General features: G+C 44.1%; 27 protein-coding genes and 1 pseudogene across 78 annotated transcripts; 11 read left to right on the forward strand and 17 right to left on the reverse strand.

Moving 5' to 3' along the window:
* Positions 1–24,174: 24,174 nt before the first annotated feature.
* Positions 24,175–35,945, reverse strand: LOC117397935 (protein ILRUN). Of its 2 annotated transcripts, XM_033996917.3 has the most exons (5): positions 35,643–35,944; positions 32,140–32,294; positions 30,844–31,041; positions 29,847–30,154; positions 24,175–27,410 (listed from the first exon to the last, which is right to left on the reverse strand). In XM_033996917.3, the coding sequence occupies exons 1-5, from the start codon at positions 35,798–35,800 to the stop codon at positions 27,375–27,377; spliced, it is 855 nt and encodes a 284-aa protein (XP_033852808.1). In that variant the 5' UTR covers positions 35,801–35,944; the 3' UTR covers positions 24,175–27,374. The 2 variants fall into 2 exon arrangements, with proteins under 2 accessions (XP_033852808.1, XP_033852800.1); XM_033996909.3 differs by lacking the exon at positions 24,175–27,410 and having other exon boundaries at positions 29,231–30,154; positions 35,643–35,945.
* Positions 35,946–36,547: 602 nt separating this feature from the next.
* LOC131696566 (U1 small nuclear ribonucleoprotein C) lies at positions 36,548–41,132 on the forward strand. 2 transcript variants are annotated; one of them, XM_059005054.1, is made up of 7 exons: positions 36,553–36,697; positions 37,102–37,144; positions 38,146–38,254; positions 38,394–38,486; positions 38,951–39,055; positions 39,385–39,456; positions 40,080–41,132. In XM_059005054.1, the coding sequence occupies exons 1-7, from the start codon at positions 36,690–36,692 to the stop codon at positions 40,196–40,198; spliced, it is 549 nt and encodes a 182-aa protein (XP_058861037.1). In that variant the 5' UTR covers positions 36,553–36,689; the 3' UTR covers positions 40,199–41,132. The 2 variants fall into 2 exon arrangements, with proteins under 2 accessions (XP_058861038.1, XP_058861037.1); XM_059005055.1 differs by lacking the exon at positions 39,385–39,456 and having other exon boundaries at positions 36,548–36,697.
* A 2,109-nt stretch (positions 41,133–43,241) lies between these two features.
* Positions 43,242–62,359, forward strand: LOC117397843 (bridge-like lipid transfer protein family member 3A). 3 transcript variants are annotated; one of them, XM_034911396.2, is made up of 21 exons: positions 43,243–43,450; positions 47,461–47,623; positions 48,004–48,042; positions 48,573–48,664; positions 49,075–49,264; positions 50,140–50,280; positions 50,547–50,717; positions 51,167–51,356; positions 51,501–51,587; positions 51,864–52,022; positions 52,336–52,484; positions 52,774–52,915; positions 53,397–53,590; positions 53,949–55,300; positions 55,735–55,916; positions 56,377–56,531; positions 56,938–57,088; positions 57,345–57,622; positions 58,179–58,287; positions 58,586–58,662; positions 58,935–62,359. In XM_034911396.2, exons 1-21 carry the CDS (start codon positions 43,407–43,409, stop codon positions 59,040–59,042), a joined length of 4,173 nt encoding a protein of 1,390 aa, XP_034767287.2. In that variant the 5' UTR covers positions 43,243–43,406; the 3' UTR covers positions 59,043–62,359. The 3 variants fall into 3 exon arrangements, with proteins under 3 accessions (XP_058861023.1, XP_034767287.2, XP_033852696.3); XM_059005040.1 differs by lacking the exons at positions 58,179–58,287; positions 58,586–58,662; positions 58,935–62,359 and adding an exon at positions 57,960–58,171 and having other exon boundaries at positions 43,242–43,450; XM_033996805.3 differs by lacking the exons at positions 43,243–43,450; positions 47,461–47,623; positions 48,004–48,042; positions 48,573–48,664 and adding an exon at positions 48,696–48,992.
* A 174-nt stretch (positions 62,360–62,533) lies between these two features.
* On the reverse strand, positions 62,534–65,646 carry LOC131702790 (transcription initiation factor TFIID subunit 11-like). The gene is made up of 6 exons (XM_059005053.1): positions 65,562–65,646; positions 64,841–65,037; positions 64,590–64,738; positions 64,193–64,280; positions 63,965–64,061; positions 62,534–63,781 (listed from the first exon to the last, which is right to left on the reverse strand). The coding sequence occupies exons 2-6, from the start codon at positions 65,003–65,005 to the stop codon at positions 63,651–63,653; spliced, it is 630 nt and encodes a 209-aa protein (XP_058861036.1). The 5' UTR covers positions 65,006–65,037; positions 65,562–65,646; the 3' UTR covers positions 62,534–63,650.
* Positions 65,647–66,748: 1,102 nt separating this feature from the next.
* On the forward strand, positions 66,749–127,659 carry LOC117397877 (ankyrin repeat and SAM domain-containing protein 1A-like). Of its 9 annotated transcripts, none has more exons than XM_059005041.1 (30): positions 66,749–67,213; positions 76,840–76,920; positions 77,306–77,462; positions 79,752–79,814; positions 83,621–83,917; positions 84,099–84,174; positions 84,519–84,620; positions 84,817–84,909; positions 85,013–85,194; positions 86,674–86,742; positions 87,526–87,646; positions 89,255–89,298; positions 90,237–90,357; positions 92,132–92,661; positions 100,414–100,467; positions 101,967–102,036; positions 107,368–107,498; positions 114,821–114,919; positions 115,209–115,355; positions 115,471–115,578; positions 115,888–116,049; positions 116,431–116,565; positions 116,671–116,742; positions 117,080–117,166; positions 118,244–118,381; positions 119,593–119,763; positions 120,807–120,905; positions 121,786–121,883; positions 123,168–123,224; positions 125,277–127,659. In XM_059005041.1, exons 1-29 carry the CDS (start codon positions 67,044–67,046, stop codon positions 123,193–123,195), a joined length of 3,705 nt encoding a protein of 1,234 aa, XP_058861024.1. In that variant the 5' UTR covers positions 66,749–67,043; the 3' UTR covers positions 123,196–123,224; positions 125,277–127,659. The 9 variants fall into 9 exon arrangements, with proteins under 9 accessions (XP_058861024.1, XP_058861025.1, XP_058861026.1 ...); XM_059005042.1 differs by having other exon boundaries at positions 100,417–100,467; XM_059005043.1 differs by lacking the exon at positions 123,168–123,224.
* A 2,618-nt stretch (positions 127,660–130,277) lies between these two features.
* On the reverse strand, positions 130,278–135,227 carry LOC117395506 (T-complex protein 11-like protein 1). The gene is made up of 10 exons (XM_034911259.2): positions 135,022–135,227; positions 134,187–134,285; positions 133,944–134,076; positions 133,618–133,738; positions 132,870–133,090; positions 132,602–132,738; positions 132,157–132,344; positions 131,886–132,067; positions 131,315–131,487; positions 130,278–130,982 (listed from the first exon to the last, which is right to left on the reverse strand). Exons 2-10 carry the CDS (start codon positions 134,266–134,268, stop codon positions 130,750–130,752), a joined length of 1,470 nt encoding a protein of 489 aa, XP_034767150.2. The 5' UTR covers positions 134,269–134,285; positions 135,022–135,227; the 3' UTR covers positions 130,278–130,749.
* Positions 135,228–142,343: 7,116 nt separating this feature from the next.
* LOC117432052 (signal peptide, CUB and EGF-like domain-containing protein 3) lies at positions 142,344–196,619 on the forward strand. 4 transcript variants are annotated; one of them, XM_059004980.1, is made up of 23 exons: positions 142,344–142,804; positions 152,637–152,759; positions 155,183–155,308; positions 162,146–162,280; positions 172,282–172,407; positions 173,344–173,460; positions 176,895–176,942; positions 180,838–180,954; positions 182,614–182,736; positions 187,692–187,808; positions 189,455–189,577; positions 189,897–190,013; positions 190,106–190,195; positions 190,413–190,529; positions 190,797–190,958; positions 191,090–191,293; positions 191,834–191,995; positions 192,442–192,609; positions 192,885–193,046; positions 193,330–193,527; positions 193,716–193,868; positions 194,169–194,248; positions 194,471–196,619. In XM_059004980.1, exons 1-23 carry the CDS (start codon positions 142,699–142,701, stop codon positions 194,621–194,623), a joined length of 3,027 nt encoding a protein of 1,008 aa, XP_058860963.1. In that variant the 5' UTR covers positions 142,344–142,698; the 3' UTR covers positions 194,624–196,619. The 4 variants fall into 4 exon arrangements, with proteins under 4 accessions (XP_058860963.1, XP_058860964.1, XP_058860966.1 ...); XM_059004981.1 differs by having other exon boundaries at positions 172,285–172,407; XM_059004983.1 differs by lacking the exon at positions 176,895–176,942 and having other exon boundaries at positions 172,285–172,407.
* A 204-nt stretch (positions 196,620–196,823) lies between these two features.
* On the reverse strand, positions 196,824–208,278 carry LOC117397180 (zinc finger protein 76-like). Of its 3 annotated transcripts, none has more exons than XM_033995838.3 (14): positions 208,154–208,278; positions 205,987–206,075; positions 205,521–205,604; positions 205,032–205,109; positions 204,314–204,495; positions 203,963–204,052; positions 203,680–203,793; positions 202,931–203,132; positions 202,155–202,334; positions 201,627–201,845; positions 201,116–201,264; positions 200,582–200,743; positions 199,952–200,062; positions 196,824–199,706 (listed from the first exon to the last, which is right to left on the reverse strand). In XM_033995838.3, the coding sequence occupies exons 2-14, from the start codon at positions 206,057–206,059 to the stop codon at positions 199,602–199,604; spliced, it is 1,749 nt and encodes a 582-aa protein (XP_033851729.3). In that variant the 5' UTR covers positions 206,060–206,075; positions 208,154–208,278; the 3' UTR covers positions 196,824–199,601. The 3 variants fall into 3 exon arrangements, with proteins under 3 accessions (XP_033851729.3, XP_058860967.1, XP_033851738.3); XM_059004984.1 differs by lacking the exon at positions 208,154–208,278 and adding an exon at positions 207,502–207,974; XM_033995847.3 differs by lacking the exon at positions 208,154–208,278 and adding an exon at positions 207,307–207,974.
* A 1,159-nt stretch (positions 208,279–209,437) lies between these two features.
* Positions 209,438–230,141, reverse strand: LOC131702778 (F-actin-monooxygenase mical1-like). 6 transcript variants are annotated; one of them, XM_059004975.1, is made up of 27 exons: positions 229,854–230,141; positions 228,306–228,441; positions 225,796–225,920; positions 224,583–224,862; positions 224,013–224,220; positions 223,528–223,647; positions 223,181–223,282; positions 222,627–222,782; positions 222,237–222,337; positions 221,229–221,486; positions 220,581–220,696; positions 220,095–220,221; positions 219,602–219,689; positions 218,725–218,872; positions 218,198–218,394; positions 217,795–217,901; positions 217,414–217,473; positions 217,116–217,229; positions 216,680–216,854; positions 214,844–214,923; positions 213,464–214,433; positions 213,232–213,344; positions 212,672–212,785; positions 211,998–212,091; positions 211,249–211,342; positions 210,804–210,877; positions 209,438–210,588 (listed from the first exon to the last, which is right to left on the reverse strand). In XM_059004975.1, the coding sequence occupies exons 4-27, from the start codon at positions 224,838–224,840 to the stop codon at positions 210,395–210,397; spliced, it is 4,068 nt and encodes a 1,355-aa protein (XP_058860958.1). In that variant the 5' UTR covers positions 224,841–224,862; positions 225,796–225,920; positions 228,306–228,441; positions 229,854–230,141; the 3' UTR covers positions 209,438–210,394. The 6 variants fall into 6 exon arrangements, with proteins under 6 accessions (XP_058860958.1, XP_058860959.1, XP_058860960.1 ...); XM_059004976.1 differs by lacking the exon at positions 225,796–225,920 and adding an exon at positions 228,150–228,181; XM_059004977.1 differs by lacking the exon at positions 228,306–228,441.
* A 657-nt stretch (positions 230,142–230,798) lies between these two features.
* LOC117435052 (inositol 1,4,5-triphosphate receptor associated 2-like) lies at positions 230,799–243,469 on the reverse strand. Of its 7 annotated transcripts, none has more exons than XM_059004812.1 (18): positions 242,688–243,469; positions 240,930–241,051; positions 240,459–240,511; positions 240,187–240,248; positions 239,434–239,483; positions 238,479–238,554; positions 238,034–238,106; positions 237,674–237,701; positions 237,288–237,428; positions 236,645–236,776; positions 236,057–236,204; positions 235,706–235,755; positions 235,330–235,380; positions 232,243–232,361; positions 232,096–232,137; positions 231,880–232,008; positions 231,670–231,789; positions 230,799–231,468 (listed from the first exon to the last, which is right to left on the reverse strand). In XM_059004812.1, exons 2-18 carry the CDS (start codon positions 241,032–241,034, stop codon positions 231,315–231,317), a joined length of 1,533 nt encoding a protein of 510 aa, XP_058860795.1. In that variant the 5' UTR covers positions 241,035–241,051; positions 242,688–243,469; the 3' UTR covers positions 230,799–231,314. The 7 variants fall into 7 exon arrangements, with proteins under 7 accessions (XP_058860795.1, XP_058860796.1, XP_058860797.1 ...); XM_059004813.1 differs by having other exon boundaries at positions 239,434–239,480; positions 241,461–243,469; XM_059004814.1 differs by having other exon boundaries at positions 232,243–232,343; positions 241,461–243,469.
* A 141-nt stretch (positions 243,470–243,610) lies between these two features.
* LOC117394819 (large ribosomal subunit protein uL1) lies at positions 243,611–247,113 on the reverse strand. The gene is made up of 6 exons (XM_059004818.1): positions 247,016–247,113; positions 245,866–245,937; positions 245,207–245,287; positions 244,627–244,775; positions 244,249–244,421; positions 243,611–243,827 (listed from the first exon to the last, which is right to left on the reverse strand). The coding sequence occupies exons 1-6, from the start codon at positions 247,018–247,020 to the stop codon at positions 243,657–243,659; spliced, it is 651 nt and encodes a 216-aa protein (XP_058860801.1). The 5' UTR covers positions 247,021–247,113; the 3' UTR covers positions 243,611–243,656.
* A 481-nt stretch (positions 247,114–247,594) lies between these two features.
* Positions 247,595–252,763, reverse strand: LOC117435008 (Fanconi anemia group E protein-like). Of its 2 annotated transcripts, none has more exons than XM_059004956.1 (11): positions 252,392–252,763; positions 251,697–251,904; positions 250,921–251,572; positions 250,642–250,686; positions 250,296–250,355; positions 250,040–250,183; positions 249,565–249,688; positions 249,255–249,330; positions 248,991–249,057; positions 248,700–248,825; positions 247,595–248,398 (listed from the first exon to the last, which is right to left on the reverse strand). In XM_059004956.1, exons 2-11 carry the CDS (start codon positions 251,897–251,899, stop codon positions 248,294–248,296), a joined length of 1,602 nt encoding a protein of 533 aa, XP_058860939.1. In that variant the 5' UTR covers positions 251,900–251,904; positions 252,392–252,763; the 3' UTR covers positions 247,595–248,293. The 2 variants fall into 2 exon arrangements, with proteins under 2 accessions (XP_058860939.1, XP_034767002.2); XM_034911111.2 differs by having other exon boundaries at positions 251,697–252,118; positions 252,392–252,761.
* A 1,016-nt stretch (positions 252,764–253,779) lies between these two features.
* Positions 253,780–259,980, reverse strand: LOC117426692 (probable E3 ubiquitin-protein ligase makorin-1). 2 transcript variants are annotated; one of them, XM_034044593.3, is made up of 8 exons: positions 259,861–259,980; positions 258,141–258,269; positions 257,551–257,837; positions 257,044–257,210; positions 256,670–256,935; positions 256,435–256,545; positions 255,946–256,066; positions 253,780–255,604 (listed from the first exon to the last, which is right to left on the reverse strand). In XM_034044593.3, the coding sequence occupies exons 1-8, from the start codon at positions 259,926–259,928 to the stop codon at positions 255,434–255,436; spliced, it is 1,320 nt and encodes a 439-aa protein (XP_033900484.3). In that variant the 5' UTR covers positions 259,929–259,980; the 3' UTR covers positions 253,780–255,433. The 2 variants fall into 2 exon arrangements, with proteins under 2 accessions (XP_033900484.3, XP_033900480.3); XM_034044589.3 differs by lacking the exon at positions 259,861–259,980 and adding an exon at positions 259,189–259,345.
* A 386-nt stretch (positions 259,981–260,366) lies between these two features.
* Positions 260,367–274,942, reverse strand: LOC117431393 (peroxisome proliferator-activated receptor delta-like). The gene is made up of 8 exons (XM_034052266.3): positions 274,118–274,942; positions 267,235–267,819; positions 266,721–266,872; positions 266,085–266,223; positions 265,802–266,004; positions 265,290–265,496; positions 264,615–264,858; positions 260,367–264,227 (listed from the first exon to the last, which is right to left on the reverse strand). Exons 2-8 carry the CDS (start codon positions 267,758–267,760, stop codon positions 263,980–263,982), a joined length of 1,719 nt encoding a protein of 572 aa, XP_033908157.3. The 5' UTR covers positions 267,761–267,819; positions 274,118–274,942; the 3' UTR covers positions 260,367–263,979.
* Positions 274,943–276,303: 1,361 nt separating this feature from the next.
* On the reverse strand, positions 276,304–292,621 carry LOC117426384 (differentially expressed in FDCP 6 homolog). Of its 3 annotated transcripts, none has more exons than XM_034058213.3 (11): positions 292,163–292,617; positions 288,352–288,492; positions 287,388–287,567; positions 285,579–285,806; positions 285,157–285,303; positions 284,875–284,983; positions 283,703–284,001; positions 281,902–282,068; positions 280,898–281,096; positions 280,111–280,201; positions 276,304–277,924 (listed from the first exon to the last, which is right to left on the reverse strand). In XM_034058213.3, the coding sequence occupies exons 1-11, from the start codon at positions 292,256–292,258 to the stop codon at positions 277,749–277,751; spliced, it is 1,833 nt and encodes a 610-aa protein (XP_033914104.3). In that variant the 5' UTR covers positions 292,259–292,617; the 3' UTR covers positions 276,304–277,748. The 3 variants fall into 3 exon arrangements, with proteins under 3 accessions (XP_033914104.3, XP_033899805.2, XP_034767321.2); XM_034043914.3 differs by having other exon boundaries at positions 277,782–278,329; positions 292,163–292,620; XM_034911430.2 differs by lacking the exon at positions 276,304–277,924 and adding an exon at positions 278,338–279,604 and having other exon boundaries at positions 292,163–292,621.
* Positions 292,622–293,333: 712 nt separating this feature from the next.
* Positions 293,334–299,493, forward strand: LOC117394913 (proton-transporting V-type ATPase complex assembly regulator TMEM9-like). 4 transcript variants are annotated; one of them, XM_059004938.1, is made up of 6 exons: positions 293,334–293,410; positions 293,942–294,074; positions 294,925–295,016; positions 295,505–295,613; positions 295,909–296,040; positions 298,788–299,493. In XM_059004938.1, the coding sequence occupies exons 2-6, from the start codon at positions 293,976–293,978 to the stop codon at positions 298,935–298,937; spliced, it is 582 nt and encodes a 193-aa protein (XP_058860921.1). In that variant the 5' UTR covers positions 293,334–293,410; positions 293,942–293,975; the 3' UTR covers positions 298,938–299,493. The 4 variants fall into 4 exon arrangements, with proteins under 4 accessions (XP_058860921.1, XP_034767089.2, XP_058860920.1 ...); XM_034911198.2 differs by having other exon boundaries at positions 293,353–293,410; positions 293,925–294,074; XM_059004937.1 differs by lacking the exon at positions 293,334–293,410 and adding an exon at positions 293,525–293,843.
* Positions 299,494–299,634: 141 nt separating this feature from the next.
* On the forward strand, positions 299,635–306,181 carry LOC131702773 (achaete-scute homolog 5-like). The gene is made up of 3 exons (XM_059004934.1): positions 299,635–302,275; positions 303,240–303,337; positions 304,451–306,181. Exon 3 carries the CDS (start codon positions 304,660–304,662, stop codon positions 305,275–305,277), a length of 618 nt encoding a protein of 205 aa, XP_058860917.1. The 5' UTR covers positions 299,635–302,275; positions 303,240–303,337; positions 304,451–304,659; the 3' UTR covers positions 305,278–306,181.
* A 1,443-nt stretch (positions 306,182–307,624) lies between these two features.
* On the forward strand, positions 307,625–337,923 carry LOC117430530 (voltage-dependent L-type calcium channel subunit alpha-1S). 3 transcript variants are annotated; one of them, XM_059004746.1, is made up of 45 exons: positions 307,625–308,199; positions 309,635–309,740; positions 313,721–313,860; positions 313,988–314,130; positions 314,510–314,662; positions 314,963–315,165; positions 315,301–315,404; positions 315,515–315,663; positions 316,161–316,242; positions 316,746–316,906; positions 317,478–317,703; positions 317,789–317,996; positions 318,290–318,410; positions 318,847–318,961; positions 319,258–319,351; positions 319,843–319,912; positions 319,995–320,127; positions 320,462–320,591; positions 322,369–322,428; positions 322,610–322,716; positions 323,051–323,138; positions 323,511–323,618; positions 323,879–323,931; positions 324,129–324,275; positions 324,698–324,899; positions 325,029–325,187; positions 325,591–325,701; positions 325,982–326,065; positions 327,887–327,937; positions 330,605–330,733; positions 331,358–331,423; positions 331,865–331,956; positions 332,400–332,559; positions 332,794–332,921; positions 333,113–333,209; positions 333,775–333,877; positions 334,038–334,139; positions 334,515–334,642; positions 335,167–335,295; positions 335,568–335,806; positions 336,206–336,294; positions 336,589–336,695; positions 337,013–337,123; positions 337,402–337,582; positions 337,741–337,923. In XM_059004746.1, the coding sequence occupies exons 1-45, from the start codon at positions 308,024–308,026 to the stop codon at positions 337,806–337,808; spliced, it is 5,613 nt and encodes a 1,870-aa protein (XP_058860729.1). In that variant the 5' UTR covers positions 307,625–308,023; the 3' UTR covers positions 337,809–337,923. The 3 variants fall into 3 exon arrangements, with proteins under 3 accessions (XP_058860729.1, XP_058860727.1, XP_058860728.1); XM_059004744.1 differs by having other exon boundaries at positions 337,402–337,923; XM_059004745.1 differs by lacking the exon at positions 327,887–327,937 and having other exon boundaries at positions 337,402–337,923.
* Positions 337,924–339,782: 1,859 nt separating this feature from the next.
* Positions 339,783–349,902, reverse strand: LOC117428894 (FYVE, RhoGEF and PH domain-containing protein 2-like). 2 transcript variants are annotated; one of them, XM_059004901.1, is made up of 17 exons: positions 349,812–349,902; positions 348,208–348,391; positions 347,501–347,870; positions 346,531–346,620; positions 345,998–346,146; positions 345,596–345,752; positions 344,982–345,120; positions 344,718–344,776; positions 343,796–343,942; positions 343,600–343,692; positions 343,215–343,294; positions 343,029–343,059; positions 342,722–342,814; positions 342,096–342,227; positions 341,470–341,616; positions 340,682–340,825; positions 339,783–340,430 (listed from the first exon to the last, which is right to left on the reverse strand). In XM_059004901.1, exons 2-17 carry the CDS (start codon positions 348,273–348,275, stop codon positions 340,227–340,229), a joined length of 2,103 nt encoding a protein of 700 aa, XP_058860884.1. In that variant the 5' UTR covers positions 348,276–348,391; positions 349,812–349,902; the 3' UTR covers positions 339,783–340,226. The 2 variants fall into 2 exon arrangements, with proteins under 2 accessions (XP_058860884.1, XP_058860883.1); XM_059004900.1 differs by having other exon boundaries at positions 347,495–347,870.
* On the forward strand, positions 349,083–355,813 carry LOC117397749 (mitochondrial carrier homolog 1-like). The gene is made up of 12 exons (XM_033996610.3): positions 349,083–349,319; positions 350,259–350,343; positions 350,763–350,869; positions 351,086–351,163; positions 351,484–351,541; positions 351,836–351,887; positions 352,009–352,068; positions 352,587–352,680; positions 352,916–352,963; positions 353,851–353,918; positions 354,113–354,188; positions 354,672–355,813. The coding sequence occupies exons 1-12, from the start codon at positions 349,161–349,163 to the stop codon at positions 354,744–354,746; spliced, it is 960 nt and encodes a 319-aa protein (XP_033852501.3). The 5' UTR covers positions 349,083–349,160; the 3' UTR covers positions 354,747–355,813.
* Positions 355,814–357,261: 1,448 nt separating this feature from the next.
* LOC117396867 (BTB/POZ domain-containing protein KCTD20-like) lies at positions 357,262–365,322 on the forward strand. Of its 2 annotated transcripts, XM_059004668.1 has the most exons (9): positions 357,262–357,466; positions 357,718–357,774; positions 360,753–360,856; positions 361,050–361,206; positions 361,368–361,470; positions 361,737–361,857; positions 362,427–362,624; positions 362,887–362,997; positions 363,225–365,322. In XM_059004668.1, the coding sequence occupies exons 4-9, from the start codon at positions 361,085–361,087 to the stop codon at positions 363,521–363,523; spliced, it is 954 nt and encodes a 317-aa protein (XP_058860651.1). In that variant the 5' UTR covers positions 357,262–357,466; positions 357,718–357,774; positions 360,753–360,856; positions 361,050–361,084; the 3' UTR covers positions 363,524–365,322. The 2 variants fall into 2 exon arrangements, with proteins under 2 accessions (XP_058860651.1, XP_058860650.1); XM_059004667.1 differs by lacking the exon at positions 357,718–357,774.
* A 69-nt stretch (positions 365,323–365,391) lies between these two features.
* LOC117396860 (serine/threonine-protein kinase 38) lies at positions 365,392–378,983 on the reverse strand. Of its 3 annotated transcripts, none has more exons than XM_033995121.3 (14): positions 378,903–378,983; positions 375,809–375,945; positions 373,933–373,984; positions 373,234–373,356; positions 372,907–372,990; positions 372,663–372,786; positions 372,242–372,396; positions 371,260–371,362; positions 370,605–370,666; positions 370,074–370,191; positions 369,404–369,527; positions 369,152–369,247; positions 368,788–368,882; positions 365,392–368,152 (listed from the first exon to the last, which is right to left on the reverse strand). In XM_033995121.3, the coding sequence occupies exons 2-14, from the start codon at positions 375,937–375,939 to the stop codon at positions 368,013–368,015; spliced, it is 1,407 nt and encodes a 468-aa protein (XP_033851012.1). In that variant the 5' UTR covers positions 375,940–375,945; positions 378,903–378,983; the 3' UTR covers positions 365,392–368,012. The 3 variants fall into 3 exon arrangements, with proteins under 3 accessions (XP_033851012.1, XP_033851003.1, XP_058860649.1); XM_033995112.3 differs by having other exon boundaries at positions 371,245–371,362; XM_059004666.1 differs by lacking the exon at positions 378,903–378,983 and adding an exon at positions 378,620–378,866 and having other exon boundaries at positions 371,245–371,362.
* A 1,122-nt stretch (positions 378,984–380,105) lies between these two features.
* LOC117395035 (E3 ubiquitin/ISG15 ligase TRIM25-like) lies at positions 380,106–382,806 on the reverse strand (annotated as a pseudogene).
* Positions 382,807–383,219: 413 nt separating this feature from the next.
* LOC117395027 (E3 ubiquitin/ISG15 ligase TRIM25-like) lies at positions 383,220–386,627 on the reverse strand. The gene has a single exon (XM_033993870.3). It carries the CDS (start codon positions 385,907–385,909, stop codon positions 384,143–384,145), a length of 1,767 nt encoding a protein of 588 aa, XP_033849761.2. The 5' UTR covers positions 385,910–386,627; the 3' UTR covers positions 383,220–384,142.
* A 95-nt stretch (positions 386,628–386,722) lies between these two features.
* Positions 386,723–398,809, forward strand: LOC117397021 (choline/ethanolaminephosphotransferase 1-like). 2 transcript variants are annotated; one of them, XM_034911383.2, is made up of 9 exons: positions 386,723–387,141; positions 388,895–389,337; positions 390,402–390,549; positions 391,482–391,623; positions 392,312–392,396; positions 394,888–395,019; positions 395,232–395,390; positions 395,510–395,635; positions 395,896–398,809. In XM_034911383.2, exons 2-9 carry the CDS (start codon positions 388,984–388,986, stop codon positions 396,028–396,030), a joined length of 1,281 nt encoding a protein of 426 aa, XP_034767274.2. In that variant the 5' UTR covers positions 386,723–387,141; positions 388,895–388,983; the 3' UTR covers positions 396,031–398,809. The 2 variants fall into 2 exon arrangements, with proteins under 2 accessions (XP_034767274.2, XP_034767272.2); XM_034911381.2 differs by lacking the exon at positions 392,312–392,396 and adding an exon at positions 393,461–393,545.
* Positions 398,810–398,883: 74 nt separating this feature from the next.
* LOC117396391 (synaptonemal complex protein 3-like) lies at positions 398,884–403,795 on the reverse strand. Of its 5 annotated transcripts, none has more exons than XM_059004674.1 (9): positions 403,729–403,795; positions 401,721–401,865; positions 401,391–401,466; positions 401,211–401,245; positions 400,889–401,006; positions 400,341–400,440; positions 400,072–400,170; positions 399,716–399,820; positions 398,884–399,279 (listed from the first exon to the last, which is right to left on the reverse strand). In XM_059004674.1, the coding sequence occupies exons 2-9, from the start codon at positions 401,863–401,865 to the stop codon at positions 399,226–399,228; spliced, it is 732 nt and encodes a 243-aa protein (XP_058860657.1). In that variant the 5' UTR covers positions 403,729–403,795; the 3' UTR covers positions 398,884–399,225. The 5 variants fall into 5 exon arrangements, with proteins under 5 accessions (XP_058860657.1, XP_058860659.1, XP_033850637.2 ...); XM_059004676.1 differs by lacking the exon at positions 403,729–403,795 and adding an exon at positions 403,073–403,169; XM_033994746.3 differs by lacking the exon at positions 403,729–403,795 and adding an exon at positions 402,781–402,905.
* Positions 402,674–410,459, forward strand: LOC117427087 (DNA damage-regulated autophagy modulator protein 2). Of its 5 annotated transcripts, none has more exons than XM_034908117.2 (8): positions 402,674–402,812; positions 403,552–403,825; positions 405,606–405,673; positions 405,966–406,105; positions 406,743–406,920; positions 408,754–408,836; positions 409,176–409,268; positions 409,778–410,459. In XM_034908117.2, exons 2-8 carry the CDS (start codon positions 403,695–403,697, stop codon positions 409,898–409,900), a joined length of 816 nt encoding a protein of 271 aa, XP_034764008.2. In that variant the 5' UTR covers positions 402,674–402,812; positions 403,552–403,694; the 3' UTR covers positions 409,901–410,459. The 5 variants fall into 5 exon arrangements, with proteins under 5 accessions (XP_034764008.2, XP_058860655.1, XP_034764007.2 ...); XM_034908116.2 differs by having other exon boundaries at positions 402,712–402,845; XM_059004672.1 differs by lacking the exon at positions 403,552–403,825 and having other exon boundaries at positions 402,697–402,812.
* Positions 410,460–415,496: 5,037 nt separating this feature from the next.
* Positions 415,497–428,086, reverse strand: LOC131696569 (DENN domain-containing protein 2D-like). 2 transcript variants are annotated; one of them, XM_059004669.1, is made up of 14 exons: positions 427,801–428,086; positions 424,770–424,853; positions 424,408–424,518; positions 421,806–421,981; positions 421,358–421,470; positions 420,549–420,618; positions 419,835–419,912; positions 418,963–419,103; positions 418,407–418,555; positions 417,789–417,960; positions 417,473–417,523; positions 416,842–416,923; positions 416,289–416,531; positions 415,497–415,791 (listed from the first exon to the last, which is right to left on the reverse strand). In XM_059004669.1, exons 1-14 carry the CDS (start codon positions 427,892–427,894, stop codon positions 415,727–415,729), a joined length of 1,629 nt encoding a protein of 542 aa, XP_058860652.1. In that variant the 5' UTR covers positions 427,895–428,086; the 3' UTR covers positions 415,497–415,726. The 2 variants fall into 2 exon arrangements, with proteins under 2 accessions (XP_058860652.1, XP_058860653.1); XM_059004670.1 differs by lacking the exon at positions 427,801–428,086 and adding an exon at positions 427,004–427,676.
* Positions 428,087–428,427: the final 341 nt, after the last annotated feature.

The following is a 428,427-nucleotide window of genomic DNA, read 5'->3' on the forward strand; positions in this document are numbered from 1 at the left end:
GGGCATTACTAGAGAAACTCCACCCATCTTTTTGATTGTATTCTTTAATATTGTACAGTGCAGTAGAAATTGTTAACTTGGTTGCATGGGATGAACTTCAGACTTGGGATAGTCCGGTCCCTGTTTTGCAATATGCCTAGCTATGCAAGACCAGCCTGTCTTTTGAATCCACTAGTATAAAACTCCAGTCCATGTTTTATCCTTTCCCGTGAGGTGCTCAATGCATGAGAAGAATGGTAAGGTTTTCTATAGAGCTCAAAAGGATTAGCGATCTGTCTTCATTTGGTTTAGCTGTGGCTGAGGGCAGTAATTCAGTGTGTTTACAAGCACATGTCATTTTCCATTATTATCCCGAATGTTCAATTCTCAAAATAATTATTCCACTTGTGTAAACTGCATGTTTTGATTAAGCTGAGCAGTATTCTGGGGGCTCGACTTAACAAACCTCAGAAGATCGGTTAGCATACCTTAGGGTGGAATTGATAATAAAAAAATAAAAAAAAAACAGTTTTAAGATTCATCCTGTAAAGTTATAGAACCAGAAAATGTGTTCAATTATAGGATTGGATTACCAGATCTGTCACCTTCTGGATGTGTGAGTCAACTGAGTTCAGTTTCAGGTCACGGTCAGTTCACTCAAATATCATATTATTATGCTAAATACTGTGGAATTCATACCATCGTTTCGTAATAATAATAATTATTATCAATAGTTTTTGTGTTCTATAGCACAGTTCCATTTGTTCTGTTTCCTTTAGACCAACCTGCATATATGTATTCAATACACACTGTCATAATGTGAATAGTGTCATAAACCCAATGTACTGGAATTGATAATTCAGCAAGTGCAGGTCTGTCACTCCCCCTATAAAGGTTTCCCATAGTAAAAGTATATCAAAGTGCAGTGAAGCCTAGTGAAAGTACGGTAAAGCATAGGTAAGCATTGTAAGGCCCAGAGATGTATGGTAAAGCATATTAAAAAAAACATGGCAAACTATATTAAACGATGGGCAAGGCATAATTAGCGTCATAACCATTCAGACTTTTACTGCAGTTATTGAAGTTTATTAAAAATATATCATTTTGTTGCACTATAGTAAAAAAAACAAATTATGACAACGTACAGTATTTGACAAAGTTCTTAAAATGCATGCTAGTTACTTCTCCAATCTAAGTGAAGCTTTACCAATTAAAAGAGACACAGAGGAAGGCGCTACTAAAAAAAATAACGTTGTTTCTCTGTTTTACCTTGGGGGCCTAACTGAAAGGCAGAAGGAATTAGTCACATTTCAGTTTCCAGATAGATTGATAAATAAAGCAAAACACGTATTTCGTGTGCAGGTTTTCAAATTATTATGATCTCGTGTATCATTGTCGGCAGGTGTTGCTATTGTCTTGGATGAGGGGGCCATTTTACTTGTTCTGTGAAGCATATTGGTCTTTTTTTTTTTTTTTTTTACAGAATGATTTTGTTTTATTTTGATAACTGGGTTCTAGGTCAGCAACAAGCATTCCTGTTATTGAATGGACATAAATACTGAGATAAAACGAGTCCATAAGTGACAAGAATTAACTGCATGAAGTAGGTAATAAGGTTTGCATGAGCCAACCCCTGTACTGCATTCTGTAGCACCGTGTGCCACAGAGCTTTGATGCCCTCCTACATACCACTGATTTCTGTGTGTACTTTACTATTAGAAGTGATAGGTGGGTGTGCTGGCATGTACACAGTAGAGTTGCTAGGTAACGCGTAACCTATCACTAGAATTCCGAAAGAGGGATTTAACAAAGCCTGATGGAATGCACTGGGTTCATAAAATTGAGGCCCAGTAAGCAGTGGGACAGGCTGCTTTTGAACTTGCTTCCTATTGAAAGCGATATTCACAAGCTCTTTAATACACCCCTGACCAGTGCAGCAACACAACAGGGAAGTGGGCCCGTTATTTACGTGAATCATTCCTTTACAGAAGCTTAATAAGGAAATGGGATTCATGGACCGGACAGAGAAGGCCGCTGTCCTCTCTCCCAGTTGAAGTTTGTGCACGATGGATGGAGTGAGGGTGCAGCACGTCCACAGGCAATCCTCCCTGTACCTATTTTAATCTCTGTGTAATTAAGAGGAGGTGCATTGTATATAAGAATATAGAAATGAGCCGTCATTCCACCCAGACATCTAGAGTGCAGCGTTCCTGCATGTTGACACACTGGTGTACAGTGATATTGCAGATCATCCAATAGCTACCCACATGTATTTGTGAAGCACAGCGTGTGAGAGAAAGCCGTCATCGACATGCAGGGGCTATATAAATGCATTTTCCAGCCATTATCTCCCGAGACCACCTTGTCAGTGAGATGTGAAGGCCAGCGAGTGTCCCTGCATGTTTAATTCAATTACAGTGTATACAGAATGACTGGGTTCACACGTTTGGGGTCCTTTGTTTAATTCATGTTGCAACATTTACCTGTTCGTGCTTTATCAGAGCACAAGGCACCCGAACAATGCATTGTTAGCAGACAATAGCGGCACTCTGACGTTGCCTTTTGAATAAATAAATACATGAATACGATACTTTGCAGTCTGCAAAAGAAAAACACTTTGCGTGAGAAGCCATGAAATGAAAACCAAAACAGCTAGATCCACAAAGCTGTTTACTCCCCGAAACGCACCAAATCAAATGAGCAAACCACAAATATACAGCTCGTACATTTAACTGAGGTGCTTGGGAGTGCTCTGAATGGGAGTGCTCCAAATCGTCTGTAATGACGATTTGGAGCAAATAACTCAAAATGTACCAAGGAGTTCCGCACAAACGATAAAGTTGCACTGTAATTTTACAGCTTTTCCATGCTTTTTTTTTCAGGACTACAGGTTCAGGGTACCGTGTGGTGATATTCTGTAAGGGCGGTACTGGCTGTGCGTAGCATTCCCTGCATTCACCGCAGTACCTGTCTTAAGCCTGCAGGTAGGTGAGCGTTATCTGGTTCCTGTCCAGGGACCAGGAATGCGAGGCGCACCTGAATGTTTCGGGGGTGAGAGTGCCCCCGGCTCAGCGTCACTGTGTTCAATGTGTCGTAGGAGCCAAGCTGTGCGATTTCCAGAAGGGGCACGGCCCAGCTTGTTTGCTCACAGTGCTGGGTCAACACAGACACACCAGTGCAAACCGATACAGCCCGTCCCAGGAAGGACAGCCACCCGAATGCCAACCTGCTGTGGTTTATTATGCAGTTTCCCAACCCGATTAGATTGCAGAATACATCGGAACATGCTGCTCGTCCCTTTTTACGACCCCAAATGGCTTTCTGTAGCTTATCAGTCATATGGATCCCGTTGTAAAAAATACGAATGAGTAAACTGCAGGACAAAACTGATCGCCTTCAGTGTCATCATTTGTTCTGTGTTATCCAGCTGCTGTGTGTTCTCTTAAACTTTTCAAAAGCCACTGCAAGGATAGCCGAGCCAGCATTAAAACTGATTCCTTCGTTAAGTTTGTTTCTAGTTTTGTTCTGTTGTAATATTCCTCCTCGGAGAAAGAGAAGGAATTGTAAAAATAGCATTAAACAGTTACAAGGACAGTAACGATTGTTCTCATTTATTTGAGGTTCGTGTGGAAATGGATTTGGTTTGGGGCGTTTAATAAATCATGACCTCCTGGGGGCAATAACGTCAAGAACTGTATGCAAATCTCTCTAGACTTTTCTGAAGCTCCCCAATGATGTTTCTAATTCATGAAGATCTGTCATACTTGAAGATCTGTCTTTCAAACATATCACTATGTAACACAATTTTTGTTCCTGGGTAGTAAGTGTTATTTCCTAATTGCTTATGCCTCAAAAGTATAGAAAATGGCTATTATTCCCCACAAACTTTGCTTTTGTGACCAGGACAGTGATATTTTGAAATTTACCTATTTCCAATGAGAAAACGGGCGAATTTGTGTCTTTTCGTTCACATAAAGTCAGAAAAAAACAACATATGAATCCAAATTAACATGTATTTATACTAAAGTAATGCAAAAATGACTACAAAAGATTTAGAAGTGAGTAGTTTTTTCGAGATTTACGATTATACTGTAAATCACTTTCACGAATCAGCCCCCAAATGTAGTCTCCCATCATGTTCTCGTTATACTGTCCTTGGTAGCGGCGTTCAAAGTCCAGTATATCCTGGTGGAAGCGCTCGCCTTGCTCCTCCGAGTATGCTCCCATGTTCTCCTTGAATTTATCAAGATGAGCATCAAGGATATGGACTTTGAGGGACATCCTACAGCCCATTGTGCCGTAGTTCTTCACCAGAGTCTCAACCAGCTCCACATAGTTTTCGGCCTTGTGATTGCCCAGGAAGCCCCGAACTACTGCGACAAAGCTGTTTCAAGCCGCTTTGTCCTTACTAGTGAGCTTCTTGGGGAATTCATTGCACTCCAGGATCTTCTTTATCTGTGGTCTGACGAAGACACCGGCTTTGACCTTTGCCTCAAACAGCTTAGGGAAGAAGTCTTGAAGGTACTTGAAGGCTGCCGACTTCTTATCTAGAGCTCTGACAAATTGTTTCATAAGGCCCAATTTCATGTGCAGTGGTGGCATCAGCACCTTCCGGGGATCCCAGCCGTACTCCTCATACTTCAAGGCGTCCAGCAAGGTCTTGATGCTGTTGTAATCCTCTTTGAGGTGCACCGAGTGAGCCAGGGGAAGAGACGGGTACTTGTTACCATTATGGAGCAGCACGGCTTTGAGGCTCCTGGATGAGCTGTCAATGAAGGACAGTATAACGAGAACATGATGGGAGACTACATTTGGGGGCTGATTCGTGAAAGTGATTTACAGTATAATCGTAAATCTCGAAAAACTACTCACTTCTAAATCTTTTGTAGTCATTTTTGTATTACTTTAGTATAAATACATGTTAATTTGGATTCATATGTTTTTTCTAACTTTATGTGAACGAAAAGACACAAATTCGCCCGTTTTCTCATTGGAAATAGGTAAATTTCAAAATATCACTGTCCTGGTCACAAAAGCAAAGTTTGTGGGGAATAATAGCCATTTTCTATACTTTTGAGGCATAAGCAATTAGGAAATAACACTTACTACCCAGGAACCAAAAAAAAAAAAAAATTTGTTACACGGTGTATTCTGTTCAGTTCTCGGAAGATCATTGTCTCTGAGAAACTTGTTGGGTCCTGCCAAACTTTCCAATTGGATAAAACAGGGCAAAGAAAAATATACCGTGCACATAGAGGTCAAACGTTTTGCCTTAGAATTCTCATTGAGAGTTTTGAAGCTATATCCCCTTCGGTCTTTGTTGCATAATTACACCATGTAATGTTTCTTGTCTGTGTATCTATTTTATAATGTTTTTTCAAAGTTTTGGCAGGGCAGCTTCTCGAACTCCATAGAGTTCACACAAAAATTTCAAAAAATGAACATACAAAATCGTGACTGAAAGGGATTTAACACTGTATACAAAAGAGCAAGAGCTTGATAGATAGACAGACGGGCAGACAGATTGCTAGGCTGAATTAATAATAGTTAGCTAACTATCTCATACAGACAGACACGTTGATGTGCAGCACATAGTTATAGGTAAGGAGTAGATACTGGAGTTAGCCAAAGAGACAAAAGATTGTCAAGACAGACAGACGCGTCATAAATATATACTACACAATTAAACATACATTAAACAAACACTAAAGTATGGAATGAGAAGAGGGTAAACTCACTTTACACGTGTTTACCCTACACTACTGTACAGTACATTTGACATAGTAAATTTCTCATGCATACACTCTGCATAGGCTCTGCATTGCTATACATCTCTGTGATTTCTCTTTGTTTTTACCAGAGTATACCACAGTGCACACTTAATAAGAATAGCCTACCACCCCAAAGGATCTTAACGATGGCGCAGCTAAATACTGCCCTTTTTATATATTTTCAAAGAGAGAAATACACTACAGAGACTTGCATGCACTATTAGACCATTTTCATATCCTTGCTACAATAATCTGTGTCAGTATCTGATGTGTGTAGATCAGTGCCTCCTGCAGAGTGTAAATACAGTGTGAGTGTTGGCTGTTTACTAAACCCTTTATCCTCCCCCTGAACTCTTTTCCCAAACATCATCTCAACCACCTGAAGAGGTTTATCAGGGCCAGCCACTGACCACTGCTTCACCAGTTTTATTTATTAATAATGCTGGACACAAAAGTGGAAGAAACAGTGGTATTGGCTCAGCCCTTGGATAAATAACCAGCCAAATCTCCCACAATTAACAGAATGCCACTGACGTCATGCAGCCTTGCATTGTGCTGTCCCTCTCTGATGTTCCCTAATCACCTTGCAGCTGTGTTGAGGAAGAGAGGGATCCATGCAAGACACATCTGCATGAGGAGGCATCGTTTGAGCTCCCTTGGCTTGGGGGTGACCTCCTGTTCTCTGAACTCTGTGTGCTGTATTGATGAACAAAACAAGCACCCCTCCTGAACGATGTAAACCCCTCGCAGACGCATTTACAAAGCTGGTTAGATCGGAAGACATTTTTGAATGAAGCAGTTCTGTAGGTGTTTCGTGAAGATGCTAGCATCTTAAACACACTGTTTCGGGAGAGGAAAAAAAGAAACAATCCCCTTTATTAAAATTAAAGTTTTCTTTCTCAGCATCCTCCGCTCGTGAATGCTTCATAGATAATTCAGCACTGCTGTTAGCAGAGCAGGACTTACTTGGCTCACAAGACCAGCAGGTTTTTAAATTGCGTCACATTTTCTGGGGAATGCAAACTTGATAAAACATACCGCACAACAAGCTATGGATCGATTCAGTAAACTGACACCAAGATATTATATTCTTGTAAAACTGATCCCACTGCTGGTGTCCAGGGCTGGAACCCCAGATTCAGAGATGGTCAGTATCCAGGTGCATTAAACTAATCCTAGAGCAGTAACCCAGTCAAACAAAAGCACCGAATCTACAGCAGTTTGAGGTTTACCCATTAGGATTTGAATGGTATTAACAGCATTTTATTATGTGGCCTTTTCTCTTTGCTTAATTTACTAACCAAATTACTATAGCGTTTCTGAAAGGATTCTTTTGAAGGTTTTTTTTTCTTGTTTTGAAATCAATGAATATAATTGGGATGGACGTAAAAGAACAGATTTTTAAAAAAATAAATCAGTTTTCCCTATGTTTACTAGACTTTTCTATTACTTGGAAACAGAGAATGAAAAATGAAGCTGGTCATGTGTTTTCTCAGTTGGCTCACAGTTTAGGGGTGGTCCATTCCAGTTCAGGGCTGTTCTAACAATGTCGTGCAGAACTTTTTACATGAGGAAATGGCTTGAGACCGAACAGTAGAATAAAGCAATTAAGGGGAAGCCCCTTATAAGCTTAAAAGCATTGTGTGTGTGTGTGTGTGTATATGTGTGTGTGTGTTTATTTTTAATATCCTAAACTTCCTTGTTCAATTAAAAGCATCTTCTCTGCTATACCAGCATGTGTGGACTGCAGCAGACATTAGCAAACCCAGACCTTACAGATTCTCGGGTAGGGTAAGAATGTTTTTAAATGTGCCAGGGCTGTTCCTGTACGGAGCCTCAGTACCTCCGTGCCTCTGTGCCTCGGTCCAGGATGGCTGTTCCTGTACGGAGCCTCAGTACCTCCGTGCCTCTGTGCCTCGGTCCAGGATGGCTGTTCCTGTACGGAGCCTCAGTACCTCCGTGCCTCTGTGCCTCGGTCCAGGATGGCTAATTCCAGGGCTGTTGGGTTTGAGATTTATCTAATACATGATATCGGAGCAAATGTGACAACGAGCACAGAACAAAGTAGGATCAACTGCTAAGGCATCCCAGTCCTACAAATCAAAGATGGTGTATAAAGAAAAACAATACGTGTTAACAGAATTCTCCCAGCAACGGCTCTCTTTTGAGAGTGTTTTTAGCTGAATGAGGTATCAAGAAATTCGAGCTTTATAATGTTTCAAATGGTTTTAATTACTTGACACACGATTTAGATTTTAAGATACTTAACAGAATTACGTTTTTTTTAACAGCAATTGATCAAATGTTTTTTTTTTTTGGGGGGGGGGGGGTTTCAAGGCATACATTAGTAAATAGTCATGAAATTCAATAAAAAGTAAAATAAACAATATATATACATATATATATATATATATATATATATATATATATATATATATATATATATATATATATATATATTACAACCAATGGTACTATGAAATCCAGTCTCCCAGCAATAGGCAGACAGTCAGGTTGGGGTTCACTGGTACCTTCTGTTTCGTGCGCTGGTAAATGCTCCCCGTACCTCCAGTAGACTTGGCATGCCAAATTGCACCTTTGAACCAGCTGACCTCTTTAAAGTATATAGCCCTGCTATGCACAGGAAATTGCTGTGCACCTTTTTGAAACGCTGTGTGTTCAAACATGTTACCCCCTGCATGCCTGAGGATTGTTCATAGTCTGGTTTTATTTGAATAAATACGGCAGGATCTGTATTTGATTTGAGGGAGGGTTTCCTTCTGTGGTCTGTCTAATTTTCATTTCGCATTCGTCATGGAATATATTCTTGAATTTTTCTTTTAAACTGCAGGAATATTTAGAAGGCTGTTTGAATGTTGTTTGTTGAATCTATTTAAGGCAACTAGGTAACCCGTCGGCAGACCCCACCATTACCAGCAACAGCAACAGATTGGTTCATACTGTACCACTGTGACGTGAGTGGGGAGGAGGCTTTTCAGATGAATGAAATATGTATTCATGATAAAAACAAGGGAAACAGTAAGACTACTTGATATCTCAGAGCTGCTACTGTAGTATATCAATGTCATATTAGCAGTAGATTGTTTCTGTATCACTCAGTATATATACACAGTGATTGAAATGCATCTTATTAGCAGTATTTGAAGGTGCGATTTGTGAAACTATCGTTTCCCATGCTGTCACAATGCTTTACTGCGGCTTTTAAAGATAATGAATCTTACCCACCTTCCTAAGTTGATCCTGGTCGTGTTTCTCCACCAGTGGTAACCCTTAAACAAAGTTTCTATATAATTCCATAACACATCTATAGAATTCTGTCAAAATAATATGTATTTTTTACTCTGAAATGAAGAAAAAATGAAAGAAAACAAATCTGTATCGCAATTTTCCGCCTCTTTTTACAAGGAATACACCAAGGAGATGGCTGGGAGATGAGCACAGTGGCGTATTTGACGTGGTTGAAGTAAAAAGTGATGGCTTTTAACGTTTAATCATCGTTCCGAATTTTGCAAATTGTTGCTAACGACCGTCTTAAAATGATTACAAAAAAAAAAAGGATTTAAATATTTTAAATATTTGCCCAGCTATTGAAAAACATGTTGCGGTTATTTCCAAATCTGCTTTTCCTCATAGTTGCCGCAATTTATCATGCATTGCATTCTGTGGAAAGGGAAAAAAAAAAAATTGGTACCATTTTATTGTACAAGGAAGTATTAAAATGTGCATCACAACAAAATACTTTATCCCTTAGTCAATCTGCAGTCGGGGCCAGCTTATCAGGGGTGTGTGCTCACGGACCATTTCCTCAATATCAGCAACAGCTGCAGACTGTGGGCTTTCGTCACACTTGCATTCCCTTGTTGAAACACCAACAGATGCCATTGCACCCCCTCCCCACAGGGAAGAGTCAACTGCAGCTTGACACCATTCCCTGAAAGTGCCGTGCAATACATTTCTATGAGGGATCAGTGCTGGGGAACTTACTTGTTGGGATAACACTTTCCATTAAGTGTCTCTAGTTACTGTGTATTTACATAGTAGTTACTTAGTAAATACATGTGTGCTTGCACATAATTACAATGTTATAATGCATAGTTACAATGCACTTCATGGGTACATCTTTTTGCACACTAGCCGACCCCTTTTCTGATACAATTGTGTACTTGCATATAACATGCAAAAAGTGTTGCACATTAAACAACCCAACCTTTTTTATGATTAGACGGAAGCTTTACTAAAGTTTCTTGTTTGTGCAGGCAAATGATTGTGCGTAACGAAAAGAGCGCTTTTAAAAACAGGCTTCTGTCTGCCATATGGCCTATCAGAGTTAAATTCAAGTGTGTTTTGCAGAATTGGGAGAGGCTTGTAAGCTCACAGTGTTTGTCACCTGATAAGACCTCCACTGGAGTTTTTTATTGTTTTATTTTTTATTTTTTTTGTTACCTAGTGTCAAACCTTTAGTGTCTGAGGAATCTTCTTGACAGAAATCGTATTTGAAAGCTAGGCTTTGGAAGGCTATTGTGAATCTATTCAACAGTGCCAGTTCTTATATGGTATAAATATGTGGAAGTCATAGGTACAGGGTGCTGTTCTGGAATTACAGGGAAAATAGGAACCTTGACCATACAACCCTGTAACATGGGAGGACTGGATATATATTTACATAGATGTGTCAATTTAAGCCACTGAATTGTCCTTTACTGAATTACTTTGGTGAATTCCATAATTTCATTGTTGAATTATATATATATATATATATATATATATATGAAAGAAAAGGTTAAAATATATATATATATATATATATATATATATATATATATATATATATATATATAGACATGCATACCTTGTTTGAATCTATAATTAAAAAATATATTTTTACAAAATTCTTTATCAATGTCTTCATTGGTACAGACTGTTAAATATTTTTTTAAAGAATGTTATTAGTTTCAGTATGTTCAGTAGGTTAAAATCTCCTTAAACTGTTAAAATGAAGAAAAGTGGACTGATTATTTTTAGTTTTCTCCAGGGTATAGCGCCAGTTGTTTGAGTTTATAGCCAGCTACAGGCGGTAGAGGCAGCATGTGTGTTTAGGGTGAGGGAGGTGGTGTCTGCAGTAGAAATTGCCTTTAGGAGATGTACACAAACTGGACAGTGAAACAGGGCCGGGGTCAATGTCTGATTTTCAATTCCTTTGACGGAATTCATATTTTAGAGACATTGTTGCGATTGTTCAACTGCTTTCATTTGAAGCCGATTTTAATTGACAAACAAACAGTGACTTCAGTTGAAGTGATTTGTTGCCACTGTGAGGAGATCATTTTAACAGAATACTGTTGATTGCAATTTTGATCAGAGATGTGTTGGAATTAATGAAAAGGGGATTTAAGTTGGGAATTGATTTTAAAAAGGAATTGGAAATGGAGTTGCAGTTGATCGTTAACAAAGTCTAATTTCTGTTGAGAGTTTGCAGAATGGTAAACTAATGAAGACACTGACCCCAGATTCTTCTCTTGGTAAAAAAATAAAATAAAATAGGATCAACATGGATACAGCAGCTTCATTATCTTCACCACCATCTTTATCTACAAGTTGTGAATAAAGCATTCAAAGCCGTAATACCTTGTCTTTATTTGTCTGAGCTTTTTAATCAAGTGTGCAATCAGAAGCCTTTCTGTAAATAAACAAATTTAATTTTCTATCAACTAACCCTACCATCTAGCAAGATTTTTAAACCTAAAAGGTGTTGGATGCTATTCCCATGGCTCTCAGAAGATGGCAGCGCTGCGCACCATGGCTGATCCGTATCACCTGTCTAATAAACGTATCGTTGTTATTTTTCACGGTCAGGCTGAATTCTCAAAGCTTCTTTAGCACAATTTATTTCCAGAAGGTAAATAACACAGCCATGAAGAGTGAGCAAGAAGCAACACAATCCTTTAATCAGTCAGACTCCACCCTGTGAATATGAATGGATAAAAGCACACAAAAAAGTCATTTGTAACAGAAGTATGCCACTGTATTTTAAGAAATGGGACCCGTTCTTAAAACATATCAGTGGAGAAATCCCATGGTCACGAAAGCAGTGTTTGTGTACATATATGTGGGTATATACGCAAGTATATATTAAGATACTATTTAAAAATCTGTGAAAGTACAATTAAAAGATGTCTCTACATTTTTTTTATTCAAATTTTTACATTCAAAAAAAGAAAGTCATGCATGTGTATATTTCTACCTACCACACCCTCAGTACTGTTCAAATACTGCCATGCTAACAGCCTGAGACCCTGCCTTTAGGCTCTGTGGGGTTCTATGGGATTAAGAGAACAGGAGTTTCTCCCAGGCCTTCCATCAGTTCTGACACTTTCTCCCTGCCTGCTGTATTTTGCCCATGAATCTGAATCATACGTCAGTGTCAGATTCCCAGAACAGATCCCATTGTTCATTTTGATCAGCAGCTATACTCCCCAATTCCGTTCTCAGAAGCCCTTGCATTCCGCTGCTTACAGTGATTGACATGCATGCAACTCAGGGATCCAGGATCCTTGTGCAACACCGTGAAAAATAAATACAATGTACGTTAGAAATTACATGTAGCTATTTGTTTAATACAGAATTCTTTACAGCTATAAAGCCCTAAGCTAAACTTTAGCATTCGAGTAAATGACATAAGCTTATGTAGCACTAATGCTTTTATTGAAACTAAGTCAAGCAGACAAATGTTTTGGCTTCATCGCTGTCTAGCAGAATTCGCGAGTACTTGTTTGAAGATAGAGTTGTTTGGATGGTACACTGAATCTGTACCCTCAATGTTATTCCTCTGTTGTTGAAATAGAAACAGACCTGGGTGTCAATTACAATTGCAGCAGAAGTGTTCGCTGCTATTACAGCTGCAAGGATGTTTTGATTAATTACAGCTACAATTAATTATCATTACAATTATACTAAAAAACAAACATGTTCACTCCATCCATTCTAAATAACCCAGCAATAATCACAGCTACAAATAAACGTTGTGTATTACTTTCATTTTTTTCAAACAGCATTGAGAACGATGCTCTCTCAGTGTAAAACACAACACTGAACTGCAAATGATTCTGCTTGTGTAATTGATCAATTATAGAAGGCATAATTACAACTGCGATTACGCCAGAGTGTCAAGGTTCAGCTCCAGTTACTGCTATATTGTAATTGAAATTAATTCAAAATTACAATTGTAATTGACCCCAGATCTGATGCCAAGGTACTTTAGCAAGAAAACCTACTGGGGTCTATTTTAATGATCTAAGGTATAGCAGGTGTAAATACTGCCACTCATTAACTCTGTATTAATCCACTGGGATCTTTTCTAGAGCCGTTTATTAACATTAAAACATACAATAAAAACCAAGCGACAAACGACATCGATGCAAAGAAATTAAAACGGGCGCTACTTAACCCTTTCAGTCCTGAATTATTTTTTGTCAAAATTAAGTTATGTAATTCAAAAAGTCATGTATTGTGTGTACATGAGAACAGGTCCACTTTTTTCCCCCATATATTTCTACGGTACCTCAGACTGGGACCTAGGAGTCCTGTGAGGTTCAAATACCCCCAAAAATCGTCCAAGAGCCAGACACTAAAACAGACCTCTTGAGGTGTTTCTCCCATGCGTCATCCAATAACAGATTATGGATATGTATCAAAAACCTCATTGAATGTAACTTCAGGGGAAAACCTCTATATTTGCCACTGTGTTTAGATTTGGTAAGATTATATTATATTAATAACAATGGAAAGGAAGACCAGTTCTTGGGAACAGTAAATAATTGAAGCTTACATGTTTATGTAATAGTTATCTAAAGTAAACATTGTCTTTCTTAAAAACAAAGTAGTTCCATCCTGAAATGAAATGTCACCGCAGCAAGTTCAGGATTGACAGTTATTATTTGAACAGCGTCACGGCAACAGAACTGGGCGTCAGTGTCTCAAAGCACATCCTCTTTAGCAGCAACAGCACAAAAACAACAAAGCATTTAACAATTGAGCCAAAAGCTGTCTTATTTGATTTGGGAGAGTCTTTGTGTAAATGCGGATCCAGTTCAGCATCAAGAAATCCAGAACTTCAGCCTCCCGGTCTGTCACTCCGACAGGTAGCCTCAAACGAGTTGAAATGAACGGGAAACAGCAGCCCTAACCGTAATAGAATCACATTATTCTGTAAAGACTGGAAGGGTTATTTGTTGTTGTTCTTGGGTAAGGGCGCATTAAGTTTAGAACAGCAAGGGACATGGGAAAAGTCACCTCTGGTCCTGGCGTGTTTTTTAACACACAGTAATGCTTTCTCCATGGCAGGACAGCAAGGCAGTGAGCATCACTATTCTGCTCGCTCTGGTCAGGGTGCCACAATGCATTACTTTTCCATCTAAAATCCAAACCCCATCGTGGGGAATCTGGGCCTTTGTTCCCAACCTCCCTACCCCTCTCGGTAAATCCCTAAACAATAGCTTTTTTTCCCCTCAAAGGGCTTTTACTCTTGTTCAAATAAGAAGAGAAAAAAGAGAAAGACTTCAATCTGTTTCCTTGGAAACGCTTGTTTTTATCTTAAATGAAATGTACACAATGACCCCAGGAAAACCAAAGGATTCTTTTTAAGGAAGGACTAGTGGTCATTTATATGAACAAGCCAGGGTCAATGCTACAATGCTGTACAGTAATATACTGTCAATACTGTAAAAGCAATGGAGACACACTAGGATTAGCGTTCCCTTTACAGAAACAGAGAGCCCTGGCAATGTTCTGCAAAGGAAGACTTGCAAAAGCAGACAAGACACAACAATAAGATTAGCCATCGCTACAGACTATACTGGATTCTTTTTGCAAAAAGCTTTCATTTAATAGCTGAAGAAGTTTTGGATTCGACGTACTTATGCATTCATTTTCAGCAAGTTGAAGAATCATTTTATATTCTAAAATGTATTCATCTACCACAGTACCCCTTTCTGATTCTTTAAGAGACGTTTGACACTAATCACAATACAAAAAACAACATCTAACTGCTCTTTGTTTTAAGCCACGGCTGGATTTTATTTTAGAGCATTTTACAATTTCCGAGCACTGGGGAAATCACCCTGGACCTTTCCTTGGTTATCCCGGAATTCCCCCATCAAACGAATGGCGAATGCAATCCAGGTGTAATCCATGTTACTGTTAAATGCTCTAATAATGCTCTGAAAAACGAGTGTGATGTGCCTGCATGACGGGGTGCGCACGCCCCTGTGTTTAAATGTATTGGACTGCGTTTTATTATTGTTTGGCAGCGTGGATGGGGTTAAATCGCCATCCCTCTAAACTTGTGACCATCTCCAAATTGATGAAGTGATTACTAATTTGGAGGTGGCCACGTATATAAAATCACATCAGCCGCTCAGAAGGGGCGAGAGGAGCCAGAGAGCCGGAGAGCAAGCTATCACAACAGTAAACAATTACTACGCGTGCTGGATCAAAACCAGCACTGTACTTGTTTTGTCTGTACATATCTATTTGCTTTGGCCAGCGTGCCTTTTGTTTCGTGTCTTTGTTTCTGTTATTTAATAAATACGCGGCCAGCGTTTGACCCGCAGTGCTGGGCCTCTGTCTATACCTCCTGGTCTGGCATACCCCATCGGCCGTCCATGAGAGCCCGCTAGTACCTCATACCCGTAGCCCCTCTTAAAGTGGTCCTAATCGCTACTCTGTGTCTGTGTTATTGAGTATCTCGATTGCTATCCTCGAATAAGGAAACTCACAAATATCTTTACCTGCCTCAGGTAGTAAAACTACAGGGCATGGCTTGTTATTTCTACTGTTTGCCTTTCTTCTGTGAGAATGAAGATAACACGCAGAACAAACACTAATGGATAATGATATTTAAAGAAACCCTGAAACAGACCACAGACCTGGATTCCCAGCAAGAACTGGTTACACAAAGACCCACGTAGGTATGTATACAGCGCCGATATTTTTGTTAAAGATGAATTTACTAGAATAAAAAGAGAGATGCAACTGTATATAAAACGAATGTGTTCGCTTGAAAGGTTACTGTGACCAAGGAGAGGCTGTAGAGCAATGCTGAAACCTCTGTTTAGTCTATGGATTAGGTTATCAGTTACTACGTACAGCAGTGTGATTGAGGGAATCAGCCCTTGTGTTATCAGTAGGGCAGAGTCTGATAGACCCCGTCATGGTAATTAGCCAGCTGGTTGCATGATTCTTTTTTTTTAAAATAAATTTAGTCGTTGCCAATTTTTTACCCCAATTTAGTATGCCCAATTATTATCTGTATCCTCGGCTCACCGCTCGCAAACCCCCCCGCTGACTCGGGGAAACGGCGGCTGGAACACGCGTCCTCCGAAACGTGCTCATGCCAAGCCGTCATTTTTCGCACTGCAGATCCACAGCAAAGCCACCAGACCTATAGTGCCAGAGGACAACACAGATCTGGCGGCTTCACTGCAGAACCACAGGCGCCCTATCGGCCACCGGGGTTGCTGATGCGCGGTGAGCCGTGGATTCCCCTGCCGACCTAAGCCCTCCCTACCCGGGCAGCGCTCAGCCAATTGTGCGCCGCCCCCTAGGAACTCCCGGTCACGGTCAGCTGTGACATAGCCTGGATTCGAACCAGCGATCTCCAGGCTATAGGGCACATCCTGCAGAGCGCCTTTACTGGATGCGCCACTCGGGAGCCCCTGGTTACATGATTCTTACTGTAGACCATTGAGGAGAATCTGGTTCTACAGCAGCAGCATAAATAAATAGTCATTTTCTTTCCTAAGACGTTTTAGAAGCTTTGGTGAGAGTACCAGTGCACCTACTAGAGGTATTTGATATGACCAGAACTGTTGTTCTTCAGTATAGTATCACAGCACTTATTACAGTTCCTACAGTAGTTATTTACTATATAACTAATACCACCGTATAACTAATCATGAAGACAGGCAGCAAGTGCATAGAAGCATCTAAACCTCCTACCACGTGCTGTATTCTCCTGACCTCAGCACCACGTTACTGGATCCTCAGCCGATGCACTGTTTCACTGTGATCATGTCATTGTAGATATAAAATGGTTGTAATCCTTGTTGCATCTTATTTCAGATTGTATTTTAGTAGCAGAATTATACTGTATTTAAAATATTGATTTTGCCCTGTAGCACCTCTAACTCGCCTTGGATAAAAGGTGTCTGCCAAATTAAATACAAATAATAATAGAGCAAACACAGAATTTCAGTCCATTAGCAGTTTTGTTTTTTGCTCTTGAAAAGGATCATGCACAGTTTTCAGATAGCGCATCACATACAAGACTTGCTCATTATTTGATTGCAAACCGACAGATAAATGAGGTTTATGTGCGTCGCTGCAAAACCGATGTTTCAGTTGCTCATGCTACCTACCTCAGCGCTTCAAATGCAATCATCACAAGCTGGCTTCAGATCATGGGTACCACATATAAATTCATGCAAAAAAAAAACTAAGCAGATGAGGGCCTTCAGGGCTGCAGCCTTCAAGGGGTTACACAGTGCCCCCCTTACAGTACAGCAATGCCACTCCTTCTCCTGTGCTGCGGAGGGGATGTTGGAGTGACCCGGGAACGCTGTGTTCTTGACAGTGTCACGGCACTCCAGCGGAAAATCACAATGGTGCGAAGAGCTGGATCCACGCATCTAAACTGCTGTACAGTCTGGGGCTGCTGAACCGCGGTGTTCTAGAATTGTTTTACAGGAGTGCTGTGCTTTCACTTCTCCCCCGGTTACAATGGCAGTGCAGTTATATCCACAGTAGCTGGAGCGCAGCCAGTATGGGTAGAGGATCGCAACGCAGCTTTCCCTGTGGGCCCCCAGCAAAGATCAGCAACTCTGCGCAACCGGGATTCGAACCTGCAAGCTCCGGATTGCACGATTCACCCCACACTCCATGCGGCACAGGGGGTGTGATATTCTTTCTTTCTTTATAAGTATTAATAATGTATTTGAGTGTCAATGTATATAAAATTGTGAGCGCTGTGTCTATTCACTACAGCCTGATGAAGGCTGTCTGGCTGAAACGTTGCTCTGTTTTTGTTCTTTTTCAAGAATAAAAGAACTTTGATCTACGATCTGTTGTTATGGTGTTGCGCCTCTATTTTCATCAGTTGTGATCAACGTTGGGAAATCCCAGAGGTAGCACCCAGTAATTGTGTGTTATGAAATATATGCAGTCAGCACTCACATATCCGACCCTATACAATGTTGACTTCAGTGATGGTTAAACGTGGGCGATGCATATCTGATTATTTCATTTCAGCCTGCTCCAACCCTTGTCCGTTTTTCAGGGAACACAAAAAAGATACAATGTCAAAAACACATAGCTGAAAGTACTGTGAGTTTTAAAATAAGTAGGCTTCCATTTAGATGTACTGTAGTTGGTTTTGTCGGTACAGTACAATATTTTCAACAGAAGTATCTTGATTCTGAAAATATCACTTGCCAAAAGAGACAACTGTGGACTAATACAGTAAATACTTTTAAATCCGGTACATAGTGTAGCAGTCTGTAAAATTCCCCGTTAACGACCCAACAGTAAAATTAAATCATAATGTGACCCATGCACAGAACTGCGGAAAACGTAAAAGGCAATGCAATTTAGCAAAAGATTAAAAAAAAAAAAAAAAAAAAAAAAACTGGTTTCAAGAATTAAAACAGTATACAAAGTCAGTATTCAAAATTCTCACAGTTCACTTGCAAATGAATATGCACAAAAGCAACTAAAGATCACAGATTAAAGAAAAATACAATCACACTATCTAACACTGTTTAATGATTAACTGTTTTACATTACAGTAGCTGGTCTTGTCTGCTTTGTTGTTGCTGCATTTTCGTCAGGTGAAACTGGAGGAAGCGCAGTGTAACTGCACCATAAAGACAGACTGATTTGCGCATGCGAGAAAAAAAGATTGAAAGTTGTCTTTCTTTCTCGGTGCAGTGGTATCAAGCAAGGCCTCGTTGCTTTCTCTGAAAACCGCTTACAGTAAATGGATCTTTAAATGATATGTATTTTTGTTTGCCAGTTTATGCTCCCTCTTCTCCCATTCTTTTTTATCTTACTTCTGAATGTTTTGCACAATAGTCTAAGGAGATTTGGGGGGTAAGCTAGCAGGTAAGCGTCTGTTTCTAAGTGTCTACACTTCTGCAGATTAGTTTTGTTATTACCAAAGGCATCATGGGGAGAGAGGGACAATTAGTTTGTTTTGATTTTTCAAAAACACTTATTTCGCCAAATCAGATGTTTTCAAACAGTGCAGTGAAAGTGCATTCCTCAGGGGGAGAGACAGGGTACAGTACTTGGGTAAAATCATCCCTCTGATCTTACCACTAGGCCACACTGCTGGAACTGTTGTATATAGGGCAGCAGTGTGGCGTAGTGGTTAGGGCTCTGGACTCTTGACTGGAGGGTTGTGGGTTCAATCCCTGGTAGGGGACACTGCTGCTGTACCCTTGAGCAAGGTACTTTACCTAAATTGCTCCAGTAAAAACCCAACTGTATAAATGGGTAATTGTATGTAAAAATAATGTGATATCTTGTAACAGTTGTAAGTCGCCCTGGATAAGGGCGTCTGCTAAGAAATAAATAATAATATAAGTCCTACAGCATTCAGTTAACTACATTTTAATGCATATGGGCCCTTCACTAATTCATTGGTTTTAATAATTCACTATTCTTTAGATGTGAACGTTAAATACAGAGGGAACACTATACAGTTAAAGGAGAATAATTCAACAGTACAGCGAATGTTCATCTGACGTCATTTCCATCTGATACAAAGACATTCCACAAGGCTGTATTCCATCACCATCAGGGTCGCCCTATAGTATATTAAAAATATAACGCACACAGATTGCACACGAGTAAATATTTGTCTTTCCACACTGGGGCCCACCAACACCCAAAACATCTATTTTTCTCTCTCTGTATGCAATATATACATATATATACACACACACACAGTAATTCTAGATTCTGTTTTAACGGAAGAACATGCTATTAGCAAACAGAACCTATGCAGTAAAGGTCAAGTTCACACACAGGCTGCTGTCAGCTGTGTTCCTGCTGGAAAGGTAAACAGCCAGAGGTGAAGGGCTCAGTTCCCAGTGTTCACAGAGCTGCTCACCTGGCCCTAGGGCTGTAGGTTTTGGCCGTTTGCCTCACTGTATTTCAGCCTCGCCCCGAGGCCTCTGTTTAAACTGAAAACACTTTCGCAAATAAACCGGCAGTTGCTGCGGCAACCCGGACCGATTCCCACCACCAGGCCTGATTCCAAACAGAGCTGCAGAATTCCATCTGGATTCGGTATCGCCTATCAATAAATCCCTTTCCAATACAGGATATTTAAATAGACACACAGGTTGTATCTAACAAATATTTCAGAACTCGTACCTTTGGGGTGTTTCCCTTTGCGATTTTGGTCTTAGATGTTCAGTTGTGAAAGCATGTGTTATTGTAAACGTGCATTTTCATTTTAAAAACTGATAGCAACTGCGATAGGTTGAAGAATTCTGATCGCACGCCTTGCTTTCAGAGAGAGTTGCACTTCCTTGATCATTAAGACTGGATGGTGAAATTCAACGCTGCCTTTCCTGTCATTAAGAAACCAGCTGCTATTGGCGGACATGCTTTCAGCCAGTATGTAAAATGCACAGCAGTGACATGTACCAGTATATAAAAGTATGGTATAGTATATAAAAGTCTCAAATGTGCAGTTTTGCAAGAACCACATGTTGTAGTGACCAGGCTTCACCTATTGACTGAAATGCTTTGCAGTTCAGACACCTTTCTGAAAGACAGGACGTTGAGAATGTTCTTTAACCTAGTATAATACCAGACAGACCTGGGCTCAATTATAATTAGAGATGTTCGGTGGGCAGGTGCTTCCTTCAAAAAAAAAAAAAATGACAGCCTCAAAAGTCTGCAGCACAGACTTCCCTGCAGATTTCTCATCCCAGCTGTGCTCAAGGCAGTAATCCTAGAGTAATGTTCAAATCATAGTACTGTGCCTATGATCAGGTAAAAATCACCTATTTTCCACGTTGATGTCTAGTGTATGATAAGTTTGGTGCAGAAATGGAATATAGAATCATGCAAATCGTCTAACAAAAGCTTTAATTTCTTTCCGAGATCGGTCAGCTGGAAAGCGGTTTCTTTTCTTTTTTGCATGCGGTTTAAGGGTGCCCTGAAACTGTGTGCTGTAGTGACTCACGGGATTAAGACTTGTGTACATTAGCTGTGAAGTGATGACAGCTGAAAAGATATAGTGCCTGAATGGGTTTGATGTCATTACTTCTACAGTTACTGTACACCACAATAAAAGTTTGAAAGTCTTAGTTCCACTATTAATTCAGATCACCTCAAATGAAATCCATTAATATTTCTGAGTGAATGCAGTGTTTGTTTACTTCATTAGCGTCAGACTGTAAGCAGTAGCTCCTTCTGAGAAATTGTATGCTGGAAACATTTGCACCAGTGTATCACTGCTATTTACATCAAACAAATACATGGTCTGGTTTCAATAAATTCTCCTGTGTCCATTTATCAGAAGTTGTAAAGTGTGTGGTGCAACACACACACATACACACAATGTAAATTATGTTGCTATCAGGCAGACCTTGATAGAAGGCTGACAGTGGTATGATCTCACAATGATGAAAGCTGGAACAATGGGAGAAAGGCTGACCCATCTAAATGGCCCTATACTAAATGCTTCAGTTCACAGGTATTTATACAGTAATTTAAGTTATGCTGGTGTTGCTTGCTTGTCTAGGTATGCATTTCCCTTTTATGCTTGACATGCTATTTTTTGTCTTCTCGCGTACATGCAATATATATATATTTTGTAAACCGTGTATGTATGGTGGTCGTTCCAAGGAATACAGGCACCCAACAGAGCCCTTATTCCTGCTCCTGAAACGCCTTACAAAAGTGGCACTATGGGAAGCGAGGATGGCACTGATTTGGCAAGGTGTTTAAATTGGTGCAATGGTAAAGAATTGTGTTGTCTTGGGTTGATCACATATAGTATGCAAAGTAGTGGTCTTATGTGTGCTTATAGTTATTTGCATAAGAAAAAGCTGCTCTTATCAATCAAAATATTTGTTTAAAGATACAATCAGGTCAGGTTCTGCAAGACTTTGCATCAAAAGTTTAATACGCAAGTTAAACACTGGCTTCCAAAAAAAAAAAAAAAAAAAAATCCTGCAACGACACACAAAGCATACTTTTACAAATGATTGGGGCTGGTGTAGCATATCAGTTGCTTGTCAAACTTCGTTGCATATTGCAACGGTGTTGCTGCAGCACAACCTGCTTGTGCTTCCTGCAAACCTTTCAATTCTAGGAACGCCCAGGAGCTGCACAGAGGGACTAGCCACTCACAGGCACCCATTTTCACTGAGATACTTCTGCTTTAAGTGCTGCTAGACACTTAGATATGCTGGGGTGTTTGAGTGGATCAAGACACACCACACTATCACTTACATTTCCATACATGGGAAAACTAATGGATTTTCTAATGACACTTACCTTCTCCAATTTCTACCAGTCCAGTCCGTTTCATGCCATTCTTCCGTAACTTCAAAACGCTCCATCAGAATCCTAAACTTATAAGAAACTCATGTCTAGCAGACAAACAGCTGTACTGCTAAAACCTAAATACCCTAGTTTTGTTTGCCAATGCTCCCCGTCACTGTACCCTGTCTTGCATCAGCTGCTGCTGCTTAAGGTGCATAGAAATAACGAAGAGGACTTTGTCAGGAGTGGATCTTACTCCGAATACAAAAATCAAAACAGTTCACTTAGAAACAATTGCTCTCAAATCCCATTCTGTGAACATGCAATTATGTTACTTACCCCTTGGAAGTCAATTTAAAAATTACTCAAGACTCTAAGCCTGCAGCCACAGCACTTTGGTGTTTGATCTTCTCAGCTTTCAGAAGCTGAGTAAGATTAGCTCTGGTACTTCTGACGAGACACATTAAAATCACAAACATCAAGGTCCTGTCTACTGGATATTAGGGATCTCAGGGAATCTTCCAAAAGATACAGTTAACCCTGGTGTCCGGATTAATAGCCAGCATTTCAAAATGCTTACCTGACTAATCTTCCCAAGTTATTAAATCCACGACTCAGCTGTTTATCTGGGCTCATGAAAAAGTGTTAAGCTCCCAAGCTGAAATACAACCACCCCTCTCCAGTGCAAAGTGAAAATAAATATTTGTTCCAGAAAGCAGAATAAAGTTTCACTGGATCAAAAGCTACGTAAGTCTGGCCCCCGTTTCCAAAGAGGTTATAGAAAGGTCAAATATAGAGAATGCGATCCATTGAACAGATTACAGAAAAATCGAGGTGAATAACAAAGAAACACAGTTGGGATTGAGGACCTTTCTATATCCATGAGGGGCCTCATAAGAAAACAGCAGGCAGGTGAACACCTCTTACAGGGCTGCTTTCTGAAGAGAGAAAACAAGGAGTTTTAAAAGTAACAGAAAGCCATCAGGAGATGGATAAGCCATTTAAAAGTGTCAGAATCAAAATAAACTTTTACCAAAGCTTCAAACTACAAGAATACCCGATGCACGTCAACAGCAGAAAACCAACTGATCAGATAACCACAAACTAAATCCATCCTCGTATAATTACACTGTATAACGAGGTCATCGGATTGAAAACACTTGCATTAGATATTTTACTAAATCAAATAGACTGCCTGAAAAAAAGCTCAACACTTGCATTGCTGTTGACAGACAGAAGCGATATGCTGTTCCTACAGGCACGGGCGAATAAGCAAAACATTTGTATAAAGCAACAGGGTGTTTTGATCTAGTGCTGGAATCTCGTTCCAACATAAGCAGGGTGTTACCCCGTTAATTCTTTAATCTTGGACATTAATCATGCCACCAGCTATGCATTTGGCAGCACAAAGGGGACTGGCTGGGAGTGACTTGGACAATTCACGTCATAAGTGGGCAATATTAATCAAAATAAAATAGTTCCAAGATAACAGATGGCTTTATCAGAAAGCAATATGGTTTTGAAACTCGGACTACAACACCTTCTTAGTCATCTTAAAAGCTCTACACTAACCTAGACCTACCAGAATGTGGAAATCAAAGACTGGCCATTTAGACTGCAGACCACACCCAGCAGTGCATTCTACAGAAAGCTAGTTAAGAGACAAGTAATGACAATTAACTACTACAGTAAAAAAAAAGGTATTCAGAGCAGCTTAAACCAGTAAAGCTCAGTATAATGTACATTGTAATAAAAAGCATAGTGATGTGAATAAAGAAATAAAAAACTCGAAACTCCCAGGTTTTATATTTTTTCAGTGTTAATTTAATCATACAAATGTTCATTTATACATAAAGGAAAAAAAAAAAGCTTTCATTTGTTTTTTTACATTTGTTTTTTTTTAAATGTGCTATCATAGGACTCTACTCAGACTTCAGGACTCACCCATCATGCCACCCTGCTCAACATACACTCAGCCCAATACAGAAAAACTCACACTCGCACCCAAAGAAGAATACAAACCAAGGTCAAGGAACACAGTAAAATAAAACAAAAGGCAGGACAGTGTATACTTTAGGGGATGAGTAAGTTTGTGGTAAAGCTTAAAGTTACGAAAAATAAATAGAATGCAAAACTGACTGATGAGCATGATCAACTTTAAACAATGTAAACCAGGTGTCAACAAGCTGATTCACCACCTGAAAAAGTATGACAAATACACAGGAATAACTGGATGCGGTTCAGGCAGTCTCGATAAAAAGATTACTGTGAGACTGTTGGCAATAGACAGTTTATACCTCTAGTTATAAAAAACAAACCAAAAAAAAAAAAACGTTAAACTGACATGCATTTTAAATATGCAAATAATGATTTAAAAGCAGTATCAGGACATCTTACAGTAAAAAATGCCTTTCTTCACTTCAATAAATATAAAACACATCCAGGTTGAGAGATTTTCTTTATTGGAGTTTTGTAGCACCTGTGGTTCCGTTTAAAATCTGGCTTCGAACACTGATCCAGCGAAAAAGGGGAAAACAAAGTTGACTGCAGTGCTAGGCTCAAACTACGCCACTCCATGGAGCCAACCAGACGTCACAGAAAAGGTCAGTCTGTACGATTTGTCAGTGCAGGGTGTCTTCTGCAAACCCCATTGCATTTAAGATCTTCAAACGCATTTTACTTGCCAGCTAAAGGCAGCAATTACTGAGCCACCATGAAACAGAATTCTCAAATGAACAGGTAGATGCAAACTCTGTAAAACAGTGCACAGAGCAAAATGCTACTGTTCAGAACTTATGTACTGATTCTACGGATTTGTAAATGTATCGGATCCTTGCATGGACTGTGTGTTGAGCTCGTGTTGTATGGTGTCAAAAGTTTCAGTCACTTAAGAATAACACAAATAAAAAACTAAATCTTTATAGTCAACAACGATTTCAACTAATCTTACCCAATTGGGGCCTGTGTGAAACAAACCAGTCAGTCTAGGGCTGCAGCTCATCTCAGTTCCCAAATGAAATGAGTTTGGCAGTATCAGCCAAACCAAAGATTTTAATTAAAAGCAAACCACTAACACAACTGTCAGTCTTTTTATGTAGAGCCAAGTTTGAAACAGAAAGTCACCAGAAGCTGCACACAGAAGACAACATTTGCATAACAAATAAAAAGAAAAAACTGCCAGCTCCTGTCAATTCTTCCAATGCAGACGGTTTACATGGCGGTAGAGGCGTTAACTGAGAGGCACTGATGACTGAACCCACCATCGTCTCTGCAAACTGCAACTCGGCTTCCATTACACACCTTCACCGCGGCCTCTTCTAGTATCATGCTCAAGAAAAACAATATAAATGTTTAATAAAAACCCGATCATAGCTGCTGAATGTGGCTTTATGGTCACTTAAAACGCGGGCTTATTTTCTCTTCAACACTTTCCCTTTAAAACATGGAGCCTATGAACACATCTCCACTTGAACCTTAAGAGTGCACCTAGAAATTCATAGTGCGGACGCCCTTTATAAAACCGTGCAACTTCAAATCCAAGTGCTTAACAAAAGCTATACGTGCAAAAAAAAAAAAAAAAAAAAACGAAAAACACAGGTCCCATTGCTGCACCTTTCATAAAATGTTGGATTTAAAAAAAACAGAAAAAAAAGGGCTACCGTTTACTAGTAATCTTTGCTGCAGTATTTCTATGGATCTTGGTGGCACAGCACAGCGTGAAAGAGGACGGCTTGAATCAGAGCAGGGTCCACACAAGCCATCATGGAACATGTGATAAACAAACAACACCCGAAGCAGTGAAGCCAGTAGTGCTCTCAATAGTGTTGTTAGAAGGACCACTCTTTTTAAAAAAGCTAATCTTACATTAGCAGCCTCAGTACGCGTCCCCAAAGTAATTCTGCACTGCACACAATGTCTGGTTTGCTGCTACACAAAACCTGCTTCTTCTGTATAGCACTCACACACCTCAACTGTTATAATGCAGAACTCCCATAAGGCTCTGAATCTAAAAAGTAGTGTATTCAACTGGGTTAAATGGAGGGAAGTAAATCAGTTCATACAGATCGCCCCTTTAAAAATGACTGGTGTGTTTTTAGATTAATATAGTATGCTACTGGTATGTAATGATTGCTGTAGGTAAAGACAAAAAAAAAGGACTACTAACTAACCAATAGTGGCAATGAATTTATGCAATGGCGCCCCCTACTGGAAAAAAAAAGCAGCTCTTCATGTCCAACACCTAAACCATTTAGGCTTTGCATTTCTGTCAGTTGGCAGTACAGGTACCCTTTGGGTTTTTAGAAGCATGATTTAATGGGAGAGTGGAGATAGAGGGTTTGTGTTTCATGTTACCAATTCATTAAAAAAAAAAAAATCACCCACGTTTTTAAAATACCAACAGTATATGTTGGTGAAATGTATGATTTCCCATGGTCCTATTAAATAATGCATGTGAAAGGCAGGCAGTGCAGCTAGGGAACAGGGAATCCAGATTTTAGACCACTCATCGAAATTCAGCTGTTGCGTTTAAACAAAGAAAAAAAAAAAGATTCACGCAACAGCTTGCCCATAAAGTATACACGATCACTGAATGCAAAGTATAATGAAACAACATACAATACAAGTAAAACATCTGCTGAAAACTACAATCGCTCCATAGGCAAAATCATTTTTAAATGGCTTTTTCTCTCTCTCAATCTCTCTCTCAAATTATACTTAATTATATGTGACAATAACTTCCTTTAATTTTTTTTTAAACATTTTGTCGGTGTGTGTATTATTTATTTCCTCTTTTAAAACGATATACAGCGCTCCTTTTAATTTAGCATTCACACATGCATACGTTGGGTTGGTTTGTTGCTGTTGGAGTTGTCGTATTGACCAGGATAAATAAAATAAAAAGCCAATTTTCTTTTTTTTTTGTCGTCTTGTTTTCAGTACGAGGGGCCCGCTAAAACGTCAGTAACAAACCTCCAAGGTCCCCCTCGGCTAATCCTGTGCTGCTGTCCGGCGATGGGGTCTATTCTTGGCGTTACCCGTGTTTTAAGACTGTCCAAAAGGATAGGGACCGTGGATACCCTGAAAAGAAACAGAAACAAAGTGTGAGTTTTTACAGAGGTAGTAAAGAATACACAGAGCTGCCAAACTCCCACAAAACAAACAAACAGTCATACCCCCGGCCAAGTGAATGCATTGGAACTGACATGGCAGGCTGATCCGTTTTTCTGTTTGGTCTACGTTACAATAAGATTTCTTCATGTGCCACATTGAGGGATTACAAAACAAGATACTGGCTGGTCATATCTTACAGATCCAGGGTCTACCATGGATACAATTGTATATATTATACACACACAAGGATACCCCAGCACACAGCAATGAAAACAAAGAGTACTAACATCTAAACGACAGCAGGTCATACCACACACTTTATGGAACCAGCCAGTTAGAGTAAAGCAATAGATTTTTTTTAATCCATTGACAAAGAGAGTAAGTTAGATACTTTCTTGCACACATGCCATTTGCTGTTTCTTTGATCCAATGCAATGCCAGACCTGTTGCTCCAGGGTTTAACTTGAGGCCTTGGACCACACTCCCAGAATTACCCTGATAAAACCTGACCCATTTTATCTACACATTGAAAGATTCTTCATACAAAGGCGACCTCTTGTATGGTCCTTCCAATTGCACCCCAGTCTGCATGCTTGCGGTGGAAACTGAGGATATTTATATAGGGTAGGACACTTATCGTGTATGCTTGATTACATTAAATACCCTGTCTCCCTGCAGGGCTGAGGGAGCAATACTCCCAATACTGGAAATTGTCCCGAAACTGGAAATCTACTCAGATTTTTAGAGTTAATATCTACCCAGCATAGTGAGCCATTAGAAGTTGCAGTTAAGTTGTTTCTAAAATCGAAACCACAGCAATCTGGGTTGTGAAGCAATCTGCACATATGGAAACATTTCATTAATCTTGCTTAAACTAATGAAGCAATACTTTACATTCCCTTTCCTAAATAAATAGGAGTAATTTTATTCTACAATAAAAGAGTTGGCAATGTTACATTGCTACATATTAGCTCCGAACAAACCTGCATCATTCTTTTTATGACTCACGATGATAATGAATTGCTAATTTATTTTTTAAAAACTTTGGCTCTGGGAACAAACATGTAACTAGTTAGATGAGCCTTTACTTGTATCTTAATTCTTAAGAATAACCGCAAATTCATTGTATAAACAAGGTTTCGTCAAAGCTTCACCACATTTGGCTTTGTAAAAAGTTGAAAGACAGCAACGCTTTCCAAATACATGCAAAAAAGTGCTTGTTCCCATTCCATTGAGCAGCGACAAACAGTGCTCCAGTGTTGAGCTTCAATAATGGGTCTGATAAGTGGCAAATAGGAGAGATAACCATCATGCTAAATGAACAAACTGGCATCCATCCCAATGCGCTTTCAATTACAAGACATCCGCTCTGCTCTACAGACCTGTCTGAAGAAAACGGTTCTACGTCACAGATAAGACCTCCCCACGCCATGAAGTTTGATACTGTTTGTTTTGGGTTATACCAAACCCATATTTTGGGTAGCTTCCAGTCTTATCTTTTTAATCGCCCACGTTAAACGCTTTTTAAAAATTGAGCAAAAAGGGAAAGCAGGTAAGGTGTGGTTAGAGCGGAAAGGTGGGAGGAAGTACAGCCAAGTGGTTCGAGATGAAGGAGCTGGAGGGAAACTGCGCGACCCTAATGGTAAGAGTCGAGGGAAGGCAACACAGTTAGAGTTTTGTGGACACAGCCAAGGGACTAGGATTCAGTCTCAATAGTTTCATTAGACTGTCTGGAGCCTTAAAACCGCTAGCTTGTTGTAGTTTTCAACAAACATAAATAAATACAGTTATATTCTCTGAACAGTTTATTTCAGAACATGAATCTCTGCATAACACAGCCATAGAAAAACAACATTACACATGAAAAACAAAGTTCAGTCTTTGGTATATTTTGAAGATGTATTAAAAAAAAATAATACAAAAAGACACGGAGAAAGACTACCATTAAAATTTCTGACCAAAAAGTTTCTTTTAGTGTTACCACATATTCGAACAGGACTGCTTTATAGTTACTGACAATCTCTTGAAGGACAGCCTTTAAGTATTTCATCACAATCAAGATAAACTATGCCATTAAAACCTACCTTCTGAACTGTGGATAACCAGCATCTTTAACCTTTTCAGCTTAGTTTTTAATGATCTTTATGAACTGGGTCTGGACTAAATCAAAATGACGATTACATTTGCATGCTCTGCATATCACTGTACTTCTGTGATGTTTGTTTTGTGCAATCTATTTCATAGCAATTTGAATAGGACATGACACAGGTCAACTATGATCGACTACAAACAGGTAAAAAAAAAAAAAACAACACACAAAGAAAGCGTCTGCTGTTACAGTGAGGCCAGACCCGAGGTAGGCACCAGATCCACCTCCCCCAGCTGTCGCTGGTCTGTACATACCTGACTGTAAGTCACTAGTGATAAGTTGTTTTGGAGACTGTTTGGTGCTATATTTACAGAGTTGTGTGACAGTCCGTTTTGATCTTCCTGGATTTGGTCTGGGGCAGGCTCCCAGGGGCCCCCAGGGTCCTTGAGGCTGTTGTCGTCCTCCCCTCCGTTCTTGTTTTTCTGCGGCGAGGCGAAAGGGTTGAAGTTGCCCTCGACCTTTCGGTGTGGCTGGGTGTTGAATTCCGTCTCGAAGGAGGACAGCTGCTGCGTCACACCCAGGAGGCCTCCTACTTCCACGCTCAGGATCACCCAGATCACGTCTAGCGACACAGGCAAGAGACACAGTTACAAGAGCAAACTGTCATGGCTAGAGCTGCACCATAACACAGCATTCCATTAATCAGCTATCAGTTATCTTATGATCCTTTAGACTTACACAGCCTTCAGAAACGCGATTATCATCAATGTGATTATTGAGGATCATTTTTCAGTACAATTTTTTTATTTATTTTTTAATTTAAAAAAAAAAAAAATTAAAATCAAGGATAAACAAATTATCAATAAAACACACAATTAAAAGCCAAAGCTAAAAGACATTAGATACCTAGTGAAAAATGTATTTTAAATGTAAATATTTTTAAATAATAAAATTAGCAATCCCACTGGAGTGAAAAAGGTGGTGGCACTTTTAAAATTGCAAGGTACACCATATCACACCATGTTTTTTTTTTTGTTTGTTTTTTTGGTTTCCCCACCTTGCAAACGGTCCTTGAATCAAAAGGAACTTCTCGGACTTTAGGCATAAAACTAAGAAACCTGGTGCCACCTGGTGGTGTAACCTAAAGATGCTACATCTTAACTAGGACAGTGGTTCAATGCATACTTGAATATTTCCACAGAAAAGAGATACCTACATTACCCAGCAACAGAACTAGGATTTTGGAATTTAAAAAAAGGGAGTGAGAGAATATGGAAGGGAGGGGTGAGGAGAGGGGCGAGTCGACCTTACCCCCAAAGAAGAATCCGGTAGCTGTGCACATGCGCCACTGGCCCTGGTACATGCCGGGCGCGGTGGGGCTGTGCATCTGCACGCTGACTTCAGACACTTCCTGCGGATCCAGCGAACGAACCATTACCATGTTCACATGGCCGAACTGGTCTCCGCCCACATACTTCAGACACACCCCCGGGGGCCAGGACTCTGCTCCTGAAACACACGCCAAAGGGGAGATTAACTGTAGGACCCCTATTTATCAAAAAAGCATTATTCCAGCATGCAATTAAAACTTCTAAGAGGATGTACAGTACGTTGAGAAGCGAGCGTGTGCTGGTTTTGTGCACATTGCTAGATAAACACAGTAGTCACTAAAGAAAAAAATAAAATAAAATCAGGTAGATCTTGGGTTAGGTCACAACTGCTTGTGAAAACACTAAATACATTTGCTATGGTTTAAAATACATATTAACCCATTTTATTTATGTCATACCAGATGCTTAATGTCATACCAGATTTATTATCACGATTTTTCAAAAACCACTCGCCATGCACCATAGGTTATTTAAGTAACCACAGGATATAATTAATTTCATTGCAACTGACAACCAATAAATCATCTCGGCTGATAAACTGATATTTTGTGCGGCCTGTCAAATAATGTGTGGGCGGTCTTAATAGGATACAGTCCAGTTACAAAACACCAACGTCACCACATTTTTCTTCTTTAACAATCAGTCTTATACAAATGCACACAAAACAAAACACCAAGCGCAACACCTAATTAAGACCTGTCATCAGTCGACAATTCATGCCTTTTTTAGATAATGACACAAACTGTTTCGTTCCAGTTAATGACACAAAACGTATGTCCTGTAGTAGTAAACTATATCCATTTGTTTAAATGTAAAGAACGACTAAATGTACAGTATTAAAACACTGCTCTTTAATTCACTGTAAGTTTTCTTTCTTTTTTTTTCCCCTCGCACTCATCATGTGCTGTCACGGGCAAACGTGAAACCCGGTTTATATCATGACCCGCGTCACATCACGAATTCTGCCTGCACGGCAATTATGATATAAAGCGGGTTCATCTGCATCTGTAGACTCTTGAGAGAATAACAGCACCAGAAGCAGTGGTCAGGGCTCTGTGTAAGGAAATGTGCGTCACCTCCAGAAACAGAACAGCTCTACAACCTCTCCTATCCCAAAGAGCAGACGGGACACACACCTGATGGAGCTTAAATGCGGTCAAGTGACCCTTGTTCGCACAACACACGACCACACACACAAAACACTGAAGCGTCTTACCTGTGTTCTGTATTCTCCACGTTTTTGTGAATTGCGTGTCGGGGGGCACAGACTCCCCCTCTCCGATCGTCACGTCCTCCACAAATGACATTGACGGGGCATTGATGTTCGGGCTCTCAAAGTCGTAGTACGCTCCTATGGCAGCTTGTAGGTTCCTGAGAAGAGAGATGGAGGGAGGATTTTGAATAGAGTTCACTGGGGTCCCTCTTAGTGCACATTTGTTTGTCTTTTTTCAGTGAAAATGTCCAAACTGAATTCCTGGGGTTGCACATCGTACTGCAAGGGCACGAACTGCTTTCTTTGTACACAAACACACACAGATAAACTTACAAATACTGTGCACACACCAACACATCATGATACGCATACAGCAACACAGTCTTACACACAGCTACTGCAGGTGTCATTTTAGATCAGAAGTCCCTTTGCCAATAGCTGTGGTGATGTGACATGCTGGAACAGGTGAAAGCAGCAGCAGTCTGTAAGGAAACCACATTATAAAAATATATGAAACCATGGCTGATACACAGGAACCATATCTAGATAAGACATTCAGAGAGCTGATCAGCTGACCCCTCAAACCTACTTTGTACATCAAAATGTAACTGTGTTAAGTAGGACAGTCAAAACAAGAACAAACCCACACACTGCATCTTACACCTGCATCCAGCAGTACAGAAAACCCCATTTAGGATTTGTTCCAATGTATTAGGATGGCCAGAATGTTCCAAAGCAAAGTGCAAAGTACTTCCCCACTAACATTATACAAGCAGAACGGTAAACGCTTATTGCACCACATTTAATTATTCGTTTCTAGTTGGTGGGAAAATATATTAACCCGTTAGGACAAGGACTGATCAACTTTGCCCTCTGAATAATTGCAAGAGTACAGCCAAATCGTAACTGAAGCAGAGTCAAATATCAATGACCTTACAAACATGCATTCAGGGTCAGGGGCAGACCAGAGTCTGTCTGTAATGCAGCCAAACAAAACAAAACTAGCTGTTAGGAGAGTCCTCAAGAAATAGATTTCTTAATACAATTCAATAGATGCTTTGATAAGTATACAGAACAGCAACAGTAAAAGTCTACATTACAAATCCATTTAGAATTGGTCTGGATTGCTGCAGTTTTGCACTTCTGTCATATTTGGCCACATTTACTACAGACCTTTTATGGAAGAAAAAAAAACTGCAGATCTAACTCATTTTGGGAAAGGAGTGGGGTATTCTACAGTGGAATGACTTGACCAAAGGGATGCAGTGTCTTAATCTACACAGGAAGCCCATAATCATTTCAGTAACGTGCGTTACACGTGTTTAATTAGAATCTCGCTGCTCAAAAGAAATCACGTGCATCATTAACAGGCCTTCAAGACCTTAAGATTCCCCCTCCAGCCTTTTCCAATGTTGAGCACTGTGTGTTCACTCCACCTGCATTGAGAAAGCTTTCTTACATGTTTTCAACAATACGCACACAAACCCACTTCTTTCAGGGTGGGGAGGGCAATAAAAAACACAGTTCTTGGAAAACAAGCGGAGGGAGGTTCCTGATAAACAAACAGGACTGCCTGCAAACTGATAATCCACATGTCTACAAAAACGTATACAGCTTGCCACTCTGCACGCTCAGTTTCGGTAGTTGAAAGTTGCTTTAGAGATCACATGTAAACTAGATCCCACAGTAAGTTTAATGAACATAGCTCAAAGTGCATGCAATAGCTCTGTTAACACTGCGCTACCTTCCCCCATCCTGGCCACATCACCCTAAATGACACAGTGTGCTGGTTGTGGGGTCACAGTCGCACAGCTGTCTTGACTTGTAATACCACCTGCTTAGCTAAACAGAAAAACACACGAGCACAGAAAGGAGGCCAGGGACAACACAGCTTCCTACAGGGGGCAACAGAATACAAGATGCTGGCATGTTGTGCGACCCAGATTGTCTACCACAGTACCATGTGCTTCCAATAATAATAATTATTATTATTATTATTATTATTATTATTATTAAGTCCTGTTTACCAAACCGGGCTTGTTCAGTTTAACTGGATTATTTGACACCCATTTATTTAGTTCCAGATCATCTTATGTGGATCTGGTTCATATAAAATCTGAATGCTTTAGGGGCCAGGTAAGTGGAAATGTGGCATTAGAAAAGCCGAATATCACAAAGGGAGGTCATTCACAAGCGACTCCCTTATCTTAACGGGACTGTAAATGTTGGTGTCTGTAAGCATTTTGAAAAGGAATGTGTTGGATCTTTGAAGCACTATTAATAGAGGACAGTGGGGTATAAATGTTTGAATTTTTGTAGTTTATAGAAAGTGAGGATGGACTAGTAGATGCAATCTGCATACATTTGAAAAGGTCACCACCCACCAAAAATACAGACCGGCACAGACCGGTTCACTTGTGGTGTGAATAGTTGGGTAGTTTTGTGATTAATATGTAAGCTTACAAGGGCACTATGAAAGAGTTATAAACGAGTCATACTGTTCTGTACAGCATTCAAAAGGTTTGGCGACTCGCAATACAACAGCGATGACTGGTGACATAACGGAGGGGGAATTCCAACACATATACTGCGAGTTATATGCGTATAATTTAAAAAATGAATAAATAAATACATGACAAAATTGATAGTTGGTATCAACCCATAGCAATACACAGTCTCAGACGTCATCCTTATTAGACACTACTTTGACATCACACACACAGCTTCATTTATATCCATTTAGAATAACATAGTATACATAGGACGACCTTAGTGCATTTCATTTGGAGTCCCACTAATATGCGATTGCCCAGGAGATACTAAAATAAGCATATCAAATATTTCCAACAAATAAGATGGAGTCTCAAGGCATACGATGGAGAATTGGTAGTATGTGAGCTATACCTACAATTCGCCATATCGTAGTTGAGAAATGAGACAGGTATTTATTTTTGAATATGGTGAGGGGACGTGAACGGTCACACTGTCAAACATCAAAAACACTGGAGAAATTTCTGATAGTATCTGACACCTTCGGATTCAGAAGCTTGGTATCAAATTCGCTGTTTTTGATCACCGATCCTGTTTAGTTAATTGGCATCGTGTTTTGCTTGCTCGTTCTGTCTCCAATTATATGCCCATAATGAACCCAGTTGTCCAAGTGCAAATTCCACCATTCAGTAATTGTAAGACTACACAACTACACACACTGCTTCCATGCGGCAATCAACAGACAATAACTACAATACAAATCAGCGTTCATATTTCAATTGTTTCTGTTCATATAACTAAAACTACCCGAGGCATAGTATGTAAATACAAAGTATGTCCTCCAAACAAAACATGAAAATACCGTGTCTCCATCTCGCAAGACAACACACCGGGGCAAAACTTCATTCATTGTTTGCTATAAAACGCAACGACTATCGCAAACCATTAAAGGATTCAAATAACAGATTTACAGCTTAGCTATCCCTTCGTCACAGGCCCCAGATCCCCGGGCTCACCAGTTGGTCATGTCCAGGAAGAAGGCGCAACCGGCCGGGTTCAGCTGAAAACCCAGCAGCCTCTGGAACTCGGAGATGAGGACGTCCTTGTCGGTGGTCCCCATGCAGCTGAATTTCTGCATAAGCTCCGGGTCCAGGTCCATATCCATGCCCTCCATGGCGGGTATCCAGGGGCGACGACGGGGGTTCTCTCCTAATTTAGTCCGAGGCCTTGGCCAGTCATAACAATCAGTCCAACAACAAGCCCAATGCGCATGGCAGGGGCGGGCCCGGGACGACGCCTTGACGTCACACTGCAACGGACGTCGCTTTAAAGAGGGTTTAAGTGCGTCATTGTGCGTGATGCGGCGTCTTGCCAGACCTGTTTCTACATGCGTGATCACCTTTATGTCCCTGTATAATAATACATATACTGTGATGGCATATACTTTTAAAACACATTGATATATTGCTTTAGGTTGGGTTGGTTGGGGGGGGGGGGGAGGGGGGTAGGGCTGTATTTTCAAACAAAATTGGAGATGCCAATTTGTATGTAAAAATAATGTGATATCCTGTAACAATTGTAAATTGCCCTGGATAAAGGCGTCTGCTAAGAAATAAATAATAATAATTAACTAAACAGGATCGGTGGTACTCATTTTATACGGTCTAAAAAAAAACTTTGTTATGAAATGATATGGTCCTTAACCCCTTCTACTAATACCACAATTGATACTAATCCCTACTCTGTATTCAGGTTTGAAAATCTACCAATGGAAAGTGTTCAATCCCGCGGATTGCACAATCAGTTCCCGGGTAATTCACACGTCCTCCTGCATGCCAGCCACACCCCACACCCCACACCCCACACCCCACACCCATGTAAATGCACCAGTTACGACACGCCGGTCTGTCTGGGAGCGTGTTGGAAGCGCGACCTCGCCGCGGCGCTGTAACAGTTAAGCGCAGTTAAACCCGGACTGATAAACCCGGACTCTCTCACTTTAAACTAAGCAGTTCCGGGCCGACAGGAAAGCTGCCTTTGCTGGTGGAAGCGGATGTTTGGAAATGCCGAAGTGAGTGAGAATTTTTCTAAATTTAAATGATTGTTCATTTATTAATTGACGCAAGAGAATTGGGGGGTATAGCGTGGTAAGGTTGTATTATTTTAACTGATCATGGAAAACGTTGTTTTTTTAACTAAGGACTAAAGATTAATATCATGTGCTTGCTATGAACAGTACAATGAATGTGGTGCGAGTCGTGTACCGAAACGAAATAGTGTGTGTGTGCACGTTATTAGATAAATATGTTATTATCAAACATTAATTATGTTATTATAAAACATTAATTGCTTACCTATGCCAGGTAAGTAAAAGAAAGGCTATATGGTACGCGAATCGCCTTTTATATTATTAACATTGCTTGTGTATTACAAAAGGTATCTGTTTCTGAAGGTAATTGTCTTTTTGTTGTGCAGGTTTTACTGTGATTACTGTGATACGTATCTAACGCATGACTCGGTAAGTGTCTGGCTGATTTTTTTTTTTTTTAAAGAAAAGTTTAAAATGAAACTTTGCGATCTAACAATTCTATAATATTAATTAAAAAAGATAAATATGTTATTATCAAACATTACGTCTGTCCTAATCTGGTGTTTCGTACTGTATCTTGGCGATGTTGTTGTCCGCTATTCCAAAAACCAAGCCTCTTGTTTCAATGCGTTTTTGCAACGCTTCTAGCAGATCCGTGCAGCCCTCGACTCGGCCGGTGCCTGAGCGCCACTACATAACTGCAAAATGATCTGCTCCTTCTCTCTAATAATGCATCCTTTTGTTCTGGCTAATAGTGTTCCAGATATTGCAAAGGATTTTAATTGTTTGACAAACCCAAGTCCAAACACAGTTTTATAAAGCACTGTTGTGGACACACTTGTTTTATTTCAAGTCTTGGATGTAAAAATGATACTTTCTTTTTCAAACTTGTAACATTGATATTTTAACAGCGCTGGTCAAAAACACAAATCAGTCTTAATTTTTATGTAGCGCCCATCATAGTGGACCACCATCACAAAGTGCTTTACAAGATACAGTAAAAAAGTCCATTATACAGTGAAAAACAATGTCAGATAATACAGTAAATACAAGAATACCAGGATGTGAATTCTAGAACATTGTGGATGCGTATGTCATGTAGAACCATAAGATACAGTGGAAGATCAGAAGAGGCAGACATAACAGATATCAGGCTTAAGAGCGTGGAAATCTTAAAGCATAAATCCTCGATTCAAATGACCTTAAATAACCTTTGAAATAATGGACAGTAATTACTTTGTGTCTGTTAGATAACCGGTCATCTTTCCAGACTAAACCACAGAGATGAAAGTGCTCCCCTAATGGGCGCTGTGTTTTACAAGCCCTTCGTTTACCTCTAGTTTTGGTGTTCACGTTTTAGCATGTTGGTAGACGGATGTGTTACACAAGGTGGCGTCGTTGATACAAGTTCTGTTGAATTTGTTTTTTAGCCGTCTGTCAGAAAGACTCACTGCAGCGGTCGCAAACACAAGGAGAATGTGAAGGATTACTACCAGAAATGGATGGAGGAGCAAGCGCAGAGCCTCATTGACAAAACAAGTAAGAGCAGCATCTGACTGCGTGGCACGAAATCAAGCCTTCCTAACGTCCTTAATGTGTGCGCCACAAAAGCTGATCGTCCCAACTGAGGTGGGGTTTACTTTTTAAGGGTTTATCTGACTCTTGGTTTTTTCTCCAGCTGCTGCCTTCCAGCAGGGCAAGATCCCGCCGTCTCCCTTCCCCGGAGCTCCACCCCCTGGTGGCGCTATGATCCCACCGCCTCCAAACATGAGTGAGTATTTACAGTGCGCCCAGGCTGATTTTACCAGTGCAGTTACGGAATAGCGTGGGGAACCGCATACAGGGTATCCTGAAGTGAATGAATTATTGAATCCTGAGACGTGAGGGAGATGTCCGTGGTCACCTCTGTGTGTGAAGGTGCCAGTCTGGACAAGCAAGACAGGTTGAAATGCGATCTGAAGGCCACAGACTGAAGTGTGTTTGGCGTACCAGAATAATATGGCCCTGGCTCAGCTCACCTTACTGCGCTTCAGCAGCTGAAATGAGGCGCATGGCTTTAAGAGCAGGAACTGAGGTTCACTGATCATCAGTCCCCAGTATCAGCAAGTGGGTTGCAATGCGGAAGCAATATTAGCATTTCATACGGGGTGGGGAGGAAAATTCAAAGATTCTGTGCACCTCTACAGTGCGGTTTGTTTTTTTTTTTTTTTTTTTACAATGCTCTTCTCTTTCCAGACGGCCCTCCTCGCCCTGGGATGATGCAGGCACCCCCTATGGGTGGTCCTCCAATGATGCCAATGATGGGACCCCCTCCACCTGGCATGATGTCTGTTGGTCCAGGTGAGCTATTCCTGTCCAAGTGGCAAATAATGTAGTGATTCAATTGTAAACTGCCCTTAAGTTTCATATTATCCACACGCCTCAGTAAACCATGTTTGGGTCAAATCAGAGTCCTAACCATGGATGGGCCGACGAGGGATTCTTGTGAACAGAGTAGGACTGTTGCATGCCTGTGACTCCTCCCCGGATTGTTTAAGCTTGGATGTACGAAACTTGAGCAGCGACGGGATGCTGTATGAAGGATTGGAGGGGAGGGGAGGGGGGGGGTGAGGAGGTCCTGACTGTAGGTGTTTTGTTGACTGGCGGGATGTCCTCTTGCTGTCTTTAAGACTCTAGAAAAGAACAGCTGATCCGAATTGGACCAGACTGTCGAATCTTCCCGCGCTTCCATATGGAGTCAGGCAAGTCCCTCTTGAACGTTCTCAGCCGATGCTTTTAAATGGTCACTTTTTTTTTTTAATGTATATCCTTCATTTTCCTTTTGCACACAGGTGCATGTTAACCGACCCACAAACACCCCCCGGCCTTATTTTATTTTTAAACCTCTCTCTAAAACTGCGCTTGGCATTGAAAGATGAAACTAGATGTACAGGTTGTGATGGAACTCGACACTATTCAAAGAGTTTGAATGTTCTCTTCGGGTGCTGATTTCTCAGCTTGTAGCACAAGACTTTGCTGCCTCTGGTCCTGTGTACTAACTTTTATATGTAAAGTCTTAAATCTAGTCTCCCAGATTGATGCACTAGGTCATGCTGCCCCACATGGGTACAAGAATAGCACCATTAAAGCATTTTAGTGTGTGTGTGTGTGTGTGTGTGTGTGCGAGCGACCTACACCTGAACACCCAAGTATTATACTAACATGTACCAGGCTGTTGTGTGTCTAGTTTTATTTCTAGTGCCATGAACTCCGACACGTCATTTTTTTTTTTTTCGGGGTGTAGGGGTCGCTTCTTAAAACCTGTGGCTCGTAGCTGCCTAGTTTTTGAGTTTCTGACTTGTCCCCTTTTCTCTTGTGTCTCCAGGGATGCGGCCTCCGATGGGTGGGCCGATGCAAATGATGCAAGGACCCCCCATGATGCGACCGCCCTCTCGACCCATGATGGTGCCCTCCAGACCCGGCATGGCACGGCCTGACAGATAAACACGCCAGAGTGGAACATTCAAACACGTTGCAGTTGCCCTTCCCTCATACACTGACTGTACCACTGGCTAGCTGCTGGTCCACAAAATGATAGCAGATACTCAATTACACTGGTTAAATCCAGCTTGGCATAAAGGGTGCAGACAGCAAACCAGTTAATCCCCTTCAGTAAAGAATAACGAATCTGCAGTGTGTCTTAAACACTCTCCTCACTGTTCAGCCAGTTACTCCATAACAAATGCAAGTCATTTCAATTGCAAGCCGAGTCATGACAACTTGCAAGTAATCTGGAAATTTGGCTCTGCTACTAAGAGCTGCTAATATCTAGTGATCATTTTTTGTGTCTCCAACTATTATTATTTTAATTTAAAAGCCCACCATGTACTATCTGAATCATAAGTGACTTCTGATGCACATAATGGAGCTTATTGTCTGCAAGCTATTTTCAGATGCCAAACATGTGACTGATGGTATTCACCAACGAATAAGCCAAAAGCACTCTTGCTGTCTGCAGTATCCTGAGTGCATATTGGAGCACCGTGTTTAACCTTGGTTTGCATGCAATACAAAACTCTTGTGTATACGTTTTGTATGCTGTAGTAAAGCCAAACTCAACATCTGTAGTCGTGTGAAACAAACAAAAAAAAATGTACTTGTATTTTTGAGCATAATTTTACATATTTTACTGAGTCTTTTCTCCCTTAAAGATACATCTCCACACTGATCAGTAGTGGAAGTCTGGGCAGTTTCTTATGTGCTGTGTTGTAGTGTATGGTGGGCTTTTTGGTTTAGTTGTTCTTACAGTTTTTGAAAAACCATCAGTTCATGCTTGTTTAAATCTGGGTTTTGTTCATTTTAATAGAACATTTTTTAAATGTATGCTTTGTACTGTAAGATGATGTTGTGGATTTTTGAATAAAACAGAATTCCAGGGCTCGGTTTCTGTAATTGTTTTAAATGCACCTGCAACATCTTTGTTATTTACAAATATATATGCTGTAGTCCAGTGAAATGCTACAAAATGTTAACCTTTAAATGGTTTTGCCTAATTTATTTTGCTATTTTACTTGCCAAAGGCTTACCCTGCAAAAATCTTTTGCTAAAGTATAAAGTGTGGCTGAGAATAACCAGATACTCCAGTATGTTGCGCTTCAGTTATATATACAGGTATTCTGAAAACCAAGGGTGAGCTTCCGATATATAAAACTATTCTTAGGGGCGCTGGCTGAAAATTTCAAGTTACCGTTTCAGATATTTTTTTATTCTTTTGGGTAGCAGTAGTAATAAAATACACAAATGACCCACGTTGTTCCTTATTCCATGAAAATGTATAATATTAAGTGGGCTAGAATGGGCAATGAGTGCACCAGTTAAAACCCTTCTGTATCCATTTTTATTTCTGTATATATATATATATATATATATATATATATGTATATATATTAGTACTGCAGCTTGCACAAATTTAGAGCATAGGACTCCATAAACCAGATACCATTGCGGCTCTGACGTGAAACCAGCTACTATAACACAGCCGAGCAAGCGGAGCCAGTTCAACTTGGAACTTTATTCCTGCATATATTTTTAATAATCTTGGTGGTCTAAGCTTTCTATTAATGTGTAATTACAATATTGAAAAAATTCCCATCAAGTTATCAAATTTTCATAAACAAATGCTTCTTTCTTGGTCTTTAATTTATAAACATAACTTTTCTCCACACAAATATTTCATTTGGAATAATAAGGATATTTGCTATAAGCATAAGTCCTTATTTTTCCCCAATTGGTTTAATAATGGCATCATATTAGTTGCGCAATTGTTTAAATGTAATGGTAATCTTCTTAACTATACAGAATTCTTGTCCACCTTTAAATTACCTATTACAGCAAAGGAGTTTGCCATTATTTTTGATGCTCTCCCTAGAGGAGTGATCACTTTACTGAAAAATGATTTGAAAGTATTATCTTGCCCTCCACCTTCCATAGACCCTTGTGAAACTTTTATTGGAAAATATTGTTTAATAGATCATTCTAAAAATAATAAGCGTATAAGATCTCTTTTCCAAAATGATCTAGTATCCATCCCTTATGTTATTTTTTATTATTTATTTCTTAGCAGACGCCCTTATCCAGGGCGACTTACAATCGCAAGCAAATACAAATACATTCAAGTGTTACAATATAAGTCATACAATAAGAACAAGAAATACAATAATTCTCAAGTGTGACAAACCACAATTCAATAATACAGCAGATAATAGTGAAAGTTACATCAGGATATGATTAAGTAGTGATAGTTACATCAGGATATGATTATTTCATATTGGGACGGGTTTATTGAAGGTATTGACTGGAAAAAAGTTTGGATTTTATCCAACAAGTACTTATTAACTAACAAAGTTAAAGAAGTTTCTTATAAAATAATACATAAATGTTATCCTGTTAAAAACTATTTAAAGAAACTGAAACATGGTATCGACCTGTGCTGCTCATTCTGTAAGGACTCCACTGAAACAATGTTGCATTTATTTTGGAATTGCAGATACTCCAGATTTTTTTGGAAAGATTTAATTACTTTCACCAACAATAATATTAAAAAAGAAAAAAACCTTAAATTTCATATTGGTAATGTACTGTTTGGTTTCACTAACTATAAGACCAGTGAAAATAACGAGTATTACATTATAAACTTGATTATTCTAATGGCCAAATTTCATATTCACAAGTGTAAATTCTCTAATCAGAAACCTTTCTTTTTTCTTTTTGTAAAAGAAATGGAACAGTACATTAAGGTTATTAAGATGTCCAATAATAAAAAAGCTTTGAAGACACTTCATGTATGTAACCTATTTAATATTTTTTTGTAATTGTATTAAGCCCACCCCCTGGCTTCCATTATAATATGTTCACTATTCTGTTTTTTTTTTTTTTTACTTTCTGTACATTCTTTGTTTATTTCAATAAAAATGCAAAAAAAAAAGAAAAAAAAAAAAAAGCGGAGCCAGTTTCATCTCCTGACGTCATCTTCAAACTGTCGCCTACTCGCAAGAGTGATTGCCGCCCGCGAAGCATTGTGGGGTAGTGGCGGTGTGCGTGTGGCGGACCCTCGGGGAGAGAGGGAGTCCCTGCGTGGAAGGGGAATGAAATATTTGTAAACCCCGAAATTAAATACCACCACCCGCCCCGCAACGGGGAACGAGAAAACACCATGGCAGGGATTATCAAAAAACAGATCCTCAAGCACCTGTCTAGGTAAGCCGCTGCTTTACTGTCCTGTTTATTATTTAAATTGATACGAAGAAATAGACGACCCCCGTGAAATAATTTCCGAATTCTTGATCGGATGTTTTTTTTAAATACAAAATTGAGATTTTACTGGGATTAAATACACGATACGAGGAGTATACACTTCAGATTTACAGTCGGATGCTGTTGTCATGCAGTTCATTTACGTTAATTATTAGTGGGTTGATTCTCTTCTGTAGATTAGTGAGCCCGAATATATAATGTCACAAAAATACGTAACATAGTCAGCGTCAGAACAGTCACCGACGGCATTACATTTCATCCTCTTAACTGTACACTTTTATTTTTCAATATTTTGTGAAAGAGTCTGTCCGGTACTGTACCACCAAAGAATCGAAAACACAGCTTTGTATTAACGCGAAGGGTCGAGTTTGTTGTAATCCTTCACCATAGCTGCTAGGAGTACTCGCGGTTTAGCCCCAGGACACGCAGGTAAGTGATTGTATTAAAGTCTGAAATTAATTTAGTGAACCTTACTTGCCACTTAATGCCGCCATACACACTTAGTGCATTTTACAGAAGGAGCCACATTCAGAAAATACACTCGAGTGTGCCATGGTAAGGTTTGTTTTTCAAACATGAGGACGAGGTGCCGCTACACTGAAAGTGACTCGCTATAGTAACCTGTATCATACCCCAAGATGAGCTGCGGTATTGTGAATGAAGCTCTAGTGTTTTTGGACGGTACTATACGGTTGTGTGTTCACGTGTTAAATACCTGTAGTGTTTCCTGTATACTGTAGGTCTTTTAGTCTGCACGGTAAAGTACAATGTCTATGCGTCTTTCCATTAAGATACACTGTACTGTACAACATACAGCTCAATGGATGACATGCTCCATTTGTTTAGTGGGGTTCGTTTAACAGCTGGATTACAGTGCCTTGCTTTATTTATCCTGTGGCAGGGCTGTCGGATAATTAAACCTGACACATAACCTGTCATTTAGACTCCATACCTGTAAACAACGACTAAGTTGTTGGGCTCGGCTAGCAGTTATCAATTCAGGGCTGTAGAAACTGCACATCAGTCACATGCAGACTGATGTAATCGACAGCTCTGGCCAGAAGTTTAGCTTACAATTATCGAATTGAGACACTGCTGTTATCTGCCGTAGGACCAGTAATTGTGAAAATGAAACCTATCTACTCCGTGTATGTGTATTGGCCTGACATATTCGGTTTAATTCAGACACTTTCTCTTTTAGTGTTTTTGAGGACAGTAAGCCAGCGTTTTCAAACCAGTGAAGAAGCTCAATATTCAGCAGCTTTCTGTTGTTTTTGTGAGCAGCTTCAGAGGACTAGCAAAAGATTTTAGAAACTAGCAGTGTATTGCACAGCTAGGCAGTTAGCTGAGAATCTTGCACAATGCTGTACTAAATGCATCCCCACTAAGAGGGGGGGGGGGTGCCATTGATTGGTGATTGGTACTCGGTTGTAAAGGCGAGGGGAGGACAGCTTTTCTTGTTTTGAAGTCAGCACATTAATGAATGGGTTTATTTAATACTGTCAAAGGCAATCACGAGTATTAGCACATGCCTACTAATTAACAGCCTGGTGTTTGTTTTTTTTTAAGCTTGGTTAAATCCCTGGATTACTGCTGATACTGTGATGCACTAAAGAAGCTAACTGAAGCTAACAGACTCCACTTCAGTAGATTTTTAGGATTCTTAGATTTTCGTCCCACACTTAAAAACAAGTAGAGTTGTGCGTGCAAAATGGAGCCTGCATGTTATCAGTAAGAAATTCCTCCTAACCTGCTTTTCTGCAGTCCAGGCTGGTGCAGTGTTTCTGTGCTGGGTTCCTGGGAGGCGGTGACTCATGCTCTTAATTACCCTTATTTATTTGTTTTATAATGTTTGCAATCATTGAGACTGGCGCTGGTCCCAAGGCTCCAATGCTGACTTCTGATTTATTTTCTCTGTTTCATTCTTTACCTAGCTTTGAACTTGCCTGGACAATCCTAAATGCCAGGACTGAACAGCCTTCATCATTCCATTCAAGTCATGTACGAATGTGAATATTCAGCTCCGCTAGACCCATGTAGACAGACAGAATAGATTGGGCTGACAGAAGCTGAAAGGATGCATTGTCCCGTGATTTCAATGAGGATGGCTGTTCAGTCCCTCCAGGCAAGCTCAAAGCCAGGTAAAGGCGGATTTGAGCAGCTGAACCCAGAATTAATTAAACACTGGAGAAGGCACTTTGATCTGGCCAATAAAAAAAAAAAACGTGTGAACATAATGTCAGCGATTTCAATGCTGTTTTTGTACGTTCTTCTTTCAACAAGTCCAGAAGACTTCCCGAATGCTGGACAGTATAAGAAACCGAAGCAGGGAAATGAAGTGATGCAGCAGATGCAGGTGTGAAGAGTATGTTGTGGGTATTGCTGAGGTGGATTTCTGTTTGCTCAGACGGTGTGAGGCAACCTGAACAGCAAACACCAAGTCCAGGAGGCAAAGCGCAGGGCTGAATCGAAATACTAGTGTGAGGCAGTTAGCAATCCTTCCTGCCTGGCTCACATCTTTTCAGGCAGGCTTTTCTGGCAGATGCTGAAGAGCTTATCAGTTAAAAGTAGAACCACTCTACTCTGCATAACCTGCAGCTTTTTACAGCACTCCTTTTGCTGTAGAGGTGATCTTGGGATAACTATGGATAGGTGATTTCCACAGGGCTGTAAAATGCTCTAAAAATCCATCTGTCTTATCTGGATATAGGCTGATCAAATGGACCCTTCAGAGCAATCAAACTACAAGCTCCACTGGCATTTCTTAACTTGCTTTGGTTTGAACTGCAGGATGAATCAAAGATATTATATAATATTGCAGTGCAGAAATTAATTGGTGTTCTGCAGTGCTGTGAGCCAGGCGTTGGTACAGCTTTTATGTCATCGTGCTCTCAGATAGAAAGCGGCAGTGTGTGTGTGTGTGTGTGTGTGCAGCGCCTGGTTCCGCATCATTAAAACAACGCGTTTATTGCAAAATGAAAGAGATTAGTACAGTGAATATTCTAAGCCTCTTACACATTGATTACCAGAGCCCCTGCACTCCCTATAGTCCCTGAAAGAAAGGCAGAGAGCTGTGTGCTGAATGAACAGAGGGAGGATGAAGCACTGTTAGGAAGCAGTGGTGAGGTAGGGTGCTAATCTCAGGACAGTGGCTTTGATTGTGGAAAGGAGTGGTTGAGGGGGTAGCAGGGCAAACTCAACTGTATAACAGTACAGTATAAGCATGGGGAAGTACCGTGTGCATTTACAGTGGTAAACTTCTAGGGTAGGTTTGCATGCCACATAGACATTGCGGTATGTGCAATTTAAATTGTGTTTAGGATCCAAGCTTCAATCCGTGTACTTTGCTCTATCTCATTGCCTGAAACAACGTCTTGTTAACAGGGATGGAAATAAGACTCCCATTGCACAGCAGTTTGATTCCTGCTTTCACTGTGGGTTTAATAAGACACACCTGAGCTCGTTCCATAAGCGCTGAGGCTAATCAAGCTCCTCTTAAAACCTGGAACGGGGGAAACGGCTATGCGATAGGAGTCTTATTTCCATCCCTGCGTTGTTATACTGGTCAAAAAAGATATTTGTAAGTCCAGGCTTCATGCCAACTACTGTAGGGGTGCACAAGTCATTGAGGTATAGGTGGGCTCCCGACTTACCTGGGCTCAGTTAGAATTACCTTTACAATGACAGCAGAATTGTTTGCTGAAATTACAGTGACAATTACGATGCTGTTTTGTTGAATTAGTTACAATTTTATGCAGCAGTAATTGCAATTACACTAAAAAGTAAGATACAAACTGCACACATTAACATGTTTAAATAACCCAGCAGCAATCGCAGGTACAAATACAGAAACACGCTCTGTGACTTGAGTTCCTGTGAGTGTGAGCCGTCCCCTTTGCAGGCTGTGTGTGCTGCTCTGCCTCAGTAATCCCATCCCCACTCCTCCCTGCCAGGTTCGCAAAGAACCTGTCCCCCGACAAGATCAACCTGAGCACCCTAAAGGGGGAGGGGCAACTATCCAACCTGGAGCTGGACGAGGAGGTTCTGCAGAACATGCTGGACCTGCCCACCTGGCTGGCCGTGACCCGGGTCTACTGCAACAAAGCTGCCATCCGGGTGAGTGGATCGGAACCGCGTCCGGACAGCCCTGCTGCAGAGCAGGGCAGTGAAAACCATTACAACTACAACTTATTAACACCTAACAAATCACACCAAGACTGTCCCCACGCTTCACAACCAAGCTCCTGGTTTTATTACCAGACAGAGGCATCTGTTACTTGAACCCACGACATGTTGTAAGATATTGCTGGGATAAGGACGGAATAGAGGACAGTAACAATAAACACCAGCTTGCATGTTCAAGAAATGTTTGCTCCCCCTCTCCTTTGCAGTAAGGGGAGGGGAGGGGAGGGGGAGGGGTGTTTTCAGGGTTGGAAGATGGAATGCAGAAGGAATGTTTCCAGTATGTCAATGTCCTATTTGTTTTTCCTCTGCAGATACAATGGACAAAGCTGAAGACCAGCCCTATCTGTCTGGTAGGCAATCATTAGTTGTGATAAACTTCTGCTCCAGGAATCCAACAGCACTCGGATCATGTATACTACTGTGGTGTGCCAGGAATCAATAACAGTGTCTGCTTCTAAAAACACAGAGGAAAAGCAATGAGAATGCTAATGGCTTTTGAAGCCTTAATTGATCACTCCTTTTAGAAGATGTTCAGGATCCTCTTAGCAGGAGGGTGTGTGTTTGCAGTGCTGAATCTCTGCTCTGTGAACTAAATGAAAACAATTCTGTCTGTTGCCGTGGCAGTGTTATGTAATGCAACTAAACGTACAGTCCTTTCTATACCCAGCGCTCAATCACAGAAGCTGGGGTGAAGGTTCTCTTCATCGCATGTTTTTGTTGCTTGGTATTTCTTGAAAGCCTGTGCAGGGCTGATCCGGTTTCCGTGGCGATGGCGGTGCTATGATTTATATTGAATCCAGGGCTGTGAGCTCACCCCACAGCGGACACTGGGGGTCTGTCTCCTGGCAGTAACGGCTGTCCTCTCTGCTCTCTCCTGCAGTTCCTGGACAAGGTGGAGGTGGAAATGAGGACGTGCGAGGAGCCCCGCCCCCCCAATGGCCCCTCCCCCATCGCCATCACCGCTGGGCAAAGGTTAGGAAGTGTCACAGTGCCATTTTAAACACAAAAAAACACCAGCTACCGCCTGTTCATACCCAGCTGCTTTCATTTGAAAATTTACTAACAGTGACTTCAATTACATTTCTGTTTTATCAAATTCTGTATTAGACTGTGTATTTTAATGTAATGGTTTCCTTGTTCATTGTGTGTGTGTGTGAAGCGCTTTGGGATCCTTGTGTTGAAAAGCGCTGCAGTAATGGGAATGGTTGTAATTAGTTACCGCTGTGAGAAGCTCATTTGAACAGAATACTGCTAACTGCAGTTTTGATCGGTGACGTGCTGGAGTGAATTCAAAGCGAATGTGAGTTTGGGGGTTTGACTTTAAAAAGGAATTGCAGTTGAGATTGAGCCCAGCTCACCTGCCTTGCCCTGCTCTGTTGCAGCGAGTATGGGTTTGCAGAGAAGGTGGTGGAAGGCATGTCCGTGATCATAAACTCCATCACCATCAAGGTCCAGGCCCAGGCCTTCCACGCCTCCTTCGAGCTGTGGCAGCTCCAGGGGAACAGCCTGAACCCCAAGTGGCAACGGAGCGACCTCCGCTTCACCCGCATCACGGACCCCCAGCGCGGAGAGGTAAAACCAGCGCGTCCTGCTTCATTCCTGTAGACCCCCTGAGGCCATCCTCCAGCCCTGGGGTCCGGGCTTCATGCAAGCGCTGCAGGGGTGCACGAGTCTGGACCTCGAGGTGTAGGTGGGCTCTAGACAGACCTGAGGGTCATTTAGAATTACTGTTACAATGACAGCAGAATGGTCTGCTGAAATTGCAATTACAATTCCAATGCCATTTAACTACACCCTTTATAACATGCTCTATTTATTCTAAATAACCCAGCGATCATCACAGGTATAAATGCAGAAAACGTACCATGTACATAAATTCTATACTAAGTTGGTTTACAGTATCGAGTGATGTAACCCCATCCCAAACTAACAAGTCTGTCGCTCATTCTAGTTGTGCATTAAAGTAGGTATCATTTAAAAAGCTTCCACATCTTTTAGTTTTTAGCCTGGACCTAAAACCGTGATTGCAGTACTGAGAATAAGCTACTGCTAAAAGTATGGCACACGCAAACATTCAGTGTGTAAAGAGTTGCTTCATAGTCTTCGGTGTAACTGCCAGGATATTGAGGAAGGCTTGCACAAATCTGAAGGGCAATGTCGGAGACCTCCAGACACAGTTCCTTTACTTTAACCACTGCAGCTAGCCTCATGCATCACTGAAAAACGCTTTTGCTAAAATGTTTGACTGCTAGACTTCTATGTTTTCCTTTACAAGTATTACTACGTATGGAACAATGGAGTGTTTTATAGTTCAGGGTGACACTTCTAGCATCTTAGTAGATTGAAAAACAGCAAGTGCTGGATCTGCTCGGACTCCCCTCCTGCGTGTCTCTGTGTCTCGTTGAGACTCCCTCCCGATGTAGCTGCACGGTGTCTGTGTGTTTCAGGTGCTGACGTTCAAGGAGATTAACTGGCAGACCCTACGGATCGAGGCTGACGCCATGGAGAGCGGGGAGCAGGATCTGGGCAGCACCCCCCTGAGACTGATCACTAACCAGGGTCGCATCCGAATCGCCCTGAAGCGCCGGGTATGACCCTGAGTCTGTCTGTGTGTCTGTGAGGGGCACAGCCTGGGCTGCACCCCTCTGTGTGTGTGTGTGTGTATAGGCATCAAGCAGCTTATATATCCCGGGTGGTAGCACATGTCAACTTACATCAGATTAAAAGCTCTGTAACCGCAAATGCAGACAAACTTTTGCACCGTGGTTAAGACTCTTAAGTCATGCGCTGTGTCGGTTTGGTCTTGTCTTAGCCCAGCAAGGAGCCCTTCTCACTCCCTCCCCTCTCTGTGCAGATGAAGGACTGCAACGTGGTTGCCTCGAAGCTCCTCTTCATCCTGGATGACCTGCTGTGGGTGCTGACCGACTCGCAGCTCAAAGCCATGATCCGCTACGCCAAGTCCCTGAGCGAGGCCATCGAGAGGTCAGCCCAGCAGAGGAAGAGCCTGGCCCCCGACCCCCTGCAGGTACGCTAAGTTTCGGGGTGCTGTAGGGTCCAGGGGTGGACTGATTGCTGTTTCCTTGACATACAGCAGTGTGCACATTTATTACAACACTCATAAATATGTTGCAGGTATGAACTCAAACCACTAACTGAAAATCTTGGAAAATTGTCAAAAGGCAAATTGGTGATTGTCTAATTGAATTGATGACTTTAATAGACCACACATGCAGTGAGAGAGAAGGAACACAGAGCCATAAATGGTAAAATGCATGAGACTTTTTAGAAGTTGTTTAAGATGCCTGATTCAGATTCAGGCATACTGTGCTTTCACTATGATTTGCTTTTGACACCATTTTTATACTCTTTTTTCCCGTGTTAGTCTGTGAGGTCTGATTAATGCAAACCATTTTGTTTCAGTCGTGTTGGGTGTTTGTTTTGGGGTCCTCTCTAACTCTGAGTGTTTGTGTGCAGAGGGCGCCCACCTCCCCTGGGGCCCAGCCTTCCTGGAACGAGCCGGCCCCCCACGCTGCCCCCCCGAGCGGGGCCCCCAACAGCCTCAGCCAGTACTTTGAGCAGCATGACGTCAAGGAGTCCTCTTACCACACTCTCATCTCCAGGCTGGACCTGCACATCTGTGACGACAGCTCAGACAGCGAGGCAGGTCAGAACACCCACTCGTCCCTGTGCAGTTACTTGGGTTGGTCGTGGTTGCAGTTACGTTCGGGTGACAGTGACTGGGAAGTTTTGAACTTTGTTGTCTGCAAAGCAAATTCATTCATTTCTTTTTATTGGTGTTTCTGACCAGGTGGGCCGCAGCCTCGAGTCGCCGGAGGAGCCATGCAGCTGACCTTCCACAAGCTGGGCTTCGACTACTACCCCTTCCACTGGCCTAGTGAGCTCAATAGAGGGGGCGGGGTGTGTGTGTGTCAGTCTGTCTAGCTGTGCGTGTGCATGGGGTCCTGAGTGCCTTACCTAACTACATAAGCCATTTTTGTTTCCTTTGTTCTTATAGAGCAAAAGCATTATTTCCATGATGCTATAATATTAAACATGACTTGGTTGGTACACAAGATCCATACATGTAAATGGATGCCCATATGCAATACCGACCCAGCTAAAAAGTTCAACCGCTCTGGAGTCGTCTGACCCCTCCTCCCCTCTCCTGCAGGCGACGGCTGCCGGCACTGGGAGCGGTACTGTGGTGCCATGGAGACGCGGGCGCAGTGGGTGAGCAAGCTGCTGCAGGAGTTCCAGCGCCGAGCTGAGGGGCAGGACAGGCAGACGGGCTCCCCCGTGCCGGGCAAGGGGTCCCCCACCCGCACACATGGTCAGTACACAGCAGGGCATAAAGCACAGACTGTAGGCTGGTTCAGCCATTGGGTATAACAAGCAGGCATGTGGATGTATTTATGTATTTACTAATTTGTTTCAAACAGCACGCTGGATTTTACCCCAGGACCTGGAGATCAGTCCTCCCTGTGGCGATGATGCAAACGGTGGATAGCGTACAGTTTCCGTGCACCTCCGATTTCCCCCACTTCATCACGAGTGTAGTGAATAAAGGTTGCACGTGCTGGGAGGAGGAACGCCACGCCTCCTGCTGTTTCCTACAGTCACCCCCTCCTTGTTTCTTGGCACAGACGGAGGTTCCACTCCGAAGTCCAGCCCCCCGGACCGGGTCCAGACCCCTCGCCGAACCTCTGCAGCCCTGCCGCCCCAGGGACTGCCCTGGAAGAGGCTGCGGTCCAGCTGTGTGCTGGTCAGGGTGGATGACCTGGATATATACCAGGTACCTGCTACTCACTACACGGATGAAGACAAAACATCTGTCTTTTAAATTTTACCATCTGTTTTGATTGAAGTCATGGGTGACACATTCTCTATGCTGCTACAGAGCTTGGATTCCAGCTGTACCATACTGTGGACAAAACAAACTGTAGAAAGCAACAAACAAAGACTTGCCGCATTTCTATATGGTGTAAATGTTGGTTATGTAGATGGTGCTTTCACTACAGCTTAACCCCTTATTGCAATCCAGGCAGTGTGTAAGAGTGAGGTCTTGTGTGTCTTACCCGCAGGTGTCCAGCAGGGGTCGCCACAGTAAGAAGCCGCAGACCCTGGTGTCCTGCAACAGGAAGTCCCTGCAGCTCCCTGACAACGTGTCAGCCATTCACATCCAGTTCACAGAGTACTACTTCCCTGACCACCCCCATCTCCCCGGTACGTACAGGCTAACGCAGCCAACGCTGCCTCTCATGTTGGCTTAATTACAAAACCGTGTGTTAGACTTAACAGGCATACAAATACACTGTCTGACGAAACCTTCAAGGTAACTCCTGCGGGTTAGGGAGGCAAAACCGACAGGGACTGTTTCTCCTCATCGCTCTACAGCGGGCCCTACCGACCAGGCACCCAATGAGCTCGGACGGACACCTGCAGTGAGAGAGACACACGGAGGTCTTAAAGGTCTTTTTATATGGAGCTAGTGAAAGGAGAGTGTGCTGTGTTTTGAATTTATATATAAACCTTATTTATTTTTTGTTCCAAAAAAAACATTGACGAGCCCTTTAGCGTTGGCTTGACCCTTATATGGTGGCCCCGAGTTCTAAGATAAGATGGCGATTGAAAGCGAGGTGTGCTGGCTCTGCTTGGAGCACCGTGTGTCTGACAGTGCTGTCTCCCTCCCCCCTCCCCCTCCCAGTGCCCTGCTCCAACCTGTATGGCCAGCTGAACGGGCTCCAGCTGACCCCCGAGCCGCTCAGTCTGCTCTGGATCAATCTCTTCTCACTGGGGCTCCTGCGCAGCCTGGAGCAGGTCAAGGCCTTCTACAAGCTGGAGGATTCTGGGAAGGGGGAGGAGCATGTCGACGTGCGCCTGGACATCTATCAGCTCAAGGTGGGAGAGAGAGGAGTGTGACTGTAACTGTGTGTGTTTATAGTAAGCGGTTCTCGCATGTAGCTCTTTCAGACCATTCTAAACCAGAACCATGTTCCAGCCAGGTCTTTCATTCCTTAAACATCTAGGTTCAATGTACAGGAGGCAAAGACCAGTTTGGAAAAAGTATATGACAAATGCAGAACTGGACTGTAATCGATCAGTTATGTGATCTAATTCCAATAATGCAGATGTGCCAAGGTTTCAATTACAATTGTAATTAATTAAGAATTGCACAATTACAGTTGTAAGTGACTCCAGGACGGACTTCAGCTGTGTTGGCTCTAAATTAAATAATTTGAAGCTGTTCCGTTTCTAGCTGGTGATCCCGCTGGAGTCCAGAATCCTGGACCACCCTGACCGGCCACAGAGCCTCTGTGTCCATGCCTCGCACTCCGTGTTCACCAACACGCGGCACTGCGCCCACGCCACGACAGCTGACCTGCAGGGCACCTGCCACTCCTTCAGCCACTGCCCCTTCTTCCAGCCCGCGGGGGGCGCCCCAAGCTTCCCCAGAACCTGCAGCAGCTTCCACCCGCTCCCCTCCGCCTTCCTGCAGCACGCCCTGGAGGGGGATCGAGCCCCGGAGCTGTTGAGCAGGAAGAAACCCCCCCGCTCCCAGGACATGTGGTCCCTGCACCTCTCTGGGCTGGCTTTAGACTTCGAAGGGGCGCGCCGGAGCCCCAAAGGAAAGACTCTGCCCTTCCTGGAGCCCTTGGCCATCTCCCTGTGGATGTGCCGCCCGGGGGCCTTCCAGATCAAGCCCCACGTACCTCCCTTTACTCCAGGCTGTGGCTCTAGATTGAGGGCGTCTGCAAGCTGCAGTAACTATATCGACCCCAGGTTAGTGACTGAGAGGCCTGGAAGCCACCTCAAATCCAGAACAGTGCAGGATCTGTTGGATCTGGGGTCACCCAGGGATTCTAACGAGAATGACTGGCCAGCACAGAACGGGGAAGGGCAGGAGGAGGACGCGGAGCAAATGGAGATGGCTTCAATCCACGTTTTGGCACAAGCCTTATCCCCTATCAGGCTGCGGCTGAACCACTATCAGTACGTGGCTCTCTTGAGAGTGAAGGACACCTTTTCCAGGCTGGGGGCCGAGTTAGCTCAGGACACGCTGGGGCTGAGGGGCGAGCAGGTGGAGCCCCCTACTGTTAGTGTGGGGTTACTGCTGGAGAGTGCTGAAGTAGCGTTGCTGCTGCCTCCTGCAACGCTTGAAGAGACTCAGTCCCCTGGAAGCACGGACAGCCCCAGCCTGACTGATTCAGAACTGTCCCCAGCGAAGGGGCCCTTGGTCACTGCCGGACTGGAGGACAGCGGCATTGGGAACGCAGGATCCTCGGAGAAGGAAGACGGCAACGGCACCACAGCGCCCCCTCCTGTCGAGGAGGCCTGCGAGGCTGTGGAGGCCCTGGAAGATGCAGGCCCCTCCTCCCCTTCCCCATCTCTAAACCCTCCCCTTCACTCCCGAGGCAACTCCTCCTTCAGCCTGGAGGGGGAGCTGTCGAGCGCACTCACCGCCACCAAGGACGTCACCAAAGAGGCGATGACCGTGACCATGGACCTGACCAAAGAGGCCGTGTCCATCACCAAGGACGCCTTCAGCATCCTGAGCCGGGAGAAGATGACCTCTACCATGCACAAGATGCTGTTCCTGCCCCCAGCCAGGTCAGTTACACTACCGGGTCAATCGACAGAGTTAATAGAGTCCTCTCTGACTTCCAACCAGCTGGGTGTTCGCCTAGCATGTCGGAGGATCATGCTTGTAGATCTATTCACTGTCAGTGGGTGGGCTTTTGGATGGTTTTGGATGATCAGCTTGTTTCGTCCCCCCCATCACCATTTTTTTTTTTTAACCTAGACGTGAATTTTCCTATCAATACAATTTCATATCAGAAGCGTCAAGCCTCACCGGCTTTTATAGAAACAGACATCTAAACATCCACTCATTGGAACAATCAAACACCCAAGTCTGTTTATTCCGTACTGTATTATGTATTTCCTCGTCTACCTTGTTTAAAGCTGTGTCATACAATTGTGTGTATTCACTTCTCATCACTTTCATGGCATTCGTTTGATGTCTGTTGTCCCGCCCCTCTCAGAGAGCAGCCCTCTCGTCTTGAGGAGGCACCCTCAGCCCCTGGGAGGCTGCGTTTCCTCAACATGACCCTCTCTCAATCCCAGCACTCCTTGGAGAGCGCCTCGCTGGACGGCAGCCTTCCTGACGACCGCTTCTCCGTAGACAGCGACAGCAGCGACAACTTTGTCATCCTCATGGACTCCGGTAAACAGTAATAATACAGCCCATGGCTTCGCTTTGCAGCTAGGCCCCTCTTCTCAAAACGATAAATGTTACTCAATGTTGGTTTACTGGTTCCAAGACACACCAGAGTTCTTTTTTCAAGTTGGCAGGGTTTTATTTTTGTTTGTTTTTTCACTAAAGGAAAAAAAAAGTGGAGCAAACTTTGTTCCAGAGTGTACTTAGTAAATCTGTTCCCTTGAATTAAACTGCAGAGTTCTTTGGTTTTGTAAAATGAAATGGTGGTGGTAAATTACTGGCTCTCTCAACCTCTTCTTTATGCCTCCCAGTATTCCAGTATAACCCTGCGATGACCTGGCCCTGCATTTGAATTACACTTGTTCAGTCTCTTCTCCTTGGGACCCCTACACAGGCTCCTCCCCATGGCATTGCACGTGGCCGCTGTTATAAGCAGCTCTTCATACACATGTGTTTCTCCCCTCAGAGTCCGGTTTGGAGTCCGTGCGCCCGGACAGCACCCCCTCTCTGCGGGCGGACCCCAGGAGCCGTGACAGTCCAGCGCTGGGGACGGAGAGAGACTCGTCCCCTGATCTCAGCAGCTCCCTGTCCCAGAGCACGGAGGAGCTCAACCAGGACAAGGTGAGGCAGACAAACCTCCCCAATCCCTGTGTGCGGATGGGTCCCCTGTTAAATCACATTGATAGAAAAGACACCAGCCCCAAAGAACCCTGCTAGAGGGCTCTTTGAGCGCCTGTCTTTCTGTTTTGAAGCAGTTGCCTATTTCCATGTGTGTTTCACACGATGGGCGAGGTTTATAAAGATTTAAACCCTTTATTTATGAACCAGATAATTACCATTACAAGATGCATAAGAATCATCTTGATTTTGGGTCCTTAAGTTAACCTTTCAGGTTGTTGGCTTCCAGTAGCAGGGGGACTTGGGTAGGGCAAGTCCCAGTACTTTAAGGGGTTGGTTTGGTTCGGCTAGGCTATTGAAGGCTGTGTATTCAGTGTTTGTGGTTCGTGACGCTGTGGATGTCGTTCAGGTGTCGGTGCTGCTTCTCCGGATCAGCGATGTGGGCTGCGCGTTCGATATGAAAGGGGATGACCTGCTGGTGGCGCTAGAGGCTCGGGATGTGGTTCCTGAACAACTGGGCAACATGACCATGCAGCAGCTCCTGAGCGGACGCGCCTTGGGTGAGCCACTCCATGACTGTTTATAGCATGTAACAGGGATGGAAATAAGCCTCCTGTTGCATAGCCGTTTCCCCTATTGCAGTTTGTAATACAAGCTTGATTAGCCCCAGTGTATAGGTAACAAGCTCCGGCGTGTCTTATTAAACTCATAGTAAAATCTGGGATGGGTCACACTGCTATGCAATGTGAGTCTTATTTCCATCCCTTTTATCATAATGCTCTGATGTGATCGTGTGTCTGTGCCCCCCCCCCGCAGGAGTACCGTCGCCCCACAGGCCCCTTTCCTCAGAGCAGCAGGGGCCTGTGCTGGGGGCCCCTGTAGTGCAGCTGCAGTTCCTGATTGGCCCCGCAGCTGCAGCACAGCACTGCCCCCTGGCTGAAACCAACGGCTTCCTGCACCTGCGGGTGAGAGGCTGCACTACGGAGCTGCTGACCTCCTCGCTGGCCAGCCTCGGGCCGTTCCTGGAGGACGAGCTCAGTGCCGACCTGCTGCCCATGAGGGTGGAACTGGACAGCACCACGGTCACTCTCAAGGTAGGAGAGGCTCAAGCTTCAAACCTCCTGTCTTTCATTTTACCAGAAACAGAGATGATTAAAGCATACATTACGCTGTAAGGATGGAATTCCTTTGAGGGTTTTGGGTAAATGATTTGTCAACGTTGAGTTTGAATTAACTACAGGTGGCACGTGCAGTTTTATTGTCTTAACTTGGGTTGCGCATCGTTTGATTTTTGAACAATGGAATTAGTTGTGGTGTTCTATGCACGGGATGACATCTCTGCACAGGATAAGAGGTACTGGAATTGTGGCAAATACTTTGATTGGTTGATTTTTTGTGATTGTATAGCTAGATTTGTTTGACTATTCGAAGATTTGAAAAAGCTCCATGTGAGATGTTCTTGGCCCTTCCTATCCCAAAAAGACATTTAAAATGATCTGGGCAAAGACCTTCAGCTGATGAGGCCCTGGTAGGAGAGCCTGGCGTTGATGCACATCAGGATCACTCTACCCAGTGCAGGTCAGCCCCCCTGGGGTCTCTGCAGTTCAAACGGTGTTCAAGGAGTGTGGAACGTCTGTGTTGTGTTTGCAGGATGACGGACCTCTGCTGTACCCCACCTCCCCGAGGCCTGTCCCAGTCATCTTCTCTGTGGAGGGGCTGGCTCTGGAGCGTGCAGACGATGGCATCTTCTACCTGCGAGGTGAGAGACGTGCAGACACACGGACTGGGAGCCACAACATGGAATTAATAATCCCCGACCCAGTTAAGGGTTCATGGGCCATTCATTGTGACAAAAAATGTTTAAACGTAAAAAAAATGTTCCGAAATTAAGGCAACTTGTTTGATCTTAAGACTTTCAAATTCTTTGCCAAGCATTTTAACTGGAAGTCTTTCTCGTAGTGTTCAGGCTTCTAGTTTCTTTTAGTATTGCTACCTATTCTGGACCTAATGGACGAGAGTGTTTCAGGTATAACTGTGTATTTGCTCTCCTCCAACAGCTGCGGGGACAGACTTACAAGAGCAGGCCAGCAACACAGCTGCCTCACTGAATCCTGACATCTCTATCCCAGACCAGGTACTGTACCTGCAGACTGCAGTGACATCCAGAGGTGCAACCACCTGCCATTTCTGTGTCGGGTTGTGTGGTGGCTGTGTATTGCCCTTGCCCTCTGCAGTCACTTCACCATGCTACTTGCCTTGTAATAACTTGAGAAGCTGTGTACTATCCACTGTTGTCTCAAACCAACAAGAGATTTCTGTATTGCAACATTGTCCAACTACTGCAGGAGTTCTGGCTTCTACAAAAATACACATGTGTTGTTGTTAAAACTATTAATTTTCTCTCAGCTCCAGAGAGCCTTGGACGATGCACAGGCAGCTCTTGAAAAAGCCAACACAGACCGGGAGAGACTGCTCCAGGAGATTAGAAAATACAACCCTGGATTTAACCTCTGACCTCCAAAACCACTTCCCTTCCCCCGAACAGACAGCTGTCATGCTCAACACCACCAGAAGAGGGAGCCATGCACCACTAGAACCCAGCAGTCTTTCCCTCTAAGACAGCTGTCACTGCAAACTACCACCAGGAGGGGGAGACCTTGAGCAGCAGCCTGGAATTTTGAGGGCCTGGCCCCACCGCTCAGAGAGCTGAAACTCTCTTTGGAGGTGCCGTCAGGGGTGGTTTATGGCTTTTCAAATGCAGAGCGTGAGAAATGTAGCCGTGAGGGTTATTAACCTGTAGGTGCAATTGAGCAGGAAAAAACTGTGTTCACCATTGGAAGGAACATTGAGTTTGTATGGCACTGTGATATTTGTTAAGCTGACAAAATAGAGTAAGAGAAAACGGTAAAAGGAGCCGTACGCGGTCAGGGAAGGGTTAAAAAGCTTTGGAATCTTTTCACAAAACTTTGAAGGACCGTTTAACGCATTAAGTAACCGTGTGGGTTAACCTGTAATGGATTTAAAGCCCTTGTTATAAGCGGCACTACTCCCTGTGCTCCTGGGAGTGACGCTGCCTGTAAGCTGTGGCTGTGTATTACGCTGATTTCTTTGTGAAGCAGTTGGAGCCGTCAGGGGGAAGGAAGCTTGTTTTGAAATTGACGGAAGGCGGCGCTAGCGGAAATGTTCTTGTTCAGGGGTCCTGATGCATCAGGCCTCCTGCTTACTTGATCTGCACTTCATTGATGAGTTCATCTCATTAGAAAGTCGTTTACATAAATATTCTAACGTGAGGATGAAGTACAGTATTTTGAAACTGACAAAAAATATGCCAATATGTTGTTGTTTATTATTATTAATATAGTGTGGTTTTTTTATATTTAAATATGCTCTGACTGAAAAAAAAAATGTTTTGGCAGTTTTGCAACACAGTTTGAACATCCTGCTGCTGAATGCCTATCGAATGATGACTCCTTCTCATGCCTGCCTTTACTTGACCAAACGATCACTCCTGAGAGAAACTCTTCCGATATGAAGCTGAGAGAGACCTTTTGAAACCCTTGACTGAGAGAAACTCTTCCGATATGAAGCTGAGAGAGACCGCTAGCGTTGGGACTGCTGGCGTTGTATGAAACTGTAGAATTATGGGATGTCCTTCGTGTTTGTGCTTCCCTGATAAGGAAGGGAACAGTGAATACAGCTGTTCTGTAGAGTGAAACAGCTGGGAATAAAGAAAAAAACACATCAATTCAATGTGGCTGTTAGGATGGTGTATATTGACCCTGTCAGTTAACTTGAAACGCAGCCCCAAAACTGAAACGTGTGATGCATATACTAATGTATAGTGTGTAATAAATATATACCCTGGGGTCTTCTGCACATTACACAGCATCCCAGTTTGAGACTGGAAAGCTTGTGTCATTTTCTTTAATCGTTTTAGCTCGTGCAACATGCAATGGGTAGAAGGAACAATAAGCTTGATCAGCATTTTGGTGTATATTATTATTATTATTTTCAATGAACACAGGATACAGGTTTTCAATGCGGACTGTTATATTTATCTGCATGCCTGTTGATCGTTTTGTGTAACTTTGTCCCTGTAGAACTGTACAGGAACATGCACGCAATCTAAACCTGTTGGGTTGCATTCTACCCCACAGATCTTTAGAATGTGGATTGCAAGAGGCTTTCTATGCAGTGTCCCTCAATCGTGTTTGTGTAGAACTTTTTATTTTTTTTCCAGGCAACAGAATTGTTCTACACAAATAGTGCATTACAGACTAGATAGACCCCTGTAGCTTTTTAAACGCGAAACAGTGACCCCTGGTGGCAGACAGGATCACTGCAGCTATCCACCAGGGAATAACAGTGACGCCTGGTGGACACAGCTGCAATCGCAGATCATTTTCTTTTTTCAAAGAACTGACCATAGACGGGAAAGGAGCTTGCAACACAAAGTTTCACAATGATAAGGAAAAGTGGGGGTGGGGGTGCTAAGATTGTTACTGATGGGTGTTTTTTTTTAAAATTGTTAACGCACTTCACTGCACGTGTATTGTATATAATCGTAGTCAGGGTCTGCCACCTAACGATGGCACATACCGGTCCACTGCAATATAATGTATTCTGGCCCGGCCCATGTGATTCCATTTGGGTCAGAAACATACTGACATGTTTGCTGGCTTTTGGTAATAACTGATTCTGTCACTGTTGCCTGTTCAGATCTGAAACTGGACACTACAACTCAGCACTCCCTTGCATCTACCCCCTCAGCCATCCCTTAGGAGTCTGCGAATATGATCATGTGTACTGTAGTGAGGAATACAGTAGTAGTGTCTTGCCAATGCTGACTGTGCCCTTTCATTTTAACAATGGGGTTACATGTGCTCTTCCTACCTCCTTTTCCCCCACTTGATTTAAAAGAAATGTAAAGAGTGGTGCCACAGTAGTTAGGAAAAGGAATTTTAATGAGGTTTGAGTCGCGCAGGAGTCCCTCAGTATTAACCCGACTCTGTGCGCTAGCTCATTTACTACTGCAGTCAGACACAGCTCCACTGTGGCTCTGGTGAAAAAGCTCTGTCCAGAACTATAGAGCAGAGCCAAGATAAATGATGTTGGACTCTGTTCCCTAATATTTTATTTGCCTTTGTTGGCAAACGTGGTATAGCTTCAATTTAAGCCTTATTAACAATATAGTATGTATTAAGATAATGAAAGAAAACAGAAAACTGCATCTTTTGATGAAACCAGTTCAAGAATGTATTGTTCAAGAGCAAATGCCATGGTAGTTGTTAGACCCCCTGGACGAAGGTCCTGGATTTGAAGTGACTTGAAGTTGGGCTGGCGTGGAAGGCAGCTGGCATGAGAATGAAATTTTTTCAGGAGCGGGATTGCATTGACGAAGGGAACGTGCTCACTAAACCTCACAAGTTTAGGAGCGCTGCGTTAGGGTCGGAAATATTTTGCAGTAGAACTAACTAATCACATTTCTGTGAGCTAATTCTACCCTGTGTATTTCAGTTGACAGCACTCGGTGGAGAATGTTTGTGACGTGGCAGATTGTAAGTTTTGTTGTGCTGTGCCAGGCTTGCAGTCCAATGTAACCCTCCAGTATTATAACAATGACACTTTATTTGAGTGAAAGCTGGATTTGTATAATACCCTTTGGGGTGTTTGTACATTGCACGGGACTGTTTGCTGTTTTTGACAGTATTTTTTATTTAATTTGTAGGCTGTATTTTTATTGTTAACACTCCGCTATATTAAGATAGGTTCTGTGAACCAGTGCCGTATGTGTGACGACATTTCTAAATTAAAAGTTTATTACATCTAAACTTCATGGTGATCTGCTGTCCTTATTGCTTGTGTTTTTCATATACAGACCGCCTCCATATCTCACAGTTCCGTCATTATTGAATAAGGGCTTCTATGTAAAACTTTTGAATGGCAGTATCATCAATGCAATAAGGGCTCCACTTTTTTTTTTTTTTTAAATTGAACTCAAATGATTTTAATTGAACACAACATACTGGCTTTATTCCAATAATATACACACAGGAAAAAAGTACAAAGCATCACTTGACGTTCTAACTGGAGATACAATTGCCCAACTTCTACATTGCATAAAACAAAAGAAATATCAGCTTTTCCTTCTGCTATTTAATTAGGTAGTAAAACACTCACTGAACGTTATAAATGAGCTTAATCTTAATAGGGATTAAATGAAGGGGCTAAATCAAGTAGCCTAAATATAGCATAAAGCAAATGACAACAAAACAGGTTTTTAAAAATAACGTGCAGGAAATTCGGAGATGCACTGAAGTTCGAATCGGTGGTACTGTGCACCGCGGGCACTAGTGACTCTGCCAATGTCCGCTTGTATCTCTCCACGGGTATTTAAAAGGACCGTATGCTCATGTTTATTTTCATACCAGACTTTTTGGCTTTGTGCCTTTTCACACTGACATACAGCAGCACCCACTGTTTATTATTTTTAACCAGAGACTGTGATCACCGCACTAAAAAATAAATATATATATAGCAGATTCGAAATACTGCACAGTAAAACTGCCTTCAAGAGATGTACTCCACATTACAGAGGTAATATTTTATATCAACGCCAACTTCCAGCTAATTCCTTCAGTTAGAAAAACAGCATTGTGGATGTGTGGGTGTCCACTTGAAAAAAATCACTGCGCGTGATTCAGATATTCACACGTTCAACTGTGCATTCACTCGAGATGTTAAGTGACTGCCTACGAGGCAAGGCTCCCGAGGTTACACAGCAAAGTCTTCTTAACGTAATTCCAGTCTCTGATTGGAAATTGTGTTTCCGCTGCTTGCTGAATACAACAGAGCTCGGATGCATCAAAGCCAATGTTGAGAAACCCGCGTTTAAATTTAGTGAAACTGCATAAGGCATGTAGGAGTTACAGATTGCATGCATTGACCTCCGCTGATGTCTTTTCCTCTTCTGTGCCTTGTATTTTCAGTCAGTTGTCTTACCGCTCTCATTGATCTGAATGAACTAGCTTGCAGAGTGGCAGGCAGACAGGACCAGCTCGAGGGTTTTCTTGGCAGTGTGAACTCTGCTCATGTCTCTGGCCTGGCCCCTGTGTCACTGCCTCACTGCAGCAGGACGCGTTTGTGCTTGGTGTTGGGGATCTGGTCTCTGTTCTTCAGCCTCCGCACCGCCTCTCTCATGTGCTTGGGCTGCAGCGGAGGCGTCTCCCCCCACTTCTCACACACATCCAGGGCTGAAACAGAAGAAAAAAACCCCACAGATCTCAATCTTCTGTACGACGCCTGCTGCTATACAGACTGAAACTTACGATGCAGCTCTATATGGATGGATGGAGCCCCCAAATCCTCTACCCACATTCAAGAGACATTTCAATCCATCAAGTCGTTCATGAGTAATCGCGTGCCGTATAACTTGCCTTCCTCCACCACCTCCCCAGCAAAGACCTTTGAAATGCCAGACATGGCGATGACCACATTCTGAGACACAGAGGAGCCTGTGATTGACTGGATCAGCTGAACAGACAAAGAGAAACAAGCCCCCATTACTTAATGCTTTAAGATTTATTTCTGGTGCTTATTAAATAATCCAGGCTGAACTTTCAGATCTTTTTCACTACCGAGTAGCAGGAAGAGGACCAGCTTACCCTTTTGATAGCTGCTTTAGGGAAGGCTGATCTGCGGTACATCTCGTATCGATTGAGCTGCTCCTCCGAGAAGGATGACACTAAAATCCTACACACAAAAACAACAGCGTTGAGCCATCTGCACATAAACACCACACGACGGGGGACAACTTGGATTTACTTACGGTTCAGACTTCACTTACAGTACATGTGAACCACATCTGTATAGAAGTATCTATTTGACTGCTGCTCCGTTATGAATGTGAACCTTTCCTAACAGTTTGAGACACAACCGGAGCACGTAACACTGTATTCAAGGCAAGGTTTATTTTTATAAACTCGTCAGTATGATCTTATTATTATTATTCCCTTTAAATGCGTGACCCTGCTGTTAGGGGGCTGTACGTGTGAAACTCACTGCATTTTCTGGATCTCATCCTCATCCACTTTTTGTCGCTTCTCCCTCCTCTTCTCCGGTTCTGCTTTCAGTTTCTTGGCCTGGGGGCCGTCAGAAGAGTGCTCTCCGTGTTCCCCCTGCTCCCCAGGAGCAGCCTCTTTGAACGAGTCCTGCATTCACGGGGATACAACAAAGTCTAGATTTAATAAGAAGTTCAGACTTGGGGTGTTCAATACAGGTGACGTTTATTTGGAGATGTCAGCCCCCCTAACCTGCTTGTCCTCGTCCTCCACTTTGATTTCTTTGGGGTCCCAGGTGTCGGATGATGGCTCAGTCGGGTCGTGGCGCAGGTGATGCTCTCTCGATGCCTGCTGGTGTTCAGCATCGCGGTCCACCGCCATCGTGTCTGCTTCTATCTTCACCATCGGATCTGCCATTACGAGCTCGGCGGCGGCGGCAGAGCGCAATGCTACTCAAACACCAGAAAAGAAAAATTCTAACCGTGATAAATCTACGCGGCTGAGCACTGACGACAAACACGATACTGCAAACGCATCCATCATAACTAATTCATATAAAGAATATATACAACGTGTTTAAGGTATTACAGTAATGTAAATACCCACTTCACTTTCTTTAGACTTAAATAAACATTTCTCTTTTTCACCCATGACGTTGAGTAGTACTGCTGGCTGGTTTCATTTCACTGAAGTCTCATCTTTATATAAACCTTATATAATGCCCCTTCTGCTTTTCAAGTTTCTAATACCAGACCTTACTCTCTTGCAGCAAACACTGCATTTGTAAACACATCTCCGTAAGTAATTGTGTACGTAGTCGCCCTGCTTCTGTTGTCATCCGCAATCAATATTGTTTAGCAATGAATGCGTTCTGTCAAGCACTGCTATCTTAATGATTTCATAACAGTGTGAAACTGCAATTTATGCAAGTGCTGTTAAAAAAAAAAGATATTTATTTCATTTCTAACCACACCTGTCTGTGTAAATCCGTCCACTTGCACCGCTCTCGTTGTTTCTAAGCACTTCCTGTTCCTGTTTCAACAAACTTTATTTACACATTCAAAGGCAGGCAAAAGTCCAGTTTGCTGTACACAGCTCGATGGAAACTGTTCGCAGCGCTGGATAGGAATTGTCTGTGGGAGAGATGGGTCTAATTTTTACACTGATGGTTGGTTTGCTGTATCACTAGCCTTGGACTAACTAAATAAAATAACATTGGGTAGTTCAGTTAGTGAACCCAGCCAGAAATGTACCAACAGTAGTAGCTGCAATTTAGCAAGTCCAGATCTGACTATATATATATATAAAAAATAAAATAAAATAAAGATAGTTGCTTCCTGGTACCTCTTCACTTCCTGTGCCAAATTGACAGGAAGATTTTGAAGTATCTGAATTTGAATTAAAGCATTCAGAAACCTAAAAGATATTCAATGCAAACTGGTGGTGCAAATCAGACGTGTTTAATGATATGTGTTACAGGATCACTCCAGGGCTGTAGTACTCCCCATACACTGCAGGTGGAGCTGTGGTCTGGGGTGCTTTTCAGTGGTTTGCGATGCACAGAACTGCCTGGTCAGAATTATTAATAAAACGAAAGAAGGAAAAAAAAGAGAGACACTTGGCTATAACCTGTTACTGAGAAAACCGATAGCACAGACCAGAATGATATTTGGGTTCTAGAAAAAAAAAATACAATACAAATGAATCAATAAACAAAATTCAGTTGAAATCTATTCACCCTGTATATAGTGATATTAAATATTTACAGTAATGCGTTTCACTTGTTTCTGATGATGTGAATACTGTACTATCAGATTAGGTGTATTTATAGATTATTACAAACAGAAGCTCTGTTATAATGTTGTTTATTGTATTGTAACACATACGTTAGCAGGAGCCGAGGCTTATAGTGGACAACTCCAGGAGTTTAATAAATATTTATAAAAGAGTTTATTAAATATATATATTGTAAATACCAATAAGGACAAGTTTGGTTTTTGGTTCTCTAAATAATATCACTCGAGGAACCCGCGTGTTGGATAAATGTGTGTTCTTGTGATTTTGGTTCTATAAAATTAATATCACTTGATGACCCTTTGAAGAAAATGACATAGTGGAGTTGAAAAATGACGTTTGTGGGGGGGGGGGTGTTATGATCTGAAGATGTCATGTCTAAGGGGCTGTCACGAGGAAGTGACGTGTCTGTTGCAGGCGAAGGAAGTTTGCATTGCAACGGTGTTGCTGGAGGAAAGTTTGTTTTCTGGTCGCAGCTTCGGAGGAGGAAAGGGCAGCAGTGGAAGTGTGTCCGAAGAAGCGTCGTCCACAGTGGGCGGGATATTGTGTGTATTGCTGTTATTATCACCCCGATCTAGAGTGTCGGGCTTAACCGGGAAATAGAGTCAATCCAGTCGCGCTGCGCCAAGCCCCTTTCTCCCCTCTCGCTCTGCTCCCCAAGATGGGGAAAGAGCAAGAACTCCTGGAGGCGGCCCGGACCGGGAACCTCGCCGCCGTGGAGAAGCTGCTCTCCGGGAAGCGGCAGACAGCAGGGCACGGCGGTGGATCGTCTGGATCCGGAGGGAGCGGGAGCAGCAGTTCATCCTCACACCCGCTCTCCAGCTTACTCAGGTAAGACAGCTTGAGAGCTGCGATCCGGGTTTTTTTTCTTTGCATGGGAGCGCGCACCGGGGCTAAGTAACTGCATTTTGTAATTGGGAGGGAAACAAAGAAAATGCAATCGCCTGACTCAGAAAATTCAAATCTATGTATTTTGAAGCGGTGCGCATTAAAAATGCATTTTAGAATCATGCTGCTAATTCAGAAACCTGTACTTTTCAGTATGGCATTACCTGTTTTTCTTGGTGCTGTGCTGCGCACTATCATTCGTAGTGGGACACCTTTTATCGAATCACAACGGGGAACACATTCCGTAAATATCTGTCTTGCACAATTATGGAAAACGCTCCCTTTACATTCGCCATGTTCCATTGCAATTGGTTACATTGTAAAACAACACGTAGATACTGCTATTTTTTATTGTTACAAAACACTGTGTTACTGCATTTGTTTAAATAATCACACACAAAGAAAAGGAAGATCGTGTTACAAAATATTTACATTCGCTGTGTTAGTAAGCAGTGGTGTTTACGATTAAAATCACCCTCTGCGAATAAGAAAGCGTCTTTTTGTTTTTACTATGACTAGTGTGGTGGTGAAACAGTAGCGCGCATAATAGGCGTTGATTGCCGCTTGGAAGTAAATGTTTATTTTTGGCTACGTATAAATAGATCGGATATTTTGAACAACAAAAAAGGAAGTCCACAACCAACGAAAGGGGGGTTTGGCAGGTCTCGCAGTGTCAGTTTGTGCGAATGCGTCTTTTCTGTCTGCTCATGAAAACGGTGCTTTTACAACTGCCGCCTTCTATTAAACCCGAGGATCGAGACCAACTCATTATCAGAACTACGGACGGTTTTGCTTTAGTATTTATTTTGCATTTTCATTTGCATTCACTTTGCCGTTTAAAAACGGTTTAATGTTGTTTATTAATTTTGTAGTTTCGAGGACACGCACACAACGCCCTGAGTACCCCAGTAAGCTGGCTGTACCCCAGAGTGCTCGGGCCGGGATGCTCTGTGTAGGAGTCACGGTTTTCCGTGAACTTTCTGTTTTGCATCCCAGTTATCTAGTTCAGCTATCACAGACAGTATCAAATTTTAAGATTTGATAGTAGTCAATACAATATCTCTTTTTGTGAGTTTCGGTATGTGTAATAACAGCACGTATCACGTTTATTCAGTGTATTTAGTAATTGTTTTGTCCAAGCCCTGTCCACTATCACTATCGCACAAGTACTTCAACACACCCACTGTTGTCAGCCCTATTAAATAGATAGAGTAATGGGGCCACACTGATATGCCAATAGCTTTGGGCTACACTGTAAAGGATTCTAAATGCATCCTTGACAGAGAGATACATTACTTGATCTAATTACATTAAAACCCTCTTAATAAGGAATCCGATAACGATCTGTCATGCACTCAGCTTGCCTTTAACAGACCAGCGCAGGAGTAATACTAAAGTGTGCTTGTATTGCTTGGCCAGGCCTGCCTACAGTGATGGATGCTGTCCAGGAGGAGAGCTCAGAATGGACACTTTCTCTTCAAGCTTGTGGAAAGGGAGCAGCCCACAGTATGTGAAGCGGTCCTGTATCTAAACAGTGACATCACGTCAGACTTGCTGTAGCACATGGGAATATTCTCTTTGTGTTTAAATGGTTTAAATTTTGCCTCGTCATGCCAGATACAGGTGGTATAGCGTACCCACCATATACAGTGGCACGTTATACAGCTGCGTTGTGATGCAGCGATATGTGCTGCAGTCATATCGTCTGACGGCTTTTCTGATCTGTTACAAAGATTCCCAGTATGTGTGTTTTTTTTTTAAAACGTTTATGTAAAGGAAACGGCATGTTAACCAACACCCCTTGTTTAGGTAATTATCAATCCGTGAATTACAACCCAGTTATGCAAAGTATGTGCTGCACATGGCAGGTGCCTGTTTTTTTTCAGTCCAGCCCTGTGCATGTTTCAGAGACCTTGCAGCTCAAGGGAACTACCCTGAACTGTGGTTGCGTTTATTCTCGGGAGTCTGCGTGATCATGGACACAGAGAATGTGCTGAAGCAAGGTCAGGCACAGCCTGTGTTGCAGAGGGGAATGGGCTGTGCTGTGTGTCTTATCTATACCCTCTACTTGACTGGGCAGAGAACAGGGTGTTGGTTAACTAGATGATGGAGAAGTGAAACATCACAAGTTAAATCCTACATTGAACAATTAGCATTATGGTTTTCCTTGGAGCAGACCTTGCAATGCGGGGAATTCTTTGTAAAGGCAATTGCGCACCTGGATCTGTTTCATCAAATACAGCAAATACTCATTTAACGAACCTGCCTTTGATTTTGGAGTGAGTGTTTTTTAATCTGTCCAGTGTCCAGGGATTGCTGTAGACTCCCATTGCATAGCAGTGTGATCCATTCCTGGTTTTACTATGAGTTTTTAATAAGACACATCTCAGCTTGTTACCGACACACTGTGGCTGGTCAAGCTCCTAGTAAAACCTGGAATGGGTGAAACTGCTACGCAATAGGAGTCTTATTTCCATCTCTGACGTGAATGACAGTAACAGAGCAGTGTGCAGTGGCCTTAAAACTGACATCGAGAAAGACTATTGTCAAACAAAAAACCTGTAGTGTTATTTACAGTCTGAATACACTGGCTATGATAAATACTGAAGGAGATGGACCACGGGTATTGTACTGTATGATTTTCAGTATTTAATGCATAACTATGTACTAGGTCACTTTGCCAAGCAGTATGTTGATAAATAACTACAGTAACCTAAAATCATCAAATTAAGGATCTTTAAAAGTGTTTAACAGGCTTTTGGCTGCAGTTTCGCTCTTCAGGAAATACTGTTTTGGCACGGATTCTGCGTGCAGAACGTCGGAACAGCTCCTGTGTTCTTGGCTTCTCGAGTGTAGTGGTGCTGGAGAGCAAGCTGACGCTACAGCCCTGGTGCGCTGTGGTCAGGGCAGGAATTCTCAAATATAATTCACTGTTACCTTGCCTATCCGTGCCATACAGTCGTTCATCCTTCTGCGCAGGAAGCGAGCCGGTTTAAAAATCACCACAAGGGGATGGACCTGTAATTCCCCTTTGGAAAAAGCGAGTTAGTTCGATTTTTCCATCGTACATCTTTAACAGATTGAACTCAGTCATTCAGGGGAGAAGGGATTATCAGTGTAATTTACCCCTGACCTCACTGTTATACTGACCTTGTGATTTATATAAAAATACCACCTTGCTCATGCTTGCTCAGAGTCCCAAAGTAATACACAAAATGCTGGTCGTTTTCTTCCTGGTACTGCACTGAATTCAGGTATGTAGTTCTAGATATTCAAGGTGCGTGTTGCCACTGGGATCCCATGGCATGCAGATATACCTGTTGAGGCTGAATGATCATGAACATGGAGTGATGTTTGAAATTCTGTAGAGAGAGAGAGCATGACGGTTCATCCTGCACAGTGTAGTTTAACCCTTGCACGCACTGGGGACACTTCAGGTTTAAAGCAATTGACCTACTTGTTAACTTCCTGTATCTTCCTAATTCAGATGGACTCAGGTGTTAAAAAAGCACACACACGACATGGGGGGGGGGGGTCTGCTACAAAATGAGCCTTGCATTTCTGCAATTGCATCTGCGGGCCTGACGTGTAACTAGCAAGGCTATTTTTAAAATCCCCAAGCTCCGCAAAAGACCTGATAGCAGTGGAGGTGAAGAATTCCATTAACACAGAGCTGTGTAAGGTAGAGAGCTGTCTTTACTGGAGGGATCCTCTGTACGCTGTGGGCCTGTGGGCGAGGCACGACAAACTTGCTAGCCCCGTACCTCACTGTCGCAGCGACCCTCATGCTGGGAGACTCGGGAGGCTTCTCAGCTCTGATATGCAGAGTTAAAAAGGGCTGTGGTTGAAGATTATTATTTATTTCTTAGCAGACGCCCTTATCCAGGGCGACTTACAATTGTTACAAGATATCACATTATTTTTACATACAATTACATTATTTTTACATACAATTACCCATTTATACAGTTGGGTTTTTTACTGGAGCAATCTAGGTAAAGTAACTTGCTCAAGGGTACAGCAGCAGCGTCCCCCCACCTGGGATTGAACCCACCACCCTCCGGTCAAGAGTCCAGAGCCCTAACCACTACTCCACACTGCTGCCCTGATTAGTTTCGTATGTTTCTTTAATCTCGCTGGGTTTAAGTGTAACTTGACTCGCTCGTGAAGGGTTTGTCGCAGATGTACACTGTAGCCGCATTTTGACCACATTCAGTTTCAGGTGGGACATGAATTGTCCAGCCCTCCTTTCGCACACACTCCGCACCTGCCCTGCTATTTAATGTGTCACGGAGCACGGATGCAGGAAACACTGCGAAGCAATTTGATCCAAGACTGTTTGTCCAAGTGACAGCAAAAACTGAAACTAGGGGAATTGTTTGAACTATATTTGCAGAAATGAACTTGGATTTCTGCAAATCTCTTCCTGTGGTAGTTCCATTAAAGCTGACTCAACTTGCATAGTAAATATTCTCCGGTATGCTTCTGCATGGGATGTTGCAAAGTATGTTTCCTAGATAGACAGATGAATGAATAAATATCTAGATCAAAACTTTAATATCCAACAGCCGCTACCGAATCCCTTGTACTTTCCCGGCAGTAGCTGTGAGTTCAGTCTGCTTCCAGGGCTCGCACAGTATCTGGGGCATCCAGAGTTTCAAATGAAACCACATTGGTTGTTTCTGTGTTAAAGGGGGAAATAAAATTATTTTTAAATGGCAGCTTAAAAAAAAAAACCTGTAGTATTTTAGTGAGAACGCAATAAATTGACAACATTTTACTCGCTATAAAACTGAAGTGCTGTTCCGGAGAGATAATGTGAAACCACTTCCCCACTGAAAGTCCCTCCCAGTTCATTGTAAACGCTGTACTGCTGGTTACATAGTTCTGAAACAGACCAGGGCTTTAAAGGAACAGACTCCAGACCTTTAAATCAGAAATACTATAACATTTTTGCACATGTCTCGTCACATATTTAAAGCATCAAATATTTGCGCATGTAAACTATACATACACTGTTTATAAACTTAAAGTAATGTTCTGTTTTACTGTACGGCTCCACGATCTCATAATGGTCCAGCCCCTGGTCTGTGAGGTGGTGTGTGTGTGTGTGATCATTCACAGGAACGCCTCAGCCCTGCTGTTCTCTGCCGTGTCGGACTCTGATGTGTATTCACAGTAGTGGCAGCGGTGTAGGGCTGTGGCAGGCTGCTTGTGTGTGATGTGGTTTGTCTGTGGTTATCAGCGTTAGGTGTGGAGAGGAAGCTCTATATCTGCACTACGCTGTCTGTGTGGTTACTGTTGCTTGCTTTCAGAAGCTGATAACCCGGAGAGGGGCACTGACCTCGCTTTCCTTTCACCTCTGAGGCCTGTGTTCAAATCCAGGTCATGGATGTTTTAAAAACCTAAACGTTCACATTTTAGGAGATGCACTGCTGTATGGAGCTCTCGCTCGGGTATGTGAGTAACTTCAAAAAACACAAGTGCCTTCACGGATAATGTTTCCCTTAATCTCAGTACCCTGTACACTGGTCTGCTGTAATGCATTTTTTCTTAGAGGGCAGTACAATGCTTATAATAGGCTTGGCTTGTATAGTGTGTTTCTGTATTTGTACCTGTGATTATTGCTGGGTTATTAAGAATAATTAATAGCTTGAACATGTTCATGTGTGGAGTTGCTTGTTACTTTTTAATGTAATTGTAATTACTGCAGCATAATTATAATTGAACAAAACTGCTTTGTAATTGCAATGTGAGCAATCGATTCTGCTGTCATTGTAATCCTGATTGGTCTAGGCCTGCTTCATAGCCGTCCTCTGCACAGTGTCAGCTGGATATTACCTTGCTGTTGGTTCTATTGTAGGTCTTCTCTGTGACTCTGAGGCTCGCTGTTGTTTACAGTGGCTGCTGGGGTAAAGTTACAGGCTGGGAACAGTCAGGTACAGGCTAGCCCTTGCAGCACAGGCTCCAGCAGGGATTCACTGTTTGAAGCTGAGCCATGGGTAGCGGGACCACAAAGCATGTTAGGAGCTGTCAAAGCAGATATTCTCATATCTTAACTTTCACCTCGGGTTCCTCCACTCCAGTTCCTTGGCTGAGAGTAAGAGGGTCCCTCACAGAGGCATTAGAAACAGTCTCGGCCGAGCTGTCGGTAGGGTGCAGCCGGGCCAGCGCATGTTTCACTGGAAGAGCCTGCAGGTTGTTTGAATTCTTCTGGAGAGAAGATCTGTTGCCCGCAGTGAAGTTGGTAATTCACTAATCCATTCTAATTGTGTGTCACCTACTGTATCGGCCCTCTGTCATGTTCTTTGTGACGCACAGGGTAAGGTGAGGGTTGGCCTGTTGACGCACAGGGTGGCCCCACGCCTTGCTGACGGTGGTATGGCAGGTGTTTGTGCACATGTTTCAAAAACAAAGATGCTGCTACATTACAGGAGCGAGGCAGACCAGTCCCAAAACTACCAGACTCATCTGCCTTTTTAACCAGATTTGTACCTTGTTTTTTTCCATTTAATTTGCTTGTGTTTCATCCATCATTCTTACTCATTTCCTGTTTTCTTAAATCGTCTTATTTAGGTTTGTTTTATTGTTATTTATTGATATTATTATTCATTGTTACAATGTAACGGCCGACTTTTTCTTTTTTGAGCTACTGTGCTATAAAAGGTGCCATATAAATAAATTAAATGGAAATTGAAAAATGCAATTATAACTGTCAGCCTGCACTCTCAAATTCTTATTTCTCTCTTATTAACTTAGCAGCAGGTCAATCACTTGGTACAGCAACGTGCTATGCATGAAAAATGGCATACACATTCAAATATTTATGTGAAGGTGTTTTTCTAAACATAGACTGCCTTTTAAAAGTGTTTTCTGTGTCTGTGACCTGAATTCAGGATTGGCGCTGTGTGGTTTTTACAGCTGATGTAAATTTAGAGCTAAATGAAATCGTCTGTACTGTACAGACCAGTTCTGCTGCATGAATGCTGTTTGAAGGTGAACCTGGACAAAATAGAAGAAGCGATTTTATTTAAGGTAGGAAAATATTTTTAAAAACCGGCTGAAATGCCTTTGGTCTAGACGTTCTAGCACAAGCAGTGTACTGTACTGCTCCTTCATTTAAAATGGATGCATCTGCTCTCATTTGTGTTTTCTGTCAAGGCTGTTTCGACAATTTTGACAACACATGTGGTTATGCAGCATCAACCACAAATCCCTGAGAGTGAGTACACAGTGAGCTGGCATGACCCTGTTCAAGTCACATAGGAGGGGCTGGACAAGTATGTAACATGCACATCCGTGGTGGTGGACCGTTCGCTGTGCAGACAGTGTCTCTGACGTGCAATCTGTTCCAGTCCCATTTCAGATACAAATGTTTCCTCTAACCCTGTGCGAAACCAGACACGCTGGCGGCCCCCGTGCTCCCGTCTCTCAAGAGAGCTGCTCAGGTGATGTCATGGTGGGCATTGACAAGAGCTGTTCAGTACAGCAGCCGACAACATTAATAATCAGAGTGAAGTCACGTTTCCCAGTAATGAACAGGAAAAAGCCCAGGGGAGCTTGTGGGTTTGTCTGCCGCGTATTCATCTGCTGTTACTGACAGCCGCACTCTGCAGCCACGCACAAAAGATGCAAGAGCTTCAGGAGGTTAGACACAGGCTTGCTTTAATTCAATAGAGCTCTGAAGCAAAGCACTCTCCTCAAACAATACCTGCAGTCCGTACTTCCCATCCCACTCTGAAGCAGAGCACTATACAGGAGGTATTTAGAGAATGTTATGCGATGAATGGAAACCAGAATTATGCCTGCAAGTGTCCGTCAGGCAAGGGCTGTACACACAGTTTCCCTTTCAGCTGCATTTGATGTGTAAGGGGCAGTTCTACAAGCATTAGATAACTGGATTAGAGGTCTAAGGGGCAGTTCATCATGTAAAATAATGACAGATGCTGATAAGCACAGTTCTGATTTATTATGTCTGCCCAGTCAAGGGGGAATCAGCCTGGGTCTATTTTTAAAACAAGTGCAAAAAAAAATTACCCAGAAGCAATTGCAACTTTTATAACCTGAGAAAAAATGGAACAAACAGCAGCTGCTGGAAAGATGTGTTTTTTCTTTTTTTTTTTTTTTTAAAAAAAAGCATTTTATGCAGTCTTATTAAGTAGTTGCACGTGATTCTAGTATTTTTTTTTTTTTTTTTTTAAAGCTGCTATAAGGATCGCATGGCATTTCATTCCTCAGATCAGGAAGCAGTGGAGTTACTGTCCTGAGTAGCTTCTTTGTTGATCTGTCCCCTTCTCTCTACTGTCTCTTTATTTAGTCACCCCTTGTATCTTCTGACGGCTGCCATTGGTCCTAGACAGAAGCAGCGTTTCTCTCTGTAATTGTTCATACAATTGTGCATTGTTTGTGGCGGAAACAAATGAAACACATTTATATTGCTCTCTACTCAGACTGTCGAAGGCTGTGAGTCACTTGGAAATGGTGTTTATTAAGTTAGTCATTTTAGTTTTACAAGGCTGCTTTATTTACTCAAGCTGAAATGCAGCAGTTTTTCATGTTCAGTTTTGTGTGGAGTTTCATGTTTTGTGTTGCTAATTGGGACCTCCTTTTGAAAATGCAGCTTGTGTACTGTGCCTAATGAGAACAGAAACAAACTGGACTGTCAACAACATTCATTTCCGTTTGTTCCAGAAAACAGGACCCCCACCTGACCCCACACAGCATGGATCAGGCTCGGGTTGTGCCCTCTGACCTGTAACACAGGAAGTCAGAGAATCGGAGACAGGCATGAGCATTTGGTTACCGTGCTTGTTTATCTGCTGAGAAGTCAGTCTGTGTTGCTCCTGGGAAGCAGCTCGCCTCACGGAAACGTTTCATTAAGTTGCTGCCTGAGCCCTGTTCTTGTTCGACGCGTTTCGTGTCGGCTTCCTCATTCCATTGAAGTGGCTCAGCCTCCGCTGTGTGAGTCACCCGCTTCTCTGGAAACTTTTAAAGATACAGCACTGTCGTTCGTTAGGCTTGGGGATTGTCTGCATGGATTTAACCTTTGCTTGTCCTTTTTAGCCTTAACATTGGTAACGTTCCCCCTTTTTCTTCCTTTTAAAGATATTTTTGGTTATTTTGCTTGTTTTTTTAATTCCGTTTGGATGTTGAAGAAGCAGAAAAATGTCATTCCATTAAAAGAGGGGGTTCGGTAGGGTTAGTTCAGGTAATTAGAGGGGACTTTTTATTAAGACAGTGGCAAAATGACATTGAAAAGAGAAGTCTAGACTTTCTCAGAATGCAGTTCCACTGCTCGGTCATTTTATTTTTGGAAGTCTCTAATTGCTTAACCTCGGGGCAGACCTGTAAAGAAGACATTGGATCCGTCTTGCATTGCTCTAAATAATCTGAGCAAAAATTACTTCCACAGCAAACCCTAACAGGCGAGGATAGACTGTTAATACAAGGTGCAACAGAAATAAAGAAGAAAAAAAAGGGAGTATTTAAAATCTACTCCGAGAAGTAACTTCTCTCTCTCTCTCTCTCTCTCTCCCTCTCCCTCTCCCTCTCTCTCCCTCCCTCCCCAGTATCTGGAGGGGTCCCAATGTAAACTGCGTGGACAGCACTGGATACACCCCATTGCATCACTCTGCTCTCAACGGACACAGGTGAGCCTTGCACCCCTCTGTGTGAGTGTGAGAAAATGAATGCCCTGAGAATGCAAAAATCCAGATTGGTATTTGGTGCAGACAGAAGCACATGTGTGAGTCTATGTCGGATATTACCCAAGGACTCCAAGAGGGCTAACCCCAGTCTCCTTGCTTACTAAATACGACTCCTATTGCAAAACAGTTTCATCCACTCCAGGTTTTAATAGTCACAGTGTATAGATGTCTTATTAAACTCAATGTAATAAAAACAGGAATGGATCAAACTGTATGCAGTGGGAGGTTCCATCCTTGTAGTATGTGCTAAATCTGTGTCTCTCCCTCTCTCTCTCTCTCTCTCTCTCTCTCTCTCTCTCTCTCTCTCTCTCCCCCACGCCCTGCACAGTAAGGTGGTGGAGGTGCTGTTGAGAAATGAAGCCCTGACAAACATCGCAGACAACAAGGGCTGTTACCCGCTGCACCTGGCTGCCTGGAAGGGGGACCAGCAGATCGTGAAGCTGCTGATTCACCAGGGACCCTCGCACCCCAAGCTTAATGAGCAGGTCTGAGACACACACACACACAGACAGCCATGCATACAGACACACAACGAAACTACTGTAAGACGCTTGCAAACATTTTGTGATACAGGAATTCAGCCCCAGTCCCTATGTAGGGGTCTATTGAGTAACTTCGGCCCTGCATCATTCATAGTCATGCTGTACTGCACCTGATATATTTGAAGGGGTACGGGTTTGGGTTGTAATTATTTTCGGAGGTTTGTGCATTAGGAATGTGGTTGCTTATTTTACCATCAGAATTCAGTTATCTGAACTGGTTACCATTTTTGCCATCCAGTTAGTCGAGGTTTCTCTGAGGTGGGTTGAAACGGATGCGCAGTGGTTAGTTGGAACTTCACAGGACTCCTAGGTCCCACTCTGAGGTCGTGTAGAAATATATGTTTAAAAAAAAAAAAAAAAAAGTTGTCTTTCTCTCATGTATACTCTGTAGATGTTTCCTTCTTCAGCTTGACCAAATTAATTCAGGACTGAAAGGGTTAATGTGGTTCATATGACGCTTTTTTTTATAGATCAGTCAATTAAAAAATAAATAAAGGTTACCAACTCAATTTTAGGAGATTGTTTTATTTAAAATACATTTAAAAAAATAAATAAATAAAATAAGTCAAATAGAAACTGTCACTCCAGTAATAGGAAGCCCTGGATTCTAAGAAAGCTCTTGTAACTCTTGTTCTGTCTGAAAAGCCTATTGCCTGCCTTTGTGTTTCTCGCTGTAGTTGCATTAAACCCTCGCGCAGGTATAAAACGTTTCTGTCTGAGAGCCGTCGGTTTCTTGTCCGAGAGATCTGATTTGTTCCGAGTCGTTCTTGGTGTTGCAGAAGTTCAGAAAGCAGAGGCGGCCTGATTCAGAGAACAAGCTGAAATCAAATCATTTTCCTTTTGTCCCGCTAGGGTTTCAGTTCCAGTACGACGTTGGAGCCGCTTTCATTTTGAAAAACCATCAAATTATGAGAAGAGTACTCTGTTCCTTAACCCTTTATGGTACACAAAGAACCGAGCGGCTGTTGAAATGGTTTCTCTTTAGAGCGACTCCGGTATCGCAAGGGAACTGACCCTTTGGATGAACAGATCCAACCTGTCAGTATGTTTCAAACCCTGCTTCATGCACCTCACTGCAGTAATAAAGCTAGCGTCATTTATATTTGTGGGGCACATATGACACTTGTACCTTTTAAAAGGGTCACAAGTAAATGTGCGGCACAAAACCAAGTCATTCTGTAAATCTTGAAAGTGCAACGCTGTCTGTAAGTACCAGATATATCAAGTTTTGAAATAATAATACATGTTTGCTGTAACATGTGTTTCTCTCGAAAATGCACATTTGAGACCTGTGTAATGAACAGAAGTACACAGCAGGTAACATACATGACATCACTTTAAGATAGCTGGCTGGAGTAATGAGACTGGTACCTTGGCTTGCGGCAGCCTCTTTACAATGTGAATCTGAAGTGGCTGTACACATTGACGTCTGTATGGAGAGTCTCCTGAACTGCAGACCACCTGACTAGAATGACACCTTCATAGCCCCATGTCTGGGATTAGCATATTACTCCATGTACACTAGGACAGTTTGGGATCCCAATGCATTCTGATAATTGTAGTCCTGCTGTAAAAGGTATCCGACACAGGTAAAACGTACCAGAATGCATTGCAATGTGAGTTGAAAGGCCTGAACTGTCCTAGTCCTATGGTACCCCTATCCGTATCCAATTGCCAGCTTTCCTGTTCAGGCCAGTTTATCTAACTTGACATTCCTGCGACGTTGCAGCGTAACTCTTGTCTCGTCTGGTTCTAGAGTTTGTTCAGATGCTGGCTGAGACAATGGGTTTGTTTGACTTGTTAGAGTCCTGCCGTGCCTTGGGGACCCCCTTCCAAACGAGACGTGGCATCTCAGGGCTCTTGTCCTGATGAGGGCAGACTTTAACCCTGTGTTTGCCAACAGCGTTTTATGCAATGCATTTGCATTTCAACAATACTTTTATCAGCCAAAATGTCTTGGTAAGGCCTAGCATCACATATCGAGCCTCCAGAATAACCCAGGCCCATGTTTCCCCCATGCCAGACAGACGGACGGACAGACAGACAGACAGTGTAAGGCCAGGATTCCAGAGTTTCAAGACAAGTGCTGCTGCTGCTGCTGCTGCTGCTGATTTCTGTTAACCATTCATTGCCTTTTTGTTGTGTTATTGAGTTTGATTTGATTGATTTTTCACCGCCGCTGTGAATCATGCGTGTTTGAACATTGCCTCATCTTCTTCCTCTTCCTCCTAGAGCTCGGTAGACAACAAAGAATTCAAAAGGTGTGGCCCATTTGACCCATATATTAATGCCAAGGTGTGTACCTGAACCCTCTCACCTGTTCCCCCTCTCTCGCTCTGTCTCTCTCTCTCTCTCTCGCCACTCCAGACACTAGGTGAAGCTCAATCCCAACACACCCTCTCTCTCTCTCTCTGTCTGTCTGTCTGTCTGTCTCGCTCTCTCTAGCTCTCCGGCCTGGGGTCAGTTTTGATTTTGGGAAATAGGTGATCGTGCTGTATAGAAACAGTTACATAAATGAAATCCTGGCTATTTAAAACTGGAAACAGAACTAAGATAATGGAGGCACCTTCATCTGTGTCTATCAGTTGCACGCTGTATATGTAACAGAAAAGAACAGACAAAAATGTAGGTATAGTTCAGTTTGGGCCTGCTACTAAATATATCAGTGATAAAGGTATTAGTCATTAATGGTATATTATAAATAAATAAAAAGCTGAAAAGAAGGCTGTGTTGACAAGACTAGTGAATAATGCCTCTTGCGTTTTTGATTTATTTATTAAAAACATCTCTCAGTAAAATTTAAAACCCTGTCTTTTCAAGAAGATCCTAGGATGACTGTGATAATGGCAGTTATTGGGTTTTAAATAATAAACCACATTCATTAGTTCTTGTGTATTCCAGTTATATGGTAGCAAAATTAGTAAAATAAGTTAGCTTGCCTAATTTAAGATCATGCATTATCTTGGATGGGTGGGAGGCTGCTGTTAAAACTTAACCAAGTCTTCTGCAAAGAGGGTTCTGTACCTTTAAGAAATATCCGGTCTTTGAAAGAAGCCTCAGATTTGAGCATGCTCAATGTCAAGCACCAGGATGCTTGAGCACGTTTGGATTAAATAATGGGACAGATTCCATTAGCAGTCGACCTAATTAATTGTGATTGAGTAGTTTAAATACCGTCATTTTTTGTCGCTCAGTTTTAAGGAAAAAAAACAAAAAAACAGCTTGGTTTGATTTGATAGGGAATATGCACTTTACTGACATACCTTGTGTTCAAACCCTGTGAAATCAACAAGCTAGCATGCAGTTCCTGACAGTTACACACGTTCTGCTGCCTACAGCATAGTCTGCTACCTGTAGGTGTTGGGTGCAGTGTAAGACAGATGCACGTCTGCACTTTCCCTAGTGTGCCTGGTCCCTGATTGTGAGCATGCCCAGCGGCTGTGTTGCGTGTAGCGTGTACCTCGCTGTCCCGCTCCGTCGCTTCCTCTCCTCTCCGGGGCGCTTGTGAGGTTCTGCAGGGTGTTGATAGCAAAGCAACAAAATAGTCTGATCAGGAGGTGTCGGGAATCAAAACTCCCCTCCTGCAGCACTGCTGGCGTTGGAAAAGGCAGTCTGGTTTGGGGGAGCAGCTGGTGACCGAAAAAGAGAACGAGAACCAAATAATTGAATTTTATTGTAGGCATGTAGTAAACCAGCCCTCCAGACTGGCCTAATAAAAGCTGGAGTACCCATTTTGAGTTTATTTTTTCCTGATAATCCCACATTTAGTACCAGTATGTAATAATTCTTATTTTTTTTAATATATATATATATATATATATATATATATAATATAATATATAATATTTGATACCTTATCTGGTTGGTTTCCCTGACCTTGATTAGCACTCATGTTGTAAGAGATGTTGGGTTGTTCAAGTGCTAACCAACCTGTGAAACCAACCAAATAAGGGTCTTTAATCACAAGTCAGGTACTCGGGCAGATCAATCATGAATTAATATCCTGATTTTTAAAGGGAAACCTGTAACGAGGCCACCTCTAACCTGCACTCTCAGTTATAACGCCGTGATCCAGACTGTGCGCAGAGAGCACCTGTCCTTACCTGCCACTGTCCTGAAGCATTGAAACACAGCTTAACAGCATTCAGAACTGCTGCATACCCTAAGGGCTGCTTTAAACCACAGTCATGCTTCACAGCAGCAGGATTCCCTTCCTACTCGCCTGCTCCTCGTTGTGTGGACTCTAAGGCAGTGGAGTGGGGTCCGTGTGCCCCCCACACGTCCGCTGCCTGTGCTGATTTTCATTGATGAGAATGCAGAGCTAACTAGTAGCTTCATGATGAACCCGAGTCACTCTCTAATCAGTTAGCAGCTGTACCACTCCATGCTGTTTAGAGTATTTTAGTGTTATTACTTTGCATTCCTCACACCAATCAGCACATCCACAGCTTGGAAACCGTGCCGCTTGTCCAGTTTTGATGTTTCATACAGAGCTATCGGGTGGTACAGGGCTGAGAATAACCCCCACCCCCAAAATCTAAAAACCACAACCGCCCTCAAAGCCGAATGAAACAACAGGCTGAACAAGACGTCGCTACAGATCTTAGTAACGTTTTGCTCCAGTGCTAAATGCACTCCACTTTCTCCAAGAGAAAAAAGGAAAGGCTTTAAGAACATAAGAGAATGTTACGAATGCCACTCAGCCCATCTAAGCTCGCCCGATTCCTCGTAGCAGACTGAGCTCAGAACTTTGTCAAGTTGGGTCTTAAAGAATCCAAGGGATTCTGCTTACTGGTACCAGGACTTAGATAGAACTACTAGAGCATGTGTGGAATGTATCGTTTAAACAGAACAATTCTTTCTCTTTGCAAACCTGGAAGGTAAAGTATGTAAACACGGCCACCTGGTGGGCATCAGCAACTACAGCAGCGCCCTACAAAGACTAATGCAGTAGGAATGTATTGACAACCTTGCTCGCTTAACTCAGAAACGGACCTACAGTCATATGAGCACATTACGCGATAGCACTGTCAAGTGAACACTGTCCCTTAATGGGGTAACTGTATAAGCCATCCCAGTTTTTATGCATGTTTTTCACTTTGTGTGTGTGTCTCTCTCCAATGCGTATCCTCTCTTTCTCAGTGTAAGCTTGCTTCATTTGCATGTCTGCTGCATGAATTTTTTTTTGTGTTGCGTTAACGTCACTGCCCATCAGATCGAGTCTGTTTCGGTCTTGTTAACCTGTTTTATTAACAGTGTTATTTTTCTTTGTGATTTTTTTTTTTAAATGTATGCAAATGTTTGCTGCCTGTTATCACAGAAAAAAAAAATAATACGAAAGAGCCTGAGGAATGTCTTGGATTCCTTGGATGCATGAGCCTCTTAAAAGCTGCATTTCCATTGGCTGGTCATTAATACCACCAGAAGAGTGCTGCTGTTAACCCTTTGAGTTTCACTCATTTCACCCGCACTCCTACCATCCTCACCCCATGATGGATATCTAGCACGAGGAGGGCTCAATTCAAGATAACCCAATGGAACAATGTATTCTGACAAACATTGCCTGATTGCGCTGTGTTTTAGTTTTAAATATAAGATTAAGGCCTTCAAAATGACGCACCTTTGAATCAAGAGGACTGTTGAATTTATTATAAAGAGCTGATGTCAAATAGAATTGTGTAAGGTTAAACAAAACCCACTCGTTTTCAGTATGTTCTAGTTAAATTATTAAATAGTGTATGCAAATTAATGTAAAATTTGTCAGGGAATGGCCTGAAACCCTATCTTGTTTCTAAGAGGGTTGTGAAAAAGGCTCCATTTATGGCTAAAATGACTTTGCCTTTAATGCAACTTTTGTATAGAGCACAGTGCCACCACGTGGTGGACAATGTTATAACTACAGCATGGATCTCAAATCGGAACCATAAATATATATTTCTAGACCCCTCTTATTATATGCAGTCCCTTCTAGTGATCTTCCTAAAACACAAGAGCAGTAAATTAGCGAGGTGATTCTATAACTGAAAGTAAATCCCGTATTTAAGCTCCTGTATTGTGGAGTTGATTTTCCCCCTCTCCCGTCCCCTCTTGCCCGCACACAGAACAACGACAATGAGACGCCTCTGCACTGCGCAGCTCAGTATGGCCACTCCCAGGTGGTGCAGCTCTTGCTGGAAGAGCTCACGGACCCCACCATGCGCAATAACAAGTTTGAGACCCCCTTGGACCTGGCTGCTCTGTACGGCCGGCTGGAGGTGGTGAAGCTGCTGCTGAATGCCCACCCTAACCTGCTGAGCTGCCACACCAAGAAGTACACCCCTCTGCACCTGGCAGCACGCAATGGGCACAGCGCCGTGGTACAGGTGCTGCTGGACGCGGGCATGGACATCAACTACCAGGTGAGACCCTGTCTCGCTTCGGGACTAACACAGCTTAAACTTATATGTGTGTTTCTTAGGAGCTCTAGTTGACTTTGTTCATTTGTGGGCCCCCCCCCCCAGCCCAAGCAACCCTGTGCTTTTTGATTTTTGATAAGATCTCTCCGCACCCTGACTCTCTTCCCCTGTCTTTGTATCCCAGACTGAAAAAGGCAGTGCCCTTCACGAAGCTGCCCTGTTTGGAAAGACAGACGTGGTGCAGATCCTGCTGGCTGCGGGTGAGTGTTCCCCCGGGAGTTCCTCTCTTTGATCACATGGGTCCCAGTTAAACGCTGGTCTGCACCTTGCTGCTGGGGAAAACTCTTAATTGTAAGACTGGTGGGGGATGTAGCTATTGGCTGAGCCAGGGATGGAAATAAGACTCCCATTGCAAAGCAGTCTGATCCATTCCTGGTTTTACTATGTCTAATAGAACACACCTGAGCTTGTTACCTTCACACTGTGGCTAATCAAGCTCGTAGTAAAACATGGAATGGGTGAAACTTCTATGCAACAGGAGCCTTATTTCCATCGCTTGGCTCTCTAGTTTGGTGTGAGGCTGTGAACTGTGTGTGTCTTGCAGGTATCGATGTGAATATCAAGGACAACAAGGGCTTGACAGCGCTGGATACTGTCAGAGAGATGCCCTCGCAGAAGACCAGACAGATAGCAGCACTTATTGAAGGTGAGAGACTGAGGCAGACGGTCATACAAGGCTTAGCTGTATCTGTCCAGCGATTCACCTTTTAACATTGTAAACTAAGCTCATTGAATAACACTAATTTAACCTCAGTAAAGGGTATAATAGTAGAATATATAGATTGGACCATTCTTGAATGCTGACACAGCTATACCAGGCATTTTATCACGTTTCCTTTCAGGCCATGTGACAGGAAGTCCTGGTGAACCGGAGAAGGCCCCACCTCCACAGCCAGTCCTGCCCAATCCAGAGACTGTCAGCCCCAGGTCAAAGGGTAAGCGTAGTGTGAAGTCTGTCAGTGGAGAGGCTCGTGGTTTAGTGTATCCCAAAGCCCTTGGTTTTGATGTTGAGCCCTGCTTGTCTGTGTGTGTGCGCAGGGGAGATGGAGCGGGAGGTGTCGGATCTCGTCACGCGGATGGAGCCGCGGCCGGAGGAGGAGGAGTGTCCCTACGAGGCGCTGTTCGAGGCCACGTCCTGCCACTCCCTGGACAGCCTGGCCAGTGGCAAGTCCTCCGACCGAGACTCAGGCCGGCCTGAGAGCGAGCCCCCGGGAGGCAAGGTGTTGAACCTTTTTGGTATTGTGTCAGTGTTACATGTGCATCCTACACATTTGATATCAGTAACGTCTCGCAACAAGCCAGCGGTTTTTGACTGAGCTGAGACCAGGGTCAGATTCAAAGGTCTGGGTGGCCACGTTTAGACCCTCGACCTGGGTTTGGACTCTCCATGCTGTGTAGAGCAAGTTATGATGTGTGTCTTTGAGTTGTCTTTTGCCTTGGGGATGGAAATAAGACTCCTATTGCATAGCAGTTTCATTCCAGGTTTTACTACGAGCTTGATTAGCCCCAGTGTATAGGTAACAACCTCAGGTGTGTTTTGTTTCTAAGAAACTAGGCTACTGCAGTGCTGAAGCGCACCCATGAGAATAAGCTTTGGTGACTGTTAATAGAGGAGCTTCTAATATCACTCTCTGCTAGGCTGTTGAACAGATCCACTGTGTACTGGTTTAGCTTGACCAGGCAGAGCAGAAGTAAAGCCCAATCTGTTAACTGTCATTAAAAAAAGGTTTTGTGTCCCAGATTTGAAGATGCCCTCGGTGAATATCACAGGCGTTTTGAAGTGTCTGGAACAGGAAAAGCTGGCACTGAAGCAGTGTTAGCTAAGTGTCAAGTACAAAGCTACAGAAAGAGGTGCTCCATTTTAGTGCTTTATAATAGTCATTGCAATGAGGACAACTTGCTCAAGTTATTGTGATTAAATGCTTGTGAAGGCTTAATGGTATACAGGCTGCAGTTGCCTTCTGGAAACCACAACACCAACCATTGTCATAGCCTTGACAATCCTCTAGAGGGAAGCATTGAGCTGGAGACAATAATTATTATTATTATTATTATTATTATTATTATTATTAATTTCTTAGCAGACGCCCTTATCCAGGGCGACTTACAATTGTTACAAGATATCACATTATTTTTACATACAATTACCCATTTATACAGTTGGGTTTTTACTGGAGCAATCTAGGTAAAGTACCTTGCTCAAGGGTACAGCAGCAGTGTCCTCTACCAGGGATTGAACCCACGACCCTCCGGTCAAGAGTCCAGAGCCCTAACCACTACTCCACACTGCTGCCCAATGCAGGCTCACACTGCTCCCAGATCCTTCCTCTTTGGACTTGCTGTCCTGCCTCAGTTATATAATTGGATAGCAGTCTGCTCCATTCCTGGTTTTACTATGAGCTTAATAAGACACACATGCACTTGTGGCTCATCAAGCTTGTATTAAAGCCTGGAGTGAGTGAAACTGCTGTGCAGCAGGAGTCTTATTTCCATCCCTGCAATAAATCATAAATCAGGTTACTTTGGGCTATGTGTGTAAATATAAGCTGTTCAAAGTATATGTTTTATGTTTTTTTTTTTTTTTTTTTACAGTTTGAAAGCCTAGTTTAAATAAGCCATGCTATGGAATTGACTTCCTTTGCTTTGTTTCCATCTGCTGCAAAAGTGTGAGCCGGGTCTGTGTGCTGGTTTTGTTTCAGAAGGAACGCCCCCCTCCTCCATCCCAGCCTCCCCCAGAGGAAGAGGACGAGCACCCCTGCACCCATGAGGTACCCCCAGCCGTCCAGTCCCTGTGTGTGTGTGTGTGTCTGGACCAGCATGAGATAAGAGATAGGAACACAGTTCTTTCTACAGCAGCAAAGCAGACTAAGGACCCGGCTGTAAAGGAGATCTTGAGTTGTGGTTCTCTGGACAGAACGTAGTCTCTGTTTGACAATTCTTAAAGCATAGCTCGATGTAGCATGAGACACAATGAAGACACACAGTGTCGTTACCAAAAAATATCAATCCCACCCACTAGAATAATGAAGAAATAATCTCGCTCTAGTCTGGCGTGTGCAGGCACAAAATAGACGTCACTTTACACCCCAATGTCTGCAAATACAGTATTGAAAATCAATTACAGATCCAAACCGTTTCAGAGAGAGAGAGAGAGAGAGAGATGGAGTGGACTTGAAACCCCAGAGTGCTTCAGAAGTGTCCTGCTGTCATGTTATAATGTTATGTTCTTTGCAAGCAGGTTAGGTGTGTGTGAGGTCTCGGAGCAGAAGCAAGGGTTACATATAAAAGCCCCACCCAATCAAGGTTTTACTGGGAGCTTAATGAGACTATACAAGTCTCTATACACAGTGGTTAAATAAACTCGTAGTAACACCTGGAATGGATCCCCATGCTGTGCAATGGGAGTCTTCCTTCAATCCATGCAGTCTCCCTGGTTTAGCTCCACAAGTCTGTGTGAATGCCAAGCTGCAGAGTGCATTGCATTGCAGAAGTGGAGTTTTAAAAGCACCCAGCAGGGGTCGTGGTTTCTGATTGCTGCTGCCGTGTTGCAGGCCCTGTATGTGAACAGCAGGATTGAGGAGAAGGAGAAAGAGGAGGAGGAGAACCCCTACGAGCTGCTGGAGACTGCAGAGACCAAGCACCCTGCCGGCCAGGACTGTCTGCAGAGCAAAGGTAGCCAACTCCACCCTGCTGCCTCCAACTACAGAAACCTTTTGTCTGGTTCAAGTGTGTGCTGGCCTGACAACGACATGGCCTTTGAGTGTCTGAACGAGGGAGGCTGGTCTTCTCCTTCATTCAGCACTTCAGTCAAGTCACTCATTCTTGCTGCAAACCAATAATCTGATTTTGAGTAAATGATCATTCTAGGGAAGCAGGTTCTGGTAATAAGAGGGAATTCGTGTCTGCTGGGAGGCGAAGGGACCGAGTGTAATACATCATACAGGCATAGCTGCTGAGCATGTCAAAGCACCAATGACTGTGCGATTGAAACAAGGAGGACCTGCCAACGCAGAGAGATATCAAAAGTGAAGGCATACTAGACACAAGACACTGCCTGTTTTAATGCAGCGGTTTTGTTAATGCACTAGAGGACGTTGTTATAGGGTAAATCTTCAGCTCATGTGTACTTGCCTACAGCCTCCCATCTCACTGACAAGCAGTGATGGGACAGCGGCTTGCCAAGTAAGATCTCGTAAATCCCATTGTTTTATTTTGTGATGCTTTTGGTTTGAAAGTAGATTCGTTTAAGTGCTGGAAGAAGGAGCTGTCAACAAGCCCTCAGTCTCGGCAGGCCTGGCACAAAGCCATCGAGTAATGTTGTTCATTCCAGTCTGGGGCTGGATCAATATTAATTTCCCTGTGCTTGAAGTAGCCTCTGTTGAGTTGGCAGTTTCTTAAAGCAGCAGGGATTATCCAGGTCAAATCGAAGCGTTCCCCTGCACTGCCTTGAGGACTGGGTTAGCATGGGATAAGTTGTCAAATGCATGTACTGGGAGGTGCAGGTCTCAATTGCAATCCTGTTTCAACTTCAGAGATTGTAAGCTTCCCAAAAGCCTTGCTGACCTCCAAGCAAAGCAGGGGTAATGTCTGCCTGGGGGATGCAGTGATGGAAATAAGACTCCCATTGCACAGCAGTTTGATCCATTCCTGGTTTTACTAAGTTTAATAAGACACACCTGAGCTTGATACCGATACACTGTGGCTAATCAAGCTCGTAGTAAAACCTGGAATGGGTGACACTGCTCTGCAATAGGAGTCTTGCTGCCATCCCTGGAATGTACTTCTGTAGTGTTGTTTCACATTGATTTTGTACCATGTTGACATTGAAAAGTGAAAGAAGTATATAAATACTAGAGAAATCCCTGTCAGACTGAACAACCGCAAGGGTGTGTAGACCGTTTAAGAATTTATTTTCTCCAATTTGAGACTTGCTGATCTTTACATGGAGATGTGCTAAAACCAAAATTTTAAACTTTGTTAAAATAATTTCAATAGATTTTTTTTGTATGTCTGTACCTTACAATTAAGTACAGAGCTCTCTCGATTTCGCTGACTAACAACAGAATCTAGTGAAACATTGAAAACCGTGTATTAGTGAAGTCTTGTACATGACAGTTAACGGTCCGCATTGCCTAACTGCGAATAAACCGAATCCATGAATTGCTGAATTGTGAAATAGCGAGGGAGCACAGTGTGTAAAAGGTTATGGCACATTTTTGCATTGAACACAAGCCTCCAAGTGGCACAGAGTTGTAAGTGATTCCTTGTTTGGTTTTCCAGATGAAGGCTGCGTCTCTCTGCCTGCAAACAGCCTTCTACCTCAGGTATAGTAACTCTGTTCCTGCTGGCGTCTCTAATGTACAGAATGGACCTCCGTTTCAGATCTCGCCCAGACTTTCTGTAGACCATCATTACTGCAGTGTTTTACACCATATGGAGCAGAACTACACTTGCTTATGGCATACCAGTAACTCTGATTATTTGTGATTGCTGGATAAATAAAACTGCCAGTTTGTGGTGGCTAGTGCACACATTATCTCACAGTTTGTTTCTGCAAAGTCACTACATTAGACTTCAGTAGAAGGTTAATAGTACATGCAATATTCTATACATGTATGTCTTTATATTGGTTATGTTTAGGAAAGGAAAAAAAACACATAATCAAAAGTATGTACTACATATTGCAGGTGTTTCAATTCTGTTTCTAGCTGTCCCAACAGTTTTGATCAGTCAGTCCCTAGTGCTTCTGCTCTGGCTCTTTCTCTTCCTACACAGTGTCCCTCTCTTAGTTATTTTATCTCTCTCTTACTGCCCATTCATCACTGCCCTCCTCTCACTCTCCTTCTATCTCCACCTCAATATCCTTCCTCCTGATCTATCACTATCCTTCCCTGGTGGTTATCTCCTAATTGATTGTGCTCCTATCTCATTGCCTCTTTGAAACTCATCTACCCGAGCTACACTTAAACTTCAAGGAAGACTATCTGGCACTTTAAAAAGAAAAAAACTTTAGTAAACTCTCCTGAGAGTTTAGAGTTTTAGGGAAGCCTAATGTTGTGTAGGGAAGGCTGCAGTTTCAGTTTGTGTTTGCTGAAACAGTTCATGTAAATGGCAAAGTTACTTGTGACTTTTTGTAATACAGACACATAACTGTGGATGACTGATTACAAAACCTGTTCTATTGATTAAATTGGATGCATTTGCCGGTCTCCGTGCCACCTGGGTTCTGGGTGTAAGTGTCACGTTTTTTTTTCTCTTACAGACCCAGCAGCCAAAGCCAGCTCCCTCCTCAAATCTCCAGCACTCAGTCCAGGGCGCCGAGTCTCTGCCCCCCTCAGGACGAGCTCCGAGCCCCGGGCAGCACTCTGCCAAAGCCAGCGCAGGTAAGAGGCCGTTGGAGTGGGTTCCTGGCATGCTGCAGAACCCCTTGACTCTTGGATTCCAGAGCACAGCGTGTTCTGTATTCCTTCAACTCCCTGCTCTTGTTCTGTCTGCGGAATCGTTTGAATCAGGGTTGGGGTCAGTGGAATTCTTTTGGCTACATTTTGATAAGAAGATTGATTTTCCTTGTGGTATGTGCTAATGCACGGCACATTAATATTCAACGCTTTTCTTATCCAGTAGGGTGGTTGGCAGGTTTTCCTAATCCTCTCCCTTTTCCGATACAGGCCCTTCTGTTAAGAGGATTCAGCCTCGTGCCTCCACCCTGGCACAGGCCACAGGCGTTGGCAATGCAGCCTGGCACAGAGAGGGGTGAATGTAGCTCGCTCAGCTGGGTCTTTGAGTCCCCTGCTGTTCTTGGCATAGGGAGCTGTGAATGGCTGCAGTCTGCCAGTGATAAAGCCTGCAGTGGCTTGGGCTGCTGTCAGTGGCTCTGTGTGATTTGGATTTGATTCAGAATTCAGAACACTGCAGCAGCAGTACAGGGACAGAGAAGTGGAAAGTCTTTGTGAAGGGGAGGTGTATGTAGGTATTTACTCTGCCTGTCAGTCTGAGTACCCTAGTGAGTGTCTAATCTGTCTTTGTTCAATTACATTACATTCTTTTCTTTAAATTGAAGATTCAAGGCTCTTTTTATAAAATCACATGCTCCAGGAGTAAGCCAGAATGTTATGATGATGAGACCAGCTGTATGACCTCTGAACTGTTTCATTGTCACGTCAAGGTGTTTTTAAAGGCATTGTCATGGCAGTGAAACAGTTAAGTGGGTCACAGCACGACTGTAATCTCAGAGGGAACAGCTGCTCCCTGTTTAACCCTGAGTACGTTATTGACATTTCCCAAGTTTCAAACAAGGCTGTCTGTTTTCAGCAAGGATGCCAAAAATGCATTTCAAAATCTGAATGCAAGCTGACATTAATAAAATTAAGATTGCATTCAAAAATGAGACTTGCTGCTCATTTCAGTACATTTTAGTGTATTAATTTATAGAGAAGGCATATTTTGGATTTTGCGCAGTATGTGCAAGACAGTGGTCGCACAGTGAACTCATTCCTAAAATCTGTACTTAAAACCCACCTACCCCCTCCTGCTCCCAGTCTCTACTCTAACCACTAAGCTACTGCCTTACAATGAAATTAAAGTGGATTAGGATAGCTGGAACCAGTCTTGGAATTTGAGTGATGTGGGTAAAAGCCTTGTATCCCAGCTAGCCTTGGAACAAAGAGGAGTCTTGCTTACACACAGTAGCCCTTTGATATCAGAGAGCCCAAGGATGAGGGCTGACTTCTCAAATGATCTCTGGGAAGAACAGAGTGTCTTGCTGTGTGTACAAGTTAGCGCAGTTATCTTGGCTGTTCAGTATAGGAATCGTAGAGGAAGAATGCGTGTGTGTGGTGTTTTTTGTTTTGTTTCTTTCTAAACTATCATGACTCTGAAGTAAACTCTGTTCTGCAGGGTCTGCATAGCTTCCTTGCAGCCTGACCTTATAAAGCAAGCTGTTAGCAGACTGCTTAGTGAGGGAGCGGTGAGCAGCAAAGCACAGTGAAGGAAGGGAGGGAGGGCCAGCTTGAACTGCAAACTCTGGAATTTCATAAGCATCGTAGGACACAAGCAACAAGGAACAATCGCAGATCTGTTCTAGCTGTGTGGGCTACTGAACGGCCAGTAAACTCCCTCCTAATACATTTTTACTGTGCAACTGCCTTTCTTTTGTAGATAACTCCGGGAGCACACACCCGAGTACAGAGTGCCTAGAAGGGAGCGTAATTCCTCAGCAGTTTTCGGGACTTTTGCACGGAGCTTCCCCAGTCTTTGAGAACCGGGAGGATCCTTTCACTGGTGGGGGGGAGAGTGGCAGCAAAACCGCCGGACCCAGGACTGGAGCGTCTGCCGTGGAGGTCAAAGGCGGTTTAGAAGCAGCAGTAACTGGGGCAGCCATGCAGAGCTGTCCCTTGGACCCCAAACCCAGAGTGGTCTACAAGACCATCCTGCACACCAGCATCAACCAGCAGGAGACGGGGGGCGGGGCCTGTGGAAAGGGGGCGGGGCCTCTCCCCTGTGGACGGATCCGACCCCCCGGCGACCTCAAGCTGGCGCGCAGCCTCTCGAAATCGGACTCGGACCTGCTGGTGTCGCCCCCTAGCGAGGAGGACGGCTTGGGCAGCCGCAGTGAATCGATCTCCAATTGCAGCGGAGGGAAGAAGCGGCTGGAGAAATCGCCATCCTTCGCCTCGGAGTGGGACGAGGTAAGAACTCCTGTTCCTGTAGCCTGGTCAGTACTGGTCGGTCTCCCCAAGATGCTGCATGACTATACAGCAGGGGTGCTAATCAGTGCTTTAATGAGTGTACCTGTTATAGGCGCTTTATCAGCATTATAACTGGTCCTTCATATTATTAACATGCCAATATTTAAAATACAGCCCTACAGATAAATGGCTGCATCCTGGTATCTTTTCTGTAGGTCATATGGTCCTGTTTAGTTTCCAGCAAGCAAGCTACATTTTATCTGTGAAATTATAGTTTAAAAAAAAAAACAAGCAAAGAAACTGAACGTTTTCAAAGGAAGAAAAGGGGAAGCAGTAATAATGTTAGTAAAGATAATTAATAATTCTCGGTCGGCACCCGTCATACATGTGATCAGCATCACGTGTTACAAACGAACATGGAATAAACACGGGTCATGAAATCACATGAATTAACAGGGCTGAGTAAAAAATGGGTACCGCGATCACTAACCCTTTTGAAAAGGAGCTCAACCACGAGTTTCTAAATGGGTCAAATTTACTGTAAAAAAAAAAAAAAAAGCAGGAGGAAAAGCAGACAGGTGACCCGTGGTGGCACAGAAAGAATAAAATACTCTGAATGTATCTATTCAACATATTGCTGCTCCTAATGAAACCCTCAGGGTATGCGTCCTGCTTGCAGCAACATCACATTGTCTCTCTGTAATTAAGGCACGCAATGGAACAGATCTGGTAAACTGAATTGACGAGCTATGCTAAAGCCTTGATTACCAGCTCCCTAACACACCTAATAAACCAGACGTGGTTTGTAATTGAAGGAAACCGCCTCTGCGTTAATGCTTAACAAATTGCTGCCACTGGGAGGTGATTGATGAGAGAGACACCCGGACACACAGAGATGGAACCCTGCAAAGTTTATAGAACACAGCCGGCGTTCTTTCTGTGTGGTCCAGTGGTTAAAGAAAAGGGCTTGTAACCAGAAGGTCCCCGGTTCAAATCCCACCTCAGCCACTGACTCATTGTGTGACCCTGAGCAAGTCACTTAACCTCCTTGTGCTCCGTCTTTCGGGTGAGACGTAGTTGTAAGTGACTCTGCAGCTGATGCATAGTTCACACACCCTAGTCTCTGTAAGTCGCCTTGGATAAAGGCGTCTGCTAAATAAACAAATAATAATAATAATTTTTAAAATGGCCAACGACACCAGCTCGTTAACATCATGATAGCTACCGTTACGGCAAACGGCCCTGACGCTTAACTAGACTTTGGACACGGTGTCGAACCTGCCTTAGCTTTGTGAGAGATGCTTTTCTACACAGGAGAAGTGTTTCGAAGGCTTCAGCCAAGCAGAGCGCCACTTTCATGTGCGGTGTACCATCCCCCACAAAGAAACCCTTTTCATGACATCACCCTGCCATTCTGAGTTTCTGCAGTGCTTTGCTGTTGACTTCCCTTCCATACGATGACACAGACAGCATCGTAGCCACTTAGCGGTATTCTCCTATCCCTTTTCAATGGGCTAAAGGCTGCTTATGAACAGAAAAACAAAGTCGGGTTTGTGGCTTGTATATTAACAGTAAAACAATAGACAGTGTAATAGTCTTTCCAGTAAATGAAGTTAATTTATGGATGGTTATATATGGTTATGGGACAGGGAACGTCCTCATACGTAAACATTCTCCACCTTAGTGTTTTAGGGCAGGTGTCTGTATTGAGGAGGAAATCGTCTGCCATCCGTTTCCATTGTGTTCAGCTGTTTGGGGACTGGAGCGTGTCTGCGCTGCTTATAAATAACCTGCATAAACTCCGGCTTTATGCAAATGCTAGGTAGGATTATTTCAGTGCTTGCTCATTCCCTGACAGGTGGCTTCTGTAATAAGTTTTGTTCGCTGATAAAATATTTAATTAGCTCATAAATAACGAATGGTCTCTTTAGCGGAGTGGGTAATTTGATTGCTGGGTGGCTGTGCTTTAACTTGCGGCGATGCTTTCATCTTTATTAACTCGCATCGTCCCGCTGCAGTTATTCAGCATCTCTCTTTACCCCCCCCCATGAGAGACGACCAAGTGAGTGGATTTTTAATATGAAGCTGTGCTCACAACAGAATACACAGCTGCTCTTTTTATTAAGTTCAATGTATCGCTGTCACGTTTCGGATGTGATGCATTTTGATTGGACCAATTTACAAGAAAGACAACTGCATGATAGTCACGTCCTTTGCTGCTTAGGGTAAGCAGATGGACGAGACACCTAAAATAAATACAAAATATCATTTTGCTTTTTATTTCTGGCAGTTTGAGCCATTGCAGCAAGGGGGACCGTAAAAATTATAGATATGTAAAATTTATAGGAGACCTCAAACTAAAATACATATTTTAAGTAAAGCCTGAGAATGACACTGAAACCCTTAGGTGCTGGATTTCAGACCAGAACCACCACAACCAATCATAAAGGCATAGTTAACTATAAACAAAGACCTTGCTTTATGAACCTGAAGAAGCCATTGCAATGTCCTGCGTCCCATCATCTCTCTTATTACAACACTGTTCAGCACTGCTTAACTGTAACAGATCACCCCTTTTCATGCTAATACGATTCTCAACAATACAAATATCAACAACGGCATAGTCAATTATTCCTCCTGCCGTAGATAATGTCTTCTTGTCAGCGGTTTTAAATCTGCATTAGCCAGATGCTGCTGTGGTCTCTCTACTGGGTTGTGTAGAGGTGATCGGTTTGTGTCCTGGCTTTTTACATTGTTCTGCTAGTGAGCACGTTTTCTATAAGCATAACACTCAACGTACATCCCTCGCCATGGCTGCAAATTCAAAACTATACTGACAGACAGACGCCCCCGTGTGCCACTGTTGTTAATACTCTCAAGAATGGTGTTTTATCACAGTTGAATAAGTGGTTTTCCAAAAATATACGGTTTTAGTATAGAGACAGACAGCAGCAATCCTGCTGACCTCAACCTGTACATGAAAACAAACAGGCGTTCTTGTACGTGGCTGCAGTTTAATACGAGAGCGCTGTGCTGGTTTATCTTAACACTGCAGCATAGGATTGATGCTTGCAATTAAGGCAACACAAAAAAGGGACGTGTTTACCATTCGGGCAAGCAGCTGGCAGCTGGGTTTGAAATGATTGGCCAGATTAAAATAAATGGGTGGAGGGGAAGAATCAAGCTCAAGATAAATAAGAAACCATTGTATTGCAAAAAAAAAAAAATGTACCACGGCACTAGGACATTAAAATGTAAATTGTGAAGAGCTCTCAAGCAAAACGGTTTGAGATACAAGGAAATGCATGGGAAATCTGTCGGAATCCGAGGCTGGTTGCTGTATCAGGAGATGAAAATAGTGCATGTTAGGTTTGAGATGCATCTCTTTGATAAGGCTCTTCAGGAAGGTAATATTAACAGTCTTCTTTCACTGTCGTTCCATTGCATTTCCTGACAACCTTTGCTTTGGTTGGGAGCAGTGGGATTTGTCTCTTACGGCCAACAAAAAGGTACGATTTTAAATAATCTGAATACAATACCCCCTGTCAGTTCAGCTGTCTTCAATAGCTTTTTAACCTTGGTAAAACACAACCTGGTACCCTGTATTCAAGTTTCATTCGTCATTGTCAACAAGCATTCCTTCAAATGAAGGTATGAAAAGTGTTTGTGTTCACCAGAAGTATCAGACATGGTTTCTACATTGTATACCAAAAAGAAATCCTAAAAAATTGCAACAGAGCCATTCCGAATGATTCCCTCCATAGAGAAGGGAAATAAAACAATTCAAATGGTATTGTAAAGCTTTTGAAACTTTAAAGGAAGGCGTATTGGAATAGCAGTCCTGAGAAATCAAGCATTTTATTTTATAATAGAATTTACTGAAACAAATATGAAGCTGTGAGCTATGAGACCATTGGAAGAACACCACCAAGCCAGTATGATTCACATTGACGCCCAAGTAAAGCTTATTGAATCAGAATTGATTAACACTGCTGGGCTTCTTTATAAAGTGAACACCCACTGCCTACTTCTATTTAAAATTAGAACATTTTCACAATTACCAGCATCTGTACATTATTTAGAGGTTCTTGTCAAAGCTGTGCGTATCACAAGAACTGCTGGCTGCGAGGCCTCGTCCTTGTGTCCTTGGAAGGCATTTTACAATGAGCTTCTCGACCCCAGTGGTCTCCTCAAATGCAATGACTAGTTTGCTGCCCCGCTCAGTAGAGTTCTTGTTCCGTTGGTGTTTTCGTTGTCGCTGCCTGTGCAATTCAGCGGCCCTCTCCCTAGATTCCAATTGAAAGAGATGCTTGTTCTGTTTGAGAAAATGAGTCTGATTTTATAAAAGTTTGGAATGCATTAAAACAGTTTTATAAAAATACAAATAAATCGTTTTTCTTACTGTAATTCCCACATTGCGAGTTCAACGTTTTGCTTCAGCCAGATATACCCATTCCACTGAAGGAAGCGTCAGGCTGTCGAGAGCAAAATCGAGTTTTACTCCTATTAGAGATGATGCAGCTGTGCCTTCCTGTAGGGAATGCGTTTTTTTTTTTGCTGTAAATTATTTGCAATTTCATTATAAATATTAGCATCTGGTCTTGATCTAAACCTTTTAGAGTCGCTGGAGCTGCAGCCTCAGCTGTTGCTGTTGGGGTTTCATACAGAGGTCAGTAAATATTCATGAGTTTCCAGGAGGAAGCCCTCTACCAATGGGCAGGGGAATTGCACACAGATTTGACTATGATTAACGTTGCATGAGTTTAAATTTGCTGAGTTTGTCTTGTGTCCTGTGTAATAATTCAGGGAAGGGAGCACTTAGAACTGCAGTGTAAGCCTTCTGTTACACTTACAAACACAGTGAGACAGAGTGTAGCTGCTCAGGGGACCACATGTGAGGTGCTAATACTGTACCCTGATGTGTAGAATTATAAAAACTGCATTGCCCAGGTCACAGTGCAGCCCAGCATTGTCAAGGACTGCTGTACTGTATGGAAGCCCTTGGCCTCCATGCCTGCCTGCCCCGTGATTGTCAGTCAGTCTGTGTGTTGATGGATCCCAGGCTCGTGCTGGCCTGGGGGCCCCTCTGGTTCCAGTCTGGGTCTCTGAGAGCCACAGCCTGCTTTTCCTGTGTGACTGAGTCCGAGGCGACAGGATTAGAATTGCATGAGCCTCGCTCTTCCTTACTGATGAGCAGTGACTTACAATGACTGCTCATGACTTGCTAATGCTGCCTTTCAGTACTTCAGCCTTGACCAGATGGGACATGCTCCACTGAGTTTTGTTGCAGCCTCAGATTAATTCAAGAGAGAGGGGAGGGGGGGAGTGTCATTGTTCTTCTTCCAGCATTTTTTTTTTTGCATTTTAAACACAAATTATAATGTCCTGCAATCCTGTTTGTTTCAATACAATTCCACGATTGCCTGCTGCATTCTTTAGATTTTCCTGCTCTCTCAGACAGTGGCTTAAGTGTAGAAAAACGGGCCAGCTAGGGAATTTGAACACTGAGTTTAAGATTTAAATCTGCTCTGAATTCTAACACATACCTTAATTATGCTAACACAGAGACACACTCGCACTTAAAACATAACAGTAATGGATAATGGTCTTTTAACAGAACAATATCAATAGTGTGGCGTGTACACAGGCACAAAATGGCGGTCACGTTTAACCCCAGTGGTGGCGACATGGCTTTGGTTACTCAAACAATTTGAGAGCCTGTGTGTGTGGAAAAGATGAGTGTTTCACTGTAGAGAATATTCCTAAAACATCCGTCTCCGAGAAGGGAGTACGTGACAACTGAACGCCTCTGCTTCTGATTCAGAACTGCTCTGACGTCAAGGCTTTTAAACAGCTATTCTTAGTAAATCCAATGCAGTCTTCTCCCAATTACAAAAACAAGTAATTACCTGGCTAGGGATCGGCCGTGTCAGCACAGCACATTTTCTAGATGGGGAAAACTTTTGCAAAATCGCAAGACGTGCACCACAGAGCCTTGCATCAGTCTAAGAAATCAGCCCTTAAAGGAATGATATCCACTGTGGTGTTTAATGAATTATCATTTGTACTGCTTACTAGCACTAGCAGCATTATGAACATTATTTAGCACGCCTGCCCGCCCTCCTGCAGACCTCTGGAGCGCTAATGGTTTGTGATCCTGTGTGAGGTGTGAGCCTCTCTTACAAAGCAGCGCCAGGGGGTTCACAGGGAATGTAATCCCTGAAACCTCTCCCCTGTGGGCTTGCAGCTAAAGGCCAGTGTCTAATGATGCACTTGTGGCATGGAGCTGCATTAGGGTAGAGTGTTCATGACACTGCCCTCCTAAAAAAAAGCCTTTTTGCAAATCATTAGGCCATTATTAGACTTCGCCAGGCAGCAGTGTTTAATCACACATTATATGGAACTTGTAGGGAGGCTCTGTTCAGTCAATCAGCCAGTTATATTTTTGTTTTATTTTTTTCATGTTTGTCGTTACATGCCAGTAAACTTAAAGGAAATAAAAAGATGTCATATGGATAACGGGCTTTACAATAATAAACGGATGGGGTATTACATTGCAACTTCATGGTCCCGAGGTTTTCTTAAGGCTTTCCACAGTGTGGCTTCTCATATGGAAACAGAGGAGGGTAAGTGAAAGATTCCTTGTGTGTGACGGACCTGGCTGTTAAAACGCAGCCTGGTTGTGAAGGTCACAGTGCTACAGCATGTTATGTGTGGGACCATAAGGATGTCGTTGAGAAGACTGCAAAGGAAAGAAGGTGCAACTTAAGTACTGCTGAGTTACTATGCATACTGTGTCAGAAAAAAGAAACGCCCAAGAATTTTGGAAAGTAACCGAAAACAATAATTTCATACAGTATATAAAAAGCGAACGCCCCGAAAAAAAAAAAAAAAACGATTTACATTAAAATGAAATGGCTCAATACCAGATGAAACTGGCACCTCCCCAGCAATGATGAAGTCCCTTAGGTTTGCTTGGAAATTTAATTAAAACCCGTCCTTTTAATGACCTCTTTATTGAGACGCCCTGCCCACTAAAACACCACGTTTTAATGCCCTCTGTGGACAGCTTTCAGTGTTCAGCAGGTTATGTGCGTTTTTTACAGCGTTCTTTTTCAAAGACCCCGCTGCCACACACACACACACACACACATGCAGCCTCAGGCTTGTAAAAGCATCTCATTAACACTAACAATTAAACTCAACAATGTGATGAGCATGCTCCCAAGCTGAAGCCTTCAGTGAAGACCCATGCAATGCTTCAGCCCCTGTCTGTCTTCCCATTCAGCAACACTTCCAGAAACACACCTGACATTGCAGCGTTGTCTGTTTACTTCAACTTTGCCGTTCACTGCATGTTTTTTGTTTGTTTCCCTCGTTTGTTACACTTACTGCGTTGTCATCAGCTCTATTGTACGTACCTAATCATCATTTCCCAATGTCACAGTTTGTACCATTGTATGACCAAAGTGGATAATTATATTAAAAAGTCTATGGACTCATGAAAGGTGGTCTTCAGGAATTGGACCCATTTTGTATTTAAAATGTACGCTACAAATTAATTCATTAAGTATTTTTCTTCTAATTTAATAATGATGTGTTTTAAAACTTATTTTTCAAGTAAAATAAAAACGAAATCTGTTTTCTACAGTGCAGTAGGGTTGCCTTTGCGTCTTAATACCGGCGTCCACTATTGGACCTGCAGTGTAACCCAGCAGAGAATGAGAATGATTGTTATTGAATTTCTCCCAGCAGACGCGCCGGCCCCCGGCCCCAGGGCCCCGCAGAGCTAAGTCAGTTCACAGAGTAAGACCATTTCCCAAATTGTTTTGGTGTCCTGGGGCTCTTGGATGTGGGGGTGGTTTGGGGGGTGAAGGGAGAGGGGCTGCTGCTAACGTGTTTCTTCTTTTAGGGGGTCAGACGAGCCCGGATCTTTATTGGTGCAGCCAGCTGTCGCCAGTCACTGGATTCTGTGTTTTGTTGAACGGGCTGTGTTGAAGCTCCTTGCTTGTATGCTCTTGAGAAGTACGCTAAAGATATGTTCAGCAACCATGCTGAAGTGGTTCTGCTAGCTGTGCTGTTCCCATTACTCCCCAATACTTGCTGTCCGTAAACCAAAAATGAGAGGGGACCAACATGGCAAACTCTTTCAGCACTGAGTAACTTTACAGACCCTTCGGGTTAGGGCTGCTGTTTTGCAAGAGTTTTCTTTCTTGTATCTCAAGCGTTGTCTTTCCTGGACCTGTATGCAGATCTGCAGGGGGAGCTCAGTGCTCTGAAGTACTGTGCAATGGTAAAAGGGGGTGGAAGTGACAAAGTCACGTAAGCTAATGTATAGACAAAGGGATTAGAAAACGTTTAGACAGTGCCCTTTTAGATGACCTGAATGGCAAGTCCTTGTCCTTTTGAATACCGTCTCACAAAGCCATGCAGTCTGATTCAAAGGCAAAGAGGACTGTGTGTAAATCCCATCCCTGTTCACCTCACCACAGCCCCATGACTGGAATCCAGTGAGTTGGTGACGGTTTGTAGGTCTGTTCTTCTGCTGCTGCTGCTGCTTCCTGCGGTTTCTTTGTGAAGAGTCGCCCTGTGTGCATGCTGAAAGGGGGCTGGCCAGGGCGCAGTGGTCTGGGTTTGGTGCAGAATGCATTGCGTTGTTGTGCTTTGTTTTTTTTTTTCAGAGCTTGGGATTGCATGGGTTAACTGTGATTTGCGTTTTAAATATAAGATTTTGAGCATTCAAAAGTCTGAGAACTCTCTCTGGAGCTTTTCAAGCTCATCGAGAACACGATGAAACTGTAAGACAAGGATACAAACTGTTTTGGGAAGCGTCTCCAGGACCGAAAAGTTTGTCTGCTTGACACAGTCGATTTTAGGTTTCTGCTCGGTCTTAAACTGTGTCTCAAAATAAAATAAATAAGTGGCCAAAAGCACTGAATTTCAAGGTAAGATTTTACATTTCTTTGCTTTTAGACAGAGGGGGTGGGTGTTGGAACAAGCAACATTGAAAACAGACGCAACATCAAGACTAGCCCTGCTCTGGATCTCAAGGTTCATCCCAGTCCACGACTCTGTTCCAATCACATTCATTAAATGACCCCTGACCAGTTCACTAATTCAGGACTTGATTGTTCACTAATTTAGGGCCCACTCGAACCAATTCTATAAATCCGGATTGCTCTGAATACTTGGGAATAGCTATTTCTAATCCATCCGGTAATTCCTGGACCCCAGAGAGAGGGATTATCACAGTTCAATATTAATGATAACATTCTTGCCTTCTCACCCCGTTGTCTTTGTTTCAGATTGATAAGATTATGACGTTGATCGGCGCTGGGATCGACTTCTCCAGAGACCAGACGAGCGCAGCCTCAGGTAGGATTCTGCCGGCCGGGAAGGGTTAATAACCTCCTTGTGTCGCATGGGCCGTTTTCTGAGAAACACAGATGCTGTGAAATGTGCTGGGAGGTCAAGAAAGAGCAGCACTGTTACGATATTCATCCATCGTATTGATCGCGACACGGTCTGTTTCACTGGTGAAACAAAGGCTTTTTAACTAAAAGTGACACTGAAGAGGACTGGGGTGCAGCGTGACTTTCGTCACCCTTGTACATTTCTCCGTAGTGCGACACTCAACTTGCAGTCGCTATAACACTAGTTCTGTACAGCAACGACTTCAGCGTGATTTAAAAACCGTTCTGTCATTTCAATATCCTGCCGTTCCTAACGCATAAGGAATGGTTGTACAGGTGCATAGGAAGAAATGGCCTTGGAGCTCCTGCCGGTTAGGGAGGCAAATTCTAGTGTGTTCCACTTTTTCTGATTTAAAAAAAAAAAAAAAAAAATAGATTTAATTAACTAGGCAGCGGGTGTGCTGGACACAACAAATTCCTGGTAGAACATGCTGCAAGTCATCTTTTGCTTTATTGCGTTGTTTTTCAATGGATTTCTTTTTCCTAAAACAGCCCGCAGCCGAACATTGATCTAATTTCATCCTTGGCTGTCAACCTTGGTGTGCACAGAATCTCAGGGGGGATGACTGCCCCACATTAACACAATACAGACACAATGTACTTCAGTGTAATAATAATAATGATACGCTATGATAACTACTGTAGGACTATAATAAGGATACATTCAAATTACTACTGTATAGCTAGAATAATGATAATAACAGTAGTGCAAATGATAATTGTGAGTGTAATGAAGATAATGATGATGGTACTATTGCTGATGATTGTAATGATAAAGCATAATCGTAATTCATGATGATGATGATGATGATGATGATGATGATGATGATGATGATGATGATGATGATAGTAATACAGTGAACTGTTGTCTTTAAACAGTTTCATTTATTTTTTGTACCCCGCATCAGATAGGTTCGTCCAGTAAATGGTTTCTCTTTTCAAAAAAAGCAATTTCTGCCAAACAGTGTCTTTAAAAAAAACCCCAAATGGCCTCTAGATTTTAGATTTTAGATTTTAGCTGAGGAGGACGGAGCCCACGGCTGAATTGTAACTCTTACAACCCCATCTCTCTCTCCCCTGCGCATCAGGTAATCGCCTACAGCCTCCCCTAATCCTGCTGTTTTCAGATGTCTGTGAGTGACGTGGCTTCTCTCTCTCTCTCTCTCTCTCTCTCTCTCTCTCTCTCTCTCTCTCTCTCTCTCTCTCTCCTCACTTCAGAAGATCTCGTTACCTCTTAAGTCAGCTGAGTGCAGTGCAGGGATTTCAGATATCTACAAGTTCTCTCTCGGCTATTGAACAGAACAACCGTTTATTGCATGACTTGGCATTCAGGGCTTTCCGTTTTGCTGTTTTTAAACTTTTACAGCGTTAATAAATCTTTAACGCACTGAAAATGAAACCGCATGAAAAGCAAAAATCATTTACTTCTCACATGAAAATGAATTGGGGAGACGACAGTAAATCTGTGGCGAGATTTACTGTCTGTGTTAAAACTAATAAGTAATTTGCCCAGCAAAATATTGCAGTATGATTGAAATCAAAGCACAGCCTACGTGCAAAAGTAGCACTTGTCACCTTTAAATAAAAACCCAGTGGTCTGTCCTATATCTCCTTGCAGCTCAAGTCTTGAATAAGCAGCTCCTGTAATTTGGAAATTCTTTTGAGATTTTAGGACCAGGCTCCTTGACCCACTTTCAGAGGCTCTGAATGTGACCCATCTTTCAGTGATCTACTTCCAGTGTAACTCAATTATTAAGAGCTGATTTCCTTTGTGATCAAGCCGTCCCACTTGCATTGCTATAATTGACTGGGTTGGTATATTTTTTTTAAATGGGTCAGTGTAGAAAGTACAGGGGGGTTATGAAGTCACTCGGCCAAGTGCTGCTGTGGGGAAAAATGGATTCTAGAATGAAAGCATGTGTAAAGAGTTGCTGTCTGCTGTTTCTTTGTTCCAAAGAGGGCAAAGTACCCCAGTAATGTGTCAAGTTTTTTTCAGTAATAGTCAATAGTGAAAAAAAAAAAAATCAATAAGGACCCAGGGATTTGAAATAGACTGACCTTGTGGGAGATAATAATTACAAACCCATTGAAATACATTCACACCAAACATACCAGGAACCTTGGCTTCTGTCCCGGGTTCCAGTTCATTTGCCTTGTTTATCTGGTACTGACCCCTTCCCCCTGAGAGAAGGCGAGCGAATGAAAGGGAAGGGGGAGTCGCTGGCAGAGGGGTTAGGATAGCAACGCATCATCTCCAGTGCGTTTGCACGGTCTCGCTCGCATGCAGTTCACAGAAATCCAGCGCCTTCACGTTCTCCGCTCATCTTCTTAGGGGTGCACCTGCCTCTTTGTGTTCTATCAATTGTTGCAGATGTCTTTTATTTTATTTTTTTAGACCAAGTTGCTTTGATGTTTTGATCCACAGTCTCCAGCTGGTCAACTGTAGCAGTTCTTCCATAGTAATTTCACTGGCCTGTCGGCCAGACTGCCTTCAGAGCAAATCATAGGTCTGTCGTCCTGAAAATCTGATCGCTACGTGCTTCTGTGTGAATTAGAGTCCCTGTTAAAGCAGAGGTGGAAAAAAACAAGAAAAAAACAGCACGATTGGGAAGGAGATTGATTTGTACAGAATTGCACTGGGATGGGACGGTCACATGGGGAAGCTATGAGCTGAGGCAGCGATAGAAAGACGTGAGATCATGACGGGGGGATGGGGGTCTTTCTAATAGGGTTTTAATAAAGAGCATTGCGACCATTGATGGCTGAATAATGTCATGTTTAAATCCCAATTAAATCCTGCTGTTTGTGTGCGTAGATGTGTCCTTCATGACCACAAAAGCCAGGAGAACTTCGTATGCACAGGCCAGTACATTTAACATTGCACATTGCACCACTGCTTTATGCTTAATGCTTGAACCACACACTTGTGCATTTACCTAAAATCAGTGCATTTTATATAAAAAAAAAAAAACCTTTTTCTGCTCAGCTTAATTCTGGATTGAGTTTGAGTTTTAGGTCCAGTGCATATTGATAATGCTAGCAGGTCTTGGGGTAGTGATATTGTAGCTTGACAGATAAGGTAAGGCAGGGATCCCCTTGTGTGCTGTTAAATATTGAGGGATCCTTCTACCCCCAAGGTGTATTCATGCCCCCCCCCTCCTCCATTGATCTATTGTGCCATCCTAAGTGAAAGATCTTTCTGTGGTGGCCCTGCCTCCAGCCTGCTCTGTTATTCAAGTCAGTGCTGAGGAAAGAGAGAGAGGAGGGGTGTGGGGGGGGAGGAGGGACAGAGAGGTCTGCACACCAAGCACACAGAGCGTGGAGATTCGGCAAGCTCCTTCAGACAAACAGTAGCAGCTCTGCAGTGTCTGGGTGTGAGAGAGAGAGAGAGAGAGTGAGAAGGGACAGAACTGACCATTGAGGGGACCACAAGCATGGATGCGTTTCAGGGTAGGATATCTACTTTTCTGGGTGCGATGAAATGAGGATTGGACGCTGATTATTTCAAAGGTACCACCAGAGCTGGGATCGCACAAAACACTTGTCTGAAGAGAGCAGCTTTTAAACCTTTTTTTTAATTGACTTGAAGGAATAGAAGAGGTGGGTTGCTTGTTATGGGCTAGTAAATGTGTACCTTGAAGAATAACATTGTTTAAGAATCGGTTAACAGGTCAAAACCTGTGACTTTCTGGTACCAAAAGGATTTAAAAGACCTGTGTTGAAAATATTGAATTGACATCCTGGATTTGTCTTGATTGCTTTTTAAACAGAAAGGATTCATGGAAAATTTACCATAGTCAGATTTTTTTTTTTTTTTTGCAGAGTTCCTTTCATGAGAGTTTTCTATAGAAATCTACTTGGCTGGTAATTTTGAAAGAAAGGAAGAACTAATGCCTCAGACACTGAAAATTGATTCTTCATAGAGGATCCCTTTTTTGGCAATTTTGAGAAAAAAAAAACACGAACCTCTAGAATCGAGTGACTTATTCTTGGCATGGCTAAGAAATCTGTTATTGTTTTTAGGATTAGGGAAGTCATTTGGCGTGGGCTTACCACAGTAGGGGTTCAACCGAGCAGAGAAACAAAACTAGGAACACAAAGAGTTAAAATGTTTTGAATTGAGACCCAGTGCTCACGTTCAGTACATACAGGAGTACCTTGTACTCCCTGAAAACAATCAATCTCCTTAAACAGTGATAGCTATTCTGTGGAGCTTCTATGGAGATGATGCTTCAGACAACATTGTAAAAGAAAGCATGCATTGGGTCTGTCACAGATTTTAAGCCTCCAGTGATAGACTGTGAGCTGGTATTTTTTTTCCCCCACTGTGAGTTTTTTCTGGTTCATGCTTATTCAACTTGCCGATCAGAAACTCTAAATAGGAAATCTACACAAACTGTCGCTGCGTTCTGCTTGAGAGACACGTCAGAACTCAGAGAGAGAGGGCTCGACTGTTCAGACATCGTTATCTTAACTAGCTCGCTCTCATGCCGAGATGTGCAACGGCTGAAAGCCAGCCACAGTCTTCAATAAGATAACTCCTCAAACAAAAGGTTAAAAGAGACCTCGTCCTTTCCAGAGGCAGCCCTCCAAACCCTGATGCGAAAAACAGAACTTGTGTCTTAAAGAACTTATACTTCGAGGAACCCTCTGGATGTAAAAATAAAAGCAAGCCTGAAGAGCAGTTGAAAAAATATAGATCAATATTGGTATCTGAACTGCAGCATCCTGGAATATTTGGCGTAAGACCCTTTAGGAATATCGGTTTATCTTTTAGAGTGATTCATTGATTTGTGTTTTTATAAGAAGATCATGTAAAAACCCCTAAGGTTACCTTTTGAATTCAAATGGAAATGAACACCTGCTGTTTCGTTATTAATTCCTCTCCGGTAAACATGAGTGTAACTTTCTGTCCGGCCGCGTTTCTTCAAACCCACACCTGTATGACTGCAATTCCCGTGCTCTGCTGCCCTGGGGCGCTCACACTCTCCACCTCTGAGGGTTTGTAGATACCGCCCCACCACCCCCAGTCCAGTCCAGTCCAGTCCAGTGCTCTGCTCCCCTGTCTGCGGGAGCCCAGCAGCCTGTACACTGTCTCCACTGCCGGCCTGGTGTTTCTGTGCGCGGCTCAGCTGGCCGAGAATGATGTGGCAATGCCACATGTCGTCCTCCGAGTGCCGCTGCTACCGCCTCAAAGGCTTCTCTCTGCTCAAGCGCTTCCCTCTCTCGGCAGGCAGCGGAGGAGGAGGAGGGGGGAGCTCCCGCGCCCTGGAGCAGCCTGTCGGAGACTGGCTGGAGCACGTCGGCCTGCCCCAGTACGAGAGCAAGCTCCTTCTGAACGGCTTCGATGACCTGCACTTCATGGTGAGTACCTGAGCACTCTCTCTCTCTCTCTCTCTCTCTCTCTCTCTCTCTCTCTCTCTCTCTAGGAGTATGTAGCTTTGAGTTGTAACTCTTTTTTTTTTTGCCCTGTTTTATGGTGTTAGAAGTCATTCAGAGTGGGTCTGGCTTCTGTTGCTCCATCAGTCGTGGTTTTTCTTCTCTAAACATGCTTTTTACCAGGTTTTGAGCTTGTCTGGAGAGCCCTGAAAGCCAGGCACTGAACAGACGTCCGCATTCCATTGAAATCATGTGACAATGTGATTAAAATGTGATGTTGCAACACTACCAGCCCAGCTCCTCTGTGTGTGTGTGTATGTGTGCATTGTTTTATAACTTGCTGTCTTGTTTTACCATCTGAAAATGTTCACTCTTTAAGAACCATCTATCTATTCCAGTAAGCCTTTTTTCATTCCTTTTTAGTAGTCGTAACTTTCAGACAGTCCCTAGACTGGTTATTTTAAGCAGGTTTGATCCCGTTTATAATGTAAAATGTGCAGTAATAGATATTTGAGACTGGAAAGACACCTGCTATTATGTCTCTGAAAACAAGCCGGAAGTATTGCATGAATCATAGCTGATACCCCTCGTTGCTTTTCTCAAGGATATTTACAGGCTCTGTAACCTTGCTCTACTCTCGCTTCTCTGCTTGCTACCCAGAAATCCGTGTAACCTTTTGTCTAATGAAAACGTGCCCGTGCACTTATTAAAAAAGCAAGCAGAAATGTAACAATCTGTACAGCGGTAGCAGGCATGTTTCGACCTGTCTCGTCTACATTAGAGGCAGATTATCACCTCCATGGAGGTACCAGTAAATCTTCAAACTGCTTTAGCTGCGATCTCTCGTGGATCAGCCGATCCCCTGCGATGAGGATTGTGTTGCAGTCCGACGGAGCTAAGAGAGGGAGGGACTCCATCATTGTAAAAATCCGTCAGGTCAGCAGTTTTAAAGACAGCCGGCAGGGTGTTTTGATTGGCTTGGTATAAACTGACTGGGAGATGGGGATTGCCTTCCAGTAGTGTGTCAAAGAAACAAGTATCATTGATGCTGTGTTTTGCTCGGATTACATGCATTACAAACCAGCCTGTTGCCTCTCTGCCCTCCCCTTGGCTGTAAACAATGCATTTGAAGATCACATAGCAAAGGGGGTGTTTGTGCCACACGCTCTCTCCTGCTTTGGTCAGCAGTAAGCCTGATCTCATTTTATATCTGCTGTGCAGATCCCAGCCCCCTTAGGGTAGTGTTTTCTGCTAAATCACCAGCACTGTGCTTCTGTGCACTCGGAGTAATGAGGATTGATAGCACAGCGTGCCTGGCTGGTGTTTTTTTTTTTTTTTTGCAGCTGGCTTAAAAAAACAGTAAACCTCATAATGATATGTGCATCTATTTTGTTTTGATTCTTAGTCTAAAATATATAGAAAAACCATCACATGCATGCAGTGAGTACTGGACTGATGATGCTCCTGTATTGTAATTAGCACAGCAGTCTCGGAGAATGCCTGCGAGTGGTCTTTGTGAACTGGAAAATAGCACATATTTAAAATGTAGAAAGGTTGAAGGTTAAAAAAAAATAGCGCTAGTAAGTGTGGTTCCCTGGTATTCAGACGTTACCGAAAGAATATTAAACAGTGCACCGGGTTTAAATCTGGGGATTTTTGTGTTATGATTATTATTATCCCTGCTGCCCTGCGGTGTATGCTCTGTATATAATACGTGAGCACACAGCGTCCGAGTAGCTGTATGTGTGAGAGTGCAAGATAAGATTAATATCTAACAGGCTGACAGCAGTGTCCTCTGTCTTAACTGCCCAAATAAAAAGCTTTCCCTGAGGACTCTGAACTGATTGATAATCCATCAAGTGGAGACGAAGCTGCATGCGGTGTGATTCTGTAGCATAACCAAATAAAGCAGATGTGTGTGCGTGCTGCAGATCTCATAGTCGCTGGGGAAACAGGGATAAGTCATTAAAGGCATCTGAGCAGCCAGCACTGATCCATGTCTCTTGGTAAAGATCCTTCCCATTGTATCCTGCGTACAGGAGTTAGAAACGGCTTCAATTACCGATGTTCTCTTTTTCAATATTGATTTGTGTAAGATGCCTTTCTTTTAAGATCCAAGCGGCTTAAAAATTCAGAAAACAAGGTGTCGTTTACATATCTATCAACGATTGAAGAAGCGGGGCCCGTCATCTAGCAGGAAACTATCCAGCAAAGAAAGGACAGGGGACTCTATATTAGATACGGACTAGCATTGATAAAGAAGGCTTTCTAAAAATCCAAGTTAGGGAGGGGAAGCAGTTGAAATGTAGTAATAGTCTAGTTCTCCTTGTGTGGGCCTGATCTGTGCAGCTCAGCCTCCATGCTGTTCTGAATCAATAACGTTTCGACAGGCTTCAAGCGTACAGAACATGCACTGGTGTTGGAAGAAGCAAGACTCTTGTTAAAATAAATTAGATGCACAGTATTGACTCCTGGCACTGCAAGGATCTGAACAGCTCAGCAGAACGTTGTGTGTGTGTGGAATGCAAAGACTTAAAAACATCTCAGACCGGGGAGGGAATTCAAAAGTTTGTAACTTGTATTAGTAATGATTTTAATGCATGACTACTGTGCAATGTTAATACAAAGTCCATACCTGAGGAATGAAGGAAACAAGAGATGGGTTTAGCTGGTGTAATTCAGTAAGCCATGAAAGGTCTTGTACCTATGGCTTAAAATTGAGGTGGACAGAAGGCATGACAGGTTTGGAGTGGAAAGCACTGAGCAGAGATTTATCCAGTACGTTGCACCTAAAACAAAAAGAAACATCCAGAACATTGCTTTATCTTCCTGCCTCAGAGTCTTGCACAGATTGTATTATAGTCATTTTAAAATTCAAGGATCTGCATTCAATTTCCCGGAGATGTCGCAACTGAGCAGCAACATCTTGGTCCCCAGTGGGGTCCTCTTTCAGTCCGTTTTTAGATCACTGAGTCAAATGCTATAGCTTTACAAGTATTCCCCTATCTGTACTAAGTGTGAAATGTTACATATCCTTCTCTAATTGCAGCCTTTCAGCTCAAATGAATTTTCAGCTATACACAGTGAATAACATTTGATTCCATGCGATTGGTGCAGAAGAACACTTTCAGCACTGTTTCAGATGAGGGTCGGGCATGTGTAGTAAGTGAAATACTTAACTGCTTTGGGATCTGGACCTGGATGGCGGTTTAATCAAACCGTTCGTGCTCCAGCCAGCTCTTTTAATTACTCAATTGAACACCTATACAGCTCTGACCAAAAGCTTTGCATCACCCTACTGAATGAACAAACGTTGCTTCATAAAGTCGACTGAAACCTGCTGAATTAATGTTACGTTAACATATTGAATTGCATACTGCTTTGTAGTTTTTCCCATATACTTAACGGAAAACTGACACAAATTGAAAAATGTGACATTTCAAAATCTAACGTGAAATACTGTGCTACTGTTCTGGCTTCCGGTAGATCTTTGCGGTGTCATTTTGTAGTTTCTTTGATTGCATGATGTTAAATAAAAGATCAAAATGATGTGCATGTAGTTGTTGTTTTTTAAATTGTCTCTCAATCCTGCAATTCTAGGTGATGCAAAACATTTGGCCACAGCTGTAGGTTCCATTAAATTGTTAAAAACCTGATTGAAACTGTTCAGTTCTATAATCAAATACCTGGGGTGAGCAAGGTTATAACCTGGAGTGGATTTAAAGAGCCAGAAATGTCAACTACTGGTTTAGGTAAATAAAACTAGGGCCCTCTCGTCTGGTACCACAGAGCCTGATTATCTGTGGACTATCTTAGGTAGGTAACATTAAGAAGCCCAGAATTGGATCGAATCCATTTTGTGAAACCAACCGTCTGTGTGCCAAGATTGTAAAAAAAGTACCCTATTCACATACCTAAGTAATGCACGTCATTGACATGTTAAAGTGATTGATTGTGTGTGGCATTTGCTTGGTTGAGATCTGCAGTAGTGCTCAGGGCTTGACCGGCATTTCCTCGCAGCGAACAAGTTAAGAGAGTTAACGTTTCAATTATACTAAACGACGACATTGAAAGAAAAAAAAAAAAACACCTTTGAGCCTGAAGCCTTGTCAAATGGAGATGGATTTGAACATGATTCAATTTCACACCTGATGAAGAGACGTCTGTACTGGAGCTGTGAGTTCGTTTTTCTTTTTTTCAGTAAATGTGTCTCCTGTCAGCCCTATGAAATGCAGCGTTCGTTCTTATTACACTCAAGTTGTTTGACTGGCGTGCCGATTTGTCTTCACAGTTTTGCGAGGAGCTTGGAGTTCAAGCCAGAAGTTTAAAAATCTGCAGAGGGTTTCTCTTTAAGGGCCCTCGAGCGGACAGGCAGCCTGGCACCTTTCCAATGGGTTTAAGGCAAAGGAGCCTGCTTTGTTTCAGTCGAAGAAGCTTGTGAGATGTGTCAAGCTCTCTGCATTCTGATGAGTGATGGGTGTAGCGAGTGTGCTGGGGGAGTCTAGTACTTTTGCTGGCAGAATGATTCGTTTTGAACTTCTTGTTCTATACCAGAAGGGAAAAAATGCAATCGCAAAGGACATGCCTTTTATCTCATATATTGCATATCCACAGCAAGGGGGGAGGCAGTAATGGAAGAGTCTGTTTGTTCTTGCTGTATGTCCTGTACAGTATGCAGACCACACAAGCCACGCGCAAATTGACATTAAAACCTGCATATGTACAACCCACAAAGTAAAACGCCTATGTAAGATAATGTAAAAAACTGAAGTTTGTCATTATTAACATACCATTGCATGTCCACTCCATTCATTGAGTGTCATTTTTACATGCATCCAGAAAACTTGTTAACGCTATTACTTTCCTAGTCTTCTCCCTGTGCAAATGTAAATATTTGATCTGCTGGAAAAACATCCTTGCAATAGAATCCCAGCACAGTGCATTGGGAGCGTGCCGCCCACATGGGCTTCTAGGAATGCATTACCAGGAGTCCCTGGACACTAACCTCATAGTACCGAGGAATTACTTAACACTCACTTTACTGCTCCATATCAGATACTAAAACTAAAGGCGTTTCTCTTTTTAAAAGCACCGAGGTAAAGTTTGGTTTTGCTGTTTAACGTCCCTGAGATATAAGGACGTCTGCTGTTTTTCCAAGTTCAGTCTGGTTAAGTTGAAAGGTGAAGAAGTTCAGGAAGTCTTGAAAGCAGATTGGCTACAAGCGTGCTCGTCTTACTGTTTATGAAACGCCACATTTCATGAGAGTTTGTAGTAACCGGAAATGTTCTGAGAAATCCAGGAAAACGTCTTCCTAGGAGGAGCTGTTCAGCTTGTACCATGCTTTGCCTTCATCCATCAATTCAAGTTCGTTGAACTTGGAAACCCCAGTGTAGAGCTGACTTAGACTACAGTAAGTGTGTTTTGTTTGTGTCTGTATGTGTGTTTTGTGTGTGTCTGTACGTGTGTGTGTGTGTGTGTGTGTGTGTGTGTGTGCGCGTGCTCTGGCAGGTCTCTCTTGTTAATATTCTGCAGGTCACTGCAGGGTAACATTATTAACTGTATTAATGACACTGTGTTAGTGAGCACTGCCAGGGAAGCTGTGGATATCCTCGGATCTGCCCAGCTTGTTAGTGTCTGTCCCAGCTTCTTCATAAAGTGTGGTCATACCCTTCATAAACCAGCGATTATCGCTTTGATGGGAGCTGCACACAGGGCTCCAATTAGTGTTGCTGCCGTTGTCACTGTCATCAGGTTATTCCCGACCGCCGGAGCCAGTGAGAGCCTGCCAACTCCGGTAGACGAGCCCGTGCCAGGGAGGCTGTCATTCGACCGCTCCTGTGACACGCAGTGCCCCTTTATATGCTCCTCCAGCAGGGATAGATGGCAGGTCTGTTGTGTTGGCACAAGCGGAATGCATTTATTTCTGCACAAACTGTTTGCGTTGCACATCGTGTTCTTTCAAAGTCGTAATAATCACGTACAGTAACACGTCCGTGAGAAATGTATTAATGTTAAAAACAGCTGGAGGATTTTATATGGTTCGGGTGGCATTTAAGGTATGGCTTTTCATTTAACCCGTGTTGGCAAACTATAGTGCTGTATATTTCAACAAAAACAAGATTCCTTAATTTCTAAAGTAATGTTAATTTATAGTTGTAAGCTCACGGTTAGGCATTGTTATTCCGCAGCTGTTCTTAGGATTTTTTTAATGTTATTTTGGTGCCCATGTAAAGAAAGGCTAGACCCCAGAACTCAATGTAATAGTCAGGATCCATCCAAGTACCTGGGATGAAGGAACCAGTTTTAATTCAATACGCCAGCACCGACCTTTCAAGATTTTACAAAGACTTCAGTTCAGGGGCCACCCTGGTGTCTGGTTTTTTGGAGATGTCTAAAATGACAGAGGATGTTTCCCAGAAGAGAAAGGTGACCTTCAAGAGAGCTTTGTCAGCCGGGGGCAGAGTAATAGGGCATTCTGTGCCTCTGTGTCCTTTTAAAAGATTTTCTGTCAGCACCACGAACGATACACTCTGCACCTTTATTAAGAATGGAGATTTCTTTCAGAAACGTCAGCTAAAAATGCAACAAACCACCTGTTCTGTGTGTTAAAAAGGCAACGGACGACCCAGGAATACAGGTGCTGCACCAGACAAAGGAACTGCTGGTGACTGCCCCCTGTGATGCTTTAATAGGAATTACGAGCTGAAAGGGCATTTTCATTAACCCATTCTCCTTGCTTCAAGAGACAGTTTAAAGATCTGCTTTATTTAGGACCAGCTCCCTTGTCACAGTGGTCGTAGTGGGGAGGGGGTTCCACTGTTTTTGGTTAAGGGAGTTTTGCGCACAACTCAAACCCCAGCAGTGACCCCCCGAATGTAACTCTCTGCTGTGTAATCAGCCTGTCCAGTTTATATTGAAGGTTTTTGTTGTAATTGGGGATGCTCTGAAGGCTAATTTAATTGAAGTGGCAATCTGCCTTCCCTTCCTCCAAACCAATTTCAATACGAACCAATTCACTGCTTTGTGCTGTGAGCTTGCTAGTCTGCATTTGTATTTTTGTAATAGTTTTTCATTTGGACAACTTGAGTGATAAAGTGTTTTGTTTTTTTTTTAAATCCAGAACAATCCAGTTTGATTTTTAATTCATCTTCATATAATGTGCATCTGATCTAACAAATCTTTTTTTTTTTTTTTGGTGTGCGTGCATGTTTGTCCTCTTCCAAGTCCTCAAGCTCTAACCACTAGAGCGCACTGCCCGTATCCACACCCCCAATCCATCATTAAGCCATTTTTTCTGCTGGTTTCAGGGAAGCAATGTAATGGAGGACCTAGACCTGCGAGAGATCGGGATCTCGGACCCTCAGCACCGGAAGAAGATCCTGCAGGCTGCCCGCTCCCTGCCCAAGGTACTGTACTGATCCGTTCCCTTTGAGCAGCCTCGTGCTCTCTTACTGATGCAGCTGGGCAGGGCAGGAGATCACTGAAGCCACTACATCCTCAGTGTAGAAGGTACTGGGTGCAACAGACTGGGAGTATGAATCATATACCCACTGTGCAACAACAGCAAAAGCAGAGCTCTCTTTGGAGCACCCTGTTGCTCAGTTGCCCTCTGTAAAGGGGATGACGAGATCCAGCAATGGGTTACCTGGTTAGTAATCAAGGGCCTGCTTGCTGATTGTGTCTCTCCGGTCCCAGGTCAAGGCTCTAGGCTGTGATGGCAGCTCCTCTCTCGCCACCTGGTTGGATTTGCTGGGACTGCAGGATTACCTCCAGAACTTCCTTGCCAGCGGCTACCGCACCATCGACTGCGTCAAGAACCTGTGGGAGCTGGAGATCGTCAACGTGAGTACAGCAGAGCGCCACCACCAGGCTGGGGGGGTCCTAGTGCGACCTGTTTACTTCTCAGGTTTCGACTACCTTCTCTTGGCTCTGTCTTACCTGTGTTCCTTTCGCTCAGGTGTTGAAGATTAACCTGCTCGGTCACAGGAAACGCATCATCGCCTCCCTCGCTGAGCGGCCCTACGAGGAAGCGCCCGTGAAACCCCCGCGGCTCTCCCAGATCAGAGTGAGTCATTGTGTACCATTTCTAACTGAGGAGTTCTTTCACAGAGCTGCAGTACTCCAGTTCTTAATGTGTTAACATTAAAACCCATTTACTTTTTCCTCTGCCTGTGTCCCAATTCAAACCGGTTTGCTGTTAATGGAAACAGGATTTCAAACGGCAGGTGGAAGCATTAGCATCCCTGTAACGTGAGGCTGTTTTAAATCGCGGCATGTATTTAATTAGCACGCAGCAGCTACCCGCTACCCGCCTTTTGTCGCTCTTAGTTGGATTAAACTTGACTAGGCTGGTTTTCTCTCGTGTGTGTCGCAGTGCCAGGACCTCGTCTCCCAGACCTCCTCTCCACTCAGTCACGACTCGTACACCGGCCGCTCCATGGACATGCTGCTGCCCCAGGGGGATTCTGGGAGGAGGCGAGCCGAGCACGAGCAAGAGGCCCCACGCCGCTCTCGGTCAGAGCGGCACCACACACAGGTGGGGGGTGAGGGGAGGGGGTCGCTCATTTGTTTTGTGTGTAGATTGAGGAATTCCAAAAAGCCTTGCAGAGAACTCGGTATAAAAAAAAAAAAAGTGTGGAATTATAAAGTAGCCAGAACTCTCCACTATCCAACAACTAGCCAGGCTGTGAGGCAAATTCAGTGTATTTAAAATTCTAACAGAAGTTGATGTGCTAATTAGCATTACCAGCCGTTGGCGCGTTACACTTTTTATTATTAACGTAAAAAAGCACATTGGCGCTGCAGTACTCTGTTTTTAGGGTTGTAGAAATTGACTGTGCTATAGCTACGTGTCTCTGGAGGTCACGTCTGTCCGTCCGTCCCTCGCTCTAGCGCTTGCTGTTTGTGTCTCCTTCAGGACAGACACGAGGAACGTCGAGAGCCCAAGTTAACCCTTCGACCGCCGAGCCTCGCAGCGCCCTACGCACCAGTCCAGAACTGGCATCATCAGCCGGAGAAGCTCATCTTCGAGTCCTGTGGCTACGAGGCAAACGTAAGGGCCAGCTGTCCTGACCAGACTGCAAGGCAGTTATTCTGATTCCAAGCTGCAGTGATGACACGGTTCAGTTTCTTGTTTTTTTTTGTTTGTTTTTTCCAGTACATGGGATCAATGCTCATTAAGGACCTCCGAGGGACTGACTCTACACAGGACGCCTGTGCGAAAATGAGGGTGTGTATTTACAAGAGAATCCCTTTACACTAAATATTGCGCAAGACTGAATTTTGACATAACTCATTTTGGTAAATGATCGCTTGCCTTCTCAAATGATACGTACGTGAAAGCTGAGTTTTGTGTGAGCGCTCCCTTACAGAAAGGCAAATCTCATAGCATTGTAATGCCTGCGTATTATCTTGAAAGATTCCTCAACAAGCATGCCACTGCAGTGCCATTTGAAGATCGTTTAGGAGCAAGCCTCCCTCTGTGCGCGTCACAATCTCGTTCAAATTCAGCCTGCTGCTTCTCTGTAAATTGCCTCAGTCCAATCCTCTGTTTGTCTTTCTCCCAGCGGTCGACGGAGCAGATGAGAAAGATCCCCACTATCGTCCTCTCCATCACCTACAAAGGGGTGAAGTTCATTGATGCTTCCACCAAGGTAGGGCTTGCGCTGTGCTGATAAGAGGCAGGCTTTTGTTCCATACTTTCCAATCGTGGCCAGCCATCTTTCCCGAATTGAAGACTGTGTAAGATGTCTTTCCTATTCTCTTTCCATTGTGAGAAGCACCTCAAGAAAGGTTTGATTGATCTGAACTACAATAAAGAAACAGACAAAGCTGCCGTTTCAAACTAATGAACCCCCGAATGATGCTCACAATGTGAAGTTGTTTTTTCTTTAGCTAGATGGACTTGAATATGAAGTTGTTTTTTTAAACACAGAGTTTCCTCCTTACTTCTCAATGTGATAATACATTCATTTAGTTTGTTCACATGAAAATGATTTCACTGTATAAGGACCATTGTTGAATTCACTGCCCTCCATATTTTCACATTTTTTAAATACATCAAGGGAGAGCCTTCTGGTAGGAGAGAATTAATAGTCTTTATAAATGAACCTGCCAGGGTTCACAAAATCGTTATATAGACTGTTCATAAGAAAATTCTAGATAAAACATCCGTTCTTTTTAATGTCTCAAGGATTGGCTGCTCAGAACTAAAATCCAGCGTCTCCCTGAAGTTGCCTTTTTATCATGGAATCATTTAATGCAGCTTAAATCACAGCTAGCTCCTAGCACTCGCTTGAGTAGCAGGCTCAGGGAGTGATTGGCAATTGAATCCAGAGACAGATCGGGTCCTCTGGGCTCAGTGAGTTGGCGCTGGGGTTATATGAAGCATTGGACTTCACTCTCAGCACAGAGAGCCAGGGATTTTCCCCTGTAGTGGGGAACTCATTTTAAAAGCACCGAATCCAGTCTTTTTTAAAAATGCCCCCGACGTTTTAGATCCTACTCTGTTGTTTTGAGACAGTGATGCAGCTTTAGTTAAAAAAAAAAAAAAAGCCAACGGAGAAAACACATCCTGTTTCAGAGAGGGTTGAATTGCAGTGGGGGGGGGGGGGGGGGGGTTCAGATGAAGGTTAAGGTGCTGTGAAGGGATGCTGCCTGTATTGAAAAGAATCCCTTTGCGTGGAGATAATGATCACCCACCGCTGGCACTTGATCTCTGTCTCCTCCAGAACGTCATTGCAGAGCACGAGATCCGGAACATCTCCTGCGCAGCTCAGGACCCCGAGGACCTGTGTACCTTCGCCTACATCACCAAGGACCTGCTCACCTCCCACCACTACTGCCATGTCTTCAGCACCGTCGATGTGGTGAGCCCTTCCTTCCGTACCCTGAACACAGAGCAGCGTGCCCATGGCAATGTTTCTGTGAGCAGGCTTGCAGACCGAACACACAGCAATTGCAAACCGAAAACAAATCACACAAGCAAGTGTGTGATTCAGTTACTTCTCATTAGGATTAATCCGATCCAGACAATTTGCTGTCATATTTAGATCTGATTTTGGGGTTCAGGTTACATGCTGTAAGAAACCCTTGGGCCTTTTTAAATGTTTTAGTTTATGCCGTGTTTTTATATAAAGACATTGAATCCCAACGTGATGAACTGCAGTATCTGGCAACAGGTCGTTTTGAGAAGCGAGATAAGAATTTGGTTTTGAGAATGACCTTTGTTTGTTCGCTACAGTCTGCCCTTCGAGAAGCTGCGTGGACAATGTTATCTGACTCTCAAACTGAGCATCCTCGGACTGTTATCGGTCACTATTATGAATGTTATGAAAAGGTCAATATTTTCCTGCAGTCCAGCTCCTTTGGCCCAGATAGATTGGATTAATAAAAACTGCAGCTGAGGCTTGTGGTCATTAAACCAGGAGCCCTCGGCCCCACCCACTTTCTCCAGCTCATCCATCACGTGTGTATATGTGTGTGTGTGTGTGTGTGGGCGCTTTCGCGTCCTCTTGTTATCTGTGATCTTTATAGTCTGTATGGGATCAATACGTTTTGATTAGAAAGAAGGTGCTGTGTCAATCACACTTTGTCAGCCCGCTGCGTTCTGTATATGTGTGTGCTGTGTGTTTATGATATTGTTGGGCTCAGAATCTTTGGTGCTTTTGCTCTAATTGGAGATTACAGCACCACACTGTAGCAAAGAAAGCCTACACCTTGTATCATATCATTTTTTGGCATTTTATTTTTGTTCTTTTTTTAAAAAGCAAGCTGATATACAAAGATAATATTTCTAATACGAATAGAAAGTGATTTGAAAGCCTTGGTTAATCGCGCCTTGTAATTCAAGAAGTAGCCGTTCTGGATCAACACGAATTTTGATTTAATCAACGCCACTCTGATGTGATTGTCAAATCCAAAATAATGCTGTCTCTGTCTATGTATAGCAACGTCTAATATCTTCACTCCCTCAGCCTCCCAAGGATTAGGTCAGTTTCATTTATCCTGTTCTATGCTTACAATAAAAGCACAGTGTGTTTCCAATCATTCGATTCTCTCTCTATCCCCCTCCCCACAGAATCTGACCTATGAGATCATCATGACCTTGGGACAGGCGTTCGAGGTAGCCTATCAGCTGGCACTGCAGGCCCAGAGGCCCAAGCCCCATGCCGCAGGGTCAGAGGTCACTGAGATGAAATCAACACGGCCGGTTCCGAAGCCCCGCGAGAGTAGCATGAGGAAATCAACGGTGAGTCCCAGCCCAGAATCAAGGCCCGGCACCGACAAACCCATACAATATGTAATATGTGATCCCTGGCTCTCTGCGTTTACAGCGTCCTTTCAGAGATTAGCCTTCTGTGCATTGTGCTTCATCACAAAATTGTTTACCAGTTTGCATTATCTTGGGTAAGACAAGCTTCCTCCATCCATCACTGTGCATCCTTTATGGGTCACATGATCTATAGATACCAGCAGCCAGGAAATCGTGCATGCAAAGCTTAGGATAAGCTGAAAACAGTTCCCCCCCTCTCCCATAGGGAGCTGTTACCTTGATGTTTTTCTTGTATAACCCACCATAAATCTAGCACGCATTGAAGATACAGTTCTCTAAATTAGTTTGTAATCCTGCAATTGAAAAATAGGTCCCCTGACCGCCAAGCCCCATTGCCTCCTTCAGTTATTGACGAGGAGGTTACATGATCAATAGTGTTTATAGTTTTCAGTTGGGGTGGCTGTCCGTATAGATTATCAAGCTGTTGATTTCACTACAAGAAAGTTGATGATCGCACCAGTTAATTGCCTAATTCCAAACGCTGCTAAGCAGGCTAGTTAATCAGGGGGAGACAGACCAGTCTGTTATCACGCAAGCCACTCAGCTGTCCAGCAGAAGCTTCAACTTTCTTAGTAAACTGAGAAATCCTGTATGTATTAAATGTTGTCATTCTTGTGATCGCTTGTCTTGCAAAGTGATCCATTGATTAGCGCTTCGTTAATCACTCACCTTTGCCCTGTTTGATTGATCGCTTGTGCCAATGCAAATAAAGTGCCTCCCCTTTAAGGAGCATAGGGCCAACTGGTCAAAGCTTATAATTACGCTATTAAAGTAGAAACTCCTGTTTTAATTTTTGTAAATAAAAGGTTTTTTTTTTAAAGGGGATGTCCAATACGTTTGGCAGAACGACAATCAAGCAGGCTGGCGATTTGGATTAATTTAACTGTCCGGTTTTGTGTGTGTCTCCTGTCGTTTTAACATCTCTCTGTGTTTGTCTTCTCGGTCCTCCTGCTTCCCAGGGTGCTCCTCTTCCTGAAAGTTGCTGCTGTTACTGTCAAACGTATACCACTCACCGGCCTTCCTACCTCCCGCTGCACTCTGTCAGCCCTCGAGTCCAGGTCCTGCCTGCTCTCTCCTCCTGCACTCTTCAGATCTCCTCCCAGCAGCTTTAAAAAGCCATTTCCCTGCGTTTCGTTCAGCTTCTCTCGCTGTTTCTGCCAATTCTTGTGGAGCTGCAGTGTATTCCAAATGCTCAATTATAATATATTTAGTAGAACTATTAAAAAAAAAGAATGGTAAACTGACCTTAAAGGCCAGCTCCACGATGATTGGGGGATGTGTGAAAGCAGTACTGAACCTATTCAATAGAAGGGAAATGTTTTTTTTTAAAACACCTGGGGAGTTCTAATCTCGATCCCGTTCCTAAATCCCTCTGCTGGTGTGGAAGACAGGGCTGATGGTTTTCACAAGAGCTGCAGCTTCTCTCTCTTACCTGGTTGTACTGTAAAGCTCCCCTTTCCTTATCCCGTTTCCAACATACTCCTCCATGAAAACCGTCTTATTCATCCCCCGTTTTAGTTTTTTAAATGTCTGGATTTCTTTTTTCCCCCCTTAATGTCTGTTAAAGATATTACGAATGTACAGCGTGATTTTTCTGTCCTTGTAAATGATTGCGACTGGGGGAAAAAAAAAAAAATCTAATTTATATTTCATTTATTCAGTACGTCAATGGCTGGTTGTTTGAGACTCCTTGTAACCCCTTGAACCAATTTATCCATCCCTAACTATTTTCCAGTTTAAAAAATTAATTGAAACATGAAGGGGATGGGAGGAATGATGGAAGTGGGTAGAAAGTTGTAAAACCGTGATTTGTCGGAGAATGCTGTAAAGGAACCTTTCTGGATAATTGAAGTCCTCAGGTGTCAGTAAACCAGAGATATCCTCGCACCTTCCCAAACCAGCGTTTTGACTCGTGTCTGTTCACCCTCCCTCCTCCAGATGGAGCCGTTGGAGCTGGAGCCGGACTCTCAGTCCCATGGCAGCGCCTCGTGGATCGTGGACCAGAAAGCGGACCCCAAGCGGATCATCAGCACCAAGTACGAGACCACCATATTCTGAGCAGCCTGCCTCTCCGTGCCTTCTTACTGTGACTGTGTGCCACACTGGGGACCACCAGGGTAGCCCCCCACCCTTCTGTGTCTACGTACTGACCTGTGTGTGCCACAAACCCTACCCACGAAACTAACCAACCCTCCTCCCTCCTCCTGCACCACCCACTACTCTGCCAGAACAAGTCATTAACCTTGACCCTTTTAACTGTACAGACCCTGGGCTAGCGTGCTTCCTAAACAATGCAGAACTGCTCCAAAAAACAACTCTACTCCCCCTGCTGACCAGCCTGGCCTCGAGGGTACATTTCTGCTGCTGCTTCAACAGGCTTCCAGAACTTTCCTAACGGCTTCTCTTTTACGTCTGCTGTTTAACCTTTGCTTCATCTCAGGCCAGAGCTGTCCAAAGTTCCCACCTACCCGAACGCCACAGGACCCAAACAGACCAAGATACGGATCTGGAACACAGTATATGGGTTTGAAATAATCCGTTTTTGAATCGCACAGGTTCAGATATGTGGAAATGCAACTGGACGATTTTGAATCTATTATTATTATTATTATTATTTTTCTAGCTGTGGAAGCAGAGTACATCATCTTATTCTTTTTAAGCAATCTGAATAAATCTTAAGAAACTTTTTAGTCCTGTAGTTTTAGTTTTATTCAGATTTTGGGCACACTTCCTAAGCATTGCAAATGTATATCGAGAAAGACTTCGCAAACACACTCAAACGGTAAATCCCTTTGTTAGAGCGCACACCTGTGAGCTTTCTAATGAATGTTTGAACCCTTTGTTAGCCCAAGGCAGGCTCCCTGTGCACCGTTCCAAAAAGAGCTTTTTCTGTTTTGATCTTTCTTCTGCGGCGAAGCAGTTTGTTTCTGTCTGGTGCTTTTTGCTGTCTAACCTGGCCCTGACCACTGTGAGGCGCTCTAACGAATCCCTTTACCCTCATGCTGTCTGCGCTGAGCGTCTGATTCACAACAAAAAGATACTTTTATTTCAACTGCTTATTATTGTTTTTATTATTATAAACAGTCTTGGATTTTAGGTTTTTTTTTTTCTTTTCTCTTCAGTTTTCTTCTCTTCTGTTTTCACCCTTTTCTGTGCCCGTTTCACAGGTCGAAAAAGCCCCAAACAGGATCCGTCTCTGACGCTGTCATTTACTTGCAGAATGGAGCTCTAATGCTGCTTTTCATTTACTTTATTTCAATTTCAAAATAAGATTGCCGTGTTAACATGGTGTCATTTAATTGTCCATATTGTCCAATTAGAAATACTGCACATGGATGGATGTCCTGATGATCAAACTTAGGAGCTTACTGACAATGGTATGAACAATTTATATATAGTACATAAACAATATTAATACGAATAAAAAAACCTTCTAAATCATGACTGTGTTACCTTTTTACTTGTTTTCCGCTCTTAAACAGTTGCAGATTTCAAGTGAGCTATAACACTTTATAACTTTGCAACTTTTTAGGAGCTGAGAACAATTAAAAAGGTCTAATTAAGCAAATGATTAGTTCAATTAATTCACACCATGACCCCCAAAACAAGCCACAGGTGATCCAGCAGCAGTCCCCAGAGACATCACAAGGCAAAGACGTCTTGTCATTGGTCCTGAAGGCGTTAAAAGCTGCCTCAGAGCTCCTGGGCTTTGGTTTCTATAGGGATCTCACAACACGCACACGTAGTGTGAAATGAAGTAATTGTCATGATTTGATGTGTGTGTGTGTTTTGAGTACATATGAGCAGTAGAATCCTCACATGAATATGAATGACAGCTGCATTCCAAGCCCACTGTGACATCACCGTAGCGTATGGAGGCTGGCCAGCTTGGCAGGCCAATATTGCGGTTTGTATCTCCGCAGTTGCACACCAATAAACGTGTCTGTGCCCTAGAGAGAGAGTGATATGTCATCGGAATGGCTTTCTTTTTAAAGCGCTCATCTAGAAATGTGTCTGATCAACCAGCTTCTTCGGGAACCTTTTTATTAGCAATACAATTCGTCTAGTTTACTGTCTGGCAGGTGGTGTCCTAGTTTGAACAGCAGCCACCATCATGACCTACATCCTCTTCCTTTCCTTCTCAAACCGGAGAAGTGGATAGTTGTTCTACAATTAAAACAGGTGAAAATGGCAAGTAGTTTACAAAGCCACGCAGGCTTGCAAGCAGTATGGCAGATTCGAGGTGCAATTAGAAACCAGTCCCCTAATCAAATATTGAGCAGGTAATAATCAACAATAATCAATGCATGTCAAAATATATATGTAGAGACTCTTCACAAATTACAACCGAAAACATTAGATCCTGCCCGTTCATCACAGCACACATACAGCAGGAAGAGATTTCATCACAGCCAGCAAGCTGTGTGAGGCTCGCAAAGTAAAAACCACGCCGACCAATAACCCGTCATTCATTGTTGCTTCTCTTTGCGAATATATAGAGAGTTAATGGAGGGTTTAAAAAAAACAACCTATTTTAATGGACTCTACCTGTATGTCCTTGGATCTCAAGGTTACCAATATAAATATAAAGCTAAAGAATGCTGTTAAACTTTTACCTGTAAGTTTTATATAGCTAGATAGCCTCTTGTCAAAGCTCCAGTTCTCTTCATCGCACCCCATTCATTTTGACCCATTGCAATTTCTCAGTACAGTACAGCACAATGCATACAGTACAAGGCACAATGCATACAGCACAGTGCACAATGCGTACAGTACAGCACAGTGCACAATGCATTCAGTACAGTGCAGTGCACAATGCGTACAGCACAGTGCACAATGCATTCAGTACAGTGCAGTGCACAATGCATTCAGTACAGTGCAGTGCACAATGCATTCAGTACAGTGCAGTGCACAATGCATTCAGTACAGTGCAGTGCACAATGCATTCAGTACAGTACAGTGCACAATGCATTCAGTACAGCACAGTGCACAATGCATTCAGTACAGTACTGTAGGCACCTGGCTGGATGATATCTGTTGTACTGTGTTAGTGTAAACACAAGTGGATCGGGATCAGACCGCATGAGCTGCGGCTTGTTGAAACAGGGAGCATCATTCATCTGTCCTAATCTTATTTTCTGCCTGTACATTCAATCACTACTGTACACCACCTTTCCCACTGTGGGCTGGTAGCTTTTAAATCTACATCAAAGCCTGTGTTGGTAGATACAGACTTTTCTATACACCTTCCATATCTACTAGAACTAGTGCAGTAAGATAAACAATATGAAATACAGTCAGTGTTTTAATTACTAGTCATATGCTGCTAAAGTTGCTTTAAACTACTGTATTGAGAATGTATATTAAAACAAGTGCTTGTGTTGTGCCGTGGTTCACCCATTATACTGTGTGTGTTTCCCTTCATGTAGCTGAACCAGAGAGCTGGGACGGAGCAGCGATAGGGGGACGGGACGGGGGACCCTGTCCCCTCCCCTCTACACACCCCCTGCCAGCCCCCTTGGACACCAGGAAGACCCTCTGCGTGAGAAAGTGACTTCTCCTGGCTTTTGTCCTTTTGGAGACGGAGTTGTTATCCCCATACAGGTGCACAGCCCAGCCGTGTTGGGCTGAGTGTGAGAAGCCAGTAGCTGCTGGTTCAGTAGGTAGCTCTTCTAGACAAGCCATTCTAGACACGGCTGGACTTCACAGTGCTGCAGTTGCACACAGCTACTCAGCAACTCCTTGATGTTAATGTGAATTTAAGCGGTGTGCGATATTTTGTGTGTGTGTGTTTTTTTGGGGTTTTTTTCCAAAAAAAAACAAAAAAAAACGACACAGCTGTATGCATTTTTCAATCGGCAAGCTATTTATTCTGAAACTTGGAATTCGTTTTTTGGGGTTCATTTTTTGGGTGGCTAGGAACGGGCCTGATTTTTAACCAGGACCTGTTGTTGTTTTTTAATTTAGGTTGCAATGCTTATTACAGTGCCGCATTCACAAAGTGTGAACTCCCGAGTTCTTTAAAGCAGGGGTGTCAAATCCTGGTCCTGGAGGGCTGGTGTCACTCCTGGTTTTTGTTCCATCTGTGCCCTAAATTACTTAATTGGAACAATAATTGGTAATAATTGGATTGGACACCCCTGCTTTAAAGGGTTCTTTTTTTAATAATCATTTTTTATGAATAAAACAAATTAAAGCAGTCCTTGAATCTATTGGCATTAAAAAAATTAGCGTTATAAGGTTTGATGAAACAAAAACAAAAGGCCCCCTCTATTGCTACTGGAATCAGATTGAGGCTGCCCTTCCACCTGGAATGTGTAATGGTCAGTTAAGGGCAGTTGTATTACTGAGTGGCATTTATTTTGTCTGCATAGTTAGGTTTGCAGGGCTATTCCGAAGCAGAGAAACAGCTGTGTGTTTTTTTTATATAGTATATTCTGAGATTTAATAAAAGGCCAGTGTTTTTTTTTTCAGTTCCACTACTAACAAATGTCTAAAACGATGGGTTAGTTAGACTCTAGAGGATGCGACAGACTGTAAGTCAGTCTATTTTAACAGACACGGTGTTCAACAGCACTTTGAGCAGCACTGGGTCTCAGAGCAAGGAGCTGAAAATCCCATTTTAAAAGTAGAACCAAAAAAAGGTTATCAAAGGTTATTATCCATTCTCCTGCAATAATGCTGTCATTTCCATCTAGCTGTCATGGCTGGAACGTGGACACTAAGCTTTAACACAGTGTGTAGGTACTATTAACAGAGGAGGTAGAGAGGAAACTGGGAACAAAATACTTAACAGCAATATATGTATATATTTCTAAAGGTACTGTAAAGCATTGGCTGTGAGAGCCCATTGTCTACACTGTACACCTTTTAAAAGTGAGCCAATCAATAATGAATAGTCCTCCCCTTTTAAGAGTCTTTAGTCAGCTAGTTACCCTAGTCTGTGATGACTTGCTGCAGCCTGCTCTGTGTTGATGTGGTTGTGAGGATGTTTAATTGTTTTAACTGGGAGCTCGGATGCCACATAGACACTACGTGGTGGTTTTAACAAAATGTATAGCGATAATTTATTGTACGTTATCTTTTTGTGCTATTTCAAGTTGTGTTAAAACTGGGCCAGGCTGATGTGAACTTTTAACAATGTCACCTTTTTTAAAGGGGCACGTAGCCCCGGTGTGCAGGAACACTACAATGCAATTTCAAGACAAGGTACGCTGTCTCTTTAAGGAAAAGGGGGTATGCATCCCTCACATCAAAATCCGTTAGGAGAAACATTTAAGCTCATTTGAAATCTGAGAAACGATTATAAAAATGGTTTATTCTATACACAATTTGTGCAACAGCTTGAGGATACTTGAGGCAGTTTTCTCTTTATATTGCGTTCTTCCATTAGTCCTATTGATTCTATCAGCCTTGTCCAGTTTGCCATTTGCACATTTGCTGATTGAGATGGGTAGCGATTGGGACTAATCTATAATGATGTTATTTACTATGATGATGCTAATGATAATGGATTGTAATTAATCCTTAGTTTCTGTATTTTGATACTTGAATGATTCCGGTTTTCTATATAGAAATGTGTATGTATGTAATGTGAATCTTCATTGTTACATTGTCTGGATTAAAAGAAAACAACATATGGTACCAGTTTCTGTTTTGTGCAAGAAAATCAATCGAGAACAAAAAAGAAAACTTAGACTGACCTCACTACAAAAGAAAAAAAAGGTTGTAAATATTCCTGGAATACCTGTATTGTTTTTTAATGTTATTTTTCATAATTGTGAAACTAATAATAAATGAACAAAAGCAAAATGGTCAGATTCCTTTTTTTTCCTTTTTCTTATATAAATTTAATATCGCCCCAAAAACCCCCTTGCTTTGTTTGAGTTGCACCTTGTCAAGCTTACAGAACCCCCTGCGATGATTGCGTGAAACTCATCCCTTTACGCTATGCTGCTGTTTCCCTTGGTGTCCTTATCTCAGCCGTGGATCATTTAACATAATCCTGATTGCTTTAGGATTTTAATTCACACGTCGTGGGTCATTACCAGGGGAATACGTTTTTCAACACTTATTCATGAGGCCGCGAAACACACTCTCTCGTCTTCAGTCCAGCTGAAGTACCTCCATTTATATACATAAAGGGCAGCTGGCTCTTAGATAGATAGATAGATTAAAAAAAAACATTAGATCGAGCTGTGATCCGAATAGTTCACAGTTTCTCAAAGCCACGTAGAAGTAATATATTGTTTTTATATTCTGCAGAACAAAGGCCAGCCCTGAGCTCACTAGTCACCTGGCCAGTAGGGCCTTTTGATTAGTGGGATCAATAAAGGATAGTTTTCGTTTTGCTGAAATCCTTGTGTGTGCTCCTTCACACACACATACAGAAATAATTTAGTTTCCTTTACACCTGTACTGAATAAACTGTCTCTAGCTTTCCCAGGAACATTTTTGAGCAACAACCATTTGTTGTATTTCTTTCTTTCTTTTTCAAAGACCATCTCGCTCAAAATCTTCCAACCTCAATCAAGCGATCAATATGGACGGCGTCTATGTGCATTGATTTCTCTACCAGCAAAGCACTTCTTTTTAACTTGCTTATTGTCTCTTCTGGCAAATCAATTTGTACTCCTCCCTCCTGAGAACAAAGCTAATGGGGAGGAGAGACAGAGGAAAGGTGTCTGAGACGGAGGCTTTCTCTGCTGGTTTCCTGTGTGCCTTACTGCCATGGAACGGTTTGGTTTCGATTATAGCAAATAAATCAATTCCATGAATCTTATCTGTTGTGCGCCTTCAAAAAAACATGTTCTAGGAAATATGCTTTTTTGAATTATTATTTTAAAACATCCTACACTTCCTAGGCAGTAATGTCTTCTGGGTCATGCTACTGGTTGAAAGGCTGTCAGTCAATAGGAGAAGTAACTGGTTTCACAGGAAAGAAGGCGCTGAAGGGGTTAACACAGAAACGGTAAATTAAGGGTTTGTTTAAGTGTGCCTCTTTAGTTCTGATTTGAGACAGCATTCACACTGTCCAGGTTAGACACCCATGTGATAAGATAGGACGATCACATGTATTCAGTTTAAGTCACTGCGAGAGGCTCATCTGCATGCAAAGCATGGTAATAATGTAAGATTGTGATTTACTGAGCAAGGACTCAGATGGATATTTTGAAGTTTTCTGCATGTTCAGAGAACAAAGTGCTGAAAGCAGCAGCATCCTTAGGGACCTGTGTTCTAATAACGGGTCCTCTCAAAGCCACAGACTCTCTCCATCTGCCTCCGTTAATTTCATTTTTCGCTCCTCCAATGATTTTGTACTTGCAAGAATTGTAATTGCAGAGGCTGCAGTGTGGCGTCGTGTTTTTATTCAGTGTTTATTTCCGATTTGATTTTTTTTTTTCTGGCCGGTGGAGATGGAGTGCTTATTTGGCTGTGTGCTGTGGACCGTGCCTTTTGCCAGCAGGCTCCTTCACGGAATAGAAAACGATTGACCTTGGAGATCTCGCGCTCCCTCCTCCTCCTAATTTGTTTTGGAGTTTCTGAATTGACCACGCCGCGCCACAGGGCTCCAGTTACTGATCTGCTAGGAAATGGAGTTGGAAAATAAATGCTTATGGAGAGCTGACGGTTCATTTGTGGGTGTACAGAAAGGCCAGCGAATGGAAATGAGGAGAGACAGTGCCACGCAGCTGTTTGGAGCAGCTCCTCTGTACATAGGGGATAACGTTGTTTTAAGAGTGTTAACTGAAAACAATCTTCTCCATTACAAACCAGTACTGCCTTAAAGCTGCAATGCTCTAAAACTGGGCTGTCCAGCGGAAGCCTCTTGAGGCATGTGCAGCTCTTCAACTTCCACAACATGGGTCTCTTGCTCCAGAGGAAAAGACAAGAGCGCAAAAAAGTATACCTGCCGCTGGAACAACTGGGGAAAAGTCTTCAGCTGAACTTCACTCCCCCCTGGTGGTCTATACAGGTATAGCCCCCCTCCCCTTCTCAAATAAATGTTAAATACCATTCCCTGGTTACTGGGAGCTCCCTCCAGTGCTACAGTATGTGTGTGACTGCATTCCCCAGTTACAGATTTACCTCAAGAATGAGTGTCAGTAACACCCCTTTTTTTTGTCAACTTGGCAGGCTTAATCCCATTCCCTGGAGCTCCGCAGCGCGAGGCTGTGACAGCGGATACAACACAGTAAAGTTGATTCATCCGATTGCAGTGTAACTGAGGGGAGCCCGGCAGCGTGCGAGACAATTCAGATCGTTCTGAACAGGGCTCTTCTTGAATCAAAGACCACGGCCGGTTAGCGTGCCACAGCAACACTGAACTTGGCCAAAAGCTCATTTTGATAGGGAGTAATACCAGTTGAGAGGGAATGATACAAATTGGACATCATTTAGCAAGAGGAGGTAAAGAATAGTGTGGTGCAAACCGTTTAAAAAAAGTTTTTTGGCAGAAAAAAATATTTATTCATACATAGCCTTTAACAATTGATCTGTCTAAACCATAAGTGCTTTTAAAATATACATATATATGTTCAAATAAAATATTCGTGTATTTACAGTATGTATTTGTCTTTCGTTGAAACAACGCACAAATTATTTTCAGCTTATAAAAATATCCACCTCATTACTAACAATCCCTTCACTCAAGCGCCATTTTTAAAAACATTCTAATCCATTGTTGCATACAGGATGTGACATCGACAGTATATTCCTATGCTAGTTTCCAAGGGAACAGTTCAGGCAAGTAGAGGCAATCTCCTACTATGTAACATTGTGTATACAAAAACATTATTAAAAAAATAACAGAAAAATTGCAAGCTTTGCACACAATCGCCAGGACTTGGAATTGAAATCCCAGAGTGCTTCTCTCATCCCCTCACAGTCCTCGCCCGGTGCCTAGCGGGAGTCGACGCTGGTCTCAGACTCCCCCTGGGGGAACAGCGCCCTCTTCAGGATGGAGGAGTAGAAAGGCCCGAAGACCAGGCGGTTGTGGTGAACGATCTGCCCGAAAGCAGCGCCCACCTCGGCCAGCTCTGCTCCCACCGGAGCCAGGCCACCAGGGAGCGGTGTGGAGCTCTTCTGAGCAGGGGGGCCCAGGAAGCCCTGCAGGAACGAGAAAATCCGTCCGGCTGCGACCCAAAGACAACAGGAACAGGAGTCAGAATTGGGCATTAGATGTTTCTCATTTAAATGTGTACTGGCTATTTAATGGATGCCCTCATGGTTTAAAACAGAGACGTTCAATAACAGTCCTGGAGGGTCATTCCACTCCAGGTTTAATGAGATCATTAACCACTTCAGGGTCTGGATGGAGGTTTAATTGGTTCAGTTAAACAATTTAGAACAGGGTTGGAACAAAGGACAGGAATGGCTTCAGAGCTTTGCAATGGAAACTGTTCTTCGTTCAACCCTCAAAAATGATAAAGCAATCTGCTATGAGATGGATTCAAAACCAGCCCACCTATGACATTGCGGATGGGGCTGTGGTCCTGGGCGATATCGCTGATCTGGCCCTTCAGGGTGGTCTCCTGCTCCGGGGTCAGGGCGGCCCCCCCGTGCTCACGCAGAGCCTGCCCCACCTGCAGCTTCACCTGCTCCCCCACAGCCTGCAGCGCCCCCACCAGGTCGGAGGTCCTAGAAACACAGGAAGACGAGTCGGCAATCCCCTGTCACTATGACACTGCAGCTGACAGTCAGGCTGAGCTACCCCAAGCACTGTGGTCCTCAGAGCTGGGGCAATTTTGTACCTACAATAGCAACTGACATAATCATGAATACTGATGTGCTGACTGAGGAAACACTTTAAAATAATGGCGGCAGATTATACATTTAAAACCTTTGGAACTTCGTGCTAAAACTCAATGAAAGTTATTTGTCAGCTGAGACTTAAACATTATTCTATTCAAGGAAAATGGCAGCGTTCGTCTCCAATTGTTTTATTTAGTTGTTTTTTTTTTACCTGTAGCTGCAGGATCTTACAGTAGAAGCCATGCCTCTCCTCTCCCAGCGAGTTCACTGATTGGTTCACCTACCTGTGATGACTGCCCTCCAGCAGGGCAGCAATGACCTGCTTCAGTTTACCTACAAACCCTGGCAGGGGAAACACAGCGCCCCCACACTGGTTACTGGTGACCAGCAGGACGGATGCCATCAGGGTCAACACGTCGACACAGCGCTTCAGCTCATCCAAGCGGGATCGATCCATCTGCACCGTCTGGAAAACGAGAGCGAGGCAGAGAATTGACGTTAAAAAAGGAGTCGAAACACAGGCCCCCACCCCTCCTCGAGCTGTTCCTGCCGTACCTCTGGGTAGAGCTGGCAGTCTGGGTCCCACCTGAGCAGGGAGAGGTAGGCCTGGTCCAGCACGGCGCTGGGGCTCAGGATTGCAGGACTGGGGGAGGTGGAGGTCTTTCCAGGACCCTTGTTAGAAGGGGCTGTGACTGCCTCCTGCACTGCCCTGTTCAGCCAGGCTGTGGTGTGGTCCAGGGCATCTTGAAACGCAAAGACAGAATCGTGAAAGAGCAACAGACCGACACTCCCTGATACCTCCTCAATAAAATCGGCAGGGAGAAATGACGTGTGACAGAGGCTTAAGATTTAAGGTGAACAAAACCAATAAGAGGGAAGAAAATTGTTTTTTTTAAAGCACTGGTTCGCGCTCCTGTCGTTCTCTCTCCTGGCACGATCCACGTGCAGACGTTTCTCAAGCCTGCCGCTCTCCTCTGCCTCTCCGGCCGTGTTTGCGTACCTGGCTGCTTGTCCAGAATCTCCTGGAACTTGGCTCTCTCGTACTGCACAGACTGCTGCAGCAGGTGTGGCCGGAGGCTCTGCACTGTGAAGTTGACCATGTCCACTTTCATGAGGCCGAGCACTCGCAGGATCTCCCTGAAAGGGGTGGGCGGGACACAGAGACATGAGCAGGGTTAGGCAGACGGGTGGTAAAGACTGTGCCTCTAGCGCTCTACCTGCAACAGTCCTACAGAAAGCGTTTCAGCTCTCCTCTAGCCGGCACTCACCTGAGCAGGGGGGCGGGGTCTCTCGGCTCTCTGAGTCCGCGGATCTCGTCGTCACGGACAGGCGCGCACAGCATTGCCATGGTGCCGATGACAAAGCCAGCGACCCGCGGCAGGTCCAGCGCTCCGTGTTCCGTCTGCTGTCGGATCAGATCCATGTCCAGAACCTCCTCGATGCGAGAGCGCAGGCGGGAGTGAGCCGGGAGCAGCAGGGAGAGGAGGGTCTGGGGCAGGGAGGCAGGGAGGATGAAGCATCTACACCCGCAGCAGAGGTGGAAATAAGCCTCCTGCTGCATAGCAGATTCACCCATTCCACGTTTTACTACAAGCTTGATTAGCCACAGTGTATAGGAAACAAGCTCAGGTGTGTCTTATTAAACTCATAGTAAAACCAGGAATGGATCAAACTGCTAGGCAATGACAGTCTTTTTTCCCATCCCTGACCAGGATCAAAACCTCACCAGGAACTAAATATGAATGAATTTGGTGTTGGTGCATTGACATAACATGTTTATCGAAATCAGACGTTCCCAGTATAGCTCAGCCAATCAGCTGGTGGAATTTCTTCTTGTTAACAAATGTCCCTGCAAAGTTTTCTAAATCTCAGGTCCGCAGCTCCTAAGATGTTTAGCTCAATCAGTCAGTGGTCTGAATTCCTGTAACAGCACAACACCGTGACCTGAATCATGATACCTTCACAAGTATGCGCCGAGGAGTGCCCTGACCAAGTAAAGAACACAGCAGCCATTACCTCCTTGATCTCCTGCAGCAGCTTGATTGCATGGCTGTAGTCTGGAGGACTGTGGGCTAGCTGAGCCTCTAAGCTATCCCAGAAGGCTCGGTGCACAATCTCCTTGACTCTTCCCTCCAAACTGGAAAAACAAGAAAGACCCAACCTCAACACAAGCTTTAGCTTTGAGGTGCTGAAGTTCTGTTAGAGCTGTGAGAAAGAGTCTAGGGAGAACCTTACTGTGTTGTGTTTAGCTACACACAGTATTGATGGTGGGACAGTGCCTTTTGAAGGAGTAAACAGTAGACAGATGTCAAGACTTCCCCTTTGGTTCGTTTGGCGTGTACCTGTCTGGAGTCGGGCTGTTCTGTTTGAAACGGAAGTCACGGTTCACCACGATCTCGTGCGCGATGGTCAGATTGGACACGCTCCGAGCAGTCTCCATCACCTCTGCAAGCGACGTCTGGCGCGGCGGGGTCCCTGCAACACACACCCAGCACCGTCACACCACAGGGCTGTTCTGTAAAAACCTGAACTAACCGTCCAGTGCGGGCATTAATATAGACGCAGGCGTCTGGCTGAATTCCTACCTCTAGGAGAGTGAGGTACGCGGAGCCCGGGCACCTCATCGTCGCTCACGGGCAGCTCGTTGTTCAGATTCGGCATTTCCATTGAGTTTTTTGCTTGGGCTTGTAACAAAATAACAAATAATAAACAAAGTCCCAGTTAGTGATTTACAATGGTAATAATAGCTAATACTGTAAACAGACACACTATGATCAGATATAGGGCAGTTTCTGTGATTGTGATAAAAAAAAAAGACAAAATACTGCACTATTATTATTAAATGCATAAAAAATACTTTTCTTTTTTATTATTAATTAATGTTTAATTCCAATGGAATCATAATATTAAAATACAGTTCTGAATTAAAGCAGTTGTGTTTAAACTACGGACAAGGATGACGCCTCGAATCCTGAGGACGCCGTCAATGAAGCTTTGATGACGTCAATCGTTCACTTTGCAGACGGTTTTCACGCGAGGTGCTCGGACTCTAGTGGAAGCATTGTGGAATGCTGGCGAATAAATGTCCACACACCCCGCCGCATTTACCTGTAAACTACTAGCATTGCAGATTGGGTTCGATCAGACGAGCTAAAGCAATCTGTTTCCTGTTGTGGTTGAATTGCATATCTGTTTAGGTGAGTGTTATCTCTCTCTGTTCTGTTCATTGAATCACTGACAGAGGCTGACAATATTACCGTACTTCATTAGCCATGCACCAGCCCTATGCTACTGACAATATCCCACTGCCTACATGAAACTGGTGGTGGTTTAAAACACAACAACGCGCTATAAACTTTACTAACTTTAAAAATGCTTATTACAGAGCGGTTATATAAAGATGTGCATGTTCTGACTTACCTGTTCTTGCGTGCGGAGATCGCGTCCGGTCCTAACAGCTGTTTGGACGTGCTGTATCGTGTCGTGCAGTGGTAGCTTTAATGGAAGCGTGACACCTGCGCGACTGTCACACTGTTTTCAACAGGAGAACGTCACCGCCTCACATTTCAAACTGGGCTACACCACTGCACACAAAATAGGGGGGCTAAACCAGTCATATCGTTACCCACAATTGTCAAGATATCCCGGATACACATTCTGCTGTTGCTTTTAAATAAAAATAATAATTAGTTCGTTTTATAATTTACATAAAGGAATGTTGTCTTTTTTTATTGTTTTATTTTTTTTTTGGTATGGTGTGAATGCCCCTCCTTTTGAAATAACCTCTCCCAATGTTAAATCAAAACATGTCGAGTAGCCCCGCCTCTTTCACTGTGGGCTGTACACTTCCTTATGCTGGTGTAAGTTTATAACTTTTTAAACTAAGTCGTTAGATAAACACCATGAAAGCAGATGGACTATCTAGCTGTCCTACTAAAGAACGCATTTTTAAACTGTTAGGTGCTCAAACGCAAGCACTGGTGTTGCTTAGGAACCACGAGAGAGGCGCGAGATAGATATGTATTATTTTTTAAAAGTAATCAAGCTTTTTTTTCCTCCATGGCAACGAAGTAGACACGTGATAGAAATATTTTTAGGTCACGACTTTGTTTTCAAAATCGCATTTATTAAAAAACAGCCAATGAACAGCGAACTCTGTATATATGGGTGTGTACCTGCTACAGAAAGCACCGTATTTATATATAAACGAACCGGTAAATGTGTGTCGGTGTGTGATGTAAATTCCTGGATATGCTGCTTATGAAAATATTAAAATGTTGCCTACATTTTCAAGACCAGTGTACAGCACCGCTTACAACTTATCCTGTGTGCTAAGTTTTTGTGATAGCCACCGAAACAGTGAACGTTTTGATGGTGAGTGAGATTGGCGTGGACACGCTAAAGGTAATATGTTCATGCACGTAGCTTCCCCCAAACTAATTCTTAATATAACTACCCATTTCCCTTATCTATAAAGGTTAATAAACAAGAACCCTCAAAAAGGCTTGCTGCCAGTAGATTTCATTAATGGCTCTAGAATTTAAAAATGCAACGCAGTACCTTCTCTCGCCAGCAGGTGGGAGTAGAACCTCACAGAAACGGAAACCCCACAGTGTTGCCATTAGGGGGCAGTAAACCACAGAATATGCTGAAAGCAGAGGCACTGAGGTTCCCTTTCACTTGATGAAGTAGGGCTTAGAGAGTAATAATAGAGATTGACATACCCTAAATGGGAAATTTACACAATGGGTCGTATTCATAGAACTTCAAGGACTGTTCATTTTTTTTTTTTTAAATCCCTTTTTGATAAAGCCAATTGAGCTTGATTTTAGATAGGGTTTACTGTGCTGTTACAATAAAGAGAAGGTGTATTATTAACACGCTTAAAACAAACTGTCTTTAAAACCTTCCTTAAAATAAGTGTGAACATTTAGTTTTACTGCTCCCTGGCCCACCCAGGGGTGATCCAAGGCTTCTGATTGGCTGTGATAGATGAGCAGATTGAAGGGGCCAATCAGGTCTGTCCCCACTAGCAGGCATGGGTTACTCAAGGAAAAATGAGAGAGTATCTTGCAAGCATACAGGGTGTATTCCCCCATAAAAAAATAAATAAACTGCCTGTGTAACATTCAGAACTGATGACAAATTATTAACGATAGACTGATGGCTGAAACAACGGGTTTCCTGCAGGTCATCAGCTAATAAGGGTTGGCATTTCCAGTTAATTTTAAATTGCTATTGATCAGTGTCCGATGTAGCATTAAAATGTATTTTGTTTAAAGAAAAGCACTGCTAAGCAAGGCTTCCCAGGAGCCAAAGTAACCATTCTGAGAAAAGACTAATGCTTTCTGGCACAGCGCGGTCTATGCAACAGCGCATGGGGGGTGAACAGCAGGCACGCTGACCCCATGGTGGCAGGGAAGTGGTGTGTGTGTCTCTGCATAGGCGTCTGGCTTTAGAAATGGCTAGTAGGTTAACAGTCGAGCAGGATATCTGGGTGCAGACCTCTTCACCCCGGATCCTCATTGCAAACTGCCCAGACCCAAGCAGCAACAATACAACTCCGTCGAATCTGCAAAGCCCCCCACTTCCACCTTCCACCTTCCGCACCAGGTTTCACAGACGCCATGCAAAGTGGCTTTTAGAGACCCAAGTATCTGAAACCGTGTCTGTAAAACATTGTGGTACTAATTTGCGGAGGCTGGGGGCCAGCTGTGTGGCTACACACAAGGTCACGGCAGGTCACGTATCGCCCGTTGACCGTAATTTCAACCAGGGCCAAGAAATTTCAGGCTCAGAAAAAAAAGAGAAGTAGGCTACAGGTTTCCATGTCAGTCCTAAGAAACGTGATTGAAGCCTCAATGGGGAACCTGGCCGGAGGATATTTTGCCAGCTGGAATAATATCCCCAAACACTAATTTGAAGATGAAATTACAAAGTTAGATGTTGGCTTCCTGGCAGCTCTGTGGTTAGAAGAGTTCAACTGGATGGCCATCTGTCCGTCTGTATTTAGGAGTGGAAATGCTATCCACAAGAAACACAGATTTTTTTTTTTTTTTAACAATTTCAGTTTTTATGGTGTTTGCTTTTCTCCAGTGACCAGCTTTTTGAGCAAGTTATAAACCTTTTACAATGAGTCGTAGAATACTTTCGTCTTAGAAAAAAAAAAGACTTCTAGTCGAAACGTTTGTCATAGAATTGATTGTGTTTCTTGCAATGCAGTTCTGACTCGATACTTCATCAATGTGGTTCAGTCCCCGCTAGGACACTAGTGTTTGCTGTACTGTGAAGGGGATCTGCACTAATGTACTGTTTTCAGTATGTCCCGTTCTCCGGTTTGCACCTCCGATAAAGAGGGAAGCACACCTGTGTGCATGTGTGTGTATAAATATGTATATAGATGATTCTTGTGTTTTACCGCTGGCATCCGTGATACTGTGATATGTAAAAGATGATTTTTCCTGGGCGGGACCACAGATCTGACAATGCATTGATGAAGATGCTCAGTTGGCAGGTGCTTCTGTAGTCAGGACTGCACATATTACTTTAACCAAGCCCCATCTCTGAGCTGATGGCAGTACCACTGTAGCCAGTGCAGAACCACAAAAGACACACGATAGCAGTAAACACTCCCCATTACCAGAAATGACGTAGTATTCTCGTAAATAAGAATATATACACACACACACAAGGCTCCAAGGGCACTAGGATCATTGTGTTTTTTGCAAGATTTTCTTTACATGATACTTTCCTCCGAGTACAAAACTGCACCGCTAAAAACAGCTTGAAAAAAAAAAGTTTCCTCGCATATATTTTCAAGGTCTTTTGTTAGTCTTGAATGCCTCTTTGTTCAATGTGTTGGCATCCCTCCTTCTTTTCTGTTTCCCCAAAGATACTTTTGTTTTATTCTTTCAATGCTCTCAGACTTTGGAACTGGCTTCGTCTTCGAAGACCACGATGACTAATCAGCAGGGCGTCCTTGAAGAGGAGGACCAGCGGGGTTGAGGAGAGGATTGGAAGGGTGCTGAGTCAGTGGTGGCGGGTTTGGAAGTGCTTCAGAGCGGGCTCTGCAGAAGACAATCTGCCATCATCATCTGTGAAGCACTTAGCGGCTGCAGGATGGGCCGGGGAGATCAGAGCGCGTCTCGACGGCCGCGCTGATCCCATCTCTCCGACGAGCAGATTTGTGGATAAGAAGCCAGCTTGCGTAGCTCTTCAGGATTTTCAAACATGCATACATTACCACCGCCACCCCCCCTTCCCAGTGGCCTGTAAACACAGGATTAGAAATTCTTTCACTCATTAGCTCTTTGTAATTCATGAATCAGAGTGCTGAACACTTTCAGCGCAGCAGCTGAAAATGTTCATCTAAATAAGCAACTTTGAGCTGGATTCAATCATAAAATACAGCGATGTCTCCCTGTTCAATGGCGATATTCAAACTAACTTCCCCCCCCCGAGGCGCGGTATCGTGTGCGTTTCTTATCAAATGTTTCTGCCGTGCTTGTAAATCAGTGGCGTGCCAGGCAAGAGCCCTCTCACAGCTGTATGTTTTGATTGGTTCCACCCCTATGTTGTTACTTGCGATTTTTCTTTTCTTTAATTGGAAAAGGGGTGGGGGACTTTTCACTGCTGAAAGCTGCTTGTTCAACCTGAGTCAGGCTTGTTTGCATTCCGCAAAAGTAGCATCAGCAGCATTAAACTGATTGCCCCTTTATAGGGGAACTGCATCCAACGCACAGAGATCAGCGTGTTTGTCCCAGTAACAGTTTTTAATTGTCACTGAGTTGCACTGTTACGTTTACAGATCAGCCTCTGAATTACGGTCAAAGCACCTGAAACGCACAACTATTTGTGCAATTGCAATAAGAGCCACACAGGACGCTTGCAAGCAACATAACAAGGCAATGAAGGAGGAAAATAGAATTGAAAGTGCCACTGCACACTTTATTTCCAGCAGGGTAGCGATTTTCCATGAAGTGCAATAATACTAATCTCCCCTCCCACACACACATGGGTTAAATACCGTCACATCTGACCCCTTCAGCCCCACAGTGCGCTGCATCCCCAGTGCAGCCTGGCTGTTAACGTGGAGCCTGCAATCCGGACTGACTGCCAGTAGGCTGGAGTGGTACGTGTGGGCTTGTATGTGTGTGCGTGTGGCTGATGCACGGTGTGTAGGTGTGTAGGTGTACAGAATCTCCTGATATCTCTGCGAGACTGATTAGTTTGGCATAATCCTTCACCCTCCCTGTCTCAATAAGACTGCAAGGGGGAGGGAGGCTGCTGTAGATACTGCCACTGTTTAGATCATTGAAATCGACCCAAAATCATGTTGAAAATACCTGGTGTTTGTTAACTACATTCTTCCACTGATGAGCTGTCTGTGCCTGTGTGGGGCCGCGCTGTCCACTCTGTTGAGGATACGAGACCCCCCCCCCCCCCCCCCCGCTGCTTTAAATGAGAATTTGGTGGATTAAAAAAAAAAAAGTTAAACCAATAAATTGGATTTTTTTTTTCCATTTTAATTCTCTTCACTGAGCTTGCAAAACAAAAATACAACGGCAGTCTGAAGGTCGCGACCTCTCCTGACCCCTTTGGATGCGGAGGGGTCAAATGCCCCCCTTTTTTGTCCTGCACTTCAATAAAACATTTCCTGGCCTGCAGCTGATTTTACTGCTGTCGATATTAAATGGCGATACTTTCCAGCACAACACCTACCTGACTTTGCAGCATCGCTTTCCCTTCCCCTAGGAACACATCGGCACATGTGAGAGTTTTCCTGAGGAACCAAACCCGGTTCATTTGCTTTTCACGTCTGGGTATGAAAGCCAGCGAACCTCAATCCGCTTGACAGTGAATTGAAGTTCATTAGCTTTCCAAGTCCGCTTGGTTACAACAATACAAATAAAAAAAATAACAAGGTTGTTTGCAACGTAGGGCCAAATAGTAAACATTTTGATAAGTGACAAGTTTATTCAAATGCCTTTGAGTTCCTCATTTCAGAAACAAATGTGTAAGGCCGGTATGTTTTTTGATTCATTTTCTCTGCTGTAGATGACAACATGAGAGCTTCTCTCTGTTGGAGCAACTTGGAAATGCCATACGAGACAAGCACTCATGTAAATGTCATGTGACTAACTCCCAGTCCCCTTTCTCTTGGGGGGTGAGATGGTGGTTCATTCTTTATCTGTCCACTGTTTGCTCTCTGATCGCCCGAAGGTGTCCAATCATATTGTGTTGTGTGGTGGGCTTTGTGATGTCATGTGTTCTAAGCTGAGTTGCACTTCGTAACCCCCCAGCCCTGGACCCCAGATGAAAGCCTAGTGAATGAACTATCCCTTAACTAACGAACCTCGTAAACATTTTAATAACAGTATCAACCAAGATGCACTTATTTTGTGTTATCATCATACATTGCAACATGCCTCTTTCAGTTGATAAATATAAATGCACATGTCTGCTGGACGCTCAGGAGTGTTGTTTACCCAAGATCAAAAGGTTTTTAAGTGAAGCTGAGGGGAGGAATTTGCATTCGGGATGTCATCTTTAACTGCATACAGAAGACTACCTAAGCAGCAGCAGCAGCAGCTAATTCTGAAGTTTGTGTTGTGGGTGAATGAAGCTCCTCTGTGAATGAGCCAGTCTTGACCTCTCTATACAAACAGTCTTTACAATGCCAGGTAGACTGGGTCTCGTCGGTGGGGGCAGGGCCTTTGTGGCTGCTGTTATGAGGGGCCGGTTCCCCGTTGAGACTGGGGATTAGCTTTGAGTTTAGGTGCAGAACACGGGGATGGGGCTGCTGGCCAGTGTAATGCTGTGTAAGAACATTCATGAACCAAGACCCTCCCAGCTGATAATCAGAGCTGGGGCCGGTCACCGCTTGAGAGTTGGAAAAACACATTTGCTGGTTTCTAACTGGTAGAACCCCAGCACACTTTTACAGGAGATTGTTATTAGTTTGAGAGTGCAGACAAAAGTCAAATACATTTTGCTGTCTCTTGAACCATCATCACGACCAGTATAAACCAGTGCTGACCAGTGGCTTTGGAATTCCAAGCAGGGTACGAATGAACTTTACTGCACGATAGTCTATACTGTACTATAGCGAGTGAAGGGCGGCATTTAAAACGCCGTGTGCACTGTTGTGATTCCAGTGTACGGCAAGCTATGTAGTTTTCAGACCAGGAAGTGTATGTTAATATCACATGATATTCGTAACAGGACCGGCATTAGCGCAGTAGACCCTGTGATCGAAGTCATCTCGCATTCACTGTAGGTGTTAAATACTCACTGACTTTAATGTTGGTCAGATCTGTTTATTATAAGGCGATGTGTGCGGATTATGAAAACGTAAAGGTGTTTTTTTTTTCTTTTCTTAGCGCTTACAGAAGTTCAGCATTGGTGCCGCTTGGTAGTGCATCTTCCCCGAAGAATAATCTGGAGAAAGCTGCAACAGTAGGCCTACTAAAAAAAAAAAAGTTGTTTGGTCTGGGCGATGCATACCGTTTGCATTGATCCATTGATTGCACATGGTCCCCGAGACTGACCTCCGCGCCCAGGGAAGCCGTTTCCATAGCAACCTCCCCAATGCTCCAACCAGCAGCTGATTGTAAATTCCTGTAGAAAAGAAATCCTTGAGAGAGAGAGAGAGAGAGAGAGAGAGAGAGAGAGAGCGCAGAGGGAGGGATAGAGAGCAATACGCGAATCTTCAGCTCTCCTCCCCCTTTCTCACAAGTCCTCACTCTATCTCCCCCTTTCTCCCTCTCTACATTTCTCTCCCTCTCTCCCTCTCTCTCTCTCTCTCTCTCTCCTTCTCTCTTATATATTGAAATTGCCCGGGATTTGAACATGATCACAGAATTGCTCCTAGTGCTGGTGGGACACATAGCCGAACACCGCATATTGCCTGGGTCTTTTATTATAGCATAAAAAAAACTAAAAACAGAAAAAAAACACATTAGAGAAAAGGAAGAAAGGATTATTTAATATACAGGTTTTTTTTTTTTTTGGGGTTTTTTTTTTTTTGCTAAATCAAACACTCCTCCGAGATTTATTTTATAGAGAACTATATCTATTTTATTTTATGTATATATTATGTATTCGCTCATTATAATGGGCGCTAGTCTTGGATATCTGGGATTCTGTTTACTAGCTTTACTTCACTATCCTGCAACCGCTTTAGGGAGCAAAGCTACTCAAGGTAAGCATTATTATTATTATTATTATTATTATTATTATTATTATTATTATTATTATTATTATTATTATTATTATTATTATTGTTCAGTTATTTTGATAATTATTCAGCTCTTAATAAACAGGATATTAAAAACGACTGCCATTCACACTTCGCGTGAGATAGCTAAGTAATGCTTTTGTTGAACTAATGAATAGGTGATCGGGTACAAGGCAGCGATGCAGTATCTCAAGTGGAGTCAGTTTAGATTAAGGGATATAAATGACCTCCTCTGATTTCCCGCATATTGTCTCAGATAACACTGCAAAGTGTTTGCTCCCTTCTGGCCGATGTAATGTGCTGTTGAAAATTATCACTAACCCTAAACACTTGAGTTTAATAAAGAAAACAGTTCGCTTCGTTATTACGCGGAACACAAATACTTCCTGCTAGTATATGGCAACAGTATCGAAGATGCTTTTAATAAATATCTTGAATACCGTGTATACACTTTGCAAACAGTGATGTTTATCCCCACACACAGACTAATCTAAGCAGGAAGAAAGCCGCCGCTACTAATATTAAACTAGACTGCAGGAAAGATAAACTTTGGACAGTCCACTATTTCACTAAATGGCACCAAATCATGTACCGGTTATAATAATTCCTCAGGAAAAAATAATAATAATTAAAACCAGAAACGCGTGGCAGGTTGTCAAGGTGTAAAGAAAATGTCTATTATTTTCTGTTTCAAATATAAGAACACAAACAAAGAAGCCAGCCTCCTTTTGCTTTCTTAATGGGAGAGTTGCACCGTGTTTTCTTAGCCGGTAAGGATGCGGGCAGGGGGACGGGAATAAACACCAGAACTCACAACACCGTCACCTTTTATAACTGCAAAAAATGAAAGTACGAGCACGAAACACAGTCCTACGCGTTTATCATGCTTCTAACTCTCCTTGTGTTCTGGGGAACTGTACTGTGCTGCGCATTGAACCCATGCGGCGCAACACGTTGATAAGTGTGCCCGCTCTGTCCTGCGACACCCTCCAAAGAAGAAAGCTAATCATTTTGAACGTTTTAATGTCTTTCACTGGCCAGCCTGCATCATTTGCTCTTCGTGGATATTGTCTGCAATGCACATCGCGGTCACCTCCAACAGTGATACCTTACTGGATACCTTACCTTACAGTCAAAGCAATCTGGGCTGCTGAGAAGTGGAAAAAAAAAGAGACTATTTCTGCACCCTGGGTGGTCTCTTCCTTCTGGTGGGAATGCCTAATATTTACATTTTACAATTAGAACCTTTTTTTTTTGTGATGGTAAATGCAAATGTTTTGTTGTCCCGGGTTCAAAGGTAACCCCTGTTTGTGAATCGGAGAGAAGTATATATTCAAACTGTCCTCAAGAACATTGCCAGTCTTCTGAACCCGACCATAGCAATCCCATATTGATTTAGCTGTTATCTTGCTCTTTTGTTGCAAACTTGATCCTGTAACTGGGGTAATAATAAGCCCACTAGGGAGCTAATGGGCAATTTGGATGTCTTGATGTAACTCAAGTCAACGGTGGTAGGTGAAAGTGTATTGAGAGGATGGTAAAGCACAGAGGGATGCAGGAGAAGCATCTTGTTTTTTTTTTTTTTAAGGAACCCGGGTCCCAACTTTTTTTTTGGGGGGGTGGGGGGGTGGGGGGGGGACATGACAAAAATGTGTAGACGACTCCACGGATTAAAGGGACGCGACTTGCGAGGTAAATATTTATTTAACGCAGATGTTCGCGACAAAGCTCTTTGTCCTCCTTCAATGTCAGAATAATTACAGATTCTTTTCGGAAACTCGTGTTGGTTTGGCGGGGGACGGACGGACGGACCGCAGGGGCAGGTGACGTCTTCGCTCTTTGTCACAGCCGCGTTTGCCTGGACTCTGGTCACTGTGTTTATCATTCACCACTATGAGAGATAGTGTTCTTTAATAAGATGTATTTATAAATACGGGGTTATTCTAAAAATAATATAGATATATAAGAAGTGCAGGATTCTGCATGCTTCTGCACGTCCAGCACAGTTTCACGAAAACTACCTCTACTAGGAGTGCCTTCTATTGATTGGGAGGGGAGCCGCTGTCTTGTGCTGCAGAGAGCAGCCCGAGCCCAGCTGCTGAGTGCTGCAGAGTGGCAAGGTAACCAGATCGGTGCAAACGACATGCTGCAGTTACAGTGTTGGTGTAACCTTTGCACCCTGATTGAATATCTGCTTCGGAAATCCCTGCTGGGACAAGCCAGTGTGGGAAGCAGTCTGACACACAAAAAAAACAAGACATGCAACATGTAGTCCACTCTTGTGTGTTGATCAGGCTGAGCATGATCCCGACTGCCTATGAGAGAGAGGCGATGGCAGGCCTTTTCTTGGTTTCTGGTTTCAACAAAGTGCAACTTTACAAGTACTTGCACTGATGTTGCCAGCGCTTGCTATTCAAAAACCAGGCCATGCCAGAGTCCCCTGTACACCCCTGAAAAGGGGATCATTAATGCTAAAAGTCTTCCCTGTAACAAGCACAGCGTAATTGGGGAGTATTCATGGGCTTTTTTTTTGTGGCTGTTACTATGGGCACAATTCAAGAAAAGATAAGAATGCGTGAGCCTGAGATTCTTCACGCTGGCAGTGGGCTTCTCTTAGTTACCAGGGTGCTATTATTTCTTCATTAAAGGTTTAGGACAAGAGTTCCAGGCGAGGAAACTCTGTGAATGAAATTCAATTCAGAGTCCGCTGTGCAGGTACTTCATACAGCAGTCCCGCTCTCAAGCAGTTGTCACATAAATGTGGAAACTTACGTAAAAAAAAAATAGCTGTTAATTAAAACCGTGTGTGCAGCTTTCATCCTGACCCTGCCTGTCCTGGATTGCGGTTATTAGGGGTGTTTTAACCAACCTGGACGTTTTTAAGCGCAGTGATCATACCAGGATGCATATAGTTGTGGTTTTTTTATTTGTTTTGTTAATGTAAAGCCTACAGCAGTATATCTATCCAATTTTACGCGACAGCAGATTGTCAATAGATCCAGCTCGTCAGCAAATGATAACCCACTCCCATCGCTGTGTACAGTAACCAAGCCTTGCTCCGTGGCTGCTGATGGTCCTTTTAATGTTTGAAATGGTCTTCCAGGGATGACCCGTCTGTACCAGGGAGATTTCCCATGCTGAAGGATGCAGGGTATCGGATGGCGAACTCAGTCCAGTTGAATGGCCTCAGTGCTCGTTGCAGCTGGCTCAAACGCTGCTGTAGACAGTGAGAAACATGCCCCTAGTGAATACTGCTGAAGGTTTGCTGTTTACCAAACAGCTGGGCAGGCATTGAGGTCATGAATCGCCTGCAAATTTGCTGTGCTGTTCTGAGATTTCACTGAGTCACTGACTGAGGTGTTGGTGGATCGCCCAATATGAAAAGAAGCAGGAATAATTACAGTGGATGACCGCAATAAAATAAACAGTTGTGTAGTAAACAGGATGCAGGATGCCGGTCCTAAAGGCAAGCCAAGGATTGGATGGGCTTGGAGACAGAACTACTCTCTCCCTCACTCCCTAAGAGAAAGGGTGCTCCCTCCAGTCCAGGGCAGGTTTGAGGCATGGAGACTGAACTGCTCGCTCACTCCCTAAGAGAAAGGGTGCTCCCTCCAGTCCAGGGCAGGTTTGAGGCATGGGGAGTGAACTGCTCGCTCACTCCCTAAGAGAGCACCCTCTAGCCCAGGGTGCTACAGCTGCCCACCATCCATACGCCAATATAGCATGGGGTCACCATGGAAACCAATAGACCGGCCAAAGATTATGCGTGCTGGAAAGGAGAGAGCCAATCAGAACATGTCCACACATAACCTCATCACGCCTTGTTAAAAAAAAATCTCACCTACTGTGCATACCACCATTTCTCCAATACTCAATAAAAACACGATGGCTTCTAAAACATGTGTTTGTTAATCTAGACATTCCCTTTCTTGGAATGAAGGATTCTACTAAACCCCCACCCCCCACCCCCCGAGGTCTTGGAGCTTTTTTATACAGTTATTATGTCTTGTAAAATGGCTGTGACGGGCTTGCTTGCTATTTGAAGTCTGCTCTGAGGAGTGGTGCGCTGACAGATTAATCTCGGGGAATATTTAAAGCAGATAAGGGGGGGTGGTGCACCTTTGAGACTGGGACAGATTTATGAAACTTTTTCCACATTAACCCTGTTGTTTCATTATCACATAGCTTGAGGAAAGCCAGTACAACAGGGCTTCACTTCTGCAAAGCTTTGTAATTTTTTATCAATAAAGCACACCTGTACTAGGACCACTCCAACCACTGGGTCGCACTGCCTCCCAGTCCCGCTGCCATAGCTTAGCCCTAAGCCTTAACCACAGTAAAGTTCCCCAGGACTAAGAGGGAGCCAGCTTGTTGTTTCTGGTGGGTAGTATTTGTGCTGGATTGTAGAGTGGAGTCTGCAGAGCTGGCCAGGGTACAGGTTCTGAACAGTGTGGGTTTCAGCACAGAGTAAATACGGCGCTCTGTTTGAACTGCACACCTCCGGGCTGCCAAGTCCTCTCCCGCTCGGCCGACGGGGAAGCTAAACTAAATACAACATTTAAGTCTCTGCATAAATAAAAAAAAAATGGCCAGGGACGTTCCCCAGACAAGCTACAGTAGCAGTGCTGGCGTCCGCTGTGCACATTTTATCATGTTAATGAACGGGGCTTATGAGTTCACCAAGGTAAGGTTTGGAGCGGAGGACTGAAGCCTCATAACTTTAGAGATTAAAGGAGTATTGTGAGGCTTTGTGGTTTTAGAGCTTAGGACAGGGCAGTGGATCTTGGCTTTGATTTCAAGATTAGCCCTTGACTCGTTACCTGAACCCCTATGTGAAATACAATGCATGTTTAAAACGACCTGTGCAGTGAATGCACTGTTGCTGACGTTTAGTACAGCATGTGTAGAGTCAGGCCCCTTTACCTGCATGCTTGCCACTCTCTTAATTGTGTATTTGACATAGCTGCATTGTTTAAGTGTTTGAGCACAGAGCTGTATGGCTGTGAAGTGTGAACTGGGTCTTCATTGTAAACGACTAACTGCACAGAGAGAGAGAGAGTTTACCTGAAGGCATTTGAATTGAATACAGCTTTTAGCTTGCAATTGTTCTTTTGTATGGAACCTCACCTCTCTTCACGCAACCCCCCCAAACCCTAGTCTCTATATAATAAGAGACGTTTCAGGAACTAGAAGAGGTCAATCAGCCCATCGGGGCTTGTTCCTTCTTAGCACACCGCATTCCCCAGCTAAAGAGATCTAAATTTAATACAATCTGCTTGTTTTTTGTGGTGGCGAGACCAACACTGAACATCGTATTCTAGGCAATGTCTAACTATATAGCATTATATAATCTTTGCATATCTTAGCATAACATGTCACTGTTGCAGCCTCTGAACGGCTCATTGCATTGTAACAGACGTGGAAACGTGTGTCAACTGATGGACGTTCTTCAGTTTTTTTTTTCCTGATATGATTATGGGTGAATTTGATATGAGTTGTTTTTGAACTCAAAGAAACCCAGCTTTGAAAAAGAATACCTCTTTATCTTAATGAGTGAGGCGAGCTGTTTATTTTCAAGCGAACAAGCCCATTATTGTTTCCAGAGTGTTTTCAGCATTATTATTATTATTATTATTATTATTATTATTATTATTATTATTATTATTATTATTATTGTTTAAAAGCTGAAACTCTATACCCAGCTGTACAGGATTTTATCTGAGCAATTGCAATTTTGAGGTTAGTCTCTGACCTCAAACATTTGTTACATGTCTGTATTTTGTTTTGTTTGGTTTTTTATCCTGAAAAAAGCTCATGTTTTCATGTCTTCTGAAGGACAGAGTTCTCTTGCGACGCCTTTCATGTTATAAATTGCTGTTTATGTTTCAGTTTGTGGCTTTTATATAACTGCTCAGAGAAAAGCCCTTTATGCTAGTGTGGGTTTTATGGTTTAGTTTTTAGTGTTCCGTCACCTAAGACGAACTCCATTGGTGTTGATGTTAGGTGGTGTTGATAGCCACACTGCAGCCCAGCACGCTAACCACTGAGCTACTCAAACACACTGCCTTCCACACTGCAGCCCAGCACGCTAACCACTGAGCTACTCAAACACACTGCCTTCCACACTGCAGCCCAGCACGCTAACCACTGAGCTACTCAAACACACTGCCTTCCACACTGCAGCCCAGCACGCTGACCACTGAGCTACTCAATACCACTGCCTTCCACACTGCAGCCCAGCACTCTAACCACTGAGCTACTCAAACCCACTGCCTTCCACACTGCAGCCCAGCACTCTAACCACTGAGTTGCTCAAACACTGTCTTCCACACTACAGCCCAGCACTCTAACCACTGAGCTACTCAAACACACTGCCTTCCACACTGCAGCCCAGCACTCTAACCACTGAGCTACTCAAACACACTGCCTTCCACACTGCAGCCCAGCACTCTAACCACTGAGCTACTCAAACACTGCCTTCCACACTGCAGCCCAGCACTCTAACCACTGAGCTACTCAAACACTGCCTTCCACACTCCTACAAAGTGATGAAGGAGACAGTAGTCTCTTACAACAGCAGTGTTTGATGTTGATTATGTTCGTGTAAGGACATCACCCAGCTATAAGTACTGTGTACTAACATGCACTAACAAGTGGAAATAGCCAGCAATCATTTCCTAAAGTTTCACTATAGTCATAACATTTTATTTTTATTTTATATCTCTCAAGTCGGATAAAATATTGTTTTATTGTTGTTTTGTGGTGTTCCCACATTTACCGTAATACAAGGGTGTCGTTGCTTGATTTATTACTCTAAACCATAATTCTGAACTTATTTACCAGGTACTGGAGGAAAACGCTGGAAGTGTTGAGGTGGTTGTCAGATAGTTACTCACCCTTTAGCTGGTAGGCCTCGGCAAGTCCACCTGTCAATGGCACCAGACAGACAGCCTGAAGTGCCCTGACAGGTTTGAACAGACCTCGTCTGCTGAAAAAGTCAAACCCGGAACTGCAGCTGCTGCTAAAAAAAACCCAAGGAACTTGTAATATGAAAACAGAAAGCAGCGTTGCATCTTTACAGCTATGTGTGGTGGAGTGAGGGAGTGAAAGAGCCTGCCTCCCTTCCGCTCCAGGGCTCAGTCCAACAAAGAAACAGCCTTCACCGCACAGAGAACGTTATCCCAAAAGAAAGAAATGGAAGGGGTACAGCAGCTATTGTTTCACGCTTTTGTTTCACTGGAGATCTAAAGAAGTGCTGTAGATATTTCACAGCCATTTACTTAAGCCAATGAGCAGCTAATGCCAGTGCATGTCAAGGCAAGCTGTAGTGTAAAAGACTGCATTACTCAGGGTCTGAATGTTTTATGTTTTTCAAGGTCCGTCTTCATCCCCACATCTCACTCATTGTTCCACAAACACGTAACCATTACTATTGAGCTGAAGAAGGGCTTTTGTCTGAAACGTCCTGAAATAAAAGTTTTTTTAGGCATTTAAACCATTTTTTCTGCACTTTTCAAATGGCTATATAGTGTGCTGTTTGAACTTCTGTTTGCAAAAATCCTCTCGTGAGACGCTGCTGACTGGATCCCCCCAGCGTCACGCTCTCTAAGAATTGGATTCCAGAGTTCTCCAACATGTTTGTCTTTGAATGATTAATCCTGTACCGGCACTGAAACATTTTATGTCACATGTTTTATCAAGTAGGGAATATTTACCAATCCACTGAAAGCATTGCGTTTACTGTAACAACATCAAACTAGGGCCCGTGGTAAGCAATGAATACACATGAATACACAAATAAGCAGGAGAATGAACCTGACCTGCAAGTTTAAATAGTATAAATGATGATTTTACATATTGCCTGTGGAGTTATTAAAAGTTGGAACAAGAAAGACATTGCACAGTCAAGGAAGAGAGATAGTTTGAATAGACTAGCCCCAAGTTTATTGAATATATGTTTCAACATCTATCTTGCTTGTATTGGTTCCAATAGGATGTTGCTTATCCTTGAAACGCATGCATGGTCTTGCATGGTCCGAGTGTGCGTGTTGTAAAAGACACAGTGGTAAGTTGAGTAAATCCCTAGTCATTTAAAGCTAGTTGGAAGGTGATAAGTGGCGTAGTCGGTTAATGCACTAGTCTTAATCCTTCAGGGTAATGAATTTACAATACTGCATTCATGTGCAATAGATACAGCATTGCGATTGTGTGTTTCTAGATGGTTTCTGTAATGTTTTTTAATGCTTTTAGAGTAATGAAGGTCCAGTTGGTTTGTAACAGTTTGGATGCCTACCTGGACCCTCTTGAAAGGAGACAGCCTTTATCTCCAGAGAGGTTTACACAAACATAAACCCACAGTGATGTAGGAGGGACAGTGTGGGTAAAGCAAAGCAGAAAGGCACCCTTACTGTGCAAATGCACCGCGCTAAACCTGCTGGGAAGGGCGTTCCCTTCAGGAGCAGGTTAACACGACGCCTCAATGTAATAGAAGAAACTCAAGCCTAAAAACTTCTTGAGCTTGATAGCCGGCGTGAAATTTCACTGGTCTGATCACAGGCACGTCTAACTTGACCGTCTTTAAAAACAGGACGCAGCAGTTTGCAGCCAAACGGAAGGATTTCAGTTTTTTTCTGTAAAGAAATATTCATTTAAAATGTATCAAATTACTTAAATACAGCCTGTGTTCTGATCTGTTCAAAGATTTTTTTTTTTGGCATCAATTAAAGACTGTCTAAGCATTACACAACATCCACACAAACGCCTCAGTGTTCAGCTCCCCGCACGTGCCATTTGAATTGCAAATTGTCTGTTCGCTTGCTGGGTCAGCTTTGGGACTGTCCAGTAAACAACATCAAAAGGTACTGCAGCCATTTCACAAGGCATGACTCACCGGTATACAGCAGTGTGCAAATTCATTACAACACCCCATTGCTTCTGTAGTTTAGATTTGTAAAATGCATGAGACTTTTTAGAAGTTGTTTATGATGCCTAAAGCACAAAGCGGTCTGACATCTTCACACACAAGTGCCTATTGTTTCTATATCACTGAATACTGACCGAAAATTTAAATTCTCACACCCTGAGGTTTTCATGCAGGTAGGTATATAACTGACAGATCTTAAGGTGTTCAAATACATTTGCACACGACTGTAAAGCATTTCATTCAGTTATGAATGGGGCATTATCAAAACTGAAAATCCAGGCAGATGCACAGTAGGTGTTAGCATGCAGACATATTTTGCATTTGACTAATGAACAGTTGGTCCTAATACCTGTCCTTGCACAAAGTGAAAATGAACTGGATGCCGATAGGACGAGAGATGGATCTGGAATCAGTACTAACAGGGTTAAAAAAAAGTCCACTTCAAAATGTGCAGGTGACAGCATCATCACAGCTCCTTTTGACCAATGCTGGAAACTTGCAGTCCAGGTGATTCACCTCTCCAGTGGCTGTGTCTTCTAATAATTCCCTGTTTTTATAACGTGTCACTCTAGTATCAAAGCCTGAGATTGATTTGTCACACCTGAGCTTAATTAGACATATCCTAGGGGCCACCGGTTTAGGCATAACTAATTAAGCTCATAATAAAGCCTGGTGTAACTAATTCCGCTCCGAATAAGCTTATGAGCTTATCCTGAGCTCAATGAGATACACAGCAAAGCACAGCTAATGCATAGTGCTGAGCTGGCAAGGGTGATTCATTCGACATGGGGCTGAAGCGTGCAGCGAGGCCACTGGAGCCCTGCAGGCCTGCTCCTGTCTCACCTGCTTTCCTCTCCTTCTCCCTCTCTCTAGATGTTGACGAGTGTGCGGAAGCCTTGGATAATTGTAACATTGACGCAATCTGCCAGAACACCCTGCGGTCATACAAGTGCATCTGCAAGTCCGGATACACAGGAGACGGCAAGCACTGCGAAGGTGAGAGAAGCCACAATGCAAAATCTGAAATTCATCTGCTTTGCATTTATGGTACCTCCTCAGAGCAAGAACCTGTTCATTTATTACAAGCACTGAATCTGAAGAACTTCACAGTGGTTTTTATCTACGGATGTTAGATTCTGTTTAATTATCTGAACTTTAGGGTTAAACACGCTGAGACATGAGAAGTGATTTTATTTCCAATAGGTATCCAACTCAAGGCATAACTCCATAATCTATTGAAAATGAAAGCTACAATACGATCATAATGAAAATGAAAAGAACCCAGCTTATTCTAAACCGTTTTCAACATGTTTTGTGATAAAGAAAAATGAATCCAACTGCCAGTACTCAAGATGCAATGCAGCATTACCAGACTGTGCCAACTGAACTAATGACTTTTCTGATAGCGAACAGAAAGCACGAAGACCTTGAATATGATTTAATAAAACAAAGGCGCGTCTGGGAAAGCTGCATTTCACAGGAGAGGGCTCCCTTTTGCTGACGGGGTCTCTGATGGTCAAAGCCCTGCGTTAAATTTATTACACATGTTACCAAATTAAATGAGGGTACTAAATACAGCGTTACACACACAAAGTTACTGCCAAAGCACGGAGAGGGCTGGGACCTGCGCTCCACTCAGTCGGACACATTTTTGTTTTCTTAACAGATTTATCTGAAGTTCAAAGCCTGGTGGATTTATTATTTTTATAATTTTTTTTTTTCATAAAGCGATATTTCACAGTGTCACTACAACTGTTTTTCATGGCTGTTTGCCTGGAGGCTGTGAACTTTACGTTATTTCATTTCGCTAAAATTTATTCACTGGGAAAGACCTAATTGAGACATTTAGTCTTGTATTTGAAGATGCCCCTCGGGGAAGGGAGAAGGGAAGGGGGGCTAGACAAAACATTTATAGGCTACTCTCAATCACACAGTTAAAAAATTAACAACATGCATTATGCTTGTTGACAGTCCAGTTAGTTTACATTTCCCCAAAGCAGCTGTAGGGACAGACTTCCATGCTTGCTGGGACTCCTGCTTTTACTGTGTCAAGTGTAACAAAAATGATAACCCTGATCCTCCTCCAAGGAGTGTATCTTACAGAAGCTCTATGGTCTGTATAGCTATTTAGATTCCATGTAGCCCACCCCTGTCCTGCCATTCAGCAAAGTCCAGCACGAGCTTCTTCCTCCCAGAGAGCCAGCTCAGCTCCTACAGCTTTCTACCGCAAGGGCAAAAACAAACAGAATCTGGAAACGAGAAACTGAGCAGCATTTTGTAATGCTAATATAGGTCATTAGCCCCCTGCAGTCAGCGAGTGCTGTGGGGCATTAGGCTGGCTCTGACCAGATAATCCCTTAAAGGGACAAGACTCTTGTTTCAGCTGGTGTGTTCGTGTGTCTCGGTCCTCGCAGTTTATTAGCCAGATCTGGCATCCTGTTTGGAGGGTTTGTAAGAGTGAATGCAGCATGCAGCTGATCAAGCGCCTTATTAAAATCCACGGACATTCTGGGGACAGGACCGAGCTAGGTTCAGCCTAGCCACAAACATTATTCAGATTTAATATCCCTAGATAAACCTATAGAAAATGATGTTCAGTTTTCTTGTAACAGTATTTGGCTTGCCTGCACCCAGTCCTGGGTTTCCAAACTTGCCTGGTTTTTTGGTATATTATCGAAATGACCAGGCGCTGGGATTTTGAAAAACCAGGATCCTTGGTAAAGCTGAACTGCAAGTCACACCCAAGTCTGTATGTTGTTGTTCATACAGTTGTGAGGGAGGAACAATACATCAAACTCCTGGCTCCTGATCATTTAAACAAGATACTTCACAGAGTTCTCAAAGCCTGGACTGGGCGCAGGGCTAGTGTTGGTTTCATGCAGTGCAGTCGCCTGGGTTCTGCTCTCCCCCTCTAAACGAATAAGACGGCAGGCAGCTTCCCCGGGTTGTCAGGTTAAATTACGCAGCCCCCCCCTCTCCGGAGTGCAGCCCCCCCTCCCTCCTCAGCACAAAAAAGGCGGGCCGGCCAGTTAATTTGCTCTAAATTGTCCGCTAAATGAGTGGGCAGAGCCTACACCCCCTGCCTGCACTTCATCAATCGCGCTGCCGTCACCCAGCCCTCACAGGCTTATTGTTTCAGCTGCGGCCTTGTCCTCCAGCCAGCTCTCCCTCTCTCCCCATCACTCTTTCTTTCTTTTTCTCTCCCCCTCTTTTTCCTTTTTCTTTCTTTTCCATTTCTTTCCTTCTCTCTCTCTCTCGCTCTCTCCCTCTCTCTCTCTCTCTCTCTCTCTCTCTCTCTCTCTCTCTCGCTCTCTCTCTCTCTCTATTCGCTTCCTTTTTTGTTCCTTTAATTGTTTTTTCCGGCCCCTCTTTCGCCCTGCAGTTGTTGATTTGCTGTTTTTTTTTTTTTTTTTTCGCAGACATCGACGAGTGTGACAACGAGTACAACGGCGGCTGTGTTCACGAGTGCATCAACATCCCGGGGAATTACAGATGCACATGTTACGATGGCTTCAGGCTGGCCCACGACGGGCACAACTGCTTGGGTAAGCGGAGGCGGGCAGGTTCATGATCGCCTGTCACACACACATTCTGGAAAATGACTAGCCTTGGAATATCAAACAGCTAAACTGTACTACCTTCAAGTTCCCTCGGGTCTAACCACTGCTCCACACTGCCTCCCAGTCCCTTAGCTGTAACCTCTGGGCCACCCTGCTCACGCCCAAGTCCCTCAGTCTGCTGGAACGCTGTGCAGAGGTGGTTTTGTCTGAGCACAGTCGGCCCCTGTGTTCTCCAGGACTCTGGAATCTCAGTTATTCTTCAGTGCAGATTGTTGTTTGTGAGTGTGGTGCCGACACCCCGCTCAGGTGCTGTGCTGACTTGTATCCCTGCGCGGCTGAAAAGGACCCTGCGTGGGAATTTCCCTGGCTAGGGCTGCGCTCAGGAGCCCTGTGTTTGTGCAGCTCTGATGGATGTGTCAGACTTCAAGCTCAACCGCCTCCAGCATTTCATAAATCTTTCGCCTTTTTTTTTAATAGAATTTAATTAATGGCTCTTAACAATACCTGCTTCCCTGGCGGTTTCCAGCAACAACAACAACAACAAAAAAACAGTAATGATAAAATAAATACTTGAAGGGATGCTAAACCTTTTAAACCCTGTTTTATTTGTATTATTATTATTCTTTTTTTTTTATTTGCATTCCAAGGTTCCAGCGTAATTGGTTTTGAAAGAGTGGTGTGCTTCACGCTATGCTGCTGAAGGTCCAAACCTCACATATACTGAATAGGCTTTGATGTTTAATGGCAGCAAAAGCTAACTTTTCATTATTAAATTCATGCAAGTAAATGTATTTTACCAGGGCTTGAGTAGAACCTATATAGAACAATACCACAGTACTGTCAACAAACATTTTCTAATAGTGTGTATATATATATATATATATATATATATATATATATATATATATATATATATATATATTGACTGGAGTTGAGGCTTATCGGGGAAAACTCTTCATGCCCACTTGCTTCTTCAAGCAAAGAGCTTTCACTATAAGGTGAAAAATGCAGTAAATATCTGGTTCATTAAAAACGTATGAGAAATGCCAGAGCTTCCCTTTCATAATACAATAATCAGGAGCCATTATTAGGATACTGCGCTATTTTTGTTTTGCCTTTATAACGAGAATGAAAGTGCTTCATAACTGGGTTACGTGGTATAAAGGGGTCTGCCTCAAAGTGGAGCTCTGTACCCGTGCAGAGAAATCTCTGATGCTGTGGCTAGTCTGCTATTTCGTTTTTTTGTGACGTGGCGTCAGAGAGCGCTTTTTGGACAACAGTTGCTTTTGGTGACCCTGCATCAGAAAGATGAGAGTTTCAGTCGAAGGGTTTAATAATACATGCTGCAGTATATTATACCAATCCCATAGTAGTTTTTAAATTAGCCAGTACTGAGTTCTGTACTGTATTGAATGTGCAGTCTCTCTGATCTCCAGTACTGAGTTCTGTACTGTATTGAATGTGCAGTCTCTCAGATCTGCAGTACTGAGTTCTGTACTGTATTGAATGTGCAGTCTCTCAGATCTGCAGTACTGAGTTCTGTACTGTATTGAATGTGCAGTCTCTCAGATCTCCAGTACTGAGTTCTGTACTGTATTGAATGTGCAGTCTCTCAGATCTCCAGTACTGAGTTCTGTACTGTATTGAATGTGCAGTCTCTCTGATCTCCAGTACTGAGTTCTGTACTGTATTGAATGTGCAGTCTCTCTGATCTCCAGTACTGAGTTCTGTACTGTATTGAATGTGCAGTCTCTCAGATCTCCAGTACTGAGTTCTGTACTGTATTGAATGTGCAGTCTCTCAGATCTCCAGTACTGAGTTCTGTACTGTATTGAATGTGCAGTCTCTCTGATCTCCAGTACTGAGTTCTGTACTGTATTGAATGTGCAGTCTCTCAGATCTGCAGTACTGAGTTCTGTACTGTATTGAATGTGCAGTCTCTCAGATCTGCAGTACTGAGTTCTGTACTGTATTGAATGTGCAGTCTCTCTGATCTCCAGTACTGAGTTCTGTACTGTATTGAATGTGCAGTCTCTCAGATCTGCAGTACTGAGTTCTGTACTGTATTGAATGTGCAGTCTCTCAGATCTGCAGTACTGAGTTCTGTACTGTATTGAATGTGCAGTCTCTCAGATCTGCAGTACTGAGTTCTGTACTGTATTGAATGTGCAGTCTCTCAGATCTGCAGTACTGAGTTCTGTACTGTATTGAATGTGCAGTCTCTCAGATCTGCAGTACTGAGTTCTGTACTGTATTGAATGTGCAGTCTCTCAGATCTGCAGTACTGAGTTCTGTACTGTATTGAATGTGCAGTCTCTCAGATCTGCAGTACTGAGTTCTGTACTGTACTGAATGTGCAGTCTCTCAGATCTCCAGTACTGAGTTCTGTACTGTATTGAATGTGCAGTCTCTCAGATCTGCAGTACTGAGTTCTGTACTGTACTGAATGTGCAGTCTCTCAGATCTCCAGTACTGAGTTCTGTACTGTATTGAATGTCCAGTCTCTCAGATCTGCAGTACTGAGTTCTGTACTGTATTGAATGTGCAGTCTCTCAGATCTCCAGTACTGAGTTCTGTACTGTATTGAATGTGCAGTCTCTCAGATCTGCAATACTGAGTTCTGTACTGTATTGAATGTGCAGCCTGTCAGATCTCCAGTACTGAGTTCTCTTGCTCTCCTCAGTAATTGGTTCAGTACCCTGTACTGTACTGAGTTTCCTGTCTCTCAGCTCCCTCTATACACTTGTGCACTAAATTATAAAGAATTAGAAAGAATTAGAAACAGGGGATTACCTTCCTCTTGTATTAACAAAATGAAGCTTTACATTGACATTAAGCTTTATTTAGCTTGACGTTTCCTGTCATAGGCGTGTCTGTAATCAGAAGTACATCAGGACACCTGTGATCTGGTATATCTGTGGTAAAGGACAGTGCCATGGCGTGGGCTCTCAGTGCTTGGCAGTCCGTCAGGCAGCTGTCTGTCACTTGAGGCTTACGCATGAAGGTAAACATAAGCACAGGTTTTCTTTCTTTCTTTCTTTTCATTCCAATAACGCGCAAAAAGAATCTTCAAAGGGATCTTAAAAGGCGAGACTTGAACCGGCATTAAAGAACCACTTGCTGAGGCATAACTACTGTAATCTTGTTTTGTTTAGACTTTGTGTATTTCCATGCATCACAATCTGGTGACTTTGTACAGCTGAGAGGTTTAAAGCACCCATCTTGCCTCAACAGAGCTCTGGGGATGATGTCTAAATACATCTGGTGCGCCTGTCCCCCCTCCAACACCCAGCCGAGAATTAAAAAAAAAACATACTGGATCTGGATAAATGAAATCCATGCACTGAAAATCGGGATTTCAGTATTGACAGCACCCACTGTATGACCAGGATAACCATTTCATGCATGAATTATGGAAAAATCTCTTCCATGTATGAAATGGTTAAAGAGCAGCCCGAGCTCCCTCCTGGGCTGGGATCGCTTCTCAGTCTCAATTTAATTGTGGGTTTGACACAAACAGAGCTGGGTAGGGTTACACGCAGGCTGGCTCGAGGGCCAGGGCAGATCAGAGGTGGAACCTGCAGGTGAGCCTTTGACTGCACTTCCTAATTGAAGTCAATTCCAGACAGAGCTGCTGGCTCTGAAACAGCCTGTGTGTTTGTGTGAGCGAGGGAGAGTGCGCAAGGTCAGGAATGAGTCTGGGAGGTGGGGGGTGCTCAGCTCAGCTCAGCTCAGCTCAGCTCAGCGCTCGGAGGACAGCAACACAATTCACATAACAAACTCCCAAGCAATTCAGCGCAGTGCAATGGGAGCTCGTTTCCTGGTTTTTTTTTATTCCAATTCCATTTGCAATGGCTTTTTAAAATCAGTTCCCAATTGCAATGCCCATTCCTTCGAAGGGATTGATATTTCAGAGACACAATCATTGTTGTGGTTGTTCAGCTGCTTTCATGTGAAGCCAGTTTAATTGACTAACAGAGACTTCAATTGTAATTTGTTGACACTGTGAGGAGCTCATTAAAACCAGAATCCTGCTAATTGCAATTTTGATCAATGATGTGTTGGAATTGATTACAAGGGAATTGGAATTGAAACTGGAATTGGAATCGGAATTGGAATGGAAAAACAGGAAGACCCTAACCTTGATTTACCACTATGGAGTGTTTTTTTTTATAATTTGCTTTATAGATCTATAACAGTTATTGGATTATTTAGTGGAAAATACTAGTGCTGTGATGGCACATAAAACAAGAGTGGTACTATGATTTATTTTGGGAATGCCTTCCAGAAGTTGAAGCACGGTCCTCAGATATCTGCGACTACTGTAGACACAGCTGAGAACTGGGAAGGGCGTACAGATTTATTTACTTAGAATGGGAAATCCAGAGAGGATGCAGTGTAACCCAACCACTGTGTTTATACATCGCTGGAGCTCAGCACTGGGGCAAGTGTATATATATATATATATATGTACATATAAACAGCGGGCTATCTGGGAACCGGTCAGACAAATAGACAGAAACGTTTTTCCAAAGGTCTGATGTGGCTCTTTATCTTAATTAAGGCTCTCTTTCTTTTAACATCCTCCAATAACATGGGCAGCCTTTGAGACCTGGTGAGTTCACAGTCTGTTCACACTAATGCCGTGCTCCCTGGAAGTGACTTTTCAAATCTGGAAGTTTGATTGTGTCGCACCGCAGAGCAGAGCAGAGCAGAGCAGAGCAACAACACTGCAAAGTAACGCTGTGGTTTTTTTTGTTTTTTTTTAATAGAATCCATGACTCGTACTGTTACCATGCTTCTGACATTTTCACAGAGGCTCGTGTACATCAAGTTTGGTTTGAGCTGTACCCCACAGAGTACATTTTGTTTTAAAAAGGCCCGTATTAAAAGGTAAAACTCAACCGTTGCAACAAGCAGGCTTTTTCAGTGATCTGAGATAACCTGTTTTTTTCTGCTTGGCATACGCGTGTTAGTTATGGATTAGCATATTAATATCTGGAGCTGAGAATGTGTGTGTAACAGTGTGGGTGTTTGATGGGGGTTGGGGGGTCCCTTTTCCTCTCGGTTGGGGAGGTTCCCGAAACGCTTGAGTTCAGATTGCACTCTGCTCCCAGTTTCCCTTGGCAGTCCTGGAGTGTTGCTTCTATCAGCTACATTTATTCCCCTGCTTTCAGTTTTTAATTCCGTTGGGCTGAGAATCCCCACAAAGGAAACCCAATCCCGTGGCCTTCCACGGCTGGACAAACAGACAGAAAATGAGTTTCACATGAATGCTTATTAAAAACCAGTGTGCATACAGCAGCATCTTAATGCGAAGAGCCCAGAGCAGGAGCAGCAGTGTGGAGTAGTGGTTAGGGCTCTGGACTCTTGACCGGAGGGTCGTGGGTTCAATCCCAGGTGGGGGACACTGCTGCTGTACCCTTGAGCAAGGTACTTTACCTAGATTGCTCCAGTAAAAACTGTATAAATGGGTAATTGTATGTAAAAAATAATGTGATATCTGTATAATGTGATATCTTGTAACAATTGTAAGTTGCCCTGGATAAGGATGTCTGCTAAGAAATAAATAATAATAATTCTAATAGGGGTGACCTGGACTACTCCAAAGAAAATAATAAATATTCTTTAATATAAGTTCATACTTCGTGTGAAGGGGTGTCTCTTATTATAAAAGAAAAAAATAAATCTCATTCACAGAAAACTTTAGAATTGTCATGTATAGTTTTAACCACATTATTTGACAGGTGCAGGGTCTACTCAGCAAGGGATCAAACCAAATATTTAAGTCCCAAGTACTGTTCTATATTCTCACGCAATTAATAGAAGTAATCTGGCTCAGGATAAAATAAAATGCAACCGTTCAGGACTGTGGGGGGTGGATGTGATATCAATTAATGGTTCAAGTCATTATGCAAGAAATCCGAAGAAAAGGCATTCAAATATGAAAGGAAACCACATCAGAGAGACAGGGCTACTGAAGAGGTTGTTATCACTGCTGGGAGCACATCCACCACCGGGTCACGAAACCACTGAATCCAGTTTGGCTAATGTGACCAGGCCTTGCCGGAGGGGGGGGGGGGGTGTGTGCGTGCGAAGGGGTGCTGGTACTAGTTATTACACTGCTATACTTCCGAGTCCTTCAATGAAACTCCCAAGCTGTTCAAGCACTTTGTATGGGCACAGGACCTCTTTGTTGGAAATTACCTTTTTTTTTTTAAGGAAGACTGTAGTGTTACCGTGCTGAAATACTTCATCAATCAGGAGAAGGCAAATAAAGAAATCTCCCTAGAGCAATGGATTATTCATTTATTTCTTGCTTGCCGTTAAGAGGGTTTTTGGCATTGCTAAAGGTTTAATAACGCTTTGAATCTGCAGCCTGGCTGCCGCGCTCCATGCGAAGGGGTTGTTAGTGCAAACATGACGGTTATGAGCTCGGTCAGGGCAGTGAACGGGAGGAGAACACTTGAATTAACTATCGAAGGAGCAATAAAATGGGCACTTCACCGGTTTTAAACCTGACCCTGGTGTCATCTGAAAATACAAGACCCTCCACGTTGTTTTGCGGAATGCAATATCCAATTTGTGGCAGTATGTCTTGAGCATCCCTCCTCTCTATTTTAATATTATTGAATTACACAACTCATTTAACCTGTTTGAGGTAGATATTTCACTGCAGCTTGTTGGTCTCTCTGCAGTAGTTTCCGTGACCTATTAAGACTGGAACCTCCTGTGTGAAGCTATGAAATCCTGGGTTTAACCCCCTTGTATTGGGGTGAGTGACAGGGTTCAATGTTGATTGCTGTCTCTCTGTGCTCACAGATGTGGACGAGTGTTTGGAGGGGAACGGAGGCTGTCAGCAGATCTGTCTCAACATGATGGGGAGCTACGAGTGTCGCTGCAGGGACGGCTTCTTCCTGAGCGACAACCAGCACACCTGCATCCAGCGACCCGAAGGTCAGCCCCGCCAAACAGCGCCCCCTCTGGGAGGGAGGGGTAGGGGATGGGGGGGGGGACTAACTTAAAACTGTATATTGATCTTTCACATAGCATGCGTCTGATTCCAGTCTTTTTTAATCAACATTTGACCATTGTTTCAAAAGTCTTTGATTTAGGTTTTCATGCAGATATTATAGCAGTTAAACAACTTTAATAAAAGCAATGCCTTTATTAGAATAAGCCTTTTTGATGTAGTTCAAATAAAACCCATGCAATAAACAGAGAAAGATGTGGATCCAATCAAAACATTGATCCGTTTTACTGAAATCCAGGATGAAGATGATTCCACGTTCTGTTTATTGATTATTTTTTTTTCCCCCAGTTGAAAATGTAATGTGTTAGACCTGAGGCTTAGTCTTACTTACGGTATATTACCCAAACATAAAACATCTGTCTGCTTCTCTGTATATCTGCTGTCGCACTGTCAAGCAGCTCCTGTTAGCTGCTTCATCGTTTCTTCACCCTTCGTTTGTTCTCCTTGTGTGTCAGTCTGTCCCAGTGATTGCACAGCCCTTCATTTCACTCTGCACTGTTATTCCAGCTCTGCTACAGGTCTTTTTACAGCGAGAGCTTGTAAGGCTAAGTTTAGACTAACCAGCATCATACAAGAACCCTGAGGCTAGTACACAGGAGCAAGGGTGAGCCCGAACCCAAATGCCCATGAATTCAACCATACCGAACAGTTCTGAAACAAGAGCACATGAAACGCCAGGAGGCAGTGTGGTCCAGGGCTTGTAACCAGAAGGTCACCGGTTCAGATCCCTCCTGTACCACTGACTGACTCACTGTGTGACCCTGAGCAAGTCACTTCACCTCCTTGTGCTCCGTCCTGTGGATGAGATGTTAAATCAATGTCCTATTGTAAGTGACTCTGCATATAATGCACAGTCCACAGCCTACCTCTGTACAGCGCTCTGAATTATTTTTTGTATTGCTGTATTTTACAACAACAGTAGCATGCACATCGCAGTGGGATTAAAAAAGTTAATGAACTATCAAACACATAGCCGAGGGCTGCAGCAGGTCCTGTTTATAGAGCATTCCTGTGGGATTCAAAGGCAGGGGGCTGGGAGGCGTTGTTACAAGTCCTCTGTAAAGTTGCAACCACATGTGATTATGAACTAAAGAGCAGGTAAATCAGGATAATAATTCAGAAACCTTTAAAGGTGAACTTTACGTATTTTTTTTAATACAAATGCGGTTTTGTGTTAGTATGTCTCTCGATTACACACACACACGCACTGATTTTTGTATTAGCCCGGAGCACACACAACACATTATGTTCTCTCCAAGTCCTGCACACAGTATCATCTTAAAGGGTATTCAATGTCTACTAGCCTCCTTTTATGTACTTTGTAGTCATCCGATATGAATAAGGTGTTCTCTCAGCTGCCGTTGCAGTGATGCTGGCCGTTGCCAAGCTCCTCGCAGGAAGCCCTTGTTAGGGGAGAAATATCCCAATTAGTGTCCAGAGCTGCCAGCTGCCTGAGCTAATGACAGAGGAGTCGGGGCCTGGTTGTGATTAATCTCTCTGTGATGGAATACCTTTCAGGAAAGTAAGGCTCTCATCTTTGCTTGACGGAATGTAACAGTTCATTTGTTTCAGATATCCCCCCCCCCCCCCCCCCCCGAGGGAAGTAAGCAACCTCTTGAAGGGTCGGCTGCAGAGCCCAGCGGTCAGCAGGAACGCTGTTCGGGGCGGGAGGCTGGTTAGATGATGGGTGACCCCGAACCCGAACCTGAATACACAACCATGCCAAGTAGATAAGAGGCTTGACTGACTGACACTGGCTGTGGGTTAGCTTTCAAAAGTTCTCAAGGGGGGTTTGAGGACATTTTCAACGTTGTTTGTCCATCACAGATATATCTGAGAATCGACACCAGTAGTGTAAATCCATGTCACTGCGAACCGTCTTTCCATTGCGTATCCTTAACAGTAGAACTGCAGTTTCATGTGTGGTTGAATCAAAGCCTTCTTAGCACTAATATGTACATGAAGTGTGAGAACTTTCAAGGAGTGTATGTGAAAGCATTCTTTCAAAACTGCGGAAGCTTATAAACCAGGTTATAAACTCGTCTTCCTGAGCCAGTTAACATGGTATAGAGACGCTTGTGCCAGATTGGGAGTGGCAAGCAATCAGGTCTCTGAAAACGAAGCCGACTGCTTTCATGTAATGGATTAACAGAACAGACACCTATTACTGTAAATCAGGATGTCACCCAGTCAGCAGATGTCCCTGCCCGTCCAATTTTGTGGTATGCGTTTTTGGCTCTTAAAGCACAGCAGAGACACCAGCGCTGTCTTCCACACCTCCAGTAATTGGATTTCTGTTGCACTGATCCTGTCTTTAAGTCAGCACTCAGCACATTAAAAGTAATTACAGGGACAGTCATAGTGTTGGAATGGCTCCTGTTTAGAGACGGCAGAGCTGGGGAAGGTTTTGATGGGCCTCTGCCAAGTTATTCCACTGATAAGAGGCTGCCTCTCCCAAACCTGGAGTCTCCCAGCAGATTCCGAAGGGGATAATCAAAGTGAGTAGCGCAGGTTATAATCCGCAGTGCTTTTATAGAGTGTTATTAAAATCATTTTTAAAAAAAAATGTCCATCCCATCGATGTACATTTACCCCAACATTATCTGGGGCGCGGATCCTTTTCTAGCTTTAGACATAAATCATTTTTCAGTACAATAAATGATCACGACTGAACAAATTCTCGATACCAATCAGATCATCTGTATTGTTTTCAACCCTACCTGCTGTGACTGTTGCCATTGTGGAGCAGAACAAGAGCAGCAAGTATGTTAACGACGTAAATATACCCCGCTACGGCCACGGATAAACAGAATGTGAAAAACTTCTTTCTGTCTCCCCTTCACTTGGGCTCCTGCGTGTGGTGTAATCCCACAGAGAACAGTAACAGCAGAACGTAATGAATCCGAATCCGTGACAAAAACAAATGTGCATTTACACAGCATCTCTCACAGCGGGCAACATCTCGCAGTGCTTTAAAATGGAAGCAGGGTGACTGCAGAGCTGTGTGTGGTGCTGAGCGACAGGCAGACCATCAGGACTGCGTGATGCTATAGATGCAGAGAGACAGCAATTCAGTGCATTTCAATCAGATCACCAGGATGAGACCCCCCCTGAGATCACGCAGCACGTGCTCAAAATTAAACAGCAAGGCAGCTGTCAGCATTGCTGCACGAAATAGGATTAAACCACATCGGTAAAGCAAAACTCAATCACGGCTGAGAGTCAGCTAGTCGTGTTCTTTTAAAACTTTACAAATTAGTTAGAAATGGGTACAGATTTGCCTTACGGAGCCTTGAAAAAGAATAAATAAAATGTTGTAATAGCGGCTTTAATCTTTATTTTTATTTTTTGGAAAGAAAGATACGTGTGCAAAAATGACCGTGCAAATTAGAGGTGGTAAACTTTAATAAAGGATTGAACCCATGGACTGAAGAATGCCCCCCCCCCCCCCCCTCCCCCCCAAGCAATAAGGAGACACAAGAAGTGAATGTGCTACCCACTGTGCCACCAGCAACACCTCAAACCTCCCTCTCTCTTTGGCTGTTCTGTTTGGTCTTTAAAAGCTGATGCTCCTCCACACAGAGTCTACCCCTGCTGCGGCTGCATGGATATAATTAAATTCCCTTTGACTGACAAAGCCCCTTCTGGTATGTAATGAAATAATAATGAAATTACCTTGAACTAAATGCTTTTGAATGTGCTGCGCAGATGACTAGATCCAAACAAGACTTAATTATACCCAGTGCACAGATGTCTCCTCTTACTGTTAACCCTTGAGCGAGGAGCTCCAGAGGTACCCTAAAATCAAACCTCGCTTCAGAACCGCACACGTTGGTGTCTGCAGCCACCGGTGGAAATGATTCAAAGTTTTGCGTTTTGAACGAGTGTTTGCCAATTTGAATCGTGTCCGCATCGCGTTGTCTCACGAGTTAATTGAAGACTTTGTTTTCACAGACTAAATAAAATGTTCTGTTTATTGAACTTATCAAGACTCATTACTGTTCAAGAAGCCAACAACAGTCTTGAACAGTTTCACGAATATCAAATGTTACTTAATAAAAAAAGTTTTTAAAAAAGCAGAAGAAAAAAACCTGTATTAACTCATTTGTGGGCCAGCTGAAAACCAGCACAGCTGCCAGCTCGGTTCTGAAATCCTACTGGAGACCAACACCAGGCCCAGTTCCCCTCCATTAGCCTATTCCAGCTCTCCCATTGAAGCTCGCCATAAGCGGTTGTGTTGAGCGCTTCCATGGAATGTTCCAGGAAATGTTTACATTGTCACAGAAAACCACTTCCTGTGTTTGGGCTTTTGGCCACCAGACGTTTCCCTCGAGTTTCTCTCCTCGGCGTTCTCAAAGGGATTTTTCCAGCCCTTGCATTCCCAGAGAGACCAGTCCGTGTTTGTGTATTCAGAAAGGAAAATTACATGTGCACACACACACTGACACACACTCTCATTGACAAACACACACACACTGACACACACTCTCATTGACAAACACACACACACTGACACACACTCTCATTGACAAACACACACACACTGACACACACTCTCATTGACAAACACACACACACTGACACACACTCTCATTGACAAACACACACACACACACACACTCACACTGACGCATACATATTTTCTCACTGACACACACCACACACTTACACTGACAAACATCTGTATTTTTGCTAATTACTTACTTTTCGGTTCACTTACTGCCTGATTTCACAAGCTTGAGCTCGGAGTAGCACTTTTGCTTTAAATCAGGCAAGCTCACAGTAAAACCCAAAGCGTCCAGACCGCTATACAACTGGGTCTTATTTCCATCCCTAGTTGTCGTCACCTTGACCCCTCTAGTTGTAAACATGATGTTATTTCTGAGTGGAAAAACCTGTAGGGAGTGAATACAGCAGGACTAAGAAGAAACGTAGTAATAAATTCATACAAGCGTTTTAAAGTCTTCAAACTTTTTTTTATTAAATTAGAAAGCTTCTTGCAGATACTCTCTCTCCCTTCTGGAAAAAGCAGGAAAGCGCCTTGGACTGAAAATGAAAGCAGTGTGCCTGGGTTGAGGTGCGTGAGGGTGCAGGGATTTTCCATCAAGGCAGCCTGAGCTGCCTCCCAAACATTGATCTTGGCTGCTTCTTCTTAAGGGTCAGTTTCTTTACCTTCCCTTGCCACTCCTCATCCGAAGAAGAGACTTTTGTGATCTCGAAAAGCAAAATGTTTTTAACATGCATACTCAGCTGTTCATTAGTATCGCCAAACAAGACTTCTGTTGTGCATCTCGTGTGCAGACCAGCGCATCCCTCCTACTCAACAGAAGACAATGCAGGGATTCAGAAGTCCAGGTGGTTTAGGTGAGATTCAGTTGGCACGCATATCCACAAATACTGACGCATAAACATACTCAGACAGACACACACACACACACCATACAATTACAGTGACACATACTGTAGGCACACCCTCTCACTGACTCACACTGACACACACTCGCTGAAACTGCTTCACAACCTGGGTCTTTATTCCAGTGCCACCCAGAGATGGAAATAAGCCTCCCATTGCATAGCAGTTTGATCCATTCCTGGTATTACTGCGAGTTTAATAAGACACACCTGAACTTGTTACATACCCACTGGGGGTAATCAAGCTGGTATGAAAACCTGGAATGAGTGAAACTGCTATGGAATAGGAGTCTTATGTCCACCCTGCAACCTAATGCAACAACATATCGGGGAGGGAATTAGCAAACTCTGCATTCACAAGGTCAGATGTTGAAGTACAGTTCAGTTTTTCTCTTTTGATTCCTCTTTGACTTTCGTTTCGTTCTCAAACAGCGCTCCACAAAAACCTTCTCTGAACTTTTCTACAGAAGAGTGCTCACTGAATGATCTGTGCGCCGGGGAGTTTTTCACAGTCCCTGGTAAGCTCTGCTTGCTTGGGTGGTTCCTACTGGCCAGCGAGTTGTTTTTACAAGTGGAGAGTCTCTGCTCCATTGCTCAGCAGCCCATGCATAAAGCTAGGTGCTTTTCCCATTCCATGTGATTTAGAGCCAATGTTCTGGTGTGTCGACACAACCTCTAATTGACTGACCATTAAAGCTGGCCATCAGTCAGGCTTCAAAGACTCCACAGCGAGGTCTGAGGTATCCGATGCTTTCCCTAAACTGATCCCCAAAGCTCAGCAATGGTTTCTGCTTCTGTCTAGACAAAGCTTTATCCTTCAACCACCCCTTTACAAAAATGTTCATGGAGGAGCACTGAAGTTGTTTCACGAAATGAAGATGGCGGATGAACCAGCAGCTGACTTTCCTTTTTCCTTAGATCAAACTCTGCTCACCACAGTAATTTGGAAGAGCGCGATTCGTCCAGTCCTTCTGTCGTTGGATGTGAATTAGCGCAAAAGACATTCTAAAACTAGATCCCTGGAGCATTGGATAGAAAAAACATTTTACAATGCCAGAACTATCGCCACTTGTTGTATGCAAAAATATAAGCCAGTAATACTGCAGTATATCAGCTTTGCAGCAGTACACAGTATGATCTGGACAGAAAATGTAAAACGCCTACGATTCATTTTCTCATGCCAGTGGAATCTGTGAGAGGTTTCAGCTGCTGCTCCCAATCGTTGGTCCATTTCATCCGAGACTGCTCAATACTGTCGTTCCATCTTAGGCAGTGCTGAAGAATCTAGGTTTTCATCACCAGCAATAATCATTGAGCAATGGGGTCAGGTCAGCACTGCACACCTGTGCAAAGGTCTAGGAGAGGAACTTCACTCAAAGCATAAGACTAGGAATCGACTATATTAATATTAAAGACACTGCAATTAGCTCTCCTACCCTATTGACGGTGGTATGGCAGGTGCTTTGTTTTTTTTACAATGCACAGTACAGCAAGTTGTTTGCACTGCATTATAAAGTTTTAGTGTGTGCTGAAAGACCATCTGAACAGTAGCAAGGCTGCGGGCCCCAGTTCATCTGGCCGAGGCTTTGAAAGAAGTCCCTCAACGTTTGAAAGACCAAGTTTCGCTCCCGGTAGAGGTTTTGAGTTTCAGTTTGCTGGCATTTTTATTTCTCTATTAAAGTTTTAGTGCCCTATTATCTGGGGAAGGAATGCTAGTTTAAATACAGGGTAGCTTTATGTTTAGGCCGCGGTCCCTTAGCAACCGAAAAAGCGAACAAAGATATCAGTGAACTCGGAGGGACGCTAGAACAACACAGTGGAAAGAAGCAGGGAGGGTCGTGCACTTCCAGCGATTCCTCATGTTATTGCAGTGTGAGTTAATATGTACGGCTGACCCCTGTCTCCTGTGATGTAAGGGTGTCTTCTCATGTTCACTTTGGGTGGGTGGTTCTGTCTCCCAGGGGGAAAATAAACTGAGACTAGGTCAACTGTACAACTTCTTATCAATCATCTTTTAGAAGAGCGAGAAAGAGTTCACTGCTTATCTTGTTTATCTTGTTTTTCACTCAGAGTACTACGGTTTGGGAAGGCTGTGCTTACCCATGACAAAAACTAAATATATTACCGTATATCACAGGCATATGATGACCGTTCAGCTGTATTACTCAGTGTTTCAAAGTCCATTGAAATGTTGGGCGCTGTTGAGGTTTTGTCTATTAAACCCATATCCCCCCAGTTGTCTAACGAGGGAGTCAGCCAGACTCCCCCACCCACCCACTGCACAGGAGGGGCACACTGTTTGAATATCCTTTTAAAAAGGTTTCTTTTGCTTGGCTGTGTAATACAGCGCACTCTGCTAGACAGTCAGGACAAACTCAATCAGTAGTGTAAAGGAATCAGACAAATGTTTTGGCTAGTGGTCCTTATTAATCAGTGACACTGACAAAGGTCCAGCTTCCATCTTTGATATTCTATTTAACATTGAGATGGGATTAAATATTGAAAGAGGATATTTTATTAGAGATGGAGCTCACGTAGGATTTGATACACAAAAAAAGAAGAGTGTGGCAATCGACCAGTTCATTTCTGCAAAAAAACACCATGTGGTAGCTCCATCAAAGGTGATTTTGTAGTCAGAATCCCCATCTGTGGACCCTGGTCCTTTTCATAACTCTTATTTGTATACAAGGCCTGGCAAGAATGCTGCTGGAATCCAGCATGGAACGGAATGGAGAATGGAATGGATGATGGAATTAGAATTCTGGGATTCTTGTGGGGGAGTCGGACCACGGGGCAGAGACTCATTAAACTGTGAGACCTGTCACAGCAGAGACGGAAGCAGCAGTCTGAACCAGGACCAATCCCAGACACACCGTACAGTGAGGAGTCCCTTGCTTAAAGCTTGACGCGCCAGGCTTAGTTTTGCTAATGTAATTCCTAGGGTGGTGTCTTTTTCTGTATGATTTGTGAGGTCAAAAATCTAATTATAACAAAACAAAAAACAGATCTGAAGTCATAAAATTCCATGCAATAACAATAACACTACATTCATGGGAAGTTTCCAAGATCGTCGAAGCAGGAGCCTTTGAGTCTTTACATAAATAACATGGCATGCTTAAGTGATTTAGTGTGACTCTTCAGCTAGAGCTTGGCTCTTCAGCCAGCTTCATGGTTTTAGACAAGTAACCCAAGCGCTGCAGCCACTGCTGTTGAGACGTGTGGCAGTAAAACAGCACAGCTGAGGCACACTCCGCTACAGCAACGAGGGAGGCTGTGCCCAATACCCATCCTTGCAATTCTATATAGCACAGTAGTACCTGACAGAGAATTGCAATAGCAATCAAATGTGGATATGAAATACAAGGATGTCATGTCAAAACATCTTATTTTATTTTTAACATAGAGCAATCTTATTTATGGAGTGCATTAGCTATCTGCTGTACGACCTGTACATTAAAAATCTGTTCTAACTGTGCACAGTACAGTACCATGCATTTGGTTAATGAAAAGGGGGAGTGGGCAACCCTGGGCCCCAGTACTAATGGACAGGGATGGAGAATCAGGTGATATCAGTGTCTTGGCTTACCAGAGAGACCCAGGGCAGATTGGCAAGCCTGCTGATTGCTCGTCTCATCTGCTGAAAACCGCAGAGGAAGAGAGTGTCAGTCTTTTATAAATAGCTTTCATCTGTGCTTAGTGTGATTTGAAACGCCCTGAATTAACCCTGTAGCTGAAAAAAGCACTGTCTGTGGAGCGCAGTTCTGCAAACCTGCTCAGACTTCTCCCAGTGCAGGAGACGCAAACCACAGCTGAGATCTGCAGACACACTGACCTGCAGGGCTGTACAGCGCAGAGCAGAGCACACACACACACACACACACACACACACACAAGGGCATCACCAGTGAAAGCATGCACCTACTCTCTGGCCTCTGAATGGGTATATTTTTAAACATGCATTGTGTCTTAATTCATGTCTGTTTGTTTATAGCATTCCGCATAGCTATCTATTTATCTGTCTGTCTGTCCATGTTGTGTTTCTCAGCCTGTCAAGCTTTCTTCGTCTTAGGCAACAGAGCTTTAATAAATACATTTTGTTTAATGTTTACTAAAGTACAGTATGTGACTTTAGAAAACTGGGACTCAGACCAAATGCATTCTTGAATGGCAGGTTTATTTTAAAAAGTTGTTTTAGTAACTTTCTAAATTTAAATGTTACCAACTTTCACATTTGTACAGCAACTGCAGATGAGTAAAAAGGCAAAATTACAGTAACAGTAAAACACACAGTGGGGAGAGAAGGTCTTCACGCTGTGCTGGTACTCAGGACACATTCATTATAAGATCTGTGGGGTCTCCCAGCGGCTCACCTGGTGCCCCAGTTTTTCACTGTATAGATCTGGTAACCCTACCTGTAAATGCATGCTGTGGTATGTGTCTCTCAGAAGAGAGTCGTGTTGGTAAGCCCGCTCTTCACAGTGCTAATGGAGCTGTGTGGCTGTGTGTCTCTCAGAAGGAATGAACTGCATGAACAAGAACCACGGCTGCACGCACATCTGCCGCGAGACCCCGCGGGGAGGCATCGCCTGTGAGTGCAGACCCGGGTTCCACCTCACCAAGAACCAGAGGGACTGCAAGCGTAAGTGAGCCACTTTGTCATTGAAATACTTCTGGAAATCTTTTAGTTTGGTTTTTAATTCAAAATGGGGACGAGGGGGCTTTGTCAGTGTTTGGATAAGGGATCTCAGAAGTGTTGTTCTGCATTCTTGTGACGTCCCTCGGAGCGGGGGGGGCTCTGTAATTGAAGCATTGTTCCAGCTCCATCGCCGCAGGTGTGTTCATAGCCAGCACATTGTTTGAATAGCCCTGTGCACTGTGTGTTTAACTCCCCCTCTCCCTTCCTCACTCCTCACCCCCCGAAACGACTGGCCCTCCCCTCCCACCCTATAGGAATATCAGCTGGCTGCTGTTGCATATCAACAAGGACTGATCCAGAGGTACCAACTGTGGCTTTCAGCTAGAAATGCTGAAGCATGGAGAGTTCAGCCAGCCCTTGATGCATTTGTTCAGGATTATAATAGGAGTACAGTGGATGCCTTTGGCTCTGGAAGGGATAAAACACTAGCAATAACAGATCATCTGTAAGGCTGTATTTTTTTCACGGCGAGAACTAATTTCAGGATTTCTGTGAAATTTGCTGTACAATAACTGTAGGGAAAATTAAACATTTTGAATGTGGCAACGATATTTTTTTCTGCTTTTGTAAATATATTATGATTTTTCAGATCATTATGCCCTATTAGAATAAAACACAATGACAGTCTATGTAGTATTGCTAAAAGAAGAGGACGTTGACAGACGTTTGGACTGTATGTCTTTACTTGTGTCTTTTGAGGACCTTGAGAAAGTCTCTTCCAGTAAACGTCAATGTAATCCTAACCAATAAACAGCTTCAGCATGCTGTAGGTTTGGGTCAAGGTGAAACTGCTGCCCAGTGCATTGTAATGTGTTAGCTATCCCATGTGTGTTACTGACCAGCTGTGTTCTGTTCTTTATACTCCCTCTGCTCTTCCAGTGACATGTAACTATGGCAACGGGGGCTGCCAGCACACATGCGACGACACGGATCAGGGACCCAAGTGTGGCTGCCACATTAAATTCGCTCTGCACTCCGATGGCAAGACTTGTGTAGGTCAGTGACTGCCAGTGGAGGGGGCGGGGTTTGGGGGGGTCTTGACAAACTGTTTGGTCTGGGGTGCTGTCAATCAAGATGTGTTTTAACAGGGATAGAAATAAGGACTCCCATTGCATAGCAGTTTGATCCATTCCTGGTTTTATTAGGATTTTAAAAAGATACACCTGAGCTTGTTACCCATATACTGTGGTGAATCAAGCTTGAAGTAAAACCTGGAATGGGTGAAACTGCTTTGCAATAGGAGTCTTATTTCCATCCCTGTAAAAATATAAATACAGGCGTTTCCTGTAAACTCTACCGCTATAACGGAAACACTTTCCCCACAGTTTCATCATTGAATATTTGATCAAATATATATATATATATATTTTTTTAAACTGACCAAACACTTTGTTTTACTGTATTGTGGATGAGATCTTGTTGTGTAGAGAAGATTCTTAATTTTTTATAAAAGTCACAAATTTCACATCCTACAACTAAGTATGTATGTACGTATGTATGTATCTATCTAAAGTATATAGAGTTTAGTAGTCCTCTCCTCTCTCTCTCTCTCTCTCTCTCTCTCTCTCTCTCTCTCTCTCTCTCTCTCTCTCTCTCTCTCTCTCTCTCTCTCTCTCTCTGTCTAATCTATATGTAAGACTACCTTTCTGAGGTCAAAGCGTGTCTCTTCCAGGATATACAGTTTGAAACGACACATATTGTGTTCGGAAGGAGACTGGATGTTTAAGCATGTCCTAAACCAGTAGAGAGAGAGATTGCATTTTTGTTGGTTTATCTTGAGGTCAGTCCTACCATTCAGCACTGGACTTTTCTCAGGTATTCCCAACTGTGTGGTGGTTTTGTGATGTAATTAACGTTGACTAGGGGCTAGGCTGAGCACTCTAAACTCGAGCCTTTTTTAACACACATTTTTAGTGTTAATCAAACGCACTTCAAACTGCCTCTTCGAATTCCCATTATAAAGGCTGCAGCCGGGACTGGGGGACGCTAGCGTGCTTAAAGATAGCTGACGCCGGTTTTGCATGTCAGCGGTGCGGAGCACAAGCTGAGATATTGCGGTTGGCGGAGAGGAGGAGGAGGAGGAGGAGGAGGAGGAGGAGGGTGGGGTCCCAGGTTTAGAGAGATCCTATTTAATTAACCTGCGCTGGCTCGCACAAGGGGGGGCAGCTAAGAACCCTCCACGCTGGTTGAGGGTCACTGATCAAGGGGCTCTCTTCACTGCCATGCTCCACGTGCTGTTCCCAGGCTTGTAGCGTTTCACATTTGAAAGAGTTGTCTTAAACAGTAGACTGGGATAAGCCACTGTTGGATTGTATTAGAGGCCATTACAGCACTGTATTGCATCAACCGCCTATCCATGGTTATCCAGGGGGGATCCCTGGGGCTGCAGAATGCTCTAATAAAACAGAATTTAAAACGTTTGGGTATTCATCGGGGTAACCTCTCTCCTGTAAGTTTCTGAATGGAGTTTGAAGTATTATTCTCGTGTTCAGACATTGTGCACAGGGACCCTGAACAGATCCCAGAGCCCCTTGAAAAGCAGTGAAGCAGACAGTCTGGATTGCAATCCATGAGGACGGGATTTCTGTGTAGAGCTGATGGGAGTGAGCAGGCTCCCCTCCCTCTCTCCCAGGGCAGGTTTCCAACATGTTTACACATAACTTCATGTGGAAGTACTCAGGTAGCTAGTGCAGCAAATCGTAAACATCCCCAAATAGCAGGCAGATGCAAGGCAGCTCAGGAACGCAGATCGTCATCAATCAAGCCCCAGGGATTTGTGGGTGGGTGTGTGTGTGTGTCAATAGAGAGTGTGTCAGTGGGTGTTGGGTGGGCATGTTTATGAGCACTAGAAGTGCAAACGTGTGTTTCCCCTCCGCTTGAACCCAGTGGGAGGTTTGGAGTTAGGGGTAGATATGTACTGTAGAGCTTTTTTGTTTTTACAAATCCTTTACACGATTGTAATGTGCTAATCAGGCAATGATTAACTGATACAGTAATGCTGAGAGCTTGCTTCACTTTATATTAGGAATGTCGGAAAACATAAGCGAGGAGGCAAAGAGAGGACAGCGATGGCCCTCACTTAGATTGAACTCTTTCCTTAAAACAAACAAAAATGCTTTGATTTTAAACTTTGTCTACCCTCTACTTTCACTGTACACAGAGTGTTTTTCAGTTAATGCAACGTCCCCCTCTAGCATAGTAAAGAGAATGTGTGTGTGTGTGTGTGTGTGTGTGTGTGTGTGTGTGGATGTCGCTGCCAGTGTCTTTGTACCTAGATAACCCATTTACTAATAAAACTAATATACTTTACAAATATTAATGTACTGCAACAACACATAACCTTTCCTCTTTGTCTCTTTACCTTTTACATCTAAACTCTAAAAGATAGCACCTTGCATCCCAGGCACAGCATAGTCCTGCCAAGTTCCATAGCTCTAACCTCTAGGCCACACTGACTCCCTCCCTCCCAGTCCCTTAGCTCTAACCACTAGGCCACACTGTCTTCTAGTCCTGTAGCTCTAACCTAGCCACCCAATCCACCTCTAACAGCTGCCTACCTCCCAGCCTTTGGCTCTAACCACCACGCCACGCTGCCTCCCCGTCTTTTTTTAAGCTCGAGCCACTGTACATGCATAAGGAGTAGAAAAATAAAAGAGATAGATTAAATATTCCTTATAAAATTGAATTTAGAAAAACGTTCGGCGCCATCTGGGTGCATCAGCTGTCCCCCTGCCGCTCCCAGTGTGAGCTGTCGCAGGTCACAGAAACTGGTCTCACTCTCCCGAAGCGGCGCAGGAACACGCCATCTGCCCGCTGTTGTGTGGGCAGGCTGTCTGCCCGCTTAGTGTTCGTGATGCTTCTTTCCAAGCCTGCATCTTTTTAAACACTTTTTTTTTTACAACTCCTTTTAACCCTTTGCTCTTGATTTAACTGGATTGATTGGGTGTAACAGTTAATAAAGCCCCCCTGCTCTTGGCATGAGTGGTGTAACAGCAGTGCGTGCTCCCCCCGCTGTTCAAATCGGAATGGGATCTAATCTAGTAGTGACTGTATCGCCCTGTGCAAACATACAGCATAGCTAGATAGCTACATACATACATACATACATACCTACCTATCCAAACTAGAGCTTGTGCTGTATTCTTTTGTACCGAACTTGAAATCACTTCCAGGACTGATCCTCTTTTAAGTGTCAGCGTTTACTGGATATGGGAAATAATGAGCATTTACATAGCTGAAAACATCCCCCCCTAAAAAAAATGAGAGATATAAACTGCAGTGATAACTAATCATCAAGATAATAGGAGGTTGCTATGACTAGACGTATGTATCCAGCCATGATTCGAGCATGTCGAGGGATGGCAGGAGCACTGTCCAGGTGGCCATGGCAGCTCTGCAGCACTAAACCAGTGTTTTTATAATGTGTGCAGGCGAGAGGAGTGTCCAGCAGCAGACATCCCCGCAGCAGTTACCCAATGGTAAATATTTCTGTTCTCTGTCTTGGATGTGGTTTAACTGTAGACTGACCTCCTGACAGCGGCTGTGGGTGTGCAGAGGTACTACACTGACCATCGCACTGCATTGTAAGGGGACTGCACTCTCTACGCTCTGCCCTCTTCCCAGGCTCATTGTGAATGCTGCTTCAATACACTCTTCTTACGCAAACTCCCACAAACTCTGTGTAAAGATCACTGCACCTCAAAACGGTGGATTTATTTCCGAAGATAGGAACCTCACAGCAGAATGGTCAACGCATCACTCAAAGCCAGAGACGCGAGAATCCCAGGCTGGGAATTTCCCCAGTTAAACACACCTCTCCTGGCTCTCCTCCGTCTCGTTATCCCGCAGGTTACTGGAGGAGCCCTTTCATTAAGGATTGAGAATGATACCAGTTTCAGAGTTGCAGACGTTTCATTGCCGTGCTACTGTAATTCAATTACAGACAGCAGGGATGGAAATAAGACTTCCTTCTCAAGTTTGACCAGGAGATTCACTGCTGTAGCTTCTGCTGTGAACCCCAAAGTGAACCTGTAGCTATGCAGCGGGAGTCTTGTATTGAAGCTAGGCTACAAACACAGCGTAGCTCAGCTGAATTCTAATTGCAGTGCTTTCTGCAGCTACTTTGACCTGGACTGTAGTTTAAGCTTCAGTCGTTTGCTCTATGTGTGCGACCACGGGACACCCCTCTTTCAAGCCCCAGGCTCGCGTCCTCCTTACTACGGCGAAAGATCATTAAATAAAGAGAACTAATTGAAAGAAGAACACATTTACATGCGTTTTAAAGGATTGAAACAGCATTCACAACACTTTGCACACGTCGCCTTAAAATAAAAGATCACAGACTAACTGCATGCTTGCTCTTAATGCTGCTCTTTTGTAGAGGAAGTGGCTCAGGCCAGGAGAAATCCCCTACTCCACCTTTATATATATATATATATATATATATATATATATATATATATATATGTATATCTCTTTATATATCTTTTCCATTATTTCTGTTTGTTGTGTGTGTTTTTGTATTGTTGACTAAGGACTGTAGTGCTTGTAAAAGGGTGAAGAGCTGACTGAAGATGCAGGAGGATGCAGGCTGTGCACGATGGGCAGACATGCCCCGATTTCTTCAGTGCCTAGAGAGGGGATTGACCAGACTGCATGCTGATCCTCTCTGACCTGTCTGTAGGTCAGGTCCACACACCAGTGTAAAGTACAAGGCTTCACCACCAGGGGTGGTGGTTCACAACTCCTCACTGCACACAGATGGTAGCAGCTTGCGGCTTCAGTTTTGATTGGTTCATCTGTCCACCTTTGTTGCAAGGTTAACTTGGAATGATGTCATTGCTCTGGCTGTTGTAAAGTACTGACTGTCTTTGCCATGCTTGCCTATGCTTGACATTGTTGTTTTTTCTCTGCTGTACTGCGCTTTGCTTTCACCACACAGTTCAGTTTTTATAAGAACCAGGCATAGCTTCTCACTCATAAAAATCATGGAGAGGAACGCTTCAGCAAACAAAATGTTTGTCTACCAGAGTAACGTCTGGTCCCTCGGACCCTGGTTTTCAGCAATCTTGGACGACCTAACGTAAAACCAGGTTGTCCATGCTTAAGATCGGTGCTAATCTGGGTCTGTGAAGCAGGGTGTATGATGCTGCTTTAGTTTTTATCCAGATGTTAATGGTAGGCGGATGAACCAATCAGCCTTCACTGAACTTTTAACTACTACTGAACATTCTAGCTGCTGTGGATCGCTACTGCAGTCGTGCAAGAAGTCAGGAACCAGTTAGAACAGAATCTGCTTTTAATCCTCTATCATGAATTATCCAGCCAGCGGCTTTCAGTACAATATGCCAGGGGAGTGCTCTCCCTAGTGGTCAATGCTCAAACAATATGCATCCTTTACTGGTTGAAGTCCTTTGCATCGCTTGGTTCCATTTAGGTTAAGCAGGCTATAGTAACCTTTTTTATGACCAATTATCTTCCTACCGTACTGTATAACTTTAAGTGTTGAAATAAGCTTCATGGCACTGTGGTATCCATTCAAGCTGGGAGTAGGGCTGTAATGGTGCTGTTCTGCATTGTGGCAGCCCAGGCTACAGTACAGTATGTGACAACTGATATAGTGTATGCCAATGAGGGTATCCTTACTCAACTACAGACATGTTCAATCTAGACGAAATGCCAAGCTGACAATGTGCCCAGGGCTTGCAGTGCCACGGGGCTCACTAATCTACAGTGCAAAGCAGACGTTTCATTCAGATACCCTGAAGCTAACAAGGGGTTAGAATTGATTCGGTCGAGCGGTCTCTTCACATTCCCGGCACTCCTCCTGCTCTTGTGTTTTTATGAATCCCTTTTTACTCCCTCTTATGCAATAGTGTTTTTTCAAAGCATCATTTCCACTGTGGATTACTGCAGATCAAGACCCGCCCGGAGCTACATGCCAGAGTTAAGACTGTGTCCTTTTTGGGGTCGGTTTATTAAAAAGAAAAAAATGTTGTATCCTATTGAGACAAAAGCTAGAGAAAATAAGGGAGACGCGGTTTAGAGAGTGTTGTTCTTCTGAGAAAAACACTGTTTAATCCGGTGAATTCCCTTCCTGATTCTCTCTTCGCTGCTGCCAGATTGTTGTTTATGCTGTGATTGTGATGGAGAAGAAGCGCTGCCATTGTGTGAGGTGTAGCTGCCGTGAGTGTGGTTTTCATGACTAACCCTGAGTCACTGTGTTCTGAAACCGGACTGGACCACCGGCTCGGGAGGGGGGGTGTTCTGAAACCGGACTGGAACACCGGCTCGGGAGGTGGGGGGTGCTGTCTGAGGCTACCAAATCACAGGGTTTGGAGGGGTGGTTGTTTTCATAACTCTCTCAGGTCCTGTATTGGTGTTAATGGTTGTCAGGAGCAAGTTAAGTCACCTTGTGTGCATTTAAGTGAAGACGTCACTTGTTCTAGTTCCACAGTGGCGATGCAGTATGTCAGCCACAGTAGTACTGTACTGCAAATACAAAAATTTGAATTTTGACATACCAATGGTATCTCAAAAGTGTGAACCAATACACACTGCTGCCCAATACCAGTGCTGATGTGCTGCAGTGTCAGGATGTGTTCCATTGCTGGCAATGCTGTGGTCTGCTAATGGGTCTTCACAGTATTTTTGTAGGGTAAAACTACACTCAGCAATACTGATCATTACTCTGAACTGGACTGCAATGATTCTTTTTGAACTGCTTCTAAAGAAGATTTATTCTCCTATCTGAACTTAGAGGAAGCCTCCAAACACTCATTTGATTACATGGAGGTAAGATGGGTCAGATTGGCACAGTTCAATTTTTATAAATCATATCGCCACTCTCACAATAGCTAAACGGCAGAACATTCCGATACATTCCAGAACATTCCGGTACATTCCGGTACATTCCAGGACATTCCAGGACATCTTATTTAGCCTTGTGCTTGGTAGAGGACCAACTGGCATTTACAAATTGTGTTGTTTTACATTTTTTTATTAGAACTTGATTTATAAGAAGTTAATATGCACAGTTGACCTCATCTCTTATGGTTATGAGAGTCCTACCTGCATCATTGAGGGACTGTGGCAGTTGATTCTGGACTGAACCATTTTAAAGCTATTCCTGAGTACAAGTGATTTATAATAAGTTCGCACATCGTTTTAGAGTATAACAGACGTCTTTTTGAACAGTAGAATGTCTCTCATTGTAAAATGAGAGACACCCTACACGCAACGTATGAACTTGAGAATGGATCTGTTCTAGATTAGGATGGTACCAGTCTGTGGGGTGGTGTCTGTTTTGACAGCAGAGGTACTGACTTGCTTGGTGTCTTTGTGTTTTTTTTTTTATTCTGTTTTATTCTGCAGAGACCTGCGCTGTGAACAACGGCGGCTGTGACAGCACGTGTCACGATGCTGTGACGGGGGTTCGGTGCAGCTGTCCCGTGGGGTTCACCCTGCAGCCGGACCGCAAGACATGCAAAGGTACTGTCCCTCGTAAACCAAAAGACCTGTCTGGGTTATCAGGTGAGGCTGCAGCAGTTTCATTCAGGGAGTCCGAAGCCAACAAGGGTCTTGCAGCAATATGTGAAAAAAGATTATGACGGCTCCCTCATGCCCAGTCCCTGCTGCACAGAGAATGCATTGCGAAAGCAAAAAACTGGACGCGCTTTCACTGCAGGTTACACTGCAGCAGTGAAGGTCCGGGAAGCCTAGAGGTGTGTGTGCACCTATACCGTTCACTTTAATCAGCAATCACAACACACAGCTCACAAGGGTTTATGTTGAGCTGTGCTAACTGTCACCTCCTTACCTGGGATCCTACTGAAAGAAAAGACTGGAGTGAGTGACATTCCAGCATTCTTTGTAAGCAGGAGTAACTCATAAGACACTCCCACTTGTCATTCAACACCTCCAACAGCCAATGGGGTTCGGATTAAGGGGGCATCTCCAGTGTGGCCTAGTGGATAGAGCAAAGAGGCTGGGAGGGAGTGTGGCCTAGTGGTTAGGGCTGAGGGACTGGGAGGCAGTGGGGTGTAGGGGTTATAGCTGAGGGACTGGGAGGCAGTGGGGTGCCTGGGGACCATCATTTTGAAATATAAAAATTATTCTTTTTTTAAATGCACTTCATGAACACTGGGGGAGGTGAATAAGATATCTTCCATTAGACACTGCAGTGAGATAATGACACAACGCCCCCCGGGGGTGATGTTTTTAATGAGAGCTGCTGGATGTTTGATGTTTTTCTGCAGACAAGTTATGCAGTCTGCACCGTGCCAGCAAGCTAAAGCAAACGTGATGGGAGCGTGTGTGAAAGGGCTTTAATTGCTGTGAATTGGGGGGTTTGCCATTTCAGATAAGACACTGGCACTGGGATAGCAGCAGCACAGCAGGAAACCTTCCTTTGAATTATTTTTTTGTATTTATTTGTTGCCAATAGAAAGTTTCTTTGGGTGCTAATGCAGACGGGAATTTAAAAGGTCAGTAGGACTTCGTTGCCCACAGAAAGGCACCACTGAGAAGTGCTTTAAAAAGGGCAGCTTGCTGCTTGGCACCAACAGGCTTTGTTCTGGCTGAATTTATAAGCGTTTCTGTTGTCACTGTGGGTTTCATTGCCTGGTGCCATGCATCTTTTAAGGTGGTACAGTATGGTACAAATACAACCAGATAGTAAACCACGATAAAACATGGTAAATGTACACTACACTACAATACATTACAATACAATACAGCTTGCTTTTATACAGTGCTGTTCATGCAGAGCATCCCAGAGCGCTTTACAATAAAAACTCAAAGCCACTGGCCAGTCAATCCAGCTCAAAAATCAGCTAACTCAAACAAATCTGTTTTTAAATGTGATGTGAAAGATTCGACTGTGCCAGCATTCCTGATACGACCCGGGACGGAGTTCCAAAGGCAGGGAGCAGAACAACAAGAGGTCCTCCTGATTTCTAGGAACTACCAAAGGTTCAGCATAAGGTGCCAACAGTTCCTGTAAATATAAAGGCCCCAAAAACCACGAAGGGCCTCATAACTTATAAATGTGTGTTATTAGAAGCATTCCGGGCTGCCTGGCTGGGTGTCCCGGGCCAGCTTGGGCGTGGCGCTCGTTCCCTGCTTTAACCCCTGCTGTTCTTGCTCCAGATATTGACGAGTGCCGGCTGAACAACGGTGGCTGCGACCACGTGTGCCGCAACACAGTGGGGAGCTTCGAATGCAGCTGCAAGAAGGGTTACAAACTGCTCACCAACGAGAGGACCTGTCAAGGTAGGACAGCCCTTTGCATTTCAACACGGCTGTGGTGTCACAACGGTATGAACAGAGCTATGGCCAAACATTGTGCTTCATCTGATGCAAAACGTTTGGTCATGGATGCACGGGACTGCATACTTGCACAGTGCCTGGGCATTTGAGCTTGGTTGGACACACAATGCAGTGCTCCCTGGTAATGTCTTCTTCACAAATCGGGTTGAATCGCAGTCGTGAATTGTGCATGTGCTATACTGTATAAAGACCACAGAAACTATAGCTATGTGAGCTCATAGATCTATCAGTCGCCAGGGTGCGGGTTTATCCAACAAGGTGGTCAAAGGTTGTAACCTTATACACACAATTTAATATGCAAGTGGAACAGCAATTATAAAGAAGAATCATCCTGATCCCAGTGCTCACTGGCCGAGGTGTGACTAAGGCCTGAATTCAATCAAAGTTATGGTATCGCTATAAGTTTGATTGAATCCAGCTCTCATTGAGGTCGTTATGAAGCCTGTAATGGTTTCTTTTAGGAGTGAGATCTTTCTGTATTTGTTGTATTCCAGAGACTAGATTCAATAAGTGTTACTGTTTCTATAAGGAAAAACAACCTGCCCCCCCCACCTCGCCCCCTCTCCAGACATGGTCTGTGTAAACCCAGGCATGTTTGTAACTCACTCCTTAACAGGAGTGCTCTGGGAGACAGCCAGTAAATAAATACGGATTCCCCAGCTCCCCCAGGTACGAGAAAAAACAAATAAATCAGCCAGCCCTCCCTGAGGACTTCTAAATGAAATAGTTTTCTTTCTTAATCCTAAAGTAGCACTCAGCCCGCAAAGAGAAAGAGAAGGCGACACACACTTTCTTATGTGGAATCTCATTGTGTTGTCTTTTGAGCTTATCCTTTGCCAGCAGTCCACATCAGACAGGGTTATTTAAACTTCTTTGGTTAAACTTCTTCTTCTCCGGGTTTGTATCGCGTAGCTAGGGGCCTCCCGCTGGGGTCGAAGGTCCTGGAGGGAGGTGTTGTGTTAGCCCTGTGTGCAGTTCAATGGCGCAGAGCCGTGTTTGTTTTCATAGAGCCGACACAGAATCAAACAAGTCACGCTGCTTGGAGCAGATCGCTTTCTTAAGCATTGCCTGTTTGCAACTTGACAGATCCACTGATTTCATCTGATCATAACAAAAAGGATTGTGTCATACTATAGTTGTGTCTAACGCTGTTATCTGCTTTCCAGACAAATGCATCTTCTAAATACTTTGTTCGACTAGATTTAGGAGTTAAATCTCCTTGTAAACACATTAAGGACATATATATAAGGATATTTATGACATGCACCGAGCAATAATCTGAAACAGTCATGCTCTGGTTTACAGTAATATAAAATTCCTTAGTGTCTGTGCCTTCATCCTTCGCCTTCAGCGCACAGAGAGAAGACCTAGTGATTAATAAAAATAGAACAGTGAAAACGAACTTAAAAAGCGACCCCGTCTTAAAGGTGAGCACCCTGCAGTCAGGCCTGTTGTCTGGGGCCCCTTTCTTTGCCTTGAATGTTTCCCAGGGCCCATACGGGTTTCCGTGGCAACCGTTAAAAAAATGTAAAGAGGGGGAAAAAAAAAAGGTTTGGATAACGCCTGCTGCAAATATTTCTCAGGCAAGCTGATCTTCCCAGTCAAAACATAAGCGTTTTCAGTGAAAACACAGATCTTAAGCTGCCACTCATAAAACATACTAGCCATAAAACAACATTACCGTCAAACAATGCCTGTTCTACATAGAAAAGACTTCCTAAGTCTATGTTCTAAAACTGTAGACTGTCCTAAGCTCATATTATCGGTCCATCCTGTCAGGGGATGTCATTTTCATCTAGTTTTAACCACTAAGAATATTGAAAATGACACCAGTGAAAACTCAAAGACTTGTTTGCTTCTAATAAGATCTGCTTTTAAACCCAAGCTCCAGGATGCCAGCAGGTTTTCGCAGAGCAATAGCGGGTCTGGTTTGCGGATAGTTTATTGCTGAGCCGAAATTCTCGAATCGTCGGGCAGTCAGCGGTGCGTCACGTTCTCAGCTGTTTCCCAGGCTGAAATTCTGCGGAACTGTCTCGTATTCTGAAGCAGAGAAGTCCAGCAGGAAGGCAGCTTGCCTGTAGCTCGGTATTCAGAGTCCACTCTGCTGGCTTGCTGAGTTCAAAAGGGTTAGACTAAACCATTGCCAAAAGAACATGGTTATCTTTCTCGTGTGTTGAGATTAGAGGAGGGGGGGGGGGAAGAGTCATTTTTTCCTTTTTTATCAATACCCCAAAAATACTTGAAACTTCTGTTGTTGAAAACGGCTGAGATGTAAACTAAACTCTGGGGTTATCTCAATTGAAATAGTCACGGTGTTTCTTAGCTGTCATCGGCTCATGTAATTAATCATGATGGGACTTGCCTGCTGAGTCTGCAAGGCTGAAGGCATTCCTCCTTGGTCTGAAAGCGTCTGACAGCCTCCCACCCTCTCCGCCTCTCGCCACTCATGAACTCTATGAGGGCCCAGTGGTACTGTGTTTATCTGATGCTGTGCCTATTCCAGGTTTAGAGTTTCGATTCTTTATTTGGTACATCTCTGATAAACTCCTCTTATCTCTCCAGCTTGCCATAAACATCTTCCCTGCACATTTCGGGTTTTTTTTGTTGTTTTGTTTTTTAAAATTAGTGTGAAAAGCAAGAGCGACTGGGATTAAAAAAGGGGGGGTCTCTCGTTAACCGAAAAGAGAACTGCGGTTTGCTCAAAATTGCCCCTGCCCTATCGAGGGGACTCATTAAGGAGGTGTCCCGTGTACTAAAATTAACCAAAAAAAAAAAAAAGAGAGAGATGAAAAGATGGAGCATCACAAAGACGCTATTGTGTTCGTTCTTTTTTTTTTTTTTTTGGAATACTTCTCCATTCTCCATCCCTCGCTCTGTGGCGTTCTGCACGTATGCACCTCTGTCTCGCTAGAGTTGCATTCCTGCCCTCCGTAAACAACTCCAAGATCTAATTTGGGATCCCGTGATGAAGTCAGATCTCGCGACTGATGCCCCTGTCAAACACAGACAAGTACAGGTGCTGTCAAAGCGTTTTCAATAAGGAGAGTGTTTAGTGTGGATTTCATGGATGTGGGCAGGGAATGGGAGGAACCATTAGTAGAATGGTACCCCAGTGGAGACATGTGCATATTTTGACATTTTAAGCGCATCACAATGGTTTGAACCATTACACAAAGCTGGTAATCCATTGCAGTACCACATAAAATGATCGGTTGCATAGCTGTTGCTCATGGTCGCGCTCACGTTTCTTCGGGGTAATCCGCAATTGATATTGTAATGGTGACCCAGTGGTATTTCTTTAACTCTTCTGCAAGGGGGTGATCCATGATAAAGTTGAATCCCAGGTGAACACAAGCATGTAGACTGAGCTAATCTCCCCAGGGCAGGCCGGCTGGTCCAGGTTCCTGTGCTATCCCTCCTCTGTGGATAAGTAATACCCGCCTTCCAATCCAGCCGCCAACGCACGGCTTTGCTCAAGCGTTATTAAAAAAAAAACAACGTCAAAAACAAGCTGAATAATCTGTTGCTGACATTTCTTCAGAAAGCTAGCTTTCCGAATGCTGGAACGCCGTTGAGCACAGAGTTCCAATGGGAGCATTGCCATGATCGCTTGTACAATCCAACCTCGTTTCACAAACAAGCTGCTAATTAGATTTCCACGGTTTTAATTAAATGCCGCACAGGTGAAGTCAGATGGCTTTTTTGCTGCTGTCGTGGGTGTGCTGGGACCGGGGATGGGGGGGGGGGGGGGGGGGGGCGGTCAACCGCCCCGTGACGAGATGGGCTTTGCATCAACGCGAGATTCTTAAAAAAGGACAGCCTTGAATGGTGGGTGTTTGTCTGTGTGCAGAGCAGAGTAGAGCACAGGGGAGCAGAGTAGAGCACAGGGGAGCAGGGTAGAGCACAGGGGAGCAGGGTAGAGCACAGGGGAGCAGGGTAGAGCACAGGGGAGCAGGGTAGAGCACAGGGGAGCAGGGTAGAGCACAGGGGAGAGGGGTGCAGCACAGGGGAGCTGGGTACTACTTTAATGAATAACAGATTTGTGCATTTTGTTTTATAAAGGTAGTTATTCACTCCCCTATGAAAATGAGCCCGTCTTCTCAAAGGGCTGCCCTGTGTAAATAGCTTGACATCACAAAGCAGGGAGTTATTTGCAAAGTCAATGTAGTTCAGTGAAAAAGGGATCCATGTCATGATCTGATTTCACGTCAAGCCGGTTGACACATTCCAAGATAAGCGAACTGTTTTCAATGTAAATGGTTTCCATATGTATTGTAATGATGGACGGGTTAGGAAATATATATATAAAAAAAAAGCAACCCGACAGCATTGTTAAGATGAGGAAAGTTTCGATGACTTGTGCAGCACTGGTGTAGATGTCTTCTCGTGAAAGGCTGTGCTGATTGGATGGAGGATTTAGGAGCATGAAATCCCACAGCTAGGGAAAAGCTCTTGTTTTCTTAAGCGCATTTGAGTTGGACAGACATTTGGCATCAAGACACTTCCCCCCCCCCCCCCCCCCCAGTAATTACAAGCTTTCATTCTGCCTGTCATGATTTTCTCACAGAAGAACTGGACAGACAGGTGGTAGGCTGAACAATCTGTAGCAATCTGTATTCAATCTGGGATCAAAATACAGCGCTGTGGAAGCCTTATTAGCTTGAAAGAGTGCGAAGGAATCTACTTTGAATCCCAAGGCGTTTTGTAAAGTAATCCATTTTGATTCTGTAAAATGAACTCTGAAATGACAGCTTGCATGGTGTAATAAGAGCATGGTGTAATGAGAGCATGGTGTAATGAGAGCATGGTGTAATGAGAGCATGGTGTAATGAGAGCATGGTATAATGAGAGCATGGTATAATGAGAGCATGGTATAATGTGTTTTCTCCCCTCTGCAGATATCGACGAGTGCTCCTTCGACAGAGCCTGCGATCACTCCTGTGTGAATTCGGCTGGCAGCTTTGCGTGCCTCTGTCACAAGGGCTATGTGCTGTACGGACTGGCTCACTGCGGAGGTGGGCAGAACCCTTTTTACATTTCTTCCATTTTCTAACTCTTCTGATAGTAACGAAATTCATAATCCATAGTGTTAATATTTCTGTCTTTGGTTATATCTCATTTAATGATATTATACATATGCTGATTTGTCAACAGTTTAAAGCAGGTCATTCTCTCTGGTCTCTCTCTCTCTCTCTCTCTCTCTCTCTCTCTCTCTCTATATATATATATATATATATATATATACAAATCCAAACATATGCTTTGGTTGGTGGTATACTATGCTAAAAACACAGTAATGTGCAGTAGGATATTGGCCAGCATTGTACAGCACGAAGATGCAAGCTATAAGCATAAAACAGCACAGTGGTTTGTATATGAGGATGCATAATAATTCTTAGTTATTTTAAAGTACAGTAATTAGCCACCCATCGTTTTTGTTTTGTATTTCCAAGTCTTGTGTTGCGGCCCCAGATCACATGACTGACACAGCAGACCTGATTATCTTGCTCCTGTCGGAGGTCAGGGGGTCAAAGTGACCATTTTTCACCGGATAAAGTTTGAAAGAAAACAAACTCCTCGCCTTTTCTTTTGTTTTGTGTGTGTCGGGCGAGGAGAGCTTCATAAATCGCGGCAGTTATCGAGAGTTCTGACACCTCAAACAATCCTGCGAGGAGGCTATCCATCATGAAGGCTTTGAACAATGAGACGGAGTGGAGTGAGAGACTGGACTGGGTTCACATCCTTCCTGCCCCCTCCGCACACCACAAATGGGTCAAAACAACACATTCATAGGCAGACAGGGCATGTATATATATATATATTTTTAAACAGCAAATACAATTCAGATTTCTAGCAAGCAGTTCCTTAGTGCTCTACAGTATCAGAGCACTAACACGCACACTCATGTTTGACTGCCAGAGAGTAAAACAAGTCTTTGAATTAGCCAGACTTCCGGCCCTCTCTCTAACTAAACCTTTGCCAAGGCTCGATGGTTTCACTCAGGCTTGGCCTCGTTCTTGATTCAAAGTGGTCCAGGTTTTGGGGTTTTGCGTTCTGATGGACAAAAGTGGAAATTCAAAAGCTTTTTACTGCAAATTCTCACCTGAAACAAACTGGAGAATTTTCCAAGGTTTTCTTAAGCTTCTCGTTTTTCTCTTTTCAGAATAAAATTGGGCAGAAGTCTTTGTGTTGCCTTTGAACAGGTCTTCAACAGCGCCGCGCCCAATCTTCATTTCCTTTCACTGAACCTTTGAAAAAAATTCAAGAAATTCGTTTTTTTCTGTTTTATGAGAGATTATCTCTTAAATTAACACCCTCGTTTAGGTCCAAAAATTGTTCTGCAGCAAAAGCATGGTCCTTAGACTATTTCGCAGTTGTGAGGAGAAATATAAAAAAAAAATATATAGAATGATTTCATAATCTTTTTCCTCAGCTTTCCAACATTTTCCCAGTACTTTTCTCAAGGGAGCGTGGGTTATCTAATAGCATACTCTGAACTCTAACATAGCTCTGAATCTCACTGTTCTTTACAGTGCTTGCCTATGCATTCCTATCATTTGACTGTGCTTGGCTACACTTTGGGATAGTACAGTAAACTCATTCATAAAGGCTTTCTGTAACCATCTCTCTCTCTCTCTCTGTATCTTGTGTGTCCCTGCAGATATCAATGAGTGCAGCATTAACAAAGGGGGCTGTAAGTTCAGCTGCCTGAACACTCTGGGGAGCTACGAGTGTACCTGCCCTCCCGGACACAAGCTGCACTGGAACAAGAAGGACTGCATTGGTATGTGGGAAACACTGGCACCTAGTGGCCAGAGTTGAGAAGCACAGCCTGCCAGTTCAGGGTGAAACCTCCATTAACTGGTCAATTACCTTTTGTCTGGGGCCTGAAAATCTGTTGCCTTTTGCATAACAAGCCTTAAGTTAAATGTCAGCGTTTTTTTTTTTTTTACCATGGAGGCTGTATCTATCTTGGTCACGGTTTGTCTATTCAAGTTGTTGTGAGGTGTTGTTCTGCTGTACACACTATGGATGTGGATCAAGTAAGCAATGTAATTTGGGGTGGGGACAGGGGATGCGTTAACAGTTTGTGTGTGTTTCAGAGCTGGTGAAGTGCCTGCCGAGCTGGGTGTCTCCGCGGGCCACCCTCGCCTGCAGCAAAGTGGGCAAGAAGGAGAGCTGCTCCCTGACCTGTGCCTCAAAGGCCCACTACCTGGCAGGTAGGCGACAGCAATGCAGCTACGCTCAACAGGAGCTCTGTGCGATTTGCTTGTACTGTGTTTTCATCTATTTTGTGTATGTTTTCTTTCAGAATCTGACAGCAGCTACACAGTGAGCTGCGGCATCCCTATCCTGAACAGCAAAGCATCGCAGAAACAAAACAACACTCAGAGCTGTATAGGTAACCAGCCCCCAGCGTTCATACACAGGAGCAAGAGTGTTAACAACCTCCTCTAGAAACTACTGTTGAGGACAAGCTTGCGAAGCATAAAGCAAGTTACTGAGATCTTTTTGCAGTTTGTCTAATTTCTAAACAGTTAGGAAGTTTGTAAAAACAGTCCGCCCTCCTTCCCTCCACTGTGCAAGTTTAACCCCACGCCCCGCTCTCTTGTTTTTAGAGACTCTGGCCCCGCCAGTCAAACAGAAAGCCTCGTTCAAGATCAAAGACGCAAAGTGTCACCTGCACCCCAAGCTGAAGGGCAGGCAGGACGACGGGGGCAGGCACCTGGGGGCAGGTAAGCCTTTTCAACACTCTTCAAAATGCGTAAAGCTAAAGCAGAGAGCCTTTGGTTTCACAGTGTTTCCACAGTAACACTGCAGTTCTCAATTCTTTGCTTTCAATATTTGTTATCTGCAGCAGTGTGTGTGTGTGTATAAATGAATAAGCGTGTGTGTGTGTGTGTATAAATGAATAAGCGTGTGTGTGTGTGTGTGTGTGTATTGTGCGCTACGCTGGCTCTCTGGCACCCCCTGCTGACTATCCCTGGTGTGTGTTTCCCCAGGCGGTGCCCTGCCCTGCAATGACTGCCACGTGACCTTCGTGAACCTGAAATGCGACTCGTCGAAAAAGGCAAAGGGCCGGCGGACCCGCAACCCTCCGAACAAGGAGGTGACCCGCATCACGCTGGAGGTGGAGGCAGAAGTGAAACCAGAGGAGATTACGGGTGAGTGAAACCAGGGGGGATTTTAACCTGGACCTCCAAGAGCTCAGGCTGCGATTTGGGTTGAGGAGCTGAAGACCCTGAGCACTGTGTCCTGCGGTCCCCGTGACTCTGCTCCCTGTGTTCCTCCGCAGCGAGCTGTAACCTCAACTGCCTGCGACAGCGCATGGAGAAGCAGGTGAAGTCCTCCATCAAGGCCCTGAAGAAGTCCATCAACCAGGAGCGCTTCCTGATCCGCGTGGCGGGGCTGGAGTACGAGGTGGCACAGAAACTGGCACGGGCCCCCGAGAGGCAGGAGAACTGCGGGCCCGGGAAAGAGAGGGACAACGGACGCTGTGGTAAGGAAGAGAGACAGGGGGAGGGAAGGACCGGACATTGAGGACAGTTTAGTTTCTTAGTCCTCGAAACTGCAAATGCATTTCTGCCTCTCGCTGAAAGCGGGCTCAATTCCTTGTGATCGCTGGGAAATGGCGCTACCCAGGAGTGGTAATCAAGCATCCTTGACATGGCTGATCTTACTGCAGCATTTTAATGTTAACCCGATTACTGCTACTGAAGCTTTGCATGGCTGGGTTCCACCTGTGCGGTATTGCCAGGGCTGTGCTGTTCTGGACACTATTCTCAACGAGCATTTTGCTGTTTCAAAGATTTCCGTCTGCTTCACTTAGTTCAGCAATCTCAAAGAGGTTTTAAACTTTCGAAAATAGCGCTCAATGAGAAAACACAGCGCTTAATGAGAACAGGTTACACAATAGTCAGTGCAAACACAACCTCTCTCGGAGCCCTCTTATCAATCCCTGTCCTGCTAATCTCTCTCTTCCGCTCTCATCTCCGGCTTCAGTGCCACCCTCTCACCCCTGTCTCTGCTACTCTCTCAGTTAGATGCTTGCCGGGATCTTATTACCACGGAGAACAGGAAAAGTGCGTCTCCTGCCCGCCTGGCACCTTCCAGGAAAGGGAAGGCCAGCTTGCCTGCGACCTTTGCCCCGGAAGCGAAGGGCACGGCCCTGCTGGCGCCCGTAATATCACATCCTGCACAGGTATGTGGGGTGACCGGGACAAAAACACACCAAGCCCAGCAAACCAAAGCATGACTGACATCGGAAATAAACCTTTGTCTGGAAGCTAATTTGATGTGGTACTGTTCTTTTGGTTTGTTTATTGACTGTACTATGGTCCTAATTATACTTGTATTTATAGCTAATTTGAGTATTTATTTGAACTTAAAGGAATGTCACAAGCCAATACTGTTTTTGTATTATATATATCAAGTGTGTACTGTAGACACATACTCATGTAATGTCATTTATGTGCAATTGTACCATTGCTGTGTGCAACTCGATTGTTAATGGCATTCAGTTTGCGTGTATATTTCACTGTCACAGTATCATTTCTAACACATTTAATAATGACCTGTAAGAGCCCCCGGACTGAACGGACACACCCGTGTGGCTGTTGTTTTTGCTGTGCTTCCTCTGATCTGCAGGGCAGTGCCCGTCGGGGTACCACTCTCACGATGGGTTCAAGCCGTGCCAGGCCTGCCCCCGGGGGACTTACCAGCCCGACCTGGGCCGCACCCTCTGCTTTCCCTGCGGAGGGGGGTTGAGCACCAAGAACGAGGCAGCCAGCTCCTTCCACGACTGCGAGACCAAGGGTGAGCAGCGAATACCGCGACCCCGCTGCTGGAGAACAGGGAACTCCTGCTGCAGAGCAGTTTCATCCATTCCAGGTCTTAATACGAGCTTGATTAGGTATTGATATCAGGTGAGTCTTATTAAGCTCACAGTAAAACCAGGAATGGATCAAACTGCTATACAATGGGAGTCTTATTGCCATCCCTGCTGCTGGCTGCCAGCTTGCACTGCCTTGTTATATACGGACCGTCTGGTCTGATGGTTAACCAAAGAGTTTGTCCTTGTCCGCCTGCAGTCCAGTGCTCACCGGGTCATTACTACAACACCACGGTCCACCGCTGCATCCGCTGTCCGTTAAGCACCTACCAGCCTGACTTCCGCCAGAACTACTGCATCTCCTGCCCAGGCAACACCACCACCGACTTCGATGGAGCCACCACCGTGTCCCAGTGCAAGAGTAAGAACATTTCTTAAACCCAGTCGCTTCCCTTTAACTAGCATTAGCAACACTGAGCTAGATCAATCTCAAGTTGGCACTATAAGTTTTATCTTTCACAGAAACTGTTGCATGATGTATGGACTGTGTTTGATGGTGTGTGGGCGGTCGCAAGAAACAAAAAACGGACCCGTAAATGATAAATGATAAAAAACTTGAAGTTCTCATATATTGATGGGAGAGGAGTGGCTGATACTGAGTGTGTGTGTGACTGCATGCCCCTCCCTCACCCTTCTCTCTGCAGACCAGCGCTGTGGGGGGGAGCTGGGGGAGTACACAGGCTACATCGAGTCGCCCAACTTCCCCGGGAACTACCCTGCCAACGTGGAGTGCACCTGGAACATCAACCCCCCTCCCAAGCGCAAGATCCTCATCGTGGTGCCCGAGATCTTCCTGCCCTCTGAGGATGAGTGTGGAGATGTGCTGGTCATGAGGAAGAACTGTGAGTCCCAGCCAGGGTCCGGGAATTACACCCCATTGCACTGTTACAAGAGATGCCTTCAGTACCGGGGCTATCTCGTCACGTTACTCAACGTGGGCTTGGGTGCTCTCCATGGCAAGCCAGTTCCACTCGTGATGGTTTCTAGTTTTTCTGCTCCGTTGGGTAATCTCCATCTCCTTCGTCCGCAGCGTCTCCAAGCTCCATCACCACCTACGAGACCTGCCAGACCTACGAGCGGCCCATCGCCTTCACCGCGCGCTCCCGCAAGCTCTGGGTCAACTTCAAATCCAATGAGGCCAACAGCGCCCGCGGCTTCCAGATCCCATACGTCACCTACGACGGTAAGCGCAGCCTGGCATTCTAAACCAAACTCCAACCCAGCCCTCGAGAGGTCAAAGGTCTGCCCATTGACCCGCTGCGGAATCAGACCGATTGGCTTTGACGTCACGTTAACAGTGTGCCGCAGACTTTCTAAATGGAAAAGCATTTCTAAATAATACGTCAAGAAAAAGGGTTCTGTTTCCTTACTACCTTCACGTGTCGTGAGTCCTGTGGAGTGCCTGACCCATAGTTTCCTGACAGCTCATAGTTCAGTTTTCTAGCTGCGTGCTCATCAGTTTTTTTGTATTTTGAATTTTCAGAGGATTACGAGCAGCTGGTGGAAGACATCGTTCGAGACGGCAGGCTGTATGCCTCTGAAAACCACCAAGAAATCCTAAAGGTGAGCACGACTACGCCACCTTGTGTACTGTGGTGTAAACAGCACCTCTCTCCTACAATATATCCCAGGCACACGCAGAATACTGTCAGACTAATGAATTTCATTAACAGTTCTCCTGTGTATTAATGTGTGCTAAGACTAAATCTTCAACCGCAAATGGCTTTCATTTTTATAGATGGTTTACAAAAAAAAACATTATTTTTTTTATGTTTGTTTTGAAAGGATAAGAAGCTGATCAAAACCCTGTTCGACGTGCTGGCTCACCCACAGAACTACTTCAAATACACGACCCGCGAGTCCAACGAGATGCTGCCTCGCTCTTTCATCAAGCTGCTGAGCTCCAAAGTGTCCAGCTTTCTGAGGCCGTACAAGTAGCCACGGAGGGCAGAGAGCCAGCCAGCCAGCAACTACAGCAACGACAACAAAAACTTTTTTTACGGCTTTTAAAACATACTTCACTATGCAGACTTTTTTTGGCTTCTGTTTTTTTTTTAACTCACCGTCACAACGGATTAGTTAGCCGAGACCCGTCCTCCGCTGAAAGCTCCAGGTGACTGAGACTCATTGACTTGTTCCAGCTACTTCAGTATTGATCGTTACTTCTGTTTATTTTGTTTCATTCCCCGGGACTCCTCGTACTCTCCCGCTGCTCTGTAGTATCAGTTCTGTAAATGTATTCTATGCATGTGGGTTACCCAACCATGTGGCTGTTTTTCATAAAATAAGGGAGCGCAAGTCTCGCCACAGTTGCCTGGGCAGCTGAGCCGTTTCTTCTGTTGCAGTGCTAATCAAATCAAAGCACTGCAAACCAAAAAAGGTTTTCAGTTCGAGCAAACAAAATAAGAGACTGTGTTTGTTTTGCATGAGAAAACGCAACTCTAACTCATTTGGGACAATTAAACCCCTCACCAGCCCTGCATCGTATCACTTCCACCAATTCCCTTACCTTTGGAGTTTAAAACATGTTCACAGAGTTTTATAAGCCCCCACAAAAAAAAAGCAAACATATACGCTAAATCTGTTTTTGTTTAGCATTTAAAAAAACGGTGCTGTGAGCGTGGGAACTGAAAGTGTTGCGGAACGGTACAAAGTAAACACATTTTTGTATTGTAAAGGCAATTACTTTTACTGTTGCTCAGAACAGTAACTGCACCTCCAGCAACTTGTTTCTTGTTGGTTTTAGTTTGTTTTCACCTTTGCATTTGCTTCATGTCCCTATAAAAGTAGTGGAAGTCAGTAACCAGCCCATTTCTCATAGCCCCCCATAGAAACAGTGCCCCCTCTAGTTCAGTCACAGCCCATACAGCTCCTCCAAAGAGTATCACATTTACCTTTTTAATTGTGCACTAGGACTTTCAGTCTGCCTTTGTATGAGTGCAATGATCTTCATCTCCTGTCTGTTTTATTACAGAAAAGCAACAACAATATTTATACCTGCCAAAAACTGTTCAATAGAATGTCCTTTTTTTATTTCTTGGGTAAAGAATGAAATACAGCTATCGGCTACTGGGTTACATCATTTGACTGTAGTGCAATTCCAGTGTATTCTACATTTGTGCACTGGCACTAAAAGGATCCCAAGTGAGACCTTGGAATGTTAATTTAGGTACACATTTTTTTGTGCTTCCATTATGAAAAATCTCAAACCCTTCAACGGTTTTCCCCGACCAGTCTCGACTGGTACAGATCACTCATTCCTTACCTTCGCCTTGTGGAGTAGGCCAGTGATTCTGTCCTCTGCGTTCCTGTGCTGTAAACGGCTGCACGTTTTTCATTGTGATGTCACATTGAAGATCTCTTCTGTAAAGCCAACAATGCAGCACCCGCAGTTTCCCAGTGTGATTGTGGCGGCTAAGGGGCAAGCAGGGTCTTATTTCAACCCACGCTTCTCTCATAGACCCCAAACCAGGGCTTGGCACTTCACCTCCTGGTCTTTGTTCCAACCCTGTTCTAAATGGTTTAACTGAACCAATTAAAAAGGGGAAGTAGTTAATTTTACCTGTTCAACCAGGACTGGAATGGCTCTGGACATGGTAACATGAAGCCCCCTTTGCTGTCGTCCGTAGGCACGCTCTATGTCTAGAGAGAAGTCAAGCTGTATTGAGAGTTCTAATGAGTTTCACCTTCTATTTATACCTGCATTTTGTTTCCTGTGTACTACAATTAAACATGCGCCTCTATGCCTCCTGCCCCCAGCAACTCCAGCCACTCCCCCAGAAAAAACAAGTGGATGATCAAAATGTTATGTTGTGTTATTATTATTTTTTTAAAATAAGAGTTTGCTATGATGTATCATAGAGTTCATAACGGTATTTGCACTTGAAAATTGTTATTGCTCATGTAAAAAAAAAAAAAAAAAAAAAAGTCTGGATTTTGTCTTTTTTTAATGCCCTAATCTTGAACTACGTTACTTAAAGCAACATAAGGCAGTCCTTAGAATCTGTGAAACCATCCATGAGTTTTGAGTGTGCTGTTAATTTCTGTTTTTAGTGTCGGCAGCATGATATTATTTACACATGAGGTCAGACTAATGGATATTATCAATACAACAGTATTCACAATATGGAAGGTTGAGTTAAGAGGTCAGAATAACTTTTTATTCACTTTTAAACCGCGGCTAGACTCACAGTACGATTCAAGCCAAACTCGGCAAAGACGACACTTTTACACCTGCTGTGAATATTCAGTATCTCTAAAGGTGTTAAAAACATAACATGCTGTAGTCATACCGTGTTCAAGAACAGAGGAATCAAACAAAATAAAACCAACCACCACTGGAAGAACAGTGGAGACTCGTGTTCACTTACCCCAATGGCTCATGGTGCAGTTTACTGTATTTTGTTGCAACAGTAGGAGGTACAGCACACTGTGATTTCCATCTGTGCTTTTATATTAATCTGATCTCACGCTGCTAAACTCTGCAGAGAAGTATTTTCAGGCATTAGCAGAAAAGAAAAGTCAATTAACTTTTGTCTGGTATAAAAAATAAAAAGCCCAGATTAACATTGATCTTTAGCAATCTGCAAAGAAAAAGGGGACTATGTCAATAACTCATAACTGAAAAGTAATCTACTGTAGAACTTGATACCTGAATAACACCTTTAGCAACATGTGGACAGAGTTGCATTGATGGATCCTTAAACTAAAATGGGAGTTATCTTTCTGCCAAGCCAAGACAGGGGTACTGCAGCAATGTGCAGGCACAAACAAATGAATTTCTCAAAGGAGAAGTGCCTGTTGCTGCATCATTACCTTGCATAAGCAAACAAGAGGATAAAACAACAACGTATAAAACGCTATCATTTAATAAGACAGCTGTTTCAGCTTAGCTGTCATGTGTAAACTGAACAACAGCGCGAAATTAGAAGCAGCTGCTTTTGCCTTGATGAATTATGGCATTTTAATGTTTAAAAGTTAATTTGTATTCAACCACCAAGTCCTCTCTGACAGGCCTTTGTTCTCATTAGGACTGAAATCATCCCAAGTAATTACAAGCGCATTGTGTAAACTGGCCCGATGGAGGTTTACACAATCCCAAGCAAGCCTTTACCGCACCCTTCACAGAACTAAGAGCCGCAGTCTACTTTGAACTCCTTACCAGAACTGTGTGTTCTGTTTAGCGCAGTCACTTCATCCAGAACTAGAGAAACACGCACTAGCGATACATTTAGAAATACTAAAAGAAAAATCAGTAACAGATTTAAATGAGATTCGGTTCACAGACTAGAGAAAGACTGCACATTAAAAAACTAAAAGCATCTCGTTTTTATTGCTGTGCAGCCTTACCGCCAGATGCCATTTCAGCAAGAGAATAAAAGGTTTTCAAATAAAGCAACCGAGTAAAGCTGAACCACCGATCATAAGGTTTGTTGCATGTTTCACAGCCGGTCTCTCTGATAAGGGCTTCAGGATGTTCTGCATGAACCTGGCAGGGGTCCCATTAAACTGACAGGAGTAATTGCTCAGACACTACGCAGAGGCCAATACGCTGGCATTACCCTTCGCTGTTGGGTTTGTCAAACCTGTTCACATTTAATTTTCCATGAGCTGGCAATTAAAAGTAACCACCGCCATCTGTTACAAATACACAGGACAGACTAGCTCAGGACAAGCAATGGTAGCCCCATTAAAACATTACTTTTTTCCCTGTGTGATTTGCTACTTGCTGTTTTGAATACTGGACTTACCCTACTTTACGGAGATGTCTGATCAAACACAGACGATTTTATTGTGTTTATTTTTTTTAATCAAGGAGTTTATTATAAGAGAGACACGCAATGAAATAAACAAGCTTAAGGGTGCCTTTTAAACACATTTTTATTTAAAGTCCCTCCATACACATTTTTAAAGCAGAAAAAAAAATCTAGAAAACAATTTCAGTATATAAAAAAGAAATCAGTACATGTTGACTCCTCTCTCTCTCTTACTTACAAAGTTTCATTAAACAAAAAATTCCTATCACCTGAGACAAACGGTACACCGCCTGTCACAACGCTCTGGGAAAGGGGTCCGCGTGGAGACACAAACTCAAAACATCACAGCTTCTCTAGCAAAACTAGTTTTAGTTTTGGTTTTAACCAGTATTTTTTATGACTTGTATAAAACAATTACAACCAACTGAGCGGGTGTGTGGAGCTGGCTTTTATGTGCACCATAAAAAAACAATAGATTTATTGCTGGTTTAACAAAACCTTTGGTACAGTCGAAAAAGACACGGGCAGCGTCTTTCGCTGGACTCGGAGATCAGGAAAGCAGGGTGCTCCAGCTGTTAAAATCTGTTAGGAGGGGAGTACCTTGCTGCGCTTCGAGTCTAGAGAGATGGCACGGACCATCGGAGCGCATCAGCCTCCTCCAACGTGAGAGGGCACTAGTCTTATGTACATGTATATCCTTGCTGGCAGTCTTTCCAGAAATCCAAAGGAAAAAGAGAGCAAGAAAAATAAAATCTGAAAAAAACACAGCAAGAAGAAAAGCCTGCATTATCCTGGTGGCTCTTCTACATCTGAAAGCTCCTTAGTTTCCCATTGAGCTCACTGGGGGAGAAGCCGAGCTGTCAAACCTTTCTGCCCCAGAAAGGTGCTGGGATTTGTAGAACGGGTGGGGTGGGGTGACAAGTTGCATTCCCCTTAACGAACAAGGCGGCGAAACAGCCGGCAGTGTTTGTTTTATTTTTTAATAAAGTAAAAGCAATACCTTTTGGACTCAAAGTGGCAATGCCATGAAGAAGAAGACGACATGTTTTTAAAAGCTGGCAGCGCACCCTGACTCTGCACCTCCGGTTCCAGTTTCTTCACATCCGTTTTGTTTCTGTTTCCTCCCGGTCTGAGAGAGAGAGAGAGAGAGAGAGAGCTCCTCAGCAGCCTCCGTCAGCCACCACCTCGTCCTGAGACATGCTGCCCTGCTGAATGGCTGCTGTGGCCATGCTGATGGCTTCCTCCAGCGTCTGCTGCTCCTCCAGCTGTTTAAAAGGGAACAGCATTACATTTACACACCTGCTTAACATAAAGGTGGTCTTGACATACCTGGGTGACTTACAGCAAGCATGTTGTATATCATCCAGACCCAGGTGCTTACAGAATGCATTTTGTGTTGTACTGCTGCATGAGGATGTACACAGAAATCTATGTCATCATATTCTTCTTAATGTTATGGGAATTGGAAGTCCGAAGAAGGTGCAACGATGAAACAGAAATCCACACTGACCTGTACTGCTATCTGGGTGCCGTTTGCTGTGGCCAACAGCGCCACCTGTTGGTAATGCTGAGCTGCTACATGTGAATCTCCAACCATCATCCCTTCTGTTACAATGGCCACCTGGGAGGGAAGAGGGTTGGTCAAGATTATAATGGGGCTTGCAAAGTATTATTGAAATATCTCACTCACTAAATAATGGTTGGTTTTATTACAAGAAATCCACGATTGCACGCATGTTGCGACCTGGTTTGGCATATATTTTACAAACAACGTCAGGTTGTTGAAGTGATGCGCAGGGTATAAAGCATTCAAACACAATAAGAAATTCAAACAAATTCTGCTAGGATAACACTAACATGGAAACACTGACACCTGGTGGCCAGACTTTGTCACTGCAGCTAACACTGACATGAGAAGTCTAGCCATACACCAAATTCTTTGAGAGATGCAACAATATTTTTATTTCTCTTCTTAATCCAACAATAAATAAAAATAATAATAATAATTAAACTAGACATATGTCTAAGTGTAACAATATAAGTGTGAAGTGGTATGATAATCTTCATACACCCCCAGATTCTGACACTTCAATAACTTAGTAAAGAATGCCTTTAGGAAGTAAACAAGTGCAGTACATACCGACTGGGCCTCCATTCCATCCGCCGTCACCATAGTAACTGTGTGGGTGCCAGACCCAGTGATGTCACCCTGGTTGGCAGGGACTGCAATTGTTCTGCCGTCCTGTGTTACCATGGTGATGGCTGACCCCAGCGCTTGCAAGTCCTCGTGGGATAGGCTCACCTAGGTGGGAAGAGGGGTTACAGTTCATCTCTTATTAACAGGCAGCGCAAGAAACATGCTTCAGTTTGACGAAGGCATTTGCTATGTATATACACTGAACAAAAAAGGGGAATTTGACAGATTTATGATACTGTAGTGTTTCATGTTGTGGATAACGTTTCCATTAAGTGTTGTGTCTCAGCCCGTCCTGGTTGAGCTAAAAAGCTGACCAGATTCAGAATTGAAATCGGTTTGATTTCCTTCTCCTGGGGTAAGAAAGGTTTGGGACTGAATTCAGAATCAGTCCGGGAGGCAGCTAGAAAAATCCTCATTTTCTATACACTGCAATATGAGTGGCAGAATATTACCAAGCCCTTTCCCCTAACCCTCTACCTGCTGTGTCCCGTCTTGAGTGATCAGCGCGACCTGTGACTCTATGACGTCCCGCGCTACCATGGCAACCTGTGGGGCCCCTCCCCCATCCCCCTCAGTCAGGAAGGCGATGCGCTGCCGTTTCGGAACAGGCTCCTGATCCCCTCCGTCTGTCTCGGCGCACAAAAGGAAAACAGAACGTCTTTTAGACGCTGCAGCTGGTGCTGCAGCTGGTGTGCATTGTGGGGCTGGATAAACGGGAGGGAATCCGAGCTTTAAATCAAATGCACTGTATTAAGCTCCCTGTTAAGGAGTTTCCACTGTGGCATCCCAAGCACGTGCGAGACAACAGAGGCAGTTAAACACAACCCGAGGTAAACCTTTCACAGCAGTCAAAATCGCATTGTTACTATTAATTATCAACAAGAAAGACAGGGCAGTGCAGCCAAGCCCGTAAATAAGCATGAATGGACCGTCTCCAGCATTAGCAAGCTATTCTGGTCTCTCTTGCGTCGCAGCGTGCTTTGCTCACCATCGGAGTGGCGCTGCTCTGCCTCCTCTGTGGCCTCGAAGTCGCCGTGCGCGGTGCGCTTGTGCATGGCGAGGGTGGAGGTCTGCCGGTACGTCTTCCCGCAGTGGTTGCAGGTGTAGGGTTTGCAGTGCGTGTGCACCACGTGGTGTTTGTACAGACTGGAGTACTCCGTGAAGCGCTTTCCACAGCCTGGCACAGTGCACACATAAGGTTTTTCACCTGCACACACACAGAGGCATCTGTTATTGTTGCACACACACACAGAGCATGCTCACGAGGGCGGACAGTCACAATAGCCTCAGATACAACGAACGTTTTGACAGTGAGTGAGATTGCCACCGACACTCTAAGGGTAATGGGCTTTTTATTTATTTTTAAGTTTAAAGTGTGTGTTAGCATAACTGAGGTAGGTGTATGTGTGTTGGAATTAAGAACGGATTTCAATGTTAAGCTCAGTATTGAGATCCTCTCACCTGGCCTGTCTTTCTACACCTACACAGTAAGCAGTCAGCAGGCTGGCGCAGGTACCTGTGTGTATCCTCATGTGGTTCTTGAAGTTGGTGGCGCTGGCGAAGCCCCTCCCGCAGCCCTGCTCCTCGCACATGTAGGGCCGCTCCCCGGTGTGGGTGCGGATGTGCACCTTGCGGATGTTGGAGGTGGTGAAGGAGCGGCCACAGCCCTCGAACGGACACTGGAACGGCCGCTCGCCTGGGACACCAAACAAAGAAACAAAAAACAGCTTCCATCAGTCCTACTGATGAGGAGCAGCCAACACGCCCCCAGGTCCTGAAGTCTGAGAGCAAGCCACCCGACTGCAGTGAAAGGCAGGGATGGAGATCGGACTCCCATTGCACAGCAGTTTAACCCATTCCAGGTTTTACTAGGAGCCTGAGTAGCTGCAGTGTATAGGTAACAAGCTCAGGTGTGCCTTATTAAACAGTAAAACCAGGAACAGATCAAACTGCTATGCAATGTGGGGGGTGGGGTTTATTTCCATCCCGGAAAGGTTACCTCTAGGTGTGTTCTGATGTGTTTCTGAATGTGGTTTACCAAAAAAAAACTCTCTGATGTACATGGATGGCTGTTTAACTGTGGGAGTGAGAGTCCTGAAGGTTTGGATTACACTAAGCGGTTCATCCATAACTATGAAAGACTCAATGGTGAAACCTGTAGTAACACCAAAAGAAATGCCCTCTCCCTGTCTCGAAGAGGACCTCACTACACACATGCATTTCCAGTGCGTTTCTGAAAGCGGTTTCGGGTGTCTAGAGGTCCGTTTCGTTTGGATTGTGCTGAAAGCGTACCTGTGTGTATGCGCACGTGTTTCTGCAGGTCCCCCGATGTCTTGAAGGCCTTGGTGCACATGTCTTCAGGACACTTGTACGGTTTCTCTCCAGTGTGTGTGCGGATGTGGCTCTTCAAGCCATACCCCGTAGCGAAGGCCTTCCCGCAGCTCGACACATCACACCTGTACGGCCGGTCACCTGTGTGAGCTCTTTCATGAACCTGAGGACACAGCACACCTGGCTCAATTACAATTACAAAGACAGCAGAACTGTTCGCTGGAATTGCAATTATAATGCTGTTCTGTACAATTACAATTATGCTGCAGTAATTACAATTACGTTAAAAAAGAAACAAACTACACTCCAACATGTTTAGTCTATTTTAAATGTACTTATTTATTATATTTAAAAAATGACTATGAAACACCATGGTGGAACAAGCAGTCACACAAAAAGAAATGACCAAGCAATAATCACAGGTAGAAACACAGAGACATGCCATATAACTTTTCAATCAAACGGGGTCTCTAAAAGAGGTTGCTAATACAAGAATAATGATCGCATGACTAACAAATGCGGAACTGAACTGTAATTGATCAATTATATAGTAGAATTATAATCAGACAGTACGCATTGTAACTGAACCCCAGGTCTGGGACACACACACACAATACATCAAATCACAGCAGGCAGCATGCGCCTATTTAAAGAGAGCAGGCAGCTTTCCTAGAAGAAAGTAAGGCTCTTGGTAAAGAGGTGTGTTTTACCTTTAAATGGTGAGCTGTGGTGTAGAGCCGGCCGCAGCCCTCGTATTGACAGCGATGCGACTTCTCCCCGCTTTGCTGAGACTTCCCTGAGCTCCGCGACTCCTTGAACAGCACCTGCAACAAACAGGGGGAGCAGGAGTAAACGACTGCGGCCGAGCAATCCACGAGGCACCCCAATACAGAACAGGGTCACCCCCCCAAAAAAAATAAAGAAAGAAATAACCCAATCCGGTCAGGCGTGCACTGAAGGGGCGAGGGAGTCTCTGATCATCTCCACACCCACCTCGATAGCGCTGGGATCCTCTGCAGAGTCGCTCTGCTGAAGCCCGGTGCTGCTGGGAGCATTGTCCTCCACCATATCCGACTCGGACATCTGCAAAAACATTACGGATTTAAGGTGGATTTTCACTGCGATCCTACACCAGCTTAAAACAGGTGTAATGAAGCATTTGCCTGTTTTAGCACCTGGATGGAATTGGTTCAGTTAAGTGGTTAGAACAAGGAGCTGATCCAGCCTGGCTATCCACAGGGGGCTCCAAGAACATCCTACAGGTCGTAGCTTAAAACTCCAGCCCCCCCCCCCAAACCCCTGCTGTGACTGCGTTCCCCCGGCAGCGCCCCCAGCCTGCCTGACCTTGCTGGCGAACTGCTCCAGGGTGGTGATGGTCTCTGGGTCGATGGTGCCCTCCTCCAGCCCCCCCTCAGTGTGCACAGTCAGGATCGTGTTGCTGGCCTGCATGCCGGAGGGGTGGTGGATGTACGCAGTGCTGCCATCCTCCAGCTGCACTGCCTCCACCGTGCTGGGGTCATAGCCCTCTGGGGAGAGCAGCAGGGAGAGGAGGGCTGTCAGCAGGGTGGGCTTTAAACAAAGACCCCCACATTGGGTACAGCTTTCTCTGGGGTACTCACTTGTGGAGATCCCTCTCAGTACTCAGACTGGAATGGACTGACTGAGTTAGTACCACAGCGGACCATAGTGAGCTGGTGAAGCAGTTTAGACATACAACGTGCTTCACTTTCTTTGTCATGTGAATCATTTGGCAAATAACTTCTCATTAAAAAAAAAAATGAAAGCCATGGAAATAACACAAGCACAGTTCAAACCATTCAGGTGTTCCTTAATAAGCATAATTAGTAATTAGGAATGGTTTAAAATTATAGATTGAATGCAGAATTGCATATTATGATGTTTCTACGACTGTTTTGGTATGATCGACTGCATTGTGCTTTTTATTTTAAAACGACAGGCATTGCTGCACTGTTTCATCAAGCCTGCACGCGGCTGGGAGACGCATGCTTGTTCACAACACATTACCGCAGACCGAATAAAAACACCCCAAGGAAAGGAATACCTTTGAGCATGTGGTGAATGTAGGCAGTGCTGCCGTCTTCCAGCTGTACTGCCTGGCCATCCTCGAATGGGGTATAGTCTAAAAAAACAAAAGAACAGATTCATTCATTCCTTCAAACACTCGAATCACAACTTCAAAAGTAAACTATGTCTTTCCAGTATCAGGTCTCTTTGGGAGTCCACTACACTGTGCTTTAGCTAATGCAGGGCTGCAGGTTAGTTGTGCACACTCTCAGAATGTGTGGCGAAGGATTTGGTCGGGAGCTGAAGATTTTCTTCCAGCTATAATTTTTTGGGAGCCGACAGGATCCCCCTTCTTAGCTATTTTTGCACGGCTGCTAATCGAATCTCTGATCAGATTCGAAGCGAAATAGAAATATTGAGCCTGTAAGTTTTGTCTTTTGTTCATTCTAAACGTAGAATTGTTTGTTCCGGAAGATTTTGGACATTCTGCTACCCTGTTCTGATGCCAGTCTCTTGTCTCTTGTACCTTTCTGCTGCACGGTGACCTGCTGGATGTAGGCAGTGGTACCGTCCTCTAACTGGATGGTGTCTCCTTCAATCAGCTTCCCATCTGTAAAAAAAAACAGGAGAACAAGTCTCTCACTGCACGGTGACATGCTAACAGAACATATCTGTGTAATTGCATTAAGAACTGCTCATCATAAAAAGGGGACAGGAACACACAATTTGAATGCATTCTGAATCTCCACCAAACTTACTTGCCAATTATCCTATTGAGATTGGATACCATTTCTCCTCTCGTTCATACATTTTCTTCTGTTCTTATTAAGACCCAACTTGACAAAGTTCTGAGATCAATCAGCTACTTGGAAACAGATTTAGATTGGCCCTGTGGCCCCTTCAAATGTGCAAATCAGTTTAAAAGCAAAAAAATAAAAAATACATTCAAACAAAAAACAACTGTGCCCTGCAAGTGCGTGCTTCTCGTTTACCTTTGATAGCTTGCTGGATGAATGAGTTGGAGCCGTCACTGAGCGTCACTGCTTGAAGTCCCAGACTCTCCATGGTTTAAATAGTATACCTGCTCCCGAGAAAGCATCAATCAACAACAGCTAAAATATCCCAACCTCCCCACCCCCTACTTCACTCCAAACTGTCTGATTGGCTCAGAAGCAGACTGGTCTGTCACATTCAGCACAGAGAACTTCAGCACATTCCTAAGGGCTGTCATCATGTCATCTTCTACCTCCTCTGGTACTTTGACAGAAAAGTAACACCCTGAAACTTCAGATTGCATTTTCTCAAAATTGTTGCAACTTGGCCCACTGAACCATTGACCTGTTTTTTTTTTACTTGCATATAGATCCATGCCCACCTATGCAACAGGTGTCAAAGTTAAACTCAAATGTATTTGTTCTGTTTGGGTTGAATATGGGAGTTTTGTGGCACTATTGGGAGATCTGCACAAATTTGAAGCAATTATAAAGCAAGTTTTCTTTTTTTTTGCACAGATATATTTTAAAAATGTATTTTTAGACTAGATCACTTAGAGGGCATATCCCATAACAATGACTGCTCTAATTGAAACCGGAGAGGGAGGAAAAACGTCAACTTTCAGCCAATCCAAGTGCAGTATTTCTTCCCATTGTGACTGAACTAGGAATAGGAATGGTGAACTACAAAAATAGTGACAATACAGTACAGCATGTGTGATTGACAGGCGGTGATTTTTTTACTTCATATAGGGCTTTATCGGTTGGTTTCACAGGTCTAGAAAATCACTATTTTGGTACCTCAGGTAACATTAGACCCCACAGAGTACTGTAATCTGTAGTATTGTGTATTTAATTATATCCTATCACTGACACCGTTATCTGCTCCGCTATTGAATCGTATTTTGTCATATACTTGTACTTGCTAGAACCGAAGTGATTGTATGTTACCTTGCTCTTAATTGTATTAATACTTGTACTGTGATTCTTGAAATGTATTTTTGTTTACGACTGTAAGGTCGCCCTGGATAAGGGCGTTTGCTAATAAATAAATAAATAAATAAATAAATAAATAAATAAATAAATAGGTAGTCCAAGATTACGGCGAATTCCAGTCTGTGAAACCATCCGGAAGTGATTTTTATTTTATTATTTCTTTATGTATTTTTACATTAAATAAAATACAGGATCCCCCAATTTAATTGACACCGTCTTTGCAAAAAGTGTATAAACTGGAGAAAATATGTGTGCTTAAACTTGCCCTCTTTTTTCACTGCTCAACATCGGGCTAACAATTACATTTAATCGGTTTTCACGTACATTGTTGTTTGGCCGGGACAGCAGCGCCAGATGCAGTAATCCTTACCCATCGTCTGCTGGGGCAATATTACAGTGCTTGAGATTGTTTATACCCACAGTGCTACAGAAACGTGATCTGATCAATTCCATGTACACTAGAAGGCCCCAGCTCAGTATCCCTCATTCATTACAAATAATCTTAAATCTTACCCGTACCTAAAATCGACAAATACACACTTGTCCTTATGAACCTGAACTGAGAAAGAAGGCTACAGTCCCTGTAAGTGTGTGACCATACTAAGAGACCAGCGCCTTTAATGTGAATTGCAACCCATCGTTGCCTCACCACTGCGGACATACGTATTAACAAACAGCCTTCCCATACAATTATTGATGATTTGGCAACACGAATTACAATTAGTGCTAACAACAACAACACACACCAAATTATTCCTATTGGTACCAACGGCGTTGCGTGACGTTTTACAACAACCGCGGGCGCGTCAGAATTTATTTCGTTTTTGTTGTCGTGAAACAATACGATTTATTTCAAAATGATAACGCACAAGCCCGCCGTTTGTAAAGGTTTCTTGTTGTTGTGCTTTTGCTGAGATCGCTAATCTGGGTGCGCAGGCCCGGGCCGCCTGCTGCCGTAGATGAAGCAGCATACGCGCCCCCCGGCTCCCTCCGCTCTCTAACATCGTGTCCCCCTCAAACCCCGCGCACCCCCCCTGCTCCCCAATTCCTCCTGTCGGCGGGAAACCACCAACCACCCGCCCGCCGCCTCAACCCTGCCATTTCTCCCCCATTTTCCTATCCCAGCTCTCCCTCCGCTTGGAGAAGCTGCGGCGCAAACTGGGATACTCACCTCCAGCAGCCCGCCATGCACCAGGAGCCGGGGTACCCAGGAACCTGCATAAGGAATATCCCCTGCCGCTGTAAACAACGCGCGCGTATGACCCTGTACAGATTCCCGGTTTCCGCTTTGCTGCACTGAACGCACAGAGAGCGTTCAACCCGGGAACGTGAACACGCATAATGTAATCTACTCAGTCGCGCACTTCATTTTGTAATATTCATGTTCTGGGGCCAGGGCGCAGAAAGCGCGATTTGGCCCGAAACGCTGTATAAACTATACACTGTGCTTTGTGTCCTAAAGCGACAGGGTGTATTATACATGTTTAGTGGCTGCTGAACACTTGTTCAAGCGAGACAGGGGGGACCAAGCTAACAATACGACGATATTACAGTATTACGGTTTAAGAACCATTGCATACCTGTCAAGGACCCAGGACACCTGACCAGGAGATTTTTGTAAGGGATAGTGTTATTTAATCGAGTGAAGCGGCACGGGAGGGGGGAGAGAGGGGGGAGAGGGGGGGAGAGGGGGGGGGGGGGGGGGGGGATCAGAAACTAAACTATAATACAGCATAAGAGTCCTTTAATGAGAAGATGCTGTTGAGTCATGCTTGTGTTTTGTGGTGTGTGATGTTATATGCCCATGTGACAGACTTGCAATCTCTCAAGACTGTCACGATAGGATCATAACAGCAGCTGTCACTCACATCCGGGTGTCAGTCACGCTACTCAAGCAGGTAGGGAGAGGGAATTGACTGGCCACCAGATGGCGAATGAGGGAACCAAATCTAAAAGGTAGGATAAATAAATAAATAAAAGAGAAAGAGTAGAGAGAGAGAGAGAGAGAGAGGCCGGGAGATTCCTAGATTAAACGGGTCCCCGGCGGGAGATTGCTCTTTAAAACGGGAGACTTGACAGGTATGCCATTGCTGTTGGATGAAGACGGTATTTCGTTACCTATTCGCAGTACTGCAGAGTACAGTCCAACACAAAGTCGAAAATACAAGTTGTTTCTGCAGTGACGCATCGAAACTCTTTCCGGTCGTGGTTTTGCATGATAGACGGATTTAGAATGTTAAAGAAGGCTGCGTTTGCAAAATTAGTCATTATTTATCAGACACACGTTTTTTGAGTACGGCTTTATGCAGTAGTATTTTACAATTTGGAAGGAACGCAGCCCCGAGGGAAAGGGAGGGTAGGGTTTGCAATGCCTGTCTAATCTAGTATAGCAGTGGAACGTAATCACATACCTCAAGGTATAGAAGAAAAAAAAAAATACACATGGGCACGCCCATAGGCTTTAATATTTATTTTAGATTCTCATTAACAAAAATACAAAAAAGAATGTATACATAAAACACTTCTATATTTAAATACCAGACAGACTACTGACCAGTCATTCACCTACAAGTTTCAAACCTCTTGAATCCTGACAATATAAAAAGTATATGTATGCGCACAATAGCACCACCTACTGGTGGCTTCTGAAGTGCAGACTACTGTGCTGTTTTGTATTCAATGCAGGGATGAATATCTCTGGTCCAGTTTACAATTCCAGGAAAGTAACTTGCAGCTATGATTTGTTTAAAAGAATATATATGTGAGTTATAGCAAAAAAAATATTTCTGCTACAGAAAATGCATTCCTTCGACCATTCATGTGCAGACGGCAAAACAGAAATGTCAAAAGGAAACTGCAATATGGCAGGTTTTTTTATTTTTTATTTATACTGATAATATTTTACAGCTAGAGCCGATATTTTCAAAACAAACTTTCGGTACAAGGGGACAAACAGCTGGAATCCAGTATGTTTGAAACAGAAACATGGACTGTGCAGCATGGGTCTCTTCTGTTCCATCGTCACCACCCTCCTCTTGTTGGTAGATTGGATTCCAGCCCAGACTCTCCCTGCACCCAGTCCCTGCTTATGTACATGGTCTGATGTCTTAGCTGAACACCCAGTGCACAGCAGTGTGCCGTTCAGTGCGTACTGCTCTGGTGATCCCTGCATTACTCCAATTTAACCTGGGATCCTATACAGCCAGCTGGTCATTGTGTAGTCAAATGGGTTCCAGCGTTAACAGCTAATAGCTGGTCAGTGTGAACTGGACTTGTTAAAACAGTGGTTTCCTGGGCTCTGGCACAGGCAGTCTTTGCTTGTTGCCTTGGTGTTATGCCCAGTGGATCAAATAGGTTTCCTGTAGGTGGTCGTGTATAGCTGGTGGATGTGTGTGTTTGACAACTGCTCCCGTTATTCCCAGTGGACCTGCCCCCCCACTGTTTTTGGTCTCTTGGGCTCCAGCACGGGTAGTCCGTGGTCATTGATCTCCTTGAGTCTCTGGTCCTCCAGAAACACGACCAGCGAGTCCCTCATGTCCACAACCTCCAGCAATTCCAGCAGCACCCTCTCCTCCTCCGCCTGGTGCTGGGCTGTCTTCATCGAGTCTGAAACGGAAGAAACAGGGACCGAGATAGAGCAGTCTGGTCAACAGCAACAGCACGACAGACCACCATTTCTTATGCTAGTATTGTGCTTTTTTGTATCAGGGTTTTATTTTATTTCTATACTGCAGGTGCATGTTTCCGGTCTAATTCTCTGTTTACTTACTACAACAGTAGTTAACTGACCCGACTCTTCCTCCCCCTCCCTGCTCCTTTACCTTCCATGTCGATGTACTTCCGATACTCCTGTTCCAGTCTGCTCTGCTTGTCCTCCAGCTCCAGGTGACAGGACCTGTGGAGGAAGCACAGGGAGTGTGCAGGAATGATAAGCACACCTTCTCTCATCTCCTTCCATTAAGCAATTCTATTTGTCAACTTGTTGGCCCAGAATGCCCTGACTCCATTTCAAAAAGACTGTCATCAGCATGGAGCCCACCCTCTGTTGAATGTATTTCGAACATGGAAGTTAAATCAGCTGAGACATCAGGACAGCTGAATCCAGCTGAACGCCTGGATAAGAACGCCTAACGCAGGATCAAGACAAAAGAAATATAGAATCCCTGACAGTTGCGTGGTGTTCTATTGCCTTTAGAACACGTCAAAAATCTAAGACTTCTCCACTTTCAACCAGCTGTGTAAAGAAGTTCTGAAGAGAGGACTTACGCGACCATGAGGTCCGACTCCTCCGACATCAGGTCATTCTTCTCGTGGACCAGCTGGATCCAATTTTGAATGAGCAGTGGGGAGTTGTCTGACTCTGCACACAGGAGGGGAGAAGCTGGTTAAACCCTGCCCTGAACTCTTACTAGGCTTACCTGGAATTCAACAGCTGTTAGCAACTGCTGCTGTGATGTCCAGGATCCCACACAAGACCTTGTCAAGATAGCAGCCCACAAATCTACATTGCCCTAAACGGAGTTAACTTGGTATGGGTATTAAATACCCGAGCTCGCTTGACTAATGTATTCCTCATGTTGTTCTGGAAGTTTAAAGGACCAGTGTTGCCTCAATACGGCTCTCAGAATCATGTTGGACGTCCAAGTACATCGGGTACACCCGATTGTAACTTTTAATCTGTCCCCCTACTGGATGTTAGTAAAACATCAGTGAGAAATAGCATGTAGAACAAAGTGGTATTTAGCAGATCCACTAGTGTTGCAGGGGGACTGGTTAATGATTACACCCTGGTGTACCTGATGTACCTGATGTACTTAGGGATTAGAGATGATTAAGAGCTACACGGGGGCGCTTGCAGTTTCCAGATGGCTATCTTGAGAAGGACCTCAGCTTCCATCAGCTGGATTTTCCACAGAGAGTCTAAAGTACTGACGCAAACCATCCTAATATCTTCCAGAATAACGTTGTCTCCCACTCAACTCTCTTGCTATTTGCAGTCCAGCAGTTTCTCTTACCAGCCTCCCTGCGCAGCGCCCTTTCCAGGTCAACCCCCTTCTCCTCCAGCTCTTTGAACTTCACCTCAATCTCCTCCAGGCGCCGCTGTATCGACTGTGAAACACACAAACACGGGGAATGAGGAACAAGCACTTTGTGGAGGAACTGGCTCCATTGGTGTACTCGTGGCACAGATACAGTGTTACAAGAAGTGTTACATGCACAAAAATTGTGTATAAACCTATGGTGCATCTTTCTAGAAAAAAGTAGGCTATGTATTAAACCAGGTAGGGCAACACACCTTACTTTAAATTAGATAGATTTGAAGTCTATGTTCAGGATGGCCAATACAAGAAATGTCTTGTAAATTCAAACCAGGCATCTAAACCTGCACTCTGGTTATGTGGTATTAAAAGCATTGACTACATCAATGAGACTTGTTTCCTTGTGGGTGGACCACATGTAGTAAGACACACCTCTTATTGGTCGGTTACACTCTCACATTATAGGATACACCATTGTTTTGGAAGTCCACCACATCCCTATATAGTGTAAGAAGTGCCCCCCCCCCCCCACCCACTGACTTCGTTCTGGTTCTCTCCACCCGAGACTGGGGAGGAGACCTCTTTGGTCTGACCTGTGCTTTGTAGAATCACTTGGGTTACCTGGTATTGAAACCATTGACCAGGCTGACCTGTGCTTTGTAGAAGCGCTGTATTTCACACTGCTTGGCTCTCCTCTCAATGGTTCTCATCTTCAGCAGCTCCAGCTTTTTGGCTTCCTTGGGATCCGAGGGCATGGTCTGAAACTGAGAAAGAGGAGAGGAGAGCATGTTACTTAATTTGGGACACACCACTTTTTACATAGCATTGCAATCCATTCCAATACTACTCAGGTAGTCTTTTATCTCTTAAAGAAAAAAGACAGGATACCTGGATGCATATTAAAAAGACTGACTTAAACTTCCCTGTGAACCTGGATCATTAGGGTCACCCTACAGTTACTTGGGTTGGTGGACTGTTCATCCATAACATAAAATCCTCAATTCTCACATGTTTCAACAAGTGTCTTATCAATGCAATGAGCTCTATCAGTGTTTCCATTTGGTCAGCAGTCACAGCCAACTATTGGGTCAGAGAACTAGACAGCTGTGCTTCAGGTGTAGGAATCCCCTTTGAGATTCGTCTTTACAGAAACATTGCAATTTCACCTGTGTAAGTGGTAGATTCTTCTTAACATCCTTGCTAAGCTCACCTTCTCATTGAAGAGATCCAAATCAATATCATCATCATCGAAGACTTCTTCGTCATCATCGTCATCGTTGTCCTCCTCCTCCTCTGATTGTCTGAATTCAGACTCCTGAATATCTGTGGGTTAAACAAATGTGCGCTGTATTCAATCTCATTTGATTCAATTTGACTTGGAACCAGAATCCAGGTATTTAAACAGAGCAGCATGTAAAATGAGCCTCACAACACTTCCTCACCTACGTTTTTCAGTCCCCTCCCGAGTCGAGGAGACGAGAGATTCCAGGGTGAGAACTTGGACTTTGGCTTGCTAGCAGGCTGAGCTGGGGGATGCGTGGTGGGGTCCTTTCTCCTGAAGGACCTCCTGTTATTCTGCACCCTGATGCTACCTCCTGGCTCTCCCCAAGACGACTCACTGTCTGCCTGCCCGTCTGGGTTCAGCAAAGCTGATGTCGTCTTGGGTTGCTCCACCTCAGGCGGAGGTTTTTGTCGATTTCTAGTGTCTTGGTCCAAGTCGGAGTCGGAATCGAGGCTAAGCCTGATAAGTTTTTGTTTCTCACTTTCTGACAGCATCAGTTTCTTTAGCGGGAACTTCTTCTGGCAGTCTCCGTTTTCCGAGTCTTTAGGAAGAGCGATCGTTATGGAAACTGGGCTTTCAGAAGGAGAAGGTCCCGTGGTACTTGGATCTTCAGTCTGAACAACAACAGTAGTTCCATTTGTCGTCAGTTGGTCTCCGAAGCCCTGGTTGCCATCACTGGATTCTTCTGTACTCGACACAGTCTTCTTCTCCTCCAGTGCCCCCACATCTCGTTCCTCACTCTGGTCTACAGTCACAGTGGGTGCAGGGCTTCTTTTATTGGCCCGTGGCTTTGGTGTCGGTTTAGATCTTGGAGGAGCACCAGAATCAAGGTTGTCTTTCCAGAAGGTTGTATCTCCATCCACCGAGTCTAGATCTTCAGAGCTAAAGACCACAAGGGGAATGTTTGGTTTGAAGCGGGATGTCCGCACAGCTGGCACAGGGCATTCACTGGGGTTACAATCATCCCTCAAGCGTTGTTCTGAAGAATCCAGCGTTGGCTTAACTGAGCCTGAAACAGGACCGCACGGCTCTTGCATGGACCTGTCTTCTACCAGAGTAGCATGCTGTTCAACAGAAAGTGGGCTGATAGCAGGTGGATGATCTTCAGCAGGCAAGTTTGAAGAGGGGTCCTAGCAATGGAGAGGGGTGTTATAAAAGTATCCAGTAATTAGTGTGAATTGTGATGAGTTAATTGTTGATATTACCATTTCTGTATTGGACTGGTATAAATCTGTGGTTCTCAAAGCTGTGTCCATTTTATTTAACATTTTGGATGTTGTTAGGTAAAATGTCAAGAGATAAAAATAAACATGCAAACTAATGAGAAGTACAGGAATGTGTCCCTGGCCAAAAACCTTTGAGGAACACTGGTATAAAACTATACCAGAATAAAAGTTAAAAACAGCTTCTTAGCAACTTTCCACCTGGGATATTCAACACAAATTCAAACATCATTCTACTCTTCTCATGAGACTATGCAACATTAGCAAGGTGCATTAAAGCACATTAAAAATAAAAGTTCAATGTGAATTTGTAATACCGGATTTACTAAAGCCTCTGGTGTCTTTCCCTGGATGCCTTCAGCCTGCCAGTCCGAATGAATCAGACAGAAGAACTGGCCTGTTGAAACACGAAAAAACATTAAAACAGTGTGGACAGACAACAAGGAATCAGGGTTACAGTATAAAAATTCCTACGCAGTAACAATCAAGTTATATTGTCTGTATCAGTTATACAAAGGAAGGATAATTATTACGCTAACCATTTTAATACCTGATATCGGCATAGTGTGCAGTAAATCAAAACATTAAATTGTTACATAACACCGTGTAACAATTATTTTTTTTTTGGTTCCTGGGTAGTAAGTGTTATTTCCTAATTGCTTATGCCTCAAAAGTATAGAAAATGGCTATTATTCCCCACAAACTTTGCTTTTGTGACCAGGACAGTGATATTTTGAAATGTACTTATTTTCCAGAACATTCCAGATAGATTCAGTGCTGAGTAAACTTGGAGTAACTTCTAGAACTTTCTAGAACTTTCCAGTAATATAAATAGTAGTATAAATACAGGGGCCTTAAGCCCACCAGTTCAGTTTAGTTCCAGCTGCCTAAGTGGATACATATCTGCATTTTTCTGAGATGGCATCAAGAGGCTGCAATGGTGGCATTCCTGATGGGTCTCCAAGGCGGTTTTACCAAGTTTCCCTGCTATCTTTGCCTTTGGGACAGCAGGGACACCAAGGCGCACTACCACAGGCGGGACTGGCCACAGCGGACCGAGTTCTCTGTGGGGAGGAACAACGTCAAGTGGGAGCCACTGGTGGACCCCCAGAAGGTCCTGATGCCACCACTGCACATCAAATTGGGCCTTATGAAACAATTTGTCAGAGCTCTAGATAAGGAGTCGGCAGCCTTCAAGTACCTTCAAGACTTCTTCCCTAAGCTGTTTGAGGCAAAGGTCAAAGCCGGTGTCTTCGTCGGATCACAGATAAAGAAGATCCTGGAGTGCAATGAATTCCCTAAGAAGCTCACTAGTAAGGAGAAAGCGGCTTGGAACAGCTTTGTCGCAGTGGTTTGGGGCTTCCTGGGCAATCACAAGGCCGAAAACTATGTGGAGCTGGTTGAGACTCTGGTGAAGAACTACGGCACAGTGGGCTGTAGGATGTCCCTCAAAGTCCATATCCTTGATGCTCATCTTGATAAGTTCAAGGAGAACATGGGAGCGTACTCGGAGGAGCAAGGCGAGCGCTTCCACCAGGATATACTGGACTTTGAACGCCGCTACCAAGGACAGTATAACGAGAACATGATGGGAGACTACATTTGGGGGCTGATTTGTGAAAGTGATTTACAGTATAATCGTAAATCTTGAAAAACTACTCGCTTCTAAATCTTTTGTAGTCATTTTTGTATTACTTTAGTATAAATACATGTTAATTTGGATTCATATGTTGTTTTTTCGGACTTTATGTGAACAAAAGGACACAAATTCGCCCGTTTTCTCATTGGAAATAGGTAAATTTCAAAATATCACTGGTCACAAAAGCAGTTTGTGGGGAATAATAGCCATTTTCTATACTTTTGAGGCATAAGCAATTAGGAAATAACACTTACTACCCAGGAACAAAAATTGTGTTACATAGTGTAATCTGGCACATTTCCTCTACTGTCATTCCTGAAATCCCTCATTTTGGCATATCCCTGGAACACCCTCAAATGTGGAGCACAGTGTGCAGCAGACTGCATTACTGTATCCTTTAAATCTGGACTGAAGAACCCAGCGCTGTGTCAATCTATCGGAGTAAAAAGGCTTGCGCACAGAGCCATCTCTACAGCCCTGAGTCTGGTTCCATCTCCACGCTCCCTGGACTGACCTCTCTTGCTGTCGAAAGCGTAGCTGCCCACTCGCAGGGTGGCTCTGCACTGCTGGCACTTGAAGCAGCTTCGGTGGAAGAACTTGCCCTCAGTGCTGACCCTCTCCAGCACGTAGACGCGCCGCCCGCAGAAATAACACACGTCACTCCCACCAGGACTTCCCAGAGGAGCCAGCTGCAGGGACAGAGGATTACAATGGAGCATGGTGACAAAGGGTGGATCATTTATGCTGCCAAATGGTGGGGTTCGGAGTGAACCGGAGGGGAATCAGATGGGAGACTTTGCTAAAATTGCTCAATGTTAGAGAAGTGAAAAGTGAGATTTCTTATTTGATAAAAAAAGGTATAGAAGCCCCTTTTACTGCTAATATTGCTCCTGTGATTGTGTCTAGTGTCCTTGTAGTAAACGTGGCCATGTACTTTTGGATTCACTCACCTGATCGTTACACTGGGTCGATGACTCCACCTCAATACTCTGGGTGTCAAAGACTTCCGCAGGCTGGGTTGCAGGTGTGTGCTTTACCTCTGTCCCTGCAGACTCTACAGCCAACTGCAACAACAGTTATAAAAGCGACAGACGGAACATTGTGACTGAATTTGCAGGGAATGAAGCCCACTTGTGCAGGTAATGCCTCATAAATAAAAAACTACAAAAATTATAAAAAAACATGCTGCAGAAAGAAGCTAAGGGGTGCTAAAGGAATGCATTGTTATTGCTGTGTGAAAACACTCACAGCTACATCTTTATCTTCCTTCTTTGTCCTCTTTTCTTCACGTTTAGCTGTGAGTTTCTTCTGTGTAAAAAAAAACAGAACAAGTACATTGGACACCCTTCATCATACACGATACATCTTATTCCTCCCTCTATTGTTGTTTACCCGTCTCCTGGCTCCGATTCCGAGAGGCGGTCCTGTATTTGAGACTTTCCTTCATCATACATGGAACGACTGCTTTTGTGCATCAAATTCAAATTTCAGACTGATTTAACCAGGATAGAACCCTTGAGCTACACGTCTCATTTTTCAAGGGAGTCCTGGCATCAGGTTTATGAGAAAGCCTTGAACATGCACAATGGTTCTCTTTGACATGGTGAAGTAGTTGGGTTGGTTTTCTACCTTCTGTCTCTGCAGCGAGTTGTGTTTGAGTTTGCTCAGGAAGACGATGGCAGACTTGGCGCTCGATAGACTCAAAGGCTTGCTGCTGCAGACCACATCCTCGGGCTCTGCAACACAAAGGAATATGCAGCCACATCACACCTTGGCCTGCCTCCATAACCAGGGGCATGGGCTCTTTAACGAAACACCCAGAGTCAGCTCCATACTGGGGTACTGATTGAGTACTAGCCCAGAAAATATAATATGTCCCGATATTGCTGTTCTACTGAAAACGAAACAGGAAATGTGCTTTAGGGTAATAGGTACAGTTCTTATGGTAGTTCTTATCCGAAATGCGTAGCGAGAAGACAATGTTCTGAAATTTGCTTTTTTGATTGAGACCGTGATTTATAATAGTCGTTACCTGCAGGTGGCGCCACTTCACGGAAGATCTGGTAGAACTGGGTCAGGTAGAGCAGCATGGCTAGTCTGTCTGGCTGGCTCTGGGCTGCCATGTCGCTGCCCGCCATGATGGGCGTGATGCCAAACTCACGCTCGGCCACGTCGAACGCTGTCTGGTTGTTGCGGGCTGCAGCATCCTTGTCCAGGGAGGAAAAGTCACTGAAACAGAGAGGAGCATTCAGCCGGCCGCTGGACAAGCAGGAATAACTAGCAACAAAGCAACTCGCGCCCAGTGAGCGTATTTAAAAGAATTTAAAACACATTACGAAGCACCCATACCATGAAATTATAGGTCAATGTGACCAAAACATCAATGTAATGAAAAAGTAAACATAAAATCAAAAGAACAATGATTATGGGGTCAGGTCTTAATGCATTTAACTTTTTTCAAGGTATATTTTCAGCTTGACATTCATTGATCCCTCCTAGACTGTTGCCGGCTTATTTAACGACAACAGGAAGGTTTCATGAATAACCGTGAGCACTCACATGAGTGCGGGTCTGAAGTGGTGAATGAGGGCACACAGAGCCAGCCCGCTCTTCCAGGAGTGAGTCAGGTCAGTCACCTTCACGTTTCTGTACCCTGCTGTGTGCTGCTGGCACCAGCTGAGGAGCTCCTCACACCCTCCCAAGGAATCTGGAAGGAGAATGACAGCATGACTGACATCCCAGCACCACGCACCCTACCATACTGCAGCGGCACTCATCTGCGTGTCTCCCAGTCCAAGACCTCGTCCCAACCATGTCCTTAAATATTAAATTGAGCAGTCCAGAACCTGGTTTAGATAAACCTGGTCAGTTTTATTAAATATAGAGGAATCAAGGATTGAACAAGGTCACAGAATGAGACAAACCCACCAGAGAGGACCCCCGTCATACTATTATATTATTATTATTTGTTTATTTAGCAGACGCCTTTATCCAAAGCGACTTACAGAGACTAGGGTGTGTGAACTATGCATCAGCTGCAGAGTCACTTACAATTACGTCTCAGCCGAAAGACGGAGCACAAGGAGGTTAAGTGACATGCTCAGGGTCACACAATGAGTCAGTGGCTGAGGTGGGATTTGAACCGGGGACCTCCTGGTTACAAGCTCTTTTCTTTAGCCACTGGACCACACAGCCTTCTATAATGAATCTGGCATTGTACTGCAGGAACGATGCCAGATTCATTCTCCATGTACAATGTCTAATCCTTTGATGAATAGGGGCATCATTGCTTGCTCTTTTTCAAGGAGGAAAACCTGTTTCTCCAACTGCTCACAAAACTATGTTTGGATTTGGTATGGATAGGTTTTGTGCAGTCGTTGGTTTTGGACTCCTGGCATCGCAGTTTTAATGTTAAAAGCTGTGTGAGGGGCCTCACCCTGTCGGGAGGGGAGGGGTTTCTCTTTCTGCTTCTTGCTCTCCCTGCGCACGTCCAAGCTGTCCTCCACGTCGTACAGGTGACGCACCTGCAAGAGAAGGGGTCGGCACAAACCGCACGGTCAGAGCCATTTGGAAGAATAGCGACAGCTGTTACTTTGGTTATGCTACGAATTTAGCATAACATTTCGGGACAGACATCTGCCTGGTTGGGTAATGGTCCATTTCAAAGCAGTCAGAGGGAGGGTAGAAAGTTACAGAGAAGACTGGTGTTTAAACACCATCTGTTACTAAGTTTGAATGGACTGGACCAATGTTCTGCTCATCGCTTGGTAAAAGTTGAACCCTGTGCTGCCCAGTGTGCAATATATCTGACATTGAGAAAACGGCATTAAAATAGGTATGGAAACATACCCAGGGCAGTAAAGGGTTAGCACGTGTTTAACAAGCTGTACTGCAGGCCCTGATATTTAGACAGACAGGGCAATCTTTACCTGGTGAGGTTTGATGGACCCCAAGTTGATGTTTGGATAGCGTGTGGATGGGTCTATGCTGTAAGCACTGTAGTTTTTGCTGGTGTTGACTGGGGTGGTCTGAGACAGGAGCTGGTAGATACTTTCCCTGGAGAGAAGAAAAGAAAAAGAGGGTCATTCCAGCAGAGGGCTCCATTCGGACTTCATATGATGCTTAAACTGCATGGGCTTGAGAAGAGGTTCCAGGGTTTCATAAAAAAGAAGAGCTGTGTAAACCATGCGCCACAATGTGTGTCTGAACGGAGGGGAAAATGAAAATTTGAATGACAAACAAAAACCTATTACAGCTTGAGCTTGATTGATCCAGGAGACAGATATGCAAAGGATCATGAAATGATTTCAACTCTAAGCTAAACTATGTTTATGAATGAAATTAGATTATTATTTGTGGCCGTCCTGGGTGGATCGTGCCACCAGCCCCTGTGCAGAAGTTTATGGACCTCGTACCGTTCGGCCATGACGTCCAGGGGGGAGGCTCCCTGACCCCACCGCCGCACCATCCAGGCCGCGTCGAAGGCACCCAGAAATCCCCGAGCAATCCCTGTCCCCAAGGGCCAGAAGGGCTGAGACAGAGAGACAGAGATAGACCGGGGAGAGAGATGAAGAGTGTTAACATGCCACCAGCAGAGAGAGAGAGAGAGAGAGAGAGAGAGAGAGAGAGAGAGAGAGAGAGAGAGAGAAGAGGGGTAATGACAGGCAAGCTGGTTTATGTCAATCCAGGCCAGAAGTATAGACAGTCCAGAGACAGGTTGTGGGTACAAACACACAACATGTGTTTATTTTAGTAATCAAACACTTCAGACCATGTACATAGCCAGTAACGGTAACATTTGGTATAGCTGTATCTTTTATGAGTGTTTGAGTACTTTTACGACAAAAAAATGGATGTAGATCATTTTCGCTGTGTTTTTAGGACAGACAAGGTGGGTACATCGTAAGGAACGTGGTCACTTACATGAAATGAAAATTTAAAAAGTTAGGGAGGGTGGTAAGCAGGCTATTTCAATATCTGATGTTTTTCACCTCTTATTTGCTGCAGATGGCAGACTATAAGGGACCATTCTAAGTGACAGATTGTATTTCCTACAGCCGTACCTCCACCAGGCAGTCTCCGACCAGCCCCACCAGCAGCCTCTTGTCGTGTCTCTCCCTCACCAGCGAGGCGGCCTCGGCGCGGTACATACAGGTGAAGTCGAACATGGCCACGTCGGGCTGCTTGTTGTGGTTCAGCGCGAACTCCAGCCCCGGGAGCTGCCTGGCTGTGGAGAATTGCGCAGCCTCGTAGGCATACCGGCGCAGAGCCTCAGAGTCCACGTTCTGAGGGGAGAGGAGCTTCTCTGCGTCTCCGTGGTCCTGCAGCCAGCGGGGAGGGGGAGAGAGAGGAGGGTGGGGGGGTCATTGGAGTCTTTTAGGGTCTGTAGTACTGTGGCGGAGTGTCCCGCCCCTATTATTATTATTTGTATTATTGTTTGCGGCGCGGATAACAGCACCGCGTATTTCTTACTATTTATAATTTAAAACCTCGTGAGGATGCATGACTGATCAGCTACTGATTATTTAACTAGCTGACAGTCATGCACCCTTACCAAACGCGTGCAGACTGTGGCCGAGGGGTAATAAGATAATTGACAGCTAGTTAACCCCTCGGCCAGAGTATAAGAACCTGCAGCTGCCTGTGCTGCGGGGTGGAGTGTACAGAGGAGAGTACGGGGAGAGAGCGAGAGGGAGGAAAAATAACGACATTTAAAAAAACGACTGCTAAACAGTCTTTGTTTATTCGTTTGGCCCTCGTGCCCTTTGGTTTCTGTTTTGTTTGTTTAAATCTTTTGTTTTGTTTATTAATAAATTCAGCTGAGTGCCATAGCATTCAGCTTCACCCGCCCATCCATTGTTTTGGTTTCAGTTACTTCCCGGTCCGTGACGTCACCACACCTCACCACTGCGAGCCAGCCTGTCACAAGTACAGTGCAGGGTCGGGGTCAGTTCCTGTTTTTCAATTCCAATTCCACTTCCTTTAAAATCAATTCCCATTTCCTTTGTAGGAACTGGAATTGGAATAGATATTTTAGGAGAGCAGTAACTGCTTGAAGAGCCAACCCCTACCTGTTTAATTACCCCGTTCTTCAGCAGGCTCTTTTTTTTCGCGGTCATGACAAAGTAATGGGTGTCGTCCTTGTAGTACACAATGTTCTCCAGGTCAATGCCTGTGTTAAATGGACAAGCGTTAGTACTAGTGCAGCATAAGCCAATTGTCAGATTTGTTGAATACTGCATTGGCTAGTGCTTTTTTATTCAGATAACTTGAAATGCAAAATCCTCATTGAATCCTATCATTTTCAGTGCTTAGAAAGCTAGATCTTAACATGCCTAGATTCCATTCTGAAATACTATGGGGCACACACTATATGTGCAGGGAGTGGGAATGTGTTTGTCACAGCTGCCACAGAGTGTGTTAAGATTTAGGAGAGGCTTCGGTGGTCAAATCGGCCGGACCTGTCTCATCGTGGAGGCTCTGGAAGAACTTCTGGTTGTAGATCCTGGCCACGCCGCTGATCTCAGACACTCTTCCCTCTTCGGCCGTGTGCCGATTGATGAAGTTTGCCGTGATTCCGATAGCAAGCTTCCCTCGCAGTTCCTTCCTCTTGAATCCTGGAGGAGAGAACGCAACACGAATGAGACACTGGGAAGGGAGCGAGCCCCAGACCAAGCACGCAAAAAACTGCAGAGGACAGGAAACCTGCAAAGCATCTACTGCACCAAGCTTGGTCCAGATTAGTGTTTTAATGGGTATCAGATCCTACTAATGTTGCTGTATATTAATCCCACTACTGTTATCCCTCAAGGGTGACTTCTTGATCCCTTTTAAACATCACTAAATACTATATAGAGTGGAAAGAGGACTGGGATATCCCCTGTGGTTTAGACCCTGGTATGTATTAACTGCTGTCCAGTGATTATTGATTATTGGAAATCCAAGGGGACAGGCTTCAGAACGAAGCATGGGGGGGAAAGCAAAAGTCGAGAAAAGAACCCCAGTCAGACGTTACCTTCTGGTACGAATCGGCCTCCACCCGCTGATAGAAGAACGTCGAAGTGATATTCCCCGGCTGGGTGAGACTCGGGGAGCAAATTTGCTCTCCAGCCTGACTCTGAGGAAAGGGAAGAGAGAGGGAACAACATGACTCATCAAGGCTGGATGCCCCTCACTTGCACTGAACAGTGAAGGTGTAAATATACAGAAGGACTACTGGTTGGACGTGAGAAAAGGAAAGAGAAAGGCAGATTCAACTGAACATCTCAAAGTTAAATACTTAAGCAGCGGCACTCAGAAGCATAAATGACAATAATAATAATAAATGTGGTTAATATTTAGCAAGAAGACAGTGCCTCTTACCTGCTGTCCCCTGGGTGTCCCGGGTCGGCTCAATGAGCCCCTTGTAGTCCACACCTGTGTGCACCTCCACCCCAAGGATCAGGGCCACCTTGAGCAGTATGAGCTGCAACTGCCGAATACCTGCCGAGATCACGCACACTGTGACAGTCGCAGTTGCTGCGTGGACAGTACTTTGATGTGTGAGATGAGGGTGGCGACTCTAGAAGGTGCTTACCTAACACCCCATAGAGTCCTTGATCATTAGATTGAATGTTCTGCCAAATCGGTTTACATTTCACGAGCTTTTAGAAAAGCATTTTGGTCCGTTATAAAACAAGAAGTCTATCAGTTCATAGCTGGGTCAAGCTTTTTACTCTTGCCACGCAACACACCCGCCTAGCGGCCGAGAAGAATTCTTACAGGGAAACAGTTCAAGGATCAGCCAATGCCACACACAGATAACGAACATGAACGAAGCACAAGGAGTTCGGGTGTTTGGAACTTACTGATGTGGTCGAGGGTTCCGCAGCAGAACTTGCCGTGGAACTTCTTGGCTGCCAGGTTCCGCAGGTCAGTGATCGTGTACGGCCAGAGGTGCAGGACATTGTTTCGGGAGAAGGTGTCCCGCCTCTCAATCAGGACCACCTGCGCTCCCAGGAAGGCCAGTTCGATCGCCGTGCGCAGTCCACATGGCCCGGCTCCCAGCACTAAACACTAAGCACACACCCACAGTCACGCACCAAGTCTAAAGCGTCTTCCTTGCACATATTAGCTTCATCAACAGTATAGTTAAGATTGTTTCTTAGACCTTACATTTTTTTAAAAAGTTGCAGAAGTGTAGAACGGATAACAAATACGATAATTCAAGTTTAGATGAGGCTCATGGGAACCTTCCAGACCCACAGAACTTTTGTGATTCTCCAATACAAATGAGAAGTTAACCATGCTACTTTCTTACAGTATTTGTTCAGTATGCTACATTCCTATGGTTTTCCCAGTGCATCTACAGTGCTTTATATCAAACATAAACCAGTGAGCCACAGAGACAGTGAAAGGTATATAGTACAGTCCCAGACCTTGTTGTTAGCACAGGCCTCTCCTTGTATATAGTCGGGGTGAGCAGCTCTCTTGTCCAGTTTGGTCCACAGCGTCTTGGCCTTCCAGTAGTTGAGGCGCTCCTTCAGCTTCGTGTAGAAATGCCTGTAGTCATGCGGGTCCACCTCCAGGTGGAGGCAGAGCTCCGCGAAGGTCTGCAGGACATCCTTGCAGCTCTGCGCCTCAACGAAGCGGTCAAAAAGGGCGTGGGAGTTGTTTGGCGGCTCCGAAGGGCCCATCGCTTCTCAGCAGCACAGATCTCTGCACAGAAAACAGGACAGCAGTCAGAATGCTCTCATGTAGGGTGCTGTGCTTATTCAATTGTTTACTGTTCCACTGGGATTAACCTCTCGAAATACTTGTCTTTCCAGTTGGGCTTCCAAAGATTTGGGAATGAAATTGATATGGGCAGCACCGCCTGTATCAAAACCCTAAAACAAACAAACAAAATATACACACACACACACCAGGATTTCAAAAGCACTTGCAAAACTGGAGTTTTGCAACAATTTTTACCAACATTTAATAAAAAAAATGCCCTTTAAAATAAAGGAAGTCCACCACAAATTGCAACAAGGTTGTATCAATGATCTGCCAGGATGGGAAGACAAAAAGACCCAATATTGCAAAATTAACAAAGAAGTCCTTTAAGTAATTCATCCTCACACAGTCAAATCAGTGCAGTAAAATATATCAAGAAGCCTCTTGATATATTTTTTCTTGCATAGGCTTCCAGACTAACTTGATCAGAACTGCGTTTGATGATGAAGCCTCGCAATGCTATTTATATAGCTGCCCACAACCTCACGCTTTTCTAAATCATGGTTTTATTCATTGTTGTATTAATACAGTAGAACACGCAACTCACATGGGAAAAAAAACACAAACCCCCCCCTCCAAATGAAACAAATACAAACCTGCTTAAATTACTGCATTCTCACTACTGTTTTGCAATAATGTTTTTAATCCAAAACAGTTATGAAAGAGCGAGCAAGCCTGTCTCAATATGTTTTTGAGCTAGAGAGAGACGCATGTTGAGGCAGGCAATTCTCACAGAGTAGCATTTTGAGGGGGATGAGATTCCTAAACACAGGGCCTGCAGAAGAAAATAGTTCTGTCTTGGGATTCTGCAGACCTCCAGAGGCAGAACTGTAGCAGCCGAACGCAATAACGTGCAGGGTCATCACAGCTCACCTGGACCAAATTTTGGGGAGGTGTGTCCTTCATGTGTGGTTGATGATACACAAAGCACATGAGACAAGGGTTCCAGGGCAGGGGTCGAAGAGCCGAAGGTGGGAAAAAATGACCAACGCAAACTCCTGTTTCCAACACAAAAACAGTTAATAGAAGTATTCCTATTTGTTCCTCGAGATCAGAAAACTTTTCCATAAAATCATCTTAAACCACAGAGCTTTTTGTTGTCGTGCTCCTCATTTGTGGAACTCTATTCCGGTTGGCATTAGGCAGGTTGAAACATTGGATTGAAGTCTAAATTGAAAAGTGTTTTTTGACCGTGCTTTTATGTAATTGGTTGTAGCTGGAGTGTGTTGTACACATGAGCTCTCTTGCTTTATTTTGAATTTTGTACAAAGCTCTGGGATGCCATGGCGTGAAGGGCGCTACATAAAAAAAAAATATTGTAAGACATTAAAGCAAGGGTTCAAGCAACACCCTTTGGTCCACTTGAGTTGGGTTGACCCTGTGATCAAAAGGATTAAGAGCAGAGGAACAGTGATGATGGAAATTGTTTTTTTTTTTTTACAGTAACAGACCTAAGACTGTCAACCACCAATTTGAATACACAAAGTAGAAAGTTTTCACTGCCAAGCAAAACCAACTCAATTATGTTAATGTTTCAGCTTTCAGCAGAACCTGGACTAAAGTGAACATTTACAATGACTCTAGCTTTGTGTGAAAGCTCACCCCTGAAACACTCTCAGACAGGGTTACTGACGAGGTTTAAAGACATGTACGTGTGAAGCTGTCAGGTCATGCTGTGGTATTAACCCCAGCTGCATTTCTGATTACAAACCCCGTCCCCTCTGCAAACTCATTGCACTGCAGTATGTTACCAAATAAAACATGACTATGAATATTATATTGCACTCTGCAAGCCAGGCTGCAGCTCAGCATGGTAGGAGAAGCATTGAAACGTGGCAGTCTGAAGCAGACCAGAGAAAGGAACATGCAACAGGGATGTAAAATGTGTGAACCTAAAGTCTGTCTGACCTTGCATGTCACGCAGCAGCTCACCAATGTGTACACATGCAGTATAAATCACATGCTCTGGTTTGCCTCCACCCTTGTGTTCTCTCTCACCTGTAAACACCTGGAACTGTGCCTACGGCCAGCAGGTACACAGGTCCGAGTTCAGAGTCCATGCATGGGTCGAGCAATCAGCCTGCACTGCCTCTAACCTGCGCTGCCTTTAAAAAACCAAGCAGTGCCATCGTACTGCAAGTGCAAAGTGTAGGGAAGCATGGTGAAGCACACAGGTAGGCATGGCTGTCCAGGATTTCCACAGTGTGTGAAGGCTACGAGAAACCAAGCTTCTTGTTTAATTATGCCTCATCATTGCTTTTTTTTTTAAATTACCCTGCTAAATTGCCAAGATCTTTGTATACAAAACAAAAAGCATTGCAGAAGCATTGTGTCAAGATTAGCCACACTGAACTTGTCTGTGGAGCACCGTTCCTGTGTGCTTGTGTACACGTACGCTACAGTGCAAGTAGGAGGAGACTGGGAAGTGTATCTTGAGTACCCTTATCTGAATAAATATTGTCCAACAAGTGTTACCAAATTTTACTGCTAAGCCGACAGCATTAATACTCAGGAACTACTACACACACATTACTGTATGTTCCATATAATACTGAATATACACACACGTTTTGTACAACAACATCTTCTAGACTTCCACCAAACACATCTTTATAGGAATTGCTGTACCCACAGTGGCATTACAGCAGTATTGGAGGGTAGTTTGTCATGTATCTTCCACACATACAGCTACAGAGCTCCACTAAGCTAACCCCGGTCTAATTGATTCCTTACGGAAGGGCTGTGAACATGCACAGTTCCATCAGATAACCGAGCTCTGTTTACTCTTGCATTTCCTGTTGGTGATGTTTGAGACTATTCATTTTGCATCCGCTGATTCAAAGCCATATATTTTATATCTCTACTGCAGTGTGGTGGATAACCAAAAGCATTTCATTAGAATGTGCAAAAGCATGTTATTATAATAGAACTAGATGTAATAAAATAGAACGGTCTAATAAAATGTGTAACTAAAGCATTTAAAGAATTTCTTTTAAAAATGACTTAAAACACAACAAAAATAGAGAGGCTCGAGAGAGGGCTGTAATAAACCGTTTATAAATAACACCTTTAAGAACAAATTTATAGATGCCTAAGAATTCATTTTTAAATTTAAGTGTCACCTCACCCAGCTCAAAACTTTGTACTGTAAAAACTTGGCAATGCACCTTCAACAACCTCAAGCTTAAAAGCAAACTAACAAAAAAGAAAGAAAACGTTATCTCTACCCCGGCTGTATTCCAGCTGGTGTCCTCCATCACTGCTTTAGTGCACAGAGAAAGAAAATAAAGAAAAGAAAAAAAGACAAAAGAAAGCTGACGTCAACGCGACACAAGACTGGAAAACAAGTCGTTCACACTGACATCTCTCAAACAGAGACTTACCGTCCCAGTTTAACTGCTCAGCACATGCTCTTCCTCGGGTCTTCGGCTGGTGTTCAGAGCTTTCACTGTAGCAGTCGTGACAGACCGCTGTGTTTAAGTGTGAGAGTGTGTGTCTGTGCTGGGCTGGGTCAGGAGACTGTGAGAGAGAGAGAGAGAGAGAGAGAGAGAGAGAGAGAGAGAGAGAGAGAGAGAGAGAGAGAGAGAGAGAGAGAGAGAGAGAGAGAGAGAGAGAGAGAGAGAGAGAGAGAGGGGGGAGGGGAGACAGGAAATCTACTCAGAAACTAATTATACAAAGGACAGTACCAGGAAATGGCACTTTTGGATATGTGAATACTTGCTGCCCTGTTTAGTTACAACAGCCACAGACTCTCTTCTATTTAGCTTGTCAATACCACTGAATTTTTCAGAAGGTCTGTATTTTAAGACCACAAACTGCGTGTCACTTCTGAAATGGCTGAATGCCGTCGTGCTAGGTGACTAAATATCCCCATCCAGGCCAGGCAGCTGGTTATTACAAAGCATTTGTTTCCAAGCCCGCACCCTTGCTTTGCTGTCACCCATTCGAGTCCTGAATGGAAAGTTGCGTTCATTTTAACCAAGCATGCATTCAGTTCCTCAGGTTAGAATCGGCATGAGAAAAGGAAGGATTCTTTGGAAAGGAGCAAGCCTGTGCAAAGGGCTTGGCTCTGCAAATACTGCAGCATGTCTGCAGTATGACATTGCCAAAGAAAATATATAAATACAGGCATTGTTTGCAAGCGTTAACCATTCATTTTGTGAGCTGGCTGATATTATACAGTAGTAATAATAATAATAATAATTCCTCCCCTGCACTCCTCAAGGGGAGTCGCATCGTCTTTATCCCTCGTTTGAGAAAGCCCCAGCGTGCATGTATAATACGGGACTCATTTATTCCATCAGCTGTCTGTCTTTGTTTAATAATGTCCTGCATACGCCCAGAGCAAAGGGCATTCTGCTAATTCTGTTTAATGGCTTTGTAATTTTCCTTTATATGTGTAATAACCAGCACTCATGTTGGGAACTCCCAAGCTAGGGAAATTCTTAGTGGTTTTTAACAACAACAGTGGCACATTATTTCTACATTTGACAACACAAAGCAGGCAATAAAAAAGGTAAACGACAACATCTTAAAAGGGGAAGTTGTTTGCACACCCATACCCACAGCCTGTCCAGTTTGTTCACATCTACCAAGTGTTATTTTTAGGACACCAGCTTTTGGATAAACCACAACCCTCTTTCTGTCCTGCATCCAATTACTGGGGGGGCACGTCTTTAAATGAAGCGACAGCTGGCGTTCACAATGTTACGTAAAATTCAAGCAAATACAACTCAATGAAACCACATGAAAGAACAGCAGTGTGGGGTCTGTGTATAAAAAGCTACTTCAGTACTCGGAGTGGTTTGCTCAGTGCATTGATGCTATCATTAGAACAACACACTGCCTGTGTCACAATGAGTTCCTCATTGCAATAACGACTTTTGCTTAACCAGCTTCAGCACAGCATAGTAAAGGATGCACATACTCACTTGCTGTCTGGCTTATCCACGTCTGCATCACAGAGGCTACACAGTATTACTCAGAGAGTTACATCCTCCTCCTCAACTGCTGACAAGCAAACCATTGCTCAGCCTAGTAATGGGGTGAATAACTTCACACATGTATTTAACCCAGATGAGTGTTAAGCACTCACATCACAGCTCGTTATTGCAAAGAGGAAGGAAACCGTGTTTTCTACAGAGACGCGGTCAGCCCCTGTGCTTGCAGCAGTTTGGAGGAGTGCAGTTTGCTCAGTGGTACTCAGCATCGGTGGTTCTGGCAGGCCACGCCCTTATTCCAAGCAGGGCCTTCATTATTTAATTAAATTGTGCAGGGTCATTCATTTCTCAAGGCTGCGGCGAGATCTAAATCCTGGACCGGAATCGACCGGAAGAACATTGTGTGAATGTACTATAGTTCAGGGAGATAGGCAAACTTAGTTTATCCAGTCCAGGTCTTTGTTCCAGCCACATGCTTAATCATTAAATTATAACAACTGATCATTTAACTAGGTCCTAAAATGCGTCATCAATTAATTATAGCTATAAAACATGGAGTGGAACAAAACTCCAGGACCGGAGTTCAGGTCCAGTCATGTTCTAATTGTTTAACAGGGATTCTCAAATCCGGTCCGGGGGACCCCCTGTGTCTTCTGGTTTTCATTCCCACTGAGCTCTCAATTACTTAACTAGACCCTTAATTGAACTAAGAACTTGCTTAATTTGACCTTTTTAATTGTTCTCAGCTCCTAAAAAGGTGCAGGGGAAACCCTGCTTGTAGATAATGAATTCCTCTGGGATCAGAATTGCCCCATTTTACCTGGCTCACCTCCCACTCACCTGACTGCTCAACAGCGCGAGATGACTAATGCTGAAACACTGGAAGGGAAGTACCTGCTTCTACATTTAAATGTGTCACAGGACTCTGTAAAAAAGTACTCTTTCAAACTGTATTTAAAAAGGATGCATTATGAGTTGATATTGTAATGTGGAGATACAGCAATTCACAATAATTATCCATTCATATTTACAGCAGTGGCAAAGGATATTACATCATTTTTCATCTTAACACAACTTATTACATTTTTTTAAAATATATTTTTTAAGATGAATTGAACAAATACTGGCGTTCAGTTACCATTCTTTTCAATGCATTTCTCTATTGAAGATCTAATTTGGAGGAAAACAAAAATCAAGAAAAATCACGATTAACAATCGAAACGTACTGTAAAGTTAGCTGGCTCGTCTCTGCTGTCTCCTAGGGAGTCCTTGTAAAATGACATCTCATTGTATAGTCCTTATTTATTGGTATACCCGTCACTAAACTTGGAAGGCTCAGCTTGTCCAGAATGCAGCTGCCAGACTGCTTTGTCACACTCGAAACAGTGTTTTTCTGTTTCAAGCGACACACAGTGGGGGCTGTGAGGAGTGGGAGGGGCTGTGCCCATGTACTCAGGGCCCGAAGATGGGTGCCCACAGCCGGCAGGAGAGAGCGCCCCAGAGCAGCACGCAGGAGAGCATCATGAGGAGCATCCAGAGGAGGAGCCAGCGGGAGGGCAGGAGCCTGGAGAGGAGAGCGGGGCGCAGGATTCGGGAGCGTGCACACCTGGGGAGACAGGGAGGGAGATCAGGGTTACTGAGGAATAAATAAACACTGGACCAAAATAATCCGCTAGCCCAAACAGTGGGCTTGCTTTGACACTCTCTGCAGGATTTTCCTCCCTGTTTTTTTAATGATCTGTCTGCTGCGCTTGATATTCTGGTGAAAGATTCTCCCCCCCACCTCCCCTCCCCGCGAGGTCCGTACGTTTCCATGATGACACAGTCGCTGAAATCGTCCTCCGTGTCCTCTCTCTCCTGCTCTGCTCGCAGCGTCTCCACAATCTCACGGCTCTTCTTTCTCTTTCGTAAAGTCTCCTGGCCACTGCTGAAGTAAAGGAAAACAGGTGAGCTGTACAGAGAAGCAGCCCACCTCCAACACACACGCATCACACCTTATTACAATACTGGAGCGTACCTGTTAAAACACATCCCGCCCCCCTCCCATTCCCTGCTGTCGGCGGGATGTCCCGTGGCTGGTAGGGGCTCGAGGGGTGGCTGGGGGGGGCAGCTATCCTGGGATCCTTCCATTGGGGACTGAGTACACCTGGATAGGAGAGGGGAAAGCAGGTATCAATTTATAACACTCACAAAGGCACTAGCCAAAATGTGACCAAGTCTCTAATCGTTTTACCCAAATTTCTTGTTAGCTTTACAGAGGTGTCCGCTCATCCTTCTGGGGGATATTTGGAGACACAAAACAGATTTTTTGAACACTGTACTGGAATTACAAGTTTACCAACTGAGCAAACCCTGGGATGAAAGCCCTCCGATTCATTACCTGTTACTGACACGCCCGTTATCCACCATCGCTCGCATTGAATCTGAATCCATGCTGGCTCTCCCATTGTCGGAGCCTCTCGATTCTGAGCTGTGGAAGTGCTGGAATGAAGGGACGTTCTTGATTCAGAGAGGGAAAGCCAATTAGTGCACCTTTTTATCAAAGGGGTGTGTTTTAATTTTACACGAATCAGATCTGCCATTGTCACTGCTCCTAAGGAATAGCCTTCCTTACCACATGTGTACAAAATCTATATTCAAATATTCTGACTAGATTTAGATATCTTAAGATGTACGGGACTGGTGGATGATCCAGGACTCTTTACATATAAAAACATATGGGACACGGTTTGTTGAAGAAGCCTCAGCATGCTCAGATGCATAAGGCAGAGTTATAACACAGGAAAGCCCCACACTCTCATTGTGGAACCCAATGCAACACGTGTTAGTGTGCAACACGTTTCAGCAGGGCTGGCATTTTGCAAATGCAAAACATGTTAACCCAAATTAACAGTTTAAAGCACTGTTACCAGCCAAGTTCAACAGCCATTGGCACCGTGTGTGCTTCCACATTGTCGTTTTATGAGATAATACTCCTTATCTCTAGTTAAACATATAAAACCACACTTCCTGGTTGCTCTGGATCAGTATATGCAGGAGGATAGTAATATAGTAATCCATTAAGACAAATCTTTTCTCATGTCAAATGATTATGTAACACAATTTTTGTTCCTGGGTAGTAAGTGTTATTTCCTAATTGCTTATGCCTCAAAAGTATAGAAAATGGCTATTATTCCCCACAAACTTTGCTTTTGTGACCAGGACAGTGATATTTTGAAATTTACCTATTTCCAATGAGAAAACGGGCGAATTTGTGTCTTTTCGTTCACATAAAGTCAGAAAAAAACAACATATGAATCCAAATTAACATGTATTTATACTAAAGTAATACAAAAATGACTACAAAAGATTTAGAAGTGAGTAGTTTTTCGGGATTTACAATTATACTGTAAATCACTTTCACGAATCAGCCCCCAAATGTAGTCTCCCATCATGTTCTCGTTATACTGTCCTTGGTAGCGGCGTTCAAAGTCCAGTATATCCTGGTGGAAGCGCTCGCCTTGCTCCTCCGAGTATGCTCCCATGTTCTCCTTGAATTTATCAAGATGAGCATCAAGGATATGGACTTTGAGGGACATCCTACAGCCCATTGTGCCGTAGTTCTTCACCAGAGTCTCAACCAGCTCCACATAGTTCTCGGCCTTGGAGCCCAGGAAGCCCCGAACCACTGCGACAAAGCTGTTCCAAGCCGCTTTCTCCTTACTAGTGAGTTTCTTGGGGAATTCATTGCACTCCAGGATCTTCTTTATCTGTGGTCCGACGAAGACACCGGCTTTGACCTTTGCCTCAGACAGCTTAGGGAAGAAGTCTTGAAGGTACTTGAAGGCTGCCGACTCCTTATCTAGAGCTCTGACAAATTGTTTCATAAGGCCCAATTTGATGTGCAGTGGTGGCATCAGGACCTTCCAGGGGTCCACCAGTGGCTCCCACTTGACGTTGTTCCTCCCCACAGAGAACTCGGTCCGCTGTGGCCAGTCCCGCCTGTGGTAGTGCGCCTTGGTGTCCCTGCTGTCCCAAAGGCAAAGATAGCAGGGAAACTTGGTAAAACCGCCTTGGAGACCCATCAGGAATGCCACCATTTTGAAGTCTCCTATGACCTCCCAGCCGTACTCATCATACTTCAAGGCGTCCAGCAAGGTCTTGATGCTGTTGTAATCCTCTTTGAGGTGCACTGAGTGAGCCAGGGGAAGAGACGGGTACTTGTTACCATTATGGAGCTGCACGGCTTTGAGGCTCCTGGATGAGCTGTCAATGAAGAGGCGCCACTCATTCTGGTTACAGGTGATTCCGATTGCCTCGAACAGACTGGTCACATTGTGGCAGAAGCAGAGCCCATCTTGACGGGTGAAGAAGCTGGAAAAAGGTTGGTGACGCTTCCTCTGATCTGCGACTTGCACACTTTCATCCAACAAGTTCCACTGCTTGAGCCTAGACGTCAAACGCTTGGCATTGGACTTGGTGAGACCAAGATCTCTAATCCTACAAAAATACATTTATTTCACCCATGACTAATGTGTAAGAGATTCTCGCAACATTTTTCATATATGATATATTTTTTCAATAACATTGAAAATTGTAAAACATTTTAAAATTAAAAACTTTTACAATTTTAAAAATTTTAACAAATTTTATAACATAAAATTCCGAGCAACAATTGTCCATCTTACCTTCCAGAGTTTTTTTGCAGTGCTCGCAGGTGAAATGAGGTGCCCAGGGTTTGTCTTGATCCCCGACAGGCATGCCGAAATATGCCTTGTAGGCCTCACACATCTTAGCAGATGCTTCCATGGAGTACTTTTTCGCTCTTGTCTTGATAAATTGGCCGCAGACATAGCAAAATGCGTCTACCGGATGCTTGCAGCCTCTTGATGCCATCTCAGAAAAATGCAGATATGTATCCACTTAGGCAGCTGGAACTAAACTGAACTGGTGGGCTTAAGGCCCCTGTATTTATACTACTATTTATATTACTGGAAAGTTCTAGAAAGTTCTAGAAGTTACTCCAAGTTTACTCAGCACTGAATCTATCTGGAATGTTCTGGAAAATAGGTACATTTCAAAATATCACTGTCCTGGTCACAAAAGCAAAGTTTGTGGGGAATAATAGCTATTTTCTATACTTTTGAGGCATAAGCAATTAGGAAATAACACTTAGTACCCAGGAACCAAAAATAAAAAAAAATTGTTACACGGTGTTATATTTCCTCATCTGAAAACAAACTACGTCACGGATTATGATGCTTGCGCTGGGCGAGTTCACTCAAGGGGTCGAAAAGCAATCAGACGCCGTGACCTACAGCACAGGAAGTGATTAGGGATCAGGAAGCAGACATTTAAAAAAAAAAAAAAAAAAAAACTACTGAACAATAAATCTGTACACAACTCAAAGTACCGTCTTCACAGCTCTGTGATAAGGCGTTCTGTAGTGATTATAAGAGGTTTCCAAGTGCAGATGTGCCAGTCTTACCTGCAGCTGTTTGGGGATGACAGCGATACTCACTCTCCTGCGGGAGATGTGCTGTATGGGAGGGAAAGAAAACATTCAGGGGCCAGTGGAAGCACAGGGGCACCCCCTACAGGGCATCTGTGTTATACAGGAATAACCCACAGCCCTGCTTGTTGCAGATTGAAAACAGTAACAGCTGCTGGTCTCTCAGATTGTTTATAAAGTTTATATATAGTTTCTAAAGCCCTGTGAATTATTTATTTCACACATCCTGGGCACTAGTCGCCTCTCTGTTTACCAGCTAGGGCTTTTTCATTTCGGAATTGATCGACAGCAGATGGCAAACACACCCCACACGTCCTGTGCTTTAATGGTGTCTCAAACGACGCGGTATTACCTGCTGGGATAATCTCAGGTGCTGCAGTTTTTGACGGATGTCGCTTTCATCTAAGAGAAACAGAGATCATGAGAACATCTGAGATGAAGATACTTCTGATGAGGCATTCGTGACAAAAATCCAATACACTCTCCTTCTACATGAATAACAAAACAAGAGATATGCACAGTATACCACCTGTGCGTTCCTTTGTGTGTTGAACTGTATTATTACAAGAGGAAACGGGATTAATATGCAGGGCAGCTGCAGGAAGAGGGCTGTGGCAGATACAGAACCCTCTAATAAATCTCCCTGTATTGAGTGTCAGAGAGTGTGAACCTGCTCCTCCGGGCTGCCAGGGGGCGCTCTCACCGTGAGGTTCGCTGAACTTCAGGGTGCGGGAGTTCCTCTGGACCAGCCTCTTCGCCTCCTCTAGCTCGGAGAGTTCTTGCACGTGATGCTGTTTTAGATTCTCCACGTGAAGGATCATCAACTCCACCGCGCGGCTCACCCTCGCCTCCTACAGGCAGAGAGTGGAAGTGACTGTAACTCACCAAAGGATTCCTTTAGTCTTACCTGCGCTGTACTGCCATTGCCTACATAGGTTTCAACTGTAAGAATGCAAAATTAAGATTCAAAAAAGGAACTCCTTCACTGAGTATACATCAGAACAGGGCAACATTATTATAATTTTTTTTACATATATTTTGATATTTTGGTAAAATCCTGTCAGTACTTTAAGGACCCTGAGGTCCCGCCAGGACTGAAAGGGTTAAAACATGATATCTGATACTATATTAGGGTTAATGAAAGTTCACAGTTTACATGCCTTAATCTCAGGACATCTGTTTGACTTGCACTGCCTATGTCATTTGACCTCAACAGTGTATGGTATGAAATAGCAGCTCCATGTTGAACAGGATCTCTGCCATGGCATCAGGGGGTGCTGTGGTTTCTCACCTGATGCACAGCCCCTAGCAGCTCGGCTGTGCTGGCGATGCGCTTGATGGTGTTGGACAGGATCTCCAGGCTCTGCTCCAGCTGCTGTACGATCTCGTTCCTCTTACTGTCCAGACACAGAGCCTTCAGAGTCTGCAGGGACACACACTCTGTACCATGGCAACACTCACAACACAGCTCCCTGTCTCCCTCTATCTGCAGTGGGGACAAACTCTCCTCCGCCTCATTCAGTCCCTGTTCTATCCCTCTCCACTCTCCCCTTCTCTTATTACATGTAGTGTGGCTCTCCCTCCCTGTCTCAGCCCTGCCCCTCCCTGCTCTCCCTCCCTCCAGCTCCCTGTCTCAGCCCTGCCCCTCCCTGCTCTCCCTCTCCCTCCAGCTCCCTGTCTCAGCCCTGCCCCTCCCTGCTCTCCCTCCCTCCAGCTCCCTGTCTCAGCCCTGCCCCTCCCTGCTCTCCCTCCCTCCAGCTCCCTGTCTCAGCCCTGCCCCTCCCTGCTCTCCCTCCCTCCAGCTCCCTGTCTCAGCCCTGCCCCTCCCTGCTCTCCCTCCCTCCAGCTCCCTGTCTCAGCCCTGCCCCTCCCTGCTCTCCCTCCCTCCAGCTCCCTGTCTCAGCCCTGCCCCCCCCTGCTCTCCCTCTCTCTACCTGCAGTGTGGCTCTCCCTTCCTCCAGCTCGCGGTGAACGTTCTCCTCAGTGACGTCTCTCGCCCGCTCCTCCGCCTGCAGCCTCTTCCTCAGAGTGTACTGGTCACACTTGAATGCCAGGGACAGGTGAGTGAAGGCAGACTGAGGGGGCAGAGACAGACAGACAGACAGCTCAGAGAGACAGACAGATAGACAGACAGACAGCTCAAAAGAGACAGACAGCTCAGAGAGACAGACAGACAGCTCAGAGAGACAGAACTCAGAGAGACAGACAGACAGACAGCTCAAAAGAGACAGACAGCTCAGAGAGACAGACAGACAGACAGACAGCTCAGAGAGATAAGTAGACAGAAGTTTCATCAGAAACACAAGCACTCAGAACTCACCTCTATCTCTTCTTCTGTCATCTGGACACTGAAGGAGCAGCACAAAAAAATATTATTGTTAAAAAATATTTTTTTAGGCAGTCAGGAAGGTGAAGTCAGACCTCCCTTCAAAACATAACGTCCTGTCTGGAAAGCAGGCGAAATGCAGTGAAATTGTAACGAAAAAAAAACTAAAGCAATATAAAAAACAGATGCTTAATCCAAGGTCAATTCACAACAGCAGTCTCTTCTGGGTATAATCCTGTTACTGGCTGCAAATGATGTCAGTCAATAGGGAAAGCAGACGATTGGTTAATGACAGGAAAGAAGGCGTGGATGGAGTGGAGAGACTGAGGGAGTTGCATTGCAGCATCTTCATACCTGTTGAGACCCAGGCGTTCTAAGATGGAGAGGTTGTCCCAGGAAGAAGCCAAGAGGTCCTCGGTGCAGTTATCTGGAGAAAAATAACTGAGATGAGTCTGAGACTCTCTGCTGTAACCCAGGCTGACAAACCAGCTGTCTGCCCTGCACTTGAACAAGTAAACGAGTCAATCCAAGCTTGGGGTTAGGACTGTAAATAAGAGACAAGAGTGAGCCCTGTGTTTGGGACAATTGTTTATTCTGTATTAAAGTTCTGAACATGAGAAATACATTCAGCTTATTATATACAGTGCATGCAATATGAAATTCTCTTTCGAGAGACTTTTGATGTTCTGATTATTTTCTGCAGTGTTTAGAAAATCCTATTTATCACTACACTATAATTTGTGGGATGAGATAGCCAAACCCTTACCTACAGCCGGCCCCCTAGTGGTGAGATCCTTACCCTCATCGCTGTCGTCGCTGCCCCCTGGCCTCTCCGCATTGTCACAGGGTCCCAGCGCTGCCTCCAGCTCAGGAGCCTGCGGGAGAGCCAGCAACACAAGGAGCTCAGCTGCTCGGTCCCTGAGAGGCGTGCCTCCTGGAACCTCCCTTATAGAGCTTGCACGGCAGTGTTGCAGCTTACGTTGCTTGTAAACAGCATGCATTCGCCACGCTTTGCCATTGTTAAGCATGGTGTTTGCAATGCTGCACTGTGCTTCCATTGAGCTTTTTATAACAGGAGACATCAAGCAAGCCTTGCAGGCTTAAACTAAAGGTCTAGTTAGCTTGTCAGTATAAAAGAGCGATTGATGAAGAGCGTGCAGGAGTTAGGGTTAGGGTTAGGGTTAATTAATTAGGGTTAATTGTTCACATAAAGTAAATGTTTGTTGCAACCTCTTTCATTGTGCTTTCCTAGACTAAAAAAAACATTTGCATTAAAAAAAAAACGGAGAGAGTTCAAGCCACAGATTCATGTGGTAAATCTCTATTCCAGGGTTATTAATGGGAGCCCGCGCCGAGCAGGCTGTCCTCCAATGAAGGATGGGTAATCCTTACCAGCATTCCTGAACCCTGAGCCTTGCTAATTAAGGGCAGCAGCAGCACGAGCTCAGCAGAAACGCATGCCCTAAACAGGCAGCTCTGTTTAAAATGGAAACTCCTTTGGCACACAGCGAGACAGAGGCTGGGCTTGAAATCTATTACTGATCGCTCAGTCAGACTGCTGTGGGAAGAGGGGGGCTGCAGAGGCTAGCTTCAATGTCCACAGTATTGTTATTGTGGCTATTGCAGCGGTCTGCCAGTGGCTGTGCTAGTGTTTCTGCAGGGTAATACACTGGGATCAGTGTAGGATCTCAATAGGGCTATTTGTTTATTAGCACTAACCCCATCACCACAGGAGAAAGGACTCAATTTCTCACCTGCTCACTTGTGACGTTGAACATTTTTGAGGGATTCTTTTTGTAACCTGCTGGGATCAGACAGAGAAGAAGATCCTACATTTATTTGAAATAAAAGCATAACATATATTTAGATAATTAATCCAGCCCACTCCCCTTCCAGATGGGGCAATTTCAATGTTCAGAAATATATATTACTTAGAAAAAAAACATATCAAGTTCTTCCTTCATGAAAAGTGCATTTTTTATATATCCCCTTTACTCACGATGTATGCATGTTTTGAAAAAAAACTTTATGTGAAGCTGCCCTGCCAAAACTTTGAAAAAAAACATACGGTATATGCATTATAAAATAACTACATAGATAAGAAGCTCAATCTAATTATACACACAGTGACCACAATAGAAAAAAAAACAACTATATTAGAAAAACTTCAATTCAACCAAACTGTTTATCTACTGCAAAAATATAACATTCCTTAACAAAAAAAAAACAGTATTATAGCTGAGAGTATGACATGAACATTTTCTTCCGTAGTCTCAGTGGGTCTGCATTCCCCCTGTGATACAAAGGTGTTTGCTTGTTATAAAGAAAACGCAGCTGTACTGCAGAGTCCCAGAGAGAAAGAACAAACTTAGCCCAGCTTCTGATCCATCCACACCACACCTCATACCCCAGTACCACCCAGAACTGGCCCTGCTTAGCAGCTAGCACCCAGCTCCCCACCATCTCACTGAAGGATGGACAGTTAACGGTGCATGCATCAGTCCTACCTGCTGTCACTTTGGCGAGGAGAGCGTCCAAGTCCCTGTGCTGCTGTTTCAGCTTCTCCTTACTAGAAAACATTGTTGGTCTATCTTAAAACAAGGTAAGCCATGCGCTGGTATTGAAGTTTGCATTCAAACAAAAAAGGACTAAGAGCTTTAGAACTGTGGGATGCATCAGAACTGCCCACAGCATGAACTATACAACACTGACCGCGATCACAGTGGAACACAGGAGAGAATGGCTTTGGCTGTTTAACTGTTCAGGCTGACGTTGTTACCTGGGCAAATGGGACTCCCGGCTCACCTTCTGCTTCGTCTCGTTAGCGCAGCTCTACACAAACACAAAGCAGGACAGCACAGCAGTGAGGAGATTGGGCTGCTAGGACTGGCAAACAAAAAATATATGCATTGCAAAGTGTAGCAAAGATACGAAACTAAACATGGCACAATTACACACACAGTGACTGAAGGAGATATTCTCCAGCTCTTCCAGACCTTGTGGATTGCAAATGATGTTCAACAAATTGTAACATATACAGCGTTAATCTCCCAAATACAGACCTTATTGTGAGGTTAGGAGTAACATTGTTTCCTAGCAACTAGGATAGTAGTTGAATCACTTGTGGAAGCTCTGTATGCGTGGGAATAGGTTTTCTCATTCTGATTTAACTATGCATTACCATGCTTTCACTGTTATTTACTGCACTGACCCACAGCACAGCATTGAACTTCCCCCCATGTATCGCTACCTGTGTGGGGGTCTGGAGGCTGTCTCCCTGGGGAGGGCTGGCCGTGAAGAGGGAAGAGAGAGAGAGGGAGCGCTGGTGAACCAAGCGGGACCAGGGATGACTCATAGTGCACACAACGGCATCTGGAGAGAGGGGAAAGAGAGCGAGAGAGGGGCCCTCACAGAACAGCACAAACAGATACATTATAAGAAAAACTAGCAGAGCGTTGCCAACAATGACAACACAGAGGATCTGGAACAAACGTTGCAAACAGTGGCACTCTGATGTCCAGGAATCCCTGTTAAACCCTGTCATGCAATTCCATCAATTACTTCTCAATAAGATCCGGTCTGCAGCCTGAGCACCACAATGTAAAAAAAACCCAGACTAAAAAAGCACTAGAATCTTTTTTATTATCCAGGCTGAAATGAAACCTTACAGAGAACCGAATACAGAACATTGCAGGCGTTTTCTAGAATGACTTCGGAAATCTAAAAGCGATTTGCACGCAGGCAGTTGATTAATGCTGAATTAAACAGCGACATTTCTTACCTGACCCCCATTCAGAATCACTCTGGGCATCTCCAGCAGCAGCATGTGTTTGTTAACCTGCAGGGCCGTACCCGACTCTGCACAGAACCCTCAATAAAGTGTGCTTCGGTGTGCTGCTGCAAGAGGGTACTGTGTAGCGCGTCCAGCGCTGTGCTGCAGAATGTTATTGCAAAATATGTTTAAATAATACGCCCCCCCATCTCCCAGCTGTTTATCCTGTGCTTTCTTCCCACCGTCTGGCATTTCTCACAGTAATGTATACAAGCCCTTAGTGCTGCTGACAGCACCTGCATTCCATGCTAGTTCTTATCACTGGCTGCAGGTCAGTGTACTGACCCAGGGAGCTGGGGGTGGGGAGGATTCAGGCACAGCCCCTTTGACCTCTGGGGACCGTAGGTGGCTGTAGCATCCAGAGAGGGTCTTCTTTCACTAGATGCTGATATAAAATGCAGGGCTACAAGGGTGTAGAAAACACACAGCCAGCGGCTTCAAATGGATTGGTTTATTTGCTTGTTCCACCAGATGATTCAAATGCATGCTGCAGTTTTGTCATGCTGTGCAGGTACTGCAGGGTTTGGACACTTCAAACACCATGCATGGTGTTAAATGTAAAACACTTGAACTTGATGTTCATGCAGAGGAGCCTGGCTGGTTTGTATAGCGGTTAGGATGCTCGCTTGCCGTGTGCGTAGGTTGCTGGTTTGCATTCAGACTCCACACTGTCACATTTAACCCGCTGCAGCTATTGATAGTCCATAAAAAAACACATTTTCTCAGATATAAAGATAATACATTAGTGGTAAGTTTTCAATCCAGTACTAAAACATATAAACTAAATCAAGGAGACAAGCTAGTAGTTTAAGCAGTGCCCTGTACCCTGGTGAAGAAACTAGCTGAAATGTTTGTCTGATTGACTCGTGATCCAGTGTTTTGATCAATACTGAAACACACTGAATTGCAATGTAGATGATTATTATTTTAATCCATCAGTTTATTCATTGTATGGAAAAAGTAAACGTGCAAAACCACCAGAACATTTTCTTAATTGGAAACTAAATTTAAAAAGGGTATTTTTTAATTTAAAAAAGCATTGTTTTGTTGCTTTCTTAACTACTTTATTGTGAAAAAAATACAATATTCACACATCCTAATGTTTGCCCCACCACTAAATGACAAACTTCAGATACAGCAAGTCAGTTCCAAAGCAGTTTCAAATAAGACCCCTACCTTCTGATGCACTGTGCGCGGCTCAAAGCGCTCACATCTCCAGGACACTGATCGAGGAATTAGAAGCAGGGTAATCCTGTTCAGAGATTCTCAAAGACAAGCCTCGTGTTTTGGGGTATTTTTCATAGAAAATTGTTCCCAACAGGTGCCCTCAATTCATACCTTTACCCTCCTGGTTCCCAGTTCAGGGATTAAAGCGTCCTCTCTGAAGAACACAGATCTTGACCTCTGATAAACCTGCTTGGTTGTGAACCTCTTAATCCCGGAGCGCTGTACAGATCAAGCTCGTTTGAAGCAGCCACGTGTTGTATTTTTAGTCTGTACAGTTTGTCTCGGCAGCGTTTACATGACCACCCTGGAAGCCTGTTATACTTATGAGGCAAGGGTCAAGCGCCTCTTTCAATTCAAATGCTGCAGCCTAATAGACCATGCGTGTAAAGCTGACAGTATTTACAAGAAACTATAATAAAGTATAAAACAAGTTGTGTTTATGTCTGGAGTAGCATATCACATGCTACAAAATTCAGTAACAGCTACTGCATGAAGTTTGGTTTGGAAAAACAAGATCAGTAATGGAGCCGATGAATGTATATATTAATATGGCTGAAACACACAATTCTATTAGCTCTAGAACTAGCTCTACAACTTCATGAAGGGTAACCCACTTGTAGTACCCCAGCACTGCATTCTTATTTCAGAGCTGCAGAATGTTTCCATACTTCTCATCTATTATATCATTCTGTTTAAAGGCAACGACTGACAGAGGTAGAAACCAACTCTAATGCTTTAACATGGAGGGGTCGTTGCACTAGTGTTTTCCAGAGGTTGAAGATCAGTGTCAATAGCAAATGCCTCTAAAATCAGTATTTACTATAGGTCTCAGCGACACAGATACAGCACAAGAAAATCAGACAGGACAGGACTTGAATCTGTAAAAAGTTTATTATTCGTTCAAGGCAGGGCGCAGGTCTAGTAGAGGCGCTGTGGCTTGCCCATGGTGCTCTTGATGTACAGGGCTCTCACATTCTGCCAGTTCTTCTTGAGCAGAGACACCAGGAAGTTGATTGACAGGTGGATGTTGTACACCAGCTCCTCTTCTGTCATCTTCACATGGCCCACCCCCACAGCCAGGCACAGTACCTACAGGGGAACAGCAGGGGGCACTGTCAACATGCCTGGTGATGCAGTGAAGCACACTGCAAACCCGAATCGACGCTTTAAAATGATTTCTTACAACCGTTAGCTTTAAAAAACGAGAGCTGGGGTCGATTACAACTGTAATTGTGCAATTCCTAACTGCAATCACAACTGAATTGAAATTAACCTTGGCACATCTGTGTAATTGCAATGACCGATTACAGTTCAAAATATGCATGCGTCACTCAAATCACTCCTGTATTTACAACCACTTTTGGTGACCCCGTTTGTATGAGTTATATAGTATGTTTTTGAACGTGTGATGACTGCTTGCTTATTTAAAACATGCTGGTGTGTGTGTGGTTGTGGATGTTGTTTCAGTGTAACTCTGCCCCAGTTACAGCTCTGAAGTACCCGCGCTTACCTTCTTCATCTGGAACTTGATGGTGGACTTCACCTCGTCCACCTTGGTGCTCATGTTCTCGTTGTGGGTGAGCAGGGAGGGGAACTTGCCCGCCTTGTTAAGCCCTGGACCCAGGATACGAGGGATCTGCTTGATCAGGGACTCTGAAGCCAGGAAAGCATCGTACTTCTTAGCTGTGGGGGGTCACACAAACATTGGGGGTTAAACCTCCCACTCAAGATTTATCAGTGACCAAACACTCTCGTACCAGTTAAAGTGTCAGGATGCTGGAGGCACACAAACATAAAATAAAACTAAAGCAGGACGCCATGAATTACATCAACAGCACCTTCTAAAACCGCTGTACTGAACAGTTAGTCCCACTCAACTCGCACCCACCGAGTTTTTTGACCAGCTTCTTGTTCTTGTTGAGTTTCTTGAGCGCCTCGATGTCCATGTGAGGAATGTCTGCTGCCTTCGCTTCGTCGCAGTGCTGCTGGTCTCCCAGGACACAGATTGAGAACTTGGGCCGGGGGGTGGTCTTCAGTCTGCAAGGGGCGGAGGTGAACAGGAAACCCAAATCAAAACCATTCAAGAAAAACACAACACATGAAAACGAAGCCTTCGGTATGCAGGAGACGCCTCAGCTCACAAAACCAAAACACGCCTTACCCTGAACCTCGCTGGCTTCTCGTCACGCGGCTCATCCACCAGCAACACCATTTCGTTAAAAATGGTCGGCGGGCTCGGCTGGAAAGCCTCCCCTCGCCTCCCCTCTTGTTTTAAGACCCAGGGTATGGGTCCGTCCGCCTTACCCCAAGCCTGGGGGTCAGCAGGACTACCCGAGGCTGTTCAGCGCACCGTGCTCCACCTCCAGCCTCTTGCATGTGTTTGGAAGGCTGGCCAATGCGGTGCAGCTCAGGCAAGGAGGGGAGCAGCAGGCAGGCTGAAGGCTGGGTGGAACAGAAAGAGGCCGAACCTGACAGTGCCCGAGAAACGCTTGTCCTTCTGGGGGTCGTAGTTCTTCAGGCTGATCTGCAGCTCCACCGTTTCCAGGAACCTGAGAAAACAAAAGCCAGGATGAGCCACATCACAATCCCAAGAGCTGCGGAGGGTTCGAGAGATTTGAAAAGTACATTTAACCCGGCTGGAAAGAGGCCACGCTGTAATGCTGGGGCAATTTAACCAAACAAGGAGAGGCACCAAATAGGCAGCAATGGGACTTGAATTTGAACCCTGTCGTCTGCACTTCTACATTTTAGACATTCAAGGTACAGGATCAGGGGTCCATTAGTCTCAGGGAAGGTGGCTGCAGTAACATTAACAGTAGAACATTGTTTTTTCACAGCAGCATTTTAAACTGAACCCTTTGTAACTCCTAGCATTGCAGCAATTGAGAAAAAAACAGGTGCATTCTACCTTTGATTAGGACAGAAGATATGACCAAAGATAAGACATCAAATCAGCTTGTTTATTGCAGGTCTAAAGACTCTGCAAGTGGATTCAGGTGCTATGGAAAGTATTTATTTGGCCAATTTATAAAACACACTTCTACATTTAGGGTTTACTGCAAAACACAAGTGAGGAGACACTGTGGTACAAGGTATCTGGGACAGAGGAAGGAAGAGGTTCTCGTACTTGCGCTCCTTCTGCTGGGACCCCTGCAGGACCTCTCGGGTCGCCTCATAGAGGGTGTCTCTGGAAACCTTGCTGAGAGACAAAAAGAAAACATAGCATGAGGCAAGACCACAAGAACTGGACTGTGTCAGGCTGCAGATCCGCCATGCATGTCTATATAAACACATGTATATATGGAAGTGACACAGGTGCAAGAACTACACACTAAAGCCCATTGTTTATTTGAACCTCAATTCTGTATGCGGCAATTTCACACTTTATAAAAGGTCTTATCCCTCAGCATATCCATACAGTAGAATGGGACCTTGCTACCCGAGTGCGTCATAGCTCATTTGTAGGTATGTTTGTTACTTGTTAAGTCTTGTTGGATTTTTCACAGTGAACTGTATTTTATAATATCACAGCTCACCCCCAAAACAGAGACACCCATCCACCGGCTTTCATTAACAACTTTCTAGTTGCATATCTGGGGACGGGCTGTTCAAACAAACACATTTTCAATCCAGCAAGTCGTTTTAAATGCAGTGGGGCATGTGTGCAGTTTCTACCGGACACAGATGACGTTATATTTTTAAGCGCAGTTCTAAAACGCTCCAAATGAACAGGACCACTCGGTACAGTGGCAGGAGTAATAATGCACGATTCAGAGCCATGTAATCCGCGGCTCGCCATGTCCACAGGTCGGAGAGCCAGCTCACCGTTAGTATTTTTATTACATTTTCACGCCGTTTTCATGCATTCCGATTTTAAAAACGGCTTGTAACATTTTATAACACGAATGGCACGATATAACTGTTAGTCCCCGGCCGAACAATTCACGAGTTCAAAATCTTGGCCATACTTTCACAAACGCATTAAATATTGCGCAGAACTAGTAATGTAATGTCTGCTATTGCCAGCTCTACTCCGTATTAACGGGTCTCTCGTGTTTCTGTATTAGGATTGAGTAAGATTAAACACCAGCACCCGGTCCGGCCATACTCAATACAGTCACTACTGACTTTCACATTTCCTGAACAGGATACTCCCAACACACCTAACCAGCAACATTTCACAACACATATTCGATTAACTCATGCAGAACACGGCGGTTGCCGATAACTGGGAGTTTGGGGTGACAAAAGTTCTCATAAAACATTTTTTTCCTAACCTCATGTTGCCAACACGTCTGTCCCTCCGTGTGCAGTGTTGAAAAAGGGAAGTCGAGCCGCCACTTCCTGCCTAAATACAATCACATCCCGCGAGAACAGCAGCGGCGAGCACCGCGTTGCGTGTGGGGTAGTCTGTCCGCCATCTTGGTAGTGGCAAATAGACAACGTTACCGTATGATAGTCTGATGCAAAACATATTTCAGAGAATGTATTTATTAAATACATTTGAATTAATGTAAACTATATATGATGTGTTTTTAATTGTTAAAAAGTGTGCAGACCTTAATGTTGCATTTTGATGTGTGTCAGTGAATTGGATGCAGGATGTGAAGTCTTTGACTGTGTTTCAGCCTAACACCTGTGTGACCACATCGCTTTGCTTTTAACTTCCTCTCGTCTCATCGACAGGGGACAGAATCCGTAACGGCATCACGCAACACTGTCCCTTTCCATATGATTAACAATAAAAAAAAACACATCATTCATTTGAATGAATGCAGCAGGTGCAGTTCACACAGTATTTACAGCCCAGTGCCCCAGAAAGCAGTGATAATGACTTTCTTCAACACAAGACGATGAAATGTTTAAAAAAATAAGTTTAATACAGAATGCTCCATTTACAGAACAGCATACAAATCACACAACACCATTAACAAACGAGATTCCTTGTGGATTCTTCAACAAACACACAACATCATTAACAAACAAGATTCCTTGTGGATTCTTAAATAAACACACAACATCATTAACAAACAAGATTCCTTGTGGATTCTTAAATAAACACACAACATCATTAACAAAAGAGATTCCTTGTGGATTCTTCAACAAACACACAACATCATTAACAAACAAGATTCCTTGTGGATTCTTAAATAAACACACAACATCATTAACAAAAGAGATTCCTTGTGGATTCTTCAACAAACACATAACATCATTAACAAAAGAGATTCCTTGTGGATTCTTAAACCAACATCATTAAGTGGTAGTCTCTGCGCTCCCTGGATCTCTGGAGAGCCTCCACATGGCAGGAGGTCTCTGGAGAGCCTCCACACAGCAGGAGGTCTCTGTGCTCCCCAGATCTCTGGAGAGCCTCCACACAGCAGGAGGTCTCTGTGCTCCCCAGATCTCTGGAGAGCCTCCACATGGCAGGAGGTCTCTGGAGAGCCTCCACATGGCAGGAGGTCTCTGGAGAGCCTCCACATGGCAGGAGGTCTCTGTGCTCCCCAGTCCGCTCTGCTGAAGGGCTGCAGCAACTCCCACCCTCCTCAACGGCATCAGACAGCAGCGATGCGCTTCAGGGCCGCTTCCAAACACTTCTTCAGGAAGGTCTCGTTTAAGGCAATGGAGCACGCTAAAGTGTTTTTATGCGTCACGGTTACCTGTAAACAAAAACAGGGAAAAAAAAGAGAAATCGTTGTTAGATTTCCTGGCTACTGTGGTTCTCAACTCCAGTTCCAGGTGTTACAGCAGACTTTCATTTGACCAAAGATTATGACCTGTGCAGAACGCATGTTATGTAGCATAACGATGACATCACTGCTATGAATATTCATTCTAATGCTATTGACTGAATCTAAGCATTCTAAGCCTTGACTGAATCCCATTGGATAACAACACTCCATGAGCTTCTACCACAGTCACGTAATCAACACCACAGAAAGATGCTCAGCTTCTGCTTACACTGCTCTGGTGCTTGGTCAGGACTGCAAGGACCAGCTTTGCAAATTTCATGGACTTGCGGAAGTGGGCAGCCTGCTGGCTCAGCCTGTCAATAAACTGCTCAAACTGGTCCGGGGAGAGCGCCACCTGCAGGGGACATAGCAATCATAATGACAGCAACTCAATATGGAAGCAGCTGAACCGGGAGCGATTGCAAACTAGCACAGGAAGAGATAGTATTAAGAGCAATGCTACTTCTAGAGGCAGAAGAAGGGAGCAGGGAAATGCCTGTATGTTAGGAGGAGAGCTCACCTTCCTGTCCAGCAGTGTGTGAATGACAGAGAGGACCTCCTCCCTCCACGGCACGCACAGCACCTGTCTGATCACAGCAAGCAGGGCTCGTTAACAACACAGAGCCATGGCCCAAGAGAGACAGCAATTTATGCCACATATGTTTTCTGACAGAGGATTCCCTGAGAAACTTAAAAATTCCTGTTGTGGTTGTGAAAGTACAACCAGCTTTACAGGAGCCCCACCTCCCCCCGAAACCCCTAAAATCAAAAAGAATGCACTTACCCAAACACCAGCACGTAATGTTCAGGGTCCAGGCAGTCCTCAATCAGTCTGCAGACCAGCTCCATCTGAACACTGCCTGTGAGGCAACAAAGAAGAGTTTCCAGGTCACTCCCAGAGCGGATAGAATCTGACCCTGGCTGTGGCTGGTCCACAGTTTGGTTTATTTGGTTTATCAAACAAGCATTGAAGCCAAGGAAGAGTCTCTGTATGTCGCAACGTGGTAAACAAAGTGCAACGCATCAGGAAAGCCAACGTTCCACTGCTGTGTACACCAGCATGGTGTCCCGTGGATCTGCTGGGCTGCCAGTACCTGCGAACCGGGCCTGCAGGATGGGTCCAATCAGAGAGCAGCAGGAGGGCCGGGGGTAGCGGCTGCAAAACGAAGTCACTGCAGTCATGAGGAATCGGGAGGCAGGCTCCGTCAGGGAGAGGACCTGCAACAAGCGCACTGTTAACACACACACACTACAGTGGGGCAGCATGGCTCACTGGGATAATGTACCGGTCCCACACCCAACCTTTAACCTTTGAAGACTGGGTTCAAATGAACTAAAGACCACAGAACCCACCACACAATTTGGCACGAACGCTAGTTTCTGTTTGACAAGACACCTAGGACTAAATGACTGGTCCGTTTAGGTCAGGACTGCAGTACACTCGCTCTTGTGGTGGCTGGCTGTACACAGTGTCATTGGCCTTTTCAAGAGCATTTCAAACAGGGAGTGCAGGCAGGGTGCCTGCAAGGAGCTGGCACACCTGTTGGCACGGGGTGCTGTGGTGCCTACCTTGCTGAGGAAGAGACTCCTGGCAAGCTCGGCTGCAGTACTGCAGCTCAGATCGGGGGAGAGTGCCAGCAGCACGGTGCAGAACTGGGGCAAGACCTGCTCGGGCACCTCAGAGAGACGCAGCACACTGCACAACAGCTCCACCTGCAGGAGGGAGGTCAAATCAGCAAGCGGTCACTATTACGTCCTTAAAGAAAGGCTTGAAGATGCAGCTCTGTGTTTTCAATATCATTTTTAACAAAGCAGCAATGCTCACCTGAGCTGGATCACACTCATTCAGCACCTGCAAGTCTTCACTGGAGCCTGGCTCTGATTTCTGGATGCAAAACAAATATTATAATTCACCCTATATCCACATATTCCACTAGCATTTATACACTCGTACATACTCTCCCGTATCTGTCACGCACAGACATGTGTCACAATGGTCATGAACAGACTGCACAGAACATGCTCCTGCATTCTGATATCTGATCTTAAACTTTCAACAGTGTGCGCTGGTTATCTGAGTTTTGACAGTACAGGACTTTGACCCAAGGAGGCTTAAATCAGAAGCCAGGGATGTTAGTAGAGAATACATGAAATACAAAGACAAGACTCACCTCCACATCGGATTCCAGTAGCTCCCTGAGCTTCGGAACGTAAGACTGCGAAAAAAAAATTAGAACTAAATACTTATTCAAAAAATCGAGGAAGAGTGCATTGAAGGTTAAGCTGTGAATCATCCACGACAGACACCCTTCCTGTGCATTCAATGTTAGGACACTATCTGACTATCAGATCTGCTCCTAATACCAACAGCAAATAATAAGGCACTTGAGAATGCGGTGAGAGGTCTGCAACGGTTTTAAAACCTTGGTTATATCAGGACAATACAGTACCCGAATTCTGTCAGGAAGCTCTCCAACACTGCCGGTCTTGGAGGTGCCCTGTCCCTCAGATACCACAGAGACAGACGCCAGGCTCGGCTGAAGCTTCTCGCTCTCTCCCGAAGCCATCAGTCCTCCAAGCAGCCCACAATCCCCTGCGCCACCCAGCCCTTCATCCAAGACAGGCCCATCGAGGATTTCCTCCGCAGCCTTCTCCTCCGTCCCACAATCCACTGCGATGTCGCCAGCGTGGGTCACTTTCTGCTTCTTGCTCTGGCTTCCCCCGTCCTCAGAGTCCGAGGCGCTGCCCTGGGTCAGCCCGACAGTGTCGCTCTTTCTCTTTCTGTAGTTCTCCGAGTGTGCATTGAAATACCCCATCCATCTGCCTCCAGGCCCACTGCCTGCTCTGATTTTCTCGGACAGCAGCTTCACTCTCTGTTGGCACTCGCTGGTCAGCTGGATCGAAGCAGCAGTGTCGCCGGATTCCAGGTCCCGATTTCGGACCCCGAGCAGTGCCTGAACCCAAGAGTCAGATTTGGGGTCCTGTTGGAATGAGCGGACCAAATCCAGCAGGCAATCTCTGGGCACCGTGGCGTGGGTCCTGTGAAGGAAAGCTAGGAGGTTCCTTTTGAATGCGACAGGAAACAGGCAGACCAGAGGCTTCCTGGGGGAAATCAAGAAAAATATGAGTGATACAAAGGAAAACTCCCAAGAGCTTTTAACTTGACACACAGGTAACCGGACCCAGGAGTGAATACAGCAGATTGCTCGTGGTGTCTGATGCTTACACTGCCAGGCTTTGTGCCTCTCCCTCCAGACAGGGCTCCTCTCTGGTCAGGGTGCTCATCAGGCCCCCCCAGTTAAAGCTCCCCCTCAAGCGTTGCAACACCTTTAGCGCCAGGGTGGCACCGGTGCTGCCCGACATCAGGGCCTGGATAAGCAGGCGGTGGCTCTTCTCAAACCGCTCAAGCAGACAGCCAGGGCCCTCCATCACACCTGCGGAACACAAACAGCGTGGAGGGGAGCCAGCTTCACACGCACCTGCCGTAACACTCAATACAGGTACAGATCCGCCATGCGATTCTGCAGCAAGGTGTTTCAATCGTTCTGGGCAGGAAACTGCATCCAAGTGTGTCTTCCAGAGCGTTAGTTTTGAAGTGCAACACCACACACCAGTAATGCGTGCAGGCTTCCGACAGAACCGTCTCCTCTGCAAATCAAACCTCTACCAAATGAACATGAATACCTACAGCAATAATGCAAACAAGGCTTGAATTTGAGCTTTAAACGAGTCTGTTGTAAAGATTACGGATGCTTTACTTTTCCCATAACTCTTTTGAATGACAAATTATCCAAATAAAATGGCACCAGATCAATTCACATTTTACTCGTTTTGTTAGAAAGCGTTATTCTTACTGGTCGGTGCGTTATGTTCAGTTAGCGCTATGTAGTAAAATTAAACTTTGTAAAAAAACAAACATACGTTTTACTTTTTAAATGTCCGCTCTTCGCGCGCTTTGTCCGCCAGGTCTTTTTTCCAAACACACAGGAAGCAGTCAGAGACCGCTACGTCAGCACCATAGAGTTCGCAGAAAAAGCAAGCGTTAGCACCCGTTCTTTTTTTAATTAGCATCTCCCAATAGAAATCCTTACTTTCACTTTACAGATGCCGTGTAAACCCAAGCTTATTTGCCGAGTTACAATGCGCCTCCGCTCTCGCTCATTTGCTGCCATCTAACGGAAATAAACAAAATTACTGTGAGAGCTGGAAACTAAAATCATGCACAGGATCAGAGAGTTTCAAAATGTTGATTTTGTAATGAAGAATATCATGGACACATACTTAGTTTGTTTTTAAATAAACCAATATAAATGTGACGCAACGTCTTGTCACAGTTTTACAAGTATACAGCAGCTTTGATGCTAAATCTGCAATTCTGCATTGTCTACTTTAAAGTTACTTCATACAAATATTGACCCCTTTCGCTGCAATGCGGTCTCAATATCTAGTACTGGCACTGAAACAACAGCGAGCTCAGCTGTGTGCGTCTCGTCTCTTTACAGAGCTCAGTCGAGCAGTAAATAAAGCAGACACGGCTTAGGCAGCTACCTGCACTAATATGACCAGTAACGGCTGTTTTGTAGTGGGCTCTATACCCCGATGCATTGTCTGCCACGTGTATATGAAAGGAGATCCGTTTTAATACGGTGTATATGTGTTCTGTTAGACTAGCAGGGCAACAGGAAATGTTATGTAAGGGAGCACCAACTCTTCAGTATGATTTTCAAGTGAAAATATCTGCATTCCAGAACACACGTGGAAAATAAATAATTCCCTGCTGTAGCCTAGGAAACAAGGTCTGTAAAATAACTACTGCGGAGAATTTGAATTGTGTCTGGTGCATGTCAACACAATTGCATTTTATTTTTTTGCTGCTACACAGAGCAGCAGCAATGGACATCCATGGGAGGCCTAGGGAAACAAGAGCAATGTGCCATGCATGCAAAGCTAAATGCTAATGGATCACACAATCTCACCCTTAGGTCTTACCCTCTGAAGGATCTAATCCACGTCACACAAGAGTCTGGTTATATTTTAGGAAACAAGGTGTTCTAGAAGCATGTCCAACCACCTTGTCTTAAATAAGAAGTGAAAACTACCATTCACCAAACTGAACAGACAATTCCAGTCACACTAGAGGACATTCAGGTACTTTGATATTAAGGATACACAGCTGTGGACTTGTATTGTAAATGGCTGTCTGCCAACCCCAGAACCACACAAAGCAATTTTAAAACTGCATGGAGATGCAATAGTCTGGCTTGGGAGGGGGAGCACGCGACAGCAGAGATTTAAATACAGAGACAATGGAAAGTTGTGAAACACCTTTTATTTAATTTTTTTTTCCTTTCTTCACATGCGAAGAATATATAAAATGCATTTAGTATACACACACACACACCAATACCCCTCAGTCTGTAGACCAAGCCTGACATTACAGCACTGCATTGAACAGATTTTACATAAGACACATACTTTTAAAAAATGCCTGCTTTAAGAACACTGCTTAATACAGAGAGAGGGGTATAAACACAAGAATGTCAGAACACTGGACAGGAACGCCACCAGCATTGGGCAAGTCAGCAAGACCATTCTCTAGCTGTACTGTTGGGCAAGGCAGAGCTGGCATTGTCAATGCATTGCATTAGAGCTTACTTCTTTAAATCTGCCAGACACCCACAGTATTCATTTGACAAATACACAACATCTCCCAAACATTTCATCACAGCATTACAAGAGGTCTCCCTCCAAAAGAAAGAGTTACAAAAAGATCCAGTATTCTTACAAACTCAAAATGACTAGACAGCCAGGTTTATAAAAAATAATAATAATAATTCTTATATTCGTGTCAGCACTGGAATCTGAAGTGTGAAATCCATATTCTATAGAAGTGTATGCAGGTTACCAGGCTGCAAAGATATTTAAAACAGTGCAAGACAAAACTATTTGGCAACAGTAATCTTGAACACGCTGCTGTGTAGCAGCGGATGTGACTTCATGTGTGCCTATTGTAGAAGGCATTAGCATATACTCCCTCACCAGCCCTTAGAGAAAAAACAAATACACCCAACAGCTGAACTTTCTATACAATACTGGTTGAAATGAATGGGAGGATAGTACGACTAACTGTCCTGGAATGTATTGCATATGACCCAAATAGAGGCTAGTAGCCTATATGGCTGCAGATCAGAGAAAGCAAACTTTACCTGCTGGTGCAACACAACTGTACAACAGCAAACTGTGCTCGCAAAAAAATTAAACACACCCCCAAATGGGATACTGCCAATTAAAACTGAAGTCAGTAACATGGATTGTTCAAGGAGTGCTAACCGAGGGTCTGAAGTCCATTTACCTCCATCTTCGGTTTCTTTGCTTGTAGACTTGCGTTTGGAACACACGTTGTAGACCATGCTCCAGACGTTACTGAAGCTTCCTAGTACAACACTGCTCTCTGTGCTGGAATGTGGAAGGCAATTATATACCAGGAAAGAAATCTGCTTGGATCCACAGTGTACACCCTGAAGTATAACAAAGTAAAAGAAACAAAGACAGGAGGAGAGACGATGCCAACAGAAGGCAAGAAACTGAATTTGGAAACTTTGGTTACCACGTCTTACAAAACGTAGGAGCAAAAATAAAAGATGGAAATCAGCCAAGGCTACAATTTGCAAGAGTATGGTTCATTCAAAACTACCCCAGATTAAATCTATTCATAACGGCTTTCCCACTGTGGGAATGCAATGGTCCTGGAATATGAAGTGGAACCAGCAAGGCTTAAGAAAGTGAACACTTGAGATCCCTGCAGAAGCTACTGACATACTTAAAACATGTCTATAGAAGACTCCTAAACAAGGACACACAACCAAACTGGTTCCTGCTACAAGCACAGTGGTTTGAGGCAGTCAAGCCTCTTTGCGATGGGCAGCAGGGTGAACCATCGTGCAAGACGTCACCCCCCGGGGATCAGTCCGAGTCCAAGTAGGAGTCGTCCAGGAAGATCTCGAAGAAGCGGCGGTGGCTGAAGTGGTCGTCCAGCACATCATCGTCGTCGTGCAGCAAGGCCAGGGCGACCGCATACTGCATGATGTGGAAACCCTCACTGTCAGACTCTTCTGTGGAGCTGCGGCGACGAGGCTGGCAACAGAGACACACACAAACACAGTGAGCGAACTTCAGTTTAACAAACACTGGGCTCATTAAAACGTGTGTTAGAACCGTGCTGACAAGACACAGTAAATAGAGGATACCCCATTCATTCAGGGAGTAGTGGGGTTTATTCCACAATGGAGGACAGCCCCCCCAAGAGGGGAGGAGGAGGAGGAGACTGAATAACCATAGCATTCCCATGATTGTTCATGGTGTATTGAGATAAGACAGCAAGACATCTAACGTAACAGAATTAAACCAGACATGCTGTATTTATCAAAGCTGCAAGTCTTAAACCCCTGGCACTGGTTATTCATTAGTTTCCTTACTAAGGCTGCGGATCGCCTCCTTCTCAGGTGCCTGTGCCCTTGAGGCAGCTCGTGCAGGTAGATGCACTCCGATCTGAAGGGACAGCATCCATGCCGCATGTAAAACTTGCACTTTATTTTGCTGAAATGAAAGTTTATCGTTAGCTGTTATACTAGTATGTTAGGAGACATTCCTATGCCACAGTAATCAATACATTATATATGCAAAGACTGGCTCCTTCATACATAAAAAATAAATAAATAAATAAAAAAAAGACTATTTCATAAGATTCTCTAGATGCAAGTGCAACACACATACCGTCAGACAGATGCACCAGCAGAACCCAGTCCGCTTGCGTTCAAGAAAGCCATAGCTCAGTAAATGGGATACACTTGTCTATACGTCCAGTTAAGAATCAGACAGAATATATATCCACCCCCCCCACATATACAGCAAAGTATTTACACAGCCAATATGCACATTTGCAACAGTTACAGTTTGAGACTTACCTGGTCCTTTCTTTAAATTTGGCAACCAGGGTGTGCTTCTGGGCAGGGTCACTAACCCAGTATTTGTTTGGAATGTAGAAAGTGGACTTCACTCTGCACTGAGGGCACGACCTAAAGAAAGATTTAGTGGAGACAACAGGTTTCAACGATGCATGCAGAGGCACAAATGAAAGCTTGTGAACGGCGGTTTGCAAGCGCGGATCAGTGCCACCCCTCGACAGGGGCTGGTACTCACTTGATGACCTCGTCCTGGAAGTCCTTGGTTTTCCTCCAGGTGACGATGCAGCCCAAACAGAAGGGGTGGCTGCAGTTGGGCAGGATTCCGAAGCGGCGATCCTCCGGGGCTGGTTTCTCATACACCTTGTCCATGCAGATCCCACACATCACATCCTTACTCCTCTCGTAGGCATCCGAGGCAGACGCCCCCGCATCAGTACCCCGAGCCATGTCCCGGGAGTCTGTGGAGCTGCTCTGAGCTGCCTCTTGTTGGCTGGAAGATGCCTGGTAGAGAGGACCAAGGATACCTTGTAAAGTGTGTAGAGAGACCACCTATACAGGAGAGTATAACACTTCTTGCCCAAGCTGCTGAACTTCAGGCTGGATTCATACCTTGGGTAGACCATGTCGCTCATGAGAACCCAACTTGCTGGCACATTCTAGAACATTTATTGCACCAATCTGGAGGCAAGGGGCCGAAGCAGAGCTGGACATGGAACCTATCCGGCACAGAGAGGGGGTGTTTGGAGTCTGTTGTGCTGCATGTGCAGTTACTGGTTCTGCAAAAAGGAAAGTTACCACACAGCAAAAGAGGTCAGTCTTTCCTGCATTGTAACTCAGTTAATTATTCTTGGTGTTCAGATCCAAGCATCAAGATGTTTCTGTATGGTACTGCTCAAGAGATAGACCTGCTACTTCCCCCATAATGGCAAACGATTACTGAAGCATGCTTACAAGTTATGTCTCCCCAAATCAAAAGCACTACTGCAATCCAGGCATGAAGAACGTGGGCTTCAATACATGGCCAGTCCATGCTGCTACACCCACATGAACCCCAGAGACTTTGCGATTATCAACATGGCATCTGGAATTAAATCCTCATGGCCACAGTATTCTCACCCGCTTGCTGCCTCATCGGTCTGAACTCGGTAGCCGCGTGATTTTCCTCATCCTCCTCAAACTCTGTGCTCAGGCGCTCAAAGTTCCTCTGGAGGCTGGCCAGGCTCGTAACGGCAGGTTCGGACCCCCGTCGACTCCCGGCGTAACCCCCGTGGGCCTGCTGGACAGACGGCTCCGAGCCACGGCGGTTCTGGAACGCACTGCCGCCCCAGGGGGGCACGAGGGCAGGCGCAGAGCCCCGTCTGCTGCCCAAATAGCCACCATCGGCCTGGAGGACGTGTTGGTACCTACCGGAAATAAACGTTTGAACCCTTCACGGTGTCCCACAATGATGGGAACAATTGTTTTCTGCAATGAGGTGCATCAAACAGGGTTTCAAATCCACCGACAGGTCATCCAAATGTATTAAACATCTGAAGCGCTAGATTCCTTGGGTAAGGGGCGAGTTGTGGGGAAACCCAGAACACTACATTAACATTGTAAAATTGATCTTCAACGCATGCACACTTGTGCAATTCATTCTCTTTACAGAAGCGACATTTAAAAAGAGCCACGTCACAAGCTCTTGTAGCGAAGTGAAAGGTACAAACCTGCAGCGGTCTCCGAACCAGCAGCGGCCTTTCTGGAAGTACTTGCAGATCTGGGAGGATTTCCACACCGGCAACTGGTGAGAGAAGTGACAGCTCTGGCCCAATCTACATGTCCCATGGATGAAGTGCCTGGGGAGAGTGAATATATAGCCAGCGGTAGCTTCAAACGTGTTACCCAGACCAGAGGGAACACGTGTGATGTACTGCTTACTCAAGTTTCAGTGTGGGTCAATGCAGAAGTCAGTCAATCTCTCACTAAAGAGAAAGTAAAAAATGACTGTATTCATATAAAGAAGTTCAGCTTGTGTACTTTGAGACAGTTTGTAAAGAGACGCAGTTATGCGGTTGAGATTCAGGACAAATAGGCAGATCAATTTAAGCCAGTGAGGCTACATTGCAAATTTTTTTTTTTAAATACGTGTTGCATGTTGGATAAAGGCGTCTGCTAAATAAACAAATAATGCTGACTACAAATTAAAACAAGTAGAATGTAAAAACATGGGTTGTAAAAAACATAAATGGAATGCAGAGACAAACGGAATTTGAGGTAGAATTGAAACTGGTTATTAAAATGAATATTTAAGTAACTCATGGAAAATCCTACGCAGTATTAAAGCGAAAGCATGCTGAAGCAGAGGGAAACTTAAATTGGGCTCGGGAAACACATTCCGTACGCAAAAAATAACGAAGGCTCGTAATAACACTGCATTCCAGGAAACTTTCAAAATAAACACGTTCGAACTAACGAGACGGATAAATTACAAAACACGTTTAAAATTACACTTACAAAAGATGAACTGCGACAAGGCGTCCGCTGACACACGTTTAATTAAAGTCAGTGCTCACGTCGGGACGAGGTCAAAGCGAAAATTTAAAAAAAATCATAACAAAAACAACGTTGCTTTGCAAGACTGCGGATGTAAACACCAACTTCCTTTCCAACTACGATAAGCAGCTAGCGAACATGTTCCCAGTAACGTAAACATGACAGGAACGAGCGTCTAATGCGTTTACTTCGGGGTAATTTTACTTTTTAAAACTCCGGTACCTGCAGGGAATTCTGTCTGTATTGGAAACCCGTTTGTTGTTGGTTCCGTTGCCAACGCTTGCTCGCTCCATTCTTATCCCCTGGCAGGCGGTGGGTTGTCTGACTGACCAAACAAACAGACTGCCCGGGCCGACGAGGAGCAGGCCGCCTCACGTCACTGCTCGGAAAACTTCCCACCAATGAGAAGCTTGAACCGAGACACCAAAACAAAGCGTAGTATCGCGAGCACACCCGCAAAAACACAGATTCAAACATTCCGTGAGAGCAACGTTCAGTTATTTTTTGCAAAGACCCGTCTTTGCATACAAAGCTACACTGCAATTATCTAATGCAGGATTACAGAATGTTAAAACACTTATTACAAAAAGCATGTTTAAACGCTATCGAATTAAAAATACAACTGTAAAACAAATACACGCCAACTTTAAAAGCTAGTTTTTACCCATAAACAATCTTAGAAAAGTATGTAAAGTTTGTGAAACTACACTGAAAATTCACCTTTTCCCAGTATCTTGAGCCCACACTGAGTGAAGGGTTTGACAAGTATATGTAGGACAGAAGCCAAGGCATAATGGACGGTATTTAGCGTTGCAGACGGTGCCTAAAGACTTTGCTCAGAAGAGCCACAACCACGAGAAAACACCTGCACTGCATTAATTCCCTTTGCAGTACCTGCATAGGACGCCACTGCTAGCTTCCAGACCCCGGGTTTGCGCTGTAACTCCTAGCCTGGCTTCCATGTTGTACTCGTTACTGACAAAGAGCTTTCCCAATACAATGCTATATATATTGTCATACTGGGAGGGGAGAGTTAACCTTTTTCCTGTTGGCTGGCCAATAGCATGGTACTGCCAAAAAATACCTCGGCCAATTAGAACCTGGTAGTTTTGTTGGCGGAACAATCGAACTTCCAAGATGTAGTATGGTCTGGCCATTGGCACACCAGTTAAAATCTAAATATATTATAGTTAATTTTGTACAGGTAGAAAGCTGATAGTTTTCATACTGGAAATGGGATGGCTAAAAAAGAATACATATATATATTTTTAAAAAGACATATAATCAAATTATCCAAAATGAAACCTATTTAATAGTTAAAACAACTACTGTTCATACATGCAGATCAGCAAATACAACACATTTGATACTCATTAAAATGAAGACAGTCTGACCCATGATAAAATTCAGGTTGATTTTTTAATTAAAATATCTAGTTCTCAGTTTTATGGAGTGTGTACATTTGCTCAATAACACTTCATATTTACATTATTATAATCATTATTATTAAAAAAAAAAGAAAAGCAAACCACAAGAGCAGTTTCAAAGCGTGGTACTGATTCTGAGATCTACACTGTCCTTTCTCTTCATCACCCGCTCTCATATGAAGAAGGCTCACATTGCAGTTTCATTTATAAAATAAATGGGATGCCTGTTCTAATGATTGCCCATGGAAGCCTGTCTCTCTATTGGTCAGGTTACTGTAGCATGCTAAATGTATATTTTTTTAAAACCGTTACTAGTTTCAGTGTCTTATTCACTCGTGGATGGAAATAAGACTCCCATTGCATAGCAGTCTGATCCACTCCATTGAGTCAAATTTGCCACATTATACAGGTAACAAGCTCAAAGCTCTCCCATGATGCACAGCAAAACCTGGAATGGCACCAGCTGTTGGAGGTGGAGTCTTAAATCCATCTACGACTCTGTGGGTGCAAAAAGTAGACATAGGAAGACAGTACAGAAAACCAGCTGCAATTTTATGCATCAACCGAGGAAAAGGAACGAGAAGCCAATTTCTTCCAACTGTCCACGGCCTTTCCATTCTAGAGGGATGAGGAGTAACATTCTGCAAATTCAATTTCCATGGGGGAAAACTAATATTTTAGGATAATATGAATGCATGCAAGGAGGATGTTTGATATCACATTGCATGGCACCAAGTACAATGCAAAGAGAGTGGAAACTGCACAGTGCTGCAGCAATCTTGTTCAGCATAGGACTATATTACTGTTCCACACTCAGTCCTTGCTCAAAGCCAGACCTGTGCTAACACAGTGCTTCTCCACGATTCTAATTCACCCAACTGCTTCCCTTCTCTTTACCTCAGCTGGCCTGTGTAGTACAGTGTGCAGCTACCACTACAGAAGGTATCCTTTGACATTGTACTGCGGCTGCTGTGAGCAGGGGTTACAACAGAGCTTGATAGTAACAGCATCATAAAACCCATTGTCTACACAGGCATAAAAAGGTTTCTACATGTATCAATGTGGTTACACATTTTCCATGCACAGTGCTCCTTTATTAGACAAGATCCGGTTTCCACAGACACATTGTAAGCAGCGTCCCTGATAATAATAATAATACATATATTCAATCCAGCAGCCGAAGTGAAACTCTGTGAATCCCTCAAGAGTCGATTATCTTCATGCAGTTGACTTTCAGTAGATGCTTTCTCGTGCTAGTTTAGTTACCCCTTGGACCGTGCATGCTACAAGGCTCAGTGTTGTAATCAGTACTGCTAGCGAAGCAGGAATTCTGCTTCGTTTGTATGTACTTTATAACACACGTCTAGCTAGGTATTCTCCCCTGCACACACATGCACACAGTAAACTTGCTACAGACTGTAACACAAACCTACATTGTTATTTACTACACATACAAAAATAGCATACCATTAAATATACTTACTGTATATTTAAGACAAATCTGTGTATTTAAAACAATACAACATGACTGTTATTTTGTCATAAATCTGGGCCAGGGTAGCAGAAATTTAGAGGTAACATTTAAGGGAGTAAAGCAGTAAAGTTTTACGAATGAATTGATTGTAACTTTGTTCTTCCTGTCATATGCAGTAGTTTCTTTGTACATTGCAGTGTTAAAACAAAAAACTAAAAAAAAGTAATACATTTTGACAATTCACGACACACGTGTGTCACCTGACTGCCCTTGATTGCCAATGATCTGGGCTTAGTTAGTTAGTTAGTCAGTCTTACTTTATTTTTCCCCTGTTCAATTTTCCTTTTACCTCAAATGAAAAAACACTGCCAGGTAGTGTCAGAGACAGCAGATGTAATACTGCTACTTCTTAGCTCTGTCTTATCTCATTATAGTTTGGCATTAAAACAAAACTGTGTTATGCATCCGTTTAGACATGCTGAGGTTCTGTTTCAGTAACTTGGGCAGATACTGAATTTGAGGTTTCGTCTTGGTTCAAAGTCATTGGCTAAGCACAGATGCATGACATATTTAGCCTGCTGATCAGCAAGGACTGTATAAATATCACTTTCTTTAACAATTTACAAACCTAAATGTTATTCTACTGTCTTGTCAGTTCATAATCTGTCTTAAGCTTCGTTACAGTTTATTGGAACTTTTTTGTTCCTCATGTTTTCAGAAATTCGGTACCCCGGTTTCCACTAGGCTGCACTGTTCATTGGAAGAAGCGAGCGAGGGCTTCTGGAGAGGGGAAGAAACCAGCAAACGCAAAGTTGATCCGGAAGACCTAAAGGCAGGAGCAGAGTGGGAATGCAAATGGAAACGTAACACAATCACAGGTGTGTGCTCATTTCCTACACACAAGTCCTCTGAAATGCCACGGCTTGATCCCAGGTCCCTAGTGCACGGCAGCCCCAGACGGCCTTGAAAGGAGACCAATTCTTTGGCCTTTGAGAACCCACTTCCAAACACCCTGTGCTGAAAACAACTAAATACAAAAAAAAAACAAAAAACAGTAAACCAATGACTCAGAAGTAAACTCGGACTAAACCGCAGTATCTGTGCTTCTAAACCGTCTTGCACCAGTGCTGAGGGGGTGGACCGTTCAGCCTGTCATAAGAGAAACCGGACAGAAAAACTCTCAATCAATCCATTCCAACACAGGACCTTGTTCCAATCATGTTCTTAATATTCAACTGAGCATTCCTGAGCCCTGCTCCAAGCAGGGCACTCCTTATTTAATAGAACCTAGGTATGCAATTCTGAAGTCATTAAGGATCTGGTTGGAATGGACCGACAGAGCCATAACCCGTTACAGTAAGTTCTTCATAAAGACCGACTTGCCATTACCAACCACTCTCCGCCAGTCTCTTTCCATTTGGAGTTGTGGCGGAACAGAGGGAGCCCCCTTAAATTCAGAGGCTGCGATAGAGAGGGGTTCCACCGTCTAATGGGGCAGGTATCAATCCTGGCGCATTCATGTACCATTACATAGTCCCAAACAGTGATAAATGCATCTATATACGTGTTATAAAGGGAGTTCTTTTATAGAGAATGTTGAACTATAGGGATACAGCCATGTAATGAAGGCATTATAACAACCTTATAATTACAGGGCAGCAGGAGCTTTACACAGATACTGTAATAAACTCTCCTTGCTAATAATCTTCAAAACCTTTAAGAACACATTTCTAGATGTATTAAAACCAGGCCTGAAATGACTGAAATGCCCAAACTACCCCACAGCATTTTGTTTTGTTTAGCTTGGAGGACATCAGGACACTTTTGCTGTGCTAGATTGGACTCAATTTAACGCCTAAACCCTATTGGTTAAAAAATAATAATAACAATAATAATATAATAATAATAATAATAATAATAATTATAAAAGTATTCTGTCGCAGCAGCAGTGAATCTGCACCTCTTACTTGCTGTTTGACGGTTTGGGATGTTTCAATGTAACGGCTGTATCCATACATATATATATATATATATATATATATAATATATAATATATAATATATATACACACACTTCTATATTTGTGTTTGTGATTGTCTTCTTTTTGCTCTTCTAGTACATATCTTTGTAGATCTCCTGCAGGAGCGGGTGTAGTGAGGTCTCGGACTCTGTCTTTTTGATTTTCTGAACGAGCTGTGCGTTCTCAGTCACTAGCTGTCGCAGGTCGGCCATCTTCTGCAGCAGCTTGGGGAAGAGGTACAGCGAGTCGGGGTGGTGAGCCTGCAGGTGCAGGTTAAGAGCCTGCAAGATGTTATCCTGGATCTCCTCCACCTGCCTCACATTCATCAGGCCAGGTCGGTCTGCAGGAACAAGGACAGCGAAGGGTTAACAAGCATATTTAAATGCATCTCTGGGTTTGATGCTACTCCCAGAGATCACTACTTACTTTCTGTTTCTAACTAGGCGCCACATTACTGCACCTAATGATCATGTTTAAGCAGTACGTGTGTAACGTTTGAGTATTGTTATCAGTAAAGGAAACTTACTGACACATCAATTGCTACTGTGCTTACATTTGGCCTCACAATATTTTATTCTTAATAAACAGCTTACAGGTAGAGCTCCCCAAGACATGGTGACCCTCATTCTCCCTCGCGTCTATCTCAACCACTATATCGAACCTGCCCAACATCAATGGGTTCAGGACGAGCTTGCCCTGAATCAGCCCAGCCCAGACCCCAGCTCACCGCCACAGAGGATGATGGCAGCCACGAAGAGAGCCAGGTCGCTGTCGTCGAGCTCCAGCGCGTTGAACTTAACGGCGAACTCGAACTTGGGCTCCATGATCTCGTTGAACGGCCGGCGCAGGCTGCGCAGGAACTCCCTCGTCACGAAGCCCTTGCCATTGGCCACCAGCAGCCCATCCTTGTTCATGAGGGAGGGCAGCATGCAGAAGATGGCCTCGTGCACGCCGTACTTGAGCAGCGTCACCTGTGGAAACACGTTACGTCAGACACTCCTTCAACAATAAAGTAACTGCACACAAAGACAAAGCCATTTAGCCTGAATCCTCTACTGTATTTTACAGCACAGGGGAATCAACCTGGATTCTCTCTTAATGAAATCCAGGTGCTGTCAAATGCTGCAAAAAGAAATAAATCTGGTTTATCCCAGCAGGGTATGAACAAGTCAATCCCAAAACAACTTGGATACAAACGAAATATGAGATGTCACACTGCTTCAGCTGTCTTTTCATCTAAATTTGACAAGTTATAACTGGGAAAAGGCAACCATTTTCTGAACGAATTAAGAGTATATATTACACGACAATGCAGAGTTTAGACATGTTCTTTGCTGAAGGTGGTCCCTTGCTTTGACAATGCATTTAAACAGTACAGAGTTGGGGTGTCAGCCGCTGTTACCTGGTCGTTGAGGTAGAGCCCCACGAAGCCCGGGATGCTCTTGGCAAACTCAGTGAGCTCTCTCACCGTCTCCACCGTGGTGCACTGGCAGCGGTAGAACACGTGCACCCCGATCTCCTTGGTGGGGGGCGCCCCGTGGATCAGCTGGTTCCACACCACCCCGTTCTCAGCCTGCCACAGCGTGTCCATGTCGTGGACCACAAAGGGCTGCGGAGAGGAACGGGACACAGAAATACATCACGGACTTCACTATGGATTTCAAATGGCGTCACACATGCAGACTGAAGTTAAAAAACAAGCCCCATCAATAAGCCCCATAACTCCATGCCTGGCTGGGCTCCTGAATACAACAAGGAACTCACTACACCTTAAAACACCCAAGCGCATCATGCTCTCTGAGTGCATAGGACCTTATTTAAGTCTTTATTCAGAGGGGTATGTCTTTTAGAAAGACTAAAGCTGCTAAAGGAAGCCTGTTTGCAATGCAGTGCTGGTAGTAGTGGTGCTGGTACCGGGTTGGTGCTGGTCCTGCCGGTCAGGATGCTGCGCGCTTTCTTCTTGGTCATGTTCAGGTTCTTCAGGTAGGCGTTGTAGACGTGTTTGGCCAGTGACTTGAGGTCCGAGCCCCCCGGGTTCTGGACGCTCGTTTCCCCAGCCAGCAGTCCGGCCACCAGCTTCCTCTTTTCTGCTTCCGGCATGCGGCCGTACCGGATCGCTACGGAGATAAAAAACGGGAAGGTCAGCGACGTCACAACACAAGCAGGTGGCTCCGATTGTAAAGCAGCTGAGACTGACCGTCGTGGGACATGCCCAGCGCGAGGCACTTCTGGAAGCGGCAGTACTGGCACTTGTTGCGGCTCTTCTTCTGGATCTTACAGGTCCGCTCGCAGCGCTCGTACTCCAGCTTCATACGAATCGTCCGCCGGAAAAATCCCTGAACACAGAATTGCACCAGGGAGGCACGGGGTTACAGCGGATTCAATAAAAGACAGGGCAGGAAAACATTCAGCTTATTATACCTGCTGTACTACTGTCCCCTCCAACGACGCTGATTAGCACTAATCTAGCACTGCCTTACCTAAGTTAACATTCGACAGTCCAAGATTAATGCTAAGAAAGCCCTCAATCTCCAAAATGCATTAGTAACTCCAATACAGGGCTGCGTTAGAAAGTGAAGCCAGTTATATGGTGGTACAGTCATGACCTTCATTTGTCTGATAACGTGGGCACTGGAAATCTTACAGCTGTCTACTTGAAGAAAGAAGAAGGAAAAGTTCCCATTAGTTTAAAAACGTTACTTTGATGAATTGTGCGTTTCTTTTTTTTCCGCAGCAGGGAATTTGCAGATAGCACTGTACTCCAGGCAAGATCCCATTCCCTTTAAAACGCGAGCCCCCCCCCCCCCCTCGCCCCTCGAATAGAAAGCGGTACCTTGCAGCCCTCGCAGGCGTGCACCCCATAGTGGAAACCGGAGGCCTTGTCCCCGCAGATCCGACACTCAACGTTGAGCCCGGGGCCAGGCGGCTCCTCGCGGCCCAGCTTCAGCTGATCACACAGCGACGGAGACGAGGTCTGAGACAGATCTGGAGAGAGGAGAGAGCTGCTGGTCACTACCGCTGCCTTTACACTGGAACTGCACATGGGAAAGCAGGCACGGCCACACTGATCTCCTATTTATACTATTTATATACACACGCCACTCAGCAGCTCTGACGCTTATGTAATGTTTCTGGTAGCTGACTTGCAGGTCACAAGGCCCTGTCGATGCTGGACTATGACGTGTGTACGAAGTTGGAATTACAACACGTGAATTGATTCGGTAACAGTAAGCGGCAGCAACTTCTTTAGCAACACAAAACACAACCAGAGAAACAAAAGATTTCTATGACACCCTTTCCCTAATCGGAATAGGCCATTCTATTATGTACATTCTAGTTCTGGCTACCTGTGTAGCTGCTGGACGGCGCCGGGCTCTCTGGTTCTGTGGTTCCGTAGTTATTGTTGTTGGGTTCTGACCCGTCCTCCTCCAGCCCTGGGCTCAGTTCCCAAGCTGTCCCATTGGCTGTCCGGTGTGGAGACCCGCTGATCTCTGCATGCACTGTCCCGTCAGAGCTGGGCTCAGATCCTGCATCTTGTGAAATAATGTCAGGTGTTTCTGCTACCTCCAGGGTATAGATCTCCAACACTGTCTCGTCGCAGACAACCTCGGTCCCGCCTCCCTCCTGGATATAAACCTCTCCTTGTATTGCGCCCTCCTCCAGCCCGGCTCCAGTAGTGAGCAATGTTTTCTCAGGGCTGCCTGCCACTGTGGACTCCCCATTCCAGGGCAGTGACTCCCCGTTATTGAGGTGGATCTCCTGGAGCGCAACCACTTCTCCTCCTCCTCCTCCTCCTCCTCCTGGCTGAGGCTCGAACCCTAACCCCCGATCCTTAGTGCCGATTCCCGAAACTCCGTCCTGCAGCCGTTCCATGGCAGCGCGTCCTCTCGCTATCGCTGACGGGCCGTCGTCATAGCGCTTCAATCTCCTCCCTGCCAAAGAAACACAACAGGGCCAATCAATCAGAGCACATCGCTGGAAGCACCTCAGTACAGAGATGCTAGCAGGGACACTTTTTCAGAGCAAAAACTTTCGCTGAACACCTGTCTTGGAAGTCCAGGGATGGAAATAAGACTCCTATTGCATAGCAGTTTCACCCATTCCAGGTTTTAATACAAGCTTGATTAGCCACTGTGTATAGGTAACACTTATTAAACTCATGGATCACACTGTATGCAACGAGAGTCTTATTTGCATCCCTGAAGTCCCATTTTTCTGTAGACCATTTAGTTAATTTTACCCTAGTGAAGTCCATATACAGCTATGGCCAAAAGTTTTTCATCCCCCTATAGAATTAACAAATTTTGCTTCATACAGTCGAATGAAACCTGCTGAATAATGTTACGCTAACATACCGCTTTGTAGTTTTACATACACTTAAAAACGGAAAACTGGCAAAAATGGAAAAATGTGGCATTTCGAAATCTAACATGAAATACTGTACTACTACTATGGCTTCCGGTAGACTATTGCAATATCACTTTGTAGTTTCTTTGATTACATGATGTTAAATAAAATGTTGATTATGTTCATATAGTTTTAAAAAATGTTTTATTAGGTCTCACTCCTATAATTATAGGTGATGAAGAGTTTCTAGGCGCCTGCATGGCAGACTTCGAAAGCGTGTGCGTGTATGCATGCTCTACACTGTGTGAGTATGCATGCTCTACACTGTGCGAGTATGCATGCTCTACACTGTGCGAGTATGCATGCTCTACACTGTGCGAGTATGCATGCTCTACACTGTGCGAGTATGCATGCTCTACACTGTGCGAGTATGCATGCTCTACACTGTGCGAGTATGCATGCTCTACACTGTGCGAGTATGCATGCTCTATACTGTGCGAGTATGCATGCTCTACACTGTGCGAGTATGCATGCTCTACACTGTGTGAGTATGCATGCTCTACACTGTGTGAGTATGCATGCTCTACACTGTGTGAGTATGCATGCTCTACACTGTGCGAGTATGCATGCTCTACACTGTGCGAGTATGCATGCTCTACACTGTGTGAGTATGTATGCTCTACACTGTGAGTATGTATGCTCTACACTGTGTGAGTATGCATGCTCTACACTGTGCGAGTATGCATGCTCTACACTGTGAGTATGCATGCTCTACACTGTGTGAGTATGTATGCATGCTCTACACTGTGTGCAGGACTGACTTACCAAGGACACCCGTTGACAGCCAAGGACTGACTGTCTGGTTGTGTCTATTGACACACAGTACAGTATCAGCTATCAAGTTCAACCTTCCCACATTCCCTTCTTCAGCTGCGTGGAACTCTATACAAATCACAAGTCCTTGGGGCGTGCAAAGCTGGCTCTACAACGCCTCTAAACTCTCAGTCACAGGGACGGTCAGGAAGAACTGTGATTTGTATTGGTCAGGAGTCTGCGGTTGTACTGCAGCTAAAGAACTGGGAGGTAGGCAGCGCTACCTGGTGGTTAAAGCTGGCAACGTGGCCTAGCGGATACAGAAGCGGACTGGGAAGCAGGGTGTTGTACCAGCATGCGCACGGAGCTCAAAGCAGGGAGGTGCCCCTTTAAAACATCCGGCTGCATTTTACAGCACGAAACTTTTACAAATCTTTGGAAATCTCCGGCTTTGCGAAGATTAAAAAGAACCAAAAAGACTTTATTCATTTCCCAGAGCAAACAACAAAACAACCATCCGCCCCCCCAGTTTAATCCACCAGCTGAACTCAAGGACCGGTTTCATAACTGTGTACAAACTGTTTAGAGAATGGAGGGGGTGTGAAGGGGGTCGCTGGCTGTAGGACACTGAAGAGAGGACGCCGTTTCCAAAAACCAAACAAACCCAGCAGCCTGTTTTTCAATCCGATTGCAATACTCAATTCAATGTGTCCTTTCACCAAGCCACAAGCCAAAAGATGCTGCAAAAGTACACCACGTTGGTCAATAGAAATTAAGCAGGGGGGGGGGGGGGGGGGAGCAGTAAGACTGTCTTCTGTTGAGAACGGGGCTGAATAACAGCAGTTAACATTAGAGAAAGGCTGCTGGGCGTCTTCTCAGAGTGAACTGCAGATCTGTCTCTATCTTACTCTATCTTACACAGGACTTGATCTAAATTAGCATGCTGTGTTACACAAAAAGTTTGACTGCACTTATTTGACTTTGTTCAGAAGCATTAACACACGTTTCAAACTTAAATGATGAAGTGCAGGTAACTAAATATGGCCACGCTTCATGTTTGAATGAATGACACAATTAAAAGGCAGGCGCGTTTATTGAACTGTTGTAAATAAAGCTGCAAACTGAAATGAAGATGTCTTTTTTTTGGTTTGCTTGTTGCGAAAGTGGCCTGCGTTCAACTTGAGGAAAGACAATAGAAAGCAAAGAAGGAAGTTTGACTCTGTCAGCAAAGTTCCTGAAAGTGGAAATGGATTGCATAGTGAAAGCGATAGAGCCTGGGAATGTATTTGAGCGTTCAGGGTCACAAAGGTTCAAGTCATCTGACTGCTTAGTATACAGGAAGCTGTGCAGACATGCTGTGGTATTGAAATCACATATCCAGAATCGATCTGAACACGCACCACTGTAACTGCATTCACTTCACAGGTCCTGCTGTGGTATTTAGACAGAGGTGAGAGACGAGACTCAAACCTCAAAACTTCAGACGTTTAATCAGCAAATCAACTCTGTGATCCAAAACCTTTTTTTGTTAACATGTGAACATTACGGCAGAAGAGATGATTCAGGTGTAAAGGTGACACTTTTGTTTTATGAATAAGTGACCCGGCTACATCCACAGTAGACTATTTGGTTTTGTAAGAAAATTGCCACTTTTTGTAACTAACGGAACAGAACTGCTTGCAGTTACCATCTTGGTCAATGGCTTGGGTTAATGGTATGATAATAAAGAATTAAACTGACCAGACTTCTTTGCCATCTTGGGGCAACTCAGTCGGTAGGGCACTAGGAAAGTCTGCGTAAACAGCTGCCTTAAACACGTCTTTTCATGCTCGTTAATTATGCGTTCCAGAAACATAGGAAACTACCAGTTTGTTTTTTTTATTCACTTAATTTTTCCATGTTTTTTTTTTTAAACCAGTACAGTTCCTAACAAGAGACCAAGTGTTTTCAGACTCCTTTCCCTGACAGCACATCAGAGCCACTCTGCAGAAGGAGGCTTTTCCAGTTAAAATGATATTTCAAGGCTCTTTGATGGAACACTGTGAAGACAGGCAAGCCCCACCTCCGCACCAGCCAATGGCAGACTTGCTCTATATAACACCACGCAGAACAAGGGTAAAAGTCTTCGGCTGGGCATTGCACCATCAACTGGGCAGCGTGTGTGGTTAGGACCTTACACACCAAGAAACTGTCAGTCGATCGCGGATGGTGGGTTCTCAAAAAAGACCCGAGCTTTCCCGGTTTGCCTAATGCACGGTTTGCTAATTAGGGACATGTGTCCTGAGCTGAAGGAGAAACCTACAAAAAACTTCTCCAGTAAGAAACAACTTGGAAAGCAGTAGGGAATGGCCAGTCAGACACACTTTCAGGTCCGTAATGTTGAACAAAAGCTCCCTCACTCTGAACCAGCTGTATCAACTTTCTGTCTGCAAGGTCATTATTTCAGTAGCTCCGCAGCGACTCTCATATCTGGTTAGTGGGAGCTGTGCATTGAAAGGTAACGTCGCACACATTCCAGTTCAGCTACACTGACGCTGTGTGAGGGAGAGGTGAAGAAGGGGAGAGTTCTTTAACAAGGCTCAGGACAAACGGTCTGGCTGTCGGGTCTCTTTCTCTTCAGGAATGCGAACTCCAAGAGGCTGACAGGTTTTATTATTGACTGTAAAGTGTCAAGCCAGGAACAGCTTATGGGAGGCTTATTTATATCTCTGCATTATCATCTTAATACAGGATTGCTCTGTGCTCTTTTTAAGCCACTGCTACTGTCACTCTCTCTCTCCCAGTCCCTCACCTCTAACCACTAGGCTACACTGTCTCCCAGTCTCTCAGCTGAACCACTGCCCCCTAGTCCCACAGCCTGATCACAATAGCCATGCAGAAATCCCTGGAAATACAAAAGCCCCATTCTTCATTACTCGAGAACGTTTAGCACGAGGAATACTAAAAGGCTCTGAAGTCTGTCAGGACAGCAATCAGAGAAGGACTGGGATGGAGTACTGGAGAGTTTTGGAAGTGCGACACAAGCCAGCCACTGGGTTTTACCATTAGTATCTATGTCCAGCTATCTGCTATCTGTTAATAGGGTGTGCTTGTGAACTCAGACCCGGGCAGGCCACTGTGAAAGGGGCTTAAGATTAATTTGGAAAGCACAACTTATCACAAGGCTAGTGTTACAAACCCAATGCTGCAGAGGCTTCTCTACCCGCTTTTGTTTTTTGGAACGTGCTGTCACTTGCCCTGGCAGCACCTCGCTGAAAATGAGAGAACATCATGGTTTTTAAAATTCTGACGACATGAGGAGACCCCCCCCACACACACACACGCAATAAGCTTACTCAACTCTTACCCTGTAGAGACATACTGCACAATGAAGTACATTCCTGGAACAAGCACAACAGGTTCTGGGTAGACATGTCGAAACGCTCGGCAGATCTTCAAGGGCAGACAGTCTGAAGCAGAAACAATGAGCATTGCATCCTTGCTTGAGGCTGGGCAGTCAGGGCTTTACAATGTGTACTGTACAAAGTGGGTGTCTCTCTCTGGAGCGATACGTCAACTGAGCTTGATATTACCTGTGGATGTGGCCACTTTCTTGGAGAATCTGTCTTCGATCTTACAACACAAAACTCATTGGTTATGCAGGGATGGAAATAAGACTCCTATTGCATTACAGTTTCAACCATTCCAGGATTTAATACAAGCTTGATTAGTCACAGTGTATCGGTAACAAGTTCAGGTGTGTCTTATTAAACTCCTAGTAAAAACAGGAATGTATCACACCACTATGCTGTGGGAGTCTTATTTCCATCCCTGGTTATGGAAGAATTTCTCAACAGGAAGCTAAAGGGCCCCTTAAGGGGAACCGTTAGCCAGTATCACAGTTATTTTGTTTGTGATTTTGTGTATATAGCTAAGTAGCAGAAACATTTGTCGAGACCCACCTTCATTCAACCAGTATCCAAAACAAAACAGTTTGCAAATCTCGAGTCTGACACCTACATTGGAATTGCTTTAATCATTTCCTGTGCGTTTTTTACTGAATCTATTTCCAAGCATGCATCTACTCCCATTCCAGATTGTCTTAGAGTTAATACTAAAAAGAATTACCCAATAAAGTTTCCACTGTTGTAAATGACAGTGAGTCACCTATAAATACCGCAACGATCTCTGTTGCGAGCACAGGAGCTCACGCTGAGATGTAAAGAATTGAGACAATTCAGTTCCAGGAAATGGTCCGTGTAAATGTCACTATGGTCAGCTGACAGGCTATACTCTGAATCAGGACAATGCCGTGGTCAGCACATTCCCTTACAATGTAAACAAAGTCATCCCCTCGCTAAAGGGACACGCGTGGAGATTGACTTTGGGATACAGTTTATAAAGCAAGACGCTTTTAATAAGATACCGTGACTTATCATAGCAGTTAGACCCCCGCAATTCCCTCGGTGTGTGTTATTTATAACACTGTTTTAGCGTGACAGCGATTATATTATCACCTGTAGCATTTTATGGGCCAAAGTGTGTTTGATCTGTTCCTACCCTACTTTCGTTTTATCGTTTTACAACCGCTGAATTAGACACTCCAGATCTCCCTCAAAACATACTAGCTAGTCTATGGAGACACACATATTATAGTAAGCGCTGAACAGGATCCGAGAAGGCTGCTAGAAAAACAATTTCTGAAATAACGCCATTCAACTTCGCGTTTGCCGATTACACGACGCATTTGCTTTTGTTTTTCAAGACAATCGGACACAGTTAAAAGCCGCGCGTCCTCGAAATGGACAGCTTTTCAAATGAATTATCCATGCTCCCTCCCTCGCAAAAAAACGACCCCCACCGCACCCAGACAAAGCCAAAGACACTCTGGGTTTCTTTTTTTGTTTGTTCTGTTTTTGTTTTTTCAAGATACCTGACAATTCAGTTTACAGACTAGACGGCCCTTCTTAGAAGAACACCTGATCGCGTTTTCTGTACACACACAGAGTACAAAAAACCATGTTCGTCTCTGCGAGTGTGTCAGGGATCTCATGACTTGACAGGTCTCTTTTTAAGGCCAGTTCTCCTTACCTCGTTCTCTGGTTACTTGGGGAGTAATTTTCGCTCCTTGTTCTTTTTCTTGGGAATCACAAACACCGGCGCTCCGGGAGAACGCGGTTCATCTTTTCACTTTTTTAAAGCACTCCTCCGACTCGCTTTCTTTCTCTTCCCCGTCCCCCGGCTGCTGTGAAAGAGTTTCACGTCGCCGTTCTCTTTGCGTGGCTGTGTCCGGTGTTTATTTTTTTACCACAGACGACCCGTGTGTTTATTTTATGACTCCTGTTTGAATTCAGAACAAACTTCCACCCCGAAGTTTTGTTTTCCTCTGCCCGCTGCCTCCCTGTCAGGATCTCCGCTGTCGCTGTCAGAGGTGACGCGCACGTACGGCGTGACGTCGTGAGGGGAGGGGAGGTTACGTTGGATCTTATTGCGCGTCAATATCTTAATTTAAAGGGCGCTGTATGTATTTGAAACGATGTACAGATAATACACCCATTCGTAAGCCTCCTTTAGTTTCACAGCCACGGTTCAATTCTAGCAATACAACCCACGTATTTTTGAACAGGAATCGCGAATTTTAAATGATTTCTAGAGACAATCAAAAGTTGAGCATTCGCTGATCTCAGGTCAAGGTGCAACTTGGAGCATAAATGTGAAAGGGTGTGTGTGGACGTGGATTTAAATCCTTGCCGACTGTCCATTTAAAAGCAGCGCGTATCCATTCTCGGAAGTACTAACAGGGTACCGGAAGAGCCCCGCTCTGTATTGATCTCGGATGTTTGCATATTTGTTTTCTGAAGTTCTCTGCAGGCAAAAAAAAAGAAAGTGCGTGCATCAACTGAACTGGCATTTTTCTGCCTGTCATGAAGGTGTTTAACCAGCAGGTGTCACTGTGCACGCTTACAGACGCAAGATCTGGCTTGAAAAGGTTTTTGTAACAGTTTCACCACGAACTGTTTCCGGGGCTGCTGATTGGTGCATTTCAAACGATGGAAAGGAAGTGGATGACTAATTAAGAGTTCTCAGCAATAATGCAAAAAGCTACACCACACACACACACACACACACACGCAATCGCATCTGTTGGTCTCGGTGTGATTTTGTCTGTGTAAGTGTGTAATCTTCTCTTTCATTTTGGAGATCAGCTGCAGAGGTGTTTAAACCTCTCTTTGTCCTCTGTGCAGTGTTAGGCAAACCAGTGACGCTTTCCTCCAGCTTGACTTTTTTCTGTTTTAAACGCTGCACTGAAACAGTTCAGGAGCTGCCCTTCAGTTGGAGATGCCTGCCACAGACATGTGGAACGTAGGCTAGATCTACCAGTGTCTTAAAACACACAAAGACCGTCACTATCTAGAGAAATGTTGTGTGTTGTCAGAATATCGACAGGAAAAATGAATACAAGTGGACGATCACCAGATGGCGCTGGCTTTTCCGTCTAGAAAGACACTTTGGCTTATCTAGTCTAAGTTTTATGTGTCTATGGCACCTCGCACTGATGAGCAGCACCTGAACACGCACTTATCAAAAATATGTGTCATGTTTTTAAAATCATGAAAACAGAGTTTGAGTAATTGCAATAATAATAATAAGGATGGTTGCTGTTGTGTGATACACTGCCTTTACAGATACTGTCTCCTGTTGGTAAGATGAAGTCAGGTTAAACGCGCTAAAACCACAACAAGAGACGACCCTGGCTGTTTTGCACAGTGGTTAAGATGCTCGCTTGTGGTGGGAGGGGTCGCCGTTTCACACACAGCCTCCTCCCTGTTACACAGACACTATAAAAAATGAAGGGGCAATTCAAATAAATCTGAAACCTGAAGCGACTGCATTTTGTAGAAATAAAAACAAGGCGAGCACAGGGAGCAGGGATAAGGATGCTAAAAGGAGTAAAAACATTACTAAGCTATCAGTTCTTTTGAAGTCAGCTTCCAGAGTGCCGTCCTGGCTGGCTGGTGTTTCTAAAGACTCTGCAGCTGCATGCTTGCCTTGGCTGAGTCGCTGCTGTCTGTCATGCCGTTCCAGAACAGGAAGTCTGGAGCTGTTTGGACAAACCGCATTCACATCTATCAAACCTGCCTGTCAGGAACAACGGCTGCCCTCAAACCTAGCAGGTGATGGAAACGTTGAACCCCACTCCTTAGAATCGCTGCAAACTACACACCCTACAGGGAAGCAGACTAGAGATCTCTTCACATGTTACTGCAACACCACCATCAGGTCCCAGAGATTTTAATAGGCAGCAAATATACACAATGCATTTTGACAGTCTCATGTCTCAAAATATATTTCAGAAGTGTTCATAAAGTTTTCCCAGACATACAAACAGCAAACAAGACATTTTTTTTCAAGCTTTGTACAGTTTTCTCAATCTTGCCAGCAAAGCTACAGTTGACAGGAGAATCATTTTTAAACAGCTGAGCAGGAGTGGATCTCTGGAGCTCTGTGTAGACTGTTAGTGCAGGGAACCCTGCCAAGAGCATTGCAGGTGCAGTGCAGCATCGAGAGACACAGCAAAACAAACAGCACAGCCACCTGCTTACCATGGTGGAGGGCTGCTAACCATCACAATTGTATGGATTTATCTTTATTTAAAATTTGGTAAAGCAGACAATAATTACACATTTTCCATAGACATGACAAAGTAATTTGTATTCACTGTTTGAGAAAGAAATATAAAAAAATCTGAATGCCTCTTTAATACCTCTAACAGGCTGCAAACTACCAGCGTTTTGTTATTTTAAACTTGGCTGCAACATGCTGGAAGTCATTGTTCTCTTAATCAAACAGACCAATCATCGAAAGAGATTTAGAAGAGTCTGCATGAAATAAATCTAAAATAAATAACAGCTGGAATGGATTCTTCTTCCATAAAGTGGAAGCGAACGCTAAATTAAGAATACATTATACAAAAGCTATACATTTGTTGGAAGAAATTCTATGAAATGTATTAAGGCCACATTTTGTTTGTCCCTTGTCCCGAATAGGAATGTTTCACTACTTAATTGTCAGGGGGGGGGTTTGACCAGACCTGGGGTCAGTTCCACTTATAATTCTGATTACAGTTTTGATTCAGTTACAATGATTGAGCCCAGGTGTGGCTTCGCCTGCTTGTGATGTGGTGAACCAGAACACTCACTCTATGGCACCCAGGCAGGACTTGAACCCGGGCCTCTTTCTCTGTTGTGTAGATTTCTCAGGAAATCTGCTGCGCAGTGCAGGGGGCGGACAGGAAGAAGTCAGATCTTAAGTTATCTTTATTTTCATGTGTGTGCTGTGTGCTGCACTGCCTGTTTCTGAAGCCATTTCACCTTAAATCAAACTACTTGCTTACGACGTTTGCAGCAAGAAGCATTCATCCTGTGCTTTGGACACTGAAGTGTGCGGTCCTTCTGTCTGTGGGGTTTTAGGCAAGGCAGATGCGCTGACCCCATGTTAAACTTCCGTTGAAAATGACTTGGAAAAATAAAACCCAAAAAGAAAAAGCAACATCCAGGTTTGTAGGGTTTGAAACCCAGCCGTTTCCGTGAACATTCAAAGAGGCTCTGAGCCGAGTTTGTGGGAAAGATCTCTCTGTCTTGATATCAAAGGGCATCCTCATAGTCTGCAAACAGAAGCCCTGTTACCTGGCAAGTTACCTGGTTGCCACGGGCTGGTCCTTTTAGGGCTGCGTGTCCATGTCGGAAGCCTGAGAGAGACGCCTGGCCGATTCGACGTTCTCCTTGCTCTCCTCGCGCTCTCTCTCCTCGGATTTCTGTCTCAGCTTCAGTCCGGGATCTTTCTGCGACGGGACGCGGAAGCTGGAGAACCCCCCCAGCCCGGGAGAGGATTTCTTGTCTGGGAAGGAGAGCACAAGAGAAAGAGATAGAGAGAAAACACACACACACACAGACACACAGGCAGACAGACAGACGCACACAAACCCATGCAGGCAGAGGCAGCTGCAAAGTCTTATCAACCCTCAGCACTGCAACCTAACAGCAACTCCGCCAACTCCAGTCAACCCTAGCAAGTGTCCGCCACCAACACAAATCTCCAGATTCAGTCCCACGGGGTCAGTAACATTGTCACTTAAGAGTCTTGGCAGGATGTGATAAAGGCGCTACATGTAAGTTTCGGGTTGCTGTTGTGCTGTGACTGTAGGAGGAGGAGGAGGAGGAAGAGGAGGAGGAGTTGCTATGTGTCAGCCACACCACTGCAGTCGTTACATCTCCACAGGGTTTCATTTGGATTGTCTCGAAGCTAATGAGAAAGAATAAAAGATGGTCAATGAAATCTGTCTGGGATGCCAGGAAGCGTTGACTGTAAATGTAGTGTGGTTGAGAGAAAATGAAACTGTGCAATACAATGAGAGATTGCTGCTCTTTGAGTGCAGTGGTTCCAGTCTGCAGGGTCGGTCTCTCGGAGAAGTCCGTGCTTAAGAACAACGCCGACAACAACAACAGCAGCCCCTCTTCACCGTGGACTGCAGCTTCTCTAAGGTGAATTTGCATGGCAATTTCACCCTCATTTTCAATCAGATCATGTGATCTACAGGGACGCAGCTGTGCATCTGCAGCAGGGGTGTGCTGGAAGTTCACCATTCCAGTCCTGGTCTTTGTTCCAACCCTGTTCTAAATGGTTTGATTGAACCAGTTCAATCTCCAGTCACACGCTGAAGTTGTTAAACCTGGAGTGGAATAGCCCTCCAGGACCGGGATTGGCCATACCTGATTTATAGCATTTGCACATTATAAAAAAAGTACAATAACAGGGGGGCAGTATCACAGTCATTAAAGCTCATGCCAGGTAAGGATTTTACTAACAGATGTAGCTGGTTGGTACCTGTGTTATTACAATGTAACGATTCCAATAAAGCGTCACCAAAAAATCCCATTACAGGCAACATACTGCAGCACACTGTATGAGCAGACCACAGCTCTGCTGTATGAACTCCATTACCGTATCTATAGACACTTCCACTGCTGTCTCTTAGGGGAATCCTCTCAGTAACCTCTTCCACGCTTGAGCGGTCAGGCAGCCGGAACACAATTTTCAATAGATTTGCATGACAGAGTCCCGTTACTACAGAACAAACCCACTGCACAGTACTGTGTGTCCTGGAGATGAACATCTCCTCTACATTGACTAAGCAAGTCACTGAAGCCCCATACTTCATCCCCGCCAGGGCAGACAGACCTGTCTCTATCATACAGCTGTGCGTCCGTACCCCCTTATGGATATCAACTCTATAGCCTCCACAATAACAAAATACACCAATGCATTTTCCTAATAAAGCTAATCCTGGTCAGTGTGGGTGCCACCAGTTAGATTGGTGCAAGGCTGGGTAATTGTGCATGCTTTGTTTTTTTTTTTTTTGTGTGTTTTTGCAATGGGGATAACCTGTGCAACAGCGGTACCCCTCAGATCCTATTGTTCCTCGCAATGGGGTTTGTACAGCGTCCTCCAAGTCTAGCCTGCCAAGTCTGCACTCCCCCTCAAAGCTGCCCTAACTCTCAGCCTGAACGGAGCGGGGTTCTGGAGGGGTAGACGGAGCAGAGAGGAAACTGATGTCAGTTCCTGTTTCCTGTAGGTGACGCCGCGCGCGCGCAGGGGCGAGTTATCTAGGTCATGGGAGGGCGGGGTTTCCTTTCTCTGATGTCATGCTGAGAATGTTCTGTTTACAACTCACACTGAATATCGTTTCTGCGTTAACCCACTGTTGTTAAAAAAATATATATATATAAATAAGACATTTAGTTTCAGAAAGACATTGAGGAAGACAGAGCTGGAGTGTGTAGTGATGTAGTGTAATCAGTGAGCAGGTGAAAGATCAGAAGAAAGCCTCTTTCATAACCCTTATAAAAGCTGAACACTCCCCTTCTCAGAAGCTGGTTGATAAGGTGCGGATGGTTTGCTGGCTGGGGTCCTGCTTCTGGATAAGGCTGGGAAGAGGTGCATGATACGGGATGAGCAGTACACTGCAGTAAGCTCTTTATTTCACAGCCACTGAGTAGTCAGAGGTAAAAGACAGGTCTTCTTACCTCCTGGTCCTATAGGATGCATCAGCCTGTTCATTTGCACGTTCCAGTGCTTGACGTTGGTGCTTGCCTGGCGCAGCTTCCTCTGGGCAGCCTGAAATGGTTAACAGGAAAAACACAACAGACATGAATGGATACCCTTTCATATAGGAGCGTGCATGCTTGCTTGAGTTGGGGTTCAGGACCTAGAGCGAGAGGAGGGGGTCATTTGTGCCGGGTCGCAGCGGATCTCAGATCCGGTACCATTTCGTCTGAGATATACAGTCTGCAAACGATGACCCGTATGAAAAAGAAAACTTATTTTTTGCAACAGAAAAAAATCTATATATATACATGACGACTTATAATTAAGTAACCAGACCTTAATTAAGTAAGAGGGGTGGCGTTTTTTGTGTCTAGTCCTGATGCACTGCTTCTGCCTATATATATAACTATACTCGTCAATCATCTGCAGTATAGTGTGACTGGATTCTTATGAACTATATGACTTCTATCCACTACTGGAAGTAGGGACTGCTTATAGTATTTTACTGTTTAGAGATTTGTACCAATTATGAATATAAGGCTGGACGAACACAAATGATCATGCAGTGGCTTCAGTACTAAGGTATTATAGTGTCAATGTCAATTGCAGTACCTAAACACCCTGTTGCTTCTTTAAAAGATAAAATGAGAAGAGAGCTGGGGGGGGGGGGGCGGAGTCAAATTGTTTAGACAGACAGACAGACAGACAGACAAAGGCAGACAGGCAGACACACTGACTGACAGACAGACAGACAGACACACTCACCATGACGTCCTGGTCGACTCTCTGCCGGTTGACCCTCACTTCCTCCAGATGCAGCTGGGCCTCTTCGAGAGCCCGGGACTTGGTTTCCATCTCCTGCCTGAGCTCCTGCTTCTCTCTCTGGGTCTTGAGGATGTACTCCTCCTGCTCCTCCTTCATGAACATCAGCTGCTTCAGCTTCTCCTCTTCCTCAGCCAGTAGCCTGCGGGGAGAGAGAGGCAGTCCTTGGACTCAACGGCTAATTCATCAGAACGCTTGCCATCCCAATTAGGTTTCAAGTGAAGGTACAGTTCCAACAGTTTGCATCACACAAGCTTATTCTGCTCTTCAGAAGTGGATTATGAACCAAAGCCCACTGGGTAGGTTCACCAACACACTGTGTCAAACTAATAGCTTTACAGAGCCCTGGCAAACAAAGGGACTTTCTCTGCAGAGACTGTGAGTTCATTTAAAGGCACAGTCTCTTTTACACATTGAAGAAGGTGTTCCTTTGTAAGTACACGTGAAACGCTTCAGATCCAACAACATGTTTCTTGTAACTGTTGGCAGTGTAACAGAAGCAGCGTGTGGCACTGGCTTTGTTAAATCTCTGGGAGTCTGTAGATGACGTTTCTAGCAGCTGATGAGTTAATAATCCTCCCATCAGCAGAAGACCCGTGCTCACCTCTCCACTACCCAGCTTGCTCTTCAGTTGAATGGGAAAGCGTTCATCTTTGAACTGTCTGCTTTGCGGTTCTCACCCAGCCCTTAATTACATGAGACGGCTGTTCACTACACACTGTACTGCTGCGGGGAGTAACCAGCAAAAGTAGATGTGTGAATGGCTCACCCCAGTGATGTAGTGTTAAGATGGTTTCAAAGTGTGGTTGTGTGTGCTCCCTGTGAGGTTTGGAGTGGTGTGTGTCTTTACACTTCATGAGTAAGTCTGTGTCTCCATACCGTGCCTGTGCGTAGTGGAATGGTGTGTGTGTGTGTGTGTGCGTGCGTGCATGTCTCAGACTCCATACCGTGCCTGTGCGTATCGGAAGGCCTCCTCATCCTGCCTGGCTTTGATCTCCAGCCGCAGTGCCTCCTCCAGGCCCTGCTGCATCTCCTCCAGCTCCTGGATCCGTTTCTTCTGCCTCTCCGCCTCTGCCTCTTTCAAAACCATCTCTGCTTGCATGCTGGCCCGCGCCTGAGCAGAGAGAGGGGTGCAATTACTGCGCTGGAACTGAGGGGATGAGTCAAATCAGTGACTGGTGTGCTCACCAGCAAGCCTACCCCAATACTGGGCAGAGAATATGGAACAGCTCTGCTGATTCTGTGTGGCTGATGCAAAGATAAAGGGGGAGAACCCTACAGTGAGACCCCAGTGTTGATCAGGGAGCAGGAGTCTCAGCGAGACCCCAGTGTTGATCAGGGAGCAGGAGTCTCAGCGAGACCCCAGTGTTGATCAGGGAGCAGGAGTCTCAGCAAGACCCCAGTGTTGATCAGGGAGCAGGAGTCTCAGCGAGACCCCAGTGTTGATCAGGGAGCAGGAGTCTCAGCGAGACCTCAGTGTTGATCAGGGAGCAGGAGTCTCAGCGAGACCCCAGTGTTGATCTGGGAGCAGTGCCGTGGAGTCTCAGCGAGACCCCAGCGTTGATCAGGGAGCAGTGCCGTGGAGTCTCAGCGAGACCCCAGCGTTGATCAGGGAGCAGTGCCGTGGAGTCTCAGCGAGACCCCAGCGTTGATCAGGGAGCAGGAGTCTCAGCGAGACCCCAGTGTTGATCAGGGAGCAGGAGTCTCAGCGAGACCCCAGTGTTGATCAGGGAGCAGGAGTCTCAGCGAGACCTCAGTGTTGATCAGGGAGCAGGAGTCTCAGCGAGACCCCAGTGTTGATCAGGGAGCAGGAGTCTCAGCGAGACCCCAGCGTTGATCAGGGAGCAGGAGTCTCAGCGAGACCCCAGCGTTGATCAGGGAGCAGGAGTCTCAGCGAGACCCCAGTGTTGATCAGGGAGCAGGAGTCTCAGCGAGACCCCAGTGTTGATCAGGGAGCAGGAGTCTCAGCGAGACCCCAGTGTTGATCAGGGAGCAGGAGTCTCAGTGAGACCCCAGTGTTGATCAGGGAGCAGGAGTCTCAGCGAGACCCCAGTGTTGATCAGGGAGCAGGAGTCTCAGCGAGACCTCAGTGTTGATCAGGGAGCAGGAGTCTCAGCGAGACCCCAGTGTTGATCTGGAAGCAGTGCCGTGGAGTCTCAGCGAGACCCCAGCGTTGATCAGGGAGCAGGAGTCTCAGCGAGACCCCAGTGTTGATCAGGGAGCAGGAGTCTCAGCGAGACCCCAGCGTTGATCAGGGAGCAGTGCAGTGGAGTCTCAGAGAGACCCCAGCGTTGATCAGGGAGCAGTGCCGTGGAGTCTCAGCGAGACCCCAGCGTTGATCAGGGAGCAGTGCCGTGGAGTCTCAGCGAGACCCCAGCGTTGATCAGGGAGCAGGAGTCTCAGCGAGACCCCAGTGTTGATCAGGGAGCAGGAGTCTCAGCGAGACCCCAGCGTTGATCAGGGAGCAGTGCAGTGGAGTCTCAGAGAGACCCCAGCGTTGATCAGGGAGCAGTGCCGTGGAGTCTCAGCGAGACCCCAGCGTTGATCAGGGAGCAGTGCAGTGGAGTCTCAGAGAGACCCCAGCGTTGATCAGGGAGCAGTGCCGTGGAGTCTCAGCGAGACCCCAGCGTTGATCAGGGAGCAGTGCAGTGGAGTCTCAGAGAGACCCCAGCGTTGATCAGGGAGCAGTGCCGTGGAGTCTCAGCGAGACCCCAGCGTTGATCAGGGAGCAGTGCCGTGGAGTCTGACCTGCTCTGCGTCACGGAGCTGCACCTCCAGTGCACGCTGCATCTCCTCGTGCTGGGCTCTCCTGCGCTGCTCGTCCTGCTGCAGCAGCACCTCGGCCTGCCGCTGGGCCTCCTTCAGCAGCTCCAGCTCCTGCAGCTTCTTCTCCTTCTCCTCCTGCAGCGCGCGCAGCCTCAGCATCTCCTCCTCCTTCGCCGCCTTGCGCCGCTCCCGCTGCTCCCTCTGCTCCCGTCGCTTCAGCTTCAGGTCCTTGTGAAGAGACTTCTTGCCCTCAGCCTCCAAGCGGATGACTGTCTGGATAGCTGGGGAGAGAGAGGGTGGGGAGTGAGAGCCTGGAATGTACAGTGATGCAGGTGGAGCAAACCAATCTAGGAAGGCACGTTTTTAGCTTTTGTGTCACTGGGGCAATTTAAAGGTGTGTGCAACAACACCCGGGCAGCGTCTTTTGCTAGCAAGGCATTGTGGTTATCTACCGAGCACCTCTAGTGATGTATAGGGACTTCAAGCTGGATAGCGTTCTGGATAGCTGGTAAGAGAGGGAGTGCGAGGAGGGGAGTGGGGCAGAGGGAGACACAAGGCTTCTATATTACTGCACACAAATTCCAGATGCATCGTTGAGAAAAGAACGGCTGTGGGGACAAGGGAGTAAGTTTAGAATCAGAGTTTCGGTGTGGCACTTGTGATGAAAGCAGCAGCAGCAGCAGCCCCTGTGATGAAAGCCAGAGTGCCCGGGTCTATCTGGATGTGATTGTGCAGATCTGCCCGGAGTCACGTGACTTCCTCTGCATGTGGTGCGCTCGGCGCTTATAAACCGTTTCCTGCTTCCGGGCTGCATGGCCCTGCGAGGCTACTGCAGACAGCCCTGTCTGAACTAGCAACTCAGTCGCTGGCCAGAGAGTTTAAACAGGGGGCTCTTTATTCAGGAGTAACAGCATGCTTAGTGGGGTAACGCTATATTTTTCAGAACCCCACTACTTACTCTTTAAGGTGATCTGTGAATGCAGGCACTGCGCATTAGCGTCTGTTCCTGTATCACTGCGCATACGACTGACAGATAATTCGTAGTCAGATTTCTGAGTGTCGAATGCACCTCGAAATTACTGCTGACCCTCAAATCCCCAAAGGGCCTGCATTAGAATGACTTCCCGATCAGGAGAGCCCCTCGGTGCACTGACCTGTCGTCCACTCCTGCCTCTGCTTGGTGTCGGAGGCACTCATCTCGTAGGTCTTAGCCAACGTTTTCACGCAGAACATGCACCTCTTCCCATCCTTATCCGGGAGCACCTGGAATACACAAGGAAGCAGGTCACCAGCCAGCACGCTGTCCTTATCGACCAGCCTCTGAGAAGGGGGGTTTGAGCTATTCCCTTACAGCAAAGGGAAATAAAGCACAGGTCAGCACGGTTAAGAATAGCGAGGGGCGGTAAAGCATGTTAATAAACAGTGGAGAGCCTCACCTCCACGCAGCAGCTCCTGTCCAGAGGGATGCTGCCCTTTCTCTCTTTGCGGTCTTCACTCACGTAGTAAGCCAGTGCGCTCGGCCTCAGCGTGAACCAGCGCTCTGTCCAGTTCCGCCGCAGCTGCCCTTTCTTCCACAAGTAACCCTGGAAACAGAGACCGGCCACGTGACGATTTAACATGAGGAGTCTGGAAGATGTTTAAATTGTTCTGGAGCAACAGGAACATTGTGTAATCTGCACTCCGCCATGACCTACTGACCCATCACTTTAGAGGCTTAGAAATAATACAAACACATCATGGGATACAGCGTGCATTCCCCAGGCGTTTTTCATTTGATAACTTTCTAGAAGCACGGCTACATCGCTGAGGGGCTGCGTATCTCTCTGCGTCTCCTGAGGGCGTATCTCCCTGCGCGTACCTGCTTGAGCACGTCCTCCACAATCTCTCGATAGACCTCCTCGATCGCCATGCTCAAAGCGTCCTTGTCGATGCCCCTCGTCAGCTTCCCAGAGTTCACCAGCTCCAGGAACTTCCACACGACGATACCACTCTGCTGCAGGGGCTCCTGGCTGAAGTAATCCTCCAGCTCCACGTAGTTCAGCTCCACGTTCATTGCCATGCACACTTTCTTCAGCAGGTACTCCACCTGGCAGCCAGGGGGCGACAGAGAGAGGGAGAGGTCAACCCTGCTTGGGCTGCGTACAAGACGGAATTGGGGAACTTTGCCACAAGTGATCTTACTGGTTGCTCTGAATTTGAGTGGGTGAAAGTCAGCTTAGTTTTAATAATATATCTAAATACAAATTATTATATAGTAGAACCATATATTATAAAGACATTTCAGATGGCTGTATCACATCAGTATCAGGGTCTGCTATATATTATATACGAGTGCTTGACTGCTTCCTGTGGTGTCAAGCTGCTGTGGATGAAGTTGACATTACAACACAGGAAACCGCAAGCCTAGAGTCTGAGCAACCCAAGCTAGCAGCTACACGCACTCGAGAAGAAACAGAACCCAGAACCTACATATAAATATGACAATTCCAGCTATCCCTAAAGTATTTCAACCTAAATAAAATAAATTTAGAAGCCACAATTTGATTCTACCCCATAAAACGAGGAGCCCACTATTTCTGAATGTTTTTTTTCTACTGTGCGAGTTGAATTTTTGGCACAGTGTATATGGGGCCACTGTTTCTCTCCAGATGGCTTCCATTGTGTATATATGGATGCGTCTTCAACAGCTTTAAAAAGCAGTTTGCAGGGTGCAGATTCCTAGAACTGCGAAAACAGCAAGCATGCCGCCATGCTGAAAACACGCTGGGTCTTACAGCGAGTGTGGAAGAATTGCAATTCGAAGTGCGCAGCCTGGGAAAGTCCGCGCTGAGCAGATACCGCAGCGAGACTGTTTGTTTTGACAGTGTAAGGTGCCCGTGTGGGAGGGGGCTGTATTTAATCAGTTTCTCAGAAGGTTTGCAGGTGTGATAGCAGATCACGATACCACCAACGCAGTTGCATCACAGGATTCAGTGAAGCATGGAAATAGAAATCAAACCACAAAGGATTGAGGCATTGGCTGAGCAACATCAGAAATGCTCCTGCCGGTAATTACACGAAACTAGCAAATCGACAGGAGCCACAGTAATCCCCTAGAGGGTCTAAAGTCCAATAACATGCAAGCTCAGGCAGAGGCGGGCGGATTCTACCTGCTGTTAGGGGTCGTACTCATAACTGTCTTGAAGAAGTATTTATCGGCAGGTAGTAAAATATTATTATTATTATTATTATTATTATTATTATTATTATTATTATTATTATTAAATAGATTGTAAACTGACAATTAACATTTTCATCATTAGTTCATGAAAGGAAAACATGCTTCCAATCGGCTTTTAAAACACTGAGTGCCATTGATTGGTACTCAGTTGTAAAGGCGAGGGAAGGACGTCTTTTCTTGTTTCGAGATCAACGCGTTAGTGAATGGGTTTATTTAATACCTGCCAAAAAAGACTTCTTAAAGGCAATTAGGAGAATGAGTCTCAGCACGCGCCTAGCTGCTGTGCTCCTAGACTGGAGCGGCTTTTTAAAATGTATTTGATTCCGATTTGAACAGCTGAATTGTTAAAATGAAGGCAGTGCTTTGTGAAAGACTCTATAGAAGTGTAACAGGGTAGACCATGGAGGTGATACTGACAGTGCGGCGGGTGTGGAAGAGAGTTCTCACCTCGTCAGGCACCATGACCAGAGGGTACTTGTCCTCGGACAGGAAGTTGAAGAGGCACCAGAAGCGAAAGGCGTCTTTCAGGGGAATGCTGGTCTTGCCGTTGGGCCTGTAGTTCTTCTTGGCAGTGAGCGTCCAGCACAGCTCGTCGAAATTCTCCTTCACGAAGGAGCCCTCCTTCACCTGACAGCAACAACACACACAGGGTGAAGAGAGCCACCAGAGACAGCGGTGCAAGAACCCCAGAGCGTTCCGTGTGCTCCAGATGGGAGAACACGGAACCCCAGAGCGTTCCGTGTGCTCCAGATGGGAGAAAACGGAACCCCAGAGCGTTCCGTGTGCTCCAGATGGGAGCACACCCTTCTGCATTGCAATGTAGGCGGAAAACTGGAACACATCCTAAGTTATATAGCTTATATAAAGGGGTGATCTCCAGTCCTTCAGGTTACTGTAACATTTTAAACAGCAGTAGTTTTAATATAAAACAGAGACCCAGAGTTCATGTAGCTAATCGCACCACAGTGATATAAACACGTACCAAAGGAAGCTCATTTTGGCTCTGTGTTCCTGATAACCAAGGCTTTTCAAAATATTCAGCCGCAGACCTTTCAAAGTTGCCCAGCTGACCACGATCTCTTAAGGGGAATGTCTTTGGTGAGCACTCTGTCAGGGTAAAAGAGCCATCCTTCTGCCCTTGAATGTAATTCAGTCATTTGCCTGGTAGGTTTGCAGTTTCTCATGCGTCTCCTCGTGCTTTTACAACGATATACGACAGTGCTTTTACCCTGGTTTACCATACATTTTAAAAAGCTTTGATGAATCGGGTCTACGCACATCTGACAATAAAGTTGTTCAATAAAGAAATAGGAGCCTGGGGTACTTAACTTAAAACATTTAAGGATAAAAGAGTCTGTAAGCTGAGGCTCAGAGCCCGATGCGAACGCTTCCTGCAGGTCAGTCCAGTTACCTTGTCCAGGATGTACTTGTTGAGGTAGGGCATGTAGCCCTGGCTGGACACTGGTCCGTCGTCATCGTCTCTGAAGTGCTCCTCCAGGGCGACCGGGTCGTGTGGGATACTCAGCACCGTGCACAGGTTATGAGACAGAACCTGCAGACACAAGCAGCAGCAGCCATTACAACACTGACGGAACCAGCAGGCTTTGGGTTTGGTGCTCTTACAAACAGACCAAGCTGCATTGCAAGCACACTGCAGTGAGCTGTTGTTTTTAACAGCACTGAAAAAATCAAATCAAGGCTATTGTGATTTTTTTTGAGCTGCAGCAGAGCTTGCATGTGACATTCATAACCACCTGCTGCTGCATGTAGAGGCGGGGGGGGGGGGCGTGCCTGTTTAGTGACAGCGGACAAGAGTGTTAAAGATGGGAAAAAGCTTGTAGGCATCTGCATCTGAAATTACCTTTAGAGAATGCAAACAAACTGGACAACTAACAAGGACTGGTGTCTGGTAAAGGTGAAGCAGCTACACTGATTATACTGTAATTGCATGTGTGGTGTTACACATTGTGATTATACAAGCCCAGAATACAGTTCAAGTACAAAAATAAAGAACCCTGAGCATGGGTTAGATTGCATGATGCTTCAGCTCTCATTTAATACAAGGCTGCACATTTGAATCTGTACAGTACCTGATTTCAGTGACAACAGGAAGACAGAAAGGAAGTTGCTTTTTTCTGTGGTTTACTGGGAGAAAATTCAAAACACGCAGACACTAGACACCAGATTCTCATTGGAGCTGCACAGTGTTATTGAATGAGGCTCTTTTCAGGTTCAACATCCCTTGCTGGTTCTGCAGGCAGTGCACCCAATGGAATCGTTGCACAGTTCCAGTCACAGCCTGGCTGCTTTGAGATCACACTGCACTGCGTTAGAATGGCATTGCTGTGTTAACAGACCACGCAAATCCAGTGGTCAGACAATCCGCAGCACATTCCAGTATCACACATCAATAGAGCTCCTTCTTTCCAGTAAAGCACACGAGTCTGCATTGCCGGAGCTCTCTCTTCACACCGGCCTCTCTGTTTCATTGAATTGTGAATATTAACAACCTCGTTTCAGAGCAGTCCTAATTTGAACAAACGTGTTGTCTCGTGCACAGCAGCCTACCAAAAAGAGACTGACGAAGATTTAAAGAGATCAGGCTGGATTTGTATGAGAGAACGTCTGGAAACCAGGTTGTTATAATCGTATTAATACCAGGAGAGCAGTCTGCAAGAGAACAAGGCGATCGCTCGATCACATGTTCCGGGTGAAATACTACAGCATCAGCGAAGTTGCTCTGTAGTTTTTTTTAAGGGTAACACACCTGTTTTGGGGACTTTGAAAAGCAAGGCACATTATACCATGGAAAAATTGCCAGCAATGATTGCAAGGTTTAAAATGTGCCAAAAGACAAACAGGATAAGTAAGTAAGTAATAATAATAATAATAATAATAATAATAATAATAATAATAATAATAATAATATTGAAAGCTTTCAGCTAACATTCTAGCTCCCAGAACCCAATCCTTTTATTTCCAGTGTTTTCTACCCACTGATATATCATAATGTAACAATACTCTGCAAACCTGAAGCCATAATAAGGTGCCCTTGTTTCTGTTTTGAAGATTGCGGCAGGATAATTAACACCTGTTTGCTACGTTAGCTACAGGCGGGCGTCAATCAAACGATTAAACAAATGACAGGTGTCTCGTAGCGGCCCAGACGGGTTTTCTGATGCTGTGAAATGCCAGGAGACGATCTGTAACGAGGTGATAAAATAGTAGCCGAAGACAAACGGAAATCGAGGCATAACTTCCTGGCAAAGGTCCCAGTTATACAAAGCACAGGCATGGACTAGACACAGTTTACTCCTGTTTATCAGCCCCCATGAGCCAACATGATAGAAAAATGCAGAACCCACCATGTACCAGGAATTGCTTTTCGCTTGTTACTGAGAAACACAGAACTGGCGTCACCCACATACATCCCATCCCCGACGACACTGCTGGTAATAGAGCAGCGAGTAATCCTAACTAATTCTCTGGAACTACCTACATTTAGAAAAGAGAACTTCAAAAATGGCAATGCTCTTTGTTATGAGTTTCTTGTTCTTCTATGTGTTTGTTTTTAAAACATATTTTAGGCGAGTGTGAGTTCTCAGGTCTCCACCACTTCCTGCTGCACTATTTAAAAAGAAAAAACGGTTTTGAAAAACAAGTGAAAGGCTCTCCTTGTCAGAAGCTCAGCACAGGCTCAGCAGCACAGAGCACAAGTGCGTGAGAGGGATTAAGGGCTGTCATAAGATACAATCCCCAGGATGCTGGCCAGGGATACAGGCAGGTCAGGGTGCAGGTGTAGGGAACAGTACCCAGCACTGAAACGAACATCGTCTCTTACGTAGCGCTATGAGAAGTACTGCAGACCAACGCTTTGCCCCAGTGCCTCCACTAGTGTCCCGAGCCCTCTTCTGTTGAATAGGGTATTAAGAGTGATGTTATACCGATTCGTTTAGCGATGAATGCAGGCGCTGGAAGCGGTGCTTAATAAAGATTCGATGTGGACGCTTGTCCACCTTTCACTCGTGATCCGTGCCGGATTTAAACCCGGGCCTCCACAGGGCATAGCAGGTGATTGAATGAGCCCTCTCAATGTTTTTCCACCTTGTGAAAAAATATATATATTATTGATCGGGCTGATCGGACCCCGTGTAGTCGGATCAGTAGGGCTGACGATGCAAAAAAACTGTAGAAACAGCTAACTGATCAAGGCCTTATATCGGCTGTATATGGTGGGTCCCTTTGCCAAAGCTAACCTGCCAGCTCACTTACAGACCCCATGTACTTCAAAGGTATTTTTTGTGGTGGTCCGAGGCAACAGGGCTCTTTGGGTTATTTGCATCTGCATGCAAGCATGAATAGACATGCCTGGTTTTGAATCTTTCACTTTATTGGAAATACGTTATTTCTCAAAAACTCAAATATTATTATTACTAATAGACTCCTATAGACGTAATAGTAGTACAACTATATATATATATATATATATATATATATATATATATATATAGATTAATATATGTTTATTTTTCACCTGTTATAACAGGTGAAAAATAAACATATATTAATCAGAACGGTGGTAATTACTATTTTTAATATTTTTAATTGTATACTAGTATCTTTAACATTTTTAAAACACAATGCCTGATCATTATCTGAATATCATCAGCACACGTGCTCACACATACGGTAAGCACGCTATATATATATATATATAATATTATACCTGTTGCTATTTTAATGATCCAGACAGCGGTTGAGGTTATCTGCAATTAAAACAGACCCGACAGTTTGTTCTGCTGTAGCAAAACCAATTATTCAGCAGACTTTGAGAAGGGAAGAGGCGCCTGAACTGAGCTCTCATCTCGTCTGCCGCTTTTTAAATTGTGTTTCAGCCCCATTTTTGAACATGAACAGCAGTGATCTTGACGTTACACGGAGGACTTTCTCTTCGTTCAAAACTGTCCTTTCACTTGAAAATATGAAACGTGAACCACTGGAGCAAACACCAACTTACAATCTAGAAATTCAGCGTACATTCACTTTGCTGTATTGAGAAGGAGAATTTAGAGAGGGCTTGGTTGGTTTATAGCAGGCTGGGCAGGTCGGAAATGACAGCAAAGTGCCGAGTTGTACAACGACAAAATGCCACTGAAGACTTGGTTCAGTGACTTTATACTAGCAAGATTTACCAAGAAACACGCACACACACACACGCTTACCTTGAGTTGTGATTTTGAAACTTTCCCACTTTTCTCCACATCCAGAGCTGTGAAAGCGTACCAAATTGACTTTAATAACTCCGACCTCAGCTCCATTATTACTGCGGCATGACTTTTAATAGGGAACTGTTACTCACAGACCTGCTGCAATTGCACCCACACCCTTCCAGCTCCAGTTACCAATACAGCAGAGCAGCAGCAGCACCCCCTGTCTGTGATACCAGGCACTGCACCCTTCCTCCGCAGCAACTGATCACCAGCACTCATTTAAAGAAGCAACGTCACAGGGATGGCACTCAGACTCCTACTGCATAGCACGCTTTCACCCATACCAGGTTTTACTGCCAGCTTCATTAGCCACACAGTGTGTATCGGTAGCAAGCTCAGGTGTGTCTTATTGTACTCCTAGTAAAGCCGGGAACAGATCAAAGTGCTATGCAATGGGAGTCTTATTCCCATCCCTGGCGGTGTCCCGGGTTTTGTGAAGTGTGTTACCGAAACTATTCCCTACAGTGCAGAAACAGAGGCGTTCTAATGAAAGGTTCCACCGTGTAAGTGAGTACAGTAAGGGGCCAGCCGGCTGAATCTATTGCCTTGCAGTACCTGGGATTAATTAGAAAGATTATAGATTAATTAGAAAGATTATACACACACACACACACACAGTATTACTACAGTACACAAAAACGTTTAAATGCTGTTTATTTGCAGGGTTTTTTTTTAATTAGATTAAAATTCCTTACCCCAACAGGTAACAATGACGCAATGCGTGATGGATGAGAAATTACTCTCTCTCTCTCTCTCTCTCTCTCTCTCACTCTCTCTCTCTCTCAAATTCAAATTAAAATTCAAATTCAAAGGTGCTTTATTGGCATGACCATTATTCACAGTATTGCCAAAGCAATGTACACACAGTACATCATCTGAACATTAAATAGACAATAACACTGATGAGAATAATAATGATAATAATAATGGTAAACAAATATCAATAATAACCACGTTATTAATAAGTTAACAATAACAACAATGAAATATAAAAAGACTTGAACTAATGTAGAGTGCTGACTTTGTCAAATACAGACAGGTCTGTGTATGGGGTGTGGTTTCACACCAATAGACAGGCCGTGGCCGGATCGTTGAGCCAATTAAAAGAAAGGAGGCGGATCCCCAGCGACCTGTTATCCTAGTCATAGCCAATCATAACGGGTTGTGAAGACAAGGAATACCAAGCGCAGCGGCTAACCGGTAGGTTTGTTTTTCGAGTCTAATTATAAGACATTTAAACACACACACACATATATATATATCAATACAAATACGGCGTCTATCACTAGCTTAGTTAATATTGACATGCGAGCTTCCTTTTTTGCTAGATATTATTTTGTTACTATAGCTTGTCATACGGTATTGTTGTAGGGGCAGCCTGCCATGTGAGAAGATGCGCGATCCTATCTTTTTGTATTACCCCTGCAGCAAAGACGAGGTGTTTTCTGATTGCGTCACGCCCCAACATTTGTTGGCGCAACAAACATGTCAGTGTAGTGTATACGCAGTCTAAAGCGCCTGGCTGTGTCATCTGTGGACAGCCTCTGGCTCACAGAAACAGGCATACTGAAAATACTGAAACACTGGGCAGATCGATCTGCTAAACGCCGAGCACGCTATAGAATATCCGGAGGTATATTTGAGTGACATTAATGCTATGTTCATTTTAATTAGGGTTAGAAGCGTGGCTCATTTTAATGTGATCTCTCATTAGTCTCTTCCTCTGCGCAGATTCACCTGCTCCCTGTCCAGAGACGCGCTCGTCATGCTTCTGCGTCGTGCTGTCGGTAGCTTGAAGTTCCTTCTGCTCTCGCTGTTAATATGCTTTCTCTCAGAGCTGGTCCCGAGGACGGACGCCAGTAAGGTAAGATCAATTAGATCGGCGATTCCTGTAAAACTCAGCCATTTAATTCCTCCGGCTGCTCCAAGCACCCTCTTACGCAGGAACAGATCCAAAGGCTGCATTTAGGCAGCGTTAATATTTTGAACGGATGACATTTTGTATAACATAAATGTGCAATTGTTACTGTTCCACAGAATACGGAAATACAGTGGGAATTTAAAAATGGCAGACGTTGCTACCAGTAGTATTTTTACTGGCACTATCATATGATTCCGCTGCTGTCAGTAGCTGCGCAATACAGCTTTATATAACTACCCACTTCCCTTTCTCCAAACTTAACAATTTCTCTTTCTTCAGCCCTGATGTTAAACTACTGTCTGCAGGTTTTGTGGGATTTCTTACTGGCAGTAGAATTTTTACTGGTATTAAGAACCCCTCAAAAGGCTGCTGCCAGTAGATTGTCTTCGTTATAAAATACGTTTGGGGCTGTCAGAATCCGTTTATTATAGTACTTTTGTTTTTCCTATCTCTTGACACTAGATGGCACTGTTTCTCTCAATATTGCCTGTTAGATTTTCTTTATCGCTTATTGAGTTTCACCAGGAAGTCTCTAGTATTCATGTTTATGCTGTAAAGAACAGACGTAAGAAATAGCTTTTCTACGTTCTGTGATGTAGTTCAAGACTCAGCGGAACTGTAGACTACCTTGGGTGTGCATGGCCTGAAAAATATTTAACTATAAACGTGACTTAAAAAAAACAAATGAAAACTGGTAAAGTCCTCTCTACAGTGTTTACTGGTGAGCATGCTCCATTTAATTGCAAAAAGACCCCACCCTACCCCCCCCCAAAAAAACCTAATTTATTTTCAGAGCTTTGAAGATGTTCGCTGCAAATGCATTTGCCCTCCATACAGAAACATAAGCGGACACATCTACAACAAGAACGTCTCGCAGAAAGACTGGTAGGGGCTTGTTTGTTACTTGTAAATATCTCACTTTACAGCATCAAAGCCAGTGTTCTGTTTTGAATTCTGTACGAGCCTCGTTTATAGAGGTTCTGACTCAACACTGGAGTCCTTGGGAGAGCAGGTATACATTATTTAAAAGCTTTCTGTTCTAGAATGCTGACCTGCTGTGCTTTTAGCGCACCTTTCTGCTTACACAAGGCTGGATCATCCAGCAGCTATCAAAGGTCTGGGCAGAATCTGTTTTTTAGACGTACTAAAAGAAACTTAACAGTGTTGAAGACCCGGAGAAAGGCTTCTAGCGGAAACGTTTGTCGTTGAGTTAATTACGCTCAATCCTAAAATTCTCAGTGATGCAACATGTTTGTCCACAGCTGTAGACCTGGAGAGCCGTTGGCCGCTGGGTTCATTAGGCGCAGGTGAATGTTGTAATAGTGCCTCATGACAGAATCTCTGACCGGTCCGCTGTCTTGTGCCCTGTACAGTAACTGCCTGCACGTGGTGGAGCCCATGCCAGTCCCAGGGCACGATGTGGAGGCGTACTGCCTGCTGTGCGAATGCAAGTATGAGGAACGCAGCAGCACCACCATCAAGGTAACGGGCTGGACAGGGTTATTCATTCCCTTATGCTGAAAAGATGATGCCACGGCCCTCTCTGCAGAGCTGTGACGGCCCACTGACTGCTTCTTAAAGGGTTAAATCCGCGCACACCACACTGGACTGACTCGTTACTGACTGGTCCTCCCTTGCTTTCATTTCTGTGCCTGTAAGCGTTAGATTCTTCAACCATGAAATACAGACTCTTCAAGCTGTTTAATACCAAATGCCATTAGCTACAGTACGATATTTTCACTGCTGCTAACTGTCTGTCTGTCTGTGTGGCCCCCAGGTGACTATCATTATCTACCTGTCAGTGGTGGGCTCCCTGCTGCTCTACATGGTCTTCCTGCTGCTGGTGGATCCGCTTATCCGAAAACAGCAGTCCTACAGCCAGCCCCTGCACAACGAGGAGGAGAACGAGGTGAGGCACTTCCCCAAGGAGGGTGTGGGGGGGCTCAGACTCTCCACAGTAAGTTAGCAAGTGCTGACACCCACCGTTAATTGCGATTAAAAAAAACCCTGCTGTGGTTTTGCATCCCCGAGAATTTTAGGATCGAGACATCATATATATATATATATATAAAAACCTGATTTTTAGATCTTTTATTTAACATCGTGTAATCAAAGAAACTACAAAATGATATCGCAAAAAGTCTACCGGAAGCCGTAATAGTAGTACAGTATTTATTTTGACGCAAGGAAAGGTTCCTGCCACGCCCGGACGGGAGGGTTGTTATCTGTTTATAAATGTAACTGTCCCTCGGTTCCTCTGCATTTTTTTTTTTCTTTTGGTGGATATCTGTGCTAGAGAACCTGGGTGGTCTCTCTTAATGGGAGGAGACGGGCTCGGTGTAACTCATTATTAAATGCCGTTCTGACGGGCCGTAAATTGAAGGTAGCATGTTGAGGAAATGCGTGGGTGTACAGGGTAAGGAGGTGCGCTGTAATTTGCACTAATTACACTGCAGCGACGCTCTTAATTGAAGGATGGCGCAGGATCTCCTGAACAAGCTCTGAGTGAATGTGAAACTGACACACAGCCTGCTCTACAAGCCTGTAAAGAAAGCACTGCTTGATACACCAGGAATGAGTGGAGACGTATTTCACTGCCTTGAGAGCCACTCATCCAATTGTGGGGAAACTTGGTAAGGACATTCCTCAGCTGCAGCACTGTCCCCTGATTGGCTACAACCCTGAAAAATATATCTTGAGAACCTGCACTGTTTGAGATGCTTTCTTCTGATGTTGGGACACAAGCCTTATTTTTATAATCTTAAAAAAGTGGCAGTGTTTAGATCTGTTAGAGCCTGATCACGCATGCTTGTCAAATAAATTTCTCAATCCGTAATTCTCGGGGAAACTGCCCTGCCCATTGTGAATCAGTGCGAATTGGGCAAAAATCGCTTCAGGCCAACCAACCATGTGTTTAAAACACAATTAATATAACTTCAAACTTTTTTTTTTTTTTTTTGAGGTTTGGGTTGGTTGCAGAGGTGGTTTGATTCCAGTACATGGTGGGGTTATAAAATGTGTTGAAGACGTGTGTTCTGAGCTTTAATGACACCGCTGCCGCGGGCAGGCAATCCACTGTGGTCTGGGTCGCCCTCCTCTTTAACACCAGCTGCAGCCAATGAATCCCTTCACATTTCATTTTTTCTTTAAGTCACAATTTCTTTCATTAAGGATGGTAGGTTCCCCCGGGCTACAGCTGAGCGTGCCCTGCAAGTTTCAACTGGCATGCACACACTCATTGGCAGCTTTAATTAAGTGGTATGTTCTGTACCTGGCTGGTGAAAAAAAGCAGCTTTTCAATTCTGTTTGGTACGGCTCTTTGGTAACGTCTCAGCTACTGTGCAGTGTTGGTGACAGAAGCTTTGCAGATGGTAACCTTAAGAGCTGGAACAAAATATTAACATTTACAAATACTACTGCGAAAACATTTGAATTGGAATGCTCTTAAATAAATACTGTTCCATCAGATATATTAATGGCTGAATGCAATATCCAAGTACATCAGAATTCATTCTCAATCGGCCTCTGCTAACGCTGAGAGAAAAATCCCATTGAAATCAGAAGTGAAAAGTAAACAGAAGTGTTAGTTTTTGTTTTTTGTTCACTAGCTCTACCTGTGCTTTAGGCACTTCTCATTTCTATCACTCTTCTTTTTCTGGGCTGGTCCCCCTCCTGGGAGTAACAGAGCTCGCTGACAGCCCCTCTCCAGACTGGCTGACAGCCCTTCTCTGACGATGGCTGTTTACCGGGTCTCAGTCTGGGACAGAAGCTCTGTTTCCCCTGTCTAGCAGCTGTGCTGAGTGATGGCTGTTTGATCTCTTCAACCTCCCGTGCTGTACAGCGTTGTGGATGAGATTCTGTTGAAATGCATCAACACTGTGCTGTATATTTGAGTTATTTCATTTGCCCCGTGCTGTGGCACAGACAGAGCAACAAGTCTGGGCCAGAGCCCCCGGCTAAGGAAGCTGTGAGCAAAGACTCTGATCAGCAGCTGGTCTGCCAGTCAGTAAGGCAGGGGTGTCAATTCTTGATTGGGTATTCAGTCACTCGCAGTATCTGCACTTTGTTTTCCTCGCTGAATCAAACTGTTCAGCACAGTCCACATGGCTGCACACTTCTCAAGTTTAGTCGCAGCTCCTTGACGTTCCTGCCCGTGCTGTCTCCCAGGTGTGTGTTCTTCAGGCCTGAGGGGTTTGGATCCAGCCACTGCCTTGTTGATTTTAACACTGTTTTAATATTTGATACTCCAGTCTCCAGTCATTTCTGAGTTTCTTGTTTTCATATCTGGCTTGAGTGCTCGTGATGAGAGAAGCCAGTTGCCTCTGGTCATTCATAAAGTGTTTAACTCAAACAAGCGCGGTCTACACAGTGTTCTACTTCTGGAAGCAGGTTTGGCACACATTGTAAGACCTCACATAATACCGTGTGTGTGTGTGTGTGCTTTAATTGTTTTGTAGCTTGAAGTGTATTGTACAGTATAATTATTACCACATGTAAAACATCTTCGTCGTGCCATCTTTTTTTTATGCATTGGAAAACAAGAATGAAATGTCAGTGTTTTGTATGTGGCATGTGTTGGCGTGTGCTGCTAACCCCGTGGGTATACTTTGTGGTTAAACAGACCCTTGCCTCCTGTCCCTGGTTTCCCCCCTGCAGGATGTGCGCCCCTCCCTGGGCGCGGAGGGGCTGACCCGCTCCCGGTCGAACACGGTGCTGGAGCGCGTGGAGGGGGCTCAGCAGCGCTGGAAGAGGCAGGTGCAGGAGCAGAGAAAGACTGTCTTCGACCGACACAAGATGCTGAGCTAGAGAGCGGAACAGAACTGGAATGGAACCGGAACTGGAACCGGAACCGGAACCGGAACCGGAACGGAACGCACCCCCTGCCTCTGTCTTAACCCTCGGCAAACCCTAAAACCTCCTGTCTTCAGTGCTCTCCTCCAAGTCCAGTTTTAATACGAGGTACCCGAGTTGTTTTAGGAAATTAAAAAAGTAAGCCCTTTTGTGAATAACATCCATCTTAAATAGTTTACTGAATCAGCTGTGTTTCCTTAGCTTCAGTTAAATGCTTCATAGTTATTTCCATTTTTTGGGGTAGACTTTATTCCTACACGTCAATATCAAACACACCTTTTAACTTTCAAGTGAAGCTGGTTTGATTTATTTATGTATTTCCCCCACCACTGACTCTATTACAGTTATCATAAATGGTTTTTAAATAATGCTTTGGTAGTTAATGGATGTAAACCTGGCTGCATTGAGATGTTGGGGGGCACGATTATGGCACTGAGTTCATTTTGTAATGCTTCTGGCTTTATAATGTATTGTGGATACTACAATAAACGCTGTGTGTATTTGAAAGACTGAGGCATTTTTGTAGAATTTCTGTAAAATCTAAGAACTAAGAAATACATTCTGTGTTCCGTTGTCTGAAGTAGGTAAGCCTTTTTGATCTATTATTATTATTATTATTATTATTATTATTATTATTATTTTAATTAACAGTTCACTTGATCTTAACAGTATCAGATCTAATTAACTCCAGCGTTTTAAACATTAAAGACAGGAACCAAAAGACAAAAATCTACCAAAGAGTAGAGATGTGTGTTTTCACATAGTCCGCTTCTTTCAATGGTTTAACTACGAGGGTATTCAGATCACTCGTACAGACCAGCGTGTGTTCTTTACTAATCAGGGTCCTCCCTGCCTCACACTACACCTGGAAACAGCTGCTACTGGCTGTTGTATCGCTGGTTATTTTTGTGTATAAAATGCAGCTTCTTCTGTTTTCAGTGTGTGTGTCGAAGTGGAAGCTTCCTTCAGACGTAACGGAGATGAAAGCAGGCTGCGGGTTGAAAGCTCGGCAGCAGCGAGTCCCAGCCTGTCCGGTACTGTTCTGGAAATAAATTCTTGTTTATGGTGCTGCTGGTAATTACAGGTCACCGCGGGCCTGTCAGACTGCGTAATCGTCTCTTTAAAGATGGGATTACAGCGGGTAACAGCATCGCTCTGAAGTCTCGGGTATCGGGGGCTGTTTTGAAGATATTTGCTGCTTGTCTATTTCAGGGCACTCGGAAGGATGGTTGGTTTGTGCAGGTGAAGCTGTGTGGTCCCAGATTTCAAATCAATTAAATTGAATTTCACATTATTGATACGATTTCTGTTGAACTGGTATTGAAATAATAATAATAACAATAATAATAATAATAATAATAATAATAATAATAATTATTATTATTATTAATATTATTATTAGCCTGCATTTTTATTTTTTTATTTAAAAAAAAGGACAGCATCGTATTAAATTGATTATCAAAAACTGTAATAGTTTAAAAGCCCTGTTAAAATAACTAGGAAAACTTTTCTTCAAGACATGTAGAAAAAAACAGCTAGCTTTTTTAAACATGACCTGCGCGTCAGCTTTGTAAATATCTACACAAATCAGCATGCAGTTCGAAGAGCGTTTTAAAAATGATTGGAGCGTTCTTCAGCTTTGTGTTTCTATTCAGAAACTATAGAAATACGGTTCATTTATTAAAAATAACAATTAAAAAACATAAACCGATGATCTGAGGTGCAGTGAAACGAAGGAGCAGGTTTCAGAGTCGTGCTGCAGTCTCCTCTAGAAGACGGCTCTTAGGTTAATACAAAGCACTTCTAAGATGTGGGGAGGGGGTGGCGGGAGGGCTGTGAAACTGTTTTCAGTGCTTTTATCTCTGCAAGAGATCTTCAGTGGTCTCCTCTCATCAATGCAGACTGCAAACCCCAGCTGTCCTTTGCAAAACAAGCCCAGCTTCCCCGCCTCCTCCTCCTCCTCCTTCTCTGTCTTTTAAACATGAAGTCTCGTAATCCCTACTTCGCTTGTGCATGCAGCTTTAACAACGTGCTTTACCAATGGGAGTGGAGCACACTTCCGTTTATCTGAGCTCATCCTGTGTGATAATTCCAGTGCGATTTCCTCTCCCGTTTCGATACAGAATGTGGAATTAGTGGCTGTCGCATCTCTGTTTCCTCCCACAGCCGGACAGCCACAGAAGGGCACAATATGTATCAAGATTTTACTACCAGTTAGGTTTTCTGTAGAAGCACTGACTGCTTCGGTTTGTGTTCACCAGTCCACTCTCGGCCTTGACCACTACCTGGCACTGGGGTCTATTTTAATGATCTAGACCATGACAGACCTTAATACCACCGGTCTGTAAACTCAGGACTTCTCGGTCCCTGACCACCTTTCAGCGCCTCCTCAAGACACACCTGTTCAGACAGCATCTGTAAACCTCACAGCTCTCCACTATGCTGGACTAGACGGCACCCAGTTGTACCAGTACTTGCATCAGCTTGTGCTTGCACTGAACTGCTCTGCACTTTGCTGTATTCAACTACTGCTCTCAATCACAATTCGATTTTCTGTATCTTGTGTTTGATTTTACTCTTAAAGGTAACCGTACGCACGTTTTCTGTAATTGCTCTTATTTGAAATCGTTCTTATTAATTTGTTATACTAACTACTTGCCCTTAATGGAATTTACTTTTATATCCAAACATTTTTAAGTTTAACTGCTCCGTTGTAATCGCTCTCCAACGTAATTATTTACTGTATTTTTAAATTTCTCTTACTTTGCTCTTATTGTATTCTATAACTGCTATTATCTGTAATGTGATACTTCCTAAGAACTATAAGTCACCCTGGATAAGGGCGTCTGCTAAGAAACAAATAATAATTATTATTATTATTATTAATCTTGGCAGCCTATGTATCTATGTATGCATGTTCAGTGCAGCAGGTACATATTCACCAGTCCCTACCCAGGTGTGTCTCCTCCTTCCTCGCTGTTCCTCTACCTGTTTTGAACCCCCCTCCCCGGGGCGTGCCTCTCTTTGAAGCTGGATCAGGTAAGCACCTAGACTGAGATCTGACAGGGAAGGAAACCTCAAACCGGCAGCAGGAGAGATGCTGTCTGCAGAGCTGTGAGGAGCCTGGACTGGGACTGGCAGACACACAGGATAGCAAAGGGCTGCGGACTCGCTCGCTCGCTCACCTCACATGCGCTGCACACAACACTGTGACTAATAAGGAGTGGATGCATCTACAGCTGACTGCACCCTGAGCACAACCCAACCGAATCAACACAGCTAAGAAACTGAAGGTAAGGATGGCATTATTATTATTATTATTATTATTATTATTACTGCTACTAGTCCTTTTTATCATGCATGGCTATTTTTATAGTTCAATATTTTATTTCACCAATTAAAGCATTCATTTAGCATTCTTTTTTATTTCTGTATTCAGAATGGATTAGGAGTAGACTCTTTTTGCATTACAATTTGCTGGGGGGGTCAAGATAACACGATTCAATATGCACTTCAGCTTCAGAAAATGTCAAAAGAATCTACTGTAACTGCAACTTGGTATATAATTAAACTGCAGAATAATCCATACGAATCCAGAGAAGTGAAAACAGAACTTCCGAGCATTGCAAAATAATTACTAATGCGTGCAAAGGACTAGATGTTTTGTGTGTGCCGTCCGCTTGTCAGCAAAGAAAACCTTTGATTTGATGAGTTCTTAATGCAAGCGCAGTGTAGTTAAACTGCAGATCCAGTGCATTGCAGTGCATGCTCCAGTTAACTTCCAGTGAGGTAACACCACACTGCTCCAGTTAATATTCCAAGATCTCAAAATCCCACAGGTCCTCAAATGAGTCCTCTGTGATCCTCTCTTTACAATCTGCTTCACAGATCAAGTGTGGACAGATCATAGCAACAGACACGGCCTTCCAAAATGCTTCTCCGCGATCAGCATAGGGATGTGTATTGATTTTAAGATGCATAGGCTACGGCACAGGCGATACTGTGCCGTAGCCTATGCAGAGAGAGGGAGGGAGTGTTTGTGCTGTGATTTGGTTCTTGGCAGTGAAGGTGAATGCCCAGCCTATGAGTGTTGGTTCTGTTTTGTTTGAGCCTTTCATTTTGGAGTTCGTGGCGTGTTTTGTTTGTTCCTGTTTTTGTGTTTTGTTAAATAAAGGTGTGCATTAACCTGCAGCTCTCTGTCTCTGGGTCTCTCTCTCTCTCTCTCTCTCTCTCTCTCTCTCTCTCTCTCTGCTGCAGGTTACAGCCCGGGCCGTGACGCTGCCCTGTCACACGTGGAGTCAGAAGTGAGAAGTACCCAGAACAAAAAAAAAACATACAGGAACAAACAAAACACGGTACGAACGACGAAAAAAAAGAACAAAACCGGCTGTCAGTATCCTGTTGTGAAATCACAGACAACTACAGTGAAGCATGGTAGACATGCTTCACTGTGTGGAGTAGTGGTTAGGGTTCTGGACTCTTGACTGGAGGGTCGTGGGTTCAATCCCTGGTCGGGGAAACTGCTGTTGTACCCTTGAGCAAGGTACTTTACCTAGATTGCTCCAGTAAAAACCCAACTGTATAAATGTGTAATTGTATGTAAAAATAATGTGATATCTTGTAACAATTGTAAGTCGCCCTGGATAAGGGCGTCTGCTAAGAAATAAATAATAAAATAATAATAATTTATATAAGCAAACTGCAAAACATTTGTGTTAAATATATTGTATAGTTTTAAAGGGGAGAGCAAGCAGGTGGTGCACACATGTGATGAAACGGATAGAAGCGAGACATCCACAGACATCCACAGACAAGGTTACGCTGTTGTAACTGTTGAGATTTACAAGGCATTAAACAGGTCTAAATACGTACACTTCCCCTTTAATATGATTAAGAAGCGGAGATACGATCTTCTGTTGTTTTTGGCATTCTCTCCGCACTCTTATTAGCAGACTTGAAACTTGGTTAGAGGGCTCGGGTGCAAGCCAGGGGAATTCCTGTGATTTCCACAAAGCTGTCAGTCGCAGGGCAGAAAAAAATAGTACAATTAAAATATATAGCTTCTTTAATAACCCTGTTAAAATTGCTTCGATTTTCGAAATATTATGTTGAAAGGCGTTACAGTATTTTTTAAAGTGTATTTAAAAATGTCTATACTGTGAAAAAAGACATGCTATCTTGCCTGTCTTGACTGAAACGTGCATGCGCCTGGGAGATGCATCTTTTATAAATTACAGAACGCATGTCGGGGGATCCATCTGCTGGATTCATTTGAAAGGTGGTGTGCCGGGGTAACGCATTTAGCCAGCAGGAAGGTGAAATTCTTCTGTTATAAAACAGTACGGGTAATTTAAAACTGTATTATTTGTGAAGACTGTTTCAAGATCGCTACCCTCTTTCATCACAGCTCGGTGCCTTTTGTAATAATAAACAATACAAAACGTTTCTCCTGTGTTTTCTTTTCACAGAGCCAGCATACACTTTATTTGAAGTCAAGGAGGTGCTGAAATCCTGCTTAACCACCTACAGCTATTTGTAATTCTAATTAAAAATGATCGCTGTGGTGTGACGGGAGGAAATAATATAGATATTGTATATCAGTGGACATACCTGTATAAAAAAGAAAAAACACTAAGCGGTATATCAGTCCAGTGAATCTCTTTGGTTGCCAGTGAGGATGAACAGTGGCTTCTCGCGCAGACCCACCGTGGTCCCTGGGAGCTGTGTGCAGTACGGGATAGCACCCTCTGGTGGTCACATCCAATCACACCACCACCCGCACCCACACCGCCCTCCTGGGGGGCACGGGGACCCCCTGGCGCACGTGCCCTTCTTGCTGTACCCCGCTAACGTCGACCCCGGCTACTACGACACGTCCTACGGGGGCGCCCTGTTTCCCTACGTCCCTTTCCACGGGCGCCTCGGGGTGTACGACTGCCCGTTCGAGCCCGCTTTCATCCTGAAGCGCAACGAGCGGGAGCGCCAGCGGGTGAGGTGCGTGAACGAGGGCTACGCCCGCCTGAGGGACCACCTGCCTGGCACCGCGTCTGAGAAACGGCTCAGCAAAGTGGAGACGCTACGAGCAGCCATCCAGTACATCAAGTACTTACAGGAGCTGATCAGCAGGATGCCAACCAGGGGCTCGGGAGGGGAGCCCGAGGCAGAGGAGAGAAACAACAAGGCTTCCAAAAATACCAGTTCAGCAGAGCCCCTCCCCAACAGCGACGGGGAATCGCAGAATCTGTCATCCGCCTCTTCATCCCCCTACTGCCAGTCAGAGGAGCCGATGAGCTAGGAGACTCTGGGCTCCATGCTGTACGATATTTTATACAGGCAGACCACACATGACAGGACACCGACGCCTAGTTACGCTTGCTTCAGCACTGCTGGTCTCTTCCAGCGCAGCGGAACAGGGTAAATCATCTCTCTGTGAGCCAGCCAACACTGTAGTGGACCCGGGTTCAAATTAAACCAGGGACACCTGTTTGAAAAGAGTTACGGGGGTGTCTCGGTCTCCAGGGATCATTTCAGTCTCGACTAGAGGAGGTTCTGGGATCAGTCGGCTGCTAGGAATTGGGGGAGGCTAGAGGCTTGAACTGAGGCCCCTCGTTCAGAACAGTAAAACCCCCTGCTGAAATCCACCTCTCGTAAGAAAACTAATGTTATCACTGGTAATTAGCTAAAATACTCCTTTTAAATAAACCGTGAGCCTTTTTTTACAAGAATTGTGACTTCAGTCTCCACTGGTCCATCAGTTGGCTTTGCATCCTAGCTAAGGTATGTGTGTTAGCTGACACAAAGTCCACTGTAATGCTATTTACCCCCAAACATGGGGTCTGCATCTTAGCAGATCTGATTCATACCAGCTTTATATAAAACCAGCCCTTTCTCTATAGACTTTCAAACCATGTACTTCCCATGACTAAATCTGTGTGTGTGAGTTTTATCATGTCTGCCACAATAGTTTGTGGTTCTTTTTTTATATATTTGAAAACACTGTGTATATTGCTGCTGGTGCAAAATATTTAATTTAATTTCATCTTTGTTTAATTATTGAATTTACATGCTTCTTTTGCACTTTACTCAAACTTAGGTATTTCTTTTTGTATGTGTAGAACTGTCCTAGAAATTAAGAAGCAAGGCAGTGCCTTCTGTTGCAAAGCAATTTCTAATAAAACGTATTTAAAAACAAAAGCTGTGTGGTTGCCTTGTGGTAATGTCCTATCAGGAAAGGCTAAACAGTATGTGCCCGAGACATGACGCTCCACTTACATGCGCTGCCTCTGTTCTCCACCAGAGGGGGCTCAAGTAACATGACAGTCACCACCTGTACAGAGAGACGTAATTTACTGAGAGCAGAAAATCATATTTTTAGTACAAAACTAAACCTGGTCCTGGGCGTGGTCAACCTCCAGCAATTATTGGGACTGTTGAATTATTGCAGATATGTACACTAAATATACCCTACCATTGATAATCACCACCTCATAAAACATATATGCAAAACTGTATTCAAAATCCCAACTTTTATCCATTTACTATCATTACATTGAGTTTCAGTGGGAACCCCGATGTTAACACAGCAGTAAGGGGCTCAGTAAGTAGGTTTAATGTCTTTGGTGTCAGAAGCCTCTCTAGTTCAGCCCTGAGTTTCAGAAACCCCCGTTAGGTAGATTACTGAAATGAACAGGAGCCAGGAATGAGTCCCTGAGTAAAGTGATTGCACTCACCCCAGCGTGAGTAAGTCTCGCCTCCACAGGAGCTGTTCAGAACGCAGCTGCTATATAAGAGAGGGACAGTTCATTCGGGAGGTCATCGCTGCGGTTCCTGGCAAGGCTCCTGATCATAATATACTCCAGGGTAGTTCTGAAAGTGGCTGTAGGCAGGACTACAGAGAGTTTCTGTGTCTGACGTGAAGGACAGGGTCATTTCAGTACCTGGCAAGGCTATTTTTTTTAATGCAGGAGTGGTTTACATTGGAGTTTGTTTGGGCTCCAGTTCATTTCATCCACATGCCAGGGAAGGAGAGTCATAAATAGCGACAGTGACACACACTCCTGACTGGGGATTTAAAGGGGCCCTGTCTCTTTCTGTCAGGTTAGAGTACAAGCAAGACAGGCTTGCCAAGCGTCAGCTCCAGAGTTTCACAACCGGAAGAAACAACTCAGATTGCAGGGCTGGATTCACCAAGGGCTTTAGACTAAAGTGCAATACGCACCATTTTTTTGTGGTAAAAAAACTTTAAATGCTACATGACTAGCAACAAACAGCGTAGGCACACTTTTGAGCTTTTCCATTCAAACTTATGAGCTGTGCAAACTTTGAACCCGAGCTAGTCAGGGCCAGTGCGTTCCCATATCAGGGCCACAGTCCACTCATCCTGCCCCCCTCCCCAATCACGCTGCACACCTCTCACCTTTCTGTTACACTCTCTCACTCACTCACTCCCTTCATCTATCCCTCCCCCTATCTCTAGCTTTGTATGTCTTTTGTTCGATTCCTCTGTGACTGACTGGCTCCCATTCCCTCTCTCTCTCTCTCTCTCTCTCTCTCTCTCTCTCTCTCTCTCTCTCTCTCTCTCTCTCTCTCTCTCTCTCTCTCTCTCTCTCTCTCTCAGAAGGGTGTTTGGTGGTTGGGAGTTGCCAGGACGAGCGACAGCTGCAGTCCTTTTCGTTTTTTCCTGCTGTATCAGGATCCTGGACTCAGCCCCTCTGCGCCTCCCTCGCTCCTCTTCTCTCCTCTCCACTCTGCTGTGTGTGTGTGTGTGTGTGTCTAAATTTAAACCATGCGCCCAGTGCACTGGCTACTGCTCCAGCTCTTACTGTTCTGGTGTTGTTTTACCCTCTGAGAAACCAGCTCAGCAGAAAGGTTCTCCACTAGACCTTGCTTCTGAGAGGGACAGCAGGAGTAGGAGTAAGGGAGAGAGGAGCTTCTCATCCTCGGAGGCACAGGGAAGGAAAGAAGAGCAACACGGGAAAGGGTGTTGTGGGGGAAACAAGGGTTTGAATTTTGGATATATACATATATATGGGATAGCCAGCATGGAGCCCAACGCCACGGTCGCTGCCCAAGACATGGACACCCTTCAGAGGAAGAAACTGAAAGAAAAACTGAAAAAACAAGCATGCGCTGGGAACCCCAGGCCAGCCAGGGCCCTGTGCTGCCTCAACCTGCGCAACCCCTTCAGGAAAGCATGCATCAGCATCGTGGAGTGGAAGTATCCTACTGAGCCTTTCAACAAACCCCTACTATCTGGAAGGAAGATTTCTGGAGATTGGTCAAAATGCTGGTCTTCCATTATTATTATTATTATTATTATTATTATTATTATTATTATTATTATTATTATTATTATTATTATTATTATTATTATTAAGAGGGAAAGAATGGTTTTGAAAGCAAGAATGGTCCTGATTGTATTTTTTTTATTGATTTATTTATTAATGGCTATATATCATTACTAAAGTTAGTTAGCTAGTTTAGTTGGGCATGTCGGAGTGCCATGTTATCAAACACATCTCTGGAGATGTGACAGTCCGTGCAGTCCGTGGTGTTTAAAAGTTTGTGTGCAGTTATGAAAGGAAACCGAATAAGGGAGCAATCGCTGTCTTAGAAAACCTCAACGGTGCTGAGAGAAGTTGTGCGTGTTTTTATAAATTTAAACGCGAGAATGGAGGGGATATTCTGGGGCGCAGCAGCTGTCGCTTTGTGTCACGTTCTAAATCAAGGCTCTGAACTCAACAGACAGGGGAATGTTAGGCGCTGCTGTGCCACCATGTGGTCAAAACGGGTAGTACGGCTGTAGAAATCTCAGGTATTACCAAGAAAACATACATTGTGAAAAAGGTGTGGATAGTGACATTTTGCTGTACGGCAAAGTTTACAGGATAACGTTTAAAACGTCTTACAATACTGCAATAAACCCTACTGGATCATTGTATTCATTAATTCACAAAAGCTTATATAATCATATACTAATTGCTAGTGAAAGCATGCTGCTCGCGGCATCACATCGGTGAACAATGCATTGTGGGAAGTGTAGTTCAGTACTGTCTGAGTCAGGTGCGGTGTGCGTTGAATTATTCCCCGTGCGGTTATTATATATTTTATATAAATAAAGCGCACTCCTGCAAGATGCCCCACGCAGGGGTTGGATTTTGAGCTTCTTCGTGTTATAACTGTGACTCTATTTGCTGTGGCTGGTTTAAATTTGAATAGCATTATACTGGGTGTAAGGGTTTCATCTGAAGTTAGGACTAAGATTATTACTCGCCAATATGAATGAAAAGATGTTCTGAGTTTCTAAACAGAAGTCTGAAGTACAATAGTGTAACAGCTGGTTAGAGGCAGTTTGTTTTTCCTTTTACATAAAAAAATGCAGCTATGGGGTAAATGCTTTGTGAATAAACCCTCTTATGTTGTTTTAGAAACTCCAGTTCTGAATTATCATAGCTCCTGATGGAGACCGGTTCAACTGAACTCCAGTTTAGTGCTCACTGGAACTGGAATAGTCAGCTGATCGTAAATCACACGCAAGTATATATGTGAATGAAAGCTCCTCTGTATAACCTGCTGCTTTAAGAGAGGCTGTGCTTGTGGTTTTGCTGTTGCTGTTTCACCTGTTTCAAGTTTTCCTTCACCTGCACTGCCAGACCCTTTGAGATTATTATCTTACTGACCATCTTTGCCAACTGTGTGGCCCTCGCCGTCTTCCTGCCAATGCCAGAGGATGACACGAACAACGGCAACGCCAGCCTGGTGAGTCCCGAGCCCTGTGCGTGCGTGCGTGAGTGCGTGCGTGTGCGTGCGTGCGTGTCTGTGTGTGTGTGATGGGCCGACTGGCCTTTTCTCGCTCCCAAACCTTTCTTATGAAGACAGACTAAAGGTCTGTCTTCTGGTGTCACGCCAGGATGAAATGAACGCTTGTTATGACACCTTCATAAGCGGTACAAAGTCAAGCTCATTTTATTCAGGCGAGTTTTCTGGTTAAGAACTTGCTTGTGGATGGTTTGCAGATGGCTGAGCCGATTTTTCTTCAGGGCAGTGCCCTGTGATTATTATCCCAGTTGTATTTCAGTTTAGCAGTTTATTGTATAGTTGTCTTTCCTCATGTGTTCTTGCCAGTCTCAGGTCACACTTTCTATTTTATTCATTATTACTCAGTCAGAGGAGTTTATTTTATCCTCCCAATGGCATTTTCTGAAACTCTGCTCCCACTGTCTGTGTTAGCTCGCTGGTGCTTAGCTGGTGCCTGTAGCTCTGTGAAATCTCACCGCTGTTTAGAGAATCAGACTCAGCCCGTGTCTCTGTGGTGGAATGAACCCTGAACCAGTCTAAATACTTTCATCCCCTCTCTGGCCAACAGACAGCTGCTGAGCCCCAGCCGTCGCAGATCTTACTCCAGGCTTCAATGTGCAGCGAAAGCTAATGAGGGAATTCGATATTCAAAGGCAATGCAAACAGAGGCAACACAACGCAGCGCACCTTATTATAATACAGAGTGGAGGTTCTGAACACAACGCAGCGCACCTTATTATAATACAGAGTGGAGGTTATGAACACAACGCAGCGCACCTTATTATAATACAGAGTGGAGGTTATGAACACAACGCAGCGCACCTTATTATAATACAGAGTGGAGGTTATGAACACAACGCAGCGCACCTTATTATAATACAGAGTGGAGGTTATGAACACAACGCAGCGCACCTTATTATAATACAGAGTGGAGGTTATGAACACAACGCAGCGCACCTTATTATAATACAGAGTGGAGGTTATGAACACAACGCAGCGCACCTTATTATAATACAGAGTGGAGGTTATGAACACAACGCAGCGCACCTTATTATAATACAGAGTGGAGGTTATGAACACAACGCAGCGCACCTTATTATAATACAGAGTGGAGGTTATGAACACAACGCAGCGCACCTTATTATAATACAGAGTGGAGGTTATGAACACAACGCAGCACACCTTATTATAATACAGAGTGGAGGTTATGAACACAACGCAGCGCACCTTATTATAATACAGAGTGGAGGTTATGAACACAACGCAGCGCACCTTATTATAATACACAGTTGTAGTTGCCAGCCATAGACATCTGTAGATCAGCCAGTGTCTTTATATCAGCAAGCACCATCGCCATCTAGTGCACAGCACTGTACTGCCAGCAAAGCTAAAGCAAGTCTGTTTCCAAAGTGGCACAGGCTCGTTCTGCCTTTGTTTCAAATCCCCTGTGTTGCCATTGCTGGTCTTGCTGCGGACTGCGAATGCTTCTGCTGGGGTTTCAGGGTAATACCCTGGGATTACAATGGCAAACTATTCCTGTACAAATAACTGAAGCTCTTGAAATGAGCATGCCTGCCTGGCGTGGACAGTCTATCTGACCACAGCCATTAACACTCCTATTATAAATAAGGGAGCTCATGGATAAAACAGTTGACTTAGCTAAAGCAGCCCAGCTCCTGAGCTTGTGCCATCAGGAATGAGTTCCTAGCGATGAGGTATTGCATGGGGCACTGCAGCACAATTACCAGCCATGTGAACAGGATAGCTGCCTTCTGGACATGGAGTTTATTGTGATCCCTTTCTCACAGCCATTGCAGGAGCTGTAAAGGGAGTCATTCATGTCACCCTGTCACCGTGGAGCCCAGGTGACCCAGAGGAACGGGTGCACTTGCCTCACTGTGTTCTAATGCGTTTCGATTTAGTTACACAGAGCTTTCAAATGAATGCAGCTGCTTAGTGCGTGATGTCACCCTAAAACAGAGCTGAGCAGAGCACTAATCGAAATAAAATGGGTTCTTAACCAAACGCTTCCCCAGTCTACAACTCTGGTGGAAATCCTCAAGCCACATTCGTTACTTGTGTTTTAAAAAGTTGTTAACAGCTGAGACGTATCCCCTAATCATTGCCTAGTTTGTGATTCACTTCCCCGGATGGAGTCTCTGGATGCTGGCTGAGCTGAGCTCTTCTCTACACCTCCCAGCCCCCCTCTGCTCTGTGCTGGCCTTATGATCCAATCCCTTGAGCCAAGGTGTGACAGTTGTTTCATTAAATATCTTTATAATGTCCGCGGTACTTTATAAAGCGAAACGAAGTGCCCCTTCATAGGGGTGTCCAGTGGTATACTGTGGTAAAAGCACAGAAAAGTGCAGTAAAAGACCCAGGAGTGGAATTTTAATGCAGTTTAACCAGAATGAGAACACAGTGTCTCATTTCGTAGGGGGTCCTGGGAAATTCCGTTTTGATAATCGGGGCGTGGCCTTGAGTGTCCGACTCTGTTTTGGGTAGGAGGCCCATCCCAAACAAGGCCAGGACGGCCCTGCAGAGCCCCACGGGTGTGCCTCCCTGCAGTGAGCTCAGCATTCCCCACATAGCAGCCTCGCTGCCTCCTGCAGACCAGCTGAAACCCAACCTCCGCCGGGCCGGGCTGTGCGCGGCCAAAGAGAACGAGGTCACTGCACAGAACGAGGCTGGCTCCGCTCTGAAGAAGCCGTCCTATAATCACATGTCAAACTCCACTCCAAGACGCTGGTTTGCTATTCTAAAAAGCCTTTGTTCCAGATTGCATCAATCAATGCATTCAAAAGCTTTGCAATGCCTTTCTGGCGAGGTCAGATATGCAATTGGCATGTCTTGTGAGGTGTCTTTGCTCATTCAGATATTTAGCATATTTTTACAGCAGAGATGATTATCGAAATGGGCAATACAATCCCCACCCCTAGTCATTTGCTGTTGCCATAATTTGTGCCGGTACTGTGTGTATATATATATATATATATATATATATATATATATATATATATATATATATATATATATATATATATATATATATATATGTACTGTATATATATATATATGTACTGTATATATAAAGTAAGGTATATTTGGAAGATGTCTGCACAACATGTTTCTCATTGTCGGCTGTTACTTACACTAGAGCAGTTCAACGAACAGTCCTCCGTTTACACAGCGAGTCAAAAGGGAGACCAAAAATGGTATTGTTTGAAGTGCAGTGCATCCTTGCAGGCTGTGCCAGCGCGCTTTCAGCAGGGCTCCGTGCACAAAAATGTACTGGAATGACGAGAAAAAGACAGAGAATCTAAATATTGGTTTAGCTGGCAGGCACACGGCCGCAGTCTCCCGCTCTCTAGAATCTGTTTTATGTAACAAAGAAGGAAGTTACTGATCTTATACCCTTGCATAAACACCCCAATCCCTGCCCCATAACATCCTGAACCATAGAGATTAATAGACCTTACCAGTATGCATTGAGAAGCTTGTCATGCTTTCACCTCGTACACTAAGACTTTGCTGTACTTTCTTCTGCTATGTTTTCAATAGGCTTTCCTACACCTTGCTTAGTTCTGGAGTGGCAATGGCCCGCCACTCAGTTGCAGAGCTTTCCTTGTATTTTACACTTCAGTGCAGGTACCTCAAAGGCTACGCTATAGAGGAGAAGTTGCTGCTTCTGCCTCTTACTCATGTGCTGTAGTCTGGACTGGGTGCTGTCAGCCTATCTGAAACTACTACAAATCTACCAGGAGGAGACAGATCCTGAATTGAGATGTAGAAGGTGTCTTTTGTTTCTGCCGTGATTCTTTTTTGAGGGTTTTGCCTCAAGTAAAAAGGTCAGCTGATTCCGTGAATTCACATCCCATTGCCCCACGTGCTCCAGGCTACCTGTTTCTGCCTCACTGTTAACTGTTGAATTCCCACCACAGGAAAAAGTGGAATACATCTTTCTGATTGTCTTCACCATTGAAGCGTTTCTGAAGATCGTAGCCTACGGGTTTCTGTTCCACCCGGACGCCTACCTGCGGAACTGCTGGAACATCCTGGACTTTATCATCGTGTTTGTCGGGTAAGAGCCCAGGGAGGGAGCATCCCGTGAAGCCAGCGGCTGTGCCTTTGAGGTGAGGTTGTGCTCAGTGGAGAGCCCTTCAGCTGCATGTGTACCGATGCTGCGCCCCTCTCTCCCCTCCTGGCAGGCTGTTCACGGTGGCTCTGGAGACGATCAACCTCATCGACGGCGTCGAGACCCCTGTGGGGGGGAAGGGGGCCGGCTTCGACGTCAAGGCCCTGCGAGCGTTCAGAGTCCTGCGGCCGCTGCGCCTCGTCTCGGGGGTGCCCAGTAAGACTAGTACTGGGATTGCTGGGAGGGGAGGGGAGGGGGCGTGATTATGACTGTGCAGCACGTGTCTCTCTAAAGGTTCTTAAAATACTGAAAATTCTTCATATGCTATTGACCTTTTTAATGATTTCTTTTTTATATTTGTGTTATTCCCTATTGCCGTCTGTCATCTAAATTCAGTGATGCCGTGGAGTTCTTTTGCTTCGTCATTGATTTGATTTCAGAGAGTCACGTGAGGCTCTGACCCTGCCATTATAGATCTGTACCATGGATTACAGCCGGGTCTAGTTTCTAGTTGAATCATGGGGTGATACATTTAGATGGGATGGTTGTCATGAATCGCGCTGCCGTGTTGTAAGCGGCCATCATTCCTCTCCAGGCCTGCAGGTGGTGCTCAACGCCATCATCAAAGCCATGGTCCCTCTGCTGCACATTGCCCTGCTGGTCCTCTTCATGATTATCATCTACGCCATCATCGGCTTGGAGCTCTTCAAGTGCAAGATGCACAGGACCTGCTTCTACAGCGGCACAGGTCAGTAAACAGGGGATAGGGACTGGACCGGACTGGACTGCATTGACTCTACTGCACTGCTATTGCACACACAGCATATGTATTCCTAGAGACTGTACAGCACCAGATGTGATGCTACTCTCAGTAGGGCCAGTAAATGCAGGGGCGTCTGCTGGTATTGTGGGACAGGAGAACGCTGAAACAGGTAGGTAAACTGGGCAAAGCTGCTGCACACAGGGGCCGTTGCGCAGGGCATGCATGTTGTGAAGGCCCCCCCCCCCCCCCCCGCACACACACACATACTCTTTTTGGTTCCCCTAGACATCGTGGCGTCAGGGAATGAGAAGCCGGCCCCCTGCGCGTTGGGGGGTCAGGGGCGCGACTGCCCCCTCAACGGGACGGAGTGTAAGAGCGGCTGGCCGGGACCCAACAACGGCATCACCCACTTCGACAACTTCGGCTTTGCCATGCTGACTGTATACCAGTGCATCACCATGGAGGGCTGGACCGACGTGCTCTACTGGGTAATCCAGACGCTTAGCAGGACCCCTAGGCAGCTTCTCTTAAATAGTGAAGGGCCTGTACTGAGCCGATTTGGAGCATGCAGGTCTGCACTTGTAGAAGCTTGCCCCCCTCATCCCTCTCTCTCTGTCTCTCAGGTCAACGATGCGATTGGTAACGAGTGGCCCTGGATCTACTTCGTCAGCCTCATCCTACTAGGGTCCTTCTTCGTGCTGAACCTGGTGCTGGGTGTGCTCAGCGGGTGTGTGCCCCCCACTTCCCTCTCTCTGGTCATCTTTCTTTAAAGGGCAGGTGGAATCAGCAGAATATTTACATTGCGTTTGTCTCACCTGTGTCCTCCCCTCTCCGCAGCGAGTTCACCAAGGAGCGTGAGAAGGCCAAGTCTCGGGGCGAGTTCCAGAAGCTGAGGGAGAGGCAGCAGCTGGAGGAAGACCTGCGGGGGTACCTGGACTGGATCACCCACGCAGAGGTGATGGACCTCGACCAGGAGCACAGAGAAGGTAGGGACTCCACTCTGCACATCACACTGCATCTTGCTCTGCACCAGGGCTGGGGTGCATTCCTGTTTGTCAATTCCTTTTTAAAAATCAGTTCCCAATTCCAATTCCAACACATCACCGATCAAAATTGCAATTGGCAGTATTCTTAAAACAAGCTTCTCACAGTGGCAACACATTACTTAAATTGAAGTCACTGTTGAGTCAATTAAATTGGCTTCAAATGAAGGCAGTTGAACAATCACAAGAATTATTATGACTCTAAAATATCAATTCCAATTCCTTCGAAGGAGTTGGAGTTAGAATTGGAATTGGAATTGGAACTGGAACTGGAATTGGAACTGGAATTGAAATTGGAATTGGAATTGGAACTGGAATTGGAACTGGAACTGGAACTGGAACTGGAATTGGAATTGCGTCAGACTCTCTCTGAAGCTGAGACTGTGGGGTATCTTGACAGGGAAGGTACTGTATGAAACCACACTGTTCCTCTCTTTCAGGATTGCTGCCCTTGGAAGATCAAGGTTCAGAGACGGAGAGCCTGTATGAGGTTGAGGGAATTAACCGCTTCATGCTGTTCTTGTGAGTACACCCCGTGACGCTGCACCACCTCTCTTAATTCTCAACAATCATGCTTTTATGAAAATAATAGTAAATACAAATCTCAATTTCAATAAACTGTATATGTTGCAATTTGAAGCTGTTGAAAACGTATTTGATTATTTAAAAACACCCAAGCTGTTGTCATCAGTGACACATTAAAAATAATGGCCTCAAATTCATAATGAATTCCATCTGAATACCAGAGGAATGATAACCTGAATATCTCCTGCACTTCCTCTGGGTTCTGAGGTCATTCATTTTGAATTCAGCCCTGTTAATTCATGTGGATTTCATTACTCGTATTCATTCCATGTGCCTTCGTAACGAATGAAGTTGATCACATGTATAAGGCGTGCGTTCCTACATGAATTAACACCGAGTAAGAGGGCAGGAATGCCAGCCTTATGCAATGTTTGTACCCACACCGCTGTATCTGACAAGAGGCATGACGTGTCCTTCCTCCCTCCCCTCCCGCCCCCTAGCCGCCACGGGCGTCGCTGGAACCGCTGGTTTCGCAGGAAGTGCCGCCTGTGGGTGAAGTCCAGTTTATTCTACTGGCTGGTGATCCTGGTGGTGTTCCTCAACACAATGGCCATCGCAACTGAGCACCACAACCAGTCGGACGGGCTCACCAACGTGCAAGGTCAGGACTCGCAAACACCTCAAGCATGTGCAAGCTTGCAGGATTTCTACTTCTAACCTTTGGTGGCAGTGGTGGGATTTTTAACACAACCCTGCACAGATGGTAGAAGATTAATACATTCTGGAAGGCAGTTTCTCTTTTGAGCAAAGGGTATTCATGACCAGGTTTTTGTATCCTGATATCCCCTAAGCCAAGACTTTTTAAACCCGGTCCCCGGGACCCCTGGGTCTTCTGCTTTCCATTCTAACTGAGCTCTTAATTACTTAACTAAACCATTTTTAATTGTTTTTAGCTCTTAAATAATTGGAGATTTCAAGTTAACAATAAAATTGTACAACTTGAAATCCGCAACTTTCTAGGAGCTGTGAACAATTAAAAAGGTCTAATTAAGCACATTATTAGTTCAATTAAAGTAACTGAGCGCTCAGCTGGAATGAAAACCAGAAGACACTGGGGGTCCCCAGGACTGGGTTTGAGAAGCCCTGCCCTAAGCAAAGCTGCGTCAGTAAAGGGTTTCTCACACAGTAGCGCCTGTATTCTGTAAGGTGGTTTCTCCTCTTCCTCTCCTCAGACACGGCGAACAAGGTGCTGCTGTCCCTCTTCACGGCAGAGATGCTCCTCAAGATGTATGCTCTGGGTTTCCAGTCCTATTTCATATCTCTGTTCAACCGGTTCGACTGTTTCGTGGTGTGCACTGGCATCATCGAGCTGATCCTCGTGGAGATCAACATCATGGCTCCCTTGGGGATCTCCGTCCTAAGGTGCATCCGGCTGCTGCGCATCTTCAAGATCACCAAGTAAGAGTGTCAGTTTGGCTGTAATCGCATCGCCCCTGCCTCGTGTGGTCTTTCGTGTTCTCTAACATCATCCTCCTCCTCACAGGTACTGGACCTCCCTGAGTAACCTGGTGGCCTCTCTGCTGAACTCGGTGCGCTCCATCGCCTCTCTGCTGCTCCTGCTCTTCCTCTTCATCATCATCTTCTCGCTCCTCGGCATGCAGGTCTTCGGGGGGAAGTACAACTTTGAGGACATGGAGGTGCGACGCAGCACCTTCGACAACTTCCCCCAGGCCCTTATCAGCGTCTTCCAGGTACCAGCCTCGGACCCGGGGCAGAGTGACTGTGTCACCGTTAGTGTGTTAATACAGGAAATGGAATAGGAATTTGAGGTCAGGCGGGATTCTACTGCCCGATGCACAGTGAATAAGTCTACGGCTTTGTGGCGGGATAAATGGGTTTGTCCCGAAGTGAAAATAAAGTCTCATGCTTTTAAAGCCTCGGTCAGTTACCCCTTTTAGATATCCGCGGATTACTCTATGTGATCTTGAAAAGGGGCATCATAAGATGATCCGGGGTGGGATCTCACCTCTGTCTCCCCGTTCAGATCCTGACAGGGGAGGACTGGAACTCGGTAATGTACAACGGCATCATGGCCTACGGAGGTCCCACCTTCCCTGGCATGCTGGTGTGCATCTACTTCATCATCCTCTTCGTCTGCGGAAACTGTATCCTTTCACCGATCCAGGAATTACTGCTGAAACTATCACTGTCCTACTGAAGCAGAACAGTGTGCCATGAAGGGATGATCCGTCTCCTTCCAGAACGTCTCTTATTTCTCGTGTCCTTACGCGTCAAAGACAAATTGTGGAGATGTTTGTCATTGCATTTTGCAAAATGTTATTTTAGTCTTTATATTTACTGGATTTACATCTCGTCTTTCCATGCCTCATGCCTCTCTACTTGAAGCGGTTCATTCGATAACGATGTAGGTTGTGCACTGGGTAAACAGCAGAAGATATGCCATTGTGCTTGCAATATGATCCATTTAAAGGAATCTAATTCCGTAATGCAGAAACTATACATTTTTAATGTTACGGTTTCATCTAGTGAAGTGTTACTTAGTCGGAAGTCGTGTGGTTTTCTTTATCGGGTCCTCTTCAGATATCCTGCTCAACGTGTTCTTGGCCATCGCGGTGGATAACCTGGCAGAGGCTGAGAGTCTAACCTCTGCGCAGAGGGAGAAGACAGAGGAGAGGAAACGAAGGAAGATGGACATGTGAGCAGCTACAGATCCGGGGTCAAGACTGACCATAACGGCAGTCTTAATTATGGACAATCTAGAGATCTAGTGCAGGTCCAGTCAAAATGTAACTTTCTATATAAAACATAACCACAGGGATAGCTGTAGTGTTGAAGAACACAATGTGTCCTCACTCCCTCTCCCTCCCTCACTCTCTCTATTCTTCTCCATCCTTCTACCAGCTCTTTCTCAATAAAAAATAAAAAGAGACTCACGCTATCTCTCTGTCTCCCCGACTCTCCCACTCAACCCCCTCTCTGTCGATTGCTCAGGGCTAACAAGCCGGATAAATCCGAGGAGGAGAAGCTGCTGCTGGCGAAGAAACTGGAGAAGGCGAAGGGCGAAGGGGTCCCCACCACCGCCAAGGTTAGCCCAGCCCAGAGCTGAGTCAGTCGGCCGGGTTCGAGGGGGGCGAGGCTCCTGAGCCACACCCACCAGCAGTCTCTCAGGAACCAGGAAACACTCCATTGAAATATTCCATTGAAACCCCAAAGTGGTAGAGGAACTTTTTGATGTTTTGGCCTAAATCGTTGCCTTGATGTTTCCTTCTTTTTATCGATTCATTAGCTATTCATTGATTTATTGATTGGTTAGTCATATGTTATATACGCCCAGTTTTTATTATGTTGTTGTGTAATAGAGCATCATCCACGCGCTGGTGTGTAGAATTTAAATGTATTGAACACAAAGTAAAATAGCTGAATATAGTTATAATATATTTAGATTTGATGGGTCTGTTGAAGCTAATCATTTAATTGATTATAACCCTTGGTGTTACCCTTGCCTGTATTATAATTGCGCTGTCATTTGTAGCAAGAGCGTCAATGATTATACTATTAATTTGTTTTCTTCTTTAGCTCAGAGTAGATGAGTTTGAGTCGAACGTAAACGAAATTAAGGATCCCTACCCTTCTGCTGATTTCCCAGGTAAAGTCTTCCCTATTATATTGTTATTAGAGTGGTTGATCCCTACTATACGCTACCTCTGCCTCTCTCTCCTGTTTCCTAGGTGACGATGAGGAGGAGGAGCCTGACATCCCTCTGAGCCCCAGGCCACGCCCCATGGCGGAACTCCAGCTGAAGGAGAAGGCGGTGCCAATGCCTGAGGCCAGCGCCTTCTTTATCTTCGGACCGCAGAACAAGTGAGTCCACCTGGGCGGCGTCTGCAAGCCACGCTCACCGCTCTCAGACAGGCACACTCTCTCTCTTACTCAGCCTGCCCCATTTGAAGGTGTTCTTTGAGATCATCTCAGATATTGGGATTATCGTAACCCAAAGTCAAAGCATTTCATTATTGCATCTGGATTGTATGGTGTGACAATTCTTTTCCCAAGCTTATACTATGCATTTACTGTACTTAACTAACCATTTCTCACCATACTTCTCTGTGATATACCTTGCTAGCCTGTGATTTACCGCTATGTTTTTTCAAATGATATAACGCAGAAAACTTTCATGTCCCCCCCTTCGCTGTAGGATTCGCAAACTGTGTCACCGGATTGTGAACGCCACCACCTTCACCAACTTCATCCTGCTCTTCATCCTGCTCAGCAGTATCTCTCTGGCAGCTGAGGATCCCATCGACCCCGAGTCCTTCAGGAACCAGGTACCCACAGCGACCATCCAACCATGAAACACATTGATGGGCAGGGATCATCCATAACCATGAAACACATTGATGAGCAGGGATCATCCATGACCATGAAGCACATTGAAGAGCAGGGATCATCCTCAACCATGAAACACATTGAAGAGCAGGGAACATCCACAACCATGAAACACATTGATGAGCAGGGATCATCCATGACCGTGAAGCACATTGAAGAGCAGGGATCATCCACAACCATGAAACACATTGATGAGCAGGGATCATCCATGACCGTGAAGCACATTGAAGAGCAGGGATCATCCACAACCATGAAACACATTGATGAGCAGGGATCATCCATGACCATGAAGCACATTGAAGAGCAGGGATCATCCTCAACCATGAAACACATTGAAGAGCAGGGAACATCCACAACCATGAAACACATTGATGAGCAGGGATCATCCATGACCGTGAAGCACATTGAAGAGCAGGGATCATCCACAACCATGAAACACATTGATGAGCAGGGTTCATCCATAACCATGAAACACATTGATCAGCAGGAATCACCAACCATGAAACACATTGAAGAGCAGGGATCATCCACAACCATGAAACACATTGATGAGCAGGGATCATCCATGACCGTGAAGCACATTGAAGAGCAGGGATCATCCACAACCATGAAACACATTGATGAGCAGGGTTCATCCATAACCATGAAACACATTGATCAGCAGGAATCACCAACCATGAAACACATTGAAGAGCAGGGATCATCCACAACCATGAAGCACATTGAAGAGCAGGGATCATCCACAACCATGAAGCACATTGATGAGCAGGGATCATCCACAACCATGAAGCACATTGATGAGCAGGGATCATCCACAACCATGAAACACATTGATGAGCAGGGTTCATCCATAACCATGAAGCACATTGATGAGCAGGGATCATCCACAACCATGAAACACATTGAAGAGCAGGGATCATCCACAACCATGAAGCACATTGAAGAGCAGGGATCATCCACAACCATGAAACACATTGATGAGCAGGGTTCATCCACAACCATGAAGCACATTGATGAGCAGGGATCATCCACAACCATGAAGCACATTGATGAGCAGGGATCATCCACAACCATGAAACACATTGATGAGCAGGGTTCATCCATAACCATGAAGCACATTGATGAGCAGGGATCATCCATGACCGTGAAACACATTGATCAGCAGGGATCATCCACAACCATGAAACACATTGATGAGCAGGGATCATCCACAACCATGAAGCACATTGAAGAGCAGGGATCATCCATAACCATAAAACACTAAATAGTGATAAATGCATTAATAAAAAGAAAATGAATGCATTCAATGACAACCATATGGACTTGAATCCTTTCTGGAGACAGTTTTGAAGGCATTACAGACTTCTAGCACGACTAAGTGTTTTCTAAAATTATTATTGTCATTACTGATCATTAAAACCTGAAAAAGAGAATCTCAAAACCATCTCTCCACCCATCCACCCAGCCCATGAACACTTCTCTTCGATTCTCTCCACCTGGGATAAATAAGCAACACAATTTCAAACACCTGCTCTGGTTTCTGTCAGTGGTAAACAATTCCCTGGTACGTCTATCAGCACTTCAGATGTGCTGTTCTGAGTCATGGCCAGATGTTTATACTGTTATGGAAATATGACACTGCTGCTGTTGGAATGAATAAACAACTCTTTCCCCCCTGTCTAAATCAAACGTTTCCTTCTCCCTCTGCTCATTTAGATCCTTGCCTACTTTGATATCGTCTTCACCGTGATCTTCACAACTGAAATTGTTCTGAAGGTATCTCACGTCGTACCACATTTTACCATATACTGTGTGTATATATATATATATATATATATATATATATATATATATATATATATATATATATAATCTAGCATGGCTGTAACTGGTTTTACCTTTTGGTTTCTGGTTAGAGAATATGATAATCCTGCTCAATGAAACTCTTTTCTTCCAGATGACGACTTACGGGGCTTTCCTCCACAAAGGCTCGTTCTGCCGGAACTCCTTCAACATCCTGGACTTGCTGGTGGTCAGCGTATCCCTCATCTCCTTCGGAATCCAGTGAGTTGGTCTGAGAGCCTCTCTGTGTCACGCCCCTGCACACTGCAGGGTCTGTTTTACTCAAGAGCTCACACCCTTCAAAGAGAATCCAGATGTTTCTGAGTAACACGTAAAGAACGTTTTTATAGTTACTGGATAGAAAGCAGACCATGAAAAATAAGGACGTGCACAGAACCGAAACCCAGGATATCAAACCATACCAAATTTTTCTTCCTTACTCATGTTGGCCATTTCACGAAATGTTTCATAATCTTTTATTATCATGACTTGTGTTACAAAACTTTACCAGTTATTTAAAATAACAAATGATTTGCATCTCTTTCCTACCTTTTAGATCGAGTGCTATTTCTGTCGTCAAAATCCTGAGAGTGTTGAGAGTCCTGAGACCCCTGAGAGCCATCAACAGAGCCAAGGGTCTGAAGGTGACACTTCATTTCCATTAAACACCCCTTTTAGAATTAGCTCTGCTAAGCACAAAGCAGGCAACATAAGGGTAAGACATTAAAAAACCCTGCTAGAATCGTATTGTCATTAAAAAAAAAACACCTATATCCAGAAACGCTCATGTACGAAACACAGCGCTTTGGTTGACTTTGCTGGATTTTATAATGTGTCTTTGATGTCTTTTCCTCGTAAGTGGTCATTTCAACGCTGTACAGCTGGTTTCACAGACCTTGATTAGGCAACCTAGTCCAAGATTAGTGCTACCTGGGGTCTGTGAACCCAGCCGTCCTCGTCCTGCTTGCTGTGTGTCTCAGAGTCTCAGAGTCCTCTGTTTCTCCCTGGTCCTGCAGCACGTGGTGCAGTGTGTGTTTGTCGCCATCAAGACGATCGGGAACATCGTGCTCGTCACCACACTCCTGCAGTTCGTGTTCGCCTGCATCGGGGTGCAGCTCTTCAAGGTGAGACCACAGGGGGATCCATCTCTGCGTTCATTACGGAGAGCAGCTCTCGATTAACATCAAAACCCCTTTTTGAACCGCGGTCTGGACAGCTTTACCATACCTGTGTATCATTCTGACTGTACCTTCAGTGCGCATGTGTGCAACCTGCATTCGCATTGCATAAATCAAAGTGTTGCACCCCAGGTTGATTTCAGACTCTGTTGCGTACCGAATAGCCAGATCAGGTTGCGAACGTTTTCTTGTTTTATTTCCTACAGGGCAAGTTCTACATGTGCACGGATCTCTCCAAGATGACTGAAGAGGAGTGCAGGTAAGTGTGGGTCTGCCCAGCACCCCTCAATGTTCCAATGCTGTCCCATGCCCTTTGACCTTCATGTTGGGGTACGGTTTAGAATCATCATGGTCCTGTTACTCCACCTTCACGATTGGTGTGGCTCTTTCATTGACGTCGAGACTGTGCACTGAGTTCACAGCTTCACTCCTCCCTCTCCCTGCTTCTCTCCCAAGGGGGAACTACATTCAGTTCAAGGAGAACGATCTACACAACATGGAGGTCCGGGAGCGACTGTGGATCAACAGCGAATTCAACTTTGACAACGTGCTGTCGGGCATGATGGCTCTCTTCACTGTGTCCACCTTCGAGGGCTGGCCTCAGTGAGTGCGACACTATGACATGCACTGGAAACACAGCCCAATGCGGCACTGTCCAGCACAGTACCATGCAACACAGTGTATCACATGCTAGAGAGCTGCTTCAGCATATGGGGCTGGCCACGGCGTGTATTTATAGAGAATGATAGATGACAGATCTTATTACAAGACCACGGTGAGGAAATAATAGACATGGAAAAAAAGAAATGAGAGTGGTGCTTCACTGTCAGATCCTTGAGATGTAATTGCAGTAGATCTTGAGCCTGTTAGCATGTACCACCTGCTGAATTACTATAGAGCTAAGGGTGGTGTTTACTTTGAGCACTGTTTAGATAATTAGCAAGGCTAGCAGCAATCTCGGTGCAGGGATAGGGAAATTGAAAAGATTCCTGCGTGTGTGATTTTCTCCTGTGCTCTCCGGGCAGGCTGCTGTACAAGGCCATCGACTCGCACACCGAGAACATGGGCCCCATCTACAACAACCGTGTGGACATCTCCATCTTCTTCATCGTCTACATCATCCTCATCGCCTTCTTCATGATGAACATCTTCGTGGGCTTCGTCATCGTCACCTTCCAGGAGCAGGGAGAGCAGGAGTACAAGAACTGTGAGCTGGACAAGAACCAGGTACCAATACAGAGATACAGAGAAATGGGTGAAGACATCTGATTGGGGTCCGAAGCGTCTATAACATTTGGTTGTGCCCCTTGTTGTGTCTTCACTGACCCCCTGTCTCCCCCCTCCCTCGACCCACAGCGGCAGTGCGTGCAGTACGCTCTCAAGGCCCGCCCCCTGAAGCGATACATCCCCAAGAATCCCTACCAATACCAGGTGTGGTATGTGGTGACATCATCCTACTTCGAGTACCTCATGTTCGTGCTCATCCTGCTCAACACCATCTGCCTGGGCATGCAGGTGAGTCACACCATCAACAGAGGAGGTAGGACTCAGGTCCAAACGGTAAACCAGCAAAACCAAGCACAGGGGAAGATAGAGATTTAAATGAGGCTGCTTGGTTTGACTATGAACCGAGTCGACTCCACACACTGCCAGCGAGCACTCTAATCACTATACAAAAGAGCCGGGGCTCGTCTGCATTGGTGGTTATAGAGCTTTTGACCTCATTTGACCTCAGAATCCGTGTATCACACAGCATTGCCAGTTACACATGGCGCCAAAAACCATTGCATAAAAAAGTCTGAACGTAGTGTTTTTGTCACAGGGCTTTTGGTAGGGTTAATACTGCGTGAGAGATGAAGGTGGTGTCATATTTACCACATGGAAGCATGCCGATCTTGATTTCCCTCTTCTCGTGCAGCATTGCGACCAGTCGGATGAGATCAATTACATCTCGGACATATTCAACCTGATCTTCACCGTCCTCTTCACCCTGGAGGCAGTGCTCAAGCTCATGGCCTTCAAAGCAAAGGTAGAGACGACAGTGATCCGGGTGCAACTTCTTATTGGATTCCTAGCAAATTCATTTGAAGAGCAAGAGCAAAATTAATCCTTGCTTTTCCTATGCTGTGCATTTATTGGGTTTTTATCATTGTTCCCAAGCCCATGCTTGACTGTGCTTTACCATGCTTTCACTATGATAGTACTTTGCTGTGCTTTTATCAATGCTTACTGCAGTAGAAATTCAGAAGGGAGGTTCGATGAGTACTTTAATGACTTTCTGTCTTTGCCCCTCCCCTTCCTGTCTGCAGGGCTACTTCGGAGACCCCTGGAACGTGTTTGACTTCCTGATTGTCATCGGCAGCGTCATTGATGTCATCGTCAGCGAGATCGATGTAAGAACCGAGCCTGTTTGCACTTGTGAGACCTCGTACTGCATTCACTCCCATGAATAACAGGGTTTCATTCCTGGTTTGATATTCCGTTGAGGTGTTCCATGGGATAACCCCGTTTTGCGCGCACTGTTTCTTAGTGTGTTTTATACTGTTCCCTTTCTGCCCTTCGCTACGGGACAGCTCCATTTCAAGGAGGTTTGGAGTTCTGTGCAAAAAGGGCCACTTTGAAGGAAAACCAAACTGCTGATGTTACAGAAGCAGCAGAAAATAACTGAGATGCGTTCGTTATTTATTTGAAGTTTTGTAGCATTGACATTTTGCTTTCTATTTTCTTTTTAAATTTAGAATTGAGCCGTTGTGCTTCGTGAACATGGCCCATTGTATCTCAGGACAAGTGTCCAAAGCATCAAGGATTTACTTACTGCAGATCCATCTGACTGAAGCAAAGCAAACGCATCTTCTCAGATCCATCGCAGCAGTAATATCCTTGTAGCTGATCACTAAGCATCACAGAAAGCTGTGGCTTGGCTCCCTGGTGGTGGATCAGGGGTGTCTGTCTCTGTCCAGCACACAAGGCCAGCTGTGTCCTGCTGCACTGTACAAGTCAGTCTGCTCTGATCTCCTCCTCCTGCCCCGCACACACTCACCGGCCATGCTGCTTGTATCCAAGTGCCATGCCTAGTCACTCAACGATTCTATTGTCCTAAGAATGTTTACTTGTCTATTTTAACCGCCAGAGAATTCTGAAAAAAAAAACCAGTCCACGTTGTCCCTATAAAGAGAAATGTTAATGCAGACTCAGAAGTAGGCGGGGCTATACATGAAATGGGCGTGGCTATATGCAAAGTGGGCGGGGTCATATATTTACTGGGTTTTACAAAACCCCACCCACTCTCAATATGACCACACCCACTTTCTATTGGGCCATGATATCTCAATCCTGCATACCCCTAATATTAGTGTCAGTGTGAATCAAAATGCTTATTGTTTACAGTAATGTCTGTTTATTTTATGTATTATTTTCTCTCCAAAATGTCCCTCTTCCTCATCAGTCCCCTCTGCATATTCCTTCATTCCTCTCTTTGAATTTCCCAAATGTTTTATTCCAATTCCTTGTGCCTTTAATTCTCATTTTGATACACCACGCTGCTATCAACTCTTCCTACCCCCTTCTTCCCCAATTCCACTCTTCTCTCGCTCTCTCACTTCTATGTGGCCTATTTCTTTTTCTCTACACTCTGCCCTCACTTCTCTCTCTTTCAGCTCCTTCCTCCCCTCCCATTATCTCTCTTTTCCTTCTTCTCGTTCCTCTTTCCTCTTCCCTCCCTCTACACCTTCATCCCTCCCTCTCTTCATGCTCTCAGAAATGGCAGAAAAAGGATGTGAGCGATTCATCAAAGACATGAATCTGTCCAGCAGCGTTAACCGAAGCCACGTTTCAGCATCGCAACTGTTCATTTCAATAGAACTGGACGTCATCCTTCCACATTTAGATTTCAATGGCATTTCCCTTCAGGGAGAAACTGCTCAGAACCGTCCTAAAGGTTTTCAAAAATAACCTTTCCTAGTTTAAAAAATATAATATTATCTTACCCACCTTGCCATCCTTCTTCTCCATCTCTCCCATCATCCTTAGCTCCCCCCTTCCTTTCCTTTTCCATCCCGTTGTCTTCACTTCCCTTGGCCTTCATCCTCCCCCTCCTTGGCTCCCCACTCCCTCCCTGTACCATCCCTCTCCCCCTCTAGCTCCCTCAGCCCCACCCCTCCCCTCCCTCCCTTCTCTTCCTCCTCCTGTTTCTGACTGTGTTTCTCTTTCGACAGACTGCGCTTGCTTCCAGTGGTGGACTGTACTGCCTAAGTGGTGGCTGTGCTGTAAATATCAGTCTCCGTAGTGTGAGGCTTGTAGTGTGCCTGCCTGTCCCAGCTTTGCTGCTTGCTTTCTTCACTGGAAAGGCTCCCCTTGGGCACAGTGCCTAGCTCGAGAATATATGAATGGATAGGAGGGAGGGCACCACAGGATACTACCTTCCTTATAAACGTTTACCAAGGTGACAGCACAGCAAAGTGTAATAAAGCATAGTGAAAGCATGGTAAAGCATTGACAAGCATTGTAAAGAATAGCGAGGTATGGTAAAGCATATTAATAAACATGGCAGACCTGGGTAAACTATGGTCAATGCATAATGTAACCATGGGAAAAGCATGGCAAAACTGCAAAAAACACTGTGCAAATACACTGTGGTAAACGTCTGTAAGGAATTCCCAGATCGTCAGATCGCCTCCCTATTCTCTGACATGGTTTAGCTAGCCAGTGTATATCTTAGTTATTAAACAGGTGCCGGTGACTCCATATAGGGATGTAAATAGGTTAGATAATGACAGACTACTAGACCACTTCAGAGAACAGTGATGTTTCCTGACTCAGGGGAGACGGGGGTCTAGTTATGCCACTGTGGTCCCCCCACAAGAAGGGCAATCCGTAGCGTTTCTACCCCTGTATCTAAACCCTCCCTTAGGTTCTCTAAATGGCGCAGTCGAGCTGTTTGATCCCTCTCTACTGCAGAGTAGCACTGTGTGTGTCCAGTGAACAGGGCTGTCTGTGTGCTACAGCATGGTGTTGTGCTTTACCCTGTGTCCTGTCGCTTTCCCTGCTGTTTTAATCTGTTCTTTTTATTGAACGGAAAGACCTGGAAGAGGTGGATTTTACACTGAAGAAGCCAAAACGTTGGTTACTGAACTTTTACCTAGTTTATTTTGCCTCTTTGATACTACGGTCTGAAATATCTGTTTGCTATTAACAGATGATACTGAACCAGCTGACGTTCAGCATGCCTCTGCTCCTTCTGCAGCTATTTAAATCGCATTCTCAATACTTTTAAAGTCAGTGCAATGCATTTCAAATAGTAAAGAAAATATAAATTGCACTACATTATACAGTAAGACTACTGCTCTCTGCAACTTGTACATTAGAGCTGGCATACATTTTCATCATACTGTACTGTACTGTACTATACAGGGATGGAAATAAGACTCCCAATGCATAGCAGTTTGATCCATTCCTGGTTGTACTATGAGTTTAATAAGACACACCTGAGCTTGTTACCTATACACACTGTGTGGCTCATCTTAAAACCTGGAATGGGGGAAGCTGCTATGCAATAGGAGTCTTATTTCCATCCATGGTGCTATACTTTGCAAGAGTTTACAATGTTATACAGTGTTATATAACGTCAGATATTATTTTACAGCTTCATAGACTAAACATCTTAATAGTAGAAAACGCTTCAATGATTTACATCACATACATTATTTATGAACCTTTTGTTGTTCTTATACCCCTGCTTCCCAGGTTTTGTCTTCCTAGGATATCCTAATATTTGGTTCATATTAATACATAATTATTAATACAACAGAACCCCTAGCTTGTTTTTCTTAACAGCTTTCCCCCCCTCTCCGGTGTTTATTGAAATGTTAGAAACTCAAGCCTTTTTCCTACCTTGCAGTAGCCATGGTGTTGTTTTCACAACTCCCACGATCATTGTGTACTTCAACTGCCACCCAATTGGAAACTCCTGTGTTTGTTTTTTTTATAATGCATTCATTTTGCAGTGTGAGTTCTGTGTCATTTCTGCATTCTTTTCAGAATACGAAATGGCAAGAAATATTCATTTTTTTTACTTATTCAAAGTGAATTATTTTTTGCATTCATTTGCCAGCAAGTTGATTTGATTTTTTTAAAATGATGCAATATATATATATATATATATATATATATATATATATATATATATATATATATATATTCTTTTTTTTAAGATAAAATACAATCTTTAAAATTTTTCTGGCAAAAAAAAAAAAAGTCTGGCAGGGATTCAAAATTTGTAATCCAGTTTGAATAAAATAAAATAAAAGTAATCCTAAATGAATGCTTCATGGATCAAAGAATTGTGACTTGTGGACGCTTTATTTTTGATGGCGTGTTTGAGTTTTTAAAAAAAAGGAAGACTGCAGTCTCAGTGTGTGCAAACCCAAACTCCCCTCTCTATCCTCTGCCACACTAGTTCCTTTGTTCATTGGGGAAGCGGTGAGCACAGTACCATAGCTATTAAAAGGTAGTTAAACAGGTTAACAGCAGAGGTCTAGAGAATAGAATGGGGCCCCTGTTGGAAATTCCAGCAATTTGTGCTTTGCTGCAGAGGGATCTCCCAGAAGCCCAATAATCCTGCCACCACATTACAACAATGACGGTAGTGTTTGGTTTCTTCTTCCTGTTCGCTTCTTGCGTAACATTAATAGGAACCCCCCCACTTTGAGCAAAGAATGGCGAGAGCTCATTCTAATTTTCCCTGAGCCAACATCTTGCATGCGAAATCCAGTGAAACCACTTCAGAGCAGCTTGACACCAGTGTGGGCTCTTGCTGGAGTTCCTAACGGGGTTGCTTGTCTCAGTTCTCTGCCCGGTACCCCTCCTGTGTGTCTCTGTGTGCCCCCCCCCCCCCCCGGTTTGTGTCTGACTTGGTCGGGGTTCTCTTCCGAAAGCAAGCGGAGGATAGCGGTCGCATCTCCATCACCTTCTTCCGGCTCTTCCGAGTGATGCGTCTGGTGAAGCTGCTGAGTCGAGGGGAGGGGGTGAGGACCCTGCTCTGGACCTTCATCAAGTCCTTCCAGGTGAGCCAAGCATATTAAAAGCATGGTTAAGCCTAGGCTAGCACGGTAAAGCACAGAGAGCTGTGGTAAAAAAAAAAAAAGCATGGGAAATCACAGTGCATATTTAACATGGCAGACTTTTGCATGGGAACACGGAGATCTATTCAAGACATAAATATTTAGATTATTAAAGCAGGGCCGTGTTGCTGATTTATCTGTTATGAAAATCTTCAAGAATGCTCTGGCATGTTTCTTTTAGTGTCTGTTTGGCTTCAGATTATAGAACACTTATAACTGTTTTATAAGTCATTAAGTCTAAATAAAAAAAAAAACCAGCAGATTTAACAAAGTGTTGTGGCTTCAGCGTTTCCAGAGCTTTGTCGTTGACGTTCTACACTCTAGACAAAGTCATCAGAGTTGTTGCTTCCATAATGTTCTCAAAGGGACGCGACTTAGGTGCGTTAGCGGCTCAGAGCAAGAATTTTTCTGCTCACTCGAATCACCGATGAAATCCTCTCTGAAGAGGTCTGAGCTTCTCAGGGGGAGCAGAACCTGCCATTCAGTGGACTCTTCTTCTGAGCTGCTCAGGTACCTAACGCACCCACAGCTGCAGTTGTGAGGGTGTCTGTGTTCTTCTGTCCGCAGGCTCTGCCCTACGTCGCCCTCCTCATCGTGATGCTGTTCTTCATCTACGCTGTCATCGGGATGCAGGTAACACTCAGACCCACTGAACAGGGGAGGACCTTGAGCACTGCTCTTCTGTAAAGGGAAGCGAAGCAGTGGCTTTGACTTTCTATCAAGAATCTATCAACAGGGTCCTTGAATATCATTCTAGGATTCGCAGATCAAGGATTGTCGTGCCCCTGCAATAAACGTAGGATGTCAAAACTTTGGTCTATACAGGATCAGACACTGCAACTGCATTGTACTGTACTCTTTTGGTACATTATTTAAGATGTGTATTTGTATAATATATAACATGCATTATTTGTTCAATATCTGTCATTTCCGTACCCTAACAATCACAGAATTCTGTGCGAAGTGGTCAGTATCAGTTAATGGTAACTTCATTGTGGCTAAGGTTTTCAACTCTGCTCTGTTTAGAGGTGGTGTGTTTGTCTCTTGAGTTTGAAGCATGCCTCTCCTTTCCAGATGTTTGGTAAAATCGCGCTGGTGGACGGAACGCAGATCAATCGGAACAATAACTTTCAGACGTTCCCTCAAGCGGTGTTGTTACTGTTCAGGTCAGTGAAACGAAAGAGCAGTAATGCGACTTATTGGGAGCTGCAGGATGTTCTGTATCGCCTTATACAAGTATTTAATTGCTATGCATTTAATGGAAGTTTGTGTTCATGCCAACACACAGTCAAATGATATGCAATAGGACTGCTTCTGCATATCCATATTAGATTGCCATTGCGATGATGTGCTCATATTCAACATATTTGTTCATTAAGACTTACATTTTCTTACTGTATCTAGTGAGTGCTTTCCTGTAATTAAATATGTTTCCAATAAAGAAAGCCAGCAAAACTCCATCCCGCATGATCCAGTCCAGGTCTTTATTCCAGTCACATACAGTTAGTGGAACCTGCTGTCCATTAAACTACTTGATTGGAACAAAGACCCGGACTGGAATAGCCCCTGAGAGCCGGAGCTGTGCCTGACCCTGCCTTGTGCTGTGCAGGTGTGCGACGGGCGAAGCCTGGCAGGAGATCATGCTGGCCTGCATGTACGGGAAGCTGTGTGACCCCAACTCGGACTTCCTGCCTGGAGAGGAGTACACCTGTGGAGCGGGCTTCGCTGTCTTCTACTTCATCAGCTTCTACATGCTGTGCGCCTTCCTCGTGAGTATCAACACCCCACGCTCGCAAACCGTTGTAAAGGAAACTCCTTCGCTGGCTGCAGATGAGTGCGCACGATACCAACGGCTGTTACAGTTTCTAAAGGGACTCTGTTGAGCTGCTGCAGGAGAGGCGCCAATTAAAAACCATTCCGCTGTGCCTTAAGACGCACCCCCAGTTACACCAGCTCGAGGGTGCCCGTGTGCCGCTAACGCCCCCCCTGCTCTCACTCCGCAGATCATTAACCTGTTTGTGGCCGTCATCATGGATAACTTCGACTACCTGACGCGTGATTGGTCCATCCTGGGGCCTCACCACCTGGATGAGTTCAAGAGGATCTGGGCAGAGTACGACCCTGACGCCAAGTGAGTCCCTATTAAAGAAATCCTAAAGGACCAGCATAAGGTTTTGATAAAACTGTAAGTAACCGATGGTACTGCTGTAGTTCCCACTTTGTAATGTAAGGTAGGTCAAAATTTACCTTTTTTTATCACGCTTTCTGTAATAGATCATTGATAATAGGTTTGTAAGTGTTGTTTGCCCTCCCATCCTGCAGGGGGCGTATCAAGCACCTGGACGTGGTGACGCTGCTGCGGAGGATCCAGCCCCCGCTTGGCTTCGGAAAGTTCTGCCCCCACCGCGTGGCCTGCAAGGTAAGAGAGAACCCAGCTGAGGGCACTAGAACTGAATCGCCATGAACTGCACATGATCTGTGACATCATCAGTGAAGCATCCTCCTTTCTAACAGTGCTGGTGCAGGACCTGCTAACGATGGTAAAGCAGTGCCATGCACAGAGCTCTTTAACATCTCTGAATGATGCACTGGCCTAGAGTCCTTTCAGCAGCTGGGTGTTTAAGTTATTTCCTTACCGCAATAGCCTCATAAGGGGTTTTCATAAGGGGTTTTCATAACGGTGAACCGCAGGGTTGGAAATAAGACTCCCATTGCAAACATGCTTTTACTGAGACACACCTGACCTTGTTACCCTATACACTGTGGCTAATCAGTATTAAAACCTGGAATGGGTGAAACTGCTATGCAATAGGAGTCTTAATGCCATCCCTGAACCATTACATCAGGGTAAGCAGCAGCATATGATATGCATGCAATAATGACCATGAATGAATTGAAACGGACAATGAGAGTTGTCCCAGGGTATTGCCATGTGGGAGACAGAGTGCTGTCCTGTAACTCTTGTTGCTGCCCCCCATCTTCAGCGCTTGGTCTCCATGAACATGCCCCTGAACAGCGATGGCACCGTCACCTTCAACGCCACCCTGTTCGCCCTGGTGAGGACGGCTCTCAAAATCAAGACAGACGGTAGGTCCTGGAGCAGCCTGAACTCTGAACTGTGCATCTGCAGGCTCATCAGTTCTTGCTTTTCAATTCCAATTCCTGTTTAAAATAGCCCCCTTCCTTGACTTCTGTTTCATTTTGATACAGGAGGCTCTGTGTCTCAATCTCCTGTCTGTTTTCTCAGGTAACTTTGAGCAGAGCAACGAGGAGCTGAGAGCGATCATTAAGAAGATCTGGAAGCGTACCAGCATGAAGCTGCTGGACCAGGTCATCCCACCAATAGGAGGTGAGCGTTGGCGACCCTGTGACCTGTTTACACAACCCTCAACACGTCTGACAGCAGTGAGTGAGACCTTCTCAAGATGGCTGCCTTCAAAGCCCACAATGCAGGTATCTTGAGAAGGTCACACACACAGCTAATGGAAATCGCCAAACAGAAAGATCATGTCTGTGTAAATAACCACCGTATCCAAAAAGAAACCGGACCTGTTGTATTGAGTCTCAGGTTGAGACGCACACACTCATCCAGCACTGAGCCGGATTTTAAAACACTCAGTGCAGAACTGTCATTGATTGGTGTTCAATTGTAAACACGAGGGAAGGACAACTTTGCTTTGAAATCATGCATGAATGCTAGCGTCTGTTTCTCCGCCCTCTCCAGATGACGAGGTGACAGTGGGGAAGTTCTACGCCACCTTCCTGATCCAGGATCACTTCCGCAAGTTCATGAAGAGGCAGGAGGAGTACTACGGCTACCGGCCCAACAAGAAGAACGCAGTGGAGATCCAGGTGTGTGTGAGTGGAGTGTGAGTGTGTGTGTGTGTGTGAGTGTGTGTGTGTGTGTGTGTGTGTGTGTGTGTGAGAGAGCCTGAGAGCTGAGAGCCTTAGAGCTGTGAGCTGAGAGCTGAGAGCTGAGAGTTGGGAGCTGAGAGGCTGGGAGCTGAGAGTTGGGAGCTGAGAGGCTGGGAGCTGAGAGTTGGAGAGCCTGTTTTCAAATCCCCTTTCCATCCATAGAAGACTTGATAGTGAAACTGAATATTACGTTATCTGAAACTTCAGATTCGAAAGCAGGATGTGAGACGGTGATGTGAGAGTGTCCGTATCGCTCTGACCCTCCTCTGATGCGAGACTGTGTAATATAGATGAGGAAGAAGTTCCTGAGCTTTGTGCATCTGTATGTGTGTGTCAGTGAACTCTGGAGTGTGGAGGAGGATTCTGTATCTGTGTGTGTGTGTGTGTGTGTGTGTGAGTGTGTGTGTGTGTGTGTGTGTGCTTCTGTCACGGTGTCAGTAACACAGCACTGCCTCCTGCAGGCTGGGCTCCGCAGTATCGAGGAGGAGGCTGGCCCTGAGCTGCACCGTGCCATCTCGGGAGACCTGACTGCAGAGGAGGAGCTGGAGAGAGCCATGGAGGAGGCAGCCATTGAGGATGGCATCTACCGGGTAAGACCACTGATAAAACAGACAACACTCCCAGGGCATTGCACCTCTGGAGGGCATCTGGAGGTACCAGAATAAGAGTCCTACCACTGATACGCAACTGGGGAAGAGAAGTGCATTTCAAGACAGGCAAATGAGCCTTCTCACCATTTAGCACTGGGTTACCTCTGCAAGAGAGCTTTAACAAGCGACACAAAAACCTATTTTAATGCCAACACAGAGGTCAGGCTCACATCACTGAGACACCTGCCTAACCCTTGACCCCTGTGCCGCAGAGACAGGGCGGGCTGTTCGGTAACCACGTGGAACACTTCCCGATGGAGAGGAGCAGCCCGATGCCCGCCCACGTGACCAGCCAGCGCCCCCTGCAGTTTGCGGAGACGCGTTTCGATGACGTCGAGTCGCCGCCGGACTCCGTCTTCATGCCCAACGAGGTGGTATTCTTCCCCCCTGTCGCCCCGGGCAACGCCAACAACAACGCCACTGGAAACAGCAACAATAACGCTGCGGAGAGGTGAGCAGGGCTCAAAGCACGGGCGCAGTGCTGCAGTCGTGATATTATAGCAGAAATATATATTAAAAAAGCATGACAATTGGACATGCTTATTCCATACAGTGCTGTGTTGTAATCAAATATATAATGTCCTTTATAAACCAGCAGCTGGTTTTCTGTTTGCCATCCTGTTTAGCTGAAGACCTTTCCCCCGTTTAATCCACGCTCCTATATGGAAGGCTGCATTCGCCAGCCGGCTAAGTTAGGATTTGAATCGGTTCACTATAGCACTGATCATATACTGCAAGCTGCATGCACTGATCAGATAACGGGACCTGGTGAAAACCTTTTTGAAAGGAGGTGCAGCCCTGCGAGCAATGAGAAACACTGACACCCTGCTGCCTGTCTCTCTTCATCCAGGCTGAGCTACGAGAACGAGAGGAACACGGAGCTTCCCTCCGTCACCCGAAGAGACGAGCCTCACAAACTAAAGAGAGCCACCAGACCAGGTCAGCGAATAACCTCGGCTGCCTAGATACTGTGGCTAAATGGTTTCCCCTTTTACATTTACCTTTAAACCCCTGTGGAGTTTTTTCAACACAACAATATCTATAATTTACCATGTCTTCAGTGAACCACCTCTTTACAGGTAAAAACAGCACGCAGGGTAACGAAATGGAACGATTATAGTACAGAATCTTATTTTTGCATTCAAACGATTGAGAGACACTGCAGCTTTAATTACAACTGGTGCTAGGATGCTGTTGAGCTGAAAAAAAAAGCTTTCTTTCTGTGCTGTTCAGTACGCAGTCTCTCGTTTCACCTGAGTTACCTGAAGCAGAGTCTGAGCCTGCACAAGGAGGACAGCCCTCTCTTCTCAGCCCTGTCAGTGCAGGAACTCCACAGCCAGGTAAGCCCACCCTTCCTCAACACCCTCGCTGAGATTACATACTGTTCTAATTGTAAAGAGCTTTCAGAGACCTTGAATATTTTACATTATATCATTTTCTTTAATGAAATGCTCCAGAACATGTTTCATTGTTAATTAACACTCAATCATATCCCAGTCTGTTCCATTGAAAAGTAGTTTAAAATAATTATATTATTTATCATGTGTATATAAGTATTGAGACTGTAGGGGATACATTGGTAAGAAAAAAAAAAAACCATTCATTCAGCGGGGTAGGTGTTAAAAGATTTCAGTATCTTTGTACTTCTCGGTTGCAGTTCTCCCACCGTCCTGAAGGGGGCAGCAGGTCCTCTGGTTCCCTCAGCCATGACTCGCAGCCTGGACAGGAGGACAGTCCAGTGCCTGCCGCAGACAGACTCATACAAGAGGTCAGAGCTCAGTTTTAACAAGTATAACAAGTCAAAACATAAAGTCTGGAAATGTAGCACTGTAGCAGGGAGTTTGCTGTGAGCGTAATGCATAGCCAGTGGAAGACCTGACTTACAGGTATTGCCTCTTACTCATTTGTGGACGCGGAGCTTCAGCTGGACAGCATGGCCAGAGATCAGGTCTGATGTTGCAGAAGATTTTCTCCTCAAAGGAACAATAGCTGCCTAGGAGATTTTTGATCGGGCACTTTTCGAGTCACCCTTTCTGTCCCCTTCAGGTCCTGATTGGTGGCGGCCTGGAGGTCCTGGCGCGTGACCCGCAGTTCGTTGCCGTGACGAAGCAGGAGCTGGCGGATGCGATTCACATCGACCTGGCTGAAATGGAGGGGGCCGCCATGGTGCTTCTGAACGGACGCAGGGGGCGGGTGGTAAAAACTCGATCCTGCCCCCAGACCCACCCCAGCTCCTCTACCACTCTCCCCTACCCACCCCCTGCCGACAGCCACTTGTAAATTACATCACAGCTCTACATGTGACTTCACCGTGACATCACACGTTACTCTGCCTTGGTGATGACATCGCAGGCTTGTGTGATGTCATTGTAAGACTCTTTCCCTCCAGCAACACACCTCTTCCAAGGCAGGAGGTGTGGTTACCATGGAAAGAGCGCAACCTGATTGGCTGATTGGCGGTTGGCCATGGTCAGGTGACCTCAGATGCAGTTGTTGAAATGAAACTCAGGAAACCACTTTGCAGTTTAACTCAGTTTAATCGAATGAAATAAACGGTGAAGTTAAAAAGCTGCAGTTTACGAAGTTTGTTGTTTCTGTTTTCCCGTGTCAGACGTAGTTCAGAAATGAAGCCTGTTTTACTATGAATCTCTATAAATAAACTAAATAACAAAAAACGAGGAAGTTTCAAGAACGTTTTACATCAGGACTAGAAAACCTGGTCGGTCTGCTGTTTTTTTAATCAGAGACGATCATTTTCTGTCCTTCACTTTATAGCAGCATTGGAAGATCCTCCCGTCCTCTATTGACTGTATGTATCATCTGATCACGCCTAGTTTCTGAGGGCAGAAGAAAGCCTCAAACTTTTCTGGAGATCTGCGCCCGTTTTCATTAGCACGTACCCGAAAGCCTTCGAGGGTGATTCTGGATTTTCTAGAACCCTTTTTTATTTGGTTCCAGATCTTGGACCACAGCTGCCTTGTCAGTTATCTAAAACCCAGTTTATCCTGGTCAGCTCTTGATAAATCAATAATGAAAGAGAGTACGGTATAGGAAAACCAAATGCAACCTGGATTAATCCCAACGCACGATCCAGTCGTCAGTGATGGCGTGTATTTAGAGCCATAGTGTTTGCAATTCAAATGCTTTGGGGCAGGTTCGTGGAGTGAAGCCTGCAGATATATTTTCTAGGTAGGACGTGTTGTATTTCTTCCATGGGTTGCCTGATTGGTTTTTAATAAGGACGAGATTAACAGGATGTGATGCTCTTGTTGTGATACACTTTTTGTGTGCTTGCTGCCTCTGTGTTTCATTATTCTTTGATGCTTCCTCTCCTTCTTCTCAGATCATTTACAGTGCCACCGTTTATATACATGACGGGACACTGCTTTCTGTGGAGACTGATGGCAAACTGAGGGTGACACTTTCCATGAAGTGTCTCTAAATTACTGTGTATTTACATGGTAGTTACATAGCAAATACACGTGCGCTTGCACATAACTGCAATGTTATTATGCATAGTTACAATGTACTTAATGTGTAAATCTTTTTGTACAATATATTTAAGTACACAAAAGGGTTAGGGTGTTGGAGTTAGGGTTAGACTTTGGGTTAAAAAATGCATTTCTCTGATCTGCATCGCTGTAATAGCACCTATTTCAATGGTAAATGCGTATTTTAATAGACAGATTGCAGGCGGCAGAGCAGTTTTTTCTGGCGCGATTCAAACACAATTACGTTGCATTATTTATTTATGTGTTTATGCTTGTGTTATGATGTCTTTTAAGAGCCTTTTTTGCAGTACAGCCACCTCTATGGGGTGTATTCCATTAATCTGAGCAGAGGGGATCTCAGCAACGCCACAGAGATAATTCACATTCGTGTACCCATATACTGATGATCAAACGGATGCACCCCTATGTCTTCTGTTGCTCATGATAATACAATGCATGCTTTTTTTCCTGTTGAGTTGGAGGATGTTTGTGATCACACAGTCTAAAAAAACATGAATAACACTGCAAATAAAAAAACAAAAAACAAAAAGGACATGACCCGCCTACTTTTCTTCGGATCGCTGACCTGTACTGTACAGTATGTAGATATGTCAGCCACTGAGGGTTCATTTTAATAACGCATCATGTTCCCTCACTGCAGCAAGCCCCCACAACAGCTCAGGAGCACTGAAGGTCAGTGGGCATCCTCTGATCCCATCACCAAGCCTATTGCCTCTTTACACCCAGGCGCTCCAAAGCGGATGCTAGGGAGCTACTGCCCCCTGGTGGACAAAGGCCAGCGCTGCGGGTGTCCGCTTGAGCTCACCTGCTGTCTGGCCAGTAGGGGTCCCTGAAGTAAGATGAGGCTAATCCACATTATCGCTAGAGCCTCATTTCTCCCGTTATTCCCCCCAAAAAACACAAAGAGCACAAGAGGATTGTTACATGATATTTTATTAACCTGATTTAAGAGAATCCACAAATCTCGTCTCATCACATGGGGTGGAATACGCTCTCAAAACAAAACAAGGGAAACCTAACAAAACCTTTTTTTTAGATTTTGCAAGATGCTCTTATTTAGCAAATCAAAATAGAGTCTGATAAAAAGAAACAAACAGCTAGTTCAATGTAAAGGCGTCCCATTCAGTATCAACTGCACTGCTCCCCGCCTCACTGCTCAGTGCAACTCCACCCTGTCCCTCTTCCTCCAGTCAACAAATCAGAGTTAGTAAAGAAATCAGACCATTCTGTCTTCAGGTTAGTCATTTAGATTTGGATTTCCTTCCCAGGAACCCCCACAGAAATCCAGAAGAGTCATTGTTATTTCTTGTTGATCATTAGTACAACCAAGCGCTATTTACAATGGCTGAAAAGGAGGAATCAGACATCCAGAGACCATTGGTTCTCCCCATTGGCCACCTGGTTGATAATTTCCGCCCACCGCTCTCTCTGCTCCTCTGATTCGGCCAGGAAGGAGAGGGTCTGTTTTGATTGGGTGAGCTGGAAGGCACAGCGGTTGTCCCCCGGCAACAGCTCCTTCACCTGGTATCCTAGCAAAGGGATGGTGCTCTGGGCCTTCACATCCTGAAAACAAACAAGAGACAGTGAGTGGGCCGCCATTCCTGCGGCTCACAGCATTTGAAGTAAAGGCTTCCCCTCTCCGAGTGGGATAAACAAACAACATGGCGGTTCTAGCAGGCGGTGACACTTCATTGGGGAGGAAAGATGGATTTGCTTATGAACACATATTCCATTTGTGGGGCAGGACAGGGTCAGGCCTTCATCCTTTGTGTTTTCAAGCAGTCCTGGTTTGGGGTGTCTCTGGCGTTCAGTACCTGTGGTGCAGCGTACATGTAGAGGATCATTGGCTCATCTCGGGGGATGACAAACCAGCCCCTGGATCCCACCCGACCGTTCTTCTCCAGGACCTGCAGGAAGCTGCACATCAAGCTCCTCCCAGACACCTCGGCAGCTTCTTTCTGAGACCAGGATGAGACCAGAGCACCTTTCAAATCTGAACAATGTCTGTCATTTATTGGTGCCAAAAAGCAAACATTACATTCTACATTGAACGTTATAGCGTTTAGATACAATACAAGCCACTATGATTAACAGAGATAGACAACTGATCAACCTCAACCCCTGGGAGACTCAGACTGATACACTGATCTGGAGGTCTGGGGGCTTCTCTGTCTGTGTCGCCTCCATGCCTGGTATTTATACTCTGGTAGCTCAGAGACTGCTTGACTACAGTTTGTTTCTGTTATCTTACTAATTATAATTGTCAGAAATAGAAATCAGTTACTCAGCTGTTACTGCACGCAGGTGCAACCAACCACAAACTACTCTCCTTTACAAGCTTACTGTGGCTAACTGTTTACTGCATTTCTCCCTCCCCAGACATTCCTGCACATGACTTATCATTCAACATGCTAAGCCTAAGCAAGTGGAGTTGCCTTAGTAAACTCTCCTTAAGCCAAAGTCACCGCCAGCCAACTGTTTTTTTGCCATTCACTTGAATGTTTTAACAGTTTGTACCCAGCCCCTCCCTGTTCCACACACAGCAGCCCAGGAGCTGCAAGGCGCCCATGCTGGCTGGCTGGCTGGGCGTCTCCTCCAGTACCTCCAGTATGCCTCTCTTCTTGTCTTCCCGGTCTCTGCTCCCTGTCTGCCCCTCCAGGATGCTGCTGCACTCAAAGCACACCCTGTTCTGCCTGTTCTCGTCATATTCCAGGGCTGCCTTGTAGTCTGAACACTTCCAGCACACAACCTGCCCGGGAAAGGGAGCCAGCACGGTAAAAGCACTGCGAGGCGCAGCAAGCCACAGTGACAGGATGATCACGCACAATGCGTGTCACATCCTTGTGCTTCCCCGTGGCTTGCTCATCGCCAACAAGGTCCAAGCAAGACCGATCGTCAAGCTAACGAAAATAATATGCTTCAGTAACAAAGAACAATAACCTAAGACAACATCAACATTGTTTCTATTGAACAGCTATACTGGAAAGGAGAGAGGTGTCCCGCGTTCACATGCTGTATGGATTACAGCTAGAGAGGCTCTAGCAGACACATACACGATTCCTTCAAATGTGGGGCCCTTTATAAAGTACATCTATATATTGTGATATATACTCATCATACTATTCCTGTTATGAAAGTGTGAGTGTGGATTGTGAGTGTACATGTCTACATGTTTGAGAATATGTTTGTATTATGAGGTTGCTAGCAGTGCATGGTCTGAGTGCTCACATAGCCGCAGGCCCTGCAGTGGTGTCGTCTCCTGATGAAGGCGTTGAAAGGCTCTTTGCAGCGCATGCACATGGACACCAGCTTGTCTCGGATCAACTGGGGGGCACGCTTGCCCAGCTCCTGCCTCGCAACCTGCACGGGGAAGCACAGCCAGAACTCAAACACGAAAACATCCACAAAGCCTGGCACGCCCCTGAGAGGCTCCTCCCCTGCTAGCACGCTGTTTGCACCGGAGCAACTGTTTCTATCCCAGTGTTCCAGCTGATAAACCACACCTGCATTATAACGCAGTATACTGGTGAAGCCACGTGTGGAATGTGATAGAGGTTCACATCCCCATTGGAATCCATTAGCAGCAACACTTTGCCAATGACAATTCAAAATGTTTAAACCACAGCAGGTTGAATTACTCCTAATATGTTTGTAGCTCCCTCTAATCCAGTTGAGAGTGCACCCTCTCTTGCACTCTGTGTGCTAGACCCGACACACCAAAGCGTGCACAAGAAATGCGCTCTCAGCTTGAATAGAGGGACACTTAGACACACACAGTGCAGTGCAGCAGCCCTTACAGCCACACACACACATCTACAGACATGATGGAAAACAGTAAGGACTTGAACCCGGACCGTGACTTGCTGCAGATCCTGAGCCAGGTTGCTGGTTGCAGCTTTGAAGCTCTCTGTTTTTTTCTCGTTCTGGTCAATCGCTTGCTGACACGCCTGTATGTGTGACAAAGAACAGCAACCAATCAAAAGAAGTAGATAAATAAAGATCTGTCAATGCCAAACAGGCATTATAATGCAACCTATTAATATAAAGGGTGCTAAATGATTCCCAGATTGATAGATTCAATCCTCATTCATCTCTAGAAGCATTTATCGGACCGCTTTGACACACCGTTAGCAGATCAGAAAAGCACACAGGTGTGTTTACCTGTATCCAGGATTGCATCTCCTCCTGAGATCTGCCAACACAAAACAACCAAACCAGGAATTTAATGACTGGATACCTGCATGACAGCATCCAATGTTGCTATGGGTTACACAATCTATTCACAGTACAATGAAAGCTCCTCTGTTGTTTCAGTATCTGAGCTTGTTTCTCTTTGCTCTTGCTCACCTGGCCTGCAACTCCAGAGTCCGTAGCTTCCCGGAGACCAGGAACGCGTGCGGGAACTCAACGTCGTTCAGGTCCTTCACCTGCAGGGGCGTAACACGAGAGCTGCATTTCAATGGGATGAAAACCCTGCTGCCTCCCAGCAAGCCTTTGTGGTGAAGCGCCCCTCCCTCTCCTGCTTTATCCAGACATCTCTCTCCAGCTTCCATAAGAAAATACCCTTCATGTAGCTAGTTTCAGTTCTCTCATTAAATACAACAGCAACAGTATTAGAATTGCACTTCTGTAAAGAGACAGTGCACTGCCTCATGCCTGCCAGTCCTTCCCAGCACACTACGCAGCTAAGTGTGCTACAGTACATGCATGTAGCAGGTAGGAAGCGTGTCACCTGCATGTCGTCCATGTCCAGTCGTGTCCGGATGAAGAATCGCACCCCCACCAGGCTGAACTTGGGCACGCAGTACAGCAGCATGTTGTTAAACTGTAAAACAGCAGGGGGAGGGAGGGGAGGGGGGGGGTGTAACCACTGTGGAAATGGTACTGTTTAAATAATGTGTGAACGCAGGCTGGGCTTTGTCGCTCACCAGGAAGATGTGACGCTCTTTGCGGCTGGCGCTGCGGAAGGAGATTTTCAGGATGGGACCCTCTTTGATGAGCTTGTTGGAGGGGTCCACCATCTCTTCCTCCATCCCCAGCATCTCATAGACCTCCCACAGCTTCTCCAAACGCTCCTGCCCATGACACACACACACACGCACGCACGCACGCACGCACGCACGCACGCATGCACACACACAGACACACACACATACACACACACGCACGCACGCACGCACGCACGCATGCACACACACAGACACACACACACGCACGCACGCACGCACGCATGCACACACACAGACACACACACACACACACACGCATTCTTTAATACCAAACGTTGTAGGAATGTTATAATTCATATCATTGCAAGATTCACATGCTGCACAGACCCCTGAACTAACATCTTACCAAAAAACAGGCGGCACGGCTCGGATTTCCTTACACTTGAAAGAGTGAATAATGTATTAAAATGTATTAACTGCAGTAACGCCATTGGAAAATGCCTTAGAAATATTGAATTGTGGTGAGCTCAGTTATACTGCAGAGTCAAAATGATACTGTAGGGACATGGGACCCCACAAACCAAGGCTGTCCTGTACTGCTTTAGGAATTAAAGCCTGTTTTAAAACAGGCTAATGATTATGTGGTGGTATCCACTAGTTTGCATCCTGCATGCATGAGCTTGTGAATGCTGCTGTGTGCGGCTCCCTGACTTGCGTTCTGCACTCCTCCAGAGCTGATTGCTCAGACCTTTGGACTTCTCCTTTCTGAACTCGCTCTTAGTTAAAACAGAAAGCAATGTTTCACAAAGCAGAAGCACTGAGCCGAGCACACTTCAGAATACTAAGTTCCCCTTGGCAGTGACCCTGTTCTCAAAGCAACAAAAAAAGATCCATATTTTACCATGTCGGCAATCGCAGCGTTGGAATGTTTAGCGGCTTCAAAGATGATCTCCAGGGCCTCTAAAAACAAAGACATGTAATCACATTTTAACTGAAGTGCCTCAAGTCACGTTCACTGTAAGCTGCTGCTGTTTGCAAAGTGCATGCAGTCCCGATTCACGGGCTACTGTAATTGCACTTGATATATATATATATGTATCTGAAGGGAGAGTGTGATCCAGTGTCGAGCAGCTGGTTGCATGAGGAGGGACTGTGCTGTTCTTACTCTCAGAGTCTGCCCTGTCCGGTGATCCCGGGGGCAGCTTCTTCAGATAGTCCTTGAGCAGCATCTCGTATCGCGGGACGCGCTGCACGGGCTCCAGCATGTGGTGCTGCAGAGTCAGGTTACCACACGCCTCACGCTTCTGCAAGATCCAAGCAAAAGAATAAGGATGTCACTTGCTGTGCTCTCCACGTGGCTCTCACTACCCTTGCTGCACGTTTTGTTTTTAGAGTTTGCATGCTCATACTGAGCCTCTGAGATTTGCTTCTGCTTTTGTTTTATTTTGAATTTCTGACATCGTTTTCTCTTCTCTTTTGCGATTAGAGGGGAGAGGATTTGGAGCCAGGTATTGTTTCTTGAGGAAATCATGGAGATATATATTTTTGTGTGTGGGGGGGGGGGGGGTTAAATCAATTGACAGCTGACAAAATGCCCTGCATAGAAAAAAATAATCTATATTGTTAATAGCTTTTTTTTTTTTTGTAGTATTGTGCATAGACGATCATCAAATGATGTCAACTACGAATTGACATGTGCATGTCATTTTTCAAGCTGACTGCAAGTCTACCAATCAGCCTGCAGGGGGAGCCGATCGCAGTTTGCTCTGAGCGGCGCACCTGTATATCCAAGACGATCTCCTCAAAGCGCGGAGACTTCTCCATCCAGGTGGTGATGAGGTCCATGGCCCTGTCGAAGCAGCACACGTACTGCCCGTACATCTTCAGGAAGGGGGCCACCTTCTGCAGGATGTCCCCTATCCGCGGGTTCGACCCCCTGCAAGGGAGAGCAAGAGACTTCACCACTGATCAGGAGGCTGGGCAGCAGTGGAGCAGAACACGCTGCGTCTGAGTTTGAATTGGAAATTGCAATGGAATAGGCTGGAAAGATTGCCCACCCCTGCTTTGTGTACATTAGACAGCAATGAAGATAAAAACCAGTAAGTGTTTGAAGCTGAAGCCTGGATGGCTCAGGTGACCCAGGACTGGGACCCAGCCTGCCTGCTCTCACACAACCCTCACCAGTCATCCATGCGCCTCTGCAGCTCGGGCAGGAAGAACTGCTGGTGGAACTGGAAGACCGAGGAGATGTTGGAGAAGATCTGCTTCACAATGTCTTCAGGGAATGAGCTGCCCGACCGAGCCTCCTTCAGCAGCTCAGCGTAAAACACCTGCAGGGAACACAGTGTACAGGCTGTAGAAACCACAGACTGCACCTCTGCTTTCAGGGACAAACAGCTGTCCTCCAGGGAGCAACATGGTCCTCCCTGGTCTTCTGTCTTTGTTAACCTATCTCAGAGTTAGTCCATGGCTTACATGCAACATAATGGCTTTCACATTTAATATTTAAGAGGAATAAGCGTGTTTGTATGCTACGAAGTTGGACAATCCAATCAATGACCATGTTGAGAGACTGTAGTCCATGGGCTAACACTGATAGAGGACGATAGACAGACAGACAGACAGACAGACAGACAGACAGACAGACAGACAGACAGAACAATAACTGCCCATCCAGGTGCCAGCATTCATTGTACAATATATTCAGCCCTGACCTGGTCTAGTAAATGCAGCCGACTGACGTAAGCCTTCTCTGTGTCCAGCAGCTCCTTGGCTATCTTGAACAGCTTCTCTTCAACAGTCTCCTGAGAACAGAGAAAGCGGCACGTTACTGACCCACACGGGGTCCCTCAATGATCTCCACTGGCAATGCAGCGGCTCTACCACAGCAACGCAATGGCTATGTACTAAAGGAAACTCGTGAAGCTTTAGTATTACTGTAGTGTTGGTTTTATAAGTCGTGGGTAACCTTTACTAAGGGCAGCTACAATAGTATAAGGCCACCGTTGGTAGAATGGTACAACAGTGGTAGCATTCTCATGTTTTCACGTATCAGTGATATCACACTGGTATTAATCCATGCATAGAGGCAATCCATTGCAGTGCCACAGTGCCACACTGCATCTGTGCCAGGCCGCAGGACCACAGTGCAACGTCTGCTCAAGATCGTGTTGCCGTTGCTGGGAATGCTGGGCTAATGGTTCTGTTTTTTAAAAAAAAAAAAAAAAAAAAAATGTGTGCACTTGTGTGTTAATAATGTGAAGTTGCAAAAAAAAACCCAGAAGACGTTTGATACAGATGTAGTCATTACAATCCCCGGGGCTGTCATATACAGCAGGGAAGCAGGAGTTAGAAAAGAGGAACATCCTCAACAGCAACTGAATAAACAGAGAAGGCAAATCAGATTAGCCTGGGAAACGATAGCAACAGAAAACCTACTGAGCAAACATCTGAAACTGGACACACACACACACATATATATATATATATATATATATATATACACACATGCAGTTTTTGCTCAGTGCATGCCTTAGATAACTGTTAACACAGTAACGATTAGTGAAAGCCACTTTCAAAATGAAATGGGAACCAGTTATACTGAAGTCATCAGTAGGCTGTGGATCATACAGCCCTGTTTCACAAGGTCCCCCATGAATCCCCTGAACTGCAGCTCACTTTCACCTTCTTTTCCTCCTTGACGGTCTCCTCCTCCTCATCCTCTGGCCCCTCCAGTGTTGACTTCACCTCTCTCCGGATCAGCCTCTGAGTGGAGTGGCGTTTGCGGAAGGAATGCATTCTCTTCCATGTGAAATCTCTGCTGGCACCGGGGGGCTCTTTGCTGCCCGGGGGCTCACAGTCTTTCCGGGCTGGCAGGGGGCTGTGCCTGGGGCCCCTGGAGTCCTCGCCGTGCTTTCTCTGCGGTGTCTCTCTGTCCTGTTCTCGCTGGGGCCAGTGCTCTGGGTTGGCAGGTCTGGGTGCCTCCAGCCGCGCCCCTGGTGGCATTAGGGCTCGAGGCTTAGCCAGCTTCTGCTGATCCTCATCTGTCCTGGACCTGAAACGTATACACTGGGAGGATGAGCCGCAGGGCAGCTCTTTTCAGGCTTTCCCATTAATGTGTCAATCTGTTATCACAATATAACCCTTAACCCTTAACCCTAACCCCATACCTCTAGCCCTAACCCTAACCCTAACCCTTTTCTGATACAATTGAGTTCTTACATATATCAAGCAAACAGATTTGCATATGAAGCAACTATGCACAATAACATTGCCATTATGTGTAAGTATTTACTAAGTAACTCCTCTGTAACTACCCAGAGACACTTAATGTAAAGTGTTACCCAAGTCATACAGGTCAATGAGCAGAAACCCAGACTGAAAGGACCCACCTTCCTCCTTCGAACTTGGAGACCATGTCAAAGACAGTCATTCGATTCCGGGGGTCCTGCTTCTCCATCACCAGCGTTCAGGAAGGGATGTACGATCAAGCTAGCCACACTAGCCACCAGGGCAATCTATATTCCTCTATGCAAACCAACACGTTGATTCTGCACTCACTGCTCCCACTGGAGTCTGTTGGAAATGGTTAGGTGAGTGGTTTGGAGCTTTTTTTTTATATCAGAACTAGCCACAGCAAGAAGAGGAAGTTAACTATGTGTGTTGGGAGGGACGGACTTTAGACATTCATATATCAACGGGCGCTGCACCGTCTGTTGCTCCCTCTGCAGTGTTTTCAGTGTGTTGTGTTTTTTTTTAAATGTATTTATTTGTTTGAGTTTGCATTTTGAATTTCATACAATTGACCCTGTGACATGCACAAACAGTTTAGATAAGGGCTTGTTCTAAAGCAGCGTGATGTGTGGAAGAAATACCCGCATTTATCACCCCTGTGCTGCACTGGCATGCATCGGGCAGTGCCGCTTTGCATACCCACGGCCACTGCTTTTGCGGTTAAAGCTGCCCCCTACTGGTGAGATGAAGTCATTAGATATCATTTCTGTAATGGTTTAAAAGTGAACGTGTTTGATATATACTGCGTTGTCATTTCTAAACCCTGCGTGTTTACACATCCTCCTGATTTTTTTAATCAACCTGGGTACATTCACCCAACATATTATTTAATTAAATGCCTTATACCGCAATACTAAACATGTTCAAACTTGTGACTATGAGAGTGTCCCGCGCCACGTGACACGGTTGAAGCGCTCCCTTGTCACATGTTAGTTTGTTTAGGACGCTCTCTATCATGTGACAGGGGTGTGTTTTTGTTTTTTTTTCTCATCACATCCTATTTCCCAAGCAGGCCCAGCCAAGACGGCTTCCCTTAGGTATCCCTCTGGAGATGGTAACCAGGGCAGAGATGAGCCAGCCCCGTAAGGAGCGAAGAGGGGTCCCCTCGGCTGGCGGCTCTGCGCTTGATATGGACACCGCGGTAGTGATTCTGGGAGCCGGGGTGACAGCCCTCACGCACCCGCTGCTGTACGTGAAACTGCTCATCCAGGTACGAAGGGGTTACAATAATGTCTGTATTTAATGCGAAAATGATTTGCAGGACACAGCAGCTGTCTGTTTCTGTACTGTGCATGTCAGAGCTGGACCAGGGAGGGCGAGCGAGGCTGTGATCGGTACACCAGTGTTGTCTTTTCCTGTGGATATGTGGCCGGGTAGCCGGACCCGAAGACAGTCACATGGTACCTTAACCCGAAGCTTAACCGAAAACCCACACTCGTCAAAACATCCATGAATAAAATTAGAACTGTTGCCGACTCTATTGTGTGCCCCACGTTTATGTATAGTTCTGCTAGGGGGTTTTGCACTGATGCACAGCAGGGATGGGAATAAGACTCCTGTTGCACAGCAGTGTCACCCATTCCAGGTTTTACTACGAGCTTGACTAGCCACCGTGTATAGGTAACAAGCTCAGGTGTGGATCAAACTGCTGTGCAATGGGAGTCTTATTTACATCCCTGCACCTGAAATTGGATATAATTACCATGCAAGCCAGGTTGTTGGGTTTCTCTGAAGCTCCCAGCTCTCTCAACGCCTCACTCACCCACACAGGGTCACTACAGTTCACACTGCTGGAGCTCTGCAAAGACTGGAGTCTCTTACAGTTAGGAATGGTGTTTTTTTTTAATGACACATGAAAGTTTGAATGACATGTGAAATTGTCCATTCAAGACTTGGTCCCTCCCTCCAGCTACACTTACCAATCTCCTTATGCGTTGCCACTCCAGTTTTCTCTCTAGGATATGGAATGCATCAGAAAGTAAAAAAACATCATTTAAAACTGCACCCGGGGCTCAGTAGAAAACAGCAACCTAGGAGCAGCATATCTTGAGTGCCACCTGCTGGCGCTAATCCGTATAGCAGGGAGATTAGGTGCTGTGCAGTCTGGCATGGCTGTTTACTACATAAAGGTTCTCATTGTTCTTTGCAGGTGGGCCACGAGCCGCAGCCTCCGACCGCAGGGAGCAACCTGTTTGGGAGGAAGGTTCTGTACCTGCCAGGGTTTTTCTCCTACGGTGGGTTCCCTGGCCACAGGGCTATATAGTCACCCGTACGTACTTGCATGTAGAAAACCGTTTGGTCTTATGGGGATGAAACTTGGTAAGGACATTCTGGAGCACATTGATTGAGATCGTCACAATCATGAAACTTGGTAAGGACATTCTGTAGCACATTGATTGAGATCGTCACAATCAGGGGATATATGTTAAGTTTCAAGTTTAATTTTCCTGGGAACAAAAAAAAAAAAAAATGGACAGTAGTTGAGTAACATTTCAGGTTTAACTTTGATTACCTTTTTGTGTGATTGATATATATATATTATGTGTGTGTGTGTGCCTCTCAGCTATTAACAAAAAAGTTTTAAAAAATCAGCTAGTGTTAAATCACAAGAAAGTGAATAAATGTCCACTGGTTTGTGTCTTTCTGTTTGCAGCCAGGCATATAGTCCGTGTGGATGGGAAGAGGGGTCTGTTCAGAGGCCTGTCCCCCCGAATCGTGTCCAGCACTGTCTCCACTGTGGTGCGCAGCCGAGTCAAACAGGTACCGTACATATTCACCCTACAGTACAGCAGGGGGGGTCACCCTTAACCAGCCCTGCCAGAGCTCCGGTCCGCCCGGCCCATTCCAGTCCAGGTCTTGAGTTGAGCAATTCCAGTGTAGCACATGTGGATACAATACTATTGTGTTTCCAGCCCAGCCCCCAAAGCCAGCATGCACAGAGATTTCCACTGGGAATGTCCCGCTTGTGTTCCACAGGTCACGCCGATCCCAGACATGGAGCACGTGTCCAACAAGGACGACATCAAGACGTCCCTCAGGAAGGTTGTCAAAGAGGTGAGACGCCAGGAAACAAGATCTTTGGCTGTTTTTCAAGTCCATGCGTTTGATCCCAAATGTAGTTGAACCAATTAAACCAATTTATCCAGGTCTTGGGCAGTTAATTATTTCAAATCTGGGTAGTGGACTGGATAGCGGCTGGTCATGCCTGTACACTATTCAAGGAATTCACACAGTTCCTGCGTTTTGCCTGCAGAGGGCAGTGTTGTACTGGGAGGAGTACAGCATCAGAATACTCTGCAGTAGTGGCAGTCCTTGTGTTTTGCCACTAGAGGGCAGTGTTGCACTTTCTGAATAACCTCCCTGCTGTGTTGCAGACCTCCCACGAGATGGTGGTGCAGTGCGTGGCCCGGATATTCACCCACCCATTCCACGGTAGGAGACTCCAGGTCCGGGTAATGCTGTGCAATCATTGCCTTTGCAGTTCTGCAGCACAGGAAGTCTGTGTTTATTATCTGACAAAGCCAACAATTTGAGTCCAAATGGGAAGCTTAGTATAAAAAAAAAAATACGAAGACTTTGATTGTCTTATTTATAGCATTTAGCTCTGAGATATTGAGGCATCGTTTGGGGTGAAAATGAGACCGAAATGCTTGAAAGAGAACGTTTGGAAACGGTTTCTCAGCTTTGTCAGTCAGCGTTTAAACAGCAGTGTTTGTTTTGTTCCAGTGATTTCTGTCCGGTGCATGGCGCAGTTTGTTGGGAGAGAAATGAAGTACAGGTAAATCCGGGTGCTTGAATGAATCGGGAGGGGGGTTACGCTCCTCTGCTTTCCAATCCTTTAGATGAAGCGCAGCTCCCGGCCTCCTGCTAACCTTGACTCCCTTTGTTTCCATTGACAGCGGCTTGTTCAGCTCTGTCGCAGAAATCTTCCGACAAGAAGGGATCTCGGGTTTCTATGTGTGAGTTTCACTAAACTTCCAGCCTTTGTAACTTCCAACTGCCGATTTACATCCAGACCGTTTAACACGTCACGCCTTCACTTTTATCACTCCTGCTTCCCACGCTGTTGACAGCCCTGTCGTAGAAATCTGCCTTCACAGGAATGCATGCCCAGAGCCCCCTTGTAATGTAATGTCATTTTAATGAGCCTTTTATCAACCTGATTTGAATTTAAGGCTGGAGAACAATGTCTTATCCCCATCCTAGTGATGTCACTGAGTGAAGGCATCGTGTTTTGCATAATTCACTGTGTGGGATCTGATACAAATTGCAGCACAAACCCACCATTCGAATTATCAGCGTGTTTAAATCGTCAGCTCAGTACATAATGTCAGCTCTCCTCGACCTACACTGACTGCTCTCCACCTACACTGAGTGGCAATCCGTTTTAAAACCCTTACTAGAAGAGCTTGTTTTTAATGTATCTTAGCACACAGGTCTCGTCAATGGCATTACTCCCTGTGCTGTGTTTCTGCAGGGGGTTGGTGCCTCATGTCCTGGGAGAGATCATTTTCCTCTGGTGCTGCAACCTGCTGGCTCACTTTATCAACACGTATGCTGTGGATGACAATGTAAGTACAGCTTTCTCCACTAGGGGGTGCCAGTTGACCTTTTTCAATTTTGACGGTCGCATTTAAGGTCGCTTTTTAAAAAAAAAAACAGTCGTGTCACTTAAGGGGTGACGTTTCTAATGGTGTACATGCTAGCTAATGTACAGCAGTATAAAACAGACGCTAAAATGTTTTTTCTGTGTATTATTATATAATAGCAGTTAAGGCCCATGCTTACTGTGCTTTTCATTTGCAGTTCACCCAGGCACCTGCAGTCCGAAGCTACACAAAGTTTGTTATGGGGGTAAGTGCAAAGAATAAGGGGCAAATTATTCATTTCATTTTTAATCAAGACTGGATTAACTGGGGGATCCCTGAGTGGCTCACCGGGTAAAGGCATGGCCGCAGGGTGAGCTGTACAGTCAGGGGAGCACAGGTTCGAGTCCTGGCTGTGTGGAGTCGCTGGTTTTTGCTGGGGACTCCGAAGGGAGCGTTGCATTGGCTCTTGGGGAGACAAAACTGTCCTGGACAGTGTCTCCTCACCACGCTACAGTGGACTGTAACAGCCAGGCACGCAGTGAGCTATGAGCAGACACCTGCAGGGCTGAATGGCTGTGTTACTAGCTATAATAATAATAATAATAATAATAATAATAATCTTTATTTTATATAGCGCAATTCATGCAGCACGTCTCAAAGTGCTTTACAATCTAAAAACACACTAACACATAATCATAAATAATCACACAGACTATACATATTAAAACATAACACACATGCTATACAAATTCATAAAAGCAGATCTCCTACATAGGCTGATATGCCAATTTAAAAAGATGCGTTTCTTAAAAATATCAACGTTTTTAAAATCCTTAATTGCATTTTGCAAAGTTTCTTTCAGTTTTTCCACATTTACCGCTATTGAGTGTTTTATAGTTGAATAAAAATACATTTCAACAATAAGCAGTACATAGAAGCACCTGTAACTACAGAGATGGAAATAAGACTCCCATTCCATAGCACTTTGACCCATTCCTGATTTTACTAAGCGTAACAAGCTTGTTACCTGCACGCTGTGACTAATCAAGCTCGTAGTAAAACCTGGAATGGGTCAGACTGCAATGCAGTAGGAGTCTGATTGCCATCCCAGTCCCAGGGCTATCTCTTTGAGGGTGTGCGTTTGTCTTTCAGATCGCTGTGAGTGCACTTACCTACCCCTTCCTGCTGGTGGCAGACCTGATGGCTGTGAATAACTGCGGGTGAGTGAAGCTGTCTGACTCCGAGGAGAAGCTGCAATGAAGCCCACACAGGCACACTTACACTCTGCCACGCGCGTTGACGGTGTGGAAGAAGCATTGAGTGCTTGCACTGGTTAATAGTTTGTAGCATTTCTTTCCTGTGCTGTAAACGGACCCTGTTGAATTTGACGGTGACTCTGTGTTTGCTTGCATAGACTGCAGGCTGGACTTCCTCCTCACTCCCCTGTCTTCAGATCCTGGATTCACTGCTGGAGGCACCTGGGGGCCCAGGTAAGGATCTTCCCAGCGTGGCTCTTACTGGAGTTCATGAAGAACAGACTGGCTTATTACCAGCACCTAGTCAACGCATGTGTCACTTGAACCACATCACATACATTCTCACCATGAGCTCCACAGCTCTTCCTGCACCTGCACCTGCACCCTCTGTACAAACCTTTATTCCATCACACGGTGCTGATGACTCATCAGCCACGCATGGAGTAAACACCTTCCTTCCTTTGTGTGCTTGCCAGGGCAGTCCTGCTTCTATTAGCACACCTTAAAGGAATGCTAACCAAATAAACACCCTTCAGTCACCGTGTGCTCAATTTTACCATGTTAAGTTTCCTAGCTGTGTGTTTGTTTTCTGATGCATATGTGTCACGTTTTTGTATAATCACTGGTCTCCCTCTGCTTCCCTTTTGAAAATGAGTTCTGCTGCTGTGCTTTTGCTGTGGTAAATGGGGTATGAAGCCTCTCTCTGTTTCTCTCCAGGGTCAGTTGTTTCGAGGGTCCAGTTTCTTCTTTCGGCGCGTTCCACTGGAGATGGCAGCTTTAGCAGTGGAGTAACCCCCCCCCCCCCCCCCCCAGCCTGAATCGAGGCTTCACAGGAACTCAGCACCTCATTCACAGCAGCCGTGAGAACAGCACTGAACAGCTACACACATTTCAACCTGACCGTTCTGCTTGCTGTGGATTCCAGCTGTTTGGACACTCTTTTCTGTTGTGATTATGTTATGTTATTATTGAAAGGACAGGACGGTTTCTTCAGAGCTGTAGGTCTTTCTTTTCTGTGTTTTTTTTTATTTTTTATTCTGTCTGGGTTCATTGTATTGCCTTTGTTTCAGGACAGTAACATTAACTTTGCAGGCAAGTAACTTTGATTTAAACCAGATTACTTCCATGATGTCGCACGCAGCAACTGTTTTTAGAGGATCATGAACTTAAAAAGTTATAAACAAAACACAGAATTCTATTTTTAAGCTTGTATTTTATTCATAAAGATCCTTTAAGCTTTTTGGGGTCATCTACTTCTGTTCAGTGGTGCCTGTTGGAGCAAGACTGCGAGGACGAGATCGCATTTTTACTAATTCTAACCAAGAACAGTTTGTTCTAATACAAATATTGAACAATACTGACATGTCGATTTCTTCTTTACTGCTCCGTACTTAAAAGCTGCGTTCGTTTCACAGATCTTTTCGACTCCTCAATCTCACAGGTTCTCAGATGTATTGATCGATTGATTGATTGATTGATTGGACCAGGGACACTAACATTTACATCCTGAGGTCCAAACACTGTATTTGCATGCTTCTCAAGGAAACAGTGCTAAATGGATGGTGTGTCTGTTTAGTTTTTGGCCCATGCAGGGTTATCTGCGTTAGTGCCCCCCCCCACACACACACAGACTTGAAGATAAAGTGTGTGTGGCTTGTGAATAAAACAGCAGGACAGGCTTTGAGGTTGATTTCAAGGTATAAAGTGTAAATCCTGCGCTGAAGTGAAGCGATGGAGAGTTACAGCTGACACCTGCTGCCTGACTTCAGTGTTGAAGTTTGCTGTTTGCTTGCTAACTTGTCTCGCTGCAATTGTTTGTATTAATTGGGAGAGGCCAATAAAACCCTTGGCAAAATGCATATTTAAGAGTGATTTATTGTTGTACTTTTGCATTGTGAATTCCTGTCTCTTATGAGTCAAACTAATGACAAGAACTGTGCCAGTAAACAGAGGCCAGAAGACTTGATTTGAACCCTGGACCCCTGCTTTGCCCATTGACAGACTTCAAATGCAGTGTGTATGTATTACAGAAAGCATGTTGACGGCGATTCGATTTGAAGAACCGATTCCTGCAACAGGCGAAGATTTTATTAGGTGAAAAAATAACAGGTTTTGTGTTTGATGTGTGTATTTTAATGTAGCTGACAGGTGTGGTTTAAATATCTGAACGGTATTCAGTGCGATGCCTCGATAAAGAAAAAGGAAATGACGGGTATTACCAGGCAGACTCGAATTAGGAATGATAGGTTCAGAATAGTGGCTGTTATGCATGCACACGGCTTTAGGAGGAAATTTAAAAACTAGCACACTCAGTCTAGTCTGGTAGGTCGGGTGGAGCTTCTTTGAGTAACACGCGCTTGCAGAATAAGAGTCTCCCGTTTTGCATGTTTACATTTGAAATGGGTTATTGGATAACAGGATTTGACTATGCGTCTCTGAGCAAACAGTATATATTTGTATTATTTATGACTGTAGAAAACGCTGTCCGGGGATTAGTAACGCACGGACAGTGTAGTGTTCTCTCCGAAGGGTCGGTGCTCTCGTCGCTACTGTAATCCTAATGAGCAACTCACTCTGTAACACAGAAGCCGGATAGAGAACGCATCAGATTACATTCATAGAGAACGCAGCAGATTACATTCATAGAGAACGCAGCAGATTACATTCATAGAGAACGCATCAGATTACATTCATAGAGAACGCATCAGATTACATTCATAGAGAACGCAGCAGATTACATTCATAGAGAACGCAGCAGATTACATTCATAGAGAACGCATCAGATTACATTCATAGAGAACGCAGCAGATTACATTCATAGAGAACGCAGCAGATTACATTCATAGAGAACGCTGCAGATTACATTCATAGAGAACGCATCAGATTACATACATAGAGAACGCAGCAGATTACATTCATAGAGAACGCATCAGATTACATTCATAGAGAACGCATCAGATTACATTCATAGAGAACGCATCAGATTACATTCATAGAGAACGCTGCAGATTACATTCATAGAGAACGCTGCAGATTACATTCATAGAGAACGCAGCAGATTACATTCATAGAGAACGCAGCAGATTACATTCATAGAGAACGCTGCAGATTACATTCATAGAGAACGCATCAGATTACATTCATAGAGAACGCATCAGATTACATTGATAGAGAACGCATCAGATTACATTCATAGAGAACGCTGCAATGATTCTATGACGTACGCGCCGTGACGTCGCCCTCGCTGTGCAGAGACTGCGGTAGGCAGACAAGGACTCCCAGGGACTTTTATTATGACAGAGCGCTTGATGATTGCTCAGAGGCGAGGGGAGGAGAGATCGGATGCAAAAACAGAGAGAGCATAAGCAACGATTCAAATTCCTGAGCTGGTGCGGAGTGAGCTGGCAGTTTTTAGTTTTTTTTTTTCTTTCAAATTGTGTGCCTCCCTAGCTCTGAACAGGGAAGAGAATCTTCAACCATGCGTTCAAGCGCCGAGAAGACATGAGCATAAGGTAAGTGTGGTTATGTATAGACACGCTACAAGGCAGGGTGTATTATATACGCAGCTCCGACTGCCACGCTTCTAGTGCAAGTTGTTACCTTCAGGATCCGAAACGCGTACCGGTAACACGAGTTGCGTATACTGTCAAGTCATGCCGCCTTAAAAAGCCACCTTTTCAGAGCGATCATATCAAGTATCGCGATTTTAGAGTTTTGCTTGTATTTGTTTCTGATCTTTAAAGATCCGTTTTGTGTTTTTCAGGTAACATGCAGAATGCGTGACAGACACACCCAGTATCTACAGTCTCGTTCGTTTCAGGTAGTGTGTGTTACTGTAACATATGTTATTGTGATCTCCGCCTGTTAAAAACCATGTGTTTAAAAACGCTGTGAATATGAAAGAGAGTACTGCAAAAATACAGCACAGGTAGCTGCAGAATTTTAAAAAAAAGTATTTCTACATCAAACTTTATTATTCTATTATCGTATATAGTTATGGATGAGTGCAGACTGTCCCTGTGCTGTAACTCCCAGCGCTACACTTTCTAACCAGCTGTGCAAGAAAAGACCACATCATTTGTTGCAGACCTAGAACAATTAATATATAAATACACACACACACACACACACACACAAAGACAGCAGAGTGCACATTTCTCAGACTCCCTCAAGATGTGTCATTGATATCCTTTATATACCTCTGGGTGGGAGAATTTCAATCTCCGCTCAGTAAACAGTGCTATAGAAGCAATAGCTTTGTGCTTTAATTAGGTAAACAGCTAAGTGTGCATGTTCCCATGTGTGGTTCTGTGTTCCTTTTCTCTCACTGTTGTAAATGAATTGCATGTGTGGCATATTATGAAGTCACCAATTCAAGACTAATTTGACAGTTTTCCAAGATTTTCACTGTCAGTGGTTTGATTTCATAAGAGCAACAAATCAAAAACAGAAGCAATGGTGTGTTCAAATAAATGAGCACACGACTGTACATTTGATCTGCCTGCTGCAATGCAGTTGAAACAGCAGAAGACACGGGTCATATCCCCCTTCTCTACCGGTGTAAATATATAGATATTAGGACTGGCAGCTAACGCTGAAGATAGGCAGTGGAATGTAAGAGACTGAAAGGTGATTGGCGGGGTATGGGTTCTAGAACTCTCGCACAGCATGCTTACCTGGGTGCCAGCACCTGACAGTGTATTGTTCAAATTGAGCTGAGCTTCACTTTGCATGATCTCTCTGCCTCTCAATGTTATCTGAAGAGTTCAGGGCAGTTTGAATTGAAGGTGTGATGAGCTTGGTATCTGTCTGCTATCTGTCTCTTTAGTATGGAAATAGAGTCGGAGACAGAAGACAGGTCTGTGTGTGAGTTAATGCAAACCTGCCTGCAAACAGTTTAAACGGTTTGTTCATAAAATACATTTGAAAGCGATTTAAGTTAAAAGTTAGCATCATTTGTATATGTCTGTCCCATATGTGTCTGCACGCAGTGCTTCTGTAAAAATTCCCTTGACAAGCTTTTTTGACTTTCACCTTGGCTCCCAACGTGTGTCCTGCTTTGACTTATTAAAAACTTTCCACCCAGTGCTCTGTAATGGGACACGTCAGAGAAAGAAAAAAAAAAAAAACAGAGCGTTTCAGGTTTCGTGGTTGTTTGGGGGCAGCGAGAGGCTGTGGTGGGTTCTGAAGACAGAGAGGCCAGTGTGTGTGGGTGTGGGAGTGGGAGTCGGTGGGTGAACAGTGTCCACCAATCAGCTGCTTCGTCTGCTTACCAGGGATCTCTCAGCTCAGCATTCCAGTTTCAGTTTGAAAGTGTAAAGCTGCACAGTGAATTACAGATGACTCTTTTAATCTAGAACAATGTGGTGCAGGCTGTTCTATATATCTACATGCACACACCATTTTAAGATTGTGTGTGTGTGTTTAACTGTAGACCGCACACATTCCTAGAAAAAACAAAAGCAGGACAACTAAAAGCAAACAAAGTCTACAGATTTCAATAGAGATTTAGTAGATCATCTACTGTAAGAGAGATGGGTCTTCTGTTTCATCCCCCAGCTCTGTCTGTTAATATATAGTACAAAGGCATCCCTGCATAAGCATGTCGGGCATGTGAGAGACAGCAGAGGAAAATCACAGCAGGTTTAAAAGAACAAGCTGCTATTTCATCTTAGTCACAGGGCTCGGCTCGGTGTAGCATTTTTGTAAAATAATCCAGGGCTGGCTAGGCAAAAGGGAATGCGGTCACGCAATTTTTACAGCATTTATTTCCTGTTTCGTGTTGATTCACCTCCACAGCGGCCCCTGCTGGACAGAGATTGGCAGCGCAATGTCGCTTCTCCGATTTGGAAACTGTGCAGTTTGAAATACAGAATGTGAAGCATGGTGTTTTTTTGGGGTGGGGTGGTATTGCTGTTTAGCATTGCTTTGAATGTTTTTTTGAGATTCCTTTCCCAAGATAAAACAGGAATTTCCCACACAAAAGCTCGGCAGAAACAGCACAGGCAGCAGAGACCCACCCTGTCATTAGAGGATCCAGCTTAGCAGAAAAACAGGCTTGGGCTGTTGTAGGGAAAATACTCTGCAGACGATTCCTGAGCATCAAACTCCGGGCTTGGCGTTTTACTAGAAAACTGGTGAAACTGAACCTCTTCAGGCCTGTTAGACTGCATGACTGGAATAACTATGAGAGGGTTCAGAGACTCGGTGAGATCGGATGTAACATTTCACCCTCGGAGCGTGGTTAAGACAGTCCCAGGATCTCTCTTAACAAGCCTGAATGAAGGCACAGATTTTGTTGTTGTCTCACTGGCGTGAGTGGATTAACCCAGAATGATTCGCTCAATACAACAATTAGTCAGTTTAATAGTCATGCCTTCTTTATTAAACATCAAATCAGTATGCAAAAAGGGCATTGTAGGCATACATACCAATTTCAGGGATGACAGAGTGTGCAGTTTTCATCCAGCAAAGGAGCTCTGTGCAAGCCTTTTCATACCTGTCCTGTGGTCACGTCTTTAGTCTTTCTTGCAGAGCTGTTTTCTAGGGTAGCTTGATATCCCTTCGGTGCTCACAGTTTAGTAACTTTTGTTCATTCCTGCTGTGGTGGTCCTTCTAATAAGCAGGACTGAACCCATGCAGGCATGGAACAAATGGCATTCTGGGTTACAGTCTGGTTCAGCTTGTACCGCAGTTCATGTATATTGAAAACCTGCCGTCTTATTTCTCAGATTTTTAAAGAGGATTTCAGTTGGTAAAGGTCATTTTGAACATGCTCGCTCTCCTCTCTCTCTCCAGCTCTTGGACAAACAGCTTCAGTGAGGACCCCCAGACCGCTGAGCCCCCGAGTGAGGGGGAGAAAGGAGGGCCAGCCTGCTGGGACACTAGACAGGAAATCGCTGGTGAGAGAGAAGCATTCAGTCTCTAAGCTGCTGCTGTAAGGTCCTGTTCACATGCACAGGAAGTCGCAAATGCATGATAGCCTCATATGAGGATGCCAATGGAAAAAAAAAAAAGAAAAATCTTACTTATGTGTCCAAAACTACTTTTTTCAGTATTTCAGCAGTGTGACAGTAAAATGCTTTTTCCTTCCAGAGTCTGCAAACTGTGAGCTGCAGTGTGGTGTGGCGATGTCAGGCGAGGTGGGTACCAGGGCGCCCCCCTCGGAGTGGGTCACACTGGTCGTTGATAACATCCGCTTCACGGTGGACCCCGGGATCTTCACTGCGCACCCCGACACCATGCTGGCCAGGTAGGGCTGTCAGATCACTGGGACAGGCTGTGCAATCTTGGAGTACTGGGGACTCTTGTGGTTTTATTATGTTCCCAGAACCCCTTGATGAAATGCAGCCTTATTCTACACAGTTTGGTGTATGTTGTTGTGGAAGCTCTCTCTCTCTTTCTCTGTGTCAGGATGTTTGGTTCTGCCCGGCAACACAACTTCACCAGGCCCAATGAGAAGGGGGAGTTTGAGATCGCAGAGGGGATCAGCGGCAGCGTCTTTCGAGTCGTGCTGGTGAGTCTAAACCCCATCAACAGTCCATCCAGTCCATCCATCTGCTTTCATGTACTCATCAATTTCTCTCTCCTGCTGATCGAATCAACATCCCACAATACTAGCGGTCAGGTCAAGGGGATAGCATCTATAACCTAATGCACTCTGTCATGAGTTCTCAAGTAAAACTGTATGAATGCAATTCAGATTGACTTGGCTGATGCATGATGCACCAACGCAGGAAAGACCTGAACAGTTTTTCTGCCGTGTGTTTCTGTTTGTCTCAGGACTATTACAGGACCGGGGTGCTGCGCTGTCCCGACGGGGTTTCTGTGCCGGAGCTCAGAGAGGCCTGCGATTACCTCTGCATCAACTTCGACTGCAACACCATCACGTGCCGCGACCTCAGTGAGCACCCTGGGACTCTTCCAGCTCCAATCTCCTCTTGTGTCGATTCGTTCTGGCTGTATAACCGGCGCCAGTGAATGCTGTAATTGCAGCATCTCAACCTTTCCATGCACGGACCTCATAAAGGGACGGATACAAAAAAAATTATATTCTTTATAAGGGGAGATGTGGAAGACACAAACGCAACATTTTCAATGAAACATGTATTTATTATGTGTCCAAAACTACTTTTTTCCCCAGCTGTTTTCAATATTGCATGCATGAAAGGGTTACAAGTCAACGGCAGGTCATTATTTCACAAAGACGAGCACAGCGTGCAAAACTATTTAATAAGTGAACAATCTCCTTCGGTTTGTAAGACCAGGGCTGGGCACCTGGATTCAGGGGTAGTTCCTCGTGGCTTTAACCAGGGTCTAAAACCTTTTAACAAAGCTGCTCTAATCAGTAGCCTCCAGAGACATGTCAAGTTTGATGGATGGTTGTGTAACGCTGTTGGAACCTGGAGTGGCAGGGCTGTCTCCTGTGTGACCTGCCTGTGCTCTGAACCTGCCCCCCCTCTCTCCCCCCAGGCGCCCTGCTTCACGAGCTGTCGAACGATGGGGCGCGGAGGCAGTTTGAGGGGTTCCTGCAGGAGCTGGTGCTGCCGGTGATGGTGTCGAGCGCGCAGGGTGGGGAGCGGGAGTGTCACATGGTGGTGTTGACCGACGAGGACACTGTGGACTGGGATCAGGAGCACCCTCCGCCCATGGGAGAGGAGTACTCCCAGAGTAAGAGCACACTCTTTGCAGCACCCTGTCGAATGATCTCATTTTGCTTCATAAAGTCGTATGCAGGGTTTGCATTAAAGCATTGCACTCATAGTTGCTGTTATTTGGTATATCACGGTTGCCGAATCACTTGCTGTTAACTCCACTCGCATCCTGTGCTTTCTGATATTAAACTGCACTGAGGTGCTTGTTTCCAGGTTTGATCTCCCCTCTCTTCTGCTTGCTTTGTGCCCCCCCTCCTCCTCCTCCTCCTCCTCCCCAGTTGTCTACAGCACAAAGCTGTACCGCTTCTTCAAATACATCGAGAACCGGGAAGTGGCCAAGGCACTGCTGAAAGAGAGAGGCCTGAAGAACATTCGCATCGGCATCGAGGGTGAGTGTCCAGGTCAGATCTTTGCCCCTTGGCTGTGCTTCCCCTCGACTCACCCACTGAAGACACTGCCTACCACGTGCAGTGCAGGGGGCAGCCGTCCAATCGGGAGTTTTCAAATCCCGGTCATGCAGAGTTGCCGAACTTGTCTGGAGGCCCGCAGGGAGCACTGTATTTATATGTAAAAGTATTTTTATTTAATTTAAATTTATTTATTTATTTTTTTTAAGGGTACCCCACCTGCAAGGAGAAGGTGAAGCGACGCCCTGGCGGGAGGTCAGAGGTCATCTACAACTACGTTCAGCGGCCGTTCATTCACCTGTCCTGGGAGAAGGAGGAAGGGAAGAGCCGGCACGTGGACTTCCAGTGCGTGCGGAGCAAGAGCGTGCCCAACGTGGTGGGAGGGGGCGGGGGCGGGACCCCCTACAGCCACGCCCCCCACCATCCTCCGCAGGTGGATGAGCTGGACCGGCTCAATGGACCCAGCCTCCGCCTCCCCCCCTCCGAAATACAGGACGGAGATCTCTGACACAACCCAGATCAACCCTTTATCTGGATCAAGACCACACGCCAACATTAGCCCGCTGTGTTTACAGGGTGAAATCACCTGGATCCGTTTCCTTCAGTCTCACGGGTCTCTCCACTACATTGAGAGAGTCCCAGGCTGAAGATCCTCCTATTGGATGTTGGAGACGCCGGCTGTCGATCTGTGATTGGTGGACGCGATGTTCTGGTGCAGAAATAATGCAGCACAAAACATCTGGTTCACCTCATCCACTCCAAGTTGATTCACCGTTACACTTAAGCAAAGGATCTTATTTAGGAGCCAGATGAGAAACACAAACACCCAGAAATCTTGTGTAGCTCTTAAAATACGTTAATCTGTTTTAACAGTGTGCTTGTGAAACCAGGATTCAAAGTGCATCGGTCTGAAAGTAGGGTCTGGTGATGTGTCGACTGGTCATATAGAAACAGGATCAGTGTTTGATTGCAACAAGAGAACACCTTCAACAGTGGTCGTCCCCTGCTGGATTATATGGACTTGAAATATCTCAACATGCAGTTGTCTTCTTGGTAATTCCTGCTGCAGAGTTTGTTTTCACTCAGATAAACGCCCTGTCTGTCCAGCTCCTGTCTTTACCAGGCAGTGTAGTGTGGGGGGGGGACAGTCAGGCATGACAGCACTGACCCCCTCCGTTACAGTTACAAAAGCACGCTGTAATTCAAAAACGTTTTCAATTTCCGATGAAAAATGTGTTTTGCTAGGTATTTTCAATCGGGTCACCCCGAGCCTTGCCGCCCCTCCCCTCCTGTGATGATGTCATGTTGATCACGGCTTGATTGCTCTTTATTGACCGAACCTACCGGTGACAATTGAGCCGAAAGCGTAAGAAGAAAAACAAAAAGAAACAACAGGTTTGTAAGCACTAATCAACGCCTGTGAAACCAGCCTTGGTGTTTTTCTGTTTCTTTGGGCTCCTGGCTAGCAGTCATGCTATTGATCAAACGCACCGTGTTAACCTTGTGTCAGGAGCAGGCTTTGTTGTGTGAGAACTGGCCAGTGCTACATATTACACACGGATTGCTTTGAACGCCAAAGATTGAACTTGTATGGAGGGCAGTGCGTTGCAACGCCTGCTGCTGATCAAGGTTTATTAGGAAGCAAGGCTTACGAGTGATTGAAGACAGGTGTAAAATAATGAGTTTTATATTAAATAGTCAAGCTGCTTTCATAGTGTCACTCGCTTTGGTGTTGTTTCGGGTTCGATTAATGAAATGAATCAGAAAAATCTGCACTTTTTTTTTTGTAAACAATGACTGTATATATTTTTTACCAAAAAATAACAACGATAATTCAATTCAGGGTTTTTAGTGGTAGGAATTTTTATTTATTGGTGTTTCATTTAGCAGTGTTCTTGGTATTTACAAATCAAAATAACTATTCAGTTCCTGGTACTGTATTATTATTATTATTATTATTATTATTAGGGGTTTAGATTTAGTGAAAGAAAGGAAATAGGGTACTGGGCTACTCTCAGCACGTTATTATCAGTCAGACTTACAATGTTAATTAAATACAAATTGCAGAACACTAAGTGCAAATATATATTTAATTAGAGATATACTATATATGTATACTGAAATATGTACATTATTGTTATGCATACTATAGTCTATTAAACTGCTAAAGGCCAAAGATTACTGTTTAACGGAGTTGTTTTGCATTGTCTCGATTTAAAATCTTGCAGTGTTTATGCACAGTACCTGGAAAAACATTGTGTACAGCTCCTGTGATCATTCTGAAAATAAAGACGTTATATTAAGAAATTATCTTTTCATTTCTATAAAACAGAGGATAAAACACACTGCAAAAATACCAGAAAGCACACCTGGAACCATCGTTATACACAAGTGTTTATTGTATAGTTTAAGGGCTACCGTTACTTGGCAGCATTAGAAGCTCCTTTCATAGAAACAAGCTTTACTTTCTAGGCAGGTAAATGAAAATCGATACAGTTCAAACTTAACGAAAATCTAAATAAAATACCCAATACATAGCAACTACATTTATACATAATAAACTTGTAAGGCAGCCATATATAATATAACCCTATCAGAAGAAGTAGGGGGGAAAGAAGTCATTGGCCCGAGTCACAATGCTGGTGGTGCTGCACACAGAAAGAACCCTGTTTAACTGAACTGTGTTTTTGTTGAATAAAAACAAGCATTTAAAAAAGGGAAGTTCACACCCAGAAACTTTGCTACTGGTGAGAGAAACTCAACCAGTACAGAAAACAGAACAATCTGGATAAAAAGGGTTCTGCTGTGGATGCAGTGCAGGGATGAAAAGGAAGGCCAGGGTGGGAACATCGAATGGGCAACAAAAACTTAAATTACTTCTAGATTCGTTCCCTACTCCCATCTCTTAAAACTACGACAAGATACCAAGAAATAAAACCAAACGTACATTTACAAAGATTCAAACAGTCCCCCAGCTAGGAGACGCACACTCAAGCAAAGTCTGCCCCTGTTATTATTTACATTTCAAAAGCTTAAAAAGCAACCAATTCATTCATAAAGTAATATTGCCAGATAAACGGCTATTCTTTTTTTCTTTTAAAAAGGCAGGTTCAATATCTTGGTGAAGGGCAGCAACAAGCCTCTTTGAAAGGGGATAAATAAAACAGAATACAGACCATCTAAAATATAATACACATTATGGCATCTAGCACCCATTCTGTGATACAGCAAGCGACTTTCATGGTACGATAGACAGGCTGGTGGAACTGCAGCCGCTAACACCACACACAAATAAAAAAATTAAAAACTCAACAAAAGCACTTGCTCATATTACAGCTGGTGTGTTGCACCATGGCTCTTTGGCATCTGTACCTTTACAAAAAAAAAAAAAAACACAACAACAAAAGCAGCGTGCGAAAACTCTGTGGACCCTAAACCGAGACCTGACCCACTCAATTCCTTAATATGCTGGCGACTGTGAGAGACCCTCAAAACGCAAGACCAGAGTTGAGCTGTGAGGATTTAATGCTGCGTTGTACTCGTGAGGGGGCAGGACAACAGTTGAAACAGATAAGACTCGTATTCTTAGTGCTCATGAAATGCAGGACTGTCCAGGCAATGCTGAACCTCCTCTTCACCAGGTAACTCCTTTAGGTAGTTCAAATCAAGCCCTATGTATTAAATATGCACTACTCACATCCAGTAACTGTGCTAAAGCTTCTTTGACAGTCTGGGATAATTAGCCCATGCATGCTGGTCTACCCGTGCCTAACTCTGTCCCACACTAAGCACTACAGACTACACACCCTTTTTTTTTACAATGTTGGCCATTCACAGCCAAAATATCTACTCAAATGAAATATATAAATACAGCAAAGCCCTGGTTTAAGACCAGACCCATCTTAAAACTTAGCGATCAGATCTGTTAGAAAAGAGGTTTTCAAAAGATAACTTGAGAACAGGAGACTGCAATATAAATAATGAAATGCTATCCTCAAAATTAGATGTGGGTTCTTAGGGGTTTGAAATTTGATGAACGTATTTTTTGTACCTGTGCTACATTTCTATAGGGATTGATGCACATTACTGAGAAAGTCGGGGGACCGTCTCTCCCATTTTAAAGGCATTAAACGTTCAGTCCTTGTCCTTGTTCAGGACTAGCACAGTAGCTTAATAATAATAATAATAATAATAATAATAATAATTCCAACACCAACTACAGGTCCCATAGTCCTTTGGTGCAACTACGGAAATAACTCCAGTTACAGGAAAAGAAATACATATTGTGAGGTCTGTGTGCCGTACTTTAACTTGTATTTTCTTAGCAGAACCACGCATGTGCTATGATTTATAATTTTTTTAAAATATGCATGTAAAAATCAGATCCTCTTTCACCACTTGAAGGGAGAGTGTTACAATGAGTTAAGTCACAGTGTGCCAGTCCAACATTTTGCATATCTTCAAAAATTGGGTTAAAAATAGAAAAAAAATGAACTGGAGGAAACAGAACAGCCCTCACAAAAAAAGGCATGTTATAGATGACATCAGTATACCAAGAAAATAAAACTTTTAGGTTTGCATAGGAGTTCTCTCAGCACTGTCCAATGGGCAGCACCAGAAGACTGAAAGAATGGTCTTTTAAAGAGATGAACATTGCGGATTGCTTTGCTGGTTTCTATAGTCGGTGATATTTTTATGAAGCAGAAGGCAGTTTTGTTTTTTTTGTATCTCCTGGTATCGGCGCTCTGTTGAAATGGACATCAGGATCTGTGTAGAAGGTAAAGCCCTTGTCGTGTTCCGAGACACTGGAGCAACTTGATTTTAAGGCTCAGTTTCTGAATATCCAGCTGGGTTTGTGGGGGATGAAGCTCTCCCCAGCACTTCCATAGCTCTAGAGGGCATGAGAGGGCAAGGAAGCCCCTCAAAGCCCTTCAGCTTCAGACCGAAATGGTAAACAAAGTGAGAGATCGGAATCGGGTGCACAGGGGTCTCCCAGTTTATCTTTTTCCCGTCTTCATGTACGAAGGAATGGCCCCCCTTGCAGTCAGCCCCTCAAAGCGTTTGTAAGTGTAGTTGATGAAGACCCAGTCTTTGTTCTTGTAGTCAGCCTCAGAATGGTTACTCACTGCTAAGGGAGCTACAAAATAAAATAAAAGAAAAAAAGCATCATCGGTTGCATTATTTATGCATCCAACCCTTTGATCTGAATGTCTTGAATGTGGGTGTGTGTGTGTGGAGGTGACGACTGATGACTGTGTTCAGGATTTCTGAGCCATGCAGTAGTTTGAGATCACAGCTGCACTGGATGTATGGGATAGCAATCCTATGCAGTGTTTGGCTTCTGAGGTTAATAAAAACATTTACACACACAGCAGTTTCAAAAGCTGCAATTCCAGAAGCAGGTTACAAACATATGGCTCCAATGCAGTACGTGTGAAAGCATTACAGCACTCCAGGTTGCAATGATTCAGCTACATCTTTACTTTAAAACAGCCAATGCCTAGATGAATAACATTACTACTTGGGACTGTGTGACTGCTAAATAATTCCCTCCTTTCAGTTGTTTACACGGATAATAATAGTAATTAAAATAATAATACAGACCGGTCGCTCAGCATGTTAAAAACACTAAGCTTGCAAACATCCGCCTTCCTCCAGGTCTACACAAGTCCTGGCGGAGGGCTGAAGCAGGTGATGATAGCGTTCTGGTGTTCACAGAATTACAGTGCCTTGGCTTGGGCAAGCAGTGTCTCTAACGAGAAGGACCGTTACCTGGCGGCTGGAGGATGTCCGATTCTGGGAACTCGTCAAAGTTTGAAGTGTCATCGATGCTTTTGATTTCAATTGAGATCGCAGCAGGTCTTTCCCTATAAAAGAATACATAAAAAATAAAAACGATGCTCAATATATGAAACGTACACTGCGTTTAAACAGATAGGAACATTTTAAGGAGAATTAAAATTCCCACTGCATTTTTTTGTGACGTCAACAAGCAAATATTGGTGAGGGCGGAAGGGGGGGGGGATAAAGCCGTTTAAAATTCAAGAAAAATAAATGCTGCTTTAACAGAACGGGATGTTCCATTACAAAGTCTCAATCGAAAGCCAGAACTGTAATGAAAAGGAGGCTCTTTTACCTGATGTGGTCCAAGTCCAACGCCTCAAAGAAAGGGTTGCTCTTGATTTCTTCCACACCACCGGCTCCGATTCTGTGTTCTCCCTCGCAGCAGAATCTAAAAGGGAAGAGACAAGAGTCAGGAAAGAAGCCGGGTTCAGCACGGTCTTCATTTAACAATCACAAGCAAGTCAGTGAATGATCTGGGAGGCTGGTCCTGCCAGGTCCAGGGAGCCAAACAAACCCAGCAGATGAAGAAGACGCTGCGTGGTACCTGAGGATGAGGTCCTTGGCTTTCTCAGAAATGGGAACCTCGGGTGGAAAGATGAGGGTCTCCCTCCAGTTCATCACTTTCTTGTAGGTCTCCTGCGGTGTCTCGGAGCAGAACGGCGGGTAACCTGCCCAGAGGAGCAAAGCACTTTGGTTTAGATACCGGCCAGCACAGCATCTCCGAGAAGCACGCTCATTTCCCTGGTTAGAAAACCTGCGACGGGAATCAAAGGGAAGGGGTGCACAGCAAGCAGGCTAGTAAGAAAACGCCACGCTGTGCAGTTCAACTCATTAGCGGCTTTCAATGAGAGTCGTTTGGAACAGTCACTGTGCTTTCAATAAGATTTATAAAGAAAACTTTGAACAGGGACAGAGAAGATTAAGTACCAGCTGACACTCATCCACCATGTGCCAAACAGCCCCTTTCCTTTCCTTACAGAAGGCGGCCAGTAAGTTGAATATATAAATGGATTTAAAACACGTGAAACCGGTCTTGGAGATCTAATAAAGGGAGATTGTCCGGTGATTTTCATGGACGGGCCAGTCTTTATAAAGGAGCTACAGCAGTTGTCAATTGATTAGCTACTTCTCTATAGCCACGTTTGAGTAACATTAAATCACTACACACTTATTTTCTGTTATAGAAGAAAGTTGCCTCCCCTCCTCTCTCTTACCAATCAGCATCTCATACATGATGACCCCCAGGGACCACCAATCACACTGCTTGCTATACCCAGTCTGCAGAAACACCTCCGGAGCTATGTAGTCTGGGGTCCCCACTGTGGAGAAGGCCTGCAATGAGAAAGGGAGAACGTCACTGAAGAAAGAATCCCAGGGGAGGGTCCAGCAAGAGGAACGCGTCATCCTCACGTCTCATGTGGAGCGTCTGATGGCATGAGAGCAGAGCAACGACCCTCACAGCAGAACGAAGCCAGCCACGCTGCAGTCACACAGTCGACTGGAAGAAAAAGGGAACATCAGCTGTGGGCACGCAGAACCGTTTAGAAGGCAGACGCTCACTGAAGCTCAACACTGCAGGTTTCTGGCAGCATGACTCGCCTGGGCCCTGTTGAAAGTCCTATTTGAAGTCTGGACAAACTTTCTCTCCCAACATGCAACTGATCCACATAGGGTCAGAACAACGGTCTCTTAGCAGCGACTGGAGGTAAAAGCATGTCTATTTAAAGCATGTTGTTGATACTCACTAACTGTCTCCGGTTTCTTTTCCACGTTTCTGCTTTCCGCTTTGAGTTCATGTTCTGGAAGGCTGGGGAGTGGAAATAAGCAAAAAAACATTAAAAAAAACGTTACAGAGTATAGCACATGATCAGCAGAACAAGCACACAGAGAGCAAGCAAAGCAAACCTCTCAACTTAAATGCAAAAAACGTGTGCATTACAGCGGAACGGTAATTACAACTAGGCCTGTAAACAGATCGTGTGTGTCTGTGGAACTGCGTAATTACAGATGTGGACACCAGGGGGCACTGTATCTGCATTACATTTTGTACTTGCATTACTGTTATATTGAAGGCAGCATCCTTCTTTCTCTCAAAAGTACTATTTCTTGGATCAAGGTATTTCCAAGCCCCGGACACGTTCACACCAACATATAGCACATTAACTGGAATTCTTGTTAACAGCTTAAAATGATCACTGCACAAAGGATCTAGACGGAAAGGGAGAACCTGCACGACACCCTTGCAAAAGATTTTGCTCCCTGGCTTTTTGAATGCAACGTTCAGCCGTTGGTGATCAGCATCGACAACACCCAAAACACCACAAAACCACACTGAAAAAACTGCTACATCTAAACAAAAAAATGGGTAATGTTAAAGGTATGCACCGCTGTAGTCCTTACTGAAGTCACTGGGAAGACTGTGATTGAGATTCCTATAAAACTCTGTCCGGTGAGCTTTCTTCAGCCCTGTGCAGAGTCCAAAATCAGACAGCTTCACATGACCCTAACAAGAGAGAACAGAAGAGAGCTTTTACTTTATAAAATGGATTGCGTACAATACAGGCAGCTACCGACTGCATACTTCCATCCTGCTTATAAAAAAAAAAAAAAAACATACAAAGTGATACTGCTGAGAAATCAATTCAGGATCTTTCAGGGTTTTGCTGTTAGTCTTGCACGTAATCTCCTCAAAGGATTCCGTGCTTATAAGTTAGGATCCGCTCGAGCTGCACGGTGACTGGGGGAGACCACCGCAATCTCTGTGTGTCCTCACTGCTTACTGTCATGAGTAATGAAAGCACAGGGCTGCTTACAGTGCACATCTAAAGCCACGGTATTCATCAGCACACACAGTAATGCACAACGAAGAAAAGAAAACTGGTACTAACTGCCAATGCTTCAATGTTTTGATGTTTCTTACTTCCTCAGGAAGTGTGATGAAAGTGATGAGCACAGAAACACTAAACAGTTTGCAACCGCACTTCTCCGTTTTCTGTTATGTTGAAATATTATTACATCTTTATTTTACGAGCCACTTTTCCCAGACCTCCTGCCCTAATTTCTAAACTCTTAAGGACCATTGCCACCATAACCAAAAACCTCACCCCCTTGGACTAAGTACAGCCTTGCAAAAGCTAAATGGTCACAGCTCTTGTCTAGCTACGCAAACCAGGAAAATCTCAACCCAACAAAACTTCCCAAGTAAGCATGACTTGAATGTCTAGCGGTGTGCCAACAGCCCCTCTACATTGGGACACTACACAGTTAAAAGCTTTTTGTGGTTTACAGCATATTTTCTCAACATCACTGCAACTTATAGGAGAACTAAACTGCTCTCCCAAATTCGTGTTTGCATATTTTTATTTTGCATATATATATATACCTTACTATCGAGGAGCAGATTATCTGGTTTGATGTCCCTGTGTATGAACCCCATCCTGTGAATGGAGTCGATGGCCAGCACAGTCTCTGCAATATAAAACTGCGTCTCCTCTTCAGTGAGGGTGTCTTTCTTCATCAGGAGGGTCATCATGTCACCTGGGGCGAGGGGGGAGGAGGAAGGGGGGAGGAGGGGTGCAAAGAAAGAATGGAAAAGAATCAGGAACACAAACAGAAACTAATTAAGAAAACAAAGTGCGACACCAGTAGGTGGATATTCGCTGCTTAGTATTGTGTGGCTGCTGTCCACCAAGACCCCCTTTTCAAGCGACAGGATGCATTCTGGAGAGGTAATGTGAAGTGGGGGGATGGGGGGGGGGGAAGACTCTCATTCAGTCCCTTTGCAACACAGCCACCCAGCTTACCCCCCGGTAGAAACTCCATGATCAGGTAGAGATTCAGCTTGTCCTGGAAGCTGTAGAACATCTTCACCACCCAGAGGCTGTCTGCTTCCACCAGGATATCCCTCTCCGCTCGGATGTGACCCACCTGCCGTTACAACAGGAAAGCTATTGGGGGGGAAACTCCAGTACTGGGGACGGGGTTCGATTGGACAGGTTTTGAGCGCAGCGCTGTGCAGCTCACAAGCTGGACAGTATGGTCCCGTACCTGCTCCTTCTCCAGCATGTCGGCTTTACGCAGGATCTTCATAGCGTACACATGGCCCGTGTCCTTCTTCTGAACCAGGCGCACCTGGAATAAAAAGATAAAAAGCAGCATGAGCAGATACCTGGTTTTCATTCAAAGCGCTACCTATGTGGCAATAATAACGTGACTAGAAGCATTTCGCATACTGAGGAGGATACATTTCTGCAGGGCTTGATTTATAAAAACGGTCCTCAGTTATCACTGCAATAACAAGACAGAATAGAAATGCGCGCGGCAATGGTAAGAGGACTCTGCTCATGCAAGCGCTTCAAGGGTTAAGACCGTTACCTCTCCGAAAGCTCCTCGACCTATGACCTTCAGAGACTCAAAGTCATCCAGCCCGAGTCGAGTTCTCTTGAGCCTCAGAAACTCCGTCTCTTTCCGGGCATGCTGTGATCTTCTTATACGCTTCTGAAATTCACCACAAAACGGGAAAATAAAAGAGCTTTTACTTTTTTTAAATGGCTTGCATACAATCCAGGCAGCTACCGACTGCATATTACCATCCTGCTTTTAAAAAAGTACAAAACGATATTGCAGAGAAATCAATTCCGGATCTTTCAGAGTTTTAATGTTAACATTGCATGTCACCTCTGCATAAGATTCAGTGTGTCTACTTCTGCTTAGAAGTAAAGTTAGCTGAAGCTGCACGTCGCTGGGAGAGACCACCACAATCTCTTGCTTGCTGTCATGATTAATGAAGGAAGCAGGGCTGCTTACAGTGCATATCTAAAGCCACGGTATTCATCAGCACACACAGTGCTTAATTACAGGAAACCTGCACAAAAGTATTGAACAAAGAAGGAAAGAAAACTGGTATAAATTGCCACAGCTTCAGAGTTCCAGTTTTTTTTTTTTTTTTTTAATAAAATAAAAAGGCTCCGGTCTAGACCAGGTCCATTCTATTCTATTAATACCCCGTCTCAAAGGAGAAGGCGGCTGAAAATGTTCTGCAGTCGAAGGAAACACAGAACAAGGACTCCATACCTCCTCGTCGACAAGGCCTTCCTCGTCCATCACCTTTTCCAGTTTCTGCTGCCTGAAACAGAGCCGGGCAAGGACAATTAGCCATTCGGTGTCAAGATTCAACAGTGCATAACTAAGCCATCAGATCCTGCTGTAGCCTGAAGCTGTAATAAAAAAAAATGAACGGAAAAGATCTCCCAGCTAGCTGTACCAACTTTAAAAAGATGAGAAGATCACGTGTCGCAAAATAAATATTTTAATATAATAATACATTTGTCCTTTGGGAAACAAAAACGTGCTCCCATTGTATTTGCAAGCAGAAATCCATACAGGACGACTATATATATAAAAAAAAGACCAATATAACTTTTCTGGGGGGTGAAGTTAAGATATGGAGGATCCGATCGACAAGCTAAACAGCATGTCTGTGGCTGACATTTACACATTAACATGACTAGCTTTTATCAAGAGATTTAAATCATGCAATATATGTTTGAATGGCCACTACTGAAGGGGGATAACTGGCTTGCAATAATAATAAGGCCAAGGTGCACTTTGATAACAGCCAAACACAACATGCTTGTTTTTCTTCCAGTATAAATATTCTTTGTTTCTGCTTCCTCTCCAGAGTAGCACTGGCATGCAGCCGCCACAGGCTAAGAGTTCAATCTATTTTGTACCAGCAAAGTTTCCTCTTTGGGCTCAGGGAACTGACAGAAATAAACTCATTTTATTATGGACTTCAGCTTGACTGGAAATTCCAGCTCACAGGTTCGACGCCTGAGGAACCTGCAGTGCTCGAAACAACTAAACCAGGGGTGGGAATAAGACTCCTATTGCGCAGCAGTGTCAACCATTCCAGGTTTTACAACCAGTGTGATTAGCCAGAGTGTATATGTAACAAGCTCAGGTGTGTCTTATTAAACTCAAGCGGCTATGCAATGAAAGTCTTATATTATACAATGCAGAAAGGCCGCTTCCTCGGTGTGTATTTTGGGTGTTTTTGTATTAGGAATAATAAAGAAAAAGGTAGGAGAAGAGCAGAGATGACATTCAGAAAAAAATATCTAAAATCAAGAGAGATTATATTTACAGAATTGTTGCAAGCGTTTTCATAATAATCCAAGAAACAGGTGATTTATTTATTTATTTTTTGTGTATCGAGTTTCCGCTGGGTTTTCTGTTTGCAGCGTATGGAAATAACTCTGCCAGGTCTTCCAATCCGCACTGTGTAGGTCTAGGAAAAAGAAAGCACGATTTGCATGTTAAATCCCTGGATCTGCCTGGTAATGCCAGAGTGCGCCGATGCTTCTGCATCAAAGTTGAGGTCCATTGTTGGAGAAGCTTGGAACTGAGCCTAGCCCGGGGATATGGGTTCGATATAGCGGTCTCTGTTTTGCATGCGTTTGTGGGAATGAAGCATTTTTGTTACCACTTTATTAAATCGCATGGTCTTCTATGGGGTCTAAAAAATGACAGATCACCAGGAAAGGGGACAAATCACCCCCAAACCAGCAAATCACTTTTTTTCTCCCCGTAATTGAGTAAACGAGTTCTGTAACATGAAGCCTTTTACTGTGTTGTTACAATGGGAGGCAGAAATAGTGCTGTCTTTCTTAAACTGTTCGAGATCAGAATTCTTTCAAGAATGAAAAAGGAATGCATTTTTTTTTTAAAATAAATTTTGGGGTGTACTGCACCCAAATAACAAGGATTAACAGTTGCTCTTGTCCTGGAACCCTTTAAGAACCAGATTTTTTTCGGAGTGATTTTCAAATCATTTTTAATGCCTCAACATTTTTTCTTAACAGGGTTTAAGACAAACACATTTTGCACTTGACAAAAAAAAAACAGTTTTAGTCGAATGTCTTATTAACACGGAATCTCCGACGGGTACCTCATTTCTCGCTCCTCGTGCTGCGCTATCAGATTGCTGTAGAAGTTCTCCAGCGTCACTTTGGCCATAGTCACCCGTTCTTTGGTGTGGTTACTCATCGAGGAGCAGGATGTCTGACCTGTCATTGCCATGGTTACCTGCAAAACACCAGACAACAGCCACACCATTGTTACAATAGGAAGACTGTGCAATGCCAAACTGGGAAAGGCTGGAAATAGAAGACATATGGTTTAGGAGAAGATGCCATTCCCCTGACAAAATGGGATTCTGACTTCACACCTACTGAAAAGTCCTTAACAGTTCGCTTGCGCCCCTAGTCCCTTTATGTCCTGGAAACATTCAACTATATAAGTAAAAGCTTAGCAATGGCTTCAAACGGGCTCAGAAATAAAGTGTTCTAGTTTCACCTTTGTGGTTTCTGTATTAACGGATTAAACCAGCTTTTATCCTGCACCCAAAGAACATTGGAGATATTTGAGTTCCTCCTGTTATTGGTGCAATTTACTCAAATTTTACTGGATTTCGTTACACTCTGTGCATTTTCCGCCCCGTATAGAAAACAACAAACAGAGATTTGTGTTCACGCCTGAACATTACCAAAAAAAGTTTTTTAAAAACCTCCTGAGCCACATTCCTGTGAGCCGATTTCTGCACACCTTATCTGAGGCAAACTGCAGAGCGGCTCAGACACACTCCCGCCTTCACCATGTTTATGTTCCTTCTCTTTCCAGTTATTGCAACACAGATTGTAAAACCATAACACTGACAGTGCACACGAATAGCGCGCGTGTGTCTGTGTGTGTGTGTAACTGTATCCTTCATAGACCTTGTAAACACCAGGATACACACAATTAAGAGCGTTTAACAGGGTTCCAATACTGGACGCTTCACCGGGTCGCTTTAGTGCAGGGTTAGAACTTTATTTCTGTCTAACTGTGCTAAGCATATAAAGCACCATTAGGGCTGCAGCTAAGCATGCAGAGGAGGCACAACAAAGAAACTGTGAAAGACGTCACCAGCACCACACAGTCTGGAATAAAAGCACAGGCGATTGAAACACAGACAATGCACCAGACTACACGTCTTAAATAAACGATGCATGCCTGACCTCTGCATAGCCAATCATTACGTTGGCAGCCCTCTGAAAGGGCGTGGCCAGGTACCCCTTCATTCTACTGTAAATATAAAGGCATCCTGTCATAGTGTCAGCACAGCGTTGCTGTGTAACCGTTCGTTACCTTGGATTGGACCGCTTCCATCTCAGCATCTAATACATCAACCATCCCAGTAAAATACATTAAAAATCATCCTGATTCATGACTTAGATTCTTAGGCACGACATATAATGCCTGGTTAATGTTGGTTGGATAAGCTGCTTTTCTGTAGTGCTTATTTTTTTTCTGTGATGTCAGGGCAGAGTACTTGATTGCAGTCCTTGAAGCCTTTGGTAAATTGACTTGTATTGTTAAGGGTTTAGTGCATTTCCAAGAAACGCATCCTATGAATGAAATGGCTCTTCTATTATTAATTCTCAAAACTGGAACGAGCATCCAGAGTATCACAAGATTAGCGAGGACTTATGCAATATTTGTTTTTTTAAAACTTGTTAGCACTCCTGACCTGCACGCCTTGTTATTTACAAGAATGCAGATTTGTGCAAAACTAGATCACAGAGTTTCCATTGACAGGTTACCCTCAGAAGGGCGATGGCAAGTCCTGTGTTCCATGGAGAAGGGGGGTATCAGCACATGTGGGCTCCACTTTAATAAGTTAACAAAAGACGAGACATGAAATGAACAAGATAAATAGATCTGCTCGGCTGGCTAGCCTCGGGTTTCTAGAGGCATTGATGTAACACTGCAGTTCGGTATGCAGTCTGAAAACAAACACAAGGAACGCTGAAAAAAACAACAGGCAGGGCCTCCCTAGACAGAAAGATTTGCATATTTTTTAATATACATAGTTATCCTGATACTGACTATTCTAGTATTTGCTTCCTAAAAACAATATTTATAACTGAAACATATTTAAGCCAATGGTTTTCAAAGTGTACTAACTGGACTAGTAAAACAAATTATCTACCGGATTTCAGCTTCAATCAGCTACAATACATTGCATTACAAACAGAAAATGATGGGAAGTCCAGTATGTATGGTGCATACATCTACTGTTCACATATCACGGGTATAATGTGAATCAAGCCATTTCCCAAGGTTTTTGCTAATCAGGGTCTGTGAAACCAGCCCATTTACGTCACATAAAGTTTATATCAGCAAATCTCTGTTCACCTGGATCGGAATTCACTGCCAGGATGGATTTCTGGACCTTTTATTTCTCGGCTAAATACCTCGGTGTCGTCTTAATTGTTTCGTTGCGAAATAAAAACAGCACCACACCCTGCATTTTTATTTAATCATAATGTCTGTAATGTACGAGCAGCGACAATTGGTTTGTTTTTAGCAATGAAATGACACGTTTATGCAGTTTTTGCGACATCAAGAAAAAAAAAGTATTTTTGAACAAGCAAAATGCGAAACCGCGATATTTTGTTGGTCTGTTTTTCGACATAAAACAAAGGGTTCGCATCAGACCAAGAAATACCGAGCTACAATAAAAACACAAACATTTTAAAACTCTTTAATCGTAAAACTTTCCATGTTTGTCAGTCTGAATCCGACCAGCTCGTCAGCACACGCTTGTAAAAGCACAGTAGTCATCCTTTCTTCATCCTGTTGACTTGTATTATGCTACTGCGTTTAATAAAGTACTTAAAAACACCGCAGTTTATGCGAATGTATTATAATTGCAAACCTCGAGGCGCGTTCACATTCCTTCCCAGTCCGTGTCAAGTTTATTCATGTTGTCAGTGTTACTGGTCGCGCAGGTAAGGAGCCATACTCTTAAATTAGACTAAAAAAAAAAGACTTAGCTAACGGTTATGCGGACTTCGTAACTTCGCCACGTCTGGAGCACCAAGCTCTCTTAGTTTCGTTCCAGTTCATTTTCAAACGGTTTCTCCGGCGCCTGTGTGTTTTAAATCTCCTAAGAGAAATCCTCTTACGGTCAGTTTTATCGTTATTATTGTTGTTCTCACCTCTGAAAGTTCAGCCACACAACCGTCCGCTCTCCGCTTCCCCTTCGCTCAGTGGCGTATGCGCCTGCGTGATGACGTACCTGAACGTCTCCCAAACCTTACGCATGGCGTCACTGCGAGGCGTGCTGTAACCATGGTGATAAAGACGGGCCTATATTATTATAGGTTCGAGCGCAGTTTTGGCAGCAACTGGAATCAGGGTTTGAAATTTGCACGGACGAAAAATTAAATAAATTAAATATGTTTTACAAACTCTCTTAAACAGCCGCATTTCAACCGGAAATGTTTTGTAAAATTCTACTAGCAGTCAACCATCTCTAGGATTTGAGTTCGTATTTAACTGTTTGGTTATTTATGACCATGAAGTTAACATAATTAGGCGTCGATACACATACTCTTATTAATTAAACGCTCTATGACGATACTAGAGGAAATTATGATGCCCTGTGTGTCATATAAGTTAATGTATTCCATGCAACACCATAACACGAAATGTTGTTGTATTATTTAGATTTATACTTTACATTAGGAATGTGTTTTTAAACTCTTTGTACGAGACTTTTTAACATTGCGTGGTGTTTTACATTTGAAACCAATACCCGCTATTCTGTGCCTGTTAAAAATACATTTTGTATATGTCGTTTTTTTTTTGTAACGACAGATCAGACAGTCGGGTAATGCTGCTATAGTGACGCCGACCGCTAACACGACAAGGTAATATATTTGAAGATAAGTAAAGCTACACTATTCCACATAACAATGTTCAAATACACACACACACCAAAATAACAAAATAACTGACACGCGTGTGTACTTCGTTCTTCTGTTGTTCTGCAGACTAACATGACCAGATTGCTCACAGGCAATGGATGTGATGGATAGCTGGTAACTCGAGCGCTACAGCAGGATTGTGAAGCATCTCGCCTTGTCTCACAGTGTCCTCTAATGGCAGGATAAGGAATTACATCTTCAAATGGTGATTTACCCTTTGCATGAAAATTAGTCACTTATATTTGAATATATATTTTTGTTGTAAACGTTTTATAAATACATGTTTAGCTGAGTCCTATTTGTTTACAGGTGAGCTGCTTCAGTCACATTGGCTTCTCCCCCACTTGAATCCGTGTAGTGTTGTGCACTGAAACAAACCAGTATATTATAAATCTCCAACATAATGTATAGAAATCGACAATCAATGAACAAAGCTTTTTTTTTATTGAACAATTTAAAATCTGACATTATTTAAGGAGCCGTTTTAACAGTGGAAATAAACAAAAGAAGACGCAATTGCTACTCATTGAAAGCAAATGTAGATACAATGTATTTCCTCGTTCCTGGAATAACTACACAACTTCAAGACATTTGAAATAGTAAAAGAAACTGTAAATGCAGTGCCAAGCACTTAGATTAGGGGAAAGGCTGCATGTTTGCAAGTATTAAGGTCATAGTGTTCAGACTTGCATTTATATATATACAATAAAACAAAAACAAAGAAAACAATAAGAATAACAATAGAATTTACACAATATTAAACATTGCCTGGCCCCACAATTTTTATTACTGGTCATTACTTTTAATTTAAATGGAGAGGTACCCAACCCTTATATAAAAGGAGCTATATCAGAAACACACATATCAACAGCAAGGACATGAATAAGACGTGTGTGCTGTTTTAAACTTGCTTTGTTGTGTTCCTTATGTTTCCTGTCTATGTTTAGGGACGTTATCCTTGAAACGACTTCTTACAGTTATCCAAGATGTGGATGTAACAGACTGAATCCAGAACGCTGGATAAACTGGTTCAGTGAATCTTGTTCTGAATGTGTGCAGACGGGTCTGTTTATCAGTTAGGTTGAGAAACGTCAGAGTCCCTGCATCATAATGTAGGTGCACTGCAAGCCTGGTGGGCTGGGTGGACACCTGAAGGGGTGTTCCCACATTGTTATGGCAAACAGAGAGCTCATCATGGAATTTAAGAGTCCAGGATGCAGCATTGCACCCTAATTCAGCATCTGTACCACTGCCTTTCCGACCCATACTCTTATAACAGATCCCCACATGCCAGTAACCTTCCCCTGTGTCCAGCTCCCAGTAATGCTCTCCAGATGAGAAGCCCTGGAAACACAGGACCTGACGCCAGTGATCAAACCTCTCTGGGTGGTCAATGTAAGCTTGTTTTGTAGCAGTGTATCTGACAGTCTTGAGATCATCAGAAAGCATCAGTTTAGGATGAGCTGTATTGGGGTCTAGTATGAGCTCTGAAGAGAGAAATAAAACCTTCAGATCTTGATGTGCCTTTCCCATTTCAGCTTGAAATTCAACAAACTTATTTTCTAGATCTTCAAAGAGTTTTCTCTTGTTCAGGTCTTTTTCATCAGGTTCAGTAAAAGGTTTCTCCAGCGCTTCTGTGAGTTTTGTCTGGATTTCCTGGTGCTTCTGAATGAACAGGAATTCATCAGTTTCAGTCAAGACAGAGTCAGCTTGCTGCTGGATCTCCTTGAAGAGATGATGCTGTTCAGTGAGCTTGCCGGTGCTGTGCTCCAGACTGTCCACAAGGAGGCGCTGTTCTGCTTCAATCATTTCCGTCATCTGTTCTTTGTACTTGTTCACAAGTTGAATGATGTTGTTAAAAATGTCCAATGCATTCTGCTTCAGTTCTGCGTTGGCAGCTTTAACTGAGGTTTCGTTCTGTCTCGCCTTCTCTAAGAAGCCTCCTGCTTGTTTAAGTTTCTCTGTAATTTTTTTCACTTTTGATTCCAGTTCTATCCTCAGTTCAGAATGGGCTGTTTTGAAGCTTTTCACATTGTGATTCTTGTGCTCACCTTCAATGGTGCAGGAGACACAGATGCAGGACTTGTCCTCAAAACAGTAATACTTTACAGCTTCGTCATGCTTTGAGCATTTCCTTGCACTGAGGTCTGACGTGGGCTCCACCAAGGCGTGGCTTTGAAATGTTTTTTTTTTCCAAATGCGGTTTTAAATGGAGAGCACACATTGAAATCTCGCACTTGAGACACGTCCTGACAGCTGGGTGTGGGGTCTCCAAGCACATATCACAGAGCACCGGAGAGGAGGGACTCTCACTGGCTTTGAATCCCTCCACAATACTGCAAAGCTTGAAGTTTCTCCGCAGTGCAGCTTTCCCCTTGTACTCATGCCGGCATTCAGGGCAGGTGTGCTGTCCTCTCCCAGCTTCTCGTTCAATCACTCTCTCGATACACGAAGCACAAAAGTTGTGACCACAGGGGAGCACAGCCGGCTCGGATAAGAGCTGCAAACAGATAGGACAGCTCAGTTCTTCTCGAAAGAGACTTTGTGGTTTAGACTGAGCCATGTTGCTGTTCCTTGTAGCGTACGCAAGTAGGAGAAGACGAAAGTGAAGGTAAACTAACAGCAGGAACCAGCTGCACAAAACGCAGAGGGAGTGGCTGCAAGTTAAGGAAGTCTGATGGTATGCAAGAAGGGACAAATTACATGCGTTTTATTGTGTAAGATATTTTGTGAACGCTTAACCAAGCTTCTGCTCCCGTGTAAAGTATGCACCCCTGTTTTGTAAAAGCAATGAAGAAACTTTCAGATTGAAGGGCTCCTATGTGCTTTAATCATGAACAGAATCAATCTCAAGAAATCTGTCCCCTGACTGTTTAACACCCTGAGCCGAATGAAAAGACTGTGAAGCCAGAGTGGAGTAGAACAGCTTTAGCTCTAGATGGCATTGTGTGCATTTCCTTTATGTGCAGTTCAGTAAGGTCTACAAATAATCAAGGCTGTGAATGAGCTATTCTTTGTGCACATGTGCATCTGATTTGTGGGGTAGTGCAGGTCCAAACTGGGACTGGTCAAACAGGTAGAAACAGATCAGCAGTAGATAGATTTATATACAGGGTTCTGGGACAGAGAACGTCTGTGTGTGAGAATATCTGCACCTATAGAAGCAAAGTCTGTTTACTCTCCTTGAGCGTCGATATAATGATGCGTTATATATGTCTGTGTGTGTGTGTGTGTGTCTAATAGGTTAGTTAATTGAAGACTATTCAAACTTTTTATTATCAGATTTCTGAAAATCAAAACACAGAAATGTTATCAGGACCATTAACAGGATGAATGTCTCCAGAACAAAACGTTTGTTTGGTCAGAATAATATACACAAATCAGAAATGATACACACACTACAGTAAACAATAAACAGCATACAGTACCAGACCTGGGCCAGTTACAATGACAGCAGAATCGTTTGCTGAAATCACAATAATAACTGCAATGCTAATTGTGTTCAATTACAATTATACTAAAAAGTTACATAAACGACTACACACATTGACATGTTTACTCTATTTATTCCAAATAACCAACAATACAGAAACACACTATATACCGTAACTTGAATTGTTTTCAAACACATGAGGTCACCAGAGGTGGTTGAAAATACAAGAACAATGATCGAATGACAAATCAATGCGTAATTGAACTAGAATCAGTTGATTACTGTATCTGGTATAATTACAATTTTACAACTACACAGGTGTGCCAAGGTTCAATTTCAATTACATTATAATTACACCCAATTACAAAATGCACAATTTCAATTGTAATTGACCTCAGGTGTGTAGAGTACTGTATGTCTGTGCTCGTTCTTTGACTTTGCAGAATGAACAATCCTGTTTCTGCGATGCACCTTCTCAAAATCACTCGTCCCTCCATGTCACCACTCACAGGGAGCAGGAAGCAAGAGCGCACAAGTTAAAAACAGCTAAAGAATAAAATGACGGCTCTGAAACGGTTGCATTGCTTCCATCAAGCACCTTCAAACGGGAGGGGCAGCCTTCTTTAACAATGCCGCTCCTAATAACCGCACTGACGTCACCCGTTGTCATGACACAGCTGCCATCGGCAAAACGACTCTTGCTGCATGTAACGCGAAACCTGGGACAAGCAGCGCTCTAATATCGTGATTTCGATTGTTTTAATAGCAAAACTGCACAGGCACAAGATGAAATCTTTATAAACCAAAACTAATGTTTCTTATTTATAAATCTGAACGATTAGCTTCCAAAAGCTTCTCTAAATAAATACAAATTAAATAAATAAATAACTGACTTCATTCTTCCCCTTGGCAGCTGTGCTGTGGATTTGTTGGTTTGCATTACGCACGCTAGCCTATGGAGAGCATGTTAACCAGACTTTGCATTTTGCATAATAGATTGCATCATTGTTTGTTCCTGGGCATGCTACTGACTTCGCTAGTTAATATTTGCATATGTTCGAAAGTCCCTGTCTGTAGTACTTCTTACAGTTATCCAAGATGTTGCTGTGCCAGATTGGATCCAGAACGCTGGATAAACTGGTTCGGTGAATCGTGCTCTAAATGTGTGCAGATGGGTCTGTTTGTCAGACACATTGAGAAATGTCACAGTCCCGGCATCATAATTTAAGTGCACTCCAAGCTTGACGGGCTGAGTGGACACCTCAAGGCGAGTGCACACATTCTTATGCCAAGCAGACAGCTTCCCATGCAACTCAACAGTCCAGGATGCCTTATTGCACCCTAATTTAGAGTCTGTACCGCTGCCTTTCCTTGCCATGCTCTTGTAGCAGATTCCCACATGCCAAAAGCCCTCCCCAGCGTCCACCTCCCAGTAATGCTCTCCAGATGAGAAGCCCTGGAAACACAGGACCTGGCGCCAATGATCAAACCTCTCTGGGAGCTGGGGGTAAGGCTGTTTCGTAGCAGTGTATCTGACAGTCTTGAGATCCTCAGAGAGAGACAGCGAACAGTGGGCTGTGTGCGGGTCTAGTGTGAGCTCTGAGGGGTAAATCAAAACCTTCAGCTCCTGGTGTGACTCTCTAATTTCAGCTTGAAACTCGACAAACGTCCTTTCCAGACTTTCAAGGAGTTTCTTATTGTGCATCGTTTGACTCGTAACGTCTTTCTCATTTAAAGGGGTTTCCAGTGCTGCTTTTAGTTTTGTCTGGATTTGCTGGTAATTCTGAATGAACTGGAATTGATCGGTTTCTGCCAAGATAGAGTCCGCTTGCTGCTGGATCTCTTTGCAGAGATGTTGTTGCTTTGTAATATAGTCAGTGCTGCGCTCCAGACTGCCCACAAGGTAGCACTGTTCCTCTTCTATCATATTTAGCATCTTTTCTTTGTAAGTGCAAACAAGTTGAGCGATGCGGTCGAACAGGCCTGACACGTTCTGTTTCAATTCTGCGCTTGAAACTTTCACCGAGGCTTTATTCTTTTCCCCCTTCTGGAGAAGGCTCTCTGCTAGATGGATTTTCTTTATCATCTCTGATTCCAGGTCCAACTTCAGTTCAGGATGATCGGTTTTGCCATTTTCCACACTGGCAGCTTTAACTGAGGTTCCATGAATGTGCCCCTTCTCTAAGAAGCTCTGCGATAGGTTCAGCTTCTCTGTCATTATTTTAATCTTGGACTGTAGTCCACCCTTCATTTCAGAACAAGCTTTTATTAGATTTTTTTTCTTCAGCTTACCTTTGATGGTGCATGAGATGCAGACGCAGGACTTGTCCTCAGAGCAGCCAAAATTCCCAATGTCTTCATACACTGGGCATGCGTTGATACCGAGTTCTGACTTGGGCTCCACCAAGGCGTGGCTTTCAAATGTTTTTTTTTCCAAATGCGGTTTTAAATGGAGAGCACACATTGAGATCTCGCACTTGAGACATGTCCTGACAGCTGGGTGTGGGGTCTCCAAGCACATATCACAGAGCACCGGAGAGGAGGGGCTCTCACTGGCTTTGAATCCCTCCACAATACTGCAAAGCTGGACGTTTCTCCGCAGCGCAGCTTTCCCCTTGTACTCACTCAGGCATTCAGGGCAGGTGTGCTGTCCTCTCCCAGCTTCTCCTTCAATCACTCCCTCGATACATGAAGCACAAAAGTTGTGACCACAGGGGAGCATAGCCGGCTCGGAAAAGAGCTGTAAACAGATAGGACAGCTCAGTTCTTCTCGAAAGAGGCTTTCTGGGTTAGAATACGCCATCTGTGCTGCTGCTTCAGTGTGAGATGCAAATGTAAATGAAGGGGGTGCGGACCGTGCGGTAAAACAGTGAGGCAAAAAATACGTTATGGGCGGGACACAGGCAAAGTGCTTTGGAAGAAACGAAACTTAAACCTGACACCTGAAAAGCCTGAACAGTTTACACACGGTGGGGAACTAAAACAAATAGAATGAATACAAATTTACAACAACAGCTAAAACAGTTAAGTGAAAAATTGATAAAGCAGCACTCGAAAACTAACTTTCTGGTTTATTAACTTTTTAAATTAAGCACCATGGCCCGTTCTTTTATCTGGATCGTTTTGATCTGTTTTTTTTTTTTTTCCAGAAAATGTCATTGCTGGATTACGTGTATCCACATTCCAAATAATTATGCTTACGAAATTCGTTTTGTTTTTAAATGAATCGCGATCACAAAATCTAGGAATTCAAAATCCGGATCATTACGTTTTGAAAAACCGGCCCCAGCAGAAGGCAAGATTAAATCTGAGATCTAACCAGTGCGCTCCGTTTAACCATACAGCAATAAATTCTAAAGCTCACGTTTTTAAATATCTTATAAAGACCTAATAAAAAAAAAACAGTCACATCGTTACAACGAACTGTGTTTGTTTTTAGACAACCTGCTTCAGTGTCACAGTTACCCAGAGGCACACCTTAGTCAAATATATACGTATTATTATAGTCGTCACCTCTCTGGCTGTGGGCAGGGCTGTTTTAAAACCCCTACAAAACGCCCAACCCTAAAGCTTTATCTCAACTGTAATGCCAGGCTACAGAAATTAAAATTGCAACCCATCCTCCCTGTGCTACCACCACAGCACGTTCAGACAGACGCACGGCGGCTCTTTCTAGCGCCCCCAGCCGGCTGCGCTTGGTATCGGTCCTCCGGGGTGCGACGGAAGCGAGTACAGTGAGCCTTCCGCTTGCCTGACTGACGTTGTGCTGGCGATTTTTTATCCGGTGTCAGCCAGTCTCTCAGTCCGGCTGAAACTACCCTCCCGGAGCCGAGGGGAGCTCCCTCCTTTCCCCAGCGGTTCAACGGCTTATCTGCCCGGGCGATACTCTTGCACCTAACCCTGCTTTGTAGTTTACGTGGCCGGCGGGGTCTGGGATAAATTGGATTCGCGTTACATTGCTGTTGGATCGGAAAGCCCCCACTGGGAGAGGTCGGAGCTTTGGGCCGTTTCTGGAAGATTATAAAATAATATAAGGTAAACAAACAGCGTGCGATTAACTTTTAATTATTGACAGCTGTGTGCGTATCTTTGACTGGTGTTTGTGTGTTTTCTGAGGGGGGACAGTGTTGTTGGGACGCTTGTGTAAGCATTTGACATTTGACAGGGGTAGCGTTAGGTTTAATAACATCATCGGTCATTGTTATGTACCGGTATATTATAACATGTGTATGCTGCAATTTGCATTTAATATGGTTGTTTTAATCGAGCAAAGAATTGGTTATGTAAGTGCTCTGCCCTTGACAAATATCTGATTTCTCAAACCCAGTTGCGGTTTGTCATGTTCTGTCATGGATTGCGTCGCTGTCACGGTTTGCCCTTTTGTAAAGAGATAATAATGGGGTCCCTAAAGACGTGCTGTTATAATTAAATACTTTTAGCAGATGCGTGTTTCACAGTGTGTTTCACCCGGTCCTGATAGATAGTAGTAATCTTCACATTACACGCTGTACAGTCACTACAGAAGTGACGTGTTAATAGCGGGTTCCGCTGTGTGTGTCTTTATATTGCAGTGACACGCCGGCTACCGGGAACAGAAGTGAGACTTTTTTATTTTACTGTAATTGCTGGGGGCGTTCGTTTTAAGGCAGAACGGCTCAAAGGTCGCATTTTATCCAACTTTCGTTTCTCAAAAGGGAAAGCGATCGTTGGGCTTCTGTTCAACATTGCGCAGTGGCCCACCTGCGCCCTGTACCTGCAGTCTATTGCACGCCTCTGTTTCAATCCTGATCCCAGGGAGAATTAACAATCCATGTTTTAGTTTGAACCAAGTTCTAGCAATGTGTTTGGTCTAGAATGCAGCCAGGATACGGCTCCCATTGCATAGCAGTTTTATTCCATTCCAGGTTTTACTATGAGTTTATAAAAAACTCACCTGAGCTCGTTGCCTATACACTGTGACAAATCAAACTCGTAGTAAAACCTGGAATGGAACTGCTATGCAATAGGACTCATATTCCCATCCTTGTGATGCACATACCTGTCCAATATTCTCACAAGCTAGTCCGAGATGCTGTACTTTTTAATGAGTGTTTGAATGAAAATGTTTCAAGCAGAAATGTAGATCATGATTTCCTCTGCTTAGTCCTGTCTTGCCAGTAATCATCTGCATTAGCCTTGTATGTCTGCTGTATAGTTTTCTAATGACGTCATCCAATTCCCACTGAGTCGTGTTAAGTGTCATATGTTTTGTAAAGGCTTAGTTGATGCATGTATGGAATGTTCTGCAGCAGCTTGCATTGCTTTGTACGTGCAGTGTGCAAGTGCGCTCGTGTTAGTGGCCAGACACTCCTCGTTAAGGATCATTGTTACTGGTTATTTAAGTAAACCAACTTTCAATGCATTTTTTTTTTTTTTTTCCCATTATGAAAGCGAAGTGTATACTTTTCATGAAGATCGTGAGTGCTGACGCCCATTTGGTGTGATCGTCATTACAATTCAGTTTGACGTCCTTTGCTTGTCAAAGCTAGTTTTTTGCACGACTCTTTAATTTTCTTTCGCCAGCCTCTTCAGCTCCATCCAGGAGTGCTTGGATTCAGAACTGGAGACTGAGCTGGGCTCCTAAAGAGCCTCAAAGCGTTAACATGCAATATAAAATCCTGATTGTGATTAACAGTACAAACAAAGCAATGCTGCAGAGCATTACTCTCTATACAGCTATAGTGTTGGCAAGTATAGCATGTCGGGTATTGGAACGTCTGTGTAAGCCCTGTTCTTTGTCTGATTGAAGGATCTGTCTGCCACTGCACTGTGGAGCCTGTCCAGCTGTCCAGCAGGGGGCCCTACTGCGAGGACTCTGTATCCAGTCGGGAGCTCTCGATGAGCGGGCACAGATCGGCGAGGCTCCGGAGCCGGGACTCGGACCGGCACATGGACACTGTCTGCCGGCCGGCCCCGGGAGGAGGGGGAGAGGGAGGAGGATGTGTCCTCAGCAAGCTGGTCCAGCTGCCCTCTCCGCCCCTGTCCCGGCACCAGCTGAAGAGGCTGGATGAGCACCGGTACCGTAGTGCCGGCCGCTCCCTGCTGGAGCCCATCATGCAGTGCTACTGGGAGTGGCTGGTGGCCCGTGTGCCCGTCTGGATCGCTCCCAACCTCATCACCATCGTCGGGCTCGTCACCAACATCTTCACCACCCTGGTGCTGGTGTATTACTGCCCCACCGCCACCGAGCAGGTAGGGACTAGCCGGGGCTGCCTTCATCCAGTGCTTTTAGAAACGCTCACAATCTAAGGTAAAATCCAAAGGCTTTGACAGGTGCCTTCGCTAGAGTAACGATCATTACAAGGCACCAGCTGAAACGTTTGTCTCCTGCAGGGCGCGGCTAAAATTCTCCACGTCTGCTTTTCAGATCCCTGTTTAAACTCCAGAAGTAGATTTATTTATTTTGTTACTTTATGGGTCAGTTTGGTTTACTAGACTGTGAAGTTTCTTCAGTTTAGAACAGATCTAGAACAGATTGGAAGCACCGGGGAATCCAGTTCAGACTTTTGGCCCGCTTGTTTAATTACACATGCTATCTCTCCAGCTACTTGTCTAATCAGTCGAAACATATAGTTAGGTAGTTCAGTGAAAGTAGATCCTGTACGCACAGACTCCTGCAGTAGTCTTTATCTTCATAGTCTTTCTTTAGGAAGGTATTGTTCGGTTTTTCTTTGTTGGTCCGCATTCCGATATTATAAAGGCTGCTGCTCCCTGTAATCTAATACAGTGGCTCACATTAAGCCTCCTGTTTCCTGGACTGGGAGCGCAGTCGGCATGTGAACATGTGGAATGTCCTCCCAGGCTCCTTGTCATCCAGTAATAGTTTACACATGGATTAGTAAGCGACTGAAGGTCACTCAGAATGCCTCAGTATTGAATTGCCTGGTGGCATCCTGAGCCAAATCCAAGGCTCATTTTCAGAGATGAATAAAGGCAGTGTTAAAGGCATAAAACAAGCAAAGGAGGAATTATTAATACTTGGCTTTGGGCTTGCCTCAAAATCAGAGCCTCTTGATTTTTATATGTAGCAGAACTGTCTCACAACACAGTATAACCTGGACTGAGGATTCTGCATCCTGCTGTTTATGATGTGTTGTACAGTTTGGGTGTATTTTATGTATTTCAAGAAAAAAAACCTAAATAAGGTCTACTTTGAAATAGTTTCTTCTGTTTTTATGGCCAGAATCGTGATTGAGTGTTTTTAAGCTAGCTAAATGACATTCATATCTTGTGTTTGTTTTTTTTCTTTTTTTTAGGCACCTTTGTGGGCATACCTGTCGTGCGCTGTGGGGCTTTTTATCTACCAATCGCTGGACGCTATAGACGGAAAGCAGGCGAGGCGAACCAATAGCAGTTCCCCTCTGGGCGAGCTCTTCGACCATGGCTGCGATTCTCTGTCCACAGGTAGTGGAATAGGAGTCTTATTTCCATCCCTGAACTTAAAATGTACTATATGTATCACTGTTGTATTGTTCTGTGTGTGTGAGAGACAGAGACTGGGCATTTGCTGGTAGCTGAGTTCACTGCATCACCGCTTCAGTTTTATATTTGTATTTCCGCACCTGTTCTTGGGTAAGGTGACCTGTGTGGGCTGACAGCGACGTTACAGCCCCCACAAGGTTGACAATATTATTCCGGTGGTTTGGCAATTATTTTGCATATGAAGGTCATTCACAATAATATAGATAGCTAAAATACCCCCACACGATAGAAGGTTTAGATAATTCTCGTATAATAACGCTATAGAATAAAAACAGTGTTGATTTGATGAAGTTCATGATACAGTCACAGCAGTGTTGTACATGTTTCAGTGTTGTGGTTATCCTTTTTTTTTGTTCGACTGGTTGCTTAGTAACCTGTATCTGCTGGCCTGAGAGATTACCAGGAAATGTTTATTCAGAGGGACTGGCGAGAAGGAAAACGAACACCGGCTTTACCTGCCTATGTTACAGACTGGGCAAAGTGCAGATCAGGATTAGCTGAGAAGGTGGAGACTTAGTAGGTGTTTAGCTCCGGTCCATGGGGATCCAAACACCAGGCTTTTCACAGTCCGGGTTTTTATTCCAACCACTAGCTCACTTCCCAACCATGCAAATTAAGAAATACCCCGAGGGTACCTGAGTCCTGCAGGCTGTGAATAAAGGTCTAGAATATATTCAAATGAGGTATTTTGTTGTAACTTTTAATTGGGAATTTACACTTGAGAAAGAAACAGCGGCCAGACATTTCTTTTGAAATCCACTGCATGGCGTTTACCTCTTGAAACGCCCGCGGTCCATGCTGACTCCACGTGTGGAGACCGTGCTGATTTGCTCTTTTGCTCCTGTCCCCTGCAGTGTTTGTGGTCCTGGGGACGTGTATTGCTGTGCAGCTGGGAACCAACCCAGACTGGATGTTCTTCTGCTGTTTCGCAGGGATGTTCATGTTCTACTGCGCTCACTGGCAGACCTACGTGTCGGGCACGCTGCGCTTCGGAATGTAAGTAACCAGCGCAGTGTTCAGCCGCGCCTGGGGCCACCAGGAGCTGTCCACGGAGACCACAGCAGGGCTGACTGGTTTCTTTACCGTTTCAGAGGAGAGTAGATTCGTAAATGCCAGTGTAAATCGCTGAGGCACTTTGAAGCAGAGCTACTCGTTAGCACTGTGTTAACTGAATACCCTTAAAGGAGAGGGATGGGGTGAATCAGCTGATTGTTGTTATGAGGTCACAGGTCTGCCTGATTGCAGGGATGACAGTAAGACTCCCATTGCCCAGCAGTTTGATCCATTCCTGGTTTTACTGTGAGTTTAAGGCAACACACCTGATCTTGATACCTATACACTGTGGCTAATCAAGCTTGCATCAAAACCTGGAATAGGTGAAACTGCTATGCAATAGGAGTCGTGTTTCCATCTTTGCACCCTGGAATGGCTCAGAGAGCTCTGAAATGGTCTTAAAAAGAAACCTGCTAGCCCCAGTAAAACAAGCTCATGTACCGGTTCAAGATTCGCCTTGATTAAATCTAAATTTTGCAATGCTACAGGCACGGTGCCCAGCTCATATTTATTGGTACCATCGAGCAGCTATAAATTTGAGCCTGTCTGCTCTGGAATGATTTTGCACTGTAGAGGTGTAATAATCGCTTATGAAGTTTGTAACGATGACTTTTCTCTCCCTCGCACGCAGATTTGATGTTTCAGAATCACAGATCTGTATTATAATATTACAGATTTTGACAGGAACTGTGGGTCCTTGGTTCTGGAACGATACGGTAACCATTATAAGTAACCAGCCAATCAACAGTGGCATGCAGCGTGTAGCCAAGTGAGACAAAGACGCCTTTTCATGGACAGACTGCTTAAAGGGAGACAATATTTTTGTTTAAAAAATAAATCCATTTAACATTTTTAAATGCTCATTAGCAATACTGATAGCTGAGCCCTGCTCCCTAACAATCTTCAGTCTTCTTTTTCTGAAGGGGGTTGTACAGAATACAGGTGAAAGTGCACTCTATACTTCTTTAGTAAACATACACGTTTTAATATGATGGACCTTTTTGTTTTGAAGTTAGAGAGCATTTTGAAAATGGCATATAAGCTCAGGTCCTTCCATGGATACAACCCAGAAAGACTAAACCTTATTTAACACATTTTAACAAAGATGAGATTTTCTGAAGAGGACCCGCTGTATTGTAGCCCTGCCTAGTACTGAGTGACCACAGACCTGGGCTTATCCAAGTAGGACATGGTCATAGCCCCAGCCCGTCCCTCTATACTTTTCCCTTGAAATCAAAAATAGTTCCTGATTCTTTGTCAAGCCTCTTCGGACAGTAATTTTCTTTGTTCAAATCGCTATTAAATCTCGCTGCCAGTTGGTAACAGCTGACTGCAACATATTTCTAAAATGAAAAGCTGTTGTAAATGATTCGGGGTTCTGGTAGCCCGTGCATTAGAGATCGTACACAAGAGAACAAACCATTATGGGAATCTGCAAACCACGACTGTTCCCTTTCAATCTCCAGGGACGTGAAACTCGAAAACCGAATTGTCTAAAAGAGGCACACACTGTAGCTGCGTGATACATTGCCAGCAGAATCTAAAAAGCGATACTTCTTCACAGCATTTGCACTACACACACACAGAACGCTTAAGAGAACGTCCCTTCCCATTGAGTCCTGGGAATGTGTGGTTAGCAGGGTAGTTTAGTTATCATCTTTATTGCTCTGGCTCCCAGTCTGTGCATGAAAACCAGCGTCTGCTCTGCATGCTGTCGTGAGAACCTGTTATTTGCTTGTCTCTAATTCTGCTCTGGTTTCTACTTTTCTTGTCCGCTCAGAATTGATGTGACTGAAGTGCAAATCTTCATAATAATCATGTATTTGCTGGCAGCCATTGGAGGATCAGCTTTTTGGCAATCACCGGTAATTTAATGAACAATTACTCTTTAATACAATGTTGCCCTTTTTATTTATTTTATTTTCCATTTTACTACAGTCTGTTAATCGATTGAGTAATTGACCAGTGGTTTATGCTATTTAGTGTGAGACTTCGTTCTGCTGTTTAACGCCATTCTGTCCCTGGTGAGTGAATATTCTCAAATGTATTATTTTAGGCAGGCTTGTTTTGGCCATTGGCTCTACAGGAATTGGCAATAAGACTCCCATTGCGTAATGGTTTGCTCCATTACTGGTTTTACTATGAGTTTAATAAGACGTGAGCTTGCTACCTATACACTTGGGGCTAATCAAGCTTGTAGTAAAACCTGGAATGGGTGAAACTGCTATGCAATAGGAGTCTTATTTCCAACCCTGCTCTATTTTAATGATCTAAATGGATCTTCATACCTCTGCCCTAAAACTTATAAACCTCGCCCTCCTGCTATTGTATTTGGTGGTGTTAATAAAGGGAATGGTAACTCATGCATGGGTGAGGACGACTCCAGTGAGATTGATAAAGGATGAAGCCTGGTCTAGATCATTAGAAGAGACTACCTGTGTGCTTTACAACTAGCTTAACATTAACATGGGTGCAGCGTTGAGCGAGAAAGAGACCTCATTTGATACGTTACTTGTATTTTTACGAACGGGATAACTGGCACTGAAAAGCAGACACAGAAGTTGTTGCAGTGAGTCAGGAGTCTCTTGTTGGTGCACGTTGATGTAAAAATGTTTTTCAGTGCAGTAAACGGTTTGTCTATTGATGTAGGATCGGTAATCACACTGGAAAAAGTTTTAGAGTAGATGGTAACTTTTGCACCTGTTTGGTTGTGTGATCCTTTACTAATCTGTGGTAGGGCAAGAATCCTTGGCAGTACTTGCCTTAGCCGATTACTTTGGATAAACGATAGTGTTTTGACATGGGGAGGTGTCTTTGCTTGAATTTGCTTATTTAGAAACAAGTGAACTTCTTTGTGGTTCACTTTGCTCCAAGATAGCAAGGATTTCCAATGCAAGTAAGGTAGGAGAAGGTGTAAGCGCAGCTGTATTTGAAAGACTTGTCTGGTTTCACAGACTAATGTATCTACGATAACATCAGGCAGTCAAAGATTAGTGCTGATCGGGGTCTGTAAATACAGACGTATCTTCAGGCACAATTAACTTGTGCTGGGGCTGGAGGTGGCAGCTAACCTGTTTTGTGTGTTTATTTTTTTTTCCCTTTAACAACTGTATTGGTTTGCCGCCCCTGTTTTATCGACTGTAGTGTGTTATGGTGTGTCTGTTGGCTTGTTTGTTTGTTTTATTAATACATTTCTCTCCTCCCAAGATTCCAGTGTTAAACATCCAAATGAAAATCTTGCCTGCTCTTTGTACGGTAGTGGGCGCCATCTTTTCCTGTACAAATTACTTCAGAGTCATATTTACCGGAGGCGTCGGCAAAAATGGATCCACAACAGCGGTAAGCAGTGACAGTGTAGTCCGCTCTGGGAGGTTCGTATTTCAGTCCTCACTTCCCAGTACGACCAGCAGTGCTGAAAGGGGAGCAAAAATGGGGTTCTGTTTCTGTATTGTTTTGAATAAGCCAAAATGAATGAACAATGAATCGAGACAGGAGTCATTTTAATAATTTTCTTTCTTTTTTTTTTTTTTTTTAATCGCTGTGCTTTACAGGGAACAAGTGTACTTTCACCTTTCTTCCACATAGGATCTGTAATAGTACTTGCGATGATGATCTACAAAAAATCTGCAGTTCAGCTGTTTGAAAAACACCCGTGTCTTTACATCCTTGCATTTGGCTTTGTGTCGGCCAAAATAACCAACAAATTGGTGGTAAGTGTACTTGTTTTGGTGCATGGGTTGTTCAAATAAAAAAAAAAAAAAAAAAACGGAATAACTTGCTAATAAAATGCCTTGCTTATTCGTATTTGTATTTTTTTTTCTGTTGTAAGGTTGCACACATGACAAAAAGCGAGATGCACCTTCATGACTTGGCCTTTCTAGGACCAGGCCTGCTCTTCCTTGACCAGTATCTCAACAGCTTTATTGATGAGTATCTGGTCCTGTGGATTGCTCTGGTAGGTAGTGGGAACATGAAGGAATGTGGGGTCAGTGTCAGTACCAGAAACAGTGCTGTCTTTCTCAGACACTTAACTCATGTATGTATGTAAGCCTGAATATAATTTACCAGTTTCTATTTGCTGGGATTAACATGTGTTGTATCTAATGTACTGGGTCAAGGTTACACATACTGTATGTTTGCTACTAGAGTGGATTTCTTTATTTTTTTTTTGCATTTGTTTTGCCCCTGCATTTACCTGTTTTTATTCTGCCACAGGTCTTATCCTTCTTCGATCTTATTCGTTACTGTGTCAGCGTTTGCAATCAGATTGCCTCACACCTTCATATTTTCGTCTTCAAAATCAAACCCCCAGCCTCAGTCTCCAACCAGCAGGGGCAAAACCACCATTAGTGACTTTTGTGTGTGATTTCGGAGATGTGAACTCTCCTCAAGTGAATGTAAACCATAAAAGAGGATCATAAGGAATACAAGAGGAAGAGGAGGAGGAGGATTACGTAAAGAAGATAATTTATTTCAATCACTGTCGTGTGCAATTTGTCTCGTTTCCAACATTGTCTCCTTAGTAACTGAATAGCACTCCTGGTTTTAAACAAAGTCAAGAAAGAACTCTCTGTTTTTTCTCTCACTATGCTACTGTCTGAATTTAGCTTTTGTGATTTATCTGTGAGCAGGGAAAGCAAAAAAAAAATAAAAAAAATAAAAAAATAAAAACCTGAAAGGTGGTTTACACAGTTATCAAGTCCTACTCCTGCTGAGGAGAGTAGAAATAGACTTTGTATACTTTCAGCACCACACAATGCAAATTTAATTTAACCTCTTTTTTTAGCATTTGATAAGCAATTACGTTAATCCATTTAAACTTTTTTTTTTTTTTTTTTTTTAAATCAGGCCTTTTTTATTATAATAGTTTTTTATGCATTGTATAACTGTCTAAGAACATTGTCTGAAGATGCACATGCAGATCATACTTATTTTTTTCAACTAGAATTCTCACAGCATTCAACAAATGTCTGTCTCCTTAAGGGTTGTTACGCTTTGACAAGGATAACTGGTGTGTTTATTCGAATGCCAGTCCTCTCCATCCAGAGACAGACTCTTAACTAGGCAGCTCTGAACAAATGACCCCTGCTGTTCACTCCTGGGACACGTGGGTTCTGACTTCTACCGCCACACACTCACTTGCACTTCAACGTGACTTTACAGTAAAAGAAAGCCTGATTTGTAGTAGAAGTGTAATTAGAAGGTAAAGAAAAAAATAATTTTTTTGTTTGTTTTTTGCATTGCTTTGGCTGCTACGTGACCCGAATGAGCTTCATTATGTGGTGTACTCATTTATTTTAATTGACAACGTGTTATTAATGCTGTTCGGTGTCATAAATGGCGATTTAGACTCGTCTGTTTTTTTTTTTTCTCTCCAGAATATTAAAAATATATTTAAAAAAACAGAGCTTAACACGATTCTAACCCTGTAACTAAAAATGTAATCTTGCCAATATTTTGAATATGTCTTGCGACATAGAAAAGGGTGTATATAAGAATGAAGATGGGGGAAGTGTTGTGTTGTTTTTTTACCCCCAGTTTTGCCACTTGTAGGAATTTCAAGCGGTTTTGCCAGAATAGATCATAAAACATGGGTAGCTAAATGTTGTTTTTCTATTGTTCATTGACATGCTCGGCTCTAAAAACTTTTCATAACTGCACAAATATTTCATGAACATTTGTGTGACCTGAGGTGAAACATTAAGCATCCAGTAGTTTTTCTCAAATGGTTAAACTGCAGATCAAACCTTTTCCAGTATCTACACACACACACACACACACACAAAACTTAACTCTGAAGAACACGGTTGAAAATGATGTATTAAGACTTCTTTGAATAGTGATGAATCAACAGGTTTTTTAGATTTAGATTCTTTAAAGCTTTTTTTATGTTTTCATTTTTGTCTTGCAGGAAGAATTCTTGAAAAATATAGCACCTATAAAAACCAGTTGGCCCAAAAACAAACATTATCAACATCACAAAAAAAAAAAAAAAATGGAAAAAATGGCTTCACACCCAATAAAACTTTTTCATTTCATCATATAGTTAATTTCCAGTGGGTTATCTTTTTGTAACCTGTAATGAAAATTTTCAAGTAGAACAACTTAAAAACAAAAATGATTTTGAAGTGCAATTCTTTAGTTGATCTGGTTTCTGACACAACATGCTGTTTTGATTTAAAATATTTTTGAACTGGAAAAGGTTATCTGCATTTATAGCAGGACTATACATCTCGAATATAAAATGTTATGCTAGTAGGAAGGTGTTTATTATTTATAAAAAGTAATTCTGGCTACCCTTTATGTGTTTCAAGTGCTTCCTGTTGTCCATCAGAATTCAATGCCTTTACTTGAACAAATTTGTTTGACATACATGTATAAAATGTGACTCATCAGTATTAAATTGCTTCATAAATGCTTACTTCTAGAACCACAAAAAATAAAAGTTTTACAAATTGTCATTAGTTAAAAATGTATTTGGTACAAAGTTCTGTAGCCCTCGCATATGCCCTGTTTCTCATCTTTTTTTTATTTGAAGAGCAGAATTTTAAATGTTGACTTTTTTGGTTTTGTTACATTTATGACATGCATGTACTGCACCGAAGTTTTCGTTTTATTTTTTAAATGGCCTACTCTGATTTGAATTCGCTGTGTTTGGGTGTTTGGTTTCATTAAAGGCTAATAAAAGATAAAAGGTACATGATAAACTGTACCTTTGTTTGGGGTTGCTCTACCCAAACTGCTATGCTATTGTACATGTACTGTATTAAGAAAAAAAGAGCAAAAAATGGGTGCACAGCCATCAAGTCACAAACTGCCTTTAGATATATACATGTAACCAAAGCTTTTCGCTATACCCAACATTACATGCAACCAATAAAATTAAAAATAATAATAATCTTTTTTTTTTGTTTGTTTTTTTAATTGCTGGCATTGATAATTAATTAAATAAAACATTGAGAGGCACATTGCTTATGTTTCACTGTTCGTCTTTAAAAAAGATCAAATTAAATTTCACTTGATTTTTGCCTTTGTGTCTAATAATTCTTTTGATTTTTTTGTTTGCTCGATTGTAACTTTTTCTGTAAAATCTATAATTTTTAAATAAAACAAGCTGATGTAAAATAAAGATTGCTATATTTATGATAAGAAATGATTTTTAATGGATTTTAAATGTTTTTGTTTTTTTTACAACAGGAATAGAATGCATTAATTTTCACTTGAATCTTTTTCTTAAACCTCAAATCTGTTACAATAACAAGGAAATGTTGAAAGCATATACATATTCATGACGACTGACAAACACATAAACGAGCACAAACTAGACCCTGTTTACAATACAAATGTGAATACTTATTCTTCCAGGGAACATTTTTCAATTTAAAAGAAATGGTAACTGGCATGCCAAATGTTTTTTACAGTTAAATCCATATTGTTCAAATCAAAACAATTTTGCATGGGAAACTTTCAAGGTGTCTTGAACACTGTTTTCTACTCCATTTTACATCAGTCTTCTGAGTCTGTCCAGTAAGTTCAAGTTAAGCTTCACATTAACATTGACTGCAGGGACTTACGCACTGAGGCCATCTCTTGCTGTTGCTGCAGTAAAAAAAATATTAGCATTACTACATGCTGGTAGGAACAGATGATAAAGACTTGTAACTGATGTTAGACATCTTCAACACTACACTAAAATGAAAGAAATATAATTTGAAATCATTTAAACCACCCAGGTGCACACACACACGCTACAATGTAGTTATTAGCTTGATTTTTTTTGACAAAAAACTATTCTAAAACTAGTACAAAACAACTTAAAGCTGTTTAAAAGACCCTCGTTTAAATGTCCAAAAGATTCCTTTCTGGTTTGGTACAGTCATTTTATCGGGGGTGTTGTTTCATTCTAAAATGGTCCTACTGACGATTCGGAGTAAAATCCTTTGAGTTGAACAACAATATATTGCAGTATTCACTGATGAATTGTGTTTAATAAGAAATAAGGAGGGGGGGGGGGGTTAATAACTATTTTACTTACAGTGTCCATCAAGATCTTTTTTTGAAAAAGAGCCATTTCCTTGCGTAGTTCATTTTGAATAGTAGAGTGCTGCGCAGAGTGGCTGCTCTCCAGTTCTTCCAGTTTCTGCAATAGAACAACGTTATAAACCTCAGTTGTGATTGCTTTTCTGTTAAGTAAGCCACATCTCTGCACTAGGTAGGTATATTTAAAAAAAAAAAAAAGATTGAAATACATTGTTAAGAAATCTGGCCCAACGGTTTTCTGTAGATCGAAATAAGTGGTCCAACATTTTTAACAAATTCAAATGTATTACAAAAATGACAATGTAAAATTGTCAGTATCTTTCCAGAACAGAAGCACACACACACACACACCTTAACAAACTGGTCCAGGAGCTGTTTCACAGTCTTCAGTCTCTGGCCCTGCACCACCCTCATCTGCTGAAACAGTTTCTGCTGCTGCCGGAACATGTTCTGACATAAAAAAAAAAAAAAAAAAACTAGATTACTTCACTGCAAACAACAGGTCTGACAACACAAACACTTTCTACCTCTTCAGTTTCTGAACTAGAAAGGCAGGGGGAATAATAAAGATAAACCACAACCCCACAGAATATCACTTTATTATTAAACAAAATACTTACTCCTAGTTTGTCCTCTTGGTCTTTATACTTTTGGACATCGCTTTCCCACTGCTGAAAGACTGTTGTAAACTGCTTGCTGTAGTCATCAGTCAGTTTATTTCTACAATTTTAAACACATCGCAGCATTTGTACAAATATCACAGTACCAGAGCTAAGGTTATGTCGCATTTACAACCCATATTGATGCAGTGTTGACCTCCATGTCATGTTTATAACAGACTTTGTTAACCAAATGGAGTTCATTTCAGAACAGCTGGGGCTTAGAAACACTAAGCGATGTCACAATGAACTGACAGAGGAAAGTCATCAGCTGGTTTCATAGACCCTGATGAGCACTAAACCTGCGACTACTTTACCTAAGGTTAAACTGGGTAGTGCTAATCAGGGTCTGTGAAACAGGCAGCAGGTTTTAAGAACACAAATCAAATGAAGCAGGAACTGGTCTTGCTTCTAGAATTAACTGATGTATATTATTCAGAACCAAAAAGGTTTGTGGTGTGTATGCCTTCATAAACTTTCAACATCTTACGTGGCAAATTTAATTTCACCTGTCATTTTGTTGTGCTTTCCAGATCTGCTCAATCTTCAGGTTGCTTGTTTTTAAGGAGGATTTGGTGTACACTTCCATGCGTTTTCTTTTGGCTGAAAGAGCTTTGTTTATATCAGCTGTGGGAGAGAAATACATCATATATATATATATATATTAGCGGACTAGAAGTTTAAAAATTTAACTATATGAAAATGCAGAGGTTCTATATAAAAAAAACTCCCTTTCTGAAAATGATTTGGAAAGTTGCACAATACAAATAGATTTTATTATTATTATTATTATTATTATTATTATTATTATTATTATTATTAATGTCATACCTCCAAATCTCTCAAGCATGGTTGTGACATCTCCACTGTGGGTTAAAAAACACACACACACAAAATAAAAAAAAGGAATAACAATAATTGTTATTGTATGAATTGTTCTTAATTAGATTCTGAAGTTCATATATGATACATTTCTAACGCAATACAGCGATTCCAGCAAATCCTTTTTACCCAGCAGGGATGTCATCTGTCTCTTCATCTGGTTCGGTTATGACCGGCCTCTTTCTTCCTCTAGGGGGTGCTGGATCTTATATAAAAAAGAAATATACATACAGTTATTTTATTAGACTGTACAATAAAATTAACGGTTAAAATAATAAATAGACAACCCAGTGTTAGCTGAGAGAACAAACGTAATCCATGTTTTAAAGTCTGACAAACATAAAGTTCAAATCCGATAGCCGTGGTTAGATTTTAACAGATTTTTTTTTTTTTTTTTAACTAAGAAATGTCAATGTCAACATTTCAATTTAGTTAAGTTTTTTTTGTTAATAACTGTACCTTCAAAACTTGACTCCATTTTTTTGGCAAGATCATCGGTGAAGAAAGTAAATCGACAGTCTGTTGGGTCGTACCCTCCGGCTCCTGTTTTTTCCTTGAGGTTTTTAGCGCCGTTCCTCCTATTGTTGGACGGCTTTTGAGACATCTGAAAGACAATAAAACCAAATAATCACGCCTTAAACCAAAATTTTAATATTTTAAATATTATTATTATTATTAGACACCTCCACCGTGTTCATTTCAATGCGTTACATTAATTACAATATCGTTCCTCAACAGGAAAGCATCACTGAAATAAATAAAAACGTGACGTTATGTTATTATTATTTAATATATTTATCTATACCTTCAAAATAATCGATTACTTTAATAAGCTTCTTATTTTTGGTCGTCGATGTGAAACGAGTCGCTTGAGGCTGGAAGCCCCGCTCGTGCACGTTCCCGCGCTTACGTTTGTTCTCAGCTCCTCGAGGTCTCGTTTAAAATCTAAAGGGGCAGATTTTGTTTCCAAAGATTTTGCACCGGTGCAAAGCTCATCACATTTTTTTTTTGTATTTTGCATAACTAATATTTCTCAAAAGCAATACTGTATGCAACAAATTACGTTGTTTAAACATCAGTATAACAAAAACACTTTTTTTATTATTTTTTATTTTTAATGGGCATGCTTGTGGAATACACTGTCGTGCACATTTTAAAACGCTAACACTTCAGATGGCGCGCTTTTACCAAACAGGCGTGAGTTCTGCTAATCCCTGATGCTCTCTTCGCTCTGGCTCGTAGTTTATCGTTGGTCTCCGGAGAGTCCTGCAATCTTACCCCGGTCACATGACCGCTGCTTCTGTGTCTCCAGTGTTTGGAGTCCTCTTTATTTATGTTTGCTGTATCATGATAAGCTGTCGTTTCCCAAATTCACTTTCTACCCATAAACTTTACCCAAATCGTAGATTACTTTTTTTGCATTGCAATAGGTTTACAAATACTGTAACGAAATGACACGACCGGCTTTGAGGAAAGCAGGAAGGTAGTAATAATATGCAATTTTACTAAAAACTGACACCTCTTCCACCATCACAGGTAAACAGCACGCTGGTAAGTCCGTCGGAGCTTCTGATAAAGTTCCAGGTGCGACAGTTGCCTTATTTATTCCTACAGGTCAATACGAGGATATTATCTGTGCGGGGCTGCGAGCGATAAATCTGGAACCTCCTCTTTTACAGCGACTGTGTTTAAACGGGAAGTGTACTTCTATCGCGCAACACTCGACATGTACAGAAAGTTTAGCAGCATAATGTTTTTTTTTTTTTTTACTAGTTAATTCTTATTATATGATCGGTTGAATGCATTCTTACCTTGTATAATAAAATAGAAACGTGCAAATGTGTGCATTCTCTCTATCTATATATATTAGGGAGAGAGAGATAAAGATAGATAGATAGATAGATGTGTGTGTGTTTCAGTTTTAATAATTAGCTACTATACAAACCACCCGAAGATGTTGCTGTGATAACGGTCGGTCGGTGGGTGAATGTGACCTGTAAACACTGGTTTCCTGTAAAACATGTTTGTGGGCGTGAAGCCCGGAATCAGCCTTGGGAAAAAAAAAGCAGAAACGAAACTAGTATCAGGTCTCTGCGTCAAATTGAGTAACAAGGAAAGCATTTCTCAAACCGGGTTGAGGAGAGATACTATCACGGGAGATAACGCGGGGTTAGGCTGTGCGTGTGTGAGAGAGAGAGGACTGTGATTGTGGAGGACAGATTCTCGATGAACCTGCCTTGTATAAATCTCAAAAGTTGTGCTCTGAAGTGCTGTACTTGTTGTCTTGCAGTTTTTTGGACTGGTGGGCGTTCAAGCGGTGCTGCTTCCTGATCACGCTTCTGCACCGACCCGGGCTGCGCTGCGTTGCGTTCCGCAGTTTGACCCGACTTCCCCTCTGCTCTACCCCACGCAGAAAGCAAGACCCGTGCGGACATGTGGTGGTTTCAGCAGGGTCTGTGTTTCTTACCCGCCGCTACTGTGGTGTGGTCTTCCGCGACTTTCATCTTCTCTTACGTCATCGCCGTGCTCCTGCGTCATATCGACCCCCTGGTCCCCTATATCAGGTGCGTTTGGTTTTTAATTTTATTTAATTTAATTGGCGACGCTGTATCAATTAAGAAATTAAAGATCCCTGCTTGTGTCGGGTTTAATTGTGCCATAGTCTTGTGTGTTTGTGCACAAAACGGCCATGCTCCTCCACAGTCCTAAAGCACCTTCCCCATTTGCAGCGTGAGCCGCTTTCTGAGCACTCTGGAGATTTAAGGGCTTCTAAACAGAATTCAAACTTTGCTCTGGAAAACGCTTTCAGGAAACTCCATTTCGATGTTTCAATAGCCTTACAATGCAGATTTCTCCAGAGTGTGTGTACGTGTTTAGTCTTGTTTTCCCTACTGCTCTGAGCTTGTCTCCAGCGCAGACAGACAGACAGACAGACAGTCAGCCAGTCTGGATCCTGTCATGAGGGATCTTGTGATCTTGCTGAATTACTGGACGACAGACGGGTATGCAATGGGAATCACATTGCTGGGCTTTGAACTGTACTGCTGTGTTGCGGTTGCCGTGGAGACAGTGTTTGAAAGTGTCTGTGCTAAATAATAATACAAGTAATATGATATATCTGAGGTGGAAACTCATTCTACATCTTAGCATCTGTCCCCCAACACTGAGGTCAGGGAGGTAAGACTTCCATTGTATAGCAGTTTGCTCTATGTTTAATAAGACACACTGAATCTTGTTAGCTGTACAAAAGGTCACATGTGCAGCCTGTTCTGCTTTATTTGTTGCATGTCATAAAAATGACTACCAAGCTTGACCAGATTTTCACCAGCGCTCTGTGTACGTGTGGAAGCCAGCCCGATTCTTTTTAAAAAACTTGACCATAAAAACTTTGCACGGGCGCCAGAGCTACATGCAGCTGCCTGTGTGCAGCTGTGTGAAACGCAGGCACAGGTCAGTCTGGTGACTCCTCCAGTGACAGTAAAAGAGCTGCTATTAAACCCACCAGACCACGTAGCTTCCTCTTACTGTCATAAATACAGCTTTGTGGAAAGGCAGAGTCGATGGTGTCTGAGTAGCTCTCAGACACCAGTTTTTCTTTGGCTTCACGTCTGTGTTAGGGTTAGCATCTAAATCCACTGTGTTGTCAGAGGGTTCGTTAATAACATGCATGTGTTTTATGTTGTAACGTGCTTGTCTCCTGTTTTGTGTCGTGTGTTTTGGGATTCACACCTCTGCATTATTGCATAAAAATCGAGTAAACGTGTTCATGTGTGTCGTTGTTTGTGTCGCTTTTTAGTATAATGGTAATTACTGCAGCATGATAATTGTAACTGATGAAAATAGAATTGGAATTGGAATTGGAATTGGAATTGGAATTGGAACTGGAATTTCAGCAAACAATTCTTCTGTAATTATAACTCCCTCCAGATCTGCGTAGTACTGAATACAGGGGTGACTTCACTGCACATTGCTGTCACTAGGAGCTCATCGCAACCCTAATAAAAGTACTTACAAAGGAATTCCCAGTGGGAGGATCCCAGGAAGTATGATTTCAGGGATATTAGTGTATTGACTTCTTGTCTTTGTAGTCTGACTCCCAAAAGAGTAGCATAATATTGTAGTCCCTCACTAGGAATAGATTATATATAGATTATATAAGAAGACGTTTGCAGTCTTCTTAATAGCTGCAGTTCTTTAACTCACTGAAGCAGCGTTTAGTTACCGGTGGTCCTGAAAGCTGCAGGTCGTTTTTCTTTTAAAAGTACAGAAGCGGAGTTAACAAGCCGGCTGTGTAGCACTGACCCTGATCACCGTGTGTGTGTGTGTGTGCTGTTCTCTTTGCAGTGACACTGGCGCCATGGCTCCGGAGAGATGCGTGTTCGGGATCATGCTCAACATTTCATCCTTTTTAGGTACTCCAATACTTCTGATTATGATTTGTGATTAAGATGGTGAACTGGAAACCCTTTATATCCGAGCCCCTGATGAGAATATATTTGGACACCCTGTAGGCCAAACTGTGCAGCTCAAATACTGTGTCGAAATGAGCCAACAGGGCCGATAGGAAGACTCCCTAGATGGGGTTGCATTGTCACGTCCAGCTGGGTGTGCAGTATGTTACTTGACCTGGATCCGTGCCCCTCTCTGTTAGGGCTGTGCTGTACAGTTGCAGGTTTTGTATAACTCCTGGTCTCCCCCCTCCAGGTGTTGCCACTGTGTACGTCCGATACAAGCAGGTGATGGCTCTGAATCCTGACAAGCCACGCCTCCTCCAGCTCAACACCGTCGGCCTGGTGCTGGGCCTGATCAGCTCCTTCGGACTCTGCATCGTCGCCAACTTCCAGGTGAGACCCGAATTCGAGGCACGTCAGGGACCCCCCACCCCGCGGAGCGCCCTGGAGTCGGAGTCTTCGAGTGGAGATCCAGTGGCAGTCCTGCGACTACATGATTAACAGCTGGTTTCATAAAAACATGATGGGCGTCAATCTTGAACTACCTTACAGTCGGCTAGTTTGACAGATCCATCACTTCTGGCCACTGATCTCTCCCTTAACTAAGGGAGGTAGTGCAAGGTCTGTGAAACTAGCCTTTAAGTTAGCAATAGGTAGTCCAAGATTAGTGTGAATCGGACTCTGTGAAATCTGGGACCTGGTTTCATTGCTTCAATTTGCTGATTAAGGGCCATGGTTTGAACAAAGACCTGGACGCTGCGTTGACTTGGCCAGGGATGGAAATAAGACTCTTATTGCATAGCAGTTTCACCCATTCCAGGTTTTGTTATGAGTTAGTCACTGAGGTAGGTAAAGGTAACAAGCTCAGGTGTTTCTTACTAAACCTAATAAAACCAGGAACGGATCAGACTGCTCTGCAGTGGGAATCATCTTCCCATCCCTGGATTCGGCGCTCTGGTTGCTGGTTTAGTAACCAAGCATTGCTCCCCGCGCTGTTCCTGAAACCCAGTCCTGTATCTTGCCGTTGCAGAAAAACACCATGATTTCCATGCACTTGGTGGGGGCCATCCTGACGTTCGGGATCGGAACGCTTTACATCCTGTTCCAGACCATCATCTCCCACAAGATGCAGCCCCACATCCACGGCATGGGCGTCTTCTGGGTGCGGCTCTGCCTGGGGCTCTGGTGTTCAGCCAGCATAGTGACCAGTATCCTTCCAGGTCTCGTCGACGTCACAGCGCTGCTGGAGCCTGTTTCTGAAGCCTGTTTCTGAAGCCTACCCTGAAGAGATGATTGATCTCTAATCTGACACAGAGGAATGTGTATATACCTGTGTGTGTGTGTGTACAGAGTACAGGGAATTAAAAAACAGCAAACCAATCTATATGCATGGCATTTTAATAATTAGCTACGACATTTCAGATGCTGCTGTTCAGTTTTTGACATCGCAGAATGGACTTGTGACGGGTCTCGGCTGTTACTTCTGTTCAGCAGCAGAGTACAGCCTGGCCTGCCAGCACTGCCAGTGTTTATTTATTGAGCACGCTCCAGAAAATCAGGCGAGGCTGAGTGTGTATACACACACACGCACACGCGCACGCACACGTCACAGAAGCGATTTGTCAGCCCTTTCCGTGCACATTGTAGTGCTCCTTCAGCATTACGCATACAGGAGAGACATGAAGATACTGAGACAAGTTGAAAGCTGGGCAGAAGCACAGGAGTAACTGCTTGTGATGATGGGAGTGGAAGCCTGGAACATGCTTTCCAATGGATTACATGGAAATGTGGCATTGCTTTGTGGATGTTTTCAGTGTGAATGCGGCATTGCTTTGTGGATGTTTGGCATGTGAATGTGGCATTGCTTTGTGGATGTTTTCAGTGTGAATGTGGCATTGCTTTGTGGATGTTTGGCATGTGAATGTGGCATTGCTTTGTGGATGTTTTCAGTGTGAATGTGGCATTGCTTTGTGGATGTTTTCAGTGTGAATGTGGCATTGCTTTGTGGATGTTTTCAGTGTGGATGCGGCATTGCTTTGTGGATGTTTTCAGTGTGGATGTGGCATTGCTTTGTGGATGTTTTCAGTGTGGATGTGGCATTGCTTTGTGGATGTTTTCAGTGTGGATGTGGCATTGCTTTGTGGATGTTTTCAGTGTGAATGTGGCATTGCTTTGTGGATGTTTTCAGTGTGAGTGTGGCATTGCTTTGTGGATGTTTTCAGTGTGAGTGTGGCATTGCTTTGTGGATGTTTTCAGTGTGAATGCGGCATTGCTTTGTGGATGTTTTCAGTGTGAATGCGGCATTGCTTTGTGGATGTTTTCAGTGTGAATGCGGCATTGCATTGTGGATGTTTTCAGTGTGAATGCGGCATTGCTTTGTGGATGTTTTCAGTGTGAATGCGGCATTGCATTGTGGATGTTTTCAGTGTGAATGCGGCATTGCTTTGTGGATGTTTTCAGTGTGGATGTGGCATTGCTTTGTGGATGTTTTCAGTGTGGATGCGGCATTGCTTTGTGGATGTTTTCAGTGTGGATGCGGCATTGCTTTGTGGATGTTTTCAGTGTGAATGCGGCATTGCTTTGTGGATGTTTTCAGTGTGGATGCGGCATTGCTTTGTGGATGTTTTCAGTGTGGATGCGGCATTGCTTTGTGGATGTTTTCAGTGTGAATGTGGCATTGCTTTGTGGATGTTTTCAGTATGAATGTGGCATTGCTTTGTGGATGTTTTCAGTGTGGATGTGGCATTGCTTTGTGGATGTTTGGCATGTGAATGTGGCATTGCTTTGTGGATGTTTTCAGTATGAATGTGGCATTGCTTTGTGGATGTTTTCAGTGTGAATGTGGCATTGCTTTGTGGATGTTTTCAGTGTGAATGTGGCATTGCTTTGTGGATGTTTTCAGTGTGAATGTGGCATTGCATTGTGGATGTTTTCAGTGTGGATGTGACATTGCTTTGTGGATGTTTTCAGTGTGGATATGGCATTGCTTTGTGGATGTTTTGAGCCCGGCTCCAGTTTTCTTTAACCTCTTCCACTCCCAGTGTTCGTCTCCTCTGTGATCATGTACAGCAGCCTCCCTGGAGTTGACGTGGCCAAGAAGCTGCACTGGAACCCAGAAGAAACGGTGAGCAGGGCTGGGGCCCCTCGGGGAGAGCCCGCTCTCCCACACTTTACATACATGTCACATGCTTAGCTGAACCCCAGAGGCATACAGAACACTGTACGTGTTCCTGCGACACAGCTGTTTACAAGCAGCACGATTGTTTCAGTGTTCCTATAGAAGCAGTCATTAACTCTTTCAACACTGCAGACCTGTATATAGAAACAGTTTTTTTTTATATATATGTTGAACGGAGGTATTGGCTCATGTGCAGTGTTACTGTTTTAAATGAGACGCCTGCCTGCCCCTAAGCTTTGTACCATCCTTGTTAAAGACGCTGCCGCCCTCTACTTGTCTCCGCAGGGCTATTCTGCTCACATCGTCAGCACGATCTCAGAGTGGTCGCTGGCATTCTCCTTCCTCAGCTTCTTCCTCACATACATCCAGGACTTCCAGGTAAGAGTCACACAGCTGTTCATTTGAGTGTTTTCCGCAGAGTGTGCGCAGTGTGACGGCGCCTCGTTCACACCAAAACGATCAGAGCCTGTTCCTCTCTGCTTTAAGACATTTTCACACCTGAAAGAATTGCGATGCCTGAGGTATTGGACACCATAGAGATGAGATGCAATGTAAAACAATCCAGTTTGCTTTTTCTATAGCGTTCTGCATGCAGAGCATCCCAGGACGCTTTTACAATAAAAGCTGTTGGCCAGTCCATCCAGCTCAGAAATAAGCTAAACGCAAACAAATATGTTTTTCAATTTGATTTTAAAAGACCTGACTGTGCCAGCGTTACTGATTTGAGTCGGGACGGAGTTCCAAAGGAGCAGAACAACTAGAGGTCCTCCTCGCCCCTCCTGATTTTAAACGATTTCTAGAAACCACCAGAAGTTGAGCACTCACTGATCTCAGGGTGCGACTAGATGCAGCATATAAACCACTGTGACCGCTTTGTTCCATTGCAGAAAATCACGCTGCGAGCCGAGGCCACCCTGCAGAGCCGGCACCTCTTCAACGGGCCGCAGTTCAACGGGAACGTGCGCGGGTACAACGCAGAAACCACGCCGCTGCTCGCCGGCTCCATCTGAGCAGGGGCGCTCTCTCTCTCTCTCATGGGTACACCAAGCACAGGGGCTCCGGATCCACAGGAGGAGGCGCATCCAGGGCTGAAGCTCGATGCTTTTGTAACCATGCTCAAGGATAAGGGGAGGGGGGTCTTCACTTTTACTTTTGAAACGCCTCAGTTTGGTTTTTTTGAATCCTTGCCGCAGACAAAACAAAAAAACACGTGTTCGTTCTGCTTCCAGTACTGTACCTGTATGCAACGCAATGAATGCACCAGATCCGTCCACCGCTTTCTTCAAGGTCCTGAAGGAGGACGGGTCTTTTTTTTTTTTTGTTTTGTCTGAGATAGAGTCAGCTGTTTGTACAGTATTGGTTTTACTTTTTGAACTGTGCAGTATCATACGAGGTACGATCTGGAAATCCTCAGGTAAAACAACATGTGTTGTGAGCTGTTATCCCCTACAAAAGGTAATGAAAGACCAGGTCCTACTGTGTGTTTAATTTGTGTCTCAAAACAGCCAGCCAGACACACCTCAGGAAGCCCTTTCCATCGCTGCACCTTAATAAACTCAGTAACTACTACACCCTGTCCGTGATCTGTAAACTGAACTCGTGGGAGTTAGAGGCTTGCAGGTTGATCGTATTTTAGTGTGGGGGTCGCTGGGAGGCAAAGGCTTCTGACTAACCAATGTGCACGCTGAGCCCGAGACCTGACTCTTTTTATTTATTTGCGAATTCTTTTTTTAATACTGATAGGAGTCCGGGCGGTCAACCTCGCGTTAAAAAGTTTATGAGAACAGAAAGAAAGTGTGAACCACAATTAAAGTGAAAGCTGAAATGCATCGCTCGCTGCAGGCCCTGCAGAGCAGTGGCAGTGAATAACGGTTGCACTGCACAGAGTTTGATCAGCTGCCCAGCTGGGGTCATATTACAGAACAATTTCCTAACTTGCTGTCCTATCTTATCTTTTGTGACTTGGATAGGATTTTTTCCTAACCTGAAGCATTTCCTAAGTCAGCAGTGCCTACAATTTCCTAAGTGTCTGCCCCTATCCTGACATTAGTTAGGAAATCCAATCTAGTGACAATCTTATCCACAAACGACTGATCGAGTCTGAATAGAGCAGGTTTCAGCTCGAGCTTCAGGGAACTGTCACCAGAATAGACATGTTTTTAAATTATGGCGTCTATATGTGGCAAAGAAACACAAGGCTCTAAAATTTACTCGGGAAGAGAATAAGGATTTGATCGTAGAAAAAATCTACAATAAAATCTCGTTAACAACAATACATAAATACCGCTATTTAAAAAGAGAAAATGAAGCCATACTTCTTCAATTTCAGGCACGAACACCATTTTATTTTAATTAGGAATGCCAACTCACAACAATATCTCACAGGCTAAAGTAAAGCTAAAAATAACAACAGTACTGTGATATGTTCGTGCCTCCCGTGTGATAGAAAGTGTGTACAGTAATATCATTTTGTACATTAGAGTCCAAACTTGTGTTTCAAGTTACATTACATATATGAGGTGCTGGGTAGAGTTCAATGGAGCGTCTCGCTGTGTGATACAGTAACACGACACAGAATACTTCATATCTTATTACTCAGTAAAGTTTCAAATATCAATTATTATAGTCACCGACAGTACCTCATGAGTGCGTCAGACTCCACAACACAAACCACCACCTCGGGGGGCGGGGCTAGATCTAGACGTTACACGTAGCCCAAATATACGAATGGATCACTATAGAATATGCTGTATTCCTAAATGTTAGGAAATCTTAGGAAATGACCAAGTTAGGAACGATCTGGAATCTGCTATTTCCTATCTTAAATGGAGACAGGAAAATAAGTTAGGAGAGCATTTTCTGTAATATCAACTCTCCTAAACTTCAGTTGGGACATTCTATCTCTGAAGATAAGAATGACACTTCGGATGCTTTTGTAAGATACCCCCTGGTTTTTAACTTGAACCCCTCCCCTCTCCCTCTCTCCTGCTTCACCCCGCACAGCACGTACTGACCTGCTCCAAGTAAATGGAAGCGATTTCTAAGCAGTAATCTTCTCCTGCAGTAACATGGCTTTAGGCTGTAATCTTAGATATCTTCCTTTTATTAAAAACACTCAAACTCTTTTTTTTCCGTCTCTTGGCTACGGAGACAGTGGGAGGATCTGGCTCGGAGCTAAAGAGTTTCTTTATGTTTTTCTAAATGACAGCCTGTGTGGACCGGGTGCTGTAATAGGAGTGCACTCCAAAGAGTGTTTGGGGATCGGAGTTAACCCCTTTGCTCCTGGAATCATTCCACTAACGTCAGAGACCCGCCCAGGCTGTCTCAGGAATGAATCACCTGCAAGGCAACGCTGCACAGCACTGACCTGATTGACCAACAGTGTTAGTGTGGGTGCTGGATAGTTGTCGTTTTCTTTTTTTTTTGCATTGAAAGAAAAGATACAATATTCTGTTTTTTTTTTCTATGCAGTCCTGTTATGTGCTCAGGAATGTATTAAAAGGGTTGGATGGTACATATTGGACTAGAATATAAATACTGTATGGTTAAGAGGGCAGCATAGAGACCGTGGAAAATAACAATTCGGAATGCAGTATATACATATACTGGGGTATGCAGGAAATTAAGAATGACACTCGTTTTAACATCGCTGCAACCACGCTAATAAAATTCACGATTACATATTCCCCACCCGTTCAGGGGGGGTAGAAAGGAGCCTTCAGATAAACACCTACACCCACCATGCCCATCATTTCAGTTGCACAGACACTGCAGAGACAAGCACCTTACAGCCACTCTGCATTCTGGAACTGCTGCACAAGAAGGGCAAAATCGCATGCTTCTGAAATGATCTTGAAAAGCGAAATACTGACCAATATAGCTCTGGACTCTTGACCGGAGGGTCATGGGTTCAATCCCTGGTCGGGGACACTGCTGTTGTACCCTTGAGCAAGGTACTTTACCTAGATTGCTCCAGTAAAAAACCCAACTGTCTAAATGGGTAATTGTAGGTAAAAATAATGTGTTATCTTGTAACAATTGTAAGGCGCCCTGGATAAGGGCATCTGCTAAAAAAAAAAAAAAAAAGTAATAATAATATAAAATATAGAAATGTGTTGAACATAGAAGAAGGGTACTGTGTTTGAGTGTATTTTAATTCACTTTGCAATCTGACTGAACTAATAAAGAAGTTTGCTACAAAGGTTTTCCAGTCCTTTCAAAAATTTTACAAATTGTAGTTTAAATAGCCTAACTGCATTACTGAAATAATAATGCTTAACAATTGTACTGTATTTATTTTGTACATCAGTATGTTTTTTCTGACTAAAAACAAAAAGATCATTACTACCTGTGCCTTTCAAAGTAATTTTTATTAAATTTTGACTAAAACAAACATGCGGTTGTTTTTCATTGTATACAGTTTCCAAAAAGTGGAATTACAAGAGTGAGTCTGTCTGTGTATATATTCAGCTTCGTAGTGAAATAATGCAAAGCTTACTTCAATGAGATCATAAATAATGACACGTTCCCCCTCTCTGAGAATGGTTCATAATAAAGCCTGACTCCAGCTGCTGTACAATGATCATCCGTGCCCAGTCCAATCAAGAGGTCCTTTCTTGCCAATAAACTAAGATGTTTGTTTAAATGATCTGCTGTGCGGTACAGAGATGGAATTCAAGGTCCAGAGACAATTGAACAAAGACAACAAAACCAAAAGGTGCTAAAAGGCGGTGTGTTCGTTACATGATCTTTCACACCAAATCTTGCTCAAACGTGGGCCTGTGGTGTCAAGAAGCAGGAGCTAGGGGCTGTGGTCTGTAAAAGCGTGAAGGTTTTGTGTTGCTGCCTCCCACGTGGAACAGGAAACCCTGCAAAGCTACAAGGAGCGAGTCTCAGATTGAACTTTTACTGAAGGCTTGATCTGCTGCAGGACTCTATACTTTTTCTCTATAATCTATGCTCAACAGTATAGAAGCCTGGCCAGGTGGCATTAAAAAAAAAAAAAAAACACTTTCAAATCCTCAGAGGAGAGAGTCACACATTAAACAAGTTTCTGTGCAAGAGCTGGGGTGTAATCAGACATGTGTTTATAAAGCATTGGTAAGCTGGTCAGTGCACCAGGCAGGAAACTGACTATCTGCACAGGCCGGCAGAGTGTCATTTATCCATCACCTTAACTTGAAGCAGTGGGGGAGAACAAGGGAGTTCATGACCTACAAACAGCAAAGCTGCCCTTCAATTCACACAAACCACAGACAGTCAGTTAGTTCTCTGGTTTCCGTCTGTCGTTTTTCCTGCTGGGTAGCGTGGCAACAGCCAGTCACCCGCGCAGCGAGATGTGTTTGAGTTCTCCAGCCAGCACAGACCTGCATGGCCTCGAACCAAAGACTTGTTTCAGCTTTCCTTCCATCTTTTATTAAACGATTGCACGGGGTGCTGAACGAATCTGAAGCCAACAAGAGTGCCAAGTCTCGGAAAAGTGGTCTTATCACCCCGGCTTTTACCTCCTTACGCTGGCTTCCAGTAAGTTTTAATGCTGATTTTAAGATCCTGCTTCTTGCCTAGAAGGTGTTGCATGGTCTTGCTCCATTGAATCCCACTGAATTATTATCTCCATGCATTCCTGGTCATATTTCCTGGTGCATTGCCTTAAGGCTATGAATTGATTTTAAATAGCTGACTGACAACCAAAATGCTTCTTATTCATTTTAAACTAGTCAACTAAATCATATTTGCTCTGCTAAAATTCGTGCATCGCTTTGTGAGGACCTGGTCTTGAAAAGGCGCTATACAGGCCTATCCTGTGCTCTCATTTTCAGTCACGTGGTTATTTGGTTGGATTCATGCCCGGGTTGTGTTAATTACTAACCCAATCCCTAAACAAATCTGAAACTAATAATTAAAGCAATCAGTGCAAGTGGCTTAAACAGTAAGAGCAGACCCAAGTTTCTTACCTGCGTAGATAATTCCTTCTCTTCTAGTGACAGGCTCCCCTGCACAGGAAAAGCACAGCCCAGGTCTTCAGGATGAACTTGCAGTACCAGAAACATGCACTAGATGGCAGCAACGGGGAGTTAAAACGCACACGTTTTGAAGACTCAACATTCAATACCAGAGGTTCCCAGCTCTGGCCCTCAGGGGCTGTTCCAGGCATCAGGTGCCTGGTGAGTCCAGCAATACTCACACAGCTTATACAGGTCGGTTCAGAGCGATTATCACAGCTAGACAGTTTGTATTATAATCAATGGTACTTCAGTACAGGCACCGAACTACCTTCTAAAAGCTGCATGAGACTGCTTAAGAGCACAAGCTGTAATACTGGATATGCAATGATGTAGATGGTATACAAGTTTAAATGAAGCCACGCTGGCCATATCAATTCAATGTAGTTCTTTCTACAGTATATAGCGTCTGCCATTATATCTAACAGTAATTTCAATGTACTGCCGAACCTCACCCTAATCCCCTGCCCACCTCCCAAAGTGACGTTCAGTAAGGGGTTAAACTGAAGAGGAAGATGGAAGAAAAATAAAACAATAAGAGAATGCGTTTCCCTTCACAGGGAGGCGGCATCGCAATACAAAACGAGGCTTTGACAAGACCAGGGAAAATGTAAAACTCTTTACTCTTCTGGGTAGCAATGTACAAGCAATTCCCATCTACAAACACACACACACACACACAGATAAACACCGGCATTTACAGCAGCTTCTCCCGTTTCACTGAATAAAAGTCAGAGTCCTTAGCATCGCATGGATTTCTCCACACACACACACAGAGTCTCTCTCAGTTATTGGGCGAGTCAGTCCAAGAGATGAATGCAAAGATCGTTTATTCTAGTGTTTCTTCTTCTCCTTCTTCATTTTCTCTTTATATTCTGCAATCTTTTTCTGAAAAAATCCTAAAAAATAAAATAATAAATAATATTACACTCTTGCAGATATTTATTCAGAGCAAATCTACTGGACAAGTCCACCCCTATTCAATTCCCCTGATCGGACACGTTTTTAAAAAATATGAAAATGCCGATGGTACTGCGTGAGGAAATGCCCGCGTCTATTTCCTCCATCATCACCGGCCTTTCCTCCGAGTGAAATCAGCATCGGAATGGAACATTTCAAACCAAGAACGGAACTGCTAGCAAGCAAGCAGAGAAGCTCCGTTACATTTTGCAAGAGACAATGACGTCACTCGTAGGAGACACAGCGGTTGCAGATGAAGTTCTCACCTAAGAACTCCATCTGTTCCAACAGCCTTCCCCTGCCAATCACTGCCTTCCAATCTCATTCTAGAATCCTCCCACGATTCCAGCAATGAGGAAAACCACACAGGCAGGCAGAGCGGTTCCTAAAAACGTTCCTATAAAACATAGCATCCATTACACGTTGCACTGCTCACCTTCCTGTCCTGCTGGCTGCTGCTCTATTTCTTGAATAAATAAATCAAACATCTGGGTCTGGATGAACTTCTTGACAAACTTGCGGGTCGTCTTGGACTCCACCGCTTTGCAGAAGCTTTTCTTCTGGAACTCCCCCCGCCCTCCTTTACTGTTCCTCTTGACGTGGGAGGAGAAGTGTCCCACCGTCTTCACGAAGAACGGAACAAACGCAGCAGACACAATCTTATTCAGCTCCTCAGGCGCTGAGAAAAAAAACAAAATATACATCACAGCATTTAAAAACAGAAACTCAAAACGCTCTTTCTGTGCGGTGTCACCACAATTCACATCGTGTACGTGACGAACCTTCAGCAACTGTGGTGAATGCACAGAGGCATCCTTTCACTTGCATAACCCACACAGCTTGGAATCTGTGACCTCCCGCCCCCATGAACAACATTCAAAACACAGCTGAACCTCCAGAAAACAAAACAAGACTAAAAACACTGAACACCTTTGTTGATGGTCCAGTATATCCAGGATGGAAATGTGACAAAAGGCTTCATGACTTACTGGAGTTCTCTTTCCTGGCACTCAGCGCCTGCAGGATCTCAGTTTGCAGCTTTGGTGGCAGGAGGCTTTTCTCATCACCCAGCTAAACAGACAGTAATTAGCGATTATTCTTCTTGGTTTCAGTACTTGTACAATTTGGTTTTTTTTTAAAATGTCTGTTAACCAAACCTCTCATCTGCATAACATCCTCACAAATCCCTTATTGGTTTTCCTGTTAGTCGTTTTGTTTTACATACCCTGGGTGGAGTCATTTTTTCCAAGTTCGCTTCCTGTGATATAAATAATATAACCCCCCCCCCCCAATGCCTACACGTCTCTACTGTCCACAGGAAACCGTTTCAATTTCTTCTGCTGTATCGTCTCCTCTCACCATTTGCTTCCTGTATTACAGTTTTCTACAGACAGATGGAAATAAGACTCCCGTTGCACAGTAGTTTGATCTATTCCTGGTTTTACTATGTGTTTAATAAGACACACCTGTGCTTGTGGCACTACACGCTGAAGCTCGTATTAAAACCTGGAATGGGTGAAATTGTTCTGCAAAAGAAGTCATATTTCCAACCCTGAGTCTCTATCTAACTGGAACACAGATCACTGTAGATTCAGAAAGTGAGAGAGTCCAGACACTTACTTTCTGAATGAAAGTCTTGTTAGATCCTTCAGATAAATCCACTATTAATATCTTTAAAAAAAAAAAAAGAGAGAGAGAGAGACAGGTTTAATTAAACTGTTCATACTGTGCAATTGAGCAGACCAGTCAAAAATAAAACCAACAAGCGTATCACACACATGCCAACCTCCACAAGGAAATGTGTGACAGCGACGGACAGATTCCTCTCAATCTGCACCCTAAAGAACGTCCTTACCAAGTCTCACCGTACGCAGCACCGTTACATGAGAAGAATGAAACAGCACGCAGAGAGATGGCGTGTTCTGTGGTAACTTACGTCGCTGTTGTCCAGCACCTCCTCCAGCAGCTGCTTCTGCACACCCAGCAGGTAGGGGGTGGGCGCCATGACCACGTCGATCAGGATCTTGGGCACGATGGAGATGAAGGTGTGCTGCCAGATGAAGGGGGTGAGCAGCGCGGCCACAGCGTGGATGCACTGAGACAGGGTGCTGTGGGGGGGGAAGACACAGGGTCAGTGCCTCCCCTCACTGCACAGAGCAGCGCAGGCCCCGTGTGGAGTCCAAACAGTTCTTACAGCGTTAGCAACATCAAGCGTAACGTACCGCATTCATAAAAGCACTTGCTTTTGTTACAAGCTTTTCAACAAGTTCATTGCATTACTTTTTTGATAGATGGGAGTTTGTACTGAATAACAAAAAAGAAGATTACATACAGTACAAAAACAGGTTAAAAAAAGATAGAAATGGCAATTATTTTCTCAACAATATAAAATGTAGCATTAAGGGAATCCCCAGTTGTCGAGTGGCTATCATTTCCTTCCCATGTTTGTTTGAAGGACATTTGAAGTGAAAAGCAGGGAGACGCTTCCCTGCAGTAGCTGGGTTTATGGGGGGAGACGCATGCGGAGAGCTTTCTCTTCTCTCTGTGAACTCACCTGAGCTCGTCTGCCACGAAGATGATCCTGCGCTCCAGCACCGTGGAGGCGAACACCTGCAGGACCTCCTCATCCTTCAGGCACTTGAAGAGCGTTCTGAAATCCACGTGCTCCAGCAGGGGGTCCAGCGGCCGGGTCAGCTCGATGATCTGGGGCAGGGAGGGAGACACGCACGCGACACTCAGAGAAACAGCAGACAAGCCCAGGTTAGACTACTGCCTGGGTCCCACTCTCAGACCAGAGCAGACGACCCGATCATCGTACAGAAAAACCTTGATCAAAAGACTGTCGAGAGGGACCACTTCAAAAACCAAAAAAGGGAATTCTGCGGACTCCCCGTGTTCCTTCGGATATCAGTTACAGCTCGTTTGTTTTACCGAGTTAATTTATTAAGCCTTAGCACTATAATGCTGCAGAACTTGATTGGAAACAGATGAATTACATTTGGGGATGGCTGCTGGAATGTCAGGGTCTAGCGTGATTTATACACATTGCTGCGTCTCTGGAGCGCCCCTTCGGGTGCTTCGCTCAGCAATGCCGGTCAGGTGGGACCCACCTCGGTGCCCGAGTCAGGGATGAAGCTCTTGACTTTCACGGTGTGTCCCGGCGCGGGGAACGGAGACTCTCTCAGGCTCTGCATGAACGGGTAAATCATCGCCGGCGCAATCTGGCGCCGCTTCTCCACCTCGTCGAAGATCTGGAACCAAAGCACATGCATATAAAATGTTTTGCTCACTTCCCAGTGTTTTGTCAAGGGAAAGCGTTAGTTTACTGTTGTAGTAGCACACTGCCAACACCCATTAGAGTCAACTGGTCAAACAGAAGCAGTGTATTGATTTTTTTTGGCCCATGTTTTCTTAGAAGGTGTTGCTTTCGGTTTGCAATCTCTCCGGTGTGGAACTGCTGACAATACATGACCTCAGCCCTTCCTCAGAGGATAAGGCACTAACTCAGGGAAGTTCAAGCAGCGCTGAGGAATATGGAAACCAAAAACAATGTCTCAGCAGAGACTGGATACACTGCAGAATTCCCAGGGAATACCAGGAGGTCCGGACTCACACAGCAGCTCTAGCTAGCTAGCTAAATCCAATTCATTCCATTAAAAAAATAAATAAATAAATAAATAAATAAATAAATAAATGATCCTTTAATCATACAGACCTGCCGATTCTACTAAACTTTATCGTTTGATCTTAAAATATTTTTTTTCTGAAACCGCTAGAAAAATAAGTGCTGGCAGTGCTTTGTAAAACTGGCCCCTGCTAGAAAAACTGGAACTAAAACCCACAAAAACCAAAGCGATTTCACCAGAGCTATTGAATGGTTTATTGTGTCTTATCTTATAGTTCATTACTGTGATAAAACAGACAGACACAGCAGGGCACGGCTCTCGGCTCTCGGCTCTCGGCTCGAGGTTCTGCACTGTACCTTTGAGAAGAGTCCAAAGCAGGCCAGCTTGCTGATGATGCAGTATGCTTCAGGAGGGCGGGCTCCTTTCCCATGAGGCTGTGGGGGACCAATAGGAGGCGGCTTAACAAGAGAGGGACGGATTGGGAGGTAGGGGGGCCCCTTAGCAAAGAGAGCTGGGGTCTGGCAGGACCAGCCACCCCCCCAGCGCGCAGAGAGCAGGGGGGGGGGGGGGGGGCGTAGAGCTGTCTACTCCTAATATAGGGGCACCAGGCCTGGCTGGGTCACTGCAGAACTGGGTCCTGTTTTCGGAGTCATATTCTGATTTTTTATTATTTTTATTTATACAAAAAAGTGAACATTAAAAACACTGCAACAACCCTCTATGTGACAGTAATAATAATGAAAAGAATACTACTACTACTACTACTACTACTACTAATAATAATGCCATCTGCACTGTGGGTTGGTTAAATATACCACACACCAGGATTACACAATAAATAAATTATTGTTTGAAATGAACACGATAATAAAGCCCCCTTTCATTTTAAATCCAGCCAGACAAGCTGAATCCCATGACCAAACTACAGCCCTATGTGTTTGTTTTTTTTCCCAAATGATTTCAAATCCTGTTTGTTTCAAAGCAGCAGCAGCAGCAGCGTCCTGGAAGAACAGCCCTTGCTGCTGCCTCTGCAGTGTCCCGTATAGAGCACAGCACAGCACGTGGATTACCAGTAATCTCCTGCAGTATCCATTCCTCCGGCTCCCATCAATTTCAGTCAAGACAAAGGAGAAGGTTTCACTGAAAACACACGGATGTTACAGATGGTAAGCATGCTTTTACTGTGGACTGCATTCCTGATCATTCCCCCGTCACATCAAACTTAATCTGATTTAATGATCTTAAACCTGATTTCAAGATTAATGACAAGCTTAAGAGTGCAGAATGTAGATCATTAAAACAGACCCCTTGTGTTTATAGGACATAGTTTAAAATACACACACTATATACACACACACACACACACACACACACACACACACACACATATGAGCAACCTGTTACAATACAGTTTCAGTGCAGTTCTCAAAACATCTGTATTATTTATTTTAAATTTGTATTGGAAACAGACCATATGAGTTATAATTAGATGCGTTGCCCCCAGCTGCTCAGCCGTTGCAGCATGCTACAGTCGTGCAGATGTTTGCTGGTACTCCCAAGTGTGATTTCAAAAATGAAAGCATAACTTCTTGTAAACCACTTCCTTTCCCTATACGATGTGTGAGTGCAGGGTGGGGCTCACAATCCAAGCTGCAAAGTCTCTCTGCTTTGACTAACAAACCTCTCTGACGTTCTCTGACCTAGTTAGTACTTCCAGCGATGCAATTGAAAAGGAACAGTCTAGTGACTAAAGGGCCGGGAGGCAGAGTGGAACTCAACCTCTCAACGGGATTCCTGCATAGCATACAGAGCCACCTGGTGGTCAGATTGTGTCTGAATTGTCCATGCCCCCCTGTGAACAGCGCCCCCTGGTGTGTACCTGCGGTACTCTGTGAGCGGGGCCCAGTTGATTCCCTCTGGGAAGCAGAACAGCGTGATGGCCGTCAGGGTCTTCTCCTCTTCCTCTTTCTGGAAACGCACCATCCCGTCCCGCTGCAGAGACAGGGGGTAGGGGTGTTACACACGGGACACTCCCAGCCCGTACGACTCACGCAATTAAAAACACAAACCGTAAAACACTCTACGATGCACAGCGTACGACTGAAAGAAACGCGCGGCGAAACGTTTTGTCATAAGAGTTTGTTATTGGTACAAACCGAAACACATTTAACACTTTCACTGATCAAAACTACGTTCTCTGGACACCCTGCAAAGGGTTAAAAATGTACACTGTTTAATACATGCATTGCAACATCAATAATAAAACCAAAACCAATATATACCAGAAGCCCACTCTGCCTTTGCGGTGCAGGGTGCAGGCGGCTCACCTTTGGGAACTGGTATGTGATCTGTGGCTCGTAGCTCTCTCCCTTCTTCTTCACCGTGACGACCACCAGGTACTCGAAGAAGAACTGCCCGCTAGAGTACCGAGTCTCTCTCTGCTCCATCTCTGCAGGCTTCGACTCGCTGGCCACTTCCAGCACTGGCTGCTCCTTACTGCCTTCTGTACAGAGCACAGGACACAGCTAATCAACACAGCATCATCCCCCTTCTGTACAGAGCACAGGACACAGCTAATCAACACAGCATCATCCCCCTTCTGTACAGAGCACAGGACACAGCTAATCAACACAGCATCATCACCCTTCTGTACAGAGCACAGGACACAGCTAATCAACACAGCATCACCCCCTTCTGTACAGAGCACAGGTCACAGCTAATCAACACAGCATCCCCGTCGGTCACAAATTTTTATTTTAATTTTAAAACAGCTTGTGTGGCCGGGGCTCCCGAGTGGCGCATCCAGTAAAGGCGCTCCTCGCAGGATGCGTCCTGTAGCCTGGAGATCGCTGGTTCGAATCCAGGCTATGTCACAGCTGACCGTGACCGAGAGTTCCTAGGGGGCGGCGCACAATTGGCTGAGCGCTGAGCGCTGCCCGGGTAGGGAGGGCTTAGGTCGGCAGGGGAATCCACGGCTCACCGCGCATCAGCGACCCCTATGGCCGATAGGGCGCCTGTGGCTCTGCAGCGGAGCCGCCAGATCTGTGTTGTCCTCCGGCACTATAGGTCTGGTAGCATTGCTGTGGATCTGCAGTGCGAAAAATGACGGCTTGGAAGGAGCACGTTTCGGAGGACGCGTGTTTCAGCCTCCGTTTCCTGAGTCGGCGGGGGGGTTGCGAGCGGTGAGCCGGGGATACAGATAATAATTGGGCATGCTAAATTGGGGTGAAAACCGGGGTAAAAATAATTGGCGACGACTAAATTTATTAAAAAAATTAAAAAAAGCTGTGTGAACTCTATAGTATACGACTCCTATTGCAATAGCAGTTTCACCCACTCCAGGTTTTAATACATGATTGATTAGTCAAAGTGTTTAATTAACCTGTTCAGGCGAGTTTCTGTTTACAGGTTAGACATTACGTTCACACAGCCAGAAACAAACTCTAAGCAACATGTGGCAATGGTACCTGAAGTCAATATACAGTATAAAGTCACAACAGTGAAAACATATAAAAGAATGTAACTATTCAGGAAAAAAAAAAACGGAGACTGTTCAAAAGTTAAAAACAGTCTTTCCACAATCCACAAGTTTATCTGAACTACTTCCATTCAAATACAAACATGAAGACTTCTTACCTGGTACGAGATCCTGGTTCAAAAAATCAGAATGTCAGCCCCTTTGAAATATAAACCAGCACTTCTACAAGCACGGCACTGTTCAGCTAAAACAACCACATACAGCCTTTCACTCCAGCCTTACAGCTTGGAGCTTCACAGCACAACTTCCAGTAACTGACTCAAAGTTGGGAAACTCAGAGTGTCGTGTGCATGACATCATGGAAAAGGGGAATGAAGTTTTATGAACGTTATCCACATGATTTATGTAATTCAACACGGATTCGAGGCAAATGAATGTTGCGCAATTTTCTGAAAATCCACAGACTGTACAGTATGCAATAAAACTGCTTGTCATTCCTGCTCCCCCCGCCCCTTGCTTGTCTGTTACATTATATCTCTTCCAAACAGCTTGCTTAGTCCGGCTGGGCTGTGTGCATTAGGCTGCTGCAAAGTTTGCAAACTCAACCCCCGTTGCCACGGGCAACACGTTGCTACACTTTCTGTTGCTCGGCTCCCCAGCATCATTCCAGAAAACACGCAAAGAATTCAACTTGATTTTTATAAACAGAGGATCTGAACACGGGGTTCAGGACATTGCTTTTACTGTAGTCGGGGTTAACCTGCTTTCCAATACAACAAGCTGCAATTCACAAACCAGAGCGATCAGTCACGTGAAAAAAAAAGAGACCAGCAGACCACATCTATTGCATACCAGGGATGGAAATAAGACTCCTATTGCACAGCAGTTTCACCCCAGGTTATAATATGTGCTTGATTAGCCCCAGTGTATCGGTAACAAGCTCAGGTGTGTGTCTTTTGTCAGCATTGGCACACCCTTCTTAAATCTGTACCTTTGCCAAAGGTAAACACTCCTAATAAAGAGGTGGGTCTTATTTTGAACATATTAAGAACATAAGAAAGGAGGCCATTCAGCCCATCTTGCTTGTTTGGTTGTTAGGAGCTTATTGATCCCAGAATCTCATCAAGCAGTTTCTTGAAGGATCACAGGGTGTCAGCTTCAACAACATTACTGAGGAGTTGGTTCCAGACCCTCACTAACAAAGAGACACAGGAAATGTGGTCATAGAACAATCTAGAACTACTTCAGGCTCCTCCCCTTTTGCTGCTATACATTCCTGTTCCACAAAGCCTGTCAGGGCTGCTAGTCTTGACTGTGCTGATGCATCTCAGAGGGGAGAGGTGCCCTTCGCTGTTTTTAGCCGTCCCCACCCAGCACTAACCTATGAAGAGCCACTTCACTTACTGTACATACAGATTGCATTAGAGAAACGTAGGCAGGGCGGCACTCACTCTCTCTGGACAGCTTGGAGCGGAACGATGAGAAGAATTTGCTCAACCTGTTGGAGCCTCGCTCGCCCCCCTCCTCCTCCCCCTCCTCCTCGTCACTCGCCTGGGTCCCAGCTGCAGCAGAGAGGGGTTCATTCAGCATGAGCAACATCTTCCACAATTAATAACACCATCGGCTGTATTCAGAAAACTGAAGGGACTGTTTGAAGGAATGTTTTTTGGGGGGTTTTTTTAGGACTTCAAACTTTATTTAATAAATCTAAATAGGCTTTTTAAAAAAAAAAAAAAAAAAAAAAAAAAAAAAATCGACCCTTAACTAATATAAGTTAAATAAGCAGAATGGAATCTGTGAGTGAGTAACTCACAGTGCTCTGGCGTAGACCCCGCGGGACCCTTTCCTTTCGCTTTGCCCTCAATCCGAGCCTCTCTGCTGGGCTTATCACTTTCACCTGCAGGGCAAAGGAAAAATAACTAATTATAACAGAAAATCCTTCTCCGGTTTGGATAGTTTTTGTAAGAATCGTTTCCATTTCACACACTGAAACTAAATTCAATTAGTCAGGGCAGGGTTGCAAGTCTACCCGAGTGCGAGTTTCTAACCCTGCATGAATTTAAGTAAACGGTTAATGCATTTGATCCCATGTGCCCAGGAGGTACTTTCCCAAACAGGTTTAAGGAAGGTTAATAATGCTTAACAATGAGTTATTATCTTATGCAACTTCCTCATGCTTTTAAATGGAAGGCCCAGTTTCACTTCAGCTGCAGGACTTGTGCAGAACACAAACACTCCAGGTAACTGCAACACACACAGGACTGGCACATGAGACTGAGGAAACACAGGACGCTGTGAGCAGCACCACTGGGGCTTGGGTGCAGAGTTTTATCCAGCAGTTTGTTGATAGATGAAATGGGAGCCGTAATCAGTCCAGCAATGACAGACAAAGAGAAGGAGATGTGATCCCTTTTATTGGACTAACTAAACAATAATTCACCACAAGCTTTCAAGACCTCAAAGGTCTCTTCTTCAGGCGAAAGTGGGAAACCAAGTCCATAGGCACTGGAGGAGAGATCCTAACATAAAACCCTGTCATGCATGAAATATTGAGAATAGCTGGGGGGGGGGGGGGGGGGGGAGGGGTACGATCCCTTGCAGCTGAAGAAAAAAAAAACTTCAACAAAAACAAATATTGACAGCCTGAAGTTTATTACCCGGAATAAATCTCCGGAAAAGCCGGAGAGGAATGGTGACGCAATGGATCCGTTTTGGCACGTGTCAGGCAGGTCAGTGGATAACCTGTGCGAGCCGATTCCCACCATTGGCGTGTCTAAATATGGAAACGTTAGGAAACTGGCACGGTTCTACCAATGAGGCCCCAGGCGCACTGCAGCTGCCCTCGTGCTAACCCCGAGTACGGACACAGAGGCGCTGCATTAGCACCAAAAGTCGTTTGGTTTAGTGATTAACCAAACATTACCTCCACTCTGTGACTAGCTCAAGCAAGCCAAGGGCGTTTGCGCGACCCTTTGCGTCAACAAATCCACTGCCTGAAACGATCCTTTGAGTTTAGTGAATCGGGCAGACAGGTAAACGACACTCGGCCCCTCTGAATGGAGCAGATCTGAATTCTCATTTACTGTGCAGAAAGGGCTCCTGTTAAAATAGGACAGGTAACAGCTTGTTGCGCAGTTACAGTGCAGTATCAAAACACTGTGCCAAACCTCTAAATAGCAACGATTCTTGTTTTTCTTGCCATTAACGCCTGACAACCGAGAGCAGTTCACAACAGAAATGACTTAAAACAGCAGACCTGCCAAACTGGAGCTGACAGACCACAGAGAAGCCACACACTCAACTGCTAACCAAAACCTGGGTCAGATCATCAAAACTGGAGCCACTGACCAGTGGAACAACATGCAAAGCATGGCTGAGGCTGTCTGTACTGTTCTGCTTCATGTTGACACAATTACAGCTGATGAGGGGCAATGGGGTAAACACGGCTTGATTTCATGTCAGTGTAACTGCTTTCACTGCTTTGCGTCCTTTACTTGCACAGAACTCTGTATCGGCAATGAATTTGCATAATGGATACAGAACATTATAAAACAATGCAAGCTATGGAAAGAGAGAGATAAGAGTGACGTCATCATAGGCTTATAGTATTGAGATGAACTTCCAAACAGCAACGACAAAAATAATAATAATAATAATAATAATAATAATAATAATAATAATAATAATAATAATAATAATAATATTTTACAGTTTGAGGTATCAATAGAAATCTAACATCTAGCGTGGTCGGTTTTGCCCAATGTGACAGCACAATTTACAGCACACAAACTTGGAGAACTGTTGGAGCCCCCAAATTAATGATAATATTTTTCTCTACTCTAATCACAAGAAGGTAGCGTAGAAATGTCTGCTATCTTTTTCTCGTTTAGGTAAGAAGCCCAGCAACACTTAGGAGATAGTTTAAAAAGTGGAATAAAAAACCAGCTACCTACACGGGCATGTGCGGCTGGCTATCCAGCGCGGAGATAGCCGAGCGCGGAGCTGCAGCGCTGTGTGTGTGTGAACGTATTGAAAAGCACAACTCACTCTTTTCAGTCGCTTTTTGAATCTGAGCGAGCCCTTTAGGAATCAGTCCGCCTCCCTTCCCCTTATCCCCGTCCATCGTGTTCTTATACCCGCCGCCAGACAGACACGACGCGAGTTTCTTTCGCTTTGTTCGACTCCTTTCCTCAGCAGATTAATTCCATCTTCTTCGGCGCGTCACTGATTTAGCTATCGCGCAGAGCAGTCGGACACCTCGCTGACAGACACTACACAAAACAGGCAAAAAAAAAAAAAAGTGTTCTCCGTGACTTCCTGTATGCGGCTTTCTTTCGCTTTCTGAAATGTGTACGGGGAAAGTTTTTTTCTTCTGTAATTTTTTTTTTTTTTAGCAATCCAGTTTTCTGGGTTCGTCGGTTTGGTTTGCTATCTGATGTTGTGACCGGAATGACATGGACCCGTGTTTTCACAACCAGCACATCGATAGAGGCACCGCTTCACACACACATATTCAGCACATACACCACCCTGCTAGCACACCCTGCAACTCATAATGAGCACGGGTATGTGGAGAAACGCGGGGCAGGGCTACCTGGCTCAGGTGAACCACAGCAACTATTAGCTGATGTTTTCAAACCTTGCGACGAGTTTCTCCCAGCTGTACTGCGCACTCTTGTGTGAATTCATTAACAACATTCTTTCAGTAACTTCTCCTTTTTGCAATACACACCAGCAGCACAGAGAAGGTTTGTGCACAGTGACAGTTAACTGTAAACCTGTCAAACGGCCGCCGGTTTCCTGTTTTACGCAGGTGATGACGTGAACCATAAAGCTGGTCGTACCTGTGTCGCTCTCTTTGCGGTTTCCTCTGTTTTGTCCACAGACTTTTAGCTTTCTTTTGGGGCAACAGCAGCTTTTGCTTAACATGAGTCCCATGGCGTTTACTGAAGTAAGCCCCTTAGCCGACCAGCTGGTTTCTGACTAAACTAAGTAAAAAAGCGGATTTTTAAAGAGATAAAACCCATGTTTAGTCTCACGGCACTGCTATATTAGCTCAAATGATTGGATGTTGTTTTCATTTTCATAAACGGCTGTGAACAGCTGAATCAATCAATCTATGAATCAATTAAACCGATTCAATTCAGCACCGTTCCATTTCAATTATAAGCGGTCTCATTAACAGTACATAATAATATACAACTGAAAAGCAAATTATTAATTCAATAGTGTATTATCCCTGACTTCAAAAACGCTCGATCAGAAATCTAAGGTATAGCAGAAGTGCCGTAATCAGACGACGTGGCCAGTGCGGAGTGTTCAATCAGGGTTGTAGAGGGCCCTGGCACTTAACAGGTCAGATTATATGATGAATTACTTAAGGGCTTGGGTTGAGGTTTAATGGGTTCATTTAAACCATTTAGAACAGGGTTGAATCAAAGACCAGGAGTGGAGGAGCCAACTTTGGCAAA

Source organism: Acipenser ruthenus, chromosome 30 (genome assembly GCF_902713425.1).
Source record: "Acipenser ruthenus chromosome 30, fAciRut3.2 maternal haplotype, whole genome shotgun sequence".
Taxonomy (NCBI): domain Eukaryota; kingdom Metazoa; phylum Chordata; class Actinopteri; order Acipenseriformes; family Acipenseridae; genus Acipenser; species Acipenser ruthenus.

Bases quoted from the DNA above. Each gene is read 5' to 3' on its own strand.
- LOC117397935 (XM_033996909.3), bottom strand. From the start codon at position 35,800: ATGGAGGGCATGGATATGGACCTGGACCCGGAGCTTATGCAGAAATTC. The intron at 32,295-35,642 runs GTGAGCCCGGGG...CTCTCTTCTCAG, and splicing joins TTCCTGGACATGACCAACTG to GAACCTACAAGCTGCCATAG. The intron at 30,155-30,843 runs GTAAGGTCGACT...CTGTGTCGCTAG, and splicing joins TACCGGATTCTTCTTTGGGG to ACGTGATCTGGGTGATCCTG.
- LOC131696566 (XM_059005054.1), top strand. The intron at 38,255-38,393 runs GTAAGAGCAGCA...TTTTTTCTCCAG, and splicing joins GAGCCTCATTGACAAAACAA to CTGCTGCCTTCCAGCAGGGC. The intron at 39,056-39,384 runs GTGAGCTATTCC...GCTGTCTTTAAG, and splicing joins CATGATGTCTGTTGGTCCAG to ACTCTAGAAAAGAACAGCTG.
- LOC117397843 (XM_034911396.2), top strand. From the start codon at position 43,407: ATGGCAGGGATTATCAAAAAACAGATCCTCAAGCACCTGTCTAG. The intron at 52,485-52,773 runs GTACCTGCTACT...TCTTACCCGCAG, and splicing joins ATGACCTGGATATATACCAG to GTGTCCAGCAGGGGTCGCCA. The intron at 58,288-58,585 runs GTGAGAGACGTG...CTCCTCCAACAG, and splicing joins TGGCATCTTCTACCTGCGAG to CTGCGGGGACAGACTTACAA.
- LOC131702790 (XM_059005053.1), bottom strand. From the start codon at position 65,005: ATGGCAGATCCGATGGTGAAGATAGAAGCAGACACGATGGCGGTGGAC. The intron at 64,739-64,840 runs GTTAGGGGGGCT...CCGTGAATGCAG, and splicing joins TGGAGGACGAGGACAAGCAG to GACTCGTTCAAAGAGGCTGC. The intron at 64,062-64,192 runs GTAAGCTGGTCC...TTGTCTGTTCAG, and splicing joins CTAAAGCAGCTATCAAAAGG to CTGATCCAGTCAATCACAGG.
- LOC117397877 (XM_059005041.1), top strand. From the start codon at position 67,044: ATGGGGAAAGAGCAAGAACTCCTGGAGGCGGCCCGGACCGGGAACCTC. The intron at 79,815-83,620 runs GTGTGTACCTGA...GCCCGCACACAG, and splicing joins ACCCATATATTAATGCCAAG to AACAACGACAATGAGACGCC. The intron at 116,566-116,670 runs GTAAGGGCCAGC...TGTTTTTTCCAG, and splicing joins CCTGTGGCTACGAGGCAAAC to TACATGGGATCAATGCTCAT.
- LOC117395506 (XM_034911259.2), bottom strand. From the start codon at position 134,268: ATGGAAATGCCGAATCTGAACAACGAGCTGCCCGTGAGCGACGATGAG. The intron at 133,739-133,943 runs GTACACGCCAAA...TTGTTTTTCCAG, and splicing joins AACAGCCCGACTCCAGACAG to TTTGGAGGGAAGAGTCAAGG. The intron at 133,091-133,617 runs GTAATGGCTGCT...TCCCTGCCCCAG, and splicing joins TGCTGCAGGAGATCAAGGAG to ACCCTCCTCTCCCTGCTGCT.
- LOC117432052 (XM_059004980.1), top strand. From the start codon at position 142,699: ATGTATTCGCTCATTATAATGGGCGCTAGTCTTGGATATCTGGGATTC. The intron at 152,760-155,182 runs GTGAGAGAAGCC...TTTTTTTCGCAG, and splicing joins AGACGGCAAGCACTGCGAAG to ACATCGACGAGTGTGACAAC. The intron at 180,955-182,613 runs GTACTGTCCCTC...TTCTTGCTCCAG, and splicing joins GGACCGCAAGACATGCAAAG to ATATTGACGAGTGCCGGCTG.
- LOC117397180 (XM_033995838.3), bottom strand. From the start codon at position 206,059: ATGGAGAGTCTGGGACTTCAAGCAGTGACGCTCAGTGACGGCTCCAAC. The intron at 205,110-205,520 runs GTACAAGAGACA...TTGTTTTTTTAG, and splicing joins GGTCACCGTGCAGCAGAAAG to ACTATACCCCATTCGAGGAT. The intron at 201,846-202,154 runs GTACCTGCGCCA...GTGTGTGTGCAG, and splicing joins CCACATGAGGATACACACAG to GTGAAAAACCTTATGTGTGC.
- LOC131702778 (XM_059004974.1), bottom strand. From the start codon at position 224,840: ATGGGCCCTTCGGAGCCGCCAAACAACTCCCACGCCCTTTTTGACCGC. The intron at 224,221-224,582 runs GTCTGGGACTGT...GTGTGTGCTTAG, and splicing joins AGGCCTGTGCTAACAACAAG to TGTTTAGTGCTGGGAGCCGG. The intron at 213,345-213,463 runs GTGAGGAAGTGT...TTTAACCCACAG, and splicing joins GAGGGGACTGAAAAACGTAG to ATATTCAGGAGTCTGAATTC.
- LOC117435052 (XM_059004812.1), bottom strand. From the start codon at position 241,034: ATGAGTCATCCCTGGTCCCGCTTGGTTCACCAGCGCTCCCTCTCTCTC. The intron at 239,484-240,186 runs GTAGGACTGATG...GTCTGATCCCAG, and splicing joins CCTCGCCAAAGTGACAGCAG to CAGGTTACAAAAAGAATCCC. The intron at 237,429-237,673 runs GTGAGTTCTGAG...CTGCCCCCTCAG, and splicing joins TGACAGAAGAAGAGATAGAG to TCTGCCTTCACTCACCTGTC.
- LOC117394819 (XM_059004818.1), bottom strand. The intron at 244,776-245,206 runs GTTCGGCCTCTT...CGCCCCTTGCAG, and splicing joins CGTTTCTCGGGCACTGTCAG to ACTGAAGACCACCCCCCGGC. The intron at 243,828-244,248 runs GTAAGCGCGGGT...GTTCCCCTGTAG, and splicing joins TCAAGTTCCAGATGAAGAAG to GTACTGTGCCTGGCTGTGGG.
- LOC117435008 (XM_059004956.1), bottom strand. From the start codon at position 251,899: ATGGAGGGCCCTGGCTGTCTGCTTGAGCGGTTTGAGAAGAGCCACCGC. The intron at 250,687-250,920 runs GTACTGTATTGT...TTTTTTTCGCAG, and splicing joins AGCTTCCTGACAGAATTCGG to TCTTACGTTCCGAAGCTCAG. The intron at 248,826-248,990 runs GTGAGCTCTCCT...TGTCCCCTGCAG, and splicing joins ACACACTGCTGGACAGGAAG to GTGGCGCTCTCCCCGGACCA.
- LOC117426692 (XM_034044589.3), bottom strand. From the start codon at position 259,259: ATGGAGCGAGCAAGCGTTGGCAACGGAACCAACAACAAACGGGTTTCC. The intron at 256,546-256,669 runs GTGAGTACCAGC...ATCTTTCTTTAG, and splicing joins TTCCAGGACGAGGTCATCAA to GTCGTGCCCTCAGTGCAGAG. The intron at 256,067-256,434 runs GTAAGTCTCAAA...CTTTCATTTCAG, and splicing joins AAATTTAAAGAAAGGACCAG to CAAAATAAAGTGCAAGTTTT.
- LOC117431393 (XM_034052266.3), bottom strand. From the start codon at position 267,760: ATGGAACGGCTGCAGGACGGAGTTTCGGGAATCGGCACTAAGGATCGG. The intron at 266,873-267,234 runs GTAGCCAGAACT...TCCTCTCTCCAG, and splicing joins GCCGTCCAGCAGCTACACAG to ATCTGTCTCAGACCTCGTCT. The intron at 266,224-266,720 runs GTACCGCTTTCT...TTCTGTGTTCAG, and splicing joins ACGCCTGCGAGGGCTGCAAG to GGATTTTTCCGGCGGACGAT.
- LOC117426384 (XM_034058213.3), bottom strand. From the start codon at position 292,258: ATGGAGCTGAGGTCGGAGTTATTAAAGTCAATTTGGTACGCTTTCACA. The intron at 285,807-287,387 runs GTGAGAACTCTC...CCTGGCTGCCAG, and splicing joins TGGTCATGGTGCCTGACGAG to GTGGAGTACCTGCTGAAGAA. The intron at 280,202-280,897 runs GTGAGTGTGTCT...TAACCATTTCAG, and splicing joins GAGTCGACCAGGACGTCATG to GCTGCCCAGAGGAAGCTGCG.
- LOC117394913 (XM_059004938.1), top strand. From the start codon at position 293,976: ATGCTTCTGCGTCGTGCTGTCGGTAGCTTGAAGTTCCTTCTGCTCTCG. The intron at 294,075-294,924 runs GTAAGATCAATT...ATTTATTTTCAG, and splicing joins CGAGGACGGACGCCAGTAAG to AGCTTTGAAGATGTTCGCTG. The intron at 295,614-295,908 runs GTAACGGGCTGG...TGTGGCCCCCAG, and splicing joins GCAGCAGCACCACCATCAAG to GTGACTATCATTATCTACCT.
- LOC131702773 (XM_059004934.1), top strand. From the start codon at position 304,660: ATGAACAGTGGCTTCTCGCGCAGACCCACCGTGGTCCCTGGGAGCTGT.
- LOC117430530 (XM_059004746.1), top strand. From the start codon at position 308,024: ATGGAGCCCAACGCCACGGTCGCTGCCCAAGACATGGACACCCTTCAG. The intron at 317,704-317,788 runs GTAAGAGTGTCA...TCCTCCTCACAG, and splicing joins CGCATCTTCAAGATCACCAA to GTACTGGACCTCCCTGAGTA. The intron at 320,592-322,368 runs GTACCCACAGCG...CTGCTCATTTAG, and splicing joins CCGAGTCCTTCAGGAACCAG to ATCCTTGCCTACTTTGATAT.
- LOC117428894 (XM_059004900.1), bottom strand. From the start codon at position 348,275: ATGGAGAAGCAGGACCCCCGGAATCGAATGACTGTCTTTGACATGGTC. The intron at 343,693-343,795 runs GTGAGCGACAAA...GCTGTTTTACAG, and splicing joins AAGAGCGTCACATCTTCCTG to TTTAACAACATGCTGCTGTA. The intron at 341,617-342,095 runs GTGAGCACTCAG...TTTCCCGGGCAG, and splicing joins ACTGCAGGGCCTGCGGCTAT to GTTGTGTGCTGGAAGTGTTC.
- LOC117397749 (XM_033996610.3), top strand. From the start codon at position 349,161: ATGGTAACCAGGGCAGAGATGAGCCAGCCCCGTAAGGAGCGAAGAGGG. The intron at 350,870-351,085 runs GTACCGTACATA...TGTGTTCCACAG, and splicing joins TGCGCAGCCGAGTCAAACAG to GTCACGCCGATCCCAGACAT. The intron at 354,189-354,671 runs GTAAGGATCTTC...GTTTCTCTCCAG, and splicing joins GGAGGCACCTGGGGGCCCAG to GGTCAGTTGTTTCGAGGGTC.
- LOC117396867 (XM_059004667.1), top strand. The intron at 361,207-361,367 runs GTAGGGCTGTCA...TCTCTGTGTCAG, and splicing joins CCCGACACCATGCTGGCCAG to GATGTTTGGTTCTGCCCGGC. The intron at 361,858-362,426 runs GTGAGCACCCTG...CTCTCCCCCCAG, and splicing joins CATCACGTGCCGCGACCTCA to GCGCCCTGCTTCACGAGCTG.
- LOC117396860 (XM_033995112.3), bottom strand. From the start codon at position 375,939: ATGGCAATGACAGGTCAGACATCCTGCTCCTCGATGAGTAACCACACC. The intron at 371,363-372,241 runs GTATATATATAT...CTCTCTTGTTAG, and splicing joins ATCTGCTCCTCGATAGTAAG to GGTCATGTGAAGCTGTCTGA. The intron at 368,883-369,151 runs GTAAAAGAGCCT...ATTCTTTTATAG, and splicing joins TTGGACTTGGACCACATCAG to GGAAAGACCTGCTGCGATCT.
- LOC117395027 (XM_033993870.3), bottom strand. From the start codon at position 385,909: ATGGCGTATTCTAACCCAGAAAGCCTCTTTCGAGAAGAACTGAGCTGT.
- LOC117397021 (XM_034911383.2), top strand. From the start codon at position 388,984: ATGAGCGGGCACAGATCGGCGAGGCTCCGGAGCCGGGACTCGGACCGG. The intron at 390,550-391,481 runs GTAGTGGAATAG...TGTCCCCTGCAG, and splicing joins CTGCGATTCTCTGTCCACAG to TGTTTGTGGTCCTGGGGACG. The intron at 392,397-394,887 runs GTAACCATTATA...TCTCCTCCCAAG, and splicing joins CTTGGTTCTGGAACGATACG to ATTCCAGTGTTAAACATCCA.
- LOC117396391 (XM_033994746.3), bottom strand. The intron at 401,246-401,390 runs GTAAAAAGGATT...TTTAACCCACAG, and splicing joins ACAGATGACATCCCTGCTGG to TGGAGATGTCACAACCATGC. The intron at 400,171-400,340 runs GTAAGTATTTTG...TTTTTATGTCAG, and splicing joins ACCAAGAGGACAAACTAGGA to AACATGTTCCGGCAGCAGCA.
- LOC117427087 (XM_059004671.1), top strand. From the start codon at position 404,266: ATGCAATGGGAATCACATTGCTGGGCTTTGAACTGTACTGCTGTGTTG. The intron at 405,674-405,965 runs GTACTCCAATAC...TCCCCCCTCCAG, and splicing joins CAACATTTCATCCTTTTTAG to GTGTTGCCACTGTGTACGTC. The intron at 409,269-409,777 runs GTAAGAGTCACA...GTTCCATTGCAG, and splicing joins CATACATCCAGGACTTCCAG to AAAATCACGCTGCGAGCCGA.
- LOC131696569 (XM_059004669.1), bottom strand. From the start codon at position 427,894: ATGGGACTCATGTTAAGCAAAAGCTGCTGTTGCCCCAAAAGAAAGCTA. The intron at 418,556-418,962 runs GTGGGTCCCACC...TCCCTGCCCCAG, and splicing joins TCCCTGACTCGGGCACCGAG to ATCATCGAGCTGACCCGGCC. The intron at 415,792-416,288 runs GTGAGCAGTGCA...TTTATTTTTTAG, and splicing joins GCAGCCAGCAGGACAGGAAG to GATTTTTTCAGAAAAAGATT.